General features: G+C 42.8%; 23 protein-coding genes and 3 long non-coding RNA genes across 80 annotated transcripts; 13 read left to right on the top strand and 13 right to left on the bottom strand.

Annotated features, from left to right (window-relative positions):
- Positions 1–21,872: 21,872 nt before the first annotated feature.
- On the bottom strand, positions 21,873–27,640 carry Brd7-9 (Bromodomain containing 7/9). Of its 3 annotated transcripts, XM_033328069.2 has the most exons (4): positions 26,087–26,513; positions 25,362–25,472; positions 22,830–24,530; positions 21,873–22,725 (listed from the first exon to the last, which is right to left on the bottom strand). In XM_033328069.2, the coding sequence occupies exons 3-4, from the start codon at positions 24,418–24,420 to the stop codon at positions 22,067–22,069; spliced, it is 2,250 nt and encodes a 749-aa protein (XP_033183960.1). In that variant the 5' UTR covers positions 24,421–24,530; positions 25,362–25,472; positions 26,087–26,513; the 3' UTR covers positions 21,873–22,066. The 3 variants fall into 3 exon arrangements, with proteins under 3 accessions (XP_033183960.1, XP_033183978.1, XP_033183950.1); XM_033328087.2 differs by lacking the exons at positions 25,362–25,472; positions 26,087–26,513 and adding an exon at positions 27,196–27,640; XM_033328059.2 differs by lacking the exon at positions 25,362–25,472 and having other exon boundaries at positions 26,087–26,514.
- A 2,541-nt stretch (positions 27,641–30,181) lies between these two features.
- Positions 30,182–130,828, top strand: kcc (solute carrier family 12 member kcc). Of its 6 annotated transcripts, XM_033329014.2 has the most exons (16): positions 30,948–30,963; positions 43,154–43,216; positions 64,715–64,799; positions 64,888–65,165; positions 117,525–117,622; positions 120,912–121,172; positions 121,245–121,430; positions 121,640–121,875; positions 121,956–122,143; positions 122,223–122,384; positions 122,490–123,928; positions 124,112–124,219; positions 124,383–124,436; positions 125,105–125,436; positions 125,514–125,653; positions 125,758–130,828. In XM_033329014.2, the coding sequence occupies exons 4-16, from the start codon at positions 65,108–65,110 to the stop codon at positions 125,847–125,849; spliced, it is 3,354 nt and encodes a 1,117-aa protein (XP_033184905.1). In that variant the 5' UTR covers positions 30,948–30,963; positions 43,154–43,216; positions 64,715–64,799; positions 64,888–65,107; the 3' UTR covers positions 125,850–130,828. The 6 variants fall into 6 exon arrangements, with proteins under 6 accessions (XP_033184853.1, XP_033184870.1, XP_033184861.1 ...); XM_033328996.2 differs by lacking the exons at positions 30,948–30,963; positions 43,154–43,216 and adding an exon at positions 61,068–61,911; XM_033328962.2 differs by lacking the exons at positions 64,715–64,799; positions 64,888–65,165 and having other exon boundaries at positions 30,182–30,963.
- LOC117154237 (uncharacterized) lies at positions 127,983–135,534 on the top strand. Of its 6 annotated transcripts, none has more exons than XM_076624226.1 (10): positions 131,233–131,439; positions 131,555–131,653; positions 131,754–131,902; positions 131,976–132,105; positions 132,249–132,375; positions 132,875–132,982; positions 133,103–133,143; positions 133,242–133,286; positions 133,666–133,822; positions 133,915–135,534. In XM_076624226.1, the coding sequence occupies exons 2-10, from the start codon at positions 131,646–131,648 to the stop codon at positions 134,098–134,100; spliced, it is 951 nt and encodes a 316-aa protein (XP_076480341.1). In that variant the 5' UTR covers positions 131,233–131,439; positions 131,555–131,645; the 3' UTR covers positions 134,101–135,534. The 6 variants fall into 6 exon arrangements, with proteins under 6 accessions (XP_076480344.1, XP_076480341.1, XP_076480340.1 ...); XM_076624225.1 differs by having other exon boundaries at positions 131,555–131,662; XM_076624227.1 differs by having other exon boundaries at positions 131,236–131,439; positions 131,555–131,662; positions 132,279–132,375.
- Positions 135,535–135,640: 106 nt separating this feature from the next.
- LOC117154223 (dual specificity protein phosphatase 10) lies at positions 135,641–197,493 on the bottom strand. Of its 4 annotated transcripts, XM_033329024.2 has the most exons (7): positions 197,295–197,493; positions 197,103–197,196; positions 196,321–196,624; positions 194,118–194,294; positions 179,819–180,715; positions 143,730–144,122; positions 135,641–139,439 (listed from the first exon to the last, which is right to left on the bottom strand). In XM_033329024.2, exons 3-7 carry the CDS (start codon positions 196,439–196,441, stop codon positions 139,126–139,128), a joined length of 1,902 nt encoding a protein of 633 aa, XP_033184915.1. In that variant the 5' UTR covers positions 196,442–196,624; positions 197,103–197,196; positions 197,295–197,493; the 3' UTR covers positions 135,641–139,125. The 4 variants fall into 4 exon arrangements, with proteins under 4 accessions (XP_033184915.1, XP_076480336.1, XP_033184945.1 ...); XM_076624221.1 differs by lacking the exons at positions 194,118–194,294; positions 196,321–196,624; positions 197,103–197,196; positions 197,295–197,493 and adding an exon at positions 186,382–187,019; XM_033329054.2 differs by lacking the exons at positions 194,118–194,294; positions 196,321–196,624; positions 197,103–197,196; positions 197,295–197,493 and adding an exon at positions 186,386–187,019.
- An 8,634-nt stretch (positions 197,494–206,127) lies between these two features.
- unc79 (UNC-79 domain-containing protein) lies at positions 206,128–225,750 on the top strand. Its single transcript, XM_076624220.1, is given in 48 exon segments — positions 206,128–206,491; positions 206,556–206,675; positions 206,746–206,907; positions 206,965–207,135; positions 207,215–207,304; positions 207,401–207,586; positions 207,668–207,900; positions 208,020–208,234; positions 210,843–210,868; positions 210,923–211,147; positions 212,940–213,081; positions 213,211–213,387; positions 213,472–213,749; positions 213,842–213,984; positions 214,077–214,298; positions 214,400–214,543; positions 214,846–214,975; positions 215,368–215,540; positions 215,609–215,757; positions 215,968–216,125; positions 216,207–216,388; positions 216,472–216,673; positions 216,760–216,954; positions 217,495–217,608; positions 218,430–218,578; positions 218,660–218,781; positions 218,872–219,103; positions 219,176–219,317; positions 219,401–219,590; positions 220,197–220,470; positions 220,571–220,878; positions 220,959–221,263; positions 221,323–221,418; positions 221,533–221,706; positions 221,785–221,873; positions 221,942–222,189; positions 222,269–222,382; positions 222,459–222,599; positions 222,687–222,851; positions 222,853–222,994; positions 223,236–223,487; positions 223,880–224,107; positions 224,168–224,323; positions 224,409–224,584; positions 224,645–224,909; positions 224,980–225,120; positions 225,186–225,308; positions 225,400–225,750. Coding segments are annotated over 48 exon segments (8,280 nt in total). The 5' UTR covers positions 206,128–206,469; the 3' UTR covers positions 225,589–225,750.
- Positions 225,751–225,983: 233 nt separating this feature from the next.
- On the top strand, positions 225,984–229,355 carry Pez (protein tyrosine phosphatase non-receptor pez). Of its 4 annotated transcripts, none has more exons than XM_033335915.2 (7): positions 225,984–226,023; positions 226,832–227,198; positions 227,270–227,438; positions 227,514–227,675; positions 227,746–227,834; positions 227,904–228,105; positions 228,180–229,355. In XM_033335915.2, exons 1-7 carry the CDS (start codon positions 225,999–226,001, stop codon positions 228,501–228,503), a joined length of 1,338 nt encoding a protein of 445 aa, XP_033191806.1. In that variant the 5' UTR covers positions 225,984–225,998; the 3' UTR covers positions 228,504–229,355. The 4 variants fall into 4 exon arrangements, with proteins under 4 accessions (XP_033191806.1, XP_033191831.1, XP_033191822.1 ...); XM_033335940.2 differs by lacking the exon at positions 225,984–226,023 and adding an exon at positions 226,307–226,462; XM_033335931.2 differs by lacking the exon at positions 225,984–226,023 and adding an exon at positions 226,328–226,536.
- A 171-nt stretch (positions 229,356–229,526) lies between these two features.
- Uros1 (Uroporphyrinogen III synthase 1) lies at positions 229,527–230,767 on the bottom strand. The gene is made up of 2 exons (XM_033335954.2): positions 230,311–230,767; positions 229,527–230,239 (listed from the first exon to the last, which is right to left on the bottom strand). The coding sequence occupies exons 1-2, from the start codon at positions 230,495–230,497 to the stop codon at positions 229,626–229,628; spliced, it is 801 nt and encodes a 266-aa protein (XP_033191845.1). The 5' UTR covers positions 230,498–230,767; the 3' UTR covers positions 229,527–229,625.
- A 154-nt stretch (positions 230,768–230,921) lies between these two features.
- On the bottom strand, positions 230,922–369,637 carry sano (CABIT domain-containing protein serrano). Of its 3 annotated transcripts, none has more exons than XM_076624223.1 (5): positions 369,219–369,637; positions 321,208–321,263; positions 262,760–264,589; positions 262,441–262,636; positions 230,922–233,734 (listed from the first exon to the last, which is right to left on the bottom strand). In XM_076624223.1, exons 3-4 carry the CDS (start codon positions 264,442–264,444, stop codon positions 262,444–262,446), a joined length of 1,878 nt encoding a protein of 625 aa, XP_076480338.1. In that variant the 5' UTR covers positions 264,445–264,589; positions 321,208–321,263; positions 369,219–369,637; the 3' UTR covers positions 230,922–233,734; positions 262,441–262,443. The 3 variants fall into 3 exon arrangements, with proteins under 3 accessions (XP_076480338.1, XP_033191795.1, XP_076480339.1); XM_033335904.2 differs by having other exon boundaries at positions 230,922–233,721; XM_076624224.1 differs by lacking the exon at positions 230,922–233,734 and having other exon boundaries at positions 262,500–262,636; positions 262,726–264,589.
- Positions 369,638–383,905: 14,268 nt separating this feature from the next.
- Positions 383,906–385,362, top strand: RpS11 (ribosomal protein S11). The gene is made up of 5 exons (XM_033328788.2): positions 383,906–384,050; positions 384,308–384,433; positions 384,522–384,727; positions 384,913–385,059; positions 385,259–385,362. The coding sequence occupies exons 1-4, from the start codon at positions 384,039–384,041 to the stop codon at positions 385,034–385,036; spliced, it is 468 nt and encodes a 155-aa protein (XP_033184679.1). The 5' UTR covers positions 383,906–384,038; the 3' UTR covers positions 385,037–385,059; positions 385,259–385,362.
- An 82-nt stretch (positions 385,363–385,444) lies between these two features.
- LOC117154086 (lysM and putative peptidoglycan-binding domain-containing protein 3) lies at positions 385,445–387,299 on the bottom strand. Its single transcript, XM_033328765.2, has 3 exons — positions 387,158–387,299; positions 386,782–386,992; positions 385,445–386,710 (listed from the first exon to the last, which is right to left on the bottom strand). The coding sequence occupies exons 2-3, from the start codon at positions 386,986–386,988 to the stop codon at positions 386,174–386,176; spliced, it is 744 nt and encodes a 247-aa protein (XP_033184656.1). The 5' UTR covers positions 386,989–386,992; positions 387,158–387,299; the 3' UTR covers positions 385,445–386,173.
- Positions 387,300–387,412: 113 nt separating this feature from the next.
- On the top strand, positions 387,413–388,267 carry LOC117154110 (cytochrome c oxidase assembly factor 5). The gene is made up of 3 exons (XM_033328801.2): positions 387,413–387,548; positions 387,651–387,752; positions 388,080–388,267. Exons 1-3 carry the CDS (start codon positions 387,441–387,443, stop codon positions 388,119–388,121), a joined length of 252 nt encoding a protein of 83 aa, XP_033184692.1. The 5' UTR covers positions 387,413–387,440; the 3' UTR covers positions 388,122–388,267.
- Positions 388,268–388,421: 154 nt separating this feature from the next.
- Positions 388,422–414,915, bottom strand: LOC117154028 (uncharacterized). Of its 6 annotated transcripts, XM_076624190.1 has the most exons (7): positions 414,842–414,915; positions 413,819–414,296; positions 395,715–395,938; positions 392,124–392,285; positions 390,981–391,239; positions 390,608–390,901; positions 388,422–390,518 (listed from the first exon to the last, which is right to left on the bottom strand). In XM_076624190.1, exons 2-7 carry the CDS (start codon positions 413,898–413,900, stop codon positions 390,304–390,306), a joined length of 1,236 nt encoding a protein of 411 aa, XP_076480305.1. In that variant the 5' UTR covers positions 413,901–414,296; positions 414,842–414,915; the 3' UTR covers positions 388,422–390,303. The 6 variants fall into 6 exon arrangements, with proteins under 6 accessions (XP_076480305.1, XP_076480302.1, XP_076480303.1 ...); XM_076624187.1 differs by lacking the exons at positions 413,819–414,296; positions 414,842–414,915 and adding an exon at positions 399,399–401,240 and having other exon boundaries at positions 395,715–396,755; XM_076624188.1 differs by lacking the exons at positions 413,819–414,296; positions 414,842–414,915 and adding an exon at positions 399,645–401,240 and having other exon boundaries at positions 395,715–396,755.
- Positions 392,283–401,362, top strand: LOC117154125 (uncharacterized). 2 transcript variants are annotated; one of them, XR_013060036.1, is made up of 4 exons: positions 392,283–393,591; positions 393,703–393,874; positions 394,335–394,575; positions 401,225–401,362. It is a non-coding gene; the product is annotated as an uncharacterized LOC117154125 (long non-coding RNA). The 2 variants fall into 2 exon arrangements; XR_004463715.2 differs by having other exon boundaries at positions 392,283–393,874.
- Positions 414,916–421,410: 6,495 nt separating the features above from the next.
- LOC117153992 (monocarboxylate transporter 12) lies at positions 421,411–440,670 on the bottom strand. Of its 7 annotated transcripts, XM_076624182.1 has the most exons (13): positions 438,257–439,887; positions 431,342–431,604; positions 429,693–429,825; positions 428,477–428,681; positions 427,998–428,138; positions 427,103–427,291; positions 426,305–426,548; positions 425,711–425,909; positions 425,143–425,319; positions 424,741–424,963; positions 424,255–424,494; positions 424,041–424,166; positions 421,411–423,630 (listed from the first exon to the last, which is right to left on the bottom strand). In XM_076624182.1, exons 3-13 carry the CDS (start codon positions 429,810–429,812, stop codon positions 423,476–423,478), a joined length of 2,019 nt encoding a protein of 672 aa, XP_076480297.1. In that variant the 5' UTR covers positions 429,813–429,825; positions 431,342–431,604; positions 438,257–439,887; the 3' UTR covers positions 421,411–423,475. The 7 variants fall into 7 exon arrangements, with proteins under 7 accessions (XP_076480297.1, XP_033184480.1, XP_076480296.1 ...); XM_033328589.2 differs by lacking the exons at positions 431,342–431,604; positions 438,257–439,887 and adding an exon at positions 440,150–440,670; XM_076624181.1 differs by lacking the exons at positions 431,342–431,604; positions 438,257–439,887 and adding an exon at positions 439,936–440,098.
- Positions 440,671–441,093: 423 nt separating this feature from the next.
- Positions 441,094–455,617, bottom strand: LOC117153964 (monocarboxylate transporter 9). 7 transcript variants are annotated; one of them, XM_033328525.2, is made up of 11 exons: positions 455,485–455,617; positions 446,681–446,981; positions 446,458–446,601; positions 446,174–446,379; positions 445,867–446,095; positions 445,318–445,778; positions 445,003–445,231; positions 444,758–444,933; positions 444,454–444,676; positions 444,129–444,376; positions 441,094–444,053 (listed from the first exon to the last, which is right to left on the bottom strand). In XM_033328525.2, exons 1-11 carry the CDS (start codon positions 455,575–455,577, stop codon positions 443,904–443,906), a joined length of 2,460 nt encoding a protein of 819 aa, XP_033184416.1. In that variant the 5' UTR covers positions 455,578–455,617; the 3' UTR covers positions 441,094–443,903. The 7 variants fall into 7 exon arrangements, with proteins under 7 accessions (XP_033184416.1, XP_076480292.1, XP_033184447.1 ...); XM_076624177.1 differs by having other exon boundaries at positions 445,318–445,760; XM_033328556.2 differs by lacking the exon at positions 455,485–455,617 and adding an exon at positions 454,467–454,630.
- LOC117154116 (uncharacterized) lies at positions 449,613–450,331 on the top strand. Its single transcript, XR_004463713.2, has 2 exons — positions 449,613–449,699; positions 449,932–450,331. It is a non-coding gene; the product is annotated as an uncharacterized LOC117154116 (long non-coding RNA).
- A 566-nt stretch (positions 455,618–456,183) lies between the features above and the next one.
- On the top strand, positions 456,184–463,497 carry LBR (lamin B receptor). 5 transcript variants are annotated; one of them, XM_076624185.1, is made up of 10 exons: positions 460,096–460,283; positions 460,547–460,703; positions 460,821–461,007; positions 461,090–461,224; positions 461,303–461,373; positions 461,448–461,811; positions 461,891–462,189; positions 462,267–462,520; positions 462,596–462,720; positions 462,805–463,497. In XM_076624185.1, the coding sequence occupies exons 2-10, from the start codon at positions 460,554–460,556 to the stop codon at positions 463,086–463,088; spliced, it is 1,869 nt and encodes a 622-aa protein (XP_076480300.1). In that variant the 5' UTR covers positions 460,096–460,283; positions 460,547–460,553; the 3' UTR covers positions 463,089–463,497. The 5 variants fall into 5 exon arrangements, with proteins under 5 accessions (XP_076480299.1, XP_076480298.1, XP_033184519.1 ...); XM_076624184.1 differs by lacking the exon at positions 460,096–460,283 and adding an exon at positions 456,184–456,307 and having other exon boundaries at positions 461,090–461,373; XM_076624183.1 differs by lacking the exon at positions 460,096–460,283 and adding an exon at positions 458,557–458,686 and having other exon boundaries at positions 461,090–461,373.
- On the bottom strand, positions 457,884–459,774 carry LOC117154076 (heat shock factor 2-binding protein). Its single transcript, XM_033328751.2, has 6 exons — positions 459,369–459,774; positions 459,019–459,205; positions 458,826–458,944; positions 458,603–458,707; positions 458,273–458,538; positions 457,884–458,205 (listed from the first exon to the last, which is right to left on the bottom strand). Exons 1-6 carry the CDS (start codon positions 459,423–459,425, stop codon positions 457,884–457,886), a joined length of 1,056 nt encoding a protein of 351 aa, XP_033184642.2. The 5' UTR covers positions 459,426–459,774.
- A 150-nt stretch (positions 463,498–463,647) lies between the features above and the next one.
- Positions 463,648–464,765, top strand: PSMG1 (Proteasome assembly chaperone 1). Of its 2 annotated transcripts, none has more exons than XM_076624191.1 (5): positions 463,648–463,848; positions 463,931–463,995; positions 464,081–464,244; positions 464,317–464,512; positions 464,582–464,765. In XM_076624191.1, the coding sequence occupies exons 1-5, from the start codon at positions 463,751–463,753 to the stop codon at positions 464,761–464,763; spliced, it is 705 nt and encodes a 234-aa protein (XP_076480306.1). In that variant the 5' UTR covers positions 463,648–463,750; the 3' UTR covers positions 464,764–464,765. The 2 variants fall into 2 exon arrangements, with proteins under 2 accessions (XP_076480306.1, XP_033184668.1); XM_033328777.2 differs by having other exon boundaries at positions 463,649–463,848; positions 463,931–464,010.
- Positions 464,766–464,839: 74 nt separating this feature from the next.
- On the bottom strand, positions 464,840–467,211 carry CycK (cyclin K). Its single transcript, XM_033328727.2, has 8 exons — positions 466,994–467,211; positions 466,570–466,798; positions 466,350–466,481; positions 466,152–466,257; positions 466,018–466,075; positions 465,728–465,900; positions 465,509–465,655; positions 464,840–465,424 (listed from the first exon to the last, which is right to left on the bottom strand). The coding sequence occupies exons 2-8, from the start codon at positions 466,786–466,788 to the stop codon at positions 465,027–465,029; spliced, it is 1,233 nt and encodes a 410-aa protein (XP_033184618.1). The 5' UTR covers positions 466,789–466,798; positions 466,994–467,211; the 3' UTR covers positions 464,840–465,026.
- A 519-nt stretch (positions 467,212–467,730) lies between these two features.
- Positions 467,731–472,112, top strand: LOC117164497 (ribosomal protein S6 kinase 2 beta). Of its 2 annotated transcripts, XM_076624178.1 has the most exons (13): positions 467,731–467,798; positions 468,259–468,335; positions 468,453–468,650; positions 468,737–468,818; positions 469,058–469,218; positions 469,296–469,402; positions 469,481–469,658; positions 469,738–469,903; positions 469,981–470,136; positions 470,204–470,712; positions 470,800–471,038; positions 471,111–471,372; positions 471,448–472,112. In XM_076624178.1, exons 2-13 carry the CDS (start codon positions 468,282–468,284, stop codon positions 471,574–471,576), a joined length of 2,241 nt encoding a protein of 746 aa, XP_076480293.1. In that variant the 5' UTR covers positions 467,731–467,798; positions 468,259–468,281; the 3' UTR covers positions 471,577–472,112. The 2 variants fall into 2 exon arrangements, with proteins under 2 accessions (XP_076480293.1, XP_033203527.1); XM_033347636.2 differs by lacking the exon at positions 467,731–467,798 and having other exon boundaries at positions 467,874–468,335.
- A 564-nt stretch (positions 472,113–472,676) lies between these two features.
- On the top strand, positions 472,677–475,822 carry LOC117164659 (guanylate kinase). 9 transcript variants are annotated; one of them, XM_076624219.1, is made up of 8 exons: positions 472,677–472,855; positions 473,091–473,195; positions 473,380–473,486; positions 473,593–473,860; positions 473,941–473,972; positions 474,060–474,164; positions 474,272–474,379; positions 474,470–475,822. In XM_076624219.1, exons 3-8 carry the CDS (start codon positions 473,450–473,452, stop codon positions 474,475–474,477), a joined length of 558 nt encoding a protein of 185 aa, XP_076480334.1. In that variant the 5' UTR covers positions 472,677–472,855; positions 473,091–473,195; positions 473,380–473,449; the 3' UTR covers positions 474,478–475,822. The 9 variants fall into 9 exon arrangements, 8 of the variants coding, with proteins under 8 accessions (XP_076480334.1, XP_076480333.1, XP_033203967.2 ...); XR_004465849.2 differs by having other exon boundaries at positions 472,678–472,855; positions 473,941–474,164; positions 474,261–474,379; positions 474,470–474,486; XM_033348076.2 differs by having other exon boundaries at positions 472,681–472,855; positions 473,941–474,164.
- Positions 474,914–479,694, bottom strand: LOC117164610 (uncharacterized). 3 transcript variants are annotated; one of them, XM_076624213.1, is made up of 5 exons: positions 479,476–479,694; positions 479,108–479,390; positions 477,809–478,225; positions 477,117–477,156; positions 474,914–476,946 (listed from the first exon to the last, which is right to left on the bottom strand). In XM_076624213.1, exons 3-5 carry the CDS (start codon positions 477,858–477,860, stop codon positions 475,941–475,943), a joined length of 1,098 nt encoding a protein of 365 aa, XP_076480328.1. In that variant the 5' UTR covers positions 477,861–478,225; positions 479,108–479,390; positions 479,476–479,694; the 3' UTR covers positions 474,914–475,940. The 3 variants fall into 3 exon arrangements, with proteins under 3 accessions (XP_076480328.1, XP_076480327.1, XP_076480326.1); XM_076624212.1 differs by having other exon boundaries at positions 479,108–479,643; XM_076624211.1 differs by having other exon boundaries at positions 477,809–479,390; positions 479,476–479,643.
- Positions 479,695–479,900: 206 nt separating this feature from the next.
- Positions 479,901–482,816, bottom strand: LOC117155330 (uncharacterized). Its single transcript, XR_013060041.1, has 3 exons — positions 481,925–482,816; positions 480,970–481,296; positions 479,901–480,617 (listed from the first exon to the last, which is right to left on the bottom strand). It is a non-coding gene; the product is annotated as an uncharacterized LOC117155330 (long non-coding RNA).
- Positions 482,817–485,806: 2,990 nt separating this feature from the next.
- Positions 485,807–487,939, top strand: LOC117154984 (uncharacterized). Its single transcript, XM_076624472.1, has 2 exons — positions 485,807–486,417; positions 486,505–487,939. The coding sequence occupies exons 1-2, from the start codon at positions 485,807–485,809 to the stop codon at positions 487,937–487,939; spliced, it is 2,046 nt and encodes a 681-aa protein (XP_076480587.1).
- Positions 487,940–489,589: 1,650 nt separating this feature from the next.
- LOC117154991 (uncharacterized) lies at positions 489,590–495,535 on the bottom strand. Its single transcript, XM_076624036.1, has 4 exons — positions 494,077–495,535; positions 493,104–493,402; positions 492,612–492,875; positions 489,590–492,054 (listed from the first exon to the last, which is right to left on the bottom strand). The coding sequence occupies exons 1-4, from the start codon at positions 495,348–495,350 to the stop codon at positions 491,810–491,812; spliced, it is 2,082 nt and encodes a 693-aa protein (XP_076480151.1). The 5' UTR covers positions 495,351–495,535; the 3' UTR covers positions 489,590–491,809.
- Between the last annotated feature and the right edge of the window lie 9,202 nt (positions 495,536–504,737).

The raw sequence follows: 504,737 nt of genomic DNA, 5'->3' as shown, positions 1-504,737 counted from the left end.
TTAGTATCGTTTTCGGGTACTTAAGGTCGACGACCAACACTGTTGTTTCGTGGTTGGCGATGTAACGCACCGCGCTGATGATAGGAGTGAGTGATAAGTTGTACGAATAAAATAAAGAGTATCTTATGATATGTAAAATCAAAAAATAGAAAAAATGTATGTACAGAGGATAAATTCAGGCGCTAGAACACTGACCCTGTGCATTATTCGTATCTTCGTATCCTGACATTTAAAGATAGAATCCCATTCTAGCAATATACCGCGGTGATTTCTGACGATCCTCGAATCAAGTCTGGTCTGGAACGCGTTGCGTCAAATTAGAAGCGAAGTAGTACCGATTTTGATATCAATTATGTGCGATCTAGCGCACACTTGGTGGGTGGCGATTAAGTCGCAGTTAGATTGCGTTATGTTTGGATTAGGAATCGATTAGCTTGGGTTTCCATGTCGCTTAGGTCCTAACAGATCTCCGGTCGGGTGTCTAAATGAAATTAGTTTTGGTTTACATGCTATTTAGCCCCAATATCCCTAGAGTCTCTGACGCAACAGGGCTCAGACGCAGGAAATTCTAAGGCTAAGAGAAACGTAGAAAGTTTAAAAAATTCCATAAGGAGAGCCTTAATCGAATCCGATTACTTTTCTCGGGGCTTCTTCCCCAAAGTTATAACGCGTATCAGAGGATTCATGAAACACGACTAAAGCTATCGAGGGGAAGTTAAAAAGCGTCTCAACCAAAAGTATCAATTACCTCGAGCCGTCCCTGTGTCCCACGAAGGTCTCGCGTCTTCATAAATTTACGAGCGAATTTATTCGCCTGGTCGCGCTAAGATTGTTGTAGATCCCCATAACCCTGTGTGCATCTTGAGTACGCCGTAAATCTAGTCGGTCGTAATAAAGCGTGAGTTAAAACTGGTCAAGGCCTATGAGGTCCTTGCATCAAGAACACCTAGGACCAAACTTTCTTCCATGAAACTTCATCGACGTTCAAGAAAGATTTATCCTGTCTATATAGATGGCCATTTCGAGAAAATTATTCTCCTTGTCGTTTCACGAAAATTTGAAATTCCCAGCAAATATTTTTCCACGTAGATTGCGAAGAAAATTGCGGGAAATTTATTCGAGCTCTGTACCTCTATGTATTTCTCGAGCCTGTACACGTTCGTCACGCAGAAGGTGGCGAAGCGTGCTGCTGCTAAAATCGCTATTTGCATTATATTCCTGAGAAATACGCAACCGATTGTTTGTCGATTAGGCGAATCGATAGGCAAGTATTTAAAGCGTTTGTCGGAACAGCGTGATTAATGGTAGCAGGAAGCTTATTATAAAGTACATGTTCGTTGCGATTTCTTGATAAAGCAACTGCTAATAGGCGAGCCCTCGTTCGTATGCAGCGCATAAAGGAAACATATTATTTGCAATTTCTTTTCAAGGTGAAAACCGGCTACCTTCCTTTTCTTCTCGGTAGAAGGCTACTTATTCCGTTAGCAAGCAACAGATGCGGATGCATTCTTCGCGAGCATGTATTTGCAATTGCTTATTTAAATTTCCCCCCGGAGCTTGTTACTCCTGGCGAAAGAAAAATCAAACTTCGTGCAGTTCCTTTATCTCCGTCGTAGTTTAACAAGCGACACGAATTACGCACATTATCTTGGGTATTCGAGTGAAAATATTTTCTCGAATACGATTCTTGAATACGAAAGTAACACGCGTTTTACAAGGCTAGTTCCTTCATATTATGTCTTTAAACGATAGAATTACCATACGATCTACGAAAAAAGAAGTTTAATCAACAGAAATTCGTATACGTATCAGGAAATATACCAGTGAAGAATATTCGAGTTTTATTACAGACAAAAGGACTAAAGGTACATTTGCAAAAGTGTCTGCAAAAGAAACAGTGGCACGTTCGATCTGCGCTAAAGAAACAGTACAATATTTTACACCAATTACGTGTATAATTGGTCGTGGCAATCGTAGCTCGTCGCAGGTTTCTGCTAATTGAGTTGCTCTTGATGGAAAATCCCGTTCATCCATATGGGTAAGACCTTTAGCGAAAAGTTCACCATAACATTAGCTTCGCTTCTGCTGAACCCTGACCGACGATGATTTACTCGCAACTCATTTTCCACCCACGGGCCGTTCCTTTGCATCTTCCTGATGCCCACACGACCAGGGATATGGCGAATATAATAGTAACGATATTATTAACCGTCTCTGTGAAGCATCTCGGATGAATTTGTGACACGCGTGTCCGTAATCCTTTTCACCGTTGGTTACTCTAACAGGAAACTTCTACGACCTTCCCCAATTTTCTTCCACTCGCGAGAATAACCCTTAAAAATTTGTTCGATAAGGAAGCTTCTTTTCCGAAAATGAAAAAGACCAAATAAACAGACATTTCTGGCGGAAGAGTATCTCGTTGAAAAGGAAGACGAGGTAAACAACTTTGTTCAGCTACTCAACTTCGATTAAAATCAGATTTTCTCGCGTGCGAAAAACGGATGAAAGGCACTGTCGAACGTTTCACCGCATCGCTAGCACGTACCGCATAAACTCTAGTAAACCCGAATAGACCTAATTTCCAGTCAAGAGACAGCGGAATACTTTCAGGCAGTGGTAAGCATCGCGAGGCTTGCGGTTCGAAAGAAACCAGAGGGAAGGAAAGCGTTGGTAGCTAAACGGAGAGTACACGGCGAGCCTTAGGAGGATTCTGTGGGATGAAAGTTAATACCTTTTGTGCACGGTGTTATCTTTATCACAGGATTTGTCGGTGTCGCGTGGGAAATGTCGAACATCTGCATGCGCCTGCTCGCGAGGAGCACGTAAATGCCGTACGTTTGTTGTAAGAAGATGGAATTCCCGAGAGACGACTGAACGGAACAACTCGAACGTGTTCCATTATTATACGTATTTGTATTTTATTTTTACTCCATTGTTCCTTCGATCGACATGGCATAGTGATGGAACGAAGCAATATTTGAAGCAAGAAATAACATCGAGATACGGATGAAAAATATTGTAAACGGATGGTTCTTGCGAAAAATATATTTTGGGTATGTTGACTGGCTTCTCTTTGAATTTTTTAATATTCCTCGTACAAATGGAATGCGAGGCACAAAGGGGAACCGGGACGTTTATTTAAGACGCAAGAGCGCGTTCCTTCGTGAGAGTAACAATAAATCTGACTTGGACGCCTACAAATTCTTTATCCAATAAAGCTAAGTACATGGGGTGTCGCGCAATGTTCTTCAAGAGTTTTTCCGTTTCTTCGCCTGTTTCTCTGTGGTTAGACGAGAATGCGCTACACTCACAGAATCGCTTACATAAATAAGCCTTGTCGTGAAACGAATAATTAATGAAATTGAATTTTTATCAAGTTGCGAATCAGTCCTTCTTCAAAAGGGTTTTAACCCTACACCTTTAGACTCTAAAATCAAGTACGAAATAGTTGGAGTCAAAAGTTTTCCATATCGCATATCTCGAATAGAAAAACATTTGCTATCAGATCCAGCGAATCGACAGTCTTCGATATCACGCTATATTCCGAGAACGACACTATCGGGACTTTCGAGGCGCAAGCACCAGAATCCCCCATTCAAGAATCATTTACACCCTACTTCTATAGTACCATAACTCTGAAATCAAACTGCTCGACTCTGCAATCTCTACTATATATCAAAGTCCATAGGTATAGGTGGCCGCATAAATAATGTGGATTTTTCGATATGGATATTCCATGAAGATAAATAACTATCTATCGAGAGTTAATCGGCGATGCATTTCTGTTTATTCTCTCTTGTTTCCATCGTCTTAAATTAGACTCTCAACAGCGTAATAAATAACTCGACTGTAATAAATAACTTCAAAAAGGAATCACACAGATTACGTGTATTCTTTTGTGTGTCGACAAACACGTGTACATCGGAAAACGGGAATACGTAATTATCGTGGGATCAGCGACGAAGCGTCATTACTTCGAATATCTATAAACATATAATTAACCAGAAAATTAGCGGCGAATATTTCAAAAGCGATACACTGACGGCGTGGAATTTCAATAATCCGGCACGTCGGTCTTTCGGGATTTCCAATTTTCCGTGGAGGAACGAACGCGATAGAGAGGTCATGAGTGAGGGGTGGGTGGAAAAAAACGAGGAGAGAACGGGAATCCGGGAAAGGCGGAAATTCTGGCCTGGATATTACGCTGCCGCCGATTTTACTCTCGCAAATTCCACCTCTCCCCTTTTCTTCCCCCTTTCCTGGCACATTCGTGGTCTTCGTATTCCTCGATTTCTCTAACAGACATTTTTTTTGCTACGCTGTTATACCAAAAATGTGGACGTAATTCGATTGAATTTAAAAAATGAAGCGAGTAATTCAAACGTACACATGTAAAAGCGAATATCGTAAGATATCAAGGACGCAGTCGTTCGTCAGTGGTTAAATAAATTACTCGCCGCAACTATTCGTCGTTATATTTCTTAGAAGTTCTTAAGCAACTTCTTAAGAAGAGGAATTTTAAGTAGCCCATCTTGCGGAAATGTTTCGTGCTAAGTCTCCAATCTCCACTTTGCAGAGTTAATCCTAAACTACGTTAACTACCTGTTCGTCCGAAACACAGAACGATCCAAGAGAACTAGATTGCTATGTACCGCGGTCAGTATCCGTAACATCAACAAATTTCTTCCAGAGAAAAGACACACCGGCCAAAGACTTAATTGCATCCCTCCCATCTGGCCTCTTCTCTATTCCCTTTAGAACGATCGATACAGAAGCGTCGAACACGGTGTAGACAAGAAAGATCGATGGAGAACATGGGATGGAGGATCTCGTAAAGGGGTTTCGCCGGTTTCTAGCGATCATCGGTCCATAAAGGGTAGCTTGGTTTGCCCTGTTGCCACGGAGGATGTTGCATAGACCGTTATTGTCCCAGTTAGGCATCGTTCTGTGGAAAAGGGACTAAGACGACACGAGAGACCGTACGATCCGATCGGATTCGCTTTGCCGTCTCGTACCTCGGTATACATTTTCTCATACACCAGCTTCGAAACTGATCCTCGATGTTTGTCGATGGAAGAAGCCTCGAAACGCTTGGGATCCTTCGCAAAGCCATTTTCAAGACGAAACCTGGTTGTTCTTTTAAAAAGCATGGGGATAAAGTCGATCGATTCGATTCGCCGAGATTGTGATTAGGAGCTCGATACGCGAGCAAAGTGGATTAAACCGGAACCAGAAAGCGAGAAACAAAAAGAAGATGCGGAACGCGTAAGATGAAACGAGCGGATGTTGCTTTCGAATTTCGCAGCGTGTACGCTCGTGCTTCACGGCACTTTCGTTGACTCGATAATCAATCATCGTATCGTTCGTTAAATTGGATTATCCGCACGACAAATAATTAACAAAGGAAACGCGACAGAGAATCGGTGAAACGGGGGTGGTTGATTCAGACAGATATTTAGGTTAATTAGGCTATCGATGAAAAGGTGGCTCGCGCGTTTCTTTTCGATTTTCGCGCGGTTAAATCGACATCTGGAAATCTGATATCGGACGAGCAGAGTACACCAACGACTCCTTTTTGTCTCTCGAGTGACAAAGACACGAAGAACGAGGAAAATTCACGGATCGTTCTATGATTTTCGCCCTTTTGTTTCCAATGGACACGTCTGTTGGCGTCACAGACAGTCGCAATGGCGATTCAACGACGGTTTGAACGATTCAGACTCTTGAATTCCCGATAGTTCTATTATCTTTAAACTGGCAAATCGGAAATCGAGTTTAAACACTTGTCTCGTACGATTTTATCGATACTCCGAAGCATTTCTAGAAGCATAATGTTCCGAACTAAGATATCTGTGGACCTCGAATCTCCGAAACTTCCATCCAGACTAATTGTGCTTGATAATTATCTCCGATCTTAGTTTTGTTTCGCGCATACATATATTATCAGAGCGTATAGCGTGTATATACCTAATTAATAATTATATCACGGCAAGCTCGGTCAAAAGTTTATCCAATAACGAAATTAAATTAGATCTAGAGGCGGCAGCGAGTCCTTTGAATACATATTTGACCGCATTTAATAGTTTCCATTACCCAAAATATTACACGATGGTTTGTCGGCACGGCACACACGGTATTACGGGCGATTAGTAATTTATTCGGATTTCGCTGGATTAATGAACATCGGTCGAGCACGAGTGAGGTTCGTGGGTTGTAAAGGCCGAGATTGTGTTTACAAGCTGCGCTAAATCAAGGGATCGCTTCTATTACAAGGAAGGCAGTCGTTTCTAGATTCTTCGAAGCGAAACTCGTTTATACGACAGACTACGAACAATTTATCAAAGAGAGGGACGGTTTTTGAGAAAATTGCGACTATGAAACTGCGAAACAGGTGGAGGGATAGAAAGATCGAGGTAAAGTAAAATCGTTCTATTTTTTGCGACGACTATTCGCTTTGTTTTGCATCGCGCGATACATGTCGTAAATCGTAATTAGTAAATGGAATCGCTTAGTTTATTTTCCATAAAACGCGCGTGACAAAGCGCAACTTTGCTGCGTGATTTCATGTCGTTAATATTTGCTTGCATCTTATGTGCGTTTAAGTCGCGGATTTACAGATTTACGGCGATAATTTTTAACGAAATTCAAGCTTCCTGATGTTGGTCGTTTCATCGAAATCGAGGACAAGTCGCCATTTACGATAAGTAGACTTGTAGGGCATCGAATGTCGATGAATTGCCAGCGATAACCGTGGATGAGAATTTCATGTAATATTCATGCAATGTAACCGCTTGTACGTTTATTACTGGGGGGAAAAAACTTAAAATTCCATAGCTACAACATCGAATAAAATCGCGCGGTATACAGCAACCGTATCCAATGAAATTGTCATTTACGTTAACAAAATATTCCCGTTTTACATTTCATCGCCCCTAGCTAACATTGTAAATATTTCAATGTCGCAATATGACACTCGTTAGACTACCCCACGTCAGCGAAAGGTCATTGTTACGCGAGAAACGAGATTCACGTAGCCGCGAAACAGCCCTGTGCAAACACTTTACCGTGTCTGTCGCAAAATAAAACGCGTACTCGTGCAGAAAATGGTTCTCCGTCTTGTGTTCGTCTTGTGCTCTCCATAGCCAAGAAGGATAGCCCCCGAGTCTTGTACGAATTACTTTGAACGTCGATTTCTATCTCTAAGCTCGTTAACTAACGGGGTCTCCTTCGAGGGGTTCGAAAGCTGCGATTACCGCTATTTCCCGGAAGTTTTCTTCCCGGTGAAACGCTAAGCGTTCAAAGCGAAATAAACAGAGGTCGTAAATTTCATGTTTCTCCAGAAGAAAGCGCAGAACTTGACTCGAAGCAGCTGTTCGAGCCGTGTCATCCGGAAACCACCCTCCTTCTACGGGAAACTTCCTAACTATCTCTCACGCCTTGGTTCTTTACGTGTAGGCGCGGTAACAAGGTAAGAACAACGAGGGACATAAGAAATTGGAAAAAATGACGTGGAATTTCGAATCCCCTCTTTTTTTATTCCAATACTTCTTCCCCTTGTGAAACATCAAAAATGAGATACGCCTTCGTGGCAACGAGCACTGTCAACGAATGTACCGTAACACTGAGTTTCCAGCTACGAATGTTCTTCGTTGGATTCCTCAATTGTGATTTATCGACTGTCGACGCAAGACGAAGAGTTTTTCTTCTCATTCGAGCGATATTATTAGATCATAAACGATGAGTTCAGTAGCAAATAAATATTCGCTTGATGAAATTTGGGAATCAACGGTGGAGGAATAAAAGGAACTACATGGCAGAAAGCAATTGGCCCCAGTGACTAAAGCTCATATCGTAGGAAATGTTCGCCCTTGTATGCGCGACAGCTTTCGGTTCCTACGTTGAGAAACACTGGCTTGGCGAAATACGCGTAGGTGCGGCGCGTAGATATAACCCGCGCTAAACCGTGACGGCTGTATGGATGTGTTTGAATGTATATAGTCGTAGCAGTTCCATTCAACGAAGCTTATTGCCGCTGTTACACCGTATGAATATTGCATGCACAGACACATCGTAACCGGCGCTATCTCCAGTAGCGCAGGCTCCTTTCTCGTCCATTCACGCCGGCCCGATCTATCGATATCATCGAAACGGCTCGCCACCGTGGTCACGGAAGCACGTTGGCCAGAATCGATTAACCGAAGAGAGCCCGGAGCGGATGGTGGAATCGATTAACCAAAGGGAGCGCCGGTAACGGAGAGAACGCAGCACGTGCTTGGAGAAAATGAAACTTGCTCTTGGCTGGATTTAGAATTTCAGGGAAATAGTTACTTTAGAGTACACGAGGTTAATATCTCTTAACGCATTCACTGAATTACGTCTTACGAGTCATTAGACCCAGGTTGGAATGCACTTTCACGATACGTTGCACGATACCGAGTTGCCTGATTATTTGACGCATAGATTCCGATACACGCGAAACATCTGGTAGAACGTTCTACCACGTAGAAATGGCTTTGCGTATGAACTGTGAACGTGTCGAATTAGCTCATATTTTCTATTAAACGCATTTCGATACATGCTTTAGGAATTTATAATATCAAACGTTTATAGTTGGAGCTGTGACTGAAATTTAATTACAGCGTGAATGAATGGGATATATGTTAGGAATGTAATATAACGATATTTAGTTAGAAGTGATATTAGGAACATCTAATTCCAAGAGAATTTACGAATTGTTGAGTTCAACGTTGCTTAAACTCAGAGTCTCGAAGAACGTTCCCTCTCGCTCAACAGAAACGAACTCGTGTCAATCTCAACCAGTTCATCGATGGCCCATAAAGACGTGAATCGTATCAAAGGGACAGGAAAGATCGAAGGGAGCCAAAGGAACACCATTCGTGGTAGTTTATTTTACCGAAGTCGGTTAAAAATGTCGGTTAATTGGGTTTCACGAGCTGTCGTTTCATGGTAAACGACGTTAATTGCAAGTGGCATCCGTTTCTGGTCTGACTAGGAAAATCCAACGAAACTGTTTAGCTGTACAATGTCACGTTTCACGTTGGGAGAGGTTTATTGGTTTTCCCGGAGGCATTTTAATCGGCCCATCCGAGCGAAGAGTCTCGAGTTTTTGAAAGGGAGGTTTCTGAATCGAAAGAGAATGGGGGCGTTTCAACAGGTATACGCGATTGATCGAATGACAAAGGGCGATTACAGGTCGGATTTCTTAGCCGATAGAAGAATAGAGAAATTTGAAGCTGCAGGTGGAAGTGAACACACGGGCGGACTTAATCTTGCGAGAAAATTAGAACGAACAAGTTTTTAGATGACTGGCGTATTGACTTAGGACCAGGCTGGCCATCTGGCTATTTAAACAAGGCAACGTGCAAGTTACACGGAAGCCAATTTGCGCGTCCAAACTTTTCAGTATATTTCAGCTCCTTGTTCTCCTAAAATTGAAAAAGTTACCAACTACAGCGTATACTAAACTATAGGCCAAATTAATCTCCACAATACGTTTTAATTAAAAATGTATTTCCTTTCTCGTGGCCCTTCCTCGATTAAACAAAAATTCCCACGCAACTATCCTTATACGATTTCATACTACTTCGTGCTGTTACCAGCAACCTGGCGAATACATACGAGGCGAATAGAAGAAGATAGAAAGAAACAGAAGCGAGTGGAAATGAATGGAAACGAATGGGAATATTACTCGATACGTAGCGTCGCTACAGGAGTCGCGGTGTTCGATAAAAGACACGATATCTTTTCCAGCGTGGAACACCGAAATATCCTGATAAAGGCGACCCAGCGCCGTGTCCACCCACGCGATCTCGTGCCACTCCTATGGAAACGATAAGCCGAAGGGCGAGTTATCAAAGGCGTCTTTGCTATCAGCTAAAGATACCTTCGACCATTTTCGATCGACTGAAATTCAACCTTGCGCCCGTATTTTCCATCATCGAATTTCGTTCGATCAAAAGCATCTTTAATAAGCTTGTTGTACGCGAAGTACAGAGATTCTCGGTAGATAATACGACAGGAAGGTGGTTTTCTCGAGAATCTTCGGTTATCGGATGGCAAAGACAGTGAACGATGATTCTTTGTGCAAATCGGTCGAGCGTAAGTCGATCGAGAAAACGATAACCAACGAGAAGAGGAGTATAAACGTAAGACGTAAATCGTAACGTCGTATGAATCTTCGATACAGTAATATCCGAGTTATTTTATTTCGCGCAGAAGACGACGTAATTTCCTTTGAAATGAGTTTAAGTCATAGAAGCAAATTATTTCTTTCTTCGAATTCGTATTTCGCGTCGATGCTACTTGACGATGCTACTTGTATTCGCAACGACATTTTCCATGTAACTCGTGCCTTCCGGGAGAAACGGCAACTTTAAGGGACCCAGGCGCGCGATTTGCATTATTTAAATCGCAAGACGGATATCCGGCCCAACTGGCGTGCTTCCCAGCGTGGCCATTTGTTTTCAGAGAGAGGAGTTGAAAACGTCGTTAAAATCGTCTCTGTTAAATAAAGCAAATCCTGACCGAAATAGGACGAGGACGAGGATACCGAAGACGTTCGTCAAACTTGACGATACCGCCTGTTCATCGATAAAACTAAGAAATCAATGTTGATCGAACTGTCGTCCTTTTCAACAACCAAAATACGCGACCCGAAGTCCATCTAATTTTAACGCGCGTATATCGAACAGATACGATCGCAACGTAGAAATTTCAGATTTCATTTCGGACCTATGGATGTTATAAATCGTTGGAAATAACAAGGCGAAGGAAACCTCGGTGAAACTCGATTTTCAGCAATATACAAATGCTGTTGTCGCCCTGCTGAAATCGAAGTCCATCAATCTGGCGTGTTTGTGCCGTTTTCAGACTGAATATCCATTTAAAATGCAACGCAATAAAAGCTGTGCGCGCGGTAAACGACTTGGAGTGTTTAATCTTCGTTTGTCCCGCCATTTGCATCCGTCATGCCGCGATTAAGAACGATCGAAGAAGGTGATTACGTGGAATCGTTCAAAAGTACGTCACCGTAACGATCGTCACCGATGACGAGCGATATTAGCATCGATTTCGTTGATGATGCACGAGTAGGAGCTTCGTATTTGCAAAAAGTTTTCAATTGAACTTACTACTAGAGAGTTTTAGAAGTCGAGGCTTTTCGACTTTAATAGTTCCAACTCGAAACTCCGCTACTTTAAGTTTTCATCCTACTTTAGTCTCCTTAAATTTTCGTAATTAAAATATCTATTCATACTACTCAAAGTTCGAACTTTAGTATCTTCAGAATTTAAAAAGAGAATCTTCAAGGAAATGAGAGAATACTAAGAGTTTTTTCAAGAAGATACACTCAACTCCTCGAATTATCTGGAAAGAGGCGAGATTTTCATCCGATTACTCCTCGACATCGGACATGGCCGAATGAACTTTGAACTCGACGATCGAGCTTGTTCTAGCGGTTGAACGATGTCATGGGTTAAGCGCACCTCCGGCATCCTGTTTTTCATGAGTTCACACTTCCTATGGTACGTCGACACTGGCGAAACTTTCTTTCGAGATAAAGTTATCGCAGCGTCGACGTAGATACCTTCTATCTTAGCGGAACGAAGAAGTTTGTCGAAGATTATAGCACAACTCGGCCAGTCAATGTCGCGAGAAACGATTCTTTCTCGTTTAGGTTCTCCGGGGTATTCAAATTTCGAGCAATAAATCGTTGTTTCTGCTATTTTTATTTAACCGGTTGGAGTTTCAAGAAAAGTTATGACATTCGGTTTTAATTGCAGAATTTTTACAAGAGATCTGTAAAATACTGTAATGTTTTGGATTTAATGGTAAAATTTATGTGCATGAAGCAACTAATTGTACGAATAGTAAACGTAAACTTTACTGGTCGGATTATTATTCGTGAAATACTGTTTTGTTAGTGATATGTAAAATGCTCGCTCGATTTATCACGATGATTAATTGTAGCAGAGCGATCCTGCTACACCTCTGAAGATAATTTCAAAAGCGTTTATGAATTTGAAATTTTGTCATTACCATTTGTGACAGTGTCTAATGAAACGATTAATCAAAAGAATCGACGATGCATTTCTCTTTTCAAATCGCAAGTTTGCAATATTTCCCATAAAACACTCTGTGCTACGAATCACTTCGAAACAAGCTCGACGATGTTCAATTATTGTCTTGGAATAACGGCCGCATCATTATCCTGCACGTGCTCGTGGGAGCGTTTACTTGCATTATTGCGTAAACAGATCGTAATAATTGCTGCGGATGACAGCAGACTGAACTGTCTGATTTATCTTGTCGAAATCGTTCTATTCGAGATATTTAGCCCGTGAAAAACCACCTCTCACTCTTTCCACTCGCATCCTAAATGTCCAATTTATTTCCTAAACAATTGCTAATTTCTAAATCATTGATTCTAATCTTTATACTTAATTCGTTTAAAAACTAACCACCGACCCGAATTAACAGCCAAACCAAGATTCCATTGAAATTTCATTAAGAAATAAAACGAGTGAAACGATTTAACGTTCATCGGTTTGCGTGTATTGCAAACCGATAATTTTTCCACTCGTCGACTCTGCCCCTGGTATTCTACTTAGCAACTTGGTCGACAAATTAATCACCGACTTCTAAATTGACAATTCTCTAAGAACTTCTGCCTGCGAACTCATTCGTTGCAGATCTACTAATCGCTTAATGCACCATTCGAAGTGAAACTTCTGCATCGAATTATCAAATATTAGTTCGTTGGAAACCGAGAGTTAGATACCGTTTCGAAGAGCCGCGAATATATTTCAGCACCGTCCACGATGCATTAACAGACTGTCAGAGTCGAGAGAAAATCTCGCATGCGAAACAATTGGCTCGTTTCGAATTCGCCGCGTTTCTTCCTCCCGAATTCCCGCGGGAGTGTTCGCGTTCCATCAAATCCAGGACCAAGCTCGGACTGCACCTGCCATGTCTCGTTAAAAAATATCATCGACGTTGCGTTTTCTTTGCACTGATAGTTTGCGTTTTTTCTACCGCAAAAAAGAAGAAAAGAAAAACACTATTCTGTGGCAATTACGAACGCTTCACGTGCTACCGATTACTCGATGTGTTAAAATGTACATAAAATACATAAAGACGTGGGAAGATACGTAAAGATTCGTAATACGTCGAGTATACTCGTCGAGTATTTGCTGGACGAGAGGAATATCTGTTTGGGAACAAATTTATCATGCATTTGGCAAAGTTGATGAAAATATGGAATTTTTTGGATGAGCAACTAAGGAAATGCGGATTTCGTCAATACCTACTAATGACAAAATCTGCATTCCTTAGCTGCGAAACCATTGATCTACGCAAATTTTAAACGGGGTTGATACACCGGCGGAAATGGAGAACGAAATTTGACGATTCGGATGGCTGGATTATAAAATACTGAAAATATCTTTATCTTTATTAGAAAGTAGAACGCTCTGGCCTAGATCGAAGATATCGGAGTACTCGAAGACATAGAATAAAAATGAATTTATTAAGAAATGATATCGACGCGTTGGTCCAGGTTAAGGATGAAATTGGGAAACTTAAAGCAGCGGAAGACACGAAATTGGAGAAACTCGAAAATCAAAACATTTTCTACCGAAGTCTATTTTTAAATAAAAAGTTTCCGACCAAAAGATACAGATATTTCTCTGTAACAAATACCAATGAAAATATTGACAATGAGAAGGAAAATCTCGGTTTGTTTCCAATTGTACTGTGTTGCCTCTAGAATTATAGCTGCGCCGTTTTAAACAACGAAACACCGAATGATAAAGAAAGGAGGAAACGGTAAATCGACGGTGGACAAAAACGGCGTTGCTTGTTTCCAATTTACGGCCTCGTTTTTCCACGTCCAACGGAAAGAGGAAAAACCCAAAAGTCCCAACTATACGTTTCCCCTGTTCAATTGATTTAGTCAGTGAGGAGGATTTTGTATTTCACCTAGTGGTAACGAAAGAAAGAAACAAAACAGAACGACCGATTTTCGTAACCTATTTCCGCGTCTCACGTTACGATCTAATAACCGAACAATGAAACATTCTTTCGTTAATTCCCAAAAAGTCATTGGTATTGTAATTAAAGTTGATTTCGAACAATTTATTTTATCACATAACGAAAACAGAAAAAAGCAGAAACACGTGATAAAGGGCATAAAACGTGGAACAGTTTTTTGTCTGTAGAGATAAGCGGTATCAACTTCACATAAACGGACCTTTCAAACATGTTCGGTATATTCTGCACGAAGATACGCTTTTGTATGTTCTACCGAACGTGCCGGACGCCCGAAAATTGGTCAGCTTATCTATTACATCGATTTAAACGAGACGCTTGAATATATACTGTGACCTGAAACCTTCAACGGCTACAACTAAAATACCAAATTCTAACTATATGGAACTTAGGTCTTATCGCGACATGTCTTTCTATAATCGCGAAGATAGATGGATTTTTACCTGTGCGAATCCTTCGATACTGTCTCGCGATAATCTTTCAAGTATAATCATAACGACCTTCGTGATTCACCAGTAAAAGCTAACTATAACGGAAAAAATATCGTGCCTTGGCTCTCTAAAGTTGGCGAATATTAAAAACAAAATTCCTGCAATTTGTTCACCGCAATTTACATTTGTATGTAGTTCCTTGAAATTGTTTTAATCTCATTTTTATTCATTTTATGTATCCACGTTTGTTTTTATTCAGACGTCCAACAAAGATTTCCTCGTACGAATTTACAAATGACGCGTTCCATCTCGAAACTAGTATCGAAGTCTGATCAATTTGCAGACTTGAAAAAAGAAACAAAGAACAAACAATTTCCATATCGATTCGCCAGTGAATCACGTGCAAAGGCAATATCGTTATTACTCTTGAATCTCGGTCCGATTTTTCCCAAATTTTTGTACACCGAAAGCCAACGTTCGCTCGCTACACAGACACCTAACGCGTATTGTGCAAATTTGAATTTTAAAGTCGGAAGATACGAGAAGTGGAACGCGTGAACGTGAATATTGAAAATGTTTCAGGAACGGACGATGCTCTTTTGTCGGTCAAAAGAATTCGAAGCAAATGAAAATCGAGATGCAAAGAATGGGGAAAAAATCCATCAACGAAGAAAATGAGAAAGAAAGAAAAGATGTTTCCCTTTTATTCCCGAGACCAGCCATAGGGTAGCCGCATGAAAACACACCAACGCGAGTACCAAATTTCTCTCATCGTTCGACTCGTTTCGCGCGGTACGGAAACAGATTGGCGAAATTTTCGTGATTTCGGTAACTATCGAGTTTTCTGGGAAACCTATCGATTCCATAGGAAGCCTATTGATTACGTGTGTCGATTAGAAGTTAGATTTCGACGCTATATCGATGGCTACTCGTACAAGGATTCAGACGTGATCCGATGATAAAAGATACTTTAGTCTTTTGTCGTAATTCGCCTGATTCTGCCTGATTCTTTATTAGTTGTAGATTGTATATTATATTTCACATCGAAGCAATATTCTCTCATAATCTGTATTTCTATTTCTTCGTACGGTAAATGCTAATATACAGAGATAACGAAATATTGAAATAGAAACGATATAAATTAAGTTGTGCAGAGAAAAAGGGTAAGAAACGAAGTTTTACGGACGAGAACAAATATCCAGAATTCGGTATTGTTCGTAGAGAAAATCTTGCGATGATCCCGTTCGATTAAACTTCCTGAAAGAGGACTTGTTCCGGACGCGTGGAAAATCGAATTACGAACGAACGGAAAAACAGCCGATGGCAGCTCCTTTGCCATTTACTCTTTATTAGAGAATTACGGGAGCGAAAGAGGCGAACGCTTTTAAGCAAACTTCCGTGCGCTATGAATTGTTTTATATCGCGTGCACGTGCAAACGCCATGCCATAGAATTGGCAAACGAAGCGCGAATTCCATCGTTAAATGTTCTGGAACTCGTACTTCCACCGTGACTTGTTTCAAATTTGTCTGGTAGACAATAATCGTCAAAAAATACTTTCTGCAATTTCCTAGGAATTGTCTCGCGAAAATCGAGGCTGAACGATAGTGTCGCGTATCACTTACGATTAGTTCAACTTGTGTTTTGCCGAAGCTACGAGGATCGTAAGTTACAGACTAAACTCGTCGACTAATGAATTTCAGTTTTATGGCCCCGGGAATTAAGTTGCAACCTGTTTTAATCTGATAGTTTAGGCGAAGAGAAAACAGCAATTTAAAAATGTTCGCCTCGAACGGAATTCATTTCCAACAGTAATAACCTAACGAATACACGAAAAATCATAAACAACTAATTCTTCTCGTATACGAACCGGATATTATAAAAAATTTCGGAAGATCGATCTTTTATGCGGTGAAAATTCTTCCGCTGGAAAAATCAAGAAACACAGATGTGCGTATGTAACTACGGAAGAGGAAGGTGGAGCAGCAGTCTGTGTTCGTAGCAGCCACATAAATAGAGCCACGCAATTTCCTGCGCGCTATAACGTGAATATGATTACTGGTCGCTTTATAAATTCTTCGTTGAAGAATACAGCTTTGATGAAAAAGAAGCTTTCGTTGGCTAAAGTACACGATGCTTGTAAAGACTCGCTCCTCTATGCGAACCTATTCACTTCCAACGATAAATTTCTCGCCTTAAGAAGATGGAGTAAAGATGATGAATAGCGAATGCGTAAAATTCTAAGAGCTTATAAAACTATATGATGGCGAACAGCGAAGTCGAAGATCGATAATACCAGCGTTAGATGAATCTAGATACGGAAGTTCAAACGTGATGACGCGTTCAATTTTCACGAGAATTTTAATGGAATTGCACGATAGCTTGCGAGAACAAAACAGGATTAAAACGACGAATATCATCCGGCAGCAGAGCTATCCGATTATTACAGTCGATTAGAATCTAAAGCCGCGTTAGGGCTGCTTACACGACTGATAGCACGATTAAATTTGTCGAAACTTGTGGGGTATGCGATTTACAACGTCCAAAGCGGAAACTGTATAATTATTCGTATAAAATTAACATAGAATTTTTTTGAAAAGTCCGTTGTTAATGATACGACGAATTGGTGAAAATTGTTATATATAAAAATAATAACCTGATTATCTGGTACCTTTAATGCTAATTAAAAATAGGAAATTTGTATATGTAAAACATGCTTGACATTTGTGGCAAAATTAAATCAAAAGCTCTTTAAGCAAAATTTGCATTCATAAGGACAGAGATTTTCGTGCGTAATAAATTCATTCCACGTCGATACCATAATTAATTTGCTAGCTGACCACAGTCTTGTCAGCTTAGGCTCGCTTAATTGAGTTAGTCGTTCATGAATTTATGAGGAATAGTTGTGGACCGGATAGAATCGCGCGGTATAATACATCTATACGTGTCTCAGTTTCCAACTGTGTATAGTTCTATACTGCGCTGCGTTGATTAATCACGAAATAAATGAATTACATTTACTGCGCTAATCAGATAGATAAAGCTACGTACGAGTCTATCTGACCTGACTGACGAGTTAGGTTCCTATTCTACTGCGTATTTCCCTCGTTCGACCTGATATGCTTATATTCTACTTGCTTAACTACATAGCGTTCCAGCAGTCTGACTAAGCATACCATGTTTCTCCTTATCATTAACATTTTAATTACGAATCACGAAGATAAAACGTTTTCGAGTTAAATATTTACTAACGTTGAATAAATATTTCTCTCGCTTAGATGTTTCATCGTATCACGTTAATTTTGACGATTTATCCATTAACATATTTGTATATACATACATTACAGGTGTAGCTTTAAGCGGAAAGTATCCACATAATCTCATAATTCAAGCTAAAGTTAAAAATATGGTAGGTTCTACGCTCTTACGTGTATCTGTTATTTTTCAAAACTTCATTTCTCAACGAAACCCTAATGCTTCTATATTTTATCTGCTTCGTAATTCTTTACCACATACCATATTTCTTCTCGATTATTCTACAAGCAAATGCTTTGTTTCTAGTTTCGAAAACATCTCCCGATATTTAAAACGGGCACATTTCCTTTAAAGCAATCAGTAATTAGTTATCCCGTTTAATCGCCGATCGCTGTGATTTGCGTGTACAACTATCTATTTGTCATAGAGGCAAGCATTCGTGACGAGACGCTCGTTCGACCACGCCGATTTTACGCGCCGCCGCCAAAGCAAATTCCCCGAATCCAATACTTCCATTCGGTTGCTCTGTACGATTCAGCAGAATAACGCGCGGATAATGAAGCCTATGTTTTACCGCTACGATAATTAATTTCGACATAGCGGACCCGCTTCTTTGATCATGCCGATCCAATCGTGTATAATGTACAATGTCGTTTTCCAGTTTCTTTTAAATTCCTTTCGTTTTAGCCGTTTGAGTTTTCCCATCGCTAAAAAGAATCTTAAGCTGGAAGAAAATATGAATTTTATGGTACAATTTTCTTTGGAATACTGAAAGTCTGCTTGTTTGTTGAAAGGAGGGCGAGATAGAAATATACAAATTCGTAGAAGAACAAACTACGAATTAAAGAACGAAGAATTATGAAAACTGACAAAGAGAAAAGTAAAAAGAGAAACAATTGGTATACAAGCGAGTATCTACTCGCGTATATGTACTAACCGCGGCTTTTTAGCTGGCGAACTTGACTAACCACAAATCAGCGTCGTCCTTACATTTTTAAATTTTAAACAGTCTCTCGGATAACTACCTGCGAACTTGGCTGTGGAATTCCCACGTTAGCCAGCCGTCAGGATCTTCTAGAATGTCGTGGACTATACCTACGGGGAAAACTAATCCGACAAGCTTGAAATATCGTCGGTATATAGTACATAGCCGTGATGAAATTGCGGTCAGGTTCTGTGTAATTGAATCCATGTTTTGCTAAACTTTCGGAATACCTTCGCGTTTATTCCTTTATAATACAGTAGCCTCGATAGATTGTTTCCAAACGAATCTAGAAAGCTTTTCGTAAATGTATTCAGCGCTATCGATGATTACCTTTTAAAGGATATATGTGCCAGTATCTAAAAATGGCCGGAGAATGACAAAAATAGAGAATCCAAATTATTCTTTTTCTATCGTAGAACTTCAGAGACAAGAATTTTATAAAAAATTGAACAGTTTACAGGCGTCGAAATATTACGAACTATTCGATTCACGTGACTCTGTGTAGATTTGCGAATCGAGAAAGATTATGCGCGGAAATGGCGCAAACGTTAATCACGAAGTATCACAGGCAGATATCAAAGAATGATAATTGCTCGGCTCATAGTTGATGGTAACGAGCTTCCGCTCGAAAACCACGCGAGCACACCATTTCCAGGCACACAGGCCGATATTTTCGAAAGAACGGAATCGTTGGTTAATTAACCTGTCAGGATGCAAACCAGACGACACTCTCGAGTGCGTTCGTTTCGCCGGGAATTATTATGGCCCGTGTCACAGTTGGAGTGAGAATCTTAAATCGGCTCGTTTCCTTCACCGAAATCGAAATCGCGATCATCTTGAAAATCGTTATCAACGAAATACGTCGTCAAAATTGGCGTCTCGAAACGCCCGATTAAATTAAATCCCGGACCATGGAAGAAGGCAAACTTCGTTATCGGAATGTTTTATTTACGTTACGGCGTCGTGACGTCGAAATGAAATTTAAACACACCCGGGGATCTCAATCGTCGAATATCTCGCTTGATTACCGTTTCAGGAAGAAAACTCAAAAAAAGAAAAAAACGAGAATTTAACAAGTATCGTAGTTTAAATATTACGTTTCCCTGTGGATGAAAAGTTTGATGTGAACTAGGAAGCGAAACGTAAGGAAATAATGTTAAAACAAACGGAACTCTGGAATATTTCACGATCGATTGGAGTGTTTGAAAACAAAATTGAAATTCGATGAAAAATTCCAATATTTAGTTTCAGCACGAAGCATTCGGCGAAAATAAATACGAATAAAAAAAAAAGTGGAACGAGACAACACCGAACACATTTGTGAAACTGTTGTCTCACAGTAATTTTTTTAATTTGCACGTTAAAACACTAATGGAACAATTAATCGGGCGTGCTAGCGGTAAAGAGATTTGGCCCGCAATAAACGTAGCTAATCGAGTTTCTAGTTTTCCGTACTCGAACTTGTCTATTTCGTTATAACGACGTAATTACAATGACTCATACTTATACCGGATGCGGGGGCACTTATACCACGCAATTTTCATATTAGCCTACGCTTTACCGGCGTAATCCTATTATCGAGCAACTACAACTCCCATACTTGCTACTGTGTATTATTCCTACGCGCTCGTCCCTCGGAATATCGCATTACATCGCTGGAATCGACTAGGTCGCGAGCTTTGCGCTTCACACGTTGCGTAAATAACATTTCTCTACAATGCGAAAAAGGAAATATTTTCGCTGTTACCGCTAAAAAGCATTAGAGGATAGATTGTTTCCATTAAAGTAGAACGCGGTTTAGGGCTTTTCAAGTGATGCACCAAACATCTCGTGGATCTGATTATGAATTTCATAGAAATAGATTGGTGATAGTTTAAATCATAAAGATAATTGAAACGAAAATTGGAAAATAAGAACCTTATTTTATGTAAAGTGAACATCTCACACTACGCATAACCTTATTTCTATGTAAGATGTCAACGAAGTATATACACAATACAGAAAAAGTTTCAAAAATAATATAAAACAAACATATATAGAGAGAGAAAGAGATAATTACCTTTTTCGTTTCATGGTAGATGAAGAAAAATTGTTCACTCGTCACATCACAAATTACACACATTTGTAAGGAGACTTTTATTCAAACCAACATGGCGATCTTATGTTTTCGCGCGAGAAATTAAGAACAATTTGAATTCCTTCCTAGAAAGCCAATGATTGGTGGAAAAGTGTTCGCTGGCGCTACCGTACGGTAAAATATAGTACTAAATGCGCGAATTGTAGGTGTTAAAATCTGCGATATTTTAATGTTAAATTTCTTCATTAAATAAAAGAAAAGATACTTTTCCTGCTTCTATGATGTTTGTCTAAGCTAGAAAAATATACGGGGTAAACTTTTCATATAAATTAACGTTTTAGCTTTAATTTTGCCATATTAATTTGTATTTGAAATACGCATTTCGAACAAGTGCCTATTCTATCGTCTCCTATCAATTTGAAATAAAATAGAAATGATAGGTGATGAATACATGATACAATAGTGTTTATACAATGGACATTTACAGGTATTTAAATGAACAAGATAGTGATATATAACGATTGACTATTATTTGCTGAAATTTTGTCACTTCTTTGCTTTTACTGCCATGCACCTTACACAAAAACCTTTTTTCATTTCTTGTTCTATTCCATTTTTTTTATAAATTGATCGATATAAAAAGATATGAAAGCTTGATCTAAAACTTAGAACAATATTTTTTATATTTATCATGAAATGTAAAAGAAAATACAAGAATTGTTTTTAAAAATACACTTTATGAATATTTACAAATTCGCATTTTTTCATTTTAAAATAGAAATGACAATTCATTATTTCATGATTTACTGAGTAATTTAACAATGGGAAGATTGAATTTCATATAAAGAGATTGATTGTATATTTTAAGAAAACCGTCTGCGTAACATTTTATCAGTAGTTAATTATAGTTACATCTTGAACAATGTTTTTTAAAAATAAAAACAAAAATAATTGTATTAAAACATGTTCTTTCATGATTTCAATTGAACAATTTCACAGTGTAAGTTAAAATTTTATAAAGCTTTGTATAATATAATTTGTTACGCAAACTTCATAAATAATGTACATATATGTATATTTTGAAAGAAAATAACTGCGATGGTGATTGAAGTACATTACATTACACAATACCATCTCATTTATTAATTATGGTATTAAACTGACGTTAAATCTACTGTATATAGCTAATAAAATGTACAACCTATAGAAGGTAAATCTTAATAAAAACCATATATCTCAAGATTCGTACATACTAAGATTCGGATAAAATATCCTCCAAAGTTTTATCGTCATGAAGTGGTGAGTGTCCTAATGTAGGATCACTCTCTAGAAATTCTCGAAGCTCCGATTCTAAATCTGGTACCGCAGAAGTCTCTGATGTGCTCAATAAAGACGGAGGAGTCTGATTATGCGTCATACCGATCTGTATCTGAATAGGTGCTTGATTCGTATTCACGATATTAATTGGTTGATTTTGTTGACTGGTTGGACTGAGTAAATTAGTATTCTGAATCGGTGACGGAGCCGATAACAGATTCGACGCGACTTGATTGTTACTAGTTTGCGATAAGAGATTGTTCTCCGCAACGATGGTTGGATTATGCGTGATCGGTTCTACTTCCATGGGTTCTGGTCCACCAAGAGGTGCTATGCCCATAGCTCTTCGCAAGCCGTCTACGGGAGCGATAGCCGAGGGAGGAAGTTTCTTCGCTATTTCCGTTAAATTGTCTGTGATTTTCTCGGCTATCATTACTTCCGTCTCCGATGCTTTAGTAACATTTGACAAATGAGCAGGCGGTGGAGCTGAGAGTCGTTCGTGCTGCACTTGCTTTAAACGACCTAACATCTGGGACGTATCGTCCAATCGATTCTGTAAAGTTGTACGCTCCTCGTTCAGCTTCAATTCCTCCTCTACAAAAAATAAAATACAATTACAGATGTTATTACAAGTAAATACTTATTTAGTACTAAGTAAGTTATTATAGATACTCCAATTTTTTCTAAAGTATAATTACCCATATTCTCCAAAAAATTAACATCAATTCCTAATTCTGACAATGTCTTCAGTTGGTCGATATCAACTTTAACATTGTCTAAAGTTGGGATATTGCGATTAACATCTTGCATAGGCTTCTCTAATAAATGCTTTATCTTTTCTTCTTCCTCTTTGAGTCTTCGCTTTTCCTCAAGGAACTTCTTAGTCTTTCTGTGATCTCCTCCTGTCAGGATATCCAACAGATCATCGACCATAGTTAACGTATAATCACAGTCTTTAGCAAAGTCTAATATGGATTCTGCATATTGTACAGCAGTCTCGTCGCCATATGTCTGATACACCAAGTCTGTTTCCTCCTTTGTCAGATTAGCGAACGTGGAATCGTAACTTGGAGCATAAGAACCAAAGGCACCGTAATATAAAGGTTTAACTGGTTTAGACATATTTCTCCTATCTTCTCGGAATCCTGCTAACGCTCCTGTACCATGATTCAATTTACCTATAAGCTGCACTAATGATACCGGTCTTTGATTAGTTCCTGGAATCACGCCGTCTCCCGGCACTATGATCTGTAAACTAGTAGTTCCGTCTTTCTTTTGTCTAAGGAAACCCATCTTGGAATTCAACCTTTTCAACGTTAACTTGTCCGATGCTACTTTCGCGGCTCCTCGGGCTTGTTTTAAGATTTCTTCCGGCGTCATATCATCCGGAATGGCTTCAAATTTACCTAAATTTGCTAATCTCATTTTCCTTTGGTTCTCTTTTCGAAGTTCTTCTGCCTCTTCGTTACGTTCCTCCTGTTCCCGTTCCCGTTCGATTTGTTCCTCTGTTACGGGAACGTCTGGATTATTAGGATCTTCTGTACCCAATTCAAACCCAAGCTCCTCTTTTGAGATATCCTGCATGTAAGTTAGTACAGGTCTTAATTGACGAAGCTTTTCAGGTGTAACCATTTTTAGGCCAACATGCAATAATTTCTTTGCTGCCTTGTAATAAATTGTATCTGGGTGGTTATAAGTAGTAGCGTTATCACACATTAGTTTAAAATCGTCTACGAATTCGTTTAAGTTTTGATAACTATTATCGTCTATTTTCTGCTTTATAGTACTGAAATCCATAGGATTAGTAATGATCTGAGAGTATCCAGGTGCAATACTATCTGTGACTGGCCAAGCAAAAAATTGTTGCGGGTCACGTTTCTCCATTGACCTAAGAAGGTGTTCTAATAGTCGTTGAAGAGGAGTACGTTCGGCAATTTTCCTAAGTACACAAGTTCTAGGTTCACGATGTGGAGAAAGAGAGTTAATATGGCTAGTAACACCAACTCGATGTTCCCCACTAGACGGTGGCCTTGGAGGTAACAGTTGATGATTAGGAATCTTTTTAGGGATTTCTGCTAAACTTTCATCAGCATCTCCCACTGATTCTTGACTGGATTCCTCTCTTCTCCTCTTTTTATCTTTATGATGATGCTTGTGTCTTTTATCCTTCTTTTTCTTTTTCTTTTTAAGCTTTTTATGCCCTACGTATCTATCATATTCAGATTCTTGTGTTACAGGACAATTAAGACCCAACTGTTGTTGGTAGACACCCAAATGTTGGGACAACATTGTTGTCTGGCTTGGGGATTCGTTCCCGTATTCAGGAGTCCCACTACTACCCCCAACCTTCAAAATTAATTTCAAGGTACGGGGTTTATCCGTGCTTGTATACTGCTCTTCTGTTAAAAAAGAAAGGGCAAATTATTTGCAAGAAATCAAGATTACATGTGTATATATATATATATATATATATATATATATATATATATGAAGACTAAATATGTATGAAGACATCAAAGCATTAAGCTATACATAATATCTAGTGCATGCAACAAAGATGTCTTGCAGAAAATCATACAGAAGTGCAAAATAACAGCGTAATAGTGTTGTAATGTAAAAATATGGTGCTAAATATTACATTAAATAATCTTGCAGGGTTATGAAAAAATAAGTATAATTTTGAATTAATAAAAATCTACAGGGTATTAACAGAAAGGTAGAAGGAGATGTTGATAATAATGATAATAAAGATGATTTTATAACAGGACAGTGACCTTGTTTTCACATTCAACAAACTGGAAGCGAGATGGAAGTAGCTCGACTTAAATTAAATAAACCTTGATAGAGAAGTATGCAATAAAATAATTACTGTTGTATGAACCAACTGAATCTGCAGGAATAATCAAGGAAGGAACAACTTTTGAAATTGAAAATACCCCGTAACGAGGTAAAGCAAAAGCACATGGCCTTTCTGATGCCATAATACATAACAGCCAGGGAACTAAGTGATTGAAGTGCAACAGATATCCCATGTATCCCAGATGAATATCCACAAAATATTTATAGCAAAAAATTGTAACAAATTTGTCTCATCACAGATCTTGTTGCACTTCAACTAATTTTAATAGACAAAAAAGAACTAAAAGGGGTTGGGACATCTGAGTAATTTTGGAAGCACAGCTAGTTTCTGTCGTGCAACCAGTCCATGTCTGTTGTTACACGTCACTTACTTCCACGTCGCACCTGTTGCTATGGAACCTTCGTTTATACTTTTGAATCCACCTTACTTCTACTCCAACCTCACTCTCAGTTTGTCCGTGGTGAAAACGTAGTCAACATTCCTGTGCATCATTAAACTATGAGTATAAAAAGGATTCCAATGAAAATGTTCAAGAATTTCAACCAATTAAGGTCCTCGTACTGTGTCAATCTCCATACCTTGAGCACATTTGTATTTATGGATGATCTTTTCATTTGAATCCTCAGATAATCGACACAAATGTCAACACTATAGAATTACATTCAGTGAAATATTCCAATAATATAAAAATCGACAAGTGATAACAAGTAGAGAAACATTAAAAATGAGAAAAAATGAAATATTGATGAAATCAAAAATACTCGTTGCTACGATCTACAATGTGAAAAAGAAAGCTCCAAAATACTGTATACAACAAAAACACCTGATAACGTGGCAACAAACTGTCGCGATTATGAATCGATTAACAAATGTAAAAACAAATATTGCAGTGGAACGATGATCGAAGCGCTTTTGCAATTTGATGCGCGTTTCGTATTTTACTAGAAACACAGTGTGCGGCATTTTGTACTGTTCAAAACGCGGAACATAATAATGTGACGACCTATGATGCCATTGATGATGTTAAGGAATAATTAAAAGTGATCAGAAATGATAAAACGATCGAGATACACCGGATTTAGTCCTGATCCTCACCTTCGTGTCTTTCGCGCTTGTGCTTTTTATGCTTCTTCGAGCCCATGGTTTGCACGTTGGCTCACAGCCTGATAGAATATTCTAACGATAAATAGTAAACACTACGTCGTAAACCAGTACGGAACGCGGTTTGTGAGAGTACCGCGCTCCGTTACATGCACAAGCAATACGGCGGCAGCCATTGAAGACGTCACAGAACTTCAAGCCCTGCCAAGCCGTTATGGTGGATGCATGTCTTTCGTTCCCCCGGTCCAACGTTTATTCGCCAGCTGCCCTGTCATGGCGACGCGTCGTTCGAAGAAGCGCGTGTTACGAATGCGGTCGAATATAAATTTATCATTTTCCACTTACATTAAAACATTGAAAATTTTATTTCACACTTTCCAAGATACTCTCTTTGTAACGCTGAGCAGGTAACAAATTTGTTTTCTATATCAACAAATTAATTACGAAAAATTTAAATAACAGCAGCGTACCTGAATATTTTGAAATATGTAGAGTGAAAAATTATAAATTATATTTGTAGCTTTAAATTCGAACTAACATTAATTTACACTTAATTTCTAATTTTATTGTATTTAACTAAACTCTATCCTGTTTCGAAATACATACAATAAATATCAAAAAATTGAGCCATAATATTTTCGACTGCATCTAATTAAAAAGAAAAAGCACTCGATATCGAATCTAAAAAGATGATTTACTTCGTTAATTCTCTGCAACTGAGAAAGTAATGGAACCTAATGGAACAAAAAAGCTCAGTCGCTTTATAGTAAATCGAATTTCACGAGCAAACACGATGGCATTCTCAATAATTACACTAACAAAATCACAAGTTTTATAGATAGAAAATTATTTCTGTCGGAATAGGATTCCATGGCATCTGTAACTTCTACATACACAGACGATCCAGGGAAACATTGTGTATGGAGCTTTAAAGGCGAAAGGCGCTTCCTAACCTACAAAAGACGCTTGAAGTAGTAGCACTTACCGTACACCGAGGAACGAGACACTCGACCGTATTCACAGACACGCTTTACCGTACAAGATTGCCCCACTAAATGAGCATACACTATGGCGAATTTTTATTGAAATATCCAGCAACTTACCGCGGCGTCGACGAACCCAGCCGCGATGCAATTAAAGGGGCAAACGATCAGCTGTTTCGGTAAAACGTCGAGCGGAACAAAGAGAGAAAGAGAAATATGTTTTCTCGGTGGCTCCGAAAAAAATTCACGCACAACAGCACAGATGTGTCGTCTTCCCCTGCATTACACTGTATCTCGAACGTTAAGGAGCATCGACCAGCCAATTCCTGTTTGTGCCTCCCTTCGAATCTCTTGTATTCGTTCGGAGTACGCCGAACAGAAGCTCGCCGACCTTAAGTGAACAAGGACCGGAAAATTCCCGACGTTTCACTGACCTCTGATTCCTTTCAACATCTTTATTTTACGTTTTATTATCACCAAACATGTACATTGTCCTTGATTTTAACATTTTTCGCTATTTAAGTTAAGGATGCAATAGATATTTGGACATTGAATTAATGCATTGAAATCGAGTAATCGATAAGCTATCTGCGGCACTCGAATCTGCTGCGCTTTTGAAAATATGTCGCACACGGGGCACTTATATATGTATATACATATATATCTGTATCTATATATATATATAGATATAGATTGTCGAGACGAACAAAAGCAACGATAGTGACAATGGATTTGCATTATCAATGGAACGCGAAAATATGCGAAAGCCGGGGACTTCACGGATTCTATCTTAAGCCTAGCTTCTGCATTAAAGTAGCGCACTTTACCGATCTCCATGCATTTGAAATGCTGATGCGATTTTTCTTTCGATTAAAATGGCTTACGGACGTATGATGCCGGATCCTAGGTTTGCTAATATCCAACTACTTGTCACGAGCTCCTTATATTTTACAGCGTCGAGTTTAAAATCGTAAATCGTGACCTCCTTACAGAGGAAGATAGTTGTGCGAAAAATAAAATACATCGCAACGTGCACATAGAAGCACAGTCCACCTTCAGTTACACTTCTATTTCTCTCTGTGTTAGTCTTTATAAAGAAGAGACGCTTCTTGAATATCGGTCGTTGGATAGTTTTTCAATTAACACAGAATAGCTTTTTCTTGCCGTTGATAGTAGAACAAATTTCCGAGACTCTCAATCAAATGTTCGTGATATGCACAACCTTTGAAATCTACATGCCCTTCAACGTCATGTTGCTCTTTCAAGGGCCGTATATCACTAGCAACATTCACGGTATCGTCTCGTTGAAATGCCGCTAAATTGAGGTAACATTTCAATGGGTAATTAAATTGTACGATACAAAGAAAGACCAAATTGTGTCCGATAAGAATTCAGCAATTTAGAATAAACAGCATGTTGTAATTTACGATGTTGAACAAAGCGATAAGTATACAAAACATAATGTCAAATAGATAGTAACTTCCACTTTCATAGTTTGGCTTTATTTTGCAAATCAAGATTGTCTGTCTGTGTATCGTTAACCCTTTGGGAAGGATTCGAGATGCAAAACAGTGCGCGCAGTGGAATTTTCCCGAAGGAGAGGCTTCCGTTTCCTGCTGCCACCTAGAACAGGATACAGGCAACCGATGAAGTTGTGTGATTACTCACCGTATTGTGGAGGAAAATGTAGCAATTCGGTTACAGTTGTGTTATCGCCGTAGCATAACAGCGTGACTCTGAAATACAGGATACTCATGCCTGCATACAATGTATAATGCATTCACGTGATTCATGGGAGCGTATATGTGTATGTACCTTTGGATAATCAGATATAAATTTTGTTCTTTGCAGAATTTATGCGTTATGATCATTTTTCGATCATCGATCGATTCTGAGTGTTAACACGCTCGATAATCACTTCAATATCTGGCAGATAAAAATCCAATTGGTAATTACCCGTTTAAGTATTCCGAGGTGCACTTAAAGAGATTCCCTGATAATCAATACTCACGCGCCAAAGTCCTTTTCGGTTTTCCTGCGGCGAAACCATGGCTGCATATCCATTTGAATTGTAAATACGTATCTGTATACATAAAGGCCGGAAATGAAAGTGGCTCATTTTCGTTAGGGACATTGACCACGAGTATCGAAACTCGAGAAATTCTCTTTGGAATCTTCTTTGTCAAAGCGCGAAATTGGCAAAGGAGGATGGCATATCGTGATGTAGTTACGGTCCTGGAAAAAGCCGGTGCGGATGCACGTATACACGTGGCCGCGCTTATGTATCGTTCGTGGCAATAACTCCACGATTTATTGTCGCGCACGCTTTGTCAAAAGTTTCGAGTATATGACAATTGGTAGGACAAACTGTATCGTAGTTGTAGCTGTATGTCGGAGATTAATAATTTCGTTCTGAATTGGTTATGATTAAATTAATTGAATTCCGGTAATTTGCAGGAGTGATATAATTCTAGAGAAAGAAGATTTTGGAGCGTAGCCAAGAAACGTAGGATAACATTCGACTTTCCTCTACTTTTATCACGTTTAAACCATCTCAGAACGATCTTACGATTCTTTTTTATAATAACGAAGGTCGTATAACCTTATCGTTTATACTCTGCTTTTTATCTTATCCAAACGTGATCTTTCGAATTGCTCTTTAACAAATACTACTAATTACCGCTCCACATATTGATTCGGAGTAGTCATATACTTTGTTCCAATTTATAGTTTGGTCGGAAAGTTCTATCTCAAAATTTTGATTATATATTTACAACTTTATTTATTAACATAACAACCTTCCCAGTACAAGAAACTAACATGTTAATATCTTTCAGGTTTTCAGTGCCCTGGCAACGTAACGCCCCTCCTACCATCGTTCGATGAAGGCCAATGGCGGACTAAAGAGGGTAGTTTCGCGATTGGTACGATCCTGGGGAAAGCCGGTTGCATGCACGCACACGTGGGTGCTCTGGTTGCGGCGCTCGACAGTCGGCAAAAGCGTTCTATCGAGGGGCCCCCTGGCGTATACGCGTGCACACACGCGTGAGTATCTTACACATATAAAACAGCCGATCAGACTGAAGTCACGAGTAGAGTCCTTGTGTCAGCGCAGCAGGCACAGACGGTATCCCAAACGGAGTGCGGTCGTTGCTCACGAAGAAGCGGAAGAAAGACAGAAATAAGGATACACATAGAGACGTGTCCTAACACGCGGATCTGTGGAGAGTAGTGTACCCCTCCGTTGGCGAGTTTATGGGCGAGCAGAGGCGGCGTTATCGCATACAGCACGCGTTGCACGCTCGTCCGGGATTCAGCACCGAGCGGCTCGACAAAACGTGCGAGACACGAGACGCGAGGCGCGGCTGTGGCGTACACACATCCGTAGGTGTGATAAAGACATTCGATAGAGAACACACGAACGCACACTCTCGTTTCTGCAATTTCTGTTTCTTTCCCACCTACGATCATTTGTAGTTGCTACGTTCTCCCTCCCTTTCGTACTCGCTCTTTTATTGTCCCTCTTGCACGCTCTGTGTCTGGTCGTCTGTCTGTTTCTCGTGGTGTTGTCAGTGGCACACAGTCACAGCACGGCTACCAGAAGCCTGTAACACCGCACCGGCGAATGGAGAACGCGTTCACCAATCATCGTAAACGAAAGTGCGGGTGTTTCGTCGTTAACCAGCATCCCCGGCTAACTTATTGCGCGGTTCGCGTTAATCGAGAATAAACGGTGTGCGCATCGAGCAACCGGAGGTGAAGAGATTGTTTGGTGTTGTTTTGGTGGTGGTGTTCGTTGACGATAACGAAGAATGGATCGTTTCCGAGTTACACCGGCCAATAATACGTCGCAATACGCGCAGCATCAACAACCATCGCTGGACTATGGTAAGTGCTTGTTTTTATTTAGTTTTTTGCTCCGCACGTGTTAAACTCCAAAAGGTTAAACGTACAAGTGAACGCGAGAGAGTTGCTTCATTTACGATTATGCTCGGATATGCATGTCGCGTTATACGAGAGAAATTTTGCAAGCGATAATCCAGCTACCTGTTCAAAACATGCACATACATACGCACACGCATGCGCGTGCATACATAATACCCCATAATTTACATATCCTGGAGCAATCGACTAAGGCTTCTCTGAGTAGTTTTCACCAATCTCACACGATTGTGCTGAGTCGTTAACGTAACTATAAATTTGCGCAGAAGACCGAAAATTTTCTATTTTAACGGCATTAAAAATATATCCGTTGAAACGTTGAGCAGAGTTCAACTCTGTTAAAGGTTTTCGCGTCAAGGTCGATCGATCTTCGCGGAGGCCCACCACCAGCAGGCATGGCGATAAATTTCTGAAATGAAACGATTAATTAAGAAAATTAGTCCCTTCGTATTTTGCATCCAAACTTCTGTCAGACAATCTCGATACTGTTATTTGCGAATTTAACTTCTTCGCTATTGACTAGATTTCTTATCTATCGGTTCGAGTCATCCCCAAGATCGAAAGACCGGTATCTTTCCACTCCTTTTCTTAGCAAGAACGACGATAGTTCCTATTCGATATAAATAATTCCTCTTACATTTGAATAATTATTCCTCGAAGATATTCAACTTGAAAGAATCGAACATTGGCTTGAAAACAAACATGGAAGACGCGCGAAACTTGGCGCCTACACATTATCATCTGTATTAATTTAGAGGATGGTTAAACAAGTTTAAAATGACCGATGGCTATCGACGCGACGGCTGTAACCGCAAGTTACGCGTCCACGCAACACAACACCATGTCGGTTCGGAGAAACCAGTCCAGTCCAACGTTGGATATCGTCGTGCTACACATACCACGCTATCGTGACTCCACCAGGCGCCTGGATACACTGACGGCATCGCGTTACCGATTTCCAGACGTTTTCGCGCTGACTAAGCGACCTTCAAGGTTTTGTTTCGTTTACCGATCGGTTGATCTACCTGCTGTTGACTTTTTCCGGCTTATTTTGCAAAATTACGGTTCGTCGCGTGTCCTTTAACTATCGATCGGTTAGCCGCTTAATAATTCTACGCGACTGTGTTTCGTAAGTCAGTGTTTTATTGGAGAACGATTGGTATTTCAACGAGAAGAGATTCTAACTCTGGACCTTGACGTTTTACGTACATGCGTGGCTCGTCTATTTTCGTTCGGACGTTTTCCAAAGGCGTGGTCGTCTCCGAATAGTCAATATCCACGATCGCGGTGGATTTGCATAAGAAATTGGACGTTTGATGAAATCAGGAAATTATTACGTATCACGGAGGTAGAAGAGGGATGCTTCTTTGTGGCGTACCTATATCTAATTCGATGCAGCCGCATAATCGGTTCCCTAGGGATCTGATCATTCGTGGATAATTAGCTACGTTTCCTTCGTTTATGTTTTCTTTCGTGGGTGAAACGTTGAGAAAGTAAAAGACAACCGAGGGCAAGTAACGTGGTGATTTGTAAAGCAACGACAAACGTATAGAGAAACGCTTATTCACGTTTTCGCCATTGTCAAGATATCCAGAATGGCGGCTCCAAAAATAAAATATCGATGTAACGCCGCAATTGTCAAGGTCGACCACCTTGGTCTTTTACCCAAACCACCGAGATCTGATTATCGAGTGTCAGTGTTTCTCAATAGCGTTAGATCGGCGATAGAAAGAAGCCTCAACGCGGAGAGTTATGTAAATGATCGCTTTGATTTCGAATCACCGGCAGAACTTAATCGCTCGTTTCGTGTCACCACTGTCGCGAATTCGTCTCTCCAGACAAATTATCGTTGCGTAATCCTCGCGAACTGTACTTTGGTAACGAGAGGAGTTGTAGAGTTATTAATCCCGTTCCCTGCGACTCTGGCTCCTCGAGATAATTAAACGTATCTGCCGATAAGTAACGCTTACCAACTTTCCGACAAGTTTCGCGAACCTGCAATTATTACCAAATACAAGTCGACTCTACGATCTCCAAATGCATCAATTATCTCCGTCATTAAATCGTCTTTATTGCCGCTTTCTTTCGGCTATCGCTTCCACTGCACTTTATTCTCCACGCTACCCCGAAACATTATCTTCATCTCTCTGATTATGAGACGACCATGAACGACACGCGAAAGGGTCTCTTTCTCTCTTTTAGTTACCATTGAACAGTAGTGGCTCGCATGAGAACCACTCGTAGTCTCTCTAGCTGTTGGATGGCTGAAGTTCGTCGACGAGAAACCCAACTGTTCAGGGCGGGGTAAAAGGGGCAGCTGCATCCCTGCTACAAAAGCCGAGGCAACGAGGGGTCGATAATCACGCAACCCCACTCTACACGTTGTATTTCGTTGCACGGTTGTCTGCGATTCATACACGAGCTGGACTTGTGCACTTACCTTCCTTCTCTCTCGATCTACCGATTCCTCTTTCGCGTTCCCTCTTTCGCTTCATCCCTTTCGCTCTATCATGTGTTCCGTTTGTCTATGAACGACACGCGTTAGGCGTCGAGGAAATCTACGTGGACATCTAACGTGTGACAAGCGCCGTGTAATGAACTTGTTCGAGTGTTATTGCTTGTTAAGACTTAATCGTAAACCGTGGTGAACATGGTAGTCCTTCGTCTTGTTCGCGAATATAGCGACTTTAATTAGCCAGAAAAATAACATCGTGCTTAATTGTATAAATGAAACACGCGTATTATCTTGGTAGAGCGGGTTGTTTCGAAGGGAAAGAAAGTTTGAATCGTGGAATATCGACGAGTAAAGTGTCAGAGTACGTGTTGCCGTTGGATTGCACTCTGAGGTCACGTGTTCCGTGAACGTACACGCGATGGGCGACATCATATTTTCTCTGTTCGTAGATTTAGCAGATAAATCTGTGGATGTTGACGCCCATCCCTGTTAGAAACATGTACCTTTCTCGGAAGCAAGTTGCTCTATTACGACAGAATAGTCAATATATCAAATTTTTCGATCATATCTACAATTTTGAAATGGATTTGTTACGAAATAGAGTAGAAGTTCTAGTTTGCTATCTTCGAGACTTCGAGTTGAACGAACTCGAATCGAATCGACTGAAATGCATGTAAGATAGGAGAAATACGATTCAGATTATACCAAAACATTTATCACGCGAACGTTTCTCCGGATTCGTTCTCCTCGTAGCTACGTCGAGGGGTAAGTAGAAGCAGTTTCGCGCAATATATCGTGTCTTTTGTCGAGGTGTCATGCGAGAGACGTGGCGCCCTCAAACAACAGAAAGTAGAACGTGTGGCTTTAGGCATGGTAGAAACCCTTTCTTAGCTGTATTCAAGCTACCTGGCGTGGAGAACAATGTCGTTCGAATCCCCTTTCACAAACGACTCTCTTTTACAGGATTCCTACTGTTGGAAGAGGGATGACTTTATTTGTTTAACTTAACTATGCCAAAACTTTTATCATATCATATTTTACTCCGTCGAAGGATTATTTTCTTACAAATACGGTGCTTTTAATTTATCAAATAATTAAACAGGCTTCCCAGAAGTAATTTAACTTTAATAGTAAACCTTGAGGCATCAATTTGAAAATCAACAAACACCATATTGTCAAAATTAATTCAACCCTCAAAATCCATGAACTCTGTCTCCTTAATCGAACACACGCTCAAACATGGTTGTGTGTACTTGCCGCTGTGTCCTCAGAGCGGCTTTTGAGCAGCCTGTTTCATAATAATTAATTAGTTCGACCTTTACTCGCTAGCCAGTGCTGTTAGATTGGAACGCAACACGGTCTGTTCACGACTGTCCACTAATCCTCAGAATTTGCTGTTTAATCCAACGTGTCCGCAGTGTATTCTCCATCTTCGCCGACGATTTTCATTGTAACCTTCCATATTCCTCTGTTACGTGCTAACTGACTTTGACACGCTATTTTCGGCTTTTGGACGTTCTACGTTTTACACGCAGAGTAGATTGCTTAATGTTTGAGACGAGTCACGAGACTTCATCACTGTCATTTAAAGCAGAAATCCACGTTACAAAGTGTAAGGAAACAGAGGTATCTTGCATGCAAAGAGCAAAAATAAAACGATGGATTACAATAACCGATATAACAATTGCCCGCTCGTGTCATCAGATTCCGTGGATCGCGACGAGACACCTTTCTTAAGGAATCGTCAGGTGTCGCAGAACAAACAAAGCTCTCGTTTATTCCACCGACGTAGAATTTCAATGACTGTTTGACGAATGGTTTCTCGAGGTGTTTTACAACTTTTTTAAAGTATAGAGCAGACAGTGCCTCGGGGCGCTGGTCTCGTACGCGATTAACAGCGTTCCTCGGGAGGAAAGAAGATGGAAAGAGGAGACGGCGGCGAAAGGAGAAGAGCGAGAAGGAGGAGGTGAACTAACAAGAAAGCTCTCCGCTATGTCCGCATAAATGAGGCACGTTTTAACAGATTTTTCGCTTTCAGATCGTAGATGGCATTGTGTATCCAGCGGTATCGTGCGCGTGTGTTCACGCCTGAATGTATTATGCATACACGTCTTTCCAGCGACGTATGACGCGGCGCCGCGTCGTATTACGGAGACGTAGTTCAGACGTTTTGCCAGCCATGGCAGCGTGCCAGACCTCACAGCCCTACAGTCTCCATTCCACTGCCTATGTGTTTATCAACAGAGAATTATGCCAACGTCGACCGTCGACTATACGAACCCATGGTCCAGCCTTTTGCCGACGCCACGCGTTTCGAGCGTTCCCAGCTTATCCGTGGAAAGATTATTTTCAGATGCCCAGTTCTTTTCAATCGAGCTCCTTCCCTCCGTTCAGTTCCTCGTTTCTTTGTAGCGCAGACTACTTGGAGAACGTGTCACGCGATTGTGAGCCTGCAAATTTTTCAGAGGATTTTGTTGCGCGTAGAGAATGTTGTTTTAATTTATCGTTGAACTTTTTCTCAGGGATTAACGAGTGGAATTTTTAACGTAGTCGTATCTGTTAGTAGAAGTGGTTTGAAAAATAAGACAAGACAATTGAGAACCATGCTTGGGCTGTATAACTTCCTTTCTCGTGTATTTAAATGAATATAAGAGCTCGAAATATGATGTACGAGCGCGTATAACAGAGAGAGTTACTCGAGTTACTTATTCGCCTAGGAACTTTACAATGTTGCGAACAAAACTCCTTCCACTCGATACCTCCGAAAGAAAGAAAGAGAGTTATTTTTCAAAGTTGCCAGTATGGAGTAACTTGTTCTTCGATAAATCTTCATTCGCGGAGGGAATTTGTGGAAGCTCTCGCGAGGCATTGAAATCTCGAAGGAAACCGTTTTGTAAAGCGTAACAGCGCTCGTGGGTCGCGCCACTTCCCTTACAAATACGATATATCCGGTGTTCGTTTATTTGGTCGTGCGCTGGATTATTTCGGGAAACTACGATGTTGCGAGGTTGGCGAGCATTCTACTTGGCGTGTTCTGTTCCAGCATTCCCTTTGTCCGTTCCGTGACACCAAGTTCTTCGAAAACTCATCACCAATGAATTCTCAAAAGCGCAGCTCTTCGCGCTCCACCATCGTAAACGCTTTTGTTCAGAACGCGCTGGATCTGGGTCGTTCGTCTCTTTCGACGAGATCGTCGCGAGAAATTTCACGGAATTTTGTCTCCTTGTCGATGGAAAGATTCGAGTGACAGATAGCGTTAACCTTCGGTTATTTAAAGAAACACATAACTGTACATCGCGACGCTATCCGAAGTTCCGTGTTAAAAGGCTTCCGAAATTCTGCCGTTCAAAGAATTTTATGTACGTCTAGATAGCAGAGAACGATTTGAGTTTTAATTTTCATTCGACGAATTTTTGTCAACTATTTTTTAGTTTTTTCGGATGTTGAAAAGCTCATCCTCGATCGCGAGTCGAACACGCTTATCGATCACAGGGTAAATCGGCAATCTTGAGAATCTGCGAGAACGGCGCACTTGCCATAAATCTCTTTCCTTTTCTCAATCTTTCTTCTCATCTTTTATTTTTCTTTCGCTCAATGCCACCCTCTATAGCTTTCTCTCATTCCTCGTATGTCCGTTCCTTTCGTCCATTCGCTCTATTTTTACCCAACTTTTATTTTCTCATATTTGCACACATCATAATCATTGTCCGATGCGCAATACAGCGCATAGTAGACGAAATTATATAACAGAAAAATTGTGAGAACTCTTAGCTTCGAGTTCTATTCTAAGCTTGGAGATCCGGTCTCTCTCGTACGATCGTTATTGGTATTACTTCGAACACTTTTCTATAAAATCTGTTGTTCGATTGCAGAAAATATTGTCTTTTATATAATCTAATAAAAATAATATTCCCGAGACATCGCCATAAACTTTCCAAGTATAAGAACGATTTACTCCTGAAAACGATAGATCGCTCTATAAAACGATCACGTTCTCGTAAATTTGCCAACAGCTGCCGGTTATGCTTTCTCCGCTTGTTCGTGTATCGGTATCTTTCCGTGGATATATTTTTAAGTTTATCCTGAACGTGATAGACGCGGCTGGAACGGAACAAAAGCAGCCGCTGCCACGACAGTTGGCGTAATTCAGATATTAATACACGACCGTCTGCCTGGACACAGGCTGGGCTGTTTCTCCTCGAGAATTTGTGACGTATCCCCGGGAATAAATGTCAATTGACACGCCGAGCTCTCGGTGGAACGATCTTTCCCACAGCTATCTGCTTCGTGCAACGTCCAACCGCTCTTACGTCGTCGCTCGCTCCAAAGATTCATGAATGAAACAGCCTCTCGGTTCGCTTCGAATTTACAAACGAAATTGCCTGGAATCGTTTAATTTAATGTAGCTAATTTGCGTCAATAATGATATCCAGTGGATCTTTGTTGTTTCTGACTCTTAACTGAGTAGGAATTATTTATCGCGATTGAAATTGATGTGCAGATAAATAAAGGAATAGCTAATTATAATTAGAAGTTACCAAATTCGGTTTGCATGGATACGATGATCGAGCAAATATAAATTAATGTGTTAAGTACATAGTTGCGACGACACAGTGGCGGTAGCTAACGAATTAGCACGGTAAACATTTACGATATATTTTATTATAAATAGAAGTAAGTTTTCCTCTGTAAATATTTTTTTCGAATTTAATTACAAGTTTTATAATTTACGAAAATGTCATCGAATTCTCGTCACGGAATTCTCGCGGTGAAATATCCCACGTTTCAGACGTAACACAATTGCAACGAAGATAAAACAACGCACAACTGTGCACACACTCAGTTGCACGGCGTTGCATTCATACTTGAGATATTTTCAAAGACCTGCAGGTCGAAGAGGATCGCAAACTTTAGACACGCGGTGTCCATTGATCCCTGACTTTTCAATTAATCGTTCTGCTCTTAACCACCCACGCAATCGCGGAAGGCGGCACGCTTTGAAGCCACGTTTCCATCGATTTATTTCCAACGGGCAAACGAACATGGGAAACGCGAATGGTCTTCGTGGAAAACGTGCATATTTGCAACACACGTCTTTGCGTTTCCAATCTGATGAACATGTTCAACCGTGCGTTAAACAGCCGTGTGAAGATAATCTGCACGGATTATTTAGTCGGACTGGATTTTCAGAGCTTCATAAATTCGTTGCTCTTGCTTTGAAATATTGTCTCGAAGTTCATTAATTTCTACCTTGATGATTTCTGTTTATTAGTGGCATTCTAATGAAATAAAAACGACAAATGAAAAAGGGGACATTTTCGATTCAACGTTATACGATCGTCGTCTCAAACACAAATAAAAAATTAATTAGAAATTAATCAAATCACGACGGTTTAACGTGTTCTAATTTTATAATTATAATAAAAATAAGTTTCTAAATTACCAGATAGTGAATTATAAATACGTACTTCCACTTCTAATCATCGTCTCATAGAAATCAGAAGATCCAAAAAATGTATTAAGATGTCAGTTAAGTTACTCTTGTTAAGCGAAAACTACGTTTATGAGACATTTATCATCGTCGTGCTGTTCCACAATCGTCACAATGGCAAGCATGGTTTCCGCGAAGGTTGCCCCCGACTGGATCACGAACATCGACGTTTGATGAAGATTTAAGCGTTCAGGGTTTATTATTTAGCGAGAAAATTTCTCGGGCTTGCGTAAGTCAATTGGAACAGGACGATACGCGGTCGAGACGTGGATAGGCACGCGCATAAGCAACACCCAAGCGCTAACAATTATTTTATTATTGGCCCAATTACGCCGTTATTGTTTTCACACACACGCGGCGTATCACTTAAAGCGGTTTGCAGCGGCTTCTGCAATCATCCGGGTGATTCAACCGGCTGGATTTTTGCGTTTCTTCGTCCGGTCGCCCATTGTCGCGTGCAACGCGTTTGTTACATGTGTCGACGCGAGAAAAAATTTCCACTGACGATTTGTTTTCGTACTCTCTTGAAGGATAGAGGGAGCTGTTTCTGAGAATTTTTTTACTCCGTTTGGGAAACTTCGGAGAGAGAGCCATTTTATTCGTTCTTCGTGTTTTCCTGTTGGAGATTTCATGTTTTCAAAGTCTTAAACCGTACTCGATCGATAAGAAGTTTCGGATAAATTGGCTCCTTCGTTACGTTCCTTGCACTGTTTAGGAGATAACGAGAAACGTGGATCGTTTAACTTCGAAAGTAGCCGAGAATTCGACAAAGCAAATTTCATGATCCTTGCGGTAAAACGGATCCCTGGAAATTGAGTTACGTTTAAAGCTTTTTATCCTCGTGTTTGAAGCTTTCCTTATAATCCGTCGCTTTATCGAGATATTCTGGCATTATACGTAAAGCAAACTTGAAAATTCTGATGGTGGTAGCAGTAAGTTCCGTGTGCCTACGATATTGCTTTCGTGTCCAAAAGCAATTTCGACTTTAGCCCCGGGAGGGCTCCCAGTTCCTTTTCCGGTGCATCAGACGAGAAACAGGACGCCAACGGTTGTGTCTCATTTTCCTGAGTAATATTATGCGCGAAAATATGCTTCCCATCTCGCGATGTCTTGACCGTATCCAAGACGGGCGACGTACTGCATAGAGACATATCTTTTTAATAAAAATTCAATTTACACGCAGCAACGAAGAGACAGGTACAAAATCAAAGTATCGATATCGACGATTAAATGAGTTTGATTAAACGAGCGAGGAAGAAGCTACGCGGGCCTCATCTTCGTAAGTGCACGTCAAGATTCGAGGGAAGAAAAAAGAAAACGTTGACGACCCATTTTCTCTGTTTTAAATATCTGCCAGAGTTTGCTGGAAAACGTGCACACGTTTACGCCGCGGTTTCAATATTCATCAAAATCTGTCCAAGTTTCGTACGCTTTGCCAATGTTACACATTCCCTTGTACATCCCTTGATTCGCTTCCCCTTTATCCTCCGGCGAGATCTTGTCTCCCCCGTGACACCTGAATCTCAGAGAACCGAGGCACAATTCGATTACCGGCTTTCAGCAGCGTGTGTCGCGTCGCGTCGCGTCGCCCTGATTCCCAAAGTTACGAACCTATTTTTCGCGATACAGGGGAACAGCAGCTTGTGACACGAGCGCAGATACCAATGACGAGAAATTTCTAGTCGCGTTTCTTTGTACGATGTCGTGCACAAGGAGGATGCGATATGACGTATCGTATCTGATATCGCTGTGAGAAATTCTTTCAAAGAGAATGGATGAAAATGTCTTTTTGCATTAGGGCTTGAATTTCTTTTCTACGGTCTACCGTCTATTTCGATGCAGCACCGTTATTTCTTACTTGATCTGACAACGGGTAGAAGTAGGTTAATTCGAGTCTATTAATCAGCTACGTCCACTGAAAATTGAAACCGAATCACCAAAATGTCGTTGCTCGTTTCACCAAATCCTCCGGGATTTCTGACCCCTAAGAATTCAATCCAGACTTCCCCTAGCGTACGCCGTTCCATTAACAAATTACTATAATACGATAAGTCCGTGTAATACGTTGCTACATCGTGTAGCATTTTAACGTGCACCAATAATAATCGACCAGGCGAGGACAGTACGAAATGCGAAAAGTTGTAGGTTCCAAAGATCGAGATAACGCACGCGGGTGCAGTGTCACGTTCAGTGTCACTTTATCTTGCCGAGGAGGAAACGATGTCTGGGCTGATCTCCGTGGGCACCGAGTTCCGATGTCACGTTCCGGGGCTCGCTATCGCGAGCTGTTGATGAGCGTCAACACCGATCAGCAAACGAGCCTGTAATTTCGAGAATCAACGGGTGTCGCGTCGAATGTCGTTCGTCTTTCTATTTTCTATCGTATCGCCTGCTCGTGTTGTATCTTATCGAAACTATCGTCGTGATTGCACTCGCAAACATCGAAATAGGTGTCCATCCTTGGTCCATTTGTTCACTAGCTTCTTCTTCTTCTTCTTCTATTATAGTTCGTGTCTGCGTATATGACACACCTTGTAATCTTCGAGATCGAGTGTGACTTCTTGATGATCAAATGTAGGATACCTGACACTTCGTTTTCCTCTTTTCTTCTTTTACTTCCGCGACACGCTACGCTCGAGCAATATATCTTTTAACTCGCTACGTCTTATTTCAAAATTTCTTTTTATCGTTCGACTGCCTGTCACGTGTCACGGGTTTTCATGATTCATAGAAGTGTTTTTAAATTGATTCGATTCCCCCACACGCGGAGCATTAATGTTATTGCTTTTATCCGCTAATATCGCGGAAAGCTTTCGTCCGAGACAATGTTCCTCGCTCGATACCTCCGTTAAACTAATATTTTTCTCACATCTAGATTTTCTTATGGAAAACCGTGTAGAGGAAGTTACGTTTTTAATTAAAAAATTATCCGGCGAATAAATGGTCGAAACATTAGTACGATGATTTAGATCAAAGGACACGTATCGAAATATATAAAACGTTTTAAAAGTAAATCTTCTAGATCGGAAGTTTCTTGAGCGTACGATATTTCATAGAACACCAGTTGTGCCGGGGAAGCGTTTGTTTGGATAGCGGTATCAAAAAATTGATAACGACGAGCTCTCATCTTACGTCAAGAATTATTCGGTCGCCTGTACGCGTCGTGTAAATCTTCGTGACACCATCTTTATCATCTCCAGAGCACGCGTCGAACGCCACCAATTTCTCGTTTGATTTTAATACGAGTGGAAAGTATTCCGTGAGCTACCTCGGATGAAATTCGCCGTGCTGCAAAATATTTTCGAACGCCTTGTTTTTCAGTGTGCTTGAAATTCCAAGAGTTTCTTCGTATATGCGAGTATAATTGGGAAAATATAATTTCTCGCGTGAAAATTTTGTTAGGCCAGCTTTTAACCTGACAATGGAAAAAGATCGATTTAACGTTGCGTGAGAGAAACGACGAACTACGTGGTGGATTAAACGTTCATAGAAAATTCACGGAAACTTTTTGAGTAATAAATACTGAAACGTAAGGAACGTGTGTCCTTCTGTTACGCTACTAGTACGCGTTCATATTTGTCGAGCAAAGAAGAAGAAGCTCAGAGGATTCTGGATGGTTTCAAGCGTATCAGAAGGAATCTGTACGCGTAACCGGGCGAAAATCATGTGAAAATCTTTGGCTGGTACGTGCCGGTTTAAAGGCTATCAAAACTACGAATGTCTGCACATGTTACGCGTTGCATAATATATTTTCAGGAGGGTCGTTTAAGATGGGTCGGGGGTGTACACGTCTCCGTTCTCCCTTCTGCACCCGCTCTGCCTCTCTGCCGGCAGGGTTTCATCGACCAATCGGTGTTGGGGTGGAGCTTAAACCGCACCACGGCGTCAGCAGCTCTTCTCTTTCGCGAAGGCCTTCCTCTGTTTCACCTACATTTACGCCTCTTGTGTCTCTACCCCTTTTACCTGGTCTATATACGGTTCAGAGGCTTTTCCAAGGCCCCTCGTCGATGCCAGTGCCGCTGCCGATCAAAATCAGCGATACGTGACTTCGATCGTCGACACCTTTTGGCTAATTTTTCTTTCTTTCTTTCCCCCCTCGTCATTACGTACGGTCCACTTCTCACTACGCGTGTCTATACTCGAATAATTAAATTGACGTTGAACTGACGGAAGGTGAATTTTGCTTTCAGATCCGCCACTGAATGGAGCCCAATTGGAGCATCAACATCTCGTCCCTAAGTCTGCCAGCGAATGTAAGTCGATTAAAATTCCTTGTTGTTGGTTGCTTAATTGATAAACTAACATTTATTTCGTAAAAGATAGAGATTTTCTCGAGTTTCGGAATCACAGTACGAACAAAGACGATAGATATCTGGTAAAATTTTCTAGATAGGATTAACGTTTGTATTTACTTTGTTCGGAAAATCGTAAAAAGAACAAACAAACGTTCATTCTGATTGCTGCAAAAGGTACTGTCTGCGTCTTCATTCGTCCCTTTATTCGTTTCAAACTTATCTCAGCCTCTTCTTCTCACCCTGGAACTCGTATTTTTCCGCACAAAGGGGAAACTAGGTAGACGTATATACGTAGTCAACATCTGATCTATACCCCGCTAGAGGATTTCCACGTGACTTTTCCATTCTACGGCGGCTGGATAGGCTCCGTGGAAGAGGCTTCGCCAACTTTCTCGTTTTCTCCCTTTTCTTTCGCGCCTCATTGTCGGGACGAGTTAAAAAGAAACTCCTCCGGCTGCATGAAGAGCAACGAGAGGCCGATCGATGAGAGAACAGAGGGATTCGTTATCATGCTATCCACCCTTCATGGTCGTAGCCTCCGAGGGGCCATCTTTCCTCGACTTATCCATTTATTCGATCTTCCGTGTGTGACGTCTAGGTCAACAATGATTTCTAGCGATCGCACTTTCATGCACCTTGGTCGTCTATCGAACGTCGATATCGAAAAATATCTTTCGCGATATTTCTGTGGCGCTGCAATTATTATTATCTTAGCAAAGCCTTGCCTTACCTTGGGCATCGAGACGATGCACTAGCCCGAGAACGTATTTGTAAAAACAGAGAAATTAACATTTATCTTCGAACACGTATTTTTCAACACGTATCCCTCTAATAAATATAGGAGAACCGCTACATTTCATCAACTCCCATTGATATTATAATTATCTCGTAAAAGGCCGCTTTTCACTGTTCTAAGCGCGATGCTGACAAGCTGCCCCGTCAGCTATCTGCAGCGTCACGCGCAGTCCCAGCGTATCAAATTTAAACGGGATCCCTTTTCCAACATTCTTTTTCCGAAACATTTTTCTCCGCATTCGACAGGAGACAGAAAAGAAAGAAAAAGATTACTGGACCAGCGATACAACGTTTCGCGTATTGTAGCTGTTATTTACAGTGACACTTTTTCGTGGCTGTTACAAAAGAAGGGAGTGGAAAGGGGTTAAGAACGAAAAGGAACCGCACGGGTTTCGGGTTACAGGAACCGCTTCTGACCCGAATCGTCGATTGTTGCTCGGTCACGAGCGATAAATTCGCGAGTTATATGGGGCACCGGCCGAGTTCACCAGGAGGTGTTTGTAGGAGGGCGAGGACCGGCTACAGGGAATGTCTCCTCGACCCAATTCCCAGCGGTCGCAGATTATACGCACCCAATGCGGCGTTTCGCATCCGCCACCCGTGTACCGTGTCCAGTGCCTAAATCGCGAGCTTTCGATTCCCTCGCTTACCCCTCGATGACCAACTGCTGCTCATCACGAAAATCCTTCCTTTGACTCGCTCTTTGACGAAGTCCTTTCGACCACGCTGGTTAGGCCAACTTACAAAGCGATCAGGCTGGATTTGGAACGCGTTTGCCAAGTTTTCTGGGGGAACTCGAGCGCAATGGATACAGACAGCTTTAATTCATCAGATGTTTATATGCCAACGATTACAAGGATTAAAAAGTCTGATTTTTATTTCATACACAGCTTAGCAATATGGCTTGTTGTTAAGATCAAAGTTAAAATTTACTTCGAAGGAAATCTCTGGAGATTTTTAATGTTCGATGAAAGGTTAAACGTTAGGGTGGCAATATAATTCGGCCGCCTATGGAGAAATAAATGAAATAGGAGAAAATATTTGGAAAGGTATAATATAAAAGATATAGAAATATAAATACACGCATAAATACAACTTTAAGGACGATTAGCGTCGTCGATTAAACTTTTCGCTTTCTCTCCGATTGTTGCACCGTCAATTGATCGATCGAGTATTTTTACCTGGCTCTCCTCGAAGCCATGAATTTTGTTTTCCTGAAAGTTTCGCCGGAGAGTTTCGAGCTTGCAACTCGTTGCAGCTAAAGTACACCATAAATATCCATTGCCGGGGCAACTTTGATAATCCTGCTAACAAAGTTGCCAGTAATTAATCCTCAAATATCTGTCCAGTCACCTGCATCGTGTTCATCTCGAATCAATCTGCATTAACTACAACGGAGACCAGAGGCAAAGATATTTCTCTCTAATTTGTCATTTGAGCGAAGTTTGTCTAACAAATGCGTTCGGCGAACAATCTATCCTACCCACGTATCGTCCAATTACGTTGTATCGTGTCGCGCGTAATGAATTTGCGGGCTCGATATCGATGCTTTTGTTCGTCGCGTCGGATACCTTCGGTTTTCCTTGTTTGTTTCAAAGCCGCGCCGTTCAACGCGTAATTTATATAATTACGAGAATACTAATTCCCCCTATTACCGCTGGTAACGCCATTAAAATAGAAAGCAGGATGAATTATCGATTACCTAGGCAACGGGGGTACGTCTAGATTAGTTCTCGGATAACAGTGAAAACGTGGCTGCGATAACGTCACCGTACCGTGTACACAGATTCGATAATTCGCTGTAAATTATTTGTTCGTTAATTTCCTTTTCTCGATTATCTAATAATTAGCGTAGTTCTCTTTGTAAAATGTCGTCGATTAATGTTCACCGTGACAGAAGAAGCGAGGCGAACAGAGAAAATAGAAAGGAACAAGTTCTATTCTGGCATCGTGTTTCTCGTGGTTTAATTACTCGTTAATTGGATAAACGTGGCGGCTAGAGAAACACCTTAATCCCATGATATTTCATAATCGCGTGAAACAACCGTTTACTCTTCGTGGAACGTGCGAAATAGGTGGAATAGGGGAAAGAGACGCTTTTGTACGTTGAACGTTTAAGCCAGCCATTCTCGAAATTTTTAGCAGGAAACGGGCATTACGTTAAAGCTTCCGGACTGCTTTTGATCCGAGCTTTGAAAGCCATTTCAGATAAGTGGCGAGATGGCTCTCGATCCGCCATAACTTTCAATTTTTTTAACTTAAAAGACCTTCGTTTTCATACTCGCAGGGTAACTGGCACCTAATTTCGTCTGTAAGATTCAACGCATTCTCTATCGAAGACTAATTACGCTAATTTCACATGTGATTAGTGTCACACCTTTATCGACGCTGTGTTCACCGTATTTTTCTCCCTCTTATTAGCAGAATCAGTCACTCGCAATAAATAATCACATCAAACTCTCGTCGTACAACGTACAAGGACAATTTTTTTTTATTTGGAAGAATTTTACAATCAATTCTCATTGAGAATTATAAGTAAATTATTCTGGCGTGGTACTATAACCTGAATAATAAATGTTTACTGTATGTTTGATTCTAGTTGAATCTACTGTTTAAATCTAGAAGGGTACAAGGAAAATGGCAGTGAAAATGTATCTTCTTGGAATTCTAGCAGAATCACTGCCACGCGTAATTTTCCATTTCTTCAGCCGCGTTCTACGTATTCATCAGTGGTTATAAAGCCGCAATAATTTATATACGACGCCGGCTAGCTCATAGAATTTTAATAATGCCGCGGTCATAAATCGGGCCGAAGGACGCCGATAAATATAGCAACGCGTTAAAAAATTGACGTCTATCGTTCGATCGGGTCGAGAGAATAATTAATCGATGTTCCGGTATCGAAGCTGGTGAGACACGGGCCAAGACGCGAATCGCGCGACGGTAGTCCCAATTGCCGGTTCGAATGTGCCGTTCGAAATTTGATTAGGTTAATTGAATAACGGGCTTATTTCGGTGGCCGAGCGACCAGTTGGACGAAGCCATCGTTCCGCTTCAGAATTAAACAGCCGGGACACGAATCTACGGCCCAGCGTACGCGATATAAACGACTTAGTTGAACGAGGAATGCGGAATGCATCGGTGCTATCCTATTGATTACTTTGGTTTCACTCGTCGCCGAGAACGCCTGTCGATTGAACCGAACCGGACGCTCTTGGAATCTCAATGATTTTTCATTCGACTTTCCGCTGGAATTCTCCAACAATGTCTCGAAAACAGTGAGATATATTTACCGTTTTAATAACATCCAAATACAATAATCGGATAAGATTCTGACAAAGTGTTTATACAAGAGTGAAATACATCTGCCTTTTCGATAACGTTTATAGAAAAGGAAATCTGATAATGAGATAAGATGCCTGTAAATAGAACGCCTCCGAAAAAGTGAAATATTCATATTTCCGATAACGTTGATAGTAAGAGCTCGAGAATAAGACTGACGATTGGACAAGATTCTTGAATAATGGATAAAATGTCAGCGAGCGGGAAACAGCCAGCAGCGTACATCTTTATATCGTTAAAAAGAAACGCGTTTTATGGCGTATAAAAAGGAATCGCGCAGACAGGTATATCGGCTGGGGTTTGCCAGTTAATCTTCACTCTGGCATTTTTACGGTTCATAATTTGATAGCTTTATGACAGGCGATTTTTACGGGACGATGATTCGCCGGTCCAAGGTTCCCGTGGTTCGATAACTGTGCGATCGGGACGTTGGTAAAAGCCAGTGGTCTTGTTTGATTCGCTGTTATTTCGATAAACTAATATTTCCACGCGCTGCCATAATTCAATTGTTGTCGAACTCCGTTGCCCCGCTTAACCGTGGCGTAATTAGATTCTACCTGGCCTCACTCCCCTCTTATTTATACGGATAGTTCCGGAGAACGATAGTTTCGAAGTGTTTGATCTCGTTCGCGTTCTCGGCTTCCGCTACGGTAAATTAACGAACCTACAGATATATACACGTGTACGTTATGTATAGACGATAGAATTCGCGTGAGATTTCGATTGGTGATTAGATTTCCGCGCGTGATTCGCGATCCAATGACGCGAACGATCGCTGGATCAAGCGATATCGGGCCGGGCTATTATCGATTCGTGGCAAGTCCCAAGGCCACTTTCCACAATCGTTTAGCATTACGCGGTCATGTGGGCGCATGGCCTCTGCTCCGAGCGTCTAATCGCCTACTTAGATACGAGGTATACGTCTCGTGTTTACGGATACTCGTTCACGCGAATAATAATAATAATAATAATAATAGTCGTGCTGCAAGCAGTATTTTACATACGACGACGTGGATGAGATCGAATGACTGTAATTAAGTAACTTTCCAGCAGAGAATTTGCTTTTTTTTAAAAGTAGGAAATTTTATCTTTTTTGCTATTCTTTCTTTATCTATCGAATCCTCTCAATCTTTTGTAACGTGCACTGCGTTTAATAACTCGGTGTCACGTAATTTCTCGTTGCGTGTCTATCGTCGCGTTATATTCATGGATACGAAACAATCAGAAAAATACGTCGTTAAATAAATGATAGAAGTCGATGTCTCGATCTTTCATCGATGCACAAGCTGAAAGACGAAATACACGATGTTCTGTTCAGAGGAAACTTGGGTCGTATCGAAGTAGAGTAAACAAGAATCTGACGCGTCTCGGGAGTTGTCTGAAAATCATGAAAGTCTTCTTACACTCTTATTGCCAGCGTTCCCTGATGATACGCCGGAACAGAATCTCCTCTTTGTACTTACACGCAACGCCCTCGATTCGAGGACATTTAATATGTTCCTATCTCGAGTAACATGCGAATATTTCATCTATCCATTATTTCGCTGAAAACTGGAAGAGAAGAAGGAAACAGAAGGGCAAAGGAGGAAAATACGAGTAGGTTCTCGCGTATTTGGTATGGCAGCATTTATCTTCCGCATTTAGAAATTTCGATCGATTTTCATTTATGAAAAAGGGGCTCTCGGTCCAGATGAAATTCCATCGACGATATCGATTTCACTTTCCTCCAATTTTTATATCCTAATAAACTTCGCGATCCTCAATTTTCCTCTGTTTTTCTTTACTTTTGTTATCGCATTTTTATTCCGTTCCCGAATACGCAATAAGCATAAAAATATTGAATGTTCATTGGTGAGAAAAAGTCGAATGCCGAAGTTGAGAAAATCGACGATTAACGCGCAGAGAAATTCGTTGAAAAGGTAATTCGCTTCGTCGTTGGAACTAATTTTAGTAACCTGACGATAAATTCCCACTCGAGGAGTCGTTTATCTTTTGGAACTGCATTTTTTCTTCCGTGAAATTGGGAAAGTTCCCTTGTGTCTAATTCTTGAATAATAGCCAGCGAATTTAGCTTCTTTGTAATATGCGCGTGTCTTACATTTTGTATCTTGCGTTTTGTTCGTCTTTCTTCTCTTTACTGCTTCTTCGCTGTTAAGGAAGAATTTTAAGAGTCAACGAGATGAAACATTCATTAGGAAATATCTAGAGAAGTAAAATGTTGCTTGTTCTCGACGGTGTTCGAAGTAAAATACGTGCGTAAAATATTTAACGAGGCATAAACATTTACGTGCGTGCAACGACGCCTGTAAAACTATACTTAAAGCAAAAATCGTAATGGAAAATTCCATTACCAGGCAGAATTTATCGAATGAGAATCTTTTTAATATAAAAACAGACTTTCAGAGTTTCCTAGTCCCAGAAATAGCAATCTATCAAATATTCGCGCCTTAATAAAATATACACGTCCTTTCTAAATTATTAGTTTTCCTCCGTTGTATCCGAGTTTCGATATTTAGTCGCACCGTCTCTTCGTGATCGATAAATTTTTCGATCTAATTTTGGAAATTTCGAAATTTCCCTAGTCGGTTCCACTAATTTCCACGATAATCGACGCGCATTGTGTTATCGAATTTTCATCAAGAAACCACCGCGAAGGCCGACGAGATTAAAGTCGTTACTAGTCCGTTAATAGAGACATGGCAGGTTCATCTGGTCGAGATCTTCGCACGAAGACGTGCGGCCTTGAACCAAGCTTTTCTACCTTCACCCTCAATGCGCCGACCCTGATAACCTTATTTATAAACTCGGGCCACTATCTCGTTGCCTACAGGCTTTACTCTTCAATTTCATCCTTCTGCGAAACTAGAAGGTCAATTCGACACCAATCTCGAAGATTCTACAACCTTTATTTTCTCGCGCTTTCAAAGAAACTTCGTTATTTCGCGATTCACGATAACACAATCGACGATATTTCAGCCGTTCGAACGAAATTCAAAATGCAAATTCACCCTTTCAACCTGCATTTCCGGACATACTCGCAGGAAACGTTGCAAGAGAGAAACAGGAATTTTCTTAGGAAACAAGTGGCAAAAGATCACGCTTGGAATCTTCTCGATGAATTGCGCGCAAGTTTCGTAACAATTTTCTACGTATTCGAGGTACGTCGCGTCGTCCAGCATTCCGCTAATTGCGTTTCTCTGTCCATCGAGCGTGCGATTTAACGTCTTCTGAAAAGAACGGACTTTGGCCGTAAATCTTCGTCGTGGTAACACGGAATGAAGTGTGTCGAATGTAGAAAATTCGCTGGATGGAGAACGGAATTCGTCCGATCGCTTCGTTACTGGAAATCGAAAGAGTTCCAACCTCCAAAATAACGATGGCGAAGTTCATTGGCTGCGACCTTATTCCAGCCATATTCTCCTGAACGCAGACCTCGATCGTTAACTGGGGCATGGCACGCAATTTCTATCCTAGACCTTCGTGCCCGACGTTTTCCTATCGAGCGATCCTTCGCCGCGATAATTGCTTGTATAACCGGTGATCTTGAGACGATATTATATATTCGTCGCTAATACGACGAAAGCCCAAACACATCACGCTTTCTGCAGAACAGTTTCCGCCGGAATCGCTTTGTGTTTTCTGTTACGATCCGTTACGCTACTCTGTCTCGTTACGATCGCAGGTGTACAGTATCGATCCAGTCGAGGGTTGTATCGTAGCCCAGTGCCGAGGTCGAGTATATCGTAGGCGAGTGTGAATTTTTCCCTGATTGCTTCAACTTTTGCGGGGAAACGTCGATTTCCATATGGACTGCGGTATTTACAAGCTTTGTTTCGTATTATCTGCCACAGTGGATCGGTTTGCGCGTCTGAAATATCGATTCCAGCGCACTCTGCGCGAAACATACGAGACACATCTTTATACCATGTAACGCTGCGTGCCACAATTTCGATAGTACAATATCGTGCCGCGTTCTACCACGTACATCTCGCGTCATCTGTGAATGTTACATTCACGCGTATGCTATGTTTCCAAGCTGTTCAATTTTTTCCGAAACTATTGTTCTTTCCGAATCGATCGAAGTAAATTTCCACCCCGTTTCAAGACACGTGTATCATCGACCCTTGATCGAATTTTCAACTACACGGCATACAGTTCGATCAATTAAAGGCACGTCTGTAAACAGATTAAGGAGCAGAAGGTATCGTATTCGCGACAGGTCGAGGGTGTGGCAGAACCACCCTGACCGACAACGTCTTGACGTGACGTCGCGCTGAGGCCCTGAACTGAATCGAGGTTCATTGTCTGTGACCTTACCTCGCCTGCTGTGCAGCCTTATTCATAAATGCAGGGTTCTCGATTGTTAACTGGCGCCAGGCATGCGATCTATCGCTCGTGCACCCTTCTCACCCTTCGAACTGTCGACAGGGGCTGCACGGATACGACAACAGTTACACAAGTGCTCGGTAGTATAGAGCGGAGCTGCTTGTGTTTCTTAGAGAAACTGCCGACCCGACCTTCCTACCATGCAGTCTCTCGATCAATCGAATCGACCGATTCTTGGAATATTTCGCGGGATTTCGAGATGCATAGCTTGGAAGATGTGTGGTTTCGTTTTCGGCGCAATGTGAGTGGAGAAAAATTTGCCAATTTCGAAATCTTTTCACATGAAACGTAAAATTCGTCTTTGCGTATTATTAGTTCTCTGCGTATTGTTAGGAATTTATTTTTTATCATTCGAAAACAACGAACCAAGTATTCTGATAGTACAGAAAATATTTTAATCGCAATTTGTATACTTTGTAAAGTAGAGAATATCTCCGTACCAATTTTATTGCGATATCTTAACGCGTATCTTAATTGAGTTTAAGATCAGTTCGAAAATGTATAAATGAATAGAATAAGAGAAAGAGATTAAAGCGAAAAGAAAATTCATTCGTCAGATGTTATCGTTGAATCTCGTCGTTGTTATCTATAAACCTGTGATTAGAGGATTTTAATTCGATGTTCGACGTCACGGAACGACTTTAGTCGCGCGGGTTCGAGTCGTAAAAATGACTCCCGCGGCACCACGAGTAAACTGTAACGGAGCTGGCAACACGGAGGGAGCGTAATTGTCCTAATTAAATTCACGACACCGGCGCTTTCGCAGAGAAGTTTTAATGAAACGTTAGCGGAACTGTACGGCCCCGAGGAAACGGTGAAACCAGCCGTCATCCACGTTTCCATCGTTCTATCGCGTCCATGCTACCTTTTTCCAATTTCATCCAATCTCTTTTCTGTAATTTACCGTTGTAGATTACCGTAGATTACTCGCAACAGATAAGATATCGTCTTGTCACGATTCAGACGATATTCAAATCGTTACGAATATTAGTATCGATTTGTAAATAGTAAGTAGCGTTAACGGAAGACGCGAAGGATCAGCGGAAGAAAATGCTAAAAGGTTTCTTCTGTACTAACAGAACGAACAGCGGCTGAAAGTTGACTAACGGAAGATCGGTTGGTTTTTTCTTTTTTATTTTTTAATTTCTACTTTACAATTTGTCCAGCTGGACATTTGATCAATTTTTCTAACTTAATTGCCAAATAACATGTGAATGGCTACCCTCAGCGGGATGCGATCTTCGAGTTTGACTATTTTATTTCTTTACTGAGGTCAGTTGGGTGTTTTCTTTTTAGTCTTCTTTCTATGAGAGTTTCATTCGCTTCAGCAGCCACCTGGTTTGGATGTGTTGCCGTTCTTTCCTTGTATTTTTCTGCGTACCTGCTGATTTCTTCTTTAACCGTTGGTATTTTTAAGTCTTTGCAGATTGGTTGGTTATCCACATTTTAGAAATCAAACAGAAACGGACCATCCTTCTGGTCCTCTTGGTTCGCAAACATTCAAAATGTCCTGTTCTCCCGCGATGAATTTTATAAGCAGAAAAGTTCAGTCTTTAAGAACCATTGTATTTATTTGTTTCAAGAAATAACCGCAGTTTACGCAGTCAACGTCTCTATGTTAAAATTTCCGGGTTATACTCTCTTCTTATTTCTTAGCCGACTTACCTTACGATCTAAAATACCAATTCCTACATTTTACACGACCTAGAGTCTCGCAGTTCCATGAATGATCTTTTACACACGTCACCTTGTGTATTGCACGTTTTGAACGGGGAAATGTTGGCTGCAGCAGCTGGAGAACGCTGTCACAGTCGATCCAGTGGACAAAAAGGAGTCGAGCGCGCTTTCATTAGAAGGAACAGCGGTCGTAAATTTAATTGGACCGAATTTAGTTCTTTAATTCTTAGCGGCTCGTGCCGCGGAAAGGCGAGCCCCCATTGTGTCGCGGGCTCCTCTCCGTAAACCTTAATAACGAGAATAATAGATCCACCTAACACACCTGGTGCTCGCGAAAAAACGGTCTTCCGATTTCGTTGCCAGTCATCTTTATACGATGCTACAATAATACGTAAGATATTCCGTTGAAGTGGATCCCACTTCCAGCAAAACTCCGCATCTTTTCTGATGTTTAGTTTTCTTAGGCCTCGAAGTCATTGAATATTGTTTATCACTAAATCAATTTCAAGGGCCTCTCAGCCCCATAGCCTTTTCTAGGAACAGGTTTTGCACAAATGATGCAGTCGGTTACAGACAGGATAGTTTTCGTAATTGTATAAATACCCATAGCCAGCGTTCGGATCTTCACTAGCATACACATTGTACTTATACTTAACACTAGAACTACCGATAGTTAACACAAAGCTATTTCTACCAAAACCAGTGAAAATCACTGGTCTTTAAAAAATACGTAATAACAGAATATTTTTACATGAAGTAGGAATTTTATAATAAAATTGTAAAACCAGTCAATTTAATTGGTGTGGTAGTTCTAGTGTTAAACTTACTTAAATATATTTCTATTATACTTTCGTCCACGCATTCCATATGCAATATTGTCATATTTTTGGGGTAACAACTATTCATTTATCTTATTGTTAAGATCCGTGTTACCACCTGCGCGAGAAGTGTCAATCTCCAAGTGTCAATTACTTGGGTTGAGGTCTAAAGTTGCTGATGGTTTTGATCTACGATCAACGGTACCTGGGATGGTCGACTCGTCTTAGAATTACCATGTCCTTTGGGGTTTCCCACGACTATCTCGCTTCGATCGTTGAGTGGTTAGCATAAACTTAGTTGCCATTATACAGGTTTGTACGTGATTTAACGCGTCTCGTTGCCTTTTAGCTCTATCGAATCTTCTTGCTATTACACCTTGCTATCGCATTTTGCTATTGCATCGATCATTCTATCGAGAACGCGTTACTTCGCAGCAACGGAGATTAACCGGCGAGGCAAGATCGTTTGTCATCTTTAATGCTCGTCTTCCGTGGTTACCGTGGATGTAGCATTGCAGGAGATAAATCTTGCTGCTTGCCATTTTTCATTATTCTCGGACTCGAGAAGGGAATTTCGGAAAAAAACAGTTGCTTGTTATTCATCTGACGGTAATTCAGAATTTCGAGAAGACTTGGTATCGTTTTGCCTGTTCTCAAGAAGTAATTTCCAAGCATGATCCTAATATTTCATTATCAAAGATACAAGCTGTCAGAACCGATGTTTCGCGCGGATAATTTATCATTCTTGTTTAGAGTTGTTCGTCTTGAACACCTACGCTGGTCTCGTTGAATACGAAGCTGACAGCTACTCGAGTAAACGAAACTTGAACGTCATCTTACAGACTTTTTTGCTACCTTATATTTCACAATATTTCACGAATATCGAGATTAAAGTGAAAACCGGAGCAGCTCGAGTTTGACAACATTCTTCTGTCCACTGATCCTTCCGTAAAGAGGATTTCTTCGTGATAATGGCTTATCAAACTTGTCTGTCGTAGTTTTTGCGCCAACTCGTGGAAACTTTTTGCGTTAGGGTAGACTTTAAAAGTCGCTAGAGATCGAAGTTGTCGGTGGCTACACGTTCCCGGAGATATTACAATTTTATTCATTCGCGAGATTCGAGTGCTTTACACGGAAGAAACAATGGAATTTCGACTCGTGAAACCGGACAATCGTTGCTCCTCGCTGCTCAAACTGAAAAGCTGGCGATCGCACGAAACGTCTGCTATGTTTGTGTAACATTTGTTAACGTTTTCTAAGGTTCAGTCGAATTACTTTTAAGGACCGCGAATTTGTCCGACAAATATGTAGAGGTTTATGTGTAGAGGATGGTTGGTCGGTGAGGTTTAATGAACGAGATTGCTCGTTGTTGAAACCATCGAATATATTTAAAATGATAAATTAGTATACAGATAATGTTCGCAAAGATGCTCGTACTAACCGATTCGCTGAGGCAGTGTATAAGTCGTAAAATAAGATCGCTAATGACTCGTTAATTAGATCGCTGATAATTCGTTGATAACTGGTTGATAACTGGTTGATAACTGATCGACAACTGACTGTAACTCATTTCCTTGCGATCGCGTCCGCTTATTTATACTGGTCGAGGAAGAGTCGGAAATTTCAAATTCGTCTTTGTTCGACGGTTGCACGTAGCGGCGACATTGTTTTGCCCGCAGTTTATTTATTCTTACATTGCGTGTGTCCTAACGATCTTGATATTCCGAGGCAAAACAACAACATGATTTGAATTGTCCTCTAACTCATGTGCCGCTACAAATATTTCGACGCAAACATTGCTCGTAATCTGCATTGGAATAGCTGGTCGAACGATTCGCGAAATTCTCGATACACAGGATATTACGGGAACAGACGGGAACCAGATGTCCGCTCATCCTTACTGCGTACACTCAATAGCCTTAAGGATCCATCGTAAATCTCAGGAATTTGCTAGCTAAGGTTCTACAGACCGAACAAATATCTTTGTTTCTAAAGCATTTTCTGTAGATTATTGTCTACTACAGCTTGACACGGGAAAGTTAGGTTTTCTCACTTACGATGCTTCCCACTAGCAACTTTCTATCGAGGGTGGCTAGGACCCTTCCGAGTCCACCAACCCTCGTTTATCGAATCAGAAGCAATGTATACTGCCCTCACTTTCCTGACCAAAAATGTCATGAACAAATCCGATGATCCCGTGCGCTAGACACATCCATCGTTAGCTTTCTTCTGATCCAGTATCGTCACTGTATTTTACTTATTCTACAACGTTAGAATAATCAACATGTCAGTACCGGGTTAGTTCATTTTCTGTCTTTTCCCTTATTGCCACGTCAACTATAACAAAACTCTAAGAGCCTTGCTCGATCACCAACGAATATTCTGCCAACAAGTATCGCATCTCTATACGCTAAATCATTGTCGACGATATACAGGGTGGTTGGTAACTGGTGGTACAAGCGGTAAGGGGGCGATTCTACGCGAAAAAAGAAGTCGAAAATATAGAATAAAAATTTTTCGTTTGAGACTTTGTTTCCGAGAAAATCGACTTTGAATTTTCGCTCGGTACGCGTGAGGTACGTTATAACGGATCTCACTGTAGATCGTTGTTTCGATGGAAAAATTAAAAACAAAAAATAAAAAAAAAATTTGTATTCTATATTTTCGACTTCTTTTTTCGCGTAGAATCACCCCCTTTCCGTTCGTACCACCAGTTACCAACCACCCTGTATATCATAAGCAACGGTATAACTTAAGTGTTAAAAATATAAATTTTATAACCCTGTTAATCGCTAATCGTTACCCTCTCAAACACCTCTATTATCTTAACGGAAATCAGGGGATCGATCAACTCGTGGTGTCGATTTTTATAATCGTAACGGGAATTTACGACTCCCGTTGACGTGTTTTTTCGTGATTTCGTCTCCCCGCGATTGGTCGAAAATACACAGGGAACAATCGGAGGAAATACAAGACAGACTGGACTTGAAATCGGAAGATAAGGTAAACGAGAAGCTTTTGAGAATAAAAGAGCGAAATGGAGCATGTAGTGGTCCGGTTTCGAAGCTGTATTTCAGAATTGGAGTCCGTAAGAGGATTCTACGATAAAGGGATTCGCCGTCTGGCCGCGGGGAAATAAAAATAAATAGTTTCGTTTAACGACGAGTCGATCGGCTTTCGACCGTCTGCTCTCGCCTTTTCTCTAGCTTGTCTCGCTTTTTGTCCGGATATCGAAACGCTCGTAACAATAAAAGAGAGAAAAGAGGCAAACCAGCCGTTTGTCGCTGCAACGTCGTTGAATTATCGCCGATGATAAATCGTGAGTGCATTTTTCAAACTCGATACAGTCGAATGTTAAATTTCCGCGAGTGGCCGAGGTATTGTGTGTGGTTAAGCTAAAAGCATAAAATTCGCCATGTAACCCGTTCGACCTGATCGATCATCTGGAGTTCGCGTTGAAACCAGTGCCGCCCTATCTGTTCTCGATTACACGATCGACCCTCGTTGAGCCTTCGTTGTACCGCGATGTCGATTCCAAACATCGTGAACGGCCTATGGCGCCCAATACGTAGCAAATTGAACCGTATAGCTATAGAAAGGAAAGAAAAATGGTTATTCGTTGAGAAAATCATTGGAGCTTGCAGGACAAACTTGTAGAAAGATGGTTGGAACCAAACCTAGATATTTATTCGATCAGATAATACGTAGTTACTTCTACTAACCGAGACACAGCCACTCATTCTGCAAACTTTACCGCTATATAAACTTTCTGCTTCGCGTTAAACGAAGTCAAGGAGTTAATCGAAAATACATCTTAGACTCTGAAATTTTCAACGACCTATACTAACCTATATTCCGCTAAGTTCTCCAACTTTTCTTGTCCAAGCTTTGCTAGCACGAGTCTCTCGTACCATTCGTTCTCTCCAATGAGCGGCTATCTACACATAAAGAGGATCATAAAAAGGACCGTACGTTTATCCTTATTACCGCAGCCGATCCAAGAACTCTTTAGTACTACCTGTTAAACTCTAAACGAGTTTAAGCAATCTCCGATCCAGTCTTGCCGCAAGATTCAACGAAACCGATTTATCGAGCCTACGATAAACGTCGGTTTAAGTCTAAAACAGAGGATTTCATTCGAAACGCGTGCGATTCGCTTCATCCATTGGACTTGGACAGAAGCACGTGTCGCGGACGAGAACACGTCCTAAGGACAATCCTTCGTTGCGATCAACGATGAAAGCCATACACGTTGTTCGATCGTTCAATTACGAGCAAGAGAAATCAAAGCGTCGTCCGTTTGCACGCCACGTATACGATCGAGCTGAATCTTGTTTGTCGAGAGAACTGCTGTGCCATTACGACGTATTTCCAATGACTACTGCACACCGATCGCTTTGATTCACGAATCTTCTCCGAACAAACAACATTCTTCGTCCCGTTTCTTTGCCTCGACTTCCGTGGCCAGCATCTTTCCTTTCGAATGGAGATCTTTTTTTTCAGAAAAATTGATTTCTCAGGAAAATAGCTGTGGAAGATCGAGAAGCTACCGACTCTGCGATTCGTTCACTCAAGAAATGCAAATATCAGAACTTGTTGAAAGTTTTGGCTGGAAATTTGAAGATCCAGCCAATGGATGCGTGGAGGGATGGGAATGTTATAAACGAGAACGAGAAATGAAACGAGTTTCTACACAAGTTTCCCGTTTAAACTACACGCGAATGTATAAATGTGAAATCGAATTTAAATCGAAAGCCTTCTCGCCCTCCGCTCTGGTTTGTTGTACCAATGATCGATTCTTCGTCGATATATTCTTTATCCGCGATAATTTGTCGATGAAAGTGACCAATTAGACTTTGCCGATTCCGACTCGAAGGTATCGTCTTTTTTTTCGATTTACGTTAATTACTCAGTCGAGGCTTGATCCGATATCGCTCGACCCGATATTACGATCGCCTCGTGCCAAGGCAATAAATCGCGGCCGCGTTTCGGCCCGCGTTTCACGAAGGGAACGGGGAATTTGACTTTTTTTTAGCTCAAAATGCATGAGATTTTCCCCTATTGGCCATGTTCCATTCACGTTGGACGTTTCGAGGATCAGATCCTCGAAGAGGAGAAAAATCCGTATCGTTTAATCGCACGAAGCAAACGTTGGGAAAATGGATCGAGGTGTCAGCGAGTTGAAAATTAAAGTAGTGAAAATCAGTATCGTTCCTTTAGTCTCGCAACTAATAAAATTAAATTACAACACGGAAGAATACAACGAATCGTTTTAAATAGCAAACACAGAGCACATTTTCGTGAAAAATAACGGTGGTTCTTTGCACTTTTCGTTGGATTTTTCATTTTAAAATCTCGTAGAGACCCAGTGATCGTTCTCGGCGTAACTCGTGGTGGCTTGGTACCATCGCGTGAGAGAAACAAGCTAGAGACAAAATTCGTACGTTGCTAAAGCGCAAAGAGCGTACAAAGAGCGAGATGTACTGGAAATCACGCGGACCAGAAAGGGCGCGGGTAATGTGTTTACTATTCGAAGTAGTCGTTGTATTCTCTGGGTATAGCGGGCACATTCGCGTTGTTCGAACGTTGCGAATGCTTGAAATCGTGCATGAGCCTGTCGTTTGTTCGAAATGCTCCAACCAGTCGCGAAATGTTTGTACACGTGGAACTCGACGGTTCTTCGAACGAGCAGTTTTCTAATTTAGCGGATATTTCTTCATAGTGACGATGATGAACGTTTCTTTCACGCGTTCCACGTTTTCGGTCGCAGTGGTCGTTTTTCAGCTCGATTCGACAACGCGAATCGGATGAGATTCTGTCAATAATCGTTTGCTATTTTGCGTCACGGTCGTGTACAACGAATGATTCGCGAAATGCTTAATGCCAATGCATCTGCTCGTGTTGGAATTACCAAACGACTGTAACGAAGACCGGTGATTTAGAAAATACCTTGAACGATATCCCAAAATCCATATTTCAGCCATTTATCGTCGTTTACCTTCGTCGAGGCCAATTTTCCCGAATCGATATTAACAAGCGTCTAAAACGAACGATTCGCGTCCGTAGGGCGCATCTTCGGTCGGACGCGTACCCATGAATCACGAAAGCGGAGAATCAGTGAGCGGAATCCGGTGAAACTTTAATCGTTTCGCAACCGCCCTATGACGGGTCTCTCATCAAACTTTCATCGACGTTCATCCCTATCAGGCCGCGCAGTTGCCATTTAAATAAAAAGTAGGACGTAACTATAGCCGTGGATAGACCGCACGTTCTCGGAATTATTGATAGAAATCGTACTCTTCGCTCTCCACCAATTAGAACGATTGGAAATTTCGAAAGTGCGGCGTCGAAACGTATCGACGTCGTCCCGAAGTGAAAGACGTGCACGACGAGGAGAAAAGTCACGCGATATCCGGTTTACGTACAGGTACCAGCAAACGACGAATTAGATGAAATTTTATTATTGACGAAAAGTGGAAACGGACGAAACGTAACAAACTCGTTTGACAAAGAAAGCGAAAGGAAGAAATAGCCGCGAAAAGAAAGTCTGCTGAAAATAGGCGGAACGTAAACAAAGCTATCTAAAGTAAAGCATCGAAGACACGTAGAGAACAGACTCGAACCGAGAGGACGTAGAAGTAATAAGCACACCGGTGGTAACAACGATAAGCAGCATGAAGCAAGTTCGCCGTGACAAAATGAGAAACTACAGCGTGGTTGGTGAAGAAGCAGAAGCATAGAAAGGTAACGAGGTCCGTGGTGGTGGAGAAAATCGTAGAAGAAAAGCGACGCGTTGGAAGGAAAGCGGCGCCGCGCCGGTGTAAACTGTCGACGGGAGTATAAACCGGGAGCGCGCGAAGCTCGGACGAAGATAGCCAAACGTTCGTTTAACGGGGTCGATAGAGACGGTGGAAACCAGTTCGAATGTCGAAGGAAGGAAGGGTAGAGACCGCGAAACCCGAAGAGAGACGGAGCGAGTGGCGCACGGTAAAGCCATAGGGAGGGAACGAGAAAGAAAAGGATAGAGGGAGAGAGGGAGTTCCTAACGTGGCGTTAGCGAGTGAAGCAGTGGGGTGGCCAGAGTGGGTGACGGGTTAGGTCGGGTGGGTGGCAGAGGTAGCTACCCAGTGGGTAGTAGTAGGTGCGCACCCTACGCGGATACCAGGTGAGTGGGGTAGAGAGAGCAACCAACCCCCGGGACAAAACGCGAAAAACCACTTGTGCGTCTCCATCCTGACGATCGGTGGCGTTCTACGATATCGCTCCACTCCTCCCGTCTGTCTATCGTCCTTCGGTCGTTTGGTTGCTCGTGGTTCGGTCAGTCGGTTGGAGGTTGTCGTTTCGACTTCCACCACTGTCACTCGGGTCTAACGTTCAAAGGCGATCCTTCGCCCGCGTCCAGTTGGAATTCGATCGCGAACCGCGGTAGTGCGACTAACCCGAGGGTTTGGTTCGTCCGCACGAGCAGTATCCGTCTTCTGGATTCGGATCGAACAGTGGGAAGATCGGCGAACGAAATCGTGGAACTCGATTCACGGCGTCTCGAAGGGTGAAACTGTCGATATACGGGAGAGAGGAGACCCAGGCAGCGTGCGATGCGAGGAGCAGCCTTCATCGATCCAGCTTGAACCGGGGGTGAGCTGACACTGGCCGGGATCCTGAACCGCCGATCCAGCCACGTGATCCATCGGGGATCGAGAGCAGCAACCTCGTGTGCGCGTCCGGTCTTTCGAATCTCTTTTCTTTTTACTCGTTTTCTGCCAGTTGGCTTGAGAGAGGCGGGCAGTGGTGTTGCGCGTCAAGGGGAAGCTGGCTTCTTCGGGATGATCTCAGGTGATTCCTTTTCTCTCCTCGTTGCTTCCCGAGGAAACATCTCTCCTTGTCTTTTTTTATGGCAAGTTGGAGATGTTATACGTTACGGATCGATGAGTTCGAGGAGCGTTGAAGACGAGACCCGATGAAAATTTCACGAACTTCCTCGTTCAGGATTTACTTCATCTTTTCGACGTGCATATAAATACGTGTCGGGTGGAAGAAATACGTAGATATAATCTTGCTCGGAACGTCAGATCCTTTTCCTTGGATCGATCGATGATTTATCTCCTTCCTATAACGCGCTCCTGTTTGTTTGTTCGCTTCTCACAATTTTCAACCGAATTTTACGTCAGCGCGATCTAATCCGAGCGACGTGTAATTGGTTAGGCAGATGCGATGCGATTACTTGTTGCTCGTTACGGCGCCCTTTGTTCCCTTGTAATATTCTAAAAACATTTTGCTCGTTTGAGGTTCGCTGGTTTAATTGCTCCACTTTGTTCGCGGTTCTCGTTAATAAAGCAGGCACGAATACAACGCACGAGATCCTCGCGAACAACGCATATCGTTGTCGTTAAAATTAATCGAATCTGGCTTTTCCAGGCCGAATAGGCGCAGGCACGATTCCAGATAGTATGGCCGATATTTTCATCGAATTACGTTCAACAAGTGTTCGTTAAATTTCACTATTATTGTATTAGAGTGTACTTTCTTTTTTACAATAACAAATAAATCGTTATTATGTGTTGGTCGAGAAGAAGTTATAATTCGTATGAAAAGAAAAATACCGAGTTCCCTTCTTCTCTGGTAGATTTAGTCCATTGAGGGAAACGGCGAGCAGCACGCGACAGGCTGTCTACGTTGTTTGGGAAAGTATCTGCGCTCGATATAGGTATTGTATGTGTAAAGCCTCACAGGCGAAATATCGTTTTGCCCGATAAAATCGTGTAACGTGTATGAAATTGATACTGCAGATGGTTGCAGCAGAAACAATATCGCTCCGTTCGTTTATATTGTTAAAAGTTATTGTATCACAGTTCTAAGTTCCTTAAGCTCTTCTTCGATATGGCGTGGATCGTAGATAGTTTTTTCGTCAACTTTTCTTCCTCGATAGTTTGTAATATTTCTCGAGCCCCCGATTGGAAGGCGAAATTGCAACGATACACAGAATGAAATTTATCCGAGCTCGAGCAGTGAAAAAGGAAAAGCAATTCAGCGAGTTCGTTCGTTTCGGAGCAAATAGATTACCGTACAGAAGTCGCACGTTATAAACGCTGGCTGTGGTGTATGCACATTCAAGTTTTACATGTCGATACAATATGACACAAACAGGGTGGGATCAACGTAACGCGTGATCGATCAGTGACGCGTTGATGAAATAACCAGCTAAAGTTGACCCTTTCCGCCGTATCGTATCAATGTCACCCGTTCTACAGATTGATTTTTCCGCCAAAATATTATCGAATAATTTCGATAATATTTGTCTCTTTTCACGTAACGGCGAACATAAAAATATTTGAATTTCTCTTCCTCCGTACGTTGTATTCGATGCGTTGCAATTTTATTTTCCGCCCTACTTTTCTGCTTTGCTTCAACTATATCCACAGGGACCAAAATTATATCGCGTAATCGATCACACCCGGGTGTCATCGAATCAACCGAATGACACAGTTTCCTTGTACCTCGTACCGGGGATTAATTTTTCATCGGAAACACGTGTTCCGTGTATCATCCCATTTTCGTTATTAATTCTCCGCTTGTACCGATGCTAACTCAAACTCGGTTCCGTTTATCCAAAAAAATTCCCGGATTCGTTGAAATAAAATCGAACGAATCTACGTTTCGGTCGAACTTCCGAAAGTCTGTTTCAATTCCGTCCATGCGAACTGGACGTCAGTTTACCCTAAGTGGAAAGTTTTCATCGAAACCCGGTGCGCATAAATTAAAAGTTGGTCGAAACGGTGGTAATATGAGAATCGAAAATATCCATGATACCGGAAGCGGCCGGTTGACCCGATTGACCCGGTTGCTTCGTTATACCGTGGCCACTGTTCAATTTTTCCTCAAAGTCGGTCTAAATGAAGATCGATGAGCGTCCCCAAGCGTTCTCGAAAACGGCCGGAAATCCATTCAACTTGCTTGGGAACGCCCCTTCCGTGTTTCACCCTTGGAACAGGTCGATCGAACAATTCCCAGGGAATATAAAAGCAGAAGTTTTCATTGTTTGAACCCCTGCTCTTCTATGCTACCCTCTGTTCCATCGTTTCGCTGGATTTCTTTCGCGAATACGATTATCAACGATCGACGATTAGAAGAAAGAATCGTAGTTGGTGTGTGCCACGCTGATTCGTGTTGTTCGCGTAGCACTCGTGTGTGCATCGGAAAGATTCGTACGAGGATCTTGCGCCTCTGCGAAACCCATGACGTTTTTGTTGGAGTCGTTGTTGCGCCACCGTATCCCGAAGAAGCAAAGCTCGATCGAACGACCATCGTGAAACACACGAACAACAAACAAAGTTTTCTTTGCATTTACGCTTCGTGCCCTCGATTTTATCCGAAGAGAGTTTCGAACAGAATACATAGAACCGCGTAGGAAACACACGATGGGCCAGCGAAACTTTTTCAGATAATACCGTCGAGCCTCCATCAACGATCGTGTGATCAGTCAACAAAGAAAAACCATTGATCTCTACGGACAAAGTGACAAACAGGTAATTTATCTAATCATGTATCGAGCCTGTTATCGTCGCGATGACCAAACAATTTCGTAATTAATTCTCGGTTCGACGTTTGTATCAGTCGATCGTGGAGAAGCCATCGTGAAAGAAGCAGCGGAGAGGATCGGCGAGTTGTCGCGTGGACACGGTGTTACAGCATCGAGCGCGGGAATAGCAACTGTCGTGACGATAAATCGGCACAAGTGCGGGGTTGGATGTTATCGAGGTTGGTGTCGCGCGGGTGAAAAGCGAAGAACCGGTGAACGGAAGAGGACTCGATAAGCGAATCGGAGTAGGGGACTATGAGCAACTCCGGAGCTATTCCTCTGATCTTGGTGAAGAAGGAGCAGCTCGTCGAAGGCAAGTACCGCGTTTAGTCTTTTTCTCATTGTCGCCGGCTCGATTGTGCGATCGGAGCTACGGACAGACGTCCCATTGTCCCCTGGCGGATGTTCCGCTCTTCCAACAGAGGAAATGATATTAGGCCGATCGTTATCGACCGATCGATCGGCCTAGATCCGCGTCACCGAAGTTTCTGCCTGTCTTTTGTTACGATCTTTCGTTTCATTTTTGGTTTGGGTGTATAATAAAATAACAGCGCAGAGAAATTTAGATGTTTTATTTCGATGGATTTTTGTTGGATTATCAAATTGTTGGAATTTTTAATTTAAAGATCGTTCCGAGCACTCTTGCTGTTTTTCGATAGTTAGGATGACCGTGCGAACGCAGACGGTATGGTTATTTTAACCGATAACAGAAACGATACACGAATTTTAGAAGTTCTCTCTCCGCGTGGCTGCCAATTCGTGACGTTTATTTCGCGAAAGTTCGCGTTTGCTCGGAATATCGTGGTTTTCTATCTAAAGCGTTGCTTTGAAAACGAGAAGTTGCAACGTGTAGCTGGCATGAGAATCAGCGTTTTCCGCGGAATTTTCTGTCGTGAGCGCGTCGACGCGAGCCACTCGTGCCAACGCGGCGCCAAAAAACTCTCGCCTATTCACGAGTAACGAAGAAAATCATACTGCTCCATTTTTATATCGAGAGTCTCGTTCATTCTACATTTTCCTACAGCCTTTTCAAAATTCGTCTTCGTTTTCCATCGAACATTTGTAGCTCAGACTATTTGTGTCTCACGCTACAGACGTGTACGAACAGAGGCGCTGTTTTTTCGTTTTTAGCTTACAATCGCGACGTGAATTTTATATTTCGTCTACCCTGGTCGAAAGAAATTTTCAGTCTGACCACGATTTTCTTACTCTACGTAAGAATTCCTGGTCCGATAATTAATCGCTTATTCTACTGGCACGCGCAACATCTCTCGCCGATACGTCCCGCGGCGAAGTTAACGTCGTTCTGTTACTCGTAAATTTCCATCGTGAAAGCAGCTCCTTTACGATTTCTCGCGTTGGACGTTCCTCTGGCAAAGCTGCCAGTTCGCCTGTATGAAAACGCTACAAGCCAACCGACCAATCCCCTACCGATAAGCTTAACGGATTGGCTTTCGACGATTTATCCTCTGTTACGGATGTGTGGGTGTTTTCGTATAAAAATTCGTATACAGTGAAATTGCTCGAAACATCCCTTAGCTCCGTCGAATAGAAACGTTTACGAACCTATTTTCCCCTTTTGTTTCTGTCAACTTGTACGCTCGAGCGTTCGCGTTCGTCATCGGATAAAAACAACGTAAATTTAACGAGGATTTCCACTGGGCGCTAATGAAATTCGGGATTATCCTCTTCTCGATAATCTCGCGCATTGTTTCTGCCAGTGTACGGCCAGGAACAATGGCGAGCTGCTTTTACAGAAATCCTCTTTGGATTACTTGCGCCCAACGTGTCCATGATAATAACGGTAGCTCGTGAAACTCGTCTTGAAGCGAAAACGCGTCGCGTTTTCCTAGAAACTTCCAACAGAGAGAGAATAGATAGTGGTAAAACGATGTTTTTGCCTCGACCAGTGACAGAAAGTCGGTGTAAGAAGGTTTGACACGAGATAATCGATACGCCAAATCGTCGTATATCCTGACGTTCGATTCGCGGATTCCAGGTTTGCCCAGGATTTAGGCTACGAGATTTAAAATTACGCGGTCCGTGGAAAACTTGGGAAAATGATAAAGCTCGCGAATGTTTAAGCAGTTTGGTAAATATGGTAGGTTCTGGGTTAGTTAACGAGGTTTCTTCCTGACATTTATGACTCTTGGAGTTCTCGGAAATGGTAGCTTAAAGTTTGAGGAAGTGGGTTATATCTTTTCCGAAAGATATGCTTCTATCTGGTATGCTATCGGTTTTAAGAAATAAAGGTAGCAACGACGACTCTTTCAAGCTTTAGGACTTTCACCCACAGATTCCAATATCCGAACATCGAGAAGAAGGAGAGAATTAGATCAAAAGAAATGAAATATTTGAAATTACACGTCACTAGAAAGCAATCGAGATTAAACGTATCGTACGCGGAGCGCTCGAATTTCGTTTTCCTTTAAACGATATCGTTTCGTTGGAAGCGGTTTCTCGAGTGTCCTGGTGATTTACACGCCAGCTGATATCTAGAGAGCGTAGAAAACGGCGTATTTTAAACCATCCAGTAGAAGAGAGATACGTTTTCCCGGCCGTAAGTAACCCGAGCTAAGTTAAATCGGTCGATCGTTAATCTTTAAAGCTTCGCCAACCACATTAATGACCGATAGACGAACACCTTTTACGAGCTATAGCGAAGTTTCATTCGAAGGACGAATCGATGAGATACGGAACTTGGCGGAAGTAATGGAGTGATCGTGCTGCTTTTCGTCACGACGGAGGAAATGGCCAGGAAAATTTGAATTACGCGCCCATGGGCTCTTGCAAAATCGCTGATCTTCGATAGGGTGTCCGAGACAAGGACAATAGCAGATAAAAGTAGAAACCATGGAACAAGAAACTAAAGTTATCTAGGAAGAGAGGTAAAAATAAAAAAGGAAACTTGAGAGAAGAAAATAGAGAAGATTTTTCTAAATTACTCCCGGTATACATGGACTGGCAGGTAAAGTCGATAGCTTATTTGCCACAGTGTTAATTCCTTTATCGTAGTCCTTCCATCGACACGAACTTCTTATTAATTCCCCTCTTTTCTCGAGGAAATTATCCTCATTAAAAACTTCACTTCACGTTCGACCGCGCAACTGTCTCTTAAATCTGAAACTTCCTTAACGTCGACGCTCTCCGATCTCATTCCCCTGTTTCGAAATATTCCAATATTGGAACATCTTCATCAAACAGCCGATAGTCGAAGGGCAAATTGCTCGCCAAAACACCACTTTATTCCAGCGTTTCAGTTTAAACGATGATCAGGGACAAAGACATCGTGATTTCTTTGAGCCGCGGATGTCGAGGGTGGCATTAATGCTTAAACGAGCCGCGATTGTCGTCGGATTTCGTTTCGACGATGCTCGGTGCCACGTGTTGCGCGTTTCTCGAACGAAACCGGTCGTACCTTATTGGTAATCCCAAACCCCCTCGTTTCCCGATGTCGCATACGCCGCTGTTCCGTGTTGTTCGACTTCTCGTTTCGAATGCACGCCGGAACAATAGATGTTACGGTTGCGGGACAGTTAATCTCTGACACTCGCCGCGTAACGTGCCGCGGCTGGTAATACACCCGTCAGTTCCTGATTTCCCGCACAACGATTTCCTTCTATTTTTGTCTCGATTCCACCTTCCAGTCGTTCCCTTTGCGTTTACTTCGAAAGTTTATGGTACAATAGAGAATATGTTAAAATCAAGGTCAATGGGAGTATACAATGGGAGTTTTGAAGATAATTCTAATATAATAAAAGTATTACTCTGTCTGTGAAAGGAAAAATATGAAATACGTACCACTCGATGGCGAAAACATTCGAGTCCGGCACTGCAGTCTTCGATCTTCGGTTCGTTTGCGCCCTGCTTTTTCCCATTGACTACGCAGTAGATCGAGTGGAGATTCGCGAGATGTGAACATCAAATTTCACGCTGGAACGTTAAACCTCTGTAAAGACAGAGACCGTAAAGATCGACGCTGCAGGATTTCTGGTCGCTGGACTCTTAATTCGACTCGTTTAAACGGCAAAATGTAGGAATGTCCTGTAAACGACCGACGAGGGAACAACGACAATATGACACGAGGGAACTACGATCCGTTGTCCCTCTTTCGTTCCGTGTTTCTCATATTTTCAACCCCTGCCTGTATCCCTGCGGACAATTTTTCTGTTATGTTCGTAACCCACTTTTTCCGCAACCGGAACAAAGCCACGCGTAAAGTGACGTCGATGGTGTATGCCAAGGGAAGCTTTTAATATCAAACGCAAGCTCCGACTTTGTAGCTTGTTGCGTCGAATGCTTCGACTGGTACTATTCTTAAATGTTATTAGGTCCTCTGGAAGATTTAAAAATTGAAACATTCTCGTCCGATATTAAATTCGACGTCCATTCTACGCTGTATCTATAAAAATATATTAACGATACAGTTAACGATACAGCCTTATTTTTTTTTCCAGTATGTAGAATTGATTTTAATAGCTTAAATGTACGAATAGAATATCGTTCGCGAACAAATAAAAATACGCAAGCTCTTGCTCGCGCGGATATTCGTCATTTCGCTGTTTTGCACCCCCGTGACTGGTCTGTGGCTTACGACAACCTAGTTTTTAGACTGAGCCAACGAGGCACGTTGATGAAGTGACGTTTGTGAAACCGCGATATAATGAGGCCGAGATTTCAAGTGTCACCGGCAGCCTTTTCGAAGCGGTTCGCTGAAATATACCCGATTCTGAGTGGGTCGTTCGTTAACGACTGAAACTTTCCCCTTTCTCCGCCTTCATTTCTACCTTCATTCTGTTTGCCTTTTCTTCTTGTCCCTCTCCTCTCTCTCTCTCTGCCTCTCTTCCTCTTATTCTCATTTTTCCTTATTTCACTCGCAAGAATCTCAAGATTCTATTGAGAATGTGCTTTCAAATTTGAATTCATTGATCGTCGATATTCCATTTTAAACAAAGTAGTAGGATAATATATTTTAATTGCCTAATTATGAGAACGAAGGATGATATTATTTACCGGAATCAATTTACATGGAATATGATATCGAGCATGGACGAACAATCGGGAATAATTTGGTACAATCGATTCGTCGCCACCATTCAATTCGAAACTCGATTTACTTAATCGCCTTTGCTGGACGTAAATTCCCGCGCAGGTATTTGCCTTTGAATTTTCAGTCCTCCATTAGCCTAACAAGTCCACGAAACGTTGCGCATTCCGCTGCGCCGTCGATGCAGCTTCACCTCGTGCAAACACGAATCTACGTCCCGTTGAGTCGTTGGTTGCATTTTGCCAAACGTAAACGTCGACGACTGGCAATTGCATGGAAAGTTGTTTACACGGGGATTCGCGAATGGGAATAATTAAAATAGGAAGATGTAAATTTTCTTCGTTTCTTCGTTTCTTCGTAATGCAATTTTTTATTAATTAATTAATTCGTTGTTTTATATTATATTAGATTTTATTTGTGTTGAAGTAATTACTTCAAGAAAAACTCTATATTTTTATTTATGTAATTATATCCGTGTCCTGGAGACCGCTATTACGCAGAAAATCAAATTTAGTGAAACAAAGATATTCTAAATAAGGAGAGGTCCATATCATTGTGCCCTCGAATATAAATTATAATTTGGGTTACAAGGTCTAGGAACAAAGAAACTAATAAATAGATTTCTATTTATGTTCCTTGTAGCTTTTAACTACAGCCATAGGGTTAACTTTTTTAGTAATTTCCTTTTGCTGTAAATATATGAACGTGCTCTCTATCGATTCTATTGTATTGTAACACTAAGAGAGTAAGGATCTGGATCGGCATAAACTTACACTTATATGCCTTTATTTATTTAAATATATTTTTCTATTACAAATTCATCCACTCGTTTTCCCATCAGTCAATCTCAACAATATGAAAAATTCTGATAAACGTGAAAGGTTGGAAAGTACTTCGTCAAATTTAGATTTTAAAGAGCACAGGAATCGAGAATAGACTACGATTTGCTTACGATTGATTACCATTTGAGGTAATAACGAAGGCAATATTTTGAAATTTAAGTCACAATGCGAACGTCGTTTTTAAAAAGCTGACCAGCCAAGTTTTTAGGGATAAAACGTGTTCCACGGCGATCAACGTAGCGCGCTAGATTAATGAACAGTCATAAACGATCGACATCGCACGTGTATTTCGTCGATGTCGCGATAAGTGGCTGGCAAATTAATTAAATTCGACTGCAATCGATAGTTGCAGCTGACGTAGCGAGCGAATGATTCCCGTGTCGCGATTATATCGGCCCTCGAAGCAGCTTGAAACGCATCGATATTCGATTCGGCCCGTCAGAATATTTACGTTCTGCACGTTTGTCAAATTCTATTACAATATATAACGCGATTTATATATCTCGCAGTTTATTAATAGCTTAATTACGATCGAAGAAAGCATTGTACAACGCCACTAATGGGCTTTACAAATACCTTCTATTGAAATTATCTCCGTTTCAGTTGGTAACATTTTTCCAAACAAGTTTCCATAATACCCTAATTCGATGTTCACTGTAACGCGAGCGAATGAACCAATCGGTCTTTTAAACCAATTAGTCCATTTTCAACGTTCTGGCGTTCCATTCGCTAAAACCACAGAACGTCGCGCGGGTTAAATCGCTATCAAAACGCTGGAAACATTAATAATGTCAACAAAGAGCCAATTTCTGACTCCGCGTAATTATTACAAGCCGTACAACTCGTCCTGTATTTTCCATCTTTAATCGGGCGAAGATCCTTTGTCGTCCGCGTTAATGTCCCCTTGAAACCGCGTGTGCCATTTTATATAACAACCTGAACAGTTGGCAAATTGATTAGATTCAGCTTGCGACCTGTAATTACCTGCGAGACGCGTTCACGGAAACGTGGCACAGGTAGCCCAGAGTTGGAAAGATCAAACGGAGAATTGAATTTGATCGGCGGTCGCTTTGATACCGGTCTCGTAGAAATCCAGCACGAGAGAGTATGGCGGGAAACGAGGCAATAAACATTGACGAGCGAGGCTCGAATTAATTAATCACAGTTACGGTGGCCAGCTGCGATCGACGGTGAACCGCGAATGCGATCCTACCAATTATATAACGTGGAGCAGTCGAAACCTAACGCCGTGCGCGTGGACATTTGCGATCCAATAAACGGCCACTATGATGTATTAGGCTATTACGAGGCAATGAAAACGAATCGAGTTTCGTTCGACGATGAACGAAACTAGAGATTTCTTGGAGATTCTTGGAGATTCGTTCGAGGTAGGATATGAAGAAATAGTTATTGACACTGAAATGGCGATCTGACTGAAGAAATTCTCCTTTTCCAATAATTCCTCGGAACGTGGCGCCAAAGGAGGACGATAGTACTAAATTGTTCCGCAAAGACTTTCTCCGCGAGAAGGGAAAAGGAAGAATTATCTAGCAGCTTTGAAAGTTTCAAAGGAACTAGCGATTTCTATGGCGATCTGTCTTTAAACGAGCTCCTTGACATCCGTTGGCAGCAGTCTGTCGAGGAGATCAGGAATGCTGCAAGTATTTGGCAAATGGTCGGAATTTCACGGCAGAGTTGTCGCGATTCCGCCGAGCGAGAACACTTTCGCAGCCGTTTTACGCTGTCATCGAAACGGCCTGTTGTCATCGGGATAAAACGACGAAATTAAATTCCGTGAAAGCGAGCGGGGACGATCTCGTCCCGAGGAAACGGTTCGTCGACGAAACTTTCTATCGTCGCATATAACGAGATGACCGTGACCGTTCGTGGACAATTGGTTCGGAGACATTTGCAAATGAAATTGGACTATCTTGGAGCGACTGAAATATTCAACTTTTCAAACAAGTACTGGGAAAGTTGAGCTCCAGATGTAGAGGTATATTAATCATAAGAGACAGTTTCTCGTACTGTTTGTTTCACGAGCTAATCGTCGCGTGACCGATCTATTACTTCTCTCGCATTAACCTTTAAACAGCCAACGATAAGGAACGTCATCGATCAAGTTGCGCTGTCATTGCTCTAACAGACTCGTCTGCCGGTCTTTAGCTGATCTAAAATTTATTAAACTGTCTCGAGGAATTATTCATTCGCTCGTTCGTGGAATCGTCTGGTCGCATTTTTCGCTCGTTTACAAGTTCGTGGTTATCGCGTTTCTGCATTAAGTAAATATACAAAGGCAGAGAAAAGCTAATTAATCTTCGACAGTCGCACGAAGAACTTCATACAGTGACTTACAAGTAAACTAGGAAGATCTAGAAGTTTTAGAGATCTCGCAAATTGAAACAGTTTCTCGAGTAACAATTAACGTTCGCTTTGTATTATTCGCTTGGATTATTTCATCGAGGTGTTCGGCGCATCCACGAATATTTCCGGAGAAATTAGTCACCGAAATAAAATATTGGGTCGGCAACTAAGTGATCGCGGATTTTGTCAATACCATCTAATGAAAAAATCCGCAATCACTCAGTTGCCAATCCAATATATCGCGACCCGAATTTATTTATTCGACACCTTGGCTTCCACTGTATTTGACTCTGATACGCTTGTTCTCTATCCGATAATACCTATGTACTGAAATTGGTTACATCACGGGACAATACACGCAAAAGTTTAATACTGTTCAGATTACGACTGATACGTGGATGACGTAGGTTGTATCGATCAAATTTTACGCGAATATCAGTGTGTACGTGGTTCGTACGTAAACCGGTATGAAACGATGTAAAGAATATCTCGTACGATTCATCGACATTAAAGTATCTATTTCTTTTACGAATCGTTGCATCGAGATTGCTTTCACGAAGAGAGAAAAATATTGTTCTGATCGAGAGAAGAACGAGTCTCGTAAAACAGGCTCTATCGCGCCGCTGTTCCTTCCGCGATGAAATAAATGAGACAGAACAACGACTATTTACCGTAGAGAAAATAAAGAACACGAAGAAAGAAGAAATAACACATAGTCACGAAATATGTGACGTGTAACGTGAAGCGATGCAACGAAAGGATGCGCAAATAAATTGGGTCCATGAAAATCGGTTCGCGTGACATCTCGTCTTCTACTTGTACGAAAAGCTTTCGTTCCCCTTGACATCCCGGTATTCTCTACTTGATATTCGTTTTCTTGCAACGACGCGTTATGTCTCCAAAGTACGTCTCGTAAAAGTGGACGACCGACGGGATGGAAGTGGACGATTTATGCGAATCTCAAGGAAAAAGCTTTGCATCGTGGTAACAGGTACACGGCTCGTTTTGTCACTGACCTTACGGAACTCACGCGATAAGCCGCAAAATGGAATGTCGTGCCGCCATGCCACGGCCGCTATCAGACCGCGGCATCGTTACACCGTTGTTTGTGTTCTATTGATTTTCCTGACCTTGTGCCAGCACGAGGCCACGAATTAGCTCGATATACCCTTTAAAACGGCCTCTTCGATCTCTCGATCTGTCCGGAAACGGTTGCGAACGAACATCCTTGCAGGATATCGACGATTCGTAAATAGACTGTACGATTTTATCATCTCGTACTTCGTGTTTCCTTCTTTGCAATCTATCGATTTATCTGCTCCTTCCATGCCAATGTAATCATTCCTTTTCGATAGTTGTACAGTTTTTTTACTTTTACCCCGAGGAAATTGGCTGTGGAAGTATGGAAACGATCGCGAGATCGTTGTTCATTTATCATTTAGTTTCAAGAACTATACGCAATAAACCGTGTACCATTCGTACGAATTTACGAATCGACTCTTTGAACATGAAAAACAATTTTTCCCTGCCGTAAATGGTATTCCCACGTCGCGTTCTTCCCTTGGGAAACTTTCTCGATAAATCATTCGTATCCGATGAAAAAGTATAAACGGTAAACGCTTCGTCACCTTAGTAATATCGCTTCAGTGATTAATAGCGTCACGATGAAACGTTATCGGAATAATTATATTAACGAATAGTTATCAATTCAATAATTATATTAACGACTAGAAATCAATTCAGGGCCGTACGATTGGAGAACAGTTTGCAGACGTTTCACCGCGTATAAGTTGCTTCGAGGTAAAAGTAGTTCAAGGTTCTAAGTTTTCCATGAGAATTCGGCGAAGATCTGTTCCATTATCACGGCAATATCCGGGGCAGCATTCACCAGGTTGCAAGGGATTGGTTATTTCGGTCTCGTCGGGCCAACAAATTGACAAATTGAACCAATCAGGTTCCAATATACGGCAATCGTGAAATATTCCAGTATTTTTCGCTCGTCGGATATTTTCCAGATACCTCGATTCTCCTTGTATTCTGCAGGTATATTCCAACGATAGCGTAATGCCTGCGTAGTATGACGACGTTACGCGAGATAACGTGGTTCATTGAATTGTGTAGTTAATTGTAGAGCATAGATTCGCGTTGGAATTTTAGTAAATCCTGTTTACACGCGTTTGATGACGTTGCATAGTTTATAGGAGCCGAAGTCGCTTCTCTTTAGCACGCGCTCCAGTAATTTATGGCGGCCTCGTTGCGCTTGGCTCATTGTATCCAATGGCTCTAGAACTAATTTTCGGGCTAATTAATTTCCCCCGTACGCAAGTTGTCCGCCACTGGTTTGCTCGATCTCGTGGTTCCAAGTAACGACGAATTATTTCCGCTTGAAACCTGATGTCACGCCATTACAACGCTTCTTTCTAGAAACCAGTGTCCAATACGAAACTATAGAGGATATAGCCGAATCTTTGCAACTTGGTAGAATCTGTAATAATCTACGTGTAATGGTACTCGGAAAATATCTGCCGCCAAGCGAAATTTCAAGTGATTTCGTAAAATGTACGCTTGTTGATCGAAAATTCGGTCTCGAGATCAGAGTAATTTCGGTGGAGGATGGCGCGTACGAGGAAAATGCTTGCGAATCAAGCGGAAATTTCGATCAACCGCGAGGCGAATAAGGGAAGATACGAGAAGAGGGTGAGAAGAGGAGGAAAAAAAGAGAACAGGCAAAGAAATCTAGAAGGCAATCTCCACCATCTCCTTTCGAATCCAATTTCTTCCTCGTTTTGCTACGTTATAGTCGCGAGTCTTGGCTGGAGTGCACTTTAGCGACACTTTCCACCCCTTGTCTCTCTAACTTTCCGCCAAACAGATTCATGGACAGAGTTTCCCGGGGTCAGCCGGATTTTTTTTCAATAATAACCGATTAACGGGGATCGTTGAACCGGAAGTTCGTTCAACGCTTCGGAATATTTTCTCTCGATCCACGACACTGGCAGAACCTTCTCTCGATCGAGAGCGAATTTTCAAGAGTGTCGTAAAAAGCCTTCGATCGAAGGGCATATCGTGCGAAGTGGCTATCGAAGATGCTAACGGTGACAAGAATTTCTAACGAGGAGAAACGCTGTTTATGAAGATAAATTGGAGGATTTATTTATTTATTCCACCTATGGATCTGTCATGTTTACATAAATACGCAAAAAGAGGTTAAACGGATTAAGGAGAGGGATAAAGATAAAAGTTAAAGGAAAGAAGGTAATAAAAAGGTGATAAAGTAAGAACCACGGAAATAGCAAACAACAGAATACTTAGAAAGAAGTTTATTAAAAAGAACGATAAAAGATTCACGTGGGATTTCGCTTTCGTCGAAGCTAGATACGGTCCTTTCCATCGAAATACATTTTCCGATAATTGTTGCTTCAATTTCTCCTCGCGTATCCGATTTATCCGGCCGATCTCGGCAAAAGAACGCGGTGAATTTTTTAAATTGCTCTCTAAAAATTTCCATTGTTGCTCTTCTCCATTGTACTCTTCCGGTGAATCATCTATCCTTCAAAGCACGACGAACCGTTTTTACAACGACGTGTGCGTAATCGTGATACCGGCTCGGTGCGGTAATAGCTCGCTTTTCTGTTAATGAGCTATTTATAAGCGTGCAGCTTTTCTTCGCGCGGACGAGCTCTTCGAGCGTCGACTTTCTCTTTGTTCACCTCCTTTTTCTTCCATCTTTCTCCGCGCATTTGCTTTCCCGTTTCCACGTTTCCCTCGTCCTCGTGCTATTCTCCTCCATTGTCAGGCTATTCTTAACCAATTTTCCATTGCGCGTCTAATTGACGACCGTCGATCGATAGAGCTACGTACAGATCTTGTACCGATGTCGGTCGCACCTGCTCTTGTTACTTTTTATCTCCATTTTTCTTTCTTCTCGGGTTCGCTTTGTGCGCGTAATTTTGTCTATGGTAAACCGTGGTTGGTCTTAGAAAAATTTGGAAAACACTTTGATCGTTACCTCTAAATCTGTCAACCTCTAAATCTCTACTTTTAAACTGCGTTTTCGCGATCGGTGCGCGTTTAGTAATTTGTACCTCGGTCTGTTGGATCCTCAGATATTATAATTTCACTATCACTATAATTCACTATAATTTCACTTTCATGTATCGCGTGATGCTATTGGGCTGGCAACTAAGCGATCTTCTGTCAGCCGGAGTTTCGTAAGTATAATTTACAAGCTGAGATTTGAATCGGAAGCATGTTTGTCAATTAAAAAAATACCGAAATTCCCCAGGCTCGATCGTTTTGTTGGGAAAATTTGCAAAATTTTCCTTTCCTCGATTCTCGATAATCGTAAATTAAAAGTCCGTCTGAAAGAAAACGCAACGTTCTCGTTTCACGTCTCGTTGCTGAAAAAGAATCCTCTTCGCCGAGATCTTTTTATTCTCATTTATATCGTGTCGCCTGTGTCACCGAAAGTTGTCACGTTGAAGGGATAACGAGTTAGCTCGGCCTCAAGAGCGCTACTCGTTAGCCTTACTGTTCTCGCAGGAATCAAAAGGGTGCGGAGAACAAGGGTGGTGCACGACGCGCTCTTAAAGACGCCGCGTTTCGCGATTGTCTCTGTACTCTCCGCTCTCGTGCCTCGGAAGAATGCTCTGATTAGCTGAGCGAAACGACCTTGGGGAATACTTTAGCCGCGGTTGGAACATAGGTGGAAAATGAGTGAATACTCGACGGGAAAATGAGATGGAAAGTCGATGAAATGAAATTGGCAGAATATAGGAAACGAAGGGTACAGAGAAATTTACATCCTTCTAATCTTAGTTCGTTCAAATCTGATTTGAAAATTTGAAATATAAATTTAAATGATGATATCGCTTCTTGTAACCGGTAGAAGAATTTTTTCCTATTTCATTTCAATATCAATTTTCATCTGCGTTGTTTGCCTCACAAAGCGGACCACGCTGTGATCAAGTGACAGCGTGTAACAGGTATTTCAGGCCAGCAGACGCTATCTAATAACTTCAGACATTAATATGTTCCCGAATGAACGCAGGTTTACCGATCTCCACGGGCATCTAACCAAGAACCCTATGTTTCGACGAGTTACGATTTAAATCCGTTTGACTCGCGATAATTTCATGTGCAAACGAGTAGCCACAGCTGGACTTGTGGATTCTTTCGAAATTTTTCGATCGCCTTTGCAGGTAGCGTTCTAATCCTCTGCCATTCTTATTCTACTCGAACGATATAAAACGATCTATCGTACGACAGATTATACGAAATCTCCTTCGGCAGTAAATCTCTCTTTTCTGCGATTCACGTCGATCGCGACGACGTCCGAGTTCTGTGAAAGCTCGGCTAGAAACGGCACATTTCGTTAGAATTCTAATCGACTCGGTTGTCTTCGATTGCAACAAGTATCGAGCTGTCCAGACCTATTCTATACGCTTCTAGCTATTATTTAGTTAAGTACCTGCCATGTATGGGTCTATCTTGTGGTCAACCAGCGGTCGTTACTAATGGTCACTTCCTCGAGAATCATTTCTGTCGACCGACTGATTGCCGAGCACGCGTGTGGCGTGCTCCTGATAGTTCCAGCTACTTTCGTGTGCACCGTGGATCCCAGTGCCGCGAAGTGATTTATCGCTCGACACACGATACTTCCCTTCGACCATACTTTTCCGTGGTACACTGTAATCGACGAAGCTGGGTGTTTCGCAATTTGGAGAAGCGGTCATAGCCAGATACTTCGTAGTAACGAGGGACGCCAATCCTCCAAGAAAATGGAGGAATTCCGGCGATAAAAAGCAAAGCAGGGCAAGAGCATTAGAAATGAAATTCCATTAATAAGGAAGAAGGAAAGAAAGAAAGAGATGCAAGGGCGTGGAAAAATTCCAACGGCAAACGAGAAAATGGCACTAGAACGGCGGAAAGAAATTTCAGCGATGAGAGCACACAGCTTTGGGACATTCACAGGGGATTTCAATTGTGAAAATAACAACGCAAGGACCTTGAGAAATATTCCACCAATAAAACGAACAACGAATGACGTTATAGCGAAGCAAGGAAAGTGTTACAAGCATAGAAAGAAAATCACGACCGAGGATACAACGAAATATAATATGTATTTTGTAAATGTCGTGGAACGAAAGCGATCTTCAAATATCTGGAATATCGAACGATACCAAAGGGCGTATGCCAGATACGCAAGAATGGCAGCTTTTGGTGAGATGGAGCGGAAGTACAAAGTCTCCGACGCGATATCCGCGAACCGTGTCATCGCAGAATACGCCGTAAACGTAAATTCTCGATACAAAAGAAATTCCGTTGAAAAATTCGACCGAGAACTTTAGCTTCGGAAGTTTTGCTCCGATGCAGGAAGAATAAAGGGAAACAAGTTAATAGACAGACGTAAAGCTGGGGCTTAAACTGTCCCGAGCGTTTCTCGTTTACGTTTGCCAGCCACAGAAGATTAAATTCGTAGCGACGGCAGATGTTTCGCGAATGCCACTTCTCAGAGTGCCACGATATATCGCGGTCGGTCGTTTTTGTTTCCGGGGAGGTGGGTGCGCGACCACAGGAGAATCATCGCCGCGGTTGCTCTCGGCGATTCTGCGACTTTGCAACCCAGTTTCATTCGGTCGCGACCCTGCCACCTCGGCAAATCAATGGAAGTTGAAGCAGCAGCCAATGAATTATGCATTAAGTACACAGCCTGGCAAGTTTCCCTTTTCACGGATCTACGATTCGTTTTCTATCATCGCCAAACGCGCACTTTCCACAACGAAAAGAAGCGTGCAAGGATTTTAAACGCTCTTTCTGTTGCACGAAGGAACATGATATTTCGATATTCCGACACTTTCGATAGCTATGATTCGGTAACGCTCGCTATCATCTATGCAAACGATTCTAAAAACAAACAGTCGTAAATCCTTTGGGAATAGCTCCTGTCGATTCGACGATCATCGCCAAACCTCGAAGCAGAGCTAGCGTGAATCGCGGCAATAATGAAATCATCGGTGGATTTACTCCGATCGACGTGGCGCGGATAGGGTGGAAATTTCTCGAAGGGCGTTGATGTCGCGGCGAGTTGCGACGTTTTCGCGGGGAATTGAGGGCCAATGGCGACCCCTTTCCAGCGTCGACCGAGTTTCAACGCCATCAGGAACGAGGAAGGTTAAGAAAAACAATGTAGGATTTACTGTCAAAGTTGAAACGAGCATTGTCTGTCGCAGGGGGCCCTTGATGAGCATTCGCGCTTCTTCAAACCAGCGGTCGACGTGTTTGGGACACGTATTTTCTTCCAAGTTTCCAACTATTGTTTTTACTCGATTGGGAAAGTTTGAGTCGCGTGATGGATTCGAAGGTATTTTAAATGCTTATAGTACTTCTGTAATCGACAATGGTATATTTCCTTTTACTATTTTATCGGTAACCTTAAAATATCCAGTGAAATTTCAGGATTGAATATTTGTTTCCTCGTTTAAAACGGTTAAAATTGTCCGAGTGATAAACGCTCGTGCGATCTTCGTCTGCCATCGTAATTTCTCAACGCGGCGTTTAATTTGAAGATCGAAGGGTAAATCAAGCGCCGGTTCATTGTCTCCGATTCAATGAAATCGGCGTCCTCATTGGAATGTGTCGAGTATTTGCGAACATCCCACGGCACGGGTGAGCTTCGTCGAATCGAACGTAGCTGGCAATCGGGCCCACGTGACGCGCGTTTCGACCGGAAGTCCGTTGACGGAAGACGAATGAAGATTCGCGCATGACCAGGCTCGATAAACGAAAATCGATAATCAATTCGCCTTCTTACGAGACAACTTTGACGAAAAGTAAGCTCCCCGCGAGTCGTTCTCTCGATACACGTGGCTACTGGACGATTGAAAAAAACTGGGTCAAACGTTTCTAAGAAATCAACGTTCGACTCTTCTGATTTTAATGACACTTTACTTTCGTAACCACCGTTTGTTTCAGACAGGCCATTCGGATATTTGTAGAAAATATTTTGTTAGGATCGTCAACAATTTTGGCCGACCAACGAAATTTTATCACGCGTGAAACCAGCTGCCATAAATTGCACTTTAACGTGGCAAGAATTTGATGGTTCGCCTGGAGTCGAGTTTGCCTTACTTGTGAACCACCCTGTATATGGATATGCATATCCGAATCGTGAGAAAGCTGTACGTCTGGCCAGGTGAACTATCCGTTCTATATTCGTTTTCGTCCTGCATAGATACGTTTCGTATTAAAAATAGATCCGTATCCATCAAACGTTGACACGCGATAAATACGTGATACCGCGTGTCAACCTAATCGAGAATTGTCAAAATTGGTCGAACGTTCCGGTGGTTCCACGAACGAATGTCAACGAGCGTAATACGAACGTGTATCAACCTCTAAACGATCTCCTTATCTGTCCAGTTTATAGGTATCATTTTTTTTTCTTTTATAAATTACTTTCTAGAAAGGAAAGAGAAAGAGGAAGAACATTTTTTCTTTGAACATTTCTTACAAGTTTCCGTGCAACTGTTGAAGCAGCTGCGACGTTGACGAACTACGAGGCCCTCGACCTTTCCAGCGATCCTCCCCGGTCTTAACGTCAACGGGAGGACAATGGAAGCGCGCCTTGAGTTCGATTCTCGTTAATAGGCCGGCAGGCGAAGCCGTTCGAGCGTTTAACTCGAATAGAAACGCGGTCGCGGAAGAAATAAAAAAGTTAATCGTCGGTAGACGAGCGGTGTCGATCGAGCGGCAACCAATTATCGATGATCGATTGGTCGTGCAAAATCGAGGAGACGCCATTATTAAGGTGCAAGCCCGATATAAATTACTATACCCCCCTGCCCCTACCCACAGTCCTCTATCGATTAATCCTTCTAATTCTATCGACTTTGTCTCGATCGATCGTTCGAACCTTAATTCCTTCTCCGTCAACTTCTTCCTCTCTATCCGTCGTTTTTCCTCTTTAACGAACCGCTTTCTCGTTCGATCATTTTGACAAGATCGATGATTAGTGCAACTGCGAAGACGTTTCTTAGTTGTGACGAGATATGTATGGAAAAAGCGGTAGAAGAATAACGGTGAGCGAGAAGCGTCGCTGAGAAGAAGTAAGAATCACGAGGAAATTTGGCGACGATCGGTAAGCTGTGTAAGAGTCGATACGTTTAACGTTTATCGATCCGATCGAGATCTTTTTGTGGAAGAACGAAGAAAGTCTTCGAGATCAAAGCGAAATTCCGATACAAAGACAGTGCTCTCCACGTAAGATTTTAAAAATCTAATCGCTATACTCTCGATACAGAGTGACGCGTAGCTAGAACTACTTCGATAACTTTACAAGTAATAACTTTGAAGAGAATTGGTAAAATGACATTCTGGACCACATGACATTCGTCCGAACCAATTTCTCGACACAGTTATTGCCTGTGATGCTACAGAAGCGGTTCTAGTTACGTGCCCGTATTTCATTGCAATTAAGGAATATATAACATGGATTTTACTATCAAAATTCTGCGATCGAACCACGATTCTGTTTTTGATCGATTTTATTCTATCGGTTAGAACGCTTCGTACGCCTTAGCAGAGTCGTTTGACTATATACAATACCGATCGAATGGATCACTCGATTGCCGTGTCGAGTCGCCATTCGAGGATACTTAATAGCATGTTTGACGCAAACAGCACGGCCAATCTCTAATTCGAATAATTGTGTCCCTGAATCACAAGCAGCATTGATCTCACAGCGTGTCTCTGGTGAACCGAATATTCGACTGCAGGCCGCGATCTATACACAGGATCGATCGTCGTTAAAACGTGTTGGGTCAGCGTGCACGATGGCCTGTGTGCGCATATTGTGCCTCACTAGGAATCTATTCGCGCACGAATGCCCATACAGTTTCTCTGATTGCTCCTAGTATCCGTTGATTGATCGGACGAGATCTTGAGGAAATCAAGGAAGCTACGGAATGTAGGACGAATGTTATAGTTTGGTCAACATAATATAGAGCCTGACGTAATTGAAAATACGAAAGGCAGGGAGATAGTCGTACACGTATGAAATAGCACTTGAGGAATATTAGATAATATCTTTCTGTTCAACTTTTTATTTTAACATTAGAACTACATTAGATAATTAACACGAAGCTATTTCTACCAAACTCAAAATATTCAAACTCAAAATAATTTTGTATCAAGGCTACTTATATACAGTCATTAAAATGACTGGTCTTTAAAAAATACGTAATAATAAAATTTTTTATATTTATTGATTTATTACTTTCTTACAGAAGGAATTCCATGTTATGTAGTACATTTTTGGTATTATTAATCCATTTGGGACCGTCATCCCTAAACGAGGGTTGGCACATTTTTAAAAATTGTAGAACCAGTCATTTCGACCGCTGTGGTATTTTTAATGTTAGCATCTAGCGATCTAGCGATCGATCCGGAATTTTCCTGATAACTGATATCATCATATCGAATGCTACGCAGTAAAAATTTTAAAACCGTGTGGGAAGTTATACAAAACGAGGAAATTGGTTAATTGGGCCTCGATAAACACATTGCAGGACCCTTTTACATTTATACCAATACCAGTCGTTTTGGCTGATATTGATATAAGTAGCCTGGATACAAAATTATTTTGAGTTTGAATACATAGAAAAGAAAAGAAAATTCATCGTATTATTCTTTCAATTATCGTTGCGAAAGTATTACATCATTGCGGAAAAAGATATAACACGAAGTAGGAATTTTAAAATAAAATTGTAAAACCAGTCAATTTAATTGGTGTGGTAGTTCTAGTGTTAAAGGAGACGGAGATTACAATCCACGAGATGTTGTGATTAGATCGCGAATTTTTATGAAACATTGCTCGCGGGTATTGAAAATAAAAAAATAAACGCCAACGAGAAGCAAAGTTCAGGAGTCAAGAAACTTTGAATTCGAAAGATTCGCAACTTCGGTCCTCGTCCGATCGTAGTTGCCAAGCCGATCCATCAATTTGGATACGAGAAAATTATGTAGGTGAACCGAGGGAAACTTTCTTACACGGAATCACGCGTTCGCTACGCTCCCGTGAGACGAGGTTATTACTTCCGTGCGAAAGAATCGAAAACGGAGGTGGAATTACGTCTGCAGAGCCTCTGGCCCCGATCAGACGATTTCACGCAGCTCTTTGGTCCTGTTTCAGTGGTGCGCGATCGCAATTAAGTTTTCGTCAGCCGACAAGTCCGAGTCCGTGTAATTGGAATGTTGAATTGCCTCGATCTCCTCCACGCAAAATCGATTTCCCAGTCTCGCGTAAAATTTGTCAAGTACCGCAAGAATTTCAAAGGCTTTCCTATAAAAAGTTACATGGTAGCGTAACGTTGCTAGAAAAAAGACGGAATGGCAAATGGAGATGTTGATAGCACATTTGTTAATTAGAGGTAAAATTGCACTGGTAATTAAAGTAGAACAAACTCGGGCTACTTTGGCTGGAATTAGCAAAAGGAAATACCTGTATTTATCTAGTGTTTTGTACACTTAATGCAGGTATTCACTGTGCTATTTAACTGTTGTTGCATCTTCTAGCGGAGATTGTCCCCTTCCTCGATTTTCGTTGCGGGCAAATTCCCTAGTTAAACCGAACATGGTAATACGATATCAATAACGGAACGTTGAAACAATTACAGTACAATTTTACAATCAATCGCAATACAATTTTTAGTACTTTCTGTCGATCCGTATAGAAAGAATTTTCCAAGAATAATTCTAAACATTCCAGGATACAAAACGAACGCTAATAATCAGAATGTGCTTAATTATCAAAATATGAAGATCGCTAAAGCACGAGAGGAAAATGAATAATCAATCCCCCTCGGCCCAATTATCAACGAATCGAACATAATTAATTATAATCCAACGAGTGGAATGGCGAGACAGGCAGGTTACCCCAGCGCGCGGCGGTATCCTTCCGGTGACGCGGTGGTTTCCGGCAGGCTGGCCGACATGTTCTGTCAGAGGGGTTGTCGTTCCCGGCTGAAAAACGGGCGCGGTTCGCATCGGAGTACCGTGTATCCGGGGAATATACCGGGTGCACCGCATGATAATAAAGTACACGGGTATATACGCGCGGATTGGAGACGCAGACTCCGCTCTATCGATCCGGCCTGGAACGAGACGAGAACGCCGGACGAAATCGCGATGAATCGAGAGAGACGAGAAACAGGGACAGAGAAGAGAAGCAGAGAAAGGGAGGCTCTGACTGATAGGGACGAGAAAGGGACAGCCTGTGGACGAGGATAAAAGGATCGCGTCGGCCGTACGTTGGCCGAAGATAAGAAAAAGGTGGGAGGAAGATGGGGAAAGAGGCGATAGAGTGAAGAATCGGGGGTCGGATCGAGGGTAGGGACGTCCCGAGCTGGACCACGATCAGGAGGATGACAAATTTGCGAAAGAAGCTCGGTGGAACGGGTAGAATTAGAGAAGAAAGAAACGGAAGAAGCAGGAAGATGAATGGGATGAAATATGAAAGTAGAAAGGAAACGGAAGAAAAACAGCTAGTTGAAGTAGTAGTTTTAAAGCGGAGGCGGACGTTAGAGAAAAATAATGGAGAGACAAGGGGTTGAAACACGCGAAATACGGAAGAGGGAGAGAAAGAGAGGGGGGAGGGAGAACGTGCGTCTATCGAATAGTCTTCCGGGGAAGTTTCTCATAACCGCACCCGCGACCACGCAGAAGTGGTTCTGATCCATCGAATAGGATCATCTCTAATTGAGGGCGTTTTATTACACTCTAATTTCGTTAAATATCTCCCATCCGATGGCGCCGCGGCGACGCATGCTGCGACAAGGAAAGGGACGAGTCCGCAAGATATTTTCTTTCATCGTGCCTCTTGCTGTTAATCCTGTTGAAAAGATGTTAATAGAGAAGAGAAAAGTCTCTCAGTATCTGTAGGTTAAGCCACGACGATAATCGTAACGTGGCTATCACCAAATTCGAGGGAGTCGTCTTTGCGAAAAAAATACGGCAACACAAATTAACGCAACGATAAAACAATTCGCAGAGTTCTTAAAAAAGATCTTCTCAAGGAAAAGGCGTCGATCGTTCTTTCTTGGTACGTCAAGGATTAGACACCGTATAGATCACCGTCCGATCCACAAATGCCCGTTCTATTACGCGGCACACTCTCCTTTCCAAGCTGGAAAATTAACCTTGAGACTTCAATTTCCTCGTTCGTCCTCCCCCCCCCCCCCCTAACGAAACATGCATTTTTCATCGTTCAATATGTTACGATACACAACTGTGTCGCTAAACCACGAAAGTGGGTTGGCAAACAAAAGCGCGCTCGCTTTTGAAAGAATTGGATTAAACGCGGGTTTATTCATCGAGTGGCGGCCCGCTAATGGAAGGTGGACGGAAACGACTATCTGGCCCCGTATCTCGTTACGCTGGATCATTCGTATTTCGTTGTCGTGACCCGTGAAACTCTACCTTTATGCTGGCCTGCTCGGACAACGCGTACGTGAACTGGAAGCTAATGTTACTTCGAGGAAAAAGATATTTTTCCTCCGATGTAACAGCGAATTTTCGAAAAAATTCGTCAGTCCAATGGATCATTACGCGTCTCTCGAATGATCGTGTTAATGTCTCTCTTTGAGATCTCACCGAGAGTTGTGCAATTTTTTACGGTTGCCTTTATGCTAGTAGCTACTTTATTTACGGACGCCTTGGAGGAGCGATAGAAGCGTAATAATAGAGTAGAACATAGGGACGAGGGTTTCAAGATCGGAGCTTTAAGCTCGCGTGTAAAAGATGGTGATCCTGGGATAGCGCTTTATCTCTGTGTTTATTGAATCTCGGAAGGATAAATTCGAGAGTTTAATTTAACAAATAATATATTTTTTTCACCGACTTAACATATTCTTATCGTCGAAACTAAATTTCCGCAAGTCACGTCATACTCCATGGTTTTTATTTTTATTCGTTCCGTCCCTATTTCTTCTCCTAGTCCGCGATCTTTATTCTTCCTTGCATCTTCCAGCTAAGCCCTCCTAAGCCCAATATCCTTCGTCATCAAACTCCGAATGATCCAAATCCTACGATGCTCCGTCGTAAGAACACGCAGTAAACCTGAAAATCTACGGTCGACGTCGAAACCGGAAACGTTGGGTAGGGAAAGCCTGGGAATCGAACTAAGACCGGCAGTGGGAAACCAGAGGCGGATACGCGGCTAACGAGACAACAGGCGTTGAAACCGATCCGCGATCGCGTCGACGAACTCTCGATCGACGTATCTCGTCCTGCGAAATCCTGACCTACTCTTGCGTAGAGTGGCGTTTATTGGCATTGTCGTCGCGTAGAGTGCGATGATAGATAGAAGCTACGGCTTTTGGCAGACTTACAGACATCCGAGACTCGGCTGCGCGCTATATCAAAGCGGTTCGGCGACATTTCACGCGCGCGATGAAGTGGATAGGGTTAAGGTCACGGATCGACGGTTATTTCAGGTGGAGAACTGCCGGGACGTGGATTTCCTGCGCGCACGTATACCGCCAGATGATTATCGATTAACTTTGAACACCTTCGAATCGACGCGATTTCCTTTTCGCTAATTTGTCCAACATTTTCCACGTTGAGACGAAATTAAACGGAAATGACCGAAACTGTGAGAAGTTTTCGTCGTTCTATGTAAAGATTTGTTTTAATTCTGTAAACCTTGGTCCGTTTGTGTATGTACGATCTCAAGTGTCGCAATTAGTTACGCAAAGCTTCCTGTAAAACTTCGTCGCTTTACGTAAACTCTTAATTCCTTCGTTGCATAAAGATCGAAGTCTCGCAAAGTTTAGAGCAGATCGGTGCGTTTTAATAGAAATATGTACATCCAGTTAACTCCGTTTCCTCGTTAATAACGATCACAGATGTCACAGCGCTAAATCTAGTCGAAGTCCTGATGGATTTATTCGTTCAAATTTGTTCTTCTACTCGAGTTGTTCGAAATACACTTGCAGTTTCTGCCAGACACGCTTCGAAAGTACAGCATCTTCCAAGACGAGAATATGACTTTTCTATAGAAGTAAACCGAAATTTCAGAACATAAACATCAAGATTATTCGAACTATTGGTAACTCGAAGACTCGCGATTTCAATCCGAAGCGATTTGAGCTGCCTCCATCCTCTTTGTATTTGCAACGCAAGCCGCAACTCGAACGACGTTTAACTCGGAAGAATCGCTATGTTGGATCTATTCTTGAAGCATCTGCCGCGTTGAATTAATTCCTCGTCCACCGAACCGAGGAATACAAATTGCATTTCAGCTAACGTAGCTTTGAAAACTTTATGCAAATTCGATTCGACGGTTGAACGTTGCATCACAATGGACTGACATATTTCAAAAGCGCGCTTATAACCGGCTTTCAACCGACGAAATTCCCCTCGATCGTCGTGTAATCGCATTCTAAAGACCGAACGAACGTTATAATTACGTTGTGGCGAAAGGTCAGTTTGAAACTCTCGCGAGTCCGGCGACTGCTTTAAGGGACGATCTCTCGAAGAAACTTTGTTGGAAGACAGGCCAGCTCGCGACAACTCGGTCGATTAAATTAGCTCCGTAAGGATAAATTCTTATTCTAATTTCGAAGCTACTTTTCACTGTCGAAAATTGCAGAAGAATATCGCAAACTCGATTCCTTAGCTTTCCAATTTGCTCCAGTTTCGTCTTGCAATTGGTCTACAGTCCCTGTAGAATTAAAATCGAATTAGAATCACCAAAGTTCTGCATTGTTTCGATAAAATTGACGGACGTGAACGAATTCTAACAGCAAAGATTATTAATTCAATTATATAATTAAATTGTGTAAAGATAGTATACGCATCCGTCCTAACAGCCTGCGTCTATTTTCTCGTCTTTGCATCGTGGTGTGCGATCGAAAAATACAGATCGATTAACGATATCTTGGAGTAACGTGCAAATAACAGAAATGCCAGAGGCAAACAGAGTGGAAAGAGGAAAACGATGTCCGCCGCGTCGGTAGCTGCGGCCAAGCAACAACTATCGAACCTCGTTCTCGTGAAATTATTTACCGGTTTCAGCTGCTATTAAATATTTACCATACATTAGCACGCTTCGGGTTAATGGGTCGCGAGACGAAACTGTTTACGGAATTAAACTGCACGCTTGAAATTGTGGACGTAGCGGCATCGACGAACGGGAGGAAACGCGAAAATCGGCCGAGTTTATTTGCTCGAGCGGAAAACATCGATGAGCGAGTGCACCGCACTGAATTTCCGTACTGACAGACCGGAAATTTCCCAGAAACAGGTTGGACTCATCGAGTCGCGACTATTTATTCGAGAACCGTTCCTTGTTTCGTACTTAATATCCTGAGCAAGAATTTGGATAGGCGAGCTAGGAACTTGTTTCACGTCGTAGCGAAAACGAAGCTGAAACTCGAGCCAAGAAATTTCTGGACTTTGCAAGCAAAATAAACGACAAATTTCGAGAGGTCTGTAAGATGATAAGATGGCGCAAGCTCGGATACTAGAGATGTTTGGATCTGAATGTGCAAATAATCAGAGGGAAATTAAACAATCTGTGAGCTGTAGGCAGCAAGTGCTGGAAATAAAATAAACGTAAACGTTGCAAGTTCAGATTTTAAAGGTCCCGGGACTCGACTGTACGAGCGTTACGATCAAACGAAACGAAAATTCGAAATGCTCGGATCAGAGGCTACGTGAGGATAAAACGAGACTACGCCGGGATAAAAAGAAATTGGAAACCTGCTAGGTGGGACCGACGAGTCATTGAAACTTGAGAATCCAGGTTCTACCCTACGCGGAATTCAACTAGAAAACCCATTGAACTAGAAACAATTGAGAATCCGCAAGTTTACATCAAGAAATCATCGTACCTCGGAAATTCACTTTCAACGAACTCAAAGTACGATGGTAAATGACTAAATTGCAGCAAAGAGGCAAATGGAAAAAGCAAACGGTTAACAGTTGGCGCATATCGTCTCTCGCGAATCGGTTGACGCTTTTGCAAATGGCTCGGTCAGCGCATTATCGGAAACGAATGGACCGGCATGAAAAGTCTGCACGGATGATCCGTGTCAACGATGTTTATCGTGCAGGATGCACACCGTACGTGTATATAGATATACATATATACAGGCGATAGAGCACATATCTTTGACCCAGATAAGAGGAATTCGAGGGGGTTCTTATCCCGGGTCCATAGCCCGGGGCAACGGAGTTTCTGGTGTCAGGCTTAATGGAGCTTGAATACGCGAAGATGAGGGTTGCTTGCTAACCGCCACCTTCGGGCGTTGCTCCTGAGTTTTAGAGAATTTTTCAAATGCCTACGGACTTACATCTTCCCCTTCGCGTATGTTGAAATCTCGAGAAATCTCGCAACCCCTAGGATTGGATTTATCGCGTCACACATATTCCCTAAAACCGTAACGTTCCATACTATAAATTTCTTGCTCGCACGAACGATGATTACGATGACTAAGCTACACGTGGTACGTCATTTGCGGTGCAAGGTCGCGTTCTGAATGGCAAATTATAGGCTGGAAATTGTACGACAGATTATATCGTTCAGCCAGATTTTTAATAAGACGCCAGTTGTAGTAATTTGCGCCGTAGTGTTAAAACGCTGTAGGAACTGTGTATGAAGTAAATGTATCGCGTCCAGGAATTGTGTGATAGTTTTCGTCGTTAACTTTCAAACTTTTACGTCTTCGCGATTTTGGTCTGGTTTCATCGAACAGGAGGACCGTTTCACCGTCATTTAAGAAAGTTTAACGTAAAATTCAAGGGACAATAAATTACCCGCCTTAAAGGTAAATTACGTTCAGAGATGGAAGATCTTTCAACTACATAAAAGATTTTGTGATAATAATACGTAAAAGCGAAGTGAATAGAAGTGAAAAACGAAGATCGCTAGAGAAGTAAAATAAACTTTCCGACCTCGATGGACGAGCGCGCGGAAGCACCGAACAAAGGGACGTTGTACGAGCCGCGTCCACGTTATTTGCAAGCGGACATCGAACGTATACGTATCGCTGTATTTTCCCTCCGTAATACCGCGTCCACGATTCCACGTCCCGGCTAATGGCTCTCGCGAATTTCTTTCGCACGGCGGACCCTCGCGTTTTAACACCAGCCTCTCCTCTTTTCACTCTTTGCATAAGTACGAAGAAAAATCCGAACAAAATGCGAGAATTTTAAAGAGGAAGATTCTTAAAGATCGCGTCAACCTTCCGCTTGCAACCGTAATTACGTACGTACGTACATCGCTAGGTATTTTAAATTACGAATTTTAACCGAACATAACCGGAAGCCCAGGAAACATCGACGAGCTTCGCCAAGTATCAAAATATTTTGTACAAATTTTGTACGAACGACGAAAAGATTTATTCGCGAATTAAAACCACGACCTGTTCCAATCAAAAACTCTCGATCGCGCCTCGAAGAATCCAGAATGAAAGGTGCACTCGAAGTACCGTAAGAGCGAACGACGATTCATTTTCGTCATCGTGTCGTCGTGTCGGCGTTCCTCGTGCGAAAAAACCTGCCACTCCCGTCGCGCTCATTTTTCAATTTCTCGCATAAGAATTCTGTGGGGAACCCGTTGGACGGTAGGTTGGCTCCTCCGGGAGCAAAAGCAGGCATCGCTCGACTCGTGGCGCCATGCACCAACCCCGTGTTTCCGGCGGACCAGGGTTGGTGAGGTGGTGCGTGGTGGTCGGCAGTGACGTCATTGGACTGTACGATGACGTAAAAGCCGGGAAACGTTACGTTACGCAAGCGTGGAGAGACTCAGGGTGGACCGATCACCCACTGGCCTACTTTCAGCCCTCTCCTACCTCGCGGCACACCCTCGCCGCGCCGGGTATTTTTTTCCTGCCTCTCCCGAGGAGTAAGTTGCGTCAATCCGTAGGCTCGGCCGAGTCAAAGCTTGTTGGCTTGTTTTCTAATCGAATTTAAAAGCGTCCAGCTTCTGCATTCTGTGACATCGACTTTCCGAGAACGAAGGAACCAAGTCTCCTCAGGGAGGAAGGTGGAACCGAACGCAGAATCGAGGGATGTCGTTGACAGGTTTCACGTTTCCAAAGGGATCGATGTCTTTTTCGGAACGTAGTTGAAGGGCTGATTAATTACGGGGCAGCAGGAGATTGTTCAGGGCATTTGGAAGAATCTCGATGACGCGGAAAGTCGAAGATTATTTCTTCTCGCGCCAAGGGGGTGACGGGAGGTTCGTATTCTGTCGCGATGATTTTGAATTACCACGAACACGTACGTGACATAAAAATATTTGACGCAAACAAGTAACCGATTGTTGGGAGCGGTTAATGATAGTACGTTAGGAATTGACGATGAAGAGACGCGTTTAAACGTGTTTGCAGATCGACAGACGTTCGAGTAGACCATCTACGTAGGTGCATACGCAACGAAAGGAGGTTGATTATAATTATCGAAGCTGCAAAGAGGTACTTAGTCTAGCGAAATTACTTCAAGATATTTAAAACTCCGTTGGCGGGTATACCCCGGAGCGAATTCAACACGGAGCACAAAGGGGACAAGGCTAAGCTTCGTCAAAGGCGATCGCGCAACGAAAAAGCCAGCGTGACGAGTGTCCGTGCAATTAAAATTAAAATGATTCGCAGAGAAAGCGAGCGGAGGTTCAGCGATACACCAATTTATTGCTATCCGACACTGTTGCACGTTTGACCTTTTCGAAATTCGTTTTCTTTTCTGTTCCAACGCCTACGTTTGTATTTTGTTAGAAAAAGAGGGCAGACGTTAAAAAGAAAGGAAGGAAGAGGGAAGAAAAAAGGAAGAAAATTGAAAAAGCAAGTTTGCACGACCGGGTTCGTCGAAGCTCCTATCGCAAATTGTCTGGCGAGGCGCCGAGCGTCCCGACGCGGCGTCGATTCGCGGAACTTGCGGAGATAAACGCAACGGCGGCGAGTAGAAAAGCACGGGGTCGTTCTAATTACGGTCGAGCGATCCTGTAATTGAATCTAATTGCTCCACGAAAGAGGCGAGCGCAACTGGCTACCTGATCGTGCCGCTCCTTTGTACGTTCGCCGTTTTGCTATTAACCTCCGTCGAAACAGCCGGAACGCAATTAACCGAATCGCGAACCGGTTGTTCCGCCATTCTCTGTTGTTTCGTAGCTTTTGGAAAAAATTGTGCGGCTCGGGGATCAGACGGAAATTTATGTAATTTCCGAGGACGATTTTGTCGTTGTCTACGCTTTTAAGTCGAAACGCTGGACTCCTTAAACAGGATATTTTACATAGGTTCGTTTGACTCGTCGGCAGAAAATTAGTTTTTAATATCTTACGCTTGGAGAATTATTTTACTGTTTGTAGAAACAATTATTTCGTTACTTACGTTCTTGGTAAAAGAAAAGTTGGCGCGTGATTTCGATAGAAACAGAATCTTTCGTTCTTAATAAGATATTTTCGATTGGAAACGCTGGACTACTTAAACAGGATATTTCGCATAGATTCGTTCGACTCATCGACAGAGAATTAGTTTTTAATATCTTACGCTTGAAGAATTATTTTACTGTTTGGAAATATATTTCCGATTGAAGACAATGTGTCCCTTTCTTGAATGTTTTCTGTATGCGGAGCAATAAATTTATCCAATTACGTTTGTAGCATCGTGCACGGATCGTTTAAAGATTAGCGATTGTATTAGTAGCGGAGCTAAACCGCTGTTGCAAGTTGAAGACCCTCCGGGAGAACAACTTGACGAAGTTAATCAGTGCAAACTACTAGCACAGAAGGCTAGCATCGTGTTCGACGTTTACATTGGCGAAGCTGTACAATTTCACGCGGATCCATGCTCCACAATGATCTCGGTTCTCCATTTATTATCAATTTTCCGAGGGATTTGGCTGCGCCATTTGATTGCACCACCCATGCAGCCCGGTGATACGCCTTAATTACCGCCGTTTCTCCCTTCCAGTCGGATTAACGTCGCTGCCATTGTACGTACCGCTGCTTTCCATAATATATGGATTATAGTATATTCAGTTGACGAATTCTCGTTTATTCTCTGCCTTTTATACTTCGGATATCTCTTTATGATTTATACGCAACGAAGGAGAAGAATTTCGTCGAATATTTTCATCGTATTCGTCGTCGACGATATATTTTTCAAAGTTTGTCGAACACGTACATTCGATTTGTTACGGAGGAGAAATAAAAATAAAATATAAAACGAACGAAATGAATCGAGGATAGAGAATGATTTCGATCCACTTACAGGCCTTTGTTTGAACGGACAGATTGCTTTGGAAAATTGGCGAGACGACACGACGCGAGATTGCGTTACAGATTAAACGATCGTTGCACGATCCTGAATTAATTATTGGCCCAGGGCCATTCCATTTGATTCGCGACGCATTGTACTTACGCGAGTTTATCCGAATAAACCATCGAACGAGAGAACGTTGCTCGCGATACTTTTGACTTTCTGCCAAACGTGAAACTTCTTGCGCACGCAAACCGCGTAAATTTTTGGTTCACCGCACCAAGCAAGCGTTTCTCTCGCGACAGTTTTAATTTTCGTCACAGTTTCCCGATCCAGGAGATAGGTGCGATAACTTGGAGACGAAGCGAGCTAAGTTCGATGATTTTTCAACGAATCCAGTTGCGCTGAAGCAAAGTTCACCGACTGTAAACCGTGCTGTTGACCGAGCTTTGCCGAAAGTTTCTATCGTGAAACGACTGGCAAGCGGGGTGCGAGGTAAATTATCAAGTGGAACGAACGAACCACGATCGAGGGTTTATTATCCTCTGCTTTTTGCATCGTTTACGATCATCGCTCGCCCGTCGTTATTGCCTGTTAGCCCGATACGATCGCGTTGGCAGCATTTCAAAATGGCCAGAGTATCGAGGAAACCCAATTTTTCACGATCCAATTTCAGAGACACAATGAAAGAGACGATTCGTCTCGCTGTGTGCGTTCGTTGAATCGAGAAATAATTCCTTCGGTCGCGGTAAAGGATTTAGCTATTCGAATTTCGGTAACGTGGATCGAAAACGTGGATCGAAAAACGTGGAACAGAGGATCGTGGAAACTTGGCCGTGGTCGTGCCACGAGCGATCTTCGAGAAAGATTCGAGTCTTCCGCAACAACCCCTAGAGACCAGTTCGATCTTCCCAATATCTAATTCTCAGGGTGGGACCAAAATTCCTCCTTTGACAATTCCAGAACTTTACAAAATTTCGGATATATTTTTTCCTAGCGTTACTCGCTCGAAGAAAAAAGCGAGTATTTCCCATTCCCACCTTTAATCGCGATCGTTGTAAAAAACAATTAATTGCAAAAAAAAATCAAAACTTGATTTAAAATCGTCATTTCTTCTGTTCGTCTAATTTTATGTAAATTCTTAAATTAACAAAAATTGAGAAATTGATTAATCAGATAATATATGAATTTTAAAATTAGATGAATAGAGATAAATAACAATGTACAATTTTATATTAAATATTGCAACCGGTCGTTCAACCAGGCCTGGTAAATCTAGTGTTAAGGAAGTCTCGTTTCATACAGATCGTTACGATTTCGGAAGCGTAAAAAATATCGCGAACGAGCGCCGAGGAAGCATCGTTGAGGGAAAGAATTTGCGAGACTATCTCGGAGATAGTCCAGCAGGTCAGAGTGGAAAGACTTTTATCCGGAAACGAGTTGCAGTGCGGGCTGAATAAATCTGTCCGGTGTCGTTAGCGCGTGAAAAAACGGCCGGAATTTGTCGAATTTCCGGCGAATTGAAACGCCAATCCTTTTTGCTGGCGGAGAGCGGTGGGTCGAAGAAAAAGGAAAACGATCGGTGTCGTGATTTCGCGAGAAATTGTAGTTTAAGATACGAAAGATGAATCTTCAGCCTTGCAATATAAATCATCGTTTTTAAGAATGACAGTTAAATTAATGGCGAATATCGTCTCACGACTTTAATGGTCGGAACTACCAATATTTAATCTCTATTTAAATATACAGTTAATTTAAGTAATTAAACAAATGAAATATACAGACTATTCAACTGTCACTGTCTTTGTTTCGCGGTTTAGAAATTGAAAGCAAAATATAAATTGGCGAGTACGGATAAAAAGAGGGAAAGGGGCGAAATAAATATCGAAGCGGTTAAAAGGGAAAACCAATCGAAATACTAAATTTCTAGCATATTTTCGACGAGAGTTAAACGAGAACGAACGTTCGATCGAACGTCGTTTCATACGGAGCTTAAGCTGTCGGCTTTGGTTCGCGCATACACGCTTCGTGATATAAATATCGCGCTTTATGTAGGAAATAACGCGCAGTTTTTTCCCCCTGGAGCCGCATTAAGCCGCGTCGCTCAAATGGTGTTGTAACAGGAGAAATCGCGCGGAATTTTGCGCGCTGCTCGCTCGCGTTCGATTCCCCTCGCGCGTTCCACAACGATCCTCGTTTACCTAGAAAATCTCGAACACGAGACGCGATAACGCCGACCATTTCGTCGTGCTGGAAGAACGATAAGACGAGAAACCAATGTGACGTGCTTATTTTAACGAGACAACTTTGCATTCCTTTTCTTAGGACTTGAGGTGAAAAACATTCGAAATATTTAAAATAGAACATCGGTATTAACGAAGATAATTTTAGAAACGAACAGCTTTCTTTCTAAACTCGTCGTATAACATTCTCAAAGTCGCAAATTTACCTTCCTCGTTGCACGAAAATGGAATTGCTGACTATTTTGGCCCGTTTCCTGACTCTGCTCACTACCGTGGACATTTGATCTGAAAGTAACTAACATTCGACGTAATTCTCTATATTATAATATCGGAACGAGGACCGTTAGTATTAAATAAATCAAGTAGTATTAAATAATCGAAGAAAGAAAGAAATAAATAAAGCTAAAAGAACAAAGGCAATTGGTACGAAGGACGATATTAATGAAGTAAAAGAAGAGCAACCGTGGCAATTTTCCGCGGCAGATCGGAACGAGGATTCCGCTTAAAGAGAAATTCTCGCTGCTTTCGAGCTGGCATCCAGCGACTCCGATTGTTTCGCCGAAATTACGAGAGACAAGTCGCGTTGTCCGATTTCGTGTCAACCGACAAAACGGTCTGGCGTTTGACGAATGAACAAGAAGAGGAGCCAAAGTGAGACAAAAAAGGATAAACGGAAGACAAACGGTTGTAGGGGAAGTGGAAGCTGGAAAACTAGCAGTGACAAGAAGAACTATATCCAACCTTTCACGCGTCATTTTCTCTGTAACAGCTTCCGTATATCCTGCACGATCGTTCATTCGTCAAAAAACCTGTAACTTTGCACACTCGTAAAGAAAAAAGGAAACGAAAATAAAAACTGAACCGAAAAAGCGACGATCGGAGGACGAGTAACGGTTTGTAGAAATTGCAGCAAGAATTCGCTGCGGTGTAGGTGGTTTCTTCCTTGCGGAACAGTCGAAATTGATCAACGGTTAAAATATTCAACGACGCCGGTGAATCGAACCGGAATATTCCTGCAGGCTGGCGGAAGACGATTCGCATCAGCTTCGAAGGTATATGTACACAGCGAAACGAAAAGATGGAAAACTTTTTAGCAGGGAGAGGGCAAACTGAAAATATGGAATAAATGGAAAAAAGAAATCGATCGAAGCGAAGAGGGATTAGACAGGGAGAAGAAAAGTTAAGAAGCGCTTGTAAGAAAGCAGAGGAGAACTTACGCGTATGTGGAAAAGAAAGAAGAGAAAAACGGTGATGGAAAGGGTAACGAGATATTCGATAGTAAAATTAGGAAGATTCGACGCGTGACGGAAAGAGGAAACGGGAATGACAAAACGCGTAAAACAAATACAAAGAGGAGGAGAGAGACGCGCGGTAGATGGAAGCAACGCGAAGCCGAGAGCGAAAATAAGGTAAAACCAGTAGGTGAGTTTCGCGACCGGAAAATCAAGTCCCACGCACCTACATACGCGGTGAGTAAAATAAAAGTCAAAGGGACACGTCGAATCTATGGCTGGGACAAACGACGCACGTGTGAAAGTTGAAGTATCGAGAGGCCAATCGGCAACGCCGGGAGAATAGCAGCGAAATACGCACGTGGACTGGAAAAGGTAAGCGAATTGAAAGTACGAAGAAGTTTGTTAAAGATAAAATAAAGAAAGGAGCAACACGAAAGAAACGCTGTAGGAGCAAGAAGAAGGAGGAAAGAGGAGAAACGATCAACACGCAACAAATATGTTGCTCTCCCGTCTGAACATGGGGTTTCAAAAAAAAAAAGAAAAAATAAACTTACTGAAAGGCGAAAAGGTCCAAACAGCGAGGAGAAAAAACAGGATGAACGGAAAGAGGAAGGAGACGGAAGGAAAAAGGGGATACAACCACCCTCTTACCTCGCCTCTTTGTCCAACGTTCGTTCGATCTCGTTCTATCTTTCGAAGCTGCAGGAGCGAAAAAGACAGAAGGAAAGTCCCGCAGCAAGAGAAAGGAGGACATCCCCGGGGTTGCAGCCGCGCGTGCGCGCTTCGAGGGTGGAAAAGCTGAGAACGCCCGGGACGCGTCGCGTCGCGGCTGGCTCGCGCGAGTGCGAGCGAACTAACAAACGCTGGGAGAAGCGTAGACGCTACGCAGGGCGAGAGAAGATGCCAACTCGAGGGAGGGCAAGGGATCGGATATATACATAGAGGGTCGGTCGGGAAAGAAGAAACGGAGGGGTAGCGGAGGGTGGCGAACCAAGAGGGAAGAGAGTCACGAGATAAAAGGAGAAGATCGAAAGGGTGGACGAGAGAGGTAGGAGAAGCGGAGGTAGGAAGAGCGAGGAAGAGGATAGGAGAGGGCGAGAGGGATGAGCGAAACGGAGGAGGGTAAAGGGTAGGGAAACGAGAGGGGAAGCAGGAACAGGGAGTCGGATGGAGCGTGCGCAACGAGGAGGTGAGGAGAGGAGGAGGCCTGGAAAAGCCGGGAGTGTTCGTTGGAGTAAACCCTCTCGGGCCACGTCCTCTCCTCAACCGCGTCTCAGTCGACGTTTTCCCGTTTTCCGCGAGGGAAACCTACCCTCGTTGTCGCCGTAGTCTTGTCGATGGTGTGGTCCGTGGTGGGTCGCGTAATGGTCGTGTAGTGGGTCGTGTGGTCGTGCGCGTCTATCGGCGGAAGCGAGAGTTCGGTCGCGTTCCACGCCCGAGACGAATCCAGCCGCGGTGGCTGACAGCGGAACCAGACGCAACGACGGATCGACAGATCGACCGACCGACCGACCGACCGACCGACTGACGACGACCGGAGCGCCGTCAGTGGGTGGAACAGAAAAGGAGAGATAGAGGGAGCGGTGGAGCGCGAGTGAGTAGCGGAGAGACACGGAGAGAGGGGGAACAGGCTAGAGGGTGGCGAAGGTGCTCCAGCACTCCGCAGCATCTAAGCCACGGGGAAGACGAGCGTCCAGGGGTGGTGACCTACAGTTAGCTGCTCGTCCATTCCCTCTTCGTCTTCGTTGCGTCGTAATTCTCTCCCGTTAGCCACCGCGAGAGCATCCCTCGAGCTTTTACTCGCTGGATATTTTTGAAAAACCGTATTCCACGATTTGACCAACCGAGAAAAACGTTTCTATCGAGGACCGAGGACGGAGAAGGAGAAGGAAAGAAAGAAAGAAAGAAAGAGGAAGAAAGAGAAAGACAGAGAGAAATCCACCCGGTTGCGTGGTGTACCTGTCGATGCGCTTCCGTGGCAATCGGAACGATCGATCCTCCCGAACACAGACGCGCACTTCCGGGGATCGTCGTTCCGGCGTGGTTTAATTAGAGGAGCGTGCGCGACCGAGCGACCAGCCGGCACTGGCTGCGTGCGTGCGGCTCCTCTCTTTCGATCTAGACCAGCCGATCCCGTCGCTGATCCCGTGACCTTGTGACACCGCGACACGATAAGCGTAACCCAAGCCCGTGTGCTACGGAAGGAGGGATGCGGAAGATGAGGCTGAAGCGTTGAGACAACACACCCTCCGCGAGACTCGTCCGGGGCCGGCGTGCGTGTACCCGTCACTCCTCTTGGCCTCGTCGTCCCCGACTTGTGCATTCCGTCGTTTCCCTCCGAATAAAATTACTCTTTCGAGAAGAAGTCAAATATTTCGAAAGTGGTCCGACCCGTTCTCCAGAGGGTTCGCAAGAATTCGTCGACTAAAGTGACTAGTGGAGAGTTCGAGGAGAAACGACTCAAAGTGCCAAATACCTAGTTACCTGCCTAAAAACCTCGAACAAAGGAGAAGAGGACAGTCGCGCGAAAGGAGACGGAGTGCCGTCGAACAAAACACGATCGAAGGATTCCAAGGGAAGGCGGGTTCTAGGTCGTAAACAGGGAGACGAGAAGACGTCTAGGTGGCGATTGCAAGAGGCGGTTTACGTTAACTCAGCTTCGAAGGATCAAAGACGCGGCAAAAGCATGAGCGAGAGTACGCCGAAGTCCCAGGGCAAAACTGTGCCCGATGGCTCGCCAGCTCGTATGGAAGCCGGTATGCTTGTATCCACTTTCGCTAAACTATTTCCAGTAAACTTTAAAGTCACCTAGTTTCTTGGTAGAACGATGTAAGCCTGGTTTTCTCGATTTGTAATTGACCAGGGACACAGATCGTTTATATCTTGCTTGGCATGACTTGTATGGTAGATAGTTTCTCCCCCGTGACTCGCTCTGGGATTCATCCTTCGACTACGTTAACATTAATGTCACGTGTACCAAATACCGTCGAAGTATTCCAATATGCTTCGAATACTCGAAGAATATTACTTTTATCGATATTATTTATCGATTTGTTGAGATATCGATGACTGTAATAAATACTCGTTTCAAATGTTTCACGTTTCAAACCTGAACTATCTCTTTAAAAGAACAATTTCCGCGAACCGATGAAAAATTCTCGCTCGTTCTTCTTCAATTTTTAGTCTCTCGCAACTCGTAAAAGCTATATGATAGCGAAATATTCGCGAACCGTTCGCGTTCTTTGACCAGTAAAACGTGAAACGTGAAACGTAGCCGAAGAACGACAATCAAAGGGTAAAGGTCCGCCGAGTGGACGTTTCAATTTCTATTCGAGGTTCCACTAAAATTCCGGAATTCAAATCTTTCTTTCCTTCTCTGTGGGACACGTTCAAACTTTTCGGTTCGATCCTCTGGGCAATCTTCTGTCCAGAGACCGGAAAAAACCGAAGAAAAGGGTGGCTTTGGCGCTGACGACAACGTTAGGTTGGAACTCGTTGACCGATATCGCGATTTACGATTCTGTCAGCTTCTTGAGACCTTCTGAAAATTTATGATCGCTTATTTCAGCAATACTCGATTTGTTCGATGTATGTTTTTTAAAGTTTGCAAAAGGGCTTAACAGATCTTCTCTTAAAGTTGTTTCAAATGTGTGGAAATATCTTTTAAATAATATTGAACGTAATGAAATAAGAGACACTGAACGTTTCGTAATAAAATAAGCAAAATGTCTTTTGGGAATCGAAACACTAAAATAGTACAAGGAGCGTATTCGTAAAAATAGAAATAACAAACTGTGAGAAGTAAATTTGCTTGTGAAGGGAAGATGACGTTATTGCGCTACGAAGAGGATATTTTATTTGCAAAATTGGAAGAAAACGAGTATAGGGCAAATTAAAAAGAAAAGAGTTTCTTTCTACGTTATAGGAACTATTTCCTTGTTAATTTTAAATTATTAAAAATATCAAACCTGCGATGCAAGGGAGGCTATCGCTCGAATAATTAAAATATCTTCTTGCTGTATCAATACCAAGGCTCTAGGCCTGAAAAGAAAACGATGATAAAAGTAGCACTATACTAGAACCAAGAGTGTTCCATTTACCGCATCAAATATTTATCGCCATTTCTAAGTATACCATTCTTCGAAAGCGTCAAAGTGTGTGTGCATCGCTCCGCTCCATCCCGAAAGTCCATTCATAAATACCAAAAGCATCACTGCAATATGAAAGAACATATTCCACCATGACACGGAATACCGTAGTACTTACCATAAGTGTTCTACTCGCGACGAACACGAACCTTGGAAGCACCTGAACCGATCACGAGATAAAAATTCCCCGATCCGTATAATTGGAAAACATTTGAAAGAATCGTTCCTCGTCGTTGTGAAAAATTCGAAAGTTCCTTTCATAAATAATTTAATAAAACCTCGTACATAATACACGCATTCAGCGAACATGCTAGGGATGTCGCGTGGCTTCGTGAAAACGGACGAAACTGCGTGTCTAGAGAGAATTTTCGGGATTACGGCGAATCTGGGACAAGAATTTCATTTTCAAGAACGTTCCCGTATCTTTAGTTCTCGTATATGCGCGACAACCAAGTTTCTTCGAAGACACGAGCTCGACAATATGGAAGCGACGTTATAAAGAAAATTTCAGTTTTCCATTGCGATCGTGTACAGCTAGTGTAACGCGTCGAGTTTGAAGTACACAAAGAAATTTGGCGAGGAAAGTTTGAAAGTGGTAAGAAATTGGCTTTTGTACGCTAGTGGCTGTTCCACGGAACTGGGACAACGATTTCGGTTGAAGGAGCTGTGACCGGCTCTTTTCCCTTAATATCGCAAAAGTCTTCCGAGACCCGCAGGATCTCTCTGCTCGTTCCAACGAATTCCAACATTGAAACTCTTCGAGATGCGATGGCACTCTGGGTACAATTTCAGCCTTCACTTGTTATCTGAAAACTCGTCTCCCCGGATCATAGCAGGGCGTTCTCTAGATTACACTGAAAATTGGATGATATTCTTCTTCTTCTTCTTCTTCTTCGGAAAGGTTCCCCATTTTACTGTATCTTCGCGCAACGTGAAAAATAAGTCGTTTCGGACGTGAGAGACAGGCGCGCTACCCCTTTGTCATATAAAAATGTGGCACGAAAGTAAAGAGAGACATTTTTCGGTTAAGTAGTGTGAAATGGCATTGTGATGGAAATGCTAAATTTAACGGTACCGTGGTAGCCGATCAAGCGCAAAAGGAATATACCTCTTGGTGGAAAGAATATACCTCTGATGTAGTGAAGGGTGGAAAGTATTATTCTGGAATGTAAAAGGTCCTTTTTCTTTCAAATATATGGAGAATTCTATATCAACGTATAAATATAAAATATGACGATAGGAGTACTTTTTCTTTTTACAAAATTGATCCAATAGCAGCACCTTTCCCGAAAAGCACGATATTTCTTAATTTGATTTTCTTCGAGGAACATTTCGACACTCAGGAAAATTCTCCTTTCGCACGGAATAAAGTTCCATCTTAACGCTGAGAGTAACGTAACAGCCGCAGAAGTTTCGCATCGCGGTGCAGGTAGTGGAAGTTCGAGAACAACCCAGAAAGTGAACTTGCGAACCGAACTCGATGATGCTAAATGACCCCTTCCTTCTATCTCGAACCACTGTCCTAATTCTACCAGTCCCAGGATCCTTGAAAATTGGCCAATCTCGTTGCTTCTTTCTCTCTGTTCACCTTCTATTCACTTAACACTTTGGATCGGAATTAGCGTCACTTCTGATCCACGCTAGTTTTACAAATGGCATCGTTTCCTCTTCGACGAACATTTTAGACAACTTTCCATATAAAGCCGTATTTTTAATGTTCTAAGATTTAACATTGCTCTCGTAAAAGGTCTTAAAGCACGAAGATCTGAACTCTTATGTACTTGAGTCTTATTATATTTTAATGTTTAACCTAGACTCGACGTTATTCTAAAAGATATCAGAAAATCTGGTAGATCTTAAAAAATGGAATATTCAAGGAATATTCTAAAAATGCAGGGAACGCCTTTGGTATTCTCGCGATCGCGTGCTGAAATTTCGGGTCAGTTGTTCCGCTAGCCCGCTGCGTCGCCTAAACTCGCATTAACATATTACGTGTACGGAAACCAGGATGCGGCCATGCAGTATAAATACGCGCAAGAAAGTATCCGGTTGTTTGCGCTAATGCAGTCGCATATACCCCAGCGTCTACGTGAATGGCAACGCAATGATCACGTTTAAGATGCCAGTGAGATCCTCGAGTTATGTTACCGGTATGAATTACACCTACGATTTGTGTCGGTTTCTTGACGAACGAATTGCATTGTGCTTAACGTTTCATCGCCGCTTGCATAAGAATCTAATTATTCCCTGAAAACCTGCAATGAAAAGAACATTCGAAACCGTTCAATGATTTCTCTATTCATCTCTCTCTTCTACTTGCCAAACTTCAAGAGAGAGAGAAAGAGAGATTTTTTTATATTCTTATATTCTTTTATGGTAATTTTTCGTTCTTTCCAAAATTGGTTCACGCTCGAAAATATTCTGATATTTCAAATGCAGAAGGTGCGATCGACTGGGCTTCGAAAATTCCAAACGGTACGAAAGGTAACGACGTGCTGCGCCGGAAACCGATCGAGCGATTCGATGACGCGTATTCGAGAATCGTATCGCGGCGACAACCGCAAATGGCCGCAGGTATTTGCGGCTTCCGTTTTGCACGAACGTCCATTAATTTAACGAGGTTGCGTCCCGTGCGAATTTCTTGTTCGCTCGATCAATTGTGTATTTCAAGCGAAAAAATTACAGCGCCGCGCGTACGTGATGGCTCTTTCGAATTAGGAGAAATGGAATTTGCTAACGAACAGACTCGATTGACGTTGCAATTGCTGTTTCGGTCCGAGATCTGCGTTAGACAATCTTCTCGAATAAATTAATTAGAAATAATAGCCACGTAATTTCTTGTAATTAATGCCGTCACGTAGATATAGAGAAAAGGAACAAGTATTGTTACGACTAAAGAATTACTATACGAAGAGAAGATAAAGGAGCTTGAAAGGAGAGGAGAAAAGAAGGTTTAAGTGAAAGCGGCTCGTATGTGGTCAGACATTCTACTTCCCCATGATTAGACGATAGATTCATATTTATAGGAGCTTGTATACTATTTAAACGCTGATATCTTTTAACAACGTTTCATTGGTAACGAAATTCACGCTTCCAAGCGTCTATTCGCATCTTTAAATAATCAAGAAAGAGTATAATTAATCGTAAAAAAACGTAACTAATGTTTTATTCAAGCGTTACTACTGTCGACTGTATAAAAAATTTGCGAGAACCGTGAATCGCATTCGACACGTTTCTCGCGTACAATCTTTTATTCGAAAAATTGCTAAAAGTAAAAAAAGGTTCACCTATTTTCGCAACACGCTATGCCTCTCTTTCAAAAATCGTACCATATCCTCGAACAAACAAAACGTTAAAAAGCTGTATTCTCGGGGGCGAATAGAAATCGTTTAACAATACCCGTGACGAAGCTGGACGTTCAATGAAATATTCGTCCTTGCTGAGGGAAAACCGATGCGAATTGAATGCCACGAAACGGAATAACACGAGAAAGAGAGACATATATATATATACACACACACACACATATATATATATATACCGCGAGGTAATTCGTTCGGGAGTAGAGCAAACGAAAGCTAACCGGAAATGTGTCGGTGTTTCGCGATATAAGACGGAGGAACATTATCGGACGCTGCGACAGAGAGAGAGAAAGAGAGAGCAGAGAGCAAAGAGCTGTCTGGAAACTGGATGAAATTTAAATAATCGACAATTAGGAGCGAACAGAGCGTGAATTTCCTCGGAGATACGGTCTGTCGCGTTGGCGTGTAAAAATACGACGTCTGAAATCGAAATTGTCAAAGGTTGTTTTTTCGGCGGTCGTCGACGCGCGAATAATCACACGACAACTTGATTTCAGCAAGCTGATTATGGTCGACATTCGGACGATGAATTATGCATTTGATGAATTTTAGAATTTCTTAAATGACATTTCCTATCGGCAATTTAATTTCGAAGACGACCTTTTCTACCTATCTATCGATAGTTCGATGAAATAAAAAGGCTTGTGACAAAATGGTAGAATGGTTAGAACTATTGCTTTCCATCAACTAGGTCATGGTTCGAGTCCCACAGAGCCAGTCCAATCTTTCGCAATATTTTTCAACGCATTTTTCGGGTCCATCGATTTATGGACGTTCCACGCAACCGAAAATATCAAATAAAAAATGTAAAAAGGTTCTGTCACAGAAAAAAGTATATGACGTATAAAATTAGAATTACTCTCCGTTCTGGAACGAGAGGAAGTCTCCACTGTTACTCCCTGAACGAAGAAGACAAGAAGAAAAAGGGAAGAAAGGGGGATGGTTGGCTACCAGCTCGGCAATACACATGGGAATGCTACATAATTCAGGACAAAATACAATTTACCAGAAAGGATTGCGGTATGTCTTTAACAAGAAGGGAAAAATTCATGAAAGTCAAGAAGAAAGAAGGAGAAACGTCGTGAAAAATCTGTGTATCGCAAATGGACTGGAAACTGTGCCAGAAAATGAAACAATAGAAGGGAATTCCAAGTCTACAGGAAATATAACATAGAAATGGCAGGGAAAATGCGTTGAAAATAATATGAAAAAAATGTAATTCGGAAAATAGTAGAATCTTCCAAATATCTTCCATCGCGTATCTTCAAATAGAGGGCGCTATAAAAAAAACGCGATATAGCAAGCGTAATAAAAAAAAGAATCGGCTACTTTCGGAAGAAACGTCGTGTCCGCTGGCGCGGAAACACGTCGAGAAAGGGTGTCGAATATTCATAGTGGGATATGCAAATTTCGGGGACGCTCGAATGTTCCACGCTGTTGAAGATCTACCACTTGGTTGGCCTACAATTCGAAAGTGGAGCATCGTCGGTGTTGGACCCCCCGAAGGGCTGTGCTCTCCGCGCGAATATCGCGACGTCCATGGCGAAATTTACGAGCAGAGTCGTCGGGAACCGAGCAGATTCGCGAGACGTCCACCGCTCGTGAAATTTACGCGCGCGATCCTATGGACCTCGGTAAATCGTCGAAATTGCGGATGGAAAAACATCCCAGCCGGAAGAGTTTATTTCACGGTGAATTTATGCGACGCGAATATGGAACACGCGCTCTCTCGCGTCGCCCAATTCATTTATGCGCTACACATTGATCTTCTTCGTTGCTTTTAACGATCTAAAACTATTCCACGCTACATAACGCGAGATATGAATTCGTTAGAGGATAACCAACGATATTCGCTGGAAGAAGGAAGCGAGATTTCGTGACGTTACGTTTAAAGTATAAGCATCGAAATTGAAATTCAACTTGGAAACAAATTCTCAGCGGATAAATATTTAGCAGGTACAGAGGCGAGCTAAAAGGAGAGATGGTTAAAACGCAGACACAACTGGAAGCAAAGCAATCCGCAGATGTTGTTTAAAAGAGTGGATTAAGTAAGTGGTCTGTAGAGGGCAAAATGCAGGTTGCTTCTATCTCGTGGAATTCATATCCGTTATTTTGTATGATTTATAGCCTGGCCGAGATGGCAGACAAGATGAACAGTATTAGCCTTAATCTATGGTCGGTTTGTTGCGGCCAGAAGGAAACCCGAACGAGTCAAGGAAGGATAAAAAGACGAATGACAAAGTTTCAGGAACAAAGAACGTTTAAACTCGCCGTAACTGTGTATCGAGTAGCTTGCAAGGAAGATTTCTCGAATCTGAAAATCTCTATTTCCCGAGAGTTCGGCAAGAAGATAAGGAAAAATAATCCTCTTTCTCTTTCCTCCAACAAAATTCTCTTTAACAAGGTAAAGTTTATTCATCGAAGACTCTAGTTTCCTGCTTCTTCTCGAATTTATCATTTCTCTCGAAATGAACATATATAGAAATATATTTTCGACTTTTCATTCGAGCGAAATCGTATCGAATCGGGAAGCTCCAGAATGCAAACAACGATAATATTAATCGTTCGAGCGAGCAGGCAAAGTCACTTAGAGTCTCGCGGAACGATGAACTAGTAATCGTAGTTGGTTTATCCGAGCTTTCCTTCCAGCGAAACAGTTCGTCGTAACAACATCTCGCAGGCTTCGTGTGAACTCATCGTAAGAACAAACAAAAGGTATAGGCAAGCAAACCGACTTTTTCCATCCGATTGCCTGCTCTTGCCCACAAACCAATGTACACGACATTTCTATCTCGCACATAAAACATTTCCAACTTGGCCCTAAACAACGAGTCAAGTTCGTAACATCCATGGAATAGTTTTCAAAACGTTGCCAATTGTATTTCCTTCGAGAAACATGAGAAATCTAAGGAAATCTTGAAATTTGTTAACTGATTCCGAATCTCGACACAAACGAGGTTCGCGAACAAGTCACGCTGCTAGTCCACGCGTAATGAAATTTTCTCCATTGAACAGGTTCTCGGGGAAGTTCGCCAGAGAGATCAGAAATTAATTTGATCAGCGGCAGAGGCAACGGTTGGCCATTTGTCGTCGTTTCATCGAAGCTAACGAAATTAGAAACGACGCGAGACAAGCGTGCTCTTACTCGAGCTGTTCGTCCGCGCCCTGGTGAATTCGCGTTGACAAATTAATTCGTTTACCCGTCAGGCAAACGTGCTCGGTCTGTTCGGGCCGGGGGCCACGCTGCTTCAGTTGCCTTTTAACGTTTAAATCGCGAATTTCTGCCTCGATTAATCGCAACGAAGCAGCTTCACTTTGGCAGTTTGTTTTTACGAAACATTTATTAACCAAGCCTTGAAGCTGCGATGAAACGAGCTCGTTTGGGGATTGTGGCCAACCAGCACTTTGTTGATCCAATCGAATTTGCCTAGCGCTCGAGTGGCTGATCGATCCCAGTTAAAAGGATATCGCGGACTTTGCAGAATTCTTGGACAAGGACGAGTACAGTTTCGATAGACTGGAAGATTTTTCAGTTTATCGAATATTCGCATCTTTTTTCTCGTTTTCATCGGTTAGTCGGCGGATTAGATTCTTTCAAAACGCTAATACGATAATATAAAAATTACTGTATGCAAATAAGAAAGTAAATTTACATCGAAGGTACTTGGACGTTCTACTGGAATGATAATTGTTGTTATTTATTACAATATAATACAGAACGAACTGTGGTATGATAATAGTTGTGTTCTCATTTGCCACGAAACCGTGCAACACGGAAGAAGATAGATTGGCATAGCTTAGCCGTTTCGACGAGTAGTCGATGTAAGCCAACGCTTTGTTGATTCAACTGAATCTCCTCTCGGTCGAGTAGCCGGTCGATCCACGACGAAAACGTGTGCTGGGCCTCGTGCGCGTTTAAACGAGATTAGGACAAGGGCAAGCGGAGGGTTAAGTAGTTTCCATTGTAAGGATGCTCACGACGTGACGACGTTTCTTGCTATCTCGAGCTTACCACACTTCTGCACACATCCAGACAGCTCACGGTCACGCTTTACGTTTAACTCCCGACGCGGTAAATGTTACTTCCTCGAAAAATATAATAACGTTACTTTACAGCATAGAATCTGAAACAACTAGAACAGATAAAATTTGGAATATTTTTTTGATACGTCTGATTCGACGTAATTGTCAGGTGGAAATTTCTAGGTCGTCGTAGCTTCCTCCTAAACGAATTAGGGACCGTCGTCGGAATCATAGTTCTCACTTTTGATTTAAGATTTTTAACGCTCCTGTCGTTACGACGTTCCATATCTTCGACGATACATTCGAAGCAACTTCACATTTCTTCGTCCATGTGTAAACTGTTTAACAAAATACTAAGTTGCGAACAATTTTTAAATTACTTTAGATAAAATAATTTTTCATTCAATTAGTAGACACTTTTTCCAAAACAAAAAAGTAAGAATCACACAATGACGCAAAGTTTTCAGAAAAGTAACAAATTTCAAACATTGGACGAGTTTTGTCGAAACGCGAACCAAAGTTTCCACGAGATCAAACCACCATTCTGCCCACCATCGCGCTCAGCAACACCGTCGATCATGATCACGCAGGATCGCATAAATCAGCCCAGTGCCAATAACCGGCACCTGACTGCCGTCGTAATAAAATCGAATGCCGAATACTATCGTCGCGACGCCGTGCCGCCCCGGTCGCACGCCGCCGCGCCGCCGCGCGATTTATCGTGATTCAGCGAGCAGAGAAATTGGGACACCGACCAACCGGGACACGCCCGACATTGTTACCATTTGCTTTTATGCTCGTACGCACACAGCTTGGTTATCAAGCCCGCGATCATCGACCATTCTCCACTATTGCCTGCTGACTTTTCCTACGTTTCCCTCTTCGACTGGCTTTCAAAGCGTTTGGAAACGTCGCAAAGCGTTTTCCAGCTTCGTAGAATATCTGAGCTCGAATTGTCGCAAGAAATGAACATAAACATAGAAAGAACGATTAGCGCGAATATAGAGAATTTGAAGAAGAACGTGGTGAAATCTATTTGACAGATTTATGGATGCTGGACCTTTTATTCTATCTTGTTACGAGCGAATCAAAATCGCGTAAAAATTCATCGAATCGCTGTGCCAATTAAGAAGATAACGTAAGAATGCACGGAGAAGAGAGGCGGAACGATCGTTCGTTAGTCCCAGCTTTCAGACCTCATTCGGGTCACGGAGTATCCGGTTCGAGCCGATTCGATTTAACCGGGCATACGTAAGTAAGTAATTACGCGGCCGAGCGCGCGGATTCCACGCGCGTTCGTAGAACCGCAGGATACCAATTAAACGGCGCGGCTCATATAAATCCGACCAATTGCCTGCCATGGAATATTCAAAATTTATTGGCAAAAATGTCACGTCGCGAAAAGTTAAGTCTTTCATCATCGCCGGGTCTAAGCCAAAATATTCGGCGAATGAATGTAAAATGTGAGTTTAATCGCTCACGATTCAGCCAATAATTCTTCAAGTTGGCCGAAAAGGACGCGGTGCTTAATTCTCGTAGTGAATTCGCTAAGAGAATCGTGAGCGAGCGATCTGGCTGACAAACGTTGGCAAATGTTCTCGCCAGCTGAAATTCTCGAATTCCAACCCTTGCTGCACTCTTCCTCCTTATCGTTCGCGTTCCAATTGCGCGATCTCGTATCTGGCTCGAATCTTTCGAACAATCGTTTCCGTCCCCTGACCCCATGTTCCGGTTTAGTTGAATCTCCGCCATTTTTCCTCGGCTACACCACTTTTGTTCTACGACGAATATTCTACTGTGGTTACCGAATGAAATTCGAATCTTCCGTAACTTTACGATTATTAGACGAGCGTAATCTTGAACGTAGAATAGATGGTAGTTGTTCCAGAACTGGAAATTGATAATCACGTGGGAATTTACCGGCGCAGGTTGCCAGTGGTCCACATCGAGGAAGTTTGAAACTATTCCAGCCGAAAATCCGCGTTTGAATAGTCAAATACTTTGTTCTCGCTGCTCGCAGTACACGCGTGAAGTTCTACGAGTTGACGATCGTTCGTGGAACAGGTCGTAAACGTAGCTGGCAATATCCACGGCAGAGAAGGTTACTGCATACTTCCGAGACTTTGCAACTCCCTAACCCCAAAGCAACTACGCGCAGATATTTGTCTGAAACACGGTCAAACATAAAAATATACCATTGCCTCAAACGTACAGTATATGATTATACGTACTTGGTAATTTTGTTTATTAAATCCCTGTATCATAAGAAGAATCATCTTTGTGTTTTCAAACATTCCTCCTTAATTTCAACGATATAAGAAACACGTTTGAACACGGTGTAGATATCAGGAAATCTTGGTCGTCTCGGGCAAAATCGATTAAGAGTTCGGGAGGTAAGACGTGTCGGTGAATTAATCGCGTTTGAAACCCGCCTGCACGAGTTCAGCCACTTAGGGTAACTCATCCGCACGTATCCGAGCGTTTACGTGTACACCAACGTTGTTCGCTGTTACGCGGTTACGTAAGCCGCTACGAGAAACGTCAGTCAATGAATCTTCGAAGAAACGATTTCGACGTCTCAATTTATACGGCAGAAATTTCTTAAATTTCGAGTCTATCGATAAATCAGTTCCGAAGCCGTTAATTTCATCAGATATCGCAATGAAAGAAACGTTAACATCGATCATCGGGTGATTTCACGTGTTCTCGTCCAATTCCAAATTAAATACCCAATCCAAATAGCCGGATAATAAAATCCAACGGTTGCGATATATATCAGCGCATATTTATCACGTGAATGTAATTAGCGTTCACGATGATTGAAGCGACGGAATTTCCAGTGAAACGGCGCCGAACCAACGAGAACTTGTATATTTTACTGACGCGTTAAATAATCGGCCGACCGTTCGACGTAAATTGACCAGGATTGATATTAAACATAGACCGCAACAATTGCGCAACCGATACCCTATCCCCATCGAATCTACGTTCTAATTAATTCACTCTGTCCCTTGGTTTCGTTAGGGTATTCTCGTATTTACCTGTTCTCGCTGTCGATATTGGCATGCATCGCAATTACCTTGGCCTCCCACGCTTTGCGAAACTGCTATCGGCCGCGCGCGTTGCTTTTAACGGTGTTTCCAGTCGCCACCACCACCACCACCACCACCACCACCAAGGAACGCATAATGGAAGGAGCAAACACGATTAAAATAATTAGGGATGCATGGAACTCGATGTAGTTTGTCGGACGGAAACTCGACTAAACGCGAGTCCCGATTAAACAGTTGCCGCGATTCCTCCTCGACGTGAATCGAAAGTGTCTTTGGATGTTATTACGATACGATGTTAATTTGCCTACACCGTTTCCTCCGTTGCGCACGATTTTGATGGGAAATTTTCCCTTTTAACTGTTCGTGCCTGTTTCACGTGCGTGTTTTCACTGTTTGTGAATTGTCGACTAAAGAGCAACCGGTCGGATCAAACCGATCGCTCGATATCGCGTACCTCGAATGACTTAACGCTCGAGGTGGAGGAGGTTTAATAGATCGAGTGTTGGAACAATCCAGCACTGTATTTGCATCTGTTGTATAAACGTAAAGTGCGATGTTCTGAACACGGCGGTGGTAGGATCTTGTTGGGAGTGAAGTATTTCACCCGCACGGTACGATGTTCGATGATGAACTATCCTCCTACGTCGATGATTCTCCCTATCAGCCGTTGAGTTTCGTCCGTCCATCGTCCTTTCCCGTGGTTTTTTACCTCACTTCGGAGTCATTAGGTTTACAGCTCGAGGAGGACGTGAAATTCGGAATTTCCTGAAGAAGGGAATGTGCCTGTCCATAAACGGACGGCCACTCAAAATTCCGAACAGTGTCTTTTGTATTCTCGCAATTGATACAATTGCTCTCTTGGATGCTTCGATATCTTTTAGCGAAACAGTTTTATTTTTATTAAAAACGATTGCGATTGACAAAATTACGTACGTAGCTGTACGGAGAACAATCGCAGAGCAACATTTTTGCGAACGATACGAGCTGTGTTCGATTTCGCTGCAATTTGCACGAAATTGGAGGATCATATCGAACGCAATGCAAGTTAAGGTTGCAGTGTTCCGTGCCAAGTTAAGGTGCACCGGACGAAGAGTGACTGAATTTCGAGTAACCGCAAGACGCTGTCGCCAGCATCGGCGAGATTGTTCCTGCAGCGTGCAGCTGAATCAACCGATGCTTCCATGTTGACCACCAACTCGATTAATTTCGAATCAAACTTTATATTTATATATATCTGTCGTATCGATCAATCGGGAAACTAAAGAACGAAAAGTAAGAAAAGAAACGAACGGCGATTCTCAGAAAGGAGATCGGAGAATTCGAAAACACGAGTTAGAAAATTGGAACGTCGGGAAGAGACGTTGGAGATGTTGAAAAGAATCAGAGAGCGGAATCTAAGGGAGGAAGAACATTCAATGAAGAAACACGAAAGCCAAACGACAAAGCGAAGAATTGGAAAAGCAAATCGACTTGTGCTTGAAACGACGTACGAACAGCTTTTCTAGAAAGTCGACCGTAACCGCATTCTTCGATGTACTTTGTCACGTGTCCCTGTGTCCTGTTTTGGCCGGCGAAACTGCTCTTCCCACACAAAGAAACGCGCGGATTAAAGTAGCCGAATCAGCATTGGCCTTTCCCACCGACGTTCCCTTCCAATCCGCTTCCAATTCCTTCGATTTCTTTTATCCCCTTGTTATTCGGCCAAAAATATCTCTGCGGAGAATCGTCGCTTTTTCGTATAAAATAATAAAGCAACAGAGCAACCATCGCTTCGATATGGAAGAAGCTACTAAATCAGCGAAATATCGATGAACTATTGGCAGGATCGAGTAATTCTTCGCTTGACAATTCATTTAAACTTTCAATTAAACGAATTTCATCGACCATCTGAATGCAATTACCGATTTCCAGATATAGACGGAGGCAGAACGCGGTTTCACAAAGGAACTGAGAGACAAATCAGCAAGTTAATATCGACTGGCCTAGTTTTTAGATTGTTCGGACGCAACCTGTCTGTTACTTCGGCAAGCTTGTTTCGAATATCGAGCCTTTCCTAATTGCTCTATGCTCGTCGACCTCGAGATCTCCTCGCCAATCCCATTATCATATCGATCGAAGGGTCCTCGTTGAAATTTTTCTCTCCACGGCTTACGTTTTGTCGAAAAATACGAACGTAAGTACCCAACGACGATCGTCTCGTGGAAAAACAGGGGAGCAATTCTTTTTTGTGCCTTCGTTTGGATACTCGACGCTTCGATGGCCGTTCGCGAGCGCAACTTATCTTGTTTTCTCATAACATTTCCCCTGGGCAACGAGAAGGAGGAGAAAATACGCGGCGGAAATAGGGATGTACGGTCTGTTTCCCTTCGGTAGCTTCTGTTCGCGCAAAGGAAGTTTCGAGTTCACTTTGCGTCGTAAATCGATATCGTTCCGGTCGATCACACGTCACCGAATAAAAATTCTTTAAGAGAGAGAATTCTACTTCGACCACTTCTTTTCCAAGCGACACAGTTTCGATAGAATGACCGCCGTTGTCGGTTTTCGGTTCCGGTTTCGAAGTAACGATCAAAGAAATTTTGCAGTTCTGTAAGAGAAATATAATTGGCGACAAGCAAATTGCCTAGATTTGCCGGGACAACTAACAATTTCCACGTATCTAGTCCTCTGACCGAGATTTCTCTTGACGAACTCAACTCTATGATTCTACGTAAAACCGGAGAAAATTCTCTAAATCGTAAATTCCCGTATGCAATCTCCCAGGTAAAGGTATTGTCTTAGAAATACAATTTTCCAGAAGTATAAAACTTGCTCGCTGTATACCGTTTCTATCTTAAAACTATCGCCAGCCGACGCAAATATTTTACGTAAGACTACAGTCTATGGAGACGGAGAGATCGCGCGAGAAGATCAAAATCAGTGCACGATAGTTTTCCACGGTTTTCCATGTTTTAGTTCTTCGTGGAACGATACAGCCAAGACTAAGGTAAATAAATCGAGTACAAGACGTTCGTTGAAACGTTGGATGAACGAAACGAACGTTCGCGGAATTCACGACCAGAGGCCAGATTGAAACGTGAGAGTAATTCGTTATTGCGGGTAGAAATACGTTTCCGCGGAAGTGAAGGACGTCGATTCGACGTGGAAGCACGTCGTGACGCCTCCGCAGACTCTGCTTGCCTCTACCGCATCCGATCGATCGACACGGATCAATCCGTACATGATCGGTCAATTTTTCCATATAAATTTATAAATATATACGTATGTGTCTCTTGGAATAGGACAAACTCCTTTCGTTCTCTTCTTTTTTTCGTTCTTAGGTGGAGACTAATTTATGAAACACACAGAGATGGTTTGGAGTGACGAAACAAATTTTAAATCGAAAGTCTACGAGATAGCGATCGATAGGTTGACTCGTACCACTAGCACGTACCACTGGCAGACTTATATTCTGCGCGTACGTTTCAACCATAAAGTGGATCCACGACGACTGAACGATATTTCCCGGGTATCTTACGTGCTCGTGTATTCCTATTCCGTTATCGTACGATTTTCTGTCTGCGACACGGTAACACGAGAAACGTTTCACAGTTTCGTGTAAAGATAAAGCGACTCTCTGTTACTTGGGAATTTCTGGAAATGGCTGTTACGCCGCTAAGATACGAATGTTTAATGCAGCTTATGATCGTGGAGCTTTAGCAAACTTGTGTTTCTTCTCCGTTTATATTTCTTATTTTTATATGATAATATAACAAGTATAATTGACTTAGTTATTTATTTCAGAAAACAACAAAGAGACAAACCTGACGATAATTCAACGTGTCATCGAGTATCGCTTAAATATTTTAGCGATTCTTATAGTTTTACTTTGTTCGGTGTGAAAAATTGAAATTGCATCCAAGTTTCGGGTTTCGTAGATTTTCCGGCTTACACGGCAAACCAGAAACAAATGGAAGTTTGTTTTCTATTCGTTTGCTATTAATCGTTGCGCGGTAGAAAGGAAAAGCCCGGATTTCGATCGAAATTCAATTTGTGATTGCGGTGGCGCGTTCGAGAGGAACAAACAGAAAAAATAACGGGGAAAAAAAACATATAGCAGTGAAAAAGTCAATCTCCAGATACAGACTAACTGGGAATCTGTCAGTTTGCTTCCCTCTCGACGCCTATTAAAACTTTTTAACCGAAGCGTTCTCGCTTTCACCCTTCTATTTCTATTAAAACTTTCTCCACTTTCTATTGCACAGATATTCAGATCAACGGGCAGACAAGCTTCGAGACGATTTAACTACTAACTTTACTCTATCGCTATTGTTTCCTCTATAATACGTTCGTTGCAGTACGAGAGATCGTTGGCGCGAACTGTCACTCCACTAGCACGAACTGTGTACAGACGAGTTTAATACAGTTGAGTTTATCTGAAATATAAAAACGGCTCGGGGAAAGTCGGAATAGGCGCGCAGACCACTTGGAGAAGAAATACGTGTTTATTTGGCAAAATTCCATTACGGACTGACCGATAGAAAAATGGCTCAAGTTAGGTACGTTGCTGGTGTGGGTAAACGTTCGAATTTCCTGACTTGGTATTTTCTCGAAATAAAGAGGGTGGAGAGAATAAGTAATCGATGAAGGCATGTTCCGAGGAAGCGGAAAGTCTAACCCCCGAAGCGACCGCGCGCGTGTCCGACTAACAGCCCGCAGACGATAAATTAATAAAGCGTGGTGAGTTCGAGGAAAGGTAGAAAAGACACGCTAATTCCAAAAAATCCGCCTTGTTAGATTTTCCTCGGTTATACACGGTCGTCGATCACTTAAGCTATTTCTAAAGACACGGTAGGTTTATCGTCTTATCGTTACGCTGCAACGTCGTTTATATTCCAGTCTTCATTCTTCAGGGGAAATCTTTTTTAAATCGTCCGTGGTCCTTTCTTCTTCCATACGAATCGCCAAATAAACTAGGTGGAAATCTATTACTATACTCTTAATATTTAAATGTGTCATATTACGATATCAGGTAACGTTGATCGACAACTAGACATTTCTTTCAGACTTCGCCGTGATAAACCACAGAGAGAGAATTACAGAATGTTTTTCTGTTTTCAGGCGATGGCGGCGGCACCGGCGGAGATGGCGACTCCATGGTGGGCGGCGGTAATTCCGAGAAGAAGACGGAATACGAGACGAATCTCTTCCTCTATAGCGTAAGCAAATACATTTCACTTCGATCCAGTAGCACTTCTATCGTCGACGACGTTAAGCTTCTACATTAAAATCGCGACCATATAAACCGATGCTTGAAACTCAATTGAAATTGCTTTACAAGGCACGATCTAAGAAATGCTTGCATAGTTTTAAGTCCGAAGCGATAGCGGAAATGGCAAAACGCGAAGTATCGGGAGTTGAATTTGTAATTGAAATTGGTTACGCGAACAATAGCGATGGTAGTTGAACAGATAAGAAAACTGGGACGACGAAGGTTCCGACTATCTTCTCTCGAAAGAAGGGTCCTTCGTTAAAACGCAAAGGAAGGAGGAAGAGAGAGAAAGAGAGAGAGAGCGGGAGGGTTGGATTCACTGGAGTGTGCAATTCGCTTAATTGTCGTTCAACGACCAAGCAACCCACGAATGGATTCCTCCGCGGTGGCGCATCTTGTTTTATTCTTCGAAACATTGTCCTTCGTCGGCGGTTTTTATTTTTCTTTTGTTCGTTCCCCCTCTGACGAGCCCCTTTCCTACCTGAGTGTCTCGAGCTTCTTTTTCTTACCGTAATCTCTATTCCCGCGAGCGGTCTCACGCTCGCTTTAATTTCCTTGCTAAATTCTCGCTTCTGTCGAATTATTTTCTTGCCTTTCACCAGACAAAAGGACGACGGTGAATTTTTCCATAAGAAAGCGGAAAAAGAACCGATTCGACTGTAACACGCTCAAGTTCTCGATACTTGGTATTTCAAGCAGACTCTTCGTCGCTTTTTCGTTTCGCTTCTTCGACAAAGCAGAGGTAGACGAAGGAGGCAGAGACGAGAAGCGGCAACGAGAGAGAGATGCAGAGGAAATCAGCAACGATAAGGCTGGTCTGGTCGCAGATAGTTTCGACCGACAGGGAAAGAAAAAGAGAGAGAGAGAGAGAACTATTGCAGCAAGAAGAGAAACGGATAATTGGATATTCAGGAATCGAGGTCGAAGCCAAACCGCGCGCGAGTTTCAGTCTATGAGAAGACTACGATACGGCCAAAGGGAACACGTTAATTAACCGACTATAGACGACGAGTGCCACGCGTTTCCATCCTCCGCTGCGTCATTCCGGATCTATCTTTTCTCCCTTCCGTTTTCTTGCTGCATCTCCGCCTGTCAGAATGCGCTCGTTACGTAACATTGCACCTGGATTCTTGGTCGGTTCAAGGACTGCGCTTGAAAGCGATCCAACCGCGTTGCCGTTTAAACGGAAGGCTCGTCGAGCGCATTCTTTTGGCCTTTCGAATGCTTCAGCGATTGCGACTAATATTATTGGGATTTAATGGTTTTCATCGATCCTTTTCAATTTGTAAAAAAAATGATAATAAAACGCTTTGAGAGGGTGAATCTTTGATTACTTATAATTGGAAATGAAGAAATCTCTCGTTAATTCTGTTGACTTGGAATTTTATATCGTTCGACATTGTGCCGCAAAAGATGTCATGCATAAATTCAAAAGGTCGATACGTCGTTAATTCGGAGAGAAATCCTCCGTTTTGCTTCCTACAAATGCGTACTATTAATCTTCCATCCATCGATCTATTTAGATTTGTCCCCCGTCTTATCGATTATCGATTCCTCGCGGGCTAACAATTAATTAATGGTATCGCTTAGATAGGATGCTAATTGGATTAGAAACAGGTGAGAAACTTGGTCGAAACTCGCTACACTTTGACGCAAACATAAATCGAATCCTACAGCGCCTTATCGCGCGTTCCCGCTCGATGAGCTTCCCTGGTTAGACTGGTAACATCGTGTCGATGCTGAAAGCGACTTTTCGCCGTAAAGCAGCTCGTTGAAATTCGGACCAGGAGAACCGCGTGGAAATTAGAAGCAACATTTTGCAAAACTTTACCGAGAGAAATAATTTTCGTCCGAGAAGTTTCTTCCGAGCGAATGCTTACTTTGAAGTTGTTCGTTGAAGAAACACGTTAATTTTTCATTGTTTATACTCGCTTTAGCAAGAGCTTTTTCTTCCTCGAGAACTAATTATTCTTTGCTGAATATTCAGGAGAATTGCCGAGGAATTTCAATGAAAGTTCCTCTGTGATTACAAAGCGTTTGACGACAAGATTCCTACGAAATAAAAATTCGTGCGATACTGCGTGAATTGCATTTTATAGGAAATATTTTCCGACGGTCGGAAATCTAGCGGATTTTTCCTTTTGCCAATGAATTAAGTCTCGTTGATCAATTAATTAAACACGTTGAGTGATTAATCCGCAAACAGTATCATCGCCAGTCCAATTAAAACGACCGTTCGGTATATTTATCGACTTTTTTCCGTCTGGACGGGATGAAATTTCCTCCCAGTATCGTCTTTCCTCTGTCACACTGAATATTTATAATCCGGTATCTTCTTTTAACCGCTCCTCGACCTGTTTTCCTGCTAACGAAGACAAACCAGACGACGTGATAACGAATGTTGGAGACTTTCACTCTTTCGAAACATTAATAACTTCGAAAGTTTGAAAACTGTACGACTTCATAAAGTTAAAAGCTTTCTTTTCTACTTACGGACACCCTTAGAAACGTAAAAGCCAATGTATTGCAATTTATCAATTTATAGAATTATATAACGTTTATAATGAAACTTAACGTCGTAGGTAGAATAGATAGTACGAGCTCAGCCAATTGCCTGAAAGCAAATTGTTCGATTCTTCAAATTACCATTGTAAAGTATGAACGTTTACGAAACAAAGTAGTAGAAAAGTACGCGCCTGATCAGACCGACTTAAATATATCAGCCAGCTTTCTTCTCGGTTCTTAATATCTTTTTAACTCTAAATTGGAATCATAGATCTAAACTGAATCGTTATTTATTTTTGAAATAGAAGCTTTATTAATAGAAGCTTTAATTAACGCTTTATATTTTATACGACAGGGATCGTACATGAATTTATCACGTAAGATATTGCAGAGTATAAATTAAAATGGGCTCACCTTCGTGTTGGAAATATTAGAGATAATGTTCTGTCTGAATCTCATAGCCTGTTACGGCCAGCTTATGTTTCCAAGAAATTGGGCTGCCTGTGTATCAGGTGGAAACAGTTTCAAAGCGATCCAATTAACCAGATGTTTCACGCTAGCCTGACCATTATCGGGGCTTTTAATATGCTTGAACTTAAGCTGTTCAAATTGTGCATTCTCCCCTAGATGTTACAGCGTACTCTCTGAAAATCTGACCATTTTTATATCATTCTCCTAAATTTGACGTCGATAAGGAACAAGATACTATAAACCGATTTTCTTCCTTTCAGGAAGAGATGGAAGTCCGCCCTCGAATCTCTACGCTCCTCACCCGCCTGTCGGATTACAGCAACACGATTCCAGCTGCAACCGATCCGGACGCCAAACCTTCGCCTGTTCAAAGTGGAGCACGAATGGGTACCTTGATCGGTGTCTTTTTGCCCTGCATCCAAAATATCTTCGGTGTTATTCTCTTCATTCGTTTGACTTGGGTCGTTGGGACGGCAGGCGCCATTCAAGGTTTCTTCATCGTGCTATGTTGTTGCTGCGTGGTGGGTATCGATAGAACGGCGACGGAGCTTTCTTTAATTATATACGATGTTTATATTTCTCTGTCCACGTAGACAATGCTGACCGCCATCAGCATGAGTGCCATCGCGACCAATGGTGTGGTACCAGCCGGAGGATCCTACTTCATGATATCCAGAAGTTTAGGACCAGAATTTGGTGGTGCTGTGGGAATGCTCTTCTACACGGGTACCACCTTAGCTGCTGCCATGTACATTATCGGTGCTGTTGAAATTGTCTTGGTAAATTTATAATTCTTCCCTTTGGGATTCAAAAACTCTCAACACGAAAGAGTGTTAATTGATCGTGTTAGGAACTTATCGAAATGCAAAGGATTAAAATTTCCCTCTAGCAACCACAAAATAGGATTCCGTTTCATCTTATCGCTTTCTCATACACTTTAACCAAAAATCTCTCTACCAACTGAAAGTAAACGCTTCGTCTGTCGTAGACTTACATGGCGCCGTCGCTCAGTATATTCGGTGACTTCACCAAAGACCCAAGCATCATGTATAATAACTTCCGAGTATACGGGACGTGTCTACTTATAGTAATGGGCACCATCGTGTTCATCGGCGTCAAGTTCGTCAACAAGTTCGCCACGGTCGCCCTAGCCTGCGTTATCCTCTCCATCGTGGCCGTCTATGTCGGCTTATTCTACAACATCTACGGCAACGAGTCCCTCAAGTACATAGACATACAATTAATCCTCGTTGCGCCAAATTCCCTTCCAAACAACTTCACCAACGTTCTTGTCTGCATTCCAGGATGTGTATTCTTGGCAAGAGGTTGTTAAAGGATATCAATGTACTGACCGAATGCAATAAAAACGTCAGCGGAGTTCTTCATCAAATTTACTGTGGAAACAGCACTACCAAGTGTGATCCTTACTACGTGGAAAATAATGTGACTATCGTGAATGGGATTCGCGGGTTGGCCAGTGGTGTATTTTTAGGTAGGCACCTTCGAACATGATCTTCCAGTGACCTGCAAATGGTGGATTATATTAAGCATATTGGTTTTATGGCGTTTAGAGAACATATGGAACAGTTTCCAAGACGAAGGCCAATTGATTGCCTATGGAAAAGATCCCAAGGACATGGACCAAATGGCTACGTCTTCGTATAACCAGATCCAGGTCGATCTTACCACTACCTTCACCATTCTCATCGGTATCTTCTTCCCTTCGGTCACAGGCAAGTTGTAACGAAGTCTCCTATCGTTTCTAGGAATCTTGCAACATCGAAGATTGAACACCAACGTGACTAAAGCGTTTAGTTACTGTTATATGTTGTTCACAGGAATCATGGCTGGTTCCAATAGATCGGGTGACCTCGCAGACGCTCAGAAATCTATTCCCATCGGCACTATTTGCGCCATTTTGACAACCTCGACAGTGTACCTGTCCAGTGTCCTGCTCTTTGCCGGTACGGTAGATAACCTTCTACTTCGAGACAAGTTTGGACAAAGTATCGGTGGCAAACTGGTGGTAGCGAACATGGCCTGGCCCAATCAGTGGGTCATCTTGATCGGCTCCTTCTTATCCACCCTCGGTGCTGGTCTCCAATCTTTAACAGGCGCTCCGCGATTGCTTCAAGCCATTGCCAAGGATAGTATCATTCCTTTCTTGACTCCCTTCGCCACCAGCTCGAGTCGCGGAGAACCTACGAGAGCTCTGCTATTGACGATCATCATCTGTCAGTGTGGCATTCTCCTTGGCAACGTCGACTACTTGGCTCCCTTGCTATCCATGTTCTTCCTGATGTGTTACGGTTTCGTGAACCTGGCCTGCGCTCTACAGACTCTTCTCAGAACACCAAATTGGAGACCAAGATTTAAATACTACCACTGGAGTCTTTCATTCCTCGGTCTGTCCCTCTGTATCGCCATCATGTTCATGACCAGCTGGTACTATGCTTTATTGGCCATGGGAATGGCTGGGTGCATTTACAAATATATCGAATACTGCGGCGCTGAAAAGGAATGGGGTGACGGGATCCGTGGTCTGGCTCTATCCGCCGCTCGTTATTCTCTTTTAAGATTAGAAGAAGGACCACCTCATACGAAGAATTGGCGGCCACAGATTCTCATCTTGGCCAAACTGACGGACGATCTGGTGCCCAAGTATCGCAAGTTATTCGCGTTTGCCAGTCAGCTGAAGGCTGGTAAAGGTCTCACGATCTGCGTCAGCTGCATTGGCGGAGATTACATTCAAAACACTGGTAGAATTCTGGCTGCAAAGGTGAATCTGCGCAAAACGATGGGAGAGGAGAAGGTGAAAGGATTCGTGGACGTATTGGTTGTCAGGGACGTTGTCGATGGACTTAGTTCTTTGATCCAAACGACTGGATTGGGTGGAATGAAGCCTAATACCGTGATCCTTGGCTGGCCCTATCGCTGGAAGCAGTCGCAGGAGGAAAGGAATTGGAGGGGATTCTTGCAGACCGTCAGAGCAGTCGCGGCAGCCAGGATGGCTCTTTTGGTGCCTAAAGGAATTAACTTCTTCCCTGACTCGACGGAGAAAGTGGTGGGAAATATCGATGTCTGGTGGATCGTTCACGATGGTGGTCTCTTGATGTTGTTACCGTTCCTGCTGAAGCAACATCGCACATGGAAGAATTGCAAAATGAGGATTTTCACCGTAGCACAGATGGAGGATAATTCTATTCAGATGAAGAAAGACTTGAAGAAGTTCCTATACGATTTGAGGATCGAAGCTGAGGTGGAGATCGTTGAGATGGTGAGTTGTGTATCTTAACCCTTCTTAATACTCTTTTGATTAATCGTCGATAGAGAGTTCGATGGAACAAAGTTGTCTAAGTCCATCGTTCGAAAGAACCAAATGCGGAAACGAATATGGCGACTCTAATTCATCATGCGCGACTAATTGTTTTTATTATTCATTTAATGGTAATATTCATAGATGGATTCCGACATATCCGCGTACACGTACGAGCGAACCTTGATGATGGAGCAGAGGAACCAGATGCTGCGGGAGTTGCGGCTGAACAAGAAGGAGTCCCTAGGAGTGGTAAGTGACGAGATCGCGAAACCGATGAACAACCATAAGCAAAAAAAAAAAAAAAAAAAAATGCAATGTGTATATGTAGTATAAGATCTGCCTATATGTGTATATATATATTACGATTACTGATCGGTATGTGTCTGTTTGTTGCGTGCTCGTCACGGATAAGGTGCAGACATTGGTGGACTTCAACGAGGTACCCGCTGAAGAAAATTTACCTCTGGTTTGTCAGAAAATTCCCGGAGTTCCTTCGTCTGTTTATCCCCTTTATATTTGTGTCTACTATGACCAAGACACACACGAGTGTCATCCACGAATCCTCGTTTCCAACTTTCGTAACAAAAAAGAAAATCACATTTCACTTTTGATCGATTTCATTCGCATTGACCAACTTACACATGTACATACGCCATACATACAAAAGCGATAATATAACGTTCGACTCGAATTAACTCACTTCCATATCGAGAAAATGAACTCTTGGAGGTGACGTAGGAATCGGCGCTCCAGAATATACACGATTCCTCGCCGGTTAATCGATCGAATTATAATATTATATCTGCCTGTCTATCTCTTTTTCTCTGACTCGCAACGTTTTGATTTGGAATACTGCTGCAATGGATCCCTCCACCAGTTTGCTTTCTTGCTTCTCATGACTACGTTTTACAACCGTCTCCGGGCCTCCTGAGAACCTCCAAATGTTTCAGCTTTTGATTGGCACGTTCATAGCCCAGAATGCTTCCATTTAGCGATCGTTCATTTAGTCAGATCATTATAGAGTGCTTTGATGCTAGAGTTAGTCGTCTTTTCCGACACACTTTGACTGTCTCCTGCTACTCGGGACATGGTAGTTGGTCGCAGATTCGTTGATACTTGATCAACGTGATACAGGTACAGGCGATCGTGGACCATCACCACAATGTTGACGTGAAGATTGCCACCAAGGTGAGATTCCAGGAGCCTGGAAGCCAAAATCCAAACGCGGTGGACGAGGCGCAGGAGAAACTGGTGCAAGAGACGGAGGCGAGTAAAGAGGGAGAGCCAGGAGAAGTTAACGAAACCGGAGAGGAAGCCAAGGAGGTCAACGAGGAGGAAGCGAAATTAATTGGTGGATCGCCGAAACAGGAGAACAAGGATAACACGGAAAACACGGAGAAAGAAGCAAAAGAAAACGAGGAGAAGAAAACTGATAGCCCGGAGTCTAAGAAACCTGCAATTACACCGTGAGTAATCACGATATAACGACTCGTTAAATCCAATAGAGATTCTCTGTTGAAAAAATGGTTGATGATGACTTCAGGGACGAGGGCAACGTAAGACGTATGCACACTTCCATCAAACTGAACGAGGTGATCGTAAAGAAGAGCAAAAACGCTCAGTTAGTCATCCTGAATCTTCCTGGACCACCAAGGGACACCTCAGTGGAACGTGAATCAAACTGTATCCTTTCTATATTTGACACTTGAATAACAGATGCTTCTTGCCTCTCTGTTGTTTCTGCTCTTTCTTTCTTTCTTTTAATTTCCTTAATGAACGCACCATAGACATGGAATTCCTAGAGGTTCTTACCGAAGGTCTGGAGAGGGTGCTGATGGTGCGTGGTGGCGGACGAGAGGTTATCACCATCTACTCGTGAACTAGACCGGCTGCAATCGAAGTAATCGCCTCGCGACAGCGGAAATCTAGTTTAATTCTGAAAGACCTAAACTACTTCACCCTACGGAACACGTTGCTCTTGTGCCATTGTCTGAGCAGTCACTTGCGTTGCGCGTTGTGAACACACATTCATACACACACACACACAGTAATAGCCCGGCTAATCGGATGAAAAGTACTGGATACAGATCAACGACGCTGTTTCCGCGGATACCAAACCGGGCACCAACGTACCCGCTTCGAGAACGTTAGTTGTTATACGGTAAAGAATAGAAAAGAAACTGACCCTCGACGAGAAGGCCAAAAGTGACATGCCAAAGGATAAGATAAATTCCTTCGAATGAATTTCACGCGTAAACTAGGAAACGTAGGATCTATCTTATTTTACACTCGTCCCTTTTCTCGATGAGGCTAGAGACTTTAAAATACAAAAAGTGGTTTTTATCCGTGTCACACGTGTTACACGTGCGACCACCCAACAGACAGTTAGCACAGAGGGCTGCACACAGAGCATACTTCGACCTTGTCATTATACAATCGGATTCTCAAAACAGTGTTTCAGAGAGGAAAGATAGAAAAACAAAGCGGAGCGTATTTTTACGTCGCTAAGACAACGTTTCGATCTTCAATCGACGGAAACCAAGGAAATCGAAAGGGAAATACGGAAGGTCGAATCAAAGAAGAGACAGATACGTCTCGAGAATAAAGAAACAAAAGTATAATTCACTACGATACGACTCCGACGATTATATTCCCATTTGAAACTGAAATCAAAATTTTTGGTCCGAGGCTAAGATCGAAGCATCTACGAAAACCACTGCCAGAATACTTTCTAAATGCTTCGCGTTTAACCAAAGACGCGAGAGGCTCATTTTTCTACACGCATTGTCGTTATAGAGAGTATAATAGATATGTATAATTCTACTGCTTATAGATGAACTTAGGGTAGCCTAGGATAGCGCGGTGAAGTACGCCGACGAGCAGTGGCGCCTGCGTTTGCGCGAATATCCGCGCGCGTTTTGCGCCTACGTGGCGAAAGTTAGGACGAACGTTGCCAGCGTTGAACGATTTTATGCGGACGCAGAACTGAAAATGTATCTGAAAATGTGACAAAGAGAATGTGGCAAATCCATATCTTAATTAATGAAATAAATATTATTGAAATTAACCACACTATTGTCAAAGAAATAGTAACAAATTTTTGACGTATAAAGAAAAGTACGTCACTGCCAGAAAAAAAAAAGAATATTCTCCAAACTGTTATTTAAGATTGTGTACAAGTATCAATGGTAACGAGATCGATGCAGAAAAAGAAGTTCAGACTTTCGGTGTGTTAGAAACAAAGTATAGTGCTAAGGTATTCTTGAAATTACTAATTTATATCACTTAACATCGATACGACGTCAGGATTCTAATAGCAATACGAGTTCACAGTTTACTTAAAATTACGAATCCGTATCACTACATCGCTATGAAACATAGATCTACTTACGATTAAAGAATTCTAACGCTAAATGTCCTAAGGAAAGTATATATATACATATATATACATTATATATATCTATATATAATATATATATATATATCGCGAAATCTTTTTCGAGTTATTAATTCGCATTCTTCGTATCGATATTAACACGAGGAATTAGCAATAGTAGTACTATCCATAGAGTTGAAGTTTCTTAATGTACTACAAAGAAAAAAAAAAAATATTCCGCGAAAGTCTTAAGACATACTAATCTATCATAGATGATCGATGTAACATCAGTGATTGATCTATAGCACTAGAATCCAAACTTTAAATGATAAAACGGATCTATTAAATGCATCGGTAAACCTAAAACGTTAGCAATAAATTGCTAGCACAAGGACGCACAATGTGAGCATCAATGTGAAGAAAAAATTTCTCTTTTCATTCATCGTTTTATATATAATACATATCTATACATATATATGTATGTATATATATGTATATATATGTATATATTTCACTATACTAAATCCGAAAACTGTTCGGCACCTCGACATTGCGTCCCCATAAAAGTTCAAACCGTAGCGTTTACTTCCAACTAGCGCCGCGAACGACAAACGGAGGAAACACGGCGAGTATTCACGCATCTCCTACCTACAGGACTGAAATTCGTTCTTTCCATTGTACTTCTCAACCTCTTGCGCGTTGAAATCTTCGTCTAGGTTCGCGTTTACACTGTCCAAGGCCTACCGGTTCGATTCACGGCTCTAGTACGTCTATGTAAGTATGTAAAGGGAGTGCATTCGTGCGTGCGCGTCTTACGCGTGTAACCATCACGGTGATAACCTTAAAAAGAAGAACGAGTTCACGGTATCGCCTGCATAGAGTCACAGAATGAACGAACGGTGAATGCCAAAAATAAATGAGTCACATTTTTCGCGAGGATCTTTAACCGACTTTCATCAAAGGATAGCGTGTAGCGTTGTAATCTGTCGCATTTAAGTGTCGTGTGCATGTCACATTTCATACGCGGCGCGAAATTCTGCCGTATCTCATTTTTAGATAGGCACTATCTATGTATATGTATATATATACATATATATATATATACACATGAATATAAATATACTTATATGTACATGACGTATAGTTTATCTACAAAATAAGAGAAAGAAAAAGTTGACGAACAAAAATCTTTTAAAAAAAGAGTGGAGTAATCACGTTCGAGCGTGCAACTTTTACTATGCTCGTCAATACACACTATGTCTACTTAATTGAAAGCCGCAGACAAATCGCGGTTCCGGATGATGTTAATCGAAACAAGAGAGTCGAGCACTCGACGAACCTTCATAATCACTTACAGTCGGCTAGGACACAATGCATGGAAGTTATACTGTTCTTTTCTTCGTTCGTTACGTTTGACGCTGTACAAGTATTTTAAAGAATGAATTGAGGATTTTCGTATTCATGTAATCGGATAACGAGGAATATGATAGCGTCCTACGAGTTTTTATTTCATTAATATGAACGACATATGTAATCTTATTGGTTGACTGTTGCAGCCTACTGCATCGATCTGATAATCCATAAAATCGTATTCACCAGCAAATGAATTTATTGTTAGAATGGGACCGAAATGACCGAGATTTTTTTATTGTCCATTCTTAAGCCTGAACTAGTTTTTGAAACATTTTGTATACAGACTCAAATATAAAGTCGTCGAAAGAAACATAAAGATTTAAGAAAAAAATGGAACAAGCGAAATTACCAGGCCTATATCTAATATGTAAAAGATTTAGAGAACCAAATTAGATACGTTAATTGTACGAGAGCGTCACGTATAAAAATGAAATACGTTTCTTTATCTACCTCATCGTCAACATGCGTTGAATCAAGTGAGAAAGAAAAGAAGAAGCAGTTCCAAGAACCAATAGGACTGTTTCCAATTGCGATGAAGAAAAGAAAGAAAAAGTGGATAGTCCATAGCCGATGGACGAGAAAAGACGGCGAAGGTTCGTGAGACGCTCCCTCTGTCTCTATGTATCGTCCACAATGTTGTGACATGTACTTTCTAATTTTAATACGTTACTCACTTGTCGATTACCATATATTTTATGTGTACTTGCCTATCTGATAGGCATCGGCACCGCATAGTTTATACGAGACGTGTTGACTATGAGAAAAGTTTATCGCGAGAGTAGAGAATGGAAGTCAAAGAAAGATAATAACAGTGAAAGAGGAGGAGAATTATAAGAGAGAAAAAGGGAGATAAACGGTAAACGTGTTGTATATAAATAGGGGTAGACTTCAGGAGAAAGAGAAAGCGAAAAATGAAAAAGTGATTGGTATGGATCTAAGAGACATGGTTCAAATAGAAATAGAAAGAAAACAAGAGAGAAGAGAAACATCTTTTTCATAGATCAAACAGTATTGCAGCGTATTCTGCTGTCGCTTTAATATTTTACTATGTTGTATTTACTGGAAAATGCACAATTGACCATATGGACACGGACATACATATGTACACGTTACGTAAGCATAAGAAGAGAAAGAAAATATTAAGGAAGGAAGAATATATATATTATATATATGGAAAAGAAGTATATGGATATATATATATAAACCTGCGAGCTTGGCATTTGTCGGAGATTTATCGTGTGTCGTTGTAGCGATGCGGTTCGTTGTGAACGGGCCCCGCGTCTGGTTTAAATCACCTCTAGGCTGTGAGATGCGAGCTAAGCAGCAGAGAAACTTGCTCGAGACCTCAATCATATGTGTCAAATCAAGCGTCAGATACTATATACATACGTATATACTTTTAAATCTTAATATCTCGTTTAAAAAAAAGGGGAAAAAAGAAAAAAAATACACCGAATCTAGCCCTCTTAAAGAAAAAAAGAAACCAAAGTCTACTCTCGCTCGTGGCGACACCACTTAGTTTTTTCTCCTCACATACACAACATACACACACATGCGTATACACATACATACACAAATTTAGAGTTCGAGTTACAAGAAGCGAAAAAAACAAACATTAAGAAAAAGATGTATAAAAGCGTAAGAGAGGAACTGCGTGCTTCCGATACACGAAGCGGAAGTTACACGTTAGCCGTTGAAGAGCAAATGACAAAGGAAAGAGAGGATATGGAAGAGGGAAAGAGAGTGCGAGATGGTGCATTATAAAATGAATATATGTATATATAGATATGCACATATACAGATTCTATACATATGTGTATATATGTATATATGTATATAGGAAAGAAATATAAGATATATTTGTAGATACAAACACTTTAGCCATCTGGTTAGCATATGTAATAGAGTCAATACTGTGAAAAAAATTACCTATAACTTTACCCCCTATACCCTTTTAGATTATAGACGACGATGAGTACTTGTAATTAACTTATGGAAGATGAAATATAATGAATGAAGAAACTATATCTGCGATCAGATCGATTCAATAAATAAACGACATACACCTATTCAGTGTTTACTATCTTTCTTGCATAAATCATTTTCCGAATCATTCCTTTCTCTTTTTTTTTTTTGAAAACTTAAATTCTCTATCAGATAAAATGTCTATTATTATCTGTTCTTGGCTTCTGAAAGATGTAAATCTTTTAATTTTTAAATACCAACTACAGACTAAAACTTTCGATACAATAAAATATAGTGCAACGTGTTTCTTGTTTTAAATCCTTGAAATATTCTTAAACGGTAAACTTTTTTATGTATAGTTGAGCAAAGTTTTTGAACATATTTATTTTTCTTTCCTTATCTTTCTTAACTAGTAACTTTGTACGCTTCTGTCACTATATCGCGTTTAGTGATTTTCCAAGTTCTTTACCTATCTAGTGACATTTCACGTTGTAGCGATCATTGCCCTAGTGACATTGAATTTACGCATTGGAGATTGTGCTTTAGCAAAGGTGTATGAACGATCGATATGCCTATCTATCTTTGAACTATGTAATCGTACAGGCCATACGTGTTTATAGATGTTTCAATGGTTGACAGCTGTCAATTGCACATAGGTTGGTAGTGAGTCACGACATTGGCAGTGGAACTAGGTGAAGACTACTCACCTCGACAGGTGACTAATACCTTAAGAATTGCTCTTTGTTTCCTATTGAAGTTGTGTTATCATCTTATTGCGCACGCACTTGCTCGTAGTTAATAGCGGTTCATGCCTTGTGACTTTCCCTTAGACAAACTTAATCAAGCACTCGCTTTTTGGCCTCCAAATATCGTGCTGGTCCAACATAGGTATCGCACATCATCACCTACTCTTTTGTTCAAATGTCCAGGTATTTTTTGTAAGAGCCCTTTTTTAATTCTTTTTGCGCAGTTTTTTATAATCGCCTATCATCATCAAGTCAAGTTCAATTTTGCTACTTTATTTCCCAGCGATATAACCGGCATGGCGTCCAGCTCCGTCAGCCAGGAGGATTTTGACAATGACTTCGAGCTAACATCCAGGAGGTCTAGGATCAGAACTGCAAGGGCACGGGTCGTTCCACCCAGGGCAGGAGACTCATCTTCCATAAACTTTCAAAGTAACGATATATGTTCATTGTTTTGTTACTTTGTGCTCTACGATGCTTTATATTCAATTGCCTTTGTTCGTAGAGGGTGCACAGAATGTAGAAGAATCTCAAGGTGTGTGTGACACGAGTTCAAACAGTGTGCTTCCACCTGAACATGAGAATCAACAGAATAAACCAATAATGAGGAAACAGGACAAACGAGTGACTGGCCGGTGAGTAAATAAAAGGGTCGTCGTTTAAGTAAGGTATTCGTGGGAAGAAGTTTTCGCTAAGCACAAGTGTCTTCTAAATACGACTAAGTAGATCTAGCATAGAGTTTGCGCGGTTTGTTAACAATTTCTGGATCTGGTTCTAGTGTCTTTAGTGTCGTATCCTGTTTGCACAGGCCAACGCACATAAACAAGGGAAAGCAGCAACGCGATCGACGGAAGCTTCGAGAGAAGAGACGAAGTACCGGAGTAGTACATTTGCCATCAACGGAGGTTTGTCACTGTTTCCAGTCACGTTAAGGACCCAAAATCTTAATGACTTCTCGCGGCAATATCCCGGATTTTAAAATAAGGATTTCTCTTGCACCTATACTCATCTGATAAAAATCTTTTAATCATTTCTGTATCTTGCATGACAAATTTAGAGCTGTTTTACTTATATTCGTTACAAAGGATCCTTTGATCAATTATTTTGAATCGATACCTGAGATGAATATTTTAGTTCGTCTGCAAAAGAATTTGTTTTTCAAACGTATATTTGGTGTTCTCGATTTCTGTGGGAAATGTCTTGCGCGAATGTATCTTTCTAGAAGATCATACTAGACACACACGGAATGTATGACAAAGTAGTATTGCACTTAGAAACTGCTTACCGCGTTCTTCTAGCGTTAATCGCGTTTGGCCGCGAGCGTTAACGGATATTGGTAAAAGTTTTGTGTGCAAACCCGTTCATACTCCGCAATGTAATTTCGTTAGCCACTTAATTCTACAGAGTACAGGAGGTAGTACAGGAGAAGATGAAGAAGATCTTAGTGGCACTTGTCTTGAAACTAAACACAACACACACCACAATGAGTTCCTAGATCATGAACTCATAGAAGTAAGTGCGTGTGATTTTCACTTCTTAAGAAAGATATTTCGTTATTTATTTCGAACACGGTCAAAAGTCGATCGTATGTAAACGAGACTACCTATGTATGTCAAACTACGCATGTTTCAGGAACGGACAGCAAAAATGTTTACTCAAAGGCGAAACAAAAGGTATAAAACACTGAGATATCTTATTACGGTAGTAAACTATATATAGTGCTTTAGTGAAATTTAGTAGTCATTTGTAATAAACTGCTACTGCTTTTTAGGCATTACCGTACTTCCTACAGGTCATGTATAAATAGGCACAGTTGGTAAGTGCTACTGTACGTGACTATGTACAATTAGGCACGACCTGTACGAAGTACGGTAGAGCTAGTAGATTCTTTTAAAAACGAGCCTGCGTATTGTAACGAGTACCGTAAGTCCTTTGTACACATTTTTTACAACGATCTAGAAATAATAAGAATCGCGTAATGTCTCACTGATCTCATACTAATCGTATTTCATGTTACACTAAAGCGTCAACTAATTAACTCGAAAACAGTACAAATATAGGGTAAACGATATATATAATTGTCATCAAACATTACGATATTAAGGGTCGTGCCTAATATAATATCATAGACAGTCCAATACCGTGTATAATCACGTACGTTCACTAATATATCAAAATTACCCATTTAATTTTAGCCACTCCGATTTGGAGGCAGATGACGAGGAATTCGATTCCTTGAATCAGTCTGACAGTGTCAATCAGTCAGATCATGGAAATCACGAGCCACAAGCTTCCGTAAACACCGTCAATCAACCAAGACTGTCTACGCCAACAGGAGATAATCCACACGAAGTATTTTTTCTTTTTTTTATTGGAATATTTCATCTAACAATTAAAACGAAACAACTCACAAACTCGTACGATATTCTGTTTAAAACTTTCAGTTGATAGAACGAGCGCAAGAAGAAAATAGAAGGTTGCTGTCTCTCCTGGAGGATCGGGATCACAAGATAATGACCCTTGAAGCTCGGCTGCTTCAACAGCAGCACGAAATGACCATAGAAAGGGAACGGCTTCGTGAAGAGAATGCCGCGTTAATCCGTGCTATGGCAGCCCTGGCGAGTAATTAACTCTCCTATTCGCGAAACAGTCCGATCTATCAATTCTATAGCCGATTCTCAAGAACTTGCGGATCACCAATTAAGAAAAGCTATATATATATATGTATAGACACATATACATATACATATATGCCGATAGTTTGTAAGTAATTGTGAATTTACTTGTTAATAATAGCTGAGAAGATTGCGAAGCGATTTTAAAAAGAGAAACGATTATCTGTTACTGATTTACGCTGTTAAAGAATCAGGGTAAGTTACGCAGTATAAACATAAAATCGCAGTATCAACTATAATCATTCTTGCAGCAAGCAATAGATCGTCGAGTACGAACAAGTAATTATATTTATCCGCTTCACTGGTAGTGCTTCATTTACGGGAATTTTTCTTTCGTAGCGGAAAGAGACAAGCTATTTTGCGCGTTCGCATAGAATCGATATCTAATCTTGAACGATAAGTTCGAGCAAATATGTTTTTTCGCGATGTAACAACCCAACGGAATAAAAGGTGCTCCGATTTGTTATGTCATTGATTTTAAAGCAGAGAATGTGCAAAGTAAATATTGGAAATTTTATGTCTGAAAATACTTAAGACTCTTAGAGTATCGTTTTTGCGTAGTATTTATTATAACTTGAGTTATACGTTGTCTGTTTTATACTCGAATGGATCTATTGGTAACGTAGTTACTCCACGTAAGACTTTTTACCTATGAAAAATGTTTGCTTCGTCGCGCAATTATATTGGCGTAATGGTAGTACAAGGGCGTAATACAAACCTCTATAAAATTAGGCGCGATCTGTGCAGAACGTGTAAATAAAACAGCACAAAGCTGGCAATTCCTTATCGATTACCTATGCATTTAATTCGAAGAAACGATAGGTTTTTCGCATTTCCAGCCACCGATAGAACGAAACAGAACGAAACATAACGAACAGGGGTATGAGAAAACGAAGAAGCAGCAAACAAGTTCAGTATGACCCCTAAAATTGCTATTGCTATTGCTATTATTATTAGCTATACCGTTACAATCTAATATTTACATACCTACAGCGAAACGTAACTATATAATATTTAGAAAGCAGGAGACTGAGAATGCGAGTACATTGTGCATGTGAGCGAACAGAATCGAGAGAAAGTAATAAGATCGAATTTGTATTTACACACTTGATCGTGTGCACAATCATATTTTTCTCTGTCAAGACGCCGTGCCGAATAACAAGGAAAAAAACAACACGAAGAGAACGTGTTTACTTATTAAGTTTATCGTGCATATTTTTCAATTTGTTTCGGTAGTCGATTGGAATATTATTTCGATTCCTTCTTGAAAATGCATGTAGAGAAGAATACTCGGTCTAAGAAGATTAACCGATTCCATCGCGAGAATTTGGAAACTTTATTATATTCGAAATTCGATATTTTCTGTCTAAATAAACATTTTCTTAATAACTGTATCTTTTATATCACATCTGTCCATTATAGATAGAATCCTGCTGCTCTTCCATTCTTTTGTTACTCCATTGTTAATGTACTGAAAGAATATCTCGATAAAGCGTGCGGTTTATACTTTTATTCATAAAATAACTAAATTTTGATATGATACAATAGTTGTCCTCGCGTATCCACAATTACTTTAGGCTATATTTATATAACTGTACATTGAAAAACAAAAAAGGTATCCGATCGTACGGCGATGTTTCCGCAAAAAAATTGTCAACTCGGTGCAGCATCTACTAAACCATCCCAAGAAATGTGTGTACGCGAACCTTAACATGTTTATACCGATGTAGAAGGACACGAGCAATAAAAGGGTAAATCGATCTACGATAAATAGTAATTGTTAAGGGTTCGGTTCTCGCGCAAAGTAGAACTGCATAAGCAAGAGTCCAAATTATGAGCGGCAAGATGGTGTTAGGAACTTGTTCGACCGCCTGACATTAGTTACTACTAGTAGTTCTATCTTCCAAGCTATCTTAATTACGATAGAGTGGTGTAATGTGACAAGGCCGTCTAGCAACCTTACGACTCTCTGCTTTTACCAGTTCCAGTACAAAATTACACCGAGCATTAATTTTATCACCACACGACAACTCCAGCTATCTATCGTAAATCGACATACATTTTATTGTCGAAGTTCTTCCACAACCTAGTAAACGTTACATATGTATCGTACATTCTCACGACGCAACAGGTACTACGGCCGTAGCTTTCTGCTTCTCTCTTTTTATCGAATATAACTCTCTTTTTATTTATTACATGACGTTGATCGGTCTCTCTCTCTCTCTCTCTATGCGAATCCCTTCGTGATCGCTCGTGTGTCTTTGCTCGGTGAATATTTACAATATTATTCGCTAATGCTTTTTACAAGTTCTACATGAAGCCTAACGGCGCCCAACTATTATAGGAGATGCGAACAGAAATTGTTCCCTTCGAATGTGACATCGTTCTTCGCGATCTACAAGAAACGGAAAAAAAGGAAAAGAAAAAGGAAAGAATACAAGGCGACATTTCTTTGATATGTACCGTTTCCTCGAGAGAATTTGAAGGAACTTGCTCTGCCTCGTTATGCTATACATACACACACACATATACATATATAATATATCGATATAACGTGAACATATATGTATGACGCGAACCTATATATTTTACTTTTCACGCACAGCAGGTCTCTTTTTCTCTTGTCGAGCTTTTATTGTCAACAGTTTGAGTCTCTCTAACGTAGAAAGGCATATCGGTTAAGCGACTTTTTTTTTTTGAACAGCTGCTCGGTTTGATTTAACAGCGGCGATTGTCGTGTCGTACAGTTATTTTGTACACGTTTCGTATATTTTATTTCTTTACGTTTAATCAACGTCCTATGTAGGCCGTTGCTCGAGGTATTTCGACGATTAAAGCGAACTGCGCGCACGATTGTTTTAGTTTCCCGGTGATTACGCCGAATGATCGATATTCACTCCGCCGATTCTTAAGAAGGAAATGAGGATCGCCCGTTTTGCGATTTCAGACAGCAGCGATTAGAAGTTAAGATATACACGCGTCTCTAACGACGCGTGCCACGCGAGGAAATACGCTTTTCCTTTCTCATAATACTTTTACCGCTAACACAGACCAAGTTCTTAGTCGAGAAATTTCACTTCGTGCGGCACAATTCGCCTGGGACTGCACGCACATCGATATCAAACAATCTTCGAATACAACGATCCTGTCCGATTAAAATGAAATACGATTGCTTGAACCGTCGTGCTTCACCGCCAACAACATCCGTTTAATCCATTTTTAACTTCTGTCGTTATTTAGATTAGCGATTCGTTTGGAAACGTTCGTGTCGCGCAACAAGTAATTCGACGAATCTTGACGAAAGAGCAAAACGGAGGAATTTTCGAGCGATGCATATTATTTGAATTCGATGTTTGTTCAGCGAGCAGAACGGTCTAAAGTATCTTCGATCCGCACGTCGTCGTGCGCTAACATTTACTTGTTACGTACGAAATCGAGAAATGCTAGTAATTTTGGTTACTACGTAAAACTTCAACCGGAAGGTTGAAACTCGTCGAATCCGAACTAAAAATCCGTGTGGTGGCATGTTAATTACGCTTTTAAAATCGCATGTTTGTCCCTCGAGTTGTCGACGTCGTTCTTATATTATCTTAATTAGTTGGCGGGGGATATTTGAACTTTCTCCCTCTCTCTCGCTCTCTCTTTCGCACCTTACATATCATCAACATCATCATTATCATAATTATCATCAGTTACATCCCAACAAACGACTAGATCACGATGGTTGGATCTCAACCAGATCCTTAAATGCTACGGAGCTCGTGGTTAAGCTAATTTCGGTTAACGATATATTATTTTATCAAATATAAACCACTTCGCTATCGAATAAAGTAATATTACGAATACAGAGATACAAATAGGCAAAAGGCAAAAACGCAAACATAGTTATTATTGATCTCAATTGACGTACATTCATCCCACCTTTTTAACTGTTCGTTTACGCACGCGCGTCTGTCTCTCCATGGCAAAGAGATAATTCCGCAAGATAGCCCGGACGCAATTGCTCGATGCTTCTTCGATAGAATTGAACGCAACACACCCGAAAACAGAAGGATCGCGGCCAATTAAATTAAACGAGAAGACTTCACATTTAAAAAAAAAAAAAAAAAAAGAAAAAGAAACAAAAAGATAAAATCGGTTTCGTAAATTACAAACGCGTAGGTCTTTCCAAGAAAAGTGGAATATCGTGTATCATCGTGTTAAAATCAAATGTACATACTCTCGCTACTGCAATCGACTACGCAAGAAACAAAAAAATATTCGCGACGATTTCCTCCGACGAACGCGCTTCTTACCACGTATATATTTTGTACCAATAAAAACTACGGAACACTGTCGCGTAAGTACACCGCGTACGAAACGTCCCTCTATACTTTCCTCTTCTTTCGCGCATAAATAACTCGCAACGCGGACGAGCTCGCGTCGTTGACAAACGTATACGGTAAGAAACTCGTTCATTAGACGTACACAAAGTTGGTCCTCCGGTTTCAGAATGGAGGGCGACGCGTACACGACGCCGCCGATCTTCTTACTTTTGTTTCGCATCTTCCTTCGCCATTCGAAAGTCAACAACGCGTTCTCTCTTTCTCTCTCTATCTCTCTCTCTCTCTCTCTCTCTTTCTGTTTTAGAACCACTTCATTTTCCAGTAAATAAGTTACTCGATAATAGACATAAAGTGTCTCTCTGTAAATCAGCCTTTCCCGTTTCTAGGGCCGATCGCCAAGGCACGTGTAGCAAGGTATGCTATCCGAGTTCTTCGCACGTGTGTGTGAAACAGGAAGAACGATGACTCCGGTTCGTTTAACGGATATACGTGTACGATATGTGTAGAGTGTGTCTTTCGACCGCGTCCTTGGGTGCGAAACGTCAAGACAGCCTCGCAATCCGCGCGTGGGCTCTTTTTCTTCTTTCTCCGCTGGGACCCGATCGTTACACCAGAGAATCTCGGGTGATGCTCTCGCTTGATGAGTTCGCTCAGCTCAAACGCTGCAACCGGAAGTAACTTCTTCGCTGTTCGGTTGATGAGACCAACGACACTGGTGACAACTCTTCGGTTCTTCCGGGGCTGCAGCCACCCCACCGGACGCCCTTAAACCCTGTTCGAGCTCCAACAATTGTCCCATAAAGTTCAGATTAGGGCTAATGATAGGTCGCGCATTCTTCACAAGCTTGTACGCCTCCACCATAGACAAACCCTTGTGCCGCATTATGTACGCGATGGCGATCGTAGCACTGCGCGACACTCCCGCTTGACAGTGCACTAACACGCTGCTTCCGGCTTTCCGGGCTTCCTCTGTAAGGGAGAAATAAAGGTACGGTTACTCTCAAGTGTTTCTCCAGGGTTGCAAGGTCGTTCGTAATAATTAGATCGGATAAGGAAGTATTAAAATGTAATTCGAATTGGCTGCTGCGTTGTTGCAGCTCGTTTCGAACGTACAGCGTCGTCTCGACGAAAATGCTCTCGAGTTACTCTTCACGTGCCTTCGTAAATCGTGAACACGCCATGTGTCAGCAGTTTTATTTCTTTTCGTACGTAACGAACAACATTTAGATGTTGGACAACTGTTAAAATTCTCTGCTAGTTAGTCTTGCTCTCTACTTTTGCTAAATCAACAAACTTATAGAACTAGTGAAACGATTCGACGAAAGATGGAGCGGCGACGTTCAACGACAATAGAGCGATTCTACTCTGACCCTACTTGTTTCGAGAAAGAGAAACCCAGAATCCGACGGTCACCGACGAGAGTCAGTTTACGTCATTCGGAATTTCTAGGAGACAGTTTACGAGCGGAGAGCAATGGTCCATCGGAGGCCGCGTCGAACGACTCGGGGATCGCATCGTTGTAAAACATCCGAACAAAACCAGCCGTGTAACCCAAACAGGCGATTCGGTTACGTAATGCGGGCAACGCTATCGTATCGCCAATGAGTCATGGCGACGCGCGCCCGTATCTTACGTGACGTACTAGTCGACGTTGCTGCCATCGGTTGGAGGGAAGAAGAGAGAGCATGAGAGTTGCCACAAGTGCACGTGCGCAAGCACGAGGATTTCGCGACATCTGTACGGAAGAACGGTCTCGTGGCATTTAATCTTTTTCCTTTTCGAAGAATTCTTCACACATTTCCATTTACCGGACAAACATTTTACACATAGAAACTCGATCAAAGTTAAAAGGCTACGCAAAATGCAATCAGATCGATTCTAGCCAAATAGCGAGCAAGTAGAATATGAAGTAAACGATCGTTGAGAATTATTGCGTTCCAAATATCATCGTTCCGAGCTAACGGGTTCGTGACACGAATGGGGCTAACTGTTAGTACCGATATTCTATCCGAATGGAGTGTTCGTGAAACGAATAAAACAGATTCTGTGCAGAATTGCCACGATCGTTCTCGTGGCCAAACCAACAATTCGTAGATGAGAAAACTAAAATTCCACCTATCGTTGGAACAAATTACCGGAGACAGGCGACAAGATATATCAGCAAGTAGGTGTCGTTTTGAGAAACAGCTGAAAAACGTTCCCCGAGGCCGCGATTAATCGCTAATCCAGACCTCTAAACGGCGATAAGCAGCGCGACTAATCTTATCTGGATACGCATGGAGGGTGGCGTAACAGAAGTAGTTTAGGCAAGCGTTAGTGGAGACACGGGGGTGCATCGGCCCCTAAACGTTACGGATGTGCGCTCGTGTGCGCCGCAGCGTGTAGACCGTAGACTCGCGGCTGGCATCTGCTATGAGTCACGGCTGACGAATGGCCGGACAGAGACGGAGAAAGCGGCAGAAAATCGGTGTGGCAAAGTGGGGGATTGCGAGAAGGGAGAGTTATAGATAAAGGGAGAAAAACGAGAGTCCGGAAGAAAGGAGGAAGGGGGGAGGAGACCGAAAAGTGGAAGATCTCGGGGACGTACAGATCTGGAAGAACAAACAAAAGGGCTAAAGTCGTCGAAGGGAGTTTAGGTAAAAAAGAAGGGGGCGAAAATTAGTTGGAAAACGGAGAGGGAACCGTATTTTGGTAACAGAAGGCGCGTGTGTACATACTGACGAAAAGCCGCGACACCTGCCGCGATGTCGAGAATGATACCAGGTTCCGGGAAATGCGGCGTTCTTGTTGCCTTCGCTCTATTTGCTTTCTCCCCTAAAACGACCCGGCTATAATTAACGGCGGAGGTATCGCGTTCCGCGAACGGCTAAATTGTGCGTGTTTTCTGCGCAATCCTATGCGATCAAATGTTAGGGAATTGAACGTACGCGACGAATTTAAACTGTAATTTTAATGCTTCTCGTTACACCGGTAAGCTTATTTGATTGTTTGTAGTTAATTTTTCTGGTTTAAAAGATCTACAGTCAGCTTGTAATCGATTGGTCCGCGCGACGACACCGGCCATCGTCGCCGCTACAATTCGTAACCGAATTTACTATGCTGCGCGCTTAAAAATCATGAAATGACAAATGAATTTCGAAGAGCAAGAGACGACGTTGAATTAATTAAAAAGCATCTGTAACGAACGCAAGTTCTTGAAGTCTCCGTAGATTCACGTAGGCCAGAGAACACGCCTGTCCGAGCCACGAAGGCAACATTTCCAACGGAGCACGTCATCGTGTCACGCTCGTTTTTCCCTCGTCAGAACGGCGCAGTTTGGTGTAACGGAAACAGGGTGTAACCAGCCGTTTCCGGTGGACCATTCACCGTGTGCGAAGACTAGAAGACGAAAGGCTTCCATTCATGAAACCATGAGTCACTGGTGCGCGCGCGTGTGCAAGCGCTCCAACGAATGCACACCCGTGAATCCCCTTCATGGTGCCCCAGTGTCGGCCTTTCGTCTCCCGTGTGTTTATTGCACCACATTCTGCTCCATGCGCGTGAACGTGATGAGGAGCGCGCGCGTTTGTGTATGCGTGTACGTGTATGTGTGTCAGCGCGCGCGCGACAGGGCTCGCAAAGAGGGTCCTACCGAATGCGCAACTGGTGGAATGCTGTACCTGGCCAACCGACCAACACCGTAGGGACTGTTGCGTGAAACGAAGGGCACCTTGGTGCGTTGACCGTTAAGCCGCCTCTTCGACGATGCAGGGCAAACAAAGCTGCGTTGATTCGAACGCTTACTCGAATCGATTTCGATTCGTTTCCAACGTTTGGTAACTTGTCACGCGTTAACGAATCGTCGATGGGTAGCCAACGTCGATTAGAATTTTGCAGAGAAGCAGAGGTGGCATCGATGTTGTCGAATATGAAGTTAAATCCGAGTTAAATTAGGATTTTCGATACAGCGAATAATTAATAAGCTTAAGTAGTAAGAGCGTGTAATTGCAGGCAACGAGCAGGACAATGCTCAATTTTATGGCTTCTTGCACGTTCTAACTACGTTATTGCGACTATAATCTTAATTTATTCTTTGGCTCGAGTAGGGGCTGCAGGGCAAGCGATTGCTTCCTCTACGATTCGAAATACGTGGCCAGGTTAGATGGAAAGTTTAACTGGTGGCCGTTCACAAAGGATCGCAGCCCTTGGTTCACATCGGCCATAAGGGGAAATAAAATCCGGACCGGTAGAAGGTTCTTCTCCTCGTCTGTCACGGTCCAAGAAGGTCGCTCTATCGTTCAACTTTTTGTCATCTGAACCATCGATTTCTATATCCCTGTTTTAAACGTATTTGCTCTATGCCCTGTAGTCTCACGACCTGCTTGAACAACGAAGAATACGTACTATCGTCTCTTTCAAATTACTATATCTTTCGAAGCTACTCCTACCGATAGATCTAGACTGGATTGGCGCAGATACAAATGGTAACGACGATCATTGCCCGAGGACACACCCAGTCAGCCGAAAGAATTAGTCATCGACAGAGTCCGACATCTCCTCTTTGTGAACGCCCTGCTCGTCGTCGCTCTGTTCGACTCTCACGGTGAATTAAACGCAGCTTCCTCGAATGCTGCATTCCAACGAGCCGACATATCGCATCGCCGATGCAATTAGACCAATTTACCCTAACCGGTGATCCTCGTATTTTCGTTGAATCACACGCAACAGGTTCGAGAGCGTCAATGGAGCTGCCACGTTCATTCGTCCAATGTCAACACGCGGTTGCAAACTACTTGTGCGTCACCTATACGAATGGTGCTCCGGTTTAATGAATAGAGGCTCGTTTCATTGATCGCGTAGCTGAATCAACAAACTTTTTTCCACCCATATATCGTGAATGTAAGGGGAACGTTCCAGCAACTCGCAGATTTTCAAAAGATTTTCGTACCATTGTTGTTGTTGGTAAACCGACTTACTACGAGCAGCAATACTCGTCACACGGTTCGTGAGTGCTCCAAGAATGTTGATTCCATGGAGGCGGGGTACACCGTTACTCGAGGAGTCCGCACGGAACGTTTCCTCTAATAGGCATCCCCGAGCCATTAGAAAGCAATAGGACTCGATCAAACGAGAAACGTTCTCAGAATTATCTAGAATCTGTTCGTTCGTACACCCGTTCCATCGCTGTTATCTAAGATCCAGTGCGCCGCTATTATCGACGGTAGGTAAATTCCAGCTGTTTCCTCCGTAGACCCTATCGTATCGAGAGTGGACACTCACCGATGAAGTCGAACGCCTCCTCGAAGTACTGTTTAAGGTTCTGATGGCCAGAATCCGAGGCAGGGATTTGTCTGTACGTGATACCCCTCTCCTCGTGATATCCAGGTAGCTGTGAAGTGACATTGAGCACCCTGGTGGCGCCTAACGCGCGAAGGAGCTGTAAATCGGCTGCATCTCGGCCATTTCCAAGGTAGAGGAACGGGAGAACCCTGGAGGCTGGATGACTATCGATATCCGCCGGTTGGGGAGTCGGTGGTCCGGATAGACTTAATACCGGACAGCCTGGTCCTGGACTGGAACAACCGGCGACCGTTGATGGGCCAGCTGCGACGGTTGGTAGAAGCGTGTCCTCGCAGAGATCCCTGTGCCGCCTATGAAACTCCTTGTGTCCACCTGAAAGTAATCAAAAGGGGTCCGTGTTAGAATGGAGCAGCTTTTGATTTTTAGGCGCGGAGAGTTGGCTGGAAACCTAACGAGACATCAGGGGCGTGGGAACTGGTCTCGAGGGAAGCATCGAGTTACTTTGAAAATACCGATACAGCGACCAGGAGCAGATGGTGCTCGTTCGATCCTGTGATCTTTGTCTATAGTTTGGTTACGTATCCTATTTGTGGTATTTAACTCTCTGTAGGCAAGCGTACTTCTTCGCGCTCTACAAACCCTCCTCGTTTACGTTCAAGTCCCATCGTTTTAACGTTGTTCAGAAAACGTTGTTACGTGTCCTATAACCGCGTTTTTTCCTTCGTTTGCCCGCCGGTACAACGCGGTGATTCAGTCGTGCCGAATCGTATCCTAAAACTGTGTACACAGCGATTTCTCGAGAAACGCGACGAGCTAATAAACGGTTCTCGTAGCAGGTTCGCCATACTTCCGTGTACTGTATCTAAACCTGTACCCTGGTTCGCCGCTAACGACGAGAACATCGAGGAACTGTCTCGGGTGCCTCGAGGGCATTTCTCGATAAATTTAGCACGTTTTCAAAAGCCTAAGAAAGAATCTAGTATCTCTTAATCCGGCATGGTTCGTGTGGTTCTGGAAGCCCTATCGAAGTTGCATTATGAATCTCGGATCTTGACAGTCTTCCAGTCTTAAGAAACGCGGGCTAGAACGATGCAGTGGGGTGCTAAAGAGATTCTGAATACCTAATATACCCCGGAAGTTATCAAACGCGACAAATTTCTTCAGAATTTTCTTCGAAATGCCTTTACGCACGATTCCTATCCTGTCCTATTTATCATTTACCGATTTACTGCAGGAAACTTCGAGGATCCGACCGTAGAATCTACCAGAGCCTGAGTCGATTAAGGCGAAATATCCTGCCGAGCGACGCGTCTGCGAAGCGGAGTAGACGGACGTTGAAATGCAGAGGAGGAAATGAGATAGGAAAGAGGAACCACGAATAAACGGCCGAGGTAAAAATAAAGGAACGTCAGACGCAGAACATCGAAGGGGGAGAAGGAAGAAATGTGGGCTAAAAGTGTCTTCCTCTCCTGACCTGCAGCTCGCAAGGCCTGGCCTGGCTCAACGATGAGTCACTCTTTTCGCCCCCTGCCGTCGCGCCGCCACGGCCGCCAACCCCGTGTGGCGGCTACTGTTGTCGCGGCCGATGATTATTCCGCAGTCGCCGCAACGAAACTTCCTTCTGCGAAGGGAAAGGACGAGGGCAGGAGATCGTACAACGGGGAGGTCCCTCCCGCTTCCGGATTTAATTCAATTTATCACGTTAATTCCTACTTTCTCTTTGCATTTATTACTTTAGACTTTGCACGGTATTGGTGCGAGCGTTGTTCGACGTTGACCGATCGAATTGGGCGGTGACTCGCGTCGCTGGAAGATCGCTCGATCGACAACGACGCGCGTTACAAACGCGAAATTCCATTTGACATTAAAATGAGAGGATTAAGGTTCAGAGATGCGAACGATGCGTTATCGACACGCCAGACGTATAAGCGGACGTAATGTAATTCCGTGACCTAGTCTTAAGGCTGTCTGCCGGAAATCGTAAATATAGCGTTGGACACGTCCGACGAACACGTATCGACGACACGAGTGTACAACATGTGTGTCTATTCACGAATGGAACGATATCGTTTTATCGTTGATTTTTCAACGATTTCCCTGCGACGATTCGAAACACGCGTAACGGTTTTCGGTTCTACATAGACGGCTATGTAAACGCGGCGAAACTCGTTATACGATCCACATATTCTTAACAAAGTGGCACAACCGCGCCGCCTATCAATACCCACAGGGATATCCTACGCCGAGGACTGGTTTTCAAAGGAAATCGCAACTTTGAGCACGATCTATCGCGACGCGGTCACGTTATATGGTTAAAACATACGCCGTGCTACGTGACACAGCGCGTGACGTCACAGGTTCGTGTTTTACCATCGCGATATCCGATTACCGCGCGCTCCTGCCAAACACCGAACAATAATTACCCTTAATAGGTCGCGATTATTAAGAAAAGGAGTACGCGTATTTGTTCGCAGGGCATTGGCCTGATTTCCAAGCGTTGGCTGGCGAACGCGTGATCTTAAGCGCTGACGCGTGTTTCTCCTTTTAGTTTAAGATACACCAGCGTCTCGTTAAATGGCCAGGGGCGGCATCCTATCTGGCCAATTGTCAGGGGTCGTGTATTTCTAGGAAATCTCCTTTTTTACGTCGAGCATCGGCCAGATAGCGATACCTGACGTACTCGTTGATTTTAGATTCGCTACACCAGGGGCTGTATCGCTGCACGAAATCAGTCCCAGAAATTGCCGCAAGTAACAGTTGGCGATTTTAGTCTGAGTTTACTTTGAGAAGAAAATCTAACGCGTTGGTTATAACTGTAGTCATTGGACATTCTGTGCAGCGAAATGGATAGCGATAGTGCCTAAAAAAAAATTGGATGACTAATAGGATATCAAGCAACTGTCAGGAAATGGTGGTAACGAAGAAATCGATGGCAATTTTCGACTAGTTCGAAAGATAAGGCTAATGGTAAAGGTCAATATAGTAATAGAGGGAGTGATATTTTTGTGCCACCTGCGAAACGAGAGCATTGAACCTCGAGTACAAGTTGATTGTTATAATGACCTAAATGAGGTGACCCACATTCCATCGCGACGATGCCGTGCACTCCAGTGTCCACCATGTACGTACATTCTATGGGACACCGATCTTTCCCTTCTTACATCCTGCTTTCCTCTCCGATCGTTCGTACTCAACGATACAATTAATTCAGAAACTTGAACTTCTTCGTATCGCTGTTTCTTAGATCTGTGTAGTTCACAAGATATCGTGTACTGTACGAAACGGAGTAGATTTTTACAACGTATCGACGATATACTTTGTCATTTTGTCCCATCGTATAGAATTAGTAAAGAATTCTGTCACGACGCGCGAACGTGTATCTACGATGTGATTCGACTTGAAAACGTAAATACGTACGTTCAATTTACAAACGCGTGGAAACGTTTCAGTGCGACGCCTCGGAGGAATCTGTAAATTCCATTGTACCAAAGATTAACACGAAACGAGTCATCGAGCACGCATTACGCCTAAATCTAAGATACCAAGGCCTGAGTCATCCGCGTAAGAGATTGTATTTACCCGCGTGCCACGTTCGACTTTGTATTCTCCCGCCGCTGTGGACGTTTCAGAAATACCTTCGACCATAGTAGTCGGATGACGTTGAGAACTAAATGTCTAAACGAAACATGGATAACAAATAAAACACGAGCGTGATTAATCATCCTACCAGTAGCATTAATTTGATTAATCAGCGGTGGTTCCGACAATCTGACCATAAATATCGCTTGCTTTCATCTTTGAAAAATTTTTGTAACGAGAACGAGACGCTCGATCGTCAGTTCTGCTATTTGTTTTTCCTCTTTACCGAAGAAGGCTACTTGTAAATAAAAAATACGCTCTTTTCCGCCAGAGATTTTTCGAATTATCTCGATGTACCATGCGCAAGGATCGTGTTATTCTTTCAACAGAATCGAAACCGTGCAACAAGAACGGAATAAACCATGAGTCAAATTTGTCAGACTGGTTAGAAGGGAAACGAATCAACCGACAGATACATCGGAATGGTCCAGTCAAATAACGAGACACATCGGTCTAGTCTCCGGGGCATAGATCGAGGAACATAGTCCGTGAGCTTACGCTTAGGGAACCTGGAATGACTCACATTAACAAGAACCTTGGAAACACAAACGCGAAGGGATAGATTCTTATTCTTACCCCATGGTTCGAGATTCTCCAGAGGAACTAGACTCAAAACGAGACACGGCGCTTCCTTCTTCATTCTTATTCTTGTATTACGTGAGATTTCCTCCACGATTCTCGGGACGATTCTCACCTCCTCACCATTTGACACATACGCGTACACGAGAAAGAACAAGAGTCCTGGTATTCGATCACGCTCGAAATCTTCGGCGTTGCGTTACACAAAACAACGATTACGAGAGAGTGTCCCTCTCGTTTGACGATCGTCAACCGTCTAATCCGTGTTATTACGATGGTACCAAGCTTCAACTACTTGAATATTCCTCACTGGTAGCACGACACCACGAGAAAAGCGTGTTTACGTGTTCGCGGTGAAATAGGGAGAGATACGTGGCAAAAGCGGCGATTGCCCTTTTGCTTGTTGGCGGGAGACTGCTTTGGCTAAGCGGCACGAGAGAGTTTACATGAGGCTCGACTGGATGAGTCATCCGGCACGGCGCTGATTGGCCGGCCGCTTCGTGACGTACGCGATTCGCGGACGAAGGCACACGAACGTAGTCGAGTACGAACCGCTGTCTGTGTACCATACGGTCGTCCTTGTTCAGCACGCGGTGAACGGATCGCCGCGTCCTTTTCCACGTTCTTCCTAGTTTCTCGCAGGGCTTCGTGCATTTTGTAGCGGCACGCAACTCCGCGGCGTCCTATGACGACCTTGTCGCGCGACTTGCTCGTAAATACATAACGTAACGCGACTTAATTGCCGAAGCGTCGATAAATCGGCGCCGTTGCACTCTACGGATGGAAAGAAGATTCAAAGTACCAAAGATCGGGATAAGAATCTCCGTGGATTCCCATCGGTCCTACCTGGCGGTCACATTCTAGCGTCTTTTTATCGATATCGAATCTAAGAGCGTCGGTGCTGTTCGTGCTTTAGAATAAGAGGCGACAGGAGAGATGTAATTCAAAAATAAAACCCGATTTGAATAGAATTGAATAGAATTGAATTTTCACGACGCTCGTCAAGATCGGACGTCGTGATTCCGACGGATTTGCCTTTACAATCGCCCTCCTTTCTTTCCACGGTAAAAAAAACCAAACCTCCTCCCTCCGTGGCCTAACCCGTATAATTAGAATTCGTAGACGCTTTATGAAAATCAAATTTCTAACTTATGTTCAGGGTTATTTATAAGGAGCACGGGTCGCCAGCGAATATTGGACGGTCGAAGAAAGTCGAACGCCACGAGGAGGGCCCCTCGAACAAAAGATCAAAGGTTGACTTATGCCACGGAGCAAAAATAAATCGAGGCATTATGCGTCTTTCGAACACTATGATTCACGGGATCTGCACTCGCTGGTACACACATCGACGAATACTCTTACGCAATTTTCACCCAGCAAAAGCTCTCTCGTCTAATTTTATCGCTTATCGCGATCCCTTGTTTAGTATGCACTTGTGAAATTCTCTCGCTCGTGTCTTAGCCGACGCCGATCGCGACCGACTCGCGCCAGAAAACCGAAAACGCATATTATAAATACCCCGTCGAACGCCGATCTTCGACTTTTCGCACCCTGAAACCTATTTACGTGTCATCGAACGAGCATAGAGAACCTGTTGATGGACCTGCTTTTTAAAATTTGTTTAGACAAGATTTCATTTCGGAAGAATGCGTTATCGAGGAAGGAATAACACTTGCTCTGTCTGTGGTTTTCTTCTTATCTTCGCGAGGATACGAAAACAGGATTTTCCTGTTTCTTCGAATGATCGCACCGTCGCATTGTCTGATTTTGGGAAATCCGCCTTCGTAAATGAGAAGAGACTATTACGAGGCTGCTTGATTTATCGAGATGTCTCGACTGCTGCAGTCATATTACGAAGAAACGTTCGACACGCGTAATGATTTCTCCGTATCAAAAGCGTAGCTTCGATATAACGTCATTGTTTTACTATTATTATTATTAAATATTGTACAAGGAAACGCGAGGAAGTTTTAAGCGTAAGCAATGTTTCCGTTAAGCCACATACGCTTATCGATCTTTCAAGGATGGTTGAGGATGGTTGAAGTTGCAAACGTAATTGTATCGTCTCTCTGTGCTCGAATCCTTTATAACCTCTATCCTTCGTCGAACCAAAGAAAGATCACAAACATATCCTAAAATCCCAAATTCCAAGCTGACTCGTCACAATACCAGCATGTTTTTCTCTAATCAAAAACCGCGAGGCCGTCGATCCTAGAACGCCTTGCGAGTGATTCAATTGACCACGCGAGATGGAAATCCCTTCAAGGCCAATGACTAACGTTTACAGCGAAACGCTCGCGATCCGCCGTAGTCGTCTCCGCGAAGGCCATAAACGGTGCAACGATTATCATTGTGACGGCACTTTCCACCAGAGGATGTGGCGATGAGAGTCATCGTGTCCAACAGGTGCTTACCTCTAAATCCAGACCGTGATGTCAGTTGCTGCTCGGTGACGACGAAAAATTCCGGCGAGCAACGCTAAACCACGATCGTGATACGCGTCGTTCCATCACGATGCTTCCGTTTAAGATTCCTCCAGTGAATTAGTCAGCTCGACCGAATCGAATTAATCACAAACAGAGTTGGAGATCATCCTCCAGAAAAATATTCCGGGATAATCTGGGTGGGGATTGTGATCCATGGTTTTAAATGATTCCAACGTAGACGTAAGACGAGGCGTCAGGATGACGTATCTCGATGATATGGGGATGGGTAGAGATTATCTGGACGATTTGATCTAGGAAGGATCGTGTTTGACCTTCTTACGTCATTTAGTAGTTTACATTATAGAAGATACAGGATATATATTGGGTGTGTATGTTTGTTCTATCTTTGGCATCTCAATTTCTTTATGATAGATACGCGACCTTCACGGGAGATCTAATCAAAACTATATTAGGTGAGTCATCGCTTCTTCGTGTATATTGGCCATAATTTCTTGCACCAACGCATTGCACGGTACGTTTTCACTTCTTCAGCTTTACAAGTTTAGCGAACTTTACAAGTTTGACTTCGTCGATCTAGATTAAGATAAAATTAGATGTTTTCAACGATCAAAGACAACGTTTTATTATTTCGTTTCAATCGGTGTTAATTTGAAGAGAATAATTGCGTGGCAGATATCGCAAGAGGCATCACAGCTGCGACATATGCAAATCGATAATCGCAGCCGATGACAGCGAATACGAACGAATACGTCCCGTGAATTTTTAACGCCGGATTAATCACCATAGGCGTGTTTATCGCGCGCATTCCAGCTGGATTTGATCGCGATCGGGACCACGAGCGAACAAGATCGAGGCATTCGCCCCAACGCGACACGACGTGAATCAAATGGTAAACAGACGCGAGATACATACATCGTTCGCAATAGTCTGCTTGGTGGTACGCGATCTGCCATGATTCACCGTGGCGCTCGGTCTATTGGGAATAAAGTTCATCGATATAATGCTCTCGCGATCCGGCTAAATAGGGATAATGCATCCTCCGATAAGTATCGGTGGAAACTTCTCGCGAGTAGCATCGTAAATTCTTTGCATGTCGATTTAAAATAGCTTGTGGCGATTTAAATAATTTTTCTTGACGATCAAACTTTTCAGATAATTCTGTAACTAATACGAGAATACGTATGCATTAACGGACCATACGTCCGTTACGACGAATCTAATTAAGCGGAAACATTGGAAAACTTAAAAACTCACAAACGATAATCACTCGCAAAGACTCGAAGATTTCAGAATGAAAAATCTGGGTGATTGAACAAATTGGATACTCGTAAGAGAAAGATTTGAGATTTTAAAGGAAAAAAATATAATACGTCATCTTGTTACCAAAATCGGTAAAATGCGAAGGCTTAGTCGACGGTACGGCGTAGAACCGTTCCTGCTATCGAGACGCAAAAGTTGATATCGATGCTCGATGTGGTTAGCTATGAGTCACGCGGCCGGAGCGCCTAGGCAGTTCTCAACGACCCTGAATTACGTCGGCGATCCACGCGCGCTTTTGTTTACCGGCTTTCAAGCTAGCTAACTTCTTTGTGATTCAGATAGGAGAACTTACGAGAGATTCGCATAAGTCAGAGCGAGTCGTCGCGCCGTCCAATTCACCGAAACTCCGTTGGTTACTCGCTGCGTTTCGCAAAAACATCCCACACATCTCGCGCATGATACAAAGTAGCAGAAAATGTTAATTGAGACAACATGTAAACATGTTTACTGTTTTTTTGTTGATCGGCACTTGCAAATGAATAATTCTAGTCTCTAGCTTTTTGAACATGATCGATGACAATCGTTATTCTTATTCTCGGTGGTTGCGCGATTAGGATTACAAAGTCATAGAATGACAGATTGATGGAGCCAAGATGATCTCAATTCGCAATTTATCGACTACGTTTGCGTGTCTCGAGAATAACACAGAATAAAACAGCAGATAGATCTGCAAGGATGCACATTGACGTGTCTGCTATTGAGATTCCAAATTAACGTGTCGCGTCACGAGGAGACGTTGTGGTTCGCATCGTTCGTTGTTTTACGTGTTCGGATACGCAGAAGAGACTCTCTTCGATCTTATTAAACGCTCGAAGGAGCAGAGGGAAGCGTGCCAGAAGGCAGATCCCGGACACTCTACGTCGACAGTTTTTCGCAGACGATTAACAGTTTCATTTACATGCGGCCACTATGTAAATCTGTCTAGTTACGACGCTTTATGGCACGCGCGACGATAATTCGAAACTGGTTGGCACCGTGGCTGTGCCGTTTCCTGTCAAACTGTTATTTTCAATCGGACTTTATGTCCCGTGCACGGACAACAACTTTGCTATTTCTGACCGAGCCAATTGTAACCGTTGGCTGGCTATTAATAAAATATTCGTCAAACGGCAAGAACGCAGGAAAATGCAAATCGAGCACAATATTTCGATATATCCTACTTTTTCCTCTCTATCGATACGACTTTATTGCATCGTGTTCGAATTATCGCAAAGCCGATAGCGTTCGAAGGAATTTTATAAAATATCGATATCAATAGCCAGCCTAGGCGCCGATATTTCTTCGTTTATCTGTGTCATTAGTCACGACCGACATTTTCATTTTTTCCTCTCCCTTTCTTCTTTTTTTCTTTTTTTCCTTTTTTGCCTTTAGCTGAAGTAGCGAAGTTGTCCCATGAAAGGACAGTTTATTATTCCACGATAACAATTGTTTATACATGATACCCGTGATAATACGGATCGTCTATTAATCTTCGATTAATCTTCGTTCAATATTATGACTCACTAAGTGTAAGGGAGAAAAATGGGAAATGAACGACTCGATCGTCTGACTCACGCATCTTCGCGGATTGCTCTATTTCCACTTTGATCTATCATCAAACGGTTACATTCGTCCAGCCAAAAGCTTTCTTCTAATTAAGAAAACAAACGTTCGGACGAATATCTGTTCGAAAACAAGACTGGGAAATACCATTTTCGTGGTGTTGCGTCAACAAATCGCTAATTCATAATAAGACTGCGGACGTTTCTACTCTATCGATTACCATAAACATCCGCCATCTATTCATGGAACGCCAATACTCCGAAATGAACTATTTCGCCCTCTTTCGAAGTCGTAACTTAATAGAGCGCATTATACGTGTTCGATCATCACGAAAAAGCGTTACGAAGCATTGGAGCAAATCGCAATCATCGCACAGCCCCTAAAACAAATCACGACACCCTTCGAGTTGTCGCTGAAAGCGACGCAACACCAACCCGAGGGTGGATCTCCCGCCAGCCACAGGTGTCGTATACACCGTGTCCTCTACAGATATTCTCCATTAATTCCGGCGAATCGAAGGGGTTGCGAATCGTCGGGCGAATACCATAAAACCTATGCTGGGTTCGTTTGGTCGTTCCGGCCCGAGGCCACAGTTTACAGAGCGGGAAAACAGAGACAACGGTACACGCGTAATGCCGCGGTTAACGCATTGCCGCTTCCCAATGGATGAGGAGCGGGATCCAGCCACCTGCCACAAGGCTGGTGGATCGTACGTCCTGGGAATTCGCGTAGCTGGAACATGCACGCACGGAACGCGTCACGAAGGATTCCGGTGTGAATGAATCACTTAACGAGAAACACGTGCCGAGCATACGTAATGTTTCTCTTCGCGGCGCTTGCGATGTTTGCCGGAAAGATGACGGGTTGATGGATGGACGATGGCAGGACACTTAGTGCCTTTTTCTTTCTCTAAGGAATTTCTGATTGCGAACTGAGTTTAGGGAATCAGCGGAAGAGAAGTTTTACCTTTCCGCTATGGCACTGTAGGAACTGTGTAGATCTTTTCGGTACGTGTATCATAGTTTTCGTTGATAGGAACAAGAAGCAGAATGGTTTCCTCGCTATTTCAGTCAATCTATTCGAAAAATGTAGAATTCTTTCAGGATATCTAAACGCGAAGATAAGTGTTTCCACTGACAGACAGATCCATTAAACAATTTGCAAGACACGCTGTAGAACCGTGTTACTGCATCGTGAACGTAAACGTGAGTCATCCAGCCGATCGTTTAACACAGCGAATGTTTCTCTCGAACAACGATCCCTCTGTAACGAAACGAGACGAAACGACTGTAGGATCCCCTCGAGAACGACATCGATGCCATCGGTAAATTAAAAAACACCTCCGAAGAATCAAACATCGGTCGCTCGACGTAGCCCATCGATCATTCGGAAGAATTGCCTAAAATTAAATATCGTTGGTTTGTCGATTCGCAACGAATCCACTCTGTCTGTCATCACGTTCACGAAATTTCTCACGAAAGCTTTCTCGCAAGAAAACTACTTTTCCAACTGTCTTTTAACAAGTTTGACATACGTCACGAAACAAGATATCGCTCTAATCTCGATCATCTTTGGAATTACGTCGAACTGGAGGAGGGTGAAATATGTGCTGGATATTAAGTTCACCCTTCTCTCTGCTTACTTTTTCTTCGTTCTTTCGTTCGGACGAACATTTAATTCGTTTCAGAGCGACGATGGCCGGATAAAGGACTCGAGGTGGGGTGAAAATGACAAGGGATAACGAGGGAGACGCAGAAGAGAATGGAACGGTATGAGCTGGCAGCGAGCATCGGTTGTGAGTCAGTCCAACATTTTCTCAACGACACTTGGCTCCCCTACGGACGTTTTTTTGGGAAACCCTTTTCTCCTCCGATGCACTGATTTTCGTCCACCGACGTGCACGCGTTGCATTCGTTCTATAATACCTAGCCGTTCGAACATCGATGAAGAACTACGAGTAGAAATCGTCAAGATGATTTCACTTTGTTCTTTTTATCGAATAGAAGCATCTATAGCCTGATCCACCTCCTATTGTTCTAAATTTAACTATTATACTATAGTTTAATCCGATGTAACTTCTACGACAGCGAGTAAAAATCGTGTCGCGCTATTGTTACGTACAACTATCTAGAGACCAGCCTCTTTTTATCAATAAACATTATCGATCAGCAGGTAAAAGCGCTAATCATGACGTGGTACTATTAAGCAACGTCTAAAGACCGATGTCTCGTATAGTTTTCATATTTTTCTACAGCCTTCGTCGTGCTTCCATTTTCCAGCTACATTTGATACAGAACACGAGCAAGGTAAAGTTTAGAACAAGAAAGAAAGAAAGAATGTACGAGTAAATAAAAATAGAACGCAGGACACCAACAAAAAAAACCAACGATCTAAGAAACGATTTGTAGCCGTTAGGGAATTATCGGGGAATGAGTGCGACTGACGTCCGGTCAGACAGGTGTGTGACAAAAAATAATTAGTATTCACCCGGTTTTTGGCTATTCCCCGGTTAGAACACCTAGATGAATCGTCGATTTATCGGGGATTTTATCGCCACGCTTATCATTCTGGTGGCCAGTCCGATATGGGGATGTTTAGTCACTGCGATTTGAGTGGAAAGGAGGAGAAACTCGTGGCTCGATAAAGATAGATCGAGCGTATCGACGATAAAAAGGAAAGATAACGCCCGATACGAGGCATTTCACTTCGAGAAAATCTTGTTCAATTTCCAAGAATCGAATTGAACGCAAGACTCGATAATCGGTCGATCGCCGTTCATCGAAGAAAAAACGTTATCGGGATGAGGAATGAGATTGTAGATGAAATTTGCGTAGAAGATCGATGGACGATCGACGTTGCTGATAAACGGCTAGTAAATGATCATAATCACGCGCTAATAAACGAATATACATGTCAAAATTGTCTCGATCGACCGGTAAAGAAAAAATTTTCTCTTTCCCATGCTTCCCGAAAATGACAAAGGTAAACGATTCGAATAAAAAACTCGATGTCCACCGAATATCTAATCCGATAATCCGGAAAAAAATGTAGAAAAAAGGTACATTAGATGGATGAACCGTGCTTTGGGCGATATATACGTATTTGGACGCGTAATCGTATGCAGATCAATGACAGGATTCAGAAGCCGTGAACGCTTAGGGGGACGGACGGCGGATTTGGTGATTTATTCGAGTGGTCCATGCTGTCTGAGCTCGTGCCACGAATAGCCCACAGAATCATACCGGGCGGTGTGAGTCAGCGGCGGATCGTAGTAGGAAACGGCTACGTTTTCGAAGGACGTTTTAAGACCGACGTTCCCGCATTCTTTCCGCGTGCACGCACAGGCTCTGATTCATTTCGCGCTAATAACCCCGCGACCCTGATTTCATTAGAGTCTGCAAGCATTCGCGATATCTGCCAATTCTTCCTTCTCGAGAAGATCTACGCAAGAAGATTCTTCGCGTTGTCGGGTTTGTTGATTTTTGGATCGAACGCGTCGTAAATAAATTTATAGACCGCGATGACTTTTCGTACGGCGCTTTGATCTAATCGTAAAGAATATTGGCCTTGTGATTTTATTACGACGATTTTGTACCGAGTTCGTGCTCGTTGCATTCTTGAGATTGCGTTGCATGAATATTTATTTGTTGTATGGATGCTCGTTTATTTAGTTGGTCGTTCTATTCGCGTCGAGCGGAGTCATTGCTCGTGAGCGAAATATTATCGGCTGCGAAACGTAGAAAAACGCGCGGTACTAATTCCTGTTTCTCTTTCTTCGTCTGGTCGTTTTAATTTAACCTGCGCGACCGAGAATGATACTCGCGAAACTTACAATACAGATTACTAAACGAGTCAGGTATTTGTTGGATTTTTGAAACTTTGTCGGGAAGTTGCGTTGTTCCTGCCACCGTCCGTATTTGTTTTTCGCGAGAACGATGAAGCAATGTTCGTAACAAATGACTAATGGGTACGCAATCATCGAAACTAGAGATTTTACATTAACTGCGTTGTTCTAATTAAAAATAGGCCATGAGCGACTTTGTGGTGCGCGTTCTTCGAGAAGGTCTGTCGAGTAATTGCCGAGCAACGTCTCTAGGAAATGAAACACTAACGCTATTCTTCGGAATTTGCATGAAACGGCTGCTTTTGCATTCTTTCAAGCGACGCAACGTCGTAACGAGAAACACGCGTGACTCTCAATTACGCCACGCTGTTTATGGTGGTATTTGAGTCACTAATGCGACTTCCACTGAATCTCGATTGCATAATTGATCTGGCTTTTGTTTCAACGCCAACGGGAACGAACGAATGCAAACAGGAAACCTGCAGCACGGTTCATGAATAAAAATTTGTATTTTTCGTTTTATTGGTTGGCATCGTCGCTCCCTCGTCGGCGGTTCTAAAGAAGAAACTTCCATCTTTTAGAATAGCTACCCTGCCATACAATTCAATGAAACTGGCGCAACGTTGTGCACTGTATTCCATAAAGAAGGAAATCATGGATCGTTACGAAGGAAAAGAATGCGTTTCGATTGACAATTCCGCGTTTACGGCGCGCCCTTTTATTTAACTCGCTCGTTTGTCAAACAGCCTTCCGTGGAGAATACCCGTATGGAACGACGACACAGCGAGAAGCAATCGATATTTCCAAGCGACTTACGAGCAAACTAATTGCGTCAATTTACATTAATTTCAGCCACGCTCCCGTCGAACGTCATCCCGCAGCGAATTACTTGTACTTTCAATTAGCTTTCGGCCGAGTACGAACAGTGACTCACGATTTTATTGCGAAGTCTACACCTTGGCGTCGATAATGACACCATTCTCGACCAGCGATACTTCGAGATACGCTAAGATGAGAAAGGAATCCCACAAATTCCTTTTTCTTTCCCATTTTCCCTCCCGAAGCGTTATCTTTTTCACAATTGTTAACGCTTACTCGCCCCCATGGCAGAGGTTCCTGAGGTTCCGAGAAGGCTATCTACAGCGATTCGAAGAATTCCTCGTTATCCTGTCCTCGATAGCCCGTAAAACGACCTTTAAAAGTTTATCTCGCCTTCAAATTCTTATTAATACCGCAGCTGCTGCTACCAGAGTGGTTGGCCGGTGCTTATCGTTCGAAGACGGTCCCAATTACGCCTGAAATTCCCCACAGGGGAAGAAAAAGGGACACGGTACAAGCGGGCCGTTGTCGCGAGACGAGTTCACGGAAGTCCCCTTTGCCATGCTTGATTTATGTGCGCTTGCACCCGTGCGCAACTGATTGCTACCTGCGCGCTTGCTTATTTGCAGATCGGCTCGGTCGTGTACCCGTATGCACCGGCACAATCGATATCGGTCGTCTGAATACGAAGCTACTATTCTTACCGACGTGTACGACTTTTCCTAGAAATGCGATTTAGTCGAAGTCGTACAGTTGTAAGAATGTTTCCGAACATTCTATATATCGTCCTTTGTTCGAACATCGACATTTTATTGCCGTATTGGAGTACGATTTCCGTATTGGAGTACCGTGTTCCCTAATGGTCTATGGTTAATTTCTTTATAGTCGAAGAATCGCACGAGTCGATTAACGTGACTTACAGTTAGATGGTACTACGGTATTTGGCATACCGCACTCTTGAACGTCACGCAACGATATAACATTGCTCGCTTTTGATCGAACCTATTTGTCCAGTTTGACCGGCAGTTTTATCGGAAAGCTTAAGGGTAACAGCAATTTCGTAATGATAGTTTTGGTTCTGTCTGAGACCCATTCATACGTAGAATTGGACTCGGATTATTAGCTCTCAACGTGTATCTTGCAGCTCTTATTGGCTGCCACTTGTTTGCGAGACTAAGAAACGATAATTATAATACATCTACGTTAGGTACGCGTAAGTAACAAGTCAACTAAACTCACTACTTTCGAAATAGTTGATCAAATAGTGTGCGATAATTTATCACGTAAAATCGTAGAAAATTCACGAGTTTTCCGCCACGACGAACGTAAATCTGCAGAGGCTGTACCACGATTAATTTCGAGACGCGTTTCGAAGGGGCGTCATTATGTCTCGCATATATTATTCACGCACTGAACGGTTTACCGGCACAATGCGTCGTAAAACAGCGTGACTAAGTACGATCTATGGGGACTGCATGGCGTGCACCTTGTGGAAATTCTAAACAGAAAGTCTACCTACATTTTTCCCGTGATTCAAGATCGAAGTAAACTCCGATGGCAGACGAGTTAATCGAAACGGGATAAAATTAGAATTCGGAACTTGTAAACGGTGTGTCATGATCTTACAGAGGTCAAAGTACACGTTTATATACGGGGTGGTTGGTAACTGGTGGTACAAGCGGAAAGGGGGTGATTCTACGCGAAAAAAGAAGTCGAAAATATGGAATAAAAATTTTTTTTAACTTTTTTTTTAATTTGTCCATCGAGACAACGATCTACAGTGAGATCCGTCATAACGTACCGCATCTCGAAAACAAAGCCTCAAACGAAAAATTTGTATTCTATATTTTCGACTTCTTTTTTCGCGTAGAATCACCCCCTTCCCGCTTGTACCACCAGTTACCAACCACCCTGTAGTTTCAGATCTGGAAGTGTTCGATTTATTAGGTCGGCCGAAAAGTTTCGTTTTAGAAGGAAATAACGGACGCACGACATTTTTCGTTTTATATTATTTTATCGAATCACGTATGATCCATTTTGTTCCATCAAGATAAAAATCACGACGTTTGACAGATTAGGTTTCGTGTTTGTATAAAGATGCATCGTTGTAAAAGACGTGTCTGTAAAGGAAAGACACTTTTCGGACAACCTAATACATTCGTATCGCATATTAAACGTCGTTAAATTTATACGTAGGTTCGTTTCACACTGTTGGTAGGATCGTTGTTTAAGGCCGGAGACGAGTTGAAAGAAGAGCGGTTCGATGTCAAGCGAGGGACTGGCGAGAAAATCGAATCGATCGTAAAATCTCTGCCTACGTGTAAGGACATGACGCGTTGCATAGCCGGTGTGGCAATCCCGATGATTTCTAAGCAACGCGCATCAAACTGCTTTTTTCAATATCGCTGGATAATTTGACTTTCCACACAGTTGTAAATTTCTACAAAAATTCTAGTTCCGATATCTCGATTCTCCTGCCATAAGTGTCATAATCCTTTCTCTTTTAATTCTCTTTACAGCGGGTATTTTAAAACCGTACTTTGATGCAAATACAGTTTGTTTCCGTTGCGATTGAGCCTTAAACCATGTCCCGAGCGTAATACATCGTTACGAAACAACAGGTCAATCTATCCGCACAAGGAAAAATCTAAATGACATCGTATTGGATAGGTCAATTTCATCGGCGACGTTCGGTTCGAAGCGTGGCGCGTTCTGTCCGTGGTAAATGAGAGTTTTAGAAATCGTTAAGCGATATAAACGATAGGATCGGGCGACCAACACACGCTATTTATCCGCGAATGAAACGAAAGCGGTCGTTAAACGGGGAAATAGAACGGGGTATTAAAGCGAGGCATAAAGTAACGCCCAAAGTGAGAACCAAAGTAATTTACGCCTGATGGTTAAGTAACCTTCGGGCTCGTAAGATCTGATTGTCTGAACGAGAATCAACGATCGTCGGACATCTCGATTCCGTCGTAAAATCTCTGCCCACGGTTCTAGAGGTCAGCCTCGTTATGCCTGCTCGTGTGAAAATCTAAACGAGACTTCTGTTACACAACCGATTGCGGTTACGATACGATCCTTTGCTTCTTCCGTCCATTTAAATTTATTAGCGCCTCTTCTGTCTCAATTATTCAGGTTACTTTCTTCATCGACCGTTCATCGAGTTCGGACGAGTGGAATCGAGTGGGATCGACCGCGATTCCACGGCAATTTAGACAGCAGATTTCGTGTCAGCTTTTCAAATGTCGTCGCGGTTCCAGCGAACCAAGTTGTACCGCGGCTATTCCTCGCAACCGTCTAATTATATTCCGCTTAAATTCTTCAACATCGACACCTCCAATTACGTTGGAAATCTTACAAGTCGTGGTGGCCACCGACCGAGACCAGGAAGAAGCCAAACACGGTGTTGCTCGAGCCTGAGGGCAAGGATCCACGATCCTGGATACCATAACAGAGAGGCCGCGCCGCGTAGACAAGCCTGTAACGTATTACACACGATGTGGAAATCGGGTAGGTACGCGTTGGAGCGGCGTGGCCGAGCGAGAGGTGAGGCGAGGCGAAGGTGTGAAGGCCATGCGAGGAAAGCAACCCGCATTGTGACCGCCCTTTCCCTCCTCCGGACCCCTTTGCTCGTTTCTCGTGCAGGTCTGCCAATGAACGGCATTCCAACGGCATCTCGACTCGTTCATTGTCGATCTCCCCCTTCTCAGACACTTTCGATCAATCCGGTCTTCTCCTAAACGCGGCACAACTCCAGCTCGCTACCTGTCGTCACCTTGCACCTGGACAATCGGAATCAACTTCCCTCCAACCTTGCGATTTCCATTCTTTTTTTTCTTATTTCCCTTACATTTACTTCATTCGCTTCGTCTTATTCTTTTATTCTTTTCACTCTACCCACTGTGTTTTCTTTCATTCGTTTCTCCCCTGTCGTATTCCATGCAACTCGCAATTTCCTAGTTTTCTTCGACCATCATCCACCCTAAATTTATTTTTCTATTGTACTACGCGTCGCGCGCATTGTTTCGTTGCGATCGTTTACAACTATACAGCCAACGAAGATCTTTCCACGGATCGATCTTCCTTTCCGTATTTCTCGATCACGGACCCGCACTTACTCGAGCTGTTCTCCAACTCTCAGGCAATTTCACGGCACTTTGCCTCTTTTACCCGCGGCAATGACTCACAATGCTCGTTTTTAACAATGAAAGGATCAACTGCATCAGCAATATACAATGCTTATTGAAACCGAGCGTTCATAATGCTATCGTTACCACTTCATCTTTCGCGACTCTATTCTTTAAATTTCATCAATTTGCCAACCTATCGTTCGCGGATCTGCACATTGCACGTAACGTAAAAGTCGTTCGAGAGTTTTCATCGAATCTTGCGCAGCATATCATCGGTCCAATCGACGCAGATCTCTTACAATCTTCTCGTTTGTATCTTTTTTCTGTTTTTCTTTTTATTAAAGCTGCGCGACAAAGCGCGAGCAATTAATTTCTTTCATCGAATGCTTTTTGCTTTGAGCGTTTTTATCGCAACAAACCTGATATTCCTAGCACGATACCGGCAATCGGAGGTTGTCATTAAACGAGTTAAGAGGCGAGTACCGCTTTTTGGCGCTCCAAGTCATCGCGGAGCTGATTGTTCACGGTTCGCGATCGAGTGAAATTGTTCGTTCGAGCATGGATGACTTCACAAAGAAAGAACGAAGTAGACGACAGTGAGTCACCTCGAATGTACTCATTTATTGACACGGAGGACGATTGAACGTAGGTACGCTGTCTGCTATTACTAAAAAAAGACCCATCGAAGAGAATATTATTCCTGTCGATACTCGCGCCTTTTCAATGATATCATCTTCCCAAAATCGTCGACAACCGTATGATAAAGAGCTCCTTTCGATTCTCGTCGCATAACAATCGCCTGCCTGATACTAACACCGATTGAACTACTAGTTGACTCATAGATCGATTTCAAAAAGCTTTTGTGCATTTCATTTTGTGCGTTCTTCCATTTAGACCTTTGACTTAATACCAGAAACACGCGGGCATTGTGACAATTCCGTGTAAACAACTTTGAACACGACGATACATTTGCCCTGTTTCCTGGAAAACCCGTTAAACGGACTTCGCGATACCCTCGACTCACGCGATTAACGAGAACATTAACCTTGTACAATAGCATGTAATTTAGTAGCGATATTTTTAGTTTCTATATAGAGACAAGAAAACGCGATCGATCATAATTCCGTTGCTTGTAAAATAATTGTAATAAAATAATGTCGTGGTCGAATGAAAGCACCGTTAAGTAACACGAACGTGCTTGCAACTTAGTCAAATTTTTATTTTCTAATAAGCATTTCATTTCGCTTTCTAAATAAAAAAAAAAGGAAAAGAAAAATTCTGAAGATCGCGAGAGACAAAGGTGCTGCAGAGTCTCGAGTCTGGAGGATACCGAGCGGATGGTCGCGAAATAAAACGCGGTTCGTCGACCCTGTGCACCAGCTGACGACGTTCGAGCGTCGGCAACGGTCCGTTGTTCGTGCCGGCTCCTTTCATCCGCTTGATCTCAGCACCGATGATTCATTCCCCATTCCCAAAGCGGCCGAATAGGAGACGAAGGACGACCGCGACGAGGACGCGTGTGCAACTTGTTCGCCATGCTTCTTTTTGCCTTCGTGTCTCCTCTGTCCCTTCTTCAGCCCCTGTTGGCCACGTTTCTCACGTCCTTTCATTCTTTCGATCGGAGACAACGCGTGAAAGAACGAAAGTGGAAGCCAGCATCCCGGGGGCTCGTTTAATCCACGGAAACGATACACGCGAAGGGAAGGTCGAAGAAGAGACGAGACAGTCTTTGGGGAACGGTGTCTGACCGGCTTTTATTTGGCAGCACCGAGACGATGACCTCACTGCTCATTAATGCTCGCCAAGCTGGCTAAATCGGGCGTCGCTGACGAATCTGGCACGGTGTCCGCAACGTTCCGACACCTTGTGAAAAATGTGCCTCGTTTCTCGCGGGACGCTTTCGCAGTTTCGCCTCTGCCGGTCACCGGCTCCCGACCGAATTAGTATCACGTTTGTTTCCCTGAACGGGAAATCGTTGCCACCCATCGATCGCAGTTTTCCTATTATATATATATACACGTATAAATACGCTTAGCTTTTACGTCGAATAAATATCTCATCCATTCATCTACTGACTCGATTAACTCCATTCCACGTACTCGTCTATCTTGTATTTCTACCTATGTAGATCGTCGCTTCCTTTAACGAATACGATCTATCCTTAAACCTGATTCACGCTGGCGTTCATCGATCCATGTAGCCGAGCAGCCAGTGCCAAATCGTTATCAATTAGGGAGACGACGAGACGAGAGGAGAACACGCGTGGCGAGTACAATAAGCTGGCAGAATTCAACGACGAGTACTCACGAGTGCCAGCTTCTCTAGGAAAGTGCACGGTTTGACACGTGACGCTGACAGCCGCGCTGTCCTCTAGTGACAGCGCGTTGGAAAGCGTCCTGCGTGTGCAGCTAGGTTCTCCTCTTTCTCTTTCTTAGCCGGGCGATTTTCGTGAAACAGCAGGTCGATCGAAGGCGACCGCCACTTCGCTTCTCGACGTTTTCGTTCTGCTCTAGTTCCCTTACTTTCACCTAGGCATCAATTAAAAAGCTGCACGTCGATTGCTGTCGTCGTCGCTGCGCCGGTGTCTGGCGCGAAATCGATGCGACGATTTATCGGTGATAACGATCCAACCATAGAAACCGAAACTCGAAGAGTCGAAAGAGACCATCAGACGTTTCGAGCAATCGCTTCGATTGGAGAAACGTTGGCGAAGAAAGAGCGAAAGTGAAAATTTCCGATCTGTCGCTTAAAGAGAGTTCGAAGATTCCAATTTCTGTGTCTTAGGAATCGAAGGTTTGGAGAGCGATGATGGAAACGTAGTACAAGTAATCGGAGCTTTCTGAAGATTACCGTACGATGAATTTAACGATTCCCGAGGGAATCTGTTCTCGTTGGACACGGGTGGTCCCGGACCAGGAATCGAAGTGGTCGATCGTTCGAGGGAGAAGCAAGTGGATCGAGCCGCGACGACGAGGTTGGGTGAGTCAGAGAGAAAGTAAGAGTCGAGGCAACTTCGTGATTCGATGGTTTGACTTGACGGGCTTGGGAGAACAGGCCACGGATTAGAAACGCGATTCCACGCGGGGCCATCGCCCGCTGACTGCGACTGCCAATCATTGTTTCGCGCAAGTCTCGCGCCATAAATTCGAGGAAACTCCGTGACACGCGATCGAGTTTTCGTAATCGCGTTCAACGCATTCCTCTCGGTTTGCAAATTCCAACGAATAATTCTAGCTTTGTTGGATATTGCTTCAGATTTGTAGCTGGCAGTCTCAACATTTTCAAATTTCTACTATACGCGATCGTAGCTTTATCGAACGTCAGATCGGCGATCGTTGCAATGCGATTGGAACTTTCTCGATCCACTTTGCAAGGACTAACATTCCTCGCGAGGTTTTATCATATCGGAAAAATCCAGTTCGATCAATGCGGAAACGAAACTTTTAGCGATACCTCCAGAGTGAAAGGATGCGAAAAACTGCGCAGAAAAGGTGGGATTCGTCACACAGTAAGGGAAAGGAAATGAATGAGAGATGCATAGTAATTTCGTAGTGAGAAAGCGTGGCTGTCTCTCCTTTTTCATCACGAACAATGTAATTTCGACATCGTCGCTTTGAGACATTCTGAAAGAAAAAACAGAAAAAAAGAAAAGAGAAGAAACTATCTTTTCTCAGAACAATATGGAACGTTCGATGTGGTCAAGAGTTAAACAGCGTACAGTTGGCTGAAGCGTAATTGCGTATCGTATCGTATCACGCACGAATATCGAACGGTGCGTCACGCTCTGCTATATTTTTTTCTAGATATATCGCGAGGGAACGGGGATCGGGCCGGAAAAATAATCGGACGCACCCGTTTCACGAAGATGTTTGCTAATCTGAGCGATTCTGTCAACGCGAAAATAAACGCGATCGACGCTAACCCACTAATAATCGTATCCTTATCGCCGTGACTGATGAGAAAAATGCAATAATAACGGAGGAGACTGGTTATTAATGAAATTCGTAAGACGTGGAATGCTTAACCAGGAAGGTTTTAACGAGAAACGTAAAGAGAAGCTTGTTCGACTTAACTCTCGATAGTCGATAATATTAGCAGAATTTTGAAATGGCAGCGGTGGCTTGCACGAACGATTCTAAAATATAGCAACGCAATTTTCACGCGACGTTGTCGAGGACGAAAGCGATCGAACGGAATAAGATTCGAGACAAAGTCTTTTCACCGAAGGGTTTCGAGAATTTTTCGACCCACGACGCAGGCACGTAACGAAACACGCGCATCATCCGTGTCCTCCTCGACACCGGAGCCAGGGGACGATCCGATGGCGCCACGCGTTCGCATCTCCACACGCCACGAATTACCGAACGATGCGTCACACGAGCTTCTGCTTTTCTCGACGATGCGATGCCTCGAAACGAGACGTGACGAGAGACGACAACGAAAGATCGAGAATTGTACGTTTTAATCGACGTCTGGATAGAATTGATTAATCGAAACGAGAAGAAGAAGAAATAGAATCGAAGGAAGCATCAAACAACGTACGAAGACAATGAAAATTCTTTCCTTTTTGAGAAATGCTTCTTGTTGAATCTGTTATCGGAATTATTGTCGAAATGGTTGAGAACCATTGTTGCCACCAGGTGGAAGAGGATGCAGCTGAAATCCGCGACGATGAATAAACACGCCGCTTTCGAAAGCTGGCTCTATACCGAGGATGTTGAAGATTTCGTAGCTCGATAAAGCCTCGAACGAACAACGACCGTGAAGGAAAGAAAAGCGATGCGACCATGGCGTAATTCATAATTGAAAGGGAGATTGGTCCAAGATTCAACAGAACGCAACATTGCAGGCGATAGTTACGAAATATTGGAAGAAGAACGATTTAAGAGAAAGAAGAGTACGTTTTATCCCTGTCACTGATTTCTCGTCGATCTTATCTTATTTTAGTTTCAAACGTCCATTTTAGTTTCAAAACAAATTTTATCGATGACAATCGCGTCATCGTAAGTAACCTGGAATTTCTTAATCGAACACTGTTCATACCGTGACAAACGTTCGAATCCACTTAAAACCTAGCGCCATCGACGGCGATTTTTTGGTCAGACATTGCGTCATACGTTCAGTGATGAACAATATTTTGTTTAAACGCCGCGGCGTCAGATTAGCGTCTGTTTATCTGCGGATCGTGATAACGAATTCCGTGAATAGCGAAGCAACGATGGAGTGCGTCATTCTAGTTCGCACGTTGGTTCGCGGAACCAAGAAAAAGCGACGAAATCCAGTCATCGATAAGTGGAATCTAAGTATTGCACCATCGATGGATGATTTTAGCGAACAATTAATCCAAATGACGTCATCGTGTGTACTTTTCTCGAAAAGATTCGAGGTTCGTGAGTCAACGATAAGACAAAGTCCCAAAACCTGATCCTACCGAGATTCACCAGATTCTTGAACAAAATTATCTTTCGAAATACTACCTTTTTTTAACTTCTATAATAAATTAGATTTCTCTCAAAACATATTTCGTCGTCGACGCGGAAATTTGTATCGTACAAGTGATACCGCACCCCCGCGACGTTCTACGAAAAACCGTCCTCTAATCCTATTTCTCGTCGTCCTTCATAAATTAAAGACCTCCACCTACGCAGATATGCCTGCAGGCTCGCCCCTGAGGATTAAGGCTCCGATATAAAAACCCGCGTGTCCCGTTGACGAAGATTCCTCGAGATCGTCCAACCGGATACCGTCGAGAAAGAACGCTGTTTAGCAGGGACTATGCATCATCCAGGAACCATATGCGCCTGACGATGGCTCGGTTTCACGCGTGAATAGCGCATCAGAGTCGTCGAGCAGTTTACGTTTGCCGGAGCACCCTCGACAACGAGGAAACTGCGGTCACGATCGTAATGTCTTTCGTGGATGGTAAACAGAAGCACAGGGTGAAGGAAAGAGGGAGACAGATACGCTGTACAGAGCTCGGGAAGGCTGTTACGAGCTGAGTGGACGTAGAAACGATGTAAGAAAATATCGAAGGCAATGGATATGGTTGAAGCTGCGTGGCCAGCGTGTGGCTGCCGTTGACGGGAAATTGACGAAGGAATTGCGAGAAATAGCGTGGATCGAAGCGAACTCTGCAACTCGAATGTAATTACGCTCGATTTGTAATATAATGGTTGTCCACATATTTGCTTAAAAATGTTACGATATCGTATAGGAAGATTATCAGCCAAGTCTCGACGTTCGCGTACCAGCTGATTAGAAATTTTAATTAAAAAATTTGTTATCGCTACGGAAACTGGATCTGCCGGAACAGGCAACGACCCACTTACACAACCGGAAAAAGTGACTCAACCAGATCCGAAATTCCATCCCAAACGGTCGCCATCCGCGATTGCTGGCAGGAGGGGCTGGATAGCAAAGGGGTGGATGAGGAGAAACAATGCGTACACGTCATACGCATTCGATGAATAAGCCCGTGAATTAGGTACAAGAGGCGAGGAGGGGAGGGTTTGACAAGGCCGGGAGAAGGTGGTAGAAGTATCAAAGGGAACAGGCCGGTTGCGTACAAGGGGTGGACGCGGCGAAAAAATGGGGCGGGGGGCAAGGCGCGTGTGCACTGGACACGTTAGTCATTGATACACTTTAAACCGAGCTTCTAGCGGGTGACTCACATATAATAATCGTCATCGACAGCTGATCCAGATGCGTCGAGTCCTGTGTTTCTCCCTCGATTGGACGCCGCTTAGCATCGAGGGGTGGTTCACCCCCCCGAGCCTCTCAGGATGCTGAGCGAGGGATCGAGCAAAGCGCACAAAAGCAAAATATAGCCATTCTGACGCTCCCCCTCCCCGCTCCCTTCCGCTCCCCACTGCCGGATGGCCCGTTCAAAAAGCGATGACTAATTCATTAAAGGCCTGCGTTGCCCAAAAGCGGCGCAGCCTTCACGCTTCCACGCTTTTCCGATTTTCAATTTGGCCCTGCAGCTCCTCGTGGTCGAGTCAGGGCGGGGGGTGAATCCCACGGGCACTGATCGAGCTAATAAGAGCTCTCCCCTTGCCTACCATCTCTGCTCGTCCTTTTTTTCTTCTCTCTCCTTTCCCTCTCCCCCAACCCCATTCTCGTTCGTTACGTACTCGATGATGATTCAACCGGTTGCCGACCGTTTGATGCGACGCTTCTTTGTGACGAACTATCGAGAGTGTATATTTGGACCGCTTTGTTGCACGGCTTGACGAATGATTCGACGAATGGTGAAATTCTGGGGGCGCGTCGAAGTGGGATTTTTTACCGGACTGAAAACCAAAGTCGACGAAGGGTGTTTCGACGATTTACTCGATTCAATGACCGTTTACGTACTTCGATCTACGATCCATTACGTTCGAAACTCCGTATGGGAATTATAATTCTTCTAAAAAGAAACCGATATAAGAAAGCGTCGATATTTGCGTAATATGAGAAAGAGGAATGGCAGCTGAAAGATGAGGCTATTTTCCACAGGACGAACGATTCATCACGAGTGTCAAACCGCTGAATGGTAGCACGGTGAATGAAAGGTTTCGATGAACCGTCGCGTCGGTCAGGCCAGCTCTCGTTGGACGTAATGCAATTTGCATGAATTACAGCGGCGGCGGTTCTCTTCGGTATGTTACATGGCCGCGGAACACATACGTGCAAACTCGCCAGTCACACTCTGTTATTCCCTTTGTTCTCGCGCAGAACGAGATCGTGAGAATTAGCAGGATCGTGTACACCACTGTAATGGCCGACTCTCCGCGTATTCATTACCTCCATTCCTCGTTTCTGCTCGTGGAACGTACACCTCCCATTTTTTTCATCGTTTCTATACGCCGATCAACGTACGTAATAAATCGCCGGTGGGCAAAATTGTCGTAACACGCGGTGGAACGCTTAGGTAGAAAGAGCTACTGGAACGCGTTTAGCGATGGAGAATTGGGAATGCTGAGTGCTCAGGGCTTTGTGTATTTTTCTTTTACGATCTGCCCCTAATTTTATGAGTACCGCGCGAGATAGTGCTCGTAAAATGGTTTAAAAGCTCGTTGGAACTTTTGAAATTGCAAGTTTAAGAGAGAGTGAATTTTAGAGCTGCCATTTCTTACGAGAATCCTATTATCATCAACTGGTCTGAATTAGATTTGAATTGCGTTTGGATCGCGTTTTTACGTATCACTGAAGGAAGACACGTTCTTATCGTAGTTTAAAGATTTCGATAGACATTAACGTTCAATTGCACTTTAATAAACATAATCGATACTATGCCATACGTAGAATCTTTTCGTATCGAAAGTAGCGTCTTTGATAATTTTCTAAAAAGCTGGAATTTAAAGAGGAAACTTCGAACGTACGACAATGATTGTCAAAGGAAACGTCAGTATCCGCGCGTGCGTGGTCTCACGGTATTTCGCTGAATCTGCAAGCAGATTTCGCCAATACAATTTCCATAAATTATTATCGACATCGGCCGATGCATATTTATGCGTGACGTACACATCGTCCTTCCTCTTATCGCGACAGAAGGACGAGCGTATCGCAAATAAAACACTCGATGTTAGAGAGCCCATCGTTCGATCGATTCACGATGATTCACGCGCGACCGCTATCGATAAAATTATTTGCCTCGCGATCGTTTGTTATTCGCGGGTCCCGTGATAACGCAATCGGGAATGTACCTCTTTGCACCGTTTCAGTTTTGAAAAATATTTTTCCATTGACGTTCTTTTCATCCACATTATTTAGCGAGAATAATTTTGTCTCTACGAGAATGAGGTAACGAAAAACCGACGACGTTTCGACTGGGATTATATAATATTTAAACCACGATTACGATAATCGAGCGATCAATCAGCCGAAATGTCTCGGTAAACGAAATTTTCTTGTTCGTGTTGTTTCATTAAACCTGTGACGGATATGAATATTTATAACGGCGGTTTGAACACGGTATCCTTGAATTTGAAATTCCCCGTTTTCATTTCTAAACAACTTCTCGTTAATATCGTAAACGGAAGATTACAGATTATGATACTTATAGGATGCAAGAAATTTCGAAACCAACGAACGATATTTCTAAAATTGGGATCATCGTTTGCCGATACGTTGGATAAAACGACGATAAGATCGAGCCGATGATCGTGAAAGGAGGGTGGCGACGATCGAGAATCGTCAGGGATCGCAAAGATCGAATCTCGGCGACTCGCTTCCGTGGGTGGCTCCACACGAGGACGTAATTCAACGTTAACGTAGCGGAAGTGGCGATAAAACGGCCGAGCGGTAGATAGCACGCGCTCTCGCAAGAATGAACACGATTACGAAGTCTCAATGAACGGCCACCTCGGTTACGATTGTGTTCCCGCCGGAAACGCAGCAGATAGCGCGAAAACGTCCATTGCTTCGCTGGAAATTGATTTATTTTCGCGGCGAGTGCCACGATCCGAGCAGAGCTACTACCATTGTGAAACGAAAAAATCTGGTTTCGCGATCAGTTGACAGAAGATTAACGAGCTTTTGCGCGCGAGATAATCGATTAGAACTTATTTCGCGAATAAAGGTCAGTCTGCAGAGTTAACTGAATATTTAAGCGTGTGATCTGAAAGTTTATCGCAAGAATTTGTCAAAGCGATTATCTATATTTTTCCAATGCGACGATACGTTCCATCGAAGGTAAAATTTATTTCTGACTCTCCTACTATTCGTTGAAGTAATCGGCGCTCGAGTACACAACGGGAAACAGGCTCGCGAATCCGCTCGTTCGATTGATAAAGCCGATCAAAAATCAGCCATTACGAAACTCTGGCTGGCAAACATCGTCATCGGAGCTATCTCTTATCTCTTCGCTAGCGACTTTTCTCTTTTCTCTACACCCATCTCCCTCGCATATTCGTGCGATTAGCATATTCGGCGAAACGAGGGAACTTGGCGGGTTGGAGGAGCAGCAAAAAAGGGCCGGTTATCGTTGTTTTGGCAAGAGACTCGATACCGTACAACGTCCTCGTCGCGTCGGTCCAATCGCGCTTTCCACTGACGAAAGCATGACTCATCGTGTATATTAACCCCGCGGCATGTTTACGCTGGCTGAAGTGCGCTCGTATGGCCGTATGTCAAAATCACGGTTGCATAACGAGCGCCGCCTCCCCTTCGACCAGCCACCACCTCCATCCCTCCATCTCGAGTTCCCTTACGGATATTTAGAGGTGATTCAGGCGTGGATTACGAGACTTGGCTGCCACTTTGACCTTAATGTTTAGACCAGAGCAACTCGCCATGGGACACGCTCCAGCTAATCGAAATAGATCGAAAAACGAGAGCTTCGTCGAGGATACGTCGCGCGCGCTTTTCTTAGCGGATGTCGTCGTGGCATTGTGCACGAGTAACAATTAGAAATAAGTCGTAATTGGAGATTCGAGCGGGCAAGTTTCGCAATGGTTGAAGACGGAGGTAGACGGTTGGGCGAACGTTCGGGAAGAAAATTTGTTCGCGGCGGAAATGCCAGATCTACGACGATGATAGATAAGCAGATCGTATTAATGTATTTTATTGTGAAAGATAAATACATTGGTGATTCGACTGGCTGGGTACAACTATTTCAGGATCGCGAGAAAGTTCAAGAGTCACGGTTAAACGATCGTAAACTCTAGTACAATTTTAAAATGCAATGATTTTTAAAATGGAATATGTAAAAATGTTGAACCGAGTAACGTTCGGCGAGCATCCAAGCTTGAAAACCTTCGAGATCAGATACTTCTTATCTTATCATCGAACAACTGACACGAGGGAAAAGGAATATCCATAATGTATCGTTTTTAACCTTTAGCCGATTGAAGTAACACTGAACGTCCCTAGAAATTCATAAATTCGAGAAAAAGAATTCGAATTTTATACGACTTGTTCGTTGTAGAAACAAAGATAATCGTCGTGATAGAAAAGGAGGATAGATGGTAATAGGCAAGCTAATCGCATTCACGACGCCGCGTGTAATACACAAGCTGCTTGCATAATTTACGACGAAGACGCACATGCAGCCGCGCGTGCACCGCGTGAACGAGATTCGAATCGCTACGTCCTTATCTGTGGAAGCGATATCGCGCGCGCCTCTCCGCATCGTTCGAGCCTGGTGGCGCTTAGTTCATCGGTGAATTTAGCCGATATTGGTCTCCCCGTCGCGTCTCGTCGCCGCGACGTGTCGCTTTTGCGCGACCACGGAGCGCGTTTTTTTAAGACGAGACTAGAGCCCAGCTGTCCAAACGGCTCTACGACTACCATTTTGCGCCACGCTGACGGTATTTAGGTTTTAGATGCCATTTCCTCTTGAGTAATCGTTTTTTGGGACATCGAAATTGAATATCTATATCGCATTCGTTAATTTTTTACGCAGTACAGATCGAAAGAAGCAGAGGATCGCTCGTTATTGATACAAACGACATAAAATTCTACCAATTTCTCAAACTTCCTATGCGAAGAGGTTTCAAAACGTTTAAAACTCGAACACGATTGGTTCACAAGCAGCTCTATTCATAACCTGACGTCTGCGTGGGATCGGTACGTCAATCAGAGAAACATGGAACCTCTGAATTCGAAATTACGAATCTTTTCTTCGATCGTCGGCTTTTCCATACGAGAAAATGCCGTTCTTCAAGCTGATTTCGCAAAACGCATCTTCCACTCTTGTGATCGAATTATTTCAATGGAAAAAAATCAAGAAGATCGAAAGAACGTGAAAAACGTAATTCCGTTTCGCGAAACTCTTCGTAGATCGTTCGAAGCACAGAGTACACGAACGAAGAAGATCCCAATTTTCTCTTCGACTAGGAATTTCTCGGTAAAATAGACAAACGGTTCGTAGAACGCGGAAGGAGTCCGAGCGTGCGCGTCTTTCTGTTTGTTGTGCTTTCCGCTGCGCGGACGCTTACTTCATCGCTAATTTAACCGGTCACCCTGCTTTCGTCATCCGACGAAAAAGTCGTAATATCCTTCGCGCTTGAAATTACAGTCGATAACCTTTCCTCGTGGCTCGGTCGCCACGAGCAGATTCGTCGTTCGAATATTTATAATCGCGTCGTATCTCGAGCTTCGTCCGGGACGAAAAATCGGAAAAATCGGAAGAGGGAAGATTGGAGGAACGAAACGTTGGTGAAACAACAATCGTGGCGCGTACAAGGGAACTTCGGTCCGCGGTACGACCGGACGCGCAAACGCTTTTACTGGCAATAAACCGAAAGTGTGACGCAAATCGGAGATAAATTTAAACGACTCCCTGTGACGCGAGCTGCGAATTATTCCCCGGACCGAGAGACGAGACACCGGCGAGCACGTGGATTAGGGGCATTTTAGAAAGGTGCCTTCTATTTTTTGCCCCAGCCATTAGGCGTCTTCGCGAGTTTCGTCGGATTTCAGGGAACTCGGCGAGTCTCTTTTTTTTTTTTTTGTGGAACATCCGACATTGCTTTCGATGCGACGAGATTTTGATTTTAAAGTCGATAGAATTTTTTATTTTACTCTCTTGCGTCGTTGATATATTACAGACAAGTCGATTGCTTAGGTTTCCCAGATTCGTAGATTTATTGAACGTGAAATTCCGGAGAAGTCGAGAATTGCGTACGAAATTGTCAAATTAAGAGTCACGAGTATTGGGTTATCAGCCATTGATAGCGAATAATACTATTATTAATTCGCGATCAAGGTCACTGCCAATCGAAACAGTAGATAGCCGTATTCGTAAGCATGCTATCAAACGAGAGTCGCGCTACGTATTGTATTTTCCAAGCAGATGCTCCATGTATTCGGTGATCGGCCAGGTAAAAAGACAAAAAAAAATATAACAGCTAGATATCTAATAAATTCTATAGTAAATTCTAGTACGCCGATGATCGAGAACGTCGTAGAATAAAAAGAAAGCAAAGGTGGAAAAAGGATGAATCTTTTTAAACGATCGAAGCACGATAACGCTAAAAAATTGCACATTTTAAGGTACGATGAAGCTTTCAAACTGTAAAAATGCTGAAATCGGGAAGGTAGTTGGTCAAAGTACGAATGTTCCGAGCCGATCGATCTTTTTAAATTCTATCGAGTCTATTATCATTTCGGTGGGAAAAATTTGCGACGATTGAATAAAAAAGATAGGCAGTTCGCGTTTGTCCCGTAAATATGACCCAATGCGATCATCGATAGATAACAATTAATTAATAACCGTACGATATCTAATAAGATTCGGCAATGTTCACCTTGTGATCGATTCATCGATCGATCAAAATAAGAATAATCTAGCGCGATCGAGTTCAAATCTTGCTTTTAATTAATCGCGAGACAGCGCGAATCGTGAAATTTCGTATAAAACCGCGATCTTACCACTTGTTTGGCTACGATACGTATCAACTAACGTTCATCGACCATCCTTTCTCTTTTACGATCTAATCTTATCGGTGGATGAATCTCGCGGGTCCAAGTAGTCAACGAGAATTCTTATCAAAACACGTAGCACATATTCAAAAAAGCGGAATTTTTGTATTTTCTCTCGAGCGAACATCGTAACGAGTTTCCAAAGAAATTTCTCTGACACGGCACATTTCCCAAGATCGTCCGTTTCTGGAGTAGCGAGGCTCGTTGATATTCCCTCGAGCAGAGAACGAGTCTCGTGATCGACTTCTACGCAAAGAAGTCGAAAGCAGAAGGCCGCGCAAGCGCGTGAGTCACGCGGTTTTTCATAATTCTAAGGCTACGCGTTTTTTTCTCATCCGACATTCCGCGTATGCATTCCCGTCTAATGCGCAAATATTCGTTTCATAGGAGCCGGCCACGCTTACCAACGCGCGATCGCCGCGGCCTTTCGGCTTTTCCAAGACGATCGATAAACCATTGACGGACTGATGTTCTCTAATCACTGGAATCATCCTTCCGTCACGGGAAATCGTAAATAACCAACGATCGTCCAATTTGTCCGATTTCCTCTCTTCCCTCTCTCTCTCTCTTTTTTTAATGGATTTTTGAAAATTCCACTCGTGGGTGGAAAAAAACGTCCTCGAGGATGACGAGTAAAAGACAACACTCCGAAAATATCGGCGGTGACTAAGTGAGGCTTTCGAAAAGATCGCTCGGTGTCGAAGGAGCGTATTAAATTCGGTTTTACCAGGATAGAAGATAGCTGGCCAGAAAAAGAAGACGCTTGACGAAGAATGATTGACAGCTGCGATTCAGGGTCACGCAATATTTTGTACGCTCGTAATTTTTTACACTCCGCGTGTAATCTTAATTTTCATTTTCTCCAAAAAAAAAAAAAAGAAAAGAAAAAAACAGAGAAAAAAAGGCGAAGATTCGAAAAGAATCTGTTCGAGCCTTGAAAACTCTGCGAATACGCTTGGACATAAAATCCTGAAAAAAAAAAGTGACAAAAAGACGCAAGCGACAGCGTCGAAGGTGAGAAACTTGTTAAGCCTACTGGTGAGCGAGCAGCAGAGAGGAAAAGAGAGAGAAAGAGAAGGCGACGAACAGACAGAATACGCACGACATACGGCGATACACACGAGCCGCGGCAAAAGGTGGGGATCTATTCATAGGAATGACTCATGTCGGAGATGACGCCGCGAATAGTTGGCCAGAATTTGCGCACTACACTATGCCACCGGGCTCCCGTCCCTGATTCCGTTTGCCAAACGCCGAACATCGCGCCATACCAGAGGCGCAGCTCGTGCACGCGTCGTCACACTTTCCTCAACTTTGTTACCGCCACAAGGAGGAATAGCGCGTTCCCTACCACTCGCCATCAACTTCATCGCAATCCCCACTTGTACAAGTTACATCGATGAAGTTGCAAAATTTTGCCGCAACAGTTGGTCCGCTAGCTTTCACACGGCTTCGCGATGTCGTTCCCCTTTTTTCGCAAAATATTTCCAACTCTCGAATTTTCCACCTACTGTATACAATTTGGTGAATTTATTTCGTTGTTTTGGGAAAGTAAAAGTATTCGATATTAAAATATCCAAGCGTTTGTCTATAGAAGGTATAGTAAAATAGGTGGAATAACAAAGCTATGGATCGTCCGATAGCGTTGAATTTCTTTTTCGCCAATCTAGCGAATATTTATCGCTGATTTAAAATTTGCAGATATTCTTAGTTGTTCGTTCTAACGATTTAAACACTTCGTCCATTCGTTCGTACAATCGTTTCGATCGCCAGGTTTTATGTATCTCGGTTTTAAAGAAGAAAACTCATTGAAGAAATTTCATTCATTCTTCCTTGAAACTGAATGAATTTGCCAGTAGCCTTCGTACCACTTTCGTGTATTAAATCCCCCTCTATTTTCGCATTTTCCACGCAATCTTCCTCAACCCATCGGACGACCTTCCTGCAGAACTTCGAACCGCGTGCACTGTAATCCAATGCAGCCACGTGCATCGTAATGCACGCGAATAGGAATTAAGTTAACAACGGAATATTCGCCGGCATCTCGAAGCTTCATTTATGACGCGTGTCACTGACGCACGATCCATCCCAATGCAATTGCTAGAATCATGTTTATCGCGTTTCACCACAACCATCTCGTGCGATTCTGCGTCGTTTCTGCAGCCGTTATCGGGATGACTAGATTCACGATGCGAGCGCAAGAGATGGAAAAATACGCGCGTTATCAATATCAGATGATCGACTAATTCTTGGCGACAGTTTGCCTCGTTCGTAGATCCAGCGATACGATTGTTCCGTACGAAACGCTCGAATTTATTGCGGATGATTCGATCGAACGCCAACGATTCGATTCAATTTAGTTAATAGACAGATCTAAGAATAAGGAGAGTTTCATGGCATAATAAAACTGCAAAATGCAGCTTGACGATTGGAGAATGGTTGGCTCTGAAGATACAACCTTTCTGTCAAGTGGACGCGTGACGTAAAGAAGAAAAATAGTTCTGAAAATAGAGATAAGTGTTCACTGGGTTTTCAAGTATCCAACTGCAATTTTCAAAGTTTTCGGCAGAATTTTGTATTGAAAAAGATTTGTAAAAAGAAATATAAAATAAAGATATATATGACTTTTGAAAGTACGATGTCGGTGAATTTAAAAGAGAAAGATGAGCAGGAGAAATGGTGCGTACTAGACGAAGAAGAGAGGTTCAACGGCAGAGTCGACGTATACATCGGTAGCTGCACTCCGTAAAACGAGCACGTATCGGCGTATCTGGCCGGAACGAGGCGAGAAAACGCGTTTAGTGGAGTACAGAGTACTGTTACTCGAGCCTCGACACAGAGGAGCACGAGCCATCGTTGATACGCCATCTTCCCACCCACGTTTCCATCATATTTTCCATTCAGTTTCCCGGTTGATTCACATGTTGCTCTTAATGAAACCAACGAGGCAATTTCAGTTCCCGCCTCTAATTTTTCATTTACGACAACATTTGAATCGTTCTGCCTGGGAAAAGGAGTTTGAAATTTTCCTAGGTTAAATTGGAGATTTATATCTCATCTCGTTTAGAAGAAACTTGCAAACGTCTAAAATTTTCCATAATGAAAATAAGAATTTACGTAGCCCTTGATAGAGGTGACGTTTGAGAAATAGCGTGCCGATAAACGTACAAGTTACGCAAGGAATTCTTACGTGTTACGTAACGATGGTAATTGATAAAACACGAACGATTCGTAAGAAAATACATATCTGGCGGGGTAACGAAACTCGTAAATTTTTGGCTCGTGGTTAGCGCAAATAAAGTGTTACGCCGCGCGACTCTCTGCCTGGCCCAGGTCACACACCGCGGGCCAGACGGACACCAGAGGTCCGCTCTTCCGCACGGCGTACCCTCATTAGCCTAAGTACCCGTCATAAACCCGAGTAATTTGCTCGTTAAGGTCCTTCAGACCCAACAAATGTCCTTTTCTAAATCAGTTTCTAAAGACTATTGTTTACTACGGCTTGGCAAGGGAAAGTTGAATTTTTCCACGTACGATGCTTCCTAATAACAACTTTCTATCAAGCGCAGCTAAGACCCTTCCTAATCCACCAACCTTCGTTTAACCAATTAAAAACGAAGCCTATTCCCTCACTCTCCTAAATAACATCGGCTCCAACAAATCCGATGGTCCCGTGCGCTAGACACACCGATCCTTAGCCTTCCTCCGAGACAGCATCGTCTCCCAAGAGGCACTGATTTCACATCCTTCGAGCGGGTATACACACCCGCAGATCAGTCACTCACTCATCTCGTACATACGCACCAGTGTAACTATCCTCGTTATAAGTTGTGGAATAAACGGTGACCTAACTTACTACTGTGTAATATTCAATCAACCACCTCTGTTATCCTACCCGAAACAGGGGAACGACTACTTCGCGGCGTCGATTCACCGAATCGTAGCGAGAATTTACGCCTCTCGCTGACGCGTTTTCCTCGCGACAGCGTCTCTCCGCGATCGGTCGTAACATAAAGCATCGCGATGATTCGGCGTTTCGAATGAAATATACAAAGGCAAAGACGCGCAGAACTTTCGCGACGGTCGCATCATCGTTATTTCCGAAAGTCAGACGTTTCCACGTTATCTTATATAAACAACAAACAACGCATATAACGAGAATCGTCACGTATCATTTTTTAACTTAACTAAAGCGACATATTAAAACGAGAAGTTTAAACTCGCTGCGCTTAGTCGATCGCGTACAGAATAAACTCCTTTCTTCGACGAATTAAGAAAGATTCTCCTATACAGACCGAGTAGGCGAAGTTAAGATAATAAATAATAAGAATCACTTACCCAAAAGAAGAGCGGGCTCCCTGTTATCGTCCAGCAACGCAACGAGTACGAGGAACAGCGGATGCTGAACGGGTAGTCGATCCACATCGTCGGTACAATCGTCGTACACGATCACCTCCCTGTAGTGCCTTCTACGCAACAGTTCTTTGCCTTCTCTGGTGTTCGCCAAATCGGCCAGACTCGCTTTACCCAATTGCAACCTTCTCCGGTTGAATCGATCCGAGCAATTCACATTGATGGCGCCCCTTACGTGGTTCACGTTGTACAAAATAAACGGTCGGCAATCGAGCAACACGGAACCACTGGGATCCCGTCCGAGGAGACGATTCGCCAGTTCATCGGCGGTGATGGTCTTAGTCCTCTGGAGTACCAGCTGTCTCTGCAGCGTGTTGTTTTCGGAGCACGGACTCGCTGGGAGGCTGACGGTCTCCACTTTGCAGCGTTTCGACGCGGACAGCTGGTGCTGATGAAAGTGGTGATGATGATGAAGATGATGGTAGTGACGATGAACGTCGGATAACGGGAGGTCGCAGTCGGTACCGCTGCTTGAGCTGCTACAGGCGCTGATGTTACTTCCGCTGGCGTTCAAACTACACTCGGTGCCGTCGCTGGCTATGCAACTGTCGACACCGCTGCTGGTCGACGAGCTGGGCGATACCGTGGACGTCGGCGAGGACAGGAACGTAGACGCGCTCGCTGGTGGTCCTGGCTCGCTCAGACTGCGATTCAGAACCAGCTTCAGGTTGTCCCGGGAGCGTCCGGCCGAGACCGGCTCGCAGCACACCAGAGTCGACATCGGTGACAGCGACGATGCCTGCCGATGCTGCTGTTGTTGTTGGAACGTGTACGTACTCCTGACGTCAGTCGTGGTTATATCGAGACACGAGCTGGACGCCGCTGCGGATCAGAAGGGTGCTCTCGTCAGATGTTATGCGCTTTCTGACGCGCATTCGATGCTCAGGGAGGTTTATGAAGTTTCGGGAACAAGGTGGGAGTGGAAAATAGGAAATAGCGATAATTCGGCTTTGTAGATTGACGGCTTTCTAAAAACTCGCAGACTACAGAGAGGTTCTTTGTCCAAGTTAATCTTACGAATGGTGTTTCAGAACACCGATTGTTCGAAATTTTAGTTGGCCGTCCGTTTATGGCACGGACAGGCCCATTCCTCTTTTTACGACATTCCGAAATACGTGTCCTTCCAGGGCAATAAACGTAACGACTCGAGGTCAGGAAAAACCCAGGAAAGGACCAACCGGAAGGGCACGGTGGGGAGAAGAAATCCAACTGCGGGAGGAGAGAATCAGGAACTGGGAAACGGAGTTCAGCTTCAACCATCGGACAGTACAGACATAGGACGACAGCGTCCTCAGTTAGTTCATCTACAAGCAACGAAGAGTACAGACACAGGACGACAGAGTCCTCACTTAGTTCGATTAAGTGCTACAACTAATACAAATAAAGTGCCGTCTAAATCTAACACTCGAGTTACTTCATCTCCTCCACCTTGAACGTTAAGTCATTCGAGGTACGCGATATCGACCGATCGGTTTGACCTGACCGGTTGCTCTTTAGTCGATAATACGCAACACCGATAGAGCTCGCTAGGCTTCGTTAAACAAACAGAAATGTTTCTGTTGCGTCTAAGACAGAGGAAGCAGTTGTCTCTAATCGTATGTTCCACAATAATCTAACCAATTCGCTCGAATTTGAATCGTTTCCAAAACTCTTGCTCGCGTATGAGACGCGATGAATCAAAGATGCCACGACACAAGCACAATGATATAAATTCGTAGTCTAGTTTCAAGTAACTACTTGGAAGTCTCGTGTTCGCTAGAATTATCGCCTGCAGCCAGGACAGATCTAACGCGTGGGTCAACGATACTCCACGGGACGCGACGCGACTCGACTCGACTCGGAGAGAACGAAGACGGCGAGAAAGCCAGCGACCTTTAATCTTTCATGGAAAAGCGACAGCCCTCGATCGCGGTCCATGCCACGAATCTCTCGATAGTCGCGTTAGCCATCGTCCAATCAGTGAGTCACTTGTTTCGTTCTATGGCTTATGAAATCTCGTGCTTCCTTATTGCTACGTTTCCATGAAACGAGATAAAGCGTACACACGCCGTGCGCTCGGCATTATATCTGCTCGTTAACTCTGTCAATTTACGAGTGAAACGTTACGAGGGAAGTTTCACGAGATAGGACGGATTAACGAACCGAGCACCGAGCTCCTTCTGTATAGTTTTCCGTTCTGGTCTTGCGTACGATGCATTTCACGCGTGGACGTAAAGGTTAAAGCGACTTCGATTGAGAAACTAGTTTGTTAAAGGAAAACAAGCCGAGGTAGCGTGAAGTGACACTTTAAGAGAGTCCTGGATAGACTCTATGGTCTAAGATAAATTTGGTCTTTAGCAATTTTGTTAAATATCAACGTCAAGAGTAGCAATACACAGCGTTGTACAGACGCGACGATTCTTTGTGAAAGAAGGTAGAAGTAACTGTGACAGAAGACATTTCGGCACGATATTTAATGATGCCGATCGTGAAAGCGAGTCTTGACAGCGTGAAACGGTTGAAATTGTTCGTAGAATTATCGGGAGGCTAAGGTAAATACTGGGTTCGATACATCGGTCCGCGACGTTCGACGGTTTTAAATAGCGTTACGGAGCCGATGAGTCAAGCCACCGAAATACCCGTATTTGCGGTCGCTTTACGCAGATCACGTCGACCAAAATATTCCACGGCTTGCACAGGTGCTAAGACACTTATTATGTGATGTAAATGGGAGAACGCGACGCGTCTAGGTGATATATGGTTACGCCGAGCACTCGTATTATGCACCGATCCTCCTCTCTCTTCCTTATTCTTGTCTAATCTCTCACGTTTTCGCGATAGTTTCCATCAAATATTTAAATAAGTGTCAAGAAATTCTACTTTAGAATACGACTGCTTCCGTTCTCATCGAATTTGCTCGTAATTTCTTTTACGATTCTTAAGCCTCGCTCGAATTAGCCAAGTTACCAGCATCGAAGTCTCTCTGAGAGTTTGAGTAACGTGACTTAAAGTGGATACAGGTAACGCAACGTTTAAATATTTTCTTGATACACTCCTTTGTCATCACGTCTTTCAGCAACGTGCCTATAAACGAACGGTAGCTGAAACAACGTCTGTCGTGACACGTGCTTCGCATCAGCGCAACAACCGTAACCGTGTTCTCGAGTCCGCTTAAGCGACACTTAATCCTTTATCAAGCGCGAGTAACTGGCATCGAGGCGAACGATTGACTCGATTAACCTTGGAGGATGTCGTTCATAAGCGAACCTGAAATAATGGCCGCGACTCCGGTTGCATAATAATCGACGCCGCGGCGTGGTTCGTTCGAGAGTGAAAGCACGTTCTCGCCGATGCGAGTCGGCCCGCATTAGAATCGTTGCCGGTTGCTGGTGAGCGCGACACCGTTACAAACCGCTCCGTAATCTACGTACGGTGCAGATAACGCGACGAAACGCAACCACCGGTCTACATTGGTTTTCCTCGCTGCCACGTTGCTCGCTCGTTTCTCCTGTACAACGATAAATCGGGTGAATAAACTCTGCTGGAATGTCAAACGACATTTTTATGTCCGCTGGACGAATTTTTCAAATTTGTAGGTAATTAACTTTTATGCCGGAATCGAGACAGATATTTTTTACTTAGTTTACTTTACTTTAGTTTCAATTCCTCGGGTTATTAAAAATTAGGTAGAAGTTAGGTAAACGTGTAATATATTTATCGTAATGTACGTAATATGGTGTTATATAACAAGATATCTTTCTATGCGTTATTAAATTGTACGCGAGACACCATTGACAAATTTACCGAACTTATCGTGCCATTGTCGCGAGAGTGACAGATCGAGCTGTTCTAATTTGGAAGTTGGACGTCGACCAATGGTCCCGAAACGTTACGAAAGACACGCTGCAAGCACCACGCTGGCCCAACTTAGACGTTACGTGATGCCTCCACGATCCTGCAACGCCCTTTTTCGTTTTATCTGCCGCGAAATCGCGAGATCTGTCGGAGTCGCGATTCCGACAACCCGAGGACGTTCTCGACGATCGACGAGCGATGCATCGATATATTTAGAGTCCCGTTGACGTGGATCGGGCGAAAAGCAGCAACGTTTTCGACGTCTGTTTATCGAGCTGTCTTGGCGCGAACGAGAAGCGCGTGAAAATCGTTGACGAGCCTTGTTGACTTTGGTCGTTCTTAGCGCGATACCGAGAGAACTAGGTGAAATATGGATCTTTATTTTCTGATTTTACGAGAGCAATCGTCGTCTCTGTTATCGCTATTTTGCAACTTCTCGCCGAGTCTGGTTTGAAATGCGATCAAACTGAATTGCCAGCTTATGTCGGAGATCGAGCACTGCGGTTCAAAGCTGCTATTAAATCTCCCTGCCAACAATCGAAACTCCAATTCACGAATTACCAACATGCGTCTCAACCACGAACATTTTTTCCAAATTCATTTCTCCCTCTCTCTCTCTCTCTCTCTCTCTCTCTCTTTATTTACCCATCTATCTAAAGATTCTCTGTGAATTCTTGAACCAAAACCGCCGCTATTAAACGCCTCTAACCAATGCCGGATGACGGAATCGTCAATTTTCGTTCAACGAACGTCGTCAAACACACCCAAACTCGATGAAACTGGGCTGGAAAATCCGTGGACTTCCGCACGAACTCGGCCAGGCATAAGGTTTCGTGTCAATGCCGTGGCAACGGACTCGAACGACACCGTCCGTCGAGGCGACGCACGCCGCGCCGTGCAGGAACGAATCGCAGTGAGTCATCCGACTAATATTAGAAGGTGAGGAAGCTGCTTTGGCCCAGTCCCTCTCGCTCTTTCATTCTTTCTTCTTCCGTTCCGGCGGCTAGCAGCGCCGCCACCGAGTTTCACTCGTCCCGGCCCCGGCGAGTCTTCGGGTTCGTTGTTTGGAATGAGTAAACGCCGTGGAATTCGACGCTTCGAGCGGCGAGCGGCGCGCACAACCTGGGCCCGGGTTCTCTCAGCCTGCGGACAGGTGTAGCGCCAGCACCTGCTGCCTCTGTTCCGCGACTCCTCTCGCTTTGGACCGCTTACACGCGATAGACCAACTGTCCGAGATTGTTTTCACCGGATGATAAAGGTGAAAGAGATTTCCAAACTCGATGGTTGAGCATGTTTTCGAGCAAGTGGGTTACTGATTTCAGATTCTTCCGTCGAGTCATCTTGTCTAAGAATGTTGGCACGCTTGTTTCATATTACTTTGGTTTTCTTGCTGCGTTTAGAGCATAGCATAACGACGGAAGTGGTTTCCAGCGACTGTACGCGGTCGTTGATTACGTAGATTTAAAGGAAACGGAGTAAACTTGAAATTCCCAGGTGCTAGCTTAAAAACGGTGGAAACGTTTGTCGATATTCTCGATGAATAGATAATAATCGGCTACGATTTAGGAACCGATCGTTTGCAAATGAGTAGGTTTATGGGTTAGATGGTCATTACGAATATCGAGAGTAAGTATTTTGATAGTTTCTCGGTATCTAGAGAGAGAGAGAGAGAGAGAGAGAGAGAGAGAGAGACGTTTTTTCAGTCACAGGGTCGATTGAGCAGTCACGAAGTTAACGATCATTGGGAAGGTTTGCCTGCCTGATAATTCAAGTTCGTTATGTCTAATGATGTAATAGTAACGATCGTGTGATTTCGTTCAGGGTTCAACGTGGTTAGCATACTTGGCAATAAAAACTCTTTTCGTTTTGTTAATCATCAACTATATTGATCGATTTAACGTATAAAAGACAGACATATATATACACACACGTACATACATACATACACACGTATGTAATAGAAAACTTTGAGGCAGGATAAAAAAGAAGGTGTTAACAAGCATCGGAATTCACATGATTTCGATTGTTTAACAAAGTTATTATTACCCAAGTGAAATCAATTTTCACCGTGTGTAATCCCTGCGTGCATTCCACTTTCGTCATCTATTCCCTTGAAAAGCAGTTTTCAAATTTCTCTAGTCGCTCTTTGCTATACGTTTCTTTCACCGCCAGGAAAACGAACGAAAAGAAAATAAACAGAAGAACCGAAGCGTTTCGTAATACCGAACGCGTGAGCGTGTCCTCCTAAGACGTTCCACGGAAGAACAACGGGTCCAAAAGCGTTCGAGGTAACGTAACGCTCCAGAATGATCTCAGCCCAGTCGAGAATGATCTCACTTATCCACGTTCCCGATTACGCTTGCAATTACACCGATCTCCCATCCAGATAAGTATCAGCAACCCCATCCAGTTCAATTAAAGGAAAGACCAGTCGCCGTTCAAGATTCACCAGTCTTTCAGCGAATCGTAACGTCGGCCGCAATCGTTTCAACGACTACCAAACACGCTTGTCGATCGGACGACCAAGAACCGATAGCGGTCAATGATAATAAACAGATGTGCCGGGAACACGATAAAACGGCACATAGTTGGTTAAAGAAGGGAGGAAAAAATAGGTCCGAACGAAACGTTCCTGCTGGGTTCGTCAGACGCACCTACCTTTCCCGATCGATCGAACCGGTTCGCCTTTACGACGAAACCAACAGCCGCCTCACGAACCGTGCCGGTGACGCACCGTTGTCGTCGTTCGAGGCCTGTTCACCAACCCGTCGTGCACTCCGTATCCCGATAACAGTCGACGATAATCCACGTGCGACCGCATGGAACCACCACTGTCCTCACCGGCGGATTTCGAGGCACAACGTCCTCGAGGACGCGACCGGTAACGAGAGGAAAGACTAGGCTGGTACACGGAGAAACGGGACCGAAAAAGGACGAAAAAAAAGATCAAGGGGAATTAGAAGAGAGAAAATTAATAAAGGGGAAGAATGAAGCGACGAAGAGGGAAGGTAAAGTAAGGTGGTAATAGAGGGAGAAAAGAATGGAAACGAGAAAAGAAAAGAAAAAGAAGGAAAGGGAGGAGAAGAGAAGAAATAGGTTATTCTCGGTTACGAGAACGAGGTGTTCAGGAGAGCGTTGGCACGCGGGTGCGACGTCCCCCGTGCCTGGCTCGTTTCGTCAACATTTCCGGTTGCGCTGTGCTACCACGATAGGGGGCCGGAAGTAAACACGATGCTGACCGTGTGATCGACCGAGCGTGCTCGATAGATCCGTTCACGGCGGCCGACGAGCTGAGACTGAACGGCTCGTCCCCACGGAACGCCCGATCGCGATCTACGAGTACTACCAACGCGAGGCCACGGCCCGGCTTGGCCATCGTGTGAGTGCCTTTCTATACGAACTTACTCGTGTGAGTGAGTGAGCGTACGGACCATCGCATCGGGAGAACTTGCCGAGGTACTCGGAGGCGCGCGCGCGCCATCAACATCGAGCAGGTACGTACACTAATGTTCAGCGCAATCGTTCGACCGGATTTTCCAAACTATTCGAAATTTTTCTTCAATTTCTTGATATTCGCCCCGTTTTTTAATTTGTTCGGTTAAGAAAGACGACCGATCGTATGTATTTCCGAGCTGGTTTAGTCGTAGTGTTTTGTGCTGCGCAACGAGCTCTTATCTCAGAATTCATTTTCGGACAATTCTTTGAAATATACTTGTCACGTTCCTTCATACATGACACGTTCAATAAATTTTCGAAGACGAATGTCGACAGATTCCATTTGGCCAGGAAGAAACAATAACTTGGTATTTCGGTAACACGCGCTTGTTAAGTTTCCTGCAACGAAAATGCTCGACGGGGTCAAAGAACCGTCGTTAATCATTTTCCTAAGGTTCAAAGCTGAAAGATCGGGAGCTCGACTAATTCGGTCGACGAATCACAGAAAATTGATCATTACTATGACAGTCTGATCATCAATCCTCGTTTTCGTTATACGAAAAAAAAAAAAAAAAAAAAGAAAAGAAAATTACCGACAACTTTTGTCCATCCTCCCACGTCGTCCCGATTATATCAGTCTCGTCATAATGCGTGCTGATGTATTTGTTTTGCACACGTGTAACAGAAATTAGTAACTACTTAGCGAGTCTGCTCCACGAACGTATTAATAGATTCATGTATACTTGGTTTCAGATAAAATAAACACTCGTACAGAACGGACACCTTGTCTGTTGGTTAATTCTGTCCAGTCGACTATCGCACGCTTCAACTTTTTTAAACACGACATTCCCGTAAATTTCTTTTATCTACATCACGTTTCACCTTAAATTTATCACTTCGAACCCACCTTAGAATTATACCTAAAGTCCATGTTTGTAAAACTTTCAATTGTGTACAATATTTTATTTAAAATAAAAGAATACATCCCCGATATTTTGAATATAATAATTTCTTTCCGATGTGCAACGATCGAACCAGCAAAAGTTCTATCGATGGCGACCGACTCGAAAGCAGAAGTGATTCACCTCGACTAGCGCACTATAAGTGAAATCTTCGATTCGCGTTATGTCAGATCAGTAAACGATAAGCATTATCGACGTTACCAAGAATTTCGCGATTTTTCCAAACGAACCACGATGCTCGTACGGCACTGTAAGGCGAGGCATCCGTGTGTGCATCGAGCGTACGTACAAATGCAGTCACGTACACGTGGAGACACGTACACGTGACTGAGAGCCAGCCAATGAGTCACCTCTCGTTGGTAACACGCGCGCGCGAGTTCGCTGTCGCGAAGCTTCCTTTTTTCTTTTTTTTTTTTTTTTTTTTTTTGAAAGATCAATGACGAATTTTCCATTGATAAGAACGATATCGCGACAATAAACAATAGGTTGATTGATCGTACGTCTCGATTCCACGAGATATTAACCCCGTCACGTGAAACGTCGGATGTCGATCTGGAATTGCTAAGAATACCATTCTAAGTGTTCCATATCGCACCGATTGTCTATAATTTTGCAAAATTTCCGAAATTATGTTTGCGAGATAAACACGATTAAAATAATTTGCGTTAAACTTTCGAACGAGTACACGTTCCGACGTGAAAATCGCCAAAGTTCGCACCGAACGACCTCCGCGTAAGTCGACTCGTTGTTTGCGAAAAATCTTCGTGTAAAATCGCGAGTGAATACTCGGATTCGCGGAATACGAGACGATCGAGTTTAGAAAAATTCGCTGAGCACGCGTCGACGCTACCCGACAAAAATTATTGCGAGGTCGATGTTGTCACCTGCGTTCCTGTCTCGTGCGACGCGGTGAAAGTTCACGCGACGTCCATCCATTCGGACGACTGGAAATCGTCGCGTCCCGAACCAAGCGTCTCTCTCCGTTTACTCAACGCGGCGCCGACCAATATGCTATTATTATCGTTCGTGCTGTTTTCTTTTCTGCCTCGTTTCTGCCAATGGCGATTTTCCCGATCGTGGCCATGAATTATTCATCCGACGACCTACCAACGATACTTTTTGTCTGTTTGATGATCCTTAAACCGTGACGCTTACAATTAGAGTTTATTAGTTCGAGTTAGATATTGGTGTAATTGACCAATGACGGTATTTAAAAGACGCAGCAATATATATAGCGATTCTATCTTTAGTCTCTTTTTCGATTGTTTGTATTCCGCTTTTGGAATCATAAGCGAGACTTGTAAAGCGACTGTTTTAGAAAGAAATCTTTTCTCCTTCCATCGTAGAAGGTTGTCTTTGTTTTACGATCGTTTTACGGTTCGCGTGAAAAGCGATTTTTCACGGATCGTACGAGATTGTTCCGATGAATCGAGTCACGGTAATTGTTTTTGTTCAGATGAAATTGAGAATCGTTCTCTTGACTCATCGATAACTGGGTTGCCTCAATTTTACAAGAATGTTCTGTACTTCGATTAAAAATGACTTCCTTATCTTGCTTTATATATTAATCGTTCTATAATTAGATTAACTAGAAGACTGGTGTAAGTTGAAAAGAACCAGATAATTTCCAAACGAAATCTCGATATACATTAAGATTCTTTCTTACGGCGTTCTAAATCAGGTTTTGTCGATCTGTTATCGATCGGTGTAAACTTCTTTTCTCGAACCGGTATCGGACAAGAAAGGAACGAAAAATCAGAAAACGGAAATTTCATCAGACATTGGTCGCATGGTTCTAATCGATTCGGACAGTGGCAGATCGCTACTGTATTTTTTGTTTAAATTTATCCGCCGACCACATCGAATTATCGTTATCGAATTATCGAGTTGTCAAGTTTAATCGATGCGCTTATAAATTCTTGATCAAACCATTCGTTTAGATAAGATTGCCCGTATCGGTGTACTTGTACATAAAATGCTCGTCAATCGAAAGAAAGAATCGTTGTACGTGAAAGATAAAAATTTTCGAAATCACATCACGAATTTAGGAAGAGAAAGAAACAATCTTAGATTGCGTAGTCGGTTGCGCGAAATGTGCACGTTTGCACGATTGCGTCGAATATCTGTGAAACGAAAAACACGCTGCAGATGAGGAAAAGCAGAAGTAAATGCGAATGACGCGATGCGTCTCTGTCATTTTCACGGTATGACGTTCCTTGGTAACAAATATTCTCCAGAATATAACGATACATGGTGTAATCATTTTCCTATGTACTTGCGCCATTAAAACAATAAAAATAACTCATACACACGTAGAGACAGACGTGTCTTCGTAGATCAAACAACTATTCGAACGAAAGTATCCATTTCGATGGTAATCGCAAAGCTATATTTTTATCTTGAAATTTTATTTCACGAATTCTTGCGTCTATCTTTACGCGTTTCCTGTCTCGAAATCATTGCAAGCGTTTTGCCCGTTTATCAAATTCATTGACAAAAATCTTCACCTGATCTTAAATCGTCTAATCAAATTGGCGTTAGGCGAATTTCATCGAGATATCCGCGTGTATGCGCAGATGTGCAACCCGGTTTCAGCGTGGTCATCTACTCCGCGCCAAAGATAGAGTCTGACATCATACACAGAAGCATCACTCGGGTCGAACGAGCGATAAACATACTTGCACACACGATACCTCTGCACGCGGAAGGTTTACGTTGTCTGTTAGAACTGTCTCAATTGACATCTTCCAATGCACTCTGATGTTTCGTGAGAAATCGTCGAAATAACGAAAATTGGCACTTCACCGGCAAAGATGCTTGAGAATCGTAGAGAAAAAGAGTTGGAAAGCAACAAATTTCCATTTTTAAGTAGGATATCATGTCGAAAAGTGGGCTGTAAGATGGTGAAAATTCCAAATACATTTCGAAACGAAAGGTATTCGATGAAGGAGGTTTGAAATTTTAATGGATTTTAATGGATTTTGACGGATTGAAACAGAACGATCGACGGATGAATTTCGAATCAACAGCGCGATCATGTTCCTTGGATCGTGTTCATCTTGGTTTCACGAATTTCACTTTCGATCGTTGAAATCTTATCGAATCGAAACGGAATCAAACTCGGTAAATTTAGAAAGACCGTATCTTTGCCACGATTTCGTTTTATTATTTGTCGCCTGCTTAAGCCGTATAGTAGCTCGTAACACTTGCCGTTACTCCGATAACGCACAGAGTATACAGCCTCGATCGCGTGTAAACATGCGTCTTTGTGCTATCAACCTGACGTCACCTAGCGTACAGTGTACAGATAATAAAAGAATGGATTTGATGGATGCCTTCACGGCATTACGTTGAATTCTTTTTTTCGTAGATCATCAAACAAAGTGGCTCATGAATTATTTATGCGCTCCACTAAATCAAACAACGTTGACAAATACTGTAACAACGAGGATCCTAAATGCAGTCAACGAATTACAAGATACGTCCCACGCAACTTCCTCATTCACACTTCGCTTTCCAACCAATTTATCGAATCAGCCAAGCTCGATTATATCAAACTTCATCATCTGTTTCTAAAAAAAAAAAAAAAAAAAAAAAAATAAACGCTAATCGTCCACTGTGATACTAAAGTTAAGAAATTTTTCAAGAATGCAGTTAGTCGGTTTAGCTTTTCACTTGGCTTAACGTTAATATCGCAATGGTTCGTCGAGTCGCTTAAAATTCGCTCGAGGAATTCACTCGAATGGCTGAATCGACGGAAAAAGGAAGAAGTAAAGACGTAAAGAATACGAGTTCCAGAAACGCTGATAAAGATCGATGGTCAGGCAACGCGATCGATATGATTAAACGACGAATCGCATCCTTCTCTTTCTTTCCTTCTTTTTCTTTCTTTTTTTTTTTTTTTTCGACTAAAGAACGTTGTTACGCCGGGCCTCTCTGCCTGGCCCAGGTCACACACCGCGGGCCAGACGGACACCAGATGTCCGCTTTTCCGTACGGCGTACCCTCAATATCCTTAAGCACCCGTCATAAACCCGAGTAATTTGCTCGTTAAGGTCCTTCAGACCCAACAAATGTCCTTTTCTAAATCAGTTTCTAAAGACTATTGTTTACTACGGCTTGGCAAGGGAAAGTTGAATTTTTCCACGTACGATGCTTCCTAATAACAACTTGCCTGCAAAGGTCCTTTAAACAAAACAAACATCTGGTTCTGAGGAATTTCTAAACACTATTGTCTACCACGGCTGGACAAGGGAAAGTTGGTTTTTCTCACGCACGCTGCAACTTTCCTCCCACTAACCACTTTCTCTCGAGGGCAGTTAAGACCCTTCGTTTAACCAATTAAAAACGAAGCCTATTCCCTCACTCTCCTAAATAACATCGGCACCAACAAATCCGATGGTCCCGTGCGCTAGACACACCCATCCTTAGCTTTCCTCGGACACAGCATCGTCACTCAACTTCACTTCTTCTACATCGTTGGAAAAGTCAACTACTAAGTATACGCTAATGCCCAGCGGGGCAGTCTAAGCATAACGCGAGAGTCGGTCTCGGTATTGTCGAGCCTACATTTCCTCTCCTAAATCTCATAGTGCTACGTCCACTAATACACTAAATCTAATTATAAGAGCCCTGCTCTAACGCACATATCTATCTTAGCTTCGTGCGACAAGTTGTTAATTACTTATTTCTCTCCGTCAGTGTAATCTAAGTGCTGGAAACATATAATTTATAATTCTGTGAATCACAGGGTTATACAACCTCAATCACCCCTATTATCTCAACGGAAATCAGGGGATCGATCAACTCGTGGTGTCGATTGTTATAATCGTAACGGGGATTTACGACCCCCGTTGACGTCTCTCCTTGCGATTACGTCTCCCCGCGATTGGTCGAAGAAACAAACGTTTACAGCCGAGTCATCGATAGTCGAACGACAAGCGGAATGCCGCGAGCGCGAACGTGGTCGATAGAAAGTGGTTCTCGAAGCGGCGCGGCGGAGTGGCGTCACACACAACTTGACTCACCGATTCTGCGTGTCGTAGCTCAACTCGCTTGCCCAACGGCCGACCGCGGTATTTATATTTATGCCGTTGACCAGCCGGCCCGTATACTATTTCCGCGGTAATTACGTATTCGAACCGCGTCCGAGTTTCATTACGCGACAGTCCGATCGACAATTCGCGAATATAGGCTGCGGATATCGATCGATACGGATCGATATGGGTGCAGTGTGCTTACTTAGAACGCGATCGAGCTTCGATCACTTTGTTCTTCTTCGTGCTTGATCTGGTGCATTTCAAAAAGCTCGGTCACTTTACGCTTACATGAATGGAGTTGATATTCAGATAAGATTCAAACGGCAAGACTCATTCGGTTCTTTGAATACTATCGATAAGCTGATAATCCTTGGGCAATTGCAACATACAATGTAACCACTAAGTGTCACGCGAGAAGGAAAAATGCACCATCCGACGATTATGAATCACAAGCTGAATTTCGCACGACGATGTCACGCTTCTAATTAACCCGAGACCGACGTTATCTATTAAAAATCACGCAGGGGTATCCCCGACCCGTAACGATCTTCCTTCTAACCGAATACGAATTCATCATCTTTCTACGTAATCCTTAAGGCCATGTATATTATAATATCAAGGCTATATGTTTTAATTCTAAGACTATATAGTTAATCTAGTAAAGGAAATTTAAAATAGAAAGGAAATTGAAAATAATTTACGTTCTTATAAATTATACATTTGAAAAAAGAAAAAAATTCGAGGGTACCATTTTATCAAATATCCACGAAAGAATCCTATTAATATGAAAATCAGATGCTACGATTTAGCCTCGGATCGAATAAATCTTAAATCCTGAGCAACTGATTTAAAGTATTTTATCGTAAAATAAATAATATTAAGAGATACGCGACGGAAATCCAACTTGATAAAATATCGAAGGAAGAGAAGAAATGTGAAAGTAGCCCGACTCACCGAATTTGAATCTCTTGATCCTCGGCAGCGTCGCAGTAGTGCAACCGCGCGTCAAGGCTGGCATGGTGCTCTCTCTCTTCAACAGCGTATTTGGACGTGATAAGCTGGACGATCCTTCCACTTTCGGAACAGCGGCTCGTTTGACAACTCTTTCCTCGGTGCCAGTCACCTCTACGGCTAATGAACGCATCCTTCGTTCACTCGTGTAATCTCGTCACGCATACGGTGTGTGTCGTTAAGCCGGACGAATAATGCGTCATTAGCGAATTTCAAAATTTTCCCGTTCCACAGTAACAGGTGGCCACGCGAACCAATTCGGGAACTAATCGTTTCGAAGTGCTTTTGCTACGGTTATTTTTCCGCATTTTACGACCTACTGGAGCACGATGGAATTTTAATCGAATAGATACTAAATACATAATCGTGTAAAAATGTTTGTTTGCCTGTTTCGTTGTGTCGAAATTTTTATTTAAAAAGAGAAAGGATAGATATTTGGTTGTGCAGGGAATAACGTTATTGTGAACGTTTGCTCGTTCGAAGAATCTTACAGAGAACTAGGTATCTTTTAACTTCTAAATCTTTTGCTTCAAATGACTCGATTGGATTAATCCTTAAAACAGGCGCGTTAAAATCTTTCAATTTAAACGCTGCTCGTCTGCTTTCGCTAAAATCACCGAAGAATCGATTACTTATGGCAACATTACACGCGTCTGCCACCAGAGGGGCTATTGTTCGCGCAAGTTCTTGCTCTACCATCGATTCTTTCGTATGTAACTTTCCTTAGTCACAGCCAGACTCGTTCGAGTCGATACTTTGACGTATTTCTAGACTACTTAGCCAAGTTTAACTTCACTAACGTTGGAATTTTCTCGAATCGGAGACCCCGCCGCCTCAGTTATGTTATTAATAAATTTATCAACAGGTCTACGAGGATGTGAATCTCCTACGTTCAACGTTTTCTTTCTGCTCACGAATTGCTGATGCTCGCATTGCGAAATGTATCGCGACGAAAGAATTTGTTGATCTAAGAATTTCCACGTGAAAGCAAGTTCGGCTGGACGTTTGCTTATTCGACGATGACACGCTCGATCGTCGGACGCGAACGAAAACGAAAGCACTGTAGCGTATTTTCGGCAAGGGAACGACCTCGAAATGAAATTTACTCGACTTCGAGGTTGGATCGTCATTGAGAAGGCACGTGAGACGCAGATGTTGCAGCTGAACTTGTTATAGAAATGCATACGCATGGAAGTCGCTTCGATGAATTTTGATTTATCGTCATCCAAACATTTCCATCCATTTGAAATTTCTACTCAGGTATCGTGACACGTATACTTTACTTACGCGTACAAAATGTCAATCGATTATTCATCGAGTTATGACTGAACGTTAGTTGCGATCTAAAGAATGACTGTGCGATGCTCAGTACGACGCTTGCTTCAGATAATACGTTCTATTTTCTAAATATGACCAACCGTTTTGTTTTCGAAACATCGAAACTCCTACGTCAATCTGCAAACGTCATCCGCTGTAAACGAGAACTGGATTCTTCGTTTGTTTTAAAGAATTCTCATCTATTTGACGCATTTTTAGACAATGACTGGGGGAATCACGCGTGAGGCAATCAATGTAAAAACAAGAGTGAAAAATATACGTACTTACGTAATATCGCGTTATCTATGATGACGGAAGCGGTAAACACTATCGAGTCCACAGATACAAATATTTTAATAAACTTTAACGAAACATTCCAACAAAGACTCACGCTCTTTTATTTTTTATATAAAAATATATAAAAATTCAAGGCACTCTGAGTTAACTAACGCTGACGATATTTTGCGTATTTCCGGAAAGCTCTTTATCGATAAATAAAGATCCGTAATTCCCAACAAACCAGAAACTATTCTTCGCAAAAATTTTCCATCGTATCCTCGACTAATTATTCTTTATAAACATGAAATACACGTTTTCTACTATCTAAAATGTTATCTTAAAATGTAAAGTTACGATTCCAAACAGATGGAAAACTACTCGCCACGGATTTTGATCGTATTCCGAACCAATAAAATTCCTACAGATATCATGCTCAAATAGTCAAAACGATAGTCGCGATAATTTGTCAAACTCGTTCGAGTTCGCGGCTTAACGACGCACACGGCACATCACGGTCCACGTGGACCGCTATAGTACTCGCAGGACTTACTCATCGACGACGGCCTCTTCACAGACTTTCCGGCGAGCAACAGCCCCGACGATGCTTTGCCACGATGGTTGACCGGCGACTGCGCCGCTCCACGATTCGCGAGGGATATCTTTGCACTCATCCTCGCGGAGGCTACCGTTTCCTGCGATCCTGACTCACGTACCGGGAAGTGGAGCTCGGAGGTCGCGCTGGCATGCCACCTCGTTAAATCAAGCTAGACCTTCTGGTCGCTGTCGTTGTTCGATCCGGTCACTGGTATGTTTTTCTCGGTCCTCCGTTGTTCTCCTCGGAGCTACTTGAGGATCTACAAATGAGCAGCGTAAGACTCTGCCTTGAAATGATACGATTTTGGCGAGGTTAGAGGTTCGAACGTTGTAGCATGACAAATGAATCGTGTGTACCATCGTTCGAGTCCACTTATTCGAACGTGAACTTTTATTATTTGAACGACAAATCACTGAGATTCTACTATATAAATTTTAGTAATTCGAACTTTGTTCTTTGAGATCAACGATCTCGAGCAAATGAAGTTCTATCGTAACGATAGTAACAACTATCGTAGAATTCAAAGAGCAAAAGTTTGTTACATCGTTTTGCCAATCTTCTAGAATAGTAATCGCAAACGTCGTGAACTCCTCAGCAAATCTGACAGCCCCGATTCTAAACAAGTGCACGTAACCACGAAGCTCATGAAAATCAGGCTGACACGTTTCTTGAGAAGTCTAGGGTACAGCTTCAAACGCGGTTTATTTAACCAGAAATCATTCGATGTTAACACCTACCAGGAAGACGAGATCAAACGTTTGCCAGACATGTTCCGACGTTGTCCAAACGAAAGTTGTTCGAAAAGGCACGCAGGTCTTGGTCGATCTGAAACTAACACGCATTCCGGTTATTAGAATCACCGTCTATCGCTGGAAAACTGAGATGCAAGATTTTGACGGATGGTAATAGGCTTTTTCATCGATATTTACCGATTTGTAAATTACAAAGCTGCGACGACGGAATCACGTACAGGGAAGTCGGAAATTGGAGGTCAGACGGCTTGAAATCACGACGGGCCTTCCGTTAACGATCTTTTAGCTGGTCCCTGTTCAGGAATTACCATATTTGACGTATTAACCCTGGACCAGACTTCCTGTCTACCAGCGTTCTCTTACTTCGTTCGCTTATCTGAAAGAATTGGGCACGTGGTCTTCTTTCACACAGTTCCAAGAACTTATCTATGATCTACGATCGATTTACGCGTTACTGATGCTGTTGGCGTTTTGCTGGCACCGACCTAATTCGTTAACGAGTTGAAGATGTTTTTTAATGATTATTATATCGAGAAGCCTCCGGCTTCTTTGAAACTCGTTTTTTCGAAATATTCTTCGTGTTTTCACCGAGAGAGAGACTAGATAAATTGTCGAGTGAAAGCTATCTATTAAAAACATAATGATAAAACTATAGCTATCTATACGTGATGCAAATTTGCGTGTGATCAGTGGAACATTTTCAGATACGAATTTCTAGTCGTAATGATTCATCGATTACAAACAATATGTGGACAAAACACGACTTACTCTGACTCATATTCTTGGAATAGATTAATCAAACTAAATACCCATTGCTCGTTATTGAGTAATTCCTTTTTCTCTCTGGACTCTCGACAAATAAATAGAAAGCTCATTCACACTCAATCGTCATCGTTTATTAACCAATAATATCAATGAATCGACAAATAATATATTGTAGGTTTTACGGTTGTATGTAAATATTATTCACAGTTCTACCTCGAAAAATGATGAATCGTAAAATTTTTCCTCCGATAAGATTATGTAAGAGGGGCCAGCTACCAAATATAAAATGAAACAGAGTCTCTGTATTTTTACGAGCAGGTGTGAAGCAAAACAGGAAGAATGTTTCATTCTTTTCATCCGGTTTACGACCAAATAAGGAAAGATCAGTTGATTCTCTGGATGGTCGAGTTCCATCCGGCCATGAGAAAGCGTCAGGTCACCGGGAACAATGTCCGCGGGTGATCCGTGCAAGAATAACATCGACAACGGAAAAACACGACGAGGGACAGCAGCCGGGAGCGCGTTGACTCGCTTGACTCAGACGTCGGCCACCGGCGGACCTTGAAGAGGGAACAGGAACTTGACAGGCTCCGCGCCAAGGCGAGCCAGAATCCCGCGCGTCTCTTTGTCCCAACTTTCTGTAGCATTAACGCAGCATCCGCGAGTTTATCTCCATTATTTTTGTTAAGTGCCGCAGACACGAACTGATCGAAAGAACCTGATTAACAGCGTGTTCGGAAAAAGATACAACTCGTATCGGAGATCTTTCTTTTGCTGGCCAATGGAGGGGAGCAGGAAGTGGACGTTTCAAAGGTAGCCTTATGCGCCAAGATTTATGCTTTTGCCTGTATTTTACGGTATATTTGTGGTGGTTCGGCAAGATGGTTTTGTAAGGAGAATTTCGTACGTCTTTGGAGATGTAAGTTTGGGCAAGTTCGGAGAAAGGCCAGATTTATCAATTACGAGAACGCGTCGATGTGGAGCCAAGTTAGATCTACATCAGGCAACAAGTTATCTTTTCAATTACACGTTTAACTAATTTGATCTAATCAATAAACGAAGGCAATTATATTCAACCAATTAATTTTCATTTACTCTTCCTTGCTCCATATTCGTACAAATTGTTTAAATCCCAATATAAATTATAATCCCAAGCGACAAACTACCTTTTCGAGCGAATCAACGATGAAACCACTCGACGACAAAGAATTGGGAAGATCGATCGTTTAATAAACCACATCGTCGATTATTCTAGCGTAGAAAGATGAAAACATGAGCGGAAATCGCGGACAACGCGGAGAAGTCGAGTGAAAGAGGCGGTCAGGGAACAAAAGGACAGCGTGGAGCGCAGAAAGAGCGAGTAGAAATGCCGCCAGTTCTACAGGCCCCCACTCAAGGGTCGCGCGCTCTGTGCCGCGTATTTAAATAGAATTCAAGCCTCAAGGAGAAAACGCAAGGCTGTGGCAAGGACTCCGACTGTTTTATGCTTCGCGCCGGATCACTGCCACCGGTGAAACGGGCTTAAACGCGGCCATCTAAACGCGCGAAAGTAACTCATACATAATTAATCCCGCTGGCCGACAACCGGCCGAGAGATCGAGATCACGCGGCGACGTTCGGCCGCCTCCCGTATTCCTGTCTCCCGGTTCGATTTATGCTCCTCGTTGAATAATTATCGATACCAACGTGTATGTGATATTTTACAAGATAAACAGCCGTATTAACGATAAGTGGGAAACAAAATGAGAAAGTAATTTCGAGTCTTGGGAGATTCGGGATGATTTTGAGATAGAGTTTCGCAAGATTTTTTCGAAAGAAACGATCGAATTTCGTATAATCGGGATGGATAAAGTGTTTTCGATCTTTAAGCTACCATAACCGTATGGAAATCGAGCATGATACAATAATTCCTTGGCTAAATTGCGGCACGACGAATTCATTAGCGTCTCGTTCCCACAATTAACGCGTTTGCAGTAGCATTTTAGCGCGACGTGATTAACATGTCCATTGTGACGGCGATTAACATCGAGATGCATATTCTCGCGATTGCACAACGATATCGAACGGTGTGCAGCATAACTTCGGACGAATCAATACCGAAGACAAAACTGCCAGCCGCGACGATATCGAGCGGCAACGGTTTCGCGTAACTGGACACTGAGTGCACACCTTAAGGCCACTTTATAACGCAACAGAACCCTGCCACTACCGCATTACTAGGTATGCACAGTGCCGCAGCCAGTTCACCAGGCTATTACTTACCGATACTGTTATTACCGCGCAACCAAAGCGAGACCTCCGTCATCCGCTTAATGATTTACCACCTTAACGAACGATAACCGGAATGCCGAGAGGCCATCGCGAATTCCCATTTAGAATTCGACCGGATCTTCTTGTTCCGGTAATTTTTATGATTTGCTATATTTTTGGAAATATATAGAAATCGACCAACTTCGTATAGAAATTCATTTGCAGTTGATACGTAACTCTGTTACTCTACCGTAAATGTCATCGGATAGGGTAGAATGAAGTTACTCGAAGGAGACTATTTTAAGTCGAATGTCGCATGGTATACTTGGTGGGTAAAACAGGTAAAGGCGAGGTCACAGACCTTTGACACGAAGCAGTGTTTAAGGTCACGTGCGGAACGTCGCAGCGGCCTTGGTGGTGCACCTAATGTCGACGGCGGTCGGGATGTTTGCTTAGACTTTCAAGCCTCAGCTTTTCGATAAGATACCCTTTGAAGATCTTTCGTTAACGATCGTTCATCTGCTTTATCAAGACAATCGATTATTCGATGATGGCAATAAATAAAACAAAGAACAAAAATTGCACGATAAAGTCATTGTTTCGTCGAAGATGATAATACAGACGTTAAGAAATAGAAATCACTAATATGAAAGATATCGCGATTGAAATGTCGCGCAACGTTTGTCTTTCATGTGTTAATTGGGGCTCGATTATGTTAATCTCCTCGTAAAGTTCGCCTCTCGTGGGAGGATCAGCAACGACACCAATTATTCTGCCTAATAAATACAGCCGTAATAAATCCGGCAGTTTACAAGCGGTGCAGCTCCACCGTCGAGGGTGGAATTCCACGATTAATGGGTTAACGTGGCGCGCGTATCTCTGGCCCGCATCTGCGTCCACGACACGCATTGCGAACACGCATTGCACAGAAGACGCGTTTCGCGTAGCGAACCATCTATCTCGAAAAATCTCGAGAGCGTATCGGAGACGCAAATCTTTTTTCCGGCGAACGCATGCTAATTTCAGTTCGCAACCCCCTTCGATCGTAGATCACAGCCGGTTGATCGTGGCCCGACCAAACGTTTTCCTCGTGTGCAAACTCGATTAGGGCAACCGATTTTCGCGATAGAGATCGTGAGGCGAATTGGGGACAATTTTGAAGTGTTTGTGAGTCGTTGGATGGGTTTCCGTCAACTTCTTTCTTCTCTAAACGAGTGCACGGTTCCACGTTTCATGAATTTTTGATAACAGATTTAGCGAGCCATTTTTTTAACAGCCTAAACTTCGCGAGTACGTTACATCTTTTTTAGTAAAATTACATCTTAACGGTGCATAAAGAATGCATGAAGATGGCCCGTGTGAAAAGCTGAGAGCCACTGAGAATCTATATTTGCATTTCACATCCCTATGCGGCGTGGCAGCACTATAATTCGTTGAACTAAATAATTGAGCTCGAAACCGAGGCGACAAATTTAATTTGCCAACATCGTTAGCTAGCATGCACGTCGCTTATCGATCGCAGATCGAAACAGATACGAGTCGAACGATCGTTTAACGAAACGATCGCTGTTTAAATGATTCAGTTTCGAAGTGGAACAGCGAAGAAATTTTCTGGAGCATCGAGAAGGCTAAATATATTAACGAGCAGCCAAAGACCTTCGCTACGTTATCGCCCGATCTCTGATATTTCTAACGATCATCCTGACGTCATGAAACGAGATTGCATGCGAATCTTCTAATTGTAACGCTGGTTAGACGCCGTCATGACGCCAATAATAATCCTGACATCATCGTTCGCTTTTTATCTCTACCAAGGTGGCGCAACAATTAATTTAGTTTCAACTAGCATACGCGATAATATCGATCATTGCTTGGACTGCGGACAATTGTGCAATCTCTGCAGGTGAAATGCAGTTGGAATACGTTTTTGTAAAGAAACAATGATTTATCGAGGCGGGGGTAAGGTGGAGGATAGCGGAAACGACAGCCTTAAGGAGGTTCGTCTGGATCGATACATCGAAGCTTTCGACGACCACTTTCGACCTTCCCAAGTTAGGGACGGTTGACGATGCTTCTTGTACGAGTTAAGTTGTTGGACTTTGCGAGTTGCGCTCGTAAAATATTATGTATCGTGGAATATTTCTAAGAATAGTCGTATAGTTCATCATCGACACGATCCTGTTTACGTAAATTAAAGTTCGCGAAAACTTCACTCGAAGAAGTTAACCAAGCTAGCCTCGAAATTTTCTTTTACAGAAAAATAAAATAAAATAATAAAAGACGGAGAATTATTGACTAATTTATAAAAGAAAGAAATATCTTCATTGTTACGTAGTCGAGCAATTAATAAGTTACTACTTCGAGCTTCCTAATTCGAAACGATTTTCCGAAAAAGTCCCTTTTCCTAGCTGCGTCGCTCTTCCAGCTACTTGGCGATATTGCCTTCTACGATTTTACGATAGAATAAAATTGGCCGTTTCCAAGAGGAAAAATAAACAAGTTACCCTCGAACGAGCTACCGTAAATTCTTCCAACGAATCGGATTCCTGCGCGATCGTTGCGCAAGTATCGCGTCGTGGGGGGCTGGCCGCAGCAATTAGGGTGGCATACGGAGCGTATTACCAACATAATCAAATCACATGGACCCTTGCAGCTCCGTTATGCCCGTTGACAGGCTACAAAAGGGGGATGGCCACCCTCTCGAGCCCCCGAACCGGGTCCTGGTCGCCTCCGCCTATTGGCCTTGAATGCCGGTTGATTCATCTGTTTGCTTTTTATTATCTCGCCGACCACCGGAAAGCACCAGCTATCTAGCCGAGGGTGGCATTAATCAATTGATGGGATCAGCCACGGTGATGACGAACGCGAGTGCGTATAAACGATGATCGCGTCCCGGAACGATTTTCGATCAACCGGAAAGAATTATAGAGCAGAAATCGACGATTCGTTCGTTTGGACAGATTTCCTACGCATCGATCGTTTCTCTCTCTCTCTCTCTCTCTCTCGTTTTTCTTTTCAGAATTGAATTTTTGAAGATATAATTAAATTTCTTACAGAAAGAATTATGGGATAATCGAAATCCCTTCAGGATCAAAATTTGCAATTAGAGTTCGTGATGAGGAAACGAAACGCAAAGCTGAACCTTACAAATGAAAACTATCTTAATTACGTTCGTCTTTGAGATCGAATTTTTCCTATTTTCCTTCCACTATCTATCTTCGTAACTTGCCTATCGATACAAAACCAACGCGACAGCGTAGGATCAAAACGTTCTACTTGTGCCTCGATCATATAAAAAATAACTTTTACCAGTTAAAAATAATTCCATTTCATCGATGCAGTGGAAGATAACAACCAAAACAAATTTCGTTACCTTTCTAAATTTCGAACGACACTACGTTTCAATTTTCTACTTTTAAGTCGTCGTTTGTTCCAAGATTTCTAATGTCTACACACGCGCGCTGAGAGATTTCTCGTACCTTTCTCGTGTGAGTATCGAAGCGTGACGGAGCGCGGTTCACCGCACGACTTTCGACGTGGCCTGCTCCGCGAGCACTGTTTTCTAAGACATCACGATAGACCGAGGGTTGCGCGGCATTCCACCCCCATCGCGTCCCGTGACGTCGTAACGCGAACGTGGTGTCCATGTGGTGTCCTAGGCAACCCGGCATTCGTGTGTATATCCATTCTACCATCTTTTTCCCACTTCTTCTGCTCTCTTTGTCTTGCTTCAACCCTCTTTCACCCCATCGCGATGTCTGTATCTTCTGTTTTCGTTTGCTGCCGTACGTCTCATCTAAACAATTCAATTTTGTCTTTTATTCTCCCTTTCCTTTTTCTGTCTCTTTATTGTATCTTTTTAATTTTTCACGTCTCATTCTTTTCACATTCACGTAGCGACGCTTATTTTCGTACTCTTTCAGTTTCTCTTCTTTTCTTGCCACGTGTTCTTCGTTGTTTAATACTTTTTTGGATTCCTAAGATGGAATTTTGTAGTATTATCGTTTTTTAGGTGTTTTTTTTTTCTTTTTATATCTTTTTAAATAGCTTTGTCGAGGCGAAGCACGCGATCTCGCGTGGATTCGCGTCTGCGTCACTGCTGCAACCATTCGAACACAGGCGCGCGCCAGATAGAGAAATCGATCCAGTCACCTGCCTTCGCACCCCCGCGATTACGTCCCCTTTATCGCCAAGTTGCAGTCCTACACTGGTCCCTTTTTCTCCTCCAAACATACCAGAAACTTTTATCAGGTAAAATACGTTTCTACTATCGTTTTATCGACCGCAACACGCGTTCGTTTAATTTCAATCGCACCGCTACCCTAAAGCAATTTTGTAATTTAATTGGGTACACGGATTTGTTCGTAACGATTCGATCGTTTCGTCTTTCGTCCCTGCGAATATTCGAAAATCACCGATCGAGATATCGTTTGCTCTGTAATTCACCTGCCTTTCAACAGTTTCTTTCTTCGATCTCGCAACAATTCTTCTGGCTATCGATACATTAAATTTTTATTTCCATTCTTCTACATCATCAGAAAATAAGAATTCTCGAAAGAATACGCGTTAGTCACGTTTCCACGTAAACGACGTGGCGACGTCACAATGAACAGATTGCTTTGATTCGATTGTTATGACACGTTGACGGGTCGAAGGCAGGTGTCGACGAGATCGATCGGCCTAGCGCGTATTACAGGATACGGAAGGTATATTTAAAGGTAGGTTCCGGTGTCGTCGTAGATATATTTCGATTAACAAGCGGCTCGGTGTGGCGATCGAACATCCGCGCGCAAAGTGCACGTATTCCGGAGAATGACTTCACCGCTCGCAAGTGTGCATCGTATTTAGATGATATCGATTGCTAGTCGTACGTCATAGGTCGGCCTAGAATCGACCCCTCGTGACACACTTACAGTCTGGTTCACGGTGCTTTAGCACGAAAGTCGCTACGAAATCCGTGGGATTGTTTAGCTCGACAACTGTTGCGGATGATCAAGGAACGACTTTTTACAGCTACGAATCGAACAAAGTAATTTCCTTCTTCCCTCCCTCTCAAATTTCCTTCCCCTGTTCTATCTTCCTCCCCTCAGTTCCGGAAAAATGGGTTCCATTAGCCTGGCTCTTTAAATAGATACAGTGACGTAATACACGAAAATGATAGGAGAAAAATAGGGCAGGTACACTTTTCTTTGTTTTCTGACTTCGCTTTGTTCGCTCGTTTTTATTATTCAATCGTTTTATGATCAGAAAATCTTAATATGGCATAATCGTGGAATAAAAACAACCGGTTAGATCGAAAGATGTAAAGTAAGGAAATTATAGAATCTCGAATCACCGATTCAGAGTCGGATATCTAAAGTTTAGAATAGACCACTTGATCACCAATGTAGACACGTGACTATCTTATCAACGTTTCGAAACGTTTTCCGAAACGAAGCAACGATAACAGGTAACGATCTGAAAGGCTCGTTTACTAATGCAGCTCTGTCGTAAATTCCACGGTACCTGGTAATCTCTTAAAGACCGTAATTGCAGCTCATTGGATCAAGGATAATGATATTACGGAATAATTGTCAAACCTCATGCGATCGAAGTTACGTGATCGCACGGAAGCTTCTTACATAACGCGTCTTCAGACGGCTTTCCGTCATTAGACGATGATATATATCACGTTTAACGAGCATCGGTCGACGGATTCTATTTCTCGTTGGTCGCAATGAATTCCCAAACGCGCCAACATCGCTCGATCGAAACAATGATGTCAGCGATTTCAAAAATGATAAAGAATAAAACTATTATATAATTTTCATCGTAAAAAGATTACTCAACGAACATTGGTAGCATCGTGTTCGATTTCGTTAACAGTAGATCCGTCGCTACCTCTGATTAATTATTACAAATCGAATCTACGTTAGAACATCGATATCAGCTATGGCGATTTTTCAGAAGTTTTCAAATTTGTTCGTGTCTTTTGGATTTTCCCGGGGACTGAGCTCTGCGTCGGAAGGGGATGAAAAGATGAGAGGGCGCCGCTCTCCCAAACAGGTCGATACGACCTGCGCGCTCATTCTCCATCGACGACTGTGCTGGAATGGACCCGTGCTGATTCTGCAGTTGCAAAACATATCACGAACAGAGGTCTCGCGTTTTATGTCGTTCGTCCTAGTCGCGGCGATCGAACGAGGAAAAATCCACAAATAAAACGAGGAAATGCAGGTGGTTGACAATGGAGTAACGTGAAATTCATTGGTGTTTTCATTATCATCTGTGTACCGTGGCCTTGTCATTTTAGTAACTAAAATCGAGTAAAGTGCAAAAGGAGTAAAAAATACAGAAAATGGGAACCAGATTCGCAGCATGTGAGTACTAGAAAAATGACGCGATGTTTTGTATATTTATTTACGTATAACTGCTCTTTTTCAGATTCATTGAAGTTAACTAATCTGCACGACTACTATCAGAGACTTCTTCACGGTAGTCAACCTGTACCTTCCGGTCTCGACATGGCAAACACAGTGAAATTTTTTTCTCAAATGCTGCTGTGTAATAATCGCAATATCGTTTTATCCGTGTCTGTTGAAAATCGTTTGATAATTTATGCTTTGTTTCACAGCTCTGTTAAAAGAAGTTCGCGAAGCACCTTTCGAAATGATCAAGTCTCAGAAGTACGACGCAGAACGTATGGCTCTTTACCCGAATTTGGATTACAAACAGCTGTACAACGCGCTCACTCAGCTGATCGATGTTGTTTCCTCTATTCACACCGGTTTGCAAGGTCTGTCCTATATTTTGCTTTTATTCGATCGTTTGCAATTCAAAATCCATGTTTCAGTGTTTGGACAGGCATTGCTTCAGTGTCTCGCGTGTCTCTTGCCTTTTTTGGACCACGATATGATCGACAATGTACCTTATCTCACGGCCAGCTCGATCTCGGTACTTCCAGTGGAACTTCATCAAGATATCGTCAACTATCTCTGTTTCTACATTCTACCATTCACCATCAGTAGGTGTCTTCGTTTCGTGCAATAGATGCACAGACTAAAACATGTTTGATTATTTCAAATATGTTGCTTTAATTATAGCAAGGAAAACCGAGGATGGAACGGAGAACGCAGCTAGTCAGTCGATAGCGGCTGTTATCATGATGATCTTTCAATACTCCACTAACCCAGGTTCTAATTTTCATCGTTATATTTTTATAAAAATGCAGAGATGTATTCGTAATTAAAGATTGCGAAAAAATTGTCTAAACGTCTATGATTGTTTAGCTCACCATTGTCAACTATTGGAATGTCTAATGGCACTGAAACCAGGCGTGGTAAAAGACATTCTTTGCGTGGTGGCTTACGGCACAGCACCGGCAAGAGCTTCAGCAGCTAAATTACTGTTCTACTACTGGCCATCGTTCAATCCAAATCTCTTCGATCGCAGGGCGGTTCTAATGAAATTCGCAAGTGCGTTTCCCCACGGGGTTTTGATAATATCGCTGAAACCTTCGTTCGATAAAATACAAAATATGAATTTAACATATGCAGATGATTTGGCACCGTTCGTCTGTCAAAGAGATTCTTGTCCAAATGCGGGCAACGCCGAAGCTGGCAAAGTTTGTTACGATCATCGAATATCTATCACATTCGCTACAGAAACACCGCCACCTATGTATCTGTGTATCGAATGCGCGAATGAAATACACAGGGCGCATCCTAATCAAATGTTCTACGATATTTTGCATCCCATGCAACAGGTGTCGATGATATGCGAAAATAAGGTGAGTCGAATGGTTTTTAGTTGAAAATTAATCTAAAATAAATTCAGTCACGAGAATGGGTCTTTCTATCGAGAATTTAATCCCGTCTGACACGTCTTAACGTTTCTAAATTACGTCAGAACTGTAAAGCCACGGACAAGTCGGCGATCAGCGTCTGTTTCTCCACCGAATGCGCCAGCTACAACGGAAACCATCCGATTCGCTATTGCCAGAAATGTCACACTAATCGACACGATAAAGGCCGAGGTGAGGACCACGTGTATCATACGGCGTTGCCTCACATATCGAAATTGGATCCTCAGACGCAGACCTATATGGTACAAGCGATCGTCAGGTGAGACACCTAACTTCCAACTCATTTTCTATTTGCTAAAAGATCCTGTATCGCTTAACGTTCGAAAGATATCGGAACAAGGATGGGGACTATGGTTGGGACAAGGGACACTAACAGTCGTTGTAATTTGCACGAGTTTAATGAGACGTTGTCGCGACTAGAGACGAGAGATTCGCTCACACGGATCTCTGATACGTTTAAACATTGAGAATTTCAATCGATTAAATATCCTAAATTTTGAGCGTACGCCTGTCTAAATATATAATAGTAAGAAAGATACAGAGTCTCTTGTCTCTAGCGTATCGTCGATGTCAAAGTCCTTTCTGCGACAGAAGCGTTTTTTGATGACGTGAACGTATGCGACGCACGTTGATGCAGTTCGATTGGTTTCATTCGTGTTTACCAACCCACAGATCGCGACCATGATCGTACGTTATGTATTAATTATGTGTTAATTTCTGATATACACGGTAACTGTGCGATATTAAAAGATTTCCATTGAAAAGAAGACAAATTTATCGTTAAAAATTGTAGTTAACGGGACAGTTAATTATTTATTTAGAGGTAACAGGTCGCATCCAAACGATGGTTGTTAATCACTATCCACGATGTCCAATCTTCGATGTGTTCGAAAGTAACACGATGACGCGTACTAACGAATGATCGCAGGATCATTGTTGCTTTGCGTGTTTGTTCGTGCTGGTCCATCCTGCTTGGTAAGACATTATGCTGTAACCACGTTCAATGGAAACTTAGGATACATCGAAGCAACTCTTCTGCTATATTTTCGTGTAGCATAAATTGTCGATTACAGTAATTTCCATTAAACGTGGTTAATCGATGCTCCATATTATTGTGTTTGAATATTCACAGAAACGATCGAGATGTCGCATGTCACCCTATACCGATCAAGAATGTATCTTCCACGTTCCTTTCTATCATACTTGATAATAAATTGTTTCGCGTACATCTCGATCCGTCATTGACGCTAAAGCCTCCAGACTTCGAAAATCTCTATGGATTCATCGGGGATATAATCTCAAAATAAGAAATTTGTCTTTGCAAAAATTTCAAAATTCTAGAGATTTTAGATCCGGCGTTAACGTGATTCACCGATTCGCGAATTAAAGGAGTCGAGATGCGATAACCAACGTGAACAAACTTTCGCTAAATCGCTTCTATCGACTATCGAAAACGTTGAATGAAAAGCGCAGCACCGAAGTCGCCTCGAAAATCGTGGAGAGCGTTCGAAACCGGATGGCGGCTAGCGTGGACAAGTTTTTCTTCGAGTTATCCACAAGCGAAAGACACGTGACTCCGAAGCATTCAGCCTCACAGTAGAGAGCATAGGAAAAGTGCACCTTAAAGTTGCAATGCGAGGACACCACGCCGTATCACGTCCTGGATACGACGCACCAGCAGCTTGGTACCGTTTCTACAAATAAAAACGGACCCACTGGTGCAGGCTTGAATAGATACCCATTACCCGAGACACACTGGTATGCTGCACGAACAGAGACACTCTTTTAACGGGATATCCGGGGATCTGTTTTTTCTCTGTTTTTTTTTTCTTCAATTGTTATTTTCATAATAGAATCGCGGACTCTATGAAACACTGATATTTTTGATATCTTCTATTCACTGATATTTCTTTCTTTCTTTCTTTCTTTCTTTTTTTTTTTTTTATTTTATAGTCTAGAATGTTATTTCTCGAATGTGGACACATCAATACTGCATGTAGTTTTGATATCTTGAAACTAGCATGAGTCCCCGTAGTTAGAATTATAGAACACGGAACAGTGAATTACATTTGCTGTCATTTGAGATAGGAATTCTTTCAAGATTTCTCTCGACGATCTAATTGTCTATATACTATTATAAATGGATATAATTTCTTATGGTGAGCACGATCTAAAGTCGCGTCTGATCGAACAGACGTTGTGGTCGACGTAGATTAATCGGATTTCTATTTTGGAACATTTGTAACACAGAATGTCCGAATAGTAGATCGACATTGTCGTTGTTTAATATAGAATTTTATGAACTGTTTCACGATCGATACCGTCACACGATTCTTTATTATCTTTTGTGATACAAAAGGGTGTGATATTCTGCCGAGTATAAGTAAGGAAAGGATCGTGAAGGAATTCAAATCACCATTGAACGTGGAAGCTTCGATTCTTCGACGTTCGGTGCTCTTTCATTTTCTCGCTCGCCTGAAATCGTTAGTGGAAGCTTCGAATCGCGGCACGATCAAAATTGGAAACAACGTCGAAAGTAATAGTTGCACTGAAATTTGTTCCTTTATTTGCATTTAAATTTCACTTTCGATCAAATTCACTCTTTCTCTAATTATTACCATAACTCGAGATACGAACGAAACTATCTATCGGGTAATGTTTCAATATGAAACAACGAGAACCTTCGTCTATCGATTCCAAGTGATAGATTTAACCGAGAGAGTGTCGATCTCAGTTAAAAATCATATTTAACGATCTGTTGAAAAAATTATCGCGTGAAAAATTGCCAGTGTTTAGCCGACCACAACCAGACGTGGCCGTAGATCGCGTTTGACATCCCACTGACCAGGTTTCCTCTCTACTTGCAGCCTGCTTAAGGAAGCTGAACCGCTAAGTATGGATAGTAACCGAGACATCTTGGAAATAAATACTAATAAGGGAAGCGCAGGATTCCCAGGGAGCGGCGGTGGGAGCAGCGGGGGTGGTTCTGGTAGCGGGAGCGGTGGACAATTCGATTCGGCTACCTTGGAGGAGAGACAGCTACTTGGAAGATACGGTGTCTGGCTGCTGGTCGGGCTTTGCACGCCGAATCAAGAAACCTCGATCGAAATACTCGGCCGTTTATTGTCAATGCTATTTCATTGGTTTCATGTTACTGCCTACTCTTTCGATGGTACTAAAAAAAGCCTTATGCACCTTATCTTTTCTGTTGGTAATTTAACACTTCGCATATTTATACACTTAATGAACGTAGAACGTAGATGAGCAGTGAATGGGCGGCGGAGGGTCTTGGATAATGTCGAGTAACGACGATGATGTCACGATGTCGCTTCGAATCTTTTAAAGGGATTGCCGACAAATTTCAAATAATTGCAAAACGATAAGAATTCCTTTCTTTGACGTTTTGAAGGCTTTTTAGTTTTTTTAAACTTCTCTTTTCTTTATTAGACCTTATCCTGCTGACAAACACATCCAATGTACATTCTTACGAGTGTGTGCATTTCGGTGTTCAGACGTTGTTCATCCACGAGAACAACAGCTCGTCCACTGTAACTGCAGCCTGAGTCGAAGCAACACGTGACACGAGCGTCGTACTCGACGAGATTCGAAGCATCTCGAGCCCATCACTAGACCGTAGGTAGTGTTTGGCCGCGATCGTAGGCACATTCGAGCGGATCGCCGATTTTTCCATTGGTTTTCGTTCTTTTTCTTTCGCTTTGTCTTCAGATGCTTTCGACACAATTACTACTCCATGTTTTACACTCTATACGATATTTAACGTTAGACAAAGTGGTGGCTAGAAAAGAACGAAACAGAGAAAATGAATAATCCTCATGGTTAGGTAAAAAGACATTTACATGTTACACATTTGTTAGTGTTTTGACAAGAGCTTGATCGTGAACACTATCGCCGTTCGTCATATTCCAATTGAATAGCTTTCAATGTTGTCTTCCTGTTTCTCTCTCTAAATTCTCCCTATATTTTTTTTTTTTTTGTGTGTGTGTCTACTATAAATTGTATCAGTAAATCAATGTATTCGATGTTACCTGTGTTGAACTCGTTGTCGTAGAGGCGTCAGCTTTGCAGCTGTTCCAGCTTGTTTCTCCGATCTTTCTATATTTCATTTCTTATCGTTTCACAGTTTATTCCCTTACTTCGTCACTGTGTAGTTTGAAGTACGTCTATAGAATTTTCTTCTCTCATAGATAGAATTGATATTTGATGTTACGTGAATACACAGCCCTCGGCTATCGAGTTTCGACCATCCGAAACTTTTAACAACAAGTTGAACAGCATAAAGAAAAGAGTACAATTTGCTGTTTGTAACATAGTACTGTTGCCTGGAAAAATGACATCTTTTACATTCGATGGTCAGGGACTGTAGAAAATTCTTGATATTCGACGACGATCTGCTAGGTTGACGCCTATGCGTTAAGTTGCCTTTACGTGTGCATGTCACACACACACACACACACGAAGAGCTTCCACTGAAATCTCAGAAATAAGGAACAAGAGTGCGTCTGCGTCGCGGCTGATCGAGTCTCTCAAAGATCGATGCATAGAATGACGACGCTGAAAGAATAGAGTGCGAAGTTTCTATGCATCGAAGTAGTGATTCTTTCTCGAGAATAGCCATGTTAAAACTCGCGAAGAATTTTCCAAATAAGAATACAATTCGATCGATCGGTTTCTCAAAATTCCATCGGTGATCGATTCAGAGATTCAATGATACTTTCTGCATGCTGTCGAAGTAACACTGCCAATACAGATTCAATAGCTTTGTACCTTTCCCGTGTTTGCTGTGTGATCCAAAATTCCGCTTTTGTATCGTTTCCATTCGAAAACACACGAACTGATAAAGTACCCGGTTACTACGGTAAATTCGACCAGTGATATTCTCAAACGTACTTTAAGAGATGTTTTCTTAGGAACAACGTCTGATCTATCGCGATGTTTTACCATAGGGCAAGCAGAGAGTGCATTGGAGAAATTGAAAACCGAATACGTCTGTGGATGGCTGTCGGAAGTGATGAAAACTCATTACGAAGTTTTTATTTCCTGTCTTCTTCCACATCCGGCGGACTACGTTCGAGTCGGAGGACACTGGTGCGAATGTTGAAAATTCTTGTTAGGAATTCGAGGAGTAATAAAATTAATTTAGCCATAGAAATTAATTTAAAAAAAAATAGATACCCGAATAAAGTTGATTTTGACAAACGAATGATTGCAATTAAGGGAAACATTGGCCTCGAGGACGTCGCACTTAAAAGATGGCCTAAATCGCTTGTTCTGCTTAGTCCCCTACGAAGTAATTACCCCAGACGTTTGGGACTACGTGATGCCACACTGGATGGAGGCCATGGTGAACGACGTACCGGAGTACGAGCTGCACGAATTAAAGATGATTTTATGGTACGAAATACTTCGCTCAAGAACGATTATTGCCTGGAAAATTCTTGGTGAAAATTTTGAAAACTATTCGATTATCGTCTCCAGTAAAATTTTGGATCGGGACATGAGTCCTCTAGGCTTCGACGCTAAGAAGATGTACAATTTCGTGGCGAAACGATTTGTCAACACTTGCGCAAAGGTTCAAGAACAAGCTCTGAATTGGCTGCAAACGCTAACTATGTTGGAGATCAGCATTCCTCTGTGCCAACTGTTTTCCATGTTCAGCGATGGCGTGGCTGTTATGGGTACCATGAACATTGCCGAGTCTGAGCAGAAGCCTAGCAAAGGAAAGAAGAAGAAGGACGAGGAAGGAAATACTATTTGTACGTCGAAATGACAATTACCGATTCGTAAAGGAAGTGAATTTTCACGTTTTCGCGATAGTGGAAGGTTTACTAATGTGTAAAATGTACAGGTTCTGTGGTCGAAAACGAATCAGGAAAATCGACGCCATTGTCCGACGATGTTGTGCCAACACCGAGACACATGGAATTCACTACCAATTCGGAGTTGAATTTATCCTGTTGCATTCTTATGCTCGATATATTATTGAAACAGGTGCATCCATTTTTGCGGATACAAATCTAAGAGTAGAATATGATTACGAAGGAATGAACGAGAAATCTAATGAAATGTATCAAATATTACAGATGGAATTGCAGAACATAGATAAGCACACAGGGATTAACACGTGGGTTTGCAGGGACGCGTGTCGATTGATGAAATCGATCGTTGCCTCGAATTGGAACAACTGCCACGTGTGCAACGCGGTCGCTGAGTGTACTTACTGTGAATCTAGCGTGATCTGGCATCAATTATGCCTGCAATTGGTCACTTACATGGCACCGGAAAATCCAGCTTATCCGCCTGACGTGAGTCCCTTACGCTAACATTCGGCGATGATCAGATAACCAGATCGCTTAAAGTCTCTTTGTAATTTTCTGTTTAAATCCAACTGTCTTCTAACGTTCAGAAAATCGTCGACGAAAGTGCGGAGGATCATGGACGTAAAAGTCCAGAGACAGCGCGAAAAGGAGACTCAAAATCCGACGTGGTAATTAGTATGCCAGTGCCGGAAATGCACTCGGTCGGTGGCGTTCTTGCACACATGCCTCAGGTATACTGCCATAATAAACTTCACTCGTTGACAAATTTGAGATGTTCTATTATCTTGTTACACGATCTTGTTACACTGCCTAAGAGACACAGCGTCTTTCTTTCTATCTCTCTGTGCGAAACACTTTCTGCAACAACAAAATACGCAGCATGCTGTTCGTCTAACAAAAACAAAAAAAAATACAAACTGTGTGTGCCTCTCTCTGTCTCTCTTCTTCTACTGCAAAATGGCGTTGTGTGAACCATTAACACGGTAGGCTAATCTATGTGACCGGAGGTAGCTACTTTGATCGTTTATATCAGTTCTTCGAACAGATCATGACAGCCACAGTAGAGACAGTTTCGGAGCAGCTGGATCTCGCAGCTATCATGCCAACGGAAAAGGTCATGTCAGCTGTTGCTCGAGCAGTTACCCTTTCTGAGACTGACGTAGGTAAGACAAAAATTCGCCTGGTTCTACCTCTCGTATTTTTGAAATCGATCGAACGTGGTTAATCGAAAAATAATTATCAAATTTCGAACACCGAGTTCGATGTCGAATTTTAAAATTACTGAAAATCATGTAAAATTGCAGTGAACGTAGAATTAACTTAAATTACTTGAATTTTCTGAATTACGTCGATACCTTCGATCAACGCAACTTCGAATTTATCGACCAAGGGAAATCGTGCGATTGATGCCTGACCAAGCATGGGTCTATTCTACTTCGGTTCGCGAAATATTCGAATCCCATAAATCCACAGATTTAATATTTGCCTAGCTATCGTACCAATCTCTCCATAGACATCAAGCACCTTTAGTAAGGATCAGGAATCTCTGTTGCAGCCACAGCCACCGTGAGCGTAGCCAAACCTCGACTGATAGGAGAAAACGATCAACCATTGAATCTAAGTCCAGAAAATGAGGCGGACGACTTCTGGCACACCTCCGTTGGAAAGTTTCGATTTAATATCGAGGATCTTCCTGAACAACTACAGTACATACACAAACTTTTGAAGGTACAGTATTTGTAAAAACTGATGATACTTTAGGAGATGAAACTGTTCTCTATTTGTCCGATTCATAGGAGATAATGACGATTGACAAGCCTGACATACTCTACTATATGCTTCAATGTTTAAACGTGATGTGCCTTTACGGAGATGCTTTCAACATGGCGGTGAAGGATCATCAAGGATTCTTCATATGGTGCCAAGAAAATTTATTGATAAAAAAGTAAGTAAGGTTATTCCTTATGAACTTTAATATGTGAATCTAACATCTTCCATGAAAGATGATATTTATCTATTCCTTGTCAACGACATCTTTATACTTCCAGATGAATAGAAACATCAGGTATTCGTTGCACCTCAGTAACAATATTTCTCCGTTTTAGTGATTTTAAATGATTTTCTCGAATTAAATTGTGCTTCTTTCCTTCTACAGTCTATGGGAACTCCTAAACGCCGAACACTCTCACATAGCCCAGGTCACCGTGCCGTTGTTACTCCACTGCGTGACTTTACCCTGTGGAACGGACACTTTCTGGCGTCTGATTCAGGAAGAATTCCATAATTCGGATTGGCGCGTTCGATTCGTGGCAGGTATAACGATTAAACACTGTAGGACGAAGGAGGTCGGCTAACTGAAAGAAATCAATTCCTCAATTTATTAACGCTCAACAGTCGAAAGAGTCACACTAATAGCTAGATTTATGGACTCCACTCCTCTAAGAAATGTTATGAGTCTGCAAGCTGCTCTAGCAAACGCGTTCTGTTATCTGGTCGCGAGTATGGACGACAGCAACGTATATGTTGCTCAGAGAGCCACTTTGTACCTTGGTACCATCCATGATACAGCTATGAGAGTAAGATTTGCATACATAACTAGTCGTATCTATTAATTTATTCTGACACAATATATTTAATTGTTTAATTTAAATATCTCTAGTCTCTGATTCTCTGCTTGGAAACTCAATTCGATACAGTGATAGTCGATCGTCCAATGGTACTCCAATCGCTGTATCAGTTACACAATAGCCTCAGCGACAGACATGTTTTAACTTGGGAATTTTTCTTGAATCGTTTCGACGCTTTGTTTCTCGAGGCTCAAATTAATTTGGAACGATCCGGAGATGTACCCTATCTACGTGGTCAGTTTGTAAACTCAGCTGTAAAATTGAATTTGCCGAAGTGGTCATAGTACACTATGTATACTAATCGATGAATCGATTCGCAGATCTCAGAAACACGGACCTGAACAGCGAAATCTTCATGAAGAAGGTGCACAGAGCGCAGGAAGCTCTGTCCCAGTCGGATGGAAGCGGAACAAACTCTATAAAGACGCTGAGCGCGAGTTTTGGCACGAAATGGCCCTACAAACGCACCATGTCAGCGCCGGCGTCGATGATTCCGCGACAGGATACTAAACAAGGTACACGAATCTCATGGTTCATCAACGACATATCGTGATTCACTTCAAATTGATTACTGTCGGCGATGAATCATGAAAGTCTAAAGGATACAGTAAAGAGTCGGACTCAAAGATATAGGAGTCCGAGTCAGAGAATGTCCCTCTGATCTTGACTTGCAAAGTTGAAAGTCACGTCAGATTACAGACTTATCATATTCTTTCAGAATACCGTTAAAGTCGAATGAATCCTTAAAGAGAGCTGAGGATTCCGACATTAGTAGAATTATAGTCCTTACACAGGGTATGATCCATGTGATCGATTTATACTTTCGAGACATCCTGTATATTCCAAAATTCTATTACCAAAGGAGAATCCCTAACTCTCGAAGGACTTTACGATCGACAATTCGCGATCTCTATCGACTCTCTTGCTGGCTACATAGCTTTAGAGTTACAGAAAGCTAGTCGATCGTCCATGTAAAAACCACGTCTAAAACCACTTCACGTCCTCACCTGTCACACGCGTTTTTCAATTGTGTTGCACTGTGTCGAACCGCGCAGAAAAGGAGAAGGTGTACAGCCGGCAATACTCGGCGCCTATCCTGAAGCGCAAGAGCTCCAGATTCGGACTGGGTCAGTTGCTGGGGTCCACCCCACCTAATAACAGTATACCAGGTAGAGTAGCGTTGCTGATGTTAGCCTTAGACGTGGCCGTTCTCCTCTGTGTTATCTGTGTTCTCACGTATACACGTACACATATACACCCCCCTTTGCCCCCTCTGTGTACGCGAAACGCGATAATGTTTGGGGATGTTCGATGTGGAACCTTTGTGGTAAGTTTGATGGTTCGTCAGCCTCCTTTTAAGGAGCTCGCTTTAGACATTTTCTTTTTATATATAAACTAACTAAACTAAAAAGGTTAAAGGTGTTTCCTTTGTCGTGATGATCGATTTGATTATACGGGAATTTGGTTCTTGTATTGCGTAGGTTTTGTGCTATGAAGCTAATTGTAAGCGATGAGTTTCGTTCGAGGGAAATGACAATTTCAGAATTGAGAGTACTCTTTTGTTCCCCCGTTGTTTTGAGCATAGTTTGTCCGTATGAACGACGATTTTGATTGAGATTTTTAGAAGTTGAAAGAGAATGTTTTCTGTGTAGTTGTAGCGAGTAGAAATTAGCGTGTAGTTTCTTTGGACAATTTATCTGTTGATCGATGGATTTCTTCTTCTTGGTAGTGGGTAGATCGCTTACCCTAATAACTGTGAATGTTCGTAGATAGTTTCCCGGTGTTGACCAACGTAAGGTAGATTTGTAACCTTAGAAATTCGTTGATGACATCGAGAGAGGCTTTGCTTGTGCATGATCGCAGATAACGAAAGTCTTAGAAAATTTTTAAATGCAAGCGATGGTGGTAAGATTTCTATAAACTTCGATCGTTTTATTTCGTTCGATTAACTTTGATTAAGGACCATATTTACTAGCGTTCGGTATTACAGATGGTCACGTTCATTCTTTAAACATGGTGGACGAGGCTAGCGCATTACCAGGGTACACTCACAGAATCGTGGATTTGGAAGAAGCTGACAAAGAAACCATGCATTTGCTGGTCTTCTTGTTGATGCAATTCCTTTCTAGACAGGACCAGGTAAATGAACAATTGTTTTTTTTTCTTTAATTGATTCATCCAAAATCCTCCGTTATTAATAGAAAATATTGATAAACACAGGCTTATCCAACGGATGAGAAACCCCTGTCAAAAACGCAAGGAATCGTGCTACGCCATTTGTATCTTCTACTAGGTTACAACCAAACTGAACGCACTTTTCATACTTCTCCACAACGATTAAGGTATTCTATAATAATAATAATAATAAAAAGGAAAATAGAAAGAAGAAACAACACCAATTACCAAAGTAAAAATTCCGTGGTTCTCTTCAGAGTTTCCCCTGTATTCAACGTTTTCATCGCGAATCTTCCTCAACTACTAGACCAGAATCACGTGATGGGATGGGTGATGACACCTCCGGTTCTAGCTATCCTTCAACATTGTCCTTGTCCACCGCAAGGTGTGCCTCCATCTGATCATCAAACACCAACTTACAGTCTCTGGTATCTCGAACCCCATAACAGACGATCTTGGTTAATGTCTCTTCTCGTCATACTGTACAAGGTGTGATGGACAATCTTTTAAATATCTTTCTATCCTTTTCATAGAATTGTTTTCATTTCTCATTGTGCCTAGTGTCAGTATGGCCAGCAACCGTGGTGTAGCCAGTTGCAAGTGTTGATCAAGATCGTATTAAACACCCTGGACACGCAGCATCATCAATGCAAAAGAATTCCAGCTACCGTAGTGATGGGTGGTCCGCCATCCAGATCACGTGGTATACACAGATAATAATTCTGAAATAAAAAGTACATTCCTACAAGAAAACTGGACTTCACAAAACGTTCTGTTGAATTTCAGATGTGTCACAACCGTCTCTGGGCGTAGACCATGAGTTAATGGGTATGGGAGATATGAACACCGAGAGTCCTCCAATGAGGACTCCCATGGTATCGGTTCATCAACGGAGTCCAGGACCGACGCATGGTCAGATGGAGACTCATTGGGAAGAAAGCACAACGACCTGCCGTTATACGAACAAACACTCCAGGTTATTTGATCTACACATTTCCTAGTTCTTAGCAATACTGCATCCTAGTCAATATCATAGATTCCCCATGGAAAGGTAGAGCATTAGGCTACTTCAGCTTGGAATGTTTCACGTTGACGTCTTTGCGAATTCTGCACTTCTTGAATTCTGTTTCAGATTTTTATCATCGTCATCTCATTTAGAATGATCATGTTCTTTTAAGAATAGCTGAAGCAAGTTGTCATAAGATTATTCAAAATTTATTTTTTACTTTATTTTATAGTGATCTTAGAATCATTTTCACGATACGACTCAAGACCAGGGGAACAAAGATATCGATACTTCTACCATTCTCTCGTATTTTACTATAGGCATGAAACGAAGTAGCAATAGCAAAAGCTAAGAGATACGACCTATGAGGTGGCCTTTCTTACATCAAGTAGAATTTCCTTCCCTTCTTTTAATCGAATAGTCAATCTAGCAGATTCTAGGCTCTAGAGTTACCTAGAGTATCTTGAGAATATACAGTCCAGGACCCAGAGAGAATTACATCATGACACATCCGTGCCTGTGCTTACACCAGTAGCTGCTTGTTACAATTTCCGCTATTGTGAATGCTCTGCAAAGCTACTCGATCAATGCGGATGATACGGAGTCCGAGCTGGCTGCAATACCCGAGAGCCCAAAATCTGACAGCACCTTGCATGGCAGCAGTGGTGGATCGCTCGGCGAACTGGAGGAAACCCCGACTGCTGTTACCAGAAGTGTTTCGCTCCATGGATCTAGAACCACCACCGACGTCTTGACGAAAATGGATTGGAACAATCAAAACATCATCAGGAAATCTGAAGGAATCAGCCGACCCACTTGGTTTCTTGGTAGCGAGGAGGATTCTCATCAGGTATTTAGAAGATTCAACTTAAAACAATTCAGAATGTCATTTCTTTTGCCACCAATAAACCTTCTTTGGCGCTAATTAGCTTTCTATTATTTTTCTATAGAGTACAAAAATTGGTCCCCAAAAGAAGTGGAGCGTCCACGAGGGCGTAAAAATGATGGTGACGAGTACTTTGCTAAGTGGTCAACCAGATCTACAAAGGTACTCTCCTGTGTCAAGAATCGAGAAAATGTCAGAAAGGGCAGAAAAAGGGATTCTAGAGAAAGCGATTCCAGAGAAGCCAGCGCCAGAAAAAGCAGCCCAAGAAAGAAACATCACTGTACAGATAGCTTTCAACGGAGACACTGCTTCCTCGAAGCCTTTCGAGTTATGCAGCGCTCTCGCAACCACTCTGCCAGCTCAAGTTCAAAAGTAAAATTATCCATTTCGTTACTATAACACGTCACTGTAACATTTTCGTACTGACGAAGACGAATGTGATTACGCTACAGATTCGAGCTGCAAAAAGAAAAGATACCCCCAACAAGCGGTAATTCAGATTCGCCAAATACTAAACAACTGGGTCGTCAGAAGCGTATAGAGCAAAGTGTGACCATAGCTTCGCCTGTGTCTCCAAGTCAAGTGGTTACAGTCACGAGCAGTGACCATTCGAGCTCTCCAGCAGTCAGTTCGGTATCTTCGCAAGTCACGAGCACCGACAATGGCCAGCAGCCGAGCTGGCACGGGTCTCCCTATCCCTTAACCACGCCAACGGTTGAAAGACTTCTACCAATTGGAACTACCATTCGTCCAGTTGGTAAGTATCTTTGTTAACAAAAGACAAATGGAATTTTCATCGACTCGATAATTTTATAGTTCCACGACCAAGCGTAGGTCAACGAATTCTTCGTTGCGAGGATACTTACGGTTCGCCTGAATCACCTTTGTCCAAGATGGATGTGTTAACAGTCAGTGAGTATTTGTAGATTTTCAAACGCTATACTGTTTCACAATTCTAGCTACTATTTCGAAGATATAGAAAAAAACACAATGTCGAATGAGAAAGAAATGAAATAACTTTTTCAGGCTCCTCGTTCGATCAGGATAGTGAAACGTGTATGTCCAGCGACGTAACGAGTCCTAGAAGCATATCGCAGTTGGAATTTCCTATGCCTGAACGATTGTTACCTATCGGACCTCACAGAGACTTCAGTGGTTTGGTCGAGCACGTTCGTCAGGCGCTCGGTGTCCAAGAAATCGGTAGTAAAATTGTATTATTCAATAGAAAAAGTCAGTATAATTTTTAAATTGATAATAATACCCTGTCAAATTTGTCAGATTCCAATAGATTTAGCAATAACAATGAAAATGGTAAAGGCGAAGCACAGCCGCCGGTGAAGCAAGATAGCACAACGTCTGAGAATATGGTAAAAAGTACTTTTCATTTCGCAAGTTCTACTATCTACACAAAAAATAAGAAATGCCGATTTTTCAGTCGGCATCTCTAGTTCCAACGTCGAACGAGATACACTCAAGTAGATCAGCGAGTCCGAGAAGACTGACCAAGCAGGTAGCTCTAGAATCACCGCCTCCAGCGATGGAATCCTCAGATTACCCTTCTCGAGTGTTCGATCCTGATCGAAGAGGTAGAGTAAAGGATCACGTTCGTATTCAACGAGACAGGCCTCGAAAGGATAGTATCAGTGGACACGATGGCCCATTATCCAGACGTACAGACTCTTGGTAAACTTTAGAAGACACTCCTAACACTTTTATTCGAGATTTAAGATCGTACATTACGATCTTCTTTTATCGTTCATAGGTCTGGTGCTCAACTGCAACCTAACTTCGATGTCGCATCCCAGCAAGCCTACCACGCTGATTTTAGCTTGAAGCAAAGTTTATTCCGCATCGGAGACGACTGCATTTACGAGAGGTAGCTTTTAGTTTGGTGTTAATAATAAATGTTTATTTTTGCATGATACACAATTTGGTTTCTACATTTGTCGTAGGTGTTCGGAATGTGGGACGATAAAGGAGGAATATTCCGACGAGGAACTCGGTTTATGCATCATCAACCTAGGCACGTTCATCCATCGTGAACCATCCTTGGCAGCTCCGCTCTTGCCAGAAATCCTACGTGTCGTGACAAAGTCTGACTCGAATTTTATTTTACCGTTCTATTTCCAAATAACATAACACTGCAAAAACGTGTCTCGATGATATATTTTCGTTTGCAGGGTGGCCCTCAATGCGATGTACCCTTGGCAAAGCGAGACCAACATGCATTTGCCCGGTGGCGCAATCAGCGTTGCGCATCAATTCCTCCGTTGTGTTCTACATCAACTGGCGCCTAATGGAGTTTTCTTGCAGATGTTCCAAACGCATTTAAATGGTGCGAAGATTTTACAACCTCTTCTATGGAACCTATGACAACCCATTTCATTTTCCAGAATCTACAAGAATGCAGTTCTTCAAGAGTGTTACTCAGGCCTTGGTCGACTTCAACGAATTAAACCCGATAGCACCTCTGCAATTATTGCTCGAGGTACTTTTATGCGTATTTCAAGTCTGCAAGTTTGCTATAAACGTCATGACTAACGCAATTTATGCAAGAAATCGCACCTTGGTCATAAAATTCACAAAAGGAGATTGAGAGTAAAATATCGATAAGACAATCTTTTACGAAACATATATCCAGATATGAGTGCTTGTTACGATCAATAAGAATTGCCACTGATCGCTATCAACCTATAATGATCACGAATGATCGTATCCTCATATTTCAGGCTCTAAACGCAAAGAAATCTCTGCCAATGGAGCGCCTGCCGATAATACTATACAACATAGCGTGCTACCTGGACTGTCTGCCGCTAGAAGCAGGTCTGGGTCCAGGTGCAGCAACCTGGAGCGGTCTTCTGACGCAGTTCGATGGCCTGTTCCGTAGGCTGGTGCTGATGCTCTCATCCATCGAAGACACCACTTCGTTATTAAGGATCATGATTTCTTTATTGAAGGTCCCGAGCATTCAACAGTCGAAGGTCAGCTGTTCGCCGCTCGTAAATAACCTGTCCGTGGATGTTCGCGATTATTATCGTTGCGGCACGATCGTCGTCGCTATAGGGAAGACGTAAATGTGCCGGAGGATTTATTCCTTCTGGCTGACCGATGCAATGATCGGGAATTTTCGATGACTAAGAGATCGTTTGATGCTCGTTCGAGACAGATTTATGATACGGTTTTACAGCGAGTTTCTGTTTTATGATCTTGGATCTGGTTTAGCTAAATTATTTGGAAACTCGTGTTTTCATTAAAAAAAATATCAATTTTTTCACCTGACAAGGTTATGGTTAGACAATGGCCCAGGAAGGAATTTTTTTTAATGCTTTATAGATCTTTGTTGGAAAAATATCTAGTTGGGATACTTTTACAGGGCATGCTGGATCCCTTTGCCAAGGTATTGAGCTACGCCATTCAGAATTCTACTATAAAGTATAGTTACCTGACGGATCTGTGCTACCTCTGTCACAGAGCCTTCACTAGAGACAGAGACAAACACTTCTTTGGAAGAACCATCGTGTTCGAATTAATTCAAGCCATCAAATTCAAAACCACGATACCGGATTCGAATTTTCTGTTGCTTCTGCACTTCGTGCTTCAGGTAAGGGGAAAGATTGTTAAAAAGTAATGATCGGATAATTTATGGTTCGAATATGATTAGGACATTGGAGGCTCGTTACCTAACACGATCGCTTTGGAGAACGTCCAAACGGACGTATCGCCAATTTACAATACGAACGCCTCCGAGTCACTGAAGAATCAGCTGTCAGATGTGCTCGATTTCTTGGCAGACTTTCACACTTTGAGTAAAGTGAAGGTAGTCGAAATAACATTAAATAATAGTCCTACCCACGACAAATAACGAGACTAATAATTTTTAAATGAATTTTCCGATGATGTAGAGCTACAGCAAGGGAATGCAGGCTGGACTAAACGAGGATACATTGGGTGGTATATTGAAATGTGGTCTCGCGCAATATGTAGCGATAGAAATTACTAGAGGCAATAATATAGAGAACAGAGCTGTCGCTCGATATCTTCCATGGCTCTATAGCGCACCTTCGATGATACAGCAAGGGTAATTAAAGATTAATTACTAAGATAACTTCAACAACGCTGAAGTTAATGTCATTTTCAGAGCTCGAGAGTACGTAGACTGTATAGGACACATCAGATTACTATCCTGGCTCTTATTAGGCTCTCTCACGCACACTGCAATGTATGCTGGCAATAATAATACGCACACCCACGGGCCATCGATTCCATCTGCCCAACCGATACCGCAGGAAGTATCTTGCCATGTTGCAGATCACGTGCAAGTCATATTTTCTGGATTCCCAGAACAATCTAAAGCATCGGTCTTACACATGTCTTCGTTGTTTCATGCTTTCATATTGTGTCAAGTACGTACCTGTGTATATTAATTAACATCTTTGGATACAATTTGACAGTATCGTTGTTGTTTGTATTTAGTTGTGGACAATGTATTTGGAAGAGTTGTCGAAAAACAATCCATCGAATAGCGAGGGCCATAATATTACGATGAATATTTTATTGGAGTTCTGGGGCAAGATAACGCCCTGTATATTGGAATTGATTCAATTCTCAAAAGTAGTAAGTTCATAGAAGTCCTCAGAAGTAGAGCTCCTCCTTTCTCAAATAAAAAATTGCCTTTGCAGTTGGCTGAGATGGTGAATTTGCATTTCCTGAGCCTACTCGAGGCTCTTCTTGAGTGTGGGTCCATCCTGTTAAGTAAATTGTTACCCCTTTGGAGTCCCATACTACATTCGCATCATGTTCAGGTGAGACGAATCATTAAAGCGGCTCGTTTTCAGTTCCAATAATTCCGTTTTTGAAAGATGATCTTTACATGAAAAATTTATATATAATTAGCTACCAGGACATTTACAAGTGCGTTTGCAAAATTGTCGAGACTTTCCACCCAACAAAATGTCCGAACACTTTGCCTCCTCTCGTCGAGAATCAAATGCCACGCTCTTACGATGGTTGCATCGATTACAGTTCAAGATGGGGCAAATAGAAATGCAATCTTCTACGGCCACGCAATTTTATTCCATTTAAAAGAGATAAGTCGAAGAAAATAAACTGTCTAGTTGATCGGAAAGTGTTTTATAAAGTACGTTTTCGAAAACGTTGATTCCTATATTATTTTAGATGAATGTTGCATTCTGTATAACAATAATAATTTGTTAATTGTTACAAAATATATTTATTATATTAAAATTTCGTAGTCATTTGTTTATTCCATGTAGTGGAAATTTTGATTATTGCAAATAAGACACGCAGGTAAGACGCAAAAACTTTACCAAGTGGAATTTTGCACACGTCACGTTCCGCTTATCACAAGACTCGTAATTTTATTCGATCCAACGCGATAACAGGATTTGCAATAAAAGGCAAGCGATTAATTTTGATAAGACCATTAGTCATCGTGTACATATTACGTCCAAGGAATTTGAGTTACTTGCATAATGAGATGTTTAGGGAATTTTTTCGGTAACTAGACCTAGTGATATTTATTTCTAGTGAAGATCAGTAGAATTTTACTCTAGTGTATAAGTTTTCGATTTAATATATCGATTTATCCATAATGTAAACAACTTCCAACAATTTCAGCCTAAATTTGACTGACTTTCTAATAAAAAATATAACATTGATCGTGTTTTTCACCTAGATATCAAAAATATGACCAATCTAGTTGGAAAATATTTGGAGAACATATCACTTTCGATAAAACTACTTTTATTCATAATCTATATGTTAATTTTATGCGTTTTACGCATTTGATGTATTTCTTATGAAATTTCTGATGCTATCTTCAATTTGTTTTAACTGAGAAATCCATCGTTTTAATTTCTCGTGCCATAGTAGCTCGGTTTAGGAACTGTATATATACCACAGTTTTGTAACTAGCATTAATGACGTGAAAAACGAGGTTAGAAATGCTTTCGATTTATTAAACGTGAAAAATTATACATTTCTCATGCTCGACAGAGTGGAATGTATACAGTACGTGTATGCATATATATTTCAATTAAAAGTAAAAGTACCGTGGAATGTGAAGCATTTCGGTGTTTGGTCGTAGTTATACGGTACTTATTTTTCTCTCGCGGTCTTAATAAAAGTGCATCGTTGCTGCACTCTTTTGTATTTTATTCGTTTCTCTTTCATTGTTAAACTGTTATCTCCAGCATAAGTCTTTCATTGAAAAATACTTTTCAATATCCAATGCAGTGAATCGAACATAAAAAAATTCAATTTCTATAATTTTGTTTAATATTATACCAATGCTGTCTTTTTCCAGTTAAACGCGTTATTACGATGCCGTTTAAGTTTCATTTGAAGAAAAGTCGACAATATAATGTGGTCTCCAAAAATCAGTATGTGATCTGCATAGAACTGTTGGATACCACCTCCATAGAATGCACACTGAGTATTGATAGCCTTGGTCAGGAGTGTTTGGACAATGTGACTCAACGTTTAGGATTAGGACAGCCTGAATTCTTTGGTCTACGTTATATTTCGAGGCATGATTCTCCATCTCCAAGATGGGTTGACATGGACAAACCATTGAAGAAACAATTGGAAAAAGAAGCCAAAAATTTCAGTCTATATTTGAGGGTCATGTACTATGTTACTGATGTGCAACTCATTCAAGATGAAATGACAAGGTATGTAATATCTTAAATATTTCGATATCATTCAACTATTACCATTTATTTCTTTAATATCATGTTTTTAGGTATCATTATTATCTTCAATTGAAAAGCGATGTTTTGGAAAGTAGATTTCAGTGTAATTCTAGGCAAGCAACTCTTTTAGCAAGTTACTTGATGCAAGCAGAATTTGGTAACTATGATGCAGAACGACATACAATGGAGTGCTTGCAACAATGTACATTATTTCCCAAGGTAATTAAAGACAGCTACCAATAAAAGAATTATTAGATACGTCTTATTTGATTCTTACTTCATTTTATTATTCAGGATGTTATTCAAGCAGATCCTGGAGGGCCGGATTCTCTTTTGCATACTGCTGTATGTCAATACAAGAATCTGGTTGGTGTTACTCAGCCTGCAGCAGAGGAACTATACATTTCTATTGTTATGCAGCTAGAGGGATATGGAAATGAAACATTTTCTACTAAGGTATTCACATTGATCCTATAGTTTGCATAGTCTTTAACACAACAACAAGTTTGAGAACTTTGACTTACAGGACAATGGAAATAATGAAGTGATACTAGGAATATCTGTCAATGGGATTATGGTCATCTATCCTAACACACAGACAACACAATTCTATAGGTATTTATTTCGTAAAAATATATTACATGCTGAATTAGCAACTATAGTGGAGATTTATATATGCTTCAGATGGAAAGATATAAGCAACGTGATCAATCACAAAAAGACGTTTAGAATAGAATGTCAAGCCGAAGGCGAGGAGCCAAAGCAATTCATATTTACCGAATCGCGCAATGCAAAATATGTGTGGCGTTTATGTATAGCACAGCACACATTTTACATGCAACATCAAGAATCTCGGCCAATGGAGAGATCAACTAATGGTTATTTCGTAAGTAGTATTTCATTCAAGCGCAACATTGCGCCAAGAACACGTCCAAGTAAAATCTCTGTATCATATTTTAGGACAGCGACACGAACGATTCGGGAGATCATGCGGTATCGGTAAATTTGGATAACAGAAATGCAGAGGGTCACACAAGATGGACTAGTTACAATGATCTCTCAACGTCACCGTATCCCGTTGTATCCGTGTCGTCTACTGACATCAACAACTTACGTGCCTTACTTCCGTCCTATAGACCAGCACCTGATTATGAAACTGCTGTCCAAATGAAATATAATAACGGAGGAAATCCACCCCAGCCTTATTACGCTAATCAATCCACGATTGTGGGAGCAGATATTTCGTGCCTTCTTGGTAACGTAGTCAATCGAAGTAGATATTGAAGTTACGAATTACGAGTTCTATCATCCAAGATCATACGAGATGAGAAACATAATCGTCCCGAGTATTATAAATGTTTTTAAGAAGCAGTATTTTCTAATAATTATTCGCATACAGATACACCTTCATAAGAAATAACAGAAAATCCTACATTCTGGATTAACATTTTACTGACCGCTTGCGATTCAACAGCATACGTACGTCCGACCGGCAGCTGAGGCACAGATTCTCCCTGACGCCGACTCTGTTTCGGTTTAGACTCTCCAATACCATTTTTTTCGTTCATCGCGAACAGTAAGTTTTTCAAATTGGTATAAAACTGTGAGAGCTTACAAAGCAACGCAACTGACACTCAATTGCTGAAGGTATCTTAGTACTAAATAACAAATTACTGCTCAAATAATGAGAAAGATGGTCGGCAACAAAAAGCCGATTAATAGGCTATCGGTCGGTAAGCGTCGGAGACAAAAAACCGATTAATTGGTTATCGGTCGGTAAAGTGTTAATGGTTAAGACTGACACGCACAATTTTACGAACTATTTGTTCTTTCACTCTATATATTAAAACGTACTATTTTTAAATATTAATATTTTGCGTAGCGCAGTTTCATTATGTTCACAAATAATTCCCTTTATTATAGATGGGAAAGTGATCTTTCTGATTATATCAGTTTTTTGACATAAACATTGTTATAATTTATAGCATATAGTAATGTATAGAGTGTCATATAAGAGCTAGATAACATCATACTGTAAATAAATGGTAATCTTATTTTTTTTTAATCAATATGTTAAATAAAATAAGATATTTATTATTATAACCAAAATAAAGTTTACTGATATCTGTCAATCTATGAACTGATTGAATTTACTAAATAAATATCCCAACAAATATTCTATAGAAATAGATTATATATAGATTATGTAAAGGTGACAAATACAAAGACATATTTTAATCTATTGAGGTCACATTATCGTATTTGTAATATGTAATTCTGGACCATGGATAAAATGACTATTATCACTTTTTATCTTCTTAGTGGTATAATGTCAACAAATTAAATACAATTTTGATAGATTAACAATAATTATATACTTACATAACGCAATAATAAACAATTTCTTCATTCAGTCTTTTCATCAAGTCCACTTTTCTCAGCATCACTAATGGCCTTCAATAGAGATATTGGATCAGGTTTGTTCGCAGTAGCAAATACTTTCAGACCAGCATGGACTAGTGCTTGCTCAGTCACAGGTCCAATAGCAACTGCTTTTATATTGTTCATATCGTACAATTTCGTTTTCAATAGAGCTACTATATGTTCTACTATCGATGGACTAAAGAAAACAAATATTTTGGGCATATTGTCCATGAATTTTAATAAATCACGCTCCAAAGTTTCACTGGGCAGAGTTCTATAAGCAACTATTCTATGGACATTTATGTCACTTTCATTAAGGGTCTTTTCAATTGTTTCTCGCCCTATCTCGCTACAAGGATATAGTAAGGGCTTTGATTTCTTTGCAACAGAAGCCACTAACAATTCAGCTAATTCTTTGGCATTGCCAGCTTCTTTACCAAAACAGTTGTCTGAACTTAAGTGAGTTTTAACAAAAGATTCAGTTGCTGGTCCTACACAATACACTGGCAAAATTCTCCAGGGGTGTAGAATGTCATCATCTTCCTTTGCAGAAAGTTTAATTGCCTCTGCAGCACGTCGGCTTGTTAATATCAACCCTATGAATGCATAGAAGAAGATAATGAGATGAATGAAGATAAGGCACTAAAATCATATACAATATTACTACCATAGTATGAAGACGATGACAGAAGGCATTCCCTGAGCTCCGATATATTCACGAATTCGAAACGTAAAGTAGGTAAACAGTCGCACGAATAACCTGCCGTTTTCAACGTTTTTACGTAAGCCTCTTGTGAATCATTCTTTTCAGACAAGCCACGACATAAAATTATTTTTTCGTAACGCGGTGCCATATTTGCGAATTTTCCCTTCGTCACATGCACTAGAAAACGTAATTATCGCACACTAATAATTCATACGGAAATAAACGTTCATAATTATTCCGATATATCGACGGAAACGGACGCAAGTAACTACATGACGCGTTGACGGATATTCAAGGATACTCATTTTCGAAAATACGAGACAATTCATTGGGATTATTTTGAAAAAGTGACTAATATATTACGCGCCAAAACAGCAATTCGTATCCCGGCACGAGAGCCATTTTGGTTAGTGTAGTACGATCGTCCGCCACCAGAGGCTAAATTTGCTTTTGATTATCGAAACTGTTGTTACTTTCGATAATCGAATTTTCAAATAAACGAGCAAGTTGAGTTGACAATAAGCAAACGCGTTAAAAGTGATATCTTTGGCGAAGGAAAGACAGGATCGGAATTGATTTCATTGTCACTTTTATTGAAACACTCTTTAGGGTACACAAGCTATCCTAGATAAGCATTAAGGAAAGTATAAAAAAAAACATTGAACAACTGCTTACGAAATCACAAAGTGGATGTCTGTTCTTACGATCGATAAACGTATCATTCGAACGCGTGCATTCGAAGGCACAACGATCCTCGACCCTTACGCATCGAGTATTTCGCCATGAAAACACGAATCGTATGATGAAAACCGACGTGCCGCCTTGTGATGCTGAAACATCGTTTTACGTCCAACAGGCGCAACATGAAGACGCGGACAATGATACACCCAATGCCCTGTAAAGAACTAGACTTAACAAAGAAAGGACACGAGGAAAGAAGGACAAAGTCATGTATAGGATAAAATATGGATATTATATCATATAAGATGGTCGAGTGGAGAAAGGAAAAAAGTAGGGAGTTTTACGCGCTAAACACTGGCAGCATTGCAATCTGTTCTCCTGGCAAAATCTCGGCGAACGTCGATATACGAAATATTCGTTTTCGGTTTACGAACGATTATAGCGCACAGAGTTCCATCGTAAAGGGGACCGAGTGCCTTCTTACTCGGATTCATTACGCAAAATAGAATGTTTATCATGAGAATCCAGAATCTTCTTAACATTACAACTAGTGAAACTTATGTTACAGAGAACTGTGACAACTATTACGACAGATTAAAACGTATTCTTATTACGAAACTATTTTTCAAATCAGCATTTGAATCGAATTCTCTTCCGGTTCTATCTTGCCTTTCCTCCGAAATCGAGAGGAAAATGGTCACTCTTAGCGGGATATTCGAATCGTATAAATGCATAACTCTTATCTCGCTTACGATTCTTTAAATATTCACGAGCTCTATCATCATTATTATTTGTTCAAATATTTATAATTACGCTCGTCTCGTCGACATGGTTCGTTGGTTACTTCCGCTCGTAAAATTTCATCGATGATAAAAGAATAAGAGTAAAAGGAAAATTTTTTAAAGAAACATTGTAAAAAGCCTAGCCTAACCTAGAGTACGCTTAAAATCTACTTAAATAATAATCACAAATGTGAGACCAAGGTCCAGAGCGCGCAGTCTGGCCAGGACCATTAACCGACAGGCGGTCTCGATACCTGATTTCCGATAAAGAATTTGTTAAACAGTTCCTTTACGCAATCTCGGGTGTCACAGGCCTTCGTCGATTTTGTTCGAAACGCTGGACGCAGAAATGAATGTAGATTGAAGAAAAAAATTGTAAAACCAATCGATTACCCGTCCGAATTTTTACTCGATAATTATCCGAGACTAAAAAAATGAGAGTCGGAAGGGTACTTCGTTAATATTTCACTGTTCTGTGAGTAACAGGTAGAATATTCGTCGAACCTCGAACCGGAGCTGTGACAAATGGCTGGTGATTTGTCAAACTCTCGTTCGTTCGAAAGGTGAACAACGTCTGTCAGAAAGAAGTTTCCTTTTAACGAGAAAGAAAGGAGGAAAAAAAAAGATTAGAATTCATTAAGCCTCTGTCCAGTGGGTCGACGACTATCGTCACGGAATCTTCCGGTACCGGGAACCATCGAAATAAAAAAAAAAAAAAAAAAAACAAAAGAAGATGTAGAAATAAATGCCTAGCAATTAACTTGAAGACACTCCGATAGTGAAATATTATGCAACTTACATACTTAATTGGCCTTAAACGTAAACAGTAAAGTGTAAAGTTATGACTTAAGTACAACCACAAGAAGTTAGTCATTATTATGGCATTCATAATCCTTAACTACGCTCCCTATTAGATTAACTAACGGCGCGTGTTAACGTAAATCTCTCTGCTAATCGTGTGCCTGATGATTTTTCGCAATCTTCGCATCGCGAGAAGCGCTTCCGTAATCGACCACCTTATCCTCTACCGCCTACTACATTCGCTATTTTTTGTTCCCTTCCTTTAGAGGCGATCTCGTAATTTCATAAAACCATCCTCGGATACTATTTTCATTGATCGTTCTGGATCCAATCGATTATTCTTCTCGTTTCGAAGACGACGCAGCTCTACTTTTCCACGAATTATCTCTCAGTAATTTCTCGAGATCTCTGTAATTACAAAAGTCGCTCAAACTTTGATAGAGCGAGTTTCCTAAATCGTACTCCGAGTCTCTTGACGTTTACATAAAAACAGGACTCCAAAGATCAATCAGATTTTCATTTATCTTATTCCTCTAGATTACAATTTGTCCTTTTTTTTTCTTTTTTTACAAAATCGTTCCCTGAGTCTCCTCGATCTTTAACCTTGTTTCTTATTGTTACTTAATTAAGTATGTCAGATATTCAGATTTATTCTATTCTAAAGCTACAGAGATCTTGCTGCTAGATCGCGAGTCGTGAGCGCCGTCTTTCGAGTACCATTTCCGGTTCCTTCAGGTCATCCAGTTAGCGTCGTCACAGCCTCGTCTTCGAGATGAAAGTTGAATGCAAATCTTCGATTGATAATCGCAGAAAGCACGCGGTATACCGTTGCGATCCTTGCTCTTTTCTCGTTCTAACCGTTTCTCGCGGTTCGATGCGAGAATGATTCGAAAGGTTAGGTTTTCGAATGGCTGTCGCGGCTGCGAGGGATTAAAAAAGAAAAAAAAGAAAAAGGGACAAATGGTGGGATCATCGACGGACTCTAGATCCGTCCCTCCATCGTTGCTTGAGCTCTGGCTACGAGTTTTGATTAATCGAAGACATCGGAGATCCTTGACGCCCCATCCGGACCGCTCTTTGCCTTCTTCAGCCCTTCGTCGGTTCGAATCTGAAATCAAAAGCTGATACGTTAATCGAGTCGCGTTGATTTATCGATTATTCGTATAGAAAGCAAGTTTAGGAGGATAAAATTGGAAAGATGTTCTTTCTAGGGAATGATGTAGAAACAATAACCTACTTTAGTATGAAAATATTATTATCTATTACTCCCCTCGAGAAAATGAACTTTCCTACATCTAATCTCGCTCTCGTTTGCCCCTTTCTCTTTCCGTCTTAACAGGAATGGTGTCAGGATAGACGGACGGTAGATCGGCAAAGAGCCGTGTCCAAGAGCATGAAGATCTCAGCTACCACCACGTGCTGGTTTCCCGTGGTAATCGGGGAAAAGGAGAACGATCCTTGGCGGTCGAACGAGCAGCCCCGATAATCGACCCTTCGAGCGTACCAATAATTTGACGTAATTTAATAAACGCGACCCTGGCGTTCGTCGTACGTGCGCCGGGTCGCGCGACTATCATTACCGACAGTTTGATCGTATCTGGTCAGTGCGTAATGACGATGCACCTAGTCCACCGTCAGTGCACCAGTGCTCGATCATCGGTCATGCAAATTGCCGATGCAGAATGCAGGCCTGCCCTCCGCGATACTGACCATCTTCTCTCTTTTACGTGGGAAACAATGTATCGTGGTGCATACAGTTCGTTGATGATTCGTGTCTTGGAAACGGAGCTAAGATCACACATAGATATTCCTTCAGAGGAGTGTCTAATCTGTCGAAAATTTCCGAAAGCTGGAACGCGTTGTAAAAAGGGGCAGTTTCAGAGAAACACCAAGATATTTTGTACGAAGTTATATTTTCTTTAAATTCAGATGTTCGCTATATTTTCGTTTAGTCAGAGGAGACACGAAGGCACTAGAGCTGATCCGAGTTTTCGAGGCTGGCGTTCATTTCCTACCGCCACTCGTATATTCCCGCGCACCACTCGGCTACCGCCACGGCCACAGGCTGCGCGTTCGTAATTTCCTTCGGTGCCATAATAAACGGCCAGACGAACACACCAGCCATCCTGTGCTCGCGTTCTCTTATACATATACACGCATCTTGAAGATGGTTAGCGGCGCTTTACGCTCCGTTTGAAATTCAATTGAAACATCAAGAATTTCAGTGGCGGTTTGCAGTGTTAAAACGACCGCTTTATTATTCGCGAAGGACGTGCGGCGACCCGTGCGGGATAGGTCATGATCGAATAAGTAATGAAATACGTCGATTCCATCGCACAAGTGGATCGTTATCAAGATGATTCATGAGAAAGATGACAGGGGGAAGGTAAAGAGGGCAGAAAATGCCTTCGTTTACAGCTGTTCCACACGTTTACCTAACGACTAATAATATCTAAGAATATCCGAGCGTTTTATACAATTGGTAATGAAAATTTCACGACGATTTGTTATCGCCGTAAAATAATACCGGTGGCGCAATAACGTGCTTCTAATAATGGTAAATGGCGCCCACAGACTTCCACTCGCTCGACTACCTGAATATTTCTAATCTCTGTCTATATTTATCTGTTTTTTATCAATCTCTTATTATCGAAGTAAGAGAAAAGAGAAAAGTAAGCGCATAAAATATATTTTGAAACGCAGCTTTCTTCTTGGCTTTACTTCGCTGGGGCGAATGCTTCAGCACGCCCTCACGATGGCGTTCCATCTAGCCTGTTGCGTTCAACGTCCCCCCAGACGGAGGATTCACGGCGAAGAGTTACGAGCCTTCAGACTGATTATTATTAAGCCCCGAAGATTTAAAGCACCGCTTTGTATACCTGGCTAGCGCGGCGAACGAAATTCATTTAGCGATCGAACAACTGCGACGCGCTCGACGTTTTAATCAATCAAACGGGTCAATAGCTTCTCTCCTTCTTCGTCTCTCCTCACGTGGCCCTCGCCTCGCTTCTCCGTTATCTTTCGAACCTACTCCTTTCGTTCAACGAAGTTTCGAACGATTCGAAAAGCAACTTGTTAGAAAAGATTTGTTCCTTTGGCGGAATAGAAATCACAGTGTCTTTCGACTCGGATTTTTCATGTTTCCATCAACGGACATGTTTCATCCATCTGAGGTTTGAGTACGAAGCTTAAACAACGATTATCTTCGACAAACTGAAGCGATAAATCTTATCAGCGAAAGCACATCGGTGATTGTCTACCATCGATAGAAGAAGATGGAGCAAGTAATAGAGCGGTGTATGGACGTACGCGCGGAAAAAAGGAGCAAGACAAAGGATGCAAGGGATTCAAGGTCGCGTTTGTGAAACGGCAATCGAACGAATCGATAAATCTCCAGGCGACTATCGATACCGAGAGCCCGCCCCTATGTACAATGTTGTCATTGCGCGGTGCGGCATATTTGCAAATTATTTATCACTCGACGGTACGTAGCAATTACTACGAGAGCCTCAGCTGAGGTATTTCATTCGACGATAATCGTGCGAAATTCGCGTTCGACGACGGTCGAGGCTTTCGCGTCGCTATTAATAATCGTAAACGATCATTAATTTTGCGTCTGATGTTAAATCGAAAACGTGATTTTTCCTTTTTCTTTCTCTTTTTTCCCCCTCTTTTTATTTGCATTGAAAGCAGGCAACAGGCAAATTGAAACGCGAGAGGAATCTCTGCGTAAGATCGATTCTAAATATAGACCGCACATTTTATTTTCTATTCGAGTTAAACGCACACCGTATTGCGTCGTTACCGTACCGTAACCGTACGCTAAAGAATAGGGTGAACAACGATAAACTGGAAGATGTAACGTTTGCGAAGTGTGACGAATGATACGTGAAACAGTTTGAAGAATTTCAAAGGGTTGAGGAAAGTTTCAGCTACTCTTCCAAGAATCCTTTTCAACAGGATATTTTCGTCGAGAGCGAAAAGAAGTTGGCTTTTGCAGTCGCTTTCGTGGCGTCGTATCACGTCGAGTGAATGACACGACACGAGTCGCCGCGCATGGTACGCCATACGTTGGAACAAAAACCCTTCTGCCGTTGTTCCATCGTGCGTGGCCGCACAATGACCGTGCATGTATTTATTTTTCGGCGACTATGTGTGACCACCGCAACCAACCGAAAGAAAATTATACCTCGAAATTTCGAAAGAAGGAAATATTACAAACTGGTACGAGTTTCAGAATGATCTAATCTCTCGCTTCGATCGTTCTATCGTCACCAAAGCCATAAATATTAACAGGTCGATAAAATAGTAATATTTTCATAGCTTACTAACGCATCGTATTATGAATCGTCGAAGAACGATTTTCAAGCGTCGACGAAAATTCTTCGTGTTAGAAGCGACGTTTGCTCGGTGCACGTGTACTTTTCGCAAAGGCCGGTGCCGCGGTCCGGCCGTCGGTGTGCAGAGGTCACCGACCCGGACCCCTTCGCCGGCCCAGGATTCGCTAAGGGGACCCAAGCTGGGCCAAACTTTCGGTAATGAACCCATTGTTGTACCTGCCACCGTTTATCATGTTGAAGTCGCGTGAAACTTCTTTCGCTGAAAGAACTTTGTCGAACCAAGCTACTATATTCGATTCGAACACGCTATGCAGTTATTTCGTGGAAAAAAACGTGGAAAATGAAAAATTTGTAAGCTGTTGCAACCGGGACGGTAAGGATTCTTAAGCCTTCGTCTTTGGGATGCGACGTCCTCGAAACATTTTACGATAATTTTTTAAGTTACGGTAGAATGGTCGTTTGAGAGGGGAAATGTTTGAAAGGTTGGAAAACAAAGAATGGTTACAGTGGCCCGTTTCCGTGCGGACAGCTGCGACCAGGTACTTACAGCAGGCTTCATAAAGGAGGACCTTTATTGGCAGTCGACGTCGCTTCGTCGCGTAGCTACAAAAAAGCCACGCTGCAATCCAGCCGCGAAAAAATTCGCTCTCGCTATTGTCCCAGTGCTGAAATGCCCTTACACTCGCGTATGAATATGACTATGATGATACCCGTAGCAGCGTGGGTCGCTTTGTTCCTCCTCCTCGCTCCTTCTTACCCCGCAGTGGCGTAGGATTCGCCAGGATCCGTACGCCACACGAAAATCGAACGCAGCTGACGCTTTTCCCTTTTATCGAATTTTAATTACTTCCTTTCTGCTATTATATGCCGACTGTCGTGCCACAAAGCAATGGGAAGGTTTAACGTTTAACGATAATAATCCTAGTGACGGCTGTAAAATTTTATGGTAATCGTGAATGCTATTGTTCACAATTTTCTTACGAAGAAATATCCTTCTTTAATACCATATTCAAGAATGGTTGAACAATACGAGAACTTGGAATTTCAAATGACTACTCGACGATGAGAAATTTCATAAATTCGAGGAATATCGTATTTTACAAACAGCGATATCAAACTTGTCCAAATATAAAGTTCCAAAAAAAAAAAAACTCCAAGAGCTTGGCACTCAAAATTTCTTTGATAGAGACAAATTTCAGAACGTGCTACAGGCTCGAAATAGCCCGAAGCGGAGGATGCTCAAATTCCAGACAGGCAAATGTCGGCCAGTGAAATTTGCACGTCCCATCGTTGGGGAGTAACGCTTCAAGAACGATTCGCGGTTCAACGACCGATCGTTTGCGAAGCCCTTCAAAGCCTGGCAGCCAGTCGGACGTCATATCTCAGCCGCGATCGTCTCGAAGGAAACACTTCGCTTTGGGATTCGCTTTGCTGCTAACACACAGCTTTCGTCTCTCTTTTCCAGCAACTCTGCGTTCCTCTTACTTTCTTTCTTTTCCTCTTTTTCGCCGTTCGCCAATAACGTCGAAACCCGAGGATATTTTCCACGAGACGTTGTCGGCCCTCGTAAAGATGGGTCTTAACATAATATCGCTTGTGTAAACTGGCGTAAACTAGCGTAAACGAGCGTGACGCGATTGCCAAGCAAAGTGGGTTCCCCCCTACTCGATGGTACGCCGCTTCCTCTTCGACGATTTTGGTGAACTGTCGCGCGTGCCACTTCTGGCGAACAGTTTTCCTCTGGTGTTCGTAATTAAATAAATAAATAAAAATCAGCCAATTGACAAATTCGTCAAACGGTATTTCACAGTTCTAAACTGTGTAAACACAGTTCTACGTCTCAGCTTTCTGGAAAAGCTCCAGCGGTAGAATTATTCCAAGTTCGCCGAGAAAACGATGATCGAGCCGGTTAAGTAAATTCTCTTATCGGCAATCGGAATTTTTCATAAAGTTTTTGCATCGTGACCAAGTAGAACGAAGGATGGAGCAACACGGTGAGAATATTCCGCACTTGCGGCGTCTAGCTGGTGGAACGAGTCAGCTCGTGGCCACGGCCTTGTTTCCCGATCAGAGGTCATACAGGAAGTCCTTTTGCAGAGTTCATACCCATAAGTTACTTGAGCGGCCTTTGTCGCCGTCTCATGTACCGTTCTCAACCATGTTATGCTACTCAGCCGTACTAATACGAGAATCTTAGTTAAATCTTGGCCGCTTATCGAGAATGAAATTCGTGGGAAGAGCGTAGCCTGGCGAGACTCGGGGCACGTGCAACGGAAAAATCGAGCTGTAAAACCTTTCTTTCCCGTTCGATCGTTTGATATCTTTGGGGTTAACGTACGTATACCTGGCGAAAGAATTCTAAAGGTGGCGACGTTTTGAAATTTTATTATTTTTACTCTTCCACGATTGCATCTATTTGCTACTTGGAAATTTTTATTCGCGAAAATTCCAATATTTGTCATGTACGGAAAGTAGACGTATCGCCATAGCTCACTGCGATAAGACCAATAAATTCAAATGATAAGGGTAGCGAATACGACATGAAGCCGCGTAACGGTAACATAAGGCGCGAGTCCAGAGGTGTTTCAAAGGGACATTCAAACTAGATTCAGTTTGTCAAAGGGAGAAAATGTAACAACAAATAGCAGGGAACGAATGAGCCAACTGCATGACACGTGCACGTAGGCGAGCAGCCAGCTATTTTCCGATGCACACGTAGATCGTACCTTCCTTCCTTCGCTGCACGCGCTGCACAAAGCGCATTGTTAGCAATCGGCCGACCCAGATCGCTTCGCTCCATTCGGCTTGACCGTGGTCGACCGGAAAAGAACTCCGAATTCTGCGAACTCCGATCTAACCTCTAAATCCTGTATAGGTAGTTTTATCGCGATGGCAAAGTCGAGAGGAGATCCTGACACACTCGTTTAAAATACAAATTTGTCAATTTAGTTTCTTTCCTGTTCGATAAAATGTTGGAGAACTTAGATAGAAAAGATGGACGAGGTTTAGATCAGCGATTGAACGTGCAGCTTTGAAACACCCTGTATGCAGATACATCACACTTATCACGCGCAAGCAGGCATCATTCCTCTTCGTCTCCTTTTTAGGATACCGCAATTTTATCCTGTCATCGTCTTATTGGATAGATTCTTCTTTTTTTTTCCTTTTTTGCACAATCAAGAAACCCTATGTCATAATCTTTTTCCTTTCGTGACAGATGCTGACAAAATACAAATCTCGAATCAGCCTCGAGTCGAAACAAATGACGACCGAGCGTAAAACAAATCTCTGTGATAATCCAAAATACGATCAAGTATAATCCGACAGTTTCCTAAATTACATCTGCCTACATGGTACAGTTTGTTTCTCGCGTAGCTTCCTTCATGAATATCCATTCTCTCGGAACGATGGTTTATCGAGAGAAGCATGACGAGCCAGAAGGTGAACGTTGCCAACGATGAAAATCGTTACGTACAGGTTGCACGGCTTGGCAATTGCACAGACGGGATTTTCGCGCGTACTTGATGCGGTGGGTAATTATTATCGGAACGGATCGCGCTCCGTATCGATCGGTATTAATTGGCCGCGCACTTTCACTCGGTGACCTTTATAATCGGCCGGCCGCAATAGACGCCCGGCACAATTTATCATTGTCGCCCGGAGAAAACTTAATTGGTGCCGATGCAACGTATACCCCTAATTGATTTCCAGCCATCACGCCTCGTTCTCTAGCCCTCTGGTTGCGCAACCAGCTCCGTGATCTTCCGTGATTTCCGCAGGTGTTGCGGTCAACGTCTGTTTCGCAGCAACAGGTAACGAGCAACGTACGTCGAATGTTCGACGGAGATATCGTGGCTACAGAAAGTATTTGCCTATCGTCCGAAAGCATCCTGATCGCAATGTAAAAAGTCGCTATCGACAAGAGGACATTCACGAAGGTTTATTTTTTTTTTTGTTGAGAGATATCTTTCAATGCGGACGCAGAAGCTCACGTGGAAAAGATAAAGTTGCTCTTTTCTCTGAGAAGGTTAATTTCGGAAGATTATATTCGATTTCTGCTTTTTTTTTTAAGAAAAAATTAACGTGACAACTTTCAAGAAGGGAAAATTAGAGAAACAAGTCCATCTGTTTTGTCAATCGATCCACGTAATCGATAGTTTCTCAAATCAGTTTGTTTCTTTATTTATCTGTATCTATCTTGTTCGAAGCTCAGGCAGTCAAAGGTCTTGACGCGATTTGCATTGCCACGCATGCAAGGGACTCGCCTATTTGCAAATATAATTGCACCCTTTCCTTCTAAGTGCAGGATACGCAAGCTTTTCCACCCAACGTCGACCTCGATCGCGCGCACGATTATTATGGTGATTCCTTAATCGAGGCAATTAATCGAGGCGTCCGTCGGAAATGCCTGGAAAAGGGTCTCGATGGACGACGTTTTCTTCCAGTGAATATTTTGACGCAACTCAAAGATCAGTTTCGAGTTACGGTTATGGGAAGAGATTGCCGGTATCGTTACGAGATATCGACTTTAAGTTTCTCACGATTATGTTACGCAAACGAAAGTAAATGGAAGAAGGTAAATGAAATAGGTGGAAAGAAAGTTCGATTATGAAGGAAATCGATTTTAAGACTGTGAGAAAATATTTTTTCACTTCTTCTACTATTTCATATTATCTTTTTTCTTTTCATATTACAAATGGAAAAGATCAAAGAACGTCCATGGACGTAACAAAATTACAAAGAGGAGAGTGACTATCGACGCTGCTCGAAGCAGGCAAAGCGACCTTGACAATCTATTTCGCGCGGACTACAGGACCAACATTAGGACTGACGTATGCAACCAATGTTTTGCATCGATCACAGCGTTCAACTATCAACTATAAGCAAGTACACGTTCGCCATTATCGTGAACACGATTCGAACACGAGTTACACGATCGTACAAATTTCAAACAGCAGTCAGCATCGAGGTAGTCGGACCACCCTGTACATAAATAGAAGGAGGTTATGTTCGCGTACGAGTGTTCGTCCGAGTTTCTACGTTCGCCAGAGCGGCGAAGGTCATAGTTAATCGACCGAGAGATACATAGTCACTCTGGTTACAGCGGGAAAAGTAACGACTGCTATAATTGTGGCCCTTCGTTTCCGTTTCACCAACGTATACCAGCAACGCACAATTTCCAACGGTGAAACGATCGAGCCTCGAACGATCGTTCCTCCTAGTACGGAAAGAAGAAAAGAATAGACGAAAGAAGAAAAGAAGCAACTAAGGGCTCTGGCGCGTTCCAGTAGCGAACGCGATTTTCTCACGCGGAGAACACGATTTTCCATGTAGAACGAATCGAAAGTGGAAATCCGTGAGATCGAGCGTCTATTTCTAAGCTGAAGAAGAGGATGTTCCATGATGGAAGAAAACGCGTAGAGAAAAGCAGGCGGAGATTGAGATATGGGAAGGGGAGGAGGAGGAGGAGGAGGAGGAGGAGGAGACAAGGGAAACGGCACCGTTATCGACACTCGTTTCTTTGTCTCGTCACGTAAAAATGCTCGTCCGCTCTGATAGCAGAGGACGAATGTGCGAACGGTCCGATAGAGCCACGGTGAAACTAGTTTTTGATTCTCGGTACGCGGGACCTTTTAAACAGGCAGCTGTATCTTTCTAAGAAGCTTCGCTTGGCACGATGCGACGTTGCAATGTTTTAACGTTTATCGCTTTTCGTCGCAAAAGTGCCAAGTGCTTGCTATTTCAACCCGTAAATGAACATTGCTGGAATCTTCTTCCATCTTTATCATAATGTTAATCTTCGCTTCGTATCGTTGGATCGTAGGTCCTTTATTAGAATTAGGTCTTTTAGCTGGAGATCGATTTCGAGTAGATTAATGGAAAATAGAAGAACCCGTAGGTCAACCATACCGACGTTTACACGAGTAGTATCGTTCCCGTGGTCGGAAAATCGATCACCGTTAGCAGCACCGTGAACGGGCGCGGGTTTCGCGCGGTCGTGAGGCTGAATCGGGCGGCGCGCGGCGTCGATTCGTACGTGAGAGAGGATAACGATAACGGGAGTGCAACACACAGGCACACGCCTGGGAAAACGATCCGCGCGTTCCTTCGTCTTCCGTGAGATGCGGAGATCGGCGACGGTGTGTAATACAATGTTATTTATTTAGCAGCCGAGAGGGTTACCGATTAAAGCGATCTCATGGCCTGCAGGCGAGCAGCTCTCGATGACGAGTTTCTCTTTCTCCTCGGATCGCGTCGTAATCGGCCCCCACCCTCTGCTTTCTTGATCGCTGCTTGCTCGCTTTTTACTTCGCTCGATATCGGAACGGAAGCTCGATGAGCCTATTAATTCGCGTCTATACCATGTTGCCGCGGGAACGCTGAGATTTTACTCATTTTCTTTGGTTTTTTCGTTTAGAGATAGCTCGAGTATTTGTTTATCGAATTATCTTCGGATTTAACGACGCTTTCATTCGATTTTTGGTCTCGTGCTCTAAATCGCCTGGCGAATCTCAAAATCCTCGATCGTTCATTTTTTCAAAAGTTCAAAGTTAATCATTTACAAGTGGGACAAGTGTCAGGAACAAGAATCAATCGGTAGAGTGGACGAATTTTCGCCGGATATCTTTGTAAAGTTTGCAGGCGCGTTACGAATGGCGAATGATCGGTTGCAAGTGGAAAACACGGAGGTTTTGAATTTCGCGGGCAATTAACCGCGCGTAATGCTCTGTATATCAGAGCGAGCAAGCGCGTTGCTAATGTTCCGTTCGATTTTTATGGTCACGCAAATAGTTTACGAGGCTCTCGTGCCCGTGCTCCGCTATCGAGGCACGTTCGAGCGAATCGCGTTGCCGCAATGCAACTCGCTCGGATTCGCTCTCACGCGGCGCGCTTACTCGCCTGGAAAATTATCCACTAACCCAGTGACACTGTGAGAAGCGGCGGAATCTTTCGTCAATCGCTGCACCTCGATACGTGATAGTCGGTAGCCTGTCTAAACCTTCTCAAGCTTTCGAACCTTTCAGCTGGAAGATAAGTTGGTTTTTTCCTTCAGCTTTCAGAACTTTTGCAACTTTCCACGCGTTCGAATAAAAACGTGCGTCGTTGTCAAAGAAGTCTGCTTTATTTTTGACTCGTATCACTTTTCGACGAAGATTTCTGCATTTTGCTCTTTCAACTTTTTACCTTTGCCTTTTGATTTTTCTTCCGTGTTTCCTGTTCGGACAGGCTTAGGACAAAGATCGCTCGAGTTTTAATTCGAGATTGTATTCGCGACTGAATTTAAAATAGGGGAAACACGTGCTCGATACGCTGGCGACTCAATTAACGACGATAAAGGTTCGATCGTGAATGGAATGTGAGCGAGTAGCCGCGGCTGCTGTCGCGATTGCTGGTCTGGAAAATTTTCCAGTAACCCAGTGACACCGTGCTCGAGACCTTCGTGGAGTTGTTCCCATCCGCGTAACGCTCGTTTGCGAACGATACGATCTCGAGGGTATTAACTTAATCTGCTGGCGTGACCGGCGACACGCGTAGTGTGTCAATTTTTTTCTCGCGATTCCGCGAAACCTTCCTCTACGTGTATCTTAATTATTCAGGAAATGGCAGGTATCTAAACGTCCTACTTTAAAAAAGGTTGCAGCTTTCTTCATCTTTTTTCTTAATACTCGATGAAGTCTATTTGTACCTGCATCTGTGTATTCCTCTAACTGTACAGGAGATTGTATCTTGCATTCTGGAACGAAAATGCAGCTTTGTTAAATGCCAATCATTTGGTAGCGAACGGCGATACCTACGTATTCAGCAAATGGTATCCTCCGTTCTGAAACCACCTTTGTTAGAAGCTGATCTTTTCGTAATGCTTTTACGAAACTTATCCGTGCGTCCAACGAGTTCGTCTGAATTTTCAGAGACGAAATATCTAACCGTAATCCTCAAAATTCGACCATTTCGTCTGAATTCCCAGCGAAAGTCATTTTTCCTTGATAAAACGTTTGAAAATTGCCTGTATTCGTCGATGCTTGTTGCCAGTGTTTCTCGAGACTGCAAACGCATCGGAATATCTCGAATCAGAGCGTGAAAGGCCAGAGCGTGAAGAGCATCGAGAGTTGTTGGAAGAGTCGCGTGTTCGCGAGTGCTCGAGCGTCAGAGGGATCACGTGAATCGCGGATCGCCGGTGCTAGAGGTGAAAGAGGACGAGGGGGCGGAAAGGAGCGAGGGAGGCGAGGGGCACGGACCCGTCGATATATTAGTTATGCTCGAGGCGAGGTGAGGCGAAGAAGCGGAGGCGAACTCTCCACTGCCAAGGCGGCGCAAGGCGTGGTCTGTCCCTTTACTTTGCCTTCGCCTGCTTTCTTCTTCTCCTCTGCTCTCTTCTGGCGCTGTGCTCGCCTTCCACTCGGCACAAGCACAGGGTGTTCCTCTCGGAACGATTTTCATCGAATTCTTTCGCTTTTCGGGCATTTCTTCTTCGTCCGGAAGAATTTCTTTGGCTCTCCGTGCGGAAATCGAAGCCATCTTTCGTTCTTCCATCCGAACATATCCGCGTTCTCAGAGTACAAAGTTCACTCAGAGCTCTGTTAAAACGATAGAATACTTTGCAGAAGGTAGATAATGTAGGTAGCAGATAGCTTTCGAAGCGGAGGTCGCGTATCTATTGTGAAATTTGTTAGCATCTTAAGTACAGTCTTCGGTATTTCTCAATTCTTATTTGATATCTCCAGGTGTCCGTAGAAGATAAGGAAAGGAAATAAAAATAGTACAAGCTTCGTTTTCGTAATACACAGTAGGCAGTTTTTCGTAATAAACTTTTCGAACATACAGAGATCGTTCTATGAGAGTTTAGCATTAGCAATGGATTTCTGAAAAGAGTACGGAATACGATATAGCTACGTAGAGCCTGAAGAAAGTAACGTTTCTACTAACTTTTCAAATGCACTTCTGACAAAAACCTTTGGGACAGTCGCGATAATCGGTTCGAAGGGAAACACCCAGTATAAGAGTAGGTTCGACTGGTTCACCTCCGCGGCTGGCAACAACTAACGAGCAGCTGTCGGTAAGGGTCCCGGCGACAATAACCCGTGCATTTTATATGTTCCCTGGTCGTGGCTGTATGCATCGATGCATCGATCTCGGCCGAGGATTTTCTCGCGAGCCGCAGATAAGCGGTCAACGTCGTCTAACTGTTCGTCATTAACGTTATCGATGTTCCCCGATTCGCACAATCGTCTATATTTCAACGCTCACACGTGCATCTTTTTTTTAATTTCGAAATAGCAACGCAAACTCTTCAACATGAAAAGTATTTTAAAAATCGAATTCCTTGAACGTGAGCTCTCTGACAAGAGAAGAGATACTTTACACCTTCGTAAAAATGAATCGTGTAAAGGAGATCTGTTACTCAAGAAAAAGCGTGGTTGTCACAACAATTGAAAGCTTCAGCAAGCAGGAATAATTGGCGCCGACAGCCCCGAGGCAGCCGTCACGGTCAAAGTCGGCGCCGAAACCTTGAGGCCTCGACATCCGGTCGAAGCGGAGGAGATCCTCGATTTGAGATAATGCGTTCTTTCCTCGCCGGCAGCCGCGCTGAATTTCGCCTCGATTGTTCTCGCGTGAGTCGCTGCCGAAGGGAAGAAGGTCGCCGCGAGGTCGTCACCGTCAGCCGCATCGTGAAACCCCCTGAATTCGTCGCGTAATTCCGGATTATGCAACGTCGACAATTATGCTTCCGCTGACACATTAACTTTGCAAGATACTCGAGTCTCTCGACTCGAAGCTCGAAGCTGTAGGTTCGAGCCTTAGTTTTCTGAAGGTTTAACGACTTTGGTAGCAGAATAATTTCTCCTCTTTCTCTACTCGTCAAACATCGATTCATAGAAAACACGCATCGACACAGTCCGTGTACAGAAGAAGCGATCCTCTGGGTTCTCGAAGTTTCCCGATGCGTGAAATGATAAAAGGCGCTGGAAAAAGAAAGGAGACAGCCGGATAATTCCAAGTGGCCGGCATTCAAATGCAAAACGCATCGTACTTCCCTAGGAGAGCTGCTCGAAGAGAGAATCCGATGGATTCCGAGGCTGGGAGGAGCAGAGATTCGAAACGCAGCCACGGTGAACTTAACCGGCCGGCAAAAGCGCGGATTCGCAGGGACCGCGGCGAAACCCTGAATAATTCATGATCGTCTGGCAAGGGTGTGACGAAAGTGGCGAAAGGGCGCAAATGATCTGCAGTCGGTAAAGCGCGGATTCCGCGAACGAACGGCCGCGAAGCGTCGGTAAAATTCAAATAACGCGTTCGTGCGTTTCTCCCGTGTTGCAGCCGTGCCGCGCCAATCCTCCGGATGAATTCCTTCGAGGCCATCCGATATGAAGTGGCCTCGAGACTCTGTGTACATTATATCATCTATCAACTTTCTTTTTATATCTTTGCTACTAGTGATAAACATTTTCCTTTCTATCTTTTTAAATGATAAGTTGAGAAGTTGGAACTGCCGTACTGGTGACTGTCAGACGTACTAGGAATGAAACTAAAATCGAGTTCTCCGTACATATTATAATTGTAACGATCTATTACAGGATCTCTCTGCTTCGAAATGTCGTACTAATTCTAAAGCTGTGAAATATACAGTCGTTCCTGTTTCAAATATACGCGTTAATGCTCTTCTGACGTGTATACACCTACTGGCTGCCTTCCAGTTCCTTTATCGTAATGCGCATAAGTCGTTGAAGAGCTTCTGAAGCAACTTCTTTTAAAATTCTATTCTGAAAGAGCGCAAATAGTCCCAGAGAATGATCTTTGTCAGCTAATTTGTCTTGAAAGCGTCTAAAGAATTCTTCCATTTCAGAAGCAGCTCGAAAGATACCGCTCGCCGTGAGAATCGAGCTTCGACCGAGAATCAATTCCCACACGAAACCATCGCTGTATTGAAATCAATATTCAGAGGAGGAAAAAAAAAGTGGTGGAACTGAGTACGGTCGTTGTTGGATCGGACAGTTAGTTTCCTCGTGGCCTCGACGACGCGTTCAGGCCTCGTCGATGATTATCATCGGCCAGGAAGAAGCACAAGTGGCCCGTTATGAGCGGATATTACGTTCAAAGAGGCCCGCGGCATCGATTAACCGATTAGAATATCGATTAATATCGGCACCGCGACGTTATCATCGTTCGATCGACCGCACCTGGCCTCGTATGGGAGGCCATTCGAAGACCCTGCAGATGCAACCATCCCGAACAACACGGTAGGAGGAAGTGCAACGCTATGATTGTATGCTAAACGATATGCCATATACGAAGTTCTAGAAAGAAAAGTCAGACGAAAGAACACGTACGAGCTTTTCTACGTTTCGCTGGCTTCTTTCCAAGCGCGAGCCATCCTGAAGAATGGATGGTCGATCGAGATTCAAATGGGATTGAAAAGACCGAGAAGGAAATGGGCGTCGGACGATATCGAACACCAAGAAGATCGATCAGTGTTAGGTAAGTCATAAGGGATATGTCTGATCGTGAAGATACGAAAGCACGAGCTTCGAAAAACACGCGGTTCGAACGTGCCGCCACTGAAATTAAAAGAATTTCTAAATCGCGTGCTCCTGTCTAGGAAACGTTGAACGTGAGCTTCGTGTGCGAGATTCAAGCACGTAATAATTGCTATGGAACGAAACATAAAGTCTGCAAGCTCGAGTTAAAAAGTAACTGGAATTTAAAAGCTCAGCTTTCGATAAATTCACGGTACAAGTCTACAATTATAGCGGCTGTATATGCTCCTTTGTTAATTTATACCCCTTTGTAATATCATTCTACTGCTGTAATTACGTCAGCTCAGTATCTTGTTTCATTCCATAACGTTACACTTCCTTAGTACCACTATCATAACGCTATTAGCCTGTAACATCGCGATCTTCCATGCTACCGCTATTCTCTTTTCAAACGCTTAAATATTTTTTCCCTTGTGCGATCGACACCGTACAAGCATCTGAAAAACTGGCCGATTTCCCATAAGGAAGCGGCGAGAGCGTGGACGCGCGATGCTGTTAGGGTTGTACGTAAGAGGAAGCATTTAAATTAATTGGATGAGGTGGTGAAAACGCGGAAAAATCTATGTTTTTTTGCGGTCACGGGGGAGGATGGTTATCATGAAACGAAGGCAGAAGAGGAGCTACAGCAGCAGGAAATTAAGGGGAAGGCGTATAAACCGACGGAAAAAACTGGTTGCGCCTGGTGCACGAGGATATAGAAGCGAACCGATAAGAGTTAATTGAATAAAAGGACGTAGATGACGTGGCTGCGTTTCCCAACAACTTTGGAAACACAGCTCCGAACATCTGTGTAAACATCCATTTCAAACATCCAAATGTCTTTACGATCTTTTATATTTCATCCTTTACCAGCAAACAAATTTTCTTCCGTCAAAGCTCCTGGCAATTTCAACTCTTCTTTAAATTCAATTCGACGTATCGTTGTTATTGCCAGCCACTTAACGATTCTACGGACAGGATGATACTTCTTTCTTTAATTATCAAGCAGTCGAATCGTTTGTAACATGTGCGTAAATGCGTGTTATCAAAGTCTATCGAATTGACTGGCAATGAGAAAGGATTCAGGCTGGTTTCAATGTAGCGATACCTTGAAAGGTTCGATCACAGGACTACGCCGAGAAGGAAAAAGCGAAAAGGGACAACGGATCCAGTATAGGAGAAAAAGGCGTTGCGCAAACGTCGTAAATCACGGACACAGTTAGAGCCGCATAGGTGAAAGTAGTCCAAACGGTTAATACATCATTCGAAAGCGGACAGAGCTCGCGTTGTCCGATCGAAATCCGTCGACGGTACTGGAAATCCAACGATGATAATTACGATATGAAAATTTCGCTATCGAAACCGAGCGAGATACGGATCATCGGAATTAACGATATTTCTTTTGCGCGATTGCCTGTGTCGCCCCTTTAATTTGAAAGGTTAAAACGCTGTCTAACGAGATCAATGAATCGTTCTTGTCGTTCCACTCGAAACGTTGCCAGTTCGTTCTCGTTTCGAAAGGGATCAGAATCCGTGATGCTCCACCTTTGATCTTAATTGAAAACGGATTATCTACATTATAGCATTACATTCTTAACTTCGTAGCCGCATTCTGCGCTGCTTTTAATTAATCCTATCAGGAAGTCGAACGCGTTACGATATCTAAGAATGAGATGCTTGAAACGCTCGCGTTTCATTAGGTAACCAAGTATTTCAAGTCGGCGAAGGCTGGATTTAATTATTTAATTATTTGTTTGTTTATTTAAGACGAATATAAAAACCATCATGCGTCGAAGAAGGAAATAAAATTTATACGTACATCGACATGAGATTAAAAATAAAATGTTTCGAGCAGAAGTGTATCTCATTTTGGATCGATCGAACGTCGTATATAGCGATCGAAGGATGTGAGAGGAATAGTAAGAACTATGATACAAGACAGGATCTTCTTGCGTACCAAATCAAATTCTCATCTTCCAAAAATAGTATTGCGTAGGGTATCGGCGGCTTTCCGTGATGAAAAAACGTGTACGATACGATCGCAAGATTAATCTCGATGGGTCGTGTCACTCACATCAGCGATAACTGATAGAATATGCATGACACAATGTAAACAGTGTCTATATAACACCGGACGAGGTTCGAAAGAACAAGTAACGACGAAACAAACGAGCTACCATCCTTTATTCTTGGTGCTGGAAGTTGCTGAAAGTGGTTGAGCACAGAAGCTGCTTCGTTGTACGCGTTTGCTCTAGGGCACGGAACGATCTCGGCCTAGAGTCTAGAGAACGGCTCCTAGAGCGCACGCGCTTTCACTTACGGCGGGAATCTACTTTGAGGCCAGGTGGACACGTGGCTTGATGAACGAGGTGATCGCGATTTCTGACCACGCCTCGGAAGCTTTTCTCCGCGTTGCTAGGATTGCGCAACCAAAGGACTGTAGCCTGCGATGCGTTCGTTTCCACGTATACCAGCCACCGTATTGCATGAAATCGAATCTGCGAAAGCTTTGAGCTTCGTCCATTAGAATCTTATTTAATCTGCTCCAGGTTAATTCGAATCCCAACTTCATCTTCCACGCATAGCATCCGATTCATATTACTTCAAACTTACGAACTTCTTACGGAATCTTCAAGTTCGTCCATCGCAGTCTTGTTGGATAGGGAAAACTTCTGCAACATCCGATTCCAAGAAAGAACGAACAGTGGTTGCATAACCAATATATCGAATCTAGAGACGAGAAAGAAAGCTCGAGGTCGGTGAGTTTGATCGTTGGTCGATAGAGAAGCTGAGGCTGCTGCTGGACGAAGCTGACGAACCTAGGTCTTCGACCCTGCGGGCGCCACGAAGGAGTATGGCTCTCTCGCTATGGCGTACAGCCACTTTGCCACGACACAGCCATAAACATCTCTGAATGGAGACCACCCACCGGCCTGCACACTTCTCGGAACCGCACTCGCGCATTTCACAAGAACACCGAACGCCGCTCGCAACGCCGAGCACCTCCACTCCGCTTCCACTTTTGCGTGGCTCTCTGCCGTTTCTGCTCGAAAAACCGCGCTGGCTATTCCACGTCGAATAGCGCACGCCAGACCTCACAGGGTCATCGATCTTTTTTCCCCCCTCGTATCGATACTATGCTCAGGGAAACGGAGTTTATTCGAAGATTCTACCCGACGGAGTCTTCTCACAGAAGTTTCTATGGATTCAGGAGTTTTCAGGGGGATTTTCAGGTCCTTTGCTCTCGAATTTACACTTCGTATCGGAGTGTTGAGCGGCGAATTTATCAATGCCAAGGGTGTAGGTTTCAGTAAACGTTTGAAGATGTTTGTGAAAGTTTGAGAATGTATTCACAAATATTCGTATCTTCTCTTTTTTTTACGAACTAAATTAGTGGATTTGTCTATGTCTCCTTCAGTTGATAATGCGACTCTTTCATGCGATTTTCCGACGGAATACGATTTCGTTCCACGGAATGTTCTTTCTTTCTACTCTTCTATTTCCTCCTTTTTCAAAGAAAAGCTCCATTGTGCGGCGAACGACGAGGAGCAATCGCGAAGCAGGGGCTCGCGGAAGCAAAGCAAAGAAAAAAGAGGAGAAAGAAGAAACCAGCAGGAAGGAAACAATATGCGGAGAGGCGGTCGCAGGCGGCGTGCAAACACCGGCCAGTCCGATTTCACGGTTAGTCGTAAAACACTGGGCTCTCGGCCGATTCCGCGGAGCTGCTCGGCTATGCAGGTGCTTTCGGTCCCGCAGAGGTGCACGCCTGCGTGCATTTTATACGCGGTTGCGCGCGTACGATGAAAAAGGGGATCACCTCTTCTGTTCTATCGAAACTACGAGCAACCGACAGCAGGAAAGAGAGATCGGATCGTAAAGCAGCCTCGCCCTCGTCCCTCTGTAACAACGCCACGATCGTCCTGATCGATGCTTACGGGGAACACGGCTACCAGATCACGAACATCGAGGGATCGTTAACGAAGCTATCGATGGAAAAGCGAATTTCTCTGTCGTCTTTCGAATTTTCTTGTTCGTCTCCCATTGTGAGAAGAAATGGGAAACGTTCTACGTTAGAAATTCGTTTCTTCGATCACGAGAGCTTCCTGAACTGACGGAACTTGCGCCAGTAAACCCCATAAAGGACGTTACGAATTATAAATTGAGACTTAACTGTGAATCTGCATAGTTTGCTGCGCGTCGTTTCGTCGAAGGTACAGCTATCCCACGATGCCATGTAGAAGCTTGTACGTTTGAGAACGGCCCGAACAGCTCATCGATATATACCTTGGCGTGAAGCCGGTTGAATTTTTGTACGAGGCAGCGAGCAATGATCGCGGCGCGATTAGAAACGAAGAAACTGCGTGGTGCGGCCCGTGAAACGGTGTAATCTAGCCAACAAGTATTACGTAACAGAAGATATACGAGCATCATGTGTATTATGCGATGACCAAGGCGGTCTTCAGCCGCGAATGTTGCAAGTCCGGTTAGGTGGCCGCCGCTGGTTAACACGAGGTAGATTCGTAACGGAACTCGCGCGCGCGCACAATTTCAGCGTTGTAGGATTATAAATTCGCCCGGCCGAGAGCCGCAATCTACAATGTGCACACTGTGTCCACCGTGTCTCGGCCGTAAATTTATTATTTGCTGCCCGTCCACCTGTGATAAGTGCCCACGAACCTCGAAACTCTACCATTTCTCTTCTTCCACCGGTCCATCGTTCTCTCTCTGCCTCCCTCTCTCTCTCTCTCTCTCTCTCTCTCTCTCTCTTCGACTCGTTATCCATGCTTACGTCTATTTTTGTCGGTCAATTGTTGCATACTTCACAGCCCGTGACTTTAATTGAATTTATATCCGACCTGTGTCATATTTACCGTTTTATACCGGGATTAGAGTTTATTCAGTCTCGAGGGACGTTAAGTAGTATCGCTGAAGGGTGGCGAGAAAGTTGATGAAGTTCAAGATGTGTTTTAATGGCGTTGTTCGATGGCTATTCAGCGGTGATTCGAGAACGAGATTTAGAATGTCGATCGAAGGTGATACGAATCACTTTCGCTTGTGCTACGTTACGGAACAGAGGCTCAGGGGGTGTGGACGTGGTCTTATACTTGGATCGAAGAGTTACTGGAGCTACAGTCGAAGCGTGAGCTATCGACTGTGCAAGGCTACCGTCCCCACTACGAGCCACGCGCTACGAGCGATCCCCGCTCTTGTGTCTCAGCCACGTGGTTTCCGGTCTATCGTACAGTCGATACAGATGCAATTCTACGAATCGTCTTTTACTTCCTGTACCCTAGGCTGTGCGTTATTTTATCGTTCAACAACGGGGGTGTTGCTTACTTCGGGCCGAGGATCTTACACTTTGATCTTCGTCCTTTACATTGTTCAGAGATCAGATACACGGTGTAGGAATGCTGATGAAACTCTGTTCGCGCGTAGCAGAAGAAACGGTAGAAGAAAACGTCCTTCAACCCGAGGCACCTCCGATGCAACAATTTCCTCTCACGATCTTCGCTACCGCGAACTAGACTGCTTCTCTGAAACGCGCTCGATCCTCGAACGAAGCGCAACGATGTTGTAGAAACCTCCCTTGCCAGTCGTCCTTCCGCCAGCCAGTTGAAGAAGAATCGCACAGGGAAGACGGCCGACATATCCGCATTGCTGGTCGAGCGCGTTTCTCCGCGTTCCCCGCGTTGATCTCCAAGACGAATGCGTAGCGTGGCGTACGCTTGATCGGGGCAAGTGTAATAAACCTTGGACCGGACACACGCGAGCGTTGTACGCTCGCAACAGCGTAGAGAACACGGGGCCAGGAGTAATGCGCGCCAGTGCATAGTAGTAATAATAAAGTGGTAGTGGTTGGCACGTCACGGTCCAACAGGCCGATCAACCGGCCGTGCGGCCAGCCGGCTACTGGTCTCCGCCCACGCACAAATATGCACGTAAGTACACGGAGCTACGAATCGTCGTTGCACGGAGGAGGGCCGAGCAGGAGAAACGCCGTGCATGCACGGCCAACATTGTGATAACGCGTATTGTAACGCGAAACTTGTCGACCAGAGAACCGCGATCAACGAAAAGGATCATCGTGCAACTGGTGTAACTGAAATGTTTCGAATACCGAGGCTCGAAACCGTAGACTCGAAATTGTTATATTAAACGTGACGAATATTCAAACTGATAATACTCTGTTTGAAAACTTCGTCGTAAACTGGAGATGTGAAATTGTACTTTTAGATTTGTGATCCTTCGAACGCAGACAATCTCACGGACTACATAGATCACCCTACGCGAGGTATTGGCCATTTTCCCTTTGACTGATCTTTCTATCAAACTGGATTGCTGAGCTCCATCTCATAATTCGTTGGCCACAATCGAGTCGCATTTCCCCGTAGAACCTGGTACTTCTACGAAAGAAGGAGAGATGACTCGTAGCGTAGAACAGAGAAAAAAGAGATAGGCTCCGATTAACCACGATTCCTGTGGAGGCCAATTACGTTCGCGGCGCGCAAGGATACCGGACAATTTCGCCACGAACCGAGAGTCGTCGTCTTATCCCCGTTGCGGTTACACGTTACACATACTACGTGTGCATTGGCGCCACACGCGTGGCCACACTCGCGTCGAATAATCCATAGGCGTGTCACGCTGCGATAGCAGATAGTCGCTGCTTGAAAGACGTCCAACTTTTGCCAAGCTAACGCGTGCGATGAGAACATTGCGAGTGCGAATTTTGTAGTCGGAAGAAAACAAAATTTCAACAACTATCCGTCCGAAGGAAATTCGATCTCTTTCTGCGGATTCGTCCATGCGGACGACGGAATGGAATTGCGAAACGTGACTGGAAACGATGATACTCATTTTACGACGAGTAGACTCATCTGAAATAACGCTATATGTACCTTATACCCGCTCCATTAGGCCTCTATTTATCGCATTCCTTTATTTTTAACAAATTTGGTTTTAACAAACCAATCAGCAGCATCTGTTTTTGCATGATATTCTAATTCTAATTCATATTTAATAAAAATTTAATCAATAAAATTTTACGTTAGAAATAGTTTGCAAATAATAAAAGTATTCCATCTATAAATTCATCTACGTAACAGATGCGAAATAAGTATAATAACATGTATCTTATTAACGAGACACTTTGACAGACGTCTCGTCGAAGCGACAATAAGATAGAAAGTTAGTAGTCACGCCCCCGTATTGAGTATCCCCACTCTGAGCTACGTCGATTACGCCACTGTCGTCGATGGCATAACGGCCTGACCATGCACTGGGATTTCTACTGGTCTTTCTTCTCTTATTTTCCGCGTGTCGGTGCCGCGTGACTGCCGTCGCGATATAAGAGGCAACAATAAGCAACCTCGACGCGTACAAGCTACACGCGTTGTTTTTGCAACCGTGTTTCTAGAACAGATTTATGCGAACGAGTTTGCACTTGATGCAATTTCTACTCGCAACTTGTCGCGTTATCGGTTGAAAAACTAGCGAATAAGCGTGTTAGGGCGTTATAAGTAGCATCAATCGGAATTTCCCCGCTGATAACTTGTAATCGCCGTGAAAACGGCGGAACGAACCGAAATTATCGAGCAATTAGCTCGAAACGATCGAATAAAATATTCGTTTATGCGTTAACAAGCCACGAGGTACGCGAATAAAGGCAGCCTTTTAACTCGATTTAAACACGTCGATGGCTGAGTTCGTTTATCAAATAATTATTTAATTATTAACAGTAGCAATCTTAGAAAGACAGCCTATAATCGATACACAGCGTGAAGTTTGCTTAGAAGCTCAAGTTCGCGTTTTTGTGACGTCTCGCGAGCGCAGAGATTGTCCGACTATGCACGGATGGTTCTACTTGGCGATTTTTCGTACATTCGTTATCGGTTAAGACCATCGTTCTCCATCGATCGAATTCGTATACGAATTCGTTGAGGAGGAGGTATGCATTTTTGAAGTATCTCGTACACGCGATCGTTCGAGGCAAACTGACAATACGTGTGTGGGCGTGAAGTACGATACGCGTTACTATTACATATCTACATATATCAGACTCGACTTGTAGTCGATTGGTCTTGGAAAGCTGGAATGTCGATACTATTCCTCTTACGTAATTTCATTTCTATTTCTTCTTTGTATCGATATACAGTGAAAAAGAACGAGGAAATTTTCTAATTTTCATCTAATAAAACTTAGATAAACGTCTCTCCTCCCATCTAATAATTAGTAGATGTTTCTTCTAATAATTACATAAGAAAGATATTATCTACGGTAGGAACCACTGAAGCGTTACACGACTCCCAGAAGACACTCGATTACCTCGATCTCTACTATCGATACTCGCAACGGTACCCACTTCCCAAACTCCTCTCTGTCGTGCACCCACGTTCGTACACGGAGAAAACTTCGTCTAAATTCGTAGGTGGAATCTTCTCCATCTGCCTGTCGTCGTCTTCCTGTTATTCTATTCTTCTTCCTGCATCGAGACGGTCGAACGACCAGTGGCTTGGGTAAATGGGTGAAAAAGTCACATGACTCAAGGGGGAACCGGTGAACTATGCCACGATGGCATCCACTTCGGGGGAATGTGGGCAGACAATGGGACGGAGTGTGTGCCCACCGGGTAACGAGCTAGAGGACTCGTCCGTAATTTGCATGCAATGCAGCCGGTAATGCGATAAATATGCATGAATTCGGGCACAAGAGCGAAAACACAGCTGCGCAGATACTGGGACCAGGATTGCAACATGCTGTCGATCATTCTAACCCGCGTGCCTTTACGTTTAGAGAGGTATCTGTATCGGTAGGTGGTCCGCGCGGCGATTTCTCAGTATGGAAATCGATTCGGCTTGACGAGCATAGCGGTCGAACGAAGCGATAGAGGGATGGACTATGGTTGGCGAATTTCAGTTTCAGGACGTTTCAGGCGAAAGAACAACGTCTATGTTATTACGCGACGAGAAGAGTATTTGATGTCCTGTGCAAAATTTTTAGAATTACAGTTCACCTGTACCAGTTATATGAGCGAAAATAAGTTGTACGGTTCTAAAATTTTTTTAAGAAAAATAGCCGATATCGTAGAACCTGTATCGGATAGGATACGTTTGTAAGGAATTCAAAGTTAGCGCTACCAGAACACGGCTTCGTCGTCCCACTAACGGCAAACCTGAGTTGAGAGGCGTTGCTCGTAAAATCGTTTCACAGACACACGCGTTCTACGGATAGAACATTGGTCATTTACGAGGTAATTACTTAATCGAACGTTCCGATACTACCGAATGGTGTACGCTTACGGCTGTTAAGCAAAGGCGAGCAAGAAAACATTGTTCTTTTAGCAATATCACGGTATCGCTGTGTTTATTTCGATTACAGGAACTCAGCATCTGCCAAGGAACTACAAAAAACTTTATCTCGGTTGATCGATGATTTAGTAATTAATGGGCTAACGCTACGCTGTTCTCTTGCTTTTGTAATTATTTTTCAAGAATCCGGTTCTTTAACTTTCTTGGGACAAATCACGTTCCGGTCGACGATAATCGAGCAATTTGTAAGATCGAAACGGCGCCACGCGTTTCCTCAATAAACGATCAGCGCCGTTGATCTTCGTGGTCAATACAGTTGCTTTCGATGATTGGATCGGCATCGTTTACCTCGATAAACCGACTACGAGCTCGCTATTAAGGATGTTGAGCGGAGATCCATGAAATCCGCAGCTCCGGTAAAGCTAGGAGAGACGCGGATGCAACGGAAGCAGGATCGCTCGAAAATATAGATCGCGGTCAATAATATCGAGCGTGGAGTCTGTCGGGACTCAGGATCAAGCAATTTCCATCGTAATGCCAGCGTTCAGAATTCCGGAAAGATCCTCGGGCACGGGTAATCGCAGGAACGTGTCGTAGAATTTGTTGATATTAATCAACGTCGGTGCACGGTTCCGCCCGCGGTCAATTCAGTCAACGATTTCCGAGATCGTGCTTCTGGCTTCGGTGGTTGGTCCTTCGATATTGAACGAGATCGTTGTTTTTTTTTTTTTTTTTTTTTAATAGAAACATGCCGTTCTTTCTTCAACTTTCGAGGAATTTTATGGATTTTATGGATCAAGTTGCAAATCGTATTGGAAGATTTTAAATTTCCGCGTTCTGCCAGATAATTCAAACTGGATCAAGGATGCAACGGATTACATTTTTTAGCGAACCTTAATGTATCATTATAAAACAAAACGAATGTAACTCGTTCTTAAGACTTCGAAAGGCTATAATCACCGCTATTCACGGGTCGGAAAACTTCGCCTTAACCTTCACCTTCTAATGGAAGGACTATCCTGACTCCCGATCTCGGACAACAGCCCTTCAGCATCGAATAATCGTAGCTGATGAATGTTCATAAAAGGAGAACACAAGACGGGTCTCGTATTAGAAAGATGAACGGTTCCGTGTGTGTATCGCATTACGCAAGACCGTCTGTAATAATAAATCAGCTTCGTAAATGTCGGTAGTTAATCCGACATCAATCAAGAGACAGTGTGATTTCCGACCATGTCCATCGCCATTCGTTTCATCATTGTCCATCTTTTTTTTCTCGTTTCTTTTTTGGTTATTAATTTTCTGATGCGAGACTGAACCAGCTCCGAGCACGAGCTGGTTATTATCGGTCGGCACGCGAATTCGATATCATAATCCCGCGGAAACGTCCTTCTCGCGAGCGAGAAACGCTCGCAGTTCATCCACCGTTTAACTTCGAGCGAGCGTGGCTTACGTGACCACGTCTCCATTATGCTAATGACGAAATCGACTGTGAAAAACTCTGCCAGGCGAATCGATCATGCCTCTGGTTTATTATCATTAACGACGAGATCTGAAAATATTTCTTCCTTTTTATCTTGAAAATAAGACGAAAAAGGAAGCTTTTATTTATAGAGGGTGAAAGGATTGGAAAGTTTTTAGACTTTGAAATATTATTGCGTTTTCGATCTAGTAAATACCATCGACGAAAGGCAATCGAGAATACTTTCTTCAGAACCTAGAAATCCGCGAAACAGAAAGGAGAGGAGTGTTTTACACTTTGAGACATGGAAATAGCTTTCGTTATAATAATAGTTATAATCGAAACTGATGATTCCAAGAGTTTGCAGTTTCGCAATGAAGATATACGCGAGAGCGCAAGCCCAAACCTGACACGAACAAGGGAACGTGGTTACTTTCCTCCGACAGCAACCTACCACAGATCCATCTTGTTCACTCATCAATCATGAGACAGCACCACCCAGACTTCGCGTCGCGATACAGCAACTTTGGTTTACGCAAACGCTCCGCTACGTCTCACTTAGAGCATCCTATGCAAATTTGTTAATCTCGTAACGACTACCTGCGCATCCCGCGCCAATTTGAAAATTTCTTACGCGTTACAAATATCATAGGCGTTAATAGCGATATTACAAGTAGATAAAGAATGTATTTTCTATTAATTTCCCACTTCATTTTATTTCTCGATGAACGGAAATACCAAAGTTGGAGGTCCTAAGGTGCTTGATTGCAGTGGTTTTAAGGAGCATTCAAGCGCTATCCCAGTGTTTTATGCGAAATTGCCGGACGTATGCTTGTCACTTGCGGCTAGCCGCAGGCGCTTCACGGCCTGAATGCGTGCACGCGCATAATCAAACCGCGACAGTTGAAAATTACCAAGTGTCCCTTGGTCGAAACGCAGGGGAGGCCAGGCGATGCTCGCCTGGTTAATTAATTAAGCAGGAAACGCTGACCTCGAGCATCCATCGCGAGCCTCGACTGCATTCGAGCGAGCAAAGGGATCGTTGAGACGAGGAAAAGTCGCGTGGTACCTCTCTTTCTAAAACGAACGACTATCATTTACGCGTTCGTCTACAAATAGCGATACGCGCCGATGTTGAAGTGGTCACCACTTCTAAGAAAACTCTACATCTGGTCCTTTTAGTTTTCTCAAGCACTGAAATCATCGACAGCGTATAAACAAAAGACTACGACGAAGACAGACCATAAACAGTAGACAGGCGATGTTGGCTTCGGAGTTTCCAGTTATTGGGTAACACAGCTAGCGTGCGGATCTGGACCAGCTCAAATTGTATTCTTACTTATAGTTACACTTCTATTTAAATATATTTTCTACCGTACAATATATCCACGAGTTTCTCTGTTTATACATCAAATAACCTCAACAGCCGATAACAGGCGAAGATCTTTTACACGCAGAATTTTAAGAAAATTCCAACTGATCCGTCCGGCTGAGCCAAAATCCAGTTCGCGAACGAACAAGTCACCATTGCCAAGTTTGAGTTTATTGCGAGAGGGGTAAACGCGGACGATCGACGAGGAACACCGACCGGAAGCCACGGTTTGTTCAGCCGTTGAACCTGCTCTCGTTTAATTCCGCTCACGGAGCGGCTTCGAGGCAAACCAGGGCTATTATATCGCCGCGGCGGGCGAGGATGACGTTACGTATCCCCGGGCTGTCCGCTTGCTCGATCCACCGACTATCTTCACCGTCCGTCTTTCTCTCGTTTCCCGATTCCCTCATTATCTCCTCACCGTCTCCGTTCCACCTGCGACGTCCTCCTCGTCTTCGTCCGCAGCTCCCTTTCCCGCCCCCTTTAGCCTGGCGTTTTCTTTCGCTCGTTCGAACGGAACTAGCCGAGAGGAGGGTTAGGACACGCCGGATTAACCCGCCTAGACCTCGCTAATTTCCACAACTCAGGATACGCCGGAAGCGTTCTTGCTCTCGCCCCCCAACGCCCCGAGAAAGGGATCATACACGAGTCCAGGACTTCCTCGTTTTTTAGCAGTTCTTATTCCCATGGAATACAAAGAACTGCAGTGTCGATATCTTGCAGTTCTTACAAGATATATCGAGATATCACTGGTTAGGTTCACGGCTGGTTTTCAACGATTACACGACTCTTGATATTTACATGTTCGTGGAAAAATTTGGAGGTGCATAGTGGCACGCAAGTGCAGAAATTCGTTTGAATATAATAAACCCCTATGCAGATTAAGTTAAATGGAGATGAGATCTGCATTCCAGTTGAATAACATGGTTGTCGCGTAGGGTGCGTAATAATACTCAAGTATGATTAAACGTTGCACGTGCACAGTTAAATTCAGGTAAGACTTTACCCAAATAGACTCTGAAGTTTCGATAAAAATAATTGGATACGTAGTTACGCTCAACACACTTTGTTTCCGATTAGAAATGAAAAAGAAATATTCGAGGAACGTGCATTGCGTGCACCTTGCATTAGCCAGAGAATCAGAACGAAAGGAGGCTCGAGGCTGCGGCGTGAATTCGTTACGTTCCCGTTAATTGGTAAAACGGGCAAAGCAGCAAAAGTTACCATTTCACCACGGTGCAGCCGCGTCAGGATAACAACAATAATTTACAATGGGATCTGGCTGCTGCTTCCTGGATGGCACAGGTGCGCTTCCGAGACGCGAAATTATGACGTGAGCGCAAGGGACGATTAAACGTATAAGGAGTCGCGGCCAATAGGGAAACATTTGCCCACCTCTTATAACGGCCAGTAAAGCGCTTCGTTAATGCCTCGACCCGGCCTACGATCTTGTAAATTTAACGATTGCCAGACAAATTACGTTCTAACTGCGCTGTAACCAGTGCACGTCTGTTCCTGCCAGCCTTTTTCTATCCCAGTCGTCATCGACGTTACGTGAATGGATATAGTAGAAATGGAAGACGCAGATGGAAGTATTTATACGTTTGAACAGATACTTTTGTTAGAATGTTCTTTCAGCAAGTTCGATCAGGAGGTGACAATTTGGCTTTCAACGCTAGAGGCGACTCATTGAATTAAACTGGCGATCGTTCGGTCCAGAAGTGTGAAGATTTAAGCCGACAACCCTGTTCCGAAGCGCTAAAACCTGTTAATTATTTATTGGATGGGTCTATGGCGAGGACATGAAGTTGGTAAGAAGAAACGGTACTCACGAGTTAGAGGTAGAGCGTGCCAACACGCCGGGGTGCCACAACGGTGACAGCCAAACGTGGTCCACATTTAGTCGGTGGCAACGGTGCTGCTGTGGCTGGTGGCGGGGTTTCTGGTCTCGCGCAGCCAAGGCCACTTCCGCCGCGGAGCTCCCACACTAAATTCGTGAGCGAGCGTGGTCTACTCAAACGCCGCGATCTGAGCGAACGATAAGACAATTTCTGATTACTCCGCTGCGAATCCTCGATGCAATTCTCGATTCATACTTTTACCCTACCTTCGCTTACCTCGTTAACAAGCTATTGGAAAAATTGCTCGTACCTCTTTTCCGGTAGCTTAGCACCAGCACCAGAGTCCCCCGATGTTCTTCCCCCGGAATGGCTCGAATCCAACGTTCCATCCAGCTCCATGGCTTGCTGCAGGTTCGTCAAACTCTTGTATCTGATGTTAAAAAGCGGAGATCCACCCTTGTATCCGGGTGGCGTTTCTTTCAACGGCGACGCGCTCTTCTGCCTCATCAAAGGACGTCCCCTCTGAGTTCCGCTGTTCTTCACGTAGAGCTTCGCCAGCGGCGGCTTCTCGACTCTCGGCTGTGGAGCCTCCTTGACGGCGCGTCTGGTCCTCTTCTCTGCCTGGATCTTCTTGGTCGGTATGGTCTCTATGGGAGGTGGTTCTGGTCTGTCGTCGAGCAAAGGGGCGATCGTTACCGTGACCGGCGTCAGAGGTGGACTGGACCCCTGTGCCCCCGGCAACGGGCTCTCGTAAGGGGACCTGACGCTCTTCGGTAGCGGCGCGAACCCGCGGACATAGTCGTAAATCTGATCGATCTCGTCGTACTCCTCCGTGCATGCGGACGGTGGCACACGATTCTCGTCCCGGTAGCCCGCGTGTCCAGAGGACGCCTGGTGTCCATTGCTGTGATAGTGATGATGATGATGGTGATGGCTGGCGTTGTTCCGGTGGTGGCTCGGCGGCCCGTTATCCGAATTGGTCGACGATCGCCTGAGGAAACCGGATCCGCTTCTAGTCTGCCTGGAAGGCTTGCTCTCCCCCAGTCGGCCGTCCAGCACGTGCGCGCGATCGGCCACGTCGGCAACGAGACGCGACGCGCGCTCTACCAGCCTCGTGAACTCCTGCATCGATCTGAGAGCTTCCTCGTTTCGCGCTTTGACCAGCTTCAACGGAGCGGCCAGAGGTAACGCCACGGCAGCCCCTTCTCTCTGTAACGGCAAGGCGAACACGTGTTCTTCCTCGAAGGTCGATAACAGCCTCAGCTCCGGAACGAATTGCGACGATGACTTCAATCCCCTCGGTGGTTGACCGTGCACCAGTCTGACCGTCAACGGCAAACGCTTGCTCAGCAACGCTCGAGCCGTGTGCACGCCGCTGATATTGTCCTCGCGCGCCAGGGCGCTGAAACGTCCGCGCAGCTCCATACCCAGGAGGACGCTCTCTCCTCGACAGTCGACACAGCGCAGAAATCTACCGCGACCGGGCAGGCTAACCTCGCCAGCTGTTACAATCGTCTCTCCGGCAGCCAGGGTCCTCGTTCCTTCGGGAACAACTATACCGGAGTCGTCGTCCACTCTGCAAGCTATTCCACGTACGGTCTCCCGGACCAGAGCTCCTTCCTCTGGACATCTTCGACACAACTCGTTCACGGACTCTATCCCGCGAACGGCTCTACCTTCCTCGCTCAGTATCTCGAAGTAGCCGGCATAAGAGTCTGGGATGGCCAGCCTGGGCCCTACGCCCACTACTCTGCGTCCCTCCTTGATCTTCACCGCTTGCGCGACGATCTTTCGTCGACGTCCAGCGGATACCAGGAGGGCCGTACTCTGCAGGCTAGGCGCTGGAAGCGTCGGGACACCCAGGCCACCGTACTGACCTTTCGTGATCTTGATCACCGCCGGAAGACGATATTTGGAAACGAATTCGCGCAAGTACGTCGCTTCCTCGGCCCAGCGTGCCGCCGCAACGACGATCTGACCGTCAGTCGCGGCCATCGCGGCGCTGCAACGCCGCCCAGCTTTCTCGCGAGCACGGGCCCCGATGCCGACGTCCCCGGACTGAGGGCCCGCTCAGGGCCCCGACGATCGAGTATCGCTACTGATGCTCCTGCTGATCGGACGCCGCGCCTCTATGCTCCATCTGTAACAGAAACCGACGTCGATACGTCAGAATTGGTTCCGTTATGGGTTTCCGAATAGATATCGCTGTTACGAAGTATCCAAATTCTCGTGTCGAAGTTCAATCGTAATCTTCTAACGCTACTATATCGATACAAAACGTAAAAGCCGTATTCGGGATTTTGAGTGGTCGTTTATGGCTCGGCCAGCACTTATCTCTTCTTTGGGAAATTCCAAAGTACCTGTCCTCCCCGAGTTGATGACTCGGGAAGGCACGATGGACGGACGAGACCCAACGACTGTTGGGGAGAATCAGTGATATGTTAAGTCAGTCGTCATCGGAACGTCGTACCGTGCGGGTGAAGTACTTCACACTCAACAAGATCCTACAACCGCCGTGTTCATAACATCCAACATTACTTTTGTACAACAAGTGCAAATAAAGTGCTAAATTACACTAACACTCGTTTTATTAAACCTCCTCCACCTTGAGCGTTAAGTCATTCAATGTACGCGATATCGACCGATCGGTTTGACCTGACCGGTTGCTCTTTAGTTGATAATTCTCAAGAAGCCGCAAACTCGAAGAAATCGAAGAATCGTCTTCGAGAAACGTTTCCAGCTGGATGATTAAAAGCGACGCCTCCAGGCATAATACACGCGTCCGTGACCAATCGAAAGACGGCTTGGCCCGGAGAGTCGAACTGGAACAACGAAACAGGCCGCGATCGTGGGCCCGTTTCCCGTTACTTCCTCGTAGGGCCGTATCTTCGGTGTAACCGACGATTAACGCGGTCGAACGATAGGCACCGTATCTCAAAGCCGGGTTACCTAACGAGTGTACGTACATAGCTGGGCGGAGTCGTCGATTGTTTCGGATTTCACGAAAGTACGTAGAGATGGCGAGGAAGGGGTACACCGATCGTGACCGAGCGATCGAGCATCGCGTTAAAAGCGATTCCCTCGGACGAATTGCTTCACGGTTATGCCGCGCGATCGCCACGGAAATTCCGCGGTGTCGTAACGCTTGGGAACGGGCGTACTCCGACAGAAGTACCCTCGCGCCGATGCTTCCGTGTTACCTCTCGTTGCCACGTGTATATCGGATAACCCGAAGGATTATATAAATCACCGTTTGGTCCGGTTCGATTCGGGTCGACGGAACGCTTGGCGATGCCAATTATCCTTTTCGTTTAGGTAGATCGGTGTGGCGAAATTAGCCTTAGGAATGGAACAGTTGGGTTACGTTCTGTTTCACCTTTAGGGGTTGCTTTTACCGTATTATTTTGTCCGAATTGGACGTTCTCTGTCACTGTTTTCCATATATATTATACGCACCAAGCTTCTTCCTCCGTGGAACGACCCGTTGCCAAATCTTAATCCACACCTATAAAAGATCCTTCATTGCTTAGTCGAGAAGAATTTCACAATTTCGCAAATTTCGCTGTTTACCCTTGGAGACAAGGGCTATATGGTGGACACACGGAAGCGACGCACTGGTTCCAGATGCCGGATCGTTGTAACACCGCGATTCTTGGTCGCAATTTATCGCCTGGCCGTGTGAAAGGCCCATTCAGAGTGGCGAGAAGCGTACGTGGCATGGATCGAGGGATAATGAAATCGCGCGGTGAAAATCGAGCCGTCTGAAAGGGGGCCTCCGAGATGGCCCGCAGCCAGCCGCAGATAAGCACCGGGTGACCAATGACCCGGGGCGTCGTGACAGGCGCGCCTCTAGGAAGTTATTCGACACACTCCTCCTGTCCTGCATTCTCTTACACGACCGCACCGCGCTTTCTCCGTCTCGCTCTTTCACCCGTTTGTATTTCATTACTGTCTCTATTTCCCTGTTGGTCGAACGAGAATCTCCTTCCAGTGTACTACACACATAAGCTTTCACGGTGGATTTCTAGCGGGCGCGAGAGCGGCTCGATGCAAATTTGTATTGGAATTTTTTCCTCTTGGAACGGTGCTTGTGCTTTGATCGAACGCAGGAAACCGTTATGTTCGTTCGCCGGCGTGCGTGTTCCCGTGATAAGGCGATTACGCGATACGGGAACAGACGGATCGCATTGTATCTGATACACACCGAAGCCAGCCGCGATCCTCCTCTCTTTCGAGCCGATGGGAGTGTACGTGTACGGTTCTGAAGGAATCTGCTCGTTTAGAACCGTGCAAGAGACATCTTTCTCAGGGATGCTATGTACGCGAGAATAGCGTTGTTTTACGCAGCTGTCTATACGTATCCGGCTACTGGTTGTACCGCAGTTCGAGTAAATCGTGGCACGATTTTTTGATATTTTCCAATTTCTAATCGAATCGTACCATTCGCTATCTCCACTTGCACCTCGAATCCTCTTTATCCGAAGCAGCGGAGGACAATCCTATTCACAATGATACACTAATTTTAATCGGTAATTTTTTATCACGAGGTATTTGTTATTTGCCATGTGGAATTTACATCGAAGAATGGGAAGAATATTATCGACAGAGTATCTCGTAAAAATAGCGAAGAATATCAAGTATTTTCTATTTTCTAATCGAAGCAATGTTTCACCATACGATACTTAGGAATTATCTTGGAAAATTCGAACAATAGAGCGATCGAAAGGAGTTGTGGCGGATCAATGGAAGGGCAAGATTCATCGAGCAGATACCAATCGTTTCTTGAAATACGATTAAAGATTCCAAGGTGGACTTTGTGTTGGAAGGGATCGGGAGGTTCACGATAGTCTGCTACGATACTTATCAGGCTCGATGACGATATACAGCACGGGTGACGCCTACGAGCGGGCAAACGGTCGCAAACTCGGAAACACGGCGTCTAATCGTAATGTTTTATTGTTACACGGCCTTCGGTGCGTGGCGAGGAATTAGTACGCGAGTTTGTAGTCGGCGAACGGCATTCCGTGTATTATAGAGGTCGACGGACCGCGTTAAAACGATAACCACGCATTCAGATACCTCGAATTTTCTCCAGAATTCGCTTGAATAAATTTGAAAATTTTTATCCACAATTGTTATCTGAAAATTGGTATTCTCATATAAAAAATCTATATGCTTTGAAATTTTAATTTCAAAGCTCGATACTTCCATATCGAAAAATTTAAACCGCCGCGCCTTCTACTCTACAAAAAGAAAAAGAAAGTGGCGAAAGATTGTAAAAGTGAAAAAACGCTTTCGAAACCATCGCACAGCCCCAAAGGCAGCGCCCTCGAATATCGTGGCGAGCCGCGATCGACGCGGTACTCGATCACTCGTGATACATGCAGGACGCCCACGAATAGACGAGCGTGTGTCGTAACGCATGGCGCGCCGCGGCGTCTCTCCGCGTTCTTCGTCGATCTCGCTCCCCTACGATCGATCCTCTCGTTCTAGCGTACGCGAACACGAGCTGATTTATCGACATGCCCTCGAATTATACGCCACGGCCCGAGCCAGCTTTCACCGTGCTCGAGTCTGTCTTAGCTACCACCGCGTCCCTCTACGATCCTTTTGTTTCCTCCGTGAGATTTCAACACCAGCCATCGCAACGCGACGATTGTCCCCGCGACAACCGATAACGCACCAGACTCTTTGACCCTTTGCTCCAGCCCTAGACCACGTCGACTTCATCGGGAACAGGGCGTCAGGGTGGTTTAATGGTGCGTACGTTGGTTCGCGGGGATCGTGATATCGTTGTACGTTAGGCAGAGATGAGATCTTTGAGGAAAATAAATGTTTCAAAGAGGATTAAGCGGCTGTGGGTGCAGCGAATTCACGTTTCGATGAATTACCCGAATACCGTGATGCACACACTCGTAAAAATGTATTTAGGTGTGCACTTGATCGCTGCGACGTATCGTAATTTTCGAAATTGACACCGTCGAATTTTCTCCTTCGATTCACGACGCAATTGGTCCGGTTCGAATTTCTGATCGAAATTAACGGTCAAAGGAGTATTCGCGTACTGAAGAAACGACGTCGAGACTCGTCAAGATTCGCTTGATAACACGCTGAAAATTCCCAAGGCCGATACGCATTAGTCTTCGTTCCAGTAATCACATTTCGAGCCACGCCTGTAGGGTATTACCATAATCGTATCTTCCCTCGGTCTCTCTTTCTATTCCCAGCCACTTTTTCGACTCTCACGCGAGTAACGCGCGCACGTATCCATTTTCGAAATGATTTACACGCTGGCTCGTCCCGTGAGCGGACGGTCGGAGAGATTCGCAGAAGGGTTTGGGTCAATGCGAGGGTACAAGAAGAGGAGAACGTCGAGAGAAGCGAAGTTAACATGGAAAAAAAAAAGAAAAAAAGGAAGACAAATTTTATTCTTAATGACGAAATTAATGAGAAATTATGCGAGAAAGAAGGGGGTAGCGAGAAATTAAAAAAGACGAAATATGTCGATGGATGCATATCGATCTCCAAATATATTATTGTACTATAAGAGGAATACTAATTTTCTAGGGAAACTAATTAACAGTACGAAAAAATAGTATAGAATCGCGAATTCGTTAATTCGAAGGAGCGGACTGTGACGACGATCGACCGTGTTGGATCGTCTTCGACAACAAAGAACCAAAATGGCGATCGGAAGAAGGAGAGAGCCGGGTTAGAGGAGGAAACGAGGGAGCGACAAGAGGGTATAGAAAGAGAAAGAAAGAGAGAGAAAGGGTAAGAGGAAGGAAGATAGGCTGCTCGTACGTGACAAGTCGTTCGCACCCGGCCTGTCGGGCCTTAATTAACCCTCGTGGCGTTCTCACGAAAAAGTTGTCGTATCCGCGGCGCTGGCTGCCGCCGCCTCGCTTTCTTAATCCAATTTCGCGGCGTATTAATCTAATTACGGCCGGGCACGTATGCCGCGAGTCTGACGTGAAATTATGCCAGCTGGTGGCTTTCGCAATCGCGAGAAACACCGATCGAGACGAAACTCTCGTCTCCGAGAGCTTCTGGGTTCGTACGTTGCAGGATGGATGCGACGCTTGATAATTCCGATTATGTAAAGCGTCGTCAACGAGAAAATCAGTGGTTTCGATGCAAGGGGAAACGACAGAAAAAACATCTAACGACGTTGGACAATTAGAATTAGAGTCGGCGAAGATGGATAGAAATAAAATTGGGAGTTTCAACAGGATGATTGCAGAGTCGAACTAGGATCACCCTTTATAACGCGGAAACTGCACGCAAGTGTCGACTTGAAGCATATCACATACCCGTTGATAGAATAAAGTTGAATTAAAGTTGACAATCTCTTTTTCTAGAATATCATCGACTGGTAATTACGAACCGAAATTACGAACTATTTACGATAACGTGAAATTTGATAGCTCACGATGTCTATAATAATCGCGGCTCCACCTCGCGAATAAAGTCCTATCGCCGGTGTCGGTCGAGAAAAAGACACGGCGGTAGTAGCATCGTGGGTAAAACGACGCAAGAGGTGCTTCGAACCGCGAGTCACGGATATTCAAATCACGCGGCACGCCATCAAGAATCAGGATTTATATCGATGAGGTGTCAGCAGTCAGCGGACATTCTCAAGGTCTTGATCGTCGCCTATGAACGACCTATTTATAAATCATCACGAACGACGCGAAATTCCAGTTTCGCGCGGTCGAGCAACGGGAACGGCGCTCGTTAATTCAACCAGTTATCGCGACAAAATGCTGACCAGGCTACATTGTAAACGACGCTCGCTGGAAATCATACAGTTTTCGTCTATCCCGCTTCCGCCAGGGTGCAATTATAAGCTGCTTCGCACGACTTCGCCTCGTTCGATAACCTATGATTAAATTCTAGTCTTTTTGCGATCGATCGGTTGTTTTCATTTCATCGAGAAGCGAGTGATTTTGATCTAGTCGTTTTTTCCAACGCGAGTCCTGAGAAAATGAACGCTACTTGTAGTAAGAAGTTCGAGCATAACGAACGTCGATTAAGAATTGCCCAAAGCTGCGGAATACCAACAAATCTCCGTCACTTTCGCTTTGATCTCTCGAATCGCCTGTTCTCCTTTAGATAAAATTAAATCACGGAAGATCAATTCCATCCGGCGGTAGGATAAGAAACTCCATTCAATGAGACGTAAGAAAAAGGGGTTCGTCGATCGGACGCGAGATTGCCGGGGCTCGTTAACCAATTACTCGAAGCGCAGTAAGAGGGAGCAGAGGCGGTTTTCGAGGGAGTTTCAGGGGCCCTGAATGCTCGACATTCTGCGCTTTTTTCACGGGACATGACTAGCCTCGGCTCGCGCGAACCAGTAATAACTTCCTCACGAACCGAGCAAGAACAGACAGTCATCCATCATACTTGGACCAGAGTTCTGAAAGTTCGCTGATGGCTCTTGTTCCTGGTTCCGCGATGATTGTGATGCATTAACCGAGAACACGGCAGAAGACAGGCTGTGCCGTTCGAAGAAGACGCGCCGTGACACGTGGAACCGTCTCACGCGTCTGCCCGCTTCGTAATCTTCTCTCCTACCTGCTCTTACATATACGTACCAGGGGAACGTTCACGGTCAGCATTCGTGATCTATGTTGCTCACGTGATTCTTGAAACCTTTCAATGAACGATTCGATCCTCGCTCTTAAGGTGAATTTAATGTTTAGTGGCACGGACGAGCTTGGACGAAAGGAACGTAAATCGAGGTAAATTGTTCTTTAAATCGATATTTTCTCCATCAGTTTCTTCGCATCCCAGGCTGAAGAACCTTCGCACATCGAGTTTAACTATTTCCATGTTGAACTTTTCAGAATATTCTCTTTATCGCTACGATGGCCAATTTCGTTCGAACGCTTGGTTCGGACGCAATTAATGGCAGTCAGAGCGTCGACGAAGTTTTTCACGCGACAAGTTTCGAGATAGCGACGATCCGCCCGCGGACGTGTCCTTCTTAAGATTCCGTGGCGATCGCCGAAACGTCTCAATAATTGCTAATTGGAAGGTGGCACGAGTTTAAAAAGTGGTCGCACGTCGTCCATCTCGAATCAGTCTTTTCGCGGCAATTGCCTCCTTTTCTCTCTCCGCTCTTCGCCACCACCAATCTCTGCTTTTATACCTCGTCCTCGCCTGTTTCTTTCCTTCCAATAATATCTACCTTTATCTTTCTATGTCCCTCGAAGATCAGAAATACTTGAACAGACACGAATGCAAATACTTTCGGACAATTTGTAAACCTTACAAGTACGTATTATCGAGAAGGAAAGTTTCCAGGAAATTGTTCCAGCTCCTAACTGTCGCGCTCTCGTCGCGGCCTAATCCAAAAGCTAAAGAAGCCCGTACATCAACCTCTCGACGAAGCCAGAAAACCAGACTCCGACTAGAGATCCTTCTTTCTCCCCGAGGATCTCCTTTCTCCCAATTCATTCCATCACGTAGGCGGTGGCTAGGGCGAAAGAGACAGAGAAAAACGATGCATCTCGACGGTGCAGTGGTTGTGGCTGGGTGTATCGTTCGCGAGATGCGCCGCCGGTAAAAGGTTTCTCTCTTCTTCTTCTCGTTCCACTCCGTTTCTCTTCTTCTCTCCTGTTCCGCGGATCTCCTTTTCACCAAGACGCGAGGCTCGCGCGTTCTCCATCTACCTGACCACCTTCCCCTTTCCCTTTCGTGCCTCGCCGTCACTGTCAATAAGTTATGTAGCGGCGCACGTGCGCGCTCGCTAATAGAAGCACAAAGCCCGGCTGGAAAGCCTAGTAGGAAAGCAGCTACCGTGGCAGCGGCGAGGCCTCGACGAGTGACCGCAGAATCATCGTTCCCCGGTACACGGACGCTGACAGCCTTTCCAATTGTGCAAGCCAGCCAGATGCAACCGAGGGATCGATCGACCGACCGGCGGAATTTAATGCCGCGGATTGTTAACGTCTGGTTAACACTGCTGCTCCCCGGACCGTCTCGACGGCCGACTGTTTGCTTTCAATTTATTGCCACACAGCTTCTTTTTTTTTTTTTTTCCTTTTTCACTTTTCCTTTTCATTCCGTTTTAGAGGCTTCGAGTGAGATATTTTTTTGCCTGCCAGAGAGATCGAACGTTTAGGGGTAAAAATGTAGAAACGTTAATGCGAAACTTAACATACAAATGTATAGGTTTTTCGAGTTGATGTACTTTGTATCGAGTAAATGCAAGTGTCTACCGTAAATGTATTTGCTTACCAAACGATTGAAATATTCGCTGCGACACACTGGCAGAAGCACAGTGTTGCGAGTGTAACGTAGTCGCTAGTAAATTAAATGTTTACGCGTACTTTTACTAAACCTTGTCGATGTTTGATGATTCAATAAGGTGGATAATTCGAAAGAGCGATCGATGCTGCTGGGATAGCCGTTCCAAAGTACAAATTTGAAGGCTTAATTTCCTGCTCGAATTACCAACCACCATCTGTGTAATCTCGTCCGATTGCAAACATGCCATTAGAAAAGAACAAACGGTGTCATTAACTTCCATATAAATCTCAAGCCGATCGTTTGAAACGTCACGTAAGAAAACTGGCTATTAACAAGCTATTGCTCGGCCAAACGAATAAACAACGAAATTACTCCGCAAACCGGTGCGCAGAAATTCTCGGATGCCTGGTTTATCGACCGAGCCTCAACCAGACACCTCATCACCATGAATAATTAAGCAGCCCTCGGGGGATTAATCTACCGTCCCAAACGAGAGCACCGGTTCACCTTGATCCCGAAATTTATTAATGACCAGGCACAATGGTCTCCGGCACGTCCGGCCGATATCTCGGCTCTGTAGCGGTTCCGCAGATAGCGTGGCTACGGTTTTATCGGTGTCGTGGGTGCATTAAGGACGCGTTACGAGATACACCGCCTAACCTCATGGCTGCTGTCACGCGTCAGGACCTTGTTAAGAGAGCATAGATTTATCCAACCGCTTATTTCGAACGACGCTGCATTAATATCCGATGTTATTCCAGCCGGTAATTGCGTCGGCCAATTTCCACTCAATAAATGGCTAATCTTTGTCGCTTGGACAGCGTGTATTTTAGTCTTCGGGGCGGTAACCGCTCGATATCTAACGACAAAGGATCCGAATCGATCGGGCTTTCCTCCTTTCCGTCGTTTGCTGTCGCGTTTACTAAAGTAAACTCGAATTTTATTTGCGGATAGATGCGGTTTTAGAATATTCACTGGATTATCCGATTTCAAATTCAGAAATTTCAAATACGTAACACGCTGAGTTGACAAATTTCAAACGTGTAATACAAAGATCGTCCGCGGAGACGGTTGCTTGGAAAAACACGAAGGGAGGAAATCGAGTTCTCGTTCCATTACGTTGGTCTGCGGTTCGGCAAGCGTGCACACGTATCGAGGAGATCGATCGATCGTCGCATTATCGAGCCCACTGTTCCGTGCAACATTGTCTCCAGAGCAGAGCAACGTCGACACCAAGAAGAAACGGGGCCAGAACTCGGCCGAAGGAGTGCACGGGCATTTCGCTTTCAAGCCTATTTCATAACAAAGCCGCAGTTTCGCCGGGGTCTGCGGTCTCGACGAAAGCAGAAGAAAAAGACGAAACGAAAGGGAAGAAATAAAAAAGAAGTGGAAGAGAACGCGGTTCCGTGCACGAGGTTACCTGCAGTCCGCGACCTCGCGCCTTTTGCCGACTTTTCAACGCTGTCTGTCGCTTACGTAAGGATTTTCTCCCTTTTACGATTCGTCTCTCCTTTTACGAATCGTCTCTCCTTTTACGATCGTGTCAGGAAGTTCGCAGCGTGGTTTTTACGTCCGTGCGAGCCACAGCTGTAACTTCTCCGATTGTAAATCGTAAACGTGGGATGGAAAAATTTATCGCCGAATTCTGGCTTGGTAATCTAAAGTTTGGTAAACATCGACTGGCTGGATTATGGTTGGGTTATACGTTGGATCACCCACAGTATCCTATAATATTTTGATATTACACCATAGTTCGAGCTACGTTACCTCGTTTTAAGACGTTAGAAAAGCCGAAAGTATCATCGTTACGTGTAAAACGACGTGTCTCGATGTTATAGATCGAAGATAATAATAATATCGAAGAAAATAATAATTTTATAAACGTACGAACGTTTCTTTTCAAAAGTAGAAATCATGCGTTCGTCTCGAATATAAAGTGGCTTGTATTCTTATCGTAAAGCTACGAACGGCAGGTTTATAATGCAACGAAGTCTGGACGTGTTCTAAGAATCCAATAACGAGACGAGCAGCGTTCCGTGGAGGGTATAGAAAGCCGGGATTCGATCGCGGATCGACAAGAAGGCGTTACCGTTCCTGTCCAGTTGAGATCTAAACGGTGCAACGACGGCGACCAGCGTCCAACTGTCTCGGTCGAATGATCGAAAGTAAACACGATTACCTTCCGCGAATACGAAGCATTTACCGATTGTCGCTTAACGAGTACGCCTGCTGCCAAGAAATCCGATCGTGGGAAATCGTTTATCAGAAAAAGAAGAAAACGCGCTCCTCGTCCTTACGCGAATCGTTGAAAGAACAGGATTTCGGTGAAAGGAATCGATCTTCGTCCTCTAGAAGCTTCGAACATGTAGCTTCCGAGATTAGAGCTTTCTGACGGTAGGCACGCGAGGTTAGAAATTTCGTGCCATCGAATTTTCAAGTTTAGAGAACCTTGCAAACCTTTTTTTCCGATCGAGCTTGTTCGCATTTTGCTATCGAGCTTTCGAGATCGAAGCTTCTCGCTCTATTTATTTTCGAGATTTATTGTCCCATCGTATGTTCTTCAGCGTCAAATCTTCGTTGCGTCGGGTTTCCGAGATCGAAGCCCCCTTTTCGTTGCAAAGATTTCGAGATCGACGCGTTTCAGAGGCAGGCGTTGCTCGTCTTCGAGTTTCTAGAATTCTGAATGCTTCCATAATTAGCAGCGAGAAAGCGGTTGAAACAAGATGGAGTTAAAACCGAGCAGAACAAAAGAAACAGCGATTATACCTTGGCTAAGAGTTAGCGTCGCTCGCGAGCAACGTTTTACGATTTTCCACGTTCTAAGCTCCATCCTCGACCAACTCCTCGGACAAACGAATCGTCTAACACACTCAGCGTCTCGCTTATCTACACCATGTGCTCGTAACAATGCTTACACCCTTAAGCCTTCTCGAAAAACCTTCGTCCACGTGCGTAGGAATTGGATTCGAAGCGACAAGGTTTCACCGATCCGCGCGTTATTTTCACTCTCGATAGCCGCAACACCCGCGGCACGAGCAGAACTAGCTAATCTGATGCGGACGATTTGAATGAAATTGTATCGTACGTGACGGGGCTACGCATTACGGTGCAACGTTCTTGGAAAACGCACGATCAGCGTCTGTCATTTGCCGGTGCTTTCTCATTCCGCCGGCATTAACATTAATAAGTCGTTAGATCGGTCGCCCGTCACGTCACGGCTATCGCGATTCTACCCTGTGATCGTGGTATACGTCCTTTTTCTTCGAGGGTCATTAGAGAATAACAGAAAACGTGACTTTCAAGCGAACACTGTTCGATGATGATTCGCAATTTAAATGCAGTTTAATCGCTTTCTTTTTGCTCCAACAGACGGAGTTACGCGACACACGCGATTTCGATTAGCCGCCAATCTTGTAGGATTTTCATCCGTCTTCCATTTACAGAGTTTGCAGATTGAAAGGGAGATTATTGTCGCGCGATAATTCAACGACGTTCAAATATCCACGCGAGTTTTTCGAATCGTCGCGGTAATTATATATTCTAATCGTAACTTTGAGCAGATAGAAGCGAGATGGTGGAAATGCGAAGAATTCGACGACCGCGAGTCGATCAATCTCTCCGACACGAGTTCGAGGCGCGTCTCGATACGTAGAGCACGAAAAAGGAATCGCGGTTTCCCGCTACCGGACGACTCGTTTCTGCTTCCTTTTACCGGCGATCGCGTCTATATTAAGAACCCTGTATGAAGGGGATCTGCAACTAAGTGGATTGCATCTACATTGCAGATGTTTTCTTGTACCGTCCCGCCTCTTAATTGCGGACACTCATCGACTTCTTTCCTGCGCGGAATAAGCACCGTGAACACCGGCCCAAGTGCACTGTCGTGTTGCGTTGCGTTGCGGTTCTTCCATTTCATTCTGCGATTCTGTTAGCCTTATGGCGTAACCAGCGTTAATTGAAACCAAGCAACTCCGACAGCAACCCTTCTGGAACCATTTTCGAGAAAAGTCGGAAATTCTACGTAATTTCCAAGCGTCCGAGGTGAATAATATGGCAGTTTCAACTTTGATTTCAAGGCTGTTAACTTCGTCTCCGGTTTTATAGCTTTTTCCGCGCTTTTTTCTTCCCACGTAACGCTCGAATCCCCAACTTTGGCGCGGCACAAGCGGCAAGTTTTTTCCGCTTCGTAAATTGCTACTATACGGGTGCAGATTGCCGCGATACAGGTGTGCCACATCGGCGAACAGTTTTCAGCTATTTGCTCGAACGAAATATTCAGGAAATTTCAGGCAGAATTTACAGCAAATTCATAATCCGTATCCATTTTTTATTTCTTAGTAGATTTTCGGAGATTCGAGTGCTTTTTTGCAAACCGTTTGGATAAAATATTTTATATCTTTCCAGGTATCCATCGCTTCGATTTCCTCGACGCTTGTACGCTCTGACGGTCGGTAGGTCTAACGTTAAACGAATTTGCTACGTGTTTCGAGGTTTCTTCGAGCCACGTCGTCTAAGAAAGGAGTAGAGCAACGGGAATAGGACGGTAGATCGCGATCGTTCGGACGACCGAACGTCTCGCCCGAAGCCGATATCATCGCCGGTTCGACTACATCCGATTCGCGGAGGTGGATTCTTCGACGGGTTTCCCACGAGCAGAAAAGAAGGAAGAGTACGACGGTCGACTTGGTTTCGCTCGACATTGTTACCGGGACGCTGCATGCAAAGTACGATCGTCATTGTGCCGTCCCATTAGTAAGAAATTAACAGTACTTCCTGGCTGATGGAGATCCAAGCGATTGCAGCGATGCTATCGTGACATTTAGAATTCGTTCCGCTGGTCGCGATCAGGGAAACTGTCCTGGTGAACATGTTCCGGTGCTTGCTTGCCATTTTGATACTTGAGAAATACACACGGACGAGTGGTTTGCAAAGAATCATCAGCGCTTTTAACGTCGATTCATTTTCTTACATCTATGTTCGAATATTTCGAAGATCTGGTTAAGCAGCCAGAGTACTCGAGACTTGTAAAAATATTCATCGCCGTATTATAAAACATTGTTCGAAGATACAGGTGATGGAATATCGAGAATGAGGATGTAACGGTATTAATTGGAACGGTAGTAATTGGCCGACAGTGGATATCGATAGTATCGGAGATTCTTAAGGCAACAGAAATGGTCGAAAATTCGTCGAAAATTCGTCGAAGATGCCGACGAAATTGCGAGAAGAGAGCGCGTCGCGTATGTTTCAGCTACTTATCTCCGATCGGTCGATTCCCGTCTCCATTAAGAAGGTCCAATTGAATAAGATCGGCCGATCGCGGAGAATTCACGAGGGAGCCCGACAAAAAACGACCAACTTCCTTGATGCCTTGATCAGCCAATTAAGAGCCGAACTGCTCGGCCCTCGAGAGGTGCGTGACTGTTTCGTTCTTGTCCACCGACGAATAAAACGCTTTAGCGAGACCGCTTTGCGTTTCGGTCTTCCGTATCCGATCGTGTCTCTAGCTTTGTCTCTTCTTTGCGTGGAAAAACAGCATCTGCATTCTCCCTATACGTACAGTACATGATATTATTCCGTAGACAAATCTTTTGAACTCGTTATCGCTCTCGACGTCGCAACTCCCAGTCTCGATCGATAGAATTTTAACGAAATACCGTCGAACGGATCGAAAGAGAATCACCGCACAGAGAAAAACACTGTATCGACGAAGCGACAGAATGTCGACCGAGTTACTTTGAAAAGCTGTGTGAAATAAAGGACGAGAGCAGCCGCGTCCTCGCGTTTACGACGTCGGAGGATCGTATCGGGACGAGATGTTCGGTGCTCTAAACGGGCCTCGATCTCCCGCAGGATCTCTCCCGCTGTGGAATCGCGCGAGGTGAGCCGGGGAGGGTGGGAACGGGTGTGATGCCCGACTAAATGTAAAACAAGAAGCACGAAGCCGGTCAGCGCGAATCTAAATATAACTACGACGCGGAGGCGCCCACTGCTCCCTCCCGTGTCCAAGAGAGAGAAAGAGAGAGAGGGATGCAGCGCCTGCCGGCGATCTTCCGCTGGCGCATAGCCGCGATTCCGTGCACTCGAGCCACCTCTGCCCTCTGCTGAACGAGCAACAACGAGAAAAGACGAGGTACAGGCCGATCAGAATCCGACCATAGGCAAAGGGACGCTGGAGATGGCCGGATCGATGAACCAAAGAGATTAGCAGATTCGAAAAATATCGTGGGTATTCGCGGCTGATGGTGAGCAACTTATCTCTGGACAGCGAGCATTTGTTTCCTAACGCGTTTGTTAAAAAGGAATTACACGCGTAACTCGAGCGAGTCTACCGAGCCAAACGACCAACATCCATCAAACGTAAGGACGTACAATTTCGACATCGCGTCTTCCAGCGCAACCTAACAAACCTAACTTTCAACTTCCTGCTTTCTCCATTCACGCTTCATCAGTCACCTTCACGCTTCAGAAACTCGACGTTAAGAAACGGATGTTCCCGCGTGCCGTTCGGCCGAAAATCGCGCTGATCGTAGCCAGGAAACTCGTACGCGGCTAACCGTCCGGCCACCGGTAGCCATCTTTTCCAACGAGATAAATAATCGGACGCAGCTAGGCGAATTTTTCACGATTGACCGCGTGCACGCGGCACGAACGCGATCGACCGGCCGCGTTATTACCTTCGATTAGAGGCTATTAATTTTGCCGGTGCGATAATCGTTTTCAACCGCTGGACAGGCGTTCGCGCGCGATACACCGCCGGATCGAATTAACGTTTCACGCGTGCTTCTGCCTGTCGAAACTAAATCGCGAAACGCACGGAAACCAAAAGACTAAAAAAGAGGATTGCCTCTTGCGCAACGTCCCTCCAACTAGATTGATGATGGCCCTCGGGTCCGTTGGGTTCCGAACGAGTGATCGATCGTGTTTAGAAGAGAGAAACCAGAGGATCTACAATTAGACGTCAGCTCGGATTACCGTGCGTAAAATTAAGTAAAAGCAACGCTTTCCATGCTGTGGCAACGAGCATCCCGGTGGGTAACCGACTCGTGAACTGATTCTAATCTCGTTTCCTCGCTGTAATCTTTATCAGATACCACTGATTAGCTACTGTTCCTGGTCCTTACGCCGGGGCTGGTCTCAGGAGGCGGACTACCGGTTATCTCGCGGCACCAGTCTTTCCACTTTAATTCTCCGTTATCTATGGGCTCCTAGTAACGCGTCGGCATGTATCATATCAGCGAACTGCGAGGTCTTCTTTCGTGCTGGATCTACTTACACGATGCTCGAGCAGAAACGGAATGGCAGTAGTCCGCGTCGATACGAAAAGCAAATGGAAAATTGCTCTCTCGATCGTCGAGTCACAGCCGTCACAGTGCGAGCTCTTGCGCGACTTCGTACTCTGCAACGTCACATCGAACATTAGCGACCGAAGCGACGGAAGAGGGACGAAGACCCCGACAATCCGCGCCAAATTCATCAGCGACGCGGTAAAAACGCCTCGCTATCAGCGCGTAGAACGTAGAGGAAGAGGCGAGGAGATCGAGAGTGATAGAAGACGAAGACGAGAGTGAGCCAGGCGGACGAGGCAGCCAGGCAGCCTAAGGAGCGTATTTTACGATCGAATCGATTATCCACGGCTCTGCACGTGGGTAAGTTCGCCGACGAACGTGTGTCGGACACGAGCAGTGTCAAGGTCTCCTCTCCACGGGCTCTCTGAAACTGCTCGCGGATTTAGTTACGGCCCGTTTCTGTATCCTCGCTTCCTCTGCTGCGTGTTGGCCGTTCGAAGAACGGGAGGAGGATGCAGAAGCAACCTTAATCCCTCTTCGAGCGTGCACCGTGAATTCTCCAACATTTGTCGGACGTGGAATCGCCGCTCGGAACTGGATGCTGACAAGTGGCTGATATTTCTTTCGCGTCGTTACACCCCGCCCGTCGCGAACCTCGATTTCGAGCTGCCTTTCATGGGCTGGGCTGCTGATGGGACAAACACCACGCAACGGGAATGATGTTCGGCTGCCAGCAACAGCGTTTTGTTCTAATAAATCTTCCACGGTGTTGAATTCGCGCGAGCTTCCCTTATGGCGTTGAATATTTTAGATAAATTACGAAAAATTCGTTCTTGCGTGTTAGGAAAAGCGTGGAAAATATATTCCGACTCTTGAATTCGACGCGTGTATCTCGCCAGATTATCGTCTGTCGCTCTTCGTATTTCTTCCACGGTACTCGGAAAGTTTGCTTTCCTCCTCGAGACGAATTCAATTTGGTTCCATCTCCGTGACCCTTCGGAGCAATGTTTCCAACTCTGTAACGCTTTTTCGTAGAACTAATTCCGTAGAACATCGGATTTTATCGATTATTCACGATCGTGGATACGCTTAGGGGAAAAGTTCGAGTGTCCGGAGCGTGTGTCAGGAGAACTCACGCGTACACTTCAAGGTCGAAGCATCGTCGCGACGGTGGATTTAGTTACAACCCGTCGTCGTCGTCGTTGCTGTCGTCGTCGTTGTTGCCTGCAATGCCGCTACAGTCTCGTTGTGCAACATTGAACGCGGCTATTGAGCAGCGAGCGAACCCTTCGGGGGCTGAAACAAAGAGCCATGGACCCGATCCAGGAGAGTTCACTGACACGAATAAACAACAAGCTCCGGCCTCGTCCAGGATAACCGGAAACCGGCGTTCATTTGCAAGCGACGCGCTATACCAACGTTCTTCGTCGTGGAAAATTGATCGTTAGTCGAAAAGTTTATTCCGAACGTTTGACGCTAAACGTTTGGGAATTGCCGATATTTAGAGACGAAGCGTCTTGTATTCTAGGAACGTGACGCTTTAAACGCTTAGAAAAAGAAATGATATCGTTACGATTATTTTATTCTTTCAATTTAAAGAAAACCAACAAATAAGTTCAACTGCGATCGTTTGCCAAAATTCTTCGCAACTTTTCTCTTGCATCGACCTTTCCAACGAAGATATCCAAATGTCAAATTCTCGAGCTGCCCAAGAAGAGATACGACGCGAGCCAGGATATGGAGCAATGGCGAAGAATCGTCGATTATCGATCGTCTTCGAAACGGTGGTCGTTGTTGGAGATCGACTGCGCTACCTAGAGAACTTATTACACCAGGTAATTTACAATCGACTGGCAGCGAGTATAGCCGGTAATCCTTCTTTAACAGTTAGATCGTAATTTACATAAACACACGCGTAACAGACGAGCGTTCTCGCCAGAGACAGACTCGCCGTTCACCCCGAGAGTTATCCTGTATTAGAAATTCGCGTCGGGAAACAAATTACCACGAGCAGAGTGCGCGCGCCTTTCTCTCCAAGGGAGAGACGTCCACTTTGCCAACTCTTTGACAATTTACAGTGCAATATAACCGGTAACCACTGGCTGTCCGAACGAAGCTTTCTTCCCTTCGAGAATCGATCGCATTGCGAAATTCGAAGACCTCGAGGTATAACTCGCCAGCTTAACGCTACAGCTACCGAAACCAGCAAACCTATCGAAATTTCTGTGTCTCTTCTACGATTACCGCGAACGAATCTTTCTCGTCGAGATGATCGAGGATGATCTGATTTTTCTAAATATCGTTGCTTTAAAAATGGAAAAAAATATGCTTGTATTTTTTGAAGATGCTCCGTATTTGATTCGTTGATAATTACGCTCGATGTTCGTGTACCACGAGCGAAGGAAAACGACACAAAGGGTAATCAGCAGATCAGAAAAGAGCGTGTAATTATCCAGAGCAGCGGGTCTACGCCATAAACCATTAAGAAGTCACTCAACGCGCGTTGTCGCATAAATTTTTTCGCTGCGATCCCTCGTCGATTCATCCCCGAGCTAATTTCACGCATCCTGTGCCGCACAGCCGGGAAAATATTTCCTGGCGTAGCAGGTGCGCGATTTCTTTTATGGCGACGCTCGCGAAATACGTTCCGACGAATGTAAATGGCGAACGAACGAGAACGCCGTAAAAGTCGAAAAAAGATGGGAATGGAACGGAACGACGGAGAGGAAAAGTGTGCGGTTTATTGTTCAAGGGCGTCGACGAACCGTCTGAACGTTACACATGAACCGTATACTTAGCAGTCATATAAGAATGCAGAGAACACGGTGGTACCGTAACGAATGCATCACCGTTAAAGGAAAGAAGACTACGAACACGAGTAAAAATATCGTCTAACTGTACCGATCGCAGCATCTTCGCCGCTATTTTCCATCGAACATGGAAAAAGTATATCGAAGAAGGAACTGGAAATGAACCAGGTAGATTAGCATGGCGAATTAGGTGTAAACGTAGCAGTAGAAAGCGTACAGACTTAAGTAGATTGCGATAAATGTTTATGCATTTAACGAGTGTAAATGATACGCTCTAGTTTTCGATGGAGCGATGATCGCCAATGTAGCGATGGCTCTGTTCGAATTGGTAATTCAGTTTTCCAGGTCTAAATTGCACGCATGCTGTGTTATCGTTGCTGTATGAGACACGATAATTTTATTCGAGGTTTCAGCAGCGATAAATCTCGCTGCTTCTTCTTTTAATCGTCTCCGAGGTAAAATATATTTTTAGACATTAAGCAGAAAGCGTAATCGCGAAGATTATCAAAGATACCAGACGTTCGGAGCTGATCGAATAAAACCAGATCGGTTTAATCGCGAGGAACTACCAGAATCTTCGAGGTCCGCGAACGATCTTCAGGGGGCGATATACGATTTCAATAATTCACCGAGGCCACGAGTCGCAGCGAAGCGTCCGATTCCAAGGTATCGACGATTAACCCGGCGATTTTTCAGCTTTGTAATTGAGCGGCGCGAGCGATGCAATTATCTCGCAGTTTTTCCACCGCGTTCGTTAAACTGCGACGATTTATAACGGGTTATATTTATGAAGACAAGTTCCTCCGTGGCGCAGTTTACGCTGATCCCGTGATTTTAACTGGTTCCGTCGCCGATTCCTGTCTATTTCACACGATATTTAACTCGTCTTCGCTCGACCAGGCTTCACCAAGACTGTGCAATTTGCCAGCGAAATATGCCAGCGAATCGAAAGGGTAGAAAGACGAATAAAGGGAAAAGGGGGAAGCGAGCGACGCGTTTTTCCCTTTGGTAAGTCGCTCGTAGGAAAGTGGAAAGTGAACGACTACGCCCCCACTGCTTGTAATTAATTCACGCGATCGTTCGAGGAAACCAAAGGCGAGTCTTTTTTTCCTTCTATTCCATTCGCTTCTGAATGAAAATAATACGCGCGTACATTTATCGAGACGCGTTTGTAGAAGTTGGCAAAGCGGATAATAAACGATAATAAATAACGTTCGTTTGGATCAAGTAATTACCGAGCAGAATCGTCTGCGCTTGGTATCGAAAGAGATCTGAAAGGGAACGAGAAGAGAAGAGGAAACGAAAGACCCAGAGAAAAAACGGCGCATCCGATTTTCACATGTACGCGAAAGCTTCTCTTAATGAAGCACTGAAACCAACCAACCATCTTTTGAACGATTCGCTCGGCGCTTTCAAAAGAACTCGGAAAGAGAGAAAGAGAGAGAGAGAGAGAGAGGGAGCAGAGCTCGCGGAAGCAACGACGCTCGCAAATTAAACCAAAGACACAACAAGAGAGGCAAGAAGATGCTTTCCACGGTTTTTGCGATTTTTCAGCGGGCGCGCAGGAAAGAGCGCATGGTCCCCCGGACGCGAAGGGTGCATCGACCCGGTCCCGGCCGCTTGACGATTTTAATTGCAGGCTTGCCGTCGTGGTTTTTCTAGCGCGCCGCTGAGGAAGCGAATTACAATCGCAAAAAGGCCTGCCGTGGGCCCGCCAGGACCGGCAATGAATTCATCGAGCGCGGGAAATATCAGGAAATCCCTGCGACGTGTGCCTGCCGCGCTTCCCCTCTCTCGCTAACTTCTACCTTAATTAACAGATGAAAGGAGAGTCATTTCTTTGCTTCTTATCGCGACCGAATGCCACGGTTCGATCCAATCAACGCGATTTCTCTCGGTTTCTCGGCTCGTTGGCGTTGCTGATCTTTGTGCCTGACCTCCAGGGAACCGAGCAACGGGAAGTGGAAAAGGCACGTCGTCCGAGCGGATCCGTCTATCGGCCAATGTCCACCGCGTTCACTTCCGACATTTTTATCAAGTTGCAAGCGGAAGAATAAGGAACATGTATTTATGAACAATTTTACACTCGTCTACGGATAGAAACTTGATTAATTTAACGTTCGAAATGGCTGCTGTCTGATCTGTTGATCCAGCGATTGTTATAGACACGTCCATAATAGTACTTTTTATGTCTTGTATTCTATAAAATGGTTTTGAAACGAGAATGAGAGAAATCGAAGGCTACCAACGTTGAAAGGCACGTGACAATCGCGAGGCGCTCTGGTTAACTGTATCTGATCGGACCGCGTACGGTTCGAGGTCACGTTCACACGAAACCCACTTGCGAGTACTTATTAATTCGCTAATTCTAATCAATATTAATGGCAGACAGGTGTCGGAGGAGGCTCGCTGGCATCGTATCAAAACGAATATTCGTACGTTGGCGAGAGTCGAATATTAAATTTCGAGTAGAGCAGAGAACACTTTCCAAGGAGATTGTTGATCGACCGTTTCCGTTCGTCGATCTTCTTCGTTTTCATCCATAAATTTCTCCCCATTTCAAACGTTCTACTTTTTGCAATTTAAAAGATTTTTGCTTTTGCATTTCCGCTCGGATACCAAGTTTTATCATCGTTGGAACCGCGAACCAATTACCGAAGCAACGTTATCTGGCGTGGCCAGAGGACGAAATTAAAACGGTCACCGAAAGAACGATCTTCTTGCTGGTTCGGCACGATTCATCTTCCGATTACCATAATTGCCTTTTTTACGGTTGTCGGCGGGAAAAAAAGCCAGGTAACCAGCGGTGGGCATCCACTCCCGCGATCACAAGGCCAGCTTTATCGACACCGAACGTCGAAAACTCACGAGGGTTCAACATGGTATCGACGTTTACGCCATGAAAAAAAAGGTCGACCGGTGGCAGTTATTTTTCGGCTACCTTTACGACGTTCGTTTATTTCGCTCTTTATATCCACGGAATGTTAACGGTGTTCCAGACGATCTGTTGATTTTGCCAGTTTCCCCGAGTAACGTACGAAAATATACGATATTTATCGAAAAACTGGCTGCAACGCATCTTCGTACAAATTCAATCTTTTCGCTTTTGTCCGCAAAAATGCGAATCTCCATAAAAATCCACCATCTACTTACTGGCAGGCAGTGGCTAAGGTTTTATCTCTATCTGAAACTGTAATCGGATCCGTGATAAACCGTATCTTTGACCAAATTTACTTTGAATTTCTTACTTTACATGTGGCTAAGGTCTCGTAAAAGCTGAAAGTCCCGTTCGAATGTCCATGGCAAGGTCCTAACGACGCGCCTCGTTACCGGAACAAACGTTTCCATCCAGAACGATCAGAATGGAATATGAATCGGCGTTAGAGCTCGAACGAACTGTGTTATCGATCTTGCAGCACCGGACGGAGACATGGGACGAACCTATTTGGCCAGCTGGCCCGTTATCTCGAACGACGTGACAGCAAGGCTCATCGGCAGGTCTGTCATCGTGCGACGAGTCGCGTGTTCCGGCTTGCGATTCACTTTGCATTAATCACGCGATTTATCGATGCTTATCGGCCGATTGATCGAGAGCGAGAGAGCACGCGAACCGGAAGAACGCGTCGCGTGAAAATCATCGATCGGACCCTCTCTATGTCCGCGATCAATGGGCACCGATTTAACGGAACTCAAGCGCAACCACTGAATATCAAGTGTTGAGGACCTTTTACGGCGTCGAGTTGCAACGCGGACACACGGCGCTCGTATGGGAGCGTCGTTTGGTAACTTGAACGCCGTTTCACCGACTCGCTGACTATTCCGAGGGGTCGATTTACGGGGTTCGATTTACGGGGGTCGCTGTGTGAAAGTTTCTCATTTGCTTTGGAATATGTTTCGCGCGTGGGAAAAAATGGGTATCGCGAGAAGGAGAAAGAAAAATAGGAGTTTGATCGTAGCGTTGTAAAAAATGTAAAATAAATATTGTTATCTTCGTAGGAAAGCGTAAAAAGAAAAGTAAGGTTGTCGATATTTTTTTCGCTCTTCCGAGACAAGAACAGAATGGAAAGAACGCTGGATACGAATTTTCTGAATCGCATACCTTCCCATCGATGAAAAGTATCAATCGGCACCGCGTGCCACGACTTGGCTCCTATCGATTCTCCTCTTCTTAAATAACCTTGAAATCCGATGTCCGCCTCTTCGTGGCTCGTTGCCACGGCCAGGCGAAACCTGTTACATCAGATGACCACGAGCACACCGCTACTAGAGAGGGAGATTGCTAAAATCGGTCGACCGTTCTGCCGTAATCCTTGGCCAAGGAAGGTCGTATCGCGAACGCCGGTTACGTTCAACGGAACGGGCCCAGAAATTGCAGGTTCCGCGGAACTTGCCTCTATAAATCCAGGAATTACCAAAAGATCCGATTCAACTACCCGAATCCAACCACCACGCTTCTGAGTTTAACTGTAAATCTCTTCGACGACTTTTCCGAATCAAACGGACGTAAAGTCTGTGAAAGTTTTCACTGGTAGAATGGGCGTCGCTTAGATCGTCTCGACGCGCGCGACGAGCGAGTAGGATTAGATACGAAGGGGCAATCGTTGAAGATAAAATTCGAACATTACGAGCGAGGATCGAGGTGGAATTTCAGCGGAAGAACGGAAGATTGTCTAGGGACGAAACCAGCCAATTAGCCAGAAAATTGTCAACTCGAATCTTGCAGCATCAGCGAGTCGCGTTCGCGAGTCTGTCCAAGTCATCGACCTTGTGTCGCGACGGAGAGAAACGTGTACCGATCGATCACGTCCCCGAGATTTCGTACGGCAGGGATCCATTTAATTCGTCCGTCAAGAGTCGCTGTTGGAAAGCTCGGTTCTCGGTAACGCTGGAATATCCCGGCGAGGACCGGCTGGAAAGACAACAAAACCTCGCCGTAAGATCGAAAAACGAACATCCGAACGGACGACCGGGCATCGAACGAAGAGGACGAGCTGAAAGGTAAGAAGAAGAGACAGAAGAAGCAGCGGCAGAGCAACGACCAAGAAGAGCCAGAAGGATGAGAAGAAGAGGGCGGAACCTAAAAAAAAGGGTGGCCAGCGAAGGGAAAAAATGAGAAGAAACGAAAACCGCGGGTGAAGGCGGGTGTCGTCCTAGTGTACACACAGAACGTGTATTAATGTGCGTTAAGACGCTGCGAAACGACGTGGCAGGCACACGGGTATAGGATGACACTTGGCTCGGGCCCTCGATCGGTCCGCCGCTCCCCATCACCGGGCCCCTGGCGTCCCCCACTCCACCAACGTTCAGCCAGTCGAAGAGGGACTCGAGCACGGTCGGCCGTACTCGGTTCGGGCCCGTCGGTCGTCTTCGCGAGAGCTCGGTTTCCCTCGGTTCGACCTTGAACGGGCCCTGTATGGTCTATGCCACTGACACGGACCAAGGACGGGGGGCCCCCACGTTGCTTGGGTACCGGCGTGCTGTTGTCCCGAAACGCGGTCGTGGAACTCCGCGCGCGGAGCGCTGGAAAGTGTTCGCCCGATGGCAAACTCTTTTTCGTGCTCCGTGCGCCTCTTCCCTTCGCGTCTGCCATTGGCGTAAGGCCCTTCGATTCGTGAGAAGCCCGCGCAATTTGACGGAACAGGGCTGGAACCGACACGACCGGACTTTGATTCGTAGGTATAGACACCTACCATCTGGTGAGAGGCCCTCGTTGGAGGATCGTGTTGCCGGCACTCGTGGAAATGGACGTTTCGCTCGATGAGCAACATGCAAAGGTAAAGGCGTTTCTCGCGGACATTGCACGGCCTGGTAACGATACTCCCATCGGCGGATAGGACGACCCGTAGCCTCTATAATTTCGTAACGAATGATTTTAAGATTTAGAAAAGTATTTTCCATGATTGAATTACGATTCACGGGGATGCGCGTCCCCTTCCCGCTAAGGAATTCAATCGAGTTCGAGGAAAATTTCTATCCTGTTCACGATTATTAGACGGGATACACGAGATGCAGCGTGCAGCAGGCAGAAATGCCGCAATGGCTCTTGCGTGAGCCGCATCGACCTGGCCGACCAGGGTCAGGAATCGCGTCGATGGGGTCTAGAGAAGCGAGTAACCCTCGGTATACACTTTCGATGGAATTTTGTATGCAGATCGACTCGTACAACGTGGGAACTCTGCAAAGTACGCTCCGTACACTAGCTATGCTGATTGCTGCCGTTCGGATCCTTCTGTTTCCTGTTTGTTTGCTCGGAAACGGTGGCACGGTGTATTCTTGGACACCTGACGATTTCCTGAGAACGGAAATACCTGTAACAGGCCTGTTCCAAAGACGGTTGCGTGATAATTTCTTCGGACCATCCCCAACTAGACAGCGTCGCAATCGCGTAATTCCATTTTTCACGATTACGAGGCAGATTTCGATCGAAACGAATCGACATCGTTGCTTCAAGTGGTCGCCTTGAATTTCTTGGTCACGCCTATGGCATCGTCCGGGCCTAAACCTGCGAACCTACTCAGCTGCCCTCTCGCCGGATTCCGTCCCGTGTCCACGTGTGTAAAAAAAGAGCAACAGGACCAGGATCAGGCTCTGGGCGTTGGCCCTAAATCTAACGAAATACCCGGCCGTTCCCCGCATCCACACAGGCCATAATATATCTCGCGAGAGAGGCCGTTCTTCACCATCTCGTTCCAGCTATTTCTCGTATTCTATTCCCCGACGGTGATAACTTCCACCGACACTTTTGCCAAAATCAATATTTACAGAGTGGTAACACCAACGGCGGACATATTCTACTTATCGTTTTTTCTCATTTTATACCGGCTGTTTCGAATGGTTGACCCTTGAAATCCCTTTGGAGCACAACGTTGTAAATCACAGTTTTCGGACTTCTATAGGAGGAAAATAATCATTTTTCGTAGGATTTTCAAATAAAAGAGATAGTAGAATGCCTTGAGCCGCCGTGTTAGCCATCCTAAGACCACGGCAGTTATTCTAACCGGCTTCTTTCGGCGAGTGCATCGACCTGGAAGCCACCCTTTCTGTTCGTTTTGGTGGCAAGGCTGTAGGGGCGGTCTACGGTGAAATTTCACTGGCATAAACACAACTGACAGAGTCTCTTTCCTCTGGAATGGCATCGTGTACCTTTCATCCTTCGGCAACGCGGGACAAGCCGGCTTTCTTCGACGTGACGCCTGCAGAATAGTTGCCCCGATTACCGAGCATTAACTGGTAACATCGTAACGAGAGCAAATAGTTCGTTACGATGTAACTTTAACGGTGTACGTGATCGTCGATTAATTTTCGTATCACGCGTCGATTTATCTCTTTTTCATTCGAAATGAATCCGACGTGACGGCTATTAACTGGCCAACGGTGACAAGGGTTTGAGGATGGAACACCGTCTGAATTTTATCCAAGGACAATCCGAGGCTCCGGTTAGCCACTGGTTTAACCGAGCCTTCATTTTCACTGACAGCATCGTGGCTCGATGGGGCCCCTGGTACTGACGAGCTACGACCTTGGGAAGGCTTTATTAAAACTACCTTCGAGAAGTATGAATATCTCACGAGCGGATGGTTACGATGCCGAGGCGTATTGCTCGAGGAAAGCCATAGGGTGAGGACGGTGAAGAAGGCGTGGAAATAAGACGATTGTCCGCGCCAGCAACGATATATTGTATAATTTGAATGATATACTTGAAATAATACACGGGTAAAAGTAACCTAAGTATCTTCTTTCCGTTCCTTCTCAGGGATGCAAGAAATCCTCATGATAAATAATTATCCTCTCGGTTATTCGTTTTGTATTCTCATCGACGTAAACGTTGCATCCTCCAACTGTACTTTCGCTAGTATCGAGAAATTGCAAAATGCTGGGAATTTAGCATGCGAGAAATAGCACGAGTAAAAAGACGCCAAGTGAAAACGTCTGGTAGGAGAACTTGGCGAGAGAGACTTACAAAAACAGACTGCTCCCGAAAAAACCGTACAACCAGCCATGAACAACGTCCGGTACGCGATATGTAACTGCCATACGAGTACAAGAACATCAGGAGCGGGCCTCGAAGACGGTACAAATATGACACGAAGTCGGTAGTCCGACGCGACGCGATTCTAGCGTAACGCAAGAGCAACATAACGACGCGACACGAGTATAACCAGACGTGCCATTCGACGCAGCCTCGTTACAGCTGTCCATAGAGCAGAATCGCATTTTCATTCGACAAAACACGCTGATATCGTAATGACAGCTGTCTTGAATGAAACACGATGGTTCACCCACTCGCATTCCGTAACATCGCAATTCCGCTAATGGAATCAGCCTGAATTCACGCCCACGCTCCCACGAGATTCCACCAAACTTGCAATTAACGTTATTTCCATCTAGGACCGGTATCTCGCGTGAGTCGAATAATTCTATCCGATACAGTCAGCCGGGTGTTACTCCGAATATCTTGCCGAAAAATACTCACAGTCACGCGAGATTCGTGGCGTGTCGCGATGCTCGAAGATGGCCTGTTAACGTACAAAAATTATCAGAATAGCCGAAATGATCAATTTGTAATTTTTCACAGAAATTTCAATGATCCTTAGTGGGTCATTTTTTTGGCGCAAAGACTTGTTCTTCTTGTTGGAATACGACGATATTACACACATAGACGCAAATAATCTTATACAGGCACCTACACAGGTCATACTCACTACTGTATAGAGAGTGGGGTTCAAAATTTTTCAAGGGACCATGGGTCACTACGTACAGTCAGTCTGAGAGTAACTGGCCAACTGTCAACAATCCATAAATTCTTTACCTGCACACTTTGGTAATTCTACCATATCGCTCGCTTATATTTTAAATACATTTGGTTCTGTAATTCTATTTAATAAATATCACCTAATATTATGTCAATATAAACATCGTGTCTTCCACAGATTATTTATCTTAACTTTAAGATTAAATTCTAACACTTCTCCTTGCAATTCTAGCGCTGCTACGATTCTACTGCTGGGGTTAATAATTCCGTGAATTTTCTGTTTTCTTTTTTTTTCTTTTTCCAGATTAAAACGTACGATATTCCCATCGGCCTTTTTTATTCCTCTCTATACGTGTAACCTTCTTTCCAATTTCACGGAGGAATTCCTGTGGTTTGACGATGAACCGCGGAGAAAAAACCTGGACAAGTTATACCGAGCTTGTACGACGATTCTTAACACTTTTCTTCGCCAAGAAGACAAGAAACGTGCTTCTGGAAAAAATCGCGCCGCAAAGGCACGAGCGATGGATCGTATTTCAGATCACGCGACTTTTTGCCACCGAAATTTCATAACTCCTATACGCAACCTGTAGCGAAGAGAGGCCGAATGCAAGAAGGATCCGATCGCGCGAAATGGCGCAACATGTGTGTTCAAACACATCTTATGACAGCAAAGATGTTACTCGCGATGTTAGGATCGAACGCTTCAAATTTAAATTCTTGCAAGGAATTTAAAGCTCAATGTACAAATGTACAGTTTACGACTAATTCTAAAGTCTCCGAGATAAATAAAGGAAACAAGAAAGGTTCACCTAGCGCAGAACGGTTATCTTTCCACCGAAAGCTAATGCAATTTTCCACCGAGTTTAGCACGGGCCGTAGCCACTCGAGACGAAACAAACGAAGCTCTGTTCATCGAGAATATCAACGACCTCCGTACGGTCGCGTGACACCGTCTCGAACAGGGTGAGATCACTTCTCTGAAATCCAGCGTTTCAAAACTGGACGTGAATCATGCGACAAGCATGCGTTTTCATTCCAGTTACACAGAGAAGTTGAGGAGCGTGATTATCTGACGACTGGAACCGAGCGAAAGCGAAAGAACTCACCCCGTTGCCGATCGAATCCTCTCGAGAAGCGAATGTATAAAAAAAGGAAAGAAAGGTAAGACGATCGACAGTGGAACTACGTATATTAAACGTATAAGAATTAGCAAGGAACGATCTGGTGAAAATAACGATGGAGCGTGCGAGTGTACGCGTGAAACGCGGGAAATCTTTGTTCTCCGGTTAATTGGAACTTTTTCGAGCCACGCAGCATTTGAATTGCGTACGCGCAGTAATAAAACTAATTAAACGTAATTACAAAGTACAACAGAGGGAATAAATAATCGTTCGCGGTTACCATAGCAACGTAGGTGGCCCGACTGGGAAAACTAGGAAATACTAATTGGTACGCGGCAAACCACCACTTCTGCTGCCTTTTACAAACAAATTCAGCCATTTCTCGCCGCGCGACGACGCGCTAAACCGTCGTATTTTACCCGCTGACTTGCAGAAATTTGCATCAAGACTGTACTTCAAAGCGTTCCTCTTCCAGTCTCTTTCAGTTCAGCGATTTTTATTTCGTCGCTGGTACCGAGAATTACTTAACGTTGCCCTATGTTGATATGATTTTACAATCCATCCAAGATCCACGTTGTCCCGCTCCAACAGCGGTTCTATGGTTCACAGTCCATGAGAGATTCTTAATCTCTCGCGTCGAACTCACCCCGAAAACTACCGACCAAACCTACGAAGACTCAGGCGTCGTCCGAGGACGGTACCCGGGACGAAGTCGGGCGCGACGTTAATGCAACGAGCCATTACAGGAGCAGCACTCATTACCACGCGACGAACGCATAAAAACGGGACAGTCGATCGATCTTGCGCGGGAAACGAGCGGTTTCGGCTCTCTGATTGCTCGCTACGTTCGCGGAACACCTTCCTGGATCGCGTTAATGGATGCGCGACCGTTTCTCTTCATGGAAACGTATTAATTATTTTCGTTGAAACTCGCTTAAACCAGAACATGCCACCGACTTTTCTTCTGTTACTGAAAACCCTTCGGCTCTCTCCTTCTTTCTCTGTCCTCGCATGCGAACTCGCCAAGAAATTCTATCCCATTCGTTAGAAACAATCTTTCCACGAGTGGTTCTGATTTATCACCGACGTTTCGCCACTTCTTCGCGGTCGGTGAATTATCTTCTTCCTTTAAAATTAATAAGGAGACTCGCACGATTTCAGTTTACCGGCAAACTTCGCCCTTTACCGATTATTCCCACATTCTTCGGATTAGTCACTCGAGGCTACTGTCTCGTCACCGAAGAATGACGTCAAAAAGTACATCTTTTCTCGTAAAGTCGAAAGATCGACGAGAGATTCGTTTAATATATAAATATAAGAATGGTATAAAATTTCCAAGAAAATCCACGCTTGGTCATCAATGCGATATCTCGTATGCGATTATACCTCGTTCTAAGCATTCAGTTGGATAGAAATCCTGACGCGAGTCATCCTTTCGTGAAGCGGTGTCGGCGAAAACAATAAAAACCGACATTACTGTCAACGGAACGTGGTATTAAGCCGAACGTAATTCGTGCAAAAGGGTGCGCAGCAGAACGAGAAGCGAAATGCATCTTTTCTGATTGCAAGCTGTGCACACGGTCGCATTTTTCCTGGGAAAGAAGGCCGATTTGTACGGCAAAACCGTGCGGCGGTGCACGATCAACTGGCTGCCGAGAGCCAGATCGCCTGCTTTTCTTCGTATAAGTACAAAGTTGTCCCATGAACATACGTTTTTTCCGTCGCTAGCAAGCAACGGCTCGAGAATAGCTTAATTTCCGAACGTATTATCGAATAGCATCGAAAATCAGCTATGTACGAAGAATCGCTACAACCGAAAATTCCTATTTCCTCCGGTTTTCTCTGTAACGCTTACTGAGTTTCATCTTGACCCACCACCGGTATCAGCATCGAAAACTATATCTAAGTGTCGTTATCGTTATCGCTACGATTGGACAAATGATTAACGTAGAACGATGGATTGTTCGGAACTCGCGAGCGACTCGAACCCATCGCTACGAATTTGAGTTTCGAGGGCGATAGCGTAAACAGCGCACGTGGGGAGATGATTATACCGTAATTACTGTGTTTAGTTCAGTCAGTGGGCCGTCGATGACTCACGTTTCCACATTTTTTTTTCTCGCGACCCAGGCTAAACTTCCTAATTAAATCCTCTCGATTTAACGTGTTTCAATGTTATTATCGTGATTTTTGCTTTTCTGGTTACAATGTTCGATGTAATTAATACTCGGCAGGTGATCGGTGAGCCACGGAGCCACAAGAAGCAATCGATCGATCTACGATCCGTAGCTAATCTCTTTCTCATAGCATCCCCACCTCTTCCCCATAAGAATAACATTCTGCACCGTTGCAGGGTATCACGGAGCTGCGAATAATTGCGATGCGCAGTTTGGTCGCTTCGTCGTGGATCGTCGATGATGTACGGCGCGATGCCTTTCGCCACGATCGGTTTCATTGTTCGAAACAACGTTATGTTTGTTACTGTTATCTTAACGTGGGTCATCGACTGGTGGCGGCAAAAGCCAAGCAACAATCTATTAATGAAACGTTGCGAAAGCTATTGTTCGAGCCTGGTAATTCTCGACGACGAGTATTTAAATTCTACGATACAACGCGATCGTTGTACGATATTTCTGTAACGCGAACGTCCCTTAAAATCTACATAGACCTCTCTAGATTGAAACGTAATATTTTACATAAGCACGTTCTAGTACTCACTTGTTGTTTTTCGTCCTGTGTGTCCCGAATCTGCAACAAAAATGACAAAATACATATAGACTTGTCCGGTGTTTTTCTCTTTTAATCTAACTACTTCGATTTATGCGATTTATACAAACGTTTGTCGCGAAGCGATCACGACCGCTTTGCATCGAGACCTTACCGCGGAATAACCAGCAACTTTCTTTCATATTCCGTGCTACACGTTTAATGTTTGACTTGCTTTTCGCATTAAGAAACCTCTCATTTCTCGCAAAGTGTACGAAAATCAGTAGGTACAGTATTGGTATGTAATCTGTCGCGCCTTCGGGCGATACTTCAAGTAAGACAGCAGACGTTGCCTGCGTCTGAGCGGCGCGGCGTGCTTCGAAATGCAAGAGGTTAAGAAACTCGTGGATCGTCGATAATCCGCGACGTCTAGCGACAGCACGAATTCTGACAAACGTATTCTCTCGTTCGATACTCGAATAAAAAGCAAATACACTTCGCTTCTCGTTAAACGTCGCGCAAATATACAAAGCGAAAGATCGATCGCAACGTACCTCGATATTCCAATTTCGATTTCGAGACTAAAATATCGCGTTCCTTTTCCTCGTTACTAAGATATATGACCGCTATATCGTACGGAAAAGTTACGAGCACTTGTTGAACGCGCGAGAAACGCAAGAGGCCAAGGTTAGCTTCTGCAACGTACCGTCCGTCGTACGCACTGCAACAGCGAGCCGAAAATCACCGCGGGCAAGCGTGAACGAACATCGAAAAGCGAACGATCGCTCGCCTCCCTTCCGCTTTCTATCGCGCGCGCAGCTCACGCGTTTAGTCGCCAGCCCGCCACATTTCCTGTTTCCTTCCTCGCCGCCTGACCTGCCAACTCAAACCGGAAGATCCACGAAACCCGTGACCGCCTATCGTATATGATTTATTATTAACGTCCGCTACAACGAATCGCTCTGTTCCGGAACGTAAGAACGCGATTAAAGATAAACGAAGGTTCGAATCGATGTTAATTAGGTCGATTTTAATCCTTGAAAATACGAATATCGTTTCCGAGCAAGCGAAATACGTAATGAGACGTCCGAAATTTTTGAAACGCGAAATTTCCAAATAGCAACGTTCGCAACGTCTCCATTGTCTTCTGGTATTTTCACACTTTTTTCCTATGGAAATTTAGCTCTTCGATTGTGCGCTTGGCGACCATTTCCAGCGGCCTTTTCGCGTTACGTTGCGAAGCCGTGCGTTTTTAACTGTTCGCTACGAACTGGCCAAGGGTAATTCATCGAATGACGCATCGACGCAGCGTTGAATCAGCCGTCGCGTAGAAACACGACGAAACGTTGCGCGACAGAGTCGTAGGCGACGCGTCAACACCGGCGGAAAAGGAGTGACACTTTCCGAGTGTCTGGCAAGACAATAGACCACCAGAAGGATCGTGCTCCCCCTGCAAACTAGGAAATTATTCAAAACGTGTTCCAAAGGCACTGGCGTCCAAGGAGGAATACTATTTGGTCGGTCGTTCGACGATATCTTCTTTTTTTATTTGTTGTTAACACCGTTGTGAAAGCATCGTGTATGTAAACGAGTAAATCATCGTGAGTGTGAAAGCTAATCGTGACCCCTGCTTGTAAAGATCGTTTCAGACAGAATATACACGGTGTTTAAGAAGAATAGTCTTGGTGAATTTATGATAATGACCGACAGGAATAAAAGTGTTTAACATTTGATACTCTGTGAATTTTCTTTAAAGTTCCCTTTCCTTTAAGTCTCCCTTAAGATCCTTATTTCCTTTTTCTCTTCCTTTTCTTCTTAATGCTCCTACTAATATTACGTATCAATTTCCATTATGGTAACATTTTTCTATGCAGCAACTTCGAAAACTCGAACTTTAAATTCCAGAGCAAAAGGAACTATCCCGGATATAAGAAACATCGCATGCGATCTTTCCATTTCACACTCTCCGCAAACGATTCTTCTCATTAAAAACCCGTAACAACCAGTGCCTTGACTTTACCAGAATACCACCTATCCTTCGATCCCCGCGGAGACGCAACAGGAGCAATAAGTTTCAGCAAGAAAAATCGCTAACGTCCCATGACTGCGTGGAGGGAAAAAAAGGATGGTCGGGGCTGGAAGACGCGCTGTAACAGCGAGACGCGACGATGAAATATCGCGGGGCGTTGAAATTACGGGGCGTTCAGGAACGAATTCATCGTAACGCGGTTCGAGGCAGAGCCAAGTCTACGACGCGACACGAGCCTCTTATGTTTACCCTGCAAACTAGAAAATTATTCCAAGCATAAGAACGACAGGGAAGTCTTTTGCCTCTGTTGGAAACCTGTTGTCGCGACTTGTGCGTAGCCACGATCAATTAGACGACCAATCGTATTTCGTTGAACGATCACGGCCTGGCGTGAAATATTTCCGCGATGGATATAAACTGTCGGAAAAAATAAGAAAAGCAGGGAGAAAGAAAAGACGTGGAAGATGCTGGAAAAGTGCATGACCATAGTGGCGCGGAATCGCGAGTGATCATTATCTAGATGCCATAAAGGATCGCGGTGTAATGGCTCGCTCCGAAACGATTTATTGCGTGTAATTGCGAGGAGGTGGCACATTAAGCCGACTTTACAACGTCGAATACTAGTGACGCTTGCCTCGCTTCCCCTTCGAACGTCAAACGACCGGGCGACAATAAAGCTAATAAACACTCTATCATAGAAGAGACAAGTAGCAAACTTGGATGCCAATGAGGCAACGATCGTTCCTCGAATCAGCCTTAAAGGTGTCATCTTTTTAAATCCGTCTTAAGACCGACCAACAAAAAGGCACGATTGCGAGGCGAACGCGACGGTAGGAGAAATAAATGGAAACGACAGCGAATAAGAAGAAGACTATTCGCTAAACGATCGTTCCGAAGGAAACTCCAAGTCCGATCTTAAACCTGTTTTACATAAGTTATTTTTCTTTAGCTTTAATAAATTAGCGGCGAATAAAATTTTAAGTATTAGCCGGTGTCGTCCTGTCCGTGTCTATCCTTGTTCCATCGTTCTCGCGAGAAACGTTCGAAAATTCCGACCATTTAGCAAAGTGCGATAGATGGGACAAAGAGTCGGATTATTTCGCAGCGAGTCGAGGAAAGTTTCGCCCGAAAGACTGACTGGACGTGCTCGCGAACGTTTTAAGAATGTTGGCAGAGGCGCGATACTTTCTAACCAAAGGATCAAACTATCAACGCGTCGTGCCCGCCCTGTAAACTAGCGAATTATTCAACCGAGTCTAAGAACGTGACCGTTCGAACGATTCTCGCGACGATCTTCGCTTTTTTCCACTCGAATTTTCACCGAGGCGCGGTTCAAAAAACCGAGCACGCGCGAAAACTACGGCGAAACGCGCGATTTCCTGCTCGTAAACTCTTCACCGGTCGGCTGCTGCCTTTTCCTTTCTCTTTCCTCTTTCTTTCTCTTTCCTTCTGTTCGTCGAAACGGCAGAGAGCACGCGTTCGTACTGTGACGAGCATGCAGAATTGGCGATCGGTTTCGTGGAACCATCGTCGGCTTCTCTGAAACTGTCGCCGCGCATTCGAAAGGGAAACGTTTGCCTAAGCGTGTTCGGGATTAATTACACGAGCCTTCGTTCTAATTAGCCCTGGCTGTTTCGTGGAAATCTTTGCCTCGTATTTGCGTAGTCGCGATCCTTCTGTTCGATTCTTCAAGACTAAGTCAAATCGACGTTCGTTTTGTAGAATAGCAGAGTGAAACGTGGAGCGCGATCATGCAGTGAAAGTCGACATCGGCCTAATAAATAAATTCAGAGGATATCGTTACGATTTCTGACTCTGAAACTTCCTTAATTGGAAGTCCAATAGTAACACAGTCGTTAGATTTACTATGCTTCCTGCTCTAACATCCATCACCCAGTGAGAAAACCATCCACCGGTAAAACGGTTTAATTACGATTACGAGTCCACGTTCTCGCGTTTATTTCGGTCGAAATAAAATAAATTAAAAAAAAAGAAAAAAACGAAAAAGAAGAGACAACTCAAGCTTGCCTTGTAAACGTAATAAACGATTGAAACCGCCGAGTGTAATGTAACGATAAAAGTGGATAATGGTTGATGGAAATGGTAGAGCTCGCGTTCCAATGGAGGACGAGCGATCGAGGACTTTTAAATGGCGGCGCACACGTAAAAAAAGCTCGACCTACCGTTAGGTGGTTTCCATCCCATAGGAATAGGTCTGGACTGGAGCGGCGGCAGGCGGATACACCAGAAGGAAAAGCAAAGAGGAAGGGAACCGACCGGCGTCGTGCTCGGTAAGCTATGACGAAGGTTAGGTTATCTCGGGACGCGGATCTAAACGTTTTAGCGTGTACCAGCACGCTTCTAGCACCGAGTACATTGTCATTTTATGGACAGACGGGCCTTGCTGCACGACGGACGAGACGACGGCTACAATTTGCGCGTGTAATTGCACCGCTACCGATCTCCATTTCGCGAGACGGACGTCGACGCTTGTTCCGCCACTTTACTCGGGATTTCCTGTCGCCATTTCCTCACGGTCGTCGTAATTCGTCCGTCTCGATCGCGAGATTGTAATACAATTTTGTTCTACCTTTGTTAATTAAGTCCGATTATCAACGCTTCGCTGATACTCGCGAATATTCTTCTTGGATGCTGCGATTTTTAGATATACGCACGTGCGTTTTTCTTGGCCATGCAAAGTCAATCGGATCGTTTGAAGGATCAGCTGCGAAAGAAGAAAAGCGGCAAGCTCGCGAATGATATTCGCGGAATTTAATTACATGGTTGCGGGAAAGAACGATCGGTAGAACTAGCAGTGTCACGGCTTTTAATCCGCCGACATTTCGCGCTATTACCTCTCGCGGCTTTTTAACGTTGTCACCGCGCCGCGTAAATAATACGCCACTCTCCGTTAAGTCGGATTTATTGCGCGGCATCCAGAAGCCGTTGCGTTTATTATTTAATCGTTCGTTAACGATTCGTCACGCGTTCGCTATAAATCGCTAGCCGATCGTAGATACAGCCTTAGCTTTCTCGTCACGAGTTTCGTTCCTCGCGTTGGCAGCTCTGTACCACGTTGCATCTCGATTCTAGAACCCGTAGATTCGCATTCCCCGCGAAACGAAGAGATTACTCGTGGAACGAAATCGGTAGCGACAGTCCTATCGGTTCGTGTGCGCGGACATTGCCATCCTGGCCACCCGAAAACTCTAGATTCACGAAAGAACGTGGGCTCGATACCGATCGAAGCAACTTTTTCTCCTGCGTCGAGTACGACCGAAAGGACGCACCGAGTTGTAAGTGGACACGAAGCGGGTACCCTCGTTTCGTTCTGCTTCACGCACTCTCGCATGGAGGCAGAAAGGAAAACGGAGTCGGAGGAAGCAGCGGACAACGACGAGCAAGGGCTGAAGTAACAACGCCAGTAGCTGCAACACAGACCACGTAGAACCACGAAGAACAACGACCACGACAACGACGACGACGACGACGACGACGACGACGACGACGAAGACGACGACGAGGAAGAAAAAGGGAAGAAGAAGAAGCAAAGAAGAGAAACAAGGGGAGTCGGAGGCGTGGAAGGACGAGGAAGGAGAAGGAGCAAAGTACTCGACCTCCACCTTGGTCGCCACGCATCGCGGAATTCGTTCGAGGAACGTAGAACCCGTCGCCTCGCCACGCTCTTGCTTCTTCTCCGCCGCTGTTTTGCATTTTACACCGGTGCCGAGATTTGGTCGTTAGATTCGCCGATCCGCCTCGACTCTCCCGCGGCGTGTGTTCCCTTAGCCCGGGGCAAGGATGCCGGAGCCCTAGAACCCCGTCGCGCTCTCATGTACTCGGTTGGCCCTTCCTTCCAAGCCTCGCTCGATAATAATGTTATCTAAACTCTGACTGCCGACTTTGTTTTCCGCGTCGCTTCGTGCTCGCCCCTCGGGGACGCGAATTTCCGCCACGTTCGACGACCGCGTTTCCGCCGTGCTTTCTTGTGTTTCACCAACGCGTTGGAACGAACGTTATCCTTGCAGGGAGCTTTCGCGCGATTCTCGAAGCGTGAACGTGTTCAACGGAATAAAATCATCGTCCAGATAAAAGAACATTTCCATAAAAAGTCCATGGAAATTGTAAAGCGTTTCATAGAAACGATGGAGTCTGAAAATCCGCTAAAGTAAGCGTACATTGTAGATAACTGGAAGCGTTTGGAAATATTTATTGATAAATCCGCGCTGTTTGTCGGCAGCGCGAGATTCGATTTAACAAAGGCCACGGAGACCAGCGATCCCGCGACTTTTCCTGCGGTCGATATTACTCAAGTTTCGTCCGCGTTTTCTTTTTGCGCCACTAACGCGCGTACATTGACTACGAGCTGATGGAGGACGACGACGACGACGACGACGAAGATGGTTTCAGATGACAACGCTCGTTTTCTCGTATCGCGAGATCGTATCCCGATGAGAATCGGACATACTCGCAACTTAAATTTAAAGCTTTCGCGATTTTTCATCCATACGAATCAAATATATCAGCTTTTTTTCGCGTAAACGCATCGTCGTTGGAAAATCGAACGATCGTCCGAGAAGGAAAGGAAAAAGGAGATGAAACGTTAGATAATTCCGATATTTCGCTTTTTACTCCCGTCTGACTCTTTCTCATTTTCACGTTGCCGCCTTTCACCTCCAACTTAAACACACCGGCTCGTCGAACATTGTTTGTTCGATCAAATTATGGGGTACCGTCGAGTCTTTATGTAACTTTCGCGCACCAGCCACGAACTCCAGATAGACACGCTCGTAAAATCCCGGCTAGTGAGCGTAATTATGTTATCGGTGAAAAACGATCGTTCCTAGGTGCTTCTACCGCGAGTAAAATTCGTCATTGTTCCGTTACTTTTTCCTATTTTTCTCTCTTCTTTTTCCATATTCTACGATCGATGTCTATTGCGTGGCCAATATCTCTCTAGAAAATTTCTACATTTACCTCTGTTCTTATATGGCAATGCTTTCGATACCAATTCTAAATCCTCGGTCGGTTCGACTACATTTTTATTAAATTGCCAACGTGAAGTATCGCGAATCTCGTTGCATAAAAGATAGCAACTCGTTGTATATAAATTGGTGTAACGGAAAAGACTTCTCGTGATCGCGAACCAAGAAATGGGAATAATCTCAATTCGAATAATTCTCCGTGGATTTTTCACCGCGATCTTGGTCTCTGGTATTTCCTGGTCGCGATCGATCAATTCGTAGCTGGATATCGATAAACCCCGTTCGCAGGAGAAACGATCCTTGTAAAGAGTAATCAGACGAGATCTCGGGATCGAGATCCCTCGCTTACATAAGCGTCCACCTCGTTCGCGACACGGACGAGAGAGATCTTTGTCGTTTGGTTAAACATCCCGCTCTAACGACCGATCGATAGATCCCGTCGAGCATCTACTAACCTGCCTGGCCACGTTCGATTCGACGAATCGACGATTCCACAAACGATAGCCGATCGGTTGGCAACGTTGTTCGCCACTTTCGGACATTTAATTCGATTGTTTTCCGCGATATGCATATCTTGAGACCGAGAGATGGGTTAATCCTTCCAAGTTACATTCGAGTTTCGTTATCTAAGCATTTGCTCATCGTCCATTCACCGATACCAACGAACTATATCGACTGAATTAGCAATTCCTTTTTCTCCATACTTTACACAATATCTTACATTTACGGAAGAATTATATCTAAATATGGGATTGCTGAAAAGCCATCCAAGAAATATATACGTCTGGTAAGAACGCTTTCTCTCAGCGCAAACGCTTCAAAGAGACCAAGACGGTACGTATTGTCCAATAGGTCGCAGGAAGAATAACACGAGACACCAATTACGGCCGATTTAAAAAGGCTAGAACGCAACACGTTCGCACGAACGACATACAGAAAGCAGCGGAAGCTCGGTGAACAGGACGATTCGCGTTTCCACGGCCTTCGATTAGCGCGCGAGACAATGGGAACAAAACTTTCCTCGCTTTCAACGACGACAGTCAAGCACCGCTTGCCCGTTTTGTTTCACCGTTGTGACGCGAGCATTATCTAACTGGCTGCTACGGCGTGCGCCGCTGAAAATCCTCCTCTTTCTCTTCGCCTCTGTTCGCGTGTGCCTAAGTAACCCACTAAGCTACAACAACCGCGAGGAACGAGGACAATGGATCCACGAGAGTTGCGAACATCACGGATACAGACTCCGCTCGTGGAATCGCGCGTGCATCCAACTGCATTACGGAGAAAGCTCGCCCTCTCTGGCCTCGCCTCTTCTTCCTCCTCGCCGCGAGCCCGCCACAGACCGATCGTTCTTTCGTCTCTAGCTTGTCCTCTGTCTCGTTCTTCCTTCTCCACGAACGTTGCTGTTCCACGGAGAATCATCGCGTATCTAAATACTTCGTCGAGCGCGCTCAGAAGAGCAATTTTCAGTTTCCGATCGAAATATTTGCGTTTCGATTTGACGAGTTTTCAGCTCGTGTTTTGTTTTACATTCGAATCCAGTTAGCGAAAAAATACGCCGATTTCAACTGGAAATCGACGTTGTTTCGACGGTTGGCTAACGCGAAATTTCACCGATGTTAAATAACGCCGCGAGGAAACAGGTCCTTGATTGGCAAGAACGGAGAGTCCTTTCCGAGCGTCGATATTCACCTTTCCCCTTTCTCGAAGCGGAGAATCGAACAAGACAGAAATATGTCGTGTAAATGGCAAGCACGGCTTGTGTAAACAGTGCCACGAGGAAGGCGATATAGGAGATCGACCAGTCGCTGTTTAACCCTGTAGATCAGGAAGTCGTTTTCTATCTGGCTATCTACGAGGTCTGCGTGAAAGGGAATATCGAGAGTGAACGCAGATTGGGGTCGAAGGGAGAGTAACGGCCGTGCACGAGTAAAAACATTAATTGCGCGCGCGTCTACTTCGTCCGATCCTCGTCCTCCTCTCCTATCCGAACATCGTGTTTCAAGCAAAGGTATCGAGCGAGAATATCTTCTATCGCGATAGAGAAACGTAGAAAGAACGAAATGAAGGATTTTTCTATTATTCTATTCATAGTATTTTTATATATAAATGTGAACGAATTAAATATAAAATTTGTGTAATAAATTACGCGTAGCAGACTAAAAAATGCAAAAGTTGGCGTCCTCTGCGTCCGATAGAAATGGTCAAGCTCGCGTTGATAAGAATATATCGATGAGAAAGAGGCATTGTGCAGCGTGTAGCTGAGAAGGCGAGAAAACGAGCGTGACTAATGGCGTGAGAATTCGAGAAAAGAAAACAGACAGAATGTGTGACGAAGCGAGACGACGACACCAACACCCCATTAGGCCGTAACAGAAATTCCAGGGAACCACGATGCGGCCCGTTTCGTTGCCTCTTCTCGTCGTGCTGCCAGCGGACGCGCAACCTTCGCGGATTACGTTTCATGTAAATGGCATTACACGAGATCAGTCAGTTGCGGCGAGCGCGATTCAATGCAAACGTCCGGGTTATTCGACTGCAGATGCTCGATCGAGAGATCGCACTGCATTCGTCCCGACGACGAGCTTGTCAACCTTACACCCTGTGCTTGGCTTCTCCGTGACGACCGCGGCAAACATATAGACACGCGAGACAATTCCTGTCGCAGGCGATCAGCGCACGATCTTTCCTTCCCTTCCTTTCCTCCTTTCTCTCGCAATTCGTAGCATCGCTTCGCTGGAAAGCCAAGCGAAATGAAGGAAACGACGAAACATTCGAACCTGACATGGCACTAAAGCGACTCTAAACGTCACGTTACACGGTTCCCTAAGAAACACGTCGTTCGAGCCTCTAATGAGAGAAAATTAGAGACCCAACGTCGCGGAGAATGATATTTATGCAGGCATAGTCGCAGCCCGCGTGGACCGACCGGCACTGCACAGGCTGTAATTTCTTTGTCGCTGGCGTAATAAAGTTTTCCTCGCTCCGTTGTCTCCCCCAGGTGTATTGTTTTTTTTTTCCTCTTCCCTGCCCCTACGCTCGGCCTATCGCAATTATTACCGAGCACGGCGCAGACCACTATCTCGCTCGTTGCTTGGTTAAAGCCCTCGCGCAATTTGAATGTCTATGGCAGCGTGAAAATCACGTACGATAAAGAACCTGCCGGGACAATAATTATCCGCGGGGGGCTTCTTTATTCTAGCTTGGACTATGTTTTTTTATTTTTTATTTTTCCTTTCTTTTATCTAATCTCTGCTTGGTCTGCGAAGCCTCGACGATGTACGCGTGGAAACACGGGGGAATCGACCGCGAGCCTTTCGTGAGATAGACGGTTGCTTTACTTAATTCACTATGCGGAATGATTTCAAAAGATAGTTATTTTAGAATAGAAGTAGGTACTTTATTCTATTATTAGAGCCTCGTTAACTATCATCGTAGGTCCGCGTTAATTAAACGCGGACTGAATTGCTTCACCGTGGAATTATTTAATCGTCAAAGAAAGATACATAAAAGAATCCTAGAAATATGGAAGGAATAAATTTGACCGAGTCGTTCGAGCCGAACATCTTATCACGTGGAATTCTTTTTATTGCGAGTAAAAGAAATTATTGCAACTCGACAAACTTTAATCGTTCGTGTAAAATATCGATAGACCAGGTACACGATTTCACACGCCTCCGATATTCGATAGAATTTAATACGGTCCCACGATCCTGTCCCAAACGGCACACGTCCCACAGTCTAAAATATTCTATTCTAAATAATCGTAAAACGTTTTACACGACGTGGACGATTCATGTCGATTATCCCCGAGTTTGCATAGCAAAGCGTGACGTTCGTCTTACGATCGCCATAGACGGAGCATGCGAATCGGACGCCCCATGGAAAGCAGGAATTCTCGCGACGGACGTGCGTAAATTTAACCGTGTCGTCAACTTGGCCGATTCCGGAGAATCGTAGAGAGGAGCGAGAGGATCGCTTCTAGGATATCTCGTTTCGCGGAAGTGCGTGCAACCAACGACACCTTCGTCACATCGGGCCCCCTGCTGTCGACGATCGTCGCGATCCACCGAGATGGTGGCTCGCAAATTTCCGCCAAGCCTTCGTCAGGCTATTAGCAACCGCTCAGAACGTGAATCAGGCAACGCGTGTCCCTCTCGGACAAGCTGGTAAACTTAAACGCGACGACGACAGTGTCGTGTACATCGACCAGAAACACTTTCCAGCTGAGTTAACGTTCCTGCCGTGAAGAAATCACGCGACCAGTCTGTGCGAGTGTGCCAAGGTGTGATTATGCTACGGGTTCTATACACGTACTTTCGTCATCTTCTTTCTCTTCGAGCTTTCCATTGTTTCTGTACGTTGAATTCAAAGTGCGTTCGATCGAACTTACCGTATAAAAAGCCGCAATAAGAGCAATTTTCTAGAGAAAACTTTCCAACTTGACGGATGATCTTGGACGGTGCCAGTATCGATCGATCGAATGCCAAGTGGAAAAGTTTCGAGTAAAAACGATTAAACAGGCAAAAGTTGAAACGTCCGATACTTGGTGTTTTTTTTAAAGGAAAAGGATCGAGACAGCGTAGAGCGAATTTTTTCACTGGCATCGACTGGCTTTGACCCAGTTCAGGCTTATCTGTGGAGACCAGTCAACCCGGCAGTCGATATTAGTCCGTGGATAGGAATGTGCACTATGCGCGTTACGCGCAGGAACGAGGCTGTTGTAACAGTATACGTTACGTCGTCTTGCCTTATGTGGAGCACTCTTACTACGCGACTTCAGTTTCTAGGGGACATGAAAGTCTGGCGGACGCAACGTATGACTGTGCACTCTCTCGCGATGTTATTGCACGTCTTCGTCTCGGTTCCTCCGTCATCTCCACTCGTTTCGCAATTCGCCACGCGTTTCTCTCGATCTATGGATCGTTTACGTTCGATTCGTTGTAACGACCACGTGGATGGAAACCGCAGCCTTGCGAAATTTCAAACGTTGTCAACTTTGCGATTACCGGAATCCTAGGTGCATCGTTCTGCCGAGAGGTACGACAGAGAATCTAGCGTTAGGATGGACAGTTTCGCGGCTTTACCTTCTACGAAGACGATGATCAAAAAATGGAAAGAACATAGAGAAGACGATGGAGCGTTCACGCGTTCGCTGTTGCACCCTAAAATTATTCAGCTGCGAGTCAAATTGGATCGCAGAAGGAAGTCTGTAATTCCTATTACGATCAGCGATAGGAAGAGCGAGGGAGGAGCGAAAAAATGGCGCGTGAGCCGCGTGAAATCGTTGTAGTGGCAAGAAACGGATGTTAATTCGACGATTTACCACTTAACGCGAGCCGGACTTGGCGTGCACCGTGGTCGGCCTTCGCCGCGGCTCGCTCGCCTCTCTGATTTCACGGCGCGTAATTTAATTAGTTAGAAAGATAGCGTTCGTTCCGGGAACGTAGTGCTCAGGTAGGGCGGCAATTAGTTCATTTTTTTCTTCTGTTTTTCCTATCGCGGGCCCGCCGTGGCGCCGTTGGCGTGAAGATCCTGCAGATAAAATGGCCGCCGATTCTTCGGGACCAAGGGCGAATCCTCGTCCATTCGTTTGCGACCGCATATTACTTTTTTTCTCCGTTCTTCGCCTACCACGAAAGAATTCCGAGTAGCGTGATAATTAAATCAATTCGAATAATAAACGAAGGGTTGTTTGACAATCAAAGTGGAGCAGTTTCCGTGACCGCGATATATTCCATTGTTCGCCGTTTCTCTAATTAATTGGCGGAATGTAAGCAAGATTTAATCTGACTCGGCGTTAATCAGCGTAAAAAGTTAGTAGAAGGAGTAGTGCCAATATACGTAAGCGGCGTTCTAACCGAACGCAATAAAGAGCCATCAATTTCTTTCTTCTGCAGCGTGTTAGTCGTGAACTGTATGTAACGAGCTGAGTCTCAATCTTGCACTTTCGTGACGAACTAGTCGTTGTATCACAATTCGATCGATTGCTATCTCTACGATAAAAGATATATAAAGACCGAGGAAAGATAAACCGATAAAAGATATTCTATCCATAGAACGAAGCATAAACAAGGTCTCGTGATCGAAGAAAGCTGAAAAGAAGCGTATTACGGAGCAGATACGAGATAAAGTGTACAGAGGACGCGTCTTGTTTGCGTGTTCCGTTAGTCGCAGGTAATGAGACTGCGGACTAACAATAATTAACAGAGCCAATCAAACGGTCATTAGACAGAATAAATAGGGGATGTAATTACGAGCGATACTGCGTGACGCCGCGCCACGCAGACGTAATCGTGCGTGTGGCTAATAAGCCGAGTTTATATAGTGGCAACGGTCTATAGGCGACTATGGTGCCATTAGGGATATAGGACAAGCGGGAAAATCTCCGTATTTCGCCTCGTATCGCGTTTAGAATGAAATTTTCTATAGTTGTCGAATTTATAGCGATACGTTTATATCGAATGAAATATTTCAGAAAATCAACTCTGGTCGATAAATTTCTTCCTAGAGTTGCTAGAATTTCTAAAGTGAAATCTATCAAACATCCTACGACTCCAAACAACCTAAATTAAGAACTCACGAGGAAAAAACAACCACGAAGCCGATTCTGTTAAAAAGAAAACGTGGAAGAGGCAACGATCGGCTATAACCGTGCAGGCACAAGCTACGAACCTGCGCGCCTCGAGTCGCCGGAGAACCTTTTAAGGTGCCGAAGGGCAGCACCTTGGCCGTTTCGCTGCGTCGCGTCGGCCAGAGGCTCGCGATAAGAGCGAAGATTCTTCGTGGGTCGGTGGCGTAACAATGCCGGCAGGAACGTCGGCCGCCCTAATGGAAGGGACTCTGTTTCCTGCCGGAGCTACGGATCGCGCATACTAAAAACTTCATCCGCGACTACCGTTACCATCCGCGCGCTTCGTCCGTGATTTTCCTCGCGATGCGTCGCGATCTTGAGCACGCCAATTTTGTCATACTTGCGGCCGGAATTTCCTCGATCCGACGTCGTCTCCTCCCAATGCCATTCTTTTACCCGCAGGTTCAACAAGGTTACGGCAAAACTGTACGTTACGTGTGCTTGGACAGCTAGGTAGCGAGTGGACCGTGAAAAGGTTTAGGATTTTTGCGGCTACGTTGTTCCTTCCCTGCGAGCGTTGATTGAATTTTGATCGCGCGATTAATAATCCGCTTGACTTCCGCGTGCGGGTCTGCCGAGCTCGAGAACGTCGGGGAATGTTGGCTCTAGAGGACGGGACAGATGGGAGACGAGAGCAATGACAATTGTAAGTACATTGATCGCACGTTGGTGCAATCAATGATTGAGACTAATCCGTGCTCGAAGATGAGTTGGGTGCTTTCATTGACCCAAGAATTTTTGGTAACGGTTCTTCAGACTTCGAGATTCCATCTTTTTTATTTGCAATTCGATTATCCAATCGTTTCGTTTATGGGACTAGTGGTGAAAAGCAGCGGCACCGTGTTCGATTAACTCGAATGAATTCGAGATTCCAACGATGATTCTCAGACTCGCCTAGGAATAATTATTCGTTAGCGAGATAAAATTTGACGCGCACAAGTCTCCGCATTCCCACGTAACACCAGCGACGATCCAAACGAATGACCATTCAATGGCCAATAATGGCCTACCAGCATCGAGGATCCTCGACTCGCGCGAACCCTCTGCATCAGCCTACGAATTCGTCCTTCGACCATCTTCTCGCCCGAATTCAACGCCGATTTCGATCGAAATCGAGTTACTTTCGCAGGTACTTGGCGACTTTATATCACCGGGGACACGTCGATGTTTCGACGTAAATTGCACAGAAAAGTTGAACGGCGCGCCGTGATGCACGAACAAAAGGAAGAAAAACGAAGATAAAAAGGAAGGGAGAGAAAGAAGAAGATAAAGTAGGGTCGAAAAGGTGTGGAGGAGGTCGAGAGAATTTCACGCTACGTACCACGTGCGAGTAAAGTTCGCGGCGAGGAAGACGCACCTCGGTTCTTCGACGATTTCTTGTTTCCGATGCTCGCAACGCCGTTCTTCTTCGATGAAAGAAGATACCCTGTGCCTTACGATGAAATGAATTTTTTACAGCGAAGTCGCGAGACAAAGTCTCGAGATTTCAACGAACCTCTTACTCCGAACGAGATTCTTTCGCGCGTCAAATTACCTGCAATTGATCTATCTATCTACCCGTTCGTCACCTTTTCAAAGTTTCTGGTATTTTTCACGGATTGTTCGCCAGAGACCAGAAAACGACCGATGAAAGAAGATACAGACGTATCGCGCGAGATTCCTGTGCTTTCACGCGACTGCGTGGCCAAGCCGCGAAAAGTGCATCTGCGTGCAGCGTGTACGCGGCCGTTCGAGCTGCTCATTGACATTTAACTTTCGAAATTGAACAGAGAACGGCGAGATGCGGCCTGAGACTGCAGCGAAATACCAGCGGCTAGATAGAGCTAACATTTAAATGCCATTGCTGCCCGGCGCAAGACGCATGGCTGCGCCGAGATGCGCCTGAAAGGGCTTCGTTCCGCCTCTCTTCTGTCCCTGTACCTCTCCTCTTTCTATCCGATCCACTGAATCGGGAACACTGCGTTAAACAAGCCGTGGTCTTTCACGCTTTTCGCATTACGATCGAGAAAACTACCGCTCATATAAGAATTTACAGGAAAGTTACAAAATCGCATTTTCCGCGCGATTCTACTTTCTTGTTGATCGACGTACAAATATTGCGAAACCGGGTTTTACGAGCTTCTGGTAACTCGTGAGCGAATAAGAGCACGGGAGTGGGAAGATTTATAGTCTCCGTGGAAATCTCCGATGGAAACTTTAAAGCGAAAATATGAGAATGGTGTGAGAATGGTTCGTGCTATTTCGGATGATTTCTGGGGAAAATTCGAAAGACTGTCTGGCACGAAGATAAAAAGCGAAGAAGCCGATACTGCGTGGTTGAGTGGAGTGAAGTGTAGTCGATTTCCGATATCGGTTATTATGTAAATAAGGCAAGTTTTCGCGTGTAAGGCGAAGAACGCGCTTTCTAAGGTTCGCGTGATCGTGCAAACGATCGTCGAGCAGGAAGCGAGAACGGGTACGGCCAAAAAAGGCGAGAATCTTCGCCGATCGCTCGTTCGGATCTGTTTTGAAATCAAGGCAATTACTCTAGTTTCGTTTTTAAAACATATATCACTTTCTCGATACCGCTGACGCGTGTAATTCCAGAATAATTATTATCTAGCACTCTGATCGAGCACACCGATTATTAACTATATGGCTGTCTACTTTTAGATAAGTAAATTGCTCCTTACAAAAACTGCAAGTAGCGCGATTTATATTTAAATCTCATTAGTCGTTGTAAAACGTCTCGAGTGAATTAAGCAAGATAGAAAGTGTCTGAAACTCTCATTTAGCTAAGTTAAATGCTTATACCTGCGTACGCGATTACTGCCGAGCAAAAATATCCATGCGAAAAACAAGCGATACCATCGATAGGATGTAGAATTTGTTGCGGCACTTTGCAACAATGTATATCGCCGAAGCGAAGTGCCTAATGAGCCATCAATATCCCGACGGTCCTTCCGCCCAATGTTCGAGAAGAAGGCGTACCTGGTAACGATCGTGGGCGCCTAACAAACGCGTGGACATTGAGGGACGACAAAGAATCGAATCCGATCGACAGTCGAGTTTGAACCAGGAAGCGAAGAAGTCGAGTTGTAACCGCAGCGCGACTGACTAGCGAAACCGACAGCTAGAGCGATACGCGACGCGATCAAAGCAAGACACTTGTTAATAAATATATCGTTGACCCAAACACCGAGTGATTATTTAACGCACTACATCCAATATCACCTCAAATTTCTCAAACAGAGTTATACAATTTTGCCGCGCCAAACAAGAGGAAGGAAGATCGATGGAAAAGTCGAGGATGAACGGAGGACGATCGAAAAGCTCTCCGCTGGATCCCGACTCCTTAATCCGTCGACACGTAATGGGACATAATACGAAATTAGCCGGTCACTATGTACAGTTACGCATTACGCTAACAACACTTACTTCCGATTATAGAGGCGAACAGCCCCATTGTTCGAGGAAGCCTAGGCAGTGTACACTTTAGTGGTACCAGGCCGGCTCTCTCTCTTCGCGATTCTTTCTTCGACCTATTCCCGTACACGCCGACCATTTATCTATCTATTCAGTCGGCCCCGTGTATAATGCGCGATAGATTCCGTGTAATCCGGCCGGCACAATGCCTCCGAAAGCCACTTCCCGTTGCGGAATCTGACACCACGATCTTTTCCGATTTGCATTCGTGTCAGGCGCCCCTTTTCTTTCGGTCGTTGTAACGCCGCTTCTACAGGGCCCGTGATGCAGCTGGATTTCTGTCTGAAACACCTTGGCTCGATGGAAGATTCGAATTCCCAGAGTTTGACGATTTCTATACGTCGATTTTGTATCGCGTCGCGCATTCGCTTTCTACCTGGCTATGTATCAATTTTGCATTGTTTCGCGCAACGATCTTACGTCGGGCTGCGCATCGATTTGCACGCTGAAGAAATTCTGCGTCGTGTCCAGCGCTAAATTTCAACGTGATCTTTCGGAATGGAGGGGGAAAAATGCGAAAGAAATATTTCAGAAAGCTTGGAGATACGTTTCGAAAGAAAATCGTCTGTTTGAAAAATTGTGAGAATGCGAAACTTTCAGAGTGTCGGGATCGTTGATCGATCGTATCGTAGAAATTTCTGGAATGCGAAAGGTTAACATTCGCAATTAACATTGTTTCACGCCTCGTACGCCACGTGGAACGTATTTACGTCGGTTCTTTCGCGCCGTCGACGAGGAAGCGATTCGCGCTGCCGAGACTGAATTAAATATTTGTATTTACAGGAGGTGCATTGCGTCGTGTTGACGTCAATCTTATCGTGCGGATCGAAAGTTACGGCAGAGCCACGAGAGCGGATCTAATATAATGTAATAGCGCGAGGAATCGTGACAGCGGCCGCGATTATAATATAATCGTGATTGAAGGTATACAGTTGTCAATCAATGTTCGCGATACCTATGCTAGCGAGTATTCTTGAAATTCAATGTAACAGTACGACTGCACGTATCGCGCACCCCAATAACGATCTATTATCGTGAAATCGCGCGTCTTTTGGCTAAAAAGGAATTTTAAATGCCAACCGGACAACTTCTTCCATGTCTGACACGTATTTATCTTCCTCTTTCGCCGATACCTTTTATTCGCGAGACAAACGGAAAAATCCTCGAAACGACAAGGGTCTGCTGAGAGAATTACGAACGATCTTTCGATGGACGAAACTTTTATTCGTCGTGTCTTATCTGTTTCTTATAAGAACGATTGCTAAGATTCCTTGTAAACTCGAGCCAAGTTTCGAGTCACTCGATTCGAGTCTCTGCGCGAGAAGAAGCAGCTTCGACGACAGCTCCTGCTCAAAAATCGTTCTGCACCGACGATAAGGCAAGAGACAAAGTGCACTCTGCGTAGAGTCGACCTGTGGAAGGTCGATGCGGCTCGTAGCGTACGTCTGCATTTCCGCGTTCACGCTGCCAAGCGTCGCCGGGTCACAGGTCGAATATTCGATAGGCGAACGCCGGCTTAACGGTACACCACGTTCCTTGCCCAGGCTTTTGACAATTCGCCTCTCGCGACTAATCGCATACCGTGCGAACGGAAGTCCTGCGACTACGTACAGACCCTGACGAACCGATCCTTCGATCATGGGAATCGATTGAACCGAGCTTCTGTGCGTCTTGCGGCAACGCGAAAATTGCCCTTGCGCGAATGAATTTTGCACTCGGAAAGCGTTTCTCTAAAATGTACACGGACCGGCGTATTCAATTCCTCGATAACGAAATACCGGATCGTTTGAATTTCGTAAGATCGAATTTCGATGAGTTTGCGATGAATCGGCTAGCCGCGATACTAATTACAAAGGACTAGAAGCGGACTAGAAGAATGAAATTTATCATCGCTGATGAATATGGCGAAGTAGTTACTTCGACACAATTCAAGCCATTCGAGTGCCTTTTAAATCTACCGACATTAACGTCAACTCGAAGCAGGTTAAATGATGAGCTGTCTGGTCGATTCGTAATCGCTACGTTCGAGAAATCTCCTAGGATCGTAACTGCATCCCGGATGGCGGTTTAATTGTTACGCAAAGTCGTTATTCCCGCGAACCGTTGGTCAACTCGATCTCCACTTGTAATCGATTCCGTTATAAATGTCCGATCGTTCGATTATCTCCTGGCGAATAATTCCTGGCCTTCTAATCGCTTTTTCCTCTTCTCTTCGTCTGCTGCAGCGACTCGAAATAATTCGAATATTAGCGCGACCGTTAACGAAAAGAATCGTCGAAATGCAACGATAGTTAGTTACGATCGGAAAATTATTCGAACCGTAGTAAATTCTTCTTGAAACGACGTTTTAACCGTTAGTTGATTCGCGGAGCGCAACGTTTCGGAATCCATTCGAATTACGAATGTCCCGAACGGTTGTTTAATCGTTGCAACGCGCGTTTATTCGCGTGAATTGTTCGTCGATACGTTTAACAGCGTGACTTGGAAAATTGTTCGAGTATGGTGTACAGTTACATAGAATCCAAGACGTTCGCCCAGTACCTCCTATATCACGATGAAATATTTCGTTATTATCGCAACGAGGATTTACGCAATCGCGCGGTACATAGAACCAAGTGGCGACATTTCTCAATTGCAGGGTAATTTTTCATAATCTGCGCAACGCTGTTCGAAACAGGCACAGCGAAAGCCGATCCTTTAGAAAATATCTTGGTGACTCGTTATCGTACTAATCACGCGCGCCGACCGATCGCTTATCCCTGAATTAAAACATTCCAATATCCTTTAACGGCGAATTTACCAAACTTCGATTCTGAAATTCCAATGGGACTTCCTTTTAAGAAAGATACGCGCAAGCTTCGCATGTCGGAGATACGTCGCAAAAACGTCTCTTTATGGCGTCGCCTCTTTCATCTCGCGTTCCTCGATAATCATCCTTCGTAAAATTTTCCCCCGAGTCCAGGAAGAAGGCTCGGGGCAAAGCTTGGAAGAAAGAGAAGCAACAGTCGGTCAACGTCGCCGTTTCACCGGCGCAATCGGGAATTCAAATAAATCGCTAATCGCGAGCATTTATCCTTTCGCGCCGGTGACGTACGGAGTGGCGAGTATGCGGTAAGCCGTTTTCTCTCTCGCTCCCTCTCACCACGTGCAACGAGTCTATCTCGCTCGCTTCTCTCTTCGGAGTGCGTCTTCATCGGTTTTATACGCGGGCACCTTTGACCACTGGCGCCGTACGCAGCGAGCACGCGGCAAAAAGTGTTAGAAGAACAGTATTCATCGTGGAAGAAGCTGTTACCGTTATTTTTCGGGTCGATGTCGTGGGTAAGGCGATTAGAGGGTACGCGACGTTTCAAAGCCATGTGTTTCTGCACCGGGCAAGCTGCAACCTCGACAACGCGACGATCAGTGGGCGTTTACCATTACGTAACTACGATCATCGATTTTGAATCAACCAGTTGGCAAACGCCAACTTGCCAGTTTTTAACGATCGATTAGCTCTGGTCGATCGACGATTGTTGGTTTCTACAGTTTCGCGAGCAGCGCTACGAGTATATTTATTTCCAAGGACGCAAAAGTACAAGAAACGGTACGTTAATAGCCTCAGTTGTTAACTGTAAATCGTCAATTTTTGGTTTCTAAATTTCAGCATCAGGTTGCTTTCGAGAAGACGCGTACGTAAGAATCTGATCGAAAGTAGACGCGCCCCTTTCGTGGTCAGACAGCTCGATACGACTTGTCGGACGTCAACCGCACTTGATAGCCTTGATTTTCATGAAACTACCAAGGAAGATAGGCTACCGCGGTATCAAGTAATCCCGATACATTCCGATCGTTCGCCATCAACCAGAATTCCTCTTCCAGCGTAACAGTACATAAACTTTCATTCCATTCATTCTGTTAAACGCTCGAGCTACCCGCAAACAATTCCCTTCCAGCGAAAACTCAGCGAACCGTCCTTCCTACACCACTAAACCTCTCGCTCTCTGCCTCGTCCGCTTCTCAACTCGAAGACTAAATCGAAAGAACTTGAAAAACGATTTTTTTTTTTTTGAACGTCGCAAAAAACCAAGAACTCCGGCCCGTTCTTCCATTGGTCAGCAAGATCGCAGAACTCTCGAGGCGTCAGGGTCAAAAGAATCCTCGCAAAAGGCTGCGCCTATGCATTCAACCACTCCTTTAAACGAGGCAGCGACGGAGGAGCAGTCAGGCCCCCGGCTATCGAGACGAGAGAGAGAGAGAGAGAGATAGTATGAGAAGGTGGAGAGAGGGTGGGAGGAGAAAAATGAAAAAGTCACCGATGCCATGCGAGCGACGTGACCTCTCGTCGGTGACCCCGGACGAACCGGCCGACGACGACGAAGAAAGGGGGAATGCCAGACCTCAGGCTACGTTCACAGTTCGCCGAAAAAGGCATGCTACACAACCGGCACGCCGATTGTGTTGACCGGTCAACGTGCCTCCTTTGACAGTCGGCTTCTCTCTTTTCCTGGTAGCATTAATTTATGGCCGATACCGATGGAAATATTCTCCCGTACGACTTCTTCCAAGCGGAGAGGTTTATTGGTCGCGGCGTACTCAACGAACGAGAATTTAGTCGATTTGTTTGCCGCGGACGATTGATTGTGCGATAATCAGCGAAACGTTTGTTACGAATGTGCGAAGATAACGAACGTAATAGTAAGAGAGACATGGTGGAATCGTGAAATTCAATTTCTATGGGAATGAAAATGCGATAGGAAAATTGCAGAAAACCAGAGTAGAAATATGTGAAAATAGAAAGGTGAGAGTGATCGAGGAACGTAAAAATTCGCGGGAACCCGAGAAAATGTGAAACATTTCGTTGATAGAGATCAATTTTTGTCAACCTGGAGCTCTGTTGCAGCGAGATATCTTGAGTCTTGTTATTCGAAATGAACGTCCATCGGACATTATATCGAGCAATAGCGAGACGCACAAACTCACGCGGTGACGAACTCGTCGCGACCGAAAGAAAAGAGTCTCCAGGGACGACTGCCTATTTATCCATTCCTAGTACGACTCGTTAGTCTCCTTCGACTTTCTTCGCTTCCTGATTGCCTTCCTAGTCGTATCGTGTACCTGCCTCAACAGACAAATTCCGGTCGTTAAAGCTCAAGTGTCTCGCCACTTCCGCGCGGCACGCGTGAACCAACCAGAACCCTGTCTGCTTGATAGTCCAAGCTCCCAAAGGGACGAGACTACCTTCGCGACTTTCGCTCCTTGCTAAGGAGGGAAAGCTTTCGTTTCTATCTAAAGAAACTCGTTCGATACTTGTCCGTTCTCCGAACTGACGCTCTCTTGGTTGCAGAGACAATTTTTTTCATTAAATCGTTAGAAGAGAGCGGTCCGCGTAAATCTTCGACCAAGACAATTATATGGAAACTGACGTATTTTCACACGAACCATCTTTTTCAGCTTCTACGCTTTAGTATTTCGATACCTAATAATCATTCTTAATACTAGAAAACCATTTACTTCTCTCTCTATCTATCTCTCTCTATCGATAACTATCTACGCCTCCCTGTCGTTCGAACAAATTCCAGCGAAGAACCTCGGTCGCGTGGTTAGATCGGTCGAAGACTGCGTGGTCGCTTCGACCGAAGTATCGATGATACTCGATGAAGAGCGGATTGACCCTTACGGTACCTCGAGGAACCGTCGATGGTTTAATTACGGCCAAGTTATTTTTCGCTATGAGCTGGCGTTCCACCCTTTGACCAAGGTCAAAGATACGGGGCCGAGAGTGGTACACGAGAGGAGGGACCGCCGGCAATCTCTGATCGTTCGTTAACGATCCTGACATTAGGACCTGAATTAGATAAGGATATCTTTTCACATTGTCGTAAATGGACGAGGAAGCGAAGCGATGTTGAGGCGCGAGCCCCTCTAAACGTTATCTAGCCACGGATCGCTTGACAGTCCGTCATCGGTCCGTTTCTAGGAGGGACCATTAAAACGTGATCGACGTGGGAAGCGGCTGCAAATGGCTGACACGCGTCCACGATGAAACACGACGCCGCGCTTGAGAATTCAATTACGATTAGCTGACGAGAAATCGCGAGTGTTTCGGGCCGCTTCAGAGGGTTTGTTAAAAGCTTAGCGATCAGATTCTGCGATCAGATTCGGAAGATATTGAAGTACGATGAAGCAATCTTTGTCTACCGTTTTCTTCTCTTTACGATTTAAGCTTCTCAAGCTACGTTGAGTGGAACTAATACGAGGTAATCGCGCGATAGAATATTTGTAGTATTCAGAGAAGCAGTCCGGAAGGATAGGACTTACGCGTCCTACTGGTCTTTCCAGGTAAGATCATATATTTCATGACTAGTATAGGTAGCTAATATGGGATCTATGTCTCTCATTTATAATCTAAGGTTTAACGCCTCGCGCGAAACGTACGTTACACGACAAATCTTCGCGTCCTATTAAAAGACTTGTAATCCTGATTTGTTGCCGACTATTGTACTACTTCGTAACGCGTCTGTATATCGTGTACAAGCAATTATGCAAATTGCGCATTGTGTCGTATTTGTTAGAAATCGCATTGTGGACTTATGTTTTCATAACACAGGCGTTAAAAGGTTGATAATCTCGCAACGCGTCCCAATGTTCGTCTGCCGGAGCAAACACGAGAAAAACGAGCGACTACCGAGCTGCGCGGCGTACCATTCCAGCAGCAGTTCCCCACGTTCCACATTCCCTCTCTAATCGACCTCCGCGAACCGACATCCGCCCATAAAACCTATCCTCTCTAATAAAAATGCTCGAATCTTGAAATTGTGCCACATAGCGGGGTAGAAGCAGGTTGGTGTTGGTAACCGCGTGACGTTACTGGTCGCGGTCTTCGCGTCTGATAGAAGAGCCGGTCGTCGTCGCCGATCCTCGCGGCGTGTCCACGGTTCGCCCGAGGGCAGCGCAACAGCCACGCTGAACCGACTGGCTGTCAGTGTACCTGCCGGCCAGACAAATTCCGGCCATTAAGCGTTCGAACGTCGTCGTGTGCTGGCTGTGAACCCGCTCTCTTCAGAGGCCCCCGTGCGGAATATAATGCTGCACCATGGATTGACCCTTGCGGTACTCCCACCAGGCCGAGCGCGCGCGCGAGAGCACCCATCACCTACACACACGGCATTCAGTCCTGGCCAACAGTCTACGTTCTACCGTGGCCTGGCCTCCGGAGACGCGCCACGACGCCTATACACTATACACGCTTCAAGAGACTCCGCGCGACCGAGTCGTACGTGCAGGGGTCATATTCTCATCGGCGATGCACGATGGCCTGGCCTGCTGCTGCTGCTGCTGCTGCTGCTGTTGCTGCCGTGTACACCGCACACTCCACCGAAACAGTTCGTCGTCGTTAGATCGTTGGTGGTTAGTTACTTGATAGAAAACAAAAAAAAAAATAACAGGAGTAGAAGAGATGGAAAGAGAAAGAGAGAAAGAAAGAGGAAGGGGGAGACTGTTGCATCCTGATAGAAATCTGATCGCTCGTTACCTGTTCCCTCTCCCATGCATCGCGTCAGAGATATCGTGACCGTTTTTGCGCCGGGTCACGCTGGTTCAGATGCATCGGACCTCCTTCTTTTCCTTCTCCTTCTCTTTCTTCTTCTTCTTCTTCTTCTTCTTCTGCTTCGTCGGTTGCTTCTTCCTCTTCTTTTCTCTTTGCCTCTTCGTCTTATTCTCCTGCTCGCGTCTTTTATAAGGTCGCTGATACGCGGAACAAGTGGAGCGGACGTGATCACGGATTGACGGGCAATCGGGTGATGTAGAGTCAAGAGGTGTAGGGGAAATATTACTCCATGTTTTGCTGTGCGAGTTTTGATGCGCGATGGCAGATTAATCGGTTATTTTTGTTTCGTGGAATTATCGGCGTTACTTGGTTTCGTGCAAGAATCGCTTTCGTTAGCGAAAGAAGGTAAAACTGTTGTCGTTGCATCTACGACGAGTCGTTTTCGGGACTACGTTGAAAAAGATCGAAGCGACTTCTGATATTCGTCGGGCTCGATGACATGAAAATTCGATGGGGCGCAATTAAGGGCCGAGACGGAAGCTCGACACCCGAGGATCGATGATTGGCGTGTAACCCAATCACGTCATTGCACCAAGCGATCTCTTTGGTACCAAGGGAAAGAAAGGCCAGAAGAGGAAGAAACGCCGATCGATTGAGTGCTTTTCACGATCCATTAACTCTGCGAGTAACAGAGCGTTCCTCTTAACGCGATAATACGTTCACGGTGTCGCGTTCTGAAACTACCGGATGTTAGCGAAACGCAAGCCGCAAACTTTGGAAAGACGATACAAGATCGACAAGGGGAATGTGTCGACCGGTATACTGGCATTAATTTTTCTTCCACTCGATAGCTTCGAATTACCCGCCCCTTCCCTCGAACGGACCTTCTGTCGTTCTCTTTGATTCAAGGTTAATTCGATCGCTTAAAATTCCAAATTTTATGCAAATACCCGTTAAATGGAAGAATAAAGTATCATTACGAAACGGAGATAAAAAAAAATTCGAAGCTCGCATGAAATCGTTCGAAAAACAAACTTCCTGTCCGCAGATTCTTACATAATCGAAACCAAACAAGGAAGCCATCGATCCAGGAGACAGGAGGAAAAAAGAGCACGTATTAAAAACGCGTTAATTGAGAGCCGATGACTCGATGAAAAACGTGCTACAGATGTTTCGACTCACCGACAATGTTGGTCCTCTTTCTTTTCGTGCTCGATCCTTTCGATTTCCTATCGTTCCTGAAAAGCAAAAAAAGGGAACAGTATGAGTCGTTGATCGATAATCGCCATGAAATTAAAACGATAGAATTATAACAGAGGATACAGTCGTGCAAAAATTGGATACCATACTGGAAAAGGGCAAAAAAATCGATGCTGTCGAGCTTCTTTCAAGTTCAATGGTCTCTTGGATTCGAATAGACTCAAATTTCGGTTCAATCGGTGTCAATTAAAACTTAAGGTTTTTACGCGATTAACGGAATATCCTCAAATCATAAATCTTCGAAATGAAGATGACGCGACAGCCACTTTGCGGGTTTAATCTATAAATCTTAGTTTATAGTCAGTGGTATACGCAAGCTTATCCATCTCTTTCATAGCCTAGTTTCGTCCGAAGACTCTCGCTCGAAAGTATTAGATTTTATGTTACGACGTAACAAAACGAAAGAGAAACGGTCATGAGTTAACGAGCCATTTACCCGTTACGCTTTAATTTGTGCAACTGTGCTTGCACTCTCTCTAAACGACGATCAATCGTCGGAATTAACTTTCCGCTTCGTTTAAGTCCTCGGAAGATCGTTAAACTAGCGAGAGTTAATGCGTCGTTCGCCCACCGTCCGATCGATTGTAAAATTTGAATGTCTCGTCGCGTTAATCCCTTCCGAAACCGGCTTTTAGCTTAGTTTTTCCATTAGAAACGTAATCGATGGTATACGTTTCTCGTTAGCCCCGTGGTCGTTTAAAGTCGATCTCGATCGATTTCGCACTTTTCGGTGATTTTCTAGGAACTTCGATTATATTTGCACAGCGTTGTTGTTCTAGTTTCTAGTTTACCTCTTCTTTTATAATAGTCTATTAGGATCGTTTATGTCACACAGTAACTACTCTTACTTTTAGTTTTAATACTTTTAATCGCGAACATCATCTACGATTTACATGCACGTCGTTCGTGTCCATTTCCAACTCGAAATATCCCCACAATTATTCCCTAGAACGTTCGAAGCAGTTTCACGGCGTCTGCTAGGGAAAACTGGACTGATTCAGCCTGGAATCTGGAACGAGCCCATGCAATGCGTTATCTATTCGACGTGTTCACCTATCTGGCCCGGATTGCACGTGTGTCGTACACCCACACACGCCGTCAGGTCCGAGAACACGTCGATACGGTTCTCGGTTACCTAATCGCACCGGTGTTCCATCGTCCACGGCATTGTCTCTCTTTCTTTCCCGTCCCCTTCGCCCCATCGCCGTTCTCCACGGAGGCCCGGTCCTACGGTCGGGTTCAACGACGCGTGAACGCAAACTTTACTCGTTCCATTACATTTTCTACTTGGATAATCTGGTGCAGTTGGAGAGCCTGTTGCCGACACGCGGTGTCACGTTCCAAAAACTGATACTATCGGTCCTATTCGCGTAGACGAATTTCCACGTCGAATTTAGAATATTTAACGGATGCATCGTGGAAATTTTCCTCGATGCGTGAAATATTAGCTCGGTATATTTCTCGATCGCAGAATCGAACGAAAGCAGAAGGCGTTTCGATATTGTTCCAACAAAGGATCTAGTGTCGAACTTGGGGAATTCGAAGAAAGTAACTAGCATCGCAATACATAGAAACTTCCCGATCACAAGTAACTATATCCGCGCAAACTGTGAATTTTAATTCCAACCATCCGAGCCAAAAATCAGCCTGCATCCTATCGCTATCGCAACCACGCGAAGAGAAACCAGAGATGTTGCAGGAGGAATGCCGCGGAGAAGCGTTGAATAGGCGAGCACGCGGGTCATTAAATTTGCTCTCGCGGTTGGGATTATCGACCGGGCTCTCGTTGCCTCGTTGCCTCGTTTCCCGTTTTATCTGTCGGCCGGATCCCGTGTTCTCCGGCGGCGACACGGTGCGAGCCGGTCGTTCGCGTTTCGCGGATCCGCCTGCTCGAGAGATCTTCGCCGATAGATACGCGCGATGGAAACGCGCGAAACGCGCGCTTAAACACCCGGACAAATTGAGGCCGGGCAGCGTGTCCGCGTTCGAATCGCGCTCCACGCTCTGCCGCGTAAATATGCGACCGCGTGGGCCGTGTTCCTGCACGCGAGTGTCTACGTTTTCCAACTTGGTCTACCGAATCTAGCCGTCATCTTTAAGCTTCTTACCTGTTAAGAGCGTTTCTGTTTGAGAATTTACAAGGTCGGAATATTTCAGTTTCTAGATCCTTACGAAGGATACGAGTTTACCGTTTACCGTAAAAAGATGTTGGTCCAATTATCAAACGAAAATGCTCGATATTATTTCGATTATAGTTTCTCGAGATCGATTTGATCGAAGAACGAAAGTTTCTGAAACTGTGCATTTTCTCTTTTCGCTTTCTACGTCTTCTACGCTCCGTTCTGTGTGATTCCGCGCGTGATCTATGCGATGTTTTGAAATTATTATCTTCAACGGATACTATAAAGTTAACTTAGCTAGGAATTGTGTTCCACGTTCAAGACGAAAGTATAGAGTTCGCTTTTGACTGGCCGAAGGTGTCTGACCATGAAGCAAAGACGGCATAGTCGGAGCGAGAAAGGAACGAGCGGCAATAAACGTCGGTAGAAACGGTCGAAGATTAGCCGAGATAAAACTAATTGGCCGCGGCGCAATAACATAATAACTGGATAAATATCCATCAGGCGTCACCGAGTTACAGACCAATCAGTGATACGACGCTAAATGTCCGAATATATCGATAACGTTGTAAAATTCGATCCTCTATGGATCAATTACAATTTCATTTATCTTCAAATTTCAATCCAATTAATTTAAATTATTGAATTGTACCATCGAAAGTTACTCTAGATTCCACTTCCAGATAAAAATGCTCACTTTCGGTTCAACGTATCAAATTCTACAATCACATAACTCCTTGGGAAGCTGCTTTTTCACTTTTAGAGATCAGAACCATACTTTCTCCTGACTAGAAAACGAAGGAAATGATGCCAATATCTTGGCGTTCTCAGCTTAGAAAAAACAAACAAGTCCAATAAATTTCCCAAGCGAAACTGCGAGCGTGAAAGAAGATCGTGGATGGCGCGAAACGAAAAACGAGGTGCAGCTTGATATACTGGAGGGAAAGGTTAAGTCTCTCAGCGAACGATACGTTATACGTTGCATTCGTACGAAAACTAGTAGGGCAACGTAGCTCGTAGCTGCCCGGAGGGTTCTTATTATATGAGCCACGTATTCGAGTTATCCAAATGGAAGGATTAAACAACGTATCTCGAATGAAATTGGTACTACTTGCAACATTGAGCCACACAGTCCCGTCCGCTTCTTCCTTTCCCTCTCGTATTCCCTCACGGCATCTGTTTCTTTTCTCTCTGACTTGGCTGGCTGGCAGCAATAAATATGCTGATTAAGCGGCAACGTACCGCCGGTTAATTTGCAGTATATCAGTATCCAACAGTGCATTTTAATTGGTCGTGAAGCATTATTGCAACGTATAACCAATGACGCCACACATCAACGACCGTCCCTGTTGGCGCTTCGGGCGCGAATCCTACAATTCTGGAAAAATCGATCGAACCGCGTGGCCTGTTCAAATCGAACCGTCGTTCTCTGACTCTGACCGTGACTTGAAGGTTAACGCTTTAACATCGTGTAGATTCGAAGATCGTTCACCTCTCGTAGAATAGAAATTTTAAGGAAATTAAAAGATTTTAAGATTTCTAAGATTTCTAAATTAGGATTTGTACGAGTCTCTGGATCCGGAATGGCAAGCGTGTTTTCTACATTTCTCACACTCAAAGGTAACTGATTCTAAATTTCTAACGACAAAATCGTACAACTTTCATCCCCGTTAATTCTCTGATTTCACCGCGAACGACATAAATAGCGGACTCTCGTGTAAAGCCGCGAGCATCGATTTCACGCCGATAATTGCCGTCTCGTCCGCTAGCCGAACATCAGACGCGCGAAATATTCTCCGGCGATGCGACGAGAAACGTAAACGCGCACAATGAGCGAGATTGCGCGACTGTCGTTGCAGGTTTCATTGCAAAATCGCGAAAAGGTCTGTTCGCGACATCGATCCTGCGGCAACCTTGACGCGTCGAAGACTAGATGCAGCAGCGAGCGTGAGACCACGGCCTATTTAGCTGCATCGTTGCACTTTACCGCCAGGGGAATCGAGATCGCGATACTTTTTATCGTTTGCACGATTCGATCCGTCGTTTGTTCCCCCCTGCCCCACCTCCTTACGGAATTCCACTTGATTTGTCTTCGCAAATATCGATGCCAATCACCGAGCATTTTTTCTCATTTCGAATTATCGTCGATTCGCGCCTCCACACTCCACTTGTTCTTCCCTTGACTTCTCGGACTTGGCACGCTTTTGTTTCGCTCCTGGGAATTCTTTCGACTCAATCGGATCGTTCACGATCGTAATCTACGTATGGCGAAGGAAGTAAACGGTGGGAATTAATTTTTCTATTAAGCGTTAAGTTAATTAATTCGGCACCTTCGTTTACTCGTTTCTAACTGAAGTTCATTAACGACAGTACATTTTTGCCTGTTTCGTTTCTTGTTCCAACGAATTTATTTTCAACCTCGCCAGATGTAGATCCTTAAAGTATTTGCAAGATCTTATCCGGGAATCGTCGACGCGCTAATTGATACCGCAGGCGAATTTCGCACAATTTCAGCGGCCAATCGCCAGAATATCGAGGTAAGCGAATGACTTTTAGCACGAGGATGCGCTATGTTAGAGCGGTTTGAACTTGGCAGAAGAGCTAGAAGATACACCTAAGGGCCACTAGGGTAATCGTTCTCGAATCAGTTTCATTAGCTCCGCGTATCGGCGATGATCGTCTATCGCTAAAATTAATCTCGCGCGTTGGTGAAATTTCGCGGCAATAAGAAACCTCGGTGACCCTTTGCTCTCCGTGTCCGAAGACGATGCGGTTGTAGTTTCCACGAATCGTCCATTATACGGAGTGTCTTGGTTAAATATGCGTCTTAATCCGAGTCAACCGTTCGTCTCCTTTACTCCGAAAGAGTTTCGTACGATCGATTATTTTCCTTCCAGACAAATATCCCGCCATTGCCATCCGTGTGCTCCGCTACTTTCAGCGAATTCCAACAACAAAATTGACAATAATGCGCAAAGACACCCGGTAGACGCGATCCGACTCGTTGCTCAACCCGTCTCGCAAGAGCATAACCTTTGCAGAGACGGACCAGCGACGCTACGGTTAGAAGGAGAAAGGCGGAGGGGAAAAAGGCGAAGGGAAAACGGGCTACACGTACATAGCCAACGAACCGGCAATTATCGTCGCGCTGGATACGGGCCGGTGTTATTGCGGCCGGCTGCCGGGGCCGCGTACTCTTCCTTCGATAATTCACCGCGTTCTACGGAGTTACGAGCCACTCCGCGTTTCGACTAATCGCGTCGATAACGCGCTCGCACTACTCGTCCACTATCGTCGCCAGAAATCTCGAGACGCTTCCGTTCGAATCAACCGAGTCTCCCCTAAGTACCACCTCTCTTGCTTTCCTTCTCTCGCTCTTTTGCGTGACCGCGAATATCTATTCGCCTTCGTGCGTGTTATCTGTTATTACCAGTCTATTTACTTAGGGGTATTAACGAACCTCCACCTAGACGGGATATCTCAGGAGCCTGCAATTGAATTATTAGACAATTCCTCGCTCGATACCGAGAGCCATCCCCCGATCACAGAGATTCGCGTTTCGATCGTTCAGAGAAGCTAATTTTTATATCCGGTCGGTTCGAAGAAAGTTAGAGACTCGGTCGAAGAGCTTGGTAAATTGTACGGCGATCGGTGTTGGGAATGCACGAGGTTAAAACCTTCGCCTATCGCTGCAACTAGTACGAAAGTCACGACTCCTCCGTGAGACTTCGGTTTTTAAAACCGACAGATAAGGCGGCCCGTTTAAAGCTTTATTCAATTAACGCGTTCTCCGCGCGAATGGCGTTCGTAATTTCACGAACGGTGGCTGCGATCGCGAGTTATGACGTCTCTCGCAGCCGCCCGTAAAGATTCTGCCGCCTTCTTCTTTATCTAGCCACGAAATCAGCCCCGCTATCCGCGTACGGCTATTCTACGCCCTGTTTACGAGTCGACCGGCCGACGTGCACGCTGATAGCTGCGTGGCAATTGCTCCTCGATCGCCGCCACCATCCCTACGGATAACAGGCAATTCGCCGACTCTATCTTAAGTGCGTCACGGCTGCTCTTAACGCTTAACGCCCACGATTCGTCCAGCTGACCTCTCTAACGAGGGTGTTTCCGTAACTCGCAAAATTCTGGGTTTATTGGTTTCAGGGCAAAGCAGAAGGTGATTTATGGTAGGACATGTCTGTGGTTTACAAGTTTAAATTGCTTCCTCGTTATGCCGAGGAACTTGGAATTAGATAGATAACCTTGGAGTTTCGGCTTGATACGATACGAATATCTTTATACGTATAATTCTTATCGTTTCTACGTATCTCCTTATAGTAGTATACCTTTTTATGACGATGTAATAGTTATCTTTGGATTTCTCTGCGTATAATTTGAAACAGACCTTGAGACAGCCGTACGACCAACGAAACTCTAAAATATCTAGCGGCAGATTCCACCGTCTCTGCCTACAAAATATAGCTCCTAACCGTCTATCTCCAAACCTTGCCATTTATCAACTATACGATCAGATACGGGTCCGTCGTTGAATATTCGCATCGAGATCGAAAAGGTCGATTCTTTGTAGAGGGAAGAGGCACGAATTCCAAGTGGACTAATCGCGATCTCGTGGCTGAAGAGGGCGGTTGAAATCGGAGAGGACGTTGGTTTTTCTGCTTGCTCCCTTTACCTCCATATTTTCTCGGTAAGGATAATCGTTCAGTGGAACGCGCCCGAAATAAAATTTCGCCGAAGCACGTACGAAGAAACTGGTTTCCGGCGAGCAGGCGCCCCTCTCGACGATCTGACTCTTTCTCTCCCTTTCTTCCTCGTTACTTCCCCTAATAAACGAAATTAACTTTCCGCGGACGAGCGACCGAAAAAGCGGTCGCGATCGTCGGAATGCTCGTCCTCCGCCAGCGGATCTTCGCGAGTAGAATCCTTACAAGGATCGCACGCTTACGTGCGTGCCTCGACACTCGGCTGGCTCCAATGACGCCAGTTAAATAAGCCGGCGAAGGACAGCTTTCGCGATTGATCCTTCGTGATAAAGTTTTCTCGTATCTGTAGCTAAACACGAAGACAAGCTAATCCTTTTTACGTTACAGACGGAAAGGCAATTGACTTCCAGGACTATTCGCTTCGGCAATCCGAATGGCGAATTGACAAACTTTCAAACGAGAACACCCTCTATATCTTTGTGAACTTTTCCAAGAATCTCAACGACGCTGGAACCTCTAAATACGAAATAACGCAGTAATCGGGTAATGCGAATTCGTTATGCGTCGTACTACTCGTTGGACGACGAACAAAGCGAACGATCGGAGCGGACTGTCGACGAATTTTCTCGGATGTCTGTTGCCATTGATCGGCGATCAGAAACGCTGAATCGGCACGCCACACGCTCGATTACACGCGTTTATTGCAACGACGTTCGATTAGCACGTTTAATTTATCGAGCAGTTTACACGGCTGAATATGGTGCAGGCCTTTACCGTACCGGAGATATGCTAATGCAACGCGATAGTTAGCCAATATTCCGCTGCTATCCGGCGACTATCACCGTGATCGCGACCGACTATTGCTAGCAATGGGACCGCTCTTTGCCTCGATTCGGTCACTCTCACGCGTTATCGTTCCACCTCCTCTTCCCTTTTCTCGCGATTACCGTTTTCGCGTTAGGAACTGTGTTTTAGGAATATTTGCTAAACTCCGCTAGATAATTTAATGGCATTATTTTAGTCGCGAAACTGGAATCGAATTTTACGAATAATAATTGTACATTTTTGAAGAGAGAAGTTCGAACGGTTATCGTGGCCGTTTGGTGGAAACACGAGTTCTATCCGATCGTGTAAAAAGCGAGAAAAAGGCAAAACGACCTCGACGCTACCGTGCATCGCACTTTCTTGCAAAAGGGAATTGATAAAACGAGTCTCCTTCACCTGGATAATCCAGCTCGCTACGATCTTGTTCGGTTTCCAGCACGCTTTCACGATTTCTTCTGGATTCCTCTGTAGACCTCGTCGTTTTCCAATCGCGTGTCATCAAGATTCAACGGAAATATTAACGAGACTTGAATTTTGTAGCAGTGAAAGTACCCTATTTTCGAAAGGAGCCGTCGGTCCTTCTCTTTTCCGATAAAAATATGCCACGAAACGTCGAGAACACACGAAATCGCTCAACTCGGATACAGGCAAATTGCAACCGACTTCCGTTCACCTTAATCTTCTCGTTAAACGTACGCACACTTTTCTCCAGGAAATTATCGCCAAGACGATCGATGCTTCTTACTCGCACGCGATTATCAGTCGTCCAGGCACGCGTATTCCATCGAAGCACATAAAAATCGGCGCGATCGAGAGATCCTTGTAACCGATCGACCGGTTGCATTGAGCAATAATAGAAGCCGTTGAAATCACGAGAGGGACGTGCGTCATCGCGCAATTTGCGCAAGCGACTCTAGTCGACGCCGAGCGTCTTTAATCGCTTAATTGTCGCGGCACGCGACCCTCGCGGACGCTAACCGAGTCTCCTTACCCACTTTTACCTCGACCGGTGACATCGACGTCCAGCGTTTCCCTCACCTTTCACCGCCTGTTACGCACGGTTTTAACGCGAGTTATGAGTAGCGTGGGCCACTGGCCTAGATCAGTGCGTTTCGTGTTCTAACTAAATGCTACGAGCTGAAATTTCGATTGAAATTTGTCGATTCACGTTGGAGAATCGAACGAGATTGGAGGCCTTGCTCGCAATGATTTATCGCGATTTCGTTGCTGAAACGGATGTGATGTAACGTTACACTTGCATAAATATTATTCCAATATTATTCTGGTTATAGAGTTTTAATAGAAATTAAGAGAATGGAGAATTCCATTGACTGCCGCGTACCTTCGAGAAATTTACATTTAGAATTTTCCTTTTTACCCGCGATTTCTCTAATTTTATATCCGTCTGTGATGCGTACAAGGTTAACTGATCACCTAACGCAACTACGATCGAGCGAACGTTATTAAAAAGGATCTAATCCTATCAAGAAACAAACGCGTGGAATTCCAACGATTCGCGTACAAGACTCGATTGCAGTGGAATCGAACGATCGTCCGAGCATGTTGATCACCGGCATCTCGACAAGGATCACGAGAGTCGTATACGGAATATATCGAACGTTCGCCGTGATGTTATTCCTTTTTTCCCTTTGCTTTTAATGGAATATCCACAAAGGCTAGACGAGTGGACGAGATGGAATCTCGTGGTAAATTCCTGGCGAGTCGAAGGTGGCCTGGTTCCACGTAAAATTTCCTACCGCCACGGTCCGACTCACCGAACCGATGACCCAGTGACGCGCTCAACAAAGACCGCCTCATCCTGTGGCCGGTTTTTCGCGAAAGGCACGCGGTAAACCGAAATGACAACTTGCCCGTCACGATCAGACCAAGCAAACCAAAGCCGAACGTTAAGGACGTATCTCTTTTTCACATTGTCCACGTTATTGGAAGAAATCCTACTTTCTAGGCGATATTTTTACACGAAAGGATGAATAAGCCACGCTTTGGTACTCTGAATGGTACTATTAAGGATGCTTAAAAATAAAAAGATTAATCTTCTCGCTGTGAGTAAGAGTATTTCTGGTCTTTCTCGTCCGTTTCCTTTTTTAGAAGTTATAACGAGCACGATATCGAGTTTTTCTCTTCGTTTCGACTTTCTAAAGGACCATTCAACGCGAACTGCCCTCGGTGGATCTCAATTGACGCCGCGTTAAGCATCGTTTATCAGGCTAGATTAATTATCTGTCATGAGAAGCGTTAACGCACAACGCTTTCACTTACTCTTCGACGACGTGAGGCCGGCCTTAGTAGCCCAAGACTTTTACAATTGCACCGTGACATTCTTTTTAAAGGATGCCGTATGTTATCTCGTTTAATGCCTTCGACCCGGTTACCACCAGATTACCTTGTCGTTCAAAGCTGCCTCGCTCGTTTATTTTTACGACGGAGGCCATCGTCGGCGTTATTTACAACGCTGCTAACCCCTAACTGGAAAATATACTACGCGCCCTACTCTTTGAAATTCTTACGGGCAGCCGACGAGACTCGACAACTCGGCGCAATTAGCGCAAAGGGTTATATCCAACACGGTACGTTGAAACGTCGATCCCAAGTTCTGTCCATTACGAGAGACGCTTCAACGCTGTGATACGAATATCCAAGTTTCTGTAACTACGTGTAATTGTTCGTCGATCGATTCGAATCAAAAGTCACGAGAAAGAGTATCGTGTCGACTAGTGAAAGTCGTAAGAAGATTTAAAATTGTTAAATTCTTTTAGAAATATCGAGTTCGTGCATCTGTAGGGTTTCGTAATCCCAAATGTCGTCAAAGTAATTACTTTGACCCATAACTACGAGGTTTGCTCTTGTTCGTAGAAAAAACCATTCCAATCCCTCGCTAATTAAATCAACCGTCGGCGAACCACGCCTCCGATCGATACGAAACGCACGAAAATCCTGGAACGCGATTAAAATTGTCGCGTTTAATTACGCGAAGCAGCCAATCACCTCCGATGACGGTAGGGCGCGGCTGAAGGGTGTGCCAGACAGCGCCCTGACGCGTCCCGCAGTAACGCCAGAAAAGAAGGAAAAGAAAAACAGAAAGAGAGAGAGAGAGAGAGAGAGAGAGAAAGGAAGAAGGGAAAAAAGATACACAGGAAAGAGGTTCGAAATCAGAAAGAGAAAAGAAGAGAATGGAGGGTTGGGCAGCCGTATTGGGAAATCCATTGGCGGAGGACAGATGGCTACGAGACGGATAGAACAAAGGAGAAAATGTGTCTGGAATGACAACGACTGTTGCAACGATTGCTCGGGCCCATTGTGTTTGCTTAATGCCTGCCGCGACTTTAATTGTCGACTGTCGATCGCTGTTCGCTTAGGAATTTTACTTAACCTCCATTGACACGCTTCTGTTTGTTTCACGGAAGAAATGATCGTTGATGGATTCGAGCGATTATCGTTGCCGATGAGAAGGATGCGCGATTCGAGGTTTGTCGAAACGCGTTATCGTTCGTGAGTCACCAAGTACCGAATACTTTTAGGGACAAGAATGAACAAACAAAGTTAATACTCGTTAATCGTTTAAAATCAACGAGCATCTGACGATTTGACCGGATTACAGGTGTTAAAGACAAAGAGAAGCTAAGGGTTGAAAGCGTAGGTACATGAAAGTAAGATTTTAATAACATAATACAAAGGCAGCGAATCGAAACTCGATACTCGATGAAACTCATCAGCTAATCGCCTAGATATTATAATAGAATCTCGAAAAGGGGTTGGAAGCCTGCACTCTGACATTCAACCAAGCGAAACTATCGATCTTCTTGCAGCTTCTATCCAACCGTATCCGAACGATCGCTTTTAAGACGATAGAGTCTTAAATCTGTACGAAGTAATTCGCGACATATTAACAAATTCGAATAAAATCGGAAAGAAACTGGGGAAAGAGATCGTTGGAATGAAATTTTCCGAACGAACGAACTCACTGATCGCATCGAATCACCGCTCGTACGCTTTTCTCTGAAAGTATCCACTTTACCGTTTCATCCATTGTACGTCATTATCGTCCTACGCAATGAAACAACAATTTTCCATGACGCACGAAGAAGTACGACTCGCACGCGCGCAGTGAAGCGTATTTCTCGGTCAGCGTCGCGAAATTTCTCTAAATCGACGCTGCAGACTTTCTAACATGCATCACGGCTGAAAGAGGTTATCCGCCGCGAATTCAACTAATTGCACGTGTTTGCGATCTGGTTAACGGGCCGATAAAAAACGTGGTCGCGCGTCGCTGATCTCGCTGCCCCTCGCTCCTTCCTTAGCCGTCTCGCTCGCGCGAGCCATCGAAAGTAACGCGGAAACTGGCCTGTCTTTTCTTCTCTTCCTTCTTTTTTCTTCTAACTACATGTTGTCTGACAATTACGAAACGTGAAAACTTCAAGATCAAAGTTTAATCGATGAAAACGTAAATTTTGTATAATTCGATCTTAGACGGATATTTAATAGACGATGTGAAGGATCGTAAAACGAGATACGAGATTAAATTCGAGCGATAATGCGAGTAGAGTGGTGCGTCGCGGATTCGAGCATCGCGGATGGTAAATTTTAAGCGGTGTAATTTACAGATACTTAGCAACGCGTTTCGAGGCTCTGCGGAACATGATGCAACAGAGTTTCACACCGTCGAATAATCATCCTCCAATTTGTTTCACATCTCAACAATTTCATGCCACCATGGGCGTGTATCATCTGCCTTTTTCTTCTAGTGTACACAAAAGTTTTTACCGCTATCAGTACAAGCTCCATGTCCTCGAGAAATTGCATTAAATCCGTGGTCTATCTCAACAGTTGCCCCCTAAACATTTTTCCATTCTACGATCAATTTTTCTCGCATCCTGCAGAAAATATTATTCGATCGAACGCATGATATTGCAAAGGAACTACGAGCTATTACAATTTTGTTCGATATCAATCGCAACGATAACGATAATAATCGAACATATCCGTTCGACCGTTAGGAAAGAGATTGGAATGACGTTGCGAAGAAAGTTCGTAGAAGGACGATGATCGACCACGTTGATTGCCGAAAGTTCTCGCTCGTGCACGCTCGCCAGAAACTCTAGACTCATTTTGCGAAGAGGAAAGGCAATTGAACCTAGTCCCTTAAATCGTCTAGAACGAAGTGGTCGGGACGTTTCGTCGCGGATACTTACGAGCGTGGGTCACGAACACGCAACGCAAAGTCGCCGACTCCGTAGGAATTTCTCTCCCGTCTGTCACGCGAAACCCAAGAAAAACTCACGTAAATTTCGTTTCACGCTCTTTATCCACCGATCCCTGGCGTTCCATTAGCGCACTGGGTAAATAATAGCGAGTAGCTTCGCGATCGCCCGATCTCGTTTTTGCCACACTATTCGCCAGAGAGTTCTTCGTGCACGAGGCTACAGGATGAAATCCAATGAACCTTTCCGAGCGTTCGCGTTGCTCTTGCATCGGAACAGATAGGAATAGAAGTTTTTCTACGGCACGCTGTACGTTGAGAGAAGTTTTAGAATTTCTACTCGTAAAAGAATAGTTGGAAGTAGAGCGTGTTTTCAGACAGCGTTTCCGCCATTAACTAGATAATGTATAACAAAGATAACGCAAAGACAATGTAGAGACAGTGTACCTATTCTGTAGGATAAATGCAAGACGATGAGCGAGCAAATCGATCAATTTCAGAATCTCAAAAGAAAGTTGCGGTAAAATGCCGCAGGACCAACGTAGGTCATTCAACATCGATCCTAGGTTGTTTGTTATAGACTCTCTAACAACGCTGGTTTACAGTTACGTCGAGCATAGTTCGATAGCGAGACAAAGCTGAAAGCGAAGACACGTTCGAATCAGTTTGCATAGCAACGTCCCGGCTCATCCTGGCTGCCTGTTTCCCATTTGCAGTGCCACGAATGCCAATCCCACACACGACAAGCCGGGATACACCGGCCAAGGATTCACTTTCTCGTCACGTATCAATAACGTCTGTCGTTCGCTGCCACGGCTTCCTTGTACCCCGTGTTTAAAGGCGAACCAGAAAAAAATCCGGGTTTCCTTTTGTCGTTCGTGGACAATGCAACAGAGACTTGTTGCGAAACCGAACATCTCGAGCTTTTTAATTCGCCTGGTTAGATGGCGATCGTTTGTATAAGACTGACACTTGAATGTCGGGGACCATGTTCGCTGACACTGGCCTCCATGGTTACCTCGATCATTGATTTCTTCCACGGCATACGCGCTGGGATTCGCCGGTGTCAGTGATCTTTCGTCCAGGACTACAGGCTTAGACGCGTCGAGTCGCGAACTTTAGAAAACCTACGAGCGTTTGGATTCTCCGAACAAAACGCCCCCTTCGTAATTCAATTTTTAATGCTTTCATAGACATAGAAGAGATCTATTACCTTCGTTTACCATAGAAACTAGTATTGTTCTAAGATTATTCGACAAAAGCGGCATCGACATCGTTGAAAAATTCCAAATATCTGAAATATAGTTTAAGGTATTGTATGGTTTCAAAGGTATGAAATTACGAAACTGGTCGTGCCGAGTAACCGAGGAATTTCGACATCCGAAGGAATGCAGGGAAATCAGAAATTCGCGCACGTTCGGTATTTTTAAAGAGAAAAGGGTTGCGAGGGGTGAATGAAAAGCTGCGCGATCCGAAGATTCGCGGGGCAATAGCACGAAAATCCGAGCGCCGTGGAGTGGCGTCCGTGCAGCGAATGGCAATCCCACGCGCGTACAGCGTAACAAAGGCTCGACTTTCTCGTCACGTATCGATAATACTTTGTCAAATCGTGTGTCGGTGCCGAGGCACTTCCTGTTCCTTCCTCGACCCGCTTGCACTCGCTCCTCGTTATTTATGCGTCACAGTCTCTATAGAAATATTATGTCGTTCGTCGGTCGTTCACCTCCTGCCTCGCCTCTCTCCTTCCACTCGCAATTTTTTTTCTTCTTTTTCCTTCGAATCATACGTTCCTTTCTCACGGATTTAATTTTGTTCGATTTTGCGGACATTCTTCCTCGTACGATGTTCTTTTATGATAAAACACCAAGATCAACTAGTTTTAAACGAACAACGAATCGATAAGATCTACCACTACAATATTACGATATTTGTACTATGGAAATCGAAATTGGAGACACGCAAAAAAGAAGATTTTACCCATACGTTTATAGGAGTTGTGTAAAGAAGAAGAAAAAGAAACCGTGAAAGTGAAATAAATATTCACGAAATGGAATCGAAGATACATTCGACGTTTCGTTACTCATAAAAATTCCGTACGCATTCCCGTTGTTAACCGAATATCGAATGATTCCTGACAACTTTGGTTACAAACACTTGGTACGTAGTTGAAGTGGAATTCCAGTCGCATCGAAACCCAGCTATGCAAATTTCACACAACGTACGAAAATTCCTATCCTCGGGTCAACGGAATGGATCGCGGTCACGTCGGTTCTATTTTTTTCAACGAGACTACTCGATGTAGCACGATAAAAAATACGAGTAACGTGTCATTGAAGATTATGTAATCTAACTAGAGTCTAATACCAACCGGTATTCTCACTTATGATTCAAGTATACCGGTCGAAGATCGAACAGCCTTAAACCGTGAAGAACATGGTCGAGAAGAGAAGCCTATTCCTTATTAATCGATGAATAAGCGATTCCGCGTTACGCAGGTCGGAACCGAAGGAAACGAAGAAAGCGTAAGGCAAACGGCCTCGAGCTGTCGATCGAGACCGCTAAGAAGGTCTCGGCTGGCCGATACGCAGTTGCATGAAGACACGAACGTCGTCGTACAAGCTTTTGCGCAAGAGGCATAATTATGGTGGAAGAGGAAGCGAGCCGAGTGCGTTAGCACACGTAGGACGAGCGTTGAACGATGAACTTGACACTGTGTGCCAGGGAAACGGGAGAGATCGTATGTGCCTACCACGGAGAAAGAAAGAACGTGTATTCACGCGTGTGCGCGTGTCACGGAGCTCTGCTGACCGCCTACCCATTTTCCCCGCGATTTCTTTCCGTTCGTCGGATAAACGACGTTGTCGCCTGAACCGAGAAATCCCTTTCTCGCTTATCTCCCGCCGCGAAAGTGACGAAATATTTAAGTGCATCGTATGGAACCGCTTTCTCGATGTTGCTAGATAAGTATTGGAAAGGAATCGTAAATCGTCAATTTAGAAATTCTACTGGAAGGGCTAACTTTACCTCTCTTTACGGTGTCGCTCGTAAACCGGTGTCTATACGGTTTCGCGGATCCGTGAGAAGAACGTAAGAGTCTTATCGAAACTTACGACTCAATAGGAAATCAATTTTCTAGTATAGAATTCTTTTTAACACACCTTTGAAAATCAATGCGAGAAAGATTCCTTCCACGATACAATTTTCTTTTGCTACGATGTAAAACACTCGCTACCGACTCGCCGCCGTAACTGCGTTTTTTAATTAATAATTTAGAGATTTTATTTGGTAGTCGTGATAGCCGGAGGAATTGATGCGACGACGGAGATCCGCGACGTTTATGAACGTTAAATGGAACGGTGAGAACGCGAAGATGGAGATACGGGGCAAACTTTGGCTTCGAGCGAACACATCGTCCGCGTAACGCTGACGCGTCGGACGATCACCACGGCATGACGTATTAAGATCGCGAATTAAGATAGACGATGAATCCAAGGCGAGCGGTAAAAGATATCACACGCTGCTCGTTCGTGTCAGTTTAGCATGGAACACGCGGGAGAATCGGCCTTCTGTTTCTCCTTACTCGCTCGACGATTGCCTGTTAATGCGGCTTTATTCCCGTGATAAATTGCACAGACAAAAATTTAATTGCATTTTAAAATCTACGTCAAACGCTTTCGTAAACCGACCGTTCCTCCGTGACAAATATCGCTACTATAAAAATACAGACTATTAAAAGCTTCAGCATATTTCAGTCGAAATATTCCTCTGCTAATGAAATCTCCATTAATTATCGACCATCGTACAGCCATCGTAAAGATTATTATTGCGAGCCATTATTATCCAATATCAGCATCCTGTGGATTAAATAACAACCTGTTACGAGACCTGTAAAATCGTCAGATTACGAGACAAAGAAGGAAATGGGCGAATCTGGAACGAGTCCTGGCCTCGTGAATGTTTCTTATGTCTACCGGAACGCGGTTAATAAACTCGAATAATAATCGATCGTGTCGCGAGCTAATCGGTCCATCGATCCTCGATACTGGATCAATTGTTTTTGCAACGATTATCCAACCGTGAAATACATGGAATTATAGCGGTGTCGTCGCGTGTCGAAGAAGGAAAAACGGATGCCTCGGTTTCTACAATATCTCCGACTTGGCTGAAAAATCCTCGAAACAGGATATCTGCTAAATAAATGGAGAGGAACGGGCGCCGTAAACGCGTTGAATGGAATCGACGAGGCTCGAAGCGGTCGATCTCCGGCCGCGTCTCACGAGTCACGAAAATTACTGCTAATAATTGCTAATGATCGTGCACGAACAAAGAGGGACCGTTAGGTTTCGGCTGTAACGACGGCGTGGAGCGGTAAAACGTTAGAGGCGGCCGCGTTTATATGCAAATTCGAACCTTCTCACGTCGAACGATCGACGACGCCGATTTCCTACGTACGCCGTGGAAAGGGAAAAGGAGGAGGGAGGGGGCAGGGCGAAAACGAGACACAACCGAGAGCCGAGGATTATTATTCAGATAGCGAGAGAACGTCGATCTATCGGCGTTCCTCGATCACCAAGCCACGATCCATTAGTTATGCAACGCGTAAGTCTACGTGCAACGTCCCGTCGTTTTTACTGACGAACCGGCTGACGAATAAATTAACCATGAGACCGTGCGGATAAACAATTCGCGTTTTTGTTTGAAGATGCAGGACAGCGAACTGTCCAATATAAAGCGTGATTTATGGGTATTATATAACGCGAGTTTGTGTACCGTGATTTATAAACATTACGATGTCGTTGGAAGTTCATTTTCACGGCAACGTGTTTCTTACGGGATTGTGATTACAAGGGATGAGCGTACAGCCTGCGATCAACTTAGTACCTATTCTTTGACAAAGCTTCCGGACGACGCGATGAAATCTATCTTCCGCGTATATCAGAATATGTATATAATTACGCTGGTTTATGGTTCTGGATGATCGTACATTTTTCTACCAAGATAAAGCATCCGATGTTCTAAAGTATCCGATAGTCGAAGTCTACATACGTCAGTAGCTGTCTAAGCCAACTTTCACAAACAAAGGAATAAGAGAAATGGGAAGGCAAGCTACGAAACAAACGATAAGAAACATAATAAACGTAAGAAAATCCTCCAATTGTTCCGATCTGCTCGGACTAAACTCAGTCTGTAGGAGATTTGTCTCTTTTCCAAAATCGATCCTTCGAAATCGATCGTTTAACGGCACGTCGAGATTTTCTCACTCGAAAAGAGAAAACGTGGAAAACGTTTTTCACGTGGAAAGTCGTGAAAGTAGCAAGCAGTAAAACTATCAATTGCCACAGGTCAGAAACGTCTGGCATAGATACCGAGTGACGATGCCTCGAGTCTGTCGAGGCGCGGTATCATTCTACTTGGAACGGACTGAGAATCGCGGCACTGTCAGTGGCAGCACGACTATCGTTCACCGAAATTGAAATCCGCTCGTCGGTCAGCATTAGTCGTGGCTCGTTACGCGGCTCGTCCGTACGAATCAATAAGCGCGCGAGGGCACGCTCCGCGCGATAATAAGCACGTGTCCGGGGTGATTAAGTGGCCCTAAGCGGGGCCGTTTCTCCGCGTCTGGCTGATAATTTTCGCTCGGGTCTGCCGCTCGCACGGGCAAAAACCCGCGCAAGTAAAGACCACGGTGGAAATCTCCGAGTGGCACTGACCAAGGGGAAACGCACCGGGAGAACGCACGCGTGACTGCGTGCCGCGCCGCCGCACCACGCCGGATGTGTTTCCTCCAGCGGCGACGAACAGGGGAACTTACAAAACCGAGGTCTCCCATGCGTTCTCGCATCGAAAATATACCGCGGAAAAACTATCGATAAAAGAAAATTGATAATGTCCTGGAAAAAAGAATCTTTTTATCGATGTTTGACGTTAGTCTTCTTTCCGCCTGGGAATAACTTTGGCGTTAAATGATATCGAGTGGCGGAACGCTCCAGTTATTTTATAACCGAACAGCGAGCGAAACGAAGGAACCTCGACGATCGTCCAGCGAATTAGACGTTGCTCGACTATTTAGAAGTTTCTTTCTCGCGACGATCGACTCGCCACCGAGAATTCTTTGTCGAGCAAATGTTTGCCGGCGACGGATCACCGGTGTGAATACCGTTTAAATAAAGTGGGAAAATATTTGACGTCGACAAACCGACGGTGTACGTGGATCGGTTGGCGGAAATACTTTCGCTGCCTGTGACTGCGCTCCAGGAGAATGGCCGCTGGATAACCGAGCTCGACATTGAACCAAATACTTTCGTCGAAACTTTTCCGTTCGTTATATTCATCCAATAATTCGATAACTCGAACGAGTTCGTAATAAGTGACTGGCGAATTAAGAATTCTCTGATGTAACGGAAAAATATGGAATTAATTTCTCAGAAATTAATAAAAAATAATAATATCCAATGGACGATAAGATCGCGCGTAATGAACGTTCATCCGGTTAAACACACGTCAACGAATAAGAACAATTTCCTTTGTACCAGATAATTTATTATATAATGGTATGCATTATTATTAGGATATTATTCACTTATACGAATCGATCGATCCTACCGTGGCCAATTATACAGTGGCAGGAAGGATGTAGCGTGTAGTAACGCGTTGTGCTTCTCGAACGCTTCGTAAATTGGTTGGAAACGTCTTGCAGCCATATAGATCCGATTGTTACCTTTCGAACGAATCCGCTGTTAAGATGCAACGCGAGCGAGATCTTTATCCGATGTTTTTCATTCGGCGAAGCCAAGGGAACCGTATTTGATAATTAAACACAGCGATCATGAGTAAGGCAAACAACAGATTCCAATGGGAAAGTGAAGGGGAGGAAAGGGGAAACGATTCAAGGTAAGGGGAGAAAGGAAGATGATCTCACGCGTAGCAAAAAGCGAAGAAATCGCGAACGCGAAGAACACGAGAGCGCAATTACATGGCTGATAGAGTTTAACGACTGAATGCCAAATTGTGCGAGCCAACAGCGAGGAAAACAAATCGATTCGCGGAAACTGGTCGCGATTTTTCCAGCCCTCATCTCGAAACCGATCGTGTCAATCTGCAGAATAAAATTCAATTAGCTGGCGGTTCTTCGAATGGAACGCTAATTGTAGAAGACGATCGAATTAATTGCCACTGAGCACCGATTGTGATCGTTAACCGGTGATTTATGGGCCGAGCGTACGTCGATGTTTCCTTGCCGGTACAGTGATACGACGAGCTCCGAGGTTGAACAGCGTCTTACGCGTGTATGCCGTGGCGTATGAATTCGCGAGGAAAAGTAATTAACCCATTAGGAATGGAGCAATGAAATAACGCATAAAAGTTACAAGTTAAAAATATAAGTGGAACGTTAACCCTTAACGGATTAAGTTCGCTTAATAGGTTCTAGCTCGAATGGAATCCGAGATTTTCAAAAAATAGCAGAAGTGGAGCAACATAATAGAGCAGTTTCGCGGTCGATAAATTCTCTCTAATAACGGTGTAAGAAGGCAGTGAAAGTTTGCTTTTCCAATGGCGTACGTAAAAGGCTACTTACGCTCGGTTTAATGAAACCACAACAAGACAACCCATGTTGGAAACAAAGATTTCAAAAGTATTTAAAAAAGCAGTGAAAACGCGAAGAAATGGCGATAAGTCGAGCAGGATATCGTTTCCATCGTAAAAATTCTGTGTTCGACGATTGAAGGGAGTAGCATATAATCCAAGAACGAGTCGCGGTCGAGTAAATGGACCACGAACTCGATGTAACGACGCGGTGATAATATCCAGTTACAGGGATGCGCGAATTAGTAATTTGCAATTTACGGACGCGACAAATTTCCAGAGAGTGTCTCGATGTTCGAGCCTTTGATGGCGATCACGCGACGCTGTCTCCTATCTTCTTACGCTTACGTTGAGAAACAACTTTCAAAGAAATAAAAACACTGAACATTACATGGCGACTCAAGGCTGATCCCTTTTTAAGTACCTCGAGATTTCTTTTCATTTTCCATTTATAATTACTGTATATAGTATACTTATAGGAAAAACTAACAGATCTTTGCGACACTTCTGGAGTCTCGTAATTTGAAGACTACTCACACACATACGTATGATAGACTGGTATATATCTATAACTCATAAAGCAATCGACGATAAAAATAGACGTCTCGCCTCTAAGATCCGAAGGATTTGTAACATGCATGGCAGCCAGCCGCATACAAATTGCAACATAACACGAATTATAGAAACGATTCCACGTAAGTCAAGAATTCTTTTCGAAACGCGCACCGTCTCATACTACGAATATATGGAACTTGTGTCAACGCAAAGGATCTAATAAACACCCTTCTTTATCCCTTTCAATTTCCATCGGACTTAATTTTCAGATTTCGTTATCTTCCAGCTTTTTCCTTCTCTTTTCTTCGCACGTCCTTTTCCTATAAACGAGAACGCGGTCAACTCTTTCGATTTAAAGTTATACACCGCGGCAATGGAGCTGCTCGTCTACCAGCGCCGAGCAACCGAATCAAAGCGACCGTCGATAAAATTCTTCAAGCGAGGGAAAAAAAAAGGATCTCTTGGACATTTGCATAAAAAAGCTGTAACCGAGGATCTGTTGGTCGTGCCTTCGCGAAATCACGAGGCTAGCTTGAAACAAACGGCAGAGAGAAAGAAGCGGAGACGCGGTTCGTCGAACTTTTTCACGATGTAACCGTCTAATTAGCGTCGGCGTACAAAGTGAAGTGGCGCGTATACGTGACGTCACGTATTTACAAATAATTGTCGCGTAGGGGAAAGCGAGTATCGTCACGTTCGATGCCACTGTGGCCTGTTCGTTCGCCGTCTTGTAATTTTATTCGCGCGTTGCAATGGTATTCCTGATGACGCCAACGATCGGCTATTCTTCAGGGATACGCATTCTCCTTCATCTACGTTGCTTTCATCTGCGATCTTCGTCTTGATTTTATCGTTTGTTTCAAGAACACGATTAGAATTACAGGATTAGACGTACGTACACCGTTAACTATTTACCGCTGAACGAAAATCAAGTAGCAATATTACGATAAACTGTGAGCTAGAGAAAACAGAATTTTTGAAATTTCAGTACCTTGATTGGGATTCTAGTCGGTTTGGTTCATCAACGATTGGAAACAGCATCGATCCAAGCGTGTACTCGTTTATGGTACCGCGATACACGAGGCAACATATGCTAACCGTGTCCATTCTGCTTGCAAACGCGATCTCCATCACGCTAAAGTGCGTGTCGAGATAGGAGAAAAGAGAACGAGACGCAATTACGCAAACGTGGTTTTATCGTCGATTCATTCGATCGGCTATCTGCTACGCAATCTTGGTCGTTCGTTACGGTACTTTCTTTTGGACTTTCTCGTTCTAACGACGATCTACTAAAATATATTCATCGTAAGTAAAACCGTAGGAAACGATCAGAGAAATTTACCGAAAATTCTTTCGTTCGTGCAAAACCAGTCGGTGCATCCGTTGGATCGGATGTCAGGCAGTTTGGAGTCGAGGATAAAATCGTGGTGGATTTTATAAATGCTCGTACACTGATTCTCCATTAAGAAGAAGCAAAAAAAAGTAAAGGATGCGCTTGTAATTATCGAGAAACCAATTAAACACTCGAGCTTGTGCCCACGAACACGCTGCACTTCCTGTCTACGCGTGTTTTGCATTAATTATTTCGTCGGTCTACGTTCTCGCCATTAAACGACACTTACAAACGTAGATCGTAGCAATCGCTAAGTACTATAAATACATAGCAAAGGCTGTACAATTCCTACTAGACCAATCGAGTCGTCATTAATATCCAATACGACTTTGGTTAATTATCCTGCTACATTTTTCCCTATTATTTCAACAATTTTTATCCAAAGGCGAGTGCTAATAATCGATTAAACGTAGCTTATTATCGCCCGATAACATATTGAAATTCAGTTCGCCTCTTGCTGGCTATTAATCGCTCGTGTTGTAAACCAACGAGTAAAAAGAAGTCGAACTGGAATAAAGAACGTCCTGGCAACGATTAAATTTGATAAATTAACAATAAGAGACCAGGTTAGCTAGATTCGATCAAGGTAATACGCGCAACAGAGGAATCTGTCTGACAAGGAAGTATCTACGCGTCGCCTTTCTCGTCGCTTTCGCGACTCACCGACACTCTGAAATTAACACGATCGCGGAACGTATCTTCTCCGATGGACAAGGATTCGAAAGTTTCAATGCTACCCGGACGCGATTCACGCGCGATTCAACGAGGTCGAAGCTAAGTTTATATCGCGAAAGATGGTTAAAGTCATTGATAAGTAAAATATACGCGTATCTTTCAAGCATCGCATCCTTGAACGTTGGAAAATCCATTAAGAGCTTGTCGATGCACGGATGAAGAGATCCGCCTCTGAAAATGTTAAACTCGTTAGGATGACTCTACCTTTAAGTGTGCGATGATGTCGAGAGTGGTAGAAGCGAAGACCACCTTGGTTAAAGTTTTAAACGAGATAACGACAGATCTTTGGAGAAACTTTGATTTTATTCGTTTCGTCCTTGTAGAAGATAGTAATCGAAATACCGTGAAATTCTAATTCGACAAATTTACGACGAATTCTCGATGCGTTGGCTATTTTTCACGACTGAAACTCGAATCAGAGTAACATACGTTAATTAACAATAAAACCAAGATAATAGGAACGTTTTATCAGAAGGAATGGGTCGAGTGGCGCCGTTGAAGGGACGCAACACTCTACTAATTGCAGCTAATTACCACGCCGATAACAGCGATCGCGGATACCACTGGTGGTTCGGCTGGAAACGCCGAGTATTACCAGCACGGTTATCAAACTCGCAGTCTATATAGCATCGGCGTGGCGTACATAAATCGAAGCGAAGAGCTGGCGGAGATGCGCTTCCACGTTGCGCGAGCTCGACGACTGAAATAGAGCCGCGTCGCGAAACTAGTTTTTACCGTAAATCCGCGGAGTAGAGGAGTCGGAAGAGTTGTCGCGCGACGACACCGAGGAAAAGAGAGAGACAGCCCGCAAACTCGATCACGAACACGACCTTCCGCGACAAAGGGACTGTCCTACCAACGCAAAAATATAACCAACCAGGTCGCCGAGCGCCGTTCTTCCCCTGTCTCTCGAAATAGTCTTGATAGATGTGGAATGGAGAATTTGGATCATCTGCACGCGACGACTATATTCTCCGACGAGAATCGATACTACGTAAATAACAAATATCCTCCAGGAACTCCAAGTTGGAAGAAATATAATCTGGTGAAATTTTTTACCCTCAAGATTCTATTCAGATTGATCGGCCTATTTGCGTTCAAGTAATTCGAGATTGCCTTAGCTATGTGAACTTGTCATTCGCTCGACTTGAAATACGCTTTTCGATGAAAATGTCAAGCGAGGAGCACGCTCGATCCTCGAAATCGCGAAAGCACGTACATCGAATTCGACGACTACGATTTCCAGTCGAAATCTTCCAACGTCTCTTCTAGCAGATTTTCATCAAATTTAACCTGTCAAACTATCCGAGTGTGATAGCACGATTATAGTAAAAAGACTTGATCCCTGATCGTCGCGTCTTCCGAGTCGAATCATACGAGCCGATCGATTCCAGGTTCGAGATACGACGGCTCGCACCAGCCAGGCTCTGATCACGCTCTCCATGAGCGTAGCCGTAGTCGGCTCAAGGTCGCGGACCGCCAGTAGGGGCTGGATGCACGGACTTGTCAGTGAAGACTAGCCTTCAGGCTGTAGACATTGGCGCATTTAAGTTAACCGAGCGACTATTTCGTTCGCGTATACAGACCGGGGCCACGACAGACGAGCAACTGTTTCATTTGAGTAATTAATTCGACGTAACGCACGGCGATTCGCGTTGCCCGGTACCACGAGCGAGAACGTGAAATCGATCCGGTTCATTGAACCTCGAAGGATGAAGGAGCTGCCGCGTCCCGACGTATTCCGGACGAAACGTTCGGGGCGAGACGATCCGATCGAACCAGATGCGACAACAAAGGGACGCTGGACGATCTTGAAAGTGAACCGAGCAGTTCGCAAAGGGATCTCCAAGTTGCTTTTCAAGTAATCGAAAAAGAGGGAACACAGAAAGGAGACGGAAAGCAGAAGCGGTGGAAGAAGAAGAGGAAGAAGAAAAGAAGGAGGAGGGGAAGAAAGAAGAGGAGGAGGCGGAGGAGGAGGGAGGAAAAGAGAAGGCGACCACCGTTGTCCCAAGCCATTGATCTCGAGTCGGTCGCGAGAGGGATTGCTACTTTTTCACCGGCGTTTCCACTTCTCCGTGGTACGTCTGAGCGTCGACTGGAAGAAGCTGAGTCGATTAACCGAACATAAATACATCTGTTGGGGCTGGCGAGTGGTAAACGTGGTCGACGTCGAGTGGCGAGCGCGGCGATCGCATCCTCTCGATATTCGCCCCGCATTTCCCGTGCATCGAGGATGCGCAACTCTTCGCGAGTCTGCGAAAACCAAGCAAAAAAAAAAGCACGCGCTTGATCCTGTTTCGTTTGCACGTCATTACACGTTGCAATGAGGAATTATTATTGCCCTTGATTTTTACCGAGCTGCTTCCAGCCGCGACTCTCGTTATCCGCTTTCCATTCCTACGATCGTTGCTTTATGATAATTTCCAACGCATTCTGCCTCGTCTACTCCTTCGCGGTAAGCGACGAGAAGACCGCTCGTCTTTACGAACTTATTGGATAACATTCAAAGTGGAAAAATATGGAACGCGCATAACAGATAATATGCAAAATACATAAGATATACAGAATAAAATACTTCGGAAGAAACATATTTTTATTCAGATTCAAGGTACTAAATTGCAGATCGTTTTTCCTTGTAAATACTGTTCGATCCACGATCCGTGTCGAGTTACGATGGTAGTTGCATATTTTTCGATATCTCAGCCATCCACCAACGTGGATCGTGAAATGCATGGAGAAGGTCCGAAACGCGAAAGAAAGCGAAAGGGTAGGGTAATTTGGAATCAGAGTCCGGTTTTTCGCGGATAAAAACAAAAACGTAATAAGAGCGCCCGTGAAAAGAGCGACGCGCGTCCGCGAGCACGCGCGCCCGCGCAGCCCGCGCGCAGGAAGCTGCGCCGTGCAAAAAGGCAGAAAGCAATCACGATCAGGCCCGAATATGGACGAGTAAGGTCAGGGTGCGAACGCAGCTGAGAACGAGGAATGCCATTACGCGCGTTTCGAAGTCGCCGCTGCAGCACACCGCTCCTCCTCCTCTCTACCTTTCCCTCCTTACCCTTGTACTCTTTCTTTTTGGCAAAGGTGTTCTTCCAATCGCGACGCTTCTCTACGAGACTTGCCTTTCCCATCCAACACTTGGAACTCTATTTTCCAAAGATTTGGAATTCTATTCCGTAATATGGAAACTTGGAATTCCACTTCGTTAGTACGAAAGTGAGTTGAATCCAGATAAGATATAAATAGGAACTTGGTTATTGATATCGTAAAGGTCTAGGCCGAGTTCTGGTCGTATATAACGAGGCGAACCTCGAAGAATGCTCTTATGAAATGTCAAGGCTACTTCTTTCCTCACTCCAACGCGAGTTTCCAATTCATTCGCCAACTTCAAGGTTCGAGGAAGTTCGTAAGTATCGGTGGATTCGCGTTCCAAATTGAATCGAAGCTCGCGCAACCGAACGAAATTCTAATTATAGCGGATCAATGGTGAAAAAATTAAGTAGATCCTGTAAAACCTGCCAAGAACGACGACCAAGAAAACCAGCGTACTCGACCTAACAACCACTTCCTGGCCAGTTTCTCGATCCCATTTCATCTTCGCCTCCTATACACGTCGTACGATTCAAGCTAAATCCTGCAAAGAATTTTCCAATTCATCGAGACGACGGAAACGGACGGTACCTCGGCAAATCATCCTCGCCACCGTGTTACGTGCGGTCGCTTATTTAAGAGCGTGGCGAGCGCTATGCGCTGGATATATCTCGCGTGTTTCGAGCCGTGGTGCGCAACGCTCGGTTCGCTCGGAGCGCGCGCACGGCGCGGCGTGCATCGCAATGCAGCGCAGCCAGCATAAAACAAGCTGCCATACATGGGGCGACCGTCAGCCGACTCCGGGTTATAGCAGGACCAGCTCGCTTCGAGCTCCGGAGCAAGACAGAAGGGAAACGATCGAACAGAGACGGCGAGAGGCAGAGAAAGAAAGTAACGTCGAAGGAGGAGGAGGAGGAGGAGGAGGAGGCGGCGGTGGAGGAATCGAAGATCGAAGGAGAGGAGAAACAACGTTAGACTTAACAGAGAAAGAAAGGAAAGACGAGATGTTAGAGACAGAATGAGTATCCGAGGAGAAAGAAAGAGTAGACGCAAGGAATCGAAGATCGACAGAGAGCCAGAGAGACTCGTGGGGCGAAGAAAAGGACTACGATGGAGCGAACGAGAGAACCAGCGAAACGAGAGGAAGAGGATAGGTAGAAGACAGAGGGGAAAGAAGAAGAATCGGAGAGAGGAAGGGCGGAAGGACAAGGAGAGAAGTCTGGAGAGTTGGTGCAGCAGCGTGTTATCCACGGCTACACGCGCACTCTGAGGCCGTATTCGTGAAACCGGGCCTCTCGAGATAAGCCAAGCTCGCTCCTTGCGAACGAAGCACATGAAAAGGTCTCGAAGGTCCTCGACACCCTCCGCCGCCTGCGAGTCGATTTTCGTTGGACACGAACACACACCGAAGAGAACACCGGAAAGCGAGAAAGAGAGGAGTAAGAACACGAGGAAGAAGAAGAAGAAGAAGAAGAAGAAGAAGAAGAAGAAGAAGAAGAAAGAGGAGATGGAGATGGAGGGGAGAATGAAAGAAGTCTTTCCTATACTACTCCTCGAGGATAATACGCGGTTGTACAGATATACATACGTACGTACAAATACGAAGAGCAGTTATCCGGAATCGATCGCGAGTAATTATAAATCGAAGTGGATGTTTATTAGCATAAGAAGTAGTCGGTGAAACGACGAACGTGCGCTCGAGCCATCTCGGCCCACGGTACAATTTATTTATCCGCGTCCGACCCATTATAACGCTGGACTACTTGCACGCGCGAAACCGACCGAAGGAATCTTCTACCGATGATTCTAATCTTCTAATCGTCCAAGGTGATCGCGGCAACGAGCGTAATCCAATTCGAACGATTTACAGCGTTTTACTCGTTCCAGCGGTCGATAACGCTGCACCAGCTTCCGATACCATTACGTGACCGATAACATCGCCAGAAGTTGAATCAAGTATGATGTAAATTAAGCGTTCCTTTGCCGTAACCATGCTACGCGTTATAGCGCTAGCTAAGTGCTCGTTTCGTTGAAAACGTAATCAGTTACTTCACGATCGAGCGAAGAAATGACGAAATTAAGGGACATTGTCCAATCGGTGTTCGCCACTCTCCTTTTTGCATGACAAATTAGAAGTCCCACTGAGCGGCTCTATTAATCGTTTATAACGGACCTCGCTTTATCGACCAAAATCATCTCCTTCGAAACGTATACGACGATATATCGTTCCATGTTCGATCGTGTCGATATTAAACGAAATATGGTCGATCGCTCGAATCGGTGACAAGAAATCCTTGTACCCAATATGTAAGAACGGTCGAAGAGAAAAATGGAGTAGGTATATTATTAGTGACTCGACAACCATGGATCAATTTCCTTTCCTTCTAAACCTCTCTCCGAGATGACCCACTTTTTAATTCCTTTGACCATATATATATATATAGAGAGAGAGAGAGACCCTATATATCCTTACTAACAACGATCTACGACTTTTATCACGGATCACCCTCTAAATTAAGTGGTAGCGTGGCACATTATTCTCGCCGATGTATCTCCTACGTCGACGTTTCTCCATTCGATTAATCTGTCATTAATTAGACTACCAAGATCGTAGACCAAACGTAAACTGTTCGATTCGGTGATCGATTCACTAGGAAAATTGCGATTCGATACAAGACCGGCTCGTCTCGTGGATCGAATTGCCTGCAACCTTGTAAACCAGCGGTTACACGACGGCGTTACACATATCGCGGAAGGTGTCGAAGCAACACGCCCACGTGAACACCAACCAAGATGGATTAGACAGATACATACGCTTATTGGTTTGCTTTGCTGTCTTTTTTTTTTATTTTCTACACGCTTCTGCGAAACAGGGTTTAATTTCAATGGCGAGTAGTACACGTCGTTTCGTCAAATTACATCTGGTAATAAAGCAATATTACGTAGGCGAAAAGTATGAATCTTGAAACTTGACAACCACTTAAATATAATAATTGCCATCGAATTAACTTCTCGTAGATTAGCTACGATATTACCTCCACTGGCGAAAGACGTTCGTCGATGATAAATTTAAGAAGTTCTCTATTCGTAGCTCGCGGTATGAAACACGCGAAGGAGAAGGTACGAGAATCTGGGAATTGTCCATGTTTTCTTCACCACGTCAATCTGACAAATCATCGACCACGTTATTACGAAAACTGTAAACCGGCCGGGAAACGACGTAAAAAGCTCGCCACTTATCGACGGTGGACTCGCGAGTTCCATTCAAAAACTCGACGTCAGGTCGAACACGAAGGGGGAGAAAATAACAGTATTAGTCATTTTGATTCCGCCTTAACGATTGAAGCTTAATGTCCAGGAAGAATCGGCGGCGAAGCGCATGGAAGATTGAACCATGGAGAATGTTCTTTCTCACCTATCACCGTGTTTACAGAGAAACGGCAATTTCAGCCACGGAACGATGACTCGTCGAATCGTTTCGGGGAAAAAAAGCTGCGCCTCCGTGCTCCTCCGAAACGGTTCTGACACGGCGGAATCGTCCTGAAACGAATCTCGTGCTTTACTGCCTCGACCTACGTGTCCCCGTCTATTTTAATTAACGTCGAAACTCCGCCGTACGACTGCTATTTATATTTCGGGTTATTAAGGGGAAAACGTTACGTTACTGTCGCCTTGACATTTCTCGCCAGTCAACAGAGCCATAAAGAATACGTATCTTCCAGCCTTGTATTCTTATCGAATTTTGAATTTCTCCGAATAAAGCGTCGAAAGCGATGAATATCGTTTCCTCGTTAACATCCTCATAAACTTTTTATGTGGATGCTCTCTGCGTGTGTTTCGTAACGGCAAACCTAACCCGAACCGGGAAATTCCAAGATGTACACGATCGTTTGGATTATAAAAAAAATCGAATCTTCGGCCTGCGGGATTCTTCGTGAATTTGCTGAACCAAACACTTGGATGCGAGCGTCGAGTTCTACGAAGAAACGAAAGCAAAAAGCGAGTTAACGGGAACAATCGATCGTTTTGCGCGGACCGTGTCTAAATCGACTCGATCCGGAGGAGAGCGTCGTCGTCGCGGTGAACCGGTGTATCTAGATCCGGCAGAGATCTAGATCCAGAATCGAGAGAAGGACGTCGTCCTCCGCTGTGCCGTGCACGTTCGCCGTGCACGTCCGCCGTGCACGTCCGCTGTATCACCGAGGGGGAAAAAAGATGCGGATCGACCTAAACGCGACAGATCTATTCCTCTATTCATCGCTCTCGCGCGCGTCCCTTTGGCCTCGATTCGATTTGTCACGCGCCAACCATCGCAGACGAATGCAACGCCGCGAGGCAGACCTCTACCCGTCGACTGTCGATCGGAAATCGACCAACCCCGATCAATCTGCTGTCCAAAGACCATGTTTACGTGGCCAGTTCTCCTGACAGATTCCTGAATCTCGTTACGCAAAATACAGGGAACAAACGTTTAAAGAGTAGCTTTTAAAGATGGTCGAATCAAACGATTGAAACTACTGCCAGCTAAGTTAAACTGAATCTTCTATTCCAAGCAAACGTCACTGCCAACTTCCTGATATTATTTATACTGCGAACATAATTTAAGGTAATTGGTTCGCGCGATGGTATTGTATACCATCTCGTTAAACGTGCATAAGTTTCTTGTAAAATCGTATATTCCACACTCTATCCTTAACATTAGGATAATCTACGCTTGAGATAAAACGGCTGAAAGGCCGACAACGACAAACGACAAAAGCTATCCTCCCACGCGAGAAACTTAATCGAAGGAAGATTCCCAACATGGAGTCGGAAAAGATGAAAATCTCGCGTCATGCTGACTGGGAACGGAAACGGGGCTTGATATTCCAGCATAGGGAAAACTCGGCTCTTCCGTTCCGACCTCTGAATTCCAGCCTGTTGGCGCTTTTCAGGCGAATGGAAAAACGGGCGAGAAACTGGAGTTGGTGCAATCTGCACCGTATCCGTGGCACGCATTCGCGTTTTCTTTGGCCGTGGAACAGGGCAGGACAGGAGGAAACGAAGAGGAAAAAGAGGATGATCGGTCGTAGCCTTGAAAGCTGTCCCCTCGGGCCTGGCAAGAGCACGCGGGCCCGTCGATTTACACGGCGCCATAGACGGGGATCGGCGTGGAAATGCGTGCCATGCGGCGCCTTCTTTTTATTAATGAGCCATCCTCGCGCAACGAAGGTCGTGCCTCCTGATGATCCTGATTAAACGAGCATCGTGCGTCCGGGGCAGATGCTCCGACGGAAAGAAATTAATTATTTCTCCTGGAACTTAATCCGTTTCTTCTTAACGCGGCCGCTCCATTAATCAAACACCAGCCGCTTTGTTTGGAGCCTTCGAGTTCGATCCATTGTACGGAGGAAAAAAGAGGCGGTTGGTCGGTCGACTGCGTGTCGAATGTATCGCGTTCGAAACGCTTTTAGGTTAATAAATGCGTGACAGTTGGTGGAATATTAGGTCGAGGATAATGAGGTAATTGGTATAATAAGAAACGAGGGTTACGAGACTTCTGCTCTAATTTTTACGGTTTGTTATTGGATAATTAGTCTCGCTGTTCGATGGAAGAACGCGATGAAAAAGATTCGCATGCTAAAGAAATAGGAACACCTAACGAGCTTAATGAACTTTTGAAATATCGTCGTGGGTTCTATCTTTCCTCTTTTTTATCCCATCGTTGGTATCGCAGCGGTATTATAGTTATTCCATCGTTTTGCCATACAGGGTTAGCACAATGACGAATCTTTCCGTATCGGTAGATCTTGTCGTCTCGTTAGAGAGCAAAATTATCTCGGTCCGCGAATATCGGAACACGAACCACCCTGAACGAGACGCAATCTTATCCGGCGAGATTGTCGGCAAAAGGACGAATCCGTCTGCACGCGGGTAGAAAAAGGCGAACGCGTGTTGATCAGCGGCCGCAATTTGTCTCTTCGACTTTCGTTCTCGTGCTCGCGAGCCGCGAGACTTTTTTCAGTTCCCGTGACTGCCCGCCTTAAACGTACGCAGGCACGACAAAAGTCGGCCGGTCCAGTTGAACAGGCGGCCTTTGTTATTTACGAGCACCGATACGAGTATTAAGTAACGCTGCTTTCACTGTCGCCTACACGCCCGTTTAAATTCCTCCTGGTTACTCCCAAATCCAATCGAGTCCGCGCGACAAACCTCGTATCGTTCACCTGACGGTGCATTGTTCCGTTGCTTCTACTCGATCCACGTTACGAACTTATCTCGAAGCAGCAAGTTTTATTCGATAATTATCATCAACTTAGAAACAATAAAATATATTTATAACATAGAAGATATCCAATCTTCCACGTATTTAAAAAAAATAAATCTACAAAGACGAGTAAAAGAATATGACAACCGACGGATTCATAACTCTCGTCCCTTATCGCCATCTCTATCTTCATCTCGATACAGGATCTCGAGTACCCGATTAGCGACTTAACCAACCAACTCTATTCGCAAGTAAGACAAACTGCTCCAATGACAATACCACGAAACCCCCGTCAATCTTCAACCCACGCTTTCAACGTCCAATCTATACGCTACAGAACGTTACGTACTTTGTCAAAGACTCGCTAGCATAACCCTCTAACGACGATCCTTCGCAAGGCCGTAATATTTGCAGCTTATCACGCGTCCAGGATGGATAGGAGGCGAAGAACGCGGCAGAGAACGCGGAGAACAAGGCTTGGATGCTCTTGGATCCCGACAATGGGTAACCTTGAATTTAGCAGAGCGGAAACAGCGGCCTCATCTCACCTGGCGATCTCTCTTTCTCTCTAATTACTTTCTCCAAGCCGGTCTATCGGCAGAATCTGATCTAATATGAGCGCGAAACTATCCCTCGTGGCACGGTGCATACTGGGTGAGCGCGAACGCGCGCGTATGACGTAACAGTAACCTACTTCCGGCTGGGGCGCTGGCGTTCATTCACGTGCCACGAAAGAGACGGGACCGAGAGAGTAAACGAGAGAAACAGAACGCGGTTAAACAGAATTCTTCTCGTTTTATCGTTGCCGACGCCCGTTGCTTCTGCGTTTCTGCATTTGTGTGCGAATACAGGTGCACGCGTGTCGTGGTTATCGCGTCGCATCTGTAGCGCGATACCAGGCCGCGGATCGTTGCATTAGACCAAAAGCGGAGCTGAATGCGTGGAAACGGTTCTCTGTCCGCGACGATACACGACGCCATGCCAGATCCTCCTTGTGATCGTAATTAGCTTTCGTATCGAGCAACTGGGTTAATGACGCGTCGAATCTGGTACGATGAGCGCGCTACTGCGTTGAGTACGAGGCGAAGGAATAGTTCGGGAAACGGTGAAGGTGAGACACAGGTCTGCAAGCTTCCACGTATATTTGCTTTTCGTATCGTGAAAATTCTCTTTGTATTTGCGATTTATGCCGTGGTTGACAAAGAGATATACAAATTACCGCACTTACACGTTCTGCAACACTGTTGCATTTACATAACTTTTACGCTGCACTTACAAAAGGACAACGTCGAAACGCGTACAGCATGAATATGTATAATACGCGACACACACACAAGGATATCTTAATTGATCATGCTTAAAGCAGACGGCCAAGTTTTACTATCCTATTTCCTTTTACTTATCTCCGATGTAAGGATACCTACAAACGTTACAGACGTAACTATTATCGATAGTCGGTGCGTGGACCACGACCAGAGATAGATCGAGAACGTCTTCTCGCGTTTCTCTTAAGGGTCGCGAGGGTTCTTCGTCCGTAAACGACCGACGGCCGATCGTTTCAACTTCCCCCGATTGGTCTTCGTTTCCAGCAAAAGCGAGAGTTACTCCCACGCAACGAGACGCTTAATATTCTTTCCTCCTTCGCCATTAGCGTCGATCGTTAGCCAAGTGTTATTTCGCAGTACGGTACACGAACGATCGTGGCCCGTTGCATATACAACCGCGGTGCGGAGAGAGTGCGTGTCGGTCGTGTCTCGTTTTTACAAGAGGCGCGTATACTACATGGACGCGTTAGCGGTTTCGCCATGCGCTCGTAATTTATATCGGCCCTCCCTCGAAATTGTCCGTGGCGAATATTCTTATGTGTATAATGATCCTTATTACCGGTACGTGGGTTTTTACGCAAACGTCTATCTTCTTTCGTCGGTATCGGTTCAGTTGGTATTTCGATGGGAACGATGCACGCGCTTCTACGTCTTAACGTTCAGATTCTCGATATTGTAACACAAAACTATCCGTGCATTCTACGCTTCTGTGTTGGCGAATTAGTGCTATACGCGTAGCCCTACTTTTCTTCGTGAAAAGTCACGGTATCGTATCGTATGGTGGAATAACGGAATAAAACACGAAATTGTCCAAATAAGGAAGATGTAACATGGAAGAAAGATTCTCGAGATGCGTATCTCGACGTGCAACATCTGGAAAGAAAAGTACAAAGTTCAGCGCGAACATATTACCATAAAGTACGCGAGATCACTTTCCCGCGTGGTCTCGGTGCCCCTCTTCCTTTTACAACTGGTACGTTCGATAGATAGAGGAGAGACAAGGAACGGGCATAGTCTAGGAGCGACAGGCACGGACAGGGTTTCGCGGCTGGTAACCCGATCGAGCCAGAGGCATGAGCCGCGCGACTAAATATGCATATTCTCCACGCTCTCGGTGTCTCCGTGCACGTTTGCCGGTGAAACACGTTTCAGGATATCATCCGACGCGAACAATAGGGAATCAAAGGAGGAACGTAGGCGCGCAAGAAAACGTTAGCCGGCGAATGTTCTGACTGGCTGGTCGCCGTTGCAGAATGCGGTTGACATTTCTCGGCAAGTAGAGCGTTACCCCCGTCGAACCGATATTCACCAGCCACCGATTTCCTATCGTTCCGCTATCGATTTCTCTTACTTAGAGTTCTCCCTTTTCCATTTCACTGAAGCGAGAGAAACGGGGGAAAAAAGACAAGGATTCGGTAAAATATGTAAAAATTTCATCAAAAGCTCACCACCAGCTCACGCGAATGGCAACGTTTTCTCAGTTTATAACGTTCGATATTTTCCAAGTATGCACCAAGATGGAAATTGTAAATCGATGTATCGATTACACGTAGTTCGGATAGGATAAAGTGTCGGAAGGCAGGACGAGAGATCTGGTTGATTCGATCGAGATCACGGGATCGACGTCGATCGATCGACGGTGTCGCAACGAGGCGACAGTCATTTGTAGACAACGAAATCGGCCGGGACATATTTCTTCGAGTGTAACGCGGACTCTTGGCACTCGTGACATAATGAAGATAGTATGCAACAAGCGGCACCGAGCTTTTCAGGTCAGCTTCCTGCTATGTCGGCAACGTTGATGGATTGCCCGGTTGCATGTCTGACGTGTCGAAACATCTGTTCGATAAAGAATTATTAATCGAACACGCGCGAAACTGTCGTCTCTCCTCTCTGGTAGCTACACGGGTCGAACTTCGGTACGGAGCGGAAATTTCGCCCGAGCTATCGACCAGAGAAAACGCTTGAGTCAACAAAATCGTTATTAATTCGTCGCTGTACGAGATGCCTTGAGATAAAATAAACGTGCGTGATTAATCGCTCTGATAATATTGGCAGATAATATTCGAGTTCTTAATCCGAACGATGACGATGCTTTATCGAAAACAACGACGAAAGTAAAGAGTCGGCTTATACAAACGACGATAATACGTAGCGTACGAGTAATTAACCCGCTGCATCCAGACACTGTATTTTGTAACTGTTTGGAAACCCGTGCAAAAAAACGGGACGGATCCTTAGTTCTTATGGCAATGATTTATGAGCGAAGATCGCTAAACTCGCTGGCTAACAAGCTGACGCAAGGAAACAAGCATCGTATATATATTTTTACTAGCTTCTTGGAGATTTTTTCGATCTATAAAACCGACGAAGAATCAGCCGACAAGATCGGAGTAAAAGGTTTCATGGAACGCGTTGATTCTTCTCGCGACACACTTTACTCCCTTCGCTGTAACTCTTACGTAAACTCTTCTTTAACCGACAAATGAAAAATTAGAAATTTAAAACTGTCGAGTAGATCGACCAGAAGAAGAACATCGGAAAGCTATCATTCTCGCTGGACGATCTCTTATCCCTCGTTAGAAGAGTGGATAGCATCGACATTAGCCGGCGCACGATCGATCAAAGGGATCGATGGATAGTTGGACGAGAATTTCGACGTCGAGTGGTTCCCGTGCAGCCTTCAAAACGGTTTTTCCACGTTCTCGCGTACACGCGATAGGTCAACAACACGTTGCTCGGGATTCTATCGCGAGCGCAGGAAAGTGTGTCGCATTGGTTGGTACGTGTGGTGGGTTCGTATTATCCGTGTACGTATGTACGTGTGGGAGAGAGAGACACACCACACGACCGATTGCGCAAAACGCTTAAATCTTTGAAACGAGTATAACGGGTATCCGTTCAGTATGCCACGAAGAGGCATACAATGTGCAACAGGCTGTACTTGTAACACTTCCCGGCCACCGCTTGCCTCTTACGTCTCATTGTTAAATCGTTGTTACATATGTATGGTGGTGCGAGGGAAACGAGCGCGTGCGACGTATCGAATCGACTAACGACCGATCGAAAAACTTGCTGAGATATCAAACTGCCTCGCACGCTCAACGTCACACTAAATCGCTAAAATATATCTCGAGTGTATCTAGTCGACTCTTCGAAATTGATCGCGCGCCACTTGGTTCACGCATGTTCCTTTAATCGCAATTCGTGATTTCGTTGGGCGAGAGATTAAGACGAATGAAACTGCACGAGGTGTATAATTCTTCGCTTAATAACAGACATAATTTTCAAGCAGAAGGCCATAACGTTCTTACCGGATCTATCGAGTATTTTTTATTGCGGCCGAACAAAAGGCGCATTTGGACCTGGCCACCCAGCCTACCTCGTAGATCAAGCCGAGTGTGCTCGTCCTTCGTTGCGTTCTTCTTTTCTGCGCGCGTTTCACCAAGCTCGTGGTGCTCCTGTCAGGATCCTTTGTGTAGCCTTATAACTCTCCCCTGGGACCGCGTAGATATAATCGAACGAGCGGTTCCGAACAGACCGATCCGCGACGAACCGTTTAATTTAGCAGCTCGATCCCTTCCGAGCCTTTTTCGCCTTCTAGGAACCGGACAAGGCTACGTTTTCTGCGTAGACGAATGGGCACGAGATCAGCGAACGTGTCAGACTCGTGATCCGTTCAACGTGTGTGGGAATGGTATTCCAGGAGTTCTAGGCGATCTGGGTCAGTAACGAACTGTGGGTTAAGGTCGTCCGAGGTTAATCGAAGGTTAATCGCTACTTTTATGGTGGCGAGACGCGTGCGAATTCCGCGACCAATGATATTCTACTTAAGTTGACAATGGGCGAGTGGTAATTAGATTTGGATAGATTATTCGAATTTTGCAGTGACCCAGTTTCGCTACTCATCGTGTTTGCAAATACCTAAATTCCGTACTAATTGCCCTGTAGAATATCGAATGCTAAAATAAGCAAATTTACGCTATAAATAAGAAAACTTACGCTAATACGGGTCACCTAGTTCCTAAAGTTATTATACCGTAAGAAACGTTCGAACTTCAAACTAGTTCCTCTATATGATATATTGCTGGAAACTTTCTGGAAACCGGCTAAGAAGCTCGGCCGATCGATCTAAGCTGACTCAACGGACTCGTCGCAGAGTTTCTAACAGGGAAATTAGCACGCGATACCGTTTTTTAACCTAGACACAAAAACTAGCGCAGAGTGGTGAACGCGCGTAGCCCGCATTCCCTCTCGAAATTGTCGATCGTATCCAATCGACCATAAGATTCCTCTGCAATGGCCATTAAACGGGAATTCCTGCCGGGACGAACGAGGAAGATTTTAATCCAACAGGCCCCGAACAACGAAGTTTAAGCTCGCAATACGGAATCGGACGCACAATCATCGCCGGTTATCGAGGCTAGTTTATGCCCATGAACCCATGGTAATACGCGTTTCTCGCGGCGAACGAGGCAATAAACGTTGTCCTAAACAGGCGAGGAATTCATCTGCTCGTTTTATTAACACGCGCACCACTCGCGCTCGTTTTTTTCCACTACGCCCTCTGTGTTTAATAACAATAATTTATAACAATTCCATCCTTGGAAGCACAACGAAATAAGAAACCAGCCCCATACCGTCGTTCCCTTTGAAATTGCGTATAATCAGGTATACAGGGTGTTTAGGGATAGTTTACTTTCTTACTGACATTTCTACTACAAAATTCAATTCTTCGCAACATTCGACACATTTCCCTATTTAAAACGACGAACATATGCGTTCTCAAGGTTGTGGAATGGAACTGCTGTTTCCTAAACAGGACGTGTAAAATCTATTCGACGGCCCTCTACCTTCGTATCTCGCTGTATATTTCTTCGACTTTCGTTCGAGGGAAGACAAAGAAGAGAAGTTTCAGCGAATTATCCCCGTCGTGGATGTTTTACCATTGCGTTTGAAATTGGACGCGTAGATAGGAGCGAGCCGCAACAGCTATTATTCGCGAAGGTCGTTACACGAGCGAGAGCCGCGCCATTGTGTCAAACGGCTAGAATTGCCGCTGTGAACAACGTGAAAATGAAACGGGGGCAACGAGAGCCCCTAAGTCTTTCGCCTGCAGAGCTAAGAAACAAGCAACGAGCCTCCATTGTGCGCCGTGAAATCTCAGACAGCCTGAAACGAGTCCCCGAGCTCGTGCATTACGTCCGCGGCTAAATGACAGGGGTCACTCGGTGTACGCAACCATTCCTCGTTCGAGAGGATTATTGAAATAGTTAGGCACGTAAAATAGTTTTACTCCACGCTCTGCTGCCAGGTAGTCTGGCACTGGTGGAAAAGTTGAACGAAGATTTGGTTCCTGAATGGCAGTGGTTAAGATGCCGAAGCGATTGGACCCAATATGTGTCGATCTTGTTTCGCGCACAATCGTTTTGCCATTAGATCGCCGATGACTCGTTTATCTAGAATACTTTCAGCGAAATTGACAATTTTGTAGAGCCTTTCTTTTAAAATCCAAGAGTGTCGAATACCGTTTGAAAATACGTTTGATTCTTCTCAGAATACGAAAATGAATAAACTGATTGATAAATAACGATTGATAAATTTGACGAGATAATATAATTTATCGTAGATCGTAAATATCGCCTCGACAAATGTAGAAAAGAGGCGTTCGTACTCGCGGCTCCATGAAATCGTAAGTGATTAATCGAAGTGAAATTTCTGTTTCTACACTGTCTATGTTACGTTCGGCAGGTTACAAATACCAGACAAATGTTTCTGGCATATTTAGTAACTAAATGATTAATCGATCGAATAAATTTCATAATGTAAGACCATTAAATCGATGAGGCAACGAAAATATCTTAATTACGAAGTTAAACTTTAATATACTGGTAATGTCTAACGATCCAGCCTCGACTTTTCTCAGCTGGCTAACTCGATTCCCGCGATCTCTCGCTGTCGACATGTAAATCGAAAACTCTGATAACATCTTTTAACGTGCTAATTATCCACTTTGGTGAAACAACTGGCTGCGAAAAGGTCAAGATCTGGGTGTGAAACGACCTGCACAAACTTTGCACCGGAGAAACTGCTCGATTCGTCCCGATCAACGACAGCCGAGTTTCGCACGGATAAAATAAATTTCAAACGATTCTTAACCTCGCTTATTAAGCCTCGTATCCTGCACGACGATTTCTCTCGTTAAGGCAACGATATCCTCGATGTTTCTCACGAGAAACCCGCCATCTCGCTATCGCTGCCCTTGCCAACATTTCACCTTGGTCTAGGGAATTCTTTTACGCGCGGCCGACGAGCAAACGATCCATCGTGAGATTTCGTCCTCGACATACCCGGAGACCCGATTCACCCTCGCCACAAGATTATTATTAATTCGCCCTATAATCGCGTGCGTCTATCAACGTGGTGTCGTAAAAAATATGCGCTCCCGTGCTTCCTGAGCTCGTTTCGCCGTTGCATGGGACGATAATTATCGTCTGCTCGGACTTAAGCCTTTCGTGAAGCGTTGCGTGGAACGATCGTCCAACTGTACAAGAATCGCGCTGCAAACGTGATCTATACCTTGTTTCGTGTATCCGACAATGACGGTCGCACGATAAGGTACACGTTCACGACTTCTGCGAAAAAGAAACGAGAAAAAAGAGAGGAGTCCCCGATGGTAGGTACATGGTAAATGATCGAGTTTCAACGTGGAACCGAAGAAACGAGTTAACGAACTACGAGGAGAGGATACGGTAAAAGGATGGTGTTGGTTGGCGATGATGAAAGTGACGATGAGTGGAGAATATTGGCTAATGCTGGCTAATGTTCCGCGTTTCAACAACTCGAACCCTTTTTACGAAGGTGTCTAAGCATCCAAGAAACGGAAACCCATCGCATAACGTCTAATTAGTATCCGCTACACCGACGTCTAGTGGTTTCAAGTATATTAGCATTCGTTTCTATCCTATCCGCGGCACTTTTTTGCCAAATCGAAAAAACCAAACCAAGATTGATTCTACAATGTCCGTGCGAGACTAAATCAAACGTCTAACGACGCAATTGTCGGTATCAGGAAGAATCCCGTGGTTTTTTCATCGCTAGAATAGTTTTTACCAAATGCTCATTATCCGACCATTTTCTAACACCGCTGCCTTTACTTCGTTGCATGCATAACGATTGTCGCGTTGGCAAAAATTTTAAACTCGTTACTACTCCGTTCTATAGAGCGATACCGAAGGATCGAAAGTTAATCGATGAACGAACTATCGTTATTTCGTAACGAGAAAAGGTTAAAGGGATAAACGATCTTAATGTTTCTTAAGTACCTCTCTAGCTCGTAGGAACGAGCATAGAGGACGCGTATAGAGGCGCCGCTCGTTAAAACAAACGCAAAGTGAACCGGTCACGCCCGATCGGCTAGTCGTTACCCTCGATACACCCCGGAATATTAATTAAGCGGCGTAATTAATAGAGAGTACGGGGCAGGTACGGATAGTTGAGCGTGGACAGGAGTTAGCGACGAGCATTGCTCAGGCGCCACAGTTATCGTAATTATTGTAATTGGCGTTTACGAGGGCCATGAAGAGACACCGGCTGGTCCGCTTCTCTCAGGAGCATCCGAGCGGAGAAGACGACTCGATCTTCCGGTTCTTCGACGATCGAAGGTCGGTCAGAGCCTCGTGGATTACGCCACGGATGTGCCCTTTCGTGTATCCACTATGTTACTTTGTTCGATGAGGCTCAATGGCGGAGAAAATGGCTGGTGAACGACCAGATGAAATGACCACATTGTTTAAGGAGGTCACGAAGGCGAGGTGAAATCTTCTTCTCCGTCTTTCTTTCTTTAGGTATGCCATATCTATACCTTGTTTACGTATCCATAGTATGTTAACGTCTTAACCGTTATAGATGGTGGCAATTATAACTGGTATAAAAATATAGATGGTGAAACACGAAATGTACTGGCCGCATCATACGAGATTCCACTGTATATGCAAATTTCGTATTTCTTAATGAAAAAAACATCTTAAATACTGCTAATTTGTAAAATGTTCATTGGCTGTTGTAGTACGTTTCTGCTTAATCTGGACCGGTTCGATCGGTCTAATGGAGTCGATTTACTCGTAACTGGTCGACAAGTTGTCCTAAAAACGTGTCGTATCTAGCATCCCTATCGATACGACAAACGCGTCTATCTTTCAAGTAGTTACTTTCCCACAGGTGGAGTCTTTTACATTCCAGAAACGATCGACTCGAACGACCTGTGTTTTGCGCGATCGGTAATTGCTTCTGATAAAACGTTGTTTTATCGCGCTCGCTTCCTATAAGTAGCTTTTTGCCCCGGCTGCAGACTCGGTGTTTCCTCCAGCGTGAAAGAAGAAGATCGCGCCATGAGGACACGGGGCAAGGAGGCGGATAAAAAAGAAGGAAGAAGGACCATGTCTCGTTGCGCTCGCACAAGCGAGAATGCATTAAACCACTCTGTCGAAAAATCACGCCGAGCGTAACGTGTTTAGCACGATATAATCTGATGCGGTGATGCAACGCGCTTGGTAATATATTAGCAAGTCAAAGTTGCGCTGGAACCGGTTCATAAAGCGTTAACAAACTATTTCGAACGGGCAACATAAATTATCGTCGATCGGGGGCTTTCCCCTGCCGCGTCGCAATCGGCAGCAACGTCGAAAACAGCAACAATGTTAGCCGCTACTCGTCGTTCGATCTTCTTATCGAGACGAAGGTGAGAAAGCTTCGGGAGAGAGATAAAAGAGAAAGCGCGTAAAGATACGATTATTGTTGGTAAGATCGTCGAAACGATGCCGACGTTCGGATAACTCCCTTGAAAACGAGAGTCCACTCGTTTTATTCGCGCATCGCGGGGATTACTCTAGCGTGGAAAGTCGGTAAGCATCGCAGTCGCTGGTCACAGTTCGATGAACCGAGGAATCTTTGAATTCTTCGAACGAAACATCGAATTAGAGCAGCAGCGTGACCGAAAAATCGTTTGGAAACGAAAGGCTGACTAATTGAGAGGAGAAATATTTCTCCATGCGAAACCCGCTTCTCCGTTTGAAATTAAAGACAAAGTTTATACGAGACACGTCGCGCCATGACAAATTTACCATTCACATCTAATCGCGTGTGATTAAGGCAACTCTCGTGAACAGAGAAACCGTTTAGGTTCCGAGGTATTCGTTACCTTCAGCCAAACCGAATCTATGTCCCAATTAACGTACAAATGGCATAATAATTAATCGTAAAATAATAAAACGACGAAGATCGAAAGCAGGGACCGCAAAATTTCGTTTTCGTCTTCGTCTTACCGAATAAGATTGTTGATTGGACGCAACGTGTTCGTCGGTAGCAGTGGAGTGGGCGAAAACTCAGAATTTCTCACCTATCTGAAAACGATCGAAAGAGGCTAATTACCGCTTGCTCGGCGATTATTCAGTCTCTTTAACCGTGAGAAGAACCGATCGGAGCAGGTACTTGGAAATAGACGCGCGTGTCTTTTTGGTCAAATGACGTCCGCGGTGTCTTCGCGGTCGTTGCATCCGCGACAGGCGCGGACAAAGAAGCTGTTCACCTTCGCGAAATCGATATCGGTAGCCTGCCGATTGATAAACGAGATGCTGGAACCACGCACCCTTGTCACGTACAGATCTCTGTTCGCGCCTTATCTTATCGCGGGGTAAATTAATTCAGTAAAATTTCTCTAGTCACGGCCTTCGAAAATCTAAAAGTCTGCAAGCAGAGATTTCCCCGAGACGTAAGTCTGGCGTGATCGAGTGACAGAGATCGATAAGAATCGTGTAAAATAAACGAGGCTAGCTGGCAGCCATTTCGAGTGGCGCGGCGACCGTGTCCTTGCGCGCATTCAAATCACCGGTATTAAGCAGCGGTACGCGACTATTGAGACGTGTATCGAAGACAGCCCGGTGAAAAATGTCAGCGACAATATATGCTTGGAGAAGGAAAAACGAAGATGGAGACAAAGATGGTCGAACAGAGTCAGATAAATCAGCGAAGAGAGAGCCGAGAGCTGTGAAACGTTCGATCGCAAAGTCTACCTGAACTTCACCACCGTATACTGGATTTCTTATCTGCCGACATATCGAGCCGCGGTAGAAACGTTTAATTATCGCATTCGTTTCTCGTTATCAAGGCAGTTAAAATAGGCCTCGATAATGCTCGACACTCCTGGACGGCCTGTTTTCCTTTTGTTCGAAGGCTACGCAACGAGTACCTAGTTTAATACGACAGATATACTTACTACCATCGTGTGCATTGTGCATTACCCTATACAAATATCCTACCAATTTTCTTATCTAGCAGGCTGATGCTACTTGAAGGTACGAGATGCCCGCGGTAAAAGCAAGAGAAAGAGCGACGACGGAACAAACGATCGTCCTATTTGTATCTGGAATTAGAGATCCTCCGGGGTGAGACCGGTACGCGTGCCCTCTTCCACGCAGACCGAGCATTACAAGAACGATGGAGAGGCGCATCATCAAGGGCCGTTCGAAGAATCACCGAGTAGGACCACGGGCCCTTTTACGGTCAGGGAACCTAGCCGCACCGTCTACGCTAACAATGTTTGTTATAGCAAACGTACGACGCGGAATGTACGCATTATATCATTACGCATTATTACCCATTACATACCTCGTTACACCGTATGTATCGTATATTATGCCGGCTACGTCGGTAGAAAAACTGAGGGATTTCTCTCTGGCCCGTTCGCCGCTGATGGGACTTGCGGGACCATTACCATGCAAGATGCGTGGCGAGGGTCCAGCCGCGTGTACCTGCGCGCGTAATACGTGGCGCGGGGATATCTAATTGTATAGTAAATAACCTTCGTAAATTACGCATATAATGCTTAATGCCGACGTCGGAAGGCGCATTGTGCGGCACCTATCGCGCCATGACATTCAGTCCCCACGACTCGCTTCGAGCGATCACCGCTGGCTTACACCACCACTCCGCTCTTTCTCTCTCTCTCTCTCTCTCTTTCTCTTTCTCTATTTCTCTCGGTATACTCTTTCTCTGACGTCAATAGAAATCTCGAGTCGTTGTACTATCGTTATTTCAAAACGTCCCCCATGGAACAGTCTGTGAAGAATCGCGGACAGTCTAGGTGGCACGCTGGCATTTACTAGCGCCATTTCAGAAGCATCTCAGGTATCGAGTGACATTAACACGTTCGCTATTGGTAGAATTTCGCACGGATTACACCCACGTGTCAAACGAAGTGTACGCGGTTTTCGAAGAATTCCGTCCGGTTAAACAGTATCCTATATACGCGATAGTCATACGGAGAAGTAGATTTTTAGAAGTAGATTATGAAATTCGATGGAAGTTGTACGGCGATAACAATGTGCGAAAAAAATTACACGAAATTTTTACGTAGATAAGCGACGATAATGTTTGGATAGAGATAATTAGATATTGTACTGATAATATCTTGCAAATACGTCGTTACGAAAGCTGCATAGAAGAAGCGGCGAAAAAGTTTCTAGAAATCAAAGAAACAGCGACAAACGACATGCTACGTTTGATAATGTCAAAAATAAACGCAATAATCTACTCGATATCTATATCTACGCTACCAAACCTTGACGAAAACATTGCAAATAATTCTAATCTAAAGCTCAATCTAAATAGTTAATCGCTCTTCTTAATACTTAATCTTCTCAAAAACTAACTGGAAAATAAAATTCTCGAAAATGCCGATATTTATTTTTGATAAAATTGTACTCCATTTGGAGATTGGCCGCAAAGTATTATTATTCGCGTGACTCGTTCGATCCTCGCTATCTCACATATGTCTCGAACCAAGCGGTAATTACAGGTGCAGTACACCTTCGAAGCGGCGAATACGATACGGCTCGGGTCTGCATCTGGTTCACAGGACCGCGAAAGCGGGTTACATTATACTCGGTAGTTCGGACGTAACCCGGAACACACACGGTTGCGCAACCCGTACGAAACCTTCCAGCGTAACATTGACTTTTTCAAGTGTAATTGCCGTTCGCGCGCTCCGATTACTAATCGACGCGGCCGGTGAACGTGACACACATTCGATTTTAACCTCGACGGCAGTCACTCGTGCGCACCGCGTTTACGGGCCATTGTCCGCTTCTGGACGCGAGAAAAAACCCGTGGAAAAATGGTGATCGTCTATTAAGCAGTCGTTTGGAACTGAAAAAGAGTTGCACTCCTGGAACGTATATTATTCGCGATCCTTCCTCGACCAAGATCGGACCTCGTTGCGTGAAATTACACGCGAACGTAGCTGTAGTGGTTTCGAAATTACAAAGGATATATGTTTATACGAGAATAGGAATATCGATATTACGTTAGCGTTTTGCGTACGTTACGTGACTGCGTTGGTAGCGAACACACTGTTCGTACGGTGCACCGCAAGCAAGGCAACGTTAGAGAATCCGGATTCGCAAAACCAGTTCGGCCCAAGCCGTGTATTAACAGTTAATAATAGCAAGGCGTAATTGCGATATTCTAATATTGGCAAGAATTGGGAAAAAAAAGGGATAAGGCTAACGCAAGTTCGGCTAGAACAGCTGGTGAGACTTTACAACGTGCTCGCTACGCTACAGCTACGACAATTTGTTACTACTTCGTCAGTGGAATTGGGCATTCATTACTCAGACTAGTCACGTCAATTGACAAACGCCATCGTTAACGTGTCGAGAAGAATTTAGTATGCTCGAGGGAATAAACATTTAAGAATTGAAGTATCTCGTAAAAATGGATATACAAAGGTACTCGTAATATCCAACACTTGGTATCAAAATCATTCGATTATCGTAGCACTAAGCAGAATATGTATAAATTTATTAAGTTGTTCGAAAAGTTGTTTGCGTTTCATAAGGCGATAATAGATAAACAACAATTTCTGATTTATGTTATTTCATTGAATCAGCTACGATCCATTTCGTTCCATTTCTATTATTATGTTCGTGAATAATTCAATAAACCAATATCAAACAAAAAAACATTGTGCCTCTATTATTTCCCTACAAAACGAAATAAACATTTCGGACAACCTAATAGAAGAACATTTGTTCGAAGCTACAAATATTCGAGATCTCTTGGAAATGTTGGAGTATTCTAAAGCCGAGATTACTTCGGTGAACCGAGGTACTCTCGATAACACGGACGTCCGAGAATACAGGTACTGCAGAATGCAGCTATTCGAGAGTATAAATTTCGACGCCGATCGACACGCTCCTCGTCCTTAGGGCGAACCACTAACGGTAAGGGATCAGGAAAAAAAGGGAAAAAAAGACGAGAGACGAAGAAGAGGGGAACGATGGCTCGCCAGTCTCGGTTTACGATCACCTTGCGGCAGAAATCCCTGCCCCTTTGACCGCCATTTTTTCAGACGATGCTAACAAATGGAACGCGTAGAACGTTTCGGAACACGTCAAGACAGAAGGAAACTTCGAGGTCCGTTTTTTGCTTTGAAATGTATACGAGCAGCGGTGAAGAAACAGATCACCGCGCGTCTCGTTCGTGAATGGTAAACATTGCTACGATCGTCGAAATGTTTTTCTATAGCGGAGTAATATAATTCGACGTAGTAAACAGAAGAACGCGTGTTTTCTTTGAACGCGTATTTCACAATGAATGTAATCGTGAAACGTAAATACGCGTTGGGGTGTTGATCGTAATAACAACGAAAATTAACGCGCGTTGCTTATTTACAAGCTACGTTACGAAAATTAGTTTCGATGCAAATGGAACGCCATTTGTCCGACCGCGAAATAAACATTAACCGTTTAATCGCCGCGACGTCGATTCGATTCTTTCAGCAAAATAATAATCCGCGATATCAATAACCGTGTAATTACGAATCTATCTACCGTACGACGACCTTTAACAGATCGAGTAATAAAAACACGATCGGTCTCCAGGACGTACAATCACTCAACCTCGGACAGAAATACGTACAGTTTTCTCGATCGAACACGGAAAGTTCCGTTACCCTATTAATCGCCAAAAGTTCCGAGAAACCCGATCGAGTAAGCTGGCCCTGCGGGACATAAGGTCCAGTGGACACGTCGCGTCGCTACGAAAACGATATCCTACTAAAACTTTCCACTCACCTGCTGCCACTGCCTCCGATCCAGAACGTGGTGAACGACGGTCGCCGTGAGGCACGTCCGCTTGCAAACTAATTTTTGTTTTCCCCACTGGTAACTCCACTGTGGCACTGTATTACCGTATATCTACTGTACGTATGTATATCTATATATACATGTATCTAACTCTTCGGCCGTACGTACGTAGATACCGGGCGTATATGTGTTGCTTTCCAACCACGTAAAGGGGATGCGTCCGCGCGATTCGAGGCGACAAGTACGAGGAAATCACGTGAAATCACCGTTTCGTATTTCGACGTGAGCCGAACGAAAATACGTGGAAAAAGAGATGGAGTAACCGGCAGGGAGAAAAGGAGAGTGACGACTGGCCCTGCTCTGACACAGATCACTGACCAATTCCGCTAGAGGACTGACGCGGTACTGACTCGACGTCGCATCTGGCGAGGAGCGCGACAACCGGCTTCCAGGCGTTCGGCCTGTTTCGACCGAGTTCGGCTTCGTTCGCCGCTCGAACCTGTGGCTGCGGACGTGTGCGCGTACCGAACGAACGCGCGTCCGTACGTTTCTGTGCGAACGTGTGCGTACAGGTACTGGGTATAGTACATCAAGGTAAGTAACGTGTACCAAGGTATAGGTACGCCCACGCAATTTAGACCCCTGACGATAATGAAGAACTCGGCTGTACCTTACGTGAGCGTGCATTATGGCCGCGTTCGCGCGTTGATACCGTCGAGTGGAGCGTTTCGACGCGCGTTTCGGTGGTGTGCACGCGCCTGCCGAAATTCGTTTCGTTTTGTTCGCCAGAAAGGAAACCGATAACCTCGACATTTTTGGCGGTAGATCGTACGACGGTTTCCTCGTTCGCGCCTGCTTCTGCGTAAACGGTAGGTTTAGATCGCTATTATCGATAGCATTTCCCGAACGGAGGTAAAGGGTCGTTCGAAGATGGTACTTGCGAGAATTTGCATCAACGTTCGAATAATCGCCTTAATCGTAGCATTATTGCATTAACCGTGCTTTTTGTGGCTGATCTCGCATCGCGTTAAGTGTATTACCTTGTAGAAATATTGCCGCGTATCGGTATCAAGCCTTCCTACGGAGAGAAACTGGTTTCACGTTTTGCACGCGCATTCGCTAATAAAATCGCGACAGCCACGAACGATACTCGTAATCGATGTCGTGGTCGCGGTTATTGCCGTTTGTCTCTTCATCCTACTCCAATTTTCGACAGGGATGAAAATACGCGGCGAATTGATCGATGCTCGAGCCAAACTCCCCTATCGAACGTTCGGCGAATTATGTCACGACAGTTATCGAAGGTACTCTGTTGGTGGAAAAATTACGATGTAAAATACAACGTGCTATGAAACACTTCTATAGCGATTAACGAGTTAGGACTATGACGCGTTAGCTGACGTTCCACTAGACCGCCAAGAAAGGAATCGTTGAAAATAGTCCGTTAATAGTGAAAAGTCTCGGTTCTTATTAAGTCTATCCGAGTAATGTGAAACGATCGCGATATTTATGCACAGGCATCGATGGAGCTTCAGAGGAAACAAGAAGAAACTTCCTGAGTGGCCGATGTCCATCCGGCACGGCGTTGATCCTGCGTGTTAATTCGTCGTGGAAGGCGTAACGAGCACGCGCAGGAGTACAAGTTACGCGAGTACGTTACCGCATCTTACGCGTAACATACTGCAAACAACCAGTCCGACCGTGAGGCTAAAAAAGAAGAAAAAAAGAGACGGCTGACGCTTTCGAGAAGCTTTAGACACGCATATACGAACGAGTGGACGAGAGACGCGCGAGCGCGTTGCTCGGGAGGTTTAATTATAAGTAATCTGGCGTCCTCGGTGAATTTAATGCGCATGGCCATGGATCGAAGAAGCGAGGATTTAAGACTGTGTTACACACCCGTTATGAAAAACCGACATTATGGCTGATGATACAGACTCTCGCCGTGCCACGTTCAGCTTCGGCCACGGTCGTTCCTACATACGCAGAGGAGTGGAAGAGCGCGATCGGTAGAAGGAAGAAAAAAACGAAAGAAAAAAAGAATAAGAGAAAAGATTCACACTCGGTACGGCAACACGCTAAACAGTACATTTGCAATCATGAGGGTTTGCGGATATGTAAATGTACGTGGGACATTGATCACGCACACAAGGTGCACCATACCGCGCGGGTGTTCACGTAAATCCTCGCTGTTTTTCCGCCAAGCGAATAACGAATGAACACCGGGGGATTCCGGCGAGTTCGACTCTCTCTCTCTCTCTCTCTCTCTTTCTCTCTTTCTCTCCTTCTCTCGCACGTACAATTAAAACAAGAAACACGGAGACAAGGTGGAAAAGCGTTGCGATGTAAGACACGTTTCGCGAATATATCAGGCTACGTAGCGAAATTCTCCGCAGTTCGTCGAAACCGGCTCCTTCAACGAGAAGCCTGTATTTTTTTCTTTTCCATTCGATACTTTAATTATCCCCTTCTTGCGTTCTAGCCTTCTCGCTTGCTCTTAACACCGTTTGAAGTATTCGTTTCGTATCGATCCACGTTTTCCTAGATTCCCCTTGCCGATCAACCGATCGAAGAATTTACAGCGCATAGGATATAGAGAAAGGGAAAGAAAATTGTCGGCCGATGTTCGAAATACTCTGACATCGTCCGCCACGTAATTACGTAATAACGAATCCATTAAGAAATACCTGTCGACTTATTAACGAGCACGATAACGAGCCCGCAGACTCGTGGAATTTAACCTCGAACTTCCGTCCGCGGTTCGCACGAATAGGCATGTCTCCGGCTATGAATCAGGCCGAACGTTTCCCTACGGTGAACCACGGCGATCCGCGGTCGTGAGATAATTATGGAAATGAATTTCGATCGTTAGGGAGGCGTGGATGCTGACTTCTCTGTGACACGACCTGGCCTCGGCCGAACAGACCGCCTACCATCATCATTTTCCCCACAATTTTCGTGCCTGCGTGTAAACACACCGAACGGTATATTACCAGCCACTCTATGCCTTCCAGCCACCTCTCCTCGGGCGAGAACCAGCGAACGACCTTTTCCATGACGATCTACACATCTCGCGGACTTTCCTATTTAATTAAAATTTTCAAACCGCGCAATTTGGGAAAATTTGAAAGACAATCATCTCGTTGAACGCTAGTTTAACCATCGACGATTAAAATATACAACTTGAATCGAACAGATCAAAATATCGACGATCGTTGAGCAACTGAGGTATCAGGTAGATGTTTTGTGCAAATGTTTAGATTCAGATCAACGTGAAATACAACGAGAGTCAATTTTTTATCGCTTGAGTGAGGGGAGACAGGCAACCTCGGATTCCTAACGATCGATTTTCACTCTGACCATTACTGCGTACTCTCTTCGTTTAATTACGTATAAGCGTCGTTAAGATACCGCGGTAGAATTAACACGCGATTGGTGGAAAGATCGAAAGAAGCTCGGGCTATCCCAATCGTACGTGCAAAGGACGTTAAGCAATATCGTCGGTTGTTTGGTAAAATCACGGTTCATGCAAATGCGGAGACACCTCCGAACCATTACGCAAACTACTCGACGCTTTCCGGACGCATTAGTGCGGATTGGAGTCGTTAAAAGCATCGTGAATAAATTACGCGTGCAATATCCTATCTTTCCGAGCCGGAGTAATTACAATCTCCTTCCACGAATCTTGCAAATATGTCTCGCGGATGAGATAGGCGAAGAAGAAGGTGCGCTCGTCAGCTGACGCTGAATATACTTCCGATTCGTGTAAAAATCGTACAAATGAATTGGAAGATGCTACATTCGTGTGAAAAATCTGCCTGTTTTTACGGTTAACTCGTGTATCGAATAAAGTACTATGGGGCCATAAGCTGGTATTTTCGCACGTTAATAAATCCTTCATTTTTTTAATCACCCGCTCTAACTGTAACAAAGCTTCCGACAGAGCAACGTATACTTCACCGACAATTTCACGATTTGTAAATCTTTTCTTCGAACATAGCCTACGGCATACCACGTACGTTCGAGCAACGGTCGAAAAAAGAATCTAACAGGTAAGAGAAATTGGAGGGAGACGTGGTGGGGCCACCGAGTCGGACCAAAGTCGCGCTAATCTCGAAGGAACCGTAATTTATCTAAAAGCTCGATGAAAAATAGTTTTGACCCTGCGGGCTTTTGCCATCTGCATAGAAAGTGGATGTGCCCTGGCGTTACGTGCGAGGGTGACAGAGAATGGTCCGTTGCCACGATGCACCGCTTTAAGTCGCTGTTAGGACCGTGGTCCATTGATTTTGATCCCGTTACGGTCGCTGTGTTTTTCAACCACCGTGGTATATACGTACAAGATACTTTTTAAGTAGGTGTGTGTCAGCTATTCTCTGGTTATACCCGATCTTTAGCGTCGTCATTACCGTAATCGCGGTTAATCGTATTTGTAATTTTCTTTCGTACTCACGTGATCCTCGACGCCTCCGCCTTCGATTTGTTCGCTGGCTGCTCGACGGATGGTTATTCATGCTGCCAATTAGAATGGTAATGGTCCGCTTCACCCTCCACCGGGCCACGAATAATTCGATTTCTCTCTAGTGGTGTGATATGCCGTGGCCTTGACATTGTCACCTATAAATCGAAGGAGATTAGAATAGAAAACGAACGACAGTTTCTGGGAAGAAGTCTTTTAACCAAACCAGAGTTCGCTACTTGGCGAGGATTTTCGTTATTCCAAATCTAAAGGAATTCTAACCCAATTCTTTGTAGATTCTCGAGTTCTACGAAATAAGCAACGATTTCAAAATTTTGGCTCGTTACGTAGGTATAGGTTTCTATCCATACGATACGAATTGCGTATCATCTAGAGGTTCTAGAAAACGACGTGGAAAAGAGATCGTCGAACGAGGACTAAATTCGCGATGGTTCGATAAAATCTTCGGTTTCGCGTTATCACCTGCCACAGAAACTTGGCACCGCTCGCTTCAATGGCTTCCTAACACTGTACAACGCCACGAGGAGAAACCTGTTTGTCATGTAGCTCGTTCTCTGGATATATTAACAGCGTTCTGTTGCTCGAGAGCCACGGCTTAAAGGAAATCGTGTTTCTCGTCGGACGCTCTCCGATATTACGCGTCTCACAATAAAACTTCCTGTTCCTATGAGTGACCCGTGATCCTTGACCCTTCCGAATTTACCAACGATTACGACCTCCGACTCTTCACTCCCGTGTGAATTAATTACACAGACTTTCTCCGATTTCGAGCGTTGCTCGTTATTTTCGACGAATCGAGAACGCTTCGATAACCCCGTCATTGTCCATAATTGGACAGCGCAAGGACTCTCTTGTTCGAGTTTCGTCTTCCGTTCGAAGGAAATGTTTACCCAAGCGGCGTTTATTCAAGAACGGCTCATACAAATACCTTTCACTTCACGATCTCGTACAAACAATTTCAGACGACTTGTCGATGCCGTCCATCGCGCCATCGCGTCTGATTTTTTCGCTCTAAACGCGATCCACCTATTTAATTGCTAGAAACATCGAACTATCGTTGCGCAAACTTCCTTACTGCAACCGTAAGAAACACCTAGATCCCCACCTTGACAGAGATAAAGAATTTGGTTGTTTCGATGATCGATTGCCCTGATCTTTCGATATCGCTGTGTTCACCTTATTGATTGCATTTTCGTGGACTCTCTTCGCGTCGATTATACGATAACAAATGATACTTGCCACAAAGGTCTGTTCTCGACTGCTACTTCGATCTAATCGCAGGTTTTGTGCAAAATCTGATCGAATCTTCGATACTCGGATAGCTTCTGCAACCAAGTGGGAATTCCGACCGAATGATAAATTTCGCCGAGCAGAGACTGAAAAATCGGGCGAGAACTCGCTTAGCTTCATGCGACGACGACACCGTTGTTTAATTATCCGTAGCGCGATAGGAAGGAAAAATAAAACGATGCTCGAAAGCCATACTTCTGACCAGATTCGAACGAACGCGCGACCCGTGACGCGATGTCGTTTGTCACATCCTATATCTACATCCCCGATTTTTTTTTTTCTTAATTTTTCAAACGTCATCGGGAAGCCCGTTACCATCTGACACACTCGCTGCTGGTTCCCTACCAGCAGTTCCAGTCTCGCATAATTTTCATCGCGGGAGATGTATGTATGTTGGTTGGGAATGTTCGCCGGGTCAAAGTACGGGTCACCGTTCGTGTCAGGAGGAAAAGACCGAGGCAAGCGACGCGTTAACGAATGTATCTGATTGTACGATTTCAACCCTGGTAACCACCGTACAAGTCCCAGATGAATTGTTGGATCGTAAAAGTATATCTGATTCCGTAGGAGGTCCCGCTATTAACGTCCCGATTTTAATAGTATTTCAACTCTACGAGTTTCCTCGTTTACTGTTTCTTCGTTTTGATAGTTTAGCGGTTTTTCCTGTTATTCAACGTATCTTCGCCGTGTAATTCAACGCCGTGTTATAAATGAAAACGTCGGTTTACTGGCCTTTCAAAGAGCAAACTACCTCGAAATTTCGTGCCAGATCGACCAATTTAGATTGCTTGGACGAACGATTCACCGGAAAAACGATTCATTGGCGACACGTGGAAACGAGGAGCGCCGATATCGAGCGTTCAACAGGTGGTTGCGCCACTAAGCGAAATTACTACGTCGATTCGCGGTTTCGCGCGCGGTCATACGCTGAAATGATAAATGACGATCTCCGGTGGTTCTGCGGACGCGTACCACGGACGACTCTATCCGAAGCTGTCACTAACGAGCTGTCGCACGCTGAATTCCGCACGGTGGCCGTGACGCACGCGATCGCGTCGATCTGTATCGGATATTTATTTATGCGAATCTGCTGGCAAATTTTAAACGAACGCACACCGCGTGCCGTTCCGTCGGCATCGATCGCACGTCTCCAAGAATATTTTCTGCCTTTTCCTTTTCCCCCGTTTCTTTCCTTTCGTTCCTTTCTTCTTTCTCTTGCCAGGAATTTATTTAACGATGACACGCGTCTCATCGTCAACCTCTAATCTCGTGGAATCGCCATCGTAAGAGCGAGTTTACCATCGTTTTATTAGTATATTTATTACTGCGAGTCGTTAAGAATCTTGATACGAGAGCGATCTACGAGAGATAACGTCCTTGAACGAGGTATCATCCTTGGAGATGCGATTTCGCCGGTTTTTTTTTAAGTTAATTTAATGTATCGATTCGAAGCAGACCTATCGAAGCTAATAACCGATCGACGGTATCGAGTTGCGTAAAAATCTGTATATTCATGCAAATATTAACAAAGAGTTGCCATCTGGCAGAAATAGCTACGAGAAAAATGTGCGACGTACGCTGGGTTAAAAGATGAAAAGGAAGGTGAAGGAACGCTTCGACAACCACGATGTCCCTCGTATTACGCTGCAAAGAAACGAGTAGCCACGCTGTTGCAACCGAACGTACAACATTTCCTAGAAGATTAGTTCTTGTGACATAGCGAGAGTTTAGCGAGAGTAATCTAGATTCTAACCGGCCGAGTGATTTACTAATCTCTTCCATCGCTGACGGCGAAATGTCTATGCTCCCCGGAAGTTTAATATAAACATTAGGTCGGTCGTTTTGCGCTATTTGTACGCCCGGGGGGATGTAACCGGCAATCTCATCGACATCCTACACTTAATTAAAGAAAAAGAGCGTTTCGTGCGTTGCCGCGAAGCCACACGAACGTTCTCAGCTACGATTCGATATCGTAAATACCGGCAGCGGGATCGCCGGTTTCTTTTTCTTCCGCTTCTTTCCTTCTTCTTTTCGTTTCGCTGCGTAAATGATAATGCCGCGACGCTGCAATCGCCATGAATTATACACCGTTTGCATCTCTTTTACTCGCCAGCCACGGAAAGGTAAGCGACGAGTCGAACCGAGCATTTTCGTTACCCCCTACTTTCGTAATACGAAACGACGCTGCACGATCAACGATAAACCTATTTCAATCGAAGGAAGGCCAGCGATAATCAAGCGCATTCCGGTAGGACCTCGACGCGAAGAAATCATTGATACGAACCGACCATCGTCATCCACCGAAGGAAACGCACCATCTTTCGAGCTTTCGATCCAACGATTTACGATTGCGAGGAAAATACACGTCCGATTATCCCTTAGAGGCTTTAAATCCACAGGCTCGTGGTTCCCGGTTTCCAGTCCAGCCACTGCGAACACCGTAATTCTAAAAGTCTAACTTCCTATACTTAATTACGGGTACTGAGGTTTTAATCGACCACCGTCCCAGCGCAATCAAGCCGCGCACAAGTCAATACGTTGCGCAGAGTTTAAAAACCAATCCTACGAATCATTCCTTACGCAATAAGCCCGCGCAACACGCAAACGAGCTCAAGGCAAGAAACGTTCCCCTATGTATACGCACGGCGGTAACCGCTTTAAAAACCTCCTTCCGAGTGTTAATTTCGCAGACGGCGCATAATCTGCCGCGTAACCGCGCGTAACTACGCGATGTTCGCGCGGAACGCTGAGACCGCGAGATGCGCGTCCGGGCTGTTCCGATATCTGGCGAGCGCGTACGAATCGCTTAGAGGAGAAAAAATCACGCGGTTAGGTCATCGACGTCCCATCGATCTCTGCTCGCAGCATCCCTCCTCGCCGTGTAGACATCATATTGTTGCTGTTCCTGGTTCGCCTGTAATTACTAATTACAGAGGCCGACAGAAGTCACGGCTCCGGAAGCGTGCAGCTCGCCGCGACTCTCCTCGCCCTTTCTCTCCCCCTCCCCCTCGCCACTGTTTCGCCGCCTCGTTGCAGCCAACATTTAATATCCTCGGCAGAATTGTCTAATACAGCCGACTCATTGATTGGCAGACGGTGGAAGCTAGTTACCCAGCCGTACGTTCCAACCTTAGGGACGAAGCTGCGACGAAGATTAAATTTCCTGTATGATACTGCCGGATTCGCGAGTTCCGTGTACGAGAAAAAACCACCGATGAATATGCAGAAGGAAGCTGCATCTTGATTTCGCGGCATTTCAACATCGGCTTCCTGAGCTTCCTGGTGAAAAAGCAGGTACAACTAGAGACTTTCTACTCTTTCGCGAGATTTACCTACACGGATGGATATTATCGTGGAAAAATTCAAAGGCGAATAGCATTGTACACTAAACGAATTGTATACAAATTGGAAAATTGGAGAAAATCGTGAGTAATAAGAATAGTACGTGAGGCTTGGCAGTGCGTAGCAGGAAAGCGGTACGAATGGAAGAAGAAAGAAAAAATCCAAGGGATCGTTCCAGCGAATCTATTGATCGTTTCTGCCGAATTCCGAGTAAAATCGTCGCGTTGTTTTTTCCATCTCTCCCTCGCCTCCTTTTGCCACTGGCAAACGGAGTAGCTTCTACATTTTATCGATACAGAGCTTCGAACACACCTCGGCGCGAGAAGATCGATCGTTGAATAGCCGAGCTAAATGACCGAACGAATAGCGAAGCAGCGAGAACCGCGAAGAAGATAATTCAATGAGAAACGCAGATTTTTCTCGATCCACGCGGATGCTGCGCGTCGATCGGACCAGACGGAAGCAGCGGATCTCGTAGCTAACTCTTTCTTAACTTTTTACTTAATTCACGTGGACTTGCGCAACGCGCCATAGAATTCTACTAACAGTCCGAGCTTTCGAGACGCAGCTTTCGAGAAATTTATGTAATATCGATGTTAGAGTAGACAGAATAGCTTTGCTCTCGGTTTTATTCGTGGAAATCGTTTCAGAGACTACTTTCGCCGTCGATGGTTCGACAACGCGTATGGGAAGAACGCAGTTACAATCGAACGTGTTCTTATCGCGAAGGAATATCGCGAGCTTCGGCGTAAACTAGAATCTCGCTGATTTGTATTATATTATTTTCAACCGCTTTCTTCGCTAGCTTTCCCGCTGTCTTTTGTCCTCCAAGTAATTTTAATTATCGATCAAAAGGATTACCAAACTAAAGATAACACGGACGACTGATAACACGGTCTCCGATAGCGAAGGATATTTCTCGTCGAACGTAGCATCGATTCGGCAACTTAAGTCCTCTGTCTTCGATTAAAACCTTCTATATCTAACACGTTCGAGGTTCCAAACGAATATTCAGTTTCCGGACGATGAAAAAATAACAGGGGTACGGCCCTATAAACGAAGGAGGACGGAATAGCCGAAGCGTTATCGACGTTTTGCAGGGACGTGCACCGTGCAGCGTGACCGTGAAGCTAATGGTTTCTGTCATTACACGAACTACTAATTATCGAGGAGATTGATGGAACGCGCTGACTATTAAGTGGCGGGAAATGATACGCGGCGAGCCGGACCCTGCTAACGTACAAATTAGAAACGGATGAAATAGGGATCGTTAAACTTAGAATCGATAACTTAGACGCAGTACCGTTCTACGATACGCGGTTTCGTTTGCGAATACGAACGCGGCCTTTATTTAATTAAGTTGGCTTACGTGAGGCCGATTCGCGGCAACGAAACTCGCATTGCCATCCACCACGCAACACGCACGCGAGAACTCTTCCGTCGTCGCAATTAAACCTCCAACCGAGATCTAATCGTGCAAACTACGCGCACGCTTCCTATCGTCCGCGATAAACGAGCTCTACGGGGCTATTTATCGATTTTCTCGACGTTAGATGGATTTTCCCTCGAAGGGAATCGGAAAACGATTCGCTTCGGCATTCTTAAGCATCCTTGAAACGATAAGTCGATAGTACCGTTGTTTAAATTCAACTTGCCCGCCACTTCGCGTACGTACGAGCCAGGTTACTTAACGTACGACAACTGCAAGTTGCGAACTTTACAAATTTTTTTTCTTTTTTTTTTTGTATCCAGATACCACGCTACCAGTTTGACCATTCTCGAAAGTGCACGATATCTCTAGACAAGCTGTACAAGGATACTTTTACCATAAGCAAAGTGTAGCCACGTTCGAGTACGTGCCAGTGTTAATCTGATGGTCTCTTAAGGCGAAACTGCCGACTAAGGATACCACGCTCGTTATTGGAATTCGATTCTGCTAAAAATTTCTTCGAAGTGGCTGGTACGTCGGCATTTCTAGGAAGAAAGATGCAACAGCCACGGTCGCGTTCGAAAGCCAGGTCAATGCCAAACTATCGGCCGAAATATTTGACGAGAGTCGTAGCCATCGAGAATATTTACATAGCCTGCAGGCATATGCTCATCATCGTCGTTACGAAGTTTAGAAAACACTTGGACGATACGTACGAATGTTACGATACAACGATGAAAAAAACTTGTTGGACGTAGGAAAAAGTTTATTATATAATATTTGCCTGCGTAATATTAACGACGAGCAAACTACTAATCGAAAGACACTCGAGGCTTCTTTCGATCGAACGATCGAGGTCGATGAATTCTAATAAGACAAACGAAAGATCATCTTTCTCCGGCGATGCACGTCCCTGAAACAGCGAACTGATTCGATTCCTTGCCCCGTTACCAACGATTTCGTGTCTTACAAGAAAGTAACCACGAACCATTCGTTCGTAGAAAACAGGATTAACGCGGTTGTCGCGCAAGAAAAAGAAAAAGGGCAAAAATAAGAAAAGAAAGACGGCGAGGTTTTTTCATCGAACACGTTTCAAACGACCATCGACTAATTTCAAGGTTCGATAATTTGCCAACGCATGGCTCGGCTATGCCTTTCGAAAAGCCGTGTGCTTCGTCGGATAGATTGATCATCGTTCGATTGAATAGCAATGGTAAATAACGAGCGTACGTCGAAACACGGCATCGTGTAATACGTCTGTTATATTCGTTAAGCGCGGAAGTTTCTAAGATTCTTCCGCTTAATAACACATTCTACGACCGTCTGGATGCGGGCCACGGTTCAAGGATAATCAATTTGTTAGCCGTACCATGAATATCCGTCACGTTCTATCTTCGATTAAGCACCTTCCAATCCTCCTCCATGTTACGTAAAAGTTGGAGAAAAAAGTCGAATCGTTGAGCGTGATATCTTTTTTTAGACGCTGTTCTTTCTACATTTTCAGCTTGTACGAAGAAATTATCCGCGGTTAGAATCGAAATGTCGTTGAAAACTCGCAACGACGACTCATCGTTGGTCTATGAACCTCGTGGATCAACGAAAGAAAAAAAAGAAAAAACAGTATACAAAAGGGGATAAAAAACCGCTAACGGCCCTTTGTTGCCGGACGAATGATCAACGCGATTTGCATTTGGCCGAGACAGAACTAATGAAAACGCTTCGGAGAATGTAGTCGCGCCTCGACTCCCTGTCGAGGAGAAAGCAACATGACGAGTTACGCGGAGGATAGTCGTTCAGGAAAATTGAAACGAACGTGGCTAGATGCTTGGAGCGGAGAATGTAAGATTGCCAATTACACGCGGTCACACGTGTGTCGTAGAATGCAGGTTTTCGGTGTTGAGAAACCGGTACGGTAGAAATATTCGTAGGGTTCGTTTGTCCGCACTCCGTTTACGCGAACCAATTAGCCTATTAATAGGATCGTTCGTTGGCCGGAAAATTGTACGATCGCGGCATGTTAATAAAGATAAATAGATTTCAGTTAGCTCGATTTCAACCATTACGAGTATAAGTATGATACGATCTACTTGTAAGAAGGATGAAACGATGCGTTGAAAAATATTACGTCTTCTTTGTTGGATGCAAGTATTGGATAGTAAACGGTAAGGATAGCTAGTAAACTTTTGTTATAAAAAGCTTATCAGAAATGTCCTGTCCTCCCACGTGTTCGAATACGCAAGCTTCTATGGCAGATGCGAACAGAATTATGCCAGTTGTTTCGTTTGAAATTCGAATTTCGATCTGAAGCTCGCGAACGTTCGCAATACCTACATTTGAATTTGAAATTTTAATCTGAAATTCGAGTTTCAAGTTGAATTTGAATTTAAGATACGACCGGTTTTCATGGTCTTTGAGAATCGACTCCGGATATAGGATTCTAAGTAATAAATCTAAAGCGAAACCGTAATACGAGTCGTAGCAATCGAAACAGCTATTATTTTGTATTGTATAAGCATCGTTAAACGAGCTGCGGCAATTTGTATGAAATGCAACAATGAAATAGAAACGAGAATGGAAAATTAGTTGGATCGCGGTTTGCCGTTCACCGCGCTGATCATAGAATGGTAACTAAGGTGTAGCCGTAGCCGATCAACGAAAGCGTGACAATATGCGCAGGGTTTAAGCAATGACATTGTGATTGTTTCGATCGATTCCCACAATGGCGGTGACGTGTGACGCGACAGTAGTAGCTCGCGATTCCGATTTCCACTTACGAAACGACTACTTTTTCCGATCGTACTGTTAAGAAAGTAACAGAAAACGTAATGTTTGGTATCTGTGTTATTCAAGCATGCCCTTGTATCCAACGATAAGTAAGACGATCGTTCGCTTTGACCTAACAAAATATAAAGTTCGTGAGATTTTATTCAAGATCATTAAGGTGATTGATTTCAAGGTTATGGTTGATTTTTTTATAGAATCGTATAAATTATTATTATGCCACAGAGCTTGAGGAATGTTGTATCGTTGGGTGGGGTGGGGGGAAAGGAATGATCGAAGAAATAGATTACTTCAGATTCGATAAATATGCATTCGTTAAACGAAAATGTTAATAAAATTGCAAATGTTCTTCTCGTTCGCCAAAAATTTGTCATTCGTTTTAAGGTTTTAATACGTAGTATCGATTTCGTTCATTTCCTTTTTAACCGGCGTGATGCTGACATCTGACGACAAAGAGTCTAAACAGCACCGAGTAAACCGAATTTGGCGCGTAAAATATTTACAAAAAAGAAACCAACAAATGTAAATGATATTTGTAATGTAATAAATTGTAAAAATTTAGAAAATTTGTGTTACGGAATGCCATGATTAATCTGCGGTTTTTGTCGAAATTCTATATCGAAATGGAATAAAAGCTTGTTTCACCTACTTAATGTTATAACGTGTACTTTACTCTCGATATTCTGTATATTTTGACATATTGAATACATTCTATACCTTGTTGCACATCCGCAGTGCAGCAGTAACATTTACAGCTTACAAAGTATCAATCCGTTTCAATTCTGTACGAATAAACAAAAAAATTCACTCACCGCAATTGCGTTGTAAACACAGGAATGTGGTATAGAACGACATGTCTCTTTGCGCGTCAACTCGAACAAATTGAATTATCCACGACCTACGCACAACCGCAAAAAAAACGAAACCAATCTTCACGGCTGACCACTGTGATCTGCAACAAGTTGCAATTTGTAACGGTTCCGATTTCTATCTTTAGTTCGATCGATCGATTGATCGTCGCGTCCGAGCTATCAACTGAATTTAATTTCATGTACCAAAAATTATATTGTATTGATAGAAATTATGAAATATATTGAATATATTTGACTAGTTGTAGTTTGAAAAGAAATGTATCTAAAATATTCAAAATATTTGAATACTACATAGTAATTTTATAGTTACAGCAACGAATATAATGTTATACAGCTGTAATTACACCAAATATAGATTTTCAAAGCATTATACACACTAATTATAATAAATACATATTCAAGTAATTAAGGTGACATAGTTGAAATTGATTAAAATAAAGAAATACGTCGTACTACTTACATATAAAAACCAAAATTCAAGTCCGTAGGACCAAGTAGGACGTAGATCGTTCAAATGACATATTATTTCCCAATGTTGGTACAACTGGAAATTCAACGATAGAAAATGACGTTGGTCACCCTTCCGGATTCGATCGCTCTTTCAGTATAACAAGATGGCTGATCAGGTACGTGTGCGATATTAATAATAACAATATGTATCTTTTTTACATTCACCTTCGTTATTTATTAACCATAATTGTTACACAATCAATTTTATCGTCGTAGTTAATAATCGGAGTAAAAAGTTGACTTCTTAAAAATATTACAAAAGAGTTGATAGCATAACCGCTGCACGTGGTTAGATCATTCGAATGCACCGAGTATTCAGGATACTTTGTCATATGCATACGTGTGTAATAATGAATTGTATTTTTGCTTTTAGAGTGAACGTGCGTTTCAGAAGCAACCCACGATCTTTCTTAACCGTAAGAAAGGTCTGGGCCCAAAAAGGAGGAAGCCAATGCGGTATAGCCGCAATGTAGGTCTTGGCTTCAAAACACCACGTGAAGTAACTATCCAATTTAACCGAAAAAATAATAGAAACTAATAATATTTAACGAATGCGTTATAATTTTTTTTTTAATATCATTTTTCAGGCTCTGGAAGGAACTTACATTGACAAAAAATGTCCATTTACTGGTAACATTTCTATTAGAGGACGCATTCTCACTGGTGTAGTACAAAAGATGAAAATGCAAAGGACTATTGTCATACGTAGGGATTACCTTCATTATATCCGAAAATATAACCGCTTTGAAAAACGTCATCGTAACATGAGTGTTCATCTGAGCCCTTGTTTCAGGTTAGTTTCTAATATATCTCTTCATTATTTTAAAGAAGTTGTAAAAAACATGTGATGATATAGACGACGGTCTTCTGAATTATAAATTGAAGCAGCTTATTCGTCTTCTGAAGAAAAAATAGTTGTTGTATTTATCATATATAAAAATCTCTTTTATATATATATATTGTCATTGTTTATTACAGAGATGTTGAAATTGGTGATGTCGTAACGATTGGAGAATGCAGACCTCTCAGTAAGACAGTCAGATTTAATGTTCTGAAGGTCTCTAAAGGAACAGGATCTAAGAAAAGTTTCAAGAAATTCTAAGATTATAAAATTCATAAGCTATGGTTAGTGATGGTGTTAAAAAATTTTTTATATGTTAATGGCAAAAAGAAATCAAAAATGTAGAGTGATGAAACTAACGACGGTCTTCTGAATTTATTAAATTGAACGACATTACATCGTTTTCTGAAGATCTTTAAAATACAACTTTGACATACTTTTAAAACAAAGCCCGATATTTTACACTTATTTTATACCTTACAGGGGAGGTTGACATTGACAGGAACAGAAGAGGGAAGAGAAATTACCATCTTCATTTGTATCTTATAATGTTACAAATTAATAAATAAAAACATTTCTATACAAGACTTCTTAATTTACGCAAAATATTATTTTAGTGTTATAAATTTGCAATTAACACGTTTGAAACGTTATAAAGTAAGACGTAAATACGTGTTAAAAAATATATTTTTATAAATTTCAACGAGAAAGACATTTTATCAAAACAATTTTTACATAATTTCAAAGCTGCTTAATAACATGCTTATTGTCGCAAGAGAACAGAATTCTTTACATTATATACTTAATTATAATTATCAATATACAATATACGAATGCATCACAATTGTCTCATAATATCAACATCTTTTTTTTTAACAGCATTGATACAATGTCAAATGTTTTCATATTACATGAATCGTCAAAACATTAACAGAACTTAAAAAGGATACATATGTATCCATTAACACTTTTGTACAAGATCATTACAAATAACTTTGGCGATTCGTATTTTTATACGCACGTTTAATACAATATCGGAAAGAATTCACGATTATTACCACAATATTGTATTAAACAGATAATCACAAAGGCACTATATATTGTGCTATTTAATATTATTTCTTGATTTTTCTTATTTGTATATCATATAATTAAAAAATCTCATTTATACACTTTAAATATCATAAAATAATATCTTCTTACTACTTTCTTGTGAAATATTTTTGCTAGCCATGTAATGACACGCTTTACTTCTTAATGCAATCTCACTTATGTAAAATAACATAGTCACCTATGATCGATTGTTATTGTAAGTTATAACTACAATTATTGCTGTAAATGTTGCTAGTACAATAAATTATACTTATAATAACAGCCACTTGTCTGTTAGAAATCTAACTAATGATTAGTAACTGAATGAGTTTTGGATGAAAATTCAGCTATATAAAGTATGTATATAATAGGTCCTGCAAAACCTAACAATAAAGAAAAACCAAGAAGTTGTGTCCAAGATAATCCACAATCATCACCAGAACATTTAAATGTTTCTGTTAAATGAGAGTTTTTTGTGTTACTCTCTGCTGAGGTAAGTAATTGGTCACATTCTGAATTGCTAATTTCTAAAGAGTTACCACTATTGAATGATGACAGAGGTTCACAAACTGAATTTAATATAATTGTATTAATTTCTGCCTTTGGCAATTCGATTACAACAGGATTTTTTATCACATTTAATAATGGACCTTTTGTTACTGTATTTTCCATCTCTTCACCAGAACTGGACATACTTACTTTGCTTCTATCTGCCTGGCCACTCTGATGTTGTTCTAAAGTCTCGGTCAATAAAGAAAATGGTTGTATAGGTACTTTTATAAACCGTCTTGCATGTATTTCATTCTCTTTGTGAATCTTGTTGATTCTCTTCAATTCAGAGATCTAAAAATAGAACTTCCCATTTGAGTTCATTGCAATTTATTCTTGATTTTGATCTTTTTTTGTGTCTTTACCGTGCATCTATACCGTAATGCCAATGCTTGTAATGTGTCTTCTGATTTAAGTGGAACATTTATAACTTCCACTTTACGTGGTAATGATGTAGGTTTGTTACGTTGTTGTAAAGGAATATTTTCTTCGTCTCCACTATTTTCATCATCCGAATACAAAAAAACATAATGTGGGGAACCATCCCTTTGATTTCCACGTTGATAAACCATTTGTCTGAAAGAAATTGCTTTGCCATATACACAAATGTGAATACATAAAGACAAAATGTAACAGAAAAGAATTTCCGAGGGAAACATTATTTGAATCATCTTCCAATATATAATATATCATATGTGGTCTGTCAAACGATAATCTACGATTACCAAAATTATTTATTACCTCACAGCCTCACGCTTCTTTCTTTTTCTCAAATTTTCTTTATTATTTTTTATTGCTCGTTATACGTATCATTCAAATCTGAACGACATTTCAAAACAGGATTGCTATTTAAATCTTGTGTCGATCGTACGTGAGATGTAACTCCTTGCACAAGTCATGCATATGTCTATACATTATATGTACACGCACATACCATAAAGAGAGGTTAGGGTTTCTGTTATGAATTCTGTAGTAACATACAGCAAATTCACATGAAATTACTCCGTGTTATGTGGCTTACAGGATGATTAAATACCTAGAAGAAGGCGAAACTTTAAAAGACAAATCCAAATGTGCTAACATACGTGCAAATTTAAAAATGTGTTTGTTGGAAACGGATTGTTGTAAAATAGTGAGTTATCAAACTGTGCACTTACGACTATATTAACCTTCATTTATGGTACAAAATAAAATGCAAATTTATGTATAATATGTTTATTTTATTATATTATAGCAAAGACGAACTCCCAAAGACTGTCTTGTAAGCAGAGATCCGTCTGTCCCTGAAGAATGTTACTTATTGCGACAAACATTTTTCGATTGCAAACATTCAATTGTAAGTATACCTTTTCACACTCGACGGAAATTATTTTTTTCATTAAACAAGATTACGCGTGTTATATACCATGTACTTTCTATTTATATATAGCTGCGTATGTTAATTTAATAAAATACATCCAACATGATGTATCCCAATGTTGCTTCAACTAGTTGTACCTTATAAGAAATACATATTAGAGTATGATACAAAGAAAAAATAGACTTTTATAAAATGAGCATATGTTCTCTATGTTCTTTTTTCAGAAAGATTTAAAATGTACCCACAAAGGGTTAAATAAATAGAATAAACAAATAACTAGTTAACTTGTTTCTTTTTTTCCAGATTGATGGCAGACGAAGGTTCAGAGGACCTAAAGGCGTCTAATACTTAGTTATACAAATTTAAAACAAAGAAAAGAAACGAACGCTATGTTATACAGTCTGTAAGATGTAATATTAGAAGTGATTTATTAGTATTCCGTTATTATTCGTTGTACACGATATAGTAAATCCTATCATAATCGCAAAGTATCAATGTATCGTACAATCTCACCTTTGTCCGACGAAACTGTCAGAATCTGGTGATCGGATCCGCGGATAGAACTCGATTTTCTGATACGATCGGAAAGTTACCCTGAAGAGGCATTACTCCCACGTGGGAGCAAAAGTATTCTCGTAAACAAACTTGTGCAGACAAAGAATCTTTATTTAACGGCGTTTCTCTTTAATGAGACAAAACCAATCACACCTCACATAATCGAGACACGCAGTCACACGCGGTCTTTAAGCCGCGTTCAATCGTACATGTATTTTTACGAGTGTATCGTTTCAGTCGCGATACACGTGGAGATCACAGTAAAATCGCGAGTTTTTTTTATTTCTCGTTTGTTCGTTCGTCTTATATTTAAAGGGCATCTTGTTCCACATTTTTGTTTCAGCGAGTACGAAGAGACGTATTTTAATAAGTCATACGCCGTCGAATCCTTAAAAATCTACGTTAATAGATCGCGCCTGCGCAATCGTCCTAGCTATTGTCTGTATGCAACAAGCGTATATTGACTATACGTTTTTATCTTTTGTTTTCTCATCTTTTGTACTACAATGCCGAATCACGCTACTCGTCCTCATCCTAAAATTTCTACGGGCACCTAAGAAAGATCTGATATAAGCTTTTTCCGTGTCTTTCGATCGATCTACTTATTTCTCCCAACGAAAAAAGGACGCGGGAGATCTCTACCCTTTCATCGTTAATAAGACGAATAAAATACAAATTCAAAAGTTAAACGACGATCTTATCGATCGATTTCGGTGTTTCAGCTTCGAAGTCATAATTCATTCGTGAATCCTGTCAGCTGCAATCAAAACCCGCGAGTATCGATAATCCAGGCAAGGATATGTAATATCAAAGGTGTGAATGCAATTAGTAAAAGATATATGGAGATTATGTTTACAAAATGCCCTCGACCAGAAGAGCTTCTACCACGTCAAGATTTGATTCTTCTTCTCTAACTGACCTCGAAAAAGAGTGTGTAGCATTTTCAAAGAGTATCTTTTTTATCAAGAAGGATTCGCGACACCTCATTGCGTTCGTTGTGATATATGCGGTAATCGTTCGAATATCACAGTTTTTCGAGTATACATGTATATGATATGTAGTTAGCGATTTAATCGATAGTCGTCGATATAGTAATAAAAGTATCTCGCAAATCTCTATGTTATGTACATGCAAGTTGCGCTCGTTATCGAGCGTTGCGAACGCTCGCATAAAACGGTGGATGAAATATGTAAAGTCGAAAAATACAAACTGGCCAGAGGCGTAGCTAGACGGGTGTGCAGCCCGAAGCGTACAGATTTATCATCGAGATTTCTCTAAAGCGTATACGAACGTGCCTCCCTCTAACGATATTTTTTACCATTTCGTTGCGACCAGAGATCACGAGACAAATAGATCTCCGATTCTCTTCCAGTTGGCTGGCCATTGAACTCTGGTAAAGGAAGGGCTCGTTTCGTAAAATTGCGAGATTCGTAATAACGTCGGCAGTATGGCTCCAGTAAAGTGGCGAGTAGCGCGTTACAGTCACGCGGAACTCGTTACACCACGATGGTAGATGGTGCGATATAAGAAAATAAGTGACTTTATAAAACCGGGAAAATTCATGAAACGATCAAAGTGTATCGTACAGAAAGCGGACTACCAATATCGCAAAGGCTGCTATTACGACTGAACGAAACGAGCCCTGAAAATCTCCCTCGTTATACGCATGGTTACCGTGTAACCATAAACCTTTACGTTTCTATGTCTTTCGCTGATCAAATCAATCCTCTGGTCATACTCGAGATCAAGAAACCCTTATCGACTAAAGAATATTGCATTTAGCGAGCCGACAATCATTACAAACCACGTTACATCGCAAACTCTAGTCGTAGCGCGAATGCAACGTGAACGAATCGACACAGGCCAGCCTTTCATTTAATCCACCCTTCGGAAACGAACAACTTTACAGAGTAATCCTGTTCTGCTGTACTGTTGTGACTTTGTCGGCGCGTGGTCAGCGTTTCCTGAGGAATCAGAAGCACACCGAGGGTCTGTAGAGACCAGTGTAGCCGCATAAACGGGCGCGTAGCGCTGGCAATAATATCGCCGCCGCGGAGAGATTGTCTTGCAGTTGTGAACATTCGCAGATCAGGAGGTACATCTTGTCACCTTGCGACATGGACTTGTGCAGTGTGATTCGTCTCAGACCCACCGATTTCGGCAAATATCGGTACATCATACGGGCACCTAGAATATAGATACCGTGAAAAGCAACGTCATCAACTGACCATGACCGTTCAAATGTAATAGAATTGTAAGAAATATGAACAGAGTACCGGTCCAGTAGAGCCAGTTCTGCTCAAACTTGAGACCGTCGTCGCCCTCGAACACCTTAAAAATCGAGACAATGTAGCCAGTGGACGGAATCGGTGGTCTGACACCAGGTGGTTCCAGGGGCGGTCTCGCTATGGTAGCTACCTCGTTAAACAGATCCAACGTGTGACTGGCAGCATATCGAAGATCTCGAGGATCGAACTTTCTCAATGCAGCGCATTGGACCTCGTTGTAGAAGTCTACTGGATCCGTATTCTGCTTATTTATCAAGTAGTACGTGATGAACGGAAAATCCGCTGAAATCGATCAAGAATTATACATGACTATAATCACGAATTCCTCGAAATTTAACTGATCGATCGTCAAATTACGTACCATTTTTTTCCATATTCGTAAGCAGAATACTCTGGGAAGCTGAGGGTGCAATTTCAGCGACCAATTCGGCCGCGGTATCCCGTTGCAGGACCAAGGGCTGAGAAACTGGAGATTCGACCACAGGATCCAGTGGCTCCAGAGGTGTCATGAAATGAGCTAGAACACATTGCTTCGGGTCCTCGACTTCGAGAACCGACAGAGGGCTTCCTGGCTTTTTTTTGTCTGCGATTGGTGCGTGCTGAAACGAGTCAGAATAAATCTGTGATCGAGAATAAGGGTTAATTATCTGCTTCGTTTAATTTCCTGGTTTTTACTGTTAACGTGCGATAATAGTATAAAAAAAAAAAAAGGGAGAAGTGAAACAACGTTCGAAACTTAGCGAGCAAAGAGCAACGCATAAATCTGTATTTTTAATGCGTTACCCGCGTCATTTACGTTAAAGCGATGCGTCGTTCATCAGACATTTGTTGTACTCCGCCCCACCGGGTAAGTTTTTGTCTATTTTTACTCGTTTGAGACCGTGCCAGCAAGGTCATAACTACTCCCCGAGACACTAAGGCCAATAACTCGAGTATTCTGGTTTTAACGAGTGCATTCCCGATTAGTGTAGTTTCGTGCGCATCGTTCGAGTGACTTAAAAGTATTCACTCGACCTTGATACGATCGTTGATACCGCGATAGGATTATTTCACGATCCAACTGCAGATTTTGTTTGCCCAGGAACCAACGATCGATGCGAAGTACCATGTACTTTTTACCAAGCTTCGGTCGGTCGGTTACTGCGTTGTTACAAGCTGTTGATGTTAAACAGACGCAGTGCGAGATGCTTGCATAGCTCCCTGTTACGAAAGACGCTATTGTGAAACGCAAGTGCATGTTAAAACAGGTTTGGATAATCTCGAGGTAACAACGACATAAAAGAAACGACGCAAGAGAATTGTAGACGATTTTAAGAAAATTCTGTTAGTATCTTCGCAAGCAACAAAATAGTGCTACGCCGTCGTGGTATTAATAAACGAATCCCATACGATCTCAAGCCTAAGCGAGCGAATCTACAGGCGCATTGCATAAAAAGTCAAACATTCGTGCAAAGGAAGGTTGTCTGGTGCATTTATTAATTACGTAGAAATTAATATGACGTACCGGTACTCCCGCTGGTAAAAAACGTTCAAGAGAAGCGAGGGGAATGATGAAACAGTCGCGGTCCAAGGTGGCCAGGGAGATTGGTTCGCCACGCGGAGGACTGTTTCCGGAAACCACCAGGGGCGTGTACGCGCCGGAAGCTCGGTTACCGCTAAAGGAAACCTACAAACGCCATACAATTCGGGATAATTAACTCTGGTGACCAGACACAGACTCGTGCACGTACATCCCAACGAATTGGCCTGCTTCGTATCAAAAGTTACCTCCAACTATGTATACGAGTTGCCGCATTTAAAATACGGCTTCTTGTTTCAAAGCTTGAGCATTTTCTACATGCAGCCACTGTGTAAGCGAGTTATCGTTCGAGGAAAAGGCGTGTCTTCGTTGTTACTAAACGATAAAACAAAATTTACCCCCCAAAAAAATCGCTGCTGAAAGGTTTGATATTCTTAACGTCGAACAGAGCAATAGCTCCATTCCGTCTTTTTCCACTTTCATCTTTCTCACGATGAGATCAGACATCCAATGAAGCAAACGTAATAATCCTGCCGCTTTTCGAAATCGTTAATCGTGCTATTGCTGGTAATGCCGAGGCAGCATCACCGTTGTCATACTCGTTCTGTACCGATCGTAAATAGCAATAGTGAGCAACACGATCTCGTGTTTATTCGTGTTTCCACGTTAAGCTCGAGTCGATTGCATTTTTAACAGCACCCTCGAGTAACAAGTGAATGTTAAAGTTGCCGGTGTCGTCTCACGATGTAGGTTAACGCGATTTCTTTCCTTGTTGCCCCGTTTGCCAGCCATTCGTCTGATAACCTCACCGTGATTTATGGCGACAAGCGAAACGCTACTAACCAAACCCGACATTTTCGACAACGGCACGACATTTTCGTGCGAACGCTTTTCTCCGATATTCAGGATAGTCGAGCAAGCTGAGTAAATAGAAACAAGTTGTGGGTTGCTACGCGTGTTATACTACGCAGCTTTAATCATCATCGAATATCTTTGAATTTCAGGCAATTTAGCTTCTTACGATTATGAACTAATTTAATTCTTTGTATCTATAAAATGCTCGCGAAAGCCGATATTTCATAGTCGTATAGCAATCTGCAATAATTCGTCCAAATCTTCCAGATTGCATCGTTAATGAACAATTAATCATTGATGATTCATACAGAAACATTACACGAAATGAGAAATCCTTCTCTTCTAAATAGTATCAAGTAATAACGTTGATGCAGCGAGGGTTGGCTGTATCGGGTTCCCACGCAAATTGCAATGAAACCAACTGGCCACAACGTTACCTGACACACGTGGCGCGTTGATAATTGAAATTATTTGACGACAACGAGCCACGCAGTCGAAACGTAAAACGTATAATTAAAGTTCAAGATCGAGGCTCGGCTATCGATCGGGACACGCAGAGACCACAAATTTTCTTTTGTCCGAGCTGAGAAGCTACGAGGTGAGAAGGTGATTCGTGTGTTTTTTTCGGGATTTCCACTGGTCCCATTGATTTTAGAGGATTTCAGTACGAGCATAGTTCGCTTAGAAATTGATTCCAACATACTGGTAGCCGTTGCAGCAAAGAATCTTCGTCAGAGGGATTTAACGACACAGCAAAATATCTTTCCCCCTCGGCAACTTCAAAATATTTTTTAAAACATTACGAAGAATGAAAGCAAAAAATGGGAATGGATTATGCAAAACTACGAATAATCTCGTTCGATAAACTGTCCATTTGCCAGGTAAATTTCTGCCGACACGTAAAAAGCATTTTGTCTCGTACAGTTCGCGTATTTCACTTTTCGAAGGAAGACACTACCGTTGCGGATGTACATTTACATTCACGGGATCGAAACCGAGTCGAGTTCGTATGCAACGTTATATTCCTGTTGTACGCGTACCGACTTCACGTGTCGTTCCGTCCAAGACGTTGTAAAAGTCTGTCTAAAAGATAGCAAGCCGCTTTACGTTCCACGGCGGTAAACTTTCAGCTGAGAATTTCGAAATTTTCCCGAGTGCAGTCGTAAAACTTGCCGTCCTTCGACCAAACGTCTATGACAACCAACCGTAACGCGCCTTTAAGTGGACCGTGTTTTAATTTATTAAACTTTCCTTTTTTTATTTCTGTAGCTTAACGCGCGGCTTTTCTAAATCGAGTATATCTTACACACTGGTTAATGTTATTCGTCTTCTAAATTACAGATAGACCCGTTCCTGTTCCCAACCGCGTCGATCGAATCAACGCGTCGCAGGGATCTCCGTACATTTCTCTATCGCTCTTTCGGCTCTCTTGAAAAAAAAGTAGAATACAACGATAGACACAAGCATCCAGTGTAACGATCCATCGAGGAATTCGGGTGCGATGGAGAAAGGTTCGGCCGGAACGAGCACAATGAGCACAGGATATCGAACAGAGTTGGCTGCGGCTCGCAGGAAATTTATGGTACGTCGCGAGGATCCGCCTTGGCGTGCAATAAGATAGCGAGTTTGCGTGCCGGCCACGAGGATAGCGTAGGTGTAAGTTTATGCGGGTCGTTCCGTGCATGGCCCCCTCGTTTCCTCCGTAATTCCACCGGGTCGCGAAACTATCCCGCGTGTGCTTCAGTCCGGACTGCCCCGTACTCTCCGTGTGTCCGTGTGCATCCAGCTCGGGGCGTGTACTTTCCATTGAAATATCGTCACGAGTGTCCGGACTGGCCATGTTTCAGGTAGCCACTCGTCGATAGCGATTCGCGGAGTCTCTGTATCGTTCGTGGAACGGGTTACAAGCGTGTAATTTGCAACGGAACAACACCGTCCAGCTCTCGACGATGCTCGTATCGGAGGAAAAAGAAGCGACGCCGCGAAGCCGCTTCCGTGGCTGAGCGTTTTATGTCGAGTGTGTCCTCGAACGCGAGCAACAAGCTTTAATCTAGCGCGATAACGCTACGTATCGTGTCCCCGATTCGTCATCGAACTGCGCATCTATACGTCGACCAGACGAAACAAGATTTACGATTTCCATCGGCATTCGTTTTATAAGGATTCGGGATTCTTAGCGAGACGCGCCAACGTTCGATCCTCGCTCAGTTGGTCGATGTTTTCTCGTTGGGAAAATCCACAGAGTTGATATACGCCGTCTGCAATACTCTGTTCCGCCGTGAAATCGTCGTCCGTGTAGTGGCCACTGATCGGAATTAGGTTTCTACGATTGCCACGGATCTTTGCTCGTTGCTGGTAGTAGTTTGCCGGCTTGAGAGGGCGGTTGATTAAATTTAACCTACATTGCTGACACCTGAACCGAAGTATTTGATTAGACACGAACGAACGATCACACGTCCGACCAAGGTGCATCGATCTTTCGGATCGCATCGACGCGGCGACTGTGCGTTAAAATTTCGTCGAATCGCAGACCGACGAGGTTAGAGGAATAACTCGAGTCGCGTCGTCTCCGACCATCGTTAATATCACATCCGGTCGTGTGTTTTACCGTTTAAATCATTGCCAAATCCTTAGATTTGGGTAAATGTAAAGCTAGCAACGTGCGAACGCGTCAAGATACACGAAAAAGAAAATAAATCTCTGACCAAGAGTCTCACCTACCTGTCTAGAAGCGGTTGGCGTCGAGGGTTCCGAGGAATCCTTTTGCTGCGCGGTCTGAGTCTGTTTCCTTCTAGCTTGTGCCCCGGCTCCAGATCCCTGTCCCGATCCACCGCCCCCGCCTCCTCCCCCACCACCCCATTTGATCAGATGAGGACCGGAATTCTTCCTAGGCGGTGGACCTAACCTCTCGGTGGGTTCCTCGGGGGGTGAACCGAGGGCACCGCCTGTCGGTGGCGTTAGAAACAGATGAGTCCGGTAGCCGAAGCCCTGGTGCTCGTGATCGCCCATCGAGGGAAAGTAGCCGAACTCTTTACTGCGTCGGATCGGTGCGCGCGTGCCGACGGCCGATTGGCCGGCGCCGCGCACCACGCCGAATCGAGTCCCCGTGTACCCCAAATTCGTCGGCCCGCAAACGGAGCCGAGGGTCGTTCGACCCTCCAGGCCTCCTCCTCCTCCTCCTCCACCACCACCGAATCCCTTCTCGCCGAAGTTCTTGCGGAACATAAGATTCATGACTGACAAATGTGTGAAACAGACAGGTACAATGTGACAAAGACAAGTAACGAACAGGGAGGAACGTCCGGTTCTCGCGTGTTTCCCGCTACTTTGTTTTATTCTCTTTTCTCTACTTTGGTTTTAATTTTCTTATTCTTATCTGTTTTCTGTTCACCGTAGCACGTGGTGGCCGAGCGATGTAATCGTTTCGAGATATTTTCAAGTCCAAGGAGTAGTTGGTTTTTTGGAGCTTTACAGCGTATGGAAAGCAGCGCCGGTGGTGGTGGTGACGGTGTTCGACGATCACGAAAGCGTTCCTAGGCAGCTTCCCTACGTTTAACCGTGTTTCTTCTCTCAGTACCCCGTACGCGATTCCGGTTTCTTCCGTCTTTACTTTCCGACGTCTTTCTTTTTTTTTTTTTTTTTATTCGTTCACTTTTCACGAGAGAATGAAACGAGTCCAGACCCGCACGTTCTCGTCGATATTCTTTCGATAAGCCAAAGAACCGTCGACGTCGAGCTTCGGTCGCGAGAACAACGATCGATCTGAACGATTACACTTGTTCGTTGAACCTTCGATTTCGAAAACTTGCCGCGAGGTAACGCGATTAATTAGGAAAGGACCGAATTTTGAAGGAACTCGACGCATCCTGATACGTTCGAGTCATTTCGTTTGTTAAGAGGAATAGATTCGCTTTGCCGTCGCTTTCGTCGTTCTCCCAGCGAACTTCGAAAACGAGGATTTCTCGTGTCTAACCAATCGTCGGCAGAGCGTAAACTTTTATTCGTGCTACTTTACTCGTCCTTCGGAATTACCCACTAGCGTCATGCACAGCTTTTCTTCTACTTTTCTTTCGACACGGTAGCCACGCGACAACTTCGTCTCGAGTTCGGCCGCTGAAAGAAACGCGATTACATCGACTGTTCATACGCGCCACGAATCTCGTTTAATCGAAAGCCCTACCGCCTTGCTTGGCGTGCTCCAAGATAACTAATTTCCCGATCTCTTTCTCCGTCCAGTTGGCGAGTTACCATCGTACGTCCACCTGAACCTAGCATTTCCCGCGCTCGTCCAAGTATCGTCCGATCATAAGCGAAAAAAGCCCAAGATCATGCGGAATGAGATCACGAGAAGAACGCAACGATTTACAAAGTTGGTCGAGCCAACCTGTGCCGCGAAGACGATTTAACCACGCTCGATTTAGCTCACCAACAAACCTCAAGGTCTAGAATTATAATTACACCTCGGCAATAACGGTATCGCGTGTCACGCGAGAATCGCGGATCCTCGTTTACGTTCTAATAAAGACACGTTACCCATGTTGGATCCAACGGCGACCCTTCGATCCTCGTTTGCCTGTCGAAACTCGTCGGAAACTCGCGCGATCCGTCTCACGCGTCATTCGACCAGCACCGAATCGTTCGCGACTCGCGCGAAATTTCCAGTACCGCGACACGACGATTTCCAAGCGAATCGAGAGACCGTGGTTGGATTTCCTGATACGAACACTACGTCGCGACACGTCGTGACCCGTGACGTCGAGGTACAGGCAACGCGGACGTGCCCTCCATGCACAGGGGAGGACTGTTTGGCCGACCCTGCGACGCTGACTTTAATACTCGAGCCTTTCGATTGATCTGCCGCAGCCGCGAGGAAGACTGTCTTGTCACGATAGCGTTCTCTGTTTACGGCGCAGTCGGTGAAACGGGAAACGGCAGAGGCGTTCGAGAGCTCGATACCTGCGACTCGACCTGCAACGTCGATCGTAGTTGTGCGAACCTGGCTCCTACAATATTTGTTAACAGGTTCGATCCGTTGCAGCCGTTTGAATAATTTTCGTCGATCGTGTAAGACCGATTTGTTCGAAACGAGGATACTGGGGATAAGAAATTGACAAACTTTAGTCGAAGATACCGTTTCATGTTTCCTGAAAACTGTGCCAGATAGGGACGAGGTCGTTGTGGAAGATTCAAAGTTTATTATTCGAGTTTAAACGTTGAATCCTCCGTAAGCAGAATTCTTTTCGCTCGCGAGACAACATTTTTTACTTTGCCTCTGAATATGCTAATCGTAACAGATAAACGTTATTCAGTTTTTGCGAGAATGCACGTAGTTCGGGTTGCGCTCAGCCAACTACGCGTTTAAACGCTGTCGTACTTCGTACCGTCTTACAAACTGCGCGCGACTGCTGTCATTGCGAATAGGTTAAAGGATATATGGCGAACAATTATCCGTGCAGCAATTTCTATTTTTTAATCGAAACATTTAGCTCCTTAAGAAGCAGCATTCGTCCGCTTCCCTTTGACTTTCTAAAAACGAAGCCACAGTCTCCCTAGCGAATGTTTCGTCGCGCGAAGAAGAGAATCGAGTCCTTTTCTTCGCGAAACGCGTATTCCTTGTGCTCCATCGGACAAAATACCTTTGACATTGCGAGCTAGTTACCTTTTGCGCATACAAAAGAGAAGCATTGAAACGCGCGATTACGCTCGATCTTACAATTCCGTTCAACTGGGGCAGAAGTAACGAACATCGCGAACGAAGGACCTTCTTCTTCCTAGAACTTGGCGCGGTGTTTTACGAACTGGTCTGCGGTCGATGGGTAACAGTTCGGTACGTCGCGTTACAACGTTAGGTTGGAGAAAGTCGCGAGGCAAAACGAACCGTGTTTTTTCGTGCAAGTCGAGAGTTAAGAAGGGGTCGCGTCTTAATTCGAGGTTGTTCGAGCTCGACGCTTCGCTGTGAGTAAAAAGGTACACGACTGTACGATCGCGATCGTAACGAAGAGCCACCTTCGGTTGCTTTCGTTTGTCTGTCAAAGAAAGACACCGTGCGCATACACGCCGGCCTTCTCAACATGGAAAGCGAACAGCAAGCAACAATTATCGGTTATCGGCTACGAAGAACGATCGTTAAGACGTTCAGTGCCGTCATACATGGTCCACGCTGAACCTTCCAACAGCTACGCATTCAAATAACGAACAGGATGAGTCACCAGGACCAGCTTACTGGCATTAATCTTACTACTATGATTTGCTTCTACGTCTACTCAAAAATACAGAGCGAAGCGTGTAAAAACAGTGAACCAGAAGGATAAGATTCCTGGCAATCGGTACTTTGTTAATATATCGTAGTAAACACGAAACAAGAATAGTCGAGTCGATGATCGTGAAACTCGACGATCAACGTACATATAGCTATATACTAGGATTTCGAGGTAAAGTAGGAACGGAGGCGTCGAATGGCTGTCCAGGTGTACACGGGTCTACTTCACTGCGGTCTGCAGGGATTGGAACACAGCGGAACAGACGCACGAGCACATTTACGAGCCTAGAGTGGCTCCGTTAATCGTTCGTTCGACCATAATAATTCCACGCCACAATTCACAAAACATGACGAGATACTTGGTTGGTGAACTTGTCCTCACGAGGTAGTACCTGCTGATTAGTCCGCTGCGTGGTTGACGGACAGGCGACGCACAGGTAAACCGAGTTGCGGAGTTACAAATCAAACGGAGAAGTCACACAGAGAGTCGCGATCGCGAGACACACGTGTGTCGGCTATGCGCTAGATCGATGCGGTATTGAAATATTCACGGGTGGACGGGTGTGGTGGTGGTGGTGTGTGTGTGTGTGTGTGTCGCGCAACGTCAAGGTCTTTTGTCAGCCAACGCTCGTTATCTCCGACCCTGGTCACCGTGATTCTTCCTCGTCGTGCACGTACGTACACCGTGTTGCCTCGGCCTATGTTTCCGTCGAAGCTCGATCGCGGATAGGATCGATCGATTTGACGCGCGACCCACGTGTCCTCGTCGATTAACTTGCCGGAGAGCGAGGGTAGCTTCGCCACGCGACCGACAGCCTCGCACTGAGCGTGCACGAGGCGTCGCGACGCTGACCAGGCCCGATGACGTTGCGTTGCCTGCCCGCTCCACCGACTTCTCTTTTGCGCCGCTTTCGTTAGCCGATGCTCGAGGAAATGCACCGAAATTTTCGATCAGCGTTGGGTGCTCCGATCGGTTTCGACGCCTTTGTGGAATACTACAAGTTGGATCGTGTCTTATTTCTTGAAAAATACTGCGCGTTGCCTGTAAACGCGAGACGATATAACGTCGATAGCGTTTGTTGCCATAGTTGACGCGTCGTTGACTGCGTGAACCTGGTCCGCCTACATCCTGGCTACTACGCGTTCTTCGCAAGCGACGTGGGAAAATTAAATTCGAACACTTGCGACGCGTTAATATTATCGATCCTTCTAGCGATAATCGCGCGTATAAAGTTATTCTCATGGGTTTTGAAACGTCTGTGAATATCGAGTTTACGTTCCTTGCGAGGTATCGCAGCTCGAACCGCTTTCGGTTGGCACTGGTTCTCGAGCACGAGGCGTCGCGACACACGCCAGGACTGCGAATAACCGAGGTTCTTGACGCGCCTGAGCAACGTTGCGAGCTCGTTGCGCGAATGCTTCTACGGCTGTTTTTCTCGATGGCAAAATGGGTGCGGGTTTTTATCGAAAACTCGAATGCAGGCGAATCTCGAGAAAAATCGATAATACGCACCAAGGAGAACTCTTTTCGCTATTTTATCCTTTTATAAAAAGGACGTGGAAAGTTTAGACATGAAACAAAACGATTCTTTTGGACCTCTGCCACTTCGAAAAATTAACTAACCCCGTTACGCGAATATTATTAGAATCTACTTAGCGTCATCGGCGAAAAAGTCGAGGGATTTCGTCGAAGGTTTCTTTGTTACAAACTGCTAACTGCGAGAACTAACACGATCACGCGAAATGGTAATAATTTCTTTACATCAACGAACATGGCGAACTTTCTAACATTCGCGACTTCTCCTGAGACGCGATACCAATTTTAACCACGGAAAATGGTACGTGACATGGTTTCATTGAGAATGTAAAATGTGCTCTCGGTACTCAACGTTTTTGATATCTGGTACATGCTCGAAATGCGCGATAATCGTTGGAAGAACGTGGCGATCGTAAACATCGAAATTTGTTTCAGGCGACAAACGGTGTCTCGTTGGAGCAAAACGACGTGAGAAATAACTGTTATTGCGGAGCTGCTGTGTCTCCAGCTGTACAAGGAGGAAGGAAAGAGAAAATAGTCGATACGTGTATCGAAGGAAAATGTTTATCGAAGTTATAACAGGAATTCTGCTCGCTTATGAGAGAAACTACGTTAACTCGAGAGAAACGTGGATACGGAATTAAAAGATCAACAAGTGTTCCATATAAATTTAGTTGCGCGGAGAACGATATGCAATAACAAAAAGAAAAAAAAAATTGGCAGCTTAAAACACGACCAATTTCCCAACTCCAAACCTGCGATATTCTCTCTATGATTTCGATCCGTTCTGGTTAACGTACAAATTTCACGAATGCGCGAAGCTGCGTTAGAAGTAATCGAACTACCGACGAAACTGGTTCCCTTTCGCGAGATTTACGATGACAGAACGTCGCTATAATTCAGAATACCGAGCGTGACTGCACCAGTCTGAATAAAAGAGCGGGATTTCGATAGCGACGGAAATCGCGGCCGTCGCATTTTTGGCAACAGTCCTTTCATCCGTCTTGGAATCTCCATTTACGAGTCAGTGAACACGACGAAAACGACGTATACTGGTCAAATTTGGAATCGCTTCTTACTCGAACTTAAACCGAAATTATCTTTCTAATTAATAGCATGGTTTTTATAGAAATTTACGAACTCCTTTCCAAATTGGCAACACTTTATGCGGTGATAAAGAATCGCCATCAGATTTATCGGTATTTGAAGAACTGGCCACGGATTATACCGACCATTATATCCTCGTTACCTAATTTCCAACGCGACCCACCCCCAGGGAACAGTTTTACTATGGAAGATCGAATGGCTGATAGTAACTGATCGTCGATTACGAAGGCGTTTCCGTGAAACGGATTTTGTGTGTACAGAGAAGAGAACCGCTCGATCGAACCTGTGGACCTGGTTCCGAAGTCTGGCTTTCGATTTGCCGGATGTCTGTCTCGCCATCGCCTTCGACTTATGCGGATTGTCGACAGACCTCCCTTTCGTCAAGATTATGGCTTTCAAAAGAAACGAACTATTTTGTGTTTTTGCGTTGTACATTCTAAGATTCCGTACGATGTTCGAAGGATTTCCAGCGAAGCTTGAATCGACGATAAGAGATCGATAATTTATAAAAGGGATCTTTTTTCTTGCAAATAAACCTTAAGGCAAAACGAGAGTGGAATAAACGAAAACAATGTTCGAGGGAAAAAACGAGAAATTTCATAGACGTTGCGGTTTGATTAGTCCTATTCACGAACGATGGAGTGTTACTTTTCTTGAGGAAGAAATGCCGGGCTGCGCTACTGGTCCGACTACTGGCGTATTCTACTGCAAGGCACTAACGAACAACGCCCTTATTTGTAATTAACAGGACAGCCTTGGACGCATTTCGTGTTTCTTGCAACTCTCTCAATCACCTGCCACGTTTTATTCTCACGATCGTTCGTTTGCCTTTCCACCACATTTCCTATGGAACAATTTCCGCCAATTACTCTCTGTACGATTTTTCTACTAATTAAAAGAAATACGGAAACGAAACGGAAGATGACACGGATAGTCGATGACGGGAAAAAGCAAATGATCAATCAGGTAGATATTATTTACATCGTGTGATCGGCAAAGCTTATTCTTGGCATTCGTTGCGAGACTAACGTAAACGCATTAACACCGCGTTGGCGGTAAGACAAAAACTATGAATACTTCAAGGTGGCTAATTTAGGGGAACCGGCGTACTGTGCGCAAGAGATTGGCAAACAGAGAATCGGTGGAATCAGCCGTCGATCGTGCAATGTCACGGCGATCGATCCTCAACTTTGATATCTAAACGATTTCGTTAATCTTTGTAATGCTGCATATTTTTCAACGATCGCGACTCTTTCGCACAGATCCGATCGTATTCGAGAAATCGAAAGAAGGAGTGTCTTCTTGACCCGTCTACACCCTCTGCTCGAGACATACATCTCAGATGGTAATAAAGTTTCTTTCCTCGCGACCATCCTTGTGAGCATTCGTCGTTGTTAGCAGGAAATAGCTTCGCAGCTAATAACATCTGTAGCGTTTAAACGACCATTGGAAGAAAGATTCTTCGTCGTTAGCGTGTTCTTCTATTCAAAATCGATCCCTACGAGGGTTCGCGAGTGCGTTTCTCGGTGGAATATTAGCCCGACGGAAACGCGGCACTAAGTGGCTCGACAGTGACGACTGCGAGGAGTTGGCAACTTCTCGTAACTTCGCGGCGCTCGACATTCTACTTAGGCGTTCGGGCGAAAGCAGAACGGGAGGAGCATTAAACTTGAACCTCGAGGTTCAACGTTTATCGTTTGCTAATTTTACCGCGTGAGGTCATTTCAACGATGTTAACGAACTTCTAATGCGATTTATCGTATTTTTATGTCATTTCATTTCCGACAACTTTTAATTCATTCCTACGATTTCCGCCACTATCTGCTCTTATTGCTCTTTCGCAATCTTCCAAATGATCCACGTTTATCAAATTGCAGAGGGTGGTAATCATTTTTTGGAAATATTTCCGATCTTCCTGACTTTGTAATTGGAAGTGAAACACGAAACGGTCGAGTTATTTTTACTCGGCGAATTATTCGATAGAAAATGTAAAGCTCCTCCTGTACGAGCAAAGGGCAGGCCATACGTGGTCATCGATAGTCACGAAACTGCCATGAAGTTCAAGTATTCATCGACTGCACACCCACTGTACAGAAAATTCAGCGTTTTGCGTGCGCGTTGCCGTGTGTTGGAAATACGCGTTCCACGAACGAGGCATAAAATGTCGTCGAACAGTTTGTTCGAACAAATTGCCCGACGAATTTCAAACGAGTTGGCGTTTACGAAAGCCACGTCTGCGCGTTAAACGGCACGAAAAAACGCTTTTTATAGACGGCACGAAAAAACGCTTTTTATAAACGACATCGAAAAAGTATTCTGGAACGTGATAACCGAGCAAAAACGAAAATGAGATGAAAAGTAGCGACGGAAGAACGTAGAAGGAACAGCGAGTGACGTTCGCTCTGTCAAGAAAAGATGAGCACGGAGACATTAGGTTTTTACGTCAGCACGGATCCAGTCAACTTCGGATAGAAAACGCGAAATAACGTTCGAAGGGGATTCTAAGACGATGTCGAATTATTTTACGATATCCTAGAAATATCCGATCGTAGGAAATATTTGTAAACGCGTGGCGAGAGGTACGCGATCGATGGAACGTTGCTTAAAATTTTAAAAAGTCGTTAGACTGAATTCTTGAAGGAAAAGGCAAAGGGTTTTGTAGAAATACGCGTGAGAAATATTCGAGGCTCTGTTTATTTTGTATTGTAAAAGTATTTGAGATATTTCGTCTGACTTTTTAATTCCATTTCGTAATTCGTAGATCGTATTGGATGTTTCTACAAGCCAATGTACTTAAAATTCTACTTCCAAAGCTCGTATCGTGGTTCTTCGAATGAAAAACTTCGAGCAGTAGCCTTTTTATATCGAGAATTTTGCCGAACTCTTAGAGCAAAAGTTGGAAGATATTTTGGTTATTAATCACGTTTCTTACACTCGTGCAACTATCAATCTTTCTTAGAAAAATCTACCAGTCACGAAGGACGTAAAATAGCGAAAAGATCATACATCAAATTTTGAGAATTTCTATCGAAAAAAAAAAGGCAAAAGCGGGGAAACCACGTGGAAGAGCATTATCGACATTCGAAGTACAAATTAACGAGGAAACTTTGCGATAGAAGCGAAATATTCAAATATCACGAGCACGATTGATAAAAGCAATACTTTGAGGAGAATATAGTCACGCGTATCTCCAAATATTTCTATTAACGATCAATTAATTCCAAATCTCCAGATCCACGAATAACTTATTCGTTTTTACGTGATCATTGGTTGACATTAGTCGCTTAACATCCATTTTATATTCGTTCTGTATATTCAACCGCACGTTGTAATACAACGTCCAACTAACGTCTAACTTACTTTTTCATCTCCTCAAATTTCTCCACGAAACACGAAACGCCTTCATCAAAGGAGCACCGTTCAAAAGGAAAAGTCGGACCAGCTCGTACGTAAAATTCGATTTGTTTTCGCGAAACCAACGAGTACAGTTGGACAGTACACGGTGCAATAGCAACGAATCGATACCGCAACAGTTCGCGAAACCAACTCCGATCGATTCCGCTCTGGTTCGCTCCCCTACGCTTCGAAACGCTCGAGGAGGTAAAATTGCAACGCAAATACCTCACCTGCGTACTTTATCCGCATTCCGATAGCGCGCGTTCGACCTTCGCCGTCGTCAAGTTCACGTCGCGTTGCTTCCACGACCGCGTGCTATTTTCAGAGTCGAGTCCAACTCAATCGAGACGTACCCGCGCCACCTTTTGCAATTTTGCATCCAGCCCCGCTGTAGTTTCCATCGCGTCACGTGCAAAGCAAACGATCAACTTGTTTGTCGAAGAACACCCCGCGCATCTTCCAATCTATCTGTTTCCCGATCCGTTCGACCTGTCCTCGACTGTTTGTTCTTTCAAGCCTATTTTGTTCGTTGAACTTGCGGTTACATCGTTTTGTCTGATTTCCGTGCGATGAGAGTGATATTATGACAGATTCGTGTTTTCAACGATTTTATTCTTACGAACTACTATATTAGTACAGGATATTTAATTTATTAGAGGAATATTTGATCGCACGTGGCGAGATCGTTAGGAAACCGTGAAAGAGCCGATGTTTGGAAAAAATTGCAATAGATGAAGGTAAAGAGATTATAAGGAAAATTATAAGGAATTCTTCTTTCGTTTAAAGGAAACTCGCTTCGAAGAACACGCCACGCATCTTCGAATCTATCTGTTTCCCTATCCGTTCGATCTGTAATCCATTGTTTGTTCTTTCAAGCCTATTTTGTTCGTTGAACTTGCGGTTACATCGTTTTGTCTGATTCGTGTTTTCAACGTTTTTATTCTTACGAACTACTACTATTTAATTTATTAGTAGAATACTTGATCGCACGTGGCGAGATCGTTAGGAAACCGTGAAAGAGTCGATGTTTGGAAAAAATTGCAATAGATCAAGGTAAAGAGATTATAAGGAAAAATATAAGGAATTCTCCTTTCGTTCAAAGGAAACTCGTTTCGAAGAACGAGTAAAGTCGAGCTTCATCGTACGACAGCGCGTATGTATAATTGTACGCCATCTACACACGGTAAACACAATACGGTTCTGCTAGATAAACTTTCATCATAGCGAGGAACGTTCTCAATTTGTACCGTTGACAATGATTCCCGTCCGACGCACATAAAACGAGACACGAGCCAGGCATTGTCTGAGACGCTCGATAAAAAGTCACGGTTATTGTTGAAAGAACGTACGTGGCAAATAACATGCCCGCGATAATTCACGATCTCTGGAAATTCAGGGATGTAGCACAAGCGCTTCCTCGTTATTGCTCTCGGCTCCAAATGATGAGATAAAATCGCGAGATTCTTCGGAACGAAACAAGGATTTACCTTTGGGAAAAGTTGCGTCTGCTCGTTGTTCTAAATGGCGATCTTGCAGGAATGAATCTCGGATGAAGCTCCGTACAATATCGGAATTTTGGAAAATTCCTAGTTTCAAGCGCGTAAGTTCGAATATTGCGAGGACGCAGCCAAGAATGCAACACGGGAACGTAAACTTGGTGGAAAGAGGAAAACCATCGCCGACTGTTTCGATACGGTCGTTTGCTCGGTTCAACAAGTAGTCATAAAACAGACGAGAGCTTAACAAGGCCGGTACTCGGAATTACGACCCTGCATTTATCGTTTGCCAGAAATTTGGAGACCAGATGGTTTCCGGTTTTCCACCAGCCATCCGAACTCCGTTATTCTTCTCTTCTAGCTATCCAATTGAAAAAATGAATGTTACCTAGATGAAATCAAGATCGAGTCTTCCAACCAAAGTCCCTGAGCTTTTTATTCGGACCTTTTTAGACTATAAAATTTATCTTTGTAAAAAGGTTTTAAATGTTAAATGGAAATACGTCGATCCAAAATTTCATTCGCCTCTTTCCTTCGGTTACTTTCGAAACCTTCAAAATACCTAGCACTTCGCGTCGATCCAGAGCTTCGACACTTCAAAGAGCGCAAAGAATTATGGCTCTCGGTTGAATTTCTAATATATTCGATCGAGCGTGTCATTTTTTTTTTTTTTCGCCAACGAACCGTGAAGCGTCTGTGCATTGCGCGCGAACGATGACAAGAGCCAAAGCCGTTAACCTCGATATCAATCAACTTCGCGTATCAGTCTGTTACGTTCACAATCGTATTTCACGTCGAGAGATATTGGGTGGCCATAATTTTGATCTATTTTACGCGATGACGCTGTGAAGTGAAAATTCGCGCAAAAGTCCACTGTAAATGAATAACTAATCCTCGATGATCTTGCCTTCGTTCGATCATTTATCAGCGCTGATCGAACGACTACGAGATTCATTAAACAGGTACGATCGAACGGATTAAGTAGAATAAATCGTCGTCACGTACTGGTTCCCATGACCAGAACCGTGACCAGTTCTTTTATCCTCGATCGCTTATTTAACCAGTGGAGGAAAATCGAGGGCCAATGTCGCGCGATATCCAGTACCATTTTTTCTCCCTTTCACCGTTCAGAAAACTACGCAGCACACGAGCTGCGTGCTCGAGGAGAAGACAAATAGCACCTGTTAAAAGGCGGACCAGATTTATCAATGCTTCTAAAGGTTGGCAGGATACAAATGAAAGAGATCTCTCGATAAATCGTGCAACGTTCAAAGTTAAGACATTCTACGTACGTGATTGAACCATCGTGCGCATGAAAATAAGCTTTTGATGGCACCTGTCGCAAGAGAAACATTTTTGGTATCTCCTATTTCAGAGACCAGTTTCCGAGTTCCAAATTTCGAAATCCATCGCGTTTAAAAGACACGTGGTCACGCTGTTTTAACTATCGATTAATTATAATTATCACCTCGTTCCACTCGGATGGGTCGATATACTTTGTTTAGATCTAATCGGAATTGTACAACATAGCACGCAAGCTTTGAAATCTCGCATCGAAGCAATCCGTTCCTCGAAATAAAGCGTCTATCGGGTTCTGTCACGAAATCATGGCCGTCAGACGAGCGTTTCGACGCTCGTCCACGAACGAGTTAGACAATCGATCGCACACCTTGATGCGCCCGTGCAAATTTCTTTTTCTCCCTACTGTGTATACGAGCCAACGTGTAATCCTGGTCGCGATAACCTTGACTTCCTTACGCCCCGAGCTCGCACTTAGTCTCTAAAGTTAATTCGCAGTTCCTCCAGGGGTTGGCCTCGCGTTCCTACCACCGGAATTATTTACATTCCTGCATTCTTGCTATTTTCAGGGAAGAGATCGCAAGACGACGATTTTTCTATCGACTCGAATTACTCGACGCTGTTACGATTGCGACTTTTAATTAATAGGTGATCGATCTTGAGAACGCGCGGCGAAGTTTTTCCGCTTTCAAGGATAGAATCGAGACGATTCATCTTTGTTTTTCAAATGTTCTTTTAACACATTTTTTACTTTTCTGCAGCAAGATAAAGCGGTGTTGAGATTGAGGGAGGAAGATATTGGGACTGCTAATCGTGTACAAGTTTTTCGATTTTATCACGAAATCCTACCACTTAAAAACGAACCGCGCTGCCGTTCGATCATTATACCACAGTATACCATCTATCAGGAGACATTTCAGAGTTGCAAAATCCAATTTCCTGTGAAATTTACATGGGTGAGTCTACGCGTCGTAATACAAAGCCTTTGTTGCTTACGAAACGCGAAGAGACAGATTTTCGTTTAACTTCGATCGACCTACCATTCGTGAAACAGTGACTCGTTAACGCTTTTCCGAGCGCGTAAGCACGACGTTGCACGTTCCGCTCTCGAAGAAGAAAAAATAAAGAAAACGCGTAACATTTACGCCGAGTGCACGCATGACAGATGTTCTAAATTGACTTTGCTGCGATTTGACTTTTGCAATTTGGAAAAACCAAATCTCGACACGCACCGCGATCGCAGAATGTCGAATTTCTCGGTTCGATTCCTCGCCACGCATCGCAACATGATTTACGATAATCTGGTTTACAACAAGCAAACGCGATTCAGCAAAATTCTTTGATCCCAGTGTACATAGTTGCATGCACAATTAACCACGATCGATTACCGATATTTTAGTTTCTACTTTATACCCTTGCCTTGATATCGAATTATCGAAACAGTGGAAAAAGTGAGTCATTGAAGCGATTGCCGTTGTAAATAATTGTTCAGAAACACGCGAATCGCTGGTTGAACGAGCAACTCCGAACAATTGCATCGAGGCGTGGAGAACTTTACTTATCCTCGTTCGAGTTTGACGTTTGTTCGAGCTGCAACGCGGATTTGTTTAACTTGCGTCAAAACTAATTTCCACGATTAGTTCGCTTTACTTCGAACGTGTTTTCGCCAGAATTAACGCCTACGAAATGGCATCTTAAATACATTGTATAAAATATTACGAAACGAGAGTTTAGAACTGAATGTTCGAAAGCATTTGATCTTTCGTTCCAAGTTTACTCGATGGCAAATATTTGGACACAACGACGAGCCGCTTTTACAGTCGCTCTGTTCTCGGTTAAATAGTTTTATCTGCGTTCGATAGTTGAGCGAAGCCAACCCGGCGCGGCGGGACGAATAGTTGGCAAACGCGATATCTAATGGACCCTGTTTCTGAACCGATAGTTTCCTTAATTAGACTATTCTCGGACTATATCTCCGATGTTCGTCGAGCCAACGACACACAGTGGCCTTTTATATCTGCCAAGTAAACTCGATGGCAATCTCACTGTAGCGCTTGTTCAAGTAACTTGCCTGACGATTAGCGTTACCCTCGATGCTGAAAGATGCTGGACATTCGAATCTTTGATTCCATACGTGGGGTAAATCTCGCGGCTTGACGATCGTAGAGTATAGAGTATATCGCTTCAAACTGAAAGCTCGCTATAATTTTCTCTAAACTATAAAGTTTATTACGGGAGCCTTGCCATTTGAATAAAACCGATCCTTGAATCACAAGCAATTAATAAAGTTTAAAAAGTACATACTTCGAGTGGCGATGGTTTTACAATTTTAAGCAACTTTAATTTATTTCATATTCGTCAAACTTTCTATCTTTAAACGCTATTAAGAAGATCCCATTTAGATCAACTTCTCTCCGAATATGTACCTTACTTCGGACGCAAGAGTTAACTGTACTTCTAAAGTCTCGTAAAGGTCCAATCCCGCTACACTTAAACCCTGCTATAACCCTAAATCTACCTAGACTAACAGCTCTTCGATCCCCCTGTACGACATTCAAAGCAAAGCGATATATATTTACATGCTAAACATCTTTCTGCAGCGACAGGTAGGCAATTTCCATATCACACGGTGATACGAAGAATTAAGTAAGCTGAACAGACTTAAATTCGCAGGTGCTCGGAATCGGGTTTTTGTTCGTGACGGTGTTAGTCACATCGTCTACGGGTGTGTCACGAGGCGACGGAAATTGCAATTAATTCGGGAACACGTGGGCACGTGGCCTCGCTAACCACCGCGATGCATAATGAAACGGATGGTGAATGAAACATGAAGCGACGCGAATCGTTCCAAATCGCCAGCATCACGAAATAGTAGGTTCCCTTCGGAGGGAAACTTGTCGAGTAACAACTTGAAACTGCGCTACCTCTGCCCTAAGCTTCGATATTATTCAACTTTACCAACTTTGTACTCCAGATAGCACGTGGAAAATTCATGTCCTTCTAATATTTTCTAATATCACCTGCATTCTTCTAAACTATTGTTCGTGAGGAAGAAAGATTGCCTCGACTCCTATGTATAGCGAAGCGTTGATCGGTAGTATGCATCAGTCGAATAACGTTGAGTCGAATATTCTTTAAAACTGAAGAAATACGTTTTGACCTAGGGATGACAAACGTTGATAATCAGTGATAATAGCGTTATGATTCGTTGGATATCGGTTTGATAATTAAAAGCAAGGCGTACAAAATCGAATGTTCTGTGGAGCGAAGGGATCTGCCCGATTGAAACTAGACGGTGCGGTGGTCTCTTTGTGCGGCTGACCGCGCATCGATCAAACGTGTATCTTTGGATCTGGTTTAAGTTTATCTTGCCGATCCTGTATGCAGAGCATGTTGACTTAACAGGTACCCTGGAATAGGCAACAATGAAATCCATTATTCCATGTATATAACCAAATTCGACAAACTATAGGTAATCATTCTTGAGCATGACATATCGCTTGAAAACTATCTGGTTTAACCGACATTGAAAATTTACCAACCAGAGGGAAAGAGTGAAATATCTCGTGTCATTGATCAAAAGATTCTCGATTAACTGTCATTCAGCTACCCTGTGAGTATTGTTTTAATAACGCGTTGGTACCGGGAACACGTGAGTGGAATGTCATAAACGAGACGATAGGAAGATCTCGCCATCACTTTTCCTACCCTATCTCTTAAGCTGTGTTGTAAATTCGGCTTCGACACTAGGGGATCGTTCATCATACGTGGCGAACTTGGATACACTAGTTTCGACATAGAATGTCATCGCTGCTCTGTGGTCAGGTCGTGTCATTTATGTCCCGAGACTAAAGTTTCGGTCAAATTTGCAATTGGGCGGCGTGTTCATTGTCGCACGAGTCACGCTGATAGATCACGAGCACCCAGGGTTATTGTTCGTCGCTATAATTAATTTCCAGGCATAATTGACCGCATGCAAGTAGATTTAGCGCATGCAACAATTTTGTCTCTAAGCAGAAACATTTCAAGACAAAAAGAAAGAGGATCATGTTCATCGAAGGAGACTTTCTACTATAGATCTTTGAACAAATTGATTGTTCTTTTCTAGTTCTCTTAAGAAACTTGGTACGTAAGTCTACGATATAACAAGGTTAGTAAGAAAAGTTTGTTCGAAACGCGAGGAATTTATTGGCAATCAACTCCTCGGAGTTTGCTAACACGTTGCATCAGTTATTTCCGTATTTACGTAAATATGGATGCATCTGAGTTTATTTTAATCGAAATAAAGCCCATGCTGGTAATCGTGTGACAAGTACTCTTATACCGTACGGTCGGAAAATGAAAGAAAAACTGCAGTGAAAGATACGTGCAAGTGGTTTCGCGGATTCGACGCACTTAGCTAGGAAACTTCGTAGTTTTGTTGTTCAAATGGCCATGTGTACGTACAAGGAGTTACATAAGAGCGCCTTAAAACGCAGTAAAATGATTTAATAAATATTGATGATGACAGTAATGCGCAAACTAATCGCTTAATTTATGCGTGATCGTAAATTGTTCTACCGACGCGGCTTAGCGACGAGTAAAATATCATTCTTGAACGAATAAATTTCGCGAACCTAGTCTACGGGATAATTCAAATGTTTTGAATATAAATTATTCAGTCGAGTGAAAGTTTTCTGCATTTCTGTCATAGTAAATACCTCTATGTTGCGATGAATAGCATTTCACGCTCCGCAAATCAGCTTACATGGAAAGTGTATTGTTTAAACGTAAAATATAATTTTTAACACAACATTGACATAACTCTGTAACGATCTGCATAAGCGATAATGTTATGAGAATAGAAGAATACATAATTATTAACAGCTTACTCAGTGACATACGGAAATGACATCTCATAAAGAATGCGAAAACTTTTTGCCCAATTCAATAAATTCTTCCTTCTTAACTTCGCTCCTCTTTTTCCATTCTTCCTTTTTTTCTTAGATCTTGTTCTTTTCCGCCTCCGCCTTTTCCGTTTCTTTTGCTCATCCCTTCGATACGAAAAATCCAACGATCATTTTCGCCGCAGCGAACGCGAAAGAAACGACGATCTATTTAAAAGTTGGGGAAGAAGCTTATTTATTAGTCAGCCTTTGTTAAACCGAACGACATTTAGATACAAAGTAACTGGAGGATCTCGCGGTAAGGCCACCAAGGCCGAAGTGCTCGTTCTGATTCGACCGTCTGAAACTTTATTCGTTCGCTATAGAAATCCAATTTCCTTTATTACGAACTCCTGGCCGGCAACTTTCAGGAATCGACAGGGAAATCTCATAGAAACCGCGGTTTCTTACTCTGTTTGCATTCCAATGGCAAATAATAAGTAAGTGGAACAGCAGTCGTATGAAGCCTACGTAAACGGTGATCCTTGTGCATTTCGCGACTTTCTATCGTATAACGCATCCTGGCTGCGCGATTTTCCCCTGTTCGAACAAACGAGAGCCCGAACGACTGCACCGGACATTGGTCATTTGAATTTCTCCACGAGAGAAATATAATATATTTAAACTACGAAGTTTCCTGATTAATTGTCCAAAACCATCCAAAGAAAATAAATGTATGCTTTCTAGCACGTCGACTGCCATAATGGTTTAAATCCTCTAGAATTATTACGGAATTGAATGGTATAGGTAATATCGTTATGTTATTAAACGGAAAGCATTGGAAACAAAAGAAATGGTTAACTTACCGGTGTCATAGAGCGGACAGGGCATGTAGGCATACCGCTGTTCCGGATGTACTACAGACTTGTTCCTCTGTCCGCTGGTCATGGTCGCGAATTTGGTCACGTATTGCAGGAACTTGTCATAGAAAAGGAGGAAGGTTGTTCGAATTATCGTTAAGACGGTATGGTAGTCCTTGGTTCACCGGATCCGGCCCGATCGGGGGGAAGTAATATAAGAAAAGGGCAGGAAGATTATTCCAAGATGGCCATAGGTAACTGCATCCTGCGATAGTCGAGCGTGCCGTGACGCATGGGTTGCCGGGCCTCTTCGCAAATTAACCAATTAAGATGGCCGTGTTGTTTCCGTGCCAATTAGACACCGCTCCTGATGACCATGTATGCGCGCGTCTATGTGAGGACGTCGTCACTTAATTAACACCGAAATAACCGACTTCTTCTCTTTGTGGACTTGGTTTTCCTTCTGGCTGCACCGCGGCTTCACCTTCGCAAGAGACATACAGGTAAGGAATGGTACTTAACGTTTCCCGATCATTTATTTCTAGTCACGCGAATGTCGCGATTCTGTTCACTTCGAAAGCGCGGGAAAATGGCGTGTCTCATCGATCGTTACATCGATAATGTAATACGTTTCGTGGTAAAGTTAAAATGGAAACACATGATTTGTCCACATATTGTGAATAGAAAAGATATTATTACGGTCACGAAATCGATCACACGTTAAAGCTTACATGCTTCGAGAACTCCAACAGTGATTTGATATGCCTAGAGAAAGATAAGAAGTTCGGGACCTCTGTAACATACAATTTGGAAAGAGAATTCTAAAAGTACACAATTTGCTACTTTCACACCAGACACGTATACATATTAGAAAGAAATTTGACGATTAATTGACAAGTGACTTTTCTAGTTTCAAGCTCCGAATGTGTCAATCGGTGTGGTCGATTAATGCCGTAATTTAAGATTTCACTATATATTTTCCGCCGTATATACACAACATTCGTCGCCATAACGTATCTAAATCCTTACACGAGTGATACTTGTGTTTCTTCATTTCGTTCGGTACCGCCAAGATCAGTGACAGCCTCCGACCACTGAGTTTGTTAATAGATTACAAACCTATTAGCGGGTCTAAAGTTTCCCCACACCACGCCCCCTTTCCTGTTTTCGTGAATTCTGAACTTCTTTCGATATACTAAAAGGGGGCGCCACCAGTTTAATATTGACATAAATAGCTAAAGATCGTTGATCAAGTGCATCACACGTTTCGCGGGAAATAAGGTGCGTGCCTTACGTGTTAAACGTTTGCGTTTTCGTGTTAGATTCGTCGCGAAAGATACGAAACTAAGCGAATTACCACCAAGATTTATGTCCTTATCTATAGCGGTATATTTTTAATATGTAAATAACCGGGGATAATCGCCGGGTAATTCGCGGAGTGATAAAAGATGCACGGTCATCGAGAAAATCGTCGCATCAACGCTGTTATCGAAAACGGAAGTATTGGAGCATCGCGATAAATTACCGGTGTTGTTTTTTATGCTGCCACGGTATATGTGATCGGTACTTGAATCGAGTGCCTCTTCGTAGCAATACGCTCAAGCCGACTCGGTGACTTTATCGACATTTATACGTGAAAATCACAGGAGAAATTGATGTAGTCGCGAGATCGTGATAACTTTGCCGAGCGTTCTTCGTTCGACATCTCGTTATACCGCCATAACGAACCCAGCTGCGATATCGCCAACCAACGATGGAATTAAAGATATTAAAATCAATAACAAATACCTGATTCTCTAAAGATTTGGAAGAATTAACCCATTATCCGAGGGCTCTTGGGACACGCTTGGGTGAACATTAATGCTGCATTTTACTTTCTACGAACTCGCAAACTGCACAATGGTCTCGTCGGTTAACACACCAGGTATGAATGATGAGTTTAAAGTGACAAACGATGCTGCGTTCTTTGTTTAGATCCTCTCTCTTCGCCATTTATTTGTTTGAATAAAGTTTGAAGTAAAAAATTCGCGGATGCGATGCGAACATTAAAGAACGGATATGAATTTCGCAGGAAATTCTGGCTTCTGACGCGTGGTTAATTATTTTCTAATTTAGAAGCGTTTATCGCGACATAAATAAAGCTGTAACGCGCACGCGTTAGTCGACTACGACAATATGACTGAACATGTAATTTACGAGATTGGTCACTGACTTCGACTGTAACAAATCGTTATCGCTGAAACACGTATTATGCGCTATTACGGGGTTTCTTACGTGACCAATCGAATTACGAAATATGCAAGACGAATGAAACAATTTCTTGAAATGTAGCGAACGGGTCATTAGATACGAAACATCTCGTATAATTTGTAGAAGAGATATAACGAGATCGTGAATTAGAACATTAATTGGCGACATACTCGAAGTCGTATGCATTTTAATGGCTTCCGGGCCATTTATTAATTTATATATACAACTTCTTTACAAAATTGCAGATTATGTTCTTGCAAAGTCCGTTCCTAGTTTATATACAGCACATCGGTGTTTGGCATACTGTCCGCCATACTTGTGTCTAAAATTGCTGTTTTGACTCTTAAAGCGTAAACTTTAACACCTGACTGACTTTACAAGCCTAATATACTTAGTTCACTCACAGTACATTCACCATGGCATACATATACTACAACGTAAAATCGATAAATGTTAATTCTTCACGCGATATTAAATGAAGTCGTCCGCAAGGAAAAAAATAACAAAGAGTTGGAGGAGAAACGCTAAACCACGAAGCTTTGTACGGCTTAAAAACCATTCACCAATCGCGAGCGGGAATTTTAATTTGGTTAATGCTGGCGGAAAGGAAAGAGGTTAGGAACACTGGGCCGGTTATTGTCGAATGGCCGTTGAAAGGCTTATAATTGGATTCTTTTGTGAGAAGGAAATCAAGCCTAACGCGATTTAGTTTCATTCAGATCCGATGTCGGTCGATTAACCTCCATTGAATCGCGCACCTTCTAGATGGCGATAGCCATTAACTTCGATATTTATCGTTGCTGCACAAACAAGTATGGATCGTCCGGCTCGATTTTGCTTCAGTTTCTGGAAAACTGAACACGAGGAAACGTTTCTCGCTCTGCTAGCCGTGAAACGCGATAAACATTCGATTCTTTGGCTTGTTCCATTCTCGTATTTCACGGGAAATGAAATTTGTGCGTCGCGGCTACGACGCGTTACATGACAAAAGGATCCTTCGAAATTTTTTCGCGTAAATTATTTGACCTTTAGATCTATAATATTTAATCTTAGCTTACGCGTTATTTATATGATGAATATAAAAAATGAGCGTTCGAATAAGTCAATGTCGTATACATAGTGATAACTCGTGCGATCCATGAAAGTATTAGAAAATTTTGACCGTTGACTGATGACAGAAAAGTTTGTTTTTTTTTTTTTTGGTAAAGAGAATTCTTTAACATCAATGAACATCGTTTAAAATCTGTATCGTTCGAAAGAAATACGTTCAGGATTCAAAATGGCTGTAGAATCAAGTAGCCAGGTGCTTGTTACGATTTAGGATTCGCGGCACGTGGACCGGGATTGCTGATTTTCAATCGGAGTGCACGCAAGCGAATTTCGATCGCGTCTGATCAGAATACGAAGAATGCTAAGCGAACCGATGACGCGTGTTTGCAACGTGTCAAAGAGTTACGGAAGGGTCTGCTTCCGGTCCTCTTAAAAGCCCTCATTTCTAGACCGAATCGTGTGATACATGGCGCGTCTCTAAAAAGGAATAAAAGAAATGGGAAAAGGAATTTCATTGCAAGGAAGAAAATTCGAGAGAAATGTTTTCTCTCGACGCGATACAGCTTCTTTTTCTTTCTCTTTTTTCTTTTTTCGCGTTTTGGGCGTTGCGGTGGAAAGGTTGAAGAGAGTGGAGCTTAATAAGCTGAGAAGCTTCTCCTCTCGACTTGTTGAGAATAGCGTAAACTAGGTCTGCTTATTTGGCTGCTTTGAGGCAATAGCGTGTTCAAGTTGAAAAATTAGTTGGTACCTCAAGAAGAGAACAGAAAGAAAATATTTTGCCCATTGCTCCATCCACTGGTCGAGAGTACTACAAACGGCAACAAACAAATATTTTATCTACATTTCAATTTTTCGAACGTGCTGCTTCGAACACGAACATCCAACGTTTCGTTCCAATCGTATATTTTACGCGAAACTTGAACATCATTGTTTGAAAAAAAAAAAAGAGAAAAGAGAGGCAAATTAAGCGAATCGCTATCGTAGCGATCTACAAACTGTTCAGGAATACCAGTATTTTCACACAAGCTACAAATATCGTTCCGTTGTTCAAACACGAAACATGTGACCGTATTAGATAAACGACCAATAACAGTACACTTTCGAACCCTTTCCACCCTTCCCAGTGAGAGCACCCCTTCTACCTTTCACGTCAACACCACGTGGATTCCGGTTGCTGGCTTCTACACTGGTTCTCGCCACTCGCTGTCCAACCGGCCGATAGAATCTCCTCTTATGCCCGACTCTTCTTAAATCCTGCCGTGATCTATGTAGGTGGTGTTTGCAAGGATGCCGGCTGTCGAGTCGCGCGCGTTCCTACCAGCCGAATGGACAATTTGATCGTCACGCAGCCGTCGTGCGAACGAGCCACGAGGCGAACTGCACGGTTCACGGGCCGACACTCGACTGGACCGCGGTGGTTTGAGTCGGGGGGTGAAATGGAGAAAGGCAGAAACAGCGAGGCAGAAAGAGAGGAGGATCGCAAGGGATGAAGGAGAGAGCGTAATGCCGGGCGCGTGGAAATAGAAGACACGTTAAACGCGGAAGAGGAGGATCAGAGTGGAGAAGGGAAAGGACGGAACGAAAGTTAACCAGGTGGAAGAGAGAGAGAGAGAGAGAGAGACGAAGGAATGATAGAGGGAAAGAAGGAGGAGGGTGAACGACGAGACGAAGGAGTAGGAAGGGGATACGAAGAAAGAAAACTAGATAGAGAAAGGGCTGAAGAAGGACAGAGAGGATAGAGAGGGAGGATGCTGCGGATGCGGAGCAGAAACTCAGTCCGTCTCCGTCTGGCTTCGCCGCAGCGCGTCGCGGCGCATTTCATCCCCCTTTCGAGCCCCGAGCAACCCACCACCCTCGTCGCCGGTCCCTTCGCCCCTCTCGCGCCACCACGAAACCCCCTACACTAACCCCCGGTTCCATGTCGCAATGTATCTGCAGTCGGAAGCAGAGACCCCGCTATGCCTTCGAGACACCACCGTGAAAAGCCGGTCCTCGTTTCTTCACGGTTAATACCCTACCTTTCTCGCGTTCACCAACCACCATCGTCTTTTCTCTTCTCTCCTTCTTCCGACCCTCGTGCTACCTCGCTTTCTGTCCTTCCCTCACGGGAGACGAGAACTCGCTCTGCTGTCTCTTTTTTTGCCGATCCACCCCCGAGAGCCGTTACTCCGTCTCCCCTTGTGAAGAGGATAGAAACGCGCGAGGACAAGTCTATAGGAGAAACGGGACCGTCTCGATGGACGGAAAGGAGTACTCGAGGGACGGTTTAAAGAGCGGTTTACTCTGTCTTAAGGGGGAAGGTAATTGCTGCACGTTGAAGAAGGGGCTGTTGTTGCGTCGAGGATACTATTCCACAGATTCGACGACGCGGGGATACTTGACAAAGAAATCGGTCATTTCGGAATATCGATGATTCCGTTGGCAGACTGGTCTTCGAGTATTCCATTAGTAATTCGATCTCCGAATCGTCCAAAGAATATGAATAAACAGATGGCGGGTTTAAATCAACGTCCGCGTGTAGGAGAGTATTACAAAAATATCCAATCAATACCGCCCCCGGATAAAACACAACCACGTGCTTCCGTTCCTGCCAAAAGACAAATCATACGTCGCGCTGTATCCTCGATCTTTGTCGATCCATATCTCTCGACGGAAAGTTATCAAGGGGCGAATATCGAGGCAAAACATCGTATCTACGGCGAGAGCCGATTTTAAATCGCTCTACTCGACGCTTGAAAAAGAGGGCTAGCCCGAAGGCAGAAGAATTCTTAATCGACTTCCGTTCTGGATCGTTGCTTTCCCCTCGCGTTCGACGAACAGAAAAGATCAGTTCGATCGATCTTATCCAGGCTGCTTGTACAACCAACGGGAAACGCGTATAAAAAATGTAAGCTCCGGATGATTAACCGGTTTTATTTGGAAAGTAACGCGAAACGTGTACGCGGCGATAGTAAGCGGATAACCAGAAACGACATTGTAACCCCAGTAACCGGAAACGGAATTACTAGGATTCGAAGGAAATGCGCGCGGATCTCGCGGTTTGGCGGCTGTGCCGCATTTTTTTCAATCATCCGTTCGGAGTGGAGTGTGGCAATAGCCAGTTCGAAAAAGAGCAATTCGGACGGACGCGAGCAGAGCCCTCCGAACGTAAAAGCGAATTGCCAGCCTTTTCCGCTATTTATGAGTTCGCTCACTGGCTGGCCTACTGGTCGAAGTCGAGGCGGGAAGACGAGCACAACGAGTTTTTTCCACGCGCGGCCGTGCCCGGGCATAAATTATTGCCGTTCGTTAAACACGTTCCTCCTCTCCTCGTCGCGCGACCTTCTTCTTTGAACTTATACCTCGGCAGAAGCTTTGACCACGACTGCTGCGACACGATGACCAAATTTCTAGGCGAGAATCGTAAAGTTCGCTTTGGAAAAAAATCTGGAACGAACGGGTGGAAGCTCGGGGAGTAATTTAATGGCCGATAAGAATTATCGGAGAAATGACGAACATGCGATTATCAATCTGGCCGATTCGTTAGAAGATTGGAAAATTCTCTGGTTGGTTTGACTAGCGAGAGTTATCTGTTTCTCCGGCAGATAGCTTGGGCGCGTTGTTTCGTATCACTGCCGCTTCGTTACGGATTCCAATACGCACTGATGAGGATAATATCGATCTCGTGCACGCGAAACTCTGCTCTGCCTTATAACGTGATAGTACTTCGACGTGTTCCAGGTACATACGTATCTGCTAAAAAAACATTTTTTAGAAAGGAAGAAAATACGGGGCAGAAGAGAAGAAAGAGATTGAAGATTAAAAGATACCATTAAGGAAAGAGTCCTGTTCTCCGATGATCTTTAACGCTTCTCGTAGACGACGAAAAAGGTTACCTGCCCCCTTGAAACAGTTCGTCGTCTTTCGGTCTGGATCGTAAAACCGAAGAACTCACGGAGAAGACAACGTCGTCGAGAATCCTCGCCCTTGTTAAAACGAGATAACACGCACGGCCGAAGGAAGAGAGAATTCCAGGTTGCGTTAACGAATGGCTTCGCAAAACATATGGATCGAGCGCAATAAAGGTAACATGAAAAGTGATAAATTGTTTGCCGGATTTGCAGCTCGTAATTGGCAATAAAGAACAGGAAAACCACGCATACGATCAAATACAACAAACGTTTCAACGATCGTACGTATACGCGCTGATAAATAATTTATAACATTTACGAGCGATGTTGCGTCGTACGTTGGAGACAGTAGGAGTGGCAGAACAGAAGGAACGTACAAGGCAGGGCGAACCGCATGGAAAATTCAAGTTTCAGGCGTTCCTCGTCTTTTATCTCTTTCCTTTTCGTAGTCTTGATATTTAATTACACGTTTACACATTTGTGTAACAATATCGTTTCGCTGTCAATCAGCAAGTATGCGACGCGTATCACGCGGCGACCATCCTCGTGACACGCGATCAAGTATATGTCTGAAAACGAGTTCGTACAATCTATTTCCACGAGACTCGATTACCTATCGAAACAAACGTTACGCCGTCTAATGGAATATCACATTTGGCACGTGTCGCTCTTTGATGCGACGTGTCGAAGCTCGCGTAGAAAACGGTTTGGCGAGGAGAGAGGGTAGCTTAGAAAGTTAGGAAAATATCGCGATCGGAAAATACATCCACGCGTGTTTTTCTTCTTCTCCGATATTTTCTTTTCCGATTGTTTCGTACCGTAGGTTGTATCGCGTGTTCGATTCGGATCACTGGCATCACGCGCGTCGTACGCACTCTGAACAATATCGACTTTTCGTTCGTACTTCGTAGATTGGAAACGGGGTGTGTATCGTAACAGGTAAGATGGTCTTTAGTTTAAAAGCGGATTATACGTTCTTCCACTGTGTTTCGAAATGCTAGCTGCGACTGAATTTTTTCACACATTTATCTGCCGCGGTACACTTGGTACAATATTTTTGTACCTTTTTCGACGAACGTTATTTTTTGCGGCACAGTTAAATACATTTTTAAGTAATGAAATGATCGATCCTCCGCGGAACGATGCAACGCTACATCGTCACGAAGCGCATCGAATAATTCTAAGGAAACAAAAACAAAAAAGGAAACACAAAGAAAAATGCTAGAGTAGATAATTAATTAGGAACAATAGGAACGGATTTCATTTTTGAGCAAATCCTTAAACACCTAGTGGTGAGCCGAACATCCGGAACCACGCTGCCGGATGTCGGTTTAGTGATTAATTAACTCTATAAATAGTATTGCACCAGAACGGATGCACGATCTATCTAGATTACGTGTACTCGTTTATGCAAGTACATACGCCTTCGCGTGTAACAGTGTGTTGCTTATTCATTATAGAAACGCGTTTTATAAGATATTCGCGGAAGTGGAAGGCGTGATCGATCGATTTAACGAGAATATTCACTTCGCCTTCGCGCGCCAATCTTCCTAGAGATACAAACGTTCCATGCGCATTCCTCTCGAAACGACGCAAGATGTACAATAGATAAAGCAGCGTAATTATTCCCGTCTGCAGCATCGCAATAAGGAAATAGGTGTATACGATCGTATTTACGATATCGCGCTATAAATAAGATTTTTGACAGTATAGAATCGTAGCGAAGCTGCATCAAATAGAACATAGTACATAGGAGTAAAGCAATAATCCGTTCTTCCGGAGGCGCGTGTTGATATACAAACGTCTTCCTTACATTCTAAAATCCTTGCAATCCCTGTAAATTAACAGGAGATCGGCGAATTATCAATTATAAAGCATCGCAATGAATTACGTGGGAACCTTCGAGTAAAATCTCTTTATGAAAACGCAAGGCACGTAACAACGAACACATATCTTCCGTCATCGAACGATCTAGAAAAATATCTCACGACTCCCAACCATCCGTTGTAAGATACGAGAAGGCACGTCGGTGATTAAAAACAGCGTAAAAGCTGACAGCGAGTTCGCGACATGTTCACGCGCTACTCGGAATACGAAAAGAGCACTCCGACGTTTCATGGGAATACAAAGCTCGACCTCAGATTTGGACAGAATCTTTATACTCTGGACGGTATTCCTCTGACCATGGAATCGTCAGTTGCACCCTCCTGAACGTCTCGATAGACCGTTTTAGTTCCAAAGATCGACCGAGTTCGAAGATGGAACACGGACGAGCCCCTTTGCCACGTGTTCTCATAGCTGCGATGATCACGCTGGTCCTGCTGCCACCACACGGATTAATTATCGATTCGAGCAGTCGTGTTATAAATTATTTACGCGTTAGTATGTACAAACACACACGGTGGCCGACAACGAGAATACGTGATAGACTTCAGTCTTCGGCGTTCTGTCTTGCGCTCGACGTCGACCAGGACTAGGATGGATCGTCGCTGCATTTGTCGCCGTTCTTTTTAGTCTCCCACACGTTGATTCTCTTCAAGGGGTAACAGATCACAGCCGACAGAAAGATCAGGCTACCAGACAGGTAAAACGAGGCGTCGTAGCTTCCGGTTGCATCCATAAAGATACCTAAACAAATTGGACCGATGCGTCTTTTTATCGTATAATACTAATTAACACGTTGAAACATACGAAATTACTTACACTTGTAAAAATAGATTAGACGACTTTCAAGCGTGTACTTATCCATCGTCGTTTTATCTTATCTGTATTCTCAGTTTATGAAAGTATCTCATGAAATTTATTCCGCGATCTGTATCTCGCGTCTCGAGATCGATGCTAATTAATTACACGATCGAAACGGCATTAGTTGCCGGTGACTTTTGATTCAACATTCAAATGTATCACGATCGATCACTCTATCGTAAAGTGTAATAATATGAAACGTTCGTGATTTATATCGCTGTTGCACAACAACGTTCCGATATATTGTCGCGTAACATCCCCTCTGGGCATGAGAATCGATATTTTCTAATCACCTGCGAGAGGCGCGCCTACGGCAGCTGCCACGCCTTGAAACAAAAGAAGCAATCCGAAAGCGTTGGTCAGTTTCTCTAGTCCCAGGAGATCTACCACCAGGATCGATCGCAGCGAGGCGAAGACAGCTGCAATGACAGAAATTTTAACTCGATATCTACGGATTTGAAACACCAGAAACGATATCCTCGAGCTTGGGAACCACCATATACTTACATATGCTAGTGCCAAAACCGGCAGCGTAAAAGAACTGGTAGCCCTTGCTGAGAGATAATCCGGAGAAAATGGTGAAGAGGCCAGCGGCACTGATGAATATATTGTTGACGACCAACGCGTTAACTCCTGGCAAGCTGCTAGCCAATCCACACACGACACGGCCAATGGTGTTGCCGATACCGATCACAGAGACAAGAAACATAGCGGTCGAGGCCTCGATGCCTGCCAATTGGGCTCGATCTGCAGAACAGAATCGACCACGCTGGTTTCTTTCGTCTTTTTGGCGCATAGTCGATTTTTAAAACGGGACACTTGGTCGGATAAAATCGAACCGATATCCTTCGAGTTTTCTTCCTTTTTCTTTGGCGGATTCGATATTTTCGAAATGCCGCGGAGATAGCGGGGGAAAATGGGATACTTTTGTCGGCAGCTTTCGAAGCTTTTAAAAATGGGAGAGAAACGATTTGATGAAACGTGATACGATACCTGGGACGTACATAAAAGGTGTATAGAAGCCCATCATCGTAAGTCCACCGGATATAGCCAGGATCAAGAAAGATGGACTCTTAAGGAGACTCAAATCGAGCATTGTCGTCAAGATTCGGCGTACGCTCTCTGGACAGATGTAACAGCTTCCACTTTCCTCTTCGGCGACGTCCGTCGCAGTAGGCAAACGCGTGACAGACATGTGATAGCCAACGGACGATTGCTGTGCAAATGATGGTTAAAAAATGTATGAATCGTTCGAGAGTAGTCGTGTCTACATGAAAAGATCCATCATTTACTGTTACAATTTGCAGACACCGTAAACTCGCGTAATTCGTAAAAAAATGTACTTTTTTCAAGCCAACTTGAAGCATTCGACGGTATTTCGTTCCGTTTTTTTACCTGCGATTTGTAATGCGGCAGTCTGTTCAGGGAACCGCCGTAAAAGATATCGTCCCTGTAGAACGGTCTCTGCGGATCCTTGCTGAATGGGTTTCGCCTGTTGCCCATCTTTAGCGATTTCTGGCTGCAGTCCGAGTCCGCGCGCAGTCGTCTACCGCTGATCGTATGTCTGCGAATCTGCCAACAATTTCCTCTACTCGCTTAACCAGAACGTACTGTTATCGCGGCTAAATGAATCCTGCTGGCACAGCAACTGCCATAAAAATGCCATAAAAGTTCAGTAGTGTCCGCAAACTACACGTATCGCCACGAGTATCCTAGCATAACCAATTGTTGATCTTTCTACAATTTGCGTCTTTTTCTACGAATCGTAAAACATCGTTCATCTTTTGAAATTCTCGCGAAGCTTTCGCAGGACGGTAGCTTGGCTCTGCATAACGATAAATAATTATTTATTTGCCCCTATTTACTCGGCCCGAGACAACCGATAACAACGTAGAACCCGTTTAACCCGCATTCTGACCCGTTTAAAAGTTAGAATAACGTGAGATGAGTGTTTTACGCTCACCGTGGGCACTTTGCCATTCAGTCTCTCCACATCTCCACCGAGGAGATTGTTCTCCTCTTCGACCATCTTCTCGTCCATGTTCACGTCCAACTCTGGATAAATCGGCACGGACAGCCGCTTCTCCGAGCTACTCAACTTCCTTTCCAGAGTTCGCAGCTCCGCGTGAATCTTATGGAGAGAATGCAACGACTTGGAGGCGCTGCAATAAGAAGTTTGTCAAATCAGCACCCACTGTCTGAAACCCAGTCCCCTTTCCTTCTACTTCTTCGTAGCTTAACGTTTCTTCTATCTTTACGAGTTTGTCGACTTAAGACTCGTTCATCGTGTTGGTTCGACCGCGTTTAACTGCTACTTTTCTTCTAACTGTAGCGTGCAACTCGCAGCACGTTTTACGCCTTAAATAAGAGACTGTAATCTCTACGAACGAAACTTGTACGAAGTTGGCAATTTCTATTTCTCGGAGTATTCCCTTCGAATTTATCGCAATTCATACTCCGAGTGAACATTTCAAAGTACATAAATAAAGGATTTTTTCTAGCTTTAAGATCGTAGTACTTTTGAAAAGTTGAAAATAGATGGAGATTTAATTATTACTTTACTATGTTGGGGTTGCTTCCAAGCAGCTCAGCAGCCGTTGGGTAATCGGTATTGTTATTGGTTCCAAAGAAACCGCTTCTGCCTGGTTGCATACAATGCAACGACGCCGTGGACACTCCCCTTGCCATCAAACTGCTTTTTACTTCTAAACCCGCGTTCTCCGGGCTGGATTTCACCTTAATCCGCGTTGACTTCAATGGACGGAACATGGCACCGAAAATGGCACAATTTAACAGCATTCCTATGACATTTCAAGCAACGTTCTGGAAATGTTCTAACGTAAAATACTTGTTTATTATATATGCGTATAATTTTTTTTTTAACCAGTTGACTACGTCGTTGACTACGTATACAGGTCATTGCTCGATTTTAACTAAGCACCCCGTAAGGGATTATCGTTAACGCAGTTAACGTGTTAATATCGCGAAATAGAAACTTTCGATCAGTCCTGGATTGAAACTGCTGTTTCAACTTCCAATATAAAAAATAAAGAAACGTTAAAACGAGTGGAAAACTTCGTCGATAACATTGGGCAAGCGAAAGTGTTTGAACAACGCTCTGTGGAAATACAATCCTAAAGTTTCCACTGTTTGCTCGAAAAGAGAGTGTCGAATGACAAAACAATGGAACGTTTGTCAAACACGCTACAAGACGATAACATTGATACTATCTTATTGACAAATCACCGAATCGATGATATCGTTGTTAAAGAATCTTAGAAAAATTCTCTCGAATTCAATCAAAGACTGGCGTTGCGATATCAAAGGTGGATCAACCGGATGTTTTATCGATTACCTGCTTGGAAGAGCAAGGCGCCCCTCCAACCGAATTGCTTCACCAGTATGTCTGAGATAGGCGCGAGCATGAAAGCGCCGATTCCGGATCCGCAGACCGCGATCCCGGTAGCCAGCGCTCGCCATCTTTCAAAATAAAATCCGGTAGTTATGACAGCCGGCACGTAAATCAGGCCTGCCCCGATACCTCCTAACAATGCAAGACACAAATACCACGTGAAACGGGAGAAATAGAAACGATGAATCACGGAATGGAATTTTTTATTTAAATCGTCGCTGCTCTACTTGGGACCCGCGTTTCGACGATCGCGCGACAGCAATTTTTTCTCTCTTTCTTTTTACTTCAAAAGGTTCCGGTTCTTTGCATATGAAAATTAAACGTTAGTCGAGAGCGCATCGTTTTATCGTGCGAAAGGAATTTTAACGAATTCTCCAGTCGCAATAATTTCAGTATGAAAGTTAACGTTAGTTTTAGGTGCACCCGTTCCTCCCTTTTGCCTGTCTTTTTTTATTCAAGAAATTTCGATCGCGAGAACGCGACGAATGGAAAGTGACGTCGTTCACGTGACTCGAAAGGGGAACGTTCTTTGCATGCAAAATGGAACACCAGGATAAAAGGGAAACTTTTCTGTCCAGGCGATAGAAACTTGGTGCGGAACAAGCGTATACAGGGTGGTATATTCGAAAGAACGTAGCCGAATGTTCGCGCAGCTTCCAAGGTGTTACGTAGGTGTTACCAAAGACAAAAGTGCGTCGAAGAATATGCAAATGCCTGGAAATCGTGCAAATTTGTCCAACATTGAAATTTGAACAACATTCGCAGCTTCCAACAGCCAAAACGTAACATTTCAGTACACTGTTGGACGCTCTACCCTGTACGTAGGATAAGAACTTACCGAGCACGCCGTAAGAGATATAGAGGAACTCGATGGAAGTGCTGAAGTACGACAGGACAAAGGCGCTGCAACTTATCACGCTTCCAAGGATCGCTACCAGACGAAAACCGTACCTGTTGGCCAATGCTGACACGAATGGGCCTGCGAATAAAACACAAGCGGTCCATACTGAAAATTAATTTATCGTTAAAATCAACGATATTGCGCGTTGAAAAGGGAAATGTCGTGTTATAATGCGCTGTAATCGGAATTTTGCTATCAAGTTATACGACGTTATAGAAAAAGCTAATTATACTTGGAGCTATTACGTTGACGGCTAATTAAGAAGATACTTTAAAAATAAATGAGATAAGTCAGGGAATAAAGCAGAAAGAATTAAGAAGAAAAATTAATTCGACGTTCGATACAAAATGTGTTTTTCAATTATCTCACGGCCTATCGGATGATTTATATTTATACGCTCTTTTTTTGTCACTGACCAGCCATAAGATAAAATCCAGACTGCAACGAACCAACCAGCGCCACTCTCGCCTTCGACACTGCGAAAGCTTCGGAAATATCGTTGAGAAAGACACCGAAGCTAAAAATGATGCCGTCCACGAAGAGGTTGCACATGAAGGAGGCTGCGACGATCATCCAACCCCATCCACCATCCGGTGGCACCACCATCTCCACCTCGATGCTCTGTCAACACCAACGACAAAAAGTTTTCACGTGCATGAAAATGTATTTCTAGCAGAAGTTTCGTGCTTTCCTTGAAACTTTCCTTCGATTACCATGCTAATAGGCAACCGAAGACGAGCTAAAACACGATGCAGGATCGGTTTCTCGTTTCTTGCGGCTCAATTTTCGTTAGGTCGTCGTTTCAAGTTTCCAAGGTACTTACACGGGCCAACAAAGAACATCTGGCAGTTTGTAAAAACAAGAAGGAGATTCGGAAGCTGAAGGCAGGAAAGATCGTGTGGCTCGGTGGACGGCCAGCGACGAACGTTTCAACACCGTCATTCGTGGAAATTCACAAGGTGCTCGAGATCAAGGCTAAAGAACGTCTGAAACCGTCCAAGCCGGCGACTTTCGCGTTTTGCTAGACCGCGCGTGACCCAAAACTCTGACGTGTTATCGAACCGACGACCGCGACCGCGACCGCGCCATGTGACGCTGATACCGATTCACTTTAACAGAGAACTCGATTTATGAATTACTACGGCCAGTATTTTTAGTCTCGTGCAACGATATCGCCGACGATTGTTGCTAATCTCTTTACAGAGCATCGGAGCAGCTCCGCGTTTCGCAAGTTTCGCCACTGTTCCAGCACCGTTGGAACTTTTCTCTCGCGCACGTTGTACCCCAAGCTGACCGCTCTTCTCGGCAAAACGAATACGTAAATCGTAGAGTAACGTTCGCAAATTTTAAATATCTTATTACGCGTAGCTTGTCTTTCGGATCTCGTATCTGGCAAGCTTCTTCCCTGTTAGCTTTCTTACAGTGGAAAATTTACGAAAATAACCGAGCCAGTCACTGAAAATGCATCGTTTGAAAGGAATGTCAACGATCATCGAGGTGTCGTATTCTACGATTAACAGCGGTAACGTCGCTCATCCCGAACGAACCGATCCCTGTCGTCTGATTTGCACAGTCCGTACGACTACCGAAGCACGATACAGATACGTTCAGATCAGTCCTGCAGTGTCTCACCTCGTTATTGTTATCTCGAAAGTCTTCCAACTGCAGTTCCTCGTTCCTGCAATTGCCTCCATTCTGCTGCGGTACCTTGCTGACTTGTTCATCCACTTTATTCTCCAATGACGCCATCATCGTCCACGGTTGACTGGAACAGAGGATGGACCGTTGCAAAGAGCGTGATAGATCGTGAAAATAAAAAGAAAGAGATGAATCGAAACGAAGGCGAACGCGACGAAGATAAGGTCGAAAAGCGAACGACTACGTTCGTACGTTTTGTAATTTGTATATCATTATCTATCAGCGAGTAACTTGATTAAGTATTTGTTTGCATCGTGCTCGATCCGCGCTGCGACTCGCCGTACTCGTCGTGCACGATGCTACATAACGTAAATACGCGTGTATTATCATACCTATAAATTATGCACGTGCACGCGGTGCCGCGAGACGGGGAAGGAATCGACGACGAGACTTTCCTTCTTTCCGCGACCTTTCTCTCCTTTACGACCCCTCCTCTACCAACCCTGTCCAACGAAGGGTCGTAATATCGAAGATGTCAATGGGATATAACGAGCACAAAGTCATAAAGCGCACATTGCAACAGGCGAACGTTGAGATGGACGAGATGGATCGCGAAAGAAATGGAAAAAGCGTCTAAACACGGATTGGCTTCACTCGCGGACAACTGGAATCCTCAACTGGAAGTGTGCTACTGTGCAGCAGTCTGTGTGAATCATAGATTTTATAGCCAGTTTTATGTAGCATACAATATGTCGTAAACGTGGCGATGGGAGCCAACAGTGGCCGGTATCAGGAAGAAAGTGACGTCTCGATAAACATCCGACGAGTGGGCGGAATTACGGACGGATATCGTCGAAGAAAACAAGTCTCGTGCGGTTCCACGCTTCTGTCTTTCGTTGTTTCATCAGCAGCCAGCAGTTTCGTAACCAGCTGGTCCAGTTTGATACGATTACGGCTAGTATGAGGTAGGTCAAGGACGATGTGACTGGATAATGTTACTTACCAACATTTACCAACGAGCACAAGCAATTATCGAAAAAAAAATCGTCATCTACGTTCGTTCAAACGAGCCACGGGCCACTACGCGAAATCGAAAGGAAAAGTTCGGTTGAAACGTGACGAATCGCACTAATTCTGATTCACTGGAACGAGGACACGCGTACCTCGACCATTGACCGTGATGTTCAACGTACAACGAAGAACTCGATTAAGGACGAAGTTTCTGCTGAGAAAATTTCTCACAGCTGATACGGCCACATACACGAAGTACAGTCCCACGGGCGAAAGAGCAATCAGCTCGTTAAATTGCCACACGAACAATCGACCATGCCGATCCCAAACGGGTTGATAGTTCAAGTCACGTGCCGATTGTTCGGTATGTTCGGCCGACCTTGACCTTTCTCAATGTTCTTGACCGACCTTCAGCCGAGAATGAATTTCAACGTTGGAAGCATGTGCTCCGTTAGAGTAACCTCGAGTTTTTTAATCGTTGCCGATGGAAATCTATATATCACGATTGCATAAGTAATCACGATATTCTTGAAATGAATGTTAATAAGATATTGGAAAAACGGATCGACATAAATGTTTCATAAAAAATAGAAGCTTTACGAAGATAAAAGTAATAAATTGTCATTACATACCATGCATTACGTGCATCTAGGATTTAGTCATGAAAAAAAATAACTTTTCACACAAGGCTGAAGTATTTGAGAGCAAACGAATAACTTGGAACGCTCCTACACAGGCTGCGAAGTTGATCAAGGAATGGTCCACCTGTCTGTTGTTCGCGAAACACCGGAAGATAGTCTGTCGTCGATGGTTCGACGATGGTAGGACCATGGACAATTGATCGGCCGAGAACAGGCCGCTGCTCTAATAAACGGGCGTGTTTGTATGTCGTATTCTGTGAATGATAAGATACGTCCTATGTTAGCCAATTTCGCGTCGTTTGCGTATCAAACAAAACGCATCTCTGAAAACACGGTAAATCGTTTTAATCTCTGTTTACTATGTACTCTCTTACAACGCTCACAAATCTTTCAGAGCATCGTGATATCGTCGATGGAAGAACGAAAGGAAATAAATTCCGAGATTTCGGACGAATAATATTTCTCTTGGAATTAATTCGTTCGCTACTGCTTTCTAAATTACAACGCGTTTATCTTCGCGTGATTGTCGGCTTCCTAAACGCACGAAAGTCGAGCTATCGTGGAAAAAGTTACGCATTGCAGGATCATCGAGACAACAATCGTCACGAATTAACATCGTACTTCACCTTCGAGTCGAAATTACCACAGGAAATTGCCAGATAAGCTTACCAAGATTTTGATAAACGCAAGATTGCATCTCGTATTAGCGACATGATCGAAAGATTTAAGCGACGATTATTCGATACTTTGGATTATCTCTCGATTCGATCGATCTTGTTTGCCAGCTTGTCGATAGGATCGCAACCGTCGTTAGTTTGGATAACAATATGATGGTAATAGACGTACACATACGTATAGAGCACAGACTCGATCGAATCCGAAACATTTTCCCGTTACTTTCCTCGACGAACATTTCGTTCACGATCGTTCTACCAACGTCCCATATTTCTCGCACGAGCGTCGAAATTACTTCAAACAGAAAATCCTCGAAAACGGTTTGGGTCAACGTCCCCTGCGTGTTCCTGTCGCCCGTTATTCCTTCTGGTCGTCGTTGGACACAAGGTCGTAGCAGATATAAATACGAATAACCACGGATAATCTGCTTCGATCTAGCCCAGAAGACAGAAGGGAAGAAAACGAAGAAGGGGACGAAGCAGAGATTTCGACACTGGCTGGTTAACGCCAAATGAAACGGTCCAGGGTCCTGTTGGTCCACGTGTAACCACGACGTTCTCTGACGAAGCCGTATCGTTGCACGGTTTGACGAGTATTGTGCAAATAGGATTGTGTAAACTCAGCCTGCTGATAAGGGGAGCGCTTATTTTTAGTAAGTCGCGGCTAACTCTCGCTCCACAGCTTCCTACGAACCTTTAAACCACCCGAACGCACCGGATATCGCAACGTTGTCCAACGGTCGTCGAAATTTTGTTAGAAAGGCAACGAATTCGTGGCCAAATCGAACGCTTATCGACTCTCGGTCCTACAACAACTGGGGTGTGCTCGGGGTTTCGAACGGCTGCCGTTAGGCTGCCATTGAAACGGTGATAATTGATGCTCTAATTAATTGATAACTACGAGCTAGAATGGCACTCGTTGTAGGGTTAATTACCTACGACGAAGAAATTAAGAATAGGCATTTTCTATCGATGATAACCACGTTCTCAGAACGTATTACGAAAATTCAAATAGCCAACGTCGGGGGGCAACTTTTTGCGCTATGATAACTGGAATTTGCAACGATCGAGACACGTAATCGACATACTCCAACGATTACGGTCTAATCGATAGCTGTGGACCGGAGCAACATTCGAAGTTACGTTAAGTATCTACCGCGGCCAGCAAACTGAGAACATGAACATTCTCGTTTGGAGACCGTGTTATAGAAATTAAAGCGAACAAAGTGGAGATCGGTCTTATTATTTACACGACGTGCACAGCTGTTGCTCGCTAGTCGTAGGTGTTTCTGTCGTCCTTAAGACCGAGTTGCACAAAATTTGAATTTAACGAGCACCTGTAAACTGCGACAAGACTATTCAACTTTCTAAACAGCTAATATTACAGTTTACACAGTACCTGAGGGTAAATTTACTTTGTTGCTTGCTTACGTTACACCACTTTCAGCGGACATCCTAAACACAGTCGAGGTATCCCGATAAGATTCTCAGGATAATCAGAGGATCGTTTGAAAGATTCAACTTGCGAGTCTTGAGACTCGGCTACGCACCGATATCGATTTACTTTTCATAATAACAACATTGTAAATCCAAACACGTACGAAAAGTGCCGACATCTGGATAAACGATCATCGCCGTCTCCGTTTCAACACTCTGCTACGTATAAACTACGCGGCTAGAAATATTTATCCCTGAGGAAGTTAACTAACGATGAGAATCTATAAATGCGAGGGACCACAATTTCGAGAGCTCCGAGGGACCGAAAAAGAAACATCCAGTTTCTTGTTGTGTAGTGGAAAAGTCTTGCGATAGGGTCTCCAACATTGAGAAAATAGCCGGATACACGGAAGCAAGCAACGGTATATCGAACCGACACCGGCGAAGATATTTTCTCGAAATAATCCCCCGGTTGTATGGTGCGTGCTCTGAGAATAGAGTCAGGCTCGCCTAATAATAGCGATATAAAAAGAAGGCCCATTGGAGCAGTTGTGTCGGGAGAGCGAGACGCGGAAAAGGAAATCGAAAGGATATCGATGGATCGGTGCTTCAGAAACGAGAAGAGGCAATTATCGATGGAAAGCGGATAGATAGCCATTATCGTGTTGGATACTGGACACAATGCACTGGCCCGTTTATTCGAGAATTCGTTCCTGGCTCGATATCAAACGCATCGGATTCTGTCTTTTTCTTTTCTCTGCATTGTTCGTTCTTCGCCGTCGTAGACAACGTACGCGACGACGAAACGAAGCGAATACCTGCGACAAGCTGCTGAACCGTCCAGCCGAATCGTCTTCCATCGCTCTGTTCCATAAACAAATTGCCTTATCGCGCGCAGTGATTGTCAGTTCTCTAAATTTTTATTTCCATCTGTTTATAGCGGGACAAAGAGCGGGGTCCGTTGAAAGACGTAATTTAAAAATCGTAAACGACGTTAGTAGCCACGATCGTTTCAGACAGACTGACAGATTGTAAAAGTCCCATTGGGGTAGTTATATTTCTTGGAACGTGTCTATTCTGGCGTGAAAGTTTTCCAATCAGCGTTTGAAAAGTTTTGTTGCTTTCGCTGGCCTCTTACTCGTGTTGCTCGGGATACAGATAAAATAACATATATAGTCGAAGAATTCGATCGTTTTATTATTCAAAACTGTCCGAAATAAGTCGAACGATTGCCCTTCTGCCAACTTACAATTTTTCAAGAGCAGCCAGTTCGCGGTAGAAATTCTTTTATTTGGAATTTTCGAATTCTACGAAGAATCGAATCTGCGCAATTTCCACGCGAAACCATCGACCACGATACAAATAAACGTGGTTCTCGTCAGCAAATGCAAACATTCCGCGAGAAACCGAAGAAATAATCTATTTATTCGTTGCAAACGAATAAGATCTAACGAAGTAGATTTGACGATAGCTGCGACCGTATTGAACGCGTCTTCCTGGAAACGCCGCGGAAACACACTATTCGTTTTGATGGCGGGAAAGAAGCCCTCGTTAGGGGCTCGTTCAATTCTATTTAAGCGGCATATTGTGCCTAATTGGAAAATTGTCAGGTTTTCAATTGAATTTTCATGCAACGTTCGCTTTAATTATCGCCGACCGGTAACAGGATGCTCTTTCTAACGAAGACGCGGTCGATCGAGCAACGACTCGTAGAATCCAAGTTGCGAATGCTGCTATCGTTCTCGTACAGAATTCAAATTCGATATCGAACACCGCGATATTACATCACTCCGTCGCCTCGTACTTTTCGATATACTTTTCCGTTATTATTGTCTCGAGAAAACTTTTATTCGACTCTCCGATGTCGAGGAATCGTCGATAGCCGAGCAAAGAGGAAACTCTTTTGCTGCCTTATCTCGTGCAACTTCGACACTTGGAATAATAGTCGAATGGAAAATTATATGCGCGGTGCGAGTCGATATCGTGTATAAATATTGAAACAAACCGCAGTATGTACTTCGGGGTATACACCGGAATGGAGGACGTCCGCGCATCGCTTTCTGGCCCGATAAATCAAACGACGATCGTACCAATATTTGCATGTTTCCGTATAATCGTCGGTGATATTCAAGTTAATGCATTATCGTAACGAACGAATCTTAACGCGCATTGTCAAGACGTTTTTATCTGTGGCTAGGAATTTCGTAAATACTCGACACTATTAAATTATCTGTGTTTCTGGAGTATCGACATGGAAAACAAAACGAGCTGTGTGTTCACGGACATCGTATCTCTGACAAACTTTCGACTTTACATCTTCGATATACCGTAAAACCGTGATATCTGAAATTCAACCGATCGGTGAATTATCTACTTTTCTAGAGTATCGAAGGATGGAACGAACGATCGCCACTTGTTCAAGATTTCCGTGTTTACGAAACTTTTTCATTTCCCGCCTATCGAGATCGATCGCCGATTAGATAAATCGACGAGATGTTCAACGCAATAACCGATAACTAATCGACAAAACATTTGCTCGCGTTACAGGTATTTTAAACTGCGTGAAAGTGTCGTTTATCTGGAGCACACGACACGTTCAAAATGTAAAGTTGGTTATCGTACAAGTAAATCCGTTCCTATCTCGTTTAGATAATGTAATTAGCGCCATTACTATCCGCTTTTCTCCGTGTCGTGATTGTTCTAAGGAAATTGATATCAAAGGTGCCGTGTAATTTGGTACTCGTTGCAATCGGCGCGATATCGGTGCTTTGATATCCCACTTATCTCAATTTTTCGCTGGTCCAAACGAAAAGCGTACCGCGTAAACAATACGCAGCTGCCGGAGTAGCCGGCGGAGACTCGTTTCGATGATTCGTCGGTGTTTTTCAAAATCAAGATCGAAATTCTATCTCGAGTAATTTAAAAAAAAAAAAAAGACAGAAGCCAGTTATCGGACGATTTCTCGAAGCTCCGTTGATTCGACGAAGGCAGATCTTCGAATTTGTACGAGGCAAAGTGGCTCGAACTCGAAGAGTTTCGCTCGAAAGCCAATGTAGATCAAAAGTTGGACGAAAAAATCGCAAAAGAGGAAGTCTATTGAACGGTAGCACGACGAATCCCTTATTTAGTTCCGCTGCGGGCCTCGTTGCCCCTCTCGAGAAATTGATTAGGGCGAAACTCGTGGGCCAGCTCCCATTCACTCGGACCGTCAACGTGAATGACTCGACCGCTGAAAAGGCACCGGTAATACAATGAACGATTCTACACGTAGTATGTACCTACAAATCGTATGGCCGAGTAAGCGATCTTCTTCTCGAGGCCACGTGCTGAGGCCAAAGTTCAACAGGACTTATCTTTCAGATTTTTCGCACACGTTTATTTACCAACATTATTCGCGATTCAACGCTATATCGACGATGGACTGTGTTTCAGGAATAGACCTAAAACGGGCTAATAAACCCGACATTCCTTTTGCAGGCCACTCGACCCAACCCACGCGTCTTTGTCTCTCCGCGTTTCTCGCTATGCTTGTTTCTCTCTCATCTTGAGAAGCTTGGCCAGGTCAGGAAAAAACGGAAACGCAGAATCGTGTTTGCTTACCATTAAGCGTTAACACGTGATTACCAGGCGCTTTTCTCTCATAGTTTTTCATGTCTTACCGAAGCGGAAATTAAATAGAACGACGATCGATGAAATATTCGAGACATTTGAGAAACAGAAAAAACACCGGCTACTAAATAATAATAAGGCGATCGTCGATGATCGTAGGCTTGTTTGCGCGACACCGCAATGATTTCATTCTGCTCGTTGTAATTGCTGGTTATTCGCGAACGAGGACGCGAAAGATAATTATTATACGGGTTTTTCAACGCGATCGTGGAAAGGAAAAGACTGATCGAGGAACAACGATCCGATTGACTTTTTTTTTCTCGTAGGGGAAATAAAAATGATGTTTTTATACATGGACTGAGGGGCACGTATCTGTTTCCGAGTTGGGAAGCGGATCGAAAGATAAGCCGGAAAGGGAATGGAAAAAGAAATTAACGCAGGCGATTTTCATACGCGAGACAAGGTCGATTCGTTGAGCGGCTCTCATTACGGATTCGGAATTAATATTCCGATCTGGTCGGTCGAGCAGCACGCATGCGCGTGCTACGCGCGCACGATCCTTACCGTATGGAAATTTCGGAAACGACGCTATTTCGTCTGGTCGAACGTCATCGGCATCGGAGATAAGTTATGTTTTTATTATCGAACGGGACAGAAAAAAGCAGACGTCTTGGTTCGGTCTCCCGTCGATAGCTACAGTCTCGTAGACTCGATCGACGATAAGCGAGAAAATGTATGCACACACGCGTGAAACAAGATACGTGTGTCGGAAAAGAGAGAAGAACGTAGAAAGACGCGTGTCCAACTTATCGTTGCGTCTTTCGTAATTGATAATTTCGTAATGACAATAAGGAACACGTAAAACAAGCTTACGTGTGTGCACGACCACGTGCAAAGGGATGCTGCGGAGCGCGCATGCGCGAACCTCGAGGCGGGAAGTGCGCTTAAGCGTCGATGGAATACAAAACACAACAGAACACGTATACATAGACGCGATCGCAAGCGTGTACTCCTACATGTGCACTACACACGCGTTTACACTACCGTAAACTGAAAGAAACGGAAGAAATGAATGAGAAGCTTTTCGTATGCCCGTACACACGCGCACATATGTAACGGTTACTATGTACACCGTGACGAGAGATACATCTGGTTAAACCTGAAACGGTTAAGGCCGGTTGATTACCTTTCCTCGTCAAGCCACTGTCACCGACTGCCGAAATTCCAGGGAGCGGGTGCGAAGGAAAGAGGCCAGAGAGGAACGCGCGCGTGTTCGTGGCCGCGTCGTGCGCGTGTACTAAGACGGTACGCGCGATGTGCCCGAGAGTAAGCGCGATCTGTGTATCCCGTCGGGTGTGCACGGCTTCCATCGGTCACCGATAACAACCGAATGCCAGATTGGTCCGTTTCGAGCTCACAGGATCGTCTCGTTGGACACATGCTCCGACTCATACCGCCAGATGATCTGCTGCCGGAACGAAGCGTGACGTAACGAGCGTAGAAAGTTACGATTATATTAAATACGAAGGTTTCTTCGAAATTTGCCAGTAATCGAATCGCCGTTTCCCTCGATCTTCGTCTCCTTTGCGTTTGTCCGCGAATCGAGCTTCTTCTACAGAGATTCGAGGTTATCTCGATAGAGACGACGGAACCTGACTCGCAAAGAGTAAAGCGAAATTCTCACGACCGTTGATCGATCGCCGATGGATCGCAGTCGATCGTTAGCTACGATATGCGTGCACGCGTTAAATCTAATCGAGATCGACGATCGACGTTCGTTCGATGCGAGACGAATCGAGACGGCTACGATTCGCGCTCCGTTCGATCGACAATCGAAATCGAAACACGCCACCCTCTTGGTTACGAGATCGAACGGCTGCACTTAGAAGCGCTAACGAGCCGCGGTTAAAACGGCCGATACGCGGCGCCGCGAGTTCCGTTGATCGTCGATAAGGACTCCGGAGGCGACTGTCCGATAACCCGAATCAGCGGAGATTGTGTGACCACCGAACCACTCGGCAACCCGTTTCGACGTTTCCAACCACAAGACGCGGTGATAGTGAACTCGATGACGTAATTAATGGCGAAAAGGTTTATTATGGAAGTGGCTAGGCGCACGCGTCCTTGCCTCCCGTTCGTTTCGCGGTAATACTCGTATATTAACGAAATGCATAGAATATTATGATTGCGCATCGGGAAAATTGTTGGTTAAGCGTATTTCAAGTACGGCCTGCTTTTTATATTCGATTAGTTTATCGTAATACCGATTGCGTTTTTGTTGTGTGGCGGCTTTTGTTTGTAGCGTCGTTATCAGTTGTAATTTGACAATTCCATAATTCATACGCCGATAAAAGTTCTGAAAAATTTTACACAGCGACGGTTGCCCGGTATCTGTGAACAATTTAGAAGCAGCCATTTGCCAACAAATTTTCCCCCTTTCCATAGAAAAACACGATAAATTTCTATAATACCGATGCGCTTGTGCAGTTTGAGTATAACCAAAGTGATCCATGACTCGTCAATTGATAAATCGGATGATTAAAACTGGTTCGTGTACAAGTTTCGCTAGTTCCCGCGTGAAAAAGGGCGGCGTGCAGTGCCGACGCACGACTACACGTGCCACGAATACGCAGTATCGCGTCGTGTGGCGCGAACTCGCATGGCGCAGAAATACACACCAGCTCTCTTTTTGCTTGATCGTGCGTTCGACAGATCTAAGAATACGTATATTTAGTTCTCTGGACTGTTGTACGCGGAGATAAATCGTCGTTTTCGATCTTCTTTAAAAGCGTCGCGAACGCGATCTTAATTACCGTGCACGTGAACAGCTCGCGAGATAATTTTCTTTTACAGGAATTTATTTACGTTGCTCGTTGCATTCTTCTTGCTATCGAGCGTTAGAGTTATTCCCACGAATCGACCGGGATTCATCCTCGTTCCTTGCCGCGATGTATGTGTATATATATATATATATATCTTCACCACCGAGATAAACTTCACAGAAACGAACGGCAATCCACGTGTATCGAGCCCCGTGAATGCGGCGTATATCATCGAGCATGTACCGAAATGCACTCACGTATGCGTCATGATTGTCGTCAACGAAGCACGAACTTCGGATGTCACACTCGCGCAAGTCGTATCCTGGTGTCGACTGCTTCGCTCGAAGAAGAAGTGAGAACAGACCGAGGGGACGAGTGCCATAAAAATCGGCAGTGGTGTTGAAGTTCGAGACCGTATGCGAGAAAGATAGAAGATAGAGCGAGAATAAGAGAGAAAGAGAGATAGAAAGAGAGAGAGAGAGAGAGAGAGTAAGGGAGAAAGGAGAGAAGAAGGAAAAGAGACGAAGGAGAAGAACGGGAAAGAGGCGAAAGGCACGCGGTGAACTGGTGGAAAAAGTACGAGGAAGTCGCGATAAACGACGACGAGCCACTTGCAATTCTCGCGCGACAGAACGGAGGCGGTGTTTCGCCAAACCTCCGCTCGTTTTCTTGCGTTTCGCCCCTCCTATTGCACGGTGGCGCTTAAACGAAAGTGTAAGTTTACTTAAGGTAGGTCGCGCCAAGAATATACGCCTATTGCACGACGAACTCTCGTACCGTTCCTTCGGGACGGAGAGAGGGAGGGAGATAGAAAAGAGTTCACTGCAAAGTGATGACGTTCTACGATTCACCAGAGCATTTGCGTGCTCCTCTTCTTTTTTATACATGTATGTCTTGTAAAGGAACAGAGAAACCATCGGCCGAATGCGAAAACGTTTCTACAATTTCGTGTTTGCCAGATACGAGCCTTCGAACTTTTTGGCTTGGCCTTTCACTGCACGGTGATTTGATCCTTGATATTCAAACGTCCCGCCTTCATAAACGTTACAAACATATATATATATATATATATATAGTGTAATTTTGAGCACTTCTTTGAAAATATATATGCATGTATATTATATTAACTTATTCCAAAGAAGCGCTCAAAATTACACTCCGACAACTTTAATATTAAGGAGAAATAACTGGGTAATGTTGGTTTAATGTTTGCAATAACGTAGACGTATTTATTCCTTTTGTTTTCATGTGGACGGTAAATCGCAAAGTTTCAATGGCAACGTGTTGTTGCAAATACGTAATATTTACGATATGCGGCAGATTGGGAAGAAGAGTCGAATCGTTAAGGGTTCGATGCCGACGAACCATCGTTACGATCGCTGACAATAATGCAACCTGGTTGACGTATTACAATATTTTATTGCTAGTAATTTACTGCGTATTCGTGATTTACATGCGGCAAGAAAAATAACGTGAAAACGCACGGAGAATAGTCTGCGAACGAAAACAACGTACGATTTAAAAAAGCGAGCGGGGATACGCGGATACTCGTACTTGAGCGCGAGTATCGTTCGTGGGAACTATGGGAAAATATGTACGTATTATTAATAAATAAACAAGTCAACGCAATATTTCAGTAATAAAAATTCATAATTCCTCTTCAATTTCAATAAACGTCGCCTAATACATTTGTCCTTCTTTGTACCATAGCATATATACTTCACTTTTTTTTTTCTTTTATTGTTTTCCTTTTTTAACATATGCACAGGATTAAGTCGTGCGCATGTGTGTTGAAACGTTCGTTTATATATGTATATATATACACACATGTATACATCCATCATGTATATGTATATATATATATATATATATATATGCATCTATTATGCACACACGACACACACATACTTTGCGTATCTCTACTAGAATCCCGCCTGTTCTTACTAACATACATACATACGAAACATGCGCATGCGAAATGTCACATGAACACGCGCGTCGATATTATATATACTCTATATGTGTGTAAGTGTAACTGGTAGCATTTTTGCCGCGGCGACACGCGTGCACACATATACCTTTTCGACTGAATAACATGTATACATTATATTCCAATTCAAATCACAAAAACACGGTCTCCTGTACGACAATCGTGAGAATAAAAATAAGTGTCGCGATAGTTGTACTAATTAATATAGTATAATAATAGTAGTAATAGTAGTAGTAATAATAATGGTAATAGTGATAGCAGTAGCAGTGATGATAATAGCACTGTTGGTATATTTCTCTTCCTTTTGCTTTTTATCCATAATAACGGTTCTTTCTTCCTATCTTTTTTAAATCTTCCGAGTCTTATGCATACGTATCGATAATTAATCACCGTAGCCGCTTACCAATAATCACCGTATATACAATGTACATACAAGTATAACATTTGTTGTATGCCGTTTAACAAGATTTACAATTATCTTCTTTTGTCGTTCATTATGTGTATATAAATATATAAATTTACATGAGCATACATAAATTTATATATTTATACTGATCATAGGCGTGTATGCGTTTGTGAATAAAAAGTATTATATTTATGTAATTGAATAACATTCTCTCTACTCTCGATAATCAATATTTAATTAGTTACTTACGTGTGTAAGCGACACGACAAACTACAGCTGCCGAGACTCACGGGGACGAGAATCGAACAGCACGTGTATTAGTCGAGAATTAGTTTGTGTTAATTAATATGCAACTAACGTGTCACGTTTCTTCCCGACAGTAGATTATCGGTCAACTAAAAAAAACTATTAATTTACACAAACTAGATGCATCAGACGACTTATGTCCTTTTATACATTAAGTAAAATAAACATTCTAGCTGAATATCATTAATATATTTAATTAATCTCTACCTAACGTGTTATTTGTTCATATAATCAATATATTAATACAGGGACATACGGTAATGAGGTCCCGAAACAGAAATCATTTTCTATTTGCCTAGTTTCGAAATTCGTTATACACTATTTTACAATTGCCTATATAATTATTTACAATTCTTTTCGCAATAGCGAATCTATCTGTATGTCGCCTAATCCACAGTTTCTTCACTTATAATATGTATATACATTTGTTGTGTATGCAAGAAAAATATTTCTCTGAATGTAATTTAATTGGAATTATACATATCTTTGGATCGTGACCAAAAATAGATTTAAGTAACAACTCGTAGGTGGGGTATTCTCGATTAAGAATGGTCAATCATTGCGTGAATTGTCCACGTGTGCAACCTTAAAAGTCAAATGCGATACGCGCTAACGTAAATAACACGATAAGTCGACATAGTATAACAAACGTTTCTTTCGTTGTGTTCGACAAGTAAAACGTCGCTCAAAAAGTAGAACGCGGCTAAGTATCCTTAAAAAGTACTATAATGAAGATAAACAAGCCTAAAGGAGAGAGCCAGTCGCAAAATATTGAGATTGACCATTCTTATTCTAAATCATAATATTTATCACTTACGACGAAGATTAATATTCTTTCAACATTACTTCGATATGCAAGTGCAAAAGCATTTTTTTCACTTTTTCATTATTTTTTATACTGATCATTCTATACTGATTAAGTTAATAAATTCTTCTATCTATTATCTACTATTGACATAGGCAAATGAAGTTTTCCACCTGATGGCATTTTTTACATTGTTACACGTATTTGTTTGTTTGTTTGTTTGTGTGTGTGTGTGCGTGTGTATGTTTACACGCGCTCGCACGTGTAAGTGTGTAAGATTTATATTTATATTTATATATTAGTTTCATAAAAAAAATTAGGTATATAATTGCAAAAATTCTAAGTACGTCAAAAATACCATCAGGTTGTACTCATTAATTTGTGCTTTATCCATTAGAATGTATAACGAAGAAGTACCTTTTTCAGACCTTTTAGAAGTAACAGCCCTATCACAGTGTGGCTCGGAGATGAAGGCTATTTCTCTCTCCTTATGTGGACCAGACTTTATAAAACAGACTCTATTTGTTTAATTTCCTTCTCGGGTGGTTCTTGTGGAGATGGTGCAGTTTCTACTATTTCAGGAATATCTTCTTCGTTCTCTTCTTCGATATCTTCATCAATTGGAGTCAATGTATCTAATATCACAGGCTGAGTCTGTAATAGAATTATTCTTACTCGTTAATTTACAGTACTCTAAATAATGTTTATTACTTGTTACTATATATCTACCTGCGGCGTTGTGCACCGTTTCATAGCTGGCGCCATGAAACTAGTAACCGTGCTTATAAGGAAGAAAAATCCTGCCATAAAGAATGGGATACTGTAGCTTTGTGTTGCGTCATAAACGGCACCCGCCAAAGGTGAACCAATAATAGCTGCAGCTCCTCTAAATAAGATTAAAAGACCAAATGCATTGGTCAATTTGTCTAGCCCTAAGAGATCTACCAAAATAATCGACGTCAAAGAAATGTATCCAGCTGAAATATTACACAAACATATAATATCGAAGCAAACAATGAGATCCATAATAACATTTATTAATTTCAATACTTACATATAGCTATACCGAAAAGAATGCTCATAATGATATAAGCAGGATAAGAATGGCAGAACGGTATCGCAGCTACAGCAACTGTCGATATAATTAAGCAGATGTTGTTCAACAACAGTGAATCTACTTGTGGAAAATCCGCGATATATCCACAAGCTACACGGCCCAGAGTATTAGTAATTCCAATTATAGATACCAAATATGACGCAAGAGTCTTGTCGATATTCTAAAAACAATTAACATTGAAAAACTGATCATACAACAAACAATATGTAGTAAAAAGAATATCCTACAATCTTTAACTTACATCTAAGACCGCAGCGTCTAATAGATATACAAACGGAACGTATAATCCAGCCATTCCAAATACATTACTGATACCAATTAAAAGAAACACTGGATCCTTTAGTAAAGATAGATCCATCATCGTTGACAAAGCTTCTTTAAACGATTCAGGTAATACCAAACAGGGACATAGAGGTTCTGTAACATTTACTATGGTTTAATAAATGTTTATGAATAGTTATATTTGTATTTTTTTTAATTACTCACGTTGAGGCGCCTTTTCAATGTCGGTATCTTTAACATCTCCACGTACGGATTTTGATAGTGAAAGAACACTTTGACGATAATTTGCAAGTGATTTTTGACTCTGATATTCTGGTAAATTAACCACACTGCCACTGTAAAATATATCCTTCCGCGATAGTGGTCGAATAATTTGTGGTTTCTCTTTTGGTATACTAGATTTGCTGGTAGTAAAAGTAATACTTTCCCCATCCTGTAAAACGTATCATTTATGGTATAACTTAACAGTCTTTTTTTGTAATTAAGTATATTTTTCGAAACTCATGCTAAAACACTTACTACATCTATTTCTGCATTATTATTCCGAGAACCCATAACGCTGCTCGTCGAAAGTCTTAAGTGCAAACTCTTTCTAATATCGCCATTAGAATTCAACGTTGTTCTAGAGTTCTTAATCGCACTAAGACTTGGTTTATATCTCTCGCTAGTGCTAGTTTTACGGATTCGATCGAAAAAGGGTACAGAGCCATTTTTAGGTAAACCTTGTACGTGAGTTGTAAAAGCAGGTTGAGAAGCATTTCTAGGAATTATCGGTTTGAATTCGCTTTCAGACTTTTCTGACATATCTTTTGTATCTTTGGTATCATCGATATTTTTTCTGCTTTTTGATTTAGTGGAAATACTCTTTAAGTCCATACTGCCACTATTACTAGTTGCTCCACTGGAAGAGTGTTCTTGTACTTTCACCTCCGATATAGTGGGCAGGGTTGGCACCGTTGGAACTGGTGTTAAAGGAGTTCCTTTAATATTACAAATAAATGAAGTACATCGTAAAATACGGTGGTGTTCGATCATCGATATAGTTAATTTTAAGACAGATTTTCTTACCAGGCACTAATTGGTCTAAATTGAAACTGGAATGAACACCAGGATCAATGTTAATAGGCATTTTCATTCTTTTCTCCATAGATCCATCAGGCAGTTGTACCATAAAATAAGAACCTCCGATACTTCCACGTTCCATTTGAAATCTTTTTTCTTCCGCCATTCTTTGTAATAATGGTTTAACAGAAGAAGCTTTTGGATATTCTAATGGCCTCATCATCGCACCAAAAACCTATAATTTTCCTGTTGTTGTTATCAAATATACGATCTATGTTCCCAAATGTCTTAGAAAGCTAATAGCTACACTTACAGCACAATTTAAAATAAGACCAGCCAGAATTAAATTTGCTCCTTTCCAATTATATGCTTCTAGTAACATTGTTACAAGAGGTGGAAATGCAAATGTGCCAAATCCTGAACCACATACAGCAATGCCTGTAGCTAGAGATCGTTTAGTTTCAAAATAATAACCTACGCAAACTACTGCTGGTAAATATATTAGACCAAATCCAACTCCTGAAACAGCATAATTATTATAGCATAATCGAAATGTAAATAAGTAAATCAGATTATAATCCAAAATATTATACGCACCTCCCATAACACCATAAGTCATCATAAGCATATTTACACTGGTTGAAAATGTTGAAAGTACAAATGCTGCTGCACCTAAAAAACTTCCTGCCATACATACTGCCCTACATCCATACTTATTTGTTAAAGCACTGACAACAGGTCCTAAAAATAGATTGAATCTTTTTAACCAAGACATTATTACGCTTGAAAGAAAGATGATATTTATAATAAAGAAATTTACCAGCACTGAGGTACATGCCAGATAACAACGAGCCAACCCATGCAGTTTTTCCTTTTCCTTCTCCAAAATATGTAACAAATTCTCCCAGAAAAACGCCAAATGTATAAGCAATACCGTCTACTATCATGTTACACATGAATGACGCAAATACCACCACCCATCCATATCCACCATCAGGTGGAGGTGGTATATCGTGGTATTCGCACAGTGAACCCCCTTCATCTTCTGGAGATGCTTCATCACTAGCTCCATCAGTGGCAGTTAATCTTGTATGCTCTTCTACAGAATATTCACTGTCCGTCTGTAAAATGGTACAACAACATTGATAAATTTGTAACTGATATACATAAAGAGTTAACATTTTCTTATTTTTCTACATTTTCTCAAACATTATTCCAACAAAGTAATTCACCCTTCTTAGAAAATTTGAATGAATATTTGTTTTTAAATCTTGTTACATTGTAACATTGATATTTGTGTTTGCCTTGAGTAAAGTAGTGGCAGTTCACCTTGAATACTGCAAGAAAAGCTTCATTTCATGCCAATGCATAAATACATAGGCAGATTATAGATATTTCTATACATGCCTGATTAACAGATTGTTAAATAAGAATACTTATAGATTTCAGAAAATCATACAGATTCAACTACGATTTTATGACATCAGTTTTACGAGTGTAAATTACTTTCCTCCGTTGAAAATAAAATGAAATTATGAGAATGAAATGAAATAAATCGAAAAGCACGCTACTGCGGAAGATATCTTTTGGAGCGTAATGTGAGAACGCGCGGCCGTATTATAAGATGATCTCATAACGCAAACGTAAGCATAGATATGGCTACTGTGACTTAACCATTCCCTAAGGCTACGTTTATCCAAGGTAAAATAGCATTTCCTTTGAATCTAATAAAGAGGAAGCGATATTGATCACGCGATAAAACGATCATGTTTAACGAAAATTCCTTAAAATAAGGAAATTTTAAGAATACTAGAGAAGAAGATAATACAGATCACATAAATGAGTGTAATTTCATGCTTCCTTAATTCTGCTGTATTCTTCGAGTCATTTTCGACTCAATCGTGACCTTCTACCGTTTCTTCACCTCGAGAAAAATATAAAAAAGTCGTCAATGGTATTTTTAAAACACCTTCTTCAAGATATTTTAAGTCCTTCAACATGAGTGAGATTGGAATATAAGAATTCGAGAATCGCAGCAACGTTATAAGAAGAAATATTTGTAAGGAATTTTTTTATAGAAATGTCGAAGGAACGAAATAGTTCCGTACAATGACCTCGAGTATGTTAAAATTATTAAACGAATTTAAATACAGCGCTAGAGCATAGGACACGCATATCGATAGGCTTAATAGTGACTTAGCTTAGCGGAATGGAAGGTCAACCCAATCAGCTGATCCACTGTCATTAGAATTGGCAAAGTGTGCGCCACCTAACGTCAAGGCAAACGAAGCTCGACGAGATCATTGTTTTCGACCTTGTTTTCGTGGCGGTCGGTGTCACATTCGCAACGGGTGCAAATCGTGCACACAGCCATGCAGTAGGTACATGGCTGTGCTGACAACGTATACATATGCGTGTATGGTGTGCCAACCGTACTCGGTTCGTGTTCGTCAGAACCTTCTGTGCGAAAGTGTAATTTATGTTGATTGTCAAGGCTAAGTCACGTGTCGTCCCCGAACCAAACTGGACAAACAAACGAAGCAATTACGACGAGAAACGATGTAAAACGGAACGAAACGAAACGAAACGAAACGAAACGAGAGTGCCTCGAAACTCGAGGCAAATCAGATCACCCAAGAATGAAGAGATCGAATCACGCAAGAGGCGCGTAAACGTGGTAGCACGCGCTTTACCAAATAGAGACAAATCTTCGAAACGTACCGTACTGATCTTTCGCACGCGACGCGAGCCGTATTGGCTGTACTGCGACTTGTTGAGCGACACGCGCGACATTCTACGATCGCTTTAATGTCACACTTCACTCGTTTCGCCGTTGGCCTCTGCACACTTATGCAAAGTTCTATTTTCGTAGAAGTGCGCGCAGCTGCGCGTTGTATGTTCTTTCTTTCCCGTGACTTTATCCCGTGGCAAGGTTTTACCACGCTGCGTCTCTTACGCGCGACTTTAACACACTCCCCCTGTTAGCGAATAACAGGAGTAGTAGTATCAGTATCACTCGTCAAAATCCGCTGCCATGTCTTTCACACTCACGCGCTCCCGTGTCAACTCTCTATTGTACTGCCATATCGCACGCCTTAGACCAATTAACGGATTGACGGTTATTCAACGGGAAAAAGAGTGCGCAACGGCCCCTTAAAAAAGTACACTTTTTTGCAAAGATTGAGAGTTCACGTTCTATCTTGTCCCTCGTTGCAGCGCACGACAACTGTACACAACGTATATACGCGCGAGGTGACGCGTCTCAGCCAAGCTCAGATCATCAACAAGCTCTAGCCACGAGACATCGGATGCACGCGAACCAAATGACACTGTATACCTCGTAAATACGGCACGCGCAAATTGTCATGACAATTTTGCCGGCAGAAACGACTGGTTTCTACTATTGGACGTATAACTATTGCGTATCACTACGCACTACGATGAATCTATTTATATACAAACACCGTAGTTATAGCCTTTCTTCCTCCAACGTCCACGAACAAAGTAACTTTGTTCTCTACGCGTACAACATTCTTTTTTCTGTCATCGTGAATGGCTTTGACAAATGATCTTTGGTGTAGTGTAAAAATATGTAATGCTGAATGCGACGGAACAGCATGCAATGGTGTGTCAATAATACGACCACTCGATCGTCGATTTGGCGATTACGAACACGCGTGCAGTGCAAATGCACTGTTCTGTTTACCACTGTTCTGTTCTAGGCGAAATCGCGATGCACCAATGACTAAACAGCACAAGTCTCCGTTGAAAATTTAAGTACCCGCCGGACAAAAGAGCTGCTTACGGCAACGAAAGAACACGGACCTCTCGTTGAAGCGGTAAGCGGTACTGATCGGTTGTGCGCGAAAAGTTAACCTATAAATGCGAAGCGTCTCACACGCGTCCCCTCCCTATCTCACAATTACGTGGCGCGACAACCAGACGACACTCGAATTTGCATCGTTCATGATTCTAAAAGAAGCCTTGAATTTTCACACGTACGCAGTTTTCACCTATCGCGATTTGTTTTAATTAAAGCAAAATACCTAATTTACATATTCTGCACTATAGGAAATACGCTTTATACAAGGCGCAACGGTTCGATACAAAATCCGCCTAAAGGAGAAAAAATCAATACGAGAACGGTTATAGTATTTAAAACGACCAAATTACATACTAAATTATAAACTTTCTCCTTGTTTTTCTCCATGTTGCAAATAACCGTACGAGCAGTTGATGCAATCTTGAACGATATAGAATTAAGGAAAGATGTTATATTTGAAGAGGACAAAGAAAAAACAGACAATAAAATGGCAGAGAATCGGTTTAAAAATTTCAACGGCCGTTTCCATATAGCTATAGCATGGTCAAGTGTATTTGATATAAGATGATTTGTATCCTAACGAAAGTGTTACATAAATGAAAGCTATAAAGCATTAACAAGCTGTGATCATGATGTAAACAGTACGAATCTATTGTTTCATTTATTTTTATGCCTATAACAGTTTTTCGTAGAATTGTCGTAAAAAAAGGACATTCAAAATATTTGTAGTATAAAACATTTCAAACTGAACTGAAACAAATTTAAAATTTTTTCTAGCTAAGAAATTGCTCTAACCACGCATCTTTGTAATCGACAAAAAAACTCGTCAAGTATTGCATTCCATTCACAAAGTCGAGATATGCTTGGTCGACAAAGGAGCACAAAAATAAGCGGCTCTGTGACACTGCGCTCCACGCGAGGCCAAAAACCTTTTCGTTGTTCATATCCGTCCAACGAGGCAATGTTTGTATCAAGGGCTACTTGATGCATTATTGGAGGAATTGCAACTCCGACTAACCAACACGTTGCAGCTCAATGTCACTCAGCTCTGCGCGGATGATTCACATTTGGCATAATAATGGAGAGATCGACATGTTATTTCCTCTAACGTGCAACTACAGCAGCAGCTTTTGAACTTACGTTTAATGTTTCGACATATTGTTCCACGCTAGCCATTAGTCCGTATTTAATCTTGTAAGCCACGCGCTGTAGTAGCTTTTTTCAATATCAGGGGTAGAGGGACAAGCCTACCTTGTCACCCGAGGTTTATGCAATTTTTAGAGTTAGTTGTTTCGAGACGTTACCTCACTAAACAAATATTTGCTGGCAACGATCTCGTACTTTAGGAAGAAAGTGACAGTTCCCGATGCGGTGTTATTATCTGGTGGCTTCGAGAAATCATGTTCATGGTCGAGCGGCTGAATACAGTAGTGTCGCGTTAACTGGTCAGAATTTTGCTGGCCATTGTTATCCCTGGCCAATTCTTCGAACTGATTTCGTAGTGCGACTCTCTGGACTCTCTTGCACAATAATTTACAAACTAATAATATTAATTAGTAATATTAATGAATCAGTAATTTTCAAATTGTAAATTTTGTGTGTGTGTGTGTGTGCGCGTGCGTGCGTGTGCGTGTGTGTACACTCCTTATTTATATTATTAAACTAAATGTGTAAGAGTTTATTTGGTTTACAAGGAAGTATTACCAAGGTCTTTGGAATTTTATTTAAAGTAGTACACTATGTGAAAAATTACTTAAACAGTCTGATTCTCTCGAATTCTATCTTTTCTTTGTTCCAAACATCTGTTCGAAAATATCTCGCACTCAACAAGGAAGAGAGATACTCGAGATTTTGTAAAAATATACCTCCCTCAATAACTGGACAGATAAGGTCCCAACCCGTGGCCAGTTAGCGAGGCACTACTGTAGCCATACGGGAAACATCGTACATCGTAAAGTGACCATCATATCGTAGCGTGACGCGCGCACTAATAATCTAAGTTGATGCTTACACTGCATGAAATTAATCTTGCACGCAAAGGAGGTTACCAATATATATATATATCATATGTCGTGTTATCAAGATTATCGACAATGTACATGAAATCTCGATTAATCGATTGCCATTTAACGATGGCCGTCTCCACGAAAATCACCAAACAATCGAATTACAGCGAACACAAATGAGAGAGCTGGCGAAAGGAGGCGGGGCGATGAGGCAGGAGGGCACTAAGTAAACATTCTGAAGATGATCTCGAGTCGATGTATAACAGTGGTGGAAACACTCGAAGAATCAGCACCGATAAAAGGGATAGGTAGATGGGAGGAGAATGGTACCACTGGTATATAACGTCGATCACGCGAGAGTTACTGCTGCAACATGCTACATTCCACTGGGTGTTCTGTGTGCTCGTCTCTACGCACGAGTACATTTATGAATTAATTAGATAATAACCAACGACAATTAGTGTTGAAGGCACGATACATGAAAACACCATCTGCTTCTGATCTCCGCTGAAAAATTAGCAGGCAGAAGCAACGGCACGATACCGTTTTATAAAATACAGTCAATTCGTAGTATTTGACGAAATAATAGCGATGAAAGAATTCTATTTACTGAAACAAAATATGTATTATACGAATGATTCGTCAGCCGACGAGTACTATCGTAATTTCTTTGTTTCAACCTAAAATAAGGTTGAGCTCGAAATAATTACGAATCAATCGATTTGAACAACAACGATCGCGCATCTTTCTTTCGAACTTCCAACTATAAAGCTTTCGAAGACGTCACGAAACGTGCAGAAACGCAGATAACATCAATGATTTAAAATAATCACGAGAACATCTGGTCCTCGTCTTCTCGGAAATGTTAACGGCAGCAGTAGCTTAAAATGACTCAGAAACCATAAATGAGAGCTACATCATGATATTTTCTCGATTTGCAACAGGCCATTGTTTACGACGATGCTAGCCCCTTCTTCGTTGTCTCAGTTTGCTTAGGACCGCGAGATACCAGGCGTCGCGATAAACGCATGAACATAATAATCGAGAAAGGAAGAGCATGTTCCCTTTGCTGAATGAATCACATCGTCTGACAAGAGTATACGCTTTAAATTATCATAACCTCACCGGATTGATATTTTTTCTCCTTTTATCCGCGCGTATTTATTATGTCGCGATAAGCTGTTCGGAAAATTTATTGAAAAGATTAGAACGTTGTAGAACTGCTGAACAGCAGTTTTTACGAATTCGAAGAGACGTCGATATCATTGATATTACAAACGATGCAATCCAACCTAATCGTACTTAATCGCCTATTTCTTCCGTCTATGATTATGAAAATTAACTGTCACGATCATGTTCATCGATCTTTTTAATCACTCTTAGCAAATTAATAATAAAGCCCAAGTGTGAGAAATTCGTTTATCAATTATTGAGAGCAATTTATTCGCGTCGATTACAGTGACTCACGAAAGTATTTACTCGCTTATCATAGAGAACATTTATGAATATATTATACGTGTTATACAAGAGGTTTTGAAACTTCATCGACAATGAGATGAGACATAGCATACGGTAAGATATTGTATTTGGTACAATATGAATACTGTTGAAAATGGCTTCATTAAATAATCAACTATTCAAATATTTTCGTAACCTTTGTGACGTGTACGTTCAGAATAAATATCTTATAACTTGTATATATGTATATTTAGTCATGACTTATGATAATGCTAATGAAGTTTCAAAATGTTTTGTCATATAATAATATACGTATTATATTCGTAAAAGATTTTAGTAATATGTGTTGAAATATATTCGTGAGTCGGAGTATGTTCATTTAAACAAGAGGGCCTTCGATAGAAGCAATCAGATTCATGGACACGTTTTCCTACTTACGACCTAACGCTCTTGGGCCGAATAGCCCAAGGATAAGGGAAATACTCGACATCGATACAGTACGATAACGAATTCAACAAACACTCAAAAGATAAGATGTTCGCACGTAATAAAATACATCTTAATCCATGGCTCGACACCAATCCATTGTAAACTGGCACGTGATATGGTCTATGTCTGCAAAAAAAGTAATAACATCCACAGACTACACCCAAACGTAGAATCTCGTACGCGAAATCTGTCTCTGTAATGTTACCGGCAATATATCGATGGGCCATTTGTAAATGTGTATTACCGGTGTCTTAGATAGGTAGAAGTGAACACTTTCACTTATGTGCATCGTGATTGACTCGATCGGGTCGTATATTTCGTCACTTGAATTTAAATCCGCCATAATCCGTGGTAATCACGATCAACGATATTTATCGAAAATCTAACACCCCGTGAGACTTGCCAATTAACGATTTGTATACACGCGAGGAAGAGAACACGTTCACCACCGTCTGTCGCCGCTGTTCCGCTATTTATTTAAATTGAATTTCGCGTTAAACCAACAAAACAATCGATTAGTATTGCTTCGACCTTCCCTAAGTTAGGCCACGTGCTGGCATACCATGGTATACCGTTTACATTGAAATTCGGTAGTTTCGATTCAAGGACAAGAAAGTTACGATTACCGTTTACACCGAACGCCATCGATGCATCGTAAGCATAATCGAACTTCGATTAGATATATCTGTTTATCTCGATGTGAAATTTTAACGACAATAAGGCGACGTCTACAATTACGATTGACAAAATACGATACAAATAACGAAGACGATAAAATGAACATTTTTGCAGACAATCATTTCGTTAAAAGACGAATCAATCTTACATACCTTATTCTTAGGCGACATCACGAGATGCTGGCAGCAATGTCCTATTTAAATGAAGATGAATACACCCCCGTCGTGAATGAGAAAGCGAGTGAGAAAGAGAAAGGGAAAGAGAGATGGCAGGTCTTACGCCACCTGAGTGGACAGCGTCCAGCTGCGGTATGGGAAACAAGCGATATGAAAATGCGCGCTGCTCAACCACCGGCTGACTTATCGCATCGCAGTCGTCAAGTCTGTCCGATTCCCCACTCTATGAAATATCCATCTCACTCCATTTTGTTTGTCAACTGTTCTCCGTGTATACTATCACTCGATTTGTCGGATGCTCTCTCTTTGTTTCTACAATTTATTCCTCCATACGCTTATCCTTTTCTCATTCTCTTTGTTGCACTCGAAACCAACCATCTTCCTTCCGCTACTAGATTTGCACACATCTCGCGATACGAATACAGAACGCGCTGCTGCTGCTACTGATCTATCGATATGTATAAAATCCTGGCTATGTGTACGCCCCGATATTGCAAATATGCTCAAGATATCATGGTTAGATGAACATCTCCCATATAGTGGCCACGATATTACAGACTATCAAAACGATGTAATATCAGTGCGATTTAACTATGCGAATAACGCTATAATAGAAGGATAATAGAAGGATAAAAGATCAGCGGAAAGGTTTAAATCTCTTTTACCGCAAAATTTTCGTGGAATTCGTTACGATCAAGCGGAGGTTATTTTCTAAATTAAACAGTTCCGTGTGTTTCGTCACGAAAGGAGTTCTAGCGCAGATGCGCGAATACGTCTCTGTTTTATGACGAAAATAGAGTAGCAAATCGTAGCGTTCGGCTCACCCATTTCACGTGTTTTAAACACCGCTTCGGTTCCTTCGAGCTTTTTCTACGATGATTTTTCCACTGCTTTACTATACGGATATGAGTTGAATCATGACATAAAGACTAACGAATTAGGAAACAAGCACGTGAAAAGAAGGACGATAGATAAGAAGATGAAAGAGACTTACGACGTTATTGGCCATAGGCTTCGCCTTGATCTGCAGGCCATCATCGTCACCGATCTGCTCCCCGATCTGTTCGCGGCTGCTGGCGGGGCCCATCTCGGCGCCGCGGCGCCCACCCTAAAGTTAGTTGTCACTATCTTCAACGAAATTGAAACAATCACAGCTTCGCGATCCCGTGTCCCCGTGTACGAGGAACGAGATCAGAGCTATTACCAGCCGGATGACACCTCCTTCGGGCGGTCCGGTGCGCCCCCTTTCGAATTATGAGCTCTCCATTGGTGTTGCATGAACAATCCTGGAAGTCGTAGCTGCTCGGTGACAGCTTCTTCCGGACGATCACCGCGACCTTCTTTTTCTTCTTCCTCCCTCTGAGTTTCTCTTGTCCTCAGTCCATCGGTGTTCTAACGCACAATTATACTCTGAAGAGATGAGAAACGGATCTTGCTCTTGTCGAAGGGAACGGTCGTCGAAGGATAATAGGTTATTTCTTCGGAGTGCGGTTAAACGACGGTCATACGTCACCGATCGTTTCTTTTTCCGGTGTTCCTCGTTACGACCAATTTGGCGAAACCACGACACGATCGCCACTAATAGCACCAATTCCAGATCAGTTCGAACCCTCAACGATGACGAAGACGAGGACGACGACGACGAGGACGTAGCATACACCCCGCGCACGACCTAGTCCACGGAATTTCGATCCACCTTCCAGGAACTTACTACGTACCGCCTCCCCCGATCCGTTTCGTTCGATCGTTCGCGTTCCAGTGTAAAATTGCGAGAAAAAATTAACAACCACTCTGTCACCGTCCTCGCTGTCGTTCGCGTAAGTATATTCACGGTACAGCTAGATGATAGAGAACGTAAAAATTCTGTTGGAGAGAATTTTCTCGCAGACGATCCCGCCGCGGGTGGGTAGCGCCGCGGCGCCCCGGGATCAATAAAACGACCGCCCGGCCGTCGCCTTTCCTAGGTCCTGCCTGCCTGCCTGCCGTGATCTCCCGTTTACGCGACGCTGGACGTCGCGACGCGTACCCCCCCGCTGCTCTTCATACCGCGGCCGCGAACGCGCCGGACCTATACGTAACACGCATGCGCGATCTCCTGTCGCGCACGCCCCCACGTGGTCTTTCCTCACGAGCTTGCGCAGCTCGATTATCGACGCGACAGTTGGTCGGTATTGCATGCACTTATATCTAGCCCTTTCGTCCTATCTCTGTCCTCCTTTTTCCTATTCTTTTCCAATTTTGTCTATCTCTTCATGCGGGATAATGAAACATACAGATTTTTTCGAGTTACTATTTCTGTTCGTGCCGCGTTTTTTTTTTTATTTCTCACGGGAATGAATGAACGAGGTTTTCCTTATCGCGAATCATAACTCACATCAACATTTCGTTCTGTGACAGTTAATTCCATACAACAGTTTTCCAATTTTTCTCTTTAGTATAAAATAGAAACAAAGAATCGCGGTTATTTTCAAAGATCCATTCATATACTCGTCGGATTCAAGAAATTTGTTTATGAAAATATAAAAGAAATCGGTTGAACTCGAAGGATGTAGCAAGGTTAACGACGAAGATCTTCTGCTTCTTAGTAAAATCGGATTTTTATTTTGATATTTAGACTAATTTATATACAAACATATAACGTGATCCACACCTTACTATATGTATCGATCTTGTCATATATTGATCCTACATGGTTGGTAGAAAGTTGTAGGTACATACTTACCTACTTTTAAACGATTCTATAGTTACAATTAAAGCGTTCGTGTAATTATTTGATTTATTGGAACAGAAGTACATTTACGAGTTCAAAGCGTTCAAAGTTTGTCTCTTGGAAATCAGATAACTGTAGTTTTATTGCAACTTTCGGAGTTGGCTGTGGATGCTCAGTGAAATTTAGAATAGCATGTTTACCAATTATGTACCAATTATTTGCGTTAAATAAGCTTAACTCTAATATTTTCAATGAAATCTTTAATTTAAGAAAAACTACTTACTTTGCGATGTAAGTCCATAAAGTAAATAAACGTCGTGTCTATTCTATTAAAAACTACTTGTATAATTATTTTAATTAATCAGAAAATACTTGTGCGCCCGATTACGTTTTACTATTCAACCGTGTGCATAATCGGTTTTGTATTATTCCGTATGTTATTCCGCACAATTGCTTTTATTTTGTAGCTGTATAAGGCAGATCGATATTCGACAGTTCTCAAACTAGTCACGAACACGTTCTAAAGATATATTCTGTTGTTTGATAGCAACGCAATTGTAAAATAGAATCTTTTAATTCCCATTAATCTAAAAGATTAGTTACATAAACAAAAATTCCTTTGTTATTAACAAATTTCAACTTGAGCTTATCGAATGGAGAAGAAAATCCTGATAGTCACGCGCTCAATTCATACGAATAAATTTCTGTGAATCTCGCAACTGTTTTATCACTTGTTTCGCGACTGTACTCATTTCATTTTTGTTCGAAATAGCGATATCTTCTATTTTGCTGATCGGTAGGGTGGTGATTAAGTCTTGAATGTATTTAGGATTCGTTAAACCATATGTCATCGAATGCAACACGCGCAAACAGAGGAACTGTGTCTCATCTGGTAGCGAATTGTTCCTCAAATAACAATTTAACACGTCGCTTACTCGTGACTCGAAAAGATACTGCAGCCCGGTTTTATTCATACTGACATTATAAAATGTCATCAGCATTAATCTATAAGAGACATGGCATGATTAAAAGTACAAATGAATTGTTAATTTGCCGGTATTCGCAAAATTACCTCTTTAATGATAAGGAACCTTGCGAAAGTGGCAAAGTGGGCATGAGTTTCATCATTTTTTGTACAAAAGCTCTACCATTCGGATCAGTCATTAAAAATTCACGTCCTTCGGGTGTTGCAGATATATTTGATACAATGCCTAACAAGCCAATTATAAACTGATATTCGACGTTGCATGTGGGGGGGAAAGCATTTCGATAAGTGTTTATAAAAGCGACGAAACTTCCGTCTGTTATCGATAAAAATTCGCCGATCATGTGCTGAAACTATAATGAACCAATTAACGCGAAACTGTACTGTCCGTTGAATACCGGAATTAACAATATTTACCCCAGAAAGCCAAACGTCGACAATTTCTGGGAGGCGAGATGCACGCCATGTTAAATTGCCTAAAACTGCTCCCAAAGTTGCACAGTATGTACTTTGATTCAATATCTATAGAGGGAGAGAGAGAGAGAGAGAGAGAGAGAGAGAGAGAGAGAGATAATAAACATATCTATTAACATAATGAATGCTAATGAATGTTTTATAAATTAAATTATAGCCGAATCACTTGTTCTCTTAAGTATTCTATTTCTTCCTGTGCCTTTCTGTTTCTGTCCACTTGCTGTTGGAGTTGACTGTGCAATTGTTCACACTTTAGTTCTATGGCTGAAATTTTCTCTTTCTCTTCTATGAACAACGAAATCATTAAAAAGTGAGACGTTATTGTTTTCTTTTGAATAAAAAACAAACAGTATGTGTACCCTTATTTATTTGATCAGTGAATGATTTTGGAAATGAAGAAATAAGATCCTGAATATTTTGACCATCTTCTATATTTAGTTTCTTTAAATCTATATCTAATCCAGAATTAACAAGTGCTTGAGGGACGTCTGTTACAAACTTATGGATGCTTCTTTTGACGGTCTTTAGAGTATCCTCCACAGAAATCTGAAAAATTGTAATATGCTTATATTACGTGGATGCACAGTTCCTTTAGTATCAATTCCTTTTAACAGGCTTTCATATTCTAAAAATCTCAACATAGATATAAAAGGACCCATGTTAATCGCTCTTTAAACATCAAAGAAATATGAAACCAATGTGAATTTACCAAAAATTGTTTTTCATCTTCTAAATTTGTTTGTCTTTCTTCATCATCCTTGTCCATGATTGTTTAACTGAATTTTGTGTTGATGCAAGTAATTCTCATGTATGTTTAACGGATTGATATCAATGAAAATACTTTCAGCATGTTGACAACTGTCGTAACCTGCATGAAACATAAATCGTTACAGAAAGTGGGAAAATTCAAACATCAGCGCGGTACAATTTAAAACATATAATAAGTTCAGATATAGTTAACGCGTATATGTATTTTATAACAGATAATTCTTCCGTTACTTATAAATTATTTTCGATTGTAATGCCTCTTTCTCACAAACGACAAAAAAGATTAAAACTTTATTTCTTTGATTATAATTTCTTCAAATAAAAAAGGGATAAAAAATGTAATATTACATATTACTAATTTCAGTCAACAATTTCAGTCTAGCCAAAATAAGTTTTGTACATGAGCGTACTCAAGGAAGCGATATATTTGATGAAAAAAATTATATTGCTAATAAAATAAAAATGAAGATTCTGTTTTTTAAAGTTCTGAAATTGATATTTGAATTTAATTTAAAGACATCTCTGTTTTAGAATAGAAATCGAGTTTGAGTTTGAATTTTATTTTTCGTTCGATACATTAGTGTTATATTAATATTGCTTCTCGTATGAAATACGCTTAAATCTTATCTTCATTGTAAGGGCATCATAAGGTAACTGACGCAACGGATGTAAGCATATATTTAGCCTCGCGTGGCCTGCATTTTATGCATCTCGGAACGCTATAGCGTGTGTGCGTCTTCGTGTTATGATGCAAAAAAAAAGCGTTAATTATAACCTTACGATTAGGAGTTCTCTTATTTTTAATCTAACTCGAATCTCATTAGAACATATTGCTGTAATCTGAGTAAAACTGCATGTAAGTTGTAAAACTGTACTGATTAACATCTTTATATATTAGAACTTAATTCATGAATTGTTATTATACGACAGTTTTTGATCTCAAAAACTGCGAACAAAATTTCATTTACTGTGTAATATGAACAATAGTACAATGTTTGCATCTTTTCCTTTTTTGTAGAAACAGTTATGCTATATAAAATTAAAAGTTAAACAACATATTTAATGCGTTTAACTATTATATAACGTAACGATGTTTTATAGATCATTATTAATTTTTAGACACAATATGAAGTTTTCAGAAGGAGAAGAAGTACTTGTAAAACATCCAAGTACTGATAGATACCACAAAGGTAAAATATTAAGTATGAGAGGTGAACGGTATAAAGTACAATTTGAAACAGGCATTGAACAGTATGTTCATTCAACTGATATTAAGGTACCTGTTTTGTTAAATTTAAGCTATTTTATATATTTTAAATATTTAAATTTTCTCTACCTCTTTTTCTCTTTTACTACTTTTTTTTCTTTCTGTATAATTTCTTCAAAATTTTAGATGAATAGGCCATCAAGAAGTACAACTAGAGCTAGTAGTAAAAGTAGAAAAAGTCCCACTAGATATTCATCACTCAGAAAATCTCCACGCAGACGTTCACCCGGAAGATCTCCATCTATAAATAGACAATCTACAAGGACTCAAAAATTTGCAAAAATTTCTCTACCACGAATAGAAATACCTAGAGGTAAATATATTGTTACAAATAATCTGCTATTTTTTAACAATATTATTAAATGAATTGACATTTTCCTGCATAAAATATATAGATATGCAGGATAATGGCAATACTGACAATAAAAAGAATATAAATGATGACGAACATTCTATTGAATCAATGCCTCTTCAATCGCGATTGAAAGAACTAGGAACAGTGACGCGTAGATCAATGAGATTGTTATCTGGTACGCTAAAACCTGAATCAGATCATAAAATGGTTTTATTAACGAGAAATATTAATCGAGCTGTCTCACTTCCCATAGAAAGGAAGAGTCAAATGCATGATTTTAGTGTTGATGTGAAGGAAAGGGGGCATTCAGTACAAAGAGATCAAGTAAGATTTTTGTGTATTGATTATTGTATATTATGATAAATATTCTATGTACATTTATTAATGTTTGACTTTAGGATCTATTAAAAACTATAAATTATGAAAAAGATGTAGATATAAATCCACAAGTAATAGAAAAACGAAAGAAAGAAATCAGCATGGTTAGTGAGCCACAAGAATGGGGAGGATGGTTTGGAACCCTTCTTCTTATAGTTTTATCACCCGTGATAATGATACTACCGCAATTAATGTGTATAAAAGATGAATGTATACTTGGATATCCTAAGATACTAACAGACGTAACGTTATACGTAGATCTTAGAATTTTTACTGCATATTTAGGTCTCTTTTTATTTGTAATAATTTTTTCGACTATACCGATTGGACGAAAAATTGATGGACCACAAAATAGAATTGGAAGATTACAGTATCGTCTAAATGGTGGCTATTCAATATTTAAATTACTCATTTTAAAGAAAAATTATATGAATGAAATAATTATTTTCCATACTTCTTTTAGGTTTTTTATGCAGCCTTTTATCAGTAATCATATTTGCTGCGTGTATATATAAAGAACTAGAAGTCACTGATCTCGTTATACAAAATTCTGTACAATTTTCAATTAGCGGTTGGATTCTTGGAACGATTTTATCATTATTATTATTTGTAAAGGGTGGCAAAGCTCCTGTAGCTAATCTAAACATACATGGATCTACTAACAGTATGATATATAATTTTTGGCAAGGGAGGGAAATAAATCCACGAATTGGTCCTGTGGATATCAAAATAAATCTTTTTCGGACTTCCATGATAACAATAGTAATAATCATTCAAAGAGTTTCCTCATCTGTAGAAATGTATATTATAAGATATGCACGATTTTATTCGAATTACAGATTCTCATAAATTTGTCCATTGTGATAAAAACAATTGAAGAAACGGAAACATATAGTTTAGAACATCTTAACATAGGTGTTATGTTAGGAACTTTACTGCAAATAATTTATGCGATGGACGCACTCTTCTTTGAATCTGCAATACTAACAACTTTTGAAATAATGTATGAAGGAACTGGTTACATGTTATGTACCGGTTATATGATGTACCCATTTTTATTGGCTTTTACAACAAAGTACATGTTATATCACAAGTAAGTACTAAGAATAAAAAATAACAGTACATCATGTCACTGAAATTTTATTGAAACATGTTTCTTCAATTTTAGAACACAATTCACTTATCTGTTTGTCTTTCCTATACTTGCATTTATAATTGGATATTTGCTATATAGAATAAGCAATTTACAAAAGAATGAGTTCAGAAGAAATCCTTTATCTCCATCATTAATGCGTAAATACAAAATCATCTTACATTTAAATCAATATTAACATTACAAAATTAATTTTTCATATTATTTGTACATTTATTTTGTAGACTTAGAAACCATACCAACCACCCGTGGTAAGAAGCTTATAGTATCTGGATTATGGGGTCATGTAAGACATCCGAATTATTTAGGTGATATAATAATGTGGTGGTCGATATCGTGTATAAGTTTGGCACATAATATTTTGCCTTATTATTATGCAATCATATGTACAGGATTGTTGATATATAGAGCAAGAAGAGATAATGAACGTTGTAAAATGCGTTATGGTTTAGCTTGGGAACAATACACGTCACGTGTTAAGTACATGATTTTATATCGTATATTTTAGAATATAATATGTAGAGAATATTAGCAAAGCTACCTTTAGATACCAAAATATGTTATAAAATTGTACCTTTAAAAACTGCAATGCTCATTATTTTATAGAATATTTTAGTCGTATTAGAATCGTTATGTAGAGTTCATATACTCACACAACACACACGTGAAACAACAAATAGGGTTCAAATCTGTGGAATATAAAACCAAAAGAAATTATTGTATAACATTAAGCACTAAATTTAAGTATGTCATTTCTTTAATTCTTTAAAGCAATGAACAAAGTGTGATTATCAAAACAGTACATTTTATACATAATTAAGAGACATTGTTGATATAAATATATGTAATATAAAGTATATTTCTATTATAAAGACAATTATATGATGTAAAGACAAAACATGATGTAATGAACAAATTGAAGTAAGAATTTTTATACTTTTTATACAGAAATGTACAATTGACAAATAAATAATTTTCTAATAGCTGCGTTAAAATTATATAAGGAATATTTGTTTTTAATTGCATCCAAAATTTAATGTTTTGAAATGCAATCGACTGTATAATTTTTTCCGAGGTTGCCTAGTGTGGCTGTGACCTGTGACACAGCAATAAAAATATTCTCTTACAAACAGATGTTTTACAGTGGTTTCTATTAACTTTGTTGATAAAATGGCAAGTTTTTTCGGTGAAGTAGTATTTCCAGTCTCACGAGCGTTTTGGGACGATGAAGAGGAAAATAAAGCTACTGATTGTTCAGTTAATCAACCGTAAGTTTTATTTTAGTTAAACATAACCTTTCAAGTTAAGTGTTTCAAAAGTGTCTCAAATACTTTTTGGAATATATTTCAGCGAATTTTTTGTTCATTGGTTAAAGACAAAACCATCCAGCATTGATACTTTAATTGTAATTGAAGGTGAAATGTTAATCGGTAATATATACTAATTTAATTAATCGGTAATATTTTGATCGTATTATAAGTAGTTTTAATGATATTGTAGATTTTGTAAAAGAGTGTTTGTGCCCAAACTCAGAAGAAGTATGTTTCGTGGAAGATGAAAAACAAAAAAAGATATATACAACTTATCAAGTTACTAATGATATTTATTTAGGTATTGTATCTCCACATTTTGATGTGAAATTGTCAGGCAAATTTGTCGAAGAGGTAAGAAAATTTAACTTAAATTATAAAGTATATAATTCTAGTAATTTGCATTAATTTTATTAAATTTATTAGATGGGTGATATTATATCAAGTGCAAAAAGTATAATTTGTATAACATGTTGTCATATATCAAATTTCAAGAAGAAGGATATACCAGCAGTACCTTCTTTCTTAAGGATGTTGACTACAAAAAGTGGGGAGAATATTTGCAAATCGAAAGAGCCATACTTAGAGCAGCCAAATATTATATATGGAGTAACAGCAGGAGGTTAATATTCAAATAATACAAACTATATCTTCGGGTGAAAGTTTATTAATAAACATACATATGTTTCAGTATTGTCATATGCTCAAATTATGGAACTACCTGCAGTTTTGTATGTTTTATATACAGACAGTATTGTATTGGACTCATTATCTGCAGAACCGCTTTTAAAATTATTAGCAAATTATGCACCATTGCATACTGTTACATTTTCTGGAAAAAACTTTTTTAATAAAGGCAACCTTTACATGTAAAACTTTGACTGATTTTCCCTTAGAAGTTTTGTATTTATATTTTCTTATTTAAATTAAGAATTGAAACACGTAAATATTAATAATATAAAAACTTTATAATTAAATATTACTGTTAATTGTAAACCTTACATATTTACAATATTTACAAGACAGCTTACAAGATAAGATTTAACTATTATCTCTGATAACATTAACTTCAATTGCAATAATGGCGTTTACACACAAGCAAACATTACATATATGATCTTATAAATTTGTATGTGTTAAGGTTGTGGTGGATAATACGTACGCGGTGTAGGTGCTGGAGGTACTGGATTATTTGGAGGGAAGTATGACGCGTTTGTAGGATAAGGATATGGTTGAAACGGTGTTGGTGTTGTAGTAGATGTAGGTGGTGCAGGTCTAATGGTACCGGAGGAACCCATATGATGCATTGGTGGGACAATGTGATTCATTGTATTTACAGAAGGTGGAGGTACGGAAACATTTGCTGGAGGAAACGCTGGAGGATAATTGATATTACTATGTGCAAAATTGGTTGGATATGTTTGAAAATGCGTTGGCACATCCATTGGTTTTATTGCATCTGTGGTATCTGTAGTTAAGCATCCATTTGCAGAGACTGCAACTGCTTCAACTTTAGTAGCCTTTCCTGGTGTAACTATAATTTGATATTAATAAGACAATTTTTCATCACAAATAAGACAATTTTTCATCACAAATAAGACAATTTTCATGTATATACCATTTGGTGTAGTAGATGTTGATTCTGTGGAAGGTGCTGTTATAGCTCTATCTCTACAAGGCTCATTAGATGGTGTTAAAGGTGGTGAATCTGGCGGCTTTGTGTTATTTGCTTGTGAATACAAATCTAATACTTGATGACATATATCTGAAAAAATAAATCAGATGTACTTACTTTCCATATTGATATATTCTAAAAAATGGTTTCTTATTAGGTTACCTTCTAGAAGATCCATAGTAACGTCCTCAACAAACATATCCCACCAACGTAAATGTTTTGGTAATCTTCCATTCCAATCTACCACTTCAAATTTGCTAAGCTTCCCTGCCAAATACATGAGAGCAACAGCAATAATTTCTGGTTCCCACTGCAATGACAATGTTGTACACAAACTATAAAGGAAAAGGAATAAAGATTATATAAACTTTTTAAATCGATTTAAAAGTAATAAGAATACACTATTATATATATATATATAATATATATAATATATATATATATAACGATACCTGTCGTTAACAAATGTCCAAGCCATTTGAACCATCTTCTGCAATTTATTTTTATCACCTGCAAAATATCATTGATGCTTTTATTATGCTGCTTAATATATTATTTATTAAATTCATAAAATTTATTTTAATACCTTTAAGGCATTTTGCATATTTTAGCAAGTAGCTGTATGGATGTTCAACTTGCAAATCAAACTTTATAGTTTGTAGTAAAATTCTTTCTAACGTTATGACCTCCTCCTAGAAAATTTATAAAAAGATTATTTTATAAATTACATTTCAAGGATATATATCCTTAATAATAATAATAACTATATAGTTTATTGATTTACCTTTGGATCTTCTCCAAAGGTCATTAATTTCTGTTCAGTTAATAAAGACTTTGCAGTCTTAATTATATCTTTGCATTTTTTTGGAGTTTCTTCTACTTTGCCTGCTAATAATAAACAACAGCACGCAGTTACCTATACGAGATTTAAAAAATAACAAAACATTTATTTATTTTTCTCAAATCGATAAAAAAGAAATTAATATTTATTATTAAATACTTACATATCTTGGGAAGTTTTTAAATGAATGAAACATATAGAATCTATGAAAATAAACAACTCCAGTTGCCATTGTATTGTATCCTAAATCCATTTTGGTTCCTGTGTCTATAATAAATCTGGCCCCTTCTTTCCTATATCTGCATTCTGTTTCATAATCAATTCCATCTTGAATGGATGGTGTATTTCGTAGTTCTTTCTTCTCATAATACCAGCATGGCATTTTTATTGCACTTAAAAAGAATAACATACATAAGAAAACTTTATATAAATAATAACACTTCACTAAGGTTATATCATATTAGAATAAATCTTTTCTATACTGAATATAAGTTTACATAAATGATAATTTAGTAATTATTGTTACACAAAGAAATTTCTAAAAATTTTACTATTCCATAAACTTTACAGTAGGTTAGGGTACTTACCGATGTTTAATGTTTAAGGTGTTCTCTTTCTTTCACTTGCTTAGATGTTTTTTATTATATGCAATATTGCGTTATGTATTATATTATATATACTATCTATATTAACCCGTTTGAATTGTCTATAATAAACAAGAGAGCTCTACACCTCCACGTAATACGAAGTACGTAAGAAATGAACAATATGAAACCATTTTGCGTGAAGTTGCGCATGCCTGGCTTTATCACTTGCTAAGTGGTAGCGCATGCACTATACTACTATAGGGACTATGAAGAATTATTTTAAAATTTAAAATTAATAATAACAGAAATATTATTCGTTTCGTTTTATGTGTGAAATCTACGTATAAATCATTTTATTCTCATAAATAGTTATTCAATTATTAATACTTATTCTTAACGAGTCTTTACTATACTATACTATACTTATGTATTTTGTGTATGTGTGTGTATGTGTGTGAATATATATATCTTAACTTAGGCTTATTTGTACTGAAAAATCTCTAGAATTATATTATACTGTATTACACACTTTGGACTAAGGGTGACCCTTTACTCTGAAAAAGGGAGTGCCGCTCTTTTCCAGAAGTATGGAAGTTTGAATTTTCTTCTCTTCCCGCCCAGAGTTCTTTTAGCGGAAGTGAACTTTTTTAGCTCGCAGTTCGACATCTGTATCTAGAAGAGAGAAATATATATTTTATATAAAATTGCGTCACTTGTTAGGCGCCAGGGATGTTTCATGTGAATGTGTCTTTCAATATATAGAATGAATGCTTTATACATCGATTTTATTTCATTAAAAAATGAAGTACAATTTTTAGTAAAAGAATTTAAATTTAGTTATAAAACAATTGTATTTTTTTTTCTTCCTTCATGTTTGTTTGAATATACTGTTATCGCATTATATATTATCTATATCTTACAAATACATTTCCCAATCTATTTTGCTTTGTTTGTTGACAAATCAATAAAGTACATATAAAGGTGACTTCTTAGACCAACAATACAGAAGCGTAAAAAGGACAGTCGTTATACAAAACATTGAAACATCGGTTTCTAGTACATATTAGCGGTTTAACGCGTTATCTGTGGTCAATAAGTACCAGAGTATATGTCATAGATGCGTCTATCAATTTACCGCGAATACCCGTAACGTATTACATTTTGAGGGTGATCTACGTCGCGCTCTTGTAACATAACTAAACGTTAATTTATGACGACCGCGCACGCAAGAATATTTTACAAACATAACATCTACAATTTCACAGATAATAACACAACGTCGAATATAATGCCGTTGGCGAATTTGACAGTTCCTTGGTCTGAGCAACATGTGACTGAAAAGGTAGTATTTTTATATTTGTTAAATACATCGATTAGTGTTAAAAATGAGTTAATTACGTGTTATTAATTCTGTATTACAATTGTAAATTTGTGCATTGTAACCAATTTAATTTTTCAGCAAGATGTAGATATACTTCCATCAGAATCCCAAGAGGAAGTAGTAATAACTCAAGAAAATGTAGTTGAACCACCTTCAAATGGTTGTTCTGAGACACATGAAATAGAAGTACGAGAAATAGTAAGGGATGGACATGAAAAAGCAGATCCATCTCAATTTGAACTGCTTAAAGTTCTGGGTCAAGGGTCTTTTGGCAAAGTATTGAACATTATAATGAATGAAAAATAATTTGAGATATAATCAAGTGTAATTATTCAATAATAAAAATTCTTGTGTTAATCCAGGTATTCCTTGTGAGAAAGGTAGTTGGAAAAGATAGTGGGACAATTTATGCTATGAAGGTATTAAAAAAGGCAACATTGAAAGGTGCTTAATAAGTTAAATATATACAAGTACGAGGGTAGCTCTGAAGGTTTTAAAAAATGAGGACTGTTGTAACAAAACATTGATTTTAATTATGAAATACAAAGATCTTTTTATTGCTGTGTACATATTTTATTTTTTTTATTAAAATTTATAAAAAGAATTTTCAGAGCAATTCCTCTTATATTGAAAATTATTTCTTTTTCTTTTTAAAGTGGTTTAATATATCAATATTATCTCAGTTCGGGACAGAGTTAGAACAAAAATGGAGAGGAATATACTGGTAGATGTTGAACACCCATTCATTGTGCGACTACATTATGCATTCCAAACAGAGGGCAAACTCTACTTAATTTTAGACTTTTTAAGAGGTGGCGATTTATTTTCAAGATTAGTTAAAGAGGTATACAGTTTACAGTATTAGTAATTTTATGATATTTTTACGGCTGTATTGATCCACTTTTATAATTATTGCTCTAGGTAATGTTTACTGAAGATGATGTAAAATTTTATTTAGCTGAACTTGCTCTTGCATTGGGTCACATACATAAGCTTGGAATTATTTATAGAGATCTCAAACCAGAAAAGTTTGTATTATATCATTTGTCAATAATTCAACCATTATAAAGCTATATAAATCTTAATATTCATTTTGTTTATGACAGTATTTTGCTTGATACTGAAGGTCATATTGCTTTAACCGACTTTGGTCTAAGTAAGCAGCCTTTAGACGATTGTAAAGCATACTCGTTTTGTGGTACTATAGAATATATGGCACCTGAAATTGTGGATAGGAGAGGACATTCATTTGCTGCAGATTGGTGGAGTTTTGGTGTTCTTATGGTTACTTGCATATAAATGATATGACGACACATATACATATATACATCAGATTGTATTTAAACAAATTCTTAACTTTCAGTTTGAAATGTTGACTGGAGCTCTTCCATTTCAAGGAGCAAATCGCAAAGAAACAATGACACAGATAACAAAAGGAAAACTCGGAATGCCACATAATATTTCACCAGAAGCACAATTACTCCTTAAAGTATTGTTTAAAAGAAACCCTGCAAACAGACTGGGATTTGGTACTTATTTGTAGTGTTCTTTAAAATACAAAAATAGCTATTATGCTATATTCATTTATTATTTTCATTTATTTAAGGCGGAATAGAAGAGATAAAAAACCATGTGTTCTTTGCAAAAACCGATTGGGATGCGCTTTACAGAAAAGAAATAAAACCGCCTTTTAAACCAGCTGTTAGTCAAGAAGATGATACATTTTGTTTTGATAGTGAATTTACATGTAAAACGCCTAAAGGTAACGTGAATTACTTAATTCTGTATAATTTATGTTCTAAATGAGTAAAGTTATTATAATATTTTAGATTCTCCTGGGGTACCACCAAGTGCTAATGCTCACGAATTGTTCCGTGGATTTAGCTTTGTCGCGCCGTGCCTTCTTGAGGATCACGTGAAAATCCCTGAATATAAAAACTGTGATAGCCTTAGCGCAACTTTCCCAACTTATGTGAGCCCTATCTCCGTGAGTGATGAATATGAGCTTAAACAAGAAATTGGTAAAGGAAGCTACAGTACTGTTTATTTAGCTGTTCATAAAGCTTCTAAAGCAGAGTATGCTGTGAAGGTAATTGAGAAATCAAAAAGAGATCCTACAGAAGAAATAGAAATTTTGCTCCGATATGGAAGGCACCCGCACATTGTAACTTTGAGAGCTGTTCATGAAGATGATAAACGAGCTTATCTTGTACTCGAATTATTGCGTGGTGGAGAACTACTTGATCGGTTACTACAAAGACGTAATCTCACAGAAAAAGAAGCAGCTGAAGTGATGTACACAATAGTTAGCGTAGTCAATTATCTTCATGAAAATGGAGTAATTATCTATTTAGTCATCATCTCTTACGTTTTGTATTCTACCATGTTGAATTTATTGATTAATTTCGGTTTACGTAATCAATAGGTTGTTCATAGAGACTTAAAGCCATCTAATATATTGTATTCGAAGTCGGGGGGTGATCCATCGACACTTTGTTTATGCGATCTTGGTTTCGCAAAACAGTTACGAGCGGAAAATGGTTTGTTAATGACACCTTGTTATACTGCAAATTTTGTAGCACCGGAAGTGTTAAAACGCCAAGGATATGATGCAGCGTGTGATATCTGGTCACTTGGTGTTTTGTTATACATTATGTTGGCTGGGTAATTAAATCTGATTACATAAAATTTGAAAAATATGTATATTAAATACTAGATTACATTTCTATATTTTAGATATACACCATTTCGTAATACTCCCGGTGATAGTGCAAGAGATATATTAGATCGTATTGGTCTCGGCTACATTGACGTTGAAAGTGGAATATGGCATCAAATTTCGAATGAAGCTAAAGATCTAGTTAAAAAAATGTTACACGTTGATCCTAATCGGAGGCCTACTGCAGCTGCCATACTAAAATATTCGTGGATTGCTAATCGTCATCGTCTTCCACAGAAAGTATTACCTGATAGTTCTAAGGATCCACATAGCCTAAAGGTATATAATATTTTCTTCAGAAACATTTCAAGTAATCATGACTAAATTAATAGCATAAATTGAACATATCTTTAGAGAGCAGTAACGGCAACATATAGAGCGATGTCTAGCAGTCCAAGGTCGCCTCATATCGGACCTGTTGTCATGTCTGCATTGGCACGACGAAGAACACAAGCCAAGCCTACTGGACCTACCGAAGTTTGAAACAACTGTGTTTCTATTTTGTCAAAAAGTAAAGGCAAGATACGAAAAATTACGAATTATGTATGTGATTACGTATATGAAAAGACTATATTTTTTGTCGACATAAATCTAGTATTATTTGTGCAATGTTCAAATGTAGCTAGTATGTATCAATTTTATAAAAATTATTCTTTATTGTTCTGTTATTCATATAACTTGCATCATTAAAATCATCTCTATCCTGGTTAAAATTTGTGTATGTGTATAGAATAGAAAATGTGTGTTTAAAACCATATTTTCGATTTAAATATAATATAAGAATGGAATATCAGAGAAATTTTAAATCTTATAATCTGTATTGTACATGACTACCATTTCAATATTAAAAATAATATAAACTATAATAATAATATAAATTTATGAAAAAAATCTATATATATATATTTAATAAAATGTAAAAATGAAGTATATATCTATTTTAATTTTTGATCAATATTTTTATTTGTTAAACATTAATTGTATATAATAAAGTATGTTTTACTTAACCATAGTTAAAATGATTAAGTAGTTGATTTTTAAGTTTCACATTCTATTTTTAATCGGAATATACTCGGATAAATACTTACGTAACTAATATTCAACAATGATAATCTTATTTCTTAGAAAATTATGGCAAGTATACAAATAAGTATGATTTATAATAAATATTCAAACGCAAATATAATTCGTGTTTATTATCAAAATAAGAGGTATTATTATATACGAAAAGTTCATTTTCAAATGCAATAATTTTTAGATGCATTATATATTATTTTAGATGCATTATATATTATTTTAGATGCATTAGTAAAATAAACAAACCATTTTTTTAATTATTCCCCTCATTTCACAGTAAGATTAATTGCGTATCTTGTTAAATAAAAAGATAAAAATAGAATTTGTACGTTTTAAATCGTGTGAAAAATTATTTGTATAACATATAAAGAAGTAAATTCATAAGTATATAATAAAGAAAAAACATATTGCATATTTCTCTTATCACAGATATATATATATCTTGAAAATATGTATAGTTTATACGAATCACGTATTGTATACTATGTGCATACATACGTATAAGATGTTCTTAATTCACAATGCGGCGGTGTACGCGCAGACGCCCATTATTAAACGAAAACGTGGTAGCTGTTTGTTCCGACTGCGGACTTTCGTGCTTTACTTTGCTAAGAGCTGTTATCATATTTTTTAATAGTTCTTACTACTATATTATATGTTTTTTAAAATTTCTATATCTATAAAGGTGAGACAATATTCAATATTCGTCGAATTTCTTATTTGTTCATTGAAATAAAGAAGAATACACGAGAGACAGTGATTGTGATACCCTTAACGAAGTCAGTTTTATGCATTGATCTCACTTTTTATTCAACGTGATTAATGAAAATTGAAGATGTACATATATTAATTGCAGTAAATAAGATTCTGAAAAAATTTTTGGATGAAAGCATTTAAATATTGTAGCTTTTATTTTTCAGTGCATCCGATCAACTTTTTCTATTAAGTAAGTTGCACAATTACGACACATTTTCCTTCAAGAAATCAATATTCCGAAGATACCACACGTTAATTATCGTTCCATGGTTTGTAAGAATCTCAATATATTGCAAAAATAATAATATGACAGTGATTATCTATAATGATTTTTCGTTTTATTTTACACGCTTATTTCTGTTCTAATTGTACTATTAATTAATAATGTTTTCGGTGTTTTTGGTCTACCGTATCTTTCATCGATTTGTATTAAATTCATCGTAAATACAACAGTAGATATGCCTGCACTTACACGTTCTCTTCAATTGTGTGAAAATTAATTGAATTATAAATACGTAAGAGTATGGCATCACTCTCATGTTTTAGAACATTAGCATTAGGTATGAAGTGATTGAATCTATTCAAATTAAAAACTCAAGTTTTATCTTTTATTGTGAATTTTTATTGTGATAAATTGTTCCGTAACAATATTACATTCATTTTTAGGTGCTTGTAATATGTTTCATAAAGGCTCACGTCCATTAGTTTTGTGTGGTCCTTCAGGAAGTGGAAAAAGTACGCTTTTAAAAAAGCTTTTTGAAGAATTTCCAGATACATTTGGTTATTCTGTGTCTCATACCACTAGAAGTCCTAGACCAGGCGAGGAAGATGGGAAACATTATCATTTTACTACTAAAGATAAGATGCAAAAACAAATAGAACAGGATGAATTTCTTGAAACTGCTACATTCAGTGGGAATATGTATGGTACTAGGTAAAAATCAAATTTATTTAAATAAAAGATGCAATAATAGATTTTATTGATTATACATAAATCTTTTTCAATATTTTTAGTAAACGTGCAGTAGAAGAAGTACAAAAAGCAGGTAAAATTTGCGTATTAGATGTTGAAGTGCAAGGTGTAAAACAAATAAAACAAAGTTCTTTGGATCCATTGTATATATTTATTAAAGCACCATCTATCGAAGAATTGGAGAAAAGATTAAGAGCTAGGAAAACAGAAACAGAAGATGCTTTGCAACGGAGATTATCCATTGCTAGGCTAGAGATAGAATATGGTAAGTATTATAATTAATTTATTGCTTTGTTAAAAACTGGGATACGTTTACTATGTTTTTTTATGTTAGATGAGGAAATATATATATATACTTCAGAATTATTTTAGGAGAAAAGCCTGGTAATTTTGACATAGTGATTGAAAATGACAATGTTTCTAAGGCATATGAAAAACTAAGAGACTTTTTGATGTCAAATCTAAAGCAAGGTGATGCAGGTATAATAAACAGCGCTTATGTATTATATGTTAATTATTATCCATATAATTGTTATGTATATTTATATTTGTGTTTCTAATACTTTACAGGACGTTAAACATATGCCTCTTAAAGATATATTATTCTTTAAAATCATAAATCATAAATTATAATTATTTTTATATATCATTGTGTAAATTATAATAATAGATAATTATTACACGATGAAGTGCATGATTAACTTATGTCCAAGGATCGGATTACTAGATCAAAGAATAAATTTATGCAAATAATTTTATACAATGCTAAATAAATCTTAATATTGCAAGAGTAAATATAGGTATACATGCTTCAAGCTTGTTACATGCATGGTACTAATGTAAAAATTCAGATTAATGTCACTTTAAAGGCATTCTAAAGCAAGGATTACAAATGTATAGTTTAAAGTAAAACTATGAATAAGGAAACAAGGATATGCAGAATGTTCATACAATTTGTTTCTATCCAATACTTAAAGAGACTAAGTATATGTCAAGTAACAGAGACTCGTTAAGTTATTTTTGTAGTTTCTTTTACAGTTCTGTATATACTTTTACTTCGACTTGAATAGGAAAAACATTGTACAGTATTTACATAATAGTAACTTATAGATCGATTCAGTGCAATACTCTAGTGCTTTAATGCACATAGAATGTGTGCAAGTGTCAAATTATTTTAGAGTAATGATATCTTGCCGAATGTATACAAAGGACAGTCAATTTATGCGAAGACGGAACTTTACTACAGGCTAGATATCTAAAAAGAAAACTGAAGAATTAACTATAATGTTTTAGATGTAGCTAACTGAGACTATTCACCAGACGAAGTTGTGTTCCAATAGTGTAGATTACTTATAAAGTACTTGTGGTTTTGTCCTTGTCAAACATCGTATACTCACTGCACAAATCGAGATTCATTCATAAATTCAATTACACTTGAATGTATCGTATTGCCGATTTATCAGAAGGGAAAGGCATTACACAAACATCCCTTTAAGAGCATTCATCATCGAATAGACATATTTCACACGTTTTATTTATTTGCAAATATTTTCGAAAAATTATATTCGAAATAAATATATTTTTATGTTAGATAAAAATCGACGAAATTTTCGAAATTCTTACAATTATGTATCGTTTATCTGTTTCTTACACGTCACATTTGTACATGGTACAAGATATGAATATGAAACATTTTATTTATCGAATATCAGCATGTTGTTGCTTCCACGAGCGCGGAAGAAATTACATATTTTCCTATATACGGGGTGTTATCGCTTACTTGTTAGTACGTGTGTATGGTTACATAAATATAACGATAAAGCGACGTTTGAATGAACAAGGCGTAGCGAAATATCTATGCATTGTTAAAGAAAATTGTATCATTGTTGTATCGTAATATATCGAATAAATATTTCAACCGTATGCGATACTGAAAACAAAATATTGTTCCTTTTGAATTCCCTTTAAAATTTATCTCGAAATCAACGATCAATCAATTCTATCTTCCTTTAGAGTAAAATATACGTGAAAATGATAAATTTTAGGACTGATGACGGCGAGAATAGTCGCGCCTTGGCCATTCCCCGTGATGGTGACGAGTTTTATGTCTAGGTACTTCGCTAACTTCGATGGACGTCACTTTTACATCTTTATCCTCTGTTGTTTTTTTCATTTCATCCTGAATCAGATTATCTCCGTAATTCCTGGGCATAAGTTCACTAGTTTCCTTCGTTTCAGGCAAGTTTCGAACCTTATTCTCCGTAGTTATTTCCGGTTTCCTGGAAAAAATGTAATTGATCACCTGAGGTCGCGGTGCAAAGATGTTCTCCGTTGGATAAGCATTTGTAATCGATCTCGAATCCGATGGATTCGTATCTCTCGTTAATGGCACATTTATCTGACTCGTTCTCACTGCCTGTATCACTTTCTGTTCTCGTGTCGGTTGATCCTCGTATCGAATCGATTTCAGCGATCCCAAAGAATCTCTGTCAGCAAGATCACGTGCGGCCAATCTTCTGATCGAATCTCTTTGATCTTCGGTTGATTCGATGCGACTGGGTAAGGCTAAAGGTTCTTCTCGAATTTCTTCGTACAGATCTCTTCTTAAGTCACGTTGTTCCTTCAAAGAATCTGGCAAGTTCGGCACGAGGCCGTCAGGCACGACGATTCGACGACGAAACACGAGATCTTGGTATTTGGCGCGATCCAAATAATCCTCAAGAGTGTTCCAGTTTTCCAAATCCCGGGAAATCGCTCTTCTAGCCAGCTTCGAGATTTCTTTTACGTCCAGAGGTTGCGTGTTCGTTTCAAGAAAGAAACGATCGTCGTTTTGGAGGATGGTGTTGGCTCTGTTTTCATAATTATCCACTTGAATATTGTTTGCCGGATACGTGAGACGTTCAGAAGGTACTTGATAGGTTTTCTCCAAAACGGCTCCTTGATCGAAATAACGTTTTTGTTGATAGTTGCTACGAGGTTCCTCGTTGGTGTCTGGATAGTAGGCTTCGTAGAAGACCGGACCTTTTTCGAGATCGTAGCTCTCGTAGCTTGGAGCAAAATATGCAGTTAACAAAAATGACTTCGATTAAACTTTGATCAAACATTCTGAGGAACGCTTTTATCGAGCAAGATATAATCGAGTTTAGAAGAAAAGCTGACTTTATTTTTTAATAATACGCGCTAATTGGAAAATTGAAAGAAAAGTTCAATTACTTACCGGTGAATATCGGGGTTCCACGTGAAGATCGGCGATACACCTGACGGAAAAGAAAACTTAATTAGTTCGTGGTAATTGTATCGTGAATTTTTGAAAATCGAAATAATAAAAGCAGCCAGCGGCAAAGGAAAAGTTGAGAACGTTGGTTGATCTAATCGTCATTGTTGCCTTTTTAAACGAGTTCCTTAAACGAATTCTTTGAACCAGGCTCTCTGCTTTCTTACAAAATAAATTTCTCCAGGTTCTGGACTCGTTTAAGCGCGGCGATGAAAACGTTCCGAAACTGTTATTAAACACGTAATTAAAATAAACTTCATTAGAAATTTACAAATCCGAAATGTACTGTGAGCGCGTTCGTTGTTTCTGTAAAAGCTCTTCTTCGTCCGTTCCCTTTTCGTATTCGTGCGTAACTTTAATGAATTTCGTACGGTGCCAAACACAAAATGGCATCATCGCCTATCGCTTACACGATTTGCTTTGTTCGCGATTCAACGTTTTTCACCGCTAATCACTTTTTGACAAATATCGCCAATTCTTTTATTACTCTTTATTATTAATTTTTTCTTTATTATTAATTTCGACTATATCTGACTATATATATATTTTTCGAGAAGCTTTCTTTGCTTATCGGCGTTCATTCTAAAATGGTAACAGAGAGAAGAAGAAAAGGCGAAAATGAAAAAGATACATACCGATGGAAATCGTTATCACTGTAATTGAAAGTAGACTCCGTTTTAGAGCCATGATCCTATTGCGAGGCAACGACAAGCAACTGAGTCTCTACGATGGGACGTGTGCGCGTATTTTCAGATATGCCTAAAATAAACCACCATTTCCTTCGGGTCTCGCTGACTAATTCACGTATACAGAGGGATAGAGATGACTGGAAATCTTGAAAGACTGTGATCTACTGCTCCCGTGTCTCCATAACATCGCGCATGAAACATTAGCTTGTTGACTCGGAATTTTTTCGATGATTCCGCCAGAATCGGTCATTCGAATACCACCGACGTGATGCGACGCAACGGCGAGAAGTGTCGTAATTTGCTCGTGTAATTCGTTGATTCTTCAAGTTTAGTATCTTGTAAACGATGTAAGACAACCTTCCCCTGTAGTAATTGATATTATACTGATATTAAATTAAGTTCCAGATATAACAATGGTAACTTGAATCGTAAAAATTTGGTAGCGGCTTTGGTACAATTTTAGCTAAATGATATTCGCTGCGATATTTAAAGGTTCGAATAAATTTCTAAACATATGAGCCTGCTTAAAGATCAATATAATCGATCTGTATAACGCGATGTTTAATTTCTATAATTGCGACGAAGGATGAAAAGAACAAGAGGCATTAGTTCCAACGAGTGAAAGTATCGTTGAATTTTTTATTATTGTTCCCAGTTGTTTCATCTTTACCAGCTCAATTTCGTTTTGCTATTTTCCACGATAAAACTTGTTATTTCGCCAATTTTTTGGAACACGCGTGCTATTATAACGCGTGCCGTTTATAAAACAGAAGTGACGTTTAATTATCGCGTGAAAAACGTAGTATAACGAGCAACGGCGCTGGCGCGACACAAAAAATTGTTTAAATCGATTGTTCAACGAGGTTGCGTGAGATCTGCCAAATTGGTCGTACTTTCGAGGTCGTACGATACCTACGATATCTCATATCGTATCGTTCTGCAATTTCTAGATTGATCATATAGGTCCATTCGATGGTTTTCATGGCAAAAGAAACGAATTGCTCCAGTGGAAAATTTTCAATGGGAACATCCGTTTGCCTATTTTTATCTGAATTGCCATTTTAATTAATGCTACGCAAATTGTTACAAAATTCTCTCATTATCCTCTTATTCCTTTCAACTACAAGTAAATCAAACTAAACAATATGTTCAATTTAAAGTATAAACGAGGCACGTCACGTGGTTATTCAGGCGAGTAGCGTGAAAATTATTTAATAATAGAATTTTTTCTTCATTTTTTTCTACCATAATTCGAACCATCCATTTTCGTTAAAAAAAGATGACGATGGATAACCCTGTGATGAAGAAACCGATCTTCAAGCCGTGTTCAACCGAAACGCCGCGATGGTTTGCTTCTCGTCCTCGTCGATATTTTAAAAGTTCATCTTCATCCTCAAGATGCTATCTAATACAGGGTGTGTCTTCCATAACGTTGCAAGGTCTGGGTGATTGAATCCATCGATCATGATATTGATCATTGCGCGATGAAACAAATTGCCCGATAGAAGGCGAGCTACATGGAACTTGGCTGAAATGTAGAAAACGTAGACGATAATTCGGGAAACTTTAATTTTAAGAATACGAGTCACGGTGAACATATAAAAAGAGTATACCTGGATGTTGTAAGACGCGGTGCAGCATACGAGTTTCAGTTTTATCTCCGAAAGATTCGTTTACCAAAGGAAGATATTGAACCGAATGGCGACATTCTAATAACGTTGGAAATACGTACCATGTTCTTTTGTAATCTTTTTAATATTGGATTCAAGTGACGATCATCACTGCAACCAAATAAGTCTACTGTGTCGTATAAAAGAAATTCTATTGGCAATCCAGACGAGTCTCAATCCAGTTCTGTTAATAAATCGTTAATTTCGCTGTAGAACATATCTGTTATCAAACACTCGTATAGGATGCCATTGAACATTCTCATTAGCGTTATATCACGGTAAAGTATGTCTGGTGAAAGGTATCTTCCAGTAGCAGTGGAAGGTAATGAAATTGGATGATCAGTTGCAATATAAAAGATACAGCGCTCCATTGATCGTCAATCTTTTCCAGATAAAGGTATATTTCTCGTGATATCACGGAGTTTCCATCGTCTTAACGGAATTCGTCCTCTTCTAGAGCTTCTTTTTATCTATCTTCTAGATGATAAACTTGACAAAAACATTGATAAATCACATAACGTAGTTCCAGAGTACCTGAAAGTTTTTGCCGAATCTTTTGCGCTCCTTCTTTCGTAGAATACGAGGATTCTGAGAATACGAAGCTTTGTTAAGATAATTTACCAATGCTGTTCGCTAATAGCAATTAAGAAACGAATCTCTCGAGGAAAGTAATTCCACTCGTAGCAAGAAGTGACATAAATTCCACGGCCAGAAGAATCAAACTGACAAACAGGAAGAGGAGAAATTTGAAGGAAAGGCGTCTGATAACGTTTCATCAACGAGTACGACAATTTGAAGGAGGCGAAACTTGGGCCAAGGTACTTACACGTAGTTCCATGTCAAAACTCTACCATATACGACAGCATCCTGCACAGCCACACAGACGAGTTGTAGAAGATGTAGAACATTCTCAGATCCTTTGGTACGTTGGTTGCTTTGGGAGCGATCGCGCAAACCCGGTCGAAGTCTGTCCTATTGGTAAACTATGTTGCTCATGTTGTCTACATACTTTTAGACGAAGAACGAGGCAACCACCCTGCGGTTCGCCACGTCACCCGAAACGGCGGAAAATGTGGTAGAAATTCCTTGATGGAAAAATCAATCGTTGCATCGCGTTAATCGAGTAATTTATAAAGATAATTTTTTTTAACGTTGAATTAAGGCGATCAAGGGTACCGTGAATTAACAATAAGAATTTTTCAAGCGAACGATAACAACTTTTTCTATGGAAAAAAAAATGTAGAATCCTTCTTTGTCTTACTAACGCTCGAAATATTCAAAGATATAGGAAAATATATATGTAATTCCAAGATGCAATAAAAAGACAGTCTCGAAGATAATTGACAACTTATTGAATTTTAGAAGATTTGCCCTACGAGCGAAGAAAATCGTGACTTAACACGTTTTTCTCTTGTGGTTTTCGTTTGCGACGATTACCTACAGTTTCGCTGAACGTGTCGTTCTCCATCCGATGGCTGTGTCTGCCGTTCGTATTCGGTTCGATCACGTTCACCGTGAAGTTCAGTTTTTTCGCCAGTACCCCCAGGAGAATTCCGCCCAGGCTTCCATATTCTCTGGAGTAAACGTAGGTCGAATCTGGATTTATTCTGTCCTGAAATTTCAGCCCCTCTTGTTCCTGATCGAAAATGCTCACGTTGAATCGGTACCTATTGAAATTGACGGCGCGTCGATACGTCAGCGTCGACAACGAACACAGCATCCATCTTTTTCACGTCCCATCCACGCTTTCCAATTGTCTCCATACTGAAATCGGCGTATCTATTAAAATGCTAAACGATTATAGGACACCACGTGCGGCCTGCGCTGCATCTGTTATTCAAATGACGATGAATTAAACATAAATGGTATGCGTTTCATCTCTACTAGATTACATCAGACCGGCTTTTTAACTATATTTTAAATTATGCTTTTTATTTTATACGAAAATAGTTGGTCGTTAGGAAAAAAAAATTCTTGCAATCGGTTACGTTCGCTCAAAGCTTTGACCGATCGTGCATGTACTCTTCCTTTGCGCCCTACTCTTGACATTTGAAACTCGATCGCATGAAATTTCCATATAGGTACATTTCACGTTTTATTACTTTCTTCCAATTAATCGGTTTTCAGTGATATTTCGGTATTCCGGATATTATATGTTTGCCTGCCTTCGTGAATGAATTGTACAAATTTTAATGAAAATCCTCGTGACTCGAGAGTGGTTGGACGCAAAGTGCATCCTGAATTTGATACACCGCAGTTTCCTCTAGATGTTCTATCGATCAGTGATATCCTATCGTCCAATTCCGTCAGCAGATCGTAGCTAACACGATGAAACGTTGTTCGCTGTTTCACTGAAACAACGTGTAAGAATTCAACAGCACCTTCAACGAACCTTTATCTCTCGCGAAGACGACGTTCGACTGTCCACATATCGACGTAGTATTCGCCGTTCTTGTGCCACTATCCGCTTACGTTCCACTCATAGCGAAGAAGATTCATCATGAATACTAATCTCCGCGTCACTTTTCCTCGAACATCTGGTGTCTCCATTCTCGCGCGTTGATTCGCCCGTTGTTCCGTTCTATGTCGAAGTTTATTGCGTTTGCATCATGATCGTTGCTAGAAATTCGATACGTGTATAACAACCGCGTTGCAGTATTCCGCCGTTGCTGTCGCCGAAAGGAGAACGTCGAAGTTCCGCAAAGTTCTTGCACTGTTTATGAAAATTCCGTGAAACACGGTTTTCCGTAAAGTACACACACAATCTCGTTCCAAACGAGATTAGTCTCGACGTCTCGATAGTCTCACGAAACTACGTTCCCTGCAAACTGTATCGAAGCCTGACAATTAGATATCGGTATGTGCAAACCAGCTACCACTATTTTCAGAATCGTCTGGAACGTAGATTAGAATTTTAGACAGGATTACACGGTTCTATAGCAAAATATTCTTCCGTTCAAATTACCCTATACATTATTATAGTTCCAGGAACGACGACAACTCGACAATCCCCGATACTTAAATTAAATTTCTGTCGCTTCGATCGACCCATTCGATAGATCATTGTCATCTTTCACGGATGATCGCGTATGCCTAAATAAATTTCTTTCACATGCAAACTGTTGAGCAGCGTCGACGAATTTCTAAACAAGTAAATTCTCCAATTCCTTTTAATAACGACGATAAACGTTCGTTGGAGCGACGTGCCCGTCAGACGGCAAATATCCCTAAGCGCTTTTCCGTCAAATGCAAATAACCAACGCGCGACGCAGAAGCGTCAACGCTACAGAAATAGGCAATTACGTTCTGTTTACTCGGATCCTTATTTATCCGACGTCTTTCGAGACAATTCAGCCTCGTCGCGTTCGATCAAAAACTTATTGGCTGATTGAACACCTTCCGGTGTTGTTGACTCTCTACCTTCGATCATCCTCGTTCGAGTTTCCAACGACTATCTGTGCGATCGCATCTCCGACTCGAATCATGTCGAGGAAAAGAGAAAAGGGGAAAGACGGAGCGAAACGGCACGAGTGTCGAAATTTACGCATACATACATATCTCGAATATTATCTGGCCAATATATTGGAAGCTTGGCTGTTGGTGAAAATTTAATGAAGCAATTTAACGATGACACGGTGACCGATGGTTTAGATTAAACGGAAACATACGCGATAGTGGCCGTGTCGTTTGGAAAATGCCAAGCATACTCGAGCGTGACGGCAATAGAACTCTCTGAGAAAGGCTTTTGGTTGATTTATCGAGTAACATAGCGTCCGACACTTGTATAACTATTACGTACCGACGGAATAGATTTATTGGGAAACTTAAACGTCAGATCCTTTCAGGTAGAAGCTTAAGCGTTAAGGAATATTTCTGATCGACGGATTAATTGATTTCTTATTTATCTGGGACAATCCTCGATCTTTTATTTTATTATTATTTTAGTATTAATTAACACGGCATTTAATTGTGTACATCGTACGATAAACCTTGACTTTTGCTACACGAAATTCCATCGAAATACGGTCGTCAAGCGTATTAGACATCTAGCGACTCGTTACATATTAATTAACTTCTCACCAAAAATCCATAGTAAGCTTTAATTAAAGCCTGTATTCTTAGAGAGGTCGAGTAAATGGCGAAGTGTTAATTAAGTCTTAATTAATTAATCCTAAAGGACGGGAAACAAACGGAAAACGTCTGTAACAATTTGTAAAGAAAAAAAAAAAGAAAGAATCGTTACGTCAATTTGAGATTACACAAATTAGGAAGTCAACGTCAAGACGCTACGAAGAATTAGGGAACGAAGAAGAAAAGTACATAAAGCGAATCATCGTCGTCCGCATGGAGTAATATTCAGTTAAACGACCTGTCAAACTTTCGACGTTTGACGTGGAAGAGCCACATTGCGATGAAAACGTTTGCTCGATTTGCTCGGGGCAAACACAGCAGGAGGAGGTAGATGCCGGAAAATGGCATGAAATATTTCGACGCGGCTAGGCTCTCGTCGAAATTTAAGTAGCGAAAACCCGCGTTAGTCAGACACGAGGGTGATACTTGAAAGTTAAGAAAGTGAAACTCGAAGAGAAGAACGATAACGAACCTTTTTACGGTCTACCTTTATTAGATCCTCGAGGCGAAATTTTCCAGGTATTCTCGCTGATAAGAATCGTTGTTTTTATTCATTTTTCTTACGGTAGTTTCACTTCTTTCTCACTTTTCATTTTTGTGTATTTTTCATTTTGTTGTTTTTCTACTTTTTTGCCTCCTTTCGGAAAGACGAATCGCCGTTCGTATACGTTCGATATCGGATAAGCGGATAAGGACAGAAAAAGGAAGAGTCTGTGTTTGCGATATCGAATGGTTACTTTGTACCCGCGATCTTTTCGCTTTGTATTGTTCGTATCTATACGACCGGCCACTCTTTTTTCCCCCTCGTGTTTTTCACTTTCAGTCAAATTAATTGTGTTTGCACGTAAAGAAGTTGATCGGACGGATAGGAAAATGGGGAACAATCGTGCAGTAACTCTTGGTTTTAATATCGGATTTGCGATAATATCGGAGTGCGATATGTTCTGTACTTGGAATCTTATATTACCAGTTTTAGAACGGTGCTTCATTTATCCTTCTTAGTTAGAGATTTTAGAAGAAATCTTAACTTTGATCGCCAATATAGTTACTAGAAAATTGACTCGATACTAAATTATAGCGTGTTTCAAAGATTTTATTACACGGCTTATTTTGATACACGTTACGCGAGGCGCTTAACATTAGCAAATTGTTCCTTAATTCATGAACGGTGACATATGTATAATATACGTTAAAGTCTATTGGCTATTTTGCTCTACTTATCCACTTACAAATACATTATTCAACTTTTTCAGAAACTTTCGAAGAAGCTGAAGCTAATAGTTCTTTTCTTCGGACTAACTCGCGACAAATTCGTTTTCCAACCATTTTATTTCTTCTAAACACTAGGTTCTGCTATCGTTATCTGCGAGAACTCGCGTGAAAAGGATCGATGATAGATCACAGTTCGTTTCACCACCTTTTCGTATCGTCAACTTCGCAGAAAAATGAGAAATAACTGTCACTGGTCCGGCAGACTGGCCGCGTTATTGATTTACTTACGCATGGAACAGGATGATTTACGACAGTGCTTTAGGTCGCTGCTCGGATATTCCTTTCCGAGGACGCTATCGATCCGAACGATTAGCACAATGTTTCTACTCCTCAAACCTGATCGTTATTCTCGTAACTTTTACATCTTTTCGATTGCAATCTCGCGAACAGCCTCCTATTTTTGTAGATTTCTATCAAACTGGTGCATGAATATTTACATATATGTAGTATTAAAATTCCCATAACAGTTCTCTGTTCTAGCTTAAAACCGCTCGCATCTGCATGTGCATAGATAATATTCTTCTGGCTTCGACGTTATCGTGCGCTAGCTTTCACGCGAGTGTTCTCTTCTTCCCGAGATAATCAATTATTCCTATCTGTGGTATTAATAGTAAATAAATGGTTTTTTCTAGCGAACAAGAGATTATTAAGATGGAATTTTAAAAGCCGCAGAACTACATAGTGTCGTTTAACCTGAATAATTAAAAATAGTCAAGGAGATTATAAAGCTGTTGTGCAGCTAATGCCATTTTCCTTTCATAACAAACTTTCTACGATATTCGACGAAGAGGAAGGAAACGATAAGTCTCCGGTGTAGCGTTAGTTAAAATAATAATAAATACGATATAAAATACGATAGAGACGAAGAGAAATGTTATATTCAACGTATCTGATCCCTCTCGGTGTTTTGCTTTTATTAAAATCCTCCACTTCGGCGGAACACTCTCGGAACCACGATAAATTCTACTCGTCGATCGAGAGCAAGCCCTTATCTAGCCAGGAGACTGACAACCTGAGGCTGGTGTTGAATTTCATTCGCCAATCCCCTGAGTTTCATCCGCTCACGTTCTCCGTAATACTGCCGGAGTTTCAATCGAGCTTCATCGAATTTTTGCTGAGCTATATCGGGCAGAATTCGATCGAGGCCTACAAAGTCAGGGCGAGGGATCTGTCCCTGAAGGCCACTTGGATGAGCCGGCTACGACTCACTTGGATCTTCGTCGTTCAAGACTTGTCCAGTTTTAACATCTTCGTTTATTGGCAATGGAATCTGTGGAAAGCCGGAAACCAGTATTTGATTATCTTCACTGGAAAAGTAGTCACCACGCTCTGGACGGAGGCTTTCACAAACTTGTGGAGAAAGTACGACGTTCATCGAATCGTCGTTGTCGACGATGATTTTCGATGTCTGACCAGGTACATGCCGCTCGAGAAACGATCTAACAATGACTTTGGCAGGGTATACAAATCATGTTTGAAGAAAAATCATCTTACCAAGCGATCCAGCGAGTACGATCTTCTTAAAAATCCGCCAAAAGGTAATAATTCGGGATATCCAGACGAGATTCTTCGACTGAACAGAGATACAAGGTTATTCGAGAATTTCCAAAACTTGAATCATTATCCCCTGAACGTGCTGGTGTTCGAGTCTCTGCTGATGAACGTTTCATATGATACTCGGAATAGACTGGAATTGAGCAAACCAGACGCTAACGTGGCGTTTGCTCTGGAGAAGGCGATGAGGGCAACATTTCGTATAAAAGCTATGAGGAAGGTTGATTTCATGGATGATCCATTCGCTACTTCGTTGACAGACATCGAGACTAGAAACGTGGACATGGTTATCACCGGATTTTTCGTCAAGGTTTATAGCAAATTTCGAAAGTTTCAGTTCACCTGTGCCATGTACGAGGACAAGCTGTGCTTCGTGTCGCCCGATTCTGGTCTGGTACCCAAGGCTTACATGCCTTTCTTACCGTTTCAGAAGAGCTTATGGTTTCTGCTAATAGCATATAACATTACGGTTACGTTCCTGTGGTGGTTGGCGAAACACATTAGCGAATCGTTGCGACGTCAATACAAATGTGCCAATCCTAGTCGACGATTAGAAATTAATCGTTCAACGAGAAAACCACAAGCACGGTATCTTTCCAAAAGTGGAATAAAAAATTATTTTCTAATCAAAGAACATCGTTCCTCTGATGTATCTAATTACAAAGAACCACCAGAAATTCCCCGATACATCAAAAGACCGATCATTTTTATCGAGCATCTTACCTATCCCTTTCAAACGAGCGAAATTCCAGCGCAGAGAGCTCTACTCCTCGGCACCCTATTTTTCGCTCTTATCCTCAATGGGCTGTATCAAAGCGTGTTGGTATCTAGCCTAAGTAAACCGTTCCATTACCCTCAACTACATAATCTAGAAGATGTAGTAGATTCTGGGAAGATCGTGATCACCAAGTATGCGAATCTGAAGAACGTGTTCCTGGACGATTCCGAACTAGACGCGATGCTGGTTCAGAGAATTCGTGTGATTAACACTCAACGATCTACGAAGGATATTGTGGCGTACGAAGATAAAATCGCCATCACCAGATATTACACGTTGGAGCTCGGAGATTCCGACTATTTCGACAAAGAAGGAAATCCCCTATTGAACTTGGTGGACGAATGTCCGATGAATTATAGAGTGTCTTACGTGTCACGATTGCATTCACCTTACGCAGAGAAAGTCGATTTCGTGTTGTTAAGGTTGAGAGAAGCGGGTCTGCTTAATTTCTGGTTCGATGATATGTTGTATCGTATTAAGATAGCTAAGATAAAGAAAAGGAGATTGAACGAGGATATGGCGGCGATGAAGAGCTGGATGAGCGGCAGGATAAGATTATCGCTGGATCATTATTTATTAACGTTCTTATTGCTGTTCGTTGGCCTGTTTGGATCTACCGTGATGTTCTTCGTGGAACTGTACATCGCGAAACGAAGCAGAAGAAAATGTTAAAATAAACAAAAGGAATGCTCGTTTCAAAACTTATATCTTTTAGGGGAAAATTCAAACCGAGAAATTGCTCGTGACCAGAAACAGAGAAAAAATATAAAATATGTATTTTGTTTGTTGGTTGTGTAACCAAAAAGTTTTACCACTATCGTGCAGTTAACACGAATTTTTCTATTTGGATTTATACCGCGTATTTTCAATGTTGACATCCCACTAACGGTTTGAGTAGACCAACAGTTTTTTCCACGATGAAACAATTTCTGACATTTTTTCTACTTGCTTCTTATTTTCCCATTTGTTTGGTTTTCCAGGCGGAATACTGGTAAATTTAAGAACAGAACAGCTGGTGATCGGCGGAATCGACGATTTGTTATTTTCGCTTGAACCAATCCTTCTTCGCGTCGTTGAGACACGAGCGATCCTATCTATTATTTGTCTCCATTCATCTACTTGACATGATAAAAGGAAATATCTTTTGACCTACTTTAAACAGAAACAGATCGATAATTGTTTTTTCTATTATCTATTATAAACGAAGAAATAAGAAAACAAAAAATGTACACTCGTTGCTTTCGATCAAGAGACTTAATCAACCGAATCATTAATTATACAGGTCGCATCGTGAAGATTGATTAATAATTAAGCCGATGTACTAATGAGGTTCTATGTACATCGTTATTAATGAGAAGCAATTAAAAGTGTATGTAAATCACGGCTATAATACGTCAAATGCAATTTGATATCGTGACGTTTGGTGCATTAATTATAATAGAAGCGTTTTAGAATTATTATAAAATCACGCGAACGATGGTCGCACCTCGATGGATTTAATATTCTAAGCACGTACTTCGTTTCTTCACAGCAGATGCTCCACTAAATGCGATTAAGTTGTACCTGTCTGTGTTACGAGAGTGTTTCTCTGATACTCTTTTTCCCGTTGTCCTCGGAAACGATTGAATCTGAATCTGTTGAAATAAATCGGCGCGATCAGAGAACGAAAATCTCGTACCCTTGCAGAAAACATAGTCTTTATGTAATTTCCTACACCACTGATTTTGCTTATTCTTTTATACTGCTCATACTATTCGTTTCTAATTTTCATGTATACATCGGTACAATAGTCTGGTGATAGTCGGTTTGTCGTTCCAGAAATGAATTCGTAAAAGCTGTTAAACTGAATTATAAATAGCGCTATAAAAGATATGCATATAAATCTCGCTTCGTGGGGCATCCATTTTCCATGTTCTACTCTTCTGAACACAGCTGTCACCCGCTTTGTTTTTATTTTGCTTTTTCTGTTACGTGTAAAAACGTGTAAAAATACGGCTAGAATCGTTAAAAACTACACGTCGATGGAAAGTGCTGATCACAGGTTAAAATTTGTTTTTCTTTTCTGTACATTTCAGTAAATCAATATTATTGATAAACATATGCGTTTGCGTTACAAAGAATATCATAAATTTTATTACATGCAGGTACATTAACGGATAATTCCGTTAGAGAATAAACATTAATTAGTTTAACGATGAAAATGAGACGAATAAAGAAACTCTTTCATTCGTTATTTGATCGGAATCGTTTTAACGTTCTACAGATGAGTGGCTATATGAAATGCGACTATAATCGTAAAACGATGAAGAGGGTGTCGTGAACGACGAGATGCTGTCGATAGAATAGGGATACTTTTGTGCTATCTGACTCAATTATGTCGCAAAACCGATTGTTTTGCTTTAGAGAAGAGAAAATTAACGCTTGAACGGCGTCAAACGAATGCACGCCGCGTTATTATCACGTTCTGGTAAATTTTAGACATAATCCTTTGAGCATCACGAAATTACCGTGTGACCGCGTTTCATCGCAGATAAGATGGTTGCTGAAATTACTATTCACGAGATCGTGGCAATGTGGGCATTATGTCGAAGAAGATTGCGTGTCGTGGTTTGAAATTGTGATTGTGTTCGGCGAGTACGAAGCACGTCCCTATCTTCTGAACCTAGAATAGCGTTTTACTTTGTTGAAACAACGATTAAGAACTATACCGGGAGATCTCCTTAGCCAATATTCTGCCACGTTAAATTAGAAAATAGAAGAAAATCGGCTCGTTAAACGTTTGAACACGGACAAACAGATCAATTAACATATACGTAATTACACGAAGGTAAGAGACACTTCTTAGATATACTTCTCAGACTTCTATACATGTACATTTATCGACGTTGCAGATATTCTCGTCTTTTTGATACTTAAATTGTACGTCGTTTGTTGCTACTATGTACACTCGGAAAATCCTCTTCTAGATCCATTTTTCAAAATTTCAGGAAGGTGGAACGAGTCACGGGGGAAAACGACCGAATTTAGTATATTTTTAACGATCGAGAGAATTTATTCGCAAAAGAGATACTTAGAGCGAGAGAACGTCAAAGGGAATTCTATGTAAGATAATTCTTTCGAATGACAAAAATCCTTACCAGCGATCTTCATCTTTAACAGAATATTCTATCGTATTTCTTTGTCAAAATTGATTTTTCTAACGATCGACTGCATTCAAAAGTGCACTCAATTTTAATTATTTCTCTTTAAAAGATTTGTGCAGGTTACCGAAACATCAAAGAATATACATGTAAAATGTCGATCGGAAAAATTGTATAGCTTCTTCGTAAAAAATTCCAAAAGACTCTCGAAAATCTAACGATCGGGCTGCTCGCGGTTCGCTGATCAGCATACTAAGAAGTTGAACGAAGTTAAGCGTGGTGTGGGAGTGATTAACTTAGATGCGTGTCTTATCCCTTCAAAGAGCTTACTTTTCCTTAAACTCGTTCGTTGCATAATTACGTAAAACTTAATTCTCCACGTCCTATACTCGAACTTGCATCGTGTCGTGTCACTCACAGTTCGTTCGTGGAAATTATCCCAAGGACCTATTAGAGTAACTCTAAAGTAAGATAACTTTCAGCTTCGCAATCTGTAAGCAAAGTCCAGCGTTAAGTTCCACGAAGAGAAACCAAGATATTACGAAAGTGATACCCTTTTTGTAAAAGGTATTTTCAGAATTTTGAATAGATTATTCACAAAATAGCATTGAGATACGAGTAGATTAAAGCCTATTCGATTGCAGATGGAACAGAGTGGTTCGTTTAATTTTTTGAAAAGTCGTCTTCATAGCAGGAAATGGATAAATAATGCCGAAAGCGTTGCGTAGCGTGGAAATTGAAGTAAAATGGGGCAACCAGTGCCAGACAGTCAATGTCAATACCGATGTTCGATATAATTCTCGCTATGTTCCTTTGATCCTGTGACGAATATGGATATGACGACAAAAATTTTGTTGTCTCATGAAGCTAGAGATAAACTTCTAGTCGTGAAAATATTTCGCTATATAAAATCATGCACGAATAAACAAAAAGAAAAAACAGAAACAATTCTGCTTCTATCGACACCTGCGTATTCTTTGCAACAATCCTATTGTTCAAACAAGGTAACTATCGTTGAATGAATTGTTAAAATCTATTGGACAATGGATAAGATCGAAAACGTTAAAGTATCCTTTTGCACTGCGAAAAAAAGACAAAATAATGACAAAGGTAGATGTTGATATATGTAAACCCGTCGATCGTCTTAAACGGTAAGAAATTGGCCAAAGCGTCAAGTAAATGGGAAGGATGTTCTTTCTTCTCGAAGACAAGGAAAGACAAGATGATACATCTCCTTCAGCCGGGACTCTTCGCGTTTCATTCGCACCATTTGTTTCATTCTAGCCATCGAGCAAAACAGAATGAGGGCAGGGCGGAACGATTTCCACGTCAGTTGCCGCCTTTTACTTCCAGCCAGGTACAACGATTTCGGACGCATTTCTCCGAGCGGAGGACGTGCAAATTATCGGACGTTGTTCTGCTGATACTCGTAGATAAATACGATTATGCTCATGGCCAGTCCGATGTACAGTATCCCAAACGGGATGAATAAATGTCGGATCGTGATCTTCCTATGCATCGTCGAGCCATTCAACACCAGCGTCGGCCGTTTCTGCGACTGGTGTATGCTCTGATACCACTTTCCATAGAAACCGCCGTTGTTTAACCGGGCGAGAATGCTGTTTATACGACCACCATATGGAGATCCTGGAATAACGTTCACGTTTTACAATACAGCTGGAAATTTCGATCTGACAAACGACGTGTGGATATACATATAGCTGCGAATTGTAAGCGTTCGTTTAAATTTCTAAACCGAGTTAACGACATAAATGATATCGGCGAGATGGATGACGAGAAAGTAGAAGATAATGGTACATAGTTGTGATAATAATGAATCGATGGAGGAAGAGAGTGAAAGATAATCGGTGGTAGGGAATGCAGAATTTATCGATTAATCGCCGGTGGTGAGTGAATGAGTAAGGAAATGAGATAACTTGCAAAGGAGGTACCTGTCTGGGTTTTGCGGATATTTAAGAATTTAATATCGGTAGAGTAGAAGGTAGCGAGGAACGATAAGGATAAAAATGCGAAAGAGTAATCTCGAACTATGTTGCTCGAAACAATTAGCGGAACGATACTACGAATTCGCGCATATCGAGGAGGATTACTCTTCGGACAGTGGTGAAATAAAAATGTACGGATAACTGTCCTACGATATCCGATCCGCTAATCGTTTTGAACAATTTATTTGCTATACGAACCTTTTGTAATTATATTGGAGAGAATGTATTCCTTCGGACATTCGCTGACGACGTGTAGACTTTCCATTTCTTCCGCGCTGTATTTAAATGGCAGTGTCTCGAGTCGATGAAGATAACCAGCATCCTTCGCTTTAAATAATCTTCTATACACTTCCGATTTGTTCGCGTATTCTAATCTATCGTTTAGTTCTTTGATTATTGGCGATGTAATGTCAGTCAACGCGTCGTCGAGAACATCTCTGGTGTCGGTTAAAATCGTGAGACCTGCCAAGCATAATTCCAAGATTTACAAAGATGCGATAGCCATACCGTGTATATCATTTTTCTTCTTCAAGCATTTCGAGTCTATTACTATACAACTGAAACGTTAAGAATAATCACCTCTTTGTAAATAGATTTAAAAGAGATTAACTGAGAATAATTTCTTCTACGTTAAAGCGTAAAACGTAATAGATTAAGGAACAAAATGAATATTCAAAAATGGAATATTACCGCTTTCTTTCAGCTGCTCCAAGGTATTGATGTCCTCGTAATACATTCTTTTACTGAAACTAGAGGCAAGCTGAGAAGTGATAAGCCCATTAAGGATCAAACTTAGAAACAAACTGCACATCATCAACAACCTCTCGGGGAACCAAGCCTGGCCCAATTTAAAGGGCTGCATCAGTTGAAATACGACTTTTGTTAACCACGTGACAAAGGACAAACACATTTCGTTGAATCGCTTCGAGCGGCCTTTCTTCGTTTTTATCATCGATCGAACATTTGGCGTTTTCTCGACTAGGTAAATTCTGTTAGCAAAACGAGAATAATCATCGTATGCAATAAATAGTTCTAATACTCTTTCATCTCCTCCTCTTTTATATTATAATTGAGCCTGGTGAATGACGAGATTCGTAAAAAGAGAAACAAATTGACGTTCAAATAGGGAAATTAATGTAGGATTCGTTAAAACGTTGACGCGTATTATATTTATCGGGCCAATTTTACCACTTTCTATCGTTCCGCAATGCCAGAAGAAATTTTATTAAAAACGATTTCGAGCAACCGGCGAATTGAAATGATATCAACTTGTCTAAATCAAAGTCTTCCTTTAAATATTTTTTAAAATATAACTTTCATATTTTAAAATTACTTATTACTTATTATATGAAATATAAACGAAGAACTTGATAAAACTCGACAGTTTTTGCGATCGTTTTATATACTCACATATATCTCTTTATGATAAAAGCTCGAACCGTTTTCATCCGTACTAACTCTATCTCATATCTCTCCCTTTCGTACTTTGTGTAAACTCATATTTTATTCAAACAATGACTCGCCAATACGCAAGCGAAATATCGATGTATCCTGGCAAGCGAATACGACAATTCCTCGCAATCTCTCCTTTGCCTTTGATGAAATCTTTCGAAAGGTAGAGAACCAACAGACTGTACATTTCGTATTTTCAGCACTTACTCACCCGTGTGCTTCGCCATACGTTTGCTTCTTCGTAAATTTTGGAGCGATTTTGACCACGCCTCCGTTTCGATTCTCGAGGAAGTAAAATCCAGTCGGATATTCGCAGCAGAAAAATACTGTTCCGCCTCGTCGAATAGCATCGAACCTTTCGTTCTTCAAAATCGTATAAATCATCGAGATAACGAAGTGCGTGACGAACACTAACAACCAGGCTCCTCCGGTGAAGATCTTGACGATCACAAGATAATCAGGGATTGGTGGTGCTTTAGGAACAAGCACGCATAATTTGTCGCTGGTAATCGGCGTCGTAAACTCCAGCTCCCTGGTGAAATAGTCTTTAATGAAAAAATGATTGAACGATACGTCTGCAAACTTATAGACCAAGTGTCCAATAGTCCCAAAAAATACTCCGTTCTCTTCCCAGCCGAATCTATCTTTCGATCTAATTAGAACGAACGTCACGTTCATCATTTTACAAACTTCTTCGAGATATTTGAAATCTAATCCAGAAAATTGGCCGTTCTGGAAAGATATCGTGCTCGTTTCGAAGATGGAGATTTTTAACGGGGATAATTTAAAGTCTCTTCTATCCTTGATGAAAAAATCTGATATATCGGTGGTATTTGGTCCGCTGATCAACAGAAAACCGTCCCTGTTCGATTTAACACAGTTCCAATCGCAGCTGGTGTTAACGCTATACCCTGTTTGACGAGCAGCGTAATCGAAAGGGTCGTATCGAATCACTTTGTCAGCGGCGAACAAAAGCAGCTTATAAACCCTTCTAAATCTCCAAAGCCTCTCGAACGCCCACTTGCAAAATCTCTCGTATACCGACGAATCGGAGAATTGTAGACCCTGTTCTTGAAGAATATAGAAATTTTCTGGATGCCAGAACGACATCAAATGCGGAGAACTAAGGATATCCCTGAGATGATCCACGTTCGAGAACAACAGCAACACGCAACTTTCTGTATCTATGGTCTGATAATCGCGTCTCATGTTCTTGTACTTCAAAGACATTACATGTTTTAGGCTGACTAGTTTGGTGGAGACGTTTAAGCTGACTAGAATACCACGAGGAACATCAAACGCACGATGGTACTCGTAATCATCGAATACCACGGTCAACACTTTCGTGTAACTGGTCATGGCCCACTTTTCTACAAAAGGATATAAGTTGGAATAGTTGTCCGAGTAATTCGGTTCGAACAATTCGCAAGCGACACGGAATAGGATGGTCGCGGTCAGCAACATGACGGCGAACTTCCTGCACATCTTCCGAAAGCGTTACAGGCTGCAACCAGGAATCGGATTTTTCGACGACAACGCGTTAGAAGGGCTGGGATTTGCGAGATTCTTGATGTTTTCGATGTAATCGTAGTCCCGGTATACAGGATGATTCGATCGTGGTGTCTGGAAATTTACCATCACATACTTTTGTTAGGAAGTTAGATACAATTACCATTGCATATAATTATAAAAGATTTTGAAAATTTATATTTATCGACCTCTTCTTTTAATCGTAAATCATCGCCGTATACATAAAAGTTGAATCAGCTTGTACATTCGATAGATTTTCAAGGTAACAAGGGATCGACAGAATCATGTCAAAAAATCCGCCGTGGCGTCGCGAAGGTCGGGCTTGACAGCAGCCAATCCAATGGTTCGAAATTCACCGAGCATCCAGTTAATTCAAGGAAGCCAGTTAATTCTCTCGACCCAATAAACTCCTTCGACGCTCGGTCGTGGATCGCAAATCAGCTTGGCGTCGAGTTCGAAACTTTATTATCTCCCTCGAAACCATTTAACGAATCCCAAAGCAAACACAGTTTCGCTCAGGATTCCCTTTAAAAATTCATCGGTTGTCAGATCGTAGTTTCTTGCCAAAAATTTCTCAGTTTGATTCTAAAATGAAACTGTCTATCGATCAATGTCGATGTACTCGTATGAGAATTAATTCGAGATAACGGCTCTCCGATTAGAGTCCAACAATTCGAATTAAATCTTCGTTTCTGTTTCGAACAGAAACTCATTTCGTATGGTTTAACGCGTTTAATTATTCGCCTCGTTATAATAACTTTACCACGTCAAATTCGACAACAGACAATTCTGTGCTTCTCGCAAGCTTCGTTGGGCGAGAGGTTGGTTTTGTGGCTTCTTTGTTGGATGGCTGATAATTGCTTGGGTCGTTTCCAATAGCAAGCCTCTTTTTCCTTTCTGCTTCGTGACGAATAGCCAATTTGTTCGGGATTAACGAGTCGGGATAAGAATTAAGAAGGACTTGTGGAAACAGAAGTCGTATTTCTCGAAGGCTGTAGGTAATGACGCAATTACTTTACAGTGCTTTCTATTGCCGATAAGAACGACATTTGTCGTTTCTCGTCGAGAATTTATCGGATATCATTTTAATCGTGGTTACAGTTTTAATTACGGTTGAAACAAGAGTTCTGTTTCGTAACGTATCGGTGGAAATCGAGACGAAGGTGGTAACAAGAAGCGAAATACTAATAACTTGTTTAATATTTTCGTTAATCGTTATCGATAATGATGTTTAAGAGTGTCCTCGTCTTTCAGACATTTGACGTTAGTTGGAAGGTTTTACGCGAAGGAGTTAGTTGTTAGTCGAGAGTTCGCGCGAACAAAGGGATTGATGTAAAATCCTTCGAACAGCGTAGGTGGTATTATCGTAAATGCGATTACGTCATATTCTGACGAAAGAGTTATTTTGGATATTAGAAGATCAAACTTCACGGTGACTCCTGTTGTGACCTATTTTGTTGTCCCGCGTTATTTATCTCTTATATATTCGCTCTTCTGATAATAAAAGGAATATTAAGTAGGAAGAATCTATAATAAAAAAGAAAGAGAACGAAACAACCGACTAAGCGCAGTCATACAACGAAAAGACGTAAGATAGGAAAATGAAGAGCACAAAAAGAAAATACAATGCAATGCGAGCATAATAAAAGTTATAACGATGTTTAGTGGTATTATTTGCAACCGTGAATGTAGTTTGATGTCTGGAATCAAAATCTTCTTGTAACAAAAAGGACAAATTGACAGATTTGTATATTTGCCTGACAATTGCTTCGACATTTGACGATTTTACTTTTATATTGAAAGATAAAATATTCTACGTTAAACGGAGAAGAGCTATTTGAAGAAAGTTAATATGAAATTCAAAAAGCAAGGAAAGTTGGAACTCTGTTACTTCTAGAAGCGTTCTGTCCGATCGTTTCACTTCATCTTGCAACTTTATCATTTCCGTCGAGGGACGCTGCGTTCTTTTTACATTATTTGAATTAGAACGGTACATGTTTCGATGCTTTGTTAACGTCAGGATTTGTGATGTTGTAACGTTTCACTATGGTCGCAGCGAGTAAGTTTTTTGTACAAAAACTTTTGCAAACAGTCACGAACTCTTTTTTGTGCAGGGTGAACAAACGAATGGGAAAAAACGTCCAATAAAGACAGATTAGAAAACTTTCAGAGAACGCTGTTCGAACTGATGATTATTTTTTTTTGGAATACCAGAAAAAACTATAGAAGTCTGCTGAAAAAGTTATTTAGAATGAAATTTTACGAGTTTTCTTTACAGCAATTAATTTCGAGTAAACCGTTAGCTTTAGATAATCGTTAGTCTATTGATCCAATACCGTTATGATAGTTTAAGTTAATTCTAACAAGAATTAGAGAAATAAGTGTTAAAACGTTGAAGGAGAAATATTAATGCTGTGTATCGTAAAGATTATGTACCGTTGTAAGTCTGATTGATAGCTGGAAAGCATTCGAAACTGAAAGAATTAAATACATACTACTACAATATTGTTATGACGATATAAAATTGTTGTTAGCATGTTCATACAGAAACCAGCAAATTAAATGCAAATAATATTTAATTATCGTCTCCACACGTTTGAATCAATTCGAACCGGATTTCACGCGAGATACATGATTAATTGCTGCAAACATTATCATTTTTTGCTCTCTCAAAACCGATTTCATTCGAAACAGAGGCGTAACAAAACTACAATTAAAAAAAAAGAACAAAAATTACCAGGACGTATTTTAAATTCTAAAGTATCGATTGAAATTGCTCCATTGCCTGTTTCCATTTCCTGTTTCCACGTTCACGTCATCGCGTCATCCAACGTTACAACCCAGAGCAATCTACTGCTTGCAAAATTCTAATCAAAGGTACTTTAAATCATGTTATCTGCGATGTACAATAATTAGCGCACGGAAACTTCATATTCTTCAAAGAGCTCTAATGAACGAATACGCGTAGCCCGGTGGTATTCATGCGTACACGTTAATCATTATGAGACGCCGACTTCCATTAATTACACCACGTTGAGTTCTACCGATATTTATACAGAGAATCCACGCGGGGGAATAGAGGCGCGAAACTTTTCCTATCGTATTACATAGTTATATGATTACATCATAAATGTGAAGTGCTTAATAAAATGGTAGGGCGCGTTCATCGGATACGGTTTAACCGGAGATATTTCCGAGAGAGTGACGCGTTTTAGGTTTCCAATAAACTCTGGATTAGAGTTCGTGAGCGTCGAAACGGAAACAATAAGCGAACGAATCAACAATGTTTCCTCGTCTGTGCCGCAGACGGGCAGATAACACAAATCGAATGACCCCGGGGTGATTCGAATGCAAAGTAGCATCGTTCGAGCCTCTGTTAAGTTGGGGTAGCACGGAATTTAATCGAGTCCTCGGTTGTTGTCGTTTTCAAACCGAGAGCTTTTGAAAGTAAAGTAATCCCAATTTGCTAGGTCGATGTCAGGCTTGAATGATTAATCGCTCGATTCCATGAGCATACGAGGAAAGAGAAAGAGAAAGAGAGAAAGAGAGAGAGAGAAAAAGAATCGGAATTTATATAAAATAAGCAAAGGTGAATTCTTCTCGATACGATCCTTTTATGTAAGGAAAGCGGAAGATAAATAGAGTAATAATATAATTAGTACGAATTAAGGTACTCCTAGCTGATCGAACGATCGTCAACATGAGCGAAACTTTGGTAGAGTAAGCTATTTGAAACTCTTTCTCTATCTCATCGTAAATAACGAGAAAGAGAGTAAGGAGAAACTTTTGTAATTCTTTTAGAAACTGCCCCGGAGCCGATCGCGCGCTAGCTGTTACATGACAGAGGGATGGAAAGTTGCGTAAGCAGGAAACGGGTGTCATTTATCGGCAACGTTATTGTGTCAGCTGCAAGGATTTTCAATATTTCCTTGGCAAGTTTACATGAGGCAACGCGAGTATTTTTTTAGTACAGAAAAATGGACAAGCAAAAGGAAAGAAGAATAAAGGAAGAAACTTACACGACTTCTCTTTCTTTGTGAAGGAGTTCTCGACTGCCACTTGTTATTTCACCTTGCCTCGTTGATTAAACGAGGAAAAATCGCGAAAAAGATCGCAGAAAAATCGGAAAAAGAGATGGAAGGAAAAGCGAAGAAAGGCTGCGATATCAAGGATAAGGTGAAATCTCTCGAGACAAACTTCGAGGCTACACTGAAACTTTCACTACGAGTTCGTGGCAACACACGTTAGAATCGAAAGCGATCTGATAAGCGGATATTACAAGGGGATCGGTATCGTGTAGATCTGTTTGCGTTCGTAGTAGACCGTCGACATTTTAAATAGGATTTAGAAGATATATTTTATGCGGTCCTCGATAACTATCTGTATCGTGTTCGTTGAAGAAGGTTTTATAATTCACCACAATTGCCATGATCGTAGATATCGTGTCATTTAGGACAAACCCTTACATCATGTAAGTAAATACACACACGAAGAATCAGTTTGTTTTACGGAGAACGTGTCACGAATGCACATGTTTGTTGAGATGTGACACGTAGTTGTTAATTATTAATTGCACAAAATTACGCGTGTTTGCCTTCTCAATTTCCTGGAACTGCTCACTTTTATACACTTGTACAATTTGTTTTAATGAACTGTAATTTTGCTCGAATTTGTTATGCGTATGTAACTAAAAAAATTGAATATTTATTCGTTTCATGAAATATTTAATATTCGTTTAATGAGTCGAGCCGAATTCTGAAATAAAATTCAACCCCATTTTTCAAAATCGCCCTGATATCTTTCTGATTGAAACGCCAACCATCGATCTGACCATCATTTTCTTATACTACTGCAGCAGGTATCCGAGCTATCGCTATTTAACCGGAATAGCGTCGATGTTCGAAAAGAGACAGGAGTTGAGACTGTAGGTATATTAATTTCCCTGATTGTGTGTAACTTTCAGCTGAATGCCGGGTAAAGCAAACTTGCGGTAACGCGATGCCTGGGTCGTAACTTTGATGTTTATCTTTCCGAAGAAGATCCAAGATCGGTCGATCGCAAGCGAATGGAAAATTGCGTGTTTCTGTTTGATCTTTAAAACGACGAACGCTCCAAACCTTCGCCAAAATAGCAGTTCAAAATTGTATCATTTATCATGTTTGATTTGTAACCGAATGTAGAATCTTTGGTTGGCATTTAATTAATAAACTTGTGAAAATTCTGTTGTATGTAATATACATTTCCACCAAATTATGTTTCACTTTCGTATTCTATTATAGACAATAGAGCCACTTTGATAAGATTTGAGGGATAACTTCGGTAGCTTGGGACGCTGAATTTCCAAATGCAGTTCGAGCAATTCTACAAAGTTCGACCGATGTTATTTATAGGAACAACGTTGCAAATCCCGGCACGTTTCCTCAGCGAACGGACGAATTCGAGTAAAAAGTGAAATTTCATTCAGGTGAAACTTTGAAGTGCTTTAATTTAATGATCACGTTAAATATATTCGACAGACTACTCTTCGGAAAGGAGCAGCTGTTTCCTTCCTTCGTTGTTCGGATACAAATAGCTTTTAATTTAAATCGTTTGTTACGACTAGTTTACCAATGGATTTAGGTAGATTCATTCTCGTTTCTCGTCATAATTTCATCATGATTAAACGATCCTAGTCGACATTAATCAAAACCTTTTTCAAGGCTTCTTCTCTTTTTCTTTCCTTCTCCTTTCTTCGAGAGCGAAAGCAAATATCTTACCACATTAATTCTCTTTCCTAATGAGTTTGCCTGACACTTCTGTTTCGTGGACAGGCATAATTCAAACTTTCCTAATTCTGGGAACACGACACGTGATCTTCCATCAAAATGAAATTCCGAAATAAGTTAAGGAGATTTTGGCAAATGTTGCGCAGTTTCGTGACCGATCGGTAATTCGTCAAGGAATAATTTGTCGAAGTTCGTGGCAAGTTCTTAGCCGATTCATTGTAGGCTTTGCAAAACTTTTGAGTGTCACAAGATTAAGTGAGCTATCGGTCTGCAAGAGCCTGAAAGAATGTTTCACCGAAAATGACGAAAACATCACGAAAGACTGTGCATGCAACATTCAATAAGATCGTAATTTTATAAAGATAAATGCTTTCCGAATCTTCTTTACATTTTGTTGCAAATTTTACGGATGACTTAGTACTTTGTTGAATTAACGTATGCGACTAAAAATATAAATATGATAGATGTGACAGTACGTACCACAAGCTGCGATATATTTTCACGTTGTCTGTACGCGTGATTGTAGTTGCTATGAAAGGATTAATACCGATTGTTACAATTGACTGAATGTTGGATTTTAGAAAGCCTATAATATTTTTATTATACACCAATGGCGTGTCGATTTCTCATAATAGAGACAGTTACATGGAAAATGTAACTTCGACATAGAATGGGTAACAATACCGTTAATTTAATCCTAGCTTACTTGCATAATTCACTCGCTAACTGACATATGATAAATATGCAATCAACAAATTTTTAATCGAATTCGGATAGAATTTCAAATTTCGAGCCGTGTGTAATATTCGTTTTAATGAAGACTAACTAGTTCCCGCGTTCGATAACCCCAAATTGCCGGTAGCATACGTTGGCCAACTGAATTGCTCCATACTTCTATCTGTTACCAGTCAGCGATATTCTACAAAAATTACTCTTTTCGATATTCGCTGGCACACGCGTGCTTCTCGATAGGAATATTAAGAATGCAGAATGCAAATTTTTTTGGCGAAATATTTTCCGGTAGCCTGATTTTCTGGTGAAATGTTCGTAAACATACGTGTTTGCGCGAATAATTGCGATCGAACGAAATAAATAGAAAAACGTATTAGATGTACAAACATTCACGAGTTTTTCTTTCGCGAACGAACGCAGAAAAACAAGCCGAATTTTGTTGCAAAAGTTAGATTCGACAGAGCCAAGAAACAAGGAGACTACTACGCCTTTCATTTAGCTACAAGCGAAGCATTTTTCATTTAATTCGAGCGACGTTTGATCTGTTTTTTAGCGAGTCTATTTGTCCAGTTCTTTTGTTCGATCTATCGCGAGTGAAATGAGGAATATGTTTAACGAAAAAGAAGGGGGAAATAAATTGAAAGGAACGAGAAATTTATATTCGATACGAAACTTTTAAGTCAAATTTTATATAAAATAGAAGTCGCGTCGTTGTTCGTCAATTATTTATTTAGTTCTTCTGTTCGATCTGTCGCGAGTGTCAAATTGAGACGAGGAATATGTTTAAAGAAACCGAAAGAGGAAATAAATTAAAACGAACGAGAAATTTGTATTCAACGCGAATCTCTCGAATCGCATACAAAATACAAGTCGCGTAGTTGTTCGTTAACAACATTTGTAACTAGTATTCAGGCTTCGAACTCGTGTGGTTTTACAAATATATCATCTCTTTCTATGTAACATAAAAACTTGCATGGAATACTTGGAACTCCATAATGGTTTGTTAACGAATACGACCATTTGCTTAATTACATTGCGGGGGTGGATGATTTTTCGTAAACGCAAGAAAGTTAATTAATCAGGCAAATGGGTGGATCGTAATATTGTGATATGGGGTTCCCGGTAAACCTGCCGTGGAAGAATAAAACAAACGAAAATGTATGTATATTTCTATTCGTTATCATGAGCATTTCTATTATCGCGTAAACTGGATTTAATTGTAGACGCTGAATCAGTGATGCAAAATAATCCAGCGAAAATCCAGCGAAATTTTTTAATGCTCTTTAATGAAAGATGTTGAGTGCAGAGATTCACAAACTTAATTATAGCGTGTAGTTAAACGGAATGGACAAAAGGACAAAAGGGAAAATTATGCGAGATGAAAGCCTTTTGTGCTATCTAACTTCAAAAAATTAAATGTCAGTGTATAAACAGGAATTTTCTTCAAAGATTCGAAAGGGCAACGATGTCGGACCTATAAAGATAATTTTAGGAAACTCGACGAATGACTGTTTCAGATTTAATTTTATACAGGAGATGATTAATCGATCAAGATAAATAATTACGATTCCTGCACGCTACGAACAAGATATGCAACGAAGAAACTATCGTATAATGAATACAATGAAACTATATATATACAACTACCGAAGAAAGGGACGAAGATAAAGGAGAGAAAAGCGAACGAGAACTGGTCCTAAAGAATTAAATAATTCGATTGACGAGAATGAAAAATTTATCCGCTATATTACTAAGGAATATTATAACATTCTTATTGAGTTAGTAGTATTTTCATGTTTTATTAGAAGTTATTTAACCTTATATTTCTCTTGTTTCCTCTCTTTTAATCAGAGAGTCCTTTCCTTTATTCTTCAAATATCCTAATATTTTTTTCTTTCTTCCGATTCCAAATTGCTCCACGCAATTTTCTCAATATTCAATTTTATTTCCTACTATTTTTCATTCGCTTCGAAAATATTTACCGGACAAAACAAAATAAATATAGGATAAACTATCGAGCGAGTGTAACTATATGATAAAAAAAAATTTCGCTCGGAGAAAGCCACGCTTAACGGTATATCTCTTAACTTTGTCGGACGTTTTATTTATCCCGAGCCTTGTATCCCATTTAAAAATTTCTATGCTTCATTTTCTCCTCCTTTTCTCCGCTTTACATTTCGCTTTCAATCATCTCCGCTGTTGATTAAACTGACAGTCTCGGAGGACTTTAACTAAATGCATCAAACAACAATGCTGGCTTGTTGTTGGCACAAAGGACTATCTGTCAACGAGACTGTTCATCGGATGTCTGTAATTGCAAGCGTGGATGCTGGGCGTCGTGGAGCACCATGGTTATCGCGCAGGCTCCTTCTTGGTGCGAGACAGGCCACTGAGAGGCAGAGCGAAGGATCCTCGTGAATTTTCACCAGTAACCCCGTGACCATCAAACCGTTTTCGACGTGTACCACTTGTCTGTCCTACTGCCGCTTCGTGGTTGGTAACCGAGTAACCTGTTGCCATAGCGAAATGATCTTCATATCAGAGCTATATGTCGTTAATTTCAACCTGTTTCAGTGCTGTTTAATTAAATATTAATTTAAAAACTGTCAATAGAATCGCGCTAAGAATCGCCACGAAGACTCGATATGGATTGAATTACGAGATCGAGCTTGATTAAATAAATAATAGTTAGTGCAAATATTTTTTTCATTTTTTTTATTGCAATTAATCTTTTGCGATAAAAATATTTTTTTTAATAATAAAAATCGTTTATTGAGATTGCAGATTTTTTTATAGAAACATAGATGCCGATATATCTGGCTTAGTTTCTTTGTTAATTTTCCAC

The sequence above is a fragment of the Bombus vancouverensis genome, chromosome 14 (assembly GCF_051014615.1).
Source record: "Bombus vancouverensis nearcticus chromosome 14, iyBomVanc1_principal, whole genome shotgun sequence".
NCBI classification, from domain to species: domain Eukaryota; kingdom Metazoa; phylum Arthropoda; class Insecta; order Hymenoptera; family Apidae; genus Bombus; species Bombus vancouverensis.
The sequence above is the reverse complement of the archived record's forward strand: the minus strand, read 5'-3'. Positions and strand labels throughout refer to the sequence as shown.

Bases quoted from the DNA above. Each gene is read 5' to 3' on its own strand.
- LOC117154086 (XM_033328765.2), bottom strand. From the start codon at position 386,988: ATGGTTTATCAACGTGGAAATCAAAGGGATGGTTCCCCACATTATGTT. The intron at 386,711-386,781 runs GTAAAGACACAA...TTCTATTTTTAG, and splicing joins CATTACGGTATAGATGCACG to ATCTCTGAATTGAAGAGAAT.
- LOC117154991 (XM_076624036.1), bottom strand. From the start codon at position 495,350: ATGTGCAGGAAGTTCGCCGTCATGTTGCTGACCGCGACCATCCTATTC. The intron at 492,876-493,103 runs GTAATATTCCAT...TATGCTTGGCAG, and splicing joins GGAGCAGCTGAAAGAAAGCG to GTCTCACGATTTTAACCGAC. The intron at 492,055-492,611 runs GTTCGTATAGCA...ACGTTATTCCAG, and splicing joins CTCCAATATAATTACAAAAG to GATCTCCATATGGTGGTCGT.
- LBR (XM_076624184.1), top strand. From the start codon at position 460,554: ATGAAGTTTTCAGAAGGAGAAGAAGTACTTGTAAAACATCCAAGTACT. The intron at 461,812-461,890 runs GTGGCTATTCAA...TACTTCTTTTAG, and splicing joins ATTACAGTATCGTCTAAATG to GTTTTTTATGCAGCCTTTTA. The intron at 462,190-462,266 runs GTAATAATCATT...TTCGAATTACAG, and splicing joins GGACTTCCATGATAACAATA to ATTCTCATAAATTTGTCCAT.
- Pez (XM_033335915.2), top strand. From the start codon at position 225,999: ATGAGATGTTTAGGGAATTTTTTCG. The intron at 226,024-226,831 runs GTAACTAGACCT...GTCTTTTTCCAG, and splicing joins ATGTTTAGGGAATTTTTTCG to TTAAACGCGTTATTACGATG. The intron at 228,106-228,179 runs GTAAGTAGTATT...ATCATATTTTAG, and splicing joins GATCAACTAATGGTTATTTC to GACAGCGACACGAACGATTC.
- LOC117164610 (XM_076624213.1), bottom strand. From the start codon at position 477,860: ATGGCTCTAAAACGGAGTCTACTTTCAATTACAGTGATAACGATTTCC. The intron at 477,157-477,808 runs GTATGTATCTTT...CTTTTCCGTCAG, and splicing joins AGTGATAACGATTTCCATCG to GTGTATCGCCGATCTTCACG. The intron at 476,947-477,116 runs GTAAGTAATTGA...TTTTGCTCCAAG, and splicing joins TGGAACCCCGATATTCACCG to CTACGAGAGCTACGATCTCG.
- LOC117154223 (XM_033329024.2), bottom strand. From the start codon at position 196,441: ATGAGTGCAAAGATATCCCTCGCGAATCGTGGAGCGGCGCAGTCGCCG. The intron at 144,123-179,818 runs GTAAGTGATTCT...GATTACTTTCAG, and splicing joins GGAGCCCGCTCTTCTTTTGG to GTGGACACAAGGAGTTTCAT. The intron at 139,440-143,729 runs GTGAGTGTCCAC...TCTCCCTTACAG, and splicing joins GGAGGCGTTCGACTTCATCG to AGGAAGCCCGGAAAGCCGGA.
- RpS11 (XM_033328788.2), top strand. The intron at 384,434-384,521 runs GTAACTATCCAA...ATCATTTTTCAG, and splicing joins GCTTCAAAACACCACGTGAA to GCTCTGGAAGGAACTTACAT. The intron at 384,728-384,912 runs GTTAGTTTCTAA...TGTTTATTACAG, and splicing joins CATCTGAGCCCTTGTTTCAG to AGATGTTGAAATTGGTGATG.
- LOC117154237 (XM_076624225.1), top strand. The intron at 132,376-132,874 runs GTTTGTCACTGT...TTAATTCTACAG, and splicing joins TACATTTGCCATCAACGGAG to AGTACAGGAGGTAGTACAGG. The intron at 132,983-133,102 runs GTAAGTGCGTGT...CGCATGTTTCAG, and splicing joins TAGATCATGAACTCATAGAA to GAACGGACAGCAAAAATGTT.
- LOC117164659 (XM_033348076.2), top strand. From the start codon at position 473,450: ATGGCATCACTCTCATGTTTTAGAACATTAGCATTAG. The intron at 473,487-473,592 runs GTATGAAGTGAT...ATTCATTTTTAG, and splicing joins TTTTAGAACATTAGCATTAG to GTGCTTGTAATATGTTTCAT. The intron at 473,861-473,940 runs GTAAAAATCAAA...CAATATTTTTAG, and splicing joins GGGAATATGTATGGTACTAG to TAAACGTGCAGTAGAAGAAG.
- Uros1 (XM_033335954.2), bottom strand. From the start codon at position 230,497: ATGGCACCGCGTTACGAAAAAATAATTTTATGTCGTGGCTTGTCTGAA. The intron at 230,240-230,310 runs GTAGTAATATTG...ATGCATTCATAG, and splicing joins GTCATCGTCTTCATACTATG to GGTTGATATTAACAAGCCGA.
- LOC117154110 (XM_033328801.2), top strand. From the start codon at position 387,441: ATGATTAAATACCTAGAAGAAGGCGAAACTTTAAAAGACAAATCCAAA. The intron at 387,549-387,650 runs GTGAGTTATCAA...ATTATATTATAG, and splicing joins AAACGGATTGTTGTAAAATA to CAAAGACGAACTCCCAAAGA. The intron at 387,753-388,079 runs GTAAGTATACCT...CTTTTTTTCCAG, and splicing joins TCGATTGCAAACATTCAATT to ATTGATGGCAGACGAAGGTT.
- LOC117164497 (XM_033347636.2), top strand. From the start codon at position 468,204: ATGACGACCGCGCACGCAAGAATATTTTACAAACATAACATCTACAAT. The intron at 468,819-469,057 runs GTGCTTAATAAG...ATATTATCTCAG, and splicing joins AAAAAAGGCAACATTGAAAG to TTCGGGACAGAGTTAGAACA. The intron at 469,904-469,980 runs GTACTTATTTGT...CATTTATTTAAG, and splicing joins TGCAAACAGACTGGGATTTG to GCGGAATAGAAGAGATAAAA.
- sano (XM_076624223.1), bottom strand. From the start codon at position 264,444: ATGGCCGCGACTGACGGTCAGATCGTCGTTGCGGCGGCACGCTGGGCC. The intron at 262,637-262,759 runs GTACGAGCAATT...TCGTTCGCTCAG, and splicing joins GCTAAGCTACCGGAAAAGAG to ATCGCGGCGTTTGAGTAGAC.
- PSMG1 (XM_033328777.2), top strand. From the start codon at position 463,751: ATGGCAAGTTTTTTCGGTGAAGTAGTATTTCCAGTCTCACGAGCGTTT. The intron at 464,245-464,316 runs GTAAGAAAATTT...TAAATTTATTAG, and splicing joins CAGGCAAATTTGTCGAAGAG to ATGGGTGATATTATATCAAG. The intron at 464,513-464,581 runs GTTAATATTCAA...CATATGTTTCAG, and splicing joins ATATGGAGTAACAGCAGGAG to TATTGTCATATGCTCAAATT.
- LOC117154076 (XM_033328751.2), bottom strand. From the start codon at position 459,425: ATGGACAAGGATGATGAAGAAAGACAAACAAATTTAGAAGATGAAAAA. The intron at 458,708-458,825 runs GTGATTCGGCTA...CTCCCTCTATAG, and splicing joins TAGAATACTTAAGAGAACAA to ATATTGAATCAAAGTACATA. The intron at 458,206-458,272 runs GTAATTTTGCGA...TGTCTCTTATAG, and splicing joins GGTTCCTTATCATTAAAGAG to ATTAATGCTGATGACATTTT.
- LOC117153964 (XM_033328525.2), bottom strand. From the start codon at position 455,577: ATGGGCCCCGCCAGCAGCCGCGAACAGATCGGGGAGCAGATCGGTGAC. The intron at 446,096-446,173 runs GTAAGTGTAGCT...GGAAAATTATAG, and splicing joins GTCTTATTTTAAATTGTGCT to GTTTTTGGTGCGATGATGAG. The intron at 444,054-444,128 runs GTAGATATATAG...ATTCTATTACAG, and splicing joins AACGGTGCACAACGCCGCAG to ACTCAGCCTGTGATATTAGA.
- kcc (XM_033328962.2), top strand. From the start codon at position 30,888: ATGGATCGTTTCCGAGTTACACCGGCCAATAATACGTCGCAATACGCG. The intron at 121,431-121,639 runs GTAAATTTATAA...CGTCTGTCGTAG, and splicing joins GTGCTGTTGAAATTGTCTTG to ACTTACATGGCGCCGTCGCT. The intron at 124,220-124,382 runs GTAAGTGACGAG...GTCACGGATAAG, and splicing joins AGAAGGAGTCCCTAGGAGTG to GTGCAGACATTGGTGGACTT.
- LOC117154984 (XM_076624472.1), top strand. From the start codon at position 485,807: ATGTTATATTCAACGTATCTGATCCCTCTCGGTGTTTTGCTTTTATTA. The intron at 486,418-486,504 runs AAATCATCTTAC...AGACGAGATTCT, and splicing joins TACAAATCATGTTTGAAGAA to TCGACTGAACAGAGATACAA.
- LOC117153992 (XM_033328589.2), bottom strand. From the start codon at position 440,274: ATGGCACTCGTCCCCTCGGTCTGTTCTCACTTCTTCTTCGAGCGAAGC. The intron at 429,826-440,149 runs GTGAGTGCATTT...CCTCTGTTCCAG, and splicing joins ACGACAATCATGACGCATAC to TCAACCGTGGACGATGATGG. The intron at 426,549-427,102 runs GTAATCGATAAA...GAAATGTCATAG, and splicing joins CGCCTTGCTCTTCCAAGCAG to GAATGCTGTTAAATTGTGCC.
- LOC117154028 (XM_076624187.1), bottom strand. From the start codon at position 396,227: ATGAATCTTATGTTCCGCAAGAACTTCGGCGAGAAGGGATTCGGTGGT. The intron at 392,286-395,714 runs GTAGGTGAGACT...TGGCGTTTGTAG, and splicing joins CGCCAACCGCTTCTAGACAG to GTTTCCTTTAGCGGTAACCG. The intron at 391,240-392,123 runs GTACGTCATATT...TCTCGATCACAG, and splicing joins TTTTACCAGCGGGAGTACCG to ATTTATTCTGACTCGTTTCA.
- CycK (XM_033328727.2), bottom strand. From the start codon at position 466,788: ATGCCATGCTGGTATTATGAGAAGAAAGAACTACGAAATACACCATCC. The intron at 465,901-466,017 runs GTATCGTTATAT...TTTCCTTTATAG, and splicing joins TGGACATTTGTTAACGACAG to TTTGTGTACAACATTGTCAT. The intron at 465,656-465,727 runs GTAACCTAATAA...TTATTTTTTCAG, and splicing joins TACTATGGATCTTCTAGAAG to ATATATGTCATCAAGTATTA.
- Brd7-9 (XM_033328059.2), bottom strand. From the start codon at position 26,132: ATGGGCTCGAAGAAGCATAAAAAGCACAAGCGCGAAAGACACGAAG. The intron at 24,531-26,086 runs GTGAGGATCAGG...CTTTTTTAACAG, and splicing joins CAAGCGCGAAAGACACGAAG to AAGAGCAGTATACAAGCACG. The intron at 22,726-22,829 runs GTAATTATACTT...TATTTTTTGTAG, and splicing joins TAATTTTTTGGAGAATATGG to AGGAGGAATTGAAGCTGAAC.